The 576,716-nt window shown below is 38.9% G+C and overlaps 1 protein-coding gene across 1 annotated transcript; it reads left to right on the forward strand.

Annotated features, from left to right (window-relative positions):
* The first annotated feature begins 168,446 nt into the window (after positions 1–168,446).
* On the forward strand, positions 168,447–433,952 carry CNTNAP5 (contactin associated protein family member 5). The gene is made up of 24 exons (XM_051623680.1): positions 168,447–168,590; positions 239,523–239,633; positions 245,724–245,917; positions 285,697–285,844; positions 294,639–294,842; positions 297,155–297,339; positions 300,602–300,745; positions 311,071–311,335; positions 313,901–314,050; positions 315,282–315,453; positions 331,900–332,006; positions 344,272–344,391; positions 353,548–353,748; positions 381,518–381,674; positions 389,116–389,243; positions 389,476–389,646; positions 391,729–391,947; positions 400,360–400,599; positions 401,435–401,659; positions 416,068–416,198; positions 417,492–417,576; positions 427,575–427,793; positions 431,619–431,690; positions 432,745–433,952. The coding sequence occupies exons 1-24, from the start codon at positions 168,515–168,517 to the stop codon at positions 432,939–432,941; spliced, it is 3,921 nt and encodes a 1,306-aa protein (XP_051479640.1). The 5' UTR covers positions 168,447–168,514; the 3' UTR covers positions 432,942–433,952.
* The last annotated feature ends 142,764 nt before the right edge of the window (positions 433,953–576,716 follow it).

Genomic DNA, 576,716 nt, shown 5'->3' on the forward strand with positions numbered 1-576,716 from the left:
CAGTAAAGAAATACTTTCTAATATCCAATCTAAACCTCCCCTGGCTCAACTTTAAGACATTTCCTCTGGTCCTGTCATTATTCGCCTGATGGAAGAAGCCAACTCCCGCCTCCCTACAACGTCCTTTCAGCAGCTCTCAGTAGAGGGCAATAAGGTCTCCCCTCAGCCTTCACTTCTCTAAAATAAACAATCCCAGTTCCCTCAGCCTCTCCTCACAGGGCTTATTCTCCAGACCTTTCACCAGCTTGGACTCACTCCAGCAGCTCTATATCCTTCTTGAAGTGAGGGGCCCAGAAATGGACACAGTACTTGAGGTGTTGCCTCACCAGTGCCAAGTACAGGGGCATGATTACCTCTCTCCTCCTGCTGGCCACACTATTCCTAATGCAGGCCAGGATGCTGTTGGCCTTCCTGGCCACCTGGGCACACAGTAGTGAGCCTTCCCAGAAGCAGAGTGGATACTTTGTGCCTTCTAATGTAGCCAGCTAAAGCAGAGTTTAGGGAGAGAAACAGTCTGAACCTCTTAAACCTGAACTAAAAAAGAATAAAAATAATAAAATACAAGCAGCGACCCCCCAAATGATTCTGTGTTCTAACATACTTTATTTTTCTTCAGAGGTTGAATGGGAAGAGGTAAAAATAGAGATGCTTCAACTGAGAAAATGACATGTCAAACTTGATATGAAAGATGATATAAACTGGAATTTCTGTCTCAAAAAAAATGTATTTTGACACTTGGTACTGAGTCACGAAAAAAAAACAACAAAAGTTAAATAGCAGAATTTTTCATAGTGGTAAAAAGTTATATGAAAAAGTGGAGTTTGGAAATGTCAAAATGGTTTGCTTCATTTCATGTTAATAATACTTTTCTCACCATACCACGCTGCTCTAGTCTATAGCAGCGGTAGTTCTACACCACTCACATACACCTTCCTAAAGGCTTTCTTCTTTCTTATCTGAAGTTCCCCTGCGAGGAACTTTGCTCTTTCATTTGGCTGAAATATCACAGGACCTAGAGTGCCCAGCTGTGACTGATCAATGACTGAGATTCTAATATTCTCTTCATTTCCTGATCCCCAGGGCAAAAATGATTCTTCTAAAATATTTTTTCCTGGGGAAAATGCTCAGTCAGATATCAAGGAAGTAATGGAATTAACATAATTTTCTTCAACAGTCCTATTTAGTTTTTGCAAATATGTGCAGATATTAAAAATGGGGCCACACTGCCTGTTTGTCCCCTTCCAAACAGTGGAAACATGTTTCCTGTCTGGATCATAAGGGCATTTATGCTCGTCAGCTTGGCTATAATGCCTTTCTTTTGATATATTTGTTAATGAAGAAAATTTATCACCTGTGGTGTGACCTAGAGTGTACTGAAAAACACAGTCCCTGCACATTTGTTTGAACTTGCAGGTTGTTTTTCTTCATTTTGATTTGCAGTCTTCTGCAAACATTTCCTGTAAACACGTACATCACTGAACTTCCTTCCTAAAAACAACAAAGCAAATAAATAAATAATGCAAATAAAGTATGTAAAACAATGGGATTACCTCAGATAGACATAGATGCTTAAAAACCCCAGAAAATTTCAGTTTGAGTCTTCCTAAATCACACACAGGAAACTACTGCATGTTGCTTATATTGGCAACTGGTTTTTCAGAATTCAAATTGCTTCATGACCTATACAAATGGCCAGCACTGTATCAAGTGCCACTTATTATTGTTGATGCACTAGTGTCTTCTCTGAAAATAAATGTGGGGCTTTTTTACCTCACACTCAGATGACATTGTCTGGACAGTTCCTCTGTTCCTAAACTTGTGGATTAACATGTTGGTTCCATTTAGGAGAATGATGCAAGCTGATGCAAATGGGGTGCTCTTAGAAACAAAACACAAACAAAAGTTTGAGCATCTGGCCTTGGTCTTTCTCACCCAGCAATTAATTTAATTAGAAGTTGACCTGTCATGATCTTTTTTATTGATTGTATTTTAAAGCATTTCGGCAGTAATCTTGTTCCTGTGTTAATTGCAAAATTTCAGTCTTTCGCACCTGAGTAAAATTCTTCCATGTTGTATTTGTTGTTCTTTATAAAACACTGTCCTATTAAGCAGGAAAAGGGCTTCTAATCTGAGAACAGCTGTTGATTTATCTCTATTATCAAATAATTCTATAGAAACTAAACCAGAAATTAAAATATTTGTGGAAGGAGGACTTGTTACTCTGATCATCATTACACTAGCTTGATTAATCTCAGTGGTAATATCTTAAAGAGGAGATTTTGATAGAACAAAGAGTTAAAATTAACTATTCCTGATCTGTGAGCATTCAGTTTTAAGTTACATTTAGCAGCTACATTAATATCAAAAACAAACAAACAAACAAAACCAAAGCAAAACACAAAAAAACCCACAAACAAAACCAAACCCCAAACAAATAAAAACCCAAACCAAACCAAAACATAACTACAACAACCCAGGCAGGAGCATCTGGGTTATGTACCTCCTGTACTGCAGAAGAAAAGAATTCCATCAGTGGCTTGACAGATGAGCCTAAAGTTGCCATCGTTTTGCACCGCGCAATCTTAAGTTCCGGCTTGTTCAAACGTGCACGGAGGGAGTAGGACACTGCCGGGTGTTCTCACTGAGCTGAGCACGGCCCAGCAACAGACTTGCCCTGTAACTGGGTGAGTAAATCCAATTTTTATTTTGGGAACATGCCACCAGCTGGTCAGAGGAGGCATTGCAGTGTAGGGGACAGCTAGGTTGAAATACTTGTGCGACTCAGAGCAACGATTTGCACGCAGTTGTTCCCCATGGAAGCTGTGTGTCCTCGTCACTCCCTCTAAAAAAGCATACGAGTCCTAGGTGTACTTTGAGCATGTGTGTAATGGGGGAAGTTTCCTTACAGTCAAGAGATTAGGCACTTCTATAATGATGACTGTGGGGCATTGTTTCAAAATAAAAATGGGGGTGTGTTATTAGCCCAGTTTGTTTCTCACTAAGACAATCCCAAACATATTTTAAATAGTTTCTAAGCTGAGGCTTCTAAATTCCTGCTCAATTGGTGAAGTTCAATTCACAAATTGGAACAAATCCAAGTTCTGCTATTCTGTTACTATCTTCCTCTTTGACAAGTTATTATGGTTCACATTTAATTGTAGCCAGCTCACCTGCTAAACCTGGCAATGCCCTGGTATTGTGTACTTTCCACTCAGAATGAGAATACCTTTGTGCAGCTATTCCATTCCAGAGATCTGGAGCACAAGGCAACTCTGCCATTTTTGTGAGGGATGTATAGAGGTCACCAATTCAGCCCTGGATGTCAGTGACAAAACACTTGGCATTTCACTGATGCCATTCGTTTAAACAAAGGCATCCTTTCTACTAGCTTTAATTAATTAATGCTTTTTGCAATTACTCATTGTTAATCTTATCTGTTAATGAGTTAGCAACCTGTATGAGGTTCAAAAGCTTGCTGAATTATTACAAATTTAAAATTCTTTTATGTGGGAAAAGAATAATATATTTTATTATAAACCATTCTTGTCTTTTCTGGTAAACACAATGGACAGTTCTCAAAGTGGCTAGATGGTCACACAGGGTAGGGAGACTTCCAGAGAACCCCTGCATTATCTGAATTCAGATCACTGCTTAAAACACATTTTTGTGACAGGGTCACTAGTTCAGCTGCTGGTTGCTGCTTTCTGGGCAGAGCACTTGAGGTTAGCTGTATATATCCCTTCTGGTATCTTTTACTTAGATTGGAAGCCCTTTGGCATAGGAAATGGCTTGTGTTGTTTGGAGTTTTAATAAGCCTGTAGCACCACAGGCTTTGATCCAAGCCTGGGAACAAAGAAATTTTATGGCTTTGTCTAGGGTATGGGAACTAGAAGTGCTTCCCAATGTTCCTGGGACTGGATGAATATTTTGATGTGCCCAAGGTCTGTCTTTTGCCAACATTTGAGGAATGCATCATCCCTATGGGAAGGAAAGCCAATTAGTCTGCAATGGCATGTTCTGGCCTAGATGATCTGAGGACTGGGATACTGAATATGCTGCAGGCTGTATCTGCTTAGAATACCTTATGCAAAGGTCATAATTAAATTATAATTATACCTTTGGAATTAAGTATTATTGAACATTCAGTGAAACATGACTTTTCAAGAAAACAAGCATCATTATAGAATCATGAAAAATAAAGCCAGCATTCATTTTTTATCAATTATGTTATTTGGTTTCAGAAGACTTGCTTATGTGAAAAGCAAAATTATACTGAGTTTTAGAATGGAGAGCCATATTGTTACTACTAATGTATGGATGTATTACACAATGCCATAGTGAATAAAAACATTTTCAAGAGACATAGTAAAAAAATCATAGTAGTACATTTAAAAAAATGCATGCATAGACTGCATCTGAAAGTGCAACTTATCAATTTCAGCTGCATGGATTTCATCCAAAGCCCACTGGAATGAATGGAAAGACTGCCATTGACTTTACTGAGTTCTGGATCAGGCAGTGTGACTTGAAATCCTAGACCATTGATTGCAATTAAAAATGTGTGCCTTCTTTACTCCACAGATTTTTCAACAGGGGAAAAATAAAATCAATCAGCCAGAGGGAAAAATGTATATTTGTTTTGATCTTGTGCTCTTTAGTTCCTGCTGAATATTTCTTGAAGTGATAGTTTTCTATTCATGTGCGTGTCAAGCCTGATACTTTCATAGACAGAGCCAGAAGGATGTTAAGCAGTTTACAGAACATACAGGAAGACAAGCACATCCTTTCCATGATCTATGCCTCTCTTGTGCTATAGTTTAAAAACACACACAGTGAGAGCATCTCCCAGCTGAAAGAGGATGCATCCAACACGTGCCTCTTGTCTTAACCTCCTGGATGACCTTCTGCAGCCTATCAACCTTGCTGCCTCCTAGCATCTGAACTCGCCAACCCGAGAAGAGATCATCAGGGGGAATATCTCCCCACCTTCTCTTCTCTCTGTATATCAGAGCCCCATACCTTCTCTGCCCTGACTGGGGAGCCTGTTGTCCTGCAGAAATTTGAGATATCTTCCCAAGTCTTCTGAGTGTTGTGGTAATTTATTCTCTCTTTGGAGGGTATGATACAATTCCTATGTGGGAATTTGCTGAGCATTGAGCTGCAGTGATGGGTAAAGCTGCTTTGAAAAAGTCTCAGAAATGCCAGGGTAGGACCCTGCTCTTCCCCTGCAGCTTGGCTGAGGAAGGAAGGAGGTGGGAAGGAGGTGGGATGGTTTCACCACTCAGCCAGCTGCCTGCTATGCCAACACCCAGCTGCAAAGCCCTGGCAAAACTGGACTGCTTCTATACAAGTGCAAAAGCGGGATTTAAGCACCTGAAGGAAGTGGCTGAGGTGTTCAGGCCAGTAAGTATGGTTCCAGGGTGGAAAGACAGGTCTTAGGTTTTAGGGTGGCTATTAGAAAACAAAATGGGGAAGAGGGAAGAGAAGGGTTTACAATCTAATTGCTTCCTGCTTTGTGTATCCAGAAATACTGTATTTTCAGCAGCAACAAGGTTAATCAAAGAAAAAACTTTTTCATGTGGTTTTGTTTCAGCTTTTGAGAAGGAACAACTGGGTAGTTCTGTTTTACAGTGTAAGTTAGGGAACAGCATTTACCATGTCTGTCTCATTTTCCTACGGCACTTGCACAGACACACTAATAGACCATTTTCCTTTTTCATTTCTAATCAGATTTCTCGTTTACACACTATCTGTACAATTTTTTCACATTTCAGCAGTGCTGGCAGGAAGGCAGTAGCTGGTTGGCACAGGAACATTAGCAGCATGCCTTACAGTAGCCTTACAGAACCTAAGTGGCATTTGAATTGCAGTGGCTACAAGGTGGCTTTGGTGGGCTAGGGACTGTATTTGTCCTTTCCTTCCTCTTGTAACAGCTCCTGCTGCATCCCTTGAGGTGCTGAACAAATCACAATTTTAGAAATGCCTTTCCTATTGCTCCAGAATTATTCCCTGGGCTTTGTACTGTGATGTGAACTCTAAAAGAATTCAGAGGAGCAGAGGAAAGGAGTTAACCTTGAACCTCTCCTAAATGTCTTGCTCATTCTCTAAGTGTACAATTTTCTGCTTCTCTTCCCAAAGGTTCTTAGTTTACAATTACATAATTGATAGCTTAACCCTCTGTCCCCTCAGACCATTTTAAAATCCAATATAAATAACACCTCAGAAGCAACCTCCTGTGACTTTTTACTCTTGGCAGCAGAAACTGGGTGTGGGCTACTTTTGCTTTACTTACTATATGAAATTGGTCCTTTTGTTTTATAAACTGTTCTTAAAATCTCTGGCCATCCATTTAAGTGTGTGATTTCCAGTTCCCTAGATGAGGGGTACCTTTCAGCACTTCATGTTCTACATAGGATTTTTTTTTCCATGAAAGGCCTAGTGAGTAATCCTACAGAGGGGAAATCACATGGACATTTTGCAAGGGTTTTGCTTACTTGTTGCTTGTAGCTTGGTTATCTGATTAGCTTTTAAGTGTAATTTGTTGCAGGGGGGATGGGGGTGAGCTGTTGTGACCAAAGACAGTTAAAAATGATCCATAGAGGTTCAGTTGCTCTGGCTTATATCTGGATATTTTTTTTACATATATATTCTACAACACTTGGGACTGTACCAGAACACGACAAAGAAGGTAAAATATCGAGAACACTATACAGGCACTACAAAGCAACAAATACTTTTATTAAAATAAAGGCAACTCCATACCTGGAATAGTAATACTCATAATCTGTAGAAGTGATAACTCCTTGCCTCTGGAGGTTACTGTGAAGAAATACACAGGCAGTTCAATAGGATCTCCAAGACACTGTACAACAAGAGAGATATATTAAGAATACTTCACCACAGGAGGCAGAGGCACTGCTAAAGACCTCAAAAGAGAACATGATCTACTGAGCAAGCTGTTTAACATGTGTAGGCAGCTGCAGAAGCCTGAGTGCCTGTGAAAGATGACTTAAGAAAGGAGAATATCCATCTTGTTTACTTTTTTTCTCTTGCTTCAGTTTGTTGAACTCTGATGCCCCTTTCTGCCCTGACCCACAATGCTCTGCAAAATTTTTCTGTGGCATTCCTTTGGTTTCAACAGAAAAACTGTTGTCACTGCTTGAAGGGTTTCACTCTTTGAGTCATTTCCCTCCCCCTCTCCACTGATGCTGTCTTCTCCCTCTCTGTGAAGGGTAGAACATGAGTAGGTGAAACCATTGCTGAATTGCAGCAGAAGGTCAAAATGTAGGTATTAGTGGTTTGTAATCTCTTGTTTGTTTGAACACTCCATGTGTGCTTGTCCCAGATGTCATCAGAGAACTTGTAAAAGCTTTCTTGCAGGCCTCTTCATATAACAACCATGGTTTTTATTCTTGGTAACCTCTTGAAATGAGTACCAAATACATTTATTAGAGTCCCATAAGGGTGGCTGGGGAGGGAGGAAGGGCAGGGAAGAAGGGAAGCACTGATTTATGTATTCTCAATGAAGGCCTTTTAATATCACAACACAAACTGTCTGAGATGTTATTAAATTAGATACACAGTGAAGATCTGAGTCAGAGCTGCAACTTCAGCTTTGTAATGTGCTATGTTCTTTTAACTCAGAAAAATGCTTTAGATTTCTTTTTGTGTATTTTCTATATTCAAATCTGTCTTCACTTGCAAAGTCAGATTTTCCCCTTCTTGTTCCCTGTTTCCATGGATCATTCTGCAAACTTGTGAATCTGTTGGCTCCACCATTGCAAGAGTTATATCTAATAGCTTCACCTTTCAGAGCCATTCTGCATTCTTTGCTAACTGGAAAATACAGTATTTGGAATAGATGCTGCTTTCAAACCAGGCTGGAAATCAGCCTGATTTATCAGTGTGCAGATAGTGACATGTATTCAGCCTACATAAATGTAGAAAAGAAAGGGTAAAACTCCCAGAGCCTTCAGTGCCAAACTGTAATTTTGGGAAAGAACAAAGATTGCTGTAACTTGATATATGGTGGATCTACACTGTTTACTTTTTGTTATACACTACACACATTTCACATAAGGAAATAAAAAGCATAACATGCAGGTTTCTTTGACCTGCCATATTGCATAAGCCTTTGTACAATATTGCGTATACCAAGGAAGGAAGGGAAATTCAGTGAAGCAGAAAAAGAAAACACCAAAAAGAGAACAAACCAAAAAAAAGTTGGGACTATGTATGGTTTTTGTACTCTGATCATTCTTGAGATTTCAGCGAAAACTATTGTTTGTCTTCTTACAATGTATTCAGAGAGGAAATTTGGGAATTAAATATTCATTAATTACTTTAATAATTAATAGGGGGTTAGGGGAAAAAAAATAACCTCTTCTTTTCTCATGAAATCCAGGTTCTGAATTAGCTATAATGGATATCCAAATAATGAATCTTCTGTGAGTGTAGAAGAAAGCAATGGACTCAGTTTGGTCTAGGCCTATGGTGATGTGGTGATTCTGACAAAGTGCAGCTTACAAATCCCTTTAAGTGCTGGATTCTCTATACCTGACAGGCTGCCAGACCTCCCTGTGAAAGCAGAACTCAGCCTGTCTGCTGTGTGTTGTGAGGCACAGTGCACAGGCAGTGGCACCAAGCAGATTTGAATCTGGCATGAGGCTGAGCACAGCCAATTTTAAAAATCTGGTTATCATCCATTTATATGCAACACCATTGGATAAAGATAATTTTGGGGGGTTTTGCTCATTTTGGTTTTTTGGGGTTTTGGTTTGGTTTTTTGGGGTTTTGGTTTGGTTTTTTGGTTGGTTTTAGCCTGGGCTTGAATGTTAAGAGACTAGCTTGTCTGTATCCTCTGAAGAAGATGTGAAAAAGTGGGACATGAAGCTCCTGAAAGTTTTCTGCTAGAAGAACAAATAATCCTCACAATAAATTTGGATATTTTTTAGTACTTCTTTCCAAACAGTTATGTTTTTTACTGGTTAAAGTCTAGAGATAAAGTTTTTTTTAAGCTCTTTACAAATTCTTCAACTGTCAGGCGTCCCTGAGACAGCAAACTGTGAACTCTTAGTTCTTCATGGCCTTTTCCTCCCTTTCCTCTATCTGATTTCCCACAAAGGAACTTTACAAAAGACTTAACGCACTGGAAAGTCCTCCCTTACCTTAGATTTTGATGTTCCATGTCTGAGAAAAGCCAAGACCTAGGCAAGTCAGGCAAAGCCCAGATACTGTAATGGTGAATGTCCAGCATGTGGAGAGACAAGAAGATTCATTCTGTAGATAGACTAAGCTTCAGAAAACTTTCGTATTCTGAAGGCCTTTAAAATGGTGTGGATAATAACATTTGAAGATATTATTTTTATTTATTTAAAAAAACCCAAGCATCAGGATATTACATAGGAAAAAAACTTTGCAGCACCCAAAGCCTTGTCCATTAACTTCCTCTGTGCTAAGTACTATTGATATAGGCTGACAGCTCTAGACACACCTGTCATGGTTTAAGCCCCACACAGCTGCTCACTCATTTCCCCCTGGTGAGATGGGGGAGAGAATTAGAATGGTACAAGTGAGAAAACTCGTCAGTTGAGGTAACAATTATTTAATACATAAAACAAAAGCTGTGCATGGGAGTAAAGCAAAATAAGGAATTAATTTACTGCTTCCCATCAGCAGGCAGGTGTCCAGCCATCTCCCAGAAAACAGAGCTCCATCACACATAACAGTTACTTGGGAAAAAAACAGCCATCACTTTGAACACATTTTGCCATTTTATCCTTGACTATTGCCAACTAAATTTTACTTGTCTGATATCATACCTGTTCAGCTGGCTGACTGCGAAGCTTTGCTAACAGTTGTCTTTCATGTCTACTTGATTTCTTGAAAGACTCAGTAAATACAAAGGAATGTCCTGAGAATACAGAGCTAAGTGGAGAGCTGGTGGTGACTGGTTAAAAATCCCCAGCCCGTAGAAAGACCAAAAATGGGTTGTGTCCCTTTCATAAGTTTCCCTATGATTAATGTTCCTGGGAGGTGCTGGCATGCAAGTTTGTAGAACAAGAACAACATGATTACTGGTAATGAACCACTTTCACTTCCATAAGTCATATCATTAATGTAATTTTGTAGAATAAATAATGGGAAATTGATTTCATTTTATTTTTCTTTCAAATCTTAGTAGATTTAAATAGACTTCATGTTCTTTAATGAGGCAACTTTGGGAGTCCAACTGGTTATAATGATATGCTGATGCCTTTCTGTTCTAGCTGCTCTGTGTGTACAGACTTACAACTAGACCTCATAGTGAGCCCAGTTAGACTAGGGTAAATCCTGAGTGATTCTATTGATTCCATGACATAGTGATTTCAATGCTGTTATTATTTACTGTACTCTGGATTTATTCCAAATGACGGAAAACCCCTTCTTTTAGGGACTGAAGGTAATATTTCAGCTGAAGTAGAAACTATGCAACTTTTTTATTTATTTCTTTTGCTATATGGAATACTAAAACAACAAAAAAATATAAAGACCTGTCACTGTTTTACCCAATAGATTAATGTTTAAAATTCCCTGTATAATAAGATGTTAGGAACTGTGACTTCTCTTTCACACATTCAGGTTTTACACCTGAGTAATCCTAATATGTCAAATGAAGTTAGTCCAAATTTATCACATCAGAAAAGCAGTAAGATTTGGGTCCGGAAGCTCAGTGTTTCAAGCCAAAGAAAGAAGAAATGCTTTGTGCCTTTCATGGCACTTTTATATTGATAGATTTTTTTTTTTTTTCCCAAGGCTAAGAAGCATATGCAGTGGCTATAAGAGCTTTTAAAATTTTGAGTCTTTCTACTACATAAATTTCTGCAATTGGTGTGATGGTTTATATAGTCACAGGCTGTAGGTTAAAAGGAATGAAAAGAAAAAAAAAACAGTTAAAATAACTTTAAAGTTGAGACTGGATGTTTCCAAGCAACTAAATACACTGCAATGCAGCCCTTATTTAACCTTTATGCTGTCTAACAATACCATGCTGAAGGATCAGTTCTCTTAGGGAACACTGGGGGGAAAAAACCAGGAAGAATGAAGAGTTCATTCTTGTAAAAAGAAAATAAATTAATAAATAATGTTTTATTAAAAAAACAAAAAGTCTGTATTTCTCCTAAGAGTAGTTATTAGGAAACCAAAAATCACCCTTAAGTAAAATTCTAAAATATTTTTTCAGAACACTGAAGATTTTTTCATTGAAAATGATTTCTTATCAAGAAATTGCTATTTTTCCATGTAAAATTAAAAAGATAACTAAAAAGTAAAGTGAAGAACAGAAGCAATTATAAACAAATTCATATCTGAAACAAAACCAGGAGTAATTTTCCAACTAGCTCTAATCCCAAAGAAGATAATCAGATGAACCTCTTTCAGTTTTACTGACTGACCTTTGTGATTATGATTTATAGTCAGTCTTCTTTTACTGACTAATACTTATCACCGTCATTTTAACTTCAGAAAAACATGACTTATAAATAAGAAATGAGGATGTCATGTAAGAATTGCCACTAACAAGAAGGATGGGATAGACACCAGTAAGCTAAATTAAATATAATAAATTTTGTCTTTATTCCACCTCTAACTATTCTTATTATTTCAGTGCTTCTGGATATAAACTTCTGGGTAGTTTTTCAGAGAGCAAGAGTCCAACTGATGGAAATGTATTGTCATTCCTGTTAAGTCAGACTGTTCTTAGCAAAGCAGAGTGCTTCTGAGGAAAGACGTCATGTGCTTAAAAAGGAAAATTAATATAATGCCAGGACTTGTTGCTTTTGGCACCCCTGCTGAAACTAAAGGTGCCTTGCTTTCTACCTGTTTTTCTTGTAGCTGGGAAGTGTGCTCAGGCATTTTCATTAGGTGTAAATACAACTTACTTAAAATTTCTACCCAACCTAAAGGTCTTTGGTGACTGGCAAGATCAGTTGCTTGTAAGAACTGCTTCTTCATCCATTGAAGTAAAAATGAGAAAATTTTCCATAGCACTTTAAGCAGGTCCTTGCTAACTTCAGTTATTTTTGCCTAAGACAAGTAAGGAGAATTCACCTGAGTGGTTCAGCAGGCAGAGGTAAGGAGAGCGAAAAGCTGTGCCACAGAGGGAGGTGAGGTCAGTGGTTTGCTCAGCTAGCAGAAGACAGTGAGATGTGTGAGCAGACCTGCAGCACTCAAGGAGGACAATTGGGAGGCTGGATGCGAAGCACTTTGGGATTCAAAGTGTTGCTGATATCAACTACTGTTAGAAAAGTGCTAGGATGGGCTGGCACCAATGTAGAAGCATCCATTTGCGTGCAGCTATGTTTGAGAATGGGCTTTCATTTTTGCGGGGAAGGGGGTTGCAGAGTCCTGCTCCAGTAGTCCTGAATGACCATTCCCCTTTATCCCTTATGTTTTTGTTGGTGTTTTTTTTGTTTGTTTGGTTTGTTTGTTTGTTTGTTTTGTGTGTTGTTGGTTTTTGGTGTGGTTTTTTTGTTTGGTTTGGCTTGTTTTGTTTTGTTTTGTTTTTTTCCTTTATTGTAAACAGGACAAAGCCTGTTTTCATGCACCTTGTGACACCATCTTTTCATTTTGTCTTTTGGTTTCCAAGGTTTGGCCCTGCCTTCTGAAGCTGCTGTTGGAAAGTTAATTGTGAACCACCTCTGCTTTCTCCGCAGTTCTGTTTTGTGGTGTGGTTTATTGAGGACTTTACAGTGTAACATCAAACATCCTACTAGATGCTACAGGCAGAAGTATAAGAAATACATGTTTCTTGTGGTGTGAGAGACAAAAAATTCTGATTCCAAGTGTTTACCAACAGCATGTTAATTGCAGGCTGTTGATATACTTGTAAAGTCTTGTTTAATCAGGGTTAGTTAATCCTAAATTAAATACAATCAAGAAAATATTAAAATGCTTATGGTTTAGCTTCCTATCTCCTTCATTTACATAAAACTAGCAGAGTAATATTTAGTCATTATGCAGCATCTGATCTGAAGGAGGGGGAATTCAGCTGGTACTGTGTCTCTCAAAGTTTTACTGTCGTATTCAAGTTTATTAATGTTTAGCCTACTTAAGGCACATTAATATGGAGTCATAACTCTGTTCTGTTAACAAATTAATCGAGCACTAAATATGCCTTAATGAAAGAACCACAGAGAATACATGTGAAAGCTTACTAGGGGCACGAGGTTTATACAACAGAGATACAGACCCTGAGCAAATAATGACCATGTTATAATTTTGCTGCATGTCTGTCAGCCTGGTATAGCTTGGGTGAGTAACATCCTGGGAAACAAGCGAGGAGGTGCAGATTCACTGGTGCACCCCGTATGCTCAGGAAACTGGAGAATGAATGAGTAGACTCAAGGCACTGGTGGAGCCCAAGCCTCCAGTAAAAAGACAGCAGAGCTTCCTGGGTCAGAAGACAAAAAGAAAAAAAAAACAAAACCCGAACAAACAGGAAGTAGTCTAGCAGAGATGACTTCTTTGTTCTGTAGAACAGAAAGTGAGATTGAAGCCTGACTGTCATAGTTTAGTCCATTGTTACATTCCTGAAATGGTTAAAAGTCACTGGGGCAAAATAAAAAATGATATGGTGTAAAATAACAAAGGATCTTGAGTAGAACTTATAAAAAATCAAACACCTGTTTTATGTTTAAAAATATGAGCTCCAGTTCTCATTGACCTGTGGAGAGTCATCCTTCCTCCAGGCCTTATCTCTTACATCCAGGGTTCAGGATACACAAGGGCTGGTCTTAGTAAAGATTTGAAGGAAAGAAAGTATTTAATAACTCTGCCTTCTCTACATCCTCTGTTACCAGGGCTCCCACCTCATTTAGCAGTGGACCCACATTTTCCCTGTTCTTCCTTTTAGCACTGATTGATGTATTTGAAGAAGCCCTTCTTGTTCTCTTCTACTTCCTTAGCCAGGTTTAGTTCTATTATTTTTTTCCTTTTTATTAAAAATTTGTTAAAGAGAAATTTACCTTGATTCACTATCGGGGGAAACAGACTACCAGTAGTTTCTGATAAATTAGCGTGTAAGAAATAGTGAAAGACTTATGATGTATAAAAATACAGCTAAGGAGGATATGGATTAATATCAGGAGCTACCAGACATGTCTGTGTGTACATGAGTATTCATGCACATATATATATATTTATGGCATTTTCCATCTATCATAAATTCAAGATCTATTGGCACAGTATTACAGTTAGGAAAAAAAAATAACAAGACTCTTTAAGAAAATAAATTTCTTAACTTGGGGATAATGGCTTATCTTCATCAGTAGCAATTTCTACATACCAAGGTATCTTAGAATTTAATTCAAATAATTATTAATTTGATGTAGGATTGTGACTGGGTTTTCAGGAAAATTAGCTTAGATGACCACAATGGTTTCTTCTGGCTTTAGAGTCTATGAGTAGCATTCACTGAATAATGAAAAGGTCACAGGATTTCTTCAGCATTTTGTCTGAATTTTAGGTAGACTTGCATTGCTTTCTCCCTCTCTCTCTCTTACACACACTGTAATCATTTAATCACTTGGCAAACAATTACTGCACCATGACACATAGAGCACTATGATTGAGTTTCATGGCAGCCAGCCACCTAAGATGCCTTTCGCTCAGTAGCACTGTGGTAACGAATAAGCAGCACTTACAAGAGGGAGTGTGATAACATCCTGTGCTATTAACTATAGCTCATTCATACATAGACTATTGTCAAAAATCAATGATACTAGTATCACGTGGAAGCTGTATATTGATATTAATTTTCTTCTGGAATATGGCTGTATTTTATATCCCTTTCATCTTAGACAACCAGCTCCTTGGCTTCTGCAACTCAATACAGTTTCAGTGAAACTGCAGAGTGATAGATATATATTCATACATACATACACACACATAGGCACACATACACATGCTGTTCATTTTTTTTTACCTTGAACTAGATTCTGCCCAATAAAACTTGGGTAAAACAATGCTGTACACAGTATAGCAGAATGTCCAAAGGGATAATTTGTATTCTTAAGTATTCCTGGTCACATTGTATTATACAATCACTATTCTCTGAGCAGCATTCCCCATGTTTTTAGTATTTTTTGAAGGCTGTTTGTTCTCTGAGAGGAGAATTTTGTACCCAATAGGCTTCTAAGAATAATAGTTGACTACAAAAGGTCAGGTAAAATGTCAGTGTGCTCTTCATAAACTTGTCGTCATTCACGTTTTTCCTTTTTTTATTACCTTTTAACTTCTCACTCATCTTTTCCCAATTCACAGCTCTTTGTTTTTTCTCTTGATAACTGGGGTTTTCCAGCCAACACCCAATCCACTTAACAGATGGCTGGCAGGCAGAAACCAGATGTGTAGTGAATCCTTGTCCAACATTACAACTTTGGCTCAGTTGCATCCATGGATTTTCTAGGCAAGGGTCCCAGATATCAAGAACCCTGCCTTCATCCTCTCTTGGCTTCAAGTATGTTGTACCAGAGGGACTGACAGAAAACAGGCTAATGGTGACTGATGCAGCATATTCAGAAAGACTTCAAATTGAGAAAAGGGCAGTCTCTGACACACTCATCTCAGGCCGAGTTAGGATTCACTTCAAACACCCTTAGTCCATATTAGATCTAAAGTTTCAGAAGCAGTAACAGTTCACGAGTGGTGAACTAGGTGGCCCCCTCCAAACTTTTGCTGGAACATGCCCATGACCTTGGATGCATGCTGTGTATTTAAAAGCAAGTTAATGTAATTTGGAGCAGTTTGCACATCCTTCTTGTGGACCAGGGGAATTTTTATTTTTATTATTATTTTTTATTTGCAAATGATCCCAACTAGTGTAGGAAGCAGCTGATATAGATTGTTATCAACCATTGCCTTGTGGAAGCTGAGTGCAAATACATTAAATGAAGTTGCTCTGGAGTGTTTCCTGGAATGCTTGTTATGATGAGAAAACAAGCCTGAAAGACTTGAGACTGTATTTTTTGAGCTTATAAGTTAATTTTTGTATTTACCATCACAGCTGTTGTGACCATATATACCATTAATTATAAAAAATATATTTGCAAACATCTTTAAGAATTTTTAGATGGTTAGTTAGGAATAATATTTGTGGGAACTGCCTATTTTTTGATCAATATACAATTTTCCTGGGCTTTGTCTTGCTTTAAAGTGTCCTCCAGGAAATGTGATTTAATTCATCTCTATTCATATCTAAATGTATAGTAGTTCTCATATCACTGTGAAAGATGATCCTGTCTATTGCCTTTGGTCATAACTGAATAATCAAGTCTCTGACACCTCAAGGATGGAAACCTTGGAATTCTGGGGCTGAATTTGGCAAAGCAAAATCTGAAACCTGTCAGTTGCTATAGTGGTCATTGCTAACTAGTGATCAGCTCATGTTATAAAGGGCAACAGCAAACTGTGGCTCTAAATCAAATGCACAAGGAAGCAGGAAGAAAAAGTAATTTATTTCATGGAATAAATCAGAACAGCTTCTTCCTTTCCATTAAAGAAATGTCACTCTAAAGGAAGTAAATCTAGTTGGGTGGAGGGAAAAATCTCTTATGTGTTCCTCACTTCTGACCAGCCCTTGCCCTGCCTGGTAACTCGCTGACTCACAGGCAGAGCTGTCATGCTTACCTAGCAGAGTGAGAAGGGCCCTAGTAAGACAAGTTGAAACTGGTAGATTTCATAAACTGTTTCATCAATGCATGGATGGTTCACTACAATAAAATATCTACTTCACATCTGCTGAAATTATTTGAAGGTATTCTCTCTTGTCTTCTGTGACTGGAGGAGCTGGTCATGGTGTGCTCTACTTTTATCTTCTACCCTGCCTTCCATTCCAACATACTCTAATAACATCCTGCTGCTTGATTTTATCACCATCCCTTATATTTTCTAGCCCACTCCCACAAGCAGAACACTTGCCACTAACTTCCAAATGGTGTCCTACTAAATACATTATGTGATTTGATACATGCCCTTTAGCTATACAAGACTTCAGTGCAGATCAGGGCAGTTGACGATTAGGACCCAAGTAGCCCACAGTCTACAAGAGTTTAATGGATGTGCAAGAGGGGACTATGCATTTTTCCAGCTTTCAGGATTCAAAACCTGTTCATCAGCAGTTAAACCTTTTTGACAGAGCAGAACATGATGCCTTCCTACAAATCTTAATGGATTGCATTTGCTCCACAGCAGTGTTTATAGCAAGCATGATTTTATACATGATTTGTTAATTAAGCAAATTACTGTTAACAGCTTTCTCAAAACCTCATTACCTTTATATCAATTGACTTTTTACAAATTAATATGTTTAATTTACAAAGCATGAAAAATGAGAAACAACACTGAGACTGTAACGATGAACTTGGAGGTCACTCTTTCTGATGTAAAAACAGTTTCTTATATGAAATTTTCATCAACTTTACACAACAAAAGGAAAAAAACTAAGAGAAAAATACAGTTGAATGTGTCACCTTACAGTCAGCTTTCAGTTGGCTTTAAAGTTATCTCAGAAAATTAAAAAAAAAATCCAAATCTGACTGAGGGCAAAGATTTAAGAACTCCATAGGTCCCTTCTAGCCCTGTTCTGTGAACCTAAATGTCTGTATTCTATAATATTCATAATGGTGAGGGTTAACCTTGGGAACACACACATAAAAGGAGTGGGGCTCTTTTCTGTGGCTTCAGTTTCGTAATGAAGGAGTCACTCAGCCAAGCTTCTGTGAATGCAGCTGGAGGAATTAAAGGAAAGAATAGGAAGGTTTTACCTGATAACATTACATTTATAGATGAGCAGCTAGAGACCTCTCTGTGTCAGCTGCTGTGCACATTACAGTGGGAGAAGATCTCTGCCTTGAGGAGTTCACAATTAAAACAGATGAGCTATAAAGTAAGGGAACAAGGTCTCTATTGTTCAGATATATAAAGTGAATTAACTTCAGGTTAACCAGGAAGTCAAGACAACTGAGTTTAATTGTCAGAATCCATGTTCGTCATGTGAAACATGAGACCATCTTTCTGCTTCAAGTTTCATCGATCAAGTGTATAAGTAATATTAGAAAAAACATAGTTCCTCTGGACTTTTTCAGTACATTTTCATTCAACATTGTGTTGATTCAGTTTTCCACATCCTTTTCTGTAATTATCCAGACAACATCCTACTGTTAGTGTGGATATCTCAGGCAGTCATAAAGGTGGGGAAAAATGTATATAATACAAAATACATGCTTGTCAAAAATTTAGGGACTCTGGAACCAGCACAGATCCTGAAACTGGCTTTGACTGGCCTCCATTGTCATTTTTGTTTGACAGTGTGGTTGAAATGCAGCATTTCTCTTCCTTGTTGTTCCCTCACCAGAAGAGGGTGTCTGTGTTTGCTTAGCATTAATCCCTCTGTAACATCAATAAGCAGAGACAATTAGCTCATACTGAGTGCTGTGCTACCTCAAGGTGGCCAAGTCTCCAGATCTAACACATCTCATTTAGAGGAACCTCAAATGTATTCATACAACACTGCAGACTGCAGTATGGGCATGTCCTGAGTAAAGTACCAGGAAAGATTTAAAGAGTTTCTTCATATCTTGTGTCTTGGGAGTTATAAAATGAAAAGAAAAAGGGGGGATCCAGGGGGAAAATGTGTTTCTGGGAATTGCAGGAGCAGTTTGTCAGGCAAGTTTTGTTATTCATGTCCCTTCATTTCAAATAGTAAATAATGCTCTGAGGCAACGGGCCTTTAAAGGACTTGGCCATGGTGAAATAGTGCTTCCAGTTTAAATACTGTCTCCTGATCATGCAAATCCAGACAGATCAAAAGGAGAGCAAAACTGAAATATATAGTGATGCCTCCAGCCAGATTTTGATGACACTAGCTATGGGGAAAAGACCTGTTTTCAGAAAAGCTTCATTACTGGTGACCACAGCAGAGTGATCCCAGATTTCCAGCAGTGCAGCTAAAAGCAAAGTTTGTCCCACTAAAGGTATCATCCATGTGGGCCAAAATCCCAGTTATTTAGGCAACTCATAGGTTGTATACGTCCCTGGAAGGATTTTTATGGTTTTTTTCAATTGCCTAGTACATTTTACAGGAAACATGGTCCATGGCTATGTATGAGAATCCTACTAGGTGCTTGTGTCCATATCTAGGTACCTAAACACTTTTAAAAATATGTCCTTCTCAGTCTTGCTAGGGGAATTTTAAGAGATTATTTCCTTTTTTTTCCCATTCTTCTCCCATCTGAAAGCCCCAAGGAATTAAGTTAGTAAGTCTGTTCTGACAAGTTACTGTTGGTTTTGTTGTTAACAACTGGCTCAGGAGCTCCACAGGGCTTCAGAGACTAGTGTCTTGAGAAACAGAGGAAGACAGATTTCTGTGGGCACCAGCAGAAAAAAAGTAGATGCATGTTCTAAGATTATTCTTTGGCCTTTGGTTTCACATAGATCTTAATGTCATCATTGAGCCCAGAGCCTGGTTTCTGTTATGTTTTTTCTGAGAGTAGCTTCCAGAGAAATGAAGAGACATAGCACAAAACCAGCTGGTGCACTACAAATTAGTACAAGGTATAGGGAGATGAAAACAAAAAGAGCTCTTGTTCCAGTTACTAGCTCTTGGCTCACTTTGTTGCTGATCAACAAGCAGAGTAGTGGAAATATTGCAGGACTGTAATGCCAGGTCTTTGGGACTCTGATTTGGAGGGCTGGGCAAAATTATCAATGAGCCTTGATACAGTTGAAACTCTTAACACCCAATCAAATGCCAGGATAGCCCTCGAAGGCTGACTGGAAGAGCAGAGCAGAGAAAAGCACACTGTACCACTTATTGAGAATATGATACAGTTAGTAGGCTGTTGCCCTTTAACAGATGAGTAAAAGAACAGGTATAACTGCTTAACAGCCAACATGTTTTAGGAGCTCTTCAGAAGGAACCTTCCAAAGAGAGAATGGCAATAGCCATTTTGTGCTAAATAGCTTAACACAGCAGGGTCATTTACTCTACTTTTATAATATTTTTGCTTCTATTTGGTGGGTGAGCAGTAAGGAGATTTGGGATCCATCTTAGGAGTTATGAAAGAATTCCTGTATCACCATGGAGAGCCACTTATATCAAATTTTTAAGATTAATTTTTTTAGGTACCTCTATTGTGGAAGCTGACTCCAATTAAAAGAATCTAGAAACAAGGAACCAAAATTATCAAACAATTTTGAAGGTCTTGACCTTAATCTACCTGTGCTATAGTTTTTCCAAATATGATACTTCTGTTTTTCCCAGGGATGATCTGTAATAACGTAACTGGCATTCAGAAAGAAATTAGGCCGTAGATGAAGCTATACACCTGTGTTTGAAAACACCAAGACTCCAGTACATCTCATTGTTTTGCTTTTGCTGTAATATTTTTGATGTTGCTACTAATGTATCTCTGTCTACCAAATTCTAAAATTATTTGACTGACATCCTGTGATATCTGTTAGGGGTGGGTAAAGCTTTTCAGCCACATTAATGAAAAAATGTTCATCTAAAACTAAATCTGAGCCACCTATGTGAGACAATCAGCAGGTCTGTTTTATCCTGAGATTGTGCCAGGGCTCTGAGATAGGAAGGGTGGCCGACAATGTCCCCTTTTGTTTCTAGCCTTAAATCCTTTCCTGACCTTTCCTGTACTTACAGAGCTTTATGATTCCGATTCATTTATCTGACTTTAGACACGTTTTAAATGAGGTGGCATTTTAAATGTGTTGAATCACAATCTAGGGCTACCCATCTCCCATCACTGATAGCTTGCTTCAGGCATCTGGGTTTCACACTTAGTTGCCTCACTTAAGTGTTTAAAGATACCTAAAGCTGATTCTACCTGAACAGTGTTCTCAGGAGATTTTAACTAGGGTACTTATATTCAGGTTCTGTATTGAACTTGCTAAAAAGGATGGGATATGATGGACATAGGCCATGAATTATTTTCTCTTCCACACAGGAGGGAAAGAAAAAAAGGCCCGAGCACTACTATTTAATCCATTTCTTTATGTGGAATTAGGAGATAAATAACAGGCTGATCCAAACACCTTTGGTGTTTAAAATGAGTAATACTAGGAGCAATTTACACTGCATCAAATGCAAACATGTTATGCATACTCCACCCTGTGACTTCTTCTTACTATTTGCCTTACTGCTTTCAGCAATTCTGCCTTCTGACAAAGAAATATTTGTTCTACTCAATATTTCAAAGAGAGTCAGGAAAGAAGAAATACTGTAGCTGACTTCAATTGTCATTGTCAATGGAAAAAACAGGTATCGTTATAAAGACATCAAACATTTTTGTGCAAAAAAAAATCCCAACAGCTGTCTGCTGTCAGTGATACGTCAACGGGAACATTATCTTACTTCAGAGCATGCCTTGGCTGACTGCGGGAAAGTTAATATTTTAAAATACTTCAGATTTGCAATACCACAAAGTATGAAGTTTGGCAGGATACTTAGGAAGCAAAACTGATAAAAGCACATTATTATGATGATGCAGGACCCCAGAAGTCATAGCGTGTCACACTTGTGCTGGCTCTGGATAGATGTTTCTCTAAATGATATTTAAAGTGGAATATACATGCATGGTAATTTCTTATATAGAGTATATATATATTATTTTAAATTCAGTAATACCTTGCTAATGAGAGCAGAAAGGACAAGATCTTAAGATAAGAGAGGGTAGGTGATCATGGTAATAGTCTAATGGCAAATCTGTATCAATGTGATTATCCAATACAAGCAAAATCAAACTTCCAGTGACAGATGCAGGAACCATTTTTCCTGATAAATAACTTCATTGACCTGTTATACAGGATGATCTGTTTCTCCGATCCTCTTTAGCATCCCTAGTGTTAGAGCACAATCATCTGCAAGGTAAATAGAGATGAAAAAATGAAATGAACAATAATGCCCTTTCAGAAACAGCAATGAGATACTAGCTGTAAACCACCACAGATGATTATATCTTTGCACTCTGGGGTGGAATTTACTTGCATTGATATTTCCTCATCTGAAAATGAATTTATATTTAGCTTCTTTTGTTTTTACACCTCTTTGTTGTCCAATTTCATATACAGTCAAGATGTTAATGTAATATTTTCAGTCTCTGATCCAAGGTAATGTCCTTACCTTTTTTTAATGGGATTAGCATAAGAGTGTGCCATGTCTTACTTTGAGCTATGAAATTTTAACTGCATATTGAGATGTGTTAGCAAGAGCTCAGTCAGCAGGTGGAAGCGAAGGATTGATTCCCTCTATTCAGTGCCTGTGAGTCCACATCTGATGTCCTTGTCCAGTTTGGTTCTCCCTAGTATAGAAAATATGTTGACTAACTGGAGGGATTTTAGAGAATTACCAAAATGGTTGAAGGACTGGATATGCTAGGAGAGGCATTTGTTCAGCATGGAGAGGAGAAGGCCAAGGGGAGTATCATCTGTCCTCATCTTCTCTCTAATCACCAAAGGTGAAGTTAAATCAGACTATTCTCAAATCACAAGGATTTTCAAGGAGCTGGACAAAAGCTGCAGCAAGTGAAATTCTGGCTGGATATGATGAAAAAAAAATCACAATGAGGGTGGTTCAGATCTGGGTCAGGCTGCCCAGAAAAGTTGTAGAATCTCCATCCTTAAAAATAAAAAAAACCCAACCAAACAAAACTGGAATGTTTCCAAACACCAAAATAAAGCAGAATTTACAGTGTTTTGGTTTTGCCTGACTAGATGAGGGATGAAAAAAAAGTAAGCAAAACCACACAGACATTTGCAGCAAAAGATATGAGGAAAAAAAGGTTAAATTTTATTCTAGAATTTTCACAAGGTTTGTGTAGATTTTTCCTTGTCTCTAATGATAATGCTGATACCTAATATATCAGCTGCAATGTCTCTTAACACATTTCCACCCCAAACTGAGAGCACTAACTTTTCTTGCTACATATAGATGACACCTAGACCAGAGTTTAATTTTTTTGTTCTTTACAGGAAAGTAATGGAATAACAGATGGTTCCAATTAAAAAACAGCAGGATAACTTTTTTTTTTCTTTTTTTTTTATACTGAGCAATCTGGGTCATGAGGAAATATATTTTTTTTTCTCTCCTGCTTCATCTTGAAATTGCAATGAATTCTGAAAAAAAAATAATAAAAAATAACTAGAGATCTGTGAGATGAGAAATGTAATTAAATCTTGTAGGAGTCAGGCTGCTCTGTAACACCTTTAAGCAGATGGAAGGCTGGAACGGGACCTATGATGATATCAGATAACCTTTGGAAAACTGAGGAATTATATTATTTCCTCAGAAACCTCTGTATTCCAATATTTTGCCAGTGGTTTGGGTAATTGGCACAAAATGCAACTATTTTGCAGTTTGTTTGTATAAGACTTAAGGGAAACTACTATTTTTGTTTCTAAGCAGAACTCAAATGGTGTTGCAATAATCATCAGAACACCTCACAAAGTGAAAACACACCAAAAAAAACCAACCAACAAACCAAAAATCAAACAAACAAAAAACAAACAAACACCAAAGAAAAAGAATAATTTTCTCAGTCTCCAAACTGCTCACAGAAATAATCCTATGCTTTATGCAGTGATTCATTGTAACACTCTATCAAAGGAGTGTTATAATGACAAAGGGCTAAGGACAAACGAATCCTGGTGCTACTGCTGAAGTCATCCCCCTTCTGAAGGCAGCAGAAATTGGTGGTAAGAGACCTGGATTCAAATCTGATCTTTGATGCAATTTGTTGTAGCAGCTATTGAATATCCAGGATATCTTGGATAATCAGTGCCTATTTCTTCAATCAAGGGTCAGTATTGCTTTGCATAGATAACAGAAACTAATTTCTGCTATCACATAAGAGAGCTGCTTTTTAACTCTAAAGGGCTAAGATTTGTGTAGTGATATCTAAGATGCCAGGCTTGCAGCTGTAGGCAGAATAACAATCAATCCCATGTATAAAGCATCTGCTATCTTCTACACTTAATGAGAAACCACCCACTTAATGCTGGAAAATAAATATAAAGATAAAACTAGTTTTTTAAATTATGAATAGCACCAGCAATTTAAAAATTGTGCTTTATGTAATTAATATTTAGCAACTAATCATTTGATATAATAGTAATTAAACACGAATGATATAATTTCCTCAGGAATGTATTTACTAATGCTATTTCTGAACATTTCTGTTCCTTTTAAATGTTTCATGACTGTTGTTGAGAAATTAATGTTCATTAATTAATTTTGAAGTAGTAGTCCTGACCCTTCAAGCACTCTAGGAACAGAACTCCCATAGCTGATGTCAGTTTATTTAAAGCAATTCATAGTCAGGCTGAAAAACAGTAGGGCTTATAAGGGATGTAGTACTGGTGCCTTAGACTCTTGAAAACTCTTGATTCTCGGTGAGGTTTGAGCTCCTAGAAACGTATCTTCGAAGATTTAGGTGGCTTAACATGTGGAGGTGCTCTGAGTGACTTCATAATGAGCTACTCCTGTGTGGCATACATGCAGATATCTTTAAGGTGCTGCAGTGCCCAGGTTAAATTGATTAACTGAAAGATTGGAGTGTTAATGAGTTGAAATGCTTTAATTTCTCCCAAGTTCAATGGAAGCCATTTTCTCTTTCTCTTCTTCCTAGACTCTGCAAAGGAGGAGCTTTCATGAGGCTCAGGGGCTAGTCAGTCTGAAGTTCATGGTGCTTTCAGCTACAGATGGACCCTGGTGCAAAGGTAAGGTCTCTGCAGGCAGCCTTTGAAGACTGATGCACAGACTGCAATGCCCAGCAGCAAGTACATTTAAAAGGTATTTGTGCTTTCTAAAACAGCATGGATGGAGATGCAGCCTATGTGGTGTCATTAGCCTCACTTCCTAAAGACCCCAGCAAGGCTCTCTTAACCGCTGCTCTAGTATTTGGTAAAACCAGGCTGTTTCAAATTAATTATTTCAGGCTTGTAGTATTGTTTTTAAATGAAAATTTGCCTTGTTTGGTGGTTTCTGAGCATGTATTTCTCATCAGGTGCAATTCCTTCCTGGGCTACAGCTTTTAATTGTACCTCTGGCTGGATTTTTGGCAGTAGAATTGAATATGGATGTTTTAATTTTGAAAGCACAGGCTAAAGTTCCAATTTCTCAGGGTCAAGTCTCATTTCCATTAACAATGGCTGTAGAAGGGTCAAAAAGTTCTGTCTCAATCAGTCAGCATTATGAGATCACAAGTAGCACAATGAATGGGTTATAGCTGCTTGAGTGCATATGACCTGGACCCAGTGGCAATTGACTTCAGAGTGGCAATTGGTGTACATTAAGTCAGAGCATGTTCTTAGCCCATGGATGTCCTCCATGGCAGAGTGTTCTCTTTAAAGTGTATTTCTCAATCCATGTATATCTGGAGCAGTCAGCAACTAGTGAACTACTGAAACCATTTTTAATCTTGAAGAAATATTAAGAAAATGTAAAGATTCCTTTTTACCATAGGATTGAAAAGCAGGGATTGAATTCATTATGGTCTCACAATAATCACAGGCAAAATAGGAAATGAAAATAACCTGAACTTGGTTAGGAATTTAGGCCCAATTCTGCTTTTATTCACTCTGTGGTAAATCTGGAGCCACTCATGTACAGCCTGAGGGCAGCCTTTAATCTTAATTGCTGCATTTTAGTGCTATTTATTCAGCATAAAACGGGAAGGTGTCAACCTGGGAAGCAGAGGTGGTGATATCTGCAAGCTAATAGTATACTGTGAAAAACCTGTCTTTATAAGAGTAAAGAAAATACTAATTATTTAGTTGGAAAAAATAATTAAAGGATAATGGTGAAATTTTCAGCAATTGAAAACATGTCTTTTACTTGCTTTCATTTTGTGAAAAAAATGACTAATTTTGCCAATTAGTTGCTCTGATGGAGAACTGTGAATGAAATAAAAGAGACCTGGGAAGTTATGATACAACGTAGAGGAGTTTCTTCCACTCCAATCAGGCCTATATGATTATTTTTCTACTGAGTTTTTTGTAATTTATTATTCCTCAAAAGTCACAGTGAGGTCGTTTCTACAAAAGCCTTACAAAATCCTCAAATCACTAGTTGGGAAGTGCAAAGTGCAGCTCTGCTTACTAATCCTGCCTTAGCTTTGAGTCATCTGTGGATGACTGCAGCAAACTGGGAGTGTTATCTGTGTATAGCTGCAGTGAGGATGGAGACAGTCTCCTCATTTGTCAGCATATCATTCCTTCTCCCCCTAGCCCTCCCTGGTATTCCCAGTGCAGGGCAGGGTAATAACACCAGCGGAGGGTAATAACACATATTGGATTAAAAATACAGGTTTCCTGAGTCTCAGGTGAATCTGTTAAACCTAAGATTATCTGCTTGTCTATGCCTCATCTAATCTGACCCCAGTGGGATTCTCGTGAGAGCAAGCAGAGAAGCACAGAAGGGAAGTGGCATCCAACAAATGCTTATTTGTTCTTGTGCCATTTATGCAAGTCTGTGCAACCAGCACTGAAAATCCCATTGTAGGTTTGCCCAGGAAATTAACCCAAACGACACATTTATTCAAACTGGGTATTTTTCAAGTACCTCTCCCTTCCGAAAATCCAAATATAAATATAAATTTGAATGTGCATGAAAGTCATGAGAATGTTGTGACTGGTGAAGAACTTTTCTACATTCAGATTAAGAATAGCTCAATATACAGCTGAGATTGTCCTTCTTAATGCTGTAGTTGGACTATCAAAGTAACTAAGAGCAAAGTGTGTGCATTTAACATCCTGCTCTGTCCTTACCACATATGTTCATTTACTTCTTCAGGTGGTTTATATGCAAATAAGTCATTAAGCAATAAAGAAGAATAAGTAAGTGTGTCTACAAATTGTTGGGTCCACCATATCCCTGGAACACCTTGCACTTTTGAAGGTGTATTTTGTGTGAGGTGTTATTTTGCCAGAGTGTTAGTCTGCCCTCTAAGTTCTAGATTTCTGTTCTGACAGATTGTAGAGGTGGCATGTATTGTCTGGATCTGTGTGTGCGTGTGTGTTTGTCTAGTACATGGCTTTGCAGGACCTAGTTGGTTTATGCTGTGTGGGACTCTTGGTCACAGATGCCTTTGAGGGAGTGTCAGCTTGAGCAGTATAGGAGACTTGTGGTATCAAAAAATAGTAATAATAATAATGAGAATATTTAGTAGTGAATCAGGATGACAAAATTAAATTCCTATACATCCCAAATTCTATTTCTTTTACCATCTATACCTTTAATTTTTTTTTTTTCATCTCCATCTGCTTCATTGATACATAACATAAGATCAATCTTTAAATTTGAGAACCAACAGAAAGTCATTTGTCAAGGCAGTTATTCAGCCAAGAGGTATGAAACTTGATGAGCCAAAATAATTTGGCACTATTATATCAAAAAGACTTGAATTCTGTGCATCAATTAAATACCATGAAGATTCAGCTGAGCAAGGGGTGAAACACTTCTTGGCTCTCCGTGCCATGACTGAAGGTGGAATTATGTACTTGCATGTTATTCCCATTGCTCTTCAAACTTTGAATGGACTCAGATTCATGGCACTACAGAAGTAGTTTGAGCTGATGGTGAGTTAACCAAATTCACTCTTCACATACTGCTTTGGAGAAAGGAAAGGTAGTCTTGGGCATAAAGTGAAAGATTATGACACCAAGGAAGCTGTGTTAGATCTGCTCTGTGCTATTGGATTTCTTTGCTGCGTTGTCAGTTTAATTCAGTTGTGTCTCTGTTTCTTCACTTGTCTGAAATAAGCTGTAGGTAGCACTTCCAAGTTTGAATGGCTGTAGGAGCACTCTTTGAAATTTTGCACTGCCTACTGCTGTTGCTTCTTACAGCCTATGCTTTCTTCAGGGCTCCTGCAATTCTATACATGGATGTGCTGCTTATTCTGCTGTGGTCAAGTCTGCTCTGATCCCAGCTTTCTCCGCTTCCAAATTGAGACAACCAGATTCTTGATGTTTATATTTTTGAAATAAACTGTACAATAAAGATGCAGTTAATGAGAACAGATGGTAACGAGGGATGAAGAACATCACAGAACTTTGCCTCTCTTGGGAGGTGGAATTACACAGAGGGCACTGTCTTGTTAACATAGGTACAGAAGGAGAGTGGTGAAGAGAAATGTTTCAAAAAACATGGGAAAGAAATAGGGTTACTTGAAATACCACAGAGTGTACTGCAACTCCTGATGTATAAGCTTCTCATTAGACTTTGGACTTTGCACACTTGCTTTTCTGCTGTAGTATAGAAGCTTAAGTCTTCAGTAGAGGGAAAGAACATAAATCTGAATTGGTTACTGCTTGTTACCAAACACTAGCAGAGATTAGAAGGTAGATTTCTCAACATTTGAGGGCTGGGATATGCATCTTTCTATGTGACATATTCTATGTCACAACCTCTGAGTTATTAATGTATGAATGCTTCTGGCTTCTATGAGGCCTTTCTAGCTGAAGAAATGTCATCGTCATGCTCCAGAATTGCCTGTTGCTTGGTAATTAGCTGGCTTTTCTGGCAGGGAAGACATGTGAATTTGAATCCTTGTTAGGGAAGGAATTTATTAGATCTTACTCGTATTGCTTACGATTCTTATTCTGAATAAGGGGATGAATTTCGGAAAAGCCAATGAAAAGGGGAAGGTACCAATGCCAGCTTATATGACAAAAAGCTCAACATGTTTTCTAAAGAGCTCAACAGGTATTCTGGGTGTTTTTACCAGATGGACAGCTTTTGGCAGAAGAGCCATATGTTTAATATTCCTGAGGAGATCTGAGCATCTAATTCATACACTGTTAGGATGAAAACAGTCCTATTCAAGCTCAGCAGTAGAAGTGGATATGCCCAAGAGATCTCTGTATAGTCCATAGGTGGACTATACTTTACTGTGAGAGTGACAGAGCACTGGAACAGGCTGCCCAGGGAGGTTGTGGAGTCTCCTTCACTGGAGACATTCAAAACCCACCTGGATGCGTTCTTGTGTGATGTGCTCTAGGTGACCCTGCTCTAGCAGGGGGGGTTGGACTAGATGATCTTTCGAGGTCCCTTCCAACCCCTAAGATTCTATGATTCTATGTTTCTATGATTCTATGACTGCAGGGAGAAGTGGTAGCTGAAATCGGGGATTGAGGGCTGTGATTTTGGAGTTGGAAGTAACTGTTCCAGTGTGCTGAAGTACATTCACAGATCCAGTCATCAGCCTTTCACTAAAGTGTATCAAAACAATATAATTTGAGAGGTATCCATACCTTGTCAAATCATTTAAATGCATTAGTACTGGTTTCAGTAGAGTGATTTTTCTATAAGCTGTCAAGCTTCTTGGGAATACCCAATTTGACTATAATCAGAGGCCTTAGATGAGTAATAGAACCTTACAAAAAGAGTGCTAATTATATGAGGGATGAATGAGTCCTAACTGAGTGATAAATGAACACGTCTGTCAGTGATACTCCAGCACATATCAACTTGATGTTCATTCAGGTTCCTCACTTATTATGTTCCCTGGGCACTGCTGAATTGCAGTCTCCTTAGGTTCGGATGTTGTACATGCATTGGGTTTGACAGTGTCACTGTGGGATCTTTATATTTGAAATGTTGATTTAGACCTAAAAGAAGAAATATGTCAGTACTAGTCATTGCAGCTTAGCAGACAGCTCTGGATTCACCTTGTCAGTCAGGTCTTCCTAATTCACCCTGCTTTGGAAAAGGAGAGTTTCTTCTCAAAGGCAAACTATTCTGAGCTCTGTGATCGTTATTTCATGTGAGATTTCTACATTGCAGTGTCTCATGAGTCATACTGATAATTGAGTACCACCTGACATGAAGCACAATGGGCTTTATGCAACATCAGATTTCCATTTGGTGTGACTAATGTACCATTAACTGTGTCCTGTAATGATCACAGAGATTATACTTTTAAAAAAAGTTGTGTTTTTTTTTACCGAGTTAAAGTTTTATCATTAAATAACCACTAAAAGTCACTAGGGTTTCCATTCCATGCAGCTCAGGTTTATTTTTTCCCCTCTTGGCCATTTTTGAACTACAGAGAAATATTAACAGGCTCTCTTGAGGTCCAGAAGAGCACGTGAAGTTCAGCTGCTCTCTAGTGTCCAATTCAAGAATCCCCAGAATAATGTTGTTTGGTAAGCAACACAGTAATTCTGATTTCCTAATTGCCCCTGTACCCTCTTCATATGTCCTGAGGGAAGACTAATCCTTGATGAGTGAAAAATTTCCTTTCCTGGAGTTTTAGTGCATGGTTTAAGGTTCCCCTCAGAGAACTGGTTAATTATAAATCACATACAATTTCTGACAAAGTTTAGGAGTCTTGAATTAATGATAACTTAATGACTTCTTTTAAGTCAGTGAAAAAGTTGGTAACAAAACACTTTGCAAGAAGGCAGCACTTGTGTCGTTGATGCCTTATATAGCCTAAACCCAAGTTGTGAACTGTCCACTTCTGAGATGAGAGAGCTTTTAGGCTACAGATAATGTGCAGTCTCAGACAGGATCAGGCATGCCATAATTTTCAGTCTTTAAAATAGCTATGGTGTTCTCACAGTTCCATGGGATATATTCCCTTACCAAACAATGAAAACAATTCACATTTATCAATCCAAAGGCCACAGGAAGATTCCTCTTTCCAGAAAATCAGCTTCCTCAGAGGAAAAAAAAAGCTGCAAAGGCTTCTGATCTTTTCATGAAGAGACACAAATGTCCCTGTTCTGGTTAATGATGAAAAAGTCATTAAAGCTGAAACTGTCATAGCTATGAAAGTATGTTTGACAACTGTGCATAAGAAAAGAAGGAGCAAATTTGTAGATTTAATAACAGTAAATAATAGATCTTGCTTTAACAGTGCTTGCATATGGAAGCAAATAGCAATAAAATAATTTTTTAAATATTTGACCATCAATTATTTCTAAACAAAGCTGTTCTTTGGAGTCAAAGTACTCATGTTATGGAAAGCTGGGAGCTGATTATGCAATTTTTAATGCAACATGGCCATGATCTTATTGTATATATTTAAAAGTGCAGGAAAATCCTTGTTTTACATGCAAAGTAAAAGGATTATGATAGCAAATATTTACATAGATTCTTTATATGTAAAATATGCGTTCAAAGCTTAAAGAATTTTTAGTAGTTAAAAAAGATATTCTTGTTCAGATTTAAGCCCAGCACCGCTCATTCAGAAAAAGAAAAGATCAAATTAGCATCATGTTCCCTAAATACATCCAATATATTTTCTGGTTAATATCAACAATAAATTGGTGTCCTTTTAGAGGAGTGGGATCAGGAGCCTTCTGGAAGCAATTTTAAAAAGTCAATACATTGGAAGAAATTGAGTAAACATTCTCATCTGATTTGCTTCATACGGCACAAATTGTCAGAAGTCTCAAAATTCATGAAATGCTTCTCATTTTTTCAAAATTCTTTTGACAAATCTCCCTTTTACCAAAAGTTGTGATCATATTAGCTCAGGTAATGAAATTAAATAAATAATTTCTGATTTTGCCTTGGTTGTTTCATGAATGACTGATGTGAACATTTTTTAAGCTTAAATACAAGTTTCTTCCAGCCTGCAGACTTACAAATGCTCCTTGTAACTCTGCTCTGTTGACCAATTTATTCCTCCCCTTCTATTGGTGAGAGTTCAGATTAATTCAAACAATAATTTCAAAATTATTAAACTTAGTTTCCAGTGCTGCAGGTAGACTTTCACCTTTTTCTGCTTGGTTAAACTGCATTACCTTGCAGTGAGTGTCTAGAGAATAAGCTTGTACAATCACTTTACTACAAGAGGTATTTTGCTGATGACAGTAACCCCATGGCTGGAAGAAGAAACGTTCCAAATGTTGTTCTAAGGGGAGCCTCACCGATTCTGGTGAGCCATGTACCTCTAGCTATTTTTCTCCACTTTAATATTAGTATCTTCAGGACAGTACTACTAGCTGAGTTGCACTAATATGTGCTGGATAGGAACCAGTTGCTGAACCAGAACTGTAGTTTTAACATGTAAGACAGATGTGAAGAGAGGGAACGTTAGAAGTTGGGTGTCTAAATAATGCTTTTGAAAGTGACCACTTCAAAAGAATTTACTTTGCTGAGAGAATATTTTTCAGTAAATGTTAATTTACATCTATTCTCTTGAGTGATTCTAAAAATGTTAAGTATGTCTTTAGATCTGCTCATCTCATGTCTAAGAAAACTAGATTATTTTGTTTTGGTTCCTGTAAAACTCTTGTTTTACTTCGGGTCTGTTCACATTTTCCATCCCTCACATCTTCTGCATTTGAAAAACCATATCATCAATGGGCAGGGAGAGGGGAATTTTTTCAGTCTGACCAAAACAAGTCCCATGTAACCATTCACCTTCATCTCCTCAGCTTTTAGAGAATGTCACAGTAGATATTTTCCCTCCACATCAGCTAACTTCCAAGAGTTCAGTTCTGCTGCAGGATTCCTTGATCTGTCTTGCCTTGGCACATATCTGCCTTCTGGCATATAATGTTCCTTTTACAAGAGATCCAGGTGCCAATTACCCTGACACATGGGAATTCTTTGCTAGTGTCTCATTAGTGGAGCTATAGCAGTGTCAGCAAAATCCACTGACCTCAGGTACTGGTCATAGTTGGGTTATTTCAGCATTCAAGACAGGCTGTACCAACTACCAAGCCTTGAGTCCCTTCACAGTGGATTTATTTCTTTGAGATTGCCAGAATTATTTGGGAGTATGAGTCTGCTAAAGCACAGCACCCATTTACAGGGCCATTTGCCAGTTTTCAGCAGCATAAATCACACAGAGAGCACAGCTCTCCTGGGAGCCAGCTGTTGGCTTTGGAGCTTGTTCAGAAAGCAGCTTACCTGGGAGAAGAGAAGGGTGTTTTTTTCCTGTGCTACAACATATTATTCTGTTTACAGGACATCTCATACTGTAGTGATCTGTAAATGAGAAATTAATAAGAAATTAGTTAAAATTGCCAAAATAATACTTTGTGTTTATAAATGCTAATGTTATATATGAATGCATTATTTGTATATATAATCTCTGCTAGCTGAGGGTATATGGATACTTCTGAACTTTTTTCTCATGGGCTTTGCTGGTTTTAAGTTTTTCCCACCTTCTTTCCCACAAAAAGCTATTTCCTTTTTTAAGCAAGATTGTATTTTATGGGTATGAGGATAGGGCTCGTGGACAACCTTGTATGACCTATGGGAACAGGGATATAGAGACAGCTTGAAAGGAAGAGCCAAAGCTGAAAGGCAAGAGTCAACAAGCAGGTAGGTTGGCAACTGTGGGACTGAAGTAGATGACAGCCATGGAGGTGGACCAGTCAAACTGACAGCCTTTAAAAAGCCTATTTTTTTCCAATGACTAATCATGCCAAAGGCCTGATTCCTTTTCCAGCTGCAAGAATAGCACACTGCATCCGTACTCATAAACACTATTTACTTATAATAATTTGAGATTTGAATTTAGCTAACAGGATAGAGAACTGAAGGAAGTAGTAAGCATCCCAATATCCAAAACACCAGAGCTAGCTCCTGCTCTTCTCCAGTGGCTGTGCATTGATGCTTTCTGTGAATTACCTTTTATGTATACTCATCTCTAGAGTATGACTCCTTCCCACACTTCAAAAGGCTTGGGTGTAAATTGCTTGCTCTGAGTACTCTAATCTCTGGTAAATGATCTTTGTGAATCCTTCTCCCAAACAATATGGAAGAATATCTGTCAGGACCTAAGCTGTGGCTTATCCTGTCACTGTTCTACTCTGCTGTAGGCCATGGCCTTGAAACAAAAAGGATGTAATGTAGATTACTATAGTCAAGGTAACACCATGTCTTTAAATGGCTCCTGCTGTGCCTCTTAGAGAAGATATTCTCAGCTTATGCTCAGCTGACTAAGACCTCGTTCAAGAAAGAAACCTTTTTCACGCTCCCCTCAAATCCTATTTTAGGTCTGAGAATAGTGATGCTACAGTTTAAATAGCTAAAAATAGCTACTAAAATTCCCTTTATTGGGAACTGCACTGTTAGTGCCCCTTCCCTATATCGTCTGGAAGCAGTCTTGCTAGAATACTGAAGCATTTACCTTTGCACTGCTGTCTGATCAGCACCCTGCATTACATAACTAGTACAGACTCAAGGTATTTAAAAGCAAAAAAAAATGTTGTTCTAGTTTTTGCCATTTTTTAAATTTAATGGCAGTGTATCATGCTTCTTAGAAGAGGGCTTAGATTTGTATTTTTCAGCTTTCAGAAGAAAAATTTTATCCAATGCTGGCTATGAAAAACTGTTTAGCCAAGGTTCTGCTTTGTAGCACAGTGACTACTTTGAGATTTGTGGGTTCTTGCTACTTTTCAAATTATGCAAATGGTAATTATTTTCTGAGATTTAAAGAGGTAAATTGAGTATGTTTTTCAGGCTTGTGCATGACAATTTCATGGCACATAGGTACAAATCCGTAATAAAGATGAAAGTTTTGCCATAGCTATATGTGTTAGTCGCAGTGCTCCTTAGTGCTGGCCACGAGGGGCATAGAGCTGCTCAGACTATGTTTGGTCTCCAGGATGAGGTGGAGCAATTTGAACACTGGCCTGAATTAAGCAGTTGTCAGCAACTCTATTGCAGTAGCATCTGAGAGATGACGGCAACTGTCCCCTGCATGCTGGAAAAAAGAACCTATTCTGTGTCAGTTAAGACCAAACCTGCTGACTGGTCCTAGATCCCTTTTTGTAATCAAAGATACCAGCTTTGCTTTCCTCCTTTGAGAAACCTGTTCTGATGCATAGATTTGCAACACTAAATTAGTTTTCTTCAAATAAACTAACATGTTCCCTGTTTTTCTTTTCTGTTGCCCAGAAAAGTGATGTATTTGGTTCTGAAGAGCCATAAGACAAATGTAAATCATTAAAAGTAATGTATTTTTTAAAAAATAAACCAAAACAAAAACCTGATATTTATTTCTCAAAATTTTCTTAGATGCATTCTTGGGATTTTTCCCAAATGGAGATCTGCATATAACATACAAAGTGCAAATATATATTTTATGTATGAAAGAATTTAAAACATCTAAACCAACTTTAGTTTTTTAACTCTCATTTTGAAAGTTTTGTGCTTCAATTACATTCTACTTTTGGGGTGAAAGTGGCAGGCATGGAAGATAAAAGGAAAGCTTATCTCAAAAAAACCTTCTGAGGTATTAGTGCATTTGTCTTCTAACATGGCAATGTCCAAATGTTTGTAACAGGCTTGCAAAAGTACTACTTAACTGTACAGGTCACAGGATACAACAACTTCCATGGGGAAAATCCTTGAAAAGAGTTTGGGCAGTCATGCCAGGTCCAGTAATACGTGGTCTTGAAGAATGAAAAAGCAGAAGAGTTTTCTGGATTTAAACTTAGTCTGTGTTAACTGTTATTGGGTCAGTTAACTTAGCTTGTAAACAAACCCGCGTTCTCTCTGGCGGTTTGAAAAGATACTCATATTCAGAGTAGTAATTTAAGGCAAAATGTCTAAAATAGGTGATGTGATTGGTAGTATTAAAGGCAGTGATATTTATCTGACTTTTTATTCTCCTAACCTGACACAGCTCCTTCTTTTGTAGATGCTGTGTTTGAAAGAATGTATAATTTAATGTGCCTGAAGCTGCTGGTGGTGAACTGTAGAAAGTAAATACAAATCACGTCTTTGCTACTGGCTGTCTCCTGTGTTGCTGGTGTGATTCTTAGAATGTGCTTTTTTCACTCTTTAACATCTGCTATAGACAGATCATGTGTTTGGAACCCATAAATGTATCTCCCCAAGGAGGGACAAAAAAATAGAATTTTACAACTTAAAAAAAGGTACAACATAGGAGAGAGATAATGCAGTAGCCTGGGATGGTGTAACCCAAGTGGGTTTACTAATAAATGTATAAGGAGTGTTCTTGGTTTGTTTTTTTTTCATCAATCAATTGTATTATTTCCCATTAGACTTTGGTGCCTACTCAGGATTTATAAAGATGGCTGCATATTGACATGAGTATTGCTTAGGCTGCACTTTCATCATGAGAGCAGTTAATGCAATTCTGAATGCTGATCACTCCAAGCAACATTTGCAGGTTCAAAATTTGTTTGATAGCTCAAAGCAAATGAAAACAAAACAAAACAAAAAAACCAAAAAAAACCAACAACAACCAAAACAAAAAACCACCAAGAAAAAGTATTTGGAATTGTTTCCTAGTACCTGGTTTTGTTGTTGTTTTGTTGGGTGTTTTGTTTGGGTTTTTTTTCAGATTAAAATGTGAAGTTTTAGTTTGAGGAAGAAATGTGGGTATAAGAGAGACTGATATTGAATACATGATTGTGCGAGAACAAATATTAAATCCTAGCTCAAGTGATTCAAAACACCACTTTCACTCTAATTCAGTCTGAGAGAAAAGTGTCATCACTGCTAAGGCGGCTGTCCCAGTCACAGAAATACATGTTCTTTTGTCATTGCCAACACTGTGTGTGTCTGCAGATTGGGTTTGTTTTTTGGGTTTTTTTGTGCTTTTTTTTTTTAAACAAAAGTATTATTGGACTGCAAAGTATTTCTGCTGATGTGAAATGTCACTGGTTGGAAAATGCACTCTACCTCTACTGCTATGGTTGCAGAGTCAGTCATGTCATTTTTGAGAATGCCATATAAAGGACTTCTCACAAGCAGTTAGTGTGTGACAGTTGCCATGTTGTTTTCACAGCTGGAAGCTGGCAAAGATACTGTGTTTCTAACAAGTATCCTTTTTCTTTGATGGCTACAGTGTGAGTTACACTATTCAGTGAGGCACAGAACTGCCCAGCGTACTGTCTAGCAAATTTGTCCTTAGGGGGAATGAATGGGCTTACTTCGTGCAGCTGCGCAAAGTTTAATTGTCTTATTTTCCATAGTGAAAATCACAGAAATCCCATTGGTTTGGTGCCTGAATTGAGGCTGGCTGTGTCATCACGTGCCTTGAAGTAAAAGGCAGAGGCCTGTCAGTGGGTGCAGACTAAAAAGCAGAAGGAAAAGGGAACAGCTCTGTCTCCCAAGCAGGCTGTGACAGGGGAGGAGCTAGGTGGCTGTTTCAATGGCTATTTTCGTTGCCAATGGTTGTTGCCTTGTATGCATCAAACACTTTTAAAGTACTAATTGACTAGAGAACAGACTGAAAAATGCTGTGGTTTTCAATTGTGGAAAACTAAGAAGAAAAAAAATACCAACAAAACATATTTTACGTTTGTTATTGCTATTTGAATCTTATGGTAAGAGCTAATATGTCCCAAATAACTCTTATAAGTGATAATGCAGTTTATGAGCAAAGTGAATAGAGGTGGATTGTCACAGAGTCGATGGCTTTGCTGATGGCCCAGAAACTTGTCTCTGGTTGGCAGAGTCTCACCACAGCATAGCGGTGGAAACAGAACAATCACTTCATCTTCCTTATGGATATATTAGCACATATCCCTTGGGGGCTAAAAGCAGGGAAAAAATGCATTTGTACAGAGGGTTTGAGACTATCCAGCTTTTTAAAATAAATCAACCTCTGTTGCTGTTGCAGAGCATGCACTCCTTTCAGCTGGGATGGAAATGCATCTTGATAGCCTGTAAAAAATGAAACTGCAGTGCCTGACCTTCATCTAAAGAAAGCAAGCTCGGAAGTCCATGCCCAGATCTGTGTCCTGGCTAATTTTTTTTTTTACATCTGTTTGCTAGTATGTAGAGTGTTGAGGTGTCCTCAAGGCACTAGCTGGACTCCAGGAGTCCTAGAGAAGGAGTAAAGCACTCAAACAAGTTTTAAGAAAGCAGGAGATTTGATAAAAAGTGCCCTGGAGCACAGCAGATACTCTTGTCATACTTTATACTTTGCTATGACCATGAAGACTCATAAAGCAACTGGCACTTCTTCACTGCAGACTTCTGTATGCAAGATTATTTCCACAGTATCTACTATACATCTACTCTCCCCTGACACATTTTGTTACAAATCCAGCCTCTGTAACTCTTTTTAAACATGTTTCTTCTTCATATCACGGATAAGTATGTGATACACTTCCATTCTTAAGTGGTCTTAATGGATCTGACTCTGCTCCATAGACATGACTTTGCTTTGGGGACCTCACAGAAAGACTGAACAAATTATTATACCTTTGATAAATGTCTTACATGAATCCAAACAAACAGTCCCAAAATCAAGGTACTGCTTTGGTCTCTGTTCAGCAATAACAAGTACATTGCAGGATGAGAGCTCTGAGTGGGTGGGTACACTCTAAACACAGGTATCTCCAGATGCTGTCCTTGATACTGAGTATGTAAGTCCTTAGGTTTAAAGGATTCTTCTTTCACTGCCAGCTGAGGAAGGTTAAAGAAGCAGCTAACTGTTACAACTTGTCCAACCAGCAATTTGCAAGATGCTCTGACAGGGGCTCTGCCATGTTTAGCACTCCTGTCTCTGCTTACTGGAGCTCTTGTAACTGTCCTGAGCCACTCAAATCAAAACCTGAAGTGATGCCTCTTGGATGAGGGAATGGAAATGACTGACTAGAGCATGAATTAACTGTTTTGATGGTCCTGTGCAAAAGGAGAAATGTTTTAGAACAGTTTCTTGTAGTTGTTATTAATCAGTTTGTACTTCTGGAACCTTTAGTAAGTTCTTACGTGGGATAAATCCTGGGTGCCCTGGGCACTACCATGTGTATGAAAGAACATGATAAACCTTGCTGCTGCTACTATACTACATAGTGCAATAATAAATAAAGATAGCAATAAAACCTGTTGTATTTGTATCACGCTATGCAGGCATGATCAATTGATCACATAAATAGGGTCTCCCTCCTGAAATGAAGCCACCTCTAGGAAGGAACACTGCAAGTGTTGTCACACTGCAGAGGAATTTGAGACAAATGTAAAAATACTGTCTCAATGCATAGATTTATACAGTTGTAATAAATTTATACAGTTATAATAAATTTATGCACTAGATTTTCTTAGAAGATTCAGGAGCCTATCTGATTAAAAAAAAAATAAATCAGTGCATGATTATCCCTCTTTTCCCAATCAATACAATCACCCCAGCAGGGTAGCTTATTCAAAAGCAGTCATCATGCTTTGTGTGTAGAAAGGCTCTTATCATCTCTCTGTGATTTTATAGTGGTGAGTATTTTTCTAATGCTTCTTCCATTTTGGGCACTGAGCTGTGGATCAGAGTCACAGATGTGTCCAGAGAAAAACAAGCATAATCTGTGTGTTTGTGAAACTGAAAACTTTGAAAGCTATTGTGCTCAAGACTTACAGCAATAAACTGGGCCTTCCTAATAAATCACAGGCCTGTGTTTGCAAGCTGTGTATAACAGATCTCGCCTTTTGACTCTCTCTTTCGATGGGGTAACTCACTGTGCTTCCTTCAAAACACCCCATGTGCTCCTCTCTCAGTCTAAAGACTGTATTCCCCTTTCCTGCTGTCAGGGCACCTCTCCTTCTTTGTTATCTTTCTTTCTCTCAGGGGCTCTGCATTCATCTTTTTTGTGGTAAACATACTTAGGTAAAAAATACCCACTAGCAGAGCTGAGATAAAATACATGTATACTATTACTTCAGCATACATCCAGTTCTACTGCCAAAACCAGATTTCCTGTCCGCCTACACTGTTACATTTCAAGCCTTGCTAAAATACTTTTTTGAACTCTTAAACTTAGTAATTTTTGCATAGTTAGGATCCAGACATACTTGGTGCTTTAGTCTTAATCTTATGTTGTGAACAGACAGCTGCCTGTAGCTTGGGCCTGTTAATGCTTAAAGTGAGTAAAAAAAGCTGATTTTCATCTCATAGTTTAACTACAATTCTGTAAACATTCCCTCTCTGCTTTTTCTTTTGTGCTGGGTGAGAACAAATCACTGAAGAGCAAAATCAGCACCTTCTTGCATAGCTGCAGTGGTTGCTGTGGGTGTAATCAAGGTAGTTTGTAATCAGCTCAGAAGTCTTGAGCAACCTGGTCTGATCTCATAGCCGATCCCACTTTGAGCAGGGTGTTGGACTTGAGACCTCCTGAGATCCCCTTAATCCTAGATGATCATCCCATGATCCTGTCCTATGGTTATAGGATCTTATGTGTCTTCACCAGCCACCATGGCTTCACCACTGCAATATTCTCCGTCCAGGGTAGAGAAACTGAAAGAAAAACAATACATACAAAATATATTGTTGGCTTAGATGAGGTGCACTCTAAAGTCTGCTCTGGGCTATGAAGGCTTTGCTAGTGGAGCCCGTAAGTCCTGCAAGGACTTTGAAGAAAGGAGAGGAACAATGCAGTTACTTGAGCTGCTATGTTGTTTCTTTTCCTTGCTACATTTTGGGCGGTTATCCAAGCCTGAAGGCAGATCTATAAGAAATCATTAGAGGACTACTAGTATCTGAGTGATACAGCCAGTATGCTCCCACCAAAATCAGCCTTTGTGAAATGGCAAACTGAGTGTCTTGTGTCTCACTTTGCTACAAAGCAATTTCTCTGTTATTTACTTAACCCACCAAGAGTCTGAACTTTCATTAGCTCCATGTCTAACTATCCTAAGATGTTTTGAAGGGCTGTGGCAGTCAGCTCATCTGATGGTAGCCTAATTATGATTTGCTAATTCCAACTCAAGAGCCAGGACCTCTCATAAATATATTGTGTGTTTATCAGCAAGGCAAGTGTTTTCCTTTCTTGTTTTTTTTCTTTGACACATTTTATGGTTGAATTCTGCTGAAAATCCCTTTTTAAATGTAATCAAATGACTCAAAAATATTCTCTATGCTTGCTTCTGAGCTATGATATCCTTACTGCTGCTGAAGTTACTTGAAAACAGTGTTTCACCATATTTCATTATTGAATTTTCCTGTGGCTGTCTCTAGGGTGAACTGAAAATAGCAGCCACCTTACCTCTAGAGGGTGACTTAGCCAACCTGAAATCTAAATCCAAGCAAGCAAGATTAGATCAAATATCATTTTAGTCATATTATTGTTTTCTCTGGCAAAAGTAATTCAACACCACAGGTATTCTCTAATAAATTAGGGAGGGGAAAGATGCAAGAAGTTATTAGAAAAAAAGATTTTAAAAATTATTTAATGAAGTGTCTTTTTATATATGCTCAACACTGAACAGGCATTGATCAATGGTTTTAAAAATTTCTCTTTCAGATGTTCATGTTAATGAACATAAGGTTAAAATTAGTTGTCAGTAAAGCAGGACTGCAGTTCTTCCCTATCCAGTTGGGTGCTCTGGACAAATGTGCATTTTAAAGTATGCCTGTTCTATTGGAGTAGCAGCCAGATACCTTAGCGATCACATGGAACTACACCAAGAATAATAATTACTATTTGTTTTTTTATTATGAATTTAATATTGCTGAAATGCTTAGCTGAAAAGGATGTCTCTTATTCCACATGCAGTGAAATCCATTTTCATCAGCCTCTGCTTTGGGGAGATCTATGCACTGTAATATCATTTATTAGAGTCTATGTGCTGTATCATTGCACATTATGGATAAACTTGCAGATTTTCACCTAATGTTTGGGGGGTCATAAAGAAGGAATAAAAATACAGAAAATGTTATAATCTCTTTAGGTGCTTTATGCACTTCATTTACAAAAAATCATAAAATGGATAGTAAAATATTTACTAGTACTTTGCAGTTCTCAAATGGCAAAGATTGAATTGTATAGTGTCTCACTTCCACAGAAAGACAGCTTTGAGTCTCAAGAAGGCAGCCACTGAGAGAAATGGTCTTTTTAACCAGTGTGCTCTAAGGACTAATGCAAATCTCATACCTGTCCCTGCGTCACTGGAATTGGTATTTACTATAGCTTCAGAGAAGTCAAATGAGGGGTTTTTTTTGTCAGCTTAGGTGAGAGACTAATGCATGTTTTGATAGCTGCAAATGATCTGATTGAACTGATACAAGAAAAAGTAAATAACAAAGTTTCAGCTAAGCTATTTGATTTTGTTTTGTAGCAGACAGTTGACTCACCTATAGATGCACACATTGCAGCTTAGTTGAGGAATGGTAACCTTTTAATTCTGTCTAAGTGTATATCACAAGATGTGTTTTACTGGGAAAGGCTTTGATCCAGGAAAGCTCTTGAACCTTATCTGAACAACATATTCAAGTGTGGTGCATGTTTCAAGTTTCAAATCAGAAACATCTCCCAACCTTGTATTTTCACTAAAGGAAAGAACAGAATGGATTTTGGACTATTTTATAATGTAACATGCTGGGAACATACAATTACAGTCATAAGTCTGAAAAACACTATTTCACAAACCTTAAAATTTTTGGATCAGACTTTTTTTAGTTTCACTTCTACCTTACGTGAACCTGTCTGTCTAGTTTAAGATGTCTTCATTTTAGCTAGTTGAAAAGCAACTGCTATCTTGATTTGACCATCCACAATAACAATGCAGGGATAATCCTCTTTCCAGTGCAAATCATAATCTGAACATAGTTACCTCATGCAATCTGTGCAAATTTTATGGATTTTTCATCCATTTGATGACAGTTGAAGATGACTCAATACAAACTTAAGCACATCCCATTGTTCTACTATTTTACAAATTGTTTTCTACATCTAGGCAGAAAATATTTTATTTTTGTGTTTTAGTGGGCCTAAAAACTCTATTTCATACTATTGTCTTTCACATGTGTTCTATTTTAAATATGATCTTTTTGCTACTAAGTAATGTTCCTTAGGAAATGTTAAATATATACATCCTGACATGTCATGCCTGGGTTAATGGTCCAGCATTCTCATTCTGGAAACCAACTCTTTACTCATAGAAGTGTAAAAAGCCACAAATGGCAATGAAATTGAAATGCAAATATACAATTTAGAATTGCCTGAAGAATCAAAAACAGAGAAAGGTTTTATTACTTTAATTTTTAAGACTTTATCTGGTAAACAAGTTTGTTTACTGAGTGAGAAAGGTCTTCACTAGCTACCTCTCCTTCCCATTGTGTTGGGCTAATTATTGTACTAGTTTTTAAGTAACCATCACCAGTCTAGTTGACTTGAGCACTATGTCATAATGGATGAATGCATCCTTGTAAGAAAAGAGAAGCAATATCCCTTTTTACCAATAGAGGGTTCTGTTCACCAAAGGGTTTCCCTGTTGCACTGCCCATTGTTGTCACTTCCATTGGCAGCATTTCAATAATGGATTGCCAGGAATCCAGCTGTGACTCCCCTGCTGTTGGTGAGTGAGGTGGTGACTCTGTCCTGCTGGGAGAGGTGGGGACCATGGCAGGATCTGGTCACAGTGTGACAGTCTGATTCCTTCTGACTGGGGAGTCACCTCTACTAGCCAAACAAATGCCTGGAAAGCTTGGAGAGTTGTAAATCCTGTTGACTTGATGGGAATTACACTCCTAACAGGTGGGGATATACGTCTCAAAAGACACCCCTGAACCTGCACAGCTAAACACTTCCTTTAGAAAACTGCATCCACAGGGAGGACCCTAAACACCTGAGTGCAGTCCAGTCTAAAAGAGAAGCATTTTCTGTCCCTCATGTTCAGACTGTGACACTATGCAAAAAAAGGAAATTGGGCCTTACTGAGCCAAAGAAGAGACTATAAGAGGGATGTTCACTTCAGACAGTGGGATTTGGTTCTAGTTCTGGCTCACCGTGCCAAGCAGAAGATGCACTTTACTCATTTAAGAGCCAGGGCCCAGGGCTGGCCTCTTACCTACTGCCAGTCCTTCAGCAGTGCTGAAATGTTATCTGTAAAGTCATATTCTAAGTGCAGCTCCTTTTGCTGACTGTTAAGTTTTCAACTCTGCTGGATGTGGTCAGGTTTAAGTCACTTCTCTGGCATATACATATTTATTTACATAGCACTTTAATCTCTAATTTTCTCACATGGATGGTCTGGTTTGGGCTTTTCTGAGAGACACCCAGAGATCAACTATAATTTTTACACATAGTGTATCATTATACTATATAGGTGCTTCTGCACCTAGACATGCACAAGTCTATGGGGCCTGATGGGATCCACCCTAGAGTACTGAGGGAGCTGGTAGGGGGAGCTTGCCAAGCTTCTCTCCATCATTTATCAACAATCCTGGTCAACAGCAGAGGTCCCAGATGACTGGAGGCTGGCTTACGTGGCACTCATCTACAAGAAGGACCAGAAGGAGGATCTGGGGAACTTACAGGCCTGTCAGTCTGATCTTGGTACCAGAAAAGATCATGGAGGGGCTCATCTTGGGTGAGCTCACACGGCAAGTGCAGGATAGCTAGGGGATCAGGGCCAGCCAGGATGAGTTTATGAAAGGGAGGTCTTGCTTGACCAACCTGATCTCTTTCTGTGAGCAGGTGACCCACCTATTGGATGAGGGGAAGTCTATGGATGTTGTCTACCTAGACTTTGGTAAGGCCTTTGATACCATCTCCCACAGCATTCTTCTGGAAAAGCTGGCAAATCATGGCATAGACAAGTGTACTCTTCATTGGATAAGAAACTGGCTGGATGGCCATGCCCAGAGAGTTGTGGTAAATGGAGTCAAATCTAGTTGGCAGCCTATCAGCAGTGGTGTCCCTCAGAGCTATCCATTGGAGCTATAGTTATTAACTCTGTTTTGCTACATATGCTGAATATTGCCAGATCTAGGTAATGGATATGGGCAGATGATTTACCTCAAAATGGTGCTTGAACTAAGCTAAGTTTGCACTGAGGCAGATAAAAAGTGCTCATAAGATCTCTTCTGCTATTTCAGTTCTGCAGGATGTTTTGGTTTGAGAGGTAGCAATCAACAACAGCAGCAGGACAGGGAGTGAAGGATGACACCTGTGTTGCTGCAGACATCTTATCTGACCTTCTCCCAAAGAGACTTGCAGGAGCAATTTGCAAAACAAGAAAGCCAAAGCTGAGGCTCTGCTGCTGCTGTTGCCTGTAGCTGTCTTGTCTGGGTCTTTAAGTTCCTCCATGTGTTGAGCAAGGTCTAACATGGGAGAAACTCTGGCAAAAATGGGAATAGAAAGATATCTGGGTATCCTTTGTGTAAATGCAAATAAGAGATAAAGTTCAATCAACTACCGAGGTATATCCTTTATGGAAACAGAATCAGTGATGCTTTGTTATACTCCCTCTCAAAATAGCATATTTACTTTTAAATTACTTCCCTAATACTGACCTGTTAGGTTATCTACAGTTCATGAAATAATATAGCAGGGGGAGAAATTCCCTGAACTCCTGTTACAAAACAAAGCCAAATCGCTTAGTTGTCATTTATCTGCTCATGTCAGCTGTCAATCTAATTTTCCTGCCTCCACTGATAATATTTTTGCTGTCTGTTCTTTACCAGATTTTGCTTTGATTACTTCTGTTCAGATTCTGTCTGTCAGGTCAATGTCTAAGCCAACCATATGTTAGCTTGACCCACTACCAAAAAAACTTCAGTCTGAGTTCACTTGAGAAGTTACTCTTGTTGTTATTTGAAGATTTATTAATTTTTCAATAGCATCTGGTTCTTTACCACCTGCCTTGAAATCTGGTCTTGTTTTTTCACTGCTGGGGGAAAAAAAAAATCTGCCTTCAAATTTATTCTGAAATAATGACTCTTCCAGCCTTTCTTCCTATTTGTATGTAATAACAAAGCAGCATCTTTGTGCTACTAAAATTGTTTCTGAGATGCGCAATGGGGAAATAGTGCTATTGCCATTTTGTTTCTTCAGAAATTGAGGCACAGTTGAGCAGTCTGATTCAGGTGACATTAGTCAAATGGATTGTGGTAAACTGTAGACTGCTTCCTAGGTTCTCACTGATGTTAGATAAAGAATTGATTTTTCTCCTGAATCTGGACTGCAAAAGTCACTTGGAGAGAAAACATAACCAGTCTTTGAACTCCTCCCTCTCTGACACTCTCACTACCACCTTTGCTTCTCCTGCAAAAGCAAGAGAGGAGATGCTGAGAAAGATCTGGAGACCCTAGCACTGACTATTTTGCTTATCTGACCTTGAATGGAGTGATGAACTGAGCCACTGCCTCCTGACTTTCCAGCTTACAGCATAGGAACAGCCCTGTTCACTCTCAATGAACAAAAGAGACACCCAGGAATGAGTCTGTAAACAGGAGGGTGCAACTTCCTAACTGCTGCTTTGGCAATGTCTCAGGCTTTGCATTTTTAATCACTTGGTGTTCCCTTAATAAATTCCTCAAAGCTTAGATATAAGCCTTGTCTTTTTGCATGAAAAGGAGACCTCTGCAGCTTGTGCTGAAAACTGCTATCTTTGTGATGCATCGTCCATCTTCCCTCTTTCACTGCTGAACCACTGCTAAATATTGTGTTGCATTGAGCTTAGCTCTTCAAAGCAGAGTGATAGATGAAGAGTCACAGATGCTGGAAGGTACCCGCGGGAACACAGTAAAGATAACCCTGAGTAGGCAGAAAGAGAATTTTGTGCTAGAAACAGGTAGTTATTCTTTGAATCATGTAGAGATGTAATTTGAAAATTCATTCTCACTTAGTGTTGACCTGGAGATAGGTCAGGGCATGTATCTCTGTTCAATATTAGTTCATATATTTTTACTTGACTTTATAATTCCTACCTTTTCCCGTCAACTAGTCAAATGTTAAGCAGTGCGTTTGCTTAACAGTTGTGTTGTGTTATCTCTACACTCCCTCAGAACTGTAACAGAGTATTTATCTGCTGAGGAAAAACCTGCCTCTTATTTACTCTGCATAGCACTCCACTGCCTTCACAGTAACTGTAGCTGCAATTATCATTGTTGGCATTCAGAGACAGTGTTTTTCTATTTATACTTCATGCCTGGCCCTTGTGAAGTTTAATAAATGAAGTCAGCAGATACATTATCATTTGATAGACTCATCACCTGATAGTAGCTGCTGAAATAGGCAATAAATAAAACTCCTAGAGGGAAGGAAAGGGGCTAGAAAAAAAACAAACAAAAAAAACCCCACATTTTTTTTTTCAAAAGAGAATAATTTTTTTCATTTGCTTTGTGTAAAAAAAATAATCACAGCTTTTATGTTTTGTTTAGTCTTAATTTTCTTATAAGAAGTCACTTTCAGGAATTCATTAGTCTAAGCAAAATTTAACTCAGGATGCAGGACACAAAGCAGAAAACAATAGGGAAGAGTGGTATTTTGCTGAAGTCTTCACTGGCAGTAGTTGGGTAGGGCTTGCGGTCTGTCCATAGAGACACATTAGTGCAAAACATGCCTCCAGCAGCGTACACTAGTAGGGATGTTGTGATGCTCCCTTGGTGGGCCTTAAAACTAGCTTCTCTACAGAGCTGGAAACAGCCCAGCCAAGGTAAGACAGAAAAGATTCAGCCTTAACAGCAAACATGACCAGATCCTTTGAAGCCGAAAAAGCCTTGGTACTGGAGCAGCCCTTTCTATTGTGAAATCAAGGGCGAAAATCCCATTTCAACACAAGGCTGAAGACAGCTGAATTTTACCAATTATACCAAGGATTTGCCTTATGGCAAGGATTTGCCCACTTTGAACCAGGCAACAACCGTTATCGTGATTAGCAGTGTTTGCCTGGCAGTAGGTGCTGAGCATAAATTCAAATAGACTGTTCACCACTAAGCAAATAGTAATACCCATATATTCTGTCTCCTGTGTCTTTGCAAAGCTTTCATTTGAGGAGAAATATGGATGGATGTGTGCTTTTCCTCTCATCCCCCCCACCCCAAGCACAAAGAGAAGAGCTTGGGTGTAAGTGGATTTGGATTTAATGTGATTTCTCTTCCCTTCCTTTTGAGACTTTGTGTGTTTTCTTCACAGGGTTAATCTTAATTTTTTTTTTGTCCTGCCTGCTCCAAGGATTATGAGCACCAATCCAACATTTTGTGCATTCTTTCTTCAGTCACGGGCAGCAGCAGCCTCTGCCAAAGAACACAGGTGTTTTGTTCTGAACCCAAGATGTCTTCTGTTGGAGGTACTTGTGCTAGAGAAGCTTTGCCTCCTCAATCCTCTAAGGATAAGAGCTCCAACTGTGGGCTTGAGTCAAAAATTATTGCTATCAGCTGAACATTCTTTATGTCAAAAAGACTCAAAAGACTTGATGAATTAAAAAAAAATCCTAGGAAAAGTTATAACCCTTTTCCCAACAACACACTCAGAGATGGCTCCAAAAGACATCTTTGCTGTTGGAGCTACTAATAAATAGTGATCTCCTGGTCTCCTTGTTTGTTCTGATTCTTAAAAACATGTAGGCATTTGCTCTTTACATGGATTTCTAATTCTCAGTCAACTGGGCAGTGTTCCTTGTCAGTTGGACCTTGCTGAGCCCCTGCTTCATCAAAGCAATGCACTAGATGCTAATGACTACAAATAATGGCCTGTAATTATCATATAAAATATGTATATTTGATTTATATGTATATTAATACATAGAAACATTATTGGTAAATCTAAAAATGGTTCAGCCAGCACGGGTTTGTCATGCAGCTGTTTCCAAACTGTGTGAGCAATTTCTGCTTTCATTTTTTTCCTTAATGAAATGGAAAAAAGGTGGAAGGGCTCAGAAAATAAATAAATGGCATGCAAGGCATTGCTGGATGACCCAGAGTTTTGTGCAAATTGTGTGACTCATGAAAAAAAAAGAAAAAAAATTGGTCTGTGTAAGTTTAGACAGCCAGAACTCAAAATACAGTTAAATAATAATTTAAAAATCAGCTAAGCAAAAGCATTCACAGCCTAACCTGAGTGAAATGTACTGTACTTCCAGATTTCCTAAAATAATTTTGGTTTTAAATATGCTTATTAACCAATGATCCCTGCAAGACAGTCGCCGGTAGTCATCTGCTAGTCCCAGATGTGTTGGGAGCAGACACAGGCTCCAGGTGAAGGCAGAGAGCATGTGGAATGGCTGATCTCACACGCTCAGCAGCTGCAGCTCAGTTCTGCACCCAGCCCTGCTTCCTGCCAGGCTGCATCGCCAGCCGTGCTCTGCTGTGTTGTGGAATGGTTAATGGCAGGACAAATACAACTGGCGTGTATAGATGTGCCCCTTGGGAGTCGAGATTAATGCTTTCCTCTGGTACAATACATGCAGAATTTATGATTTTCAAATTCAGTCCTTTTGATTAGTTCCCAATGGGAAAGCTGGACAGAGCAAATAATGCTTGAAAAGATCATAACAAAGATTAGATACCTTTTTTTTTTTACTACTATTAAATCATGGTACATGATTTAGTGATCTTGTGATCACTGAATACCTACGAAGCATGTTTCTCTGTAGAATCAGCTAGGTTGTGTATTTTATTAAAAGGAGCTGAGCTGTTAGGAAGAAGCAGTATAATTCTGAACAGCGGGCATACTGAATATTGTCAAAGTTACCAAAAGTCTACAAGAGCCTTTTGGTTTTCTTACATGAGTCTGTTCTTTTGTGAGTTTTGGATCAAGTCCATTATGAAACATTGCCTACTGACACCTCCCTGTTCCACAGAGAAAAGGACTTGCTGATTAAACAGACATTTTCTGCCTCTGAACTGAAACTTATACATTATGGATGATCTGATTGAAAGTTTTAACATGAAATTCTAGTCACTTTTATATCAATACTAAACTTGCCATCAAACTCAATATGATTCAAATTTCTATCTGAATCCTTCAGGGAACCTTGGGTGAGATTTGAATGTTAAATCTAGCCCATTCCCAAAGCAGAAAAAATTAAGAACACACACATGACAGGAAATTCAAAGTTAACATAACTTTGATGCTTAACTCACCTTGGGAACCTTTGTTTTTAGAAACAGTGAAGATAAGGAAAATATGGTGCCTGTTGAATGTTAGCAGGTTTTGTCATTTTGCTTTGCAAAGTTACTTAGACCTTAGGCTTTATGTTATCTGTGAATATCAGTTGCAGGTTTGCAATTCTAAAAACGATAGAGCAAGAAAACTGCTGAAATACTGCTGAAATATCTTTATGGTGCTGAAACATGCAAGTGTGTTTCTAAGATGTCAAAAGCAACTCAAACAATACACTAAATCCTAATTGACAGAAGTCATCATAGTTATTTTTTTATTGCTCTCTACATCAGCTTGTTTTCATAACACAGACATTTTACTTTATGCAGGAACAGATGTATTTGTGACTATTTGCACTGAAATATCCAAACATTACAGTAAAGCAGCAATTTACAGTTGGCTGACTGTGTCTCATCTTTAGTATACAATTAGTGAACAATGAAAAACTCATTATATTCTTATTTCATTTCAGCCAAGGAAGCAAACAATTAAAATTAGTGGGTTTAAAAAAATACAAACAAACAAAAAGAATATTGACTTTCCAGAAAGAACAAAATGCAAGTCTTTGTGACAGCACTTGAGTGAAATTCATCAACAGAGTGTGCTCTTAGATAGAGTTTCTCTTAAATGTTTTCTCTTAACTTTCAGGTTAAAATTATTATAGAGGAAAAGCTTATACATCCATCACCATCAAGATACTTATTAATATATTATTAGGTGTATGTAACGTGTGTAACGGACATAAGAATCTAAATGTCTCCAAACTCTTAAAATATAATCATTTTATTTTTTCCTTTCAGATTTTGTTAGCATTTGTCTTAAGCCATGAAGCATGACCTTTGTTTCTGTCTTACTGTCTCTGACTGTTGCTGTTTCACTGTCCAAATAGATGACTCTATATTGCCTGAATGTTTAAGTTTTCATATTGTGGAAATGCATGAAGATTAATTTTAACATGAAAGATTAATCCAAATTTAACAGTTTTAAAATAAGCAATTTCTCTTACTCACTGGTTCCACTCATGCTTATGTTACTAAAAGGAAAGAAAGAAAAAAGCAAGCTCAGTAAAATCTGGGCATAGCATCTATTAGTACATGGAAGTCTGTTCTGTATTTTCCTTATATTTAGCTTTCTAGTAGTCATTTTGTCCATCTTTCCTCTGATAAAAATCAGACATCTTGGAATCTTCTCTGCTAGTATTTAGACTTACATATTTTGCTTGTGAGGCACAGCAACCAAGGTGATTCCCAGATTTGGAGCTCAATCTGCACCACCTCTTTATCAAATGACACCATTTTTCACACATTCACATACATTATGGCTGGTGCAGTGTGAGTTGAGAATCCATGTGGTAGACAAGGATTAATCCTTCTTACACAATTCCATCAACACTGAATTTCATGTAGTTATCCACACAAATAGTTCAATGCTCTGGAATGTCTTCACTTTTTTCTCCTTTCTTTCTTCTGCCTCCTCTGAGAAAGGTTGATTAATTCATGTTTTTCCTACATGCTAAACACACGTTCTAAACTCCTGATTTATTAAAGATTGTTTGAGCTTACTGGAGCTACTTAGATGTTTTAACATTGAACAGAGCCAAAGGGTACAAAGCTGCTGTAGTTTACAACGTTGCTATAATTTTTTTTTGTCTATGATAGTAGAGAAAAAGATGTTCAAAAGCAGGATGAGTTTTCAGTTCACTTACTTCATGTTCACAAATAATCAAGAAGGCTGTAGGGGTTTAACTTTCTTTTATGCATTCAGGCTTACTTCTCCCTTTCACATCCCCTGTCATTCTTTAGTTATTGTTTCACCACTTAATATTCCTTTCATGAACATTCATTCTATTATTGAGGAGATTTGCTTGTGGATGGACATCTTACTAATACCTTCTTATGCAAAAGGTGATGCAAGATATTTTAATTGCATAGTCTCCTTCTCCTTTAATTGTCCCTTACTCTGCTCGCATCAGTTGCAAAAGGCTGAATGTTAAATTTTGTTATGCCATTTTCATTTAATATTTTGTTGTCTAGATATAAAGTCTTGTTTTAATCCCAGTTAGGGGTTATGAAGTATTAAGAAATCCTCAAGTGAAAGAAAGGGGATGCAAGAGTTAAGATGCAAATACTGAACCCCACAATAAAAGTCACATCACACTTTGTACATGAAATAAGCATGTCTAGGTGATTCTCACCTAAGTGAGAATTCATCTCAAGGTAAGCATCTAAAATCTGCTTTTCCCATGAAAATCAGGAGTAGAGCTAGCATTAGGAAGCTGAGTCCTTATACTTGTTCTGCAATGGTTAAATCCTTCTCTGTCAGTGACTATTGATGCTGAGGGAAGTTAGACAGCTCCTTTTCTGCTGTGATTATTGAGAGAGAGTGGCTGATTATTTTCAACTCAGTGCCTAATTTTCAGATAACAACAGATTAGGTGAGGTGAATCCTTCCTTGGTGATGGAAGAGCAAATATAAATTTGGATGATACGTTATGACTCTTCCCAGTCTGGGAAAAAGCAGATTCTAGCAAAAACTAATTTTTTATAACAAAATAACACATATATCAGTTTTACATGACACTGAGAGGACAGATTAGATTAACTCATGAGGTCCCTTCCTTATCTCCTGATTCCATGCTTTTATTTCTGAATGGCAGAAAACCAACAGCAGTTGTTTTGAAGACAGATAGAAACATCAAAGCAAAAGCTACTGAAAATGACACTGATTAGAGCTGTTCAAAATCCCTGTCCCATGGGAAATGATGATATTTTGACATATGTTTTCTTCTCAAAATGGAATGAGAGGTTTAAATATCAGCAATTGTCATGGTAATATTTTTTCACAAATGCTAAAATGAAAAACAAATACTTTGTTTAGAAATAGCTATACATTTCAAAACATTATTGAAAAGTTTCGGTTTAATCTCAGGTTTTAATATTTAACATATATTTGTGTGTGTGTATATCTGTGTGTGTGTATATATATATATCTTTTCTTTTTGAAAAGAAAATAGTGATTTCAAAAACTGCTGCATTTTTTAAGACAGCTTGGTCACTACATTTGATCAGTCACAGTATGCCAGCCCCTTTCCTAAAGGGGATCTGGACTGTTGAGATAGACACCATGATAGCAAGAGAGCTGCCTAAGACAGAACTTTACCAGGAAACAGTTCACAGTTTGGTTGTGAAATCCTTCTTTACAGTGACCACATATCACCATCTTTCATTTTACTGGCCTAGGAAGGGATAGAGAATTATCTAATCAATACCTCACATGAAAGCTTGCTAAAAGTAATCATTGTGCTAGCTGAAGAAATGCATATTTCAAATGGATTTATACTGTGTTCTCCTAGAATTTTTGGGGTGCTTTATGCTAAAATAAGGTGACCTGTTATTTCAAGGTAGAGACAAAGATATTTATATATTTATCTGTGTTGTGGACTCTAAAAATATTTTTAAATCTTAAAGACAATCCAGTGTTTAACAAGCCTACTGCAAATAAATAGCCAGCATTATAATACTCTTTTAAAATTGTTTTAAACAAGTCTTTCAGGTGTTGCTTGAAACAGGAGGAGGAAGTTGTACAGGTCTGGCTGCTAAAGTTACATAAAAATTACAGCTGAAGGACCTTGAATTACACACATATGCAGTTTATAATATAGTGGCACCTTTCCTGAATTAACTTACTGGCTGTGCTCTGACACACAAGAACTATATATTTGTTTTATCACTGGCCCAATAGCTTTTTGAAACTATCAAGGGTGTTGCCTGTAGGTGTCTACTGGCAGATCCCATCTAGAGCTACATTCTGATGTGAATTTATGCAAACCTGGTAAAGAAAAACTCTGAAAAAGCATTTAAGACACTAATAGAAGTGAAGGATCGACTTTCATAGTAAGTCTTTTCAGGGTCTGAAATAATTGAGTCACTATTATGTATTAATTGCTTGACATTAAAGAGCCTAGAAGATACTTTTTAAACTCTTGCTTTGTCTGCCTTGGTTTTTTAGAGCCTGAGTATTTTAACATATGCTGTTTCTGTGGCTTTGCTTAATACCTAGGACAGCAAAGGCCCCTATGGCTCAGATTACTGGCTGCAATTGCAAAAGATGTCATTAAAAATACAGCAGGAAATCAATTTGGAGACTTTACATTGGTTCCTAATGGACATTTTTGCCTCTAGCTGTGGATTGCACTAGAATGTTTCTATACAAAAGAGCATCCCATGAAATTGAAGTTGTAACTGATCCAGAGCCTATGAACGTCAATATTTTTTTTTAGTATTTTTATTGGGATTTCTATCCACACCTCTGTGCCTTAGTCTTTGCAACAACATTAGCCTGGGATTTCTTTTCCTTAAGTTGCAACAGCAAAATTCTGTGTGTCAAAAATGGTAATTTGAAACAAATGGACAAAAAAAGTTTAGTACCTAAGTGAATCCTGCGCAGTGATCTATACATATTTTAAATTAATAGAATGGGATGCCACTTTATTTGATGCAAAAAACATGTGACGGCACATCATTATTGCAATTTTCTGTCCTTCAAGCAAAATATGAACCTGCCTTGTGAGAAAGTAAAGAAAGGACCACAAGGTAACACCATGTATGCTTTTTCAGATATTGATTTTCTAAGAGCTGAATAAGGGCAAACTAGACCTCTAAGAAAAGTAATTCTATTGCTAGAATTGTTTTCTTATGAAGAACATGAATAAACTGAGCACAATTCCTTCAGGAACTCCTGGGAGCTTAGGAGACAAGAGAGGCTTGTACATGTTTTTGAGGGCTGTGAAAATCCTTCAGGTATGATCATGCAGTAGAGCTGGTAGCCGCAGCAAGGGCTGGCATCACAGATGCAGGCACAGCTCTTCCAGCCACAGCTCTTCCAGCATTCACGTGGAACATACCCAATGTGGTAGCTTTTTTTATCTCTACGAAACTACAAAGTAGTGTAGCATCCCAGCTGCAGCTAAGTTTGAACAAATCAAGGACCAGTTTCTTCTCACCCAACTACACTGAGCTAATCTGTGGCATAATCTCTGCTTTCTTAAAATCCAAGAAAAATTTGTTTCTGAGGTAGATACATGATAGGCCAGGAAAAACCTCTTGGATGGGAAATCAATATTCAATTTGGTGCAAGGATGTTGAGTCTCAGTTTGTTTTGCTCAAAGAAAATGACCCTGTAATAGCTAACTATAGGTGTGTTTATGTACACACTCCTTGAAATCAAACTGTAGGACTCCAGTTTGAGACCTCTTTGTGCTGTAGACGTGACCAGGTAGACATGCTGTAGACAGGTACCGGAACGTGTTAGATGCCTGGCAAAGGGCTAGCTATCACAGGTTATCCCACTTTCAGCACTGCACAAAAATGAGGATTTTAAGTTACAGAATAGTGTTCATGCAAACTCTCTTAGCTGTCAGCCTTGCAGATCAAAGCCTGTTCCACAACAGAAGGCAAGTGCTGTTGAAATCCTTCCTATCCTACTACAAAAACCATCTTAGGAGCATAAAGACTTCTTGGCCTATGGAAGTGGTTGTTCAACCTGCATGGCTTGCCCCAGTGTAAACCTCTACCAGGGCTGTAGCGTTAGCTGTGCTGGGGCTTCAATCCAAGACCAGAGCTGAAAATCTCTGCTTATCTTGCTACATGTAGATTTGGTGTGAGAACAAAGAAACAAAATTTTGGAGAAAAATGCAAGTAAGTTATCTTAGTTAACGCCACAGATTAAAAAAGACTAGTCACTTTTAAAAATTTTATTTCTGAATATACAAAAATAGTATCTCCAAAATACCCTATGTAGGCATGCCACAGTTACTTGCATATTTAAGAAATATAGATATGCCCTTGGTTATGTTTATAGACTAGCACAGGATGTAAGTTTTGATTTTACATTTTTTACTATTTTTGCTCTTGTTTTTAACATTCTTTTTTCTCACAAAAAAAAAGTTAAGAAACTGAAGGAGCTAAATCAACACGATACTACCAAGAACTGTGTTTTTCTTTACACTTTTGTCTGTAGCACTTTAGGTCTCTTGTGTCAATGGTTATTGCTAATCATCACTGCAATCTGAATTGTGGTTTGGGAGAGCAAGCAAAGCTGGAGAAATAATAAGAAACACAATCCAGCAGCAAGCAAATGGTGTATATATATATATATGTAATTCTCTTACCAATCAAAAGTGCATCTGTGCAAGTACATATGCAGAGAAACACTGCCACTCTCTTAGCTATAAATCCAGGGTTTCTATGATACAAGCCTTATCTGTAACAATATTCATTTCCCTTTCCTATGTATACTGACTATTGCAGCTTATCCTGCCCTGGGTTGCTGATAAAGGTGAATGAGCTGGTTCAGATGAAATTAGAACTAACCTAAGTTTTCACCCTAGGCCTGGGAAAACAAAGAAAAAAGCAACAACACTGAAAACCTCAGCAGGAAACAAGCAGGCATAAAACCCACCAAATTTGTGAGATTTCACAGGTCTAATCTGAATAGATGTTCACAAAAACATTCAGAATAAAGTTCACCTATCTCTGTTTGGAGGTATAAAATTATTTTGAAATTAATGGATTTTAAAATATTTCTTCAAAACATTAAAGACTTTAACAGTTGGTTTTCCAGTAGTTGATCAATTTTGGGTTAGGTTCTTCTGGAAATCTGAAGAGTGACTCTACTAGTGAAAAGAGCGAGCATCCAGCTGTTTCAGTCTAGCTTCTGAAAGCAATACTTTGCAAAAAAACTTATTGTTAGCTGTGATGCCCTTATTTTTAGAAACGAACATTGCTAACAAAGATTGTTCTCATCCCCAACATTCCCTTGCCTGAGGGTTTGCTTGTTCCACATTCCCAAGGTATGTTTGCAGCTCATGTAGTTATATTTGCTTTAGATCTAATTTAGCAAGTGCAGGTAGCAACAAAAAGGAAAGAACTGCACAGTCTGAAAGTCAGCCCTGGGATTCTGGGTACTTTCTTGGCTTGCTATCACACCACAGCCTGTGCTGCTGTATTGTCATAGCTACTGCCACAAACTAAATGATAGAAACTTGTATCTTTTGTAATTGCAATATTGAACTGCAGTGTAGGTAGACACTTAAGTTCTCTCTCTCCCTGGCAGAGCCTATGATAGTGTTCCTCCATGTCTCCATCTTGAGAGGGAAGGGGAGTTTTGCATTTGTTCTGCTTCCTCCTGTTTCCTCCCTTCTTCTGTGAAGTGGATATCCTTCCCTGAACTTGGTACTTTGAAGCTTATTTCAGACACTGCTATGCTTTTAATAGGATGAACTGAGAGCCCATTTCTGTCAGGAAGGGTTTCCTCCCACACACTATTAAGAAATGTTGCTTCCTGTCTTTCCACTTTTAAAAGGTGAGTGTTAGAACCATGGAGTTCATGTTCCACTTCAGCACTTGCATTATACCATGGTGCCACTAAAAACTCTGTGAGGCATCACTGGAAACAGGGAGATCTCTCTGTCACATTTTCTCCCTTCAGGTTCCCAGGACAAAAAGATCAAGCAGGTCAGGATTTTCCTGAAAGCCAGGAGGTTTTCCTTTGAAAGCAACTACATGACCCAATGCTAATCCCCAACTCTTCTTGTGTATGCTTCATGGCTCAGTCTTGTTAATTTAGACTGCAACATTTCAAAAGCATTAGTTAGCTCTTGATTGTGTCTCATCCTGGGGAAGTGCCACAACATGTGGTTAGCTGGAACCTGGCAACACTTCTAATTAGCACTCCAGCTGTGCAGAAGGGTGCTTTCGAGGGGATGGAGGGAGTCAGATGGCTCCTGTAGAAAGAGATGTGATGTGTTCTTCCAGATTCAAAAGCTTGTATTAAGATACTTTTAAAATCAAGTGTCTCCCTCCCTCCACATTCTTCCCTCTTTTCAACACTGCCAGGTGCTCTTCTGTGCTTCAGTGCTGACTCACAGTGGCTCTGCCTGCTCCAGAGTGCAAAGTGACACTGTCTGACAAAAGGACACAACAGAGCTGACATGATGTCTGTGCTGTGGTTTTTTTATCTGAGAAATGAAAGCAAGATGGGACTTCCTTGGTCCAGTCTGGTATTTATAATTCTACCTTGCCATTGACAACTAAGAAATTGAAGTGCCTGCATCTATGAGTCTTCCTTTTTCAAAGTGTTAGTGGAAATGTGAGCATAGCTGCAAAGGAAAGAAAGGAGGATTTCTGTTTTAGTTACTGGCTTGGGAAATCTGCATTGTATTCTTGCCTGCAATGAAGTCCCTAGTGTTATCCTGGACAGGTCATTCAGCCTCTCAGGGTGTCTGCTCCATGCCTGTGAAATGGCTTCCCAAATACATCCTCTCTTTTTATCCTGTTTTGGCTATGTAGACTGACAGCCCCTCAGTGGGAAGTCAGGCTACAGCTTAATGTTAGCACAGCACGTAGCCCAGATGAACTTTATTTCTTGTTTCTTGCTGGTACTGCAGTACAAAGCAATAATTATGTTCCTATGCAAAAGCTGTATTAAAATGATGGGTAAAAAAAATACAGACTTAAAGTGCTCCTTAAGGATTTAAAGCATGCCCCTTTGTGGAAATGCATTAAGATGCTGCCTTTAGAGTATCTTTTATTCCTAGAAGACTGCTGTTTTCTTTCACACAGAGAATGAAATGAGCTTAGAGAATGACCCAACTGATCAATAATTTTTCCAGCCATTGAATCAATGGATGCTGATTTTGTCTTTTCTTTTTTTCCCCCCTGAAGCCTACACAGAGCTTGCAAAGAATGAGTGATTGATCTTTTCCTACAATTTCAAAGTTCTAGGGAACTCTTCATCAAAACATTAAATTAAATAAAACAAGAATTAAATAATGTAAGCATTATACTCCTTAATATCAACAGAGGGGGAAAAACTAATTTTCCATGTAAGAGAGAAAACTTATGGTGTGATGACAGCTACATAGCAAGTCCTTCTCTACTAGGGCAATAAAATATGAATAGATGGTCTTCTGTGTGTAAGCTGGATGCACAACTTGTAGAAATTAAATACCCTCCTTTGGAGTGTGAAACCTGAGTTGCTTTTTCTTTAGTCATGTTGTAGTTGCTTATGAGCTTTCACATCCTACTTTAGAGGTCACTCCAACATATCATACTTTACATCTTCTTCCTCTAAACTTTTAACTAAACATTAAATTATATACTCCAGTCCATCCTTCCATCCCTGTTTTGAAGGAAGGATTATTAGAGATTATTAGATATTATGACTGATTTCAGGAATCTTCCATTCAACTGAATGGGGCATTTTTTTCTCTTCAAGGCATGGTATTAGTCTTTCTGCAAACTAACCTGGATTGTGGTTATCCTTACTTGACAATTTGTGGATTTTTTTACCTTGTAATGATTTTGCACTTTCTTGTTTAGTTTCTTTTTGTTTTCTAATGAAGTTTGAAAATAAATAGTAAAGTGACAGTTGGATCTGTTTCCTTCCCCTCACTTTATTGCCTTCTTCAGTGCTTTCTTCAAGGCATTGCAAGGAGCCTACAAAAATCAAAATATTCAGAACTGGCTTTGAAAAGCACTGTTAATATATATTTGCAAGTATTCACACTTCTTTTTTTCTTCCTTCTGACTTTATACATGTTGCTTACAATAAATCCTTTAATCCAGGTCATAAATCAAGGGATTATTCTAGACCTAACAGCCAAAGCTAAAAGATAAATGAGAAAATAAATAAAAAAACAATGCAGTCAAATTTTCTTCTAAGGGAATCCAAAACTGTGATTTAATAACAAGGAAAGAAGGAAAGTCTGTGAACCTGCAAACAGCTTATAAGTATCATCACTACAGAGCCTGCAGCTTTTAAAAGAATGAAATAAACACAGATGGATGAACAGCTTGGGATCCAGTCAGAGAGAGAAATGGTTTCAAATGCCGTGGGGGAAAAGATGCTGTGGGAGATGTGAAAGTGAGATTAAAAAGCTGTTTTTGAGGGCAGGTTCTGTGGAGTAGATGGCTATCTCCTCCATAGCACTTAGTAACCAGGACCAATGAGAATGAGCAGAGGACAGAAAAGAAGAAGTCAGGGCAGGAGAGTTGTGCATAGGAGAGCAGTTCAGGTTCTGTGCCTTGAAATGCTCTGGGATATGCATGAGGTACTGGGGAGAGGCTTACCCAAAATCTTTGCAAACTGCTCATTGGACTTCTGGAAGCAGAATGTCTGCTGTTCTACCACAGACATTTCATGTGACCTTGTCAGATATATTGTTAAATCTGCACTACTACAGCCAGCTCGAGGAGACCATACTTAGTTTAATTCATCATTTGTTATGAATGTGCATGATATTCAATCTCACACTTGCTTGTTCAGCTCAGCAGTGACCTCTCTAATTCTGATGGTGTTCAGCTCAGGAAACTTCTACAATTCATCTGTTACAATCTCTACTGCAGGTTTTTTTTCTATGTAAAAGCTAAAGAACACTTATGACTTGACAGATTTCAGATACCGTTTACGTAACTTTCTGTTCAATAACTAAAAGTTGTGATCCCTTTTCATTTTGTTTCCTATCAATGTCACCTCCTCTTTGCCTACCAATGCTCCTTTTTGCAATAATAGCTGGATCTTCACAGTATAGCACTGATGTGGTATTGATTTCTGACACAGAAGTAGAATCATATCAATAATATTTATTGATTCTTTTAGGTCCTAAATTATTTTGTATCGCTTAGCCCATCTAGAGATTATTTTCTTATTTTCAATGTTTTAATTTCTCCTAAAGGGCTTAGATCCCTAAGGTGAAAAAAATAAAATAACGTATTTCATAAACATTGGCATCAAAGCTTCTGGGTTGCAAGCTCAAGTATCTTGTGCACAGAGATAGCAAATATATCCCTCTTAAGGTACTATCCAACTAAGCGAAGACTCCAGTCCTGGCATGAGAGCTACAAGACTCCCACTGGCCATACTTCTGGTATGGCAGAGGTTTGCTATTCAGAAGCATCATTACAATTTTATTGTAAAAATCTTAGCATAATTTGGTATGATTAGGAAAATATTATCTGTTGATGTTTACAAACCCTGACCTCACTTAAAATTACTTTTCCCATTGATTTCCTTTGCACCCATGCCTCACAATAATTGCTGGAACTGTGCAGGAATGGGAGAGCAGAAAAGGGATGCACCACAGTGTCTTCCTGTTTAAATTCTTGCTAACAGTGTAACTATGTCTGTGGTATGTCCTCAAGGGACTTTACTATTTTACAGGACAAAAGTTTTCCACTTCTCAAACCTGTTCTATGCAAGATCAGTTTCAATAATTATTGAATTCTGGCTTTTACACCATCAACAATATTAAAAAAGCAAAATACTGCAGCAATAGTAAGCTGGCAGCAAACTTTGGGCACAACTCAGTCACTTAACTCGGTTCCTCTCATTTGGATCAGTACTTTTCTTCTCTTCCTCCTCCCTATTTCCCGTCTCTTATCTGACTATGCGTATGTAACAATTACCGTGTTTCCACCACCTTTTAATAATCTTAGTGACCAGTAGTCCTGAACATTTATAATCCTTCCTCTGGATCTGTTATTTTACTCCTTGAATGTGCCTCTACTTTACATCTGATTACTCTTTTCACTATATAGGTCATCCATTTGTATCTTTTCCCCCACTCTAAACATATTTATTGCTCTGTAGCTCACAGCCTTTTGGGTATACATTAATTTACCTAGGAACACTTTCCATTTCTCCGCTGTGTCCTTTACCTCTGTTGCCTCATTCCATTGATTTCAGTGAACACTTCTTGCATGCCTACACAAATATTCTCTGCTGAAATTCAATGTCTTTATTATTATGTACTATTTTTATGGCCCCTATTACTTATACTATACATTCTCCTCGTTCATCTATCATCAATTTGTGTTACATTAAGCTAATCATGATTTGTCTCCCTCTTACAATCTTTTTGCATCATTTACAAACTGCACTGTGTATAGAAAAAAAAAAAACACAAAACTCCAAGACTCCAAGTTGCTTACGAGCTACTGGCTCTCTACCTGGTGGAGGATTGATTTGAAAAAAATCTTATCAATTTTTTTAAGGGCAAGTAATTTTTTTTTTTTTAAATTACTATATGTTTTCAGAATGCACATACTTCATTTAGGAAGTTTCTATTTTCTCTTAGAAAACTGAAATCCTTTGGGGATAGTTTGCACAAAAAAATCAGTATGTGATGGGAAATGTAAAAAAATAATCTGAACATTGTAGGAAAATCAATTTTCTGACCAATTCATTTTCCTCAAACATAAATTGCCTTTTTCTGAAGGCACCAGAACTTCCTTATTGAGAATATTTTTAGTGATATTTTCAGCTTTTCAGTTAACATAATTACGAAGGAAGATCCTGACCTGGTGTGAATCTATTCTGTTAAATAAATGGAGTTTTTTGATCAGAGAAAGTCTGCCTTTTGGTAATCCTATCTGTGATTCTTATCATTTTAGACTAGACTGATTTTGATATTCTGTTGCATGTGATATAAATGTAACTGTTGGCTGTAGGATAAAAAAAGAATAAATAATTAGCTGTGATTAGCAATAAGGTGAAACTCTTAACTGAAGCTTTCAGTATGTTCGTGAAGTTCCACTATTATTGGAATTGTTTCCTCAAGTCTAGATGAACTGTCAGGTGATAAGAAAAATTACTCTGTCGTGGCTTCTGTTACCCAGCTTGGTCTCTGGCTATTGACAGGCAGCAGATAATTTATCATCAGCAAAGATGGGTGAGACACATTATTTCTAATGAACTCAATTGATTTCATGCTCATGAGGTTTTACGTTGCGTGGTGCTTTAGCTCCCTAGCTGTCCTTCCACTGACTAAAATGGTAGTACTCTGTGCTCTTGATTTGGATCATAACTCTGGGCTTGCATTCTATATACCAGAAATATTTTATTTACTTTTTTGTTTGTTTTATCCAGTGTTATCATAATATTGCAGGCCCACTAGAAGTTAGAGCCCTGCTGTGGACCTGTGGTGAAGGAGGCAGTTCTTGATTCAAAGGGTGGGGAGAAGCACACAGTTCGAAAGTGATGAGCCTGGAGCCACTTGACATAAGTAGAAATAGGCAACACTCTCTCCTGTCTTCTTGAATAAATTAGTCACCTCATTAATGCCTTTCTGACACTCCTTTCCAGCTTATTGTTCTTTCTCCACACTGCTTGTCCATGAGAACATCTTGGCTGTATTTTCTCTGCCTCCTAGCTAGAGAGGGAGTTGCTCACTTTAGTTGTGCTTTTGTATGCCAGCTTTTGCGTAGATTCTCGCTGCAGCTGTATTTTTCTTCTCTCTTGCTTTTTGCTAGTGCGTGGACTCTCCTAAGGATACTATATATTCATTATGAGCTAGAGTTACCCGTACTGTAACTCTCAATTCTCCAAAGCCCAACTGTATGACTCAGTCTTCTGAAATAAGTGAGAGAGACCTAGGGCAAGGTACATAGCAAAAATTGCAGTGGGAATGATGTGAGATTATTAGATACATATATTTTTTTAATTAGAGATGGTCCCAAACCAAATCAGTCATTCGCAATGCACTGAAGTGTTGGGCGAGTCTGATATGAGATCTGAGTATGAACTTTGCAGTTCAGCCTTACCTCCAGTTTTAACATTTATACAGTTTTCTCACCTCACCTCTGAAGGTCAAAACTGATAGCCAGTTATCTAAGCAGTGTAGGTTTTTACAGCCAGCTTTTGTGGAGCACCAAACAGGTATATGGTAAAAAGGATTGTTATGTTTTATCTAGCTCACTAAACCAATGAGGGTTTTTAATACAAACCTCTTATTGAGCAAGACAGTATCACCACGAGATGCTCTAATGAAGAGGCAACACCAGTGGTCCCCAGAGTCCCAGGAATCAGCACATCTAGTTGTGATTTAGGAAGAATCATAATGAAACCTTTATTTTCTTGCTTGTTCTGTCTATGCTAGCAGTGAGAAGGTGCAGTCATATGGGGTGGGGGGGTGTAAGAATATCTGCTCAATATGAAATGGAAATAATAAGCATAGAAGGGAAATCTGGCTCTGGGGTATTCAGGCCAAAATAGATCTGGGTGGAATGTTTCTTCACTGTCCTCAGTATCTGGAATAGCTAGAAGTGGTGCACTCCCTGCAGCCAGCCGGGCCACACTAAAAAATTAATCAAGCAGCAGTGCTTATTTCTGCTGTTCCATCCTATCAATCAGGCGTGCCAAGGCTGCCCGTCTTCAGTTACTCATTTCTTGAGCACATTAGGATGTGTCCAGGCTCTGCTAGAATGTTTAAGATGGCAGATGTGATGTTTGTCCTTCTGGGCTGTCTGGACCTGGGGAGAACTAGAGGAGGAGACTTGTGCTCTGAAAGTCAGAAAGGTATTATGGGATTGTTTACCCAAAATTGCTGGAGGCAGAATTCCTTCACTTGAGAGTCTGAAGTGTGACATTAAGTCTGAAAAATGAGGGAGTGTGGTAGGAAAGCAGACTTCATCCCTGGAAGCTCAGCGGAATTGATTTGATTAGCAGATACTGCTTACATGGTTTGGTGGCTTGTAGGTGACCTGAAACTCAACTCAGGCAATCGATTTAGACCTGACTGTGGCCTCTGCTGCTTCTTTCATGTGGTGAACCCACATTTGCACCCCTTATTGTCAGAAGCTCTTGAGAAAATGAATATGCTGAATATATTGAGGCATTCAGTTTTCCCAGCCATAAATGTAACACAACTGCTTTGAAAAGGCACTCTAACCTTCTCTAAGTCCTTCTATCAAGATTTCCAAATTACTTTGCTCGTATTAGTATTATGCAGTTACCATGAAACCGTGAGATTCTGATTTAGTTAAAACTCCTTTTTCAGGGTGAGTGCTTCAGAACATGGGCCATTAATTTTATGTAATATCTCTGACATTTTTATGACTTGCTGATGGGGTTTCAGTTTGCTTTCTCTTTCCACGTGCATGTGTTTTTATATTTGTGAAGTGTTTCTGTGTACTGCTGTGTATTTGTGCACGCACTCTTAACGGTGTGTGAGTATCCACATGCCCCCATTTTCACAGCAGCTCTGGAAGGAGAATGTGTTCAGGAGGCTAAACAAAAGATGGTACTTCAGACAACATTTCTCCATTCCATTTAATCTCAATATTTTTCAAAGCCCATTTTCAAAATATTCTTTCTCATTTGCTTGCATTTCCTAATTTCCCTTTCCGCCTAATACTGGCTCTATAAATGCTTTAATATGTCCACTTTGTGGTGTGTTCCCAGGACTCTTGTCTGTGGCTTATAGCAGAGACTGCCATTTGTTCTGTGTTATTTAGGGCCTCTGAGGGCCATTCAGCAAGAGAGAAAACATTTCTCCTAAGAAGTGCATGCTGATGACAGCGGAAATCACCACTATTTTAGAAAAAGGATGAATAGAAGACAAATGGGATAGAACTAATTGGAAGAACTGAGAAGTCATTTTTCTCATAACCTGTTTAGTGGGTAAGGAGGTTCTTGATAGAGGAAGTGTTACCTAATAAGGACTTTATTCTCAAGCTTTTTCAGCTGAGTATTGTAATGGTTCTGCTCACTGAACTCCAGGGGGACAAGGGCTGTAGGGCCAAGTATAACATTCTGCCTGGAATTTATGAGTAAGTTTTAAAAATTTGGATTCACTGCTAAATGAATTTGTTTCGCTTGTAGCAAACAGATTCCTATTATCCTGTCTTTGAATATAACATGTGCATGATCACGTGTGTGCATACTGCTCATTGATGTTCTATCTTCTGTGTAGATCAGCCACATCTCTGCATGCCAGGACATATAAAGTCTAGCTAGGGTGATAAACCTAGCACCTTGGTTTAAAAATTTAATCCAACATTGAAACTGAATGAGATAGCAGTAATACCACTTATCTATAACTTTAACTTACTGCACTGCCGTTTTTACAGTCAAAAGACTTCTACTGTCTTCTTCTTTTTTTTTTTTTTAATAATTGGAACACCTTGAAGAAGGAAATCTTGAGCAAGCTCTGAGGGGAAGCAAGGTGACACAGTGGTCACAAGTGACCACAGCAAGGTCACAGTGACACAGTCAAGAAATCACTCCTCTACAATCATTGCATTTGGACCACTGCCACATTACCATAAGGAGTGAATGACTCCTGTAGTTGTAAAAAAACCAGTTCTCAACAGATATATGCCAAACCTGCAACAGTTACCTTTCTAATAATTTGAGGAAGGAGAGAAAATCTTAGCATACTTAGACTCAAACCTTGATATTCTCACCCCCAGCTTGCTCAAGAATTTTTCCCAAGAGAAAACAGATTGAAGGATTAAACATTCAAGTCAACAATTATACAATCAGAATCATTTATTTATAAATAATTTTGCAAAACAGAGTATATTTTCCCATCTCTTTCCTTGTGTTCACTTTGAGCCTTCTAGTATTGTAAACACTGCATGTGTTATTGTTTAGTGCAGAGGAATTTGCAGTGTCTTAATAAGGAAATTTGGAGCATCTTTCATTTTACTTCTCTAAAAAATCTACCACAGTATTTAAAATGCTTGTTAATTATAGGTGAGGCATATCAAAAGTTGATGTGTATATACACTGGGAATGTATGGCCACTTCAGGATGTCTGAATTTTATCTAGACTACCCTTCTCTTGGGTTTTATTTTAAGTTTATTTTGAAGAATATCCATATTAGGCTGCTCCAACCATCATCTGTCTTTTAGCTTGTCAAAAATCTTTCCTGATTGTCTGTCAATCTTTCTTTTCATGTCCTTGGGTGACAAGAACAAATAATGGTATAAAAAAAATCTTTTCTCTGATGTCTGAGCTAGTTCTACCCTCTCCAGTCCAAAGTCAGGCAGGCACCATAAATCCTTCTGGGTAAGCTTTCCTGCTTTGCCTGCTCTGTGGATCACCTGCCTTCCATGGTTGATGAGTGGGTTCTCTCCACCACTCAGTCAATTGATTTACTTCTGTTGCAACCACATTCACATCCTCAGTTCCTGATGTGTCGTAAAGTCAGATTTGGGCATGACCTTGAGCTTCTCTCATCTCAGTCAGTTATAAATCTACCCATAATCACTCAATTCTGGATCAGAACCAACCTTCAGAAACAGGGAAGAGAAAGGGCAGTAAGGACTGTGGAAAAGTCAAGAAAGAGCTATTTGTGGACATTGCAATAGGACAGTTTCCTTCTACTTCTCATCAGTGAATAGATCAGAGTTCCACCATTGCTGTGCTGACATGTGGTTCTTCCTCCAGAGTCTTTCCAAAGACTTTCCAAGATCCAGGCCAGACTTGTCCTTCAAAGGCAGTACATTGTATTTGTATTACATACATACAAATATACATACATGAAATTGTGTATTTATCAATCTACTAAATAAATCAGTTAGGAAGCTGCAAAGTTGGCCCAGCTTTAAGCAAGGTGGGGGGGTGTTGAGATGACTTCCAGTGTTAGATTCAAAGGTAAATTAGCTTACTTTGTACATTTTCTTTGAAATATTCATGTGTGTGTGATACGTATCATACATATAAACACACACATCTCCAGTTATGTGTTAGGTTTTTAGCTATGTGAAAACACCCAGTCCCTGAATTGAACTAGAATCTTGCAATTCAAAGCAGTACAAGGGGATGATACATAAATGTGCCATTCAGTCCACGAATAAGGTCTTCATTACACACACTCATACTGATTCTGATTCTAACTCATTGCTATAATAGCCTGAAGAGAAATAGACATAACCTGAGGATTGCAGTCTAGTGCTTTCTTGTTAAAAGTGTTTGCAGGGACTTTTCCTTTATGTTTTACCTGCCTTCACCCAGCTCTCTTTTGGATGTCCAGCTGATAGATATGTAGCAAGGAGAAATTATTTTACACTTTGAGCAAGAACTGCTTAAGTTGCTAATGGCTGCATTGATCATAGCAGTTGAATAACATTTATACAGCTGTTCACCTATTGATAGTTACTTGCCTTTCTATTCAATGCTGTGTTTATGGATAAGTAAATTTTGACCTATTGAGAGTTGGTTCAGATCTCATTTCCCACCAGGACTACACTGGCATACCCCTGTTGGTCAAAACAATTTTTCCATGTTTAACCCCGTGTGTAAGGGGGCAATCCATCCTCTGTGATTTTTTCTGCCACCATATATAAATGTGTGCTATATCTAGGTTGTAATTTTCTTTATTCTTCTTTGTTCTCTGAGTTTATGAGTTAGATCTCCGCAAAAAATGTCATCATATAGCATTGTTCTTTAAAAAGCCTGTTACTTATTAAGAGTGTGAGTTTACACTGCTGGGGACGTTTTATTTTCCCACCAGGAAAATGAAAATGTCACTGAGGTCTAACCAGACCCCTAGGCTTCTCAGACAGAAGAGAATTATTTTTAGGATTCCCTGCAGGACCTGATAGCCTTTCTGCACATACCATATGCCTGAAATACAATCTCCCCCTCATTTACCTCCCCCCCATCTTCCTAAAATAAGGAATGACACAATATTGCATATTAAGGTCCCCAGTTCCTCTGTATTACTTTGCTTGTTGAAAGATGTGACACTGGAGCTATGTAATTATCCTGGCAGGAGTCATAACTACATTTTCTAGCTGCTGCTCTAAGAGCTAGATTGCAACCCCAGGCACAGCCCCGAGCAAGGGTTCATGTATAAAAAGTTCCCATTTCCAGTCCTTCTGTTAGAGTGACTCGGAGGCACAGTGCTGAAACGTGGCAAGATTTTCCCACTCTACCCCATTTAGAACACATCTGGTTCTCTGCAGGTGGCTGTGATGAGGTACAGACCCCATCTCAGACTCAGCCACTGACTGTCTTTCATGGTGTGTAAGCCTGAAGCAGTTACTTTTAAGAGTGGATCCATCCACTATCCACGATGTTAACCTTTAAGCCTCTGCTCTTGGGCCACCTTGTTCTGCACTTACCCGAGGAGAAAGCATTTGACACTAAACTTTGTTTATATTTATGCTGTGGAGGCAGAGGATGGCTAGAAGGCAGACCCTCAGGTGTACTAGATGATGATCTGAACAGGAATACTACCCTTGCTCCAGCTAAAATGAAAAATGCACTTGAGTCTTTCAAGAGCCACAGTGAAAGCTGTGAAGCTTGCAATGGCTGATATACAGAGTTCTTCTTTGGTACCTTCAAAGGCCAGAAGACCTGGCTTCCAGAGGAAGCCCATGAATTACTTTAGCTTTGTCTGTTGCTGTCCCTGAGAGACTCACTGCAGTGATAGACAACACAAAGTGTCTTGGCAACACAAAGATGCGTGGCTTTGTCAGACTGTAAAGGAGTGGTGCTGCTGTAGCCCTGCCCAATCACTCAGCAGTATTGAAAGCTGTTCCAAAAATTATAATGAAGGAACAAGCCAGAATTACTGTACCTGCCTTGGGACCTCCTTTCCGTCATAGCTGAAAATTGACTCTGTGCACGCTATAATGCAGATGGTGCCCTCTACAACCAAGCATGTTTAGGAAGCCCTGGAATCCTGGATCAAGCCAGAACTGTGAACCATTGGACTGATCCTGAGAAGAGCATTAATTCCACTGAGCAGCTGCAGATCTTGCAGTACATATATGCTTGTTTTCTGAATATTTTCAAAGTTGTTTATTTAAAACTTATTTAAATAGAATTAGAATAACTAAACCTTCAGAAACTGAGCATTTTCCTTTTTGGCTTGCTTTGTGGAGGTTAATTTGTGTTACACTTTTGCTTACATCACCAACTAGGCTGCAAAGTTGGAGGAACAAAATGAAGACTCCAACTCTTTCTAATTTAGTGCAGTATAACAGTCCTGGTTTGAGCCAGAATGAAGCCAATTTTCCTTTTACTGACTTTTTTTTCCCTTCAATAAGCTTTGTTTTAACTAGCAACAGTATGTCCTAGCTAGAGCTGGTAACAGTGGAATGTTTTTCTAACTGCTGGGGATTCAAGGTCACACCTTCACTCTGCTGGCTCAGACACTACGGGGAGATCTGTGACCCACCCTGTAGGAGCCTGAGTTAGACAGCAAAATTGGCCAGAGGTATTCCATTCCATATATCTACATAAGCTCAGAGGAAGGTCAGAGATCACAGAAGACAACTTCCTTCCTTCTTTTTCTTCCTTTCTCTTCTGTCCATGGCCAGCATCTGAAGAGGACTCCATCCATCCATCACCGCTGACCCTTAGGCTGGAGCTCTCCTGACCCTCGTCACTCTCTGCTTTCTCCAGCAGCAGCTCGGGGATCTCTCGGGACTGTTCCAGCTGAGGGGAGTGCTGTGGGAGTTGCTGGGGGTGGGGAGAGGCAAGAGGCTTTTGCCCATACCTGAACATATTTGTATATAATTGTATATATATTTTTTCTTAAATAATTCGTGTTTAACTAAAGCTGTGTAGTTTAGTTTTCAATCCAGCCAAGTCTCTCTCTTTTTCTCTCTCTCCTTCCCTACCTGGGTGGGAGGGGGAGGGGATTGAAAGCATTGTTGTCGGACCTGAGTCAAACGGTGACAATAACACATTAAGTATTAATATTTATCAAATAATTGTGTTTTCTACTGCCCTCAGATTTAAACTTAAGACTGGCTTTACTGGGCAGAGTCAATTGCTTGTCAGATCATCTGCAATAAGAGTGAGCAGTTTAGTAGTTTAAATTTTCCAAAGATACAGTTTATTTTTGGAACACCTGATGTTTCTAACACTTTTCCTTTCAAGTTTGCTACCTGAAGGCACAGCCCACAAATATTTTATTTCATCTGTACTTAAGATAAAGGTTAAAAAGAAGGTTTCTTTTGTCTTTCTCCTTTGAGACTATCTGCATATTGTAGCTTAGACATAATTTACCAAAATGACTTGATTTGACCTCATGATATATTGTTGCTCCTTGGTTTGTTTTCATTTTTGCCTGCATATGGATTCAAGCAAATTTGAATAATCATGAGCATTTTACAGATGTCCAACTTCAGAGAGCAAATAGATCAGAATGCATTAACTTAGAAACCAATGAAAACAGCATACTTTGTGAGCTATGCAAAAATTAAAACCTTCCTTATCTGCTACAGCTGAAGAAAAAATTCCCAGAGAAAATTACAAAGAGATTAATGATCTCTGCTTACGTAACTGGCAGAAAATGGAATTGATCATCACTAAACAAAAGAGTATTTGGAAGCTTTCTGTAAGCAGGGATCCCAACGTTCACCAATGCTGAACAAGTAACACAGAATGATGGTATTGGATTGTGCTCTTGTCGCTGGCTTCAATGGTAGGTTCCAAAATTTGTATGAGTCCTCGCTGGCAATTTGTCATCTATGAATGCCAGGTTAGAGATCACTACTATAAGGAATTAAAAGATCATATGAAAGCTTTTTTTGGATGCATCTCGAAACAAATGTGAAGAACACATGTAGCCAATGAAAAGTGATTAAAGCAATATTTGGAACATGGAAGGTGAACGGTGAGCAGCTGAAGGAACATCTTGTAACAGAAATAAATTCCAGGCAGGGAGAAACAAACCCATTTAAATTACGCAAAGTTTTGTGGGATTATGCACAGAAACTGTGAAGAACTATCTGGCAAAAGCAACTAAAGTAAAAAATAGTTTGACTTCTGCAGGCAACTGAAGTTTTCTTGGAGTTGTAAGATTACCCAATATCATACAAGAGGAGAAGACAGGAAGATGAGAAAACAGTTGAGAAGAAACTCATGAAAAATTACATACCATCTGTGGGGTTTACAGCTTGGAAATATAAACAGCAAGATGCTAGGGAATATGACATAGAAATTTGACATGATATGTCATATTCAGGAGAAAAAGCTGATATTAATTTAAAAATATCCACTGAATTTAGTTAGCATGTTCAGGTTTTCATCCTGTGTTAAAGCAGGCATTTTTTATTTTTTTTTTAGTAAGGAGCTGGCAAAGCCAAGGGAGATTTGCCCGTTTGCCAGCCAGATCAGTTCTAACTGGTGTCCTGTGTTCTCCATACTGAGACCAACAGCAATGTCCACATGGCTCTAACGCCTGTTAAGATCATGGCTGGTTTTACGCCTGTTAAGATCATGGCTGGTTTTACGCCTGTAAATACATGAAAAAAATGTTATTTTAAATGGAAAGATTGTCTGGGAGATACTCTTAACTTCATGTTAACTACATATCCCAAATCAGATATTAGGAAGATGAACAATGGGAGAGGTTTCAGTGACAGATAACCTCAGAATGAGTCTTGGCTAGCCGTGTAACAGAGCATTTTAATTTGGCCCAGAGAGGATAAAGAGAAACGATCCACTTGAACTGGCTAGACCAATTAAAGGCATTAATAATGAAAACTGAAGATACTGCAAAGGGAGATTTTTTTAGCATATTGGGGAAAAATATTAAACCTGGAACACAACTATTACATCTGCAGCTAATAAAAGAGTTATTATCAATACATTAAAAGGCAAAGTGTTCAATAAATATTTATGTTCAGTATGTGGGAAAAAGGAGGGTGTACTTTGAACAGGTGAAAATAATAAAGCAGCTCCCAGTTCTCTAGTAATTAAGAACTTGAAAATAAAACAAACTTTCTATACAAGGAAAATATATTTTAAAAGAGCAAGCTCAGATGAATTCACTCAGGAGTGCCAGGAGGTTTTGTTGAGAACATCTTTGGCTAGCCATTAACTTTGATCCCTGGAGAAAAGCCAAAAGCCTGGAAGGGAATATAGCTGATGTGAGTAGCTGTGGACCATTAGTCTACCAGCAATACTGTATAAAATAATGGAAAACTGATACTGTATTCAATTAAAAAACAATTAAGACCTAGGAATGTAATCAATAATGAAGTTATTTATGGAAAATAAATCTTCTCAAACAATGTATTTTCTCTGATGATTTTAGGTGTTTGATGAGTAATGGAAAAGATTAACTACTCTTAAACTTTCTGAGACATTTGATTAAGTACTGCAAAATATCCTGGGAAAAAAATTAGCAGTATATAATGTTAAAAGGGCACATGCTGAATTGATTAAGAGCTGGCTAATTGAATTGTCTCACTGCTGGAAGTAGCAGTAGGCCAGCTGATGCTATTCAGTAATTTTGTCAGTAAATTATGTAATATTACTGCTGCTAAAATTGGGACCTGAGATGAAGGGTGGTAGAATTACAAGTGATGATGGAGTAGATAAAATATATTTTAATAAACACAACTTGCGAGTTTCACACCTTGCTGCCGTAACTGGAAGCCATTCTAGAGAGTGTGTGGAACGATACCTGGAAGAAAATCTGTAAGCAAGAAACTCCTATTTCTGACATGATGCTGAGCCAAAACTAAAAGTATGATATGATCTTTGGATTTATAGACTGGGGTACAGTAGCTATAAAGAGGTGATTTTTAGGTCCAGTTATTATACAAAAATCTGATCAATTAAAACTATTTCTGGTCTTATTTTTGGTAGCTTGTTACTAAACTGATGCAGGTAGATGCAGGAAATAGTAGTCTTTTATAGGGAAAAAGGGAAAATACCTTAAATGAAAGAGCTTTGTGGGCCTCAAGTTAGTATCTGGTTCAGAGTACAGACTTTCTACAAAGGATGCCCAGCATCAATGGAAATGAATGGATAGAAAGGATAATAACTTGAAGAAAAATGTAGTGGGTATTGCAACTGGATGCAGAAACATGCTTTTAAAAATATTAACCCTGTAAAAATGTCAAGTCCAGCATAATTTATTTCTTTAGGTTCTTTCCCACAGACAATGGGAAGATATTGGCACCTTTTGAAAATGACTCATCCATTTGAGGCAACATTTTAGGTTAGGCTTACATCATGCTCTTCATGTAGTCCATGCTCAATGGGTTACAGAGAGCCTAGGTGACTAGATGGTTAAATTTTAGAAGGCTAAAATGAAATAGAAACAATTTCAGGTGTAGATCTTCTCAGGAGCATGAGAAGGCATAAGCCTAAAGCCTACCATTTATGCTAGTTTTGTGACAAAACTGCTTGAGGAATCTTGGATCTGTGCTGGTTCTCCATGCAGTTGTAACCCTGGCTGAGAGCCTGGGCATGTTAGCTAAGTAAAAGATGTTTAGGACAGGGCTGCACAGCTTTTTGACAGGTTAATGTCCAGATGATTCTGTGTTGGAGAGGAGGGAACTTTCTGTATGCATCCGTGTATCCATATACTTAACAACTCACATTCCTTATTAACATTCTTCAAACTCTACTTACCCAGGCAATTTTTTGCAGAATTCTTAACTGCTAGGAATTAAACTATGAAACCATAAAATGCCTTTGCCATCTGTGAGTGAATAAGTCATAGTGAAGTTTACTTCCCCAAAATGTGCCTGGTGGTTACTTTTGCACAGTAGCAACACACTCTGAAATTATGCCAGTTGATTTTAATTACTCCAGCTTATTATTCAGACCACTCTCTGAAGGAAGGCAATTATCTGTAGACACAAATGCAATATTGTAGTAGGTGAGCCTTCTGTGATTAGAACAGTAAGAACAATATTAATCATATTATGAGATATTACGATTTCCACTTCCTTGGATCAGGAAAGGAGAGAGAAACAATTAAATTTATTACTGTATTAAAATGTCATGTTTATTCAGCCACTGGATAGGAAATCTCTCGTTTTTTTAATAATACTGAATTGAACTGTATAGTTATTATTTTTCTGAAATGCTATTTCTTTCCCTTAGCATCAATCAGAAACTGTAGGTCGCTTTCCTGGCAGGTATCTCATCCACTTAATTGGAGATACCTACAACATCTGTTCCTGTGTTGTAGGAGTTGTATGGACCTTTTCTTCTGAGAAAAGGAAAATAATTGTATGGTTATGAGGGAAATTTCTAGACCTAGTTAATAAAACAACGCTATCCACTGTTATTTATTAATTTATTCTGTCAAGAATGGAACAAATCCTCTGTTTTTAGAAAGAGAGTTTGGAAAACCTGTGAAGCAGTAGAGATTAAAAGAGAGACAAGCCAAGCTTTTGAGTGTTTCCTGAATGCTTCAGATATGTATATTTCTAGAATACTTATTGATGACTTAGTGGGCTGGAGAGGATTCCTGGAAAAGAAAGAGACAAAATTAAATGTGAGATCTCAGGAGACCCTTTTGGGTCTGCAGATGCAGATGTGCTCCTTGATACGTAGTTCCAGTAGGGATTTATTATTTCACCATTTCATATGTCCAAATGTGCCAGTTATGCATTAAAAATGTATAGCACATATTATTACTTCCTTATGAGTCAAATTAATATTTTTTTCCTCCTGGGCAATGAAACATACCAGCTATTATCCTCTGTTTCTCCAGACTCATAGGAAATCATGTCTAGATATTAAGGGGTATTATTTTCACTCCGATAAAGTGCAACTTATGTGTAATGTTACTTGGAAATAAGCATAGTTAGATTGAAAAAAAAACAAAACCAAAAACAACCAAAAAACCAACCAAAACCAAATCTTCCTTTATGTTATTACACTTAAGCATTTTATCTATCTTAGGCCATGCTATTGATATAGCTCAGCTTAAACGACATTTCCAGGACTCCTGTTAGAAAATACACTGATTTATGTCTAATTGAAGAAGGTTACAACACAGTACAATTTGTGAGTATTACTTTCTCTGTCCATTCAATTTGGAGTGCATGGTGGCCTTGTGAGCTGTTTGATATCTAAGCATGTGATAATGCATGCAGTTGCACAGTTGAGCATTGTCATTGAAGCTTCATGGCTGGAAAGGCCCGAGGAGTTTATGGTGTTTGTCAAATAATAGCATATGGGTTTGATAGCAAGATAAGTCACTACTAGTTATGTTTCAGTCAGACATGTAGTTTGAGCTAGTTGTCTGGGATCCTTCTTGAGTAGGTCAATAGAGAGGCACAAACCAGACACAGAACAGGTGTCCTAGGGAGGCACAGATGCCCCATTCCTGGAAGTGTTCAAGGCCAGCTTGTATGGGGCTTGGAGAACCTGGTCTAGGGGAAGGTGTGCCTGACCATGTAAGGGGGTTGAAACTGGGTGATCTTTAAAGTCCCTTTCAAGACAAGCCATTCTATGATATTCCCCAAACTGATGTGTTAGATGTGTTAAATACATTGGTTGAGCACACCAAATGGTATTAAACTCTAGAAGGAATATGCAAATAGGTGAGACAGGCCCCACCAAAGGTGCCAAGAAGGTTTTCTATTTATATATTTTTACCTTCCAGGAGCAGGGAGCATCTGTTTTTATGCGAGATCTGGTGTTGCAAAGTTTGGGGGTTTGTTCCAGACACGTTATTTACACCATCATAAAAATCAGCAGCATTGATAACAGTATTTACAATTAGTTTTGCAAATGTAATTTGTGTATTACATTGCTCTTAATCTTTGGAATCTGATGCAGCATGGCAAATTTGGTTTGTGCATATATTCAAGTGTTAGCAAAAAGCATGTGCCTTCATCAATAGACGCTTTTTCTTAAATATTTGGTCAAAGTTAATCAGACTGTAGGAACAACATGAGACTAAAAACCTAGAAGCTAGAGTGCTTGAAGGGATGAATAAACCATTCAAGCAAATTCAATATCTTAATCCCCAGACTACTATGAAGATCCAAGAAGCCTTTTTGAAAGGCCATTGGAGAATCAGAGTAAATGATAGGAGGTAGCTGGTGGCAGGAGAAGCGATGGGGGGACAGCAGTCTGTTTTACTTTTTCTTTCTGCCGGTGTAAGACTGTTGGTGCCATGGTTTTTATTGTACTAGCACGTGAGGTCAGAATTTGATTGTTGTAGAGTCATGAAGAGAATTAAAAGAACTTTTAAGCAGGCTGTCCAATGTGGAGAGAATAATTGTGGTATCTGATATTTGATATCATTATAGATATTTTTGTTTTATTACCATGGATATATGACTCCGATGTTACTGATAATGTCTATTTCATCTTTGATTTCTCATTTTCTGTTTTTAATGTGGGATGTTGCTTTTATTACTTTAGTGATGTTGGTGCATCACATAAACGTCACAAAAGTAACATTTTATTCATTTTGTTAATGTGCTCAGATAATTAGGGGATTACATTAGGCTACTGTGAGTTCCTGTAGTCTTTTGTGATTATGATCAACCTTAGCAAAATGAAAATTGTGCTTTCAAATGAAATAACAACTAATGGAAGACAATGAAAACAAAAGAGAAAGTAACTGACTAATTAAGAGCCCAAACTGTGTGATGATGGGACAATACTTAGCTCAGAACCACTTAGCCTTTTTGGTTTTGTCCACTTAAGGGTCCATTATACCATATTCAGTATAGAATTATATACCCCAGGGAATGTACTCAGCTGAAGTACCCAGGTTTCTTAAATCTTCAAGTTACTGGGCCCTCATTATACGCCTAGAATATGTAATTATCTTGTAACAGCTACACACCTTGGTGCATTTTATGATCTCCTTCAAATGTTCTATTAATTCTTTGCTTCTAAAGCGCCAGGCAAACAAAAAGTTGGTAACAGTGATTAATGTATCTTGTTACAAAGTGAGATATTTGAGTTTCAGCCCACTTGGACTTATATGGAGAGCTGGCAATGCTTTAAATGAAAATCTAATCCCTTGTCTTAGGGAAGTGGTTAATATTGAGTGTAATGGGGTGATCTGATCTCTTGCATAGGGTCAATACACACAAAAAAAATTGGATTGCTTCTACTATAATAGCTCAGCAGACTGCCTGAGCTCCTGGGAGACCTTTAACCTGGTATTATTCAGAGCAAAAGTCATCAACAAATGCATTATCCAAATCTATCTGATCCCGCAGCTGTTAAAGATCACAAAGGTTCTTTCTAATATCTTTCTAATATCTTGGGAGAAGCAGGGGTTGATCAAGTGCTTACAGATTTTGGTTGTCCTCACATATATAAAAGAGAGCCTCTGCCATACTCTATTCCCATGTTGTTGTTGTTTTTTGTTACGTTTGTGTGTGTGTTTTTGTTGGTTTTGGTGGGGTTTTTTTATTTGTTGTTTTTGTTGTTTTGTGGGTTTTTTTGAGACCTGTAGTTTAACTCCCCTATAAAAAGCTATTCTTCATGCATTCTTGTCCAAAATTTTAATCTGTATGGAGTTTCCTTTACATCCATATTTTTCTGAATAAAAATATAGAAGATCCTGTTCCTGTGGCTTAAATTAGTGTGTTCTGAAATGCTTTGCTGGGCAATTATATGGAATGCTGTGTTAGACATTAAATAAATATAATTACCACATGCCACAACACTAGAAAAAAAAGCCAGTAATTTCCATCATTCAGCTTTCCTCTATGGATAGGACCATTTTGATAGCACCTGAGAACATACGGATAGAAGTATTTGCTCAGACCAAATATCCACCTGTGACTGATAAAAGTGAAAACTATAAAGATATAAAATACCAGATCAAACATATCTCAGAATATTATCCTGTTCCCCAAGAATGTTCAGTTTAGCTGTATTTGATACCCCTCAATAGATTTCAGATCCATGAAGTTGTTCAGTGACCTTTTAAACTCATGTAAAACATTTTTAGCATCCAGAATATTCCTTGTAAGGAGGATTACAGCTTGTCTGTGCACTGAGTAAGGAACCACCTGCATTTTCTGTTTTTTTTTGAACCCAGTACTTCGATTTCATTTGGTGTTCTTTAATTCTTTACTGGTGGAAACAGTGAAAATGTGTCTCTATCTCTATTGGCATCTTCAGTTGTCATTTTGTAGCCCTGTATCACTTCTCTCCTTAATTAGCTCTTTTTCAGGCTGACAAATAGATGTACCTATTCCTTGTTTGGTAGATGTTTTGACCATTCTTGCGTCATCTTTTTTTGTCTTTATACTGCTGCTATATTCTTTCAGAGATGGAAGATCAAACTTTCCTGTTGTAATTGAGATTTTTTTTAAATGTCGTCATGATACTACATTCTATTCTTTATTCTTTTGCCGATATTTACTTTTTGATCACTGAGATGATATTTTCATCATTATCTGGTACAAAACTAAGGTCTTAATTCTGAGTAGTAGCAGTCAGCTCAGAGATGCCTTTTTATATGTAAAGGTAAGATTTATGCCTCTAACTGCATCACTTTACGTTTATCGACATTGAAGGATATCTGCCATTTTATTTCTTAATCATCCAGTCTCCTTAGGTCCTTCTCTGTTTTTCAACACCAGCCCTTAATCTTTCCTATCATGAAAATTTCTGAATCAGCAGCAAACTTTCATCAGCTTATTGATCCACCTCTTTCTCGATCACTGATGGATGTATTTAATGGAACAGACATCTGCAAAAGGCTACCAGTGACATCTTTTAATTTTCACCCAGTGCTAGTGTTGTATTAATTTTCCTTTTTTTCCTTGGGGCAGAAGCATCAAACTAACACAAGAACATTACCAATCACAAGATCTCAGTCAAGTCATTGTTTTCTAGCAAGGAACATAAAACACAACAAGGCTGTACTCTTGTTCTAAATTTACCTTTGGAATTTTTTTCTGTTTTGCACTCAAAGCTAATTTTCATTTCCTCCAGCTGTAAATCTGTCATGACTTGCATTTAAATGAATACAGATTTTTCCTGTGCTCAGTTGAGAAACTGGAAAACTTCAGCCATTCACAGCATAGTTTTATAAATTCAACACTTGTAACCAACTAAATACACAGGTTTTGAGCTTTGCAGTGGATTGCATGGAATTATTCAGGAGGGCATAGAAATAATGTGATTCAATCTTCCACAATGATTTTTATGTCACTTGAAGTTACTAGCTGCTAAACAAAGGTATCTAATGCACATTTACTTTCTGTATATTCAGATGTTGCTCTTACCAGCACATTTATGGTCAGTCACAATAAGTTTTTGCTGTTAAACTAATTGTTGATTGTGATTTATGAAAGTGAAAGTCTTCACATATAATGGTAGAAAATAAAATCCTTCACGTTTTATTCAGTGCTTTAAACCACTTTAAGCAATTCTCTTAATTCTTGTATTATTCTCACACTCTGTATATATTGACTTTGTGTTGTGTGGTGATTAACAAATGTACACACCTGATAGGATTTTTAAGATCAGAAACATCATCTGAAGAAATCAGTCAATCCTAAAATCTATAGAAAGGAGAAACCAGTTAGATCACTTGTTGCACTGCCATAATGTCTCCAACTAAATATCGATTACTTCTTCATGTAAATTTCCCTATATGTTATTGAAAGTAGTTTTAAGTGACCTGTGCAATGAAGGTTCCTTTCACTTCCTGCAGAATGGACACTGCTCTCCAGTCTAATGGATCTGACACCTACAACTTTTCTTATTATTCACCTTAAATGCTCCTTTTCTGTATCTGATTCAATTAATTCCATTCCTAACTTATTTGTGGATTGCCTAGACACAACAGTGAATGTCATTTAAACTTTATTAACGAGGATGCAGTCTGGCTTTCATTAGTGCCAAGCAACTAACTATTAAGTGTTCTTGAACCTCATACGTATTTCTGACTTCTGGAGGTGCACAAAAATGCAGATTCTGGTTCACTAATTGAGCTGGAGGTGCGCAACATGTCTGCAGCTTATCCAGCTTCATTCATGCTGATTTGACAATGCAGGATCAAGGATTTGTGTCCCTGTTATGTGGCTGGTGGCTATGTGGCTGATCAACATGACAAAGATTGTAGAAAGTTCCATAAAGCAGCTGTGCCTCACTGTCCACAGTCTTTTTCACTTGGTGTAAAATGGCATAATGTAAAGAAATAGCAATGGACCTAAGAGTATTGACATCAACCTATCCCAGAGAAAGAAGTAAGTTGAATCTGCAGTGAATATGGAAAACGGAGTGCAGGCCTATAGGAAAGGTCTGTTTTGGTTTTTATAGAGATCATCTAGTTCCAACCCCCTCTGCAGGAGCTGGGACACCTCCTGCTAGACCAAGTCGCTCCAAACCCCATCTAACCTCCACTTCCAGGGAGGGGTCATCCACAATCCCTCATCTCATTACCTGCGTTTGGTCAAGGTGAAGCCTGTGCTGATCCCTGCTCATTTTTCTAGCCTTTCTTTCCCTTTGTATAATTTTCCCTTTCTCAATGGTGTTTGTAAAACATCTCAGTTCAATTGGGTCCATGTCCTGTTCGTTTCTTCTTCAAGATCATTAATAATGCTGTTAAATAAAAGCAGGCCTAACACCAGTCCCTTTCTTCCTGCTGAATACAGCATCTCATCTTAACGTGTGATTATTTATTGTTACCTCCTCTTCATGATACTTTAGTCAGTTCTCAGTCAACACGATATCGTTCCTTCTTGAGCCACGGTATGAATGATTGTGATTCAAATTTAAAATGGTTCCTGGAAGAAAATAAAACAAAAGCTAATAAAAATATTCATAAACATTGTTACTGCTTGTTTTATTGCAGGTTTGTGTAAGTTTTATGAAAGAAGTTTATTATCTGTTTTTCTAAGTAGTCTTCTGTATTGAGGACCCTCCTCTAGAATTGTTGCACTGGATTTGTGCCCTTGTAATGAAAGCAGTGATGAAAATGGTACCAATAAAAAAAGAACTACTTGTATCAAATACAAAGTAAACCTGAGTCAGGAGCCAGAAGAACACCTGGCATTATTTGTTATAGCTCTACTGAAATTAATAATTTTAAGTCATTATTTTTATATCAGGAAAATTAAGCATTGGAATGACCCAGTATGGCATTTGGAGATTTTTATGTCTGTATCTTTTCATCAGGACTGGGTATCTTATTTGAATATATTTTCTCAACTTCTAGTTCAGTCAAAAAGTTGCAAATACATACGGGCCTTTCGCTTGCTCCCTGCAGGCAGGCAGTCAAGATTAACATTCATGATTTATTTTCACCTTGAAAACTCGTGTGTTTGTTTGATACCAGCTAATGTTCTTATGTAAAATCTTCTTCATAACTGGAATATATGCATATAATTAGAATACCATTTTCTGTTATATTTCAGCATCACTTTTCCAAGATTATTTAGATTAATAGCAGCATAATACGTAAACTCACATGGATAACAACATGAAACAATCCTTGCTAACTTCACTCAGTCTTGGAAAATCAAATTTCAAAACATTGTTTCAGCCGTTGCATGTTTATTGAAGCAGAACAAAGTTTGGGTACCATTTGAGATTTGTTTACAACTGCAAGCACAACAGAGTCATTCTCTGTCCCTGGGGCACAGCAATGGAGAAGATGAATAGGATTATTCTCCTCAAGAAAACTGATATCAAAAGGAAAAAAAAAAAATATATATATATATATAGGCTTTCCTGACCAAGCCCAAAGTGGAGCATGATTTAGAGACTTATCATAGCAGAGCATCTAAGTCAGTTTATATGAAATTACCTGTTCTAAACTAAACCCAGCATACTATGCAGTGCTGCAGCTGACCTAATTAACCCTGTGTGATACAGTCGTTCTGTGCCTGTACTGGAATGGACTCTTCTTACACTGTTAATGCCAGGATTCAAAAGTGGAGCTGTTGTGGGAACACCGCACTCCATGGACAATGTAAACTGCAGGTCACTGTTAGGGCCAAGAGAAATTTGCTCTAGTTTCCAAGAGTACAGCCAGGCACAGCAAGAGTACTGTTGTGACTGTTACCATGGATGTCTGCACAGATTTGTCTGTCCTGACTTTTGATATTCTGGGATTATTTGTACATTTAATTAGAAGTGCAGGTGTGTGCTCAGAGGAAGGCAAGGGCTGCTTTGAAGCCACCAAGTTTTTCCTCCACATCTTTGCATCATCTCAGTAACACTGGGGGTGGGTTTCTTTTTCACTTTTTTTTCTTAGAATGTAGGATGAAAAAGGATGAGGTAATGTGCCATCCTTTATGCAACTGGCAGATGGGTTATATTAATATCATCAGAACATATTGTTCCCAATGCCTGCTTAAAAGGGGAAATGCTATATCAGGCCTGGATTCAGCAAAGTGCCAAGGCACGTGCCTGTATTTATTCCTTTTTAGCAAAGCAGTTATGCACATCCCTGCTTTTATTGGATATTTTAACTGCTTTTCCTCTGAGCTGAGGCATGAGCAGCACATTAGAAAGTAGCTTTTCTTTTGCCAGTGTTTTGCTTCTGATTGTTTAAAAGCATTCTTTGACCCAGCATGAGCAAGTGCTACACGGACCTTTCATAGAATAACTTCAACAACTGTGTTGGTGTTTGAGAAGAGCCAGAACTTTTCAGGATGTGAAAGAGACAGTATTGGTTGCTGAACTGTATCTCAAATATGTGTAAGACAACCAATGAGTTTGAGTATCTCGTACATCAACACCCCAACTCACTCTGAACATCCTCTCAATTCTGTTTATGATACACAGTCACTGTACAGATGCCATTTATACATAGTATGCCTCCAAACTTCACATTAAGGAGAGAGATGTCAGTAGTAAAATCTTAAATTCAGAATAAACATTTTGCTACACAGTTAATGAACATTCTGACATATCAGTAGCTTTTTTCATAACTACTATCTTATATAGGCACCTCTGGTATTTTTTATAGGTATTATTATACTCATCTATATGTGCTAATAACTCTTAAGATAACCTGCCCTGTTGGTAAACCCTCACCACTCTTGTTTAGAGGAACTCAGAAGTTTGCAGATGATTAAACTGTTTCTTATTCTTTTGACAGGGATCTGCAAAGCATTCCTCCTTGTCTTCAATGGCCTTGCTCCAAACAAAGCAAGCAAGATTTCTTGTTTCATCTAAAAATCACACTGCCAACAGATAAAGTACAAAAGGGAATATTTCTGACTAGACTGGAAGTTCCTTAGCTCTCCTTCCACGTGTGCAGCAGCAACAGCATTCCTAAGCTTTGAACAAGCTGCATTAAAATTCAAACTGCTTTATTTAAAAACCTGTTACATTTTAGCAGCTCTGGTCAGGACACAGATCGATCATAAGGCACCAGGGGAGAGACTTTTTAATCTTCTGCGAATGTCCTGTGTAGAAAGCATTACTAGAATTGCAAGATGACAATTAATAAATTAACATAAACATAAGCACAGAAGTTGTTCTCTCATTCTCTTTCTCTACTTTTCTGAAGAGAAGGATTAAACTGTAATAACAGGCTGTTTCTAGAGGATTAACAACCTGTACTTTTAGCCAATCTGTCTGTTCACAGGCTCTTGGCTCAGAATTCAGCTATGCTATTCTGGCTTGAAGAATGGATTGAAACAAGGAAAAAAGAAAACCACTATTGCTTTGATTCTTCAGATTATTTTACATGGGACATTTATGGAATCATAGAATAACAGAATGGTTAAGGTTCAAAGGGACCTTAAAGATCATCAGGATCCAACCTCCCTGCCACGAGCAGGGACACTTCACACTAGACTGAGCTGCACAAAGCCCCATCCAACCTGGCCTTAAACACCTCCAGGGAGGGGTCTTCCACAACCTCCCTAGGCAACCTATTCCAGCACCTTACTCCCCTCATGGTGATGAATTTCTTCCTGATGTCTAACCTGAATCTCCCCTCTTTCAGTTTAAAACCATTACCCCTTTTCCTATCACTGCCCTCTCTGGTGAAAAACCCCTCCCCAGCTTTCCTGTATGACCACTATGAGGTCTCCCCAAAGCCTTCTCTTCTCCAGGCTGAACAGCCTCAGCTCTCTGAGCCTGTCTTCGTAGCAGCGGTGCTCCAGGCCTTTGAGCATCTTCATGGCCCTTCTCTGGACCCTCTCCAACAGCTCCATGTCTTTTCTGTGCTAAGAGGTCCAGAGCTGAACACTGTGCTCCAGGTGCAGCCTCACCAGAGCAGAGGGGCAGAATCAGGCACTTTATTTATATATAGCAAAAATGACAGTGCTTCAAAACTTTATGGTCTAATCAAAGACCTGTTCTGGGGCTGCAGTACACAACTAAGTGCTTATCTTAGGAAATATAGGATCCTTTTCTTCCAAAGGAAAGAGTTTTAGATGGAACAGAAAGGCAGGAAACTCCATGCTTTGATTTCATTGCTCCTGCCTTTAGGAGACAACTTATCTTTCAGAGGCAGTGACTTTGGAGAAGGGAGGGAAAGGATATTGGTGGGTTTACTAGTATCTTCTTTTAAGTTTATTACCAGAACATACAGCTGTCTCTTTTATATACAATTTCATAGGCTGGCTTGTAGAACATGCAAGGTGAAACACTGTCAGAACTGAAATATTATCACCTTTGACTTCAGCAAGGCTAAGATTTCAATCCTGCATATGTTTCAGTTGGTGTTTTAGCTTAGATATTCCAAGTCTACCTTCTCTATTCATATGGTTTTCTTGTGTTTGTTTTTTTGTTTGTTTGTCTTTTTTGTTTGTTTGGGTTTTTTTGTAATTAATCATAAGCGCCAATATTTTTTTTACTTATTGAATAATTTCAACCAAATATTTCGGGCAGGCAGTTATCTCTCCTACAGTTTCACAGAAGTTGTCACCTGCCTAGAGGACAAATATATGAACACTACTCATAGTTGCAGAAAGCCAGTTCAGTCCCTTTTCTGCTTTAAGAAGCCAGTAAGCAAGTATATAGTGGACACTGTGTACAACTATTTACAAGCAGCACTTGTATGTATGTGATCTAGGATCAAATGCAGATCAGATACAGAATATTTTTTTAGAAAAATATTAAAATTATATTGGGGGACCTCAAAGGAGATTGAGAGGCAATACAAATACCTAAGGTGCTGAGTCATTTCCAGTTCTCACCAAGCTTGTGGTTATAAAAGACTATTAATTTCCAGTCTCCTTCATACTTCATTTTATTGGACTTTCTTTTTTAAGAACTTAAGCCAAGATTTTTACTTGAAAATGAGAAAGAGTTGAGAAAAGAATCATAGAACTATTCAGGTTGGAAAAGACCCTTGGGATCACCGAGTCCAACCATCATCCCTACTCTATGAAGTTCTCCCCTAAACCATATCCCAAAACACCAAATCCAAATAACCCATAAACACATCCAGGGATGGTGACTCAACCACCTCCCTGGGCAGCCTATTCCAGTGTCTAAGCACCCTTTCTGTGAAATTTTTTTCCTAATGTCCAGTCTAAACCTCCCCTGTTGCAGCTTGAAGCCATTCCCTCTTGTTCTGTCCCTAATCACTTGTGAGAAGAGACCAGCACCAACCTCTCTACAATGACCTTTCAGGTAGTTGTAGAGACTGATGAGGTCTCCTCTCAGCGTCCTCTTTCTCAAACTAAACATTCTCAGCTCCTTCAAGCATTCTTCATAAGATTTATTCTCTAGGCCCTTCACCAGCTTCGTTGCCCTCCTCTGTACTCACTCCAGCACCTCGAGATCTCTCTTGAATTGAGGTGCCCAAAACTGGACACAACACTCCAGGTGTGACCTCACGAGTGCTGAGTACAGGGGGACAATCACCTCTCTACTTCTGCTGGCCACGCTATTTCTAATACAAACCAGGATGCCATTGACTTTCTTGACCACCTGGGCACACTGCTGGCTCATATTCAGCCGCTTGTCAATTAGAACCCCCAGGTCCTTTTCTGCCAGACAGCTTTCCAGCCATACTTCCCCAAGCCTGTAGCTTTGCATGGGGTTGTTGTGGCCCAAGTGAAGGACCCGACACTTGATCTTGTTGAAGCCCAGACCACTAACATTAGCCCAGTGATCTAAAAGCTACATATTTGTCATATCTGAAAGACATGATGGTCTTTTTCTTATATTTCACACTAGCAAACCTTTTACAGAATCTTGACTGAAGAGCTGGCCTTGGATCTTACCTGTCTGTTGCTATCTCTGCAGACACATGTAACACAGGGTTTTTATCATGGAATTTTCAGACCAGGCTAAGTCTACAGTAAAGAGAACAACTTACTGTTAACAATAAAAAAACAACTGGTAAATCCACAATTTCTGAGAAGCTGCACCCTTAGAGGCTTGGTAGCTTAATATAATACAGAGCCCTAATCAATGTTGTCTATAAATCTGTGGGAGCAGTGTCTCCTAGGGGACACTTCTGTCAGTGCCAGCACACGGTGTGGAGAAGCACCAAAAGTAGACAAGGGGATTTGCTGAGGAGGGAATTAATGTCCTCAGATATTACTCTAATTTGCCTTATTTTAACCTGTAGGGAGACAGTAACATTCAAAAAAGAGCAAGATCCGTGGTCCATTTCTTGTACTAACACCCTTGTAGCCACTCTGGCGTATACAATATGGCTAGAGAGAGCTGCAATGACTGACACTGGAAGGTTAGGTAAGAAAGCTACCCAGAACGTAATGATGCAAGCTGAATCCCTTTTTCTACTGCAGGAAATGTTAAGACGTGAATCCTCACTTTCTCAAATTAAGTTTTAGAATAATTTGTGAGGTACAGGTTATGGCAGCTGCCTTGGCCTGTTGATGCAGTTCATATCCTTTCAGAGAGAGAACTAGAGTGACTGCAGGTCTCTAGTTCACATCTAAGTGACCATTTAACTACATAACTGCATGACAGAAGGGAATATTCACATGTTCCTCTGACATACCTTTTATAATGGTGTCCAAACTACTAAATAGGTGAGGAGACTGTGTAGTAGCCTGACTTGCTGCTGAAAGGAGTGTGTCACACTGAAAAATGCGTAGGCTTCTGGTACTGCCAAGTTTTGCAGTTTGGCCTTAGCACCTTTAGTAATAATTATTACTCTAAAAATTTGGGATCCATGAATGATATGTATGTGATATGGCCTGAGGGCTATGACAGTGAGATTTAGGCATACATTTTTTTTCTGTTAAATCTAATCTAGGGCCTTCCTTCTAGAGTGCACATTGCTGGAGTGGAGCAAATCTTTGCACAGCTTAAATTATTCACTTGCTTGGCTGTGGTAGGATGCTAAATACTCACATGTACTGTGACAAGATTAACACTTGCTTAGACATAACGTGGCAAAAGAGCTGTTGGTCCTTAAAGATTCTGTAGTAGCTGCCATGAATCTGGAAAAATTCCAGACAATCTATTGTCTTATTTCTGGGCTTCTTCAGTCAGTTGGAACTGATTAAGATAAATGGGCTATAAAATGGCATCACAAAGCATTTCCTGGGTCTTCTGGGTAGTGGGTTTGCTGAAGTAGGTTTTGATGCACTGTGAGGGAAGAGAGAAATGGAGCGTGTTAATGGTACCAGCCAGGAGGAAGGGGAAGTTGTGGAATTTGACTAGAAACTTGCCCTCTTAATGATGTGATCGTAAAATGCCAGTTCCCCAAAGCTAGCACATATTTTTGTATAGTGTCTCTATTTTTATATGAGGTAGGGATAGCTATTTTTCCATTTTCTCTGACAGCAGGCTAAACAAATACTACTCAAAGGAGTATTGTGGTTGCTCAATGCTTTCCTCTTTCCTTTGGCTGTACAGTTCTCAATTAGCTTTAAAGTTGCATTATAGATCTGCTAACAGTTGTGCAGTTAAATCATTAATTACCTTCTCAGTCAGTTGGGAACTCAATTTCACTTTGGTTTGCAGTTTGTGCTCCACAGTAGATTACTTAGCTAATCCATAAACATCTTCAGACAGTATAATTTAAAGAAGTTAATGATGAGGAAGTTTAGACAATTTTATCACAAAATAATTGTTAGGCATATAAAATAAAAAGTATTTATGAGGAAGAGGTTCTTATCTATGCAAATATCAGGCCATTCATATAAGGAAATGGAAGGAAAATTAAGGGAGGTTGTGAGTTTTTTCCTGTATGAGTAAGAAAACTATTATTATTAGTAGGAGCAGCAGCAGCAGCAGTGGTCTAAAAGATTAAAGGGGAGATCAGGATTCAGCAGAATAACTGGACTGGGAGCCAAATCACTTGATGTTGTTTCTAGCTCTGTTCCTGACCTGTGTTCTAAGCAAGTCTCTGTGCTTCAGAGTTCTGGTTCTTTTTTCAACCTTTATCCTGTCTATTAAAATTAGAAAATCTTCAGCACAATCTGTTCCTCTTGCATATATATTTACAGATATATTTACCAGATACAGTCCTAATTTCAGTTTGCACGCTAAGGAAATACTCTTTTGCTACTAATAATTATACATTCAAAAGCAGGAAAGCTTCTAGGTGTATTGTGAATTTTGTCTTGGGATGGGGGCAGAGGCAAAGGTTTCTACTGCAAGCTTTTCAAAGGCTATTGATTTCCTAATTAATATAATCCCTCTAGTGGGTTTCAAGGCTGCCTCAGTCCAAATATTTTTGTTTCAGAGTGTGGAGGCCTGGCCTTGTTTCTCCAGATGGGAGAGCAAAGCTATCTAGAGAGTGTGTTGTCACCCTGTCTAAATACTAACAGCAGAGAGAAACAAGATTTTTAGTAGTGCCTGATGGTCATTTAGCAGGAAGTGGGAATTCCAAGAAAAAAAATGTGGAGGCTGCTGTCACAGGATGTTTTCTAACATAAATTTTAAAAATGAACATCCACTAGATAATTATTTTCTTAGAACTACTCAGGCACTGCTGCTGGAGGTGTAAAGCATTTAAAATTATAGTTGTCACTTCGCCACATCCTCTCAGATAGGGACAATCTTAACTTCCCCTCCCAAGCAGACTGAAAACCAAATTGTGAACAGGCCTCCAACCTATTTTGCTGTACTAATGACAGAGCTTTTGGCTCTTGAGTGTCTTATAATAAACCCCATGGCCCACCCTGCAGTGTGTTATGCAAAGAGAATTGGCCTGTGTGAACTGTGGGGATCCTTGATGTGTGAGGAAGGGATCACCTGGGCATGTTTTCCCCTGTTTCTACTTCCCCAGCAAAGAGAGGGAAACACTTGGCATGAAAGAGTTTGTCTTTTTCCCAGAAAATTCCATGAAAAGGGATCATACACAGCTTCATGAAGTCTTTCTAAACAGCATTAGCTTAGACCTAGTACAAAGGCAGCTTTATGTGCTTTATGCTGTTTGTTTTGTTTTGTTTTTTTTCTTGAGGTAAGTTGCAGAAATTTAGCTTTAAAAGAAAAACAGTGTACTGGATCTGCTAAACAAACAAGTCATCCTTTCCCAAGGAGGATTTTCTGTCTGAATTGTTCCCTCTTGTTGATGAAGAGTATCTATAGAATTTGGCTCTCCTACAAGTACAACCATGAATAATGCATGGTGACTAGAAAAGAACGGACAGCAAATAACAACAGGAAACAAATACCACACTTTGCAGGACAAATTTCCAGGTGCACAAGAATTCCTTCTAAAATCTGTGAACCTCATGCGATTCTCATATATTTTCATGAACACCTGCAAGCAATAAATATCCTGATGCTGCATATTGCAGCTGAATTTGCTGCCTTCATTTGTGGGGGGGGAGAAATCATATTCATATAACTCATCTATCTCTTGTGTCAAGCTCCTCTGCTCTGCTTCACAGTTCCACAATTCAATGTAAATAGTGGGATAGTTTGCAGCTACCACACAGACACTGAATAGCCTCTAGTGGGGATCATGTTTGCAGGTAGGTAAAGTATTGCCACAGGACCTGATTAAGTTTGTAGGGAAAGAAGGACATGGTGTTGGTAACAGTCTGCCAAGGGTCTGATCCTTTCCTCTCATTCTGGCATCTCACATCAAACTGGTATAAGAAAGGGCGATGTTAGCAGGTTTTTTTTGTGCTAACTCCACGGGGAGGATTTATTCCACCAGCTACTGTAATTTCTCTCTCTCTACTAATACTACAAAGTTTCATATTGAGGTAACATTGAAAAGGCAGTGACAAAAGTGGCTATAGGACTTAAGACTCCCCCAGCAGATAAAACAGAATATTTGTGCATTTGTGGACATGACCCCAGCACTGACAAAACATGTTTGGGATACATCACAGGCCTTCTCTAGAAATTACTGAAGTAATTTGTGATATATGATTTTAGTTGATGCGTTTGAAACAAATGCTATGAATTTTCATTGGCTGGAAACTTGAACTAAAAAAACCAGAGAAATTACCCCAAACTTGCAACTTGCAGAGAAGTGCTGTGTTAAGAGTGGAATCTGATGAGAAAGTCAGAGAAGCACCTTCTCAAGCATGAAATCACTTCTGTTAGTGTTTTCTCCAGATGGGTACTAGATGGATACCTGCTTCACCACAACCATGCTCAAGTGGCAACAAAAACTGGAAGAAGAAGGGCAGGTGCATAGTGAGCAAGGCTAGGAAAGGCTGTATCTTTCCTTTTGAGTGAAGCAGAGTCAGAAATCTTTAATTATCTGCAGTTGCAGCCCTGGAAGCTGAGGTAGTCTGGCAGATACTCAGGTCAAGGGGCTTTTGATTCATTAGGAGTCACATTAAACTCCTAAGAAAGGTGGTGCTTTATGCATCAAACACAAGAGAAAGCTGAGGCCAGCAAGAATTCCATGGCATGAAGAAGGGAAGAAGGCTTGAGGGAGGGTTGGAACAGAGAAAGTACCAACCTGCTTTTTATGCAGAAAACATGAACATATCAAGCTTTGAAAATAATATGTTTACTTTCTCCAAGGCAGCTTTATTTTTGGTCAACAGCAAGGGTCACGACAGAGCTTTAACACTACACTGTGTATCAGTGTTTGCTGAGTGCTGCACTGAAAATGCACTGAGCTGTTTGCAGGCTAGTGAAACAAATTTTTAAGAAAAATAACCAACCAAACAAAAAAGACTAAAGGTTTATAAACATGAATGCCCCATAATTCATGGATGATTTCCCACAAAGTATATATTCTTCTAATGAGCCTCCTTTAAATGCAGTGATTGTAATTTTTGGTAAGCATTTTGCTTTTGAGAAAGCAATAAAATGTAAGTGATAACATCAAAAAAATCTTTATTTCAGTTGCAGTGCACAGTATTTCTGACTATAAGTTAATGGTTTACATATTAATTTTCTCATCTCTCTGATGGGCAGAAAATTGCTTTAATATAAATGCAGTTAAATTTGTCATTTTATATCTGCACAGCTTAGGTCTAGAAATTTATTACAAGCAGTATCAAATTGTTTCATATCAATTGAGCAGCTTTTGTGGAAGAAAAATGTGTCAAGTTGGAAGTGGAGGTAAAATTTTTCTCACATTATAATTAATGGACTTTTTATGTTTATTGTCTAATCAATTATTTTAAAGGAGGCTTGAGGAATGTAATAAAAATGTCTAACTGATTCTTGGAAAAGTTAGACTGGGTTTCTGAGTCCTCAGAGGGATTTTTTTTTTTTTTTTTAACCACACAAGTAACAATATTGAAAATTCACTTTTTACAAGTAAAAGTAAAATTAGTAACAATTTTGATTCAAAAATTCTCCCACTGTTCCAGCAGATGAGAGAATAGGACCTAAAATAATTTATCTGTTTTATCAACTCAGTTTTCCTTTTGAAAATAATACTTCTGTTCCACTAATACTGTCAGCAACTCACTCAGCAAAGTAATAAGGCATGGTCTGATGCTGGAGGATTATAGTATCAACTTCACTGAGGCTGTTCAGAACCATTCCAGTGAAGGGACAAAGTCTGATATTAATGTTAAGTAGTTATTTGAGTTCATCTCTCGTAATCTATCCTGAAATCCTCTATATGGCACCGACGCTACCCAAAGGGACTGTAGGTGAACTCTTAAGGAGCCCTTCAAGGACATCTTTGATTTGGGACTTGAATTCTTCTATCTCATCTGGAATAAATATAATCTATTAATTAATGATTTATCATTGGTGGTGGTTGTTATTTATTTTGCATAAAAAAGCCATCCCTAGGCAATGCGCTGTAAATGACTATAGTTTAATCTCAAGCCTGAAAAAAGGTTATTACAGCAATTTCCCATGTGGGGAAAAGAGTGTCTAGAAGGAAAATGTGACACGCTCTTTTCTCCCCATTCCCTTTTTGGAAATTGTTCATGGATTTTCACTAGCTCTATACTCTGCAACATCCACTATAACTAAGTGTACCAGTTACATTGATTTGTGTTCTGCCTGAATGATTCATGGCATGCCAGTGTGGTCACTATAATTGAGTTCCAGAATGAAGATAAGCAATAAAAAGATAAAGTGTTAACCTCCAAAAAGCTAAAGATTAATGAGGAGCACTTTAGTCCAGAAGAAGGCAGTGAATGCATATGTTTGGGAAAGTTAGGTTTGTGTAAGAAGGGAGAGAAGGTAAATGGCTTTTTCTACACAGATGTCAAAAAAGGTGTATCATTCTATAGTATAAACATAATTTGGGAAAAGTTACATTTCTTCCATTTCTCCTTCCTTCTGGCCCATATTCTGTCTTACAATATCACCTTGATTACTTGCCTTTTCACTCCTTTCTGCTGCAGGCTATCAGGTAATTATTGAAACACAGCAAAGAAATTAAACAGAATTTTGAAAGTGTAGCCTTGATTTCTAAATGCCTATATCCATTTCATAAAACATACTTATTGATGTACTGAGTTTATCATGCCTTAGCATTGATGAGGCACCCAAATTTAACTCCTATCTGTAGCTGAATACAACTTTCAGGTGCAAAAAAAAAAAAAATCCAGTTTAGACTTTAGAACTACAAGTGATAGTTAATCCATTACAAATCATGTCAATCTGCTCTTATATATACTACTGAGTAATTTGCATTTTTCACCACAGAGCCCATCTTCAGGTGAATTAATTCTTCATTTTTTCAATGTCCTGCTTGAATTTCAACTCCAAAGCCTTCACAGGATTCCAGTTAAAGCATAGTATGGATATCCTGCTTTTTCTCAACTCGTGTTTTGTCTTAACTTCGGGTCTTACTATATCTCTTGGCCACAATATCTCATTTATATCTCATTTTCATTTAATTGCCACCAAAAAACTCAAAGCCTGTCTCAGAAACTATTTTTCTGAGACGAAGCTTGCAATCCCATGCACAGGCACACCTTTATTCCTAGACATGTGTTTTCAGATCTGGACATATTGAAACAGAATTTGTTGTACTCTTTTTCTAAACTTCATATATTAAAAATGTGTCTGTTTAATAATTCATCAATCCCCCAACCTTTGCACTATTTGCACTGTTTCAGTGATAAATTCTTGTTTTCTCACAAGTCAGTGTTTAAAAAATGTCATTAGTACTGATCCAAAAATTAGTCCTGCAGAGTCACATAGACCCAGGAGAAGTTGAGCTGTTGGCTCCTGACAACTGTTGGGAAGAAGGCACTGGGCTATATGGATTGCTGGGCTGATCCAGTGTTCCCAGTCTTTAATTATGTCATTTTGCACTCTTAAATTATGAATGCCTATAATATTTCAGAAATCTACATTAGCACATTTTATATCCACTGAACACATACTGAGTTGATTATACATTGCTCTTAACTAAGTGGTTGCATGGTACCATGGAAATGCCTTACCCAAGTCTGCTACATTTTATTAATAAAATTCATAATATCATAGAAGCATATCACATCAGTTTTTCTTAAAACTGTTAATTTGCATTAATTATTTCAACTTTTGTTAATTCTTTATTGAGGCTTATATCACTGTTCTGGTATTTTGCCTTCGATCAATGTGAACCTGACAGACCTGTAATTATGCAAGTAATCACTTTTACATTTTTTAAATAATGGTACCCTACCAGGTTTTTCTTAGCTCCTGGAGCTTTCTGAGGAAAAAAAGGTATGTTTAAAGAAGCATGGATGTTTCACATATTCTCATTTTTTTTTCTGTAAATTTTTAAAAATAAATATTATATTTTTGTATACCAAACACACAGTATATTTCCAGTTTTCCAGCTTTTCCCTTTCTGGCTTTCAGTTCTCCTTGCCCCTTTCCTGCTTTTTTCCCTTCATCTTCCACTGAAATGTTTCCCAGTTTATGACAGAGAATGGACTGAGAGAAGAATAAGCAGGAAATATAAAATATGTAATAAAATAAGATCTTGTATGTATTAATTTTTCACTATACAAATCTTGAGTGTTAAGCTTTTAACACCCAGTAATTAAAATCTGGGAAGTTAAAATATTAAACATTTGCAATATTAATATAATTTTTACATGTAACAATTGGCATTAAAATGTCAAGCGTTGTGGTTTTTTTTTTAATATGGACTTGGACAACTAGACCTCTGAACGTTTTTGTCTTCCTTGCAAAGAGAAAAGCCTAGCTTAGTTGGTGACTAGGAGAATTTAGCTCAGCAGTTCTGGAAAGCCTAGAAAGAGTGCTCTCTCCCTCATCTAATTCCAAATGTAGTCTGGATAACTATATTTGTCTGGCAGAAGAGAGTCAGACTGGACGACATCTGCTACCTCAGCAACCCTAGTCCCCCCATTCAGGGGTCTAGCAAGTGTGAGTACTGGACAAATGCATGTGTCAGGAAAGGGAGGCATCCAGCAAAGTGTTTTGAAAGCAGAAAAACACTTGTCCACAAAATAAATTGTAAATATTTTAGGACAAAAAATCACTCACATTTCATAGAAGAATCACAGAGACCTAGCTGTAATGTGTATTCACTAATAAAGTGAGACTGTTTGCAAGGTTGTGTGAGATTCTAACTGTTGTGGAAATATATTAGTTGGCAACAAGCTGTAATACAAAGTATATATATATATGCAGTCTGTTGTGGAGTTTGCTAAATGTTTTGGGTTTTATGCTGTCTGTGTGCTGCTATCTTTATCTAGCTGAGGGTTTTGTTTATACATCTATATTTAGTACACTAAAAAGAAGAAAAAAAAACTTGTTGTGTTTGTTTTTTCAAATGAACCTAGGACAAGATCCAAAGCCTTCAAGAGTAGAAAACCTGGACTGGGCAGACCTCAGGGCAAGATTTGCAATGATTTTTATAGAAGTACCTGATAGTAATCAGAAGATAATATTGATGAAACAATTCTAAAGTCCTTTAAGAGTTTCTTTCACAGCATGAATTCAGGTTCCTAAATATACGTACCTAGGTGACCTAAGCATCTGCTGAAGGTTGGCAGGTGCAACAAAAGACCTATGGAGTTGTGCCTAAGAGCAGTGAGGGCTGGAGTCAAGGAATACCTGTATTATGCTGTGTGCAACAGCCGTGAATTCAGGCACTGTGCAGGTGAGGTGTGGGAAATGTGAATGGATGGAGATTAGAAGGCTGTAGGGTTGACAGATCCTCAGGCGGGGGTGGCCATGGGGCTTTTATCTTGAAAGAGCTGGGTAGAGAAGGTTGGAAGGGTGAGGAAGCATGCACCCTGGTCACCAAAATATCTTTACAGCTTAGTTATGAATGCATCCTGACTTAAGATTAAGGCAGCTGTTATCTCATCATATAAATGAGAAACCAATGACACCTGTCATCTTTCCATGGAAAAGGAACTAGCACTCATTTTCAATTTATCATTTTGCAGAAAATGAAAATCAAAATACTCAGCTGCTGTCCTGACCCAGACATAATACTATGAGCTATTTTCTGGATAGGCAAAGCTTTTATGTTACTAGGTGATGGCTGTGGGGGTGAAAAGACCTGAGCTCCAAGTTCCTCTGCAAACTTTCTATTGATGTTGGATAAATGTCACTTTTCTATGCCTAGTTTGTTAGGTGGCATTTGGTAGAGTGCAGAGCAAGGCACGTTAATGCTTTTAAAAGATGCATAAATTGAACCAAAATCTTTGTTGCATGTGTACTTGTAATTCTAGTGAAGTCAATATGCCAATTTATATCAACTGGGTGAACGATACAACATTCTTGTCCATCTGAAGTTTTAGATTTCCTTTTTCTTCCTTTATATTTACTTTTTTGGTCACAGAGTTTAACGGAATGTATGCGCATTTCTTCTGCTAATTAATGAAAACAATTTTGGCTTCAACTGGCTAGGAATAACATTAAATTGGAAATAAGAAAAAGGGTTGAAGAGACAGTATTTTTACTGTAAGCCACAGTCACTTGCCAATGGTAAGCATTTGTTTCCATTGTGTGGGTAACTGGAAAGCTTGTCAGCACATGGGATCAATTGAGTTAGTTTAGCTTTGAGTTAAGTGAAGTCTGGCCTGTGCTGGGATTTTCTGGGGATTTAAGTAGCAAATTTCCTTGCAGTCCATGGTTTTCTCTGGACTTCTACTCTTACATTTCTTCCTCAGGGAGTATCTCCCAGAAGACCTGCTTTCCTTCTCCTAAAGTATTCTGTGACTTTTTCTAGCAATAGTTTGAACTAAAAGAGCGTTTGGCTGTCCTCAATAGAAAGGTAACACAGAATGCTAAATTACTGGATTTTTGCCTCTTTATGCTCTTGATTCCTTAGAAGTTTCCCTAGGAGTAGGCTGACGTGAGATGTACTACGCGTGTTGCCAGGACATATCTCATTAGAGATATTAGAGTGCTCAGTTTTAGCTCTGCTAATCTTGCTGCCTGATAACGGATCCTAAATAACCCTGGAGTCATGATGACAGTTGGGATAAGAGTAAAGAATGTGACTCTGTGGTGCATTTCTATGTTATAAGATGCGTTTGTGAAACTTAGCATGGCTCACTTTGAGAACCAAGAATACTGGAGACAGATATATCATTGGGAGATAAGAAATTCTGAAACTCACCTCTCTGCTAGAAGTGTTTTGATCTTCTCTACAAACTTATCCACATGCTGTGCTACACAGTTGTCAGTTATCAGTGGCATATCTACAGAAAAGCTGAAGTTTTGCATTTTAGGCCATCATGAAATAGATTTATGTCATTGCTGATCTGAATGAAAGGTGACTTATTGGTTCTTTCTACACAGCTTGTCCTTGTAACCTCCCATAGCACTTTTAATATTACCAGTTTCTCCAATCTGTTTGCTGTGCTTCTGTGTAAAATAAGATTAGATGAGCAGAAAATGCAGTGTATTATTTTGGAGAGACCATTTTCAACATTTAACTTCCAAGCAGAGCCAGTCATATTTCTTGCTTAACAAATCATTCAGACTGATGGAGGTGAACCTCTAGCTCTGTGGGCTAAAAAGGAAAAAAAAAAAAAAAACAAACAAAAAAAGAGTAGTTAAAATTCAGACTTTTGGAACAGTCCCTTCACAATGACAGACAAACCAGGATCCTGAACTAGAACTGATGAACTGACTTGTTCACCATATTAGCCACATGCAACAGAAAGGCATCAAAATGACTTCCTGATAAATCATTCATACCTTATAAATGCATTTGCATCGCTTCATGCTGATACATAAATGCATGAGCACTTAATTCAGTCTGATGTCACTCACCAGCCTCAGTTCTGCTCTCCCATGTTCCTACAGCTACTGTGAGACAGGGCAAATGCCATCGACCAGGGAAGAATGAATGGCACAGTGTATTTCTAGAGTAGGTATAATTACCATTTTGTGTGCCAATTAATATTAGATTAAAAAAAAGACATCTGCCAAAGGAACCTATTTATTATTTAAAAGCCCCCCAGGGTATCTTCTGACATGGATTGGTGCTATAGCAAAGCAGAGGCATGAAAGCAGCTGAAAGCAGACAAACTGTTAAGCAGCATTTAATCCTTTATGCATGTTTTATACAGAAACAAATTGGAATGTGTAGATCAATGTCCTCCAGCTGTTTTTCAAACCCCATTCTGCCTTCATTAAAGATTTAGGGAGGAAGTTTCCAAACATAGCTATGATATCGGGAAAAACAGGATAGGATCTTTTTTTCTTTTTTTTTTTCCCTTAGAGGTTTTCTTAAAACCACCACTACCTCTCACTTGAGTATCAGTACATTGTAAAGTGTTCCTTTGCCACTGTAGCCTGCACATTAAATCCTTTCTATAGTCATGTCTTTTAGTGTTGAGTCCCGTTAATTAGACAAAAGATATAGCTTCCTGATAAAGTGTCCTAAGAGAGAGCCAATTTGACCACATCAAGTTCACACGGGAGTCATAAAATGCCAGGCTCAAATCAATTCCATGTAAACTTGGCCTATTTTCAATGACGAAGTGTGCTGTGGCTCCTTGAACATTTATTCTAACAGCCACGGTGAGAATTCATTGATTTAATCAGGAGGAAGGGTTTTCAATTTACTCCTCCTTGTCATTAGAGGTCCTCACTAAAATGGAAGAAATCTGGTCTCAAGAATGAGGTGAACCAGAGTGGGATGAAACAAGGATGTTGGTAGCCTGGTCACCATTTAAGAGATTGGCTGTAAAAGGATACTGTCTTTGCAGTTACATCTCTGTTCTCTCCCACATGTCTTTCCTCTACTGGAAGCTGCATTCCTCTCCCAGCCTGGTGGTACATTTGGGTTTCAGAGCAGGATCTGTCATAGCCAGGTCTCTATTACAGCTACCAGAAGATTTTTAGGAATAAATAGTTCTTCTGTATCTTTGTACTGTACGCTTTCCAAGGCGCATGCTGATTGTAAGTGCCCAAAGTGGAATCCTCTCCCATCTAATTGTACAAACATAAAAGGACAAATGCAGTGACTTATTGACACCTTCTGGCAGGGCATATGGTCTTGTTTCCTGGCTCCTTTGTCTATTAGCCCATACTTCTGCCTTCACCACATCCCATTAACTGCAACCTGAGTTTTCTGATTTTACTTCCCAGATTTGTACATGCTGAAGACACTAAACGCTATCCTGAAACCCCTGTTAGGAAATACAAGGATATGAGCTCTGTGCAATGTCATCCCTTCCTTCCATCATAGAGAGCAATGTCTCTGCCACACTTCAAACCTGGCATGATACCAGAGTCAGATCCTTTACCTGCCTGCTGCCTGCAGTGAGTTGAATGGGCTGCCACAATGCCAGATGGGCTTGTTTCTTGCTTTGGCATTGCTTGGCTCCCTCAAACATGCAGAGCAGAAAAAAACCACTTTCACAGCAAAAGGTGAGCTGGGGTTTCCACTTTGTGTGCCTTGAATTTAGAGTCCTGGGACCTGAGTATTTAGAGGTGTTTGCAGCAGCACTGTAAAGTCAGTGAGTCTTGCAGATGTTCAAAAGCTGTAAAAATCACACACACACAAGCACCTAGAGACCTGCCAACTTAAAGCCCTCTCAACAGCTGCTCTTAGATGCAGCCCACATTTACCCTTTACTCCTACACTAAGGTTATTACTATTTAGAATTAATATACAGCTGCTGTATCACAGGCCTGTAGGGCACAGAGTTGTTGGAGTTGGTGGGTCCTCTGCACAGAAGGCTTGCCGAGCAATGTGAGGGGAACGGCTCCATAGAAATGTAATAGATTATTAGAGCATGCAGCCAATATTGTGTGTTCCCAGTGCATAAGCACTCCAGCCTTCCTAGCTGGAGAAATTTAAATGTAAACACAAGATGCTGCTTTGCTACATTCACATCTGGTGTTGTGGCTGGTGTTTTCCTGTGAATATTTTCAAAACAGCCAGATTGTTCAGAACAAAATTGCAAATACCAGAACTGCTCCCTGAGGCCTGTGAGTCTTGCACCCAGATGAAGGCAAATAAAAGGAAAGTCGGCAGCACTTGATACTGTATAAAACAATCTAGAAAAATACAGTCATAAGCACTTCATCTTATTTTACATTAGAAAGTCAGTTGTTTTCTGACAACACAAGTTGCATACCTGAGGTCTCCAAAGTATGAGATTTCTTGACCTCTATTTTATTCCACCTGTGTTTGAATAATACCATTTACATCTCATTTATCTATATTTGAGGTGTGGAAATGAGGATAAATATTAGGTCGAAATTCTGGACACATTTTCTTTCATTACAAGTTGCTTCAGAACATCTCTGTGGAGCAGAGGCAAGGTGCATTTCTGTATATCTATATATATAGATACAAGTAATCGTCACTGAAGTGCTTTCCCAGTCAGAGGTTTCCACTGGCTGAGACAGTGATAATAGATGAGGAATTTACCAGCAAAGAGATTTGTCATTGGTCCTGCATTGTTTTCTGCTGATGTAAAGTCAGCAAGTTTATCTGTCTTCCAAATCATCCACAAAGTTGGAATTCCTTTTTTCCTTGTCTTCATCTTGCTTCCAGGCTGCAAGCACTCTGCCCTTACACCAAGTAATTTATAGATGCCTCTTTCCCACTCTTTTGTCTGTTCTCTTTGCAATAATCGAAAGATCAAAGAATGAAAATGTAATTTCTCACAGAACTCCTAGCAGGATTAAAAAAAAATAAAAATAGCTGCCTGTAATTTACCTCTTCACTGTGTGAAAGCTTCACCCATGTTTACCAGTGATCTATCTGGATAGTGCTGCTTGCTCACAGGGCTATTAATAGTTGGCTTTAGTTGAACCTTAGTGAGACATGATAATAGAAAAAACTCAATGTCTACAGAGCACAGTCTGTGACTGCAAAGGTACTCATAAATCTGTGGGGGGGGCTTGAATTCTCAACATCCTCTCAGCACCAGCTAGTGTTGAAATGGTTGACATCATACCACCTGCAAATGTGCCCAATAGGCTGATGTAGAAATCAGAATGATCAAGCTAATGAGGAGTCCTAAATATAAGCTGTACAGTGCAGCCAGCACTGTGCCTTGTATTAATTCAGTGTCACTAGAAGACCCAAGATACACTGAAGTGACCCTAAGGTGCAATGAATGTAGGGACTCTGGTCATAGCTGTGGGCGTTTGTGAATTTGGGCCTAAATGTCAATTCAAGACGACTTTGGATACAGCAGACTAATTTTTGTACAAGGAGTCAGGATTTCAGTCCAGTTTCATAACTGATAGATAAATAGGGCGTCTCTCCACCTGAAGTGGCTGCCAGCCTGCCCCTTGTCATGTCTTCTTGACTCCGTTTTAGTAGAAGCCACGTTCTGGAATCCAAATGCAGTTGAACAAAAAGATCAAGAAAGAGGGGCCAGGACTGAAATGTTCCTTTCTTAGTCATTAGCCAAGTTCCTTACATTAAACTGAACTCTTGTTTCGAGCTATGGGTGTGCATCTGTCTGTGACTAACTTTTGCTGTTACATTAATTCCCAGTGTCATGGTGAATATTTTGACCAAAATGTCTTTGACTCTTTGTAGGATTAGATGCACTCTGTTGCATGCCAGAGGTAGTGTGTACGTAGTGCGGTTCCCTTTTTAACAGGCACTGGTTTGATTTCACAGGCTGTAAGCTGTCAGTTTGGCTTTCCTAAGAAACAGAAAACACAGAAAATTAGTCCAAGACATGGTCTCAGGTGTTTGTTACCTGAGGTGAATAACTACAAAATGGCCACTAAATCTATAAAAAAATACAAATATAAATTAATCCAACTGTAAAGCCTATCAATAATAAGTTCTTAAAAATTGTCCCCCATCTTTACCCAAAATCAAATAAACAAGCAAAGAAAAACTGTTTCTGTACTACTGCTGCAGTATTTTTCTCTTCCTGGGTAAGATAATTTTTCTAGTGGTATTAGAGTGTCTCTGGTGGCAATTTCAGGTAATTATGATTTAGTATGAATAAACCTAGAAAATAGATGGAGAAATTACAAAAAAGTTTTAAAATTCCTGTTGAGAGCAATGTCATAGGAAGATGGACAGGCAGATTGTCTTTATTCCCCTGTCTCACCTTCTGTTTTATTCAGAGAAAAAGAATATAATTGTGAGGAATTTCTTGAGACAATTTACAGGCCTTTTCCTTGGGCATCATCTTGGAGAGAGTCTGCATTAATCTAGAAGTGGATGGATAGCTTTGCATTTCAGCTGCCATATTCTTCCATGGGCTCTTTGGAGTGGAACAGGGACAAAATGTCTTGGAAAGTGGCAGGATGTGATATGCTAATGTATATGCAGATGTATGTGCAGATGCAGCCATCCACAAAATAAACCTTTCCTCATTAACAATGGCCCTGCAGGCTTAGGAATTTTCCTCTGAAAACTGAGGAAAGTTCTGATTTCCTGAAGCAAGAGTGGCACAAAACCAAAGGGTCAAAACAAAAAGCAAGAAGACAACTCTGCCAGACTTAGGACAAGAAACCAGCCTACCTTTCTGTGAGTCTCTCTATCTAGCCCAGCCATACAACTGTTCCTCTGTAAGGGGCATCCTCTGAAATTTCATAAGATAAACTTAATATCTTCAGTTATTAAACCAAACTTGATCCTGAACTATAGACATAAAAATGCCTGTTTTCTGGCCTGGGGACTGAAATTTGTATAAGCCATCATCTGAATTTTATTCACACTGCAATTGGTCACAGACATCTAACCTCCTTTGGCCACAAGCAGCATATTGATATCTCCGATGCGTGTTCTGATTCTGCAATTTCTTTTTCAGCTTTCCTCTGCTAATTCTAGTCTTTACTATGAAGGTCATTGTTGCTGCACTGTGCTAACTGACAGTCAGAAATGAAATTAAAATAGAAGTTATATAAACTTTGTAAAAGTGAGAAAAGACCTGGTATTATCACATCTGGCTTGAGGTCTACATTGCCTGTCAATCCAGTAAGCTGTTCATAGTCTGAATAGCAGATTTAACTATAATCCCCTTTTAAAGTACATTGTCTGGCAAAACAAACTCAGAAATCTGCATTTGCTGAATTGTTGCAAGGACTGCAATTCTGCAATAAGATCTAAAACTTAAAAAACTGATTTTAAGTCAAGCCTTGTCAGCAATATATAAGCATATTTATTCAGTAAACTCAAAGATAATCTACCTTTTTAATAACTGCCTCCAGAAACAGAGATGAAGTAATTTACATGTTAGTGAATGAACATCAGGTGTTGAAAAAGAAATACACAAAAGCAAAAAGCACAGAGATAAGGTCAGCTATTAAAACTAGCTTTTATAACAGCTGTAAAGTAACCATTTCAGGGAATCAATATTAAGACCTGATATTTATCACAACGTAATAGGTAACATTTTAAGTTCAATGCACTGCTCGGTCAGTAAAACAACGAAAGCTGGAAAACACTCAGTTTTGTGAGTTTTAGGGTTTACAATTTAGCATATGAAGAGATGCAACTGAGGTAATTTGCCCAAAACCAATGAAAAAAGAAGTCAGTGGAAGAATGAGATTTAAAAACTAGGACTGTATGATTTCTACTTTTATATTCTTTCACGCAGCCTCTCTACTTATCTTTTAATAGAAAAGCTATTACTAAATATCGAAGTAGATAGTCGCTCTAGCTATCCTTTCAAATTATTCAGCTCTACATATTCTGTTGAGTGCAAACAGTTTAGTTTGGAATGCTGGCCTCAGGGAATACCCAGAAAAGATCCAAAATAATCTGCTTTCATATTATCTGTATTGATGCTTAATAGTTAAGGATTGGTCTCACTTTTCTTGGCTGCAGTTTCTCTTACTTAACATTCTAAGTTGCATCACATGAGTGCCTCTAATGATAAGCAGCATGTTATTTTCTTTACCTCCAGTATCAGCTTCTTTTACCCAGAAGCCACTTTGCACCAGACACAAGAGAGTCTACATAGTTTTGTCATCCTACCTCAGCACAGCAGACTTATAAGGTACCCTATATCTATGCTCCTGGACTTTTTTTGAGACCATAGCAATAGCAATCTCTCATCTGCATCAATCCTTGGAGTCTTTGACTAAGTTCAAGAGAGTATGAATTTTCCTCTTGAAAATCACTTTGAAGCCTTTGAAGGTCAGGAGGGATGCAAATAGCCCAAGGAAGCTTTCACTTCACAGCCAGTGCACCACACCATTGCACTGTCATAAAATGTGGACTTACCCTTCCCTCAGATCTCTTAATCTGTCCTTCATCTTCTCCCAGAAAGCTTTCCCAAGCAGGTGCAAGTTTTAGCAGGCAAAAGTAAAGAGGAGAAGTACTGAGGTCTGGCTACAGCTGGACGTGATGGATCACATCCAGCCTGAGCCAAAGAGTGAGTGAACTTATCTTGTTTGCCTGAAAGATGTCCAGTCCAACCCTGTCAAACCTGTTGTAGCAAATGGAATGAGAAAAGCACTGCAGAAAATTAACCATCACATTTCAAACTAGAGGGTCTACTGTCAGGGAAAAGACTCTCTCACTATGGCTCAGCTCAGTCTCTAATCAGTCAGCAGAAAATGGCTGCCTATTAAGCAATTGCATTTAGATGAGGTGAATTCCTACTGAAACATTTGCTGTGCCACAAAAGAATTCAGAATTTACAAAAACAAACCAAACCAAACCAAACAAACAAACAGTGCTTAAAGTGACTTTCCCTTTTGGAGATGTCTATATCATAAAGCAGTTCCACCCCATTTAACAGCCAGAAGAAAGCTTTAACTCTCTACTTTCTCTGTAGCCTTGAAGAGGTACAATTTGTACCTTACTTTGTTATTTCAATACATACTTGGAGATCATATTCACTTTCTCACTTTCTGCCTAGTATCTCATGCAGCGGCCAAGGTACCTTCACAGCTCCCAGTGCAAAGCAGTTTGTAGCCTGGTTCACTGCTTCCTTTTGAAAACACTTAGAAATTTTTTTCTCCAAACTTCAATAAAATTGAGCACCCACAGGAAGAAGCTGTAAGTGGCATATGTTTCTTACACTAACGCTGCACTGCCCAGCTCCATTCAATTCACTTAATTTCTGGGCAAAATCTGGCACCAGAAAAAAAAAAAAAAAAAAAAAAAAAAAAAAGCATTAAAAAAGATAAATAAGCCTGGACGTTGCTTGAATTGCTGAATGATCTTGTTTTTTATTCTACATTTTTAGTGTCATTACCATACAGGCACAAATTGTGTTATGAAATCACCTTGTTCAGTCAACAGTCGCATCAGCTTAAGCATTTTCCATAAGCAGTTTCTTAAAGCTAGAGATTACACTTTTAATTTTTTTCCTTTCCTCTCTTCTGTTTCTTCAGCTGGTCTGAAGAATAAACAGGTTTTAAAATTGAATAAATTTTGAAGGCAGAGTTAGGAATTTGCATGTTTATTGGTTTTTTGTTGTTTGTTCCTGTGGTTGTTTCCTCTTCTTCATTATAAATGAAGTTGCTTTTATGTAGCAAACATGATTTTTTGCCTGGTTAGCCTGGCTTTTGCCATCACAGGAGACAAATTTGCAACCTCAGGTTTCTTTTTCTTTTACTTTGGTCTTTGGTCTTCTAACTTGTTGTATATGGAGATTTTAGAAGTGTTGCTCAACATGGGGAAGAGATTTTTCTTTCACTAATTTACTGAGTCAACATATTTCCCCTTTGTAACTAGTTTTCATTTATATTTGATGAGAACATTTGGGAGGGGAGTATTTCATGTTTCACATAGGAATGCTACCAATGAATTAAAAATATACAACAGAAAGAACAGAGGAAAAGAGCATTATGTAGTTCTGTTTCATCTTATTTCCAGATTAATTTACTTCAAAGGGGAGAATATAATGTGTCCATGGTAACAATGCTAACTTTACCTATGAGGGAGGCTACAGAGAGCACTTGGCCCTGAAAGATATGCACACTTTGGTTTTCTCGCTGTTACAGATTCACAAAATTTCCAATTCCTTATGACTCTGATCATCTTTTTTGACCCAGCAGTTAAGAAACATCAGAATAGTTAGCTCAGGGATCATTCCTTGAAACACCACTGCAAGGAGAAGTAGGAGTTCAAAATCTTTACCTTCTGATCAATGCAAACTTGGTAAGTGGAAGAATAACTAGCCTCAGCCTCATTACTTATGGTCAGTATCCTCAGAACTGACATTGCCTGTGTCCAGTGCTCAGCTACATTTGGGATCCAGGATCTTAGCTCATCGCTGTAAGCTGCACAGTGGTGCAGGTTATTTCCAAATGCTGTTGGCTTTTGTCTTAATGTGCAACTGATGTAATCTGAAAGGACTATCTCAAAAGGCACACATCAGGCTGTATGCCTTAGTCTCTGTGACAAGTAAAAAAGAGAACAGGTAATAAAAGAAGCAAGTTGAAACGAACAAATACTAGACTCTTTGGCATAGTGTCAGCTTGAAGATTGAGTGTCACAATTTCCTCTCTTGTACTGCTCTCAAATAGATCACGTGGGATGCTACACTGTCCAATGCTTATAAAATGGTTTAAACTTAAACTGACTTTTATTTCCAGCTTTTACTCTGAATTTATATATAAACTCAGGCAAGTGACCCAACTCCTTCTGTCATTACCCTATCTGGACCACAGGTTAATCAAATCTGAGAATGTCTCTCATAATTATATTCTAAGCTGAGACCTCACCTGGAGCATCTGATTCCAACATACTTTAAAAAGTAGGGAGGTGAAAGACACGAGAGTTTCAGAACCCTGAATTGTCTTAAGATTTGTTCTTGTAATTTTGTGTACAAATTGGCTTCAACAAATCTCTGATGTTAGGACCAACAACTGAGTATTCTGGGAAATGCTTAGGTAGTCCTTCTCAGTGCACACTGCTTTCCAGGGTTTTTGAATGGCTACACTAGCATTTTCTCCATTTGCAGACTTCCTTTTCAATGGCCAAACAAGGCTCTTACCTTAAAGCTTCCTTACCTTCACTGAGCTGGGTGAATTTTATTTTTTTTGCTAAGATAAGTAGTATTTTTTGCAGACCCCAGAGAGTTAAAGCACACCAGTCCAGTGAGTGGTGGTAGAAAGCAAATAAAGGTTTTACTGCTTGATTATCTACACAAAGTTTTTTGAAAATAAATATCCATGACCTTTCAACTTCAATTGAAATGCTGTTCATTTAAAAGAACATAACCACATTACATGATCGTGTACAGGCAGTGAGTGGAGAATAGCATTTCAAATTCAAAATGCAGGGGAAATGGGATAGGCAGAGCATTACTGTCTGGATTAGAATTTGGTTATTAGTTATTAGCTTCTAATATCACCAGTTTTATATGCTCATAAAAACACACATACCCATACACATATGGAAATATATGTGCTGTATTATGAGCCATTTCCTTCATTATTCAGTAACAAAATAATGCATTTGTTCCAAATTATGTCTGCACAAGCAATCACCAGACTTCATTAATAGTCCCATTCCCACCCAGAAAGTTAGACCAATTCTACAAGTAAACTATACATTGTGAAGGTATTGAAAGTTTCTCATAGATACTGAGAAATTAATGGAGGGGAAAGCAGAGAGTAGATTTTCTTTTTAACAGAACCAAGACTGAATAAACAGAACAAGAGCAGTTGCTCTTGTTTGCATGATCTCTTAAAATGCAGCAGATTCAGCCCTGACCAAAAAAAAAAAAAAAAAGTTAAAAAAGACATTAGAGTAAAATATTTAACAGATCATTTCAGTCTCACTCTAGGAAATCTTTATATGCACCTCTTGTCTTGTATCAGTAGCAGTATTATGGATTTGTGTATGATCTATTTTTTAGGCTTTTTAGGCTTTTGGGGTAATTTTTTTATTCCTATTTGGGAATTTATGATATATGGGTTATAGTAGTGTTCGATTACTCATTTTGGTATAAAAGAGTTATGGAAGAGCAGTACATCTCTTGCTTAGTTTTTGTTATGCCTAAAAATAAACTGTGACATTTATTGAATTATTAAAATAATGAAATTTTAAGACACTGAGTCTGATTTTCTTCAACATTAGGAGGCTTTGCCCAGGACCCTCAAAGGAATTTAGGCTTCTAATTCCTGATTTTGCTGGCAGAGTTGGCTAGCGGGGTTTATCCAACCTGGTTTAAATGAGTAAGAGGTTCACAGTCTACTTAAAGTGTCCAAAATATTAATACACATTATTTAGTGGGTATGGGTTTTTGTATTTTAAATTCCACTTAGAAGAAAGAGTTTCAGCTACAGTCCCTTGTCATTATGGATTATAAGCATTAATTCTTTAATGTAAATGTTGCTAATCTTGAGACATTGGCCTAACTTTTTCCTGCCTATGAAAAGAAAACCTGAAAACTTTGGAAAAGCACAAACATTTCTCTTCATATTGTAGGGTTTTTTTTCAAATGTGTGTAATGTTTTCTAAGTCAAAAGGTTTTGTTTCCCTGAAATGACATCATGTTTGGAAATTCCTGCAATTGATGTTTTTTTAATCAATGGATGTTCATACAAGGAAAGTTTCCCTTCATTTTGAGCAAAGCACTTAAGTCTATCCCTAATGTGTATGTGGGAGGAAGATCTGGCTGGCTGGCTGTATTAGTCAGGTTTCAAAACTATTTCTAAAAAGAAAGCTATTGCAAATCCCTGCTCACCAATGTTGCATTGTAGGAACATAGGACTGCTTGTTAAGTTGTATTAGATAGTTTTCCATGTTAGCACAATATTAATAATAGTACAGCTGAAAGAGTGTGGCATTCACCCTAGGCTGTAAAAAGTACCCAGCATCCTGGGTAAGTATGTAGACTATGCTGATTTCCATGGGCTGTTTCTATTGCTACTATTTTTAAGTCCAGGTTGTCCAAGACTACTACGTCTATAGAAGCTCTTCTCTGATCTTTGTGTTAGAAGCTTGATATACATAGGTACCAAAAAAAAAATGGACTTGCAGACTTGAGTTTTGTATATTATTAAAATAAATCTTTATGTCTCATTCCAGCCCTTGCTTTAAAGAAATGCAGTGGTTTAAAATAATAAATTGGTTCCTGCAACACTTGAAAAATTTGGTACTAGGGTCAAGCAGCACAATGCTGTAGCTGACAAAATCAGTGTAGCTCAGTTGTCTTCTACAGAGTGGTTTTTGGGTGATATCTGCTTCAGTGCTCCCTAGGACACCTCACAGGCTTGCTAATTTGTAGCTATTTTTCTACCCTAACTTTCTCTGTCTCTCATTTATATTCAATAATTAGCTGCTTACCCAGGATGGCTTTACAAGTTTCATAAAGGTTAGTCAATCCATGAAAGAAACAATAGCAATATGACTTTTAGTGTAGCAATATGAGGTAAAGTGGTAGATGGTACCAGTGACTGTACCAATATAAGGAACTGTGGATTCTTTGCATTGTGCATAATAATGAGTGGGGCTGAATACCTACAGGTAACTGACTGCTCACTGACTAATGCAACTGCTCTTCTGTGTGAAAATTATTAGTGAGCATACATGTGTTTCTAATTATGTTATCTAGAAAGAAAGGGTGAAAAATTAATCTTTGCAGTAAAAAAAAAAAAAAAATCCCAACCTTGTAATGAAGATCAAGAAAGGCTGGCTTTTTCTTGCCACAGCAATTTTTCATGGAACTGTGGTTTACATTCTCCACAAGAAGTTTAACATCACAAAGTAGGCTTCAGTTGAATTACTAATGTATTAGAACAAATAATTTGAAACAGAAATGAAACAGGCAGTAACAAAAAGTAAATATCTCTTCCCTATAACAGAAGAAAAGGGAACGTTTCAAAATAACTTTTCCAGAGTTAAAATATAGATAGAGCCTACAACACCTGCTGCTTTACACTATGTAGTTAGAAAACAGAAAAAAATCATCACAGGAATGTTTCCATGAAATAGAGGCTTTCTGAATGTTATAAGCAAATACCATGAATCCTGACTTCTCTGTGCTCCTACACTTCAAATAGTTCAAGTCATTAACTGCTTCTTCCACTCCTTGTACGGATAGCAAAAGCTGAACATCTGATTGTGCTGATAAAAGCAAAATCATATTCATATCTGCAAACTGAAGGATTCATTGTTCCTTACACAGCCCTTACACCATACCTTTATCTACAACGGTAACTTTTAGAGGCAGAAGTATAACTTAATTTCAACAGTCACTCAGTGGCTTAAAGTCTGGTTCTGTGTCTTAAAACATTTCATGAGGGTAACACTCCTACCTCCCTCTTAATAATGAAGGAAGACATTCAAACTAGTCAGCAATGATAATGAAATTATCTTAATTTCTTGTAAGAGGCAAGAAAGAATTACGAGAAAAGGAGAGCAGACTATTACACTGAATAGATGTGGTTGCGTAAGTGCAAGACAAAAAGGCTTGGAAAATTGAGCTGTTTGTTTATCCTGACAATAATGTGTATTTCTGCACTTTACATCATGCCGATAAAGCGTAACTTTGCTCTAGAATTTCATGGTGAGTCCTGCTTTTCTGAATTTGTGAATGTTTATCATTTCAGTCATTTAGAATTTGCAACAATGGCAGGGACTACCTTGAAGGTAAGGAATGCCAGAGATGTTCCTTGTTACAGCATAATATCTTCATGGCTAGATTCTAAATTGGTGATTTTTTTACCATGCTTCTAATAAGTCACTTGGCAGAAGCATTGCCCTTGGAAGCTACTTTTCTTTATCTGCCATGCTATGGCACTATTTGCTCTCCACATTTGGCTTTTACAGGGTAACCTAAAACAAGCCAGCACTGAAGTGTTCTGACAGTATAAGAAATGTGAGGTGTAGGTAGAAGAACTTGTGATCTGGTGAAACTGGAAGCAGAGGAAACTGAGAGAGGGCAGGGAAGCAGCACTTGTCATTCATATTCCAGAGCACCAAATGTTCTACTCTCAGAGGAAGTAAGCCAGTGAACAGTGGTTATAAATTAATTAATGCTTCATGGACTCCTAATTTTATATCTTTTGCATTAAATAGTCATGGAATGAAACGGATAAACAGCACTTATAGAAAAGATAGAGACCTACATTTCTCTGTTTCCAGGCGAGTGCCTATCATAAGAACATAGTCAGGCTCTGCTGCACTCTGTCCCGTTCCCTCCAGTCTTTTGTGCAATGTGGAATAGGTTTTTACAGGAGAAATTGAAAATGCCAGCTCACATTAGCCAGTTGATTAGTAGTTATTGCACTCTCAAAAGAGTGGATTTGCATCTCAAAAAGAAGAAATCCAGGTCCCCTATTTTTCTGCTGCATGGTAAAACTGGAGAATACTTTAGATGGGTGCATGTTGTGTATATTGGTGTGTGGTAGATGTGCCCCACCATTTGCTGAATTGGGTGTGTCTGTGTGATACTTGGAGAAATGCCTAATGCATGGACCACAAAGGGCTGAGGAACTAGATACTCCTTGTGTAAATCACACTGGAATTATTTTTTAGTTTACCATATGAAGAAACAGTACTTGAGGCATCCAAAGCTCTTCACCTCCAAATGTTGGTGCCAGCTGAATGGAAGTTTTTAAGACTGTGCACTCATGCACTTTAAATACTGCAAAAGTCTCACTTCAATTTCTAAAATTCCATTGTGTTCAGAGGAATGATACTCCAGAACTGCCATAGTATTATCATAGTTATGGTCTAGGAGAATGGTAGGCTGGGTATATGAAGGACTTATGCTGACTGTCAGAGTTGGACTTTATTGAACTACTTCCTATAGCTTTATAAATTGCCCAAAATACACCTGAATAACACACAAACCTAACCAAAACAAAACAACAAAAACAAACAAAAATCAAAACAAACAAAAAAACACTAGGGGAAAACAAACAACCAACAACAACAAAACAAACCACGAAAAACAATCTAACTAACTAACAAAACCAAAACAGAATGCTCAGCAGCCCAGCTGTTGTTAACAGCATCTTTTGTAGTAACGGTATAGTGGTCCTGATTAATTGGTCCCATCATGCCAGGCCATGTACAGTGGGGAGAGCAGGGGTAGTTCCTGCTTAGTAAAGCAGTAATCAACTCGATTGACCAACAAGAAAATATCTTCGTACATGTCTCAGCAGCTACAGGACAAGAATAAGCAATGAGCTCAGGGCTTTTGAGTCCTAGGGTAGAACAGTGGACTTCATTTGTTTTGGGGAATAAAAGTTGCAGGTTGGCACATCAAGATATCAAATCACTATCATCTTTTCAGAAATTACTCTCAGGAAAGCAGCTCAAATAATGTTGACTTTCCACAGCTTCCACTGTTGCCAGCTATAGCCCTAGATAGTAGGCTTACCATTGCTCTGAGAGAAGTAACCTGATCTCTCTGACAGCTGTTGTTTTTTACTCAAAGAAGGGGTCATTTTTGTAGAGTAACACATAATTTGTTTAGCATTACCCATAACATTTTATGACTGCTTTCATAAAACTCCCACTTTTTTGGCAGCTTTTCTTACCCAATAAAGTGGGTAAAGGAAGGAAGTAGAGCCAAGAATAGTTGTTCTAATAATCAACACAGCACTTGGGATGAAGGAAAGCCTTTAAATTTAGGGGACCAGCTCAGAAGTGGGTGGAAGATAATTTGTGTGAATTTGCCTTAAACAATTTTATTTACCCTGGCTTATTTAAATTTGTTTTTATTTCTCTATCCCTGGAGGTGTGTGTCTCAGCCAATTTTTTTTCTCTCTCTGTTTTTTTGTAGTTTTAAGCTATCGTGGGAGTCAAAAATGGAAGAAAAAAAAAAAATTTGTCAGGGCTCTGACAGGTATCTTCTGACAAATCTTTCCAGGAAGGTTTGAAATGTTATTTTTCCCAAGCATGTCCCTGTCTCTCCTCCCCCACACTATGCAGAAGGCTTGACATAATCCAGAAGGAAACTACATGTCACATTTACTGACTGACAGTCTGACCCATGAGCTTAACCCCATTTTATCAGGTGGCCAACCTAGGAAGTAAGGCTGGGTACTGAGCTTGATAAACTTCCCATTTGCTTTCCGATTCTGCTCTGAAGGTGATCCTATCTGGCAGGAGAGCAACCACAGTAACATGTTCAGTCACTCCTGGAGTCAGACAGAGGGTACCTGTCTGAGATCTCAGATCCCTCTGTTTAACTCCCTGCCTCACAGCAACTTTCTGGTGTTTTAGAATTTTCTTTCTTCTGCATTTCATGGCTCAGTGCATCTCCACTGTCCAGATTATTGTTTTTCACTTCTGGATACTCAGCCTGAATTTTCCTCTTACACTAACCCCATTAATTACTTGCATGATTAAACTAAGTGAGTGAGGCTGACAGAATGTGAGGTCCTTGAAAACAGTCCAGTTTTGGATAGTGCGGGCTTGCTGTCTGCATTTGACTTGGAGAATATTCTTCTAATCAAATACTCTCCCATTATGGAAGTGATGTGGCTGTGAATTGGGGTTCCCTTGAACAAATGTCTTCACATTTATGTTACAGGCCATCCTCTGGAATTTCAGTGATGGTTCAGAGGATTTGCAACACTTTGATATTTACTTAAACAGAAACTGGAGTACTTACTTAAACTACCATGGCAAGAAGAATTTATGAACAGAAAAATCTGCTATTTTCTGTGCTCCACTGTTGGAATTACCCAACACTTAATCATAATGCTTCTCTCTTCCTCAGTTATTCAGTGTCCTATAATTGACTCTTTAACTGGATGCAGGGAAAACAAAGAAACCACAAACTTTCCATTAAACCCTGAAAAATAAGATTGAATTCTTCTATATCTATCATTAGGTGCTTCATGAGAAAAAGAATACAAACAAATAAATCATTCATGCAATTATGTCCATGTTTCTGAAATTAAAGTTAAGTAGTCCTGGAATGAGGGGCTAATGATAGAGCATTCCTACCAATGTTTGTCATGAGGCTGGTCCTCTCTTAGTGGAAGTTCCTTGGGGTCCAGTGTGATTTAGACTGGCATCCTTCTTACAGGAGCTATTAACAAGCTCTCCCCTATAAACTCACTCTTTCTCACAAATCTTGTAAGAACTCAGTATGAGATCATGGATGTATCATATAAGCAATGGGTGTAATCAAGGCTAATAAGCTCAGTTTTATAAATGAGCACATTTTCCAGGGCATCTATAATTTTTTCTGCATTTAGCCAACTCATTTTAAAAAATGCCAGCACAATAATTTTAAATATTACAAATTAAACTTACTACCTAAATGAAGATAATTGATATCATAGAGAAGCAGAAATAATTTAGACATTACTTTAACCTCTAAAGGTAATTAATTTTCCATTGATATTTGGTATAAATATTCTCTCCTTCATTTATTGATGTAGTGTGCTAGTTTTAGCTGGAATTGTCTTCACAGTAGCTAGTGTGGAACTGTAGTTTGGATTTATGCTGAAAACAGTGTTGGTAGCACAGGGTTGTTTTAGTTATTGCTGAGCAGAGCTCCCACACAGCCAAGGTGTTTTCTGCTTCTCACATTGTCCCACCAGCCAGCTGGCTGGGGGTGTGCAGGAAGCTGGATGGGGACACAGCTGGGACAGCTGACCCTAAATGAGCAAAGGGATATTCCATATCATATGACATCATGCTCAGTGTATGACGTTGTGGGAAGAATAAAGAATTGGGAGATATTCAGAGTGATTATATTTGTGTCTCCAAGTAACTTTTAGACATAATGGAGCCCTCCTTTCCTGGAGATGGCTAGACACCTGCCTGCCAATGGGAGTAATGAATTAATTCCTTGTTTTGCTTTACTTCTGTGTGCAGCTTTTGCTTTACCTATTAAGTTGTTTTTACCTCAATCCATGAGTTTTTTCACTTTTCTGATTCTCTTCCCATCCCACCGGAGTGTGGGGCTTAGGTGCAGGATGAGGTTAAACCATGACAAGTAGGTATCTGAGATGTTTGTCTCTCCAAGAACAGTCCAGTTATAAATAGAAAATTTAGGAATGTCCAATACATTTTTTGTTGTTTTCTGTAGTGTCAGCAGACTGTGGTATGAAAGTGGTACAAATACAGCAGTTATGCTTTGAAGGGTTTAACAACTGAGGCCCTAATCCATAATCACAGATTAGCACATGGTAACATTTAACATAAGGAGTTATATTTGAAACCAGAGTCGCTGAGTATGTTTATTTAATGGGACATAGTATATTTATTCAGTGGGACCTAAGCCACTTACTGGACTAAAGGCTAAATGAGTTAGAAATCAGGACACAAGGGAAGTGGGTCGGTGTTTTTTCCATGTAATATTTCCAAGTGCCCTGTATCTAGGAAAGACAAGACTGTGACCAGTAGGCTTGCATTTGTTCTAAAGGAGCCTGCAGTTCCACTGAAAAATACTTAGAATTCTTCGAATGAAAAAGGCTTAATATTGTGAGTTATTAATTTTGAAGTTTCCATAGAAACTTCATGATTCCCTCTTTTTGAGAAATGAGCTAACTTCATGTTTTGTGAATAGGAGAATGCAGTTATTGAGAACTAACCGTAAATTGCTTGTAGATCTTTTTATAAAATGAAGTAATTACAGAAGTGCAATGCAATGGTGCGTATACCTTTCACTTTTCCAGTTGTTGCACGGGGTCCTTCTTCTTTTCAATACTTCTATTAAAGTGGGGGCTCATTGGCCTCTTTAAAGAGATTTGACTTTCAGAAGACTGAGGGATGGGGTGGGGAAAACTTCCAACCAACTCAGACATAGGATTTAAAGCTTAGGAAACAAGAATAATATTCAAATAATATTTTAATTATATTTATATTATATTAATCAAATATTATTGAGAAGAAAAAATTAATATTCTGTGGTGGAATCTAAGGCTCCAAGGATTGCAGCAGTCAGGGCATACTTCCACCACTTGTGGTCACTGTTTGGGTAGGGACTCCGTTTCAGCATTTCTCCATCCTTTGCTATTTAAAATCTCTTCTCCAAAATGGAAACATCATATGCTACAGCCAATAAATTGATAGAATTTTTCCATTTTTGGCTCTTCTGTGCGGGTCTGCTCCTCTTCCCTGTCTTGGTACTAACAGTGGACTGACTTCCCTGACTACAGGGGCTGCCCAACTCCTCTAGCCCTCGTGAAGCATGTGGCCAGCTCACCAGACATTCCTGATTTGCTCTTGGTAGGGGATCAGCTTACCCAATTTAAAAATTAGCTGCTGGTTTCTGCCCTTCCTACGTGCATCTGGAGTGTCTTCCAGAAGCTGGTTTAGTCAAAGACTAATATGGTCCAAAAAGAGTGATTAGTTGCCCCAGTAAGCACTGACATGCAGAACAATGGGGTGGAGGGAGTTACCCAGAAGTACTTCTGACTGTGATTGCCTTGAATTTTGTGAACAGCTGTAAAAATCAAAGTTTGTTTTTGATAATTAGTCAAAACAGATCATGATTTTTCTCCAAAATCAATGGGCTCACAAATGCTGAGTGAAAATATGCTAGTTCTAATTTCATTTACATTTCCTCTGAGAAGAGGATGAGAGCAGCATTTCCCAAAAGCTCCACTCTAGCTTTTTTTCTTTCTCTTTTCCTTCAGATTTCCACTAAGTGAATAGTAAATGTGTTTTTCCATGCCTACAAGTTAACTTCTTCCCTTATAAGCTATGAAAGAAACCATTTCTCCTATTGTACCTGCATTAATAATATCTAACATTACACAAAAACTCATTAAGTGTTTTTCTTTTTCAAAGACAAAGCCTAAACAGAATGTAATATAAGGATTTGACTTAAGAGGACACTGTGCACTTTCTTGAGGCCTCATTTTTTACGTGCTTAAAAAATAATAAAATGAGATGTACAAAGTAAAAATGGTTAAGAATGATAAAACAGGTACTGAGATGACAAGGCCTGATTCTTCAAAGGCATTAAGCAGGAATATTTTTCTCCTGATACTAGTATTTCATGTTGGCAGTACCTTAAGTCCTTATTTTTTTAATAATACATAGCAATTTGGAGTTATTTGTCAAGCATTAGATTATCAGCTACACTTCTATTAGAAATTAAATTAAATCAAACTGTCAAATGTGCTAAACATCAGTCAAAGGTAAAAAAAAAAATAAGATTAAAAAATCAAATCTCAGAAAGGATATCTAGGTAAAGAATGCAGAAGTCTCGAGATAAAAATATCATGTAATTTACATTTAAATAAGCTAGAGAAGACTGTGTTCTGATTGGGTAAATGCTGTAATAGGATGAATTTTGGCTACTTCAGGAAAAATAGCATAAACACTCAGATACTAGTGACCTTCTACACCATCAGAGACCCATCATTCTACGTCACTGCATCTGTGACAACAAATGCATCAACCACAGAGGCCATCAGGTGTACACAAATCATTTCCTGTCTTTAGGTGTAATTTGTATAGCATCTGTAGAGGTGCAGAGCAGGTGGAGGAGGAGAGGGAAGGCTGGATGGTAACTCAGGTGCTCTGGGTTAGAGAGCCTTTGTGGTTAGGTCAATGCCTGAGAGGCCTCTGCCTCAAAGTGTTCTCATTTATTGCCATGTTCTCCTGTGCATTCAGTCTCTAAGTGGCCATCAGACAGAACGTTTCTTTGCCAAGACTTCCGAATCTCCTTCTGCACATATATGAGCATCTCTTAAGCCACTTTATGCCATGGAGAGCCATATCAGGGTTACAGCATCAGGCAGGATCACATTTGCTCTGCCTCATTTTCACAGAAAGCAAAAGCGATACCACCCTTCCTCACCATCTGACAACTTCATTTAAAATCTTGGCTTCATTGCAAGTCCATGGCAAGATTCCCACAGGATACTGAGAGAATATGTTGTCACTACAGACTGCAAAATCATTAAATGGTGGAGAAAGAGAGTTGATCTCAGCCTAATGATGTGGCAGAGCAAATAATGGTCACTGGGAGCTTGAACAGGATGAGGACCATTTTATCTTTCTAAGAATAACTGGCATATGTGAAACTTTGTAATGGAGCCAGTCAAATATCAGGGGAAGTTCCAATCCATAAACCTTGTGGCGAAAAAAAAGTGATCTGGGACTCTAACCTGGGGTGGAGAATCACCTTAAACAACTTGCTGCACACTTTGTGCAACAAGGCCTGAAGGCTGCTGGCTTCAGGCACAACATGTATGAGGCTTTTTGCTCAACTGAGAAAATATGCTAATTCACTGATGCCAAACGAGTCATCATCCTTGGGTGTACTCAAGAAACATGTAGATGCAGAACTTCAGGGCATGCTCTAGTGGCTGAGATTGTAGCCAAGATTGTAGGTTGTTGGGGTTTGTTTTTTGTTTGTTTGGGGTTTTTTATGGGGTTTGTTTGTTTGTTTGTTTGTTTGTTTTAAGGTGGTTGGAATTGGTGATCTCAGAGGTCCTTTCCAGTCATGACTATTCTGTAATTCTGAACAGAAAACAGAATTCATATGTCTTCAAATAAACATGAACATCAATTATCAGTAGCACATCACTTTGAAGAGGGGACAGGCTGCGCTGGAAAGTTTGTCTCACTGACAGTGACAAAATTGATACAATTACTCTGTTTCTTTCTATCCTTTAAAAAAAAAATAATAAAAAAAATATATATATATAAACCCCAGAAAAATTCAAATAAATTACAAACTTTTCTCAGTGTTCATCCCACTTAATTCAAAATTTATTCAGTGGCAAGGAGGTAATCCTCTTAGGATCAGCATATGAGTTTCTTTTCCTTTCTCTCATGAACTTGTAGCTATCCTTACTTGTCAGCATAGCTGGGCAGTTCCTTATGTTAATCCAGGCTAATGATCATAAGGCTCAGGGGAAAAAAAAAACAACAAAACAAACAAACAAAAAAACCCAACAAAACACACCCAAAAACCACAAACCCCAAACAAACAAAAAGAGAGGCAAGGCAACTTCAACCACAGCACAAGCACAGCCAAGTAGGTTTGATTTCAAGCATTATCACAAGAACATTCTGAGTCTTCCCATTTAAATTTTTCTGTTTTCTCAGGGAAAGGACAGATTCTTAATTCAGCAGCACTTTCTGTAGACTGGAAAATTCTTTTCAGATTATTTTGGTGGGGAGCAAGGGCCATAGCTACTTCTGCCTGGTTTGTGCTGCAAAACTACTCTTTAGACATTCTCAATCATATAAAAATGAAATTATCTTTACTGGAGCAGAAAACTCAAACCTCTAGTCTACCAACTTAGCGCTCTGCTACAATGTAATTGTCTGTTGAGTCTTTTAAATTTCATTCAACAAATCCAGACACAATGATGGCGATGACAATGAAAACTGCAGCTTGGCAAATCAATACAAATTACTGCAGAAACCAAAGCTGTTTCAGTTTTGACTTTTGGGGTGCTAGAAAACCAAATAGTTGCAAAAAAATACAATGTGTGGTAGATATTATCTTATTTTATGGATTGCATCTTTGCTATAAAGGTTTTATCTTCCTGTCTTCTTTTACAAGAGATTTTGACTTACAACACTTCAAGACAAAAGAAGATACCATATGCCAATTTTCAGTGTTTGTTTTAATACCATCTTCCACTCTTCATGCAGTAGACCATACCTTAACTCTGGATGGATGCTTCCAAAGCCATAGGGTATCTGAGGTTTTTGTAACAGAACTGGAGTCTGGATTGATGTTGATGGCATTTCACTTGGTGCATTTGATTTAAAGATTAATACACTTCACTAAATATAGAACAGCAAACACAATGAATGCACCATATCCCCATATAACATGGTAGCATTCTGAGAAGAGACTGTCATGTTCATTATGAAACTAAGTTAGCATAAGGAGTAAAAAGGGCTGTGGTAATTTATTTACAAGTTGGAAATTTTGTAAAGGATACAACAAAATAGGATGAGAGATGGATTTAGTAAGTTTAAAGAGAAAGCAAATACGATCAATTGAGTTATTAAAAATCATAGATAATCATTGAAATTTTAATAAATTGTAGTAAGTGTTAAATATGCAGAGAAGTGGCATTTACAGCTCTCAGTGGGGGGTGATGGTGTGCTGATAATGCTCTTTGTCCTATATTATCAAAATGAGTTAATTAAGAATTGCATGTCTAAGGCTTAGCATGACCTATGGATCAACTATATATTTAGCTTTAGGGCACAACCATTTAGGCCTAGAAGTGCTCATACAATTAAATTTACTGGGCTCGAGACAGTTTCAACTGGGAATAGTATTAATATGAGAATCATTCAGATATTAAACTGCTCTTCTATCTGGAAAACCATTTTATCTTCATGCTTCAAACCTAACAGAGACTTCTACTTGATTTTCCCCTGCCATTTAGTAGGGCTTTGAAACTGGTGTGTTAATATATAGTCCATTATAGCTTCTCTTAATCATAACTGCAGTGTTCATAAGATTTCCTACCAAATTGATGTGGATGAAATTTTGTTTGACTTCATACAAAATTCTACTTGAGTAAGGACTGAGGTAATTTTTGCCCTTAGCACATACAAAAATATGGAGGGAAATCCACAGGGCAGAACTTTAGCTCACACAGGCTGACACTGGTGCTTGCTTTCCCTGAAGCTGCAGACAGGACTCTCTTCTTTTCATAGAATTACCAGCACCTGGGTTATCCATCCACAAAATGGGCAGAGATTTCCTGCCTAACACAGTTAAATTTCAAGGATACATGGAGGATTACATTTGATTTGTGATGATCTGCAGTCAAATGGCAGCACTGTCCCTGTACCAGCAATGGGGAGAGAACTTAGTGGTTGTTTGTCTTGGGACTCTGTGTCTGATCTGAGGAAAATGTCAAGTTACTCAAAAGTAATGAGCATTTATCCCACCCCATTGTTTCAGGATGATTTGATTGTTGTCAGGCCAGTTGAAAAGCAGGCTCTAATTAAGGATGATATTTGAAATTAAGCCTTTGATGCCTCATTTTATTTCTGTGACTGATTTTAATGTCTTTGAACTTTGAGATTATAGAAAGTGTCTTCCTTTCAAATTTGTGCAGGATAGCTCAAAAATTATGGTGGTAGAGGAAGTCTTATTTTACATTGGACCCCTTCCAATGTTAGTTATTTGAGTATGCAGAGAGTGTAAGTGGATCCATTTCATGATAGTAGTTTGGTTTTGATGCAAATCAAATAGTCTTTGTTTAAATTGGGGGAATGGTTGGGAATTTAAATTACCAGCATTCAGATAACTGTGGGTTTGAAACAGATACTACTTCAAATCTGTGGATTTAGCTAGAGGACAGGTCTCAGGTGACAGCTTCTCTTCACACAAGAATTGCATGGCAAGGTCTGGTTGCCCCCGATTTTGAGAATCCTGGGACACAGATGCCATGCTAGAGTGATTCAGTCAATGTATGACACTCACATCCTTCAGCAATAAGCATCTAAATTAAGGGTTGAGCTAATTTATACAAGAAATACAGAAAGCCCCTAGCTTTAGTAAACTGAAAGCTCTGTTCAGGTATGAAGCACAAATATCTCATTTAAGTATCAAATCTGCAGGTAAGTTTATTTATCTGTGTGTATAAAAACACTCTGTGCCACCAGCAGTAGCCATGGGTTTCAGTTCGTGCCGTTTCAATCCAATTTTCTTTTTTACTTATGAGCCTAGAAAATGTCCATGACCTTCCAAAGAGCTTTACATTTCCATTTGTTTACTGAAGAAAAGAGCTTGGATCTTTGAAAAGCACCTTTGAATATTTGTTTCTACAAAAGTTGCTGTAAAGTGCTAGTTATTAAATGCTTGCTGGTCTTAGTAAAACACAGATCTCTCAGAATTAAGTAGATATGCCACTAGCAAAAAGACATATTGAATAATAAAATGCTCAGTATGCCTACCATTGTTCTGTGTAACTCTAAATTTATTTATAGATTTTGACTTTATAATAGGCTTCAGTGTATCTCTACTTTATGGTTTGCCAATGCACCCAGAGGGAAGGTTCATTCTAATCAAATTTAGCATCACAAAAATGAGCACAAGAACAAATCAACAAACCCCTAGCATTGTAAACATTGTAAAAAGACAGATTATTATGTTGCTAAGTTTCTTCTACCTTGAAACTAATTCTCCATGGTTCAGCTGTTGCTTCCCTAACCACATAGTGCTTCTGTCTCTTGCTGCAGTGCTATCCGATGAGGCAGATAGATGCTGTGTGTGGGTAGGAAATACAGGCAGCTGAGACACTCTGCATTGTGGTTGTGTCTGGAGTCACTCATTAGGAGACAAGCCAGTGAACTGTCTCATTATTGAAGAATGGCTGAGAGGAAGTTCTGGAAAATAAACCATTCCTTCACTTTTGTTAATCAAAACCTGTTGAAGGGAATCTTCTTATAGATAAGGATGGGGAGGTGGTATCCATGACTGCCTCCAGTGGTACCTTTAAACTGACAGTTTCTGTTTCCTGTGGGAAAGACCAGTTATTCCTTTTCAGACTTTCCTAGCCTATGATAGCATTATAAATTGTTGCTTTTGGGAGTTTCTGTTTTCTCATATTTAGTAAAATTGCTAAGTGATTAGGATGCATGATTTGGCCACCTTTGTCCTTGCCATGTGTCCTTGTTATGGGAAGCTGTGCTGCTGACACAGGGCCCTGAAACAGGGAGCATTGCCTTGCTGCCGGGTTACACACACCCTGCTGGTTTGCTGAAACTCTAATGTTGGCTGAGCTCTTTTGTACTTCCGGAAGGCTACTGTATTTGGGACACATAAGCCACAGGAATATGTGTGAAGAACATTGTAACTAGGTCTAGGGAAATCCCTAATTATAGAATTACTGGGAAATTATTTTCTATTTTTTAATGTACATATATATTTATGTATTTATACTTATAAAATTTTCATTATATATTTCTTTTAGCAATATAACTCCTCAGAATAAAAATAAAGCTTTTCAGAATGGTTTGCTCTCTTGAAAAAAAGCTAAGAAATGCAGAAAGCAAATACTATAAGCAAAAATATTAGTGTTAATCAAAACCCAGTATCCATAAAAAAAATTTAATAGAAAACATTTACCAGGAATCATAATTAGTTTTTTAGTGTTTCTTCATCAATCCTACCTTGTTTGTTTTATGCTCACTGTACCATGTTCTCTCATTTGAGTGACAGAGTTTATTAAATACGGTGGGAGTACTCCCAGTCTAACCAGCCAAGACAATAAAATCTGAAGTTTTCAAGAAGTACTTTCTGACCTAAATGATTCTGTGATTCTGATACCTTTCCTGAATTGAAAGCCTCAGTCTGTTTTGACAATTTCCCCTACTATTCTGTGTAAATGACTTTGCAGTAACAGGATGACAAATGAGCAGTGCTTGACAGATGAACAGTGCAAATCTAGGCAAATTTGCAAACTCTTTTTCTTTTAATTGCCAATTTTAGGCCTCCTTTTTCTGGGTTCTCAGCTGATCTGACATAGCTGTACCCCAAGAGCTGCAAGGTCATTAAATTAATTTAAAACATGTTAGGCCATTATTCATACCAGATAATTTTGCTGTACTTGATCTTTGGCTTCATGCATTGCCATCTAATGATGATCTCTTATCCTCTCATTAATTAATATCTCATTTGAGCCACACAGAGAACATAAGCATGCAAAGAGGTTTTAGTTACCTACAACCCCAGATAGTCCTAAAGGAACAAAGATGTTCTTCAGAATTTGTTTGTTTACAAAAGATGGGAACTAAATCTCCAGGTAAGGAAATGCATGGTTACTGACATGACCAAATTGCTTTCCTTATAACATTTAAACATCTCATTTACTTGGAGCTGAAAACCTTCCAGCTGAGAATCCGGCCAAATGTATTGCAAAGTTTTATATACAAACAAGAGAGTTAATCTACTAAGGAGAAAACTGAAACAGAATGTGTTGTTGGAAAGGCTGCTTTATTTTTTTTTCCTTCACAAAATAGAAAATCTGTTTGTCTATTTTCATTGTGTTGTATCTCCTTTCTATCTTCATGTTCAATCACCAAGAGGACTTACAGCATCCCTCCTTAGGTGCATTTAGTGAATTTAGTATTTCACTTTTGTGGCCAGAAGAATGTCACCAGGGAGAGGAATAGCACAAAACCCATAAACTATAGACAGGGTGAATTTGATTCTGTCATCTTCATGACCATGATCTCTAAGCCTTAAAAAGCTGCAGCTGGCTCTATTTCACCTTGTGCTCAGTATTGATGAAGCAATAAAAAGTGGGTATTAACATCAAAGAACCAATATTCAAATAATTGTTTAGCTGTGTGGGAGACAGCCAGGCTGCAGTCAAAAGTATATAAATTTGAAAACAGCGTGGAAGCCCGTGGCTGAAATCTATGGAGAGCTGTCAGAAAGGGCAGGTTAGAAAAAAATCATATAGTGGGAACTATCAGATACTATTATTCTTTCCCATGATTTAACTAGTGTTAAAATTGTGTTCAGTGCTTTACAGAAATATTTGAAAGCACAATAAGAAATCAGAGAGTGAAGACACTTAAGCATTGCTTAGTAATACAGACGTCACCATCTAAGTAAGTTCAGTGGGACCATATTTTGATCATCCTTTGCTTTTCAGTTCAGGTCGTGACACTCACAAGCCTCTGAAGGGCTGCCTAACCTTGTAAACCAGGCGATAAGCAATGGTGTGGTAACTCATTTGTATAAAACTAACCACTTTTGTCTGCTGAGCTAAGCAAGGAAGGTGCCTTTGTGCTCATTCATAGCTGCAAACTAGAGCAGATGAAATGCGGGCACGTATTATTCCTTTCTGCTGCCTTTGCAGTGAACCAGGGAGCTGAACCTGAACCTTCCACATCCCAAACCATCACCCTACCACCAGGGAATATGTCACTGAATACAGTTGCATAATAATTGTATTATTCCTTTCTGCTGCCTTTGCAGTGAACCGGGGAGCTGAACCTGAATCTTCCACATCCCAAATCATCACCCTACCACTAGGGAATATTTCACTGAATACCACTGCATAATGGATGGAAAAGCAAGTGTTTCCTCACTTCTGCTTTATAGGCTTGTCCAAAGCAAGCAAGGGCTGTGCCTTACCTTCTTTCTACAGAAATGTCACTTCCCTGCATACATGTTTATGTGCCAAAATTACAGGCATTTTTTCTAGCAAATTAGCCTTGGATTATGAAAAAACTTCCTGGAGGTAGGCTTCATTCTGATTTCCCTGATTTCCCACAAACTCAGACTTCTTGAGGAAAATCTGGGAACAAATCTTTTTCTGTCATTACAAGTCAAAGCAAGCAGAAGCAGGTACATCTCAGAAAGCATCCCACCATGAAAGGCTTCTTCCCTGGTGGCCTAAAATGAGTGAAAGCATAGTTTCAGAGTCCTGGAATTTCAAGATTATTTCCTGGGGTTACTGTTTGTCAGCAACATTTCAGCTACTTATAAGAGCACAGTTCATTTCACTCTCTAGATTACATATGCAGCAGGGTCCACATCACAGCACATCATTTCTCTAACTAGTATGAAACATCACAGGCTGTAGATAAATGTTAACTGGTAGGGCTCTCCCATAATTCACAGAAAAATTCAGCTGTTCTTTCTAAGAAGGTCAATTCCTCAAGTCTACAGCCTCATTTACAATACTATTCTAGCCTGAATATGGATGCTTGATCTTTTTTTCATTATTATTGTTCTTTCTGAACAATAATAATTTCTAGGTTGAGGATACACCACACTAATCCTTTCTTTTCTCAAAGGTTGCATAAATTAAGGTTGTATCTTGTTTTGTAGGAATCACCACAGCTGATATTTGACTATTTAAAAACCAACCAACCAACCAAAAAAACCCACCCACAAAATCAGAATCTTTTTACCTCAGCTTTAGCCATCTATTAAATGGCATCAGGAGAAAAAAATACTATATATAAATCATTTCCTGTTACATATGCAACTGCTGGAGAATGACAAAAAGAAAAAAAAAATGTCTATTGTGACAAAATCTGACTGCAAGTATATCCCATTCATGCTTTATTTTTATCTTTTTTTTTCTTTTTTTTTTTAATGTGATTTATGGTCTTGATTTCTAAGGCCATGGCCAGCTGAATAGGCTAGCTTTGGACAAGTCAAGCAATTCCAGTTTGAAAGACCTGCAGTCACATCTTGAAATCCCTGAATAATTAAGTAATCTTAGCACAAGAGTAGAAAATTTACATAAAGATTATTTGAGATTGACTTTGACTCTCTTTGGATTCAGAATCTTCCAAGTACTCAGTCCTCTTATCAGTAGAAGTGAATATAACCACTCCAAAAGAGGAGGTGGGATGACCTTCCTGCCATGGGAGAGGGACAGAAGGGGGAGAAGAGTCTCACAGGGCTGATATGCTGTTGAGATTGTCTCTATTTCTCTTTTTCCATCTCATTGTAAGTGTGTGTCTCATCTCATCCCTGGTTCAATGACTGCAATATTGTAGAAATATATCACTAAGTGCAGTGTGACACAGCTTCCCCCATACCTGGCCTGATGGAAATACAGTAAACTTTGCAGATGGGAAGTAGGTACAATAAATATGCTGAAAAATTTCTCTTTTTTACCATCTCTTTTCTGTATCTTTCTGAAGGTGAGGACAACTTACTCAGTCAGACTAGGTCTGATACTCACATGTACCTCAAGCTGATAGCAGCTTGGTATTTCTGTTTTGACATTTTTTCTGGGGCAAAGTTATATACCAATGAAAGCATTAAAGATCCATCTGAAATGCAACAGTCTCTGCAGATTGTGTGGAAGCTATAGGTCTTTAAAGAAGAGAAAAAGATCTAGGAATGCCAAGGTTCAATGTGTGCAACAGTCCCAGCATGAGCACAAGAAGGCTTCTTAATTAAGGGGGAAAAGGGAGCAGGCAGCCTGCAATCACAGTGTGGGGTCTGGAAGTGCTCTGAATATGGCACTTTATGATCAGCAAATGTGCTCATTTGACAAAGATGCCTGCCTGCCTGCCTGGTTTTAAGAGGTGATTATCTAGCTGGCAAAGGATCACATCAGCAAAACTCCTGAATGCAACTCTCAGTTGAAGTCTTCCCGGTTCCCAGAGGGAGCACATAAGGATAACACGTATTAGGTTGCTCTTGTAGTTTTGGTGGAACAGCTCCCTGACATTGCATTTTGGATCACAGCTTCCCCAGTGCAATTAACTTCTCCTAAAACTGCCAATATGAGAAAGGAACTTAAAGAAAGTACAACTTAGGGTATAAATAAGATGCATTGTGCCATAGCTGGCAAGCAGCAGCTTTTTGGGCTGCCTTTTGAGCATTGCATGGCTGCTTTGTACACATGTAACAGCGTGGGGCTTGGCATGCTTTTTGAACACCTGTGACAATGTTCAACTGTTGAGAGAGTGTGGCAGTTAGAGACTCTAGGAAGGTAACAACTTAATGAAAAAAGAGCCCTGTGTGGGACAAACAGTAGTCCCAACCCCTCTGGAAAGCTTTTCTTGCTTAAATCTGTTTCTAAAGAGATGTCTTTTTCTTACAGTTTTTGTCATTTTTGGTTCCCTCCTCCCTGGAGTTGTCATGATAAAGAAAAGACTTTGAAAATGCAGGTTATGGGCAACGTATTTGTTGCGATTAAGGAATCCCTCTGCAAAGAATAGTAAGCAACCTCTCTACTAAGGACTGCTGTTATTCCCACTCTGTGGTCTCCCTTCTCAACACACAGACTTCCTTCTACTTCCCATAACTGTAATTTGCCATTGCACATCTGGGAGAACTGTCCTCAGTGATCAGTTCTGTAGAAATACCAGGAGACAGAGAGACAGACACGTGAGTTGCTGGGACCACTTTCATGAGTGAGTCTGAAAGAAAATTCCAAGGGGTTTTTTGTGTTAAAATCAGCACAGCAGTCCTGATGAAATTGCTTAAACAAATTAGGTGCAAGACAACTCTTTCCACCTCTGCAAAACTCACTGCAGAAAAGAAGTGAGAGGCATAGGTTTATGGAGGGGAGTATGTTTGCGTGAGTACCTGGGTGTTTACACAGGTGACTTGTTGAATCCCAAAGCATTGGATTAGCAAGAGACTGGTACTTTTTTGGGGGCACTGTTTTCTATTCTATATTTTTGTGTGACTTTTAGGACATTCCAGTATTAAGCTATTGTTGTGGCCCAGGTTTGGGTTCCTCTCTGAAATGTTCTTAAGGCCTGAAACCTCTAGAGATGAAAGATACCCCTGTTCTCTTCTCTGATATGCAGGTATCTGTAGCTCAGAGATACTATGTCTGTATTCTTTCTTCTCTGTGAAAAGACAGTGAATCCTTATCAGAAATATCCTGAAATTAGTACCATGATTCAAACAGTAATTCAAATGGAAAAATAAGAAGTTTGTACTAGACATGATAATGTAAAAATGTTTCAAAGGAGACCATTACATTAAGAAGGTAATGCACAAATATACGTGCAGAAAATATTTTATGCAACTGTTTAGACACATCAAAGTATGGACAGATTGTGTGCAATCTGTCAAAACATATTTTTCCTGTTTCTAATTACCTTTACTTTTAAAAGAAGTTTTCTGATGGAATAGAATCGTTGCAGGGTCCATTTTAATAAAACACTAAAACAGGTGTTTAATCTATAAGAAATGGGGATGAGTAGAATGACTCACCTGTTTAATGTTGAGTACTTAAATGCATTGATGGAGTGAGGTGCCTTGTTTTCCAAAGAATGAAACTCTGAATTTCTTTGTTAATCAGTGTCTCATCATTCATTACAGTTATAATGAGTATTCACAACCAGCAAATCCTCTCTTTCTTATCTCTGTCAAAGTATATGGTCCTAGCAAAAGAACCAAGACAACAGTAGCAGAATGCAGATGTCCTCTAAATTCAAGATGCTGAGTGGTTATATCCACAAGAACTGAAGAGAACCTTAACAGAGCTTAACATTATATCTACCTTGGTATTGTCAAGAGAAACTAATTTAAAAGCACATCTATCCCTCCATCCTTAGATAACCTGTGAGTAAGCAGACCATTCTTTCAAGGCAAGTGACTCCTGGTCCTCAGTAGTGCATTTCTTTTAAAAGCCACAGCCTATAACAAGAGATAGAACTTGTCAGGAATCTTCCAGTAAAATGTTTTTCAATGGGAAATTCCAGGAAGTAGAAAGCACTATTTTTCATAAGTTTCTGCTTCATTGGAACTGTTGGTGCAATTTGTTTTAAAAGAAAAAAAAGTATTTTCAATACAGTGCATTTAATTGTGAAACCATTTCCAGATGAAGGAATAATGTTTTAAAATCAGCTAAAATGCAACTCAGAAAGATAAAAATTATAAGCATTTCAAAATCATATACCAGTAATATTTTTTTTTCCTCTGGTATAATTATTATTTGTTTACTTGTGGGGTTTTTTTGTTTGTTTGTTTTCTTTAATGTTGAATGCTGGACCTAAATGTGACATGGGAGAATGTTTAAGATTCTGAAAAATTGAAATGGGTGGAAAATATTATTATTTTATAATAAAAAAATCACACTTTTTATCAGTGATATCCTGGTATACAGACAGGTCAAAATTCAGATCCCAAAAGATCAGTAGATATGTTTCTCTTGTTGATTTCATTGACACATTAAATGTTTGTCTTTTACCTGGTCACAGCATCTTCCTCTATAATAGCTTTATGTGGACCTGAGAGTCTAAATTCCTAATTTAAAGTTCCCTTGGTCCTCGCACTTTGAACATTGTTAGTTGTGGTGCTATTTATCAAACATACAATTTTTGAAGTTCCTGCTGAAACTGCTTCCCAAGAGAAGTCTTTTCTTCCTCAAGCCTGACAGTACCATAAATTATTTTAAGATGTTATAACCTTCTATGTTTACTAGTGAGTTATACTGCTACTTTAAAAAGTCTATATGTTTCTGAAGAGTATCCTATCTGATTGTTTGCTGGGAGCAACATTGTGGAGAGAAAACCCAGCCACTGGTCATGAGCTCTGATAGCATCTCACAACAAAGGGTCTGAATTAAAGGCAATTCAGTGACATCTATGGAAATATAGTAATTTATCAAAACCTGATAAGAACACAATTTGACTTAATTTTACCAGGTATAAAGAAGCATGCAATACAACACAACAGAAAAATAAAGTCAGAAAACCACAAAACACAATGTATATAAAATGTGTTTTTCCTGCACTCCAAATTTCTTTCCCAACTTCATTAACAATTTGCAGAAGTGCTACTAATAGTGTGTACTTGACTGAATGTCCATTTAGGTCTATCTAGTCAAATTCATTTTTCTAAAGTCTATAATCAATGCCACTTGAGTGAGAAGTTGCATGCAAGACGAAGAACCTAAAAAAATTAAGCAATTTTACATCATGAAGGGAAACATTCCTCCTGTCAAAACTCAGCAGTTTTTTGAGGCATGGAAATTGAACATCACTGAAATTATTATCACTGCTTTGTTCAGCTCCTTAGGAATCATAAGAAAAGGAAGATAATGGTATGATAAGAAGCAATACTTACTATAGTTGTACTCACCCACAACTTAATAGCAGTTTCATAAAAGCCACCTCAAAATCAATGCATGTATTTTGCACAGAAATTAATGTGTTACCTCAGAAGCCTTTTTATAAGTTGCTATTACTATGAAGTTGGTTTGCGACTTCCTTCTTATCCACTAAATTTCTGCTATCAGAAACTTAGGTCCAGAAGAGACAAGGGCTGTGAAGTCTTAAAAACACATAAATGGATTGAAGGGTTCGTCTGTGAATGGATCACAGACTGTTGGTGCTGCTCAGACAAGAGGAAGTTTTGGATCAGGCACTTCTGACTACTCAGGCTGAGAATAGAAGTGATTATATGTAAACACAGTGTCAAGACCCATCTGCTAGCAATCTGATGTCCTCATAGGAAAACAATCTCTGAATCTCCAACAAATTCCGCTTCCATTTTCAGTGCTACCTAAGGGGAAAGGCCATTCATTAGTGAAAGGCAGGAAGATACTTCTAGCCATGGGCTACAGCTCTCATCCATCAAAGCTCCTCTTAATTCCTTTCTTTTCCATCGAATAACTGCAGCATGTGCTTAACACCCACCCTGTAGGATTTGGACATATGGTGAGGACTATTGTGAATCAAGGCCAAAATACCTAATGATGTATTTAAGTGCCTCTCTTTAAGACAGCCTGGTTTGAAAGTGCTTTTCTAGTTCCTCCCCAGGCTGCCTGGCATGTATCTGGCTGCTGCAAGCCAATAAACAAAAGTAACAATCGTAATAAATGGTAAATATTTAATATTGTAAGAACAACAATGCTGAGTACACAGCATTTTGAGTGACAGATGTGTATTTGTTAGTGATATTAACTAAATGGAGAGTGCCTTGCAGTTCCTTTAATAGTCACAGAATTAATCACACAGATTAATAATGCTGCCACTCACAGAGGGAAAATTATTTCTTCTCAGCACTGCCTTTCCTCTTGCTAAGAATGTTGTTGGCCAAAATATGTGGTGACACATGAACAAGTACCCTAGTTTCTTACAACTGATTTTTTAAGTCTTCACGTGTTCACTTCAGTCTCAGTTTCTCCATCTAAATGGGATATGGTCCTTCTGCTGGGAAGTCAAAAACTGTTACTCAGCCCCTGGCCTGGCACAGTGGGGTTTGCTCATCTGATGCTGTACAATAGGAGTGGGAGGTTCTCCACCCAGGCATGTCCTGGAGTGTGTGTAAAACAGCATGTGGAGAAGGATTACATATATTTCTTTTGCTCAAGAGAAATGCCTCTTGAACATGAAGGTGGCTGAGAAGCACAGCATAGAAATGCCTTAGCTAATTCTCAGTGTAGTAGATGGAGAGGAGTTTAGCCCAGCACTTTGCCAAGGCTGATATAACCTCTCCTTGGGGAGGAGCACTGCACACTCTCCTTTTCCCTGGCCAGACTATAAAGAGGACAAACTGACCTATTCTGAACCAGAGTCAAGGGCAGTATTTTGTTGAATAAGCTTTCCCAGTTTCTGTGCTATCCCTGCGATTGCAGCTGGTCTCACATGAAGCTGATGCACATTGAATGAGTGACTTGGTACCCACTCAGATTCAGAGCAGTAATGGGGTTTAGTATGAAAACAGTTGTCTGAAAAGTCAGCTACCGTGTTCAAACGTCCGTATTTGATGTAGCATTTTCTGGGCCATATAAAGGCCAGTTGAGACTGTCTAGAAACAACCTTGTATCCTACAGGATCAAAGTACCATGTAACACCAAGTATTAAATAAATTATGGTCAGACTGCTGGGAAAGGAAGCAAGATCACTAGTCTTCTATAAGAAAGCTTTACTTTGGAGTTAATAGCCTCTAGTAGCTTGAAATGAGGGGTGCAACAAATGTGGAAAATTAAGTACATTTCCTTTGAAAACTGAAGGTTTAAAAAAACCCTCTTATGCTACAGGTATGATATGAAGCAATTGCTTTGCAGAAAAGTCTTCTAACAGCCATATTGAACAGCAAGTCACACATCATGCAGCGTTACATCAAAGTAACATTCCCAAATTCAGTACAATTCAGCCAGCAAGGACTGATACATTTTGAGATGGCATTTGATCATTGATGAAAGAATGCATTATTCCTTTCAGGGAGGCCTATTGTAAACCTTATTTAGGGCAACAAGAAAAGAATAGAAAAAGGAATCACAGAATGAATTGTAGGATTTTGTTTGTATTGTTCTAATTGGAAAATTATTTTCACTTAAAAGCTGCTTCTTATAAAATATTTTATCCACATGTGAAAATGCCTTTTTATTACTTTTTTTTTTTTTCCCCCCACCAAAACCTTTGTGCAAAATCTTACCAGAATCTGGATGCTTCCTAACAGAATCTGAGGAACTGAGGAGAGAAAGCAAATTGCCAGTATTTCTATTAAAACACAAATAAAACATTTCAATGGATTGAATATCATTCACTTCTCAGAAAAAAAGGAAATGGCCTGTCTTTCAGTTTTAAATGGTGGTTAGTTATCTGAATATTTGAAAAGTAGAAAGAGCCCTGTTGCTTCCAGGGCTCCAGAGTATCTCTTAAACTGGAGCAGATTCTAAAATATCCCTTTATTATCGTCACTGACTTCTACAAACAACTCCTTCCACATTTTGTCCATTCTGGTGGCAGTGGGCAAAATCCAGTGATTCATTGGTAGTGTAGGTCCTAACATCCCTTCAGTCCTCCTCACTATTGATTTTCCAGTGTCTATTGTTTTCTAAGGTCAATTAAGGCCAGCAATGAGCCCCACTAAGCAATGATGTTCTGCCATGAACAGGCAGTAGAAAAGTAGATAAACTAAGAGTCTGAGCAGATCTCATTGCAGTAAATCAGATTTCATTTATACCAAAGATGGAAGAAACACCTCTGTTGCTTCTAACATTTCCTAATCCCTGACATACATGGACTGTCACCACAGTACATCAATGCTGTCTGCTGAAGGTGTGAACTTACCTTTGAATCAACAAGCTTTGGAAACAACTGAAACACTAGGTTGTCTGATACCTTTTAAAGAGCAGGGAAAAATAGTTGACTGGTTGATTATGACAGCTCTAGGAAGGCATTTTATTCTATTATGTATTTGTGGAAAAGCCTAGCAGGATAAATCAAAATACTGTTTGTGGTGAAGAATGCAGGCAAGTTTGCCTCTGTTCACTGCAAGAATGAATCTTAAATTTCACAGGTCAGACACTTAGGAAAAAGGGAAGAGTGAACAAAGAAGCAGGATAAAGGAGCTGGCTGTGCTGCTGTTCCTGACAGACCTTCAGAGGTGATTTTGGATGATGTGGTACACTTATGGGATTGAAGATGTATCCTAGCTTCAGCCCTGTAATGCTTCAACATCTGTCTCAGCTCCCTCTGTAGCCAATGAAGAGCACAGACTAATCACTCAGTGACTGTTTCTATCCAGACACTGGTGCATATGATGTTTATAAAATAGGTACAGCAAAACCTTCTGAACTGCTCCTGCTTCTCCCAGTTGACTATAGGGGAAGACTAGAAAACTAGATTGGCCTGGATATCTATATTTTCAATGGCAAATGTTAAGTGAGATGGATACAGCTCTTCTGATTTAAAGTTTCTCTTTGGTAAAATTATCGTTGTCTTGAAGAGTGAATGGCCAGACACCAGATTTTCAGAGGCCTGTAACTGACATGAGAGACCAGATAAGAGACTGGCAGAGTCTTCACAAATTTGTCAGTGTAGAGGTGGTTTTGTAAGAAGATCTAGCTCATGCACCAAATCAGCAAACTTCACCAGATTTTCACCAGGGTATACTTAATCAGGAAAACTCCTAGTCTTTCACTGCTGTGGAAGTGTTTGGCGCAGAGCAAATGTTTGGGTCATCACCCACAGCATATGTGGGAACACAGAAAAGCTCATCAGGGCTAACTGGACTGAGAAACTAGAAGTTACAAAGAAGAAATTTAGTTCTAGGGAACTTGCTCAAAGTTGTGTTCTGAGGTTAGCAGCGTCCAGAGTTATCAACAAGACTTTAGCTCTACTTTTCTCCTTGCTCAGACTCATTTAATTGTTTCTTTTTAAATACACAGTGCATCCTGTTTTCCTTATAAAAAAACAGCCCCAGTCATATTCTCTGAACAGAAGATGCAAGTGAAAAATTACCTAATTGATCATTCTGCTAATGGACAACATTGATCTACTATGGTGACAAATCCAGGGCAGCCACCTGAATGGAAGACAGCAGGTTCAAAACTTGATCAGATCCAATGATCTGGGCATTCCGCTTCATCATCAAGTGCTCAGTTAGCAAAATGTTAATGAAGCTGTGGTGCAGTATAAATCTGCCACCAGGTCTTCTTTTTTAAATTCATTACCATGTTCTTCCTTGCCTTAGCCTGTGTGCTCTTGAGAAAGTTATTAACATTATTATCATCAGTAGAGTTCTGCATGGATTCACAACCTCTCCCACAAGTCCCTAAACAAACAGATTAAGCTGCTGCAGAATTTCCCTAGGTATGTGAAGAGGAAAATGGCACAGGCCTTTTCTGTTTGCTTGAGAGCAGCCACACAATGTTTGGTTGGCCCTTGTTCTTTCTTCTTGCTTGTGAAAATAATAATTCCTTTCCATGTCATGTATTTTCCCAGATTATGCAGAAGTAGCTTCCAAGTCCTGGTCCACATATGTCCACTGAAACTAACAGATGTGAGAAAGTTTATGCCAAGAGACTTTCTGAGTCCATGCAAGTTTGTCCTCCCCACAGAGCTTTAGCTCATGGAATTAACCATGTCTTCTTTTACACAAATTTTGTGCTGTGGCAACTCCATTTCAAACTTAAAATGCTAGGTGACTCAGAACACTTGCCTTCAAAGGTGACTTCTGGCTCACATAAATATAAGGAATAACGGATACATATGAATGGCCTGTTGCACCGATGGTTGTTTAAGCTAAGCAGTGTGGTAGCTCAGTATCCTGTTTCTGTCTCCTAGCCTGAATACTTGACAAAAAGTAAATAAATAAAAAAAAGAAAAGGAAAAAAAAAAAAAAGAAAAAAAGAAAATCTGAAGTTATCCTCCCCTTGTCTCTGTCCTTCCAGCCTTTATCAATTAAGACTTTAAAGTCATTTTAGCAACAGTTTGCATTCAGACCATTGTGTTTAATAGCAGCTGATGAGTTCAGTCTCCATGCTGCTTTGGAATCTCTGGTTTTAATTTAGAACCAAACCAGCAAAATGAGCCCAAGGAAATCACAGACATCCAGCCTGTTTCCTACTATGTCATCATGAAGACATATCGCACATGATCTGCTTTACTATCTGACAGCTTCTTTCAGAGACTCTTCTGCCTTTAATTATGTAATGGCCTCAGCAGAGAGTTTTTGGAAGCAGGATCAATTGCACCTTCAGAGCACAAAGGTGGTTTACTGAGGCTGCTGAGAGTCTGGATGTTCACCACCTAGGAAATTCCAAAGTGCAACTGAGTAATTCCAGATCAGGGCATACAGATTACACAAAACTCCCTGCCAGGGTGGGTTCAGAATATGCTGGAGGCAATTCTATCATCTAATACTGATCTATTTTTTTAGTTTATTGCTGTACCTTACACATTGGTTGGATTCGGATGGGCACAGAGACTGGAGCTAATGGTATCCACTCCCTGTCCAGCTCTTCAAAGAGTTATGACAGACTCCATGGAAACAGATTACAGCAATGTTTTCCAGACCTTGAACCACAAGTCTCTTTAGAGCCTTCTCACTGTTGTTGGGGTTTTTTTGTATATTTTGGGGTTTTACTACTCATGTTGGCTTACCTGAATAGGAGACTGAACTGTCCTTCACACAAATGCAAGCCTAGAGTGGCTGTGACGTTTTTATGGAATTACTCCATTCTTAAATTTAGGGAAATGAGCTGTCACGTTTTTTGAAAACAAAATAAAACAAAAACCCCAAACAAATATCAACCAAACAACAACAACAAAACAAATACACAAACAAAAAAACAACCTGAAACTCTGTTTTTACATTTTTAATGTATGGCAACCTATATAGGTTATGCTCAATTTTCCCTGGCATTATAGTGGGGAAAGAGAGGACATTTGAAAACATTTTTGTTGACTTTCTTTTTCACAGGTCATGAGACAATTGCATCATGAACATCACTGCATCTTCATGTTGTAAAAAATAATATAGCAGCAACAGTTACTGCAATCAGTATGTTCAACACTGTGCAAATAAACCCCTTAAGAAAGAACTTAGCTGCACAGATAGGTGACAGGACAAGAAAACACAGACAGATAAAGTCATTGAATGTGTATAGCAGAGGAATAAGAGAACCATGTATAGCACACAGAAATCATGTTTCATAGTCTGCCTCAGATTATATAATAATTTATCCTAAAATACTCGTTTAAGTCTAGACAAAAAGGTCTGATTTTTGAGAGAAATCTCTATCCAGATTTTTAAACCATCCTTCAAATCCCTGAATTTATCTCCAGTTTTACTTCCTACATGACAATACTTGCTTTGCTGTATGTTGTGTCCAACTCTGTTTCTTCTGATTATGTAGCATATATAAAGATTAAAAAGATACTGTTCAATATCTGAATGTCCCCTTGATTTTAATAGGATCTAGATTAAATGACAGTAATAAGCAGCCTTTTGTGCACAATTCTTCCAGAAGAGTTGCAAAAGTGATACTAGAAAACCCTCTGTCAAAAACTGTAACTTCAAAGTAACACAGGAGGCTCAACTGTGGGTTCATCCTTTTCCAAATGTCCTATTAACTCCTTTAAGCTTGAAACCTCAAATCATTCACTATTTCTGTCATCTGACCAGCCAAAATGTTTCTCATTCTGCTGCCTGGCAGGGAGCCGGCAACAACTTCTTGCCTCTTGCTAGTTTTTAATTCCAATTAACCAAAGCTGTTCAGCATAAAAGAGCAGAAAGTGACTCTTCTTCATCTGCTTTGTTCATCCTCAGCAAAATTGTCAGCCAGTTCCCAAAGCCCTTCTGTTTAAACTAGTTCATTAAAACAAAGAACTACGTAGGATATTTCCTACATTCATATTTGTTGCAGAGTTGCTGCCAGGGCTCCTGTGGGGAAATTGTCCTGACAGCTTTGATTCAGAAATACTACAATATAGAGATTATAAAGCTGATATTACAGAACTGCAGCTTCTCTAGTGATTATAAAATGTAGAGTTTACCAAAGCACAGGAAACTCCAGAATTCCCCAGCATTCTTCATGGTAGTCAGTAAAAATAAATAACTCAGACTGACAAAAATAAAATAAAATAAAATAAAGCTCTAACAGATTTAATAAAGAAGTGATAAGTCATTAGAGGAAAACATAGACAATCTGCATATTTAGGTTTCCCTTCCTTCTGCACCTCTTTGTGCTTGGTAGTCATATCTGACTATTTCTGTCCCCAGTGTTTTAACTGATCATTTCAGCTATTAAAAACGTATGGTGCAATTGATGAAGAATTATTTTAAGTAATTTAATGTTTCCATTTTTCAGTGAACAAAATAACTTATGTTGGTGAAATATTTCAGCTGGTCCTACCACCTCTAGATGGTTGAGTTCAGCCCATCCTTTACCCTTCCTTTACCTTTGTCATGTTTTGTTTCCTCATGTTAATTGGGCTCTGCAGTCTTCCTTGTGCTATTTGCTTACTGATTTCACTTCTTTTCCAGTCTCTTCTGCAAAGTCATTTAGCTATGCTACCCTCTCACAAAAGCTATCTCCATCAGTACTATCTCTTCCTACTCCTCTGCTAAATCAGTAAATAAGTAAACAGTTGAGAGCTGGGTAAAACAAAAGTTACATGATCAACTTTCTGTGAGAAAACAATAATCTCTTCTCATATTTATTCTCACCTCTCTTAGCTTTGAAAGTCCATTATGGATAATGATAGAAGAAATTGAAATAGCTTAATATTGTTTAGTTGAGAGAGGAGCAGAGTTAGAAAAATCACAATATAGAGAGACATGACCTGAGGAAGGTAAATCTGACATTCTTATTTACTCTCTCAAAGCTAGGAAATTATTCTGCCGAGATGTAAAACACAGAGGATGATTTGCTGCTCCACAGAGCACGCTCTGGGGCTCATTGCCATGTGATATTGAGGGCAAGATAAAAATGCACATTGCAGAACTAGCCAGCATAAGCATAACACCACGAAGAAGGAGAAATATGGTGGTGAGCAGAACAGCCGGAAAATGGCAGGGAATCTCCCTTTATTTGTAACCAGCCCCTCCAGCCCAGGCAGTTCTGCTCACCCACCCCATTCTGGACTCTGTAACAGTGAGCATACAATATTACACTTAAGCAGCTCAAATCGCCTAAACCAAAGCAAAATTAGACAGCAGATTGTCATCTTTAGGATCATTAATTTCTCAAAGAGGTTCAGACAAGTACCTGGGGGTTGTTGGTCCCAACAACCAGATCCATCTTTTATTTTTCTAAGCCTCTGGTTATGATTTAAAAAATGGGGATATAAGGAGTAGGAAAGACTGAGATCTCTGGATCAGATCGCTAAAACCACTGTCGAGGTTAGCACACACAGAGCTACCTCATAGGTCAGTAAGCCTAAGAAGACACATAGACCAGCACACAGATTTGCATCCTGAAGGTTCTTCACCAGTTGAGATGCAGCAGGCAGTAGCAAAGCTGCCTCTCATTTATATGACTTCCTAACAAATACAGGACAGTGCTCTGAAAACTGATCAGTCCTGTGTGTCTCATGACCATTAAAGCAATCACAGAAGAAAAAGATTTTGAGGAGAAAATCCATAATTCATATGCCTCTTCTTAAGGTTTGATGTGAAGGAACTGGAAGGTGATATTGTTAATATTTAAGATATAATTTGAAGATGAAAGGAACAGGTGTCTGAGATAGTCTTAGATTCCTACACAGGGTGCACTCAGAAGAGATCTGTGACCACTATTACTACAGCAGGTCAGCTCATAAACAGCTACAACCAGGTGAAGTGTTACCTTTGATTTTGCATTAGTCCATAATCTACTTGTAAAACATCTGTGAAATTTGTTCCCTTGGTCTTCCTTTTCAGTAAATCAGTCCTATTTTATAGAAGCAAAAAAAAATTCTTCTGAGTAGCAGAGAAGGAAAAAATCAGATATTCTACAAAGAAATCAGAGAAAGATTTAATATTAATTGTTTGCACAGGTAACATCAATTTACATTACAACCTAATGTTGTTGCTCCTTTACGGGGTTATTACAAATCACATAATTTGTAGACTATTCCTCCAAGTTTCAGCTTTTCATTTTTTTCAAAATCAAGAAACTACAATGTTTTACAAGTTTTTATAACAAACAAGTAAGAACCAGCACCAACAATGTATGCTGGTAAAGGTTAAGAGAGCCATCTAAGAACTAGGCACTGAAATCTCAGTAACTTTCTTGATAATCTTGAAAATGTAAAGGTGATATAATCTCAGCATTCAAAATGAAAAAGAAACAAAAATACATAATCTTTTTCTCTGTTAATCTCATGTTTTTTAAATTATTATCCAAATAAAAGGAGAGCAACAAAAAGTAACTTAACCTTGCCCTGCTCCAGAGATCCCCTAGAACAGATGTCAGTGATGTGTGCCCAAACTCAACCCTTCCAGCTTCTTCCTAAACCCGCAGGTACCATGCACAGGCTTTACCGTTAAAGCCAGTCAGGCTACTTGAATTAAAAAACTTTAATTCATAGCTATTACAGTGTTTTTACTGCAAACCTTTGTTTTCCAGCTATATACATTTACAATTATTCATCTGTTACTTCCTAATGTAGCAGATGACGGCTCCAGCACCTAAAATATTAAGTCTCTGATGCATTTGTGATTAAATGCACCCCATACTGAAAAAGAGACTAGTATGCTCACCTGCAGCTCTGGCAATGACAAAAGCAATGCATCCCTTAACTAACCTAGGTTTGGACAGTCAGGAGAGTTTGGGCAAATGTTTGCTCATTTCCCTCCTTTGTCTGTCTTTTGTCATATTGACATTAACCATTTTAATTCAGTCACTATCCATTAGCACAGTAATTATCTGAAAGTTTAGAGCTCAGATTAGGAAACAATTACTTTTTAAAAGCCTTTGCCAGGTGCTTCGAAATGACTAACATCATCCACAAGAACTTTTCTACATGCTTACAGGTTTCTCCCAAGGCAGACACTTCAGGTTTCAGTTTCAAGTCTGACTACAAAACATGTGTCATCTAACTTCAGGTCAGCTCTCAGAGCAGAATGAACAGAGCCTGAAAAGCCTTGCATATCCGTGCTTTTTACTTTTTTATTTCCATCTTTTCTTATATAGGCCATATCCCTGTATTGGTTACACTTTATTGAAGACTAGAGCACCACTATGTAGTCAGTGGAATAATCAAAGATCGGTATCACCATAACCAAGAGCCAAATATAATTTGTTATTTGCTATTGACATAAGAAGCACCATGAATATTTACAGCAGAAAATAAATATGTTGCTCTTAGATAGTGCTATCTTGTATTTCTCAAGTACGCTACACAGATATAAATGTGCTCAGCATAATAGTTATAAATAACAGCATTCAATTCTAATGCAGAACATCGTGTAATATATCAGACCTTTTTTGCAAAACTGCATGGAAAAGTGGAAAGATTGTTGGAGAATTCTCATTTACTAAAGGATTTTCTGGACTTTTATAAGCAAATGCATGTAGCCAGGAAGTTTCAAAGATGAAACCTCTCATGGATTAGTCCAAATTGTCAGGGTTTAATTCTGGGCTGGCAATTAAACAAATGACAGATGCTTACTATGAACCCTGCTCCCTTCCTCGAAGGGAAAGGAAAGAGAAGGAAGAGAGACTTACGAGTTGAAGACTAAACGACACAGCTTTAATGAAAACAATAATGATTAAGAAGAAAATAATTAAATATATACAAGCAAATATTAAACTACTTGCTCTGCTCACATCACCATCGGGGCTGCAGGGCTAACCCTGGGAAAGTCACTGGCTGGACTCGGACTCAGCAGGAGATGGTAACTGGATTCAGGGACTCATGGATTGGGATCAAAGGTAGAAGAATGGACAGAGTCCTCTCCTGATGTGAGCCATGGATGAAGAAAACTTAACCCTCATGGTCCCTCAGCTTTTTACTGAATATGATGCCTATGGGATATAATACTTCATTTAGTAAATTTTGGGTTACCTGTCCAGTCTGCTCCTCCCCACCTGAGGGTCACAGGTGTGACCCCTTTTCCTTCTTTTGCTTCCAGTCCATAAAAATTGGAGCAGAACTACCGTGACCTTGGTTTCTATAGGACTAAGGACAAGCATGAGCCTTTGTGCATAACATTCTCCAGCAATAACTATAAACATTGAATGTTATCAGTCCTAGAAGCAGACAGTGACTGAAAAGCATGCTGTTGATTTGAGAAAGTGCAGTTACTTAGAAGAGACTTAACTGAAAAGTAAAATTACAAAAAAGAAAATTGGTTCTGTTCCTGGCTTAAACCAGGACACAAAATTCTTTAATGAGCCTAACAATTTCATAGCTGAATTCTCAGACTGCTAAGGTTCACATTCTTCTCTGCTTTCATTCTGGGTACTGGCCTCTTCCCTTTTATGCAAATATACACTATTGTAAATACAGACACATACACTTGCACAAAGATTCTTAATAAAAAATCGTGAATAAAAGCTTTTATGAAGGTCTGTGGGTACAATTTATAGCAATATGCCAAATGAGAAACAAAAAAGCTGGCAGGATTTCCTTCATCTGTTTGACAAGAACAAAGGAGATAGCAGAAGATTACACACAAAGGAGATTTTAAATGCAGAGTACAATCTCTAAAACAAATCTTAAAATAACACCTCACTTGTACAAAGGAGACAATTCAAACCCGACTTGAATAATCAGGTGCTCATTTTAAAGAGGGAGATGGTTATCTAATGATCTTTCTCCTTCTAAGTAGGGAGATTATCTGACCTCTGTGAAGGATGATCCTTGGGTTTCTCTACCAAACTCAAGTTGTTTACTCCTTTTGTTTCTGCATCATGTGCTGTTAAATAGTTCGGCACATGTGAGATTAAATGTAGATCTGACAAATATTACAGCCAAAGTCAGGTCTTTTTTTCATGCAAAGCCACTTTTTTACAAATTCCCAAGTGAAACTTGTTAAATAATGTGCAAAAATGTACATTGACTCTTCTAATGTTCTCTGCAATTGAAACAGAAGATCAATATCTGGGGGTCCCAAACCAACAAATACACATCCAGTCATCACCCTTTTGACATAAGGACAGGACCACAACATGACAATGCCAAAAAATATAAGGAACTGGTTTTCTTCCCACAGTAGGGGGAAAATAAACAAACAAAGAAAACAAACAACAACAACAAAAATCAAAACAACAAAAAACCAAAACCAACCAACCAAACCCCAAAACCACAACACTGACTTTAGAGGGGAATATTCATAAGGCACAAGGCTAACAGGAGGGGCAGCCAAAGGGGACCTCTCCTTTGCCATCCACTCTGACTCAGCTCAGTTTTGTTGCAGTCCTACTGTTGTGGCTGGGAGAAGTGGGCTCTTCAACCCACTGAAACCTCCAAGAGCTTCATCTTCAAGTTTCTAAAACTGGCAAAGAATGGGTCACAGCTCAAAGCTGAACTTTAGTTCATTCCAAGATCTGAGCATTAGGAGATTGTGTTTACTGACATGCTGGGTTTGGCTGGGGAGGGGAAAGTTGCTGCAGCTTTTTGGTTGCTTTGCTGTGCCCTGGTGAATGGGAAGAAGGTTGGGGGTTTGACTAAGTTACTTTTAAAGGTCCCTTCCAATCCAAACCATTCTATGAATCTAAAAGGGTTCTTTCCATGACTGTATTGTTTTCAAATGTAATGGTAATGATGGAGATTCTTATGGAGAAGCTTGAACTTATGTGTGAGTTTAACTGATCTATTTGCAGAAGCTAGTGTGAGCCTGAAACAGCAACTCAGAGTGGGGAGAACTGGTCTTACTGTAAAACTGTACTGGACCAAGGGGTTTCTCAACATTTAGTGAAATTCTGCCTATTGCAGGACTTGCTGCCCGCTTTACTCCCAGCAAGTACTCCCAGGATCTGCAGTCCAAATAGTCAGGCTTGAGTCAAGGTGTCCTCTTGTGTGATCCTTCCCCCTCCTTATGGAAGGGGGCAAAAGCCCAGGGACCATTACAAACCTGTCTGTGTGGAACATGTGCCGTACAGGCTATGCCCAGTACTGCAGGGCCTTGATACATCCGGGTATAAAACATATCACAAGCTATAGGGCTGCATTAAAACCTGAATCACTTGTTCGATTGAAAGGTTTGTAAGGCCCAAGCTTTTTTTTCATTATTGTAATGTGGTCATAAATAAACATGATCTTCCAGATTTTATAGTGATGTTGGAAAGCTTAGTAACCCCAAATCTGTAGGAAATGGATTAGCATTCACTAATCTGCTTCAGATGAAATGAGTGGGGTAAACCCAATCCCCTTTCCTTAATGGTTTAATAAGTCTGTTTGAAGCTGATTAGGGAGAGGTCATGCAACCTGAGTGTCTAGAAGGAGGACAGTAAGAAACATTTAATAGTGATTTGCAGAATGAGCAACTATTTAACTGCTGTGGTCACCCATGACTTCTTTCAGTGAAATCAGGCTTGCAGTCATTTTCATATTAACAGTGTTAAAGTTTAGTTCAAACTAAAAACAACAGAAGTATGAGATTGTTGTCCCTCTTGCAAAGTCCTTTCCAGTCTGCCCTCCATATTGTATCTCTTACCAACGCAGGAGAGGCCAACTTATTGTTTCCACTCTGTTTTCGTCCTCTTTTTACTCACTTGTTAATTTTTCAAGCAAGAATTTAAAGTTTTCCTGCCATTCTGTCCTGCTTTCTAGGAGAGGTTTCCCAAGAAAACCAGAAAGCCACTTCATTGTTAGTGTTAAATGTTAAAATGTTTTTAAGATACTCACAAATAACATTGAGAACTGGTAAACTGTAAGACCATGACTTATCCGACTGTCAAAAATTCTGTTGGATTCTGGTTTGCCATTCACTTGTTTTCTCTTATTTCTGCATGCAATTGGAATGAGTACCTTCTTTTTGTTCCATGTTTTTATATTGTGTCCACAAAGTCCTGCCTCAAGTCTAAAATTTATGAAGACTGTGATAATACTACATAATGATCAGGAAAGCATGAAATATTCCATATCTTCTGTTCTCCATGCATCTGGGATCTTGCCATGGGCATATCAGAAGAACAGTGCATATATTTCACATACTGTTTCTATTTGATGTTTCAGTAGTTTTTTTGTGAGATCTGGACTGCTCTGAAAGCATTTCTGGCAGACAACGCTAAAATGTTCACCAGTCTCTTGATCTTATTCAAACCCACATTTATAAATTGCTTTCTACCTTCCTAATTCTAGATGTCAGAGAGAAAATAGTAGGTGTATGCCACCTTAATATTGTCTGGGTTACTTCTCTTGAAATACTGGAGTTGCAATATATATGTGCATTTTAAGTGTACTCCAATTATCCACAGTTCAACAAGGAATCTCTGTCGTGTTAAAATACCAGCCTGCTGACACACAAAGATTACTTCCTGCAAACATTTTCTTAGTGGTGCTGTTTGATACAATTGAAGATTTTCCTGAGACATGAGAAACTGGCATCTTCCTGGTCTTGGCCTAAATTATAGCTCTATGGAAAGGATGCTGGACAGGGACTGCTGAAGATGAAAGTTTGTAGCAGCCCCGAAACATGTTCTTGCTAAGTGATTTCTTGTTCAAGGCATGTCTGGGATCTCTGTAAGTCTCATATGTAGTTTGGTAACATAAACTTCATGCTCTTACATGCTCAACAGTCTGAGAGAGTTGGGGCTGTTCAGCCTGGAGAAGAGAAGGCTTTGGGAAGACCTCATAGTGGCCTTCCAGTGCCTGAAGGGGCTGCAGGAAAGCTGGGGAGGGAGTTTTCACCAGAGAGGGCAGTGATAGGACAAGGAGTAATGGTTTTAAACTGAAAGAGGGGAGATTTAGGTTAGACATCAGGAAGAAATTCTTCACCATGAGGGTAGTAAGGTGCTAGAATAAGTTGCCCAGGAAGGTTGTTGATGCTCCTTCTCTGGAGGTGTTTAAGGCCAGGTTGGATGGGGCTTTGTGCAGCCTGGTCTAGTGTGAGGTGTCCCTGCTCATAGCAGGGAGGTTGGATTCTAATGATCTTTAAGATCCTTTCCAACTTTAACCATTCTATTGCTATTCTGTTGCTTGGATTCCTGTTTTGTTTTGTTATTTATCTTTTCAATGTACTTTGGAAAATAAAAGAAAAAATATATCTGAAAGGCCTATTCAAAAAGTGAATGAAGTTTTAGCAGAATACCTGAGAACATGCATAATATAAGCTCATAGTAGTGCTGTTGAGTCACATTCTTGAAGTTATCTTGTGGTTAAGTATATTCTCTTAAACTGGGGAAGAAGTTTCTAAGCCAGCCAAATGGCTGAGGAACTAGACTAGGAGCTTAAAGTTCTTAATCCAATTTCTCCCATAAACCAAAGCTCTTACTGCAACCCTCTTCTTGCTTATCCCATCCTGATCCTCTTCCTACTAGAAGTCAGAGTAGAATTTCTTTAAATTTATCTATTGTAAGCTGAATCAGGCCCTATATGCTTCGGTTCCCTGCAGGTAAAAGCAGAGCCAGTGATGTTCTCTGGTTAGCTGTGAAGGATGGGTGCAGGAGCTGACAAAGACATCCTCAGTTAAATCTTTTTAGGAGACTTGTGACCCCTTAAATTTCCAAATTCTTGTTCCTTCCTCTGTTCCTCTATTGCTTGAGTCAGTGGACATGTGAATGTATAAATGGATGTATAAATCTATAAATCTCTGAAGTTCTTAATAAAATGTAATTTGATAATATAAATTAAATAAAGAACCAACTTTAGACATTAATCATTGAGAGATCAGTGAGTGATTGGCAGTTTCTAATTTAAAAATGGAGGAAGTATTTTACTAAAATAATCCCTAAAAAGTGAAGAGTTATTGGCTTTCCTCCACTGCAGTGCTCAACCTTAACTGTGTAAAACACATCAGAAAGCTGTGCTTTATCAATCAGGATATACTCTTACTTTCCAATGACCAGCTTAGCACATTGGTTAATTGATTTGCTGATCCAATAACCTGGGCCAGGTTGGTGCCACAAATTGTACGGGGCAGTGTTGCTGTGCCTGTCAGGCAGAGATTTGAAGTTGGGTATCTTTCAACCTGTGAATAATCTGGCACAGCCAAATTCCAAGTAATCAGAGGGGTATCAGGAATCACATCCAATTCACACAAGTCTTGCAACCTCCAGGCTGCTTTCCTCTATGGAAGCATATCAGCATCTGCTGATTCCTGCAGGTTGTTGTATCGGAGAGGCAGCTGAGACAAAGAAGGTGCCTTAAGCACAATGCCACTGTCACCAGTGACTGCCTTCTCCATCTGAAAGGAATAAATTCTCTTCCTGTGCTATAACAATCCTGACAAACTGTATTCAGAAATATGGCCATCTTGTGGCCACAACAGACATATGCTGCTGTCATCACAGATGTTATCTTCCAAAGACCAGTAACATTAAAAAAACTTGCATGAGGTATATGTAGCTGGCACAGGGATATGGTTCAACAGAATTACTCCCCCTAACTTTTTTGAAAACTAATTTTAACACTGGGTTCTGCTGGGACATAGAAACCCAGATCCTTGCTCAAGATAAATCAGCATAGTGCTCTTTAAATCAATAGAGCTACATCAATATACACCAGCCGTGGGAGCCATTAGACTTACATCAGGACAAGATCTGCTCTGAACTGCTGCATTTTTTCTGCACATAAGTAAGATAAAACTTAAGAGACATCATAGAGGTTTTTCAAGACTTTATAAATTCACATTCCTATACTGATGATTAGTTAGTCTAAAGTTATTTTAAAGGGAAATTTCCCCATAGGCTTTTATGTAGAGAAGTATTAGCAGAAGTTATACAGAAAAGGAGGAGAAATGAGCAAAAATCATAGCCAGTAGTGCCTCCTCTGCTGCTTTTCTCTTTCCCAAGGAAAATTTGAAATGCCTAGAGTGCTCTAAAGATGATTGAATGTCCAGAATGGTTTACTTTTGAGAAGTGACAATAATGACTAGAACTTGGGCCTCAAAAAGAGGTACTGGATGCAAAATTTCAAGTAGATCAGGAAAAGTTAATGAGTAATGGTTGTTCACTGCTTTTCAAAGCAAAAAACTTGGAGGGAGCTAATTAAATGTTCCAGTGATGGGTTCCAAACAAAGAAGAACATGTAGTATTTTGCAGGTTGTGTTTGCTTAGCTCATGCTGCAGAAGGCTGTGCATCCCACAAACTGCTTTTGGCAAGTACATGAGTAAAAACTAGACAAAGGCTGTCAAACGCCAAGGCATGATACCCGACTCAGAAAGTTTCTAAGCTACAGATTAGGTGAAATCTGGGAAGATATAGTGAGAAAGCATTATACTTGTCTTCATTGTACCCTTTGTCTTTTGTTATACTCTTTTTCATGTGTCTGTTACTAGCCCTGCTTGGACATGGGATGCTGAGCTAAATAGACTGCCTGGCTGTGACTGTCCTGATGTTCATGGTGTTTATGATCTCATGTGGCTGATCTCACATGCATTTGAGATTAAGTACTTCACGTTTCAAGGCTTACAAGACTTGTTTCTCTGACAGTGGCTTAACACCTAGAGCAGTGTGTCTGGAGGATGCTCTGCAGCCTGTGAACATGGGCAGACTCAAATGTCTCACAATGGCTCATCTGTAAAGAGTAAAAAAGACTCTCCCTCCTTCTAAAAATAGTTTTAAAACATTTGCTGCACGTGAAGTGACAATAATGGTGTAGCTCAATTGACAGAAAGAATCTGAATCCTCAGCACCATAAAAAGGAGTAATTTCAAAAAATTCATAAAATAACTCAGATTAAGAACAGAAGTGAGCTATAAGAATAGAGCATTGATGTTTCATGAGTGAGGGACACTGCTAACAAGTGCCAAGTGTAGAAAAGTCAGGAAACATAAATAATAATTTCAACATCGATATTAATCACAAAATTTATCTTTACTTGTTGTTTCTTCACATTATTTTTATTGTTTGGGCTCAGTTCTCTTGATGGAAAATCTATGTGATCAAACATTGCTCTGGTAGTGTGGTGCTGATGTGTAATCTCATAATTAACAGTGACTTGAAGGACAAATGAGGTTAATTTTCATTTAATTCAATGGTTTTTAGGGTGAACACAAGAAGAAAGGCAATATTTGCAGTGCTGACAGTTGTTCCAGGTCCATATATTTCGAAGTCTCTTATTGTGACTAATTTTGTTTAGGAACCTAGTAGCAACCATAGAATAGTTGTGGGGTGTTTTGTTTAGAGTTGGTTTTTTTTGCCTTTTGCTACTGTGACACCACTGCTATTTGCCTTCTCATTTGTGAGCATCACAGTTTTTAATTGCTTTGTGCTGGTGATACTATCAGGAAGAACTTTAAAGCATGTTTTGAAAATAGAGAAGGTCAGTTTCCAAACATTTCTGAAATGCTGCAGCAATTAGGAGACATAACTCCCTTCAGTCTTTAATTAAGAACCTTAATTTTATCCTCAGAGTTTTGCCAAGATTAAATAAGAACTTGTGGTAGAGTGGAGGCTTAAACCATATCATCTGAACTCCTCTGTGTCTCATGGGACTCACAATAAGTCTTTGGGCTCTCTAAAGAGTGAGGATTTTCATTACTGAAAACATATCAAATACCCATTCCTGGACAAAACCTCTTTTAAGTTCCATAAACTCCAGTTCCATAAGCAAACATGCCCATGTTCAGTTGTGCACGCTTTGCACTAACCCTGTGGGTACTAACATGTCATTGGCATTTCAGATTTACAAGATCACATTTGACTTGTGATTTTACAGGTCTAATTATCCTGGCAACGTTTTGTTGGGTTCCTCAAATGGAAGGGCAGGCCAGGACACAGGAGATGCTGTCAGTGAATGAAGGAATGCACAGAATCACTTTTGGGTGCACTTTGATGAAGCAACAGTTTAAAAAAACCCCAAGATACATTTATCTTGGTTAACTGGTGGATTTGAATAGAACTGAGGGAATCTGCTCATTTGCTTCTGAATTTCCAAGCATTTGAAATTCAATTCTTCTTTCCTAGTAATAAGCAAAGGAGTGGAGGGCCTCTGAAGTGGGACCACACAAGTTTTTTCTCACAAAGATCTTTTAATGTTAGGTAGATACATTGCTGGAAGGAAAATGAAATGTAGTCAAGCCAAGTAACTGTAGTTTTTCATCTAATTCATAAACCTTCCACATCCACAGTCATTCTTTACCCTGAACTGAGGCTTCCATGAGGCTATGCCATTGGTAACTAGCCTGAGTGCTGATATTCACAGAATGATGATGGGGATCATAAAATGAAAGAAATTACACATTTTTTGAAGAAGGGGAATTTATAAGAGAATAAGTGTGCTAGAATAAAAATCTCACAAAAAACACCTCTGGTTTCTTTGCTTTCCTTGATGTCTTTGTTATATGCTAGTTTCAAAAGTGGTGAGTGGCCTGAAATGCAAACCCAAGCAAACACTAATTTTGCTGACTACAGCTGTGTGTATTCTAGTAAATTATGGCCTGTGCAACTAACAGCTGCTTCTACAGTTCCCAAATTGTGTTTATTTTTTAAACTTTAAAGCCCCTAGCTTTTTTCCCCCCAATTTTCTTCTCTTCTGCTCTTGCAGAACAGTGAAGAGAGAAAAAAATGTTCCAGAGAAATTTGACAAGAGCTAGCAAAAGGGAAAGGCAGAAAAATAAATAAAAGGAGGCAGAAGGATAGCTGACAGCTCACTGCTCCTGTAGGGAAACTTCACTTTTTATTAGGAAATGTGTTCATGTACTTTATGGTGACTAGAGCTGAGTGCTGAATAAGTATCTGGACAGGGGGGAAATATATATATACACACTACAAGATATTCTGTTGTTTTTTTGTGAATGATCCTGAAAGATTCCCAAACATTTTCATGAGTGTTTCACCAGGAGAGAGGCAACAGTTAATCCAAGCATTTTGGGTATTTCTAGTTTGGAATATTGACACTGTAACATAGGCTGGCTGTAATGAGGGTTGCTAATGAGGCATTAAGAGTTCCAACTGCTGGTCAGTCGGTGAGAAAGTGTTATAAAATCACTGCTTAGTCAGCTTTGCCACTTGATTAAAAATTAAATTCCTAGATAAAGCAAGTCTGGAAAAATTAAATATGTCATTAATCAACAGGTGCATATTCAGACATTATAGTTGACACTATGTGCACTGTAATGTACTGAGAAACCTATAGTACTGATGATCAGAGCCCCAGAGTGCTTGAAAGTCAGAACAGAAGGGGGAAAGTAAGAAATAAAAAGTTTGCACTATAATTCTCACGACCCTAATTCACTTGCTGGAAGCTGCCTGCATTGACTGCAGAGGCTGCACAGGCCCAAAACTTCTTTCCTAACAGTGAGAGAGAGGGCACAGTTTGGGTTTCCTGACCAGAACTGTTGTGAAAAATGCTGAGAAAGCACAAAGCCAGCTGGACAATGGTTACGGAGCCTGTAGCTCCTGCCTCTTCCAACCTCTCTTCCCCACGTGGCTGAATGTTGTCTGCAGGCAGCTTCAGGCAGCACATCTGGGAGCTGTCTGCTCCAGCGAGGGTGCTCGGGAGGGCAGGGGAGCAGACGCTGCTCACGGTGGAGACCGGGCATGGAGGCTGCCTGCTCTCCTGGATGAAACATGCTCACACCATTCCCAGCACTTCCACCCCTTTGGGCTGGCAGGTGTCCCAGAGAGCCGTCACAGAGAGTGATCCCAGCATCTGACAAGTCAAAAAGCTGTGATTGTTGCTAGTGAAAGGGGAGCAGAGGGGAGTGGGAAATGAGTCCTCAAATCTGGTGCTCGTCCACCACGTTGCATTAGCTCGCAACAGGCACTGAAGACAGCCCCAGCCAGCTGCCTAAACAAGAGGCTGGGGGGAGCGCCGAAGGCAATTGCAGTGTCCACTGCAGGCGGGCAGAGCTAATGCAAGAGCTTTAGTGCTCTTAGCCTCGCTGGGTGAATTCACATCTGCATTAAAAAACATACAGATCACCAGCAGCAATTGCGAACGAAATAGCAGCCCCATCTGCGAGAGCAGTCAGTCTAAAGCCAGTGTAATGTCTACAGTAGTGAATGGTATAGGGAAAGAGCAAGCATGAAGTAGTATAGTCTATAGCGTGCTACCTACAGGTGATAACACTAACCAAACACGAACAGGAACAAGAGACAAATCCTAAAAATGAGAGAAAAAGGGCTGCATAACAATGTAGGAAGATTATTACCCCTTTGCAACTATCAGAAGCTGCTCACTCAAATTATGGGGGATGGCAAAGCAGATAATAGCAGTTAACAACTACCTGATAAGTGATCCGTAATAGGATGTTATTAGATGTCCCTGACACACTGTGAATTATACACTGATAAAGGAGGCTGTTGCAAATGTTTAACTGTGCAATTTGCATTTTTTTTTTTACAATAGCTATGGACAAAAAATGCAACCGAAACTCAAACAATCACATAAAAAGGAGAGAATAACTTCTTTTTCCACTGGCTTTGCAGCATTAAACTAGTGTCCTGACTCTTAAACCAGTATTTCCATCTATTTGAAATGACCTTTGAAAAGTCTGGTTTAGAACGGTAGTAAAATAGTAACAATATTTTCCCACTGCTAAAATAACTTTCAGCAAAGGAATGCAATATCCTTGAAAATTATTTGCATCTCATGGCTACTACCTGTATTTAGTTCTGCTGTACAAATAGTTTAACTTCTAATGAGAAAAGCTTTCATACTAGCCCCAAACAAAACACAGCCAATTCTCCAGTTGGTGAATAACCACAGTTATATTGACTGGAAGTGGCATGAGAAGGGCTCAGGTTTTTTGAAAACTGTGCTTGTCAGAAGTGAAGAGCAGAAGCTACAGTGTGCTGCTCTAACCTTTGGGTTTTCCCCTACTGCTGATCCCTCCCTTGGAGAAAAGCACCCTAGGGTCCATGACCCGAAACAGGATTAGCTTGTGCCATCCTCTCTTCCAGAGGCTGGCTGCACTCACACGGCCTCTTCCATGTCTGCAGTAGATCTGGTAGCCTTTTATTGCCTTGTCTAAGCATTTCCTATCAAAAAACTGTTGTGTTGCTTCCTTCACACTCATTTGAAAAGAACATTCTACAATTACATAAAAATTAGTTCAAGGAAAAGAAAGTTGTTTTGAAACAGCAATTTTTTCTGTTTAAAAACATCCTCAAAAGAGTCCATATTAACATTATCAATTTAAAACTTTCCCATGTCTGTACGTTGATATAAAAAATAGCATTTTTAATTTTCCTTTTTCTTGTAATTGGAAAGCAATAAAAAACATACTATTTTCTGCAGGAGGAACATTCTGGTTTTATTATTTTTAGAACAACTCCTATGTGCAGTTTAAACAGAAATCTAGAATAGCAAAGACTTTTGAATTCTAACTGCAAAAGGGATAGATCCAACATTAAAGCTTATTTAGCAACCCCAGGACAACTCTCTGTTCACAGTAAAGGTGGGCTTGTGTCTTGCTCTCTCAGACTCATGCCTTCTGTGCAATTACTCATAGAAGTGTTACATTAAAAAAAAATTAATAAATTGTCATTTTATAAAGGATTTATTTGAGAATAGAGCGTCTTAACTTTCTGGAACGAATCACATTCTCTAGCAGTGTTTCAATTTTAAATAAGAAGAAAGAGGAGGTGACTCTATAGAAAGGAGAGTCTAGGTAAGCTCTGGTGCAAGCAGAGCTTCATCAGCTCTTGCCATCCTCCCTGCTGAGAAACCTTGCACCTAAGTGTATACATACACATAAGCACACACACACAGAGGCATTATTCAGGCTAGCAAGAACTGTGATTCTCTTTGGAAGGCAATGGAGGACAAGAAGTGATTGTGAAGCAGCTCTTCACTTTACTCTGCTTGGTCAAAATCAGAGCATGAAAAGCACTCACACGCTCTGTTTGGAGGGCTTGGTTTCCACTCCTCTTCTCCTAGTATCTTTTCTACTCCTGAAAAAAAAAAAATAATCACAGCTTTCCACCTTGCCTGCCATCTCTTTTGTGTGCTGAATCCCATTATTTGATGGTGAGTGAGCTGGTTCTTCCATTACCTGGTCCAACAAAATAACAGCACCTCTCCCACAAATAGATGAATGCTGGTGATGGGATATGATTTACTGTAAAGCAATGGATATATACCTTGAAGCCAGAGAAGATACACTTCTAATAGCCTTTGCATAATACAAGCCACAGATTTTAGTGAAGTGACTAATATGCCAAAGTAATAACTGCTGGTAGCATTGAAACTCTTCTGTTAGAAAGGCACCAAATACAATCAGAGTACAATTCTCTAGGTCGGTTGTTCCAATGACTTATTCTAAAGTAGCTTGAAATCTTCTTCAGTTTCTGAGAAGTGCTTTTGTTTTACAATTTTAGCTTTTTTTTAAAAAAAAAGAAAAAGAGCTCTCAGGAAGGCATGAATTAGCCTTGCTTTATGTCTCTGTGCAAGTCTTGAAAGATGCCCATCTAGACCTGTTAAAAAGCTTAAATGGGCAGAAGTGAATATGAGTTGTTTAGTTCTGTTGTATTTTTTTAAAAAAATAAAAGCAAGGTTTTCTCATATTTTTTTCCTTGATAAGACCACATTATTAAAAAAGACTGTCTTCTTCCCATTAAACTAATCTTTTGGTCAGGCTTTGCTTTATGTTTTTTCTTTTTCATTCACATTTATTCTCAACAGTGTAACAAATGGCATCATGACATGGAGAAAGAGATGTGAAGTAATTAAAGCTCCATACGCAAAAGGCTTGAGCAAGATGAGATCTGGTACATAAAGTGCTAACTCCTTCCTTCTTGCCTTCTCTGTCCTAACTGAACCCCCATCAATTTAAAATGGTGTAACTCATGGATGCATACGAACCTGGAGTTAATTTTCTGGGAATGAAATGTAGTTTATATACACCCAAGACATGGAGTCTGAAACTCTTTAGCTAGATCTTGTGTCAAAGCTTTGTTTTGCTATAATGTCCTACTCTATCCAGATCACGTGAAGGAGAGGTTTTGGAGGCACTCAGTGTTCTCAGGGTCCTCTCTGCCGAGAACTTAGCTCAAATTGATCCTGGCAGAGTGTTGAGTCTGGAGAGAGGCAGGAGGCTTCCTACCCTAACAGCCAGGATAGGAGAGATGATGAAATAACTTTCACAGCTGCCCTCCACTAGCCAAAAAATCCTGTAAATGATGTTTTGCTTTTGTTATTTTAGGCTACCTTGTGCTATCTGAAGTCTAACACAGCTGGAGATCTGCCTTTGCATCTTCAGAACACTGTGCAAGCATTAGATAATTAATCATCACAAAACTCTTACAAGGGTGATGGATTCTATATGAATTGTTCCCTACTAATCATAAAAGAGAGGAGGCTTTGAAGAGCTAATGCCTTGTACCTATTGATCTTTCTGTGTGAAACCTTTAGTATCATTGTAGAACCTGTACCACTGCATTACCAAAAAGCTCCAGCCAAGATCTGTGTCGTGTTGTGCTAAGAACAGCCTTGTGCAGGAGATTTTGTCAGTTTCTTCCAAAAGAATGCTTAGCTTACAACAGGAGATAATCAGAGGCAGAAAGTTAAGAAGTTGATACGCCCTAAGTAACGTAGCTGTCTACCAGCAGGGCTATGGGCTACCACAGGAGCTGATTGTAACAGACCATGAGCCTCTTACAGGGCTGGTTACTGTCTAAATTATTGTTGCTGGTAAAAATATAAAAAGGACAAGAAGAGCACAGCTTGCACCCTGAAAAAGCCATGCTTCTCCTCCAATATTAACATGATACTCTGAGATATATCCTGCAGTCTTTAAATATTAGTACAATTTAAAAAAAAAAAAATAAAAAAATGTGAAATTGCATTCTAAATATTAAAAAGCAAAATATTTTTAAAAGACAGGAAAAAGATGAGGGGAAAAAAGGGTTTGGGTGCTGGTTTTGGTAGTTTAGTGTTTGTTGGGTTTTTTTTTCCAGATTGCAAATAATTGTTTTGTGCAAAGTCATACAAATCTAACTTCAATGCCTAACAAACTATTGTTTTAATCTTTAAGAACCCCTCAGTAGATCCCTCCTCAAGCTCCATTTAGTGTTTTTGGGTTTGCGTAACTGGTTAATCCTACATATCACAGCACATATCATTCCTGCAATTTAAAGCCTTATTAAAATAATAATTTTTATCCAGAATGGAGAGCTGTTACTTGCCACTGGAAATGTATTATTAGCTCATCCTAACTAAATCACTCATTCCTCCCCAGAAGAAGTTACATGCCTGTCAACATTGCAGTATTACCTCTAAAATTTTGAGACTCTCCGTAATTATGGAGAATTTTGTTGGTGGTTTGTTTTTAGGAAATCATAGGTGGGAAATTCTGTCTTTATCTTTTCTGTGTGGGATATGAAGTCCATATAGGAACAGGAAAAACATGCAAGGAAAATGAGGCATATTTCATACTCTAATTTATTTAGCAGAAGTATATATATATATATAGTTATTTTTTGTGAAACAGAAGTATGGGTAAGATCCTCATATTAATCAACATAATTCAGTGGAATTTCAGTGGGTCTCAGATCTTTGAAAGAGGCACTGGGAAAATCTTTTTGCCCCTGTAGTAATAAACAAATGTATGCCAGTCTTGATTTAACGGACACAGAGGCATTACTTCAAAATGACCTACAACCTGATTAAGGAAAAACACTTAAGGAAAAGAAAAAAAGAAAGAAAAAGTGTTTCCAGTAGGAGATCATGCAGAAGATCCAGGGTGGTGAGCAGGTATTTCTCAAGGTGAAAGTTAAGGTGGCAGAAGTCATAGAGGAGGATGTGGCAGTCCAGTCTGACCTCTATGATGCCTGAATGTAACAGGGCTTTCTGATAAAACTACCTTTAATGATTTTTTTTTAGTTTATTTCTATTTTACTTTTTTCTATTTTTATTATTATGCCTGACTTCACATTTTCACTCAGTGGTTTTGAGTTGGGAAACTATTGCTCTGTAGAATGAGTTTGTTTCTCATTTGCTATAATTTGTGCCTCTGTTTGGTTTCTGCACAAGTGTGACTCCTAAGACTTCTTGAAAAGCTGCCAGAGCAAGCTTAAGATGATGAGATAAGAAGAGAGATGCAGTGTTTTTTTAGTCACAGCCATTTAATACAGAGATGCAGTAGGGAATGTGCACCAGGGGAATGCAAACCACAGCAGTATCAGACATCTGCATGGAGCACATGACCTGTGCAAGCCTTGAACCCTTCTGGAGAGGTAGTAACTAGCTAACAGGAAACCTTGCAATGTTTCAAAGAGCACTGTATGCCCATACTTAGGCAGTAGAGTCCCACCCAAGGAGCCTTTATGAGATGGAAAAAAAGCACTTCATCAAATACAAAAGAGCAATAGCAAAAGCACACAGCAAATAGCAAATACATGTTGACATATATACAGATGAAATATGAAAGCACCAGGGCAGATGAATCTAATCTGTGGTTGCTTCACTGTCATAAAACAGCCATAGATCAAGATGACGAGGTTGTAAGGAAATCCTGCATAGAAAAGTTTGAGCATTTTAGCCATTGGCTTTAGCTCTGCAGCTTTCTATCAGCAATATTTCCTCTGTGCAGCAAGATACAGAGCCTGCCCTCCATTTTTTAAATCAAGGGCAGACAGTGACAGGTGAAGATAGGTCTATAAAGATAGTAGTAACAAAACAATATGTAAACCGATGAAAAACAGTAGGAAAACTACCCACAGTGGCAGAGACATGTTTCTCCCAAACTGGAGAACAGAAAGCAAAACTAAAGATAGCAGAGCTTTCACTGGAGCTCTGTAAGCCTGGAGGAGCACTAATGGAAGAGTCAAAAACCAGAGATAGAAACAATGTAGAAAGTACAATAGACTTTCAGAGAAGAAATAAGCAGTTAAAGGGATTGTTAGTTTCAATTAGGAAAAAAACCAATCAAACACAAAAAAAACCCCAACCAAACCAAACCCCATTAACCGAAAAATGCAAACCCAAGCCACATAATTGATGGTTTTAGGAACCATATGAGAGCCAAATACATCATGAGGAAGAGTATAATTTGATGGCACATGACCTGACTGGTCCACGAACCACTTGAGAAGAAAAAGGGTGTTGACAGAGTGGTGAGAAGAAGGGGAACAAAACAGGCAGCAGTGAAAAGGATTCACACAAGAAAGAACAGAAAGAACTGATGTAAAGCAAGAGAGAAGTTCAGCCATTTTCTGTCTAGACAATGGAACAGCAATAACTTGCAGCAAGACACAACACCTCCCTGGGACACAATTTCTGTGACTGCATAACTTCACAATTACCAACTCAGTTGTGATTTCTTTACAAGTGGGAAAATGGCATGGAAGGGAGGCTCTTTACTGCTCCGGGCTTCCTGTGCACCTCAGAAAAAAGCACCATACTGACATCAGCAAAGTAACATTCAAAGTATATAATAAACATGACTATAACCTACCACTGAGATGCCTGCCTACCTCACCACCCACATGAAGAATGTACGTGCCATTTGAAATTAAATTCCCCTGATAATTTCAGCTTCTCTTCCAACACACAAACAATGTATCTGTTTGCTGATTAAAGGACTTTTAAAAAACCTCAACAAAGACTTTGTTTTAAATATTTGCACAGTGGAGTCTCTAAGGACCAAAAATACTCCTTCTCCTCTGCAGAAAGAACTAGCCCAGCATGGCATGGTGACAGAAATGACAGAACAGCAAAGCGTCATGTCAGGGAGATGGAAGGTTTCCAAAGGAAAAACATAAAGTTGCCTCGAGGTTTATCCAAGTCTATTTTTTTCTTTGAGAATTGTAATTGCTCAACAGTACAAGATTTCTTCTTGAATGTCTGCAGGGGGTTTTGAGGGTTTTTTCCCATTCCCCTTCTTGACAGCACCTCCTGCTGACATCAGACTGACAGTCATTACACCTTCCTAGTAATGTCAATGAAAAAATTACCAGATATATTTTCACATTGTGTAGCTCATCTGGACTTGAATAGAGAAATCTGCAGTCCACAGAAAGCTCAAGGACTTCACAGTGATTATGCAATCTCCTGTCCATTAAAATAACTGTTTATCTTCAGAAAAAGTATATAATAGAGAAGGAAAGCATGTAATTTAGTCATTTAGTGGACAAAAAAGTCAAATACTAGAAAGCTTGTGGCCAGCTGCTGGTCTTTCTTGCATTCAGGATATTCTGGATGTTTGTTGCCCATCATACTGGCATGAGAAAATTGGGCCCCATAGCTGAGAGAGAAAAAAGCTCACTAAACAAGCTGTCAGAAAAAAATCAAAGCAATTGTTTTTGTTGTATTTTGTTGGGCTTATTCATGCTCTTTCAGACTGCTCTGTGGTGCCCCTTCAGACATGCAGGGAATCTCTTCTTAAACACTTGCTGGGGATGTTGCACGATGCCTTCTCACCCTAAACCTCCAGATACAAAAAAGGCAAAACTTTTTAAGGTGTCTTTCTTACCTCTGGTTTATGATTTATTCTTTCTGATTTGACATAATATATAGAGATTATGGAGTGTTATAAAGGTGAGATCTCTAAGAAAAATAGGGCGAGGAATCACTTTTTTATTTCAAATGTTGGTGTTCCTGTGGAATGAGCTATATAGAGAGATGTGCATATACAGCATTATCCGACTAACAGGATTATTCCCAGTAAATAGCCTATCATCTACACTTCAAGAAGAGATTACAAAAGAAAAAATAAAGAAGTAAACTGTGAAGATTAGCACAGAATTAAAAAAATCCATTTGCTCCATGTACTCTTCATTTGATGTTATCTTCTTTTGTATCAGTGTGAGACAAGCTAGCACAAGATCCCCAAAGCTAAACACTCCTGATTTCTCCAGGTAGTTTAAAATTATGTAAAACCTTTAAGATTTGGCTTCTGTGATTTATCTTAGCACTGTATGACATCCAGCTGACGTAAGTCACTATTAAAATTAGGTAGAGCTCTGTACAGTTTCATCCGGGGATGCTCTAACCCAGAAAGTGTAAGACATAGCTTTCAAACTAGCAGTTCCCAAGGGCTACATGGTATATTCAGCAGGTTTTGAAACTGCATAATTCTCAAGACAGGAGCTGCTCTGCAAATTGTAGGTACCAGAAGCATCAGCTAGAGTTGTGGCATATCACCTAACCAGCACAACATCACAGATTTCATCTTGACCTTTCATTTCCATCACTGCTGAGGTGATAGAAAAGAGAAGGGTGTAGCCTAGGTAGGTTATAGTTTTGCTAAAATCACTGATGTGAATTGGTATAAGTTTTTGTGAGATACCTCCATAATGCAATCATCTCAAGTGAATATGTGTCAACAGAGAACTGTATCCACTTAATGAAATGGATGGATCAGTAGTGTTAATCCATAGAATGCAGCTCCAGTAATATGTTTTTGTGATAAAGGGATTAACCTTCCATCCTCCAAAGCTTTTTGTGACTCTTCTTTCCTTCCTTCCCTTATTGTGACTTTTACAAACTGATGTGCTTGCAGACTGCTGTAATTGTCTCTGTAATAGTTGACCTATGGTCATATTGTGCAAGTCTTTACAACTTTGTAGTGGGATCAGGACTATATATGGCACGTATGCATATAGATGGAGAAGAGGGCAGCTGTTTTTCAAAGGCTTATTGTCTAAATGGACACAAAAGTAGATACGAAAAGCAGGAAAGTGGACTATAAAGATTATAGCTGCTTGTAGTCACTGCTTGGCCTTTGTCAAGGAGAGCATGATGGGCAGAGTAGATCATGTTCATCTGTGGTACAGATTCACTAGTTTTGCAATGTTAGGGATATTTATACTGGGGAATAATTTCACTTGTATCACACATTTATATATCCTTGTCTGACAGACTTTCATGGCTTTATTAATCAGTGTTTCATGCAACCAGTTAAAAGCAATGAAGCTGGAATTATGTGATCATTGTCATAAAGTGGGAAGTATATTGCATCTTGTTTATTGCATCTGCTATAATTGCATTATGGGAATTGAGTTCCTTATAATAAATGCAATGACAGAAGTGGTAATAACACATGTAGAGGGTACGTGTCAATACATACTGCTAATTTCCACATTTGCTTCTTCATATTAGACAATGCTAAAGGTTTCTACATGGTACATCTGAGTGCCTGTGGCCTTCCTTTCACTGCAGAGATTCTCTGCTGCCTGGATCTTCCTGTAATGAGCATCCTAACTGCTAAGATGGAGACACAAAGTCAAGTAAGATGTTTATGCCCTATTTTGCTGCCTTGGATAAAATTTGAATCATATGCTGTTCTCCCAGATGACTATCATCCTCTTGAGTTGTTTCATTTATGAAACTCATTTACATACTGAAGGAGAGATAGTAGAGGACAGAGTTTCCAATTAAGAAAGTAAAGACAACTTGGGCTAACTTCCTGGCTCTGCCACATTCTGTGCCTCAGTCCTGTCTTTCAAAACTGGATACATCTCTACAACCTTTAAAAGTGAGCTGGAATCTAGTCTCAAGCTTAAAAGTCACTTTGTATTCAAACTGTCTGGATGACAGGTTGAAGTCTGGGGTTTTGGTGAGCTCCAGGGCATGGTTGCTGCACTTCACCTCTGTGCCTTCAGCCCTGCAGACGGCCAAGAAGGCCTCCCTTCATGGGAGCCCAATGAGATCTCTGTGGCACTCTTCCACACTTTCTACCTGAACTTCAACTGATTCAACTACATCTAAGAAGTTAACAAAGAGTTGGACTGATTGAGATTTTCCTCCCTTCATGGGACCTAGAGGGACTTGTTTGCTCTAGTTCAAATCCTAGGCATAAAAACTCTCAGAAGCAAGTGATTTCTTCCTTATCCTGGAATTCATATGATCATCTGAGTTATATATTATCCTTAGAACAAGCAAAAAAACAGACCCTGAGAATCAGAAAAAAAAAAAGGGCATCAAGTAGGATTTTTTATTTTGGCTTAGTTTTGCTCAATATAACTTTTTTTTTTTTTTTTTTACTAATGCAAAATACATTGATTGCAAAAGAACCTCTGGATATCCACCCCTCTGCATAGCTACATTATGGTAATATTCTCATGTTGTCAGCAGATCTTTACCAAGTAGGAGGGATTCATTAACTCCAGTGTAATCTGCAATCCAGACTGGCAGAAAGCAGAGGCTTCCTGTACTTCAAGCTGGCTCAAGTGAGAGGGTGTCTGACTCAGGCCAACACATTAGGGTATAATCAGCTGTCCCTCTTGGAGTTAAAATCACTTTGCTTTGAAAAGACAGTGGTAGGTCTATGTGGAATTGTTTCATTCTGATGCAAATGCATCCACTTCCTGAAGGAAATAAACATTTTTAGTCAGTATGTATGAAATAAATGGATCTCCTAGTGAGAGGCTGAGTTTACCTTGTTTGATTTCCCGTTTTACATGTATTTCTGAGTGAATATACATATAGGGGTGTGTGGGTGTGCTGTGTGGCTGTGTGTATACAATGTAACATTCTATATATACAATGTATACATCCAGGGAATTCCATAGTTTACTCCATCTCAGCCCTCAGCAAGGACTTTGTCCAGAAGCAGCTCAGTGATACTGTAATTAAGGAATCTATATTAACCCCATTTTCTGTTCCATGTCCTTCAATGTCTCCATCAAAAAATATGACAGCAGCAGCCTTAGAAAGGCTGGCTGGTGTGAAAACATGGGCCCGAGACTCTGAATCTCCTGTATCTGGGCTGAGAAGGGAGCAGCACAGGAGTGTTCAGGAGCTGCTCATTCCTGCAGGATTAAACCTGGAAATCCTGATGGCTTGTGAGAAAAAAGTATATTAATTCATTTCTGTTTTCAGAAGAGTCTAAATTACATTCTAAATTCCATTATTCTCAGTTGGCTCCTTCTGTACGCTAACTGCAGCAAGGTTAAAAATGACCTAATGATTGTGTTAGTTTCCTCTCAACTTCCCTCTTTTCACTCCTCTCCAGCCTCTATCTATAATAGAGATTAGTGAAGGACAGGCAGAAAAGTCAAAAGAATGCCTGAATATAGGTTGTCATACCCAGCCCAGCTGTTGCTAATAATAATTTTCTGAGGGCTAGCACTGGATGAGCCATTTGTCACAAATGATTTATTTGATGAAATTAACTCTCTTTTTCACACCTTGCAAACTTTCTCTGCAAAATCACGAGGACATTCAAAGTTGTTGACCATGTATATGGGCCCAGGTGATTGGTTCTCTCCTTAAGCATGAGCCTACAGATCAGTGGTGTGCTGAGGTGCAAGTGTTCAGTAGAGACTAATGATTTTGGATACCTCTCCTTTCAGCTCTCCCGTTTGGATAAGACAGATCATGTCACTTCTATTCAGCAGGTAGAGGCCCAAACAATTCTGAAAAATTGCCCCTTAAAGGATACCTTGGTTGTTCATGCAAAATCACTAATTGCTTCTGAAAATTTATCCCAGTGTCTATTCATTATAAGACATTACTCACATCAGTGACATGGCAGATATTATAATCCCATGACTGAGTGGCTGAATTTCTGCAAAATGGAGACCTGTTATCCACTAATTAATTACAAAGCAAGCTACCTTCTTTACGTATGGAAATAGACATTCATAGAGATAACATTGTCTGCCTTCTGACTTTGTGGTCTGAACTGGAATGTCTATAGAACAGAGATTTTTGTTATAATGCCTCCCCACCTTCTGTCATTTTCATTTTTTTTATTTTCTTTAGTTTGTCTTGATGTTTCTAAGGCAGACTCTGGGCTTTGACCTCAGTTGGGACTCATGGTTCTTATTATGGTATATTCTCAGGAGCTAGCCAGCTTTTCTCCAAGGACTACATCCATCCTGTGACAACTAACTGTCCAGGGACCTTTTAGGGGTTTCCTCATTCTAATTTGTGTGCTTTCAAAACAGGGGAAAAAATATGTCATAATTTAGTTTGTGCATGAGATCTCTCTTCAGGGCTGATTGTGGTTGATTAGATCACAGGAATGAGTTTTGTATTTTTGCTAACACCTCACAAAGTCCATCTTTCCATTGGGCACCGTTGGACAGGTGGTTCTGGGACAATAAATGCTCCAGGATGACAATGCATTTTGGTAAAAATATATGGTATTGCTCCGGGAGAACGGTGGCTGGCCCACCTGGAGCTGACCACTGTGTTTGGTGGGGAACTGTGTATTCTGAGACTGTCCTGGTCTGCAACATAAATTGTCATTGGAATTACCCCAGGAAGGAGCATGTCCCACATAAGGCCTATAGAAGTCCCTGGGTACTTTTGTTTAGACCTCTGTGGGGAAGAAGAACCATTTCCCACATAGCTATAGCCATTTGTACTATTATTTAGTCAGGTGATTGATCTTTTTAACTCCGGTAGCTGTATCTGCCTGTGATTGACCCAAGCATTCTCATAGGCAGACAAGACAATGTAATGACAGGCATAACACCAGCAGACAGTGGTAAAATAATGTGAGGAAATGTGAGGGGGAGGAAGAGGTGATTTTAGGTTTTTGTCTTCCAATAATCACTGCATAGCCTGACATCTGATTTTTTTTTTACCCTAATCTCAGCATGTATCTCAAAAATGCTACTGACCATCAGATTATCCTAACAGATAATTACATTTTCTTACCCTCCAGATTTCTGTATGTGGCAGAACTATCCAAGGATAACGAGCAGCCTGCTGTTGTACTCACCTCACTGGGGTCGATGTGTTTTATGAAACTACCCACATATTCTATTTTATGAATGAGTCCTTTCTTTTTTTATAGGGGAGGACTCTGAGGAAAAAAGAAAAAAAGCCTTTAGGGTTTTTTGACATGACCTTTAGGTTTTGTGATCAGAAACATTACGTTCTTCAGACAAATTCCTAGTTATCAGCAGGAAACATAAAATGTGATCCAAAATACAATAAAGTTCGTGGTAGTATGTGCTCTTCAAAATTCATACACATAATGTTATTCTTCTGTTCTGGATGCTATATGATTTGGGTCAGACATAAATCTTCCAGCTGTAATTACCCAAACAGCTGGATTGATTGAGTTCATGGGCTAAACTGTTATTATGTCTAGTGGCAAAGTCAACATGCATTACAGCGATACTAACAGTGTTTACTAGGAAAGAAAACAAGTGCATCTGATCATAGATAAGCTTACCTCCTCAGATAAATATTTAAATAAAGAAGCTTTCTACTTCATACGCACACAGCCTTATTTTCCATGTGGCAGCAAGTTTTTCCTGCTCTTCCTGATGTTTTCATGTCTTTCTGTTGCTCTCCTATTCATATTCTCTCATCTGATTCCCACAAATGGTTCCTTCTGCTCAAATAACAAAGCTTCAGACTGGCAGAACAAACTTGGGTAGGACACTGGGGCTGAAAACTCAAATGCTAAATTTCAGCAAATTGTTGCCTGCCCTGTAAAGCCAGTAAGATAGAAACAGCTACTGGTCTAATGCTGCTCATGTTCTTCTTCTCATCATACAGATCATACACTGCTTGTGTCCTGAGCACTGTTAGTATGGACACTCAGATGCCATTGGAGGAGGAGAACTGGATGCCCGTGTTAGGCCTTCTCACCCAGCACTAATGTTGCCCTTTGTATACAGTCCCAGATGACCTAATAATGATCTACACTGCTTCTGAAGCTATAAAGGTGCTCACATGATCACCATGGCTGCAAACTCTGAACATGTGCCAGACATGAGGGTATTTCTCCTTCTGCCATCTGTATGAGATGAGGCAGTGTGTTTTTCCCTTGTTAGCAAACAGGGAATGAACATTGAGTGTCTGGCAGAAGGATATAAACAAAATGTGTCAAAGAAGAGGCAGTAATTGAAGGGAAAGATCTCAGAGTCTTCACTGTTAAGGTTGTCTTTGCTTTAATCTAGGAGGAAAAAAGTGTTTCAGTGAGGGGGACAGATAAGAAGGAGTTCTCACTGAGTTAGAAAGGAGCAATCACTACCTGCGTAACAAAGCCAAGGCTTGCAATGCCTCCAGTGGCAGCCATTGCAGCTATTTTGAACAAAGTCCAGGTACACTACAGCTAAATCATCAAGTGAGTTTTCCCAAAACCCAGGGTACTCAGATCTGTGGCTGAGAATAAGCCACACTGTTAATCTGAACAGTTTTAATAGTGATAAATAAATTTACTCTAATAAAAATCCTGCTGGTAAAAAGCCCTTAAACATGACATTATTTACATAATTTCCTGCAAAGAACAGCTGCATAGCCCTCCACTCTGATCATAACTTTTCAGTTGTAGTGCTCTGGCACCCAAACATTCACAAATCTTAAGGCACCTGCTGGGCATTTATGATACAAAGGATCTCATGGAAGAGGTGTGGCTCAGGGAAACCAGCAACTCACAAGTGTGACTTGAAAAATGATGGTGTAACTGGGGTTGAGATCCTGTAGTCAGATGCATTTGGTGACCACTGGGATGCCTTGCAGGATTGGGCTCATATTTATTGATAGCACATTTCCACATATGCTTTCCTATAAACAAGCCACTAATTAGTTCAGTGAGTCAGTTAAGAAGTGTACCATTGTGCCAGATAGTTTAAAGAGACACTAAAAATATTTGGAACACAGTCCATTTAATTTTAATTATATTTTTAAAGGAAAGCATGAAAAAAAAATAATCTATTTCTTTGGAATTCCTCTGCTAATTTCAGAATACATAGTTGCAAAATTGTGTCTGTGTCCAAGATTTGTCTCCAGAACAAATCCACTTTGGCTTTTAAGCTTTCTTATACATTCTTCTGCTCTGGAAGCACTGCTAGCCCTTCTAAAGCTTGATTATTCACCCAAAACCAGTCAAGTTAATAACATAATTTTCTAAATACTCCAACCTCCTGGCCTAATGCAGCAAAGCAATACAGTTCATAGTTTCTGGGCCAGAGTCTTGTATATAATCTGCACAACTTATGGAGCAGATGTTTCTGACTGGGATCAGAAAACCCAAAGGTGAGACCCTGCCTGTCCCCATCCACTAAGGGAAATGAGTGGAGTTCGCTTCCTTCCAAAATGGGCCTGCTCTGAGAAGATGGTGTCTGAACCTGTACACAGACATCTCCTGGGCTGAACACCTCCTTCATGGTCTTTGGAAGGGGCAGCAGACATCTCATGTAGATGTATTAGCTTTAGACTGACCCTCACCTCTAGTTTCTGAAATCTCACTGGCCTCAGGAATACATGAAGCACAGACCAAAAGTCTTGCATGAGAAAGGATGAAATCATGGTGTGTGAGGATGCGTTTAAAGCCAAAAAAAAGAAAGACTTGGAGAGCTCATTAGGCCTGGAAGTTCCTCCTAAATCTTGGGTTTTGTCTGACTAAATCCTTTATTGACTCTGCCTCAGTGCTAGTCAGCTTTCCTTCCTATTTAACCTTGTGCCACTTTGTAACAACAGAAGGTGGAAATAATTAAGTCATTTTTAAAACGTGAACTTTTGCTTTCCAAGCTGACTGCTCCTTGAAAGCTACAAAGTTCCCCTGACACCTCTCTTTGATACAGCACCTAATAGCTAATCACGATGCCTTTCCTCCACCCTCCTCACTTTTTAATATGAGCCGTACAGCACGTCAGCAATTTAAGCCTCTGTTCTCCGTCGACAAGTCAGGATGGTTTTGGTGAACAGTCTGTTTCTTCTGATTATTCCTTGCCATTGTGAGGGATTATGGCAGAGGACCAGCGACTTCCCCCCCACAAAGACTTTAATGGTCCAAATGTACAGATTGCCGATTACAGCGGGATCACTAATGCAATTTGGATTTGACTTTGATGCAGCGCTCTATTGATGTGGGGTGACGCCGCAGCAAAGCAACAAGGTTAGATCTCAGCCGTGATTAAGCTGGAGCTCCCGAAAGGACGTTACCTCCCGTGTGTGCGGGGGGGGGCTGTGCAGGCGCAAGATGCCAGCTCAGGGCGCGCTCCCGCTGCCTGCGCGCCCACCGCGGGCAGAGCAGGGCGCTTTTCGAACTCTTCTTTCCTCTACCCCTCCTCTGGAAGATAATCCCGGCCTGTTCAGCTGTTGAGCAGTCGAGTAATCAATCAGTCAATCAGTCGTGAAATCCGGTTTTGTCAAGCATCGCTCTCGCCAGCCGGGAGGGGGTTGCAAGCGCTTGGGTCTGGCCCTGTCACCAACCTTCTTTTGCGGCGGGGAGCACGAACGAGAGCTCCTGGCGGCTCTGTTGGGACCCCCGGGGCTACCTCCTGCTCGCCTCCTAGGAGAGGTGGGCAAGGACCAGCCAGACTCTGGACCAGCCGCGACAGGAGAGTGGCTCGAGCATCAGCCGGGTCCGAGGCTCCATCCCGCTCCTTAGGGGTGAGGCTGAACCCCAGGAGCGGAGCTGGGAATCGTCGGGCTGTGTCGGCACTGTTTATGCAGGGACATACATGTATATTTTATGTATGTTTATATAACATATGTATGTATAAGCAAACAAACAGCTGAGCTGGGGGTTCTTCAAAATGTTCCAGCCACAGCGGTACCCAAAGAAGGGGGAAAGGGAGAAGAAAAAGAAAGAAAAGGGGGAAAAAATAAAATAAAAATTCCCTCCAGGCATCTGATTTACTCCGTGCCTCTGATGCTTATCAACAACTCGTGAAGATTGCAATAAGGATCCTCCCTGGAAGGCGAGGAGGAGTGACTTCCAGGGGGCTGGGAGGAGGTGGAGTGCAGCGCGGCTCTCGCCTATAAGGAGGTGCCCAGCGCCCGGCTTTCGCTTCCCAGCCGCAGCTCGCAAGGTGAATTTCCGCGGCAGCAGGAGGGGAGCGGGATCGGCTCCGGCTCTGCCGCCGGCGATCGCAGCGGCTTCTCCAAGAGCCGCGGAGGAGGGTCTCTCGGCTGCCCCCGGCTCTGGCTCCCCCTTCTCCCGGCGTGCCTGGATGCTGGATGGAGTAAATGAGCGGAGGAAGAGGGAGCGCACAGAGGCTGAGAGGCGCTCAGAGACCGGGACCAGGGGACATAAGCGGGCGGCTGTTTCCCCCCTCCGGGGCTAACCATGGATTCCCGAGCCCTCGGGGGCTTCACCCTGCTGCTGTTCAGTTTTTGGCACCTAGGATTAACTGCAACAAATTGTGAGTAGCAGGAGTGCAAGGAGTTGCCCGGGGTGCGGGCGGGGGGAGGGGGAGGAAAAGAACTCCCTGAAAAAGACGTTTATTGCAACATAACCTCCAAGAAAGTTAGTCCGGCTCCGGTGTGCTAATGGAGCTTAGAAATGCAAAGTTGCGGCCAGATGGAGCGATTGCTCGCCGCCGTCCTGCCGGTGTGGACGTGGAAGTGAACGGAACCGCCAGAGCCTGCAACGAGCCGCTCGCTGGTTTTCCCTCATGGTTTTCTGTCCTTGCGGTCGCCGCATTTGTTTTGCGGCCAGTATCGCTGCTGCCGGCCCTGCCTCAGCTGCCCGCCGCCGGCTGGGCCGGGGCCGTGCGCCTCTGTCTGCCGGGCTGGAAGGGTCGGTCCTTCCCGCATGAGCTGGGGGTAGCGGGGTTTTGCGGGCATAGCCTGCTCCAGCCTGGCGGAGCGGTGCGGCTGGCACTGGGCACCTTTCCCAGGCACGGCGGGTGCCGGCCCTTCCCGCGGGCGCGGCTGGGTCCCGGGGCGCGCTCGCCATCCCGTTCCACCCGCGGCATCCCGGGTAGAAAATCCCTGTTGGCTCCCTCTTCCTCGTGAGTTTCCACGCATTGCTGCTGGCCCTAAGGGTAGTGTCAGCGGGGTCTGTCCCCGCAGGCAGGAGCCTCCTTCCCTCCGGGCTTTGCAGTGCCGCGGCGGGCGGGCACCGGCGGGCGCTCTACGGGCGCTCCGGCGAGCGCGGTCAAGCCGGGGACCTTCGGCTCTGGTGGGGCCTGGAGCCCCGGGGATGGGAAATGCCCCATGACGTGCCGCTCGGCCGCGGTGCGCGGCCTCCCCCGCGGTGCGCGGCCCGTCGGGCGGAGCGGGGCGGGCGGGGCCGGTGGGAGCGCGGCGGACACGAGAGGGCGCTGTTGTCCCGCCGGCGGTGCGGGAGGCGCGCGGGGCTCCCGCTTCTCCCCGGCTCCCGCTTCTCCCCGGCTCCCGCTTCTCCCCGGCCAGGAACCTGGGGCTGATTTGCGCGTTCAGCGCTGCCGTCTCCTCCTCCCGCTCGGTATTTGCCTCCGAACCAGCCCCGGTGCTGAAGGCGGTGAGCTGTTTTCTTGTTGGCTTTTTCTTGTATTTTTTATTTTTAAATTAAATTAAATTACGGTTAATACGTTTAAATAATATTCACGAATACTAAATGGCAAGCGATTTAAGGCTGAGGCTTGCCATTACTGATGCAGTCATAAAGTTAATTCCCAACACTTAAAAAGAAACTCTGCATTAATGAGTTTTACTATTTCACGGGTGACAGTTTAATTTCCCAGTGCCGATAAACATTTCCATTGAACACACACTGCTTCCTAAATATTTAGGAGTCAATCTTTTTAAAGCATAATGATCAATGATTTTATTATACTGTACAGATTTTACTTATTCATTGAGCAATGAATTAGCATGGAATCAGCTGTGAGTGCTTTCCCAGGAGCCAAGTGAAGGAGCCGGTGAATCTGTAATAGCTGCAAGTTCCCTAGAAACCTAATTAGGTTCGCATGTGAAGAAATCTCTGTGCGTGCACAGACCCCAATAATTGCATCCAGTATGAAAATTCATCCCCTTCTTAAATAAATCATCTCTGTATGTTGGAGCTCAGGGAAGCTGTGCTCCCTTCTTCAGTTTTAGGCTGATAAAGCTTATATATGGGAAAGAATATTGGATGTTATGTGCCTGTAAGTAGTATCCTGAAGTATACTTAAATAGCTATGTAAAAGTACCATTGCCTTCAAGGTTTGCTGAGCTCCCAAGTACCCAGTAAACTTCCCAAAAGGAGACATTACCAAATTCCACAAATGGGAACCTTCATCATAGGCCGCTGTCAGGACCTGAGGTCCTATTTGAAAGCAAGAGTGCAAATGGAAAAGCACTTTTTTTCTGTGCCTTTCTCAGTCTGAATGGGTTGGCCAGAGGAATCTCATTCAGATGCCTACACTGGTGTATTTACTGGCTTCGACAGGCTTTTCTGACTGGTTTTGCAGACAACAACAAAACTGGGGATAGAATTTACAGTGGAAAAAGAGTATGCTTCTGGGAGGAAGAATGCAGCTTATTTAGTTTTCTTCCTAATATCTAAATGGCATTAATGAAATGTGATTTTTTTATGCCTTGCTTCTAAATGAAGAAACTCTTAAAATTTATTATTCTCGGTGTCTTCTTATTTATTTAGTTTCGGTTAAATAAAAATTCTGAGTAAGTAAAAATCTTCCCTACCACTGAGATATTTGATTCCAATTTCCTCCTTGGTAATAGTTTTTAATTAAACAAAGAATTGCTAAAGAAACTGCTTTGAAACACAGCTACAGGCTAGGGGTCAGTAGACATCATTATAAAGATCAAAATTACCAAATGCTAATAAAACATCAGAGTTCTTCCCACTTTGCTTTTTGCAATAATTTATTACATTAGGCAACCAGAATGGCAATAGGATTTCTCCCCAGGATACTAATTACTAGAGAAAGAATAAATGGCCATGTATGTAACATTGGAAATGGATTGCTCATATCTTGGGGAACTGAAACTTCTACATTCCTCACCTAAAAAAAAAAAAAAAAAAAAAAAAAGATTTACCTGCCATGTAAGGTGTTAGTTGAGCTTTAGCAGCATATTCTCTGATCTGTAAACATCAGTAGCTTTTGCAGGTCTATGTTTCCAGTTGTTGAATGCATTTTTTTTCTTCTTTCTTTTTAAGGTTGGAGGGTGGGGGAAACAGTCAACATTTCAAAAGATAAATAAATGTATGTTTTCCCCAACCACTTTGATGGAGCACTTCAGAGCTAGTTTGCAGGTGCAGAAAAGAATCTCAGGAGTGTTCCTGGTTAGTGGTCCTCCATCTGGTTTGGTGTCATCTATCTCAGAAATTTTTTACCTGTTGTTATTTTGTGCATTATGTCCCCTGTCCCCCTTTTGTTTATATCTTTCTTGACTGATTTTTCTCACATGGTCAGAAAGATGTAGTGGATTACAACACCTCCTAGAGAAGTGGCACCTTTTAACTCTTGTTGCAAAAGTTCTCCGAAATTATTACGTTTCAGATCCTGAAAACAGTTTACCACAGAATCACTAGGATTTACTATCCCAGCTCTCTAGCACTTATTACCTGATCATGAGGCTTTCAAACCTTTGCTTAAACCCAGTCATGACTGTCAGTCCAAGCTGCAGAAATTCAGTGTGTAGTGGAATCAGATCTCCTACAGAACTTCTTACTGAAATACAGGGTCAATGTATGATCCACTACTCTGCAGTAGATTTAGATGTGGCCTTACACAAGACTGTCTTTAATAACTCCATTCAGTTAAAAGATAGGTATTGGGTGTCTGTTTTTCTGTTTATTGTGAAACAGAAAAAAAATACTCTTTTTGGATTGGAGGAAAACATACATTCCTTGGAAAAAAACACAGCTTTTTCTTAGGCAACACAAGTGTTGACTGTGATTTTTAGTCCTCTTTTACAGTGATCTAAGCTGATGGTAACTGTGCAGGAGTCAGACAATTCTAAGTGAAAACTTAAGAGAGAAAATGTGACTCTGGATACTTGAGACTATCCAGGTCAGTAGGTGTATTTGGGACTTGAAATGGCATGAATAGGACCTGTCAGGTCAACAGTGGTAAAGGCAAGAGGTTTGTTAAACAGTGACCTTTCTACTTATGTGGTCAGAAATGCTAAGTTTTGAAGAGTGCTGAAATAGGCAGAATATTGATCATTTTATGTCAGTCTGTGGCTCATTTGCTTGCAGGCTGAGTAAAGTGGGTAAGACAAACATTTCTGGCTTTTTCTTTGGCTCCCATACTTAAATATTCTTTACCAGAGACTAGTGTTCAGACATGCTTTCCTTCTTCTAGTTCTGAACAGGGAGAAAAACATACAAATGTCTTCATGCCTTCAGATGCAATATTGAAGAAATGGTACAGGATGATGAGACCTTCCTGAGAGAAAGGCTCTGAATGAGATTCCTGCCATGGCAAATTCCAAGGGACCCACTTTTTTGTGTGTGTCTAGCATTCAATCAGTTGGACTCCGCTCAGCACTCACGGGCTTTGAATCATTCTTTAAGACAGTCCTTCTGTGGACTGCAATGGTCTTTGGTTTCCTCATCCACTGGGCAGATGACATTGCCAGCCCACAGGAATCAATCCAGGGTTATTATCATTGCAGTTTCAAATACATTGTCTGCTTGGGCGTTTTTTTTTTTTTTTTCTTTTTTTTTCTTAATGTCATGCAAATGCAGCAGGGTTTTTAGTATAAATTAACAGCAGGAACAATTTTTTTTCAAATGTGCATGGTAGGTTTGTACAAAGTGTAGACTTCAAGTGGAAAATATGGCAACTCTGGATAGAACAACACACTAGTGAAGCTCTCTCAGCTCATGGCAAGTGCAGGCTCCTGCCAGCACCCCAGTGAGGATAGGACTGGTGAATGTTTTTTAATCTCTATCATAATTATTTTACCAGTGGGAAACAGAGGCAGCGTATCATAAGTAAGCCTGGAGATAGATTTTTCACACAGATTATACCTTTAAGTATCTTAAGTCCTTTGGGGTCAACTGAGTTGATCCCCCATAGTTGTGATCATGTCCCATGCTCTGTTGTTAAACATATTCATATTTGCCCTGCTATATATAAATTGTTTCTAAATCCCTGGATTACTCCCCATTTCCTCTTCCCCTCCCTGCCCTTTCTCTGCTGCTATTTGAAGCAAGTGGGGTTTGGATACTGAAATTAATAGGAATTGGAAGGCAGTGAGAGTGTGAGATAGCATCTATTTATTTTTAGCCCCCAAAGTGCATTTTATATAGATGTGAGAGTTTTCAGCTCACTTAGCAAACTTACCCCCCTGCTCTGGGAGAGATGAGAATGGGAGAAACACAGAGCTGCGGTACATCTGCGAGCATCACGCATGACAGAGGCTCTCCTGTGTCTGCTTTCCCTTAGCCTACTAGCCTCCAGAATCCTGCCCAGTATCCAAGGCAGGGAGCTGTCTATATGAGGCTCCAAGTTTTTTCTACTCCTGGAGTTGGGGGAAAGATATTTTAGTCCTGTAACATTCCCTTTTTTCAGACTGTTACTGTCTTACTGATACAAGGGCCACGTTTGCATCGTGTATTTATGATGAGGTTCTTGCTGGACAAATTTCTTCTGGGTCTATGTAGAAAGGAAGAGTGCAAAACAGAAAAGAACAGGGGTGCATGAACATTTTCTTTCTGCTGTCAGTAAAGTGTCTTTAAGAGATATGGGTTTTTTGTTTTCACTCTTAACTAAACTCCCTCTACTGAAACCAAGAAAGAAGGGGGAGAATAGTGTAATCCTGATGTAATAAAGGTTTAAAATTACAGGTAATTCTTGGAGGCTCTGAATACATCACTCGGTGAAGCAGGAAGAATCAGTACACCTATTAGTGTGTCTTTGTAGAGTCAGAGGAAAATGAGAATTTTTTTGTACACAGTGCTGAACTGATATATTTGATAATCAATTTCCTTGTATTAATCTTGTCTCTGCCTTGCGCAGATTCTTGTGGGCTGATAATGCCATCTGTTCACTAGATTGGTGCAACTGATGATGTTTTAAAGGATGAAAACAGTGTAATATAGAATCTAGATGAAAAAAGAGATACCAAACCACTGATTTATTTATTTTTAATTATATGCTCTGTCAAGCAATAAAAAATTAATTGGTAGTCTATAGTATGGTGATCTAACTGCCCTTCTAAATGGATACACAGAAAATACTTCAGGTTTTATCTGGTATTTGTTTCAAAAATAAAGGAAAAAAACTAAATAAAAGGGAGAACATGAAGCCATTTGTAAATGTCATTAAGGATCTTGCCTGATCGGTATTCCAGGAGAGGAGACCCCATTTTTCTGGCTGTGTTTTGCCTCTGCATGATACTACCTCTTTCTCTATCTTTTTACAAACATGCTGGGACTGAGATGACTTTTTAGGTCCATTTCCTACAGAAGTTTGTGCTCAGAGTTATCAACACAGCTTGTGAATAAAGCAGTGCAAGTCTCAGTGAACCTGCCTATTTACAATTCTGAAGGAGTATTAGAGTACTGTTTTATTCGATTATTATTGCAAAGAATAACTGTGGTACCATTCTGGGGAACACTTCTCTTTTGACACTGATGATTAGAGTTTTGCATAGAGCTCCAATGCCTGAAACTGAATGGTATTCAATACTAACCACTGTGTCACAGTAGGAATTGGCCTGGAAAGGAAATAGATGTGTACATTTTCATTCTCTGTTTTGTTGCGTGTGCTGAGAAGGATTGATTGTTAACCCTTAGGAATTCTGGAGTATAATTTTTTCTTCTAAAACTATTCAGTCCACTGTGTTGCCAATATAGTAGTAAATAATAATGGTAATTTTCAAATGGGTAGAATCCTCTAGTTGTTCCCAACTGGGCAATATGGAGTTGATAAATGCTGTGCTGCCTGGATAAGAATGGGCAAGTTCCATTTACTTCTGCTCTAAATGGTGAGGCATTGTTCCTCGATGACAGTGGCTCTGCACAGCTTGTCAGCAGTCCAGGAACAGAGACAAACACCTTGATCACCAGTGACATGTCTGTAGTCATTCCCTTATTAGTTCAGTAATGTCTCTGTTTTGGCCTAAATTGTCCCCAGTTCTGATGTAGATACTATATGCCATTGCTCTCTAGTCTTTCTAGGTCATAACACCAGCCTATGGAGCATTGATAAGGCCATTTTCTTCCTTCCTGCCATGCAAACTCTTCACTGGAGCAGGAAGGAAAATGGCTTTTTTTTTTTTTTTTTTTTTTTTTACTGAACAATATCTGATGTGTTTATAAAATTATACGTAAGGAATGGAGCAGGAGGTGGATTCTGTTCTTTGTAGTTAAAAAGGTGAGGTCACAAAGGCTCTTCTTTGAATTTTCCATTACAGTGGCATCTTCTTAATGCACTCAATGAGGACGTCTGAATTAATGGTCCAAGTGAGGCATCAGTGAACCGTTAGGAGTAACATATTCGTTTGTAGTAATCAGGATTGATTTATGAATAGGATAAAAGGGACTAAATATGCTATGAAAATGCATGTTGCAGATTCCCCTGACGAATAATTCAGCGTCTTCTAGTATCCATGAAAACAAAAACAATTTGCTTATAAAAATCCATTTACAAACTTAATCCCACAAATGGCTGAACACAGAGAAAATCAGCTTTTGTTTTAAAAGGTAGATTTACTCAAATCTTCTCTAATTTGATTTTCCAGTGGGCTATAATTTAAGTCAAACAAGTTAACAGCATTACTTGCTCTATATGAAGGTCTAAATATTTAACAGATTATGAGAAATGCCTGCCCCAAAGTAAGGACTACTCATTCTCCACAGTGCAGAGGATAAGCTAAACCCAACAGAAACAGCAAACAAAATGGAGAGGAGGCTTCTATTCACAAGATCTAGTCCTCTGAAGCTGATCTTGGGAGCCCTTGTACCCCTGCTGTTCTAAATAATTTTCTAGGGAAGCTGCTTCTATGAGTAATGATAGTGGTTCTTTAGTAGCTGTTAAAGAGTTCAAAGTCTTCCTTTGGTTTCTACATGTCTGTGAAGATGCCCACAGTGAATGTCTATTAGGTAGAGCATGTGCTCTGGAACATGCAGGATGCATACTCAGATAATCCTGGTGGGCATCTCCCTGTCTGCTCCTGGATGGTCATGTCAGCAGGAGGGGCAGCACCAGCACCTCTACAGAGACTGCTGTTTCAGAGGAGCTAAGGTGTTTTGACTAAAGCTATCTAGGAAACCTCTGAAAAAAAATCAGAGTATGAACTTGAGTGTATTGGATTCTAGGTGGGTGTTTTATCCATAGGCTGCTCTACCCTTGATGCATCTGCTTATCTGACAAGGGGTAATGGATAGGACAAGGGGTAATGGGTGGAAATTGGAGCATAGGAGGTTCAAGGTGAATATACGAAAAAATTTTTTTACTGTGAGAGTGACAGAGCACTGGAACAGGCTGCCCAGGGAGGTTGTGGAGTCTCCTTCACTGGAGACATTCAAAACCCACCTGGATGCGTTCTTGTGTGATGTGCTCTAGGTGACCCTGCTCTAGCAGGGGGGGTTGGACTAGATGATCTTTCGAGGTCCCTTCCAACCCCTAAGATTCTCTGATTCTATGATTCTATGATCTGGACACTAAACAGAGGAGCTGAGAGAAGGGAGAAGAGAAACCATACACAGAGAGAACAGTGCTGTTGGATTTCCTCCTACCTGCCCCCAAAAATTCAGAGGAGTTGGTTTGTGTCATTATTTTTAAATTTTGTATCAAAATAATTTGCATTTTAATTTTAGAGGAAGAACCTCCTTCAACAACCCCTAGCAAGATTAAACAGTTATGGTATTTTTCACAGAGATTGTTTGCTTGGAAAAGAAAATGAAAATTTGATGAATTTTAATCACATGTAGCTTGCAGCATTCAAATATTTATAGATTATCAAATTCCCTTTTCCCAGCCCTGCCTCTTAAGTGCAGATCTCGTCTTATATGCAATATTAATTCTCATTATTCTCGGACAGTTATTCACTGTATTCTTGTACAGACTCAGTTAATTTAAAACCTGATCTAAACTTACTGAAAATGAAGGGAATGACTCATATTTGAATTTCAGATCATCCTTTCCTCAGAAGTCCCTGAATCCAGTGTGTAAATCCTTGTAGTTTTCCTCTAAATTTTATTTTCCTTAAAACCTGTCTGGCAATATATGCAATACAGGATGTGTTTGTACCTGTTACTATGAAGAACTATTCATATTCCTGATAGTTGCTGCTTCTTTTGAGTACATCATTTGAGTGCATTGGCCTGCTCTTTTGTTATATTCTGTGCCAAACTTGTACCCAATGTATTAAAAATACAGTAAGTTAAAGTTGCACACCCTTTTGGATTCTTCCTTGCATTTTTTACCAATAATTGTTCTGTTTCCTGGGTCCTGAGGTGACTACTAGCCACTGTAACACGTAAGATTTCATTGTGATAAGATTTTTTTTTACAAGCATTACAAAAAACATTGTAAATGCTCTGGAAAGCTGATTGTCCAAAGCTATTGCTGGTTGTCTGTCTTTCAGGTGGGTATGAGCACACGTTGCTGGTGCTCCTGGGTAGAGAGATGAATGCTCCTTCTAGGCTGGATAACATATAACTAGCTTTGTACTAGTAACACGAGGTACATGAGGTTGCTCATGGCAGTGTATAAAAGTCTGCATAGATACATTTAAACATTAAATCTCATCATTTTTTATCCATCTTTATGTCCCTGCTCTGAAGGAATGCATTTAGAAATTTCCTTTGTTTTCTGGCCCAGTTTCCTGCTGGAGAGCTACTGTATGATTCCTGTGCTCTAGGAAAGCCACCAAACAATGTAAGAGTTTGGCTCTGCCATTCATGTGAAGCATATAGGCTGGAACCAGGTATTATGGGAAGGAAAAGGTGAACTGAATCAAGCTGAAAAGTAGATTTGTCTTTCATTCCCAAGTTCCAAATTTCCCTAAAATGACTAACATAAGACATTTTAACTATAACATTAGGGCTTTTTTTCAAATTATAAACTCTACCCTTTTTGAAATCTACATCTGTTCTGTGGGGCCTCCTCCAGAGAGGCTGTGCATGAGTCAAAGTAGTCTTATTTACTGCATCATTTCATTATGAGTTTGGGTTACAATCTCCTTTACACACCCACATTCATCACTGAGTGTCTGCAAAAGCCCAAATTGTTTTTCAGACAAGCAACAGGGATGTGCTTTTCATCTGTACTTTTGCTAAGGAGCTGCAGTTGGCTTTGTTGGGCAAGGTCAGCTAATGTGAAAGAGGTGGCCTACTTTTTTGGGACCTCAGCAGAATAGATAGAAAAAAGATCTGTTCACTAAATCATAAGTAATTTTCCACTTTAGCTTATGGAAGGAGGTATCAACCCCCATGACTCATCCCATTTCACAGCAAATACATGTTATTTCACTTGCTCTGACAGGCTTAATCCAAACTCCACCAGTTCTGTCATTGGGTCTGGACATCAATGACTTGTGTGAATTACATAAGGAAGCCCTGATTTGACAGCCTTTCTCTGATTACAAGCAGACAGTGAGTCAGCTAGAACAGAACAGATTTTCCTCCTGCCCTCTCCAACCTCCAGCCTCTAACCTTAGTAGCATCTGATTTATGGTACCTGTTTTTTGCAACTTCATCTAATTAACACAAGCACTGGGGTCAATTCTAACACCTGACAGACCTTACAAGGGATCACCACAATTAAAAGTGCAATTATCTGTTTTTCTACTGCACTGAAAAATGTAACATACGAAAATTAACTAAAAACCCCAAAGTATTTGGGTGAAAGTGTGGGCATTATGGGAGAGGCTCTATCTTCAGATTTAAAAGATCTGGGTTTGATGCTTGACATCTTGAAAGTTTTCCTGGGCATTATTATGTGATGCATTTAATTGCTTCCAGCTTGAGTTTACCTGGTTTGTCTCATTAGGGCTACATGTTAATCTATTTTAGTGTATACAGACTTACACCTAAAAATGGGGGTTAGAGAACCAGGTCCTTGTGCTAGGCAGTAGCTTAATATAAGCAATAATGCTGTTAGCATGTGTCTTCTAAAAGTACTAACTGCACCAGCAAATAATGGAGTCTCTAATTCATTGATCATGCTGGCTTTTACAGGTGACTTCCATAGGGGTCTGAATGCAGCAACTGCAGTTTTTAGTGTGAGAACTATGGCATGGTCGGGTTGGCTGTGAGCCAAGAAAACAAAACTTGCTTTTTTTTAGCACTGCCCTTCCAACAGTTTCTCTCTGGCACGTGTGTAGAGCTAACTCAGATCTCCCTACAAGAACTTGTAAGTTTGCACTGAGTTGCCTGCACTGATGCTAAATTAAAATTGTTTGATAGAAATGGTGCATCCATGCTAAGTTAAAGGATAATAACCAATTAAATATGTCTATAAAGTGCTGTCCTTAAATAGCCAAAATCTTTGAGGAGATGGCTAGTTTGATGAGAACAACCAGACTGTTCTAGTCTGGAGTTAGTAAACTAATCCTTCACCTCTCAAGGAATTAGGAGGGTTGTTTTTTTTAATCACAGTTGACTAAGAAATAAGAAACTCAGTAAGCTGATACTGAAGGTACCAATGCTTAGTTCTTCTTAGATATTCACAATCTAGGTATAAGTGTAAATTTTCTTCAGCTAGGAAATACTGGTGATAGAAAAGCCCTCCTCCACATGTCTGTAACCTCCTTTTGAGTGTAAATGCCTGAAAGAAGATGGGAGTAATTCATGATACTCCAAAGCACTACGTTAATCAATAAGTCCTATTTATTTCATTGAGTCTATTCTTTTACAAAACAGAGTACCAAAAAGAGAGGCTGAGGCTAGTACTAGTATGTTTAAAGCCAAATGCCACTATATGATTATTGCACTCTATGATAGTCTCGCTGAGTGATTAAAAACTGCTTCCTGTAATATTCTTACATTTACTAGCAAATAAATCTTACATTTACACTTAGTGTAAGTATTATGAATAAACAGCACATAACACAAAGCCTCACTTCATTCACTGAAGTGACCAAGAGGATCAAAACAAAGTGAAACAGTCATCAGCTATGCAAATGAACAAGGCTCAGAGCAAATCTGCCTGTGTTAAGTCAGTAATTTGATGGGTTGTTTTTTTGATTAAGCTTCCCTGGGGGAAAGAAAGATTTAATTAAAGGAGATTCAAGGGGAATTTGGAATAATAAGTCATGTCTATTTTATCTCTGCCAGAGCCTCGGAAAATTGGTGTCTGCTGATTGAACAGGTTGAGGTGCAAACAGGAAACAGGGGGATGTAGAACCACCTCTTTCACCAGTTTGGGCCTTCCCACCTGCACTGACTACTGTTTTCAGCCTTTCCCCTCCTGGCAGCAACAGAGCCAGCAATGGCTGCTCTTCCTTGCTACTCTTTTCCAGTTTTGTCCTTGATTGCTCTTTCTGGCTAGTGCAATTTCAATTACACCAACCTGTGATCTGGCAGGCTGCAACATCAAGCTACTTAGGTGTTGTGGTATAAATTCAGCTAGATTAAAAGCTGAGTTTCTCAGATATTGAAATGGTGGTAGAATCAAGGGTCTGTTGAATAATTAAGGTAATAGGAAAAAACCTTTCTGAATATAGAAGTGCTCTAGTATTTTACAGATCAGTAAAGGATTTGTCTCAGATGGATGTCTTCTAGAAAAGGCTGAATAGTTTTCTAAAGTTGTTGGCCAGTTTTGATTAAAGAACAAGTGAGACAGTTCGTTCTAGTTCTAAGAATCTTTGGGGAAATCATCTTCATTTCTGAGGTCATGTTATGTTTCTGTTCCTGATACACTGTTTATTTAACATTTAAGTATCTACCTTTGTAGTTTGAAAAACAAATGGCTACAGAATCTCATTCAGATTATTGAGGATAGGTTTTACAGTATAAACATGTTTCAGTTGAGTCCAGAGGATTTATGTCTTGGCATATCATTTAGAAAAGTGATAGCACACTTAAGCAATAGTATGAGCTGTGATGAACAGTGAGTGCTCCATATGCTCACTGAAGTCAAATGTTCCAGTAAACTGCATCAAAAACCAGAATGGGTCAATTGGAAGTATTTATACCTCCTGATAGACTCTGAAAGGTGTGTAGAGCTGATGAAAAGAAATTCTCCCTCTTCCCCTTCTTTTAGGGAATTTTTTTTTTCTATCATCTAAATGTTGATTTCTCCCCCTTGAAATCAGAAAATTCTCAGCCCTGGTGATGAAATACCAAATCCTCAAAATATGCTGCTCCTAAATGGTGGTGACTGTTCAGTTCACAATTTTCTGTTGTAAATTACACACTTGAAATTTCATCCTGAATATGTGTCCAGATCTTTTTACTGACTTATGTGTGTGAATTTAGCTGTATATGACATTGTAACAGAAAAGTTTTATGTTCTTTGTATAGAGCAGAATAATATTTTAGATGTTGCTGCTTTAACAGAAATCCATTTCTTTACAGTTGCCTGATGAAATCCATTAATTTTCATTTTAATATTTTATTATTGCCTTAATTATACTCTCTTCTGGGGATGGAATAATTCTCTAAGATTGACTAGCTTCAATATTCTGTTTAACTTATAAACATGTATTAATTTTTTTTGAAGATGAGTCAGCAGGAATTTGGTTCTTGCATTCAATCCTTTCAAATAATTTTTCCAATTTGTGACTTTCTATTATTTCTCATTTAATGATGGCTAGTGAGCCCCTAATGCTTTGCAACACCAATAAAAAAAAACATTTTGATGAGCTAAAGGAATCTGCTATGATTAAACTCTCCCTGTTTCACCATACAATTCATGTGTAGATATTTTTCTGTGGTGTGAGGGGTTAGACTCTGTACTGATTATGTTCCATTTTAAGAATACCAAAGAATTTGCCTAGAAAGGGACATCATTATTTACCCTTATACTTTGTGAACCCACTGCTCAAGAGCTTGCTGCTCTCTCTGGTAAGAAGAAAGATTACATCCAGAAGGACCTTCATGCACATCTTGTGCTCTGATTTGTATCTGTGCCACTTAGTTCTCTCAGTAGCTTTCAACTTGTCTTCAGTGACACTCCAAGTACTGACCACTTTTTCCTTTCCTTTTTTTTTTTTTTTTCCTCTTTTCCTCTTCTTGCTTATTCTGCTCAGCCCTCTGCTTCAACGACTAGTCTGTGTCTCAAAGTCAAAGAAACCAAATAGTGAGCTGCTTTTCTTCTCACGATCTTCCCAATTCTCATCACTCTTAAGTGCAGTATCATTGTCCCCTGTGTCCTTCAGGCTTACCACTGTAGACTCTCCTGGCTTCCTGCAGTCCAGCCTGTGTCCAGATCTTGCTACTTCTTCCTAAAGATTATTTCAGTTTTCAGCTGAACAGTTTTCAACCACTCCATGTCATGCTGATAGGTACAATACTACCTCTCTTTTATTGGAGGTGCTTGATAGGATGGGAAGATTTGGTTTATGGTGAAAGTATACATAAAGCAGAAACAGAGGGGAAACTGAGGTTCTTTTTATAGAATGAAAAACACCAGTAATACTCCTGGTTTCAGGAAAATCACATTCCAAACAGAGACACAGACTTTGTTAGGAGAAGAAGAATATATAGTTTAATCTGAAACTGCAGATCAGGTTCGCTTATGTTCAGGCTGAAAGAGCAGCTCAGAGACAGCAGACTCTGCTTTAGCTGCTTCAGTCTAGCAGCTCTCTATTATATATCTATTGATTACTTGGCTCTGGAAAGACCTTTCTTCTAAGTCATGAGGTCCAAAATATTGTGGAACCTGGTATTCAAAGATAATTCCCATTTTCTTTGTGTGCTTTTGTATTTGCATGCAGGTACAAGTATATATATAAACAGGCATGGGGAATTTATCTACACTTCATGTACATATATGTACTTGTTTATATACAAATATATATCTACAAACAAATATAGTTATGCATATAGGTTACATGGCAGCTTTCAGATGTTTATGCCCCCAAAAATATTAAAAACCTGTACAGAGCTACTAGAATATAATGTGTATTGCTAGAGATTGGAGAGTTTCTTTACAGTTCTTCTACTGCCTCTTTATGAAGCAGAGCCTGAGCCTTTCTGGGGAATTTGCTGCATTTAGCATCCCATCTGAAAAACTCAGTTACTAAATTTTGAATTAATGGGATTAGAATGTTTTAAAATATTTTGTAGCTAAAACTAAGAAATAAATATGCTGTTTACAGACTTGTTCTTTGTGAAAACTATATGGTTGTCTTATGCAGCAATAAGGATTTTAAATTACTTCAGCTAGCAAGCCAGCTGGATGACACTGAGAAAAAAAAAGACCTTTCTCGTGTGTGCTTGAGCAGATTACCAACTTGCTCTGTGCCCCCAGATTCTGCTGGATCTTCCTGCATACTTTTCAGAATTAGGAAGAGTGGCCTAGTGGTAGTTTAATTGTGTTTTCCCTTCTTTAAAATGCAGACTCAGACAAGACGTTAAAGGCTTGTCAAGGGGTGTTTTGACATAATATTAAAGTAATGCAGTTTATTGAATTACTATTTTCATGGTTCCTTTTATCTTCCAATGGTCTGAATAAGAACATCTTATTTTGCAAACTGTTTTTATTATTTCAATTTCAGTTCTATTTTGGACTGGAGTGGGCGGAGAATGGAATGACAACAAACAAGCGTTCAAGATTAAAATTTTCACAAGATAGATGGACATGGATTTTGGCTCTCCTTAGTTGTAACCAGCTTCTTTTATAAAATATGCTTGGTTTGTGGATTTTTGTTCCCCCTCCCAGGGGGAATTGTTGTAAGATAAAATATTTAGCATATTGTAACATGTAACATATAAAAATATATATAACAATATATAATATATAAATCAGATTTCTGGTAATGAAGCATGGTTACAAATACGCAATTGCCTACAATACAAGAAAGGTTAACTATTAAGGAAAATAAGCAGATACAAATGTTTGAACCATCATGTTAAAAAAAAATCCATATAGTTTTCCTCCTGTGTCATGGGAATGCAGTTAATACAGCAAAATAGTGAAAATACAATATGAAACAAGCAGATTCACATAAATATTCATAAGCACACAAGTGCCTACACCAACACATTGACACACGGTACATCAAAGAACAAGCAAGAGCCCTGAAACAGCAATTTGGAGGCACTGTGCCAGAGCCCTACTGTGTGCTATATCCATATATATAGGTTGTAAATATCCCATGGCTTACTTTGCTTGTTCTTGTTGGCAAACACAAGGCTTAAGTGAAATGATCCACAGCTACCCTCAGGTGTCTCTCATGCTTGCTTTTCTGGGTTTATACAGTATCTTATTTTTCATCCTTAATCTCATTACCTTGCCTTCTCCAAAGGGAGCTGCACAGGATTCCTGTCTGCCAATAAGACAAATCCACTTGGGTTATTTTGCCTTTGATTTTAGCATCTCCTCCAGTGGTTTGTGTGCATATGTATCATTGAGAAAAATACCAGCACAGGATTAAGAGGGAAATACTTCTCAATTGATAATTGAAGCTACTGCCATAAGTCTTTCCTCTTATAGTCTTCTTTCAAAAATGTCTTTTTATAGCATTTCTAATATCACCTCAACTCTTTTCATCTCCAGTCCCATATCATGTGTCTTGGCAGATTGACCATGCCAGGGGTGACTCCAAGTGTGATGTTTGGCCAATGATGTCCTCTTTTCTTCCATTTCTGGAGAGCAGGAAACAGCATCATGGCAGGATTTCCAGCACTTTTTTTCTAGTAAGTCAGCTGGCCAAACAGGGATCACAGAGTAGCTCAACTGTTTGCCATCTGAAATACAGAAGGCAATAAATATGAAAGCTTGAATATTTTTTCCCTGTATAGTGTTTAACCTCTCTTTACAGTATGAAACTCAAACTAAGACCTCCGTGTCTCTTGGAGACTGAGATAAGGAGGCTAACTAATGTTAGTTAGTATAAAGTGTTGAGCTGTAGGTTGAGGAGATGTTTCTCTGTAGATGGGTCCTAGTTTCAGAGTCCATGACTGGAACTGAAGGTACTCACAGCATGATGGCTGTCACAGCAATATTTATCCCAGTAAAAAACAGAGGAGAAGGGTGAAGTTCACATGTGAATGTTAAATATTGTTTGAAAATAAAATGTGGATTTGTGGTGACTCCTTGCTGAGAACTATCTCAGACAGAGGTAAGTGGAGATATGGAGAAGAAGGCAATTTTAAATTCCTGTTTAGCCTTTCATAGGGACATGGTCTCCAAAAGCTATTAAAAGAGGGAATGCATGCAGAGAAAAAGCTTCATAAATGTAATTATTTATGCAGTCTACAGAGTTCCACTGGAGAAATGGGCTAAGAAAGTGTCAAAGTATTCTTATATGCAAAGGTTTTATGGTTTGAATGAAAAGATTTGTTACTGATAAATTAGTTTGATTTGTTAATAAAAGGGAGGCTTCTCATTTGGTTTTATTATTAGTTCAAAGAACCAAACACTTAGGATTCCTCTTTCTTTATTTCCTTGCTTTCCCTCCCTTCCCTTTTTCATTTCTTATCTTTGTAATTTTCTCAGAGCTGGAGTAGTTTAGAAAGAAAATTAATCTCTCCATTTGGAGGAAGAGAAATAGAGAAGCAGGAAAGAAAGACGTGATGATTGTTTTTCACTTCAAAACCTGGTTCCATTTTTTTAACATAAAAATGAAAATTTCAATTCAAATGGAAATATACCATTCAAAAACTTGGGGATTTTTTTCCTCCTCTATTCTGTACCATTTACTTTCCTGTCTCTCTAATGCATATAATTAGAAGTCTCTGCTATTTAGCCTGCTAATAGCAGTGGACTCAAACACATTTTATCAGCTAGGTGATTCAGCTTTGTATCACCAAAGTGTCTGGAGATTTTGTCAGCATCATTTTAGTTGCTGGCTTGATCAGGTGATGCTGTAAGATTCTTATTCCTGTTCTGCATTATCTTTCGTGCCTGCAATTTGTGCTATTCATACAAATTGCTCCCAATGATGGTATTCAAAGCCAAATTTAAACATACCACTAAACCATGGGAACATAGCACATAACAAGCTACAATGAAATCCAAGAGGTATTGGATCATATGATCACCTCTGGCTCAGAAATACCTAATGAACGGTAAATGCAGTTCAGTTCAGCTAAATGTTGAATAATGAGCTCAGAAACGATGAAGAAAGCTGATCTGATGAAAGGGTGGCAGCACAGTAAGCGAGGAATAAATGTGGGAGTTATTAAAGTCATGTCTCCTAAAACTTTGGAGCAACAATTTAGGCTTGCTGCAAAGCAATAGCTATAAGCAAAAGAAGTATGCAGCCAGAGGAAAGCAAACCACAGGACAGAGGATGTGTTTGCTTGGACTTCTGCAGTGGTGAACTGAGCCTCACTTCACAGTCTGAAAAAATTACTCAAGTGTGAGCCATAGGTTAATTTCATATTTTACCTCACAAATTTTATCTAAATCAATAGGGAGAAGGGGAGCTGTCAGTCAGATTAATGAAGAGTTATAACACCTTTCTTGGGAGGGAGAGTAGAATCATCATTAATTGTGGGCTAAGTGGGTCTCAAGGTAGCTCATAACCCTCCAATTAGTACCACCTATGTGCATAATTTGACATGGAAGAGAGTGGGTCAAGTCCTTCCACCCTTGTTCCCAGCCCAGTTTAGACATGCTACATGGGCAGTACCTGTGTGTTTCTCATCTTTGGTGTCTGGCCCTCTCCCACTGGGGAGCTTCCTTTTCTGCCACCTCAGTGCCACCTCACCTCTGCCTCTCAGTCTCCTCCCAACACCAACAATCAGGCATGCATCAGGGTGAGGAAGGGCTTCTGGATCTGAAAGCTGAAGCATAGCTCTCCCTCCCAGCATATAGAAACCTCCAAGGCAGGGATAGGTCTCTTGCTGACTGCACTGCAGGCTAGAAAAGCTGGGGGCAAATGGTAATGAACTTCCCCACCTGATGACAAGGCAAGAATGTACTTTGGGCAGGCATTCACACTGAGATGGCTTAATGTATACATCTGGTTCAGCCTTATCCAAATGATCTGGATCAAATATACCCCATGGTACTTTGTTAACTGAATATGGCTTACAGTTCTCTCCCCATTTCTTATTTCCTCCTTTCTCCCCAGACAGTGACAAAAAATGAAACTTGATTCCATGGGAAGTTTTGATATTTCCATTTGGAATAAACTATAGCACTCAGTTTTTAAAAATATTTTGCTGTTCAAATAGACTTTTAGGAGCTTTCTAAACAAAAAATGGTCAAAACTAGTTTTTCTGTGGAATGCTTTTGACAAGGTTTAGATACTTTAATTACAGCTTTCTTCAGTGAAGCATTTTCAGTGAGAGAAAGTCTTTTTAGTTGTGGTAAAAGTCAGACATGCAAATATGACTGAATGCTCCCTGCTTTGCTGAATGCTGTACAGGCAAGGTCAATTCAGTGGATGCAAAACACCAACACATCAACATTTGACATTATTTTATTTTCTGGTGCCTTCACAGAGGACCTGCTTGCAGAATTGTTCCAAGTGTGCTGTTTCTTACTTTCCTATTTGATCTCAAAAATACAGCAGTGGAGAAGTAAAATGAAGGTTGGATATTGTAGGCATGGGGAGTTGATGAGGCAGTTTAAATTGTATTGGAAATGGTAGTAGGGAGGGCAAAGGCAAGGAATGGAGCATATTCAGGGGGGAAAAAAAGCAACACAAGAATCTGTCTTTGCTGTGTTTCTCTCCTTCCTTATACTCTGATCCTGTGATTTGTCCATGAGAAGATTCTCTATGTAAAACCATATTTGCTGTATGATCTAGTTAATACTATTTTAACAGTTGTTTTCTCTGAGAAATGTGCATCTCCCTCCATTCAGTTTGTTAGAGGCTTAAATGTATCTTAAGTGAAACAACATGCCCTTGGCAAGGGTTAAAGAGACACTACCACAGTCACTCTCAGTTTGTCAGCCCCAATGTGCTCCGTAAGCAATTTCTTCAGAAGCTTTAAAATGAGAAAAACTGAGCTCTCTATTGGCTATCCTTTCCTTTCTTTCCCTGCAGTCTCTGCTTGTCTGGTAAGTGAATGAAATGTGAGCAAAAATGCTGTCCACCTAAAATATAATTTGCTCTGCGTGGTGCTGAATGAATAATTTATTGAGCCAACTGTTTGAGTACAGCATGTCTAAGCACTTGATCAGATATCCTTGACTGCAGGGATGGGTGATAGGGAAAGCCAAACAAACTTTTTTCCATCATCTTTTGTGGTGTTAATAACCTAAAAATAGCGTTAGGTCTTCTAGCTCTACATAGTCTTTCATGTAAGCCAGGATATGGAGAAAATGACACTGTTTGGCAGAGAATTTATTGAATCAACCTTCCCATAACTTTATTCCAAGCCTTTTTTTTTGGTCTCTGGTATACTTAACATTGTTAACATTGCTCTCTGCATGTAGGATTGCAGGTAGCTATTGAATATTTTTTTTTTAAATATGTGGAAACTTCTGACATTATTTGATGTGTTATATTTATCAGTGCAGGGTCAGCATTTGTGTCAGTGATACTGTGTATTCCAAAATGCATGGCACACAAAAATTATTGATCCTTTCAAGAAGCCCAAATGATTTTTTAGCTTCGCCTCAGGGTCTGTTAGCAATGTGGAAAATTGAAAAGGGCTCTCAGAAAAAAAACTACCGTAAGATTGAAGCTGCAACCAAGGAGCTGTCAAGTGGAGAAGTACTTATGAATTATAATGAGCATGATCTAAAGATGACATTATCCTTTAGGAGTTTAGTTAAATCTTCCCTCCTATCATATGACTCACAAAGGTGCCTTAGAACAAAATAAAACTAAGAGCAGTTTTAAGAAATATGTTTAGAGGTGGTGCACATTAAATACAGAAGGGATTACAGCATGATCTGCAGCAGGGACAGGCTTGGAAGAGTGCCAGAGCAAAGTTCCAAGTTAGGAGGGTGGCACAGGTCTCCAAGGTACATTCAACGAACATTCTCCTATGGCTGCAGAAAGATTGTTATTTTTCCCTCCCTCACACTTGTTTTTCATGTATGTTGGATATTGCCTCCAAAACATCACAAGATTTTTCACATTACACTTCTCCATATATTTATATCCATGGAGGCGTTTAACTTTGATTCAGATTTTTGATGGAAGGAGAGACCATTTCTGCCTCTGTCTGGCTTTCATTGTGGATTGAGTTCTGTGTCACACCCCATTTGGGGTGAAAGGAAACCTACTTCTTTCTAAAGGACTCTCAACACCTTTCACTGGGCAGCATGTTAAGAGATATGGTAATAAGATGAAGGAAAATATTATTACTGTGAACTGTGTGACTGGAGTAAAGGGCCACAGTTGGTCCACAGGCCACTGCTTCAAGGAACTAGCCATAAATACCACTCAGCAGAATTTCAGGTGGAGGCAATTATTTTTTTTTTTTTCTTCAGGCTGCAGATAATTTCCCCATGTATTCAACTGTCTTTCATAAAACTTCTACTTTCAAAAACAAACAAAAAAGAACAAAAAAACCCAACCAACGAACAATCAAAAAACACAATCAAAAACCAACCCTAGGCTCTGGCAGAAGATTCAGAAATCAGATTTCCATGTCCTTAATACCTAGAAGGAATGCTCTTTTCTTGGACAAAACAAGTAGATTTAAAAAAAAAATAGATCTCATGATGAGAAATGCAATGAACAGCAGGTTCAAAAGCATTTCTAGAATGAGAAAAATGATTCCATCACACCTGTATTTTGGTGCTACTAACATCATTTTCCTGGATATCTTCCAGGTTATATCCGTTTAGGTTTGCTGCCAAAGGAAACTATAGGTTTTTACTGTTGTCAGCGCTGCAGAGACTGCGAATGCAGAAAGGCACACTGGTTTTTTCTCAGCTTCCATGCATTTCAGAATATACATACACCAGGAAATCACTGGCAGTGAGCTCTATGAAGTGAGAGAGGTTTGGACCTTTCCAGATTCAAAATCAGTATGTGAGCAGCCAGGTAGAAAAATCTTCACTTGCAAGTTATCGTGCAATCTACTGAGGAAAAATAAGTGGAGAAAAAGAGAGCAGCCTTTACAACTGCTTCTCTGAATACATCTCAAGTACTGATCCAGCCTTCTAAGAGAGTTTAGTATTTCCTGGTGATGTTTGCTCCCTCCAAACAAATGTACATTTCATTAGTGAGCAATACATGGACTCATGAAGCTCCCCTATTTAGACAGCAATAAACTGCATTCATTGAAGTGTGACTGATAAAGGCTTGCCCAGAGAGATGATATTACTAATTAAACTGTAATGCATTAGAAATACTGCAAATCAGTTCCATTTTACATCATTAAATATCCCAGTCAAAACATCCAGTAGTAACAGATTCAAGCTGAGATTCTGATGTGCTCTCCATTTGCTTTGCTTTTACATGGAAGAGGGATGGAGTCTGGCCGTGGCTGTTTGCCTGAGAGTTGGGAGGGATTTGGTAATGTTTTTTTTCCTGTGCTTTTTTTCAGTTATTTGGCACTTGTTTGCCACGTGGGGAGCAGCAGGTGTACTGAGGAGGGGTTTAGCAGTCCCTACCCTGCCCAGGTCTTCTCTTGCAGGGACCCAACCTCCAGTCTCTCTTTGCACATAAAAACAGAGCAGCCTCATGGGGCTCTCTGTGTGCACACACGATACCTGTTACTATGAAAATAAGTATTTGAGTCTGAATTTTAGAATCAATGTCCCAGTAGATGTGAAGAATTTTAATTGCTTCCTTTTCTGCTGTGTTTGAAGAGGGTCTTCAAGAAAAGACCTTGTGTTTATGTTTGTCTTGTTAGATGTCTGACTAGCAGTATTTGCTCCAACAAGTTACAATGCTGAAGAAATGTGTTTGAGAACTGGCATTTGTCTAATTACCAAAGCTTAAACAAATGCCTTGTTTAAGGAACCCTTCTAGATGTCTGAGATCATAAGAATCCATCTTTTTTTTTTTTTTTTAAACATTTAATTGTCATAGAATGGTTAATTATTGCAGCTATTTTAAATTAAAGACAAGGTTCCTGCAGACTTGATTACATCGTATAGGAGATAAAATCTTTCATTTTGTTGAGATAAGACTTTTTAAATACTGCCTGACTTCAGCACAGTGTTTTCCACCTCATATTACTCTTCATCCCCTCATACAGAGTAAGTGCTGTTGTTCTAAAATACACCAGCTCCTTTTCAGAAGGCAACAGAACACAAATATCTTATTCGGAAAGCTCAATAAAGCACCTTCCTTGGACATTAAATTCCACATTAAGACATAATCTCAAGTTCAGGGAAAAATGAGGTCTTCATTCCAGGTTGTATCTTGCCACTTGGGAAGCCTTTTTCAAGGTAAATGGGTAGTGTGGTAATTACATTTCTGAAACCTTTCCCCAATAAAAATTTCTTTTATCCTGATTAAAACCTGGTGCTCCTGATGCAGGTTTGGTGCTTGGAAATCATTTTGAAACAACTGCCAGCAGCTGAATCATTTCATCTTTCATTTTCAAGCCACTTTAAGTCATGTTCATTCACATCATTCACTTTTCAAATCCTACTGTGTTGCCTAAAAATAATGAACGTCCAAATCTTAAAGGATTAATATGGATTATTTTCTCATTATCTGTGAAGTGTGGCTTGACTGCAGTGTTGTGGTTGACTTGTCCTGACTCTCTACTTTGGAGGAGGAAAGAGATGGCTCTTCCCTGCAGCATAACTGAGCTGGCTGGAGCAAAGGGAAGGAGAGGGACGAGCAGGTGGTGAAACCCTCTGGGGAAGGACAATCCTGTATCTGTGAATATCACAGACCACTAGGAGGGCAATTATCAGGCACACCACCATGCCCAAATGGGAATACAGGTGTTTTTCTAGGGACCTAGAAAAAACAGTGAAAATATGCTTGTAACACAGAGGTTGCTGAAGTTTTAAGTATGTGCTGGACTAACAACAGATCTAAGGAAACAATGTGTCCATTTAGGACACTGTGGAAACATAGGGAGATTTGTTAGCCACTGCCTCTAAGATTTATTTTTAAAATTCTTTGTTCTAATTTATCTGCAAACAATTTTTTGAGGTTCTAACCCCATTTGGGATTGTGGAGGTACTTGAGGGAGAAGAGGCAGGCAAGCCTACAGGTCCATCTCTGATCTTGCCGTGGTGGGAGCCTGTCAGAGTAGCATTACCAAGGCTGTGCATGGAGACTTTGACCTTGCATGGATTTAAAAGCCTCATAGGCTTATTTCTTTGCATGCTTGTCATAATTCTCCTCTGAATTCCTGTGTGTTTCATCCTGCTGCTACATCTTTTCCTTAGTCAAGATTGAATTTCTGAAGATGGGCCCTACCCTTGTCTGCAGAGACTGGCACAGAGGGGTTGGAAAGGTAGGCCAAGGGACTAGGGGCACAGGGGTCTGGCTCTGGCCCGAATGGCAGCTGTCATGCTGCTCCCTGGTAATTTCCATGTGGAAAACTTTGTACATCACTAAAATCTTCATTGGTTGTACCCCAGGGACACCCTTGGCAGCTTGTCTTCTCTGCCAAGGTGGAGCTTGTTCTTTCTACCTGAAGAAATTATTTCAAGATAATTTTTTTCTTTTAAGCAGCTTTGCTGCTAAGGGTTGTTGAACATGCATACATGGAGGAACAATGGGAGGAGAACAAAGGGGTTTCTCCTGTTGGAACATATTCTGGTTCTTATTTTCAGGTACATTCCCCATGTCTTTACCTCTGTTCATATTTATTTTTCATGTCCACATCTCTTTTCATTTGAAAGCAAACAACAGAATATGATTATTCATAATATGAACAGGTGCAGTCAGAGGTCCTGCACATAGTTTTCCTCAGTATTAAAGAGAAGCTGAAGCACTATTAGAATTTAAAATAAGTTTTAGGTTAGAGTTTGAGCTTTAGGTAGGATATCGAGGCATTTTATGAGTTGTGAATCAGTGAAATTCACCCAGAAAAAGTGTATGGGGGAAAACACTGGGTTTTTAAGATGTCACAGGTCCCTCTGGAAGACAAACTCTTACTTCAGGGCCACTTCAGTGGCTGATCTTTCCAGTGGCTTGTTTTTAAGATCAAGAAACCAGAATTTCTTCATTCTACACCTGATATCACCTGTTGCAGTGTAGTTAGTTTGGCAGATATTAAGTCACACAAATAAATTTCTGCAGATTTCCAATGTGAATTAAAGGTTCTACCCCAAACTACTGGAATGGGCAAGTTCTCGTTAATATAAACCCCAGCATGTTCTGGCCCTGCTCTTAGCCTTTGCTTTTGCAGGTATATGAGGAAATTTATCTTGAAGAATAAATAAATAAAATGCAATGGCAAGAAGATACTTAATGCATAGTTTTAGCTTAATGAGATTTAAAATGAAGTAGTCTTAAAACACGAAGGGGAAAAATGGACATTAGAGGACACCAAAGAATATGGATGCCATGCTTTGATGCAGTTGCTCTTGGGACTGTGTTCTTCCACTTTCTCCATGTCCTGCATTTCAAAACATAATGGGAAAATGAAGGGGGGAGAATGCCCATGCTGAATTTTTGCTAATTTGTAAAGGCCAAAGCCTAACTAATGTACATTTCCCAGTACAATGCCTCAGGAAGCTCACAGGGCTGTTCATTCGAAAGGCTCATTTAGGGATCTAATCCATCTCTCATGCTGCTGTTGTAATGAAAGTAAGAATTACAAGGACAATGAGATTGTCTTCATTTAGTGGAAAGAGGTGCAGAGCTATTAAAACTCTCACCATCCTAATTAAGTTGTGGAAAAAATATGGGTAGAATCTTCATGGCATTTACATTAATTGCACTTAGACTGTGGCTAGTAATAATGGGTTCATTAATGCAAAAGTAGTTTAGGGACAATATATAGGAAGCTTCCTCTGGGTGGAAGGCTACTGAATTATATTTACTTATTTATTAGATGGTGAGGCATAAAATGAATCCTATAATGATGATACATAAACAAAGGGCGACTTTATGCAAGTTCACCCGTATTTTACACAATACAGAATTTGAGTTGAATAGAATCACAGAATCACTTAGGTTGGAAAAGACCTTCAAGATCATCAAGTCCAACCCTACTCTACCAAGTCCAGCACTAAGCCATATCCCCAAGCGCCATATCTAGGTGACTTTAAACACATCCAGGGTTGGTGACTCAACCACCTCCCTGGGCAACACGTTCCAATGCCTGACAACCCCTTCAGTGAAAAAGTTATTCCTTAATGTCTAGTCTAAACCTTCCCTCGTGAAGCTTGAGGCCATTCTTTCTTGTTCTATCACGAGTTACTTGTGAGAAGAGACCAGCACCTGCCTCTTTACAATGTCCTTTCAGGTAGTTGTAAAGGGAGATGATGTCACCCCTCAGCCTCCTTTTCTTCAGATTAAATAGCTCCAGTTCCCTCCACTGCTCCTCATAAGACTTGTTCTCAAGGCCCTTCACCAGCTTCGTTGCCCTTCTTTGGACACGCTCCAGCACCTCTATGTCTTTCTTGTGTTGAGGTGCCCAAAACAGGACACAGTATTCAAGGTATGGCCTCACCAATGCCAAGTACAGAGGGATGATCACCTCCCTGGTCCTGCTTGACACACTATTTCTAATACAGGCCAGGATGCCATTGGCCTTCTTGGCCACCTGGGCACACTGCTGGCTCATATTCAGCTGCCTATTGATCAGAGCCCTCACGACCCTTTCTGCTGGGCAGCTTTCCAGCCTCTCTTCCCTAAGCCTTTAGTGTTGCATGGGGTTGTTGTGGCCCAAGCGCAGGACCTGGCACTTGGCCTTGTTGAACTTCATACGATTGACCTTGGCCCATTGATCTAATCTGTCCAAGTCTCTGTAAAGCTTCCCTACCCTTAGGCATATCAACAATCCTTCTCAACTTGGTTTTGTCTGCAAACTTACTGAGGGTGCATTCTATTTTCTCACCAAGATCATTGATAAAGATGTTAACACGAAGTGGTTCCAACACTGAGCCCTGAGGAACCCCACTTGTGGCCATCTGCCAGCTGGATGTAACTCCATTCACCACCACTCTCAGGGTCCAGCCATCCAGCCAGTGTTTTACCCGGCAGAGCAAATGCTCATCCAAGCCATGAGTAGTCAGGTTTTTTTTATCAGAGTGCTGTGGGAGACAGTGTCAAAGGTCTTATGAAAGTCCAGGTATACAACATCCACACCCTTTCCCTCATTAACCAGGCAGGTCATGTTGTCATAGGAAGAGATCAAGTTCATCAAGCAGGACCTTCCTTTAATAAACCTGTGCTGACTGGGCCTGATCACCTGGTTGTTCTGTATATAGTGTGTAATGGCACTCAAGGTGATCTGCTCCATGACCTTCCCTGTCATCAAGGTCAGACTGACAGGTCTGTAGTTCCTTAGATCCTCCTTTTGGCCTTTCTTGTGGATGGGTACCACATTCACTACCCTCCAGTCCACTGGGACCTCCTCAGTTAGCCAGGACTGCTGGTAAATGATGTGAAGTTTTCCAGCTCAAGGGAGTTTCTCCCCTGAGAAGGAGGGAATTTCTCCCTCTTCTTTTGTGTGTGGGTGGAAAAAATCTGGAAAGCTTCCCAAGTGAAATCCAGGAAGAAAAATCTATCCTCAGCATTATGAAGTTTGTGGTTATAGCACCAAACATGTTATGTCATTTTCTTTCTTCCTCTCAAATTGTATTATGACAACAGCAAATTTCATTAAAATTTAAAATTCCTGCTTGAATTTATCAAGTTTTGCTTCAGTGTCTGCATTTGGGGGCTTTGTATATCTGTCAGTAAGGGCTTGTCAAGGATCTATCATGGTTCCTCTGGACAAATGAGGGTGATTTATGGAGGAAGCTTTAAAATGTTAAATACATATTTCATACATTATAGGTGGGGGAGAGCTGCCTTTTGATGGAGGTGGGAAGCACACTTAGTCTTTATTGCCCATTTGACATATTCACATTACCACGCAGATATTAACTAACCATTCCTGTAACTCTAAGGTAAATTCATAAATGTTGTTAATCCTGTTTTTATACAGGAGGAAATGGTGAATTGCCTTGACCCTTGTGAAAAAGGAGGGGCAGAGCCAGGAACAGAATCTGTTATTGCTCACACAGAAGCTCCTATCAGTTTTTTCAGTTCTTCATTACCATCTAATGCACTGAGCAGACTTTCCTAAGGTAAACAGCTGTGCCAGCTGCAGGCATCGGCACCTTTTTTTTCCACAAAAGTCTGCCTTTCCCACAGTTGTGCTGCCAGAGGGATTTCTGAGAGCTGTCCCACAATGGGACAACCTGTCTGAACTCACCAAGCTGCTTCGAGCAGGAGTAGTTGACTTGATCCAGAGATTAACTTGTCTTCCAGCTAAGTCCATCTTAAGTTCAGAGCCAGCTCACTTAGTTGGAAAGCCATGATAATATTTACTGAGTTTAGTTTCTAAATTTTGCAAATGAGATATTCAGTGTGAAGACAGTAAGAGGGTAGCCACATCAGACACCATTAGAATTCTGAGTGGCTTTCAGGATAGATTATGTAAATAGCAATTTCATTGAGAAAAACACTGTGTAAATATACAATAAATTAACTGCATTCTCATACAACATTAGGATTCTGCTAACCTCTAGAGAAGTCCCTCTTTAGATTGGTTACATATTTATTGATACAGAGGGCCTTTGAGGAGTCTTACCACCTGTTATTAATAATCTCATGTGTTTTGCTTTTGTAGTACCACCAAAGGCATGCAAAGAGATCAAACAATGCCAAACATTTCTTCTCTGTTACTCAGGTCTTTTATATCCATAATTCTCTTTTCTCAGTCATTTAATATTATGGAGTAGGTGTCTGAAGCAGCTACAGTTATGTCTGGAACTGACAACAAATTGTTCTTTATGTCTGGAATTGACAACAAATTGTTCACTGAATTGCATCCATGCGAGGTATCCCAAATCCCTTCTCTCATACTGCTCTAACCGTGAATAGACAAGTGCGTTCTAGGGCTTCTGTATTTGCTTTTGGATTTCAGTTGTACACTAGGAACTGAGAACCCACTTTGACAGAGCACAGGACTATTTTATTTCTGCTGCCTTTCTTCCCTCTTTATTTTCTTAGCTGGCTCTTAGTACTCCTCTGCAGCTCATATCAGTTTCTGACTTCAATACATAGCAAAAGGCAACAGGTTTATCCTACCAATACTATCAATAAGGAAATAAATCAGTCACAACTGGGAGGAAAAATCTCAAGAAATACATACATCCTCTTTACTTGGATAATTATCTATTAATTTTTTGTGGGTTTAAGACTAAAACTGCTTCTTGCTGAATAGTTTAGGACTGGTTCAAATAATGAGATGCTGTGCTAAAAGGGATGTCCAAAGACAGTGATGGCTTGAGCAATCCAGGGGAGATTCTTGATCAGAGTAATTATCATTTTTGACCTATGTTTCCTCCTGCACTAGAATCTCATAACTAATACATTGTGTGCATCATTTCAACTTTTTTCGGTTGTGCAAATTTCAGGCAATTATATGTGTAGCTTTGAGACAGACAAAAGACTGGCAACAAGTGCCTTTAGTGTGGGAGTTTCCTTTCTACTCCAATTGCATTTCCTTTTTCCTGAACACAGTTATTCATGCTGCATGGTAAGGATTAAATTTATCCTTTTGATATTTTCATGTCCTACGGCAACATAATTAAGACAGTATTGTTATATTGATGGTTTGTTCAGTGGAAAATCTGCCATGATCTTGAACAGTATGTTATGTGTGAGTTGACTTAATTCAGGGAATTTAAATTGGATATATTTCACATAACTGCATATGGCAAATCATTCAATGTAAAAATAAACATCTTGTCCATGTAAATACCACTCATTTCAACTGACTCTCAGTTTCCTTTTCTTTATAGCAATTACTGCCTGTCAAGTTGTTGTATATATATTTCTTACTGTCTTGGAATAAAACAGTGTATTTCTTAGTTTTAATTTCTATTGCACTTTTAGCAGGGAAGAGTCTCTCTTGTTATAGATAAGGACTAGCAATAAAATGAAAATGCATCTTTAATTCACTCTTTTTAACAAAGTGAGATTAATTAGGAATATGCAGAGCTCATTTGAAAAACTAGAAAGTTTTGAAGTTTAAAAGGGAGTTATTAACCAGTATTATTCCTTCTTTAAAATGTCGAAGGCAGAAAAAGTACAAAATGCACACTAGGAAAATAATTGCACAGAATTCACCTGCATGACTGTACACTGTGAAAATTATTAGTGTAAAACAATCATCTGAGGCTTATCAGAAAGAAACAGTTCCAAAAATCAAAAAGGTGAAATTTCTGGACCGAGTACAACAGCATAGTCATCTGAAATAGCCACTTCTTCTAACAGAAGTTTTGCCACTGCCTAACTGCTAGGGAACCTATGGATTATAAATACAGGAATTCCCTTTTGAAGTTTCAACTATCTTGATGTATGGAAGAAACAGAACCCCAGATGTTCCAGCAGGGGCGCATTTGTGCTTTCAGCTCTGCTGTTGCGGTGTTGATAGTGCATTCTCTTTCCCCGCGCCCCCCCCCCCCCCCGCCCCCCCCCCGAGTTATTTGTTTTTCTCTTAGCAGGTATCACAACTGAAATATAATCCAGGATGCCTACATTTCTTCTGTATTTTTGATGGAAAATACCCCCTGTGCATTATTGAAAAGTATCTTTTTGAGTGAAGTAACTATCTTTAAAAAAAATAAATCAAAAATTGATCTTTCTTCCTAGCATGGTTACGTCTCTTTACAGTTATTACTGAAGTGAGTGTAAAGTAGTTTCATTCCACTTTCAATCAGAGTTGTTAGTTAAGATTCAAAAAGACCATGGTGATTTATACATTTCAGTGATGTTTGTATTCTTCTTATAGACTTATTAAATATGAATCTGTAGAATGTCAGATCAAAAGATGGAGCTTCCAAAGGAGGCTGATCATCAGGAGGTAGCTGTTAGAACTTAATGGATAAATCTATGAGCAGAGCTATTTTCGGCCCTACCTATACATAAAATCAGTTTCAGACACTGTAATGAGTTCAGAGGGAAATATCTGGAAGAAGGAGATCCACAAAATTCAAAATTACATAGTGAGGGAGAAATGACCAGGAAGATTACTTTCTGTGCTGTTAGCACATTTCTGTGCTAATTTACAAGAGTTAAAGGCCGCATGATAATTTCCATTATCTCTAGATGATTAGGTACACATTCTAACATATTAGGAAAACATTTGTCAGTGTCACCAAGATCGTAACATATTCTTACAGTAAAATATATAGCTAGTCATGCACTTAGTTCATTGGAACTGAAGGAACAAATTCATATTTTGCATACAATGATTTTACTCTATAAATTATCAAATACCATTTTTCACAACCAAAATGGATCACTTCAGGAGTGTGAAAATTTCTTCTCCCCATATATAATAGTGCACACGTGTTTCAGGACCATTACTCAGACTGTTAAGATAGGATATGGAACTACAAGAATCAGTAGCTCAACCTAACAAAGCAGATAAAGCAACACATTTCTACAGAACTATCTGCTAACTGAGGATTACTTAATTCGTGTGCAGACCGCAGGCTACATAGTTGTTTGTATTAGGAGAGGAAGACAAGGAAAGTAAGAGAAAAAGAATTAAAAATCCTGAAGTTTATCAGAAATAAGTACAAATGAAAGAAGAATAAAGTTCTAACGTTTAGAAAATTCTGAACATCTCCAGCTAACAGCAAACTCTTCAACAAACTCTCAGCTGTAGGAAAGAGAGAAAGTATTGAACATCTTATAGAGTAGAGGGAATAGGAACCTACAGAATGATAAGACATGGAGTGAATAATTACATTTGGAAATCTGAAAATGATGGTTTTGGCCATTGAAGCTGCAAGTGTTTTCTTCAATTGCCTCCATTCTCTCAATCTCATAAATAAGACAGGCTGGAGACTTGGGCGGGGAAAAACCTGATGAAGTTTAACAAGAGCAAGTGTAGAGTTTTGCATTTGGGGAAGAAAAATGCCATGCACCAGTACAGGTTGGGGGCTGACTTGCTGGAGAGCAGTGTAGGTGAAAGGGACCTGGGGGTCATGGTAGACAGGAGGATGACTATGAGTCAGCAGTGTGCCCTTGTGGCTAAGAAGGCCAATGGCATCCTGGGGTGTATTAGAAAGGGTGTGGTTAGTAGGTCAAGAGAGGTTCTCCTCCCCCTCTATTCTGCATTGGTGAGGCCACATCTGGAATATTGTGTCCAGTTCTGGGCCCCTCAGTTCAAGAAGGACAGGGAAGTGCTTGAAAGAGTCCAGCGCAGAGCCACAAGGATGATTAAGGGAGTGGAACATCTCCCTTATGAGGAAAGGCTGAGGGAGCTGGGTCTCTTTAGTTTGGAGAAAAGGAGACTGAGGGGGGACCTCATCAATGTTTACAAATATGTAAAGGGTGAGTGTCAAGACGATGGAGTTAAGCTTTTTTCGGTGATGACCAGTGATAGGACAAGGAGTAATGGATACAAGTTGGAGCATAGGAGGTTTAAGATGAATATCAGGAAAAATTTTTTTACTGTAAGAGTGACAGAGCACTGGAACAGGCTGCCCAGAGAGGTTGTGGAGTCTCCTTCGCTGGAGACATTCAAAACCCGCCTGGACGCCTTCCTGTGTGATGTACTCTAGGTGACCCTGCTCTGGCAGGGGGGTTGGACTAGATGATCTTTCGAGGTCCCTTCCAACCCCTAGGATTCTATGATTCTATGATTCTATGAACAGATAGATACAATATTTGGGAGCCAAGAAGCTAAGCAGTACGTGTATGAGGATGTACATCTGTACATGGGGTTGGTTACTATAATTTCTATATAAATTAATATAGATGAAAACCTGGAAAAAACTATTACAGCACATGTATAAAACAAGATGGGAATACCCAAACATACTGGAAATGAAATGCCTTCAGGATATACTTTTTGTAGCCTGTTGGCAATATCACTTAACAACTCAGCCTTTGTGATTCTTTTAAGTGGGTTCATTTTTTTTCACCTCAGTCTCATTATTTTAAGATTGACTGAATGAACTTTTCTATGTTCTGTGCTGTTTTTTATATTCTGTATATTAAAAAAAACAACAGCAATAAAATAATCAGTTTTCTTCAATGGAAAGTAAAGTTTCCTGGAAGTTCATCTTTATAATTTTCTTTCTGCAGGAACACTAAGTGAAGCATTTTGTTCAAAATGCCTTATATCTATTAAATGCTCAGAGAGGACATAAAATCATAGAATCATTAAGGTTGGAAGGGACTTTAAAGATCATCAAGTTCCAACTTCCCTGCCATGAGCAGGGAATCCTACCACTAGACCAGGTTGCACAAATCCTCATCCAACCTGGCCTTAAAAACCTCCAGGGATGGGGCATCAACAGCCTCCCTGGGCAATCCATTCCAGATGCTTTGGTGCATCACAGAATTGGATTTTTCTTGTTCTTAGTGTGCTTATTCTCTTACCTGGACCAGGGTTTCTGGCTCAGTTATGCCCCTTATGATGTACTACCAGCTCCCTACTTTCTTATCCCACCACAGAGAACCATGAAAGATGAACTCTGAACTGGGACAAAGAAAGAATTTCAAAACAACTTGGAGTTATATATAGCTTGATGTACAGGAGAGAAAATAGCCCAGCATTTCTGCATTTCTCTAGGTTTGATGTTTCCTGTTCTGTCAAAAACTTTGGTCTTCTCATGTCATGTTTATTTGGAATGGAACCATCATTTTAGAATTTCAAAAAGGAACATAGTTTTCATTTTGTTTTATAAATATCTTAAGTAGGAAAAAAACCAGGACTTTGCTGGACAGATGGTGTTCTGAAAAATTAGATGTATGCTCTATTTCACTGACTACAATGGACCACTTGGGTCCTTCAGACAGTACAGAGCTCAGTATTGTTCTCTTTAATATCAATGATCTGGATGAGGGAATCGTGCACTCTCAGTAAGTTTGCAGGTGATAGCAAGGTGGACAGCAGTGTTGATCTGCCTGAGGGTAGAAAGGCTCTACAGAGGGACCTGGAAAGGCTGGATTGACGGGCTGAGGCCAATTGTATGAGGTTCAACAAGTCCAAGTGTCAGATCCTGCACTTGAGTCATAACAACTGAGTGCAACGCTACAGGCTTGGGAAAAAAAGGCTGAAAAGCTGCCCACAGGAAAAGGACGTGGGGGTGCTCGTTGACAGCTGCTGAATATGAGCCAGCAGTGTGCCCAGGTGGCCAAAAACACCAATGGCATCCTGGCCTGCATCAAGAGCGTGGCCAGCAGCAGTAGAGAAGTGATCATCCCCCTGTGCTCAGCACTGGTGAAGCTGCACCTCGAGTACTGTGTTCAGTTCTGGGCCCCTTACCACAAGAAGGACACTGAGGTGCTGGAGCATGTCCAGAAGAGAGCTACCAAGCTGGTGAACAGTCTGGAGAACAAGTCTTACGAGGAGCAGCTGAGGGAACTGGGGTTGTTTAACCTGGAGATAAGGACGCTGAGGGGAGATCTTATCTCTCTATACTTACCTGAAAGGAGGTTGTACCCATGTGGGAGCTGCTCTTTTCTCCCAAGTAACAAGCAATAGAACAAGAGTAAATGGCCTCAAGTTGTTGCAGGGAAGGTTTAGATTTTAATTAGGAAAAAATTCTTCACCAAAGGTTTGTCAGGCAGTGGGACAGGCTGTCCAGGGAAGTGATGGAGTCACCATCCCTGGAGGTGTTTAAAAGCTGTGTCGATGCGGTGCCTAGCTTTAGTGATGGACTTGGCAGTGTGCTAGGTTAACAGTTGGACTTGATGATCTTACAGGTCTTTTCCAACCAAAATGATTCTATGATTCTATGTTTCAAGCATGCCTCAGTGTGTTTTTGGATTGAGTCCGGTGGTAAATGTCCTTTCTCAATTCTTGTAAGTGATAAAGCAGAAATAAAGGTAATCTAATAATATGGATAATGGCTGGATAGGGAAAAATGAAGGTAAGGTGACTGTTATAAAATCTCACTGAGTATGCAGACACATGGAGACCAAGGAGAAATGTTCACTTGGAAGTTTTCAAGTTATTGTATGATCCAAATTTCTATGTTCTCTTCATGTGGCACTGTAACTTCTTGAGGTGTTTGTTATTCCATGTTCAAGGTTTAAGTTTGCTGTTGAGATTTTGGCTTGCAGATAGGACATTGCAAAGTAGATAACAGACTGGTGCCCTCCAGTGCTGCATTGCAGCCCAAAGCACAGAAGTTTATTTTCAGATAATGTGTGCAGGGATCATATGGGACATAAGAGAAATGAGCCTTGTTAATACTGTCATTGCCTAATGCTTTAGGAAGATACACTGCTAACAGGTTTTCTTCACAGCCCTATCCTGCTTCACTCAATTCCTCAGGTGTCAGACTTTCAAGGACTTCCCAGACTGTGACTGAAAGATCGTATTTCCATTTTCCCTGTTCCTGTGGTAGTGGTGAAGTTTGTAATGTAATGCTTGGGTCACAATGTGAAAGCCTGCATGAGAAAATGCATCCAAGCACCCCCTCAATAGTAAGTTGGAATGGAGTTAAATCATTTGTGGTTGCCCCAAACTGCTTAGAAAGCCTGTAGTGGTTTTTTTGAAGGAACAGAGAAATTGAAGTGCTTTCATAACACCAGGCCAAAACTTAGGAATCTTACAAGGACAAGAAATGCTTTAGGCCTCGGCCATTGTAGTCTGCCCCATACTGACAGGATCGTGAGAGTGATCCAGTTACCTCTGCTCAGCTGTGGCCAAGTGGCCATTTACCACCTGGGCGTGGTCAGCAGAGATCCGGGCCTGCAAATGGATTTCACCTGGTGGAGTGGGATAGGTTTTAGGGGAAGTTTTGTGGGGAGTGGCCTTGGAGAGAAAGCTGTGTGCAAAACCAGTAAGAAAGTGGAATCATCTGCCAATGTAGTCTTTCAGGAGGAGGTGTGAACTTGTACAAGGTTAGTGTTGTGCTTCTTTTCTTCTGAGTGGGGTTACCTGGTAGGAAAAGTGGTGATTTTCAGAAGTGAAAAGCCCCAGATAACAGTAGTTGCTGCTTGGAAGTGTTTTATGTCTCTTAGTCTAGTCCTGTGATACTATGTGGCATCTTGGAAATATCCTGTTAACCTGGGATGGTTTAGGTCTGAAGTCTGATAGCTCTAAAATGGTGAAAATGGCAGATATTTTGGTCAAAAACTGTTATGGGGTGGTGTTTGGGGTGTCCTTCAACAGCTGGTTATTTAGTCATAGTCTCTGATATTCCTGAAAAATTACCTTTGTTTAAATCTGGCTCAAGTGTGGAAGCACACTATGAAGAGTATGGAGCTCCTGCAGCTGCTGCAAAGTATTGGTCACTGAAGAACTAATGTATAGTAATAGTGTGGGCCTGGAAGTGATCTGTCAGGGAAATAAAGCTCATCTAACAATGGGTATCTTATTAAACACATCTGCGTGAGTGCTTAGTACTGTAACTTTTAATGGGATCTATGTGAAAGCAAATCAGGATAGACATATAGTAGCTGAGGACATTCTGGTGCTCAGAAAGCAGCGGGCAAAGCTGTTAACTTCCATGTTCTTCAGCTTTAAATAGGTTACCAGCCTTAATTTGCAAAAGAATGAAAGGTCAAAAGACTCTAGAGATATAAAACCTTTTTTATGAGGAGGAAAGGAAAGCTCACACTACTATGGTGTGTATAGGGGAAAGCATGTTTGAAATAAGTAGTTTGGAAACTGTGTGTCTTATCAAACAATAGGAAGGTATGCGGCTGAGCAGACTGTGAGAAGCCTGCTAACAGAGACGCTTCACTTAGGTGTGGGAAGCCAAAGCAGGGCTGAAGTCAGCATGGTGTCAGACCTAAATGTGCTCTGCAGCTGTAGGGGGGAGCTGGGACAACCGAAATGTGGTAGTGTTCTGTACTTGCCTTTTTCCCCCCTGTAAATGTAAGTCAAAGGATGAGCAAATAATCTTCATCTCTGCTTGTTGCCCTTGCAGTTCTGAGTAAAGGCATGAGTGCCACCATATCAGGTCTCAAGGACTAAGGCACAACCTCAGTAACATACGTGTTTCTAGGCACAAATTAATCTATCCTGGTGCTGTAGCTTTGCCCGCTTGCTAAAATATGTTCTTTAATCACAAATTGGCAATTGGATTTTATGTGCAAATGAGTCTCTGGGGGAATCAAGCAAGCTAGATGCTTATCTCCGTCAGTCCTGCCCTCCTTTTTTGTTCCCCTCCCCCCCCATTGCTTATCTGAGAAAACCCAGTCAATCCTAAACCAACAAAAAAAACAACAATAACCAAAACCAAACCCCAAACCAAACTCCTTGCCTTTCCTCCAGAGCTGCTGCATTAGTAACACAGTCGCTCAAGGCAATACATACAAATGCGTAGGTGAGGAAGAAGCATTTGCATATTTTGTGGATTAATGCAAAATTACGAGTCGATCTCTGGGTTTTAACTAAATGGTATCTCTGTAGACACTGCCAATGAAATTGTGATGTCTACAAAGCATGGAACTCACTAGCTGTGAGTTACCAAACCTTTGTTCCAGAGCCCTGTATTTAAGGTTAATTGGAGGTAATTTCCCTCTTTGTGCTGCAGGGTTTGTAAATTTAAATTGTGCCAAATACATGAAAATTCTATTTCTTCATGGCAGCAAACTCTACACTTGGCATTCTGACTGTACCTCAGTTTTCTCTGCTGCAGAGTCTGTGTTCCTCTTATGAAATGTTTAAATAATAAAATGCATTTTTAATATTTAAATTGTTCAAGCTGTCCTCATTAATTACTTGAGGGCTAGTGGCTTTTTTAATGTTTGCAACAAGTTGAACAAATGTCAGGTATTTCTTTGCCCTGTGTCTACTTTTATTTAAAATTAATTTTTCAGAGATTGCAATACAAGTGCCACAGCCCAAAGAGGCTTCGAATGTATGGTGCCGCAAACAAAAACAGCAGGAGCATGGACTTGCAAAGTTTATGACACTGAAAAGGATGGGTGTCAAAAATAATGAGGTAAACTTAAAAGATAATCTCTTTGCTGCCCCAAGAAAAAGGGGAAATTTTGCCTGTTATCAGCAAAAGGAAATGTGAGTGGAAACGAATTATGGAAGCCTCAGCTGTAGTAAAAGTCAGTAAGGCAATAAGTGAGCTGCATCAGTAGAGAGAGAAGTAGCACACATTTTTTGCAATATTTATTAATAAAAGGGAAGTCACAAAGATTAAAAATACAGGACTAGTCTGGGGAGGCAGGAGTATCCAAAATTCGTTTGTTGCAGTAGAAACTCACTGAACAATGAAAAAAAATAAATGATGTCCATGAAATAAATTGTTTGGGTATTGTTTGGGGTTTTTTTTATGTCTGCTTCTTCCTCTTACTCTTTCAGCTGAAATGTCAGGGTGTAATTAGGTTAGGTTTTTCCTGAGAAGTCAGGGTAATGAGTGATTTATGTAGTTGTTGCTGCACTTGAAACCTAAACTGAGTGCTCCTTAGAATGGTCCTCGCTTGCTAATTTGCCAGCTGAGATGAGTCACATTGTGGTCGAAATGTAGAAAAATACCTCCCTGGCTTCTAAAGCTGTTTAATTGGGTAAATGGAAAATTGGGTAGCTCCTAATAATCCTCTCCTTTATTTTTCGCCTGTATTGTTCTTATGCAAGCTGTACATCTTCTAGTGGTTTTTTTTGTGGGTTTTTTTTGTGTGTGTGTTTTTATTTTATTTTTTTTTTATTGGTGTCTCAAGGTAAGGTGTTTGCAAAGCTCTTTGGAAAAGAAGAAGGTATGGGTAGAGCTTCTGGTAATACAGATCTATGCCTGGGTCATAGATGGACCGTCACCAGAGCTTGAGGTGTTCTATGCGTATCTCTGAGCTTTTGCAGCTGCAGTTTGGACCCAAAGCATGCAGAGAAGCTAATCAATGGAAAATTGTGTGGGATGGCATTGAACCATGGTTTATTAAAGCAGTGGATGAAAGGAATCCAGAGTGTAAAGTTAGAACAAGAACTTCCACCATTAGTGGGGGAAGTTTAAAGAACTCAGTTTATTCCTGTGTAGCAGGTGGGCAGTGAAATGCAAGGAGACATTTTGGAAGGGGTAGATGTCTGGTGTTTCCTGTATCCAACTCCAGCTGCTCACTGAAGAATTTACAGCTTCTTGAACCTTTTGCTTTATACATTTGCAGCCCTTTTTATACTTGCTTGTTAAAACAGACCACTAGTTATTCTGTTCATCTGCTGTTCCTTGATAGAACAGAGTGCTTGTTATAGTCAAAAACGTTTCTTCACCCAAACTCATCTAGACTACATGGGGCAAGGAATTCATCAGCTAATCTTCCAAAGTGAAAAATAAACAGCATGTGGTGCAGTACCTTCTTCATACTACAGGGAAAGCTGTGTGCTTTTTTTGGCTTTAGATCTGGTTGCACTAAAACTTGCATTTATTACTTCCAGATTGGGTTATTCTAGCAAACCAGGTTCTTTTGCACAGTGAATTGTTGAGTGTCCTATTGGTGTTTCACATACTTAGTTTCAATGTCAAAACCTGTTGATGGGACAAGATGTGCTACTGTAAAGCCTTGCTCCATTTGTGACTTACTGAGAATGTGCTATTCCAGGGAAGCTTAAGGACAATCATCAGAAGATCTACAGAGAAAATAATCAGGTGCTTCTTTGTGTTGGAAAGGGTAAGATGAGATCCAAACCCATCTCACTGATATGGAATTATCAACTTGCAAAATGAAAGGAGTTGCAAAGAGGAAAATCATTTGTGAAATCCTCAAAGCACAATACTCTGTAATTCTAAACTTGTAGTTAGTGTCTTGATGCTATTGTGTAAGACACTCAGGAAATAATGAGGGTGCAACACAGGACTTGCAAAAAATATTAAGTGAATTTTATTGTTGTTCATTTTAAAGCATTTTAAATCATAGTAGCTGACTCTCAATAGGTTTTTATATTCCTTAAATTATACTTAGAAAGTCTTTGTTCCAAAGCATTTGGACATGTATCTCTTTTGTAATGCTTCCCTTCCTTGATGAAGCATGGTTATGATATCACTGTGCCTTTGTGTTATGCTGTTGTCTTCTAGCAGGACAATGTCTCAAGAGCAAATGCAAACTTTTAATATGCTTAAAAAGATAGTTGCTTTTCCCTCGTACTGTGGAGGAGAAATAGCTCCTTTTAGTGTTTTAACTATCTCTGGGCTGTCTCAGAAATTGTTAAAAGTGTTATCTTGTGTGTGTTTTAAACTTCTTATTTAAAGTGAGGTTTTTTGAGTTTTTGACCAAATGGGTGGCAGTCACCACAGTTGAGACTCAGGGTTTTGGTTTGTGGGTTTGGTTATTTTTTATATTTTTTCCCCTAAATCTCAAGAAATGGGAGGTTCTTCAGTTTAGTTTTATAAATGAACTGCATTGTAATTATTAGAGAATTGTCAGTGAGGGGGGGGAAGTTTGGGTTCCTAATCTGTCAATAACAACTTCTGCCAGTGTTACACAAGTGGGTTGTCTATCTTACAAAATAAAATGAAAGCTTTTTGAAAATATTTCTCTCTTGGTCATATAGCAGCATTGAGAAAACAACTTCTGCCCAACTTAATGGTTCTGGTATCCTCTTTGGATTAAGTCTTCTATGTTGTTGTGCACAAACTTAAACTAGAACTAAGCTTTTCTTAAAAGGACATTTTATCAGGCAACTGTCTGTGCATCTTCTCCATCTTCCAGCCCCAGATGATGTGTTTTTTCTCCAAAGGTCAGGTGCTTGTGGAAAGGACAGGATGCTTAGTCAGTCTGGAGCTTTAGAGCTGGAAGGATAAAGATAAGATGGCTTCTGTCTTACTTGCTCTCTTGTGCCTTGTCTGTGTCAAAGGAGGCTCAGGAGATCCAGAAACTGGAAGTTAAATGGTGAAGGAAAGTTTAGATTATCATGTTGTCGGTTACTTGTGGTGGAGTTAAGTGCATGCAAGTATTGAGAGTAAAAGCTGTGTTTGAGGGGAAACCATATGGATTGGTTGCCTTAAATGTTATTTTCTGTTCATATGTTTTTAACAGAAAACACATGCTTTCTGAATTATGCAGTAGAAAATCTGCTGTGTTGGACACATCGACTGTATCAGTAATGGTTGCGCTTCTGTATTAACATCTCTCAATATTTGCACAAGAAGTCAAGTGTGTTTCCAAGGAGCTTAGCTTTTCCAGCTGCTGATGCAAATAATAAACGTTCATGCAGTAGTCTCCCTTTTTAATTCCTCAGAGCTGTAGGCACCCACATTCTGCATTGTTCATTTCTGGTGTATTTAACTTCATTATAGCCTGTTCATTGAGTACTAAATCATTCAAAACAGCCATTAAGTCCATTCAGAGTTGTACTTGAGTGCAATTCAGTGTACTTGGGGAAGCTGAGGAGGGTCTACAGGATGAGTCAGCTGAAGAACACCTCTTCTGGTGTCTCTGAACAGGAGGAAGAACCCTGAGTGGCACTAGGAATCTGTGAATGAATCAAAGCCGTCTGGCACCACATCCACTGTCCACAACCTCGATGTATTTGGGGAGTTTTTTAGGAGATTTTGGCAGAAGGTTGCTTAGCTGAGTTGAGGATTTGCAGCTCTGCGGTGGGTGAGCTGGTGCGTTTCTAACTCCACTGCAGTTCCCAGTAGAAACCTCTCTTTAGTTTGACTCCTTGTTTTCAGCCTGAGTGTAGGACAAAAAAGGGGTAAGAAGTTGCACATCCGGCATCAATTTATGACCTCTCGGAATAATGGAGAAGGGCAGAAATTTTGGGGAGGGAAGTGAAAGGAGAGTAGGTAGCATATGTTTTACTGTTAACAGTTTAGAAGCTGCTGCTTAGATGTGCTTAGAAACTATCAGTTAAGGTTTTATTCTCTTTCTCAGCCAGAGCTTTCAATAAAATCCTCCTTACAGTTAAAAAAGAAACTAATAAACCACCCAAAACTGATACACCGAAGTAAAATCTTTGAAACATAATGGTATTTTTTTTCACCAGCCTCAGTATTTTATTTTCAAAACTGCTCATGTAAATTAATTTCTCATTTTAATTTTTCTCTCTCTTGCAAATTCAGCTTTCTTTGTGTGAAACCTTAAGCTGAAGGGAAGTACTCTACAGCTTGAGATTTCCTTTCCAAAGGAAAAGTCTTAGACTGGCATGGGAAAAACGTAATTAACCTATTCGGCTTGAGTAGCATGTGTGGATACTGCCTTGGAAACTTTGTATTTCTGGGAAAGGAAGGACAGAATAATTGAGAAACCTCTGCATTTCACTTATGTTGGATTGTGAGGAATTTTTTTTTTTCCTCTTTGAGACTTTGTGCAACCTGGTCTAATGTGAGGTGTCCCTGTTCGTAGCAGGGAGGCTGGAACCTGATGATCTTTAAGGTCCTTTCCAACCGTAACCATTCTGTGATTCCTCCTACTACTTCCAGTTGTAGACCTGTTAGAGTTCTAGAATTAAAGGATATAAGGAAACATTTATTCATGTAAAACTATTTAATTTAAAAAAAATAAAGAGAAGTTTAAAATTTCAGTATAAATACTTAAGCTTGGAGAAAAATACTGGTAATTCCTCCTATACTTTTTCAGAGGTGGACGTTGTTTTTTTTGCCCTTAATGATATTTTTGTATTTATTTCCAGATGAAACAGGATATGTCATAAGCCCTGCTAAAATAAGCTCCTAGCATGAAAAGAGGTTTTGTTTTACATTAGCCTGCTGCTTGTCATGTAATCATGTGAAAATGCAGAGGGGAGGGAAGAATTTTGAGAACTCAGCTACTTAGCCTTCCTGTGATGAAACAGACATAAATTTACTTCTAAATGTCAGGGAGGGGTGTGTGTGTCATGTGTTTTCTGGTTTTGTTTTGCTTTTGTGCTGTTTGTTGGGGTTTTTTTTGGGTTTTTTTAGTTTTTTTTAAGTAATATGTTTTGTTGATGCCATTTTTCAAGCTTGAACATAAGAGCTGTGGAGAAGGTAGGCATCAACACTGTCAAGGTTTGCAGCCATGTTTCTGTCTTCACAGTGGCCAAGGCCTCGCAGAACAAAGTTTAGCTTTACTTGAAGCTGCTTTGGCATGACCCTGCTGCTTGGCAAGGGCTGTGTTCTCTGCGTGGCTCTTCTGGAAGGTCTTGACAAGGTCATAGTGGTGTTGTTGGTTTTGTTGTTGTGGTTTTTTGTGGTTTGATTTTATTTGTTTTTGTTGGATTTTTTGGTTGGGGTTCGGTTTTGTTTTCTTGAAACTAGTCGTAGTCTTTCAATATAGCTCCTACTTTATCTGCTCCTCCAGCATCCATATTTTTCTAGAGAGAATGGTAGCTTTGGCCTGCACCTCAGGAGAACCTGTCTTGCATTTTACTCATCTGAAGTCCCCTTAATCTGTAGGAATCTGGATTGATTGTGCTAGATTGGACTGTTCAGTGGTACTGTATTTTAGTGAGTACAAAACCTTCAACAGCCGCTCCCTTAGGAGTGGCATTTCTTTGTGTTTCATGCTTAGACTTTGCACTGCAGAGCTCTGTATTTTGTGAGAACTTTGCTGGGGGGTGGTATTAGCAGTGGGAACTAAAACCGTACCTGGGCTGTGTGGAATGATTGCCTGCCTTTTATAATTTTGAATCATCAATGCTAAATGGCTGTGAGGAACTGATTTCAGACTTATGCAGTAGTGTGGAAGAGTAAGATTTTCCTGGAGCTTTACATGTGGGGTGAAAAGTGAACTTTTATTTAGAAATAGCTGAAGCTCTTCATGAAGTTCAGTCAGTACAGTCCATGTTGGGTGATTATGTGCTCCCAAGTTAAAATAAATGCAGGAGAAAATGCTAGAACTGCAAATGTTGTCCTCATTTTAGAAGCAAAAAGTTCAAGAGAAGAGCTGAATGACCTCATGACCTCATTTTGGTGTTCAAAAGGTAGTTTACACCATAAATAGGTGTACTAAGCAGCTCTGTAACTGGCCCATTATCTATGTCAGGCACAAGTAGGAACCAGCCCAACCTATTAGCAGCTGTTGAACTGAACTCAGGGTATGGATTACATTACTCGCCCTATTGTTCAGTTTAAAATTAACATGCTGTAATCCTCATTAAAACATCATATGTGATATTTCATTGTGGTTATTATACAGTTCTCATTAAGGCAAATTGTATTACTGAGTTACATTTAATGATGCAGTGCACTGTAACAGTTGCATATATTTCAATTAGAAATAAGATTACGCCTGTAGGACAACTTAGCATTTTGTTTCAGCATATAGGAAGTTAAAGTAAAATTTCATAGGGACCAGGCTTGTGTGGCTTGTTTCTTTTTAATAGCTGGGGATTAGTTGGGGTTTTTGTTCTTTTTCATACGTGTTTGCTACCTCATTCATGGTCTTTCAGCTTTGAGGATGAACGTCTGGGTGAAGGTGGAAATAACGTCAGCAGGACAAGGTCTGTGAGGAGAATATTAGTCCTGCTCTGACTACCTTTTATCTCTTTCTCTAGGTACACAGAGAAATTCATTTTCACTGCAGCCAATCTCTCTGCTTCTACCAGCTTTAAATTTACCATAGCTCTAGAAATTTAGATTTAGTGGGTCATATTGTTATCTTAGTCAGAGGAGCCTTGAAGGGCTTCTTTTTGCTGAGGAAGTGGATTGATGACATAGTAGTCATTCACTGTCCCACGTATCACCTGGGATTCGATTAAGAAGAATTTTCAGTACTCCTGACATCAAATGTTGCTAATGTAAAATGTCAGATAGGTTCAATTCTGGTCTTGCTGCTGTTTTCAGCCTTTCTCCTCAGCCTGGCACTGGTGTACATTTCAATGTGAATCTGCCACAAAAACTCCATTTGTGATTGTCTGTAGATTTTGTACATCAGCATGTTGTACATGAACAATAATAGCTGTGAAATGGAATGCAAGTACAAGCTTATGGGTTCAGGTGTTTTTGTTGTTTTCTGTGGAGTTTTGTTGTGTGCTGTTATGGAAATGCCTTTGTTCTACGGAATAGCATAATAAAATCTGAATTTAATTCTACTTATAGTGACTGGAGCAAAGCGTGTGTGGGCTTGCGTTACAGTCGAGATGCAAGTGAACAGTAGCTGCTTGTAAATCTGTGTTCTTGCAACAGATGGGTTGGCAGTCCTGCTAGCATTCAAATTACAGACCTGCAAGATAGGTGTTGAGTACTGTAAGTGAATTCAAGCTGTATGCATAAATCTCCTGTGTAATAAGTTGCATTTGGTGATAAACACAAGAATGAAAAACTATAACTATCTACCCCCATACACTTTGTGCAGCTGTGCATATATAATACAAAGAACTATTTAGGGTGGGGTCAAATCCTCCATACTTTCATGGTGTCAGCTATAATAGGTTAAGGAAAATTCAGTTAGTTTTGTCTTCTTTCCTTTTCACAGCTGGACACTTCCTTGACTAAGGCAGACCGAATTGTTTTAATGTTTTCTACTTGTATTGACAATATTATGCTCTTTAGAATGATCTATAACTCTCATAGGACCATAACACACTAATGGACAATGTCACCATCTCAATATAAAAGGGCATACTTGTGCTCAGTTACAAAAAAAGCCCAGGGGCAATTTTGAAAAATGCCAGCTAAAGACCCTGACCAAGTACTTCTGCTGTGTTTAATAAGAGTTGTATTTATGGGAAGAAATTAACAAGCTCATCTGGAAACAAAAAGGCTCTTGATATCAACTCGAACCCTATAACGTGACCTTAGAGGTCACGTCCTTTAGTCCTTACTTATTCCATTTAAAATAGCTAAGTGCAAACTGGGTGGTAAGTTATGGCCAGTTTGGGTCTGCAAGTTCTGAATTTTGTCTGCTGAATGAGAAAACCTGGACAAAAAAAATTGGCTTGAGTTTAAATGATACAGTCCAATTTCACTTTTTCTTTCTATCAGAAAGACACTAGGAGACTAGGATCTTGTAGAAGCTGCTTTTGATAAATAATAATGAAAGGAAATAATGTCAGAAAATTTCCAGACAGCTGCAGAAAAGTTAAAAGGCTATCCTAACTTCCATTTACTAGAATTAAACCTTAAAGGAACTAGGTACAAAGAAGAAAAAAAATTTGATAATTTTGGTATGACCAGCTTGAAGTATTGTCTTGAACTTAGTGGCTTGCTTGCAGTATCTTCTACTAGCTCATTCATAGCTCAGGTCCTTGTTTGCTTGCTGAATATTACCTAAAGAGAAATTCTGCCTTAGTATGCAAAGTCAGTATTTTGGCTGCAGTAGCTGGCATGAGAGTGGAAATCATTCAAGCTGGGTTCGTGACGTCTCTTTTGAAGGAGATATGGAAATATATTGATACTTTGTATCTGATCCCCACTATAATTAGCATAATTATTTAAAATTAGTTAAGATACTTTACTGAACAACCTCGCCCATTTCTAGCCCCATCCAGCTTGGATGACTCAAGGTCCTCATTGAAACTGGAAATACAGTACAAGTCTTGTACAATAGCATGGCAGAATGTCTTCCTTCTATAGTGTGAGCTGGGACCAGAAGCTGCAGACATCTAATCTGTTTACCTTTGAGTAATTTATTGTTTAACAAAAGAAATTAAAAGCCTCAAGTCATATTTCTCATTGTAGATTTGAATTGCAATCTGAAAGAAAGTGCAATGATGTTTCTGATAATGAATGGCATACCTATTTATTAGTCCTCACTTAGAAGATTACTTTAAATCAGCATTAGCCTTATAAAGTTAGCACAGATGTTGTTATATTAAAATATTAATTCAATTGACTTTCAGGTGTGCTTGTGCTTCTGATACTTGCTTAAATGATAAAAAGTGTGTTGAAACACCACCTTCTGCAGACTGGAGGAGTGAGTGACAATAGAAGATAACATTTTGAATCTGATAATCTAAGACCAACTAAGAGGATGAGATTTTCTGTCCTAATTTGTCTGAAGGCAGGAGTGCTCCAATTTCCTTTCACTAAAACCCTCCTAAAACCTTCATGGCTTTTGTAGGATTAACAGAACTTCAGTGCATCTTTGATAAATGTGGTTTTTTAGGTCTCAGCAGCTGGTACTTTACCTCAGACTTACTGTGCTCATCTTTCCTCCCTATAAACATCTATATTATGGAATATTAATTTAAGATTTGAAAATGTCATCTTTTGTTGTTCTTCCTACTGTGATTTTCAGACAATACATGCTTTTAGCTATTTTGATGGGAAAAAAACCCACTGAACAACTATAAAAAAATCTGCAGCACTTAAGTTGGAAAGGAAGGTAATGTTAAAAATAAATTAAAAAATTATTGTATCCAAAGCTTTGTTTTAAGCTGAAGCAGCAAACAACAGTAATTAATAGTATCCTTATTCTTTCTCTCATGCCATCTATGCCTTTAAACCAATCAATAACTGAATGACTTGTACACAGAAGACTGAAAATAGGTAATAATAGAGCTGACACTATATCCCATTTTCACCCTGGGAAGTCCATAAGTAGTTAAGTCATCTCTGTTACTTTGCCCAACAGCTGGATGAGAAGAGTTCCAGGGTGCTGAAGACACTTTCAAGTGTTTTCAGGACTGTACTCTTAAAGCATTGGTCTTGCTGCAACTAGCATTGATGCTTGCATGGAAAAGTTAATATTATATGATGTTACTTCAGATTTTTTCAGTGAACTGGTGGTCATTGGAAGGTGGTCAGTGGAGCATAAAGGGGCAAGAACAGAAACTTCCTGTGCCTGCTCTGAATTGAGGAAACCTATTGCTGATCAGCCCTCTCAGACCCCTGTGCTTTGTCCTCTTGGTGCTAAGGTTCTCTCTACAGATGGCAGGCAAATTTGTGTAGGCTTTAACCCTCCCATGCAGGAATACCTGTTAGGAACTCTCCTGGCTGCTTTTTTAGCTAGCTACAAGATCTGGGCAAAAGTGAGGGCTGAAAACTGTCTTTTTCTTCTATTTTCTACCATGTCCACTACAAATGTTCCAAGGTGAGTGAAGAGGAGGGGTCCTGAAGAGAAACTCCTGAGAATGGTGACCGTTTGTCATTCACTCTACAGACTGTTGCACAGCTTTGATTTTTGTCTTGGGTGCTGAGTGAGTGAGGAGCCCCACTGTAGCCAGTGATCCTTGAGCTCCACCATGAAAGGTGTAAGGTTCGTATCAGAAATGTAGTTCATTCTGGGACTTTAGAACTCTTTGTGTATTTAAAAAATAATGTGCTAGCTGTTTATTATAGCACCTTTAAATAACTCTAAATGTCTTCTCAAATTTACTTACTTTTTTATGACAATGAATAGCTTGAAAGTGCTCTCCAGTGAACTAGCTCACTGCCTGTAGTCCATGTGTGCTTTGATTGCTGTCATTATCTGTGTGAAGCTCCACTTTGCCACTCAGTGTTCACTATGGAAATGTTCACTACTGTGTTGACAATGATTAAGTACATTTAATTCTAGCCCAAACCTAAAAGTTTCTTTGGTTTTGAGTGGTTGGGGTTTTTTTTGGTTTATTTTGGTGTTTTGTTTTGGTTTTGGTTTTTTTGGAGGGGGGGGGTTGTTGGGGTGTTTGTTTTTTAAATGCCATTAATCTCTCTTTATCATATATGAAATAAGGTAGGTAGCCTAGTGTGCAAATCTAAATAAACTATATTGTTTTGTTGTTTTTTCGTTTTTCTTTTTTTTTCCTCTCCTTAACTCATTGTTCAGTGTTGTCCCAAGATAAACTTTAAGGTAATTGAGATCTCTTGTTACTTTTTAGCGGAAATATCTGTGGTAGTAAATTAACTCCAGCTAGCTTAAACTTTGAGAGGGCATAGTTTCCTGTATGCATGATAACTTTCAGTGCTACAAAGAAACAGTTTCTGTTCTTTCTTAAGTATATGTAATATCTGGTAGGCAGAGGTAAATCAGCAAAGGCAGCCTTCATTATGACAAGCTGATTTCCAAGGTATGTAGGTGAATTTGATGAAGGTGAAGGGTTCTGTCTGTTACTTCATGGTGAGTAAGCTGTTTTCAGTGAGGAAACTGTGTTTTCTGTTATCCTACTTAATAGCTGAATAAATTAAAGCAGTGCACAAACAAAAGCTACACTGGAGTTAATCCCAGAGATATATTGGGACCAATGGTTCTTACTCTTTACTGAAATAAGAGGTATTACCAAAAAAAGACCTTGTGCACAGCCCTGTTGAAGAATTTTTGGACCTAAATGTAACTCTCTTCAATAAAAGACCACAGGAAAAGGGCTGCTTCTGAGGTTATCACCTAGTCATGAGATGTGAAGAATAAAGACTTTCAAAAAATCTGAACTAGAGTAACTGCCCTTTGAAAAATCCCTCTTTCTAAAATTGGGTAAAAATATTAATGGAAGTACAAAGCTAAAGAAAAGCATTGTATCATTAGCTCTTAGGCAGGTGTTTTTCCTCTTCCCCCACCTCCTCACATTTTGGACTGGACTGGAATTTTTCCCATTGTATTTCAGCCTGAAGTTACATATTCCCAAGGTGATAAGCTGGCTTTCTAATGAAAGAAAACTTAGCAATGAAGTAGGTTTTGATAGGCTTAATTGTAGGGTAATGAAAGGCGAAAGTCCACTTCTATGAGGCCTCTCCTATAAGAGCAGCTCAGAAGGGCACCCCAAGATGTGATAATCTGGCTATAACCAAGTAAAGCTTGTAGTCAAATCTCACCTTGTTGTGGTGAGCTCAATAGTAATACATGTTTTGCTGAGTGACCAAGTGTGTTAGCACAGGGTGGTTAGTAATGCATGGCTTTTCCTCAGAACTTGTGTCTAGTGAGTTTGTCCTTGCAAGTGAGTCACATCCTTCACCCAGGCATGCTCACTCAGCCTCAAGAAAGTGAAAGAAGTTTAAATGGTGGAAAAGAGGTGTATTTTTCCCTCAAGAACTGTGTTCTTGGGACTTAAACACTTTTGTAGTTTCCTAATAGTAGCAGCTGTAGCGTTACTGTTTCTAGCATTGGTTGGAACTTTTGGGATGAACCTGAATGATCTGTGTTTTGTTCATGTTCCCTGAAGCATTGCATTCTCTGGGCCTGCCTAAATGTAAACATCAATAAAATTGGTCCTGACATCTCCTATACAATCATTACCAATTTTTTCCTGTCCTACTGTGTGATGGGCTCTGTGCAGGCAGATCTGTGCTGTGTTTTATTATGCATCATCCCTACATGAATTGATAATCACAATGAAGTAGCAATTAGGGATGCCTAATTTTGAGACACTGCCACAAAGCAAATGAAAATGAGTCTTACTTGCCTCCAGTTGAGGTTTATTTTGGGAACAGAACTGATTTCTGTGTGAGTAAAACCTCTTCTTCACTCAGCTGATATCTGTTCTTCAGGTATGGGCTAACCATATGCTTGTGCTTCAGGAACATACAGGACCTTGAGACTCTCCTGCCTCTTCCCCAAAGAGCTGATTGCCCTTCCTAGTACTTTGGGGGTTTCCCATAGGCATTTTTCAGTCATAAACTTGTAGGGAATGTAGTGTAATAACTGTCAAAATGAGATTTCACAAAAGGGGACAGTCATATTTATTTACAAAATGTTGAAGCAAATTGATTTCAAGTGTTCATACTCTGCACTCACAGATGTCATTCTTTCTGTACTTGCAAGCACCAAGATATGCGCATCCAAAGGGACTGTTTGCAGAGAATAAGGGACGCCAGCTGCCAGCTCCTCATATCTGAGAGGTACCTCTTGGTAATGGTGACAAACTAGTTTCTGGAGTGGTGCTTTGTGGTATTTGGGAGTTATCAGCTCTTGCAGGGTGGTCCTTTGCCTCAGCACCTTGCTGGCAACAGCTTCCATAAAACTTCATCTATGTTGCTGCCTATTGTCTGCTGTTTGGTTGTTTTTTCCCCTCTTTTTGAATATGGAGGAGGTCTGACCTTTTAACAAGAAAAGATGTATATGTGATAAGCTGTAACTTCCTTGCCATCCTTCTACTGGGAGGATACAGGGTCTTCTGCTGGTGAACCATCATGCTCTCTTCTCAGTAGAGTGCAAGGTGCCACAAGCAAGATGTTCCTCTGTGTTCCTGCTAGAACCAGTGTCCCTGGAATTACCCTTCATAATCAGTGCTTTTTATTTTTTCCTTTGTGTTGCTTTCTGATGCTTCACACACACTTCCATTCATACTTCTTTCACACCAACCTATAGGTAATATTTCTGTTACAAAAATATACTGTCATTGGATAAAACAGTTGGTATGGTGTACCCTTTATATAGGTAACCTTCTACTACAAACTACTTTTTCTTTTCCCTCAAGCACTTGGAATGCTTATTAATGTCTGAAAACTGAGACACCCAACCAAACAAAAGTAAACCCATACACACTTTGGCTGAGCACGCAGTTAAGCTTCCTATTGGTAATATAAAAATTCCTTAAATTCAATGTGTAACATTAATATATAAAGTGATAAAGCAAAACCAGTTTTTCTTCCCTGTGCTAAGCTGTGTTATACTATGTTGGTTGAAAGGGAAGATATTCCCATAAAAAATATCCTTGAACATACAGAATTGTGGCTGTAGCTGCACAGGCAAGAGTCTCTTGGGACAGAGCCTTATCTTCTATCTTAATTTACTCTACACAACATCTTGACCACTGTATAGATTTCTCTTCTCCAAGAACAATTTTTGCAATGTTTCTTTTTTAAGCTTCTGTGTGGCACTTGTCTATAAGACCCAATAGCTGAAATAGCTGAGCAATTATCAAGTACAGAAGGACCCTTGGTGGGGGAGGGTGGTGGTAGAAGTAGGTGCTGTGATGTTGTTAAACCTCTTGAAACTGTTTTCATTTAAAATTGGAGGTAGAAACTTGTGTGGCTTCCATAGGCAATTTTACAGGGATTGCATAACACTTGGGGCTATGTGCAATTTGCTAGGAGTGATGGATGATCGATTTTGTGCAAAGTGAAAGTGGATGGTTGCATTTGTATGTGTTTGAGTTTAAAAATCCAGAAGGTTAGGTACATAGAAAGAAAACATTATGTTCAAGGGTTGCATTTTGCAGAATACAAAATACAATGGAGGATGTGTCTAATTAGTAATTAGTTCCTGAACTGTGGGGGGTTTTTTGCCTTTTTTTCAGTTCTCTATGAAAGGCACTAAAATAAAAAAATTGCTACCCTCAGCTACATCTTACTCTTGAAGTGTGAAGTAGTTAAGAAGTTACTCTCTTCTTAGCTACTTGAAATAGAAAGAAAACCAAAAGTTTAATGACCTAGATAATTTTTTAATGTTTGCAATTTCTAGTTTTTTTCAGATAAATAGGTGTTTGCAATTTGATGGCACTGAATTAAAGGGCAAACCAGATTCCATCATTGGAAGTGTTCAAGGACAGGTTGGATGGGGCTTTGAGCAACCTGGTCTAGTGGGAGGTGCTCCTGCCCATGCAGGGAGGTTGGAACTAGATGATCTTTAAGGTCCCTTCCAACCCAAACCATTCTGTGACCTTCAGGAACCTTGCTGTCTTTGGTAGGGGAGAACTGACTCAGCTTACTGTGGTTTTAGTTTTGTGTGGCATCAGTACCAGGGTCTTTTTGTTGTTGTTCTCCCCTTTGTCCCCCACCTCCTTACAACAGCAAACAAATAAAGATTTTTAATATTAAAATTAAGCAAATATTTTAACTTAGTCTGCCTCTTCACATCCTCTTTTTCTGGTTGTTTATCAACAGTAGTCTAAAGTCCACAATGTGACATGGAAGTGTCAGTGTTTGGAGATCTTGACCGATACAGATTACATCAAAGAGGTGGAATGAAGTTCATAGGGATGTATATTTGGTTTTCCCATGAAAAAATGTAAAGGGCTGAATCATGCACAGGAGTCTGTGTTGAGTTTTTGGTGGTTGTTGTTTGTTTTTTTTTTCCTTGTCACCTTATCAGCATAGCTTTACTTTTCTTCATTTACATAGTAGTGCCATTCAGAGGCTTGGAGGGATCTTTAAATAACACCTTTGTTAGGGTTCTTATGCAGGAAAAGTGCAGGAAGGAACATTTTCAGAATTGCCTTTGGGGAGCTGGATATAGTCAGTGCTGACCCTGCAAATGTTCAGAGATGAAAATAATGGTTAGATTACAGTAATTCAAAGTGCAGGAAGGAAGAACAAGATTGCATGTAAAAATTCCTCACTTGATTAAGAAAAAAAACAACTAACCCTCTAAGTTCTTTCTTGTGTCTTCTTTGTAATTTGCTCTTCTCTTTAAAAAAAGCACCTATACTCATTTACAAAAGAAAAAGAAGAAAACAAACAAACAAAAAAAACACCACAACAAAAAAACCCAAAGGCCTCCACAGCTTCATATCTCTCACCATAGAGCATGCTGACCTGTGGCTGGACCATAAAGAGCTTTGGGACAACATGATAAACCCTCTTTGGGTCCCAGAGATTGGTAAGGGCCAAAAGGCATGAAGGTTGTTGGCTATAAATACTAAGAACCATCAGGAACAGAAGCAAGCATCTTCAAGCACAAAAGATAGGAAGTAAGAAAAAACATGAAACAATCCTGGAGAACATGTAAGAGCAATGCAAATATTGCTTAGTAAGTTTCACAAAAGCATATTTAAAAACCAAACTTAATTTTGTGGAGTTCCAGGTCATTCCAGATCTGAGTTAAAAATAGGTTCCAGTCTGTAGTTTGAGTCATATGATGAAATGAGAAACAATATTTACTTGCATGAAATATGCAATTGGCAAGTCCATTGCAAAGCTGTGTGAAAATAATTCAGATTTCCAGTGTAAGCTCTTAAAATGAGAAATAAACGTTAAAAAGTTCTCTATAGCAATATTTGTTTAGACTATGTTCCTAAAGTTGGAATACCTTCTAGATTACCCCTGGGATTTAAATATGCACATGTTCAGGTCTCTCCCCCCAGGAGGCAATGCAAATAGATATATTCAAGTTTGTTAGAACTAGTGGTGAATACATCTGGTTTACTGCAATATTTCGTCTTAGTTGTTGATTGGAGTTTTTTCAATATCCAGTCTGTTGAATCATAGAATCATAGAATCTTAGGGGTTGGAAGGGACCTCGAAAGATCATCTAGTCCAACCCCCCTGCTAGAGCAGGGTCACCTAGAGCACATCACACAGGAAGGCGTCCAGGCGGGTTTTGAATGTCTCCAGCGAAGGAGACTCCACAACCTCTCTGGGCAGCCTGTTCCAGTGCTCTGTCACTCTTACAGTAAAAAAATTTTTCCTGATATTCATCTTAAACCTCCTATGCTCCAACTTGTATCCATTACTCCTTGTCCTATCACTGGTCATCACCGAAAAAAGCTTAACTCCATCGTCTTGACACTCACCCTTTACATATTTGTAAACATTGATGAGGTCCCCCCTCAGTCTCCTTTTCTCCAAACTAAAGAGACCCAGCTCCCTCAGCCTTTCCTCATAAGGGAGATGTTCCACTCCCTTAATCATCCTTGTGGCTCTGCGCTGGACTCTTTCAAGCACTTCCCTGTCCTTCTTGAACTGAGGGGCCCAGAACTGGACACAATACTCCAGATGCGGCCTCACCAATGCAGAATAGAGGGGGAGGAGAACCTCTCTTGACCTACTAACCACACCCTTTCTAATACACCCCAGGATGCCATTGGCCTTCTTAGCCACAAGGGCACACTGCTGACTCATGGCCATCCATAGAAAGATAAGTACAGCTTATTTGACATGTCAAGTTAATAGGAAGCTGTAACAATATTTGAGGTTTTTAAGAATGAGGTTTACTGGGAGTGAATATTAAAAAAATATATAGTGGAATGTATTGGGAAAGAACAATTGATATAAGATTGGAAATTATTTTTGAAAAAAAACAACACCACACTTATAAAATAGCAGAACTTTTCTGCTTGTCCAAATTACCTATATTTTTATGGGATATTTGTTGAGCTATGGAATGCTGCTTAGTTAAAGGAAGAAGTTAAAACCAAAACTATTTACTAATGGTTTAAAAATAGTATGGAATGTGAAAGCAGGACCTAGTCTCTACTTGTGTGATCAAAGGGCACCTCTCCTTCTTGAGGTGTCTGCTGTTATGAGAAGTGTTACGATAGTAAATGTTGCCAGAAATCTGTTTAGACTATGTAAGGTGTGAAAAGCTTAATTGTGAATGGGTGAGCACACTCTGGCGTGGAAATACAGAAGCTAATTTCGCACCTGTCATGTTTTTACACTGCAGTTGCTTGGCTTATTAGCTATTACTTTTCCACTAGCTCTAAAATCCAACCTCCTCTCTCTACACTTCCAAAAATAATGAAGTTGTGCTTTTGGTGGGGGACACTTCTAAAAGATCTCCTTGTGGGAAGTGTGGGTGCATGAAAGACTGTCTGCCTTTTTTCTGAAAAATGTCACTTGTTTGAAAACGGGTAACTTACCTTTAGACTTCTATCCTCAGCCCATTGAAATTGAAGGGCTTCCAGATTACATAATTCAGAGGGGTGGCAAGTAAACAGACCTCCCAAAGTACTCTAGATTGGTTTAGTGTTACAAGTTTTCAGAAGTGCTGCCACTCCTCCAACTCTAGCTCCAGAGTCCTAATCTGTATGACTTTTATGGAGAAAAGTCTGCTGCTTTGAGTCAGTAAAGCTGTATGATAGCACAAGTTGGGCATTGTGATTATTCTTACAGGGTTAATGTCATAGATCTGAATTCCAAGTACTTTGTAGCTACCTATATGTGCCTTGTATGTGCTGCTTGGGAGACAGGACTAGTGCTGGGGAAAGGCAATGCTGTTTAATACATTTTCCCCCTGTGAATTTTCTGGATTTTACAATCTGTTAATAAAATTAAGAAGAGTATTTTCAAGCTAATTGTCATTAAATCTTTCAAATTTCAGAGAGGAGGCTTTGAGTCTTCAGCAGATGGTTGGAAATGAAATGCACTTTGGGGGGAACAGAGAGTCTGCCAAATCTGGACCTTGAGCAGAACTAGTCAAATAAACAGAAGTGAGACACAGCAGGGATGGTTTGGAATAGGCTTTGTTATGGCCAGAAAGCTTCAGGCTGTGAATGACCTAATCAACCTAAGCTCCAGACATGTACCTAAATTAGCTTCTACTATGCTGTCCTCATGGCACTCTGTTTTGCTTCATTCAAATACTATACTAACAGATCTGAGCTCTTCTAGAAGTGGAAGGTTGTAGCTCTTCTGGCTTGTTCTCATTGTATTTGTCCTGTTCAACTCTCCTAATGCCAGTATTCTTAATTTTCTCCTTTAGTTTCCCTCTCTTTTGTTCAGCCTCAATTCTGGCACTTGCGCATTTGATTGTTTCAAATGGTTTATTCTTGTATTTCTATGAGAACAAGAAGAAGGAGTTATGGGAGCAGAGCTGCTTGGTGTTAGGGGCCTCTGGAGGGCAGTTCAGTTCCTGCTTATCCCAAAAGATTTCTGTGTGACTGTCTCCTGCAATGTGGAGATAAAATAGCATACCTTGCCAGAGAAGAAGGCATGTTTTGTGTTACATAAAGCAGTATTCCAAAGTGGTCTCTTGCTGTATGCATTTCCTACCCAGCATGGTCCCTGTTTCAGACTTGTTGTATGTTACTTGGCTAAGAAACAAGCTTGGACTTGCTTCAGCTCATTTTAGTAGACTTGGCATGATTTCATACGTGCTGCCCACAGACATTACTGTGTGTAGTCCTGCTAGGAGAACTGTCTGCAGAGAGTATCTGTGAATGTCACAGAGACATTGACTTCTTCTGAAAATGCTTGAGCAGATAAGAAACAAAAATGAAATAAGGTGACTCCGATCATATTTAAGCATTAGCCAGGGCAATGACAAAATGCAATGGGCATCCTCCAGTAAATAACTAGGTAACTGCTAAGTAGCATAGTGGTGACAGCCAGTGTTTAAATGATGGTTTGATGTGGAATTCTGTAGGGCAACAGCTTGTTTGTCACTGTGCTGTGAATTTGGTTAGCAAAATAAAATCATATATGGCTGCATAAACCTTTCTCACTTGATATGTTTTCTTCATAAATATATAGTGCCGTGGCTTTTGAATCTATCTCTACTTTCTACTAATAGACATGAACTTTCAAAATCTTTTTGTGAAAAGTAGATTACCTTTGAGAGAGGCTATTTAGGGAGTTTGATGCAAGTATATAAAATGTCACTAGGATTTATGACGAATAATTGCTCTGGAATTCAAGGGGACAGAAGTTCATCTGGTGTATAAGGTGCTGGTCCACATTGCCTGAGGTAGTATTCTGCAGTTCTGGGACAACAGTATCATGGTTTTGGCAGTAATTCAGTGATTCACACAGTGATATGCAAGGGATCATGTAATTTCCCTTTGTCGTTCTGGTTTCAAGTGTCCATAGTTGGAATAATTTACTGGGATTCTAAATCTCTTTGCAATTAGTAGGCATGCTTGAGCCCACCAGGTTTTATTCAGAGCCAGTTGAAGCTAATGGAGGGGAAAAAAAAAAAAATCACTTTGACCTCATTTGGCATTGGCTCAAGCTCTTTGTGGTTGAAGCTGATGGCTTCATCAAAATTCACTTAACCTTCCAGGGATGAGTGTGTGACAGGAACTGCTCAGGTCATTTTGGAGCTTTATGGGTTTGCTGGGAGGTGCTTCACCGCTTTACCCTTACGTTTCTCTTTATTTACTGATCCTGGTGAAAGGAGCAATTTGAAAAGTAACAGAAGCCATTGTGATAACTTTTATGTTCTCTAGTAATGGGGCCTAACCTCAGCATTATTTGGGCAACACAGGGATTCATACAGTTAAAAGTGTGTAACAGAGAATTATGCCTTAGAATTAACTTTCTGACATGTTTGGGTTGTGTTTTGTTTGTTGTTTCACAATTTTAAAAGTCCCTGGGGTTAAAAAAGAAATTGCCCTCTCCCTTCTACTGTTATTCAGGCATATTCCCAAACCTTTCCATATTTTAGATGTATTTCTGACGAACAAACCTACTGAAATAAACACCTAAATATAAGCAATTACATTGTGTGCTGATTTGGAAGGGATTTCCCAACACCACCCCCCACCACCCCCCCATACCCACCCCCCACCCCCCCCCCCCCCCTCCCCCCGAAAATAGAAAAACTAATAGGGAAAATACAGATGCAAAGAAGAAAATTATTTGCCCTCATTAACCCTTCCTCAAAGACATGTGACAAATTCCATCATCTTTTTAGTCTAATTCTCTGCTTTATCAGAGAGACAACATTTTTTAAAAGTTACTATGTTTTTTTATTCTGTCCTGGAGAATTAATTTATCCAAAGCTTTCCCACTTCCATTTAGTTTAATAGACACAGGAGGTGGCTTTGCATAGTTTCTTCAGGCTATACCTCATCAGAACACCATGGAGCTGCTTTGTTCTTGAATATCAAGACAGGGTAGATTTGATGAAACTGCAAAGTGGACCTCTCTGCCCCTAAAACTTGGGGGAAAATCTTACCAGCATTAGTGTGAGTCTGGACATGGTCCTGGGCAGTCTGCCATGGGTGACCCTCTTTGAGCAGGGGGACTGGACAAGATGACCTCCAGGGATCCCTCCCGACCTGCAGTTCTGAGTTGTGTGAGAGATTCTGTTCAATGGCAGGAGAAGGAGTAAGGGTCTGCTGTTGACCCCTCCAGGGTAAAATGGAAGGCAACATATCTGTAACACACTTTAATTGGGTCGATATACCGCGTTAGGATGCTGCAAATGACTGCTTGTGAAACAACTGGACTTTGCATTTCTTGGAGTGGAGGCTTTGCTCATGGATCTTCTCAAGATATATTCCTGGTCCCTTTGATTAGCACTAGTTGCTAGGAAAGCTATTTCCACGATTGAGGAGTATGTTTTCAAAGCAATGTGCAGGGCTTTGGTGTCTGACACCATTAAATGTTAATGTACATTTTCGAACAAGGAGCCTCAAGGCTAGATGTAACTCTTTGATCTTTAAAAAGCCTGCCACATGGGGGAGTGAGTTTGAATGTATACTTATGTGTGCAAACACTTGCAGGTAATTAGATTTTTAGTCTCAGGACTGCAGGACTTTGCAGAAATTATTCAGATTTCAAAAGGCTCAAAATAAGCATCAATTTCTATTTATCTCAAGGGATTTAGAGGGGCATAAAATAAACCTTTAATGGCTTCAGCCACACTTTATTAATTACTTTGTTGAAGAGATAATACCTGTGGGAGTTTGTGTATTAAAATGGGATGTGAACCAGCAGAAATCTAAGCAGGGTCTGAATTTGTTTTAAAGAGAGTAAGAAAATACACAGCTGAGCCTTCCTCTGTGTTTAAAAGATTATTGCCCTAATACATACAGTTTCTTTGTTTTTAAGGAAGCATGCCTGGATTGAGCCATAATTATATGTCAAAGTATTTGAGCTAGTCGTTCAGTATTGAAGGAATAGGATCTGTCTAAACAAAGTGACAAGCAATTAGGGAGCCTTGGTGAGTTGTGTGTTTGTCATATCTGAAAATATAGTTACCAAATTATTACTCCAGATTGTTCCACGTCTGACAGTTGCATCTACAAAGACTCCTTACAGTAACTTTGTGAAGGTGGCTCTGTTTTGTGTACTGGTTTTGACAGGAGGTAGTAGAATATAGGTTTTTGGGGCTTATTTTTAAAAGAAATTCTTCTTTATTTTCCTTGTGCAAAGTTCTCACAAGGAGGACTACTGATAGAATGTGAACCTTTTTCCTTGTTGGGTGAAAAATGGCCTATTTAGACAGAAGAAAAGGTAGCTGGCTGCTGAAGTTCTGCTGCCTTTTAAACTTAACTTGCAGTTAATACTTAACTTGCAGTTGCCATCTTGTTGAATTTCTTTTTTTTTTTTCAGTTACTTGAATTTTTTTTTTTTTTAAATGAAGAATGCCTGGATTTATTTAATCCCATGTGAAATAAATACTGCACTGCAATCCTTAGTATGCTTTATGTCTTAATTGTCATTTGTGAGCTTGTTGCAGAAAAAATTTTGCTAAGCCCTTGTGTAAATAGTCCTCCTGTGTTCTGGTTATGTCTTTTCCCCTTCTTTCTCTATTATACTGTATTTGCATAGGTTATGGGAGTTTTCTCGTTCACCTTCCAGTTCTCCTGCATTCTGTGTTGAATCCAGGAGAGCTATTGGTGATCTGTCTCTTTTGAAAATCTTTGGTGCAGGAAATACTAAATAGGTTCAAACTGTCATGATACTTAGCAGGTATGTTTGTATCAAGTCTGCATCTTGGCATGTAAAACTTCTAGCTAATTTCAGTAGCACAGGGAAGTGAGCCACTAACCGGGCGTGACAAGTGGGGCCTTGACAACACCACTGTAGCTGGCTTCTAAGATTTCTGCTAAAGAAAAAAAATCTTCTTTGGGATTGTCAAAGACATTCCTGGGTTGATACAGATTTTTCTGGATACTGAATTAAACAGCATAATCAAAGTGGATGAAGGCAACTTGTATGCTGAAATCATTATTAAAAGCTGATAGAAATATCCATTTATGATGGATCTTTGTTGGGATATCTGTTCTCTAAAGCATCTTCAGTATTGCCTGTGAAGGACAGTGCATGCAAATAAAGATCAGTTTTCAGTAGTTTCTGTGAGTTCTGAGTAGCTGTGTCTCTTCACTCACAGTCCTCAGCTTAAGCTCTGTACCCTCAAGCAGCCCTTGTTTTCTACATGAGTGAGAAGCATCACTTCCTTAAACTGTTGCTGTGCTAATTAATGCGGGCAGGAAATAATGAAATTGAAAAACTGAGCTCTGGAAGGCTCAAATCCTGAGTGGGTCTGTGACTGAACTGGTCATTCAAAATATCTTTACCAATTCAGTATCTGGACCACAAGCTCATCTTTCCCAACAGCTCCAGGACTGTATTTGAGGGTGATAGGGCATCACTGGAAATGATCATCACACCTTCATGGTGTGTCCCAATCTTCCGACTGCTTAGTGGAGAGTTCTCAGTTTTCACATTTGCTAACATCTTCCACTGTACTTGCACAATGTCAGTGGGTGGATAAAGCTTTGCAGAGGACCAGGAAATACTTACAACTTACAAGAAAATTCAGTGATAGAAATGCTGAAGTGAGATTAAAAAAATCATGGGATGAAACTGTAGTGGTGTGAATGCTGAGGACTGTGATTGTTTAGTGTCATAGATCTTGTTCACAGAATGGGTTTGGAGCCTCACATAGCATAAGACTGTAGCAAAACCTATAGCATGAGGCTCCAAATACTGATTCCCAAAATAATCATAGTTAGAGAAACCAAAATTTGTGTGTCAACTCTCATCATGTTTATTTGACAACATGTTCAGCCTAACTGATCTATAGGTTTCTCCTGTGGCACTAAAATGCTGCTGTGACTGGTGAAGAGAGAACATGCTGCCCTAAGAAATGTCTGGCAGAAATTTTCATCTTTAAACTGATATAAAAGCTGCATTCACCTTGTTTAAGAATGAGAATTTTTGGTTTTTCAATCCAGTCCCTTATCTAAACCATTAACTTACACAGAAGAGTTTTAAAAATTGGTGTTTTGGGGCTAAATAAGGCATTTTTGTTGGAGGTTATTGAGTCATGAAATGATTACTTATCATCCTCTGAAATGACATTACATTTAAACGCAATGGTACATGGGCACTTATTACTACCTTCATCTCTGTTAATCCTTGCTCACAGCCTGCAAATTGAACATTCTCTCAGCCTTATGGGATGCACTGATATTTTCAGAGTTATAATTGCTTTTCAGTATGCCATCCTGCATGTTAGATGATTTGATGTGGTTCTGTTCTGAACAGAAAATATTTAGTGAACCCTTTGCTGTATTTCCCCCCCCCCCCCCCCCCCCCCCCCTTTAAGCAGTTTTATCCATGAGTACACCAAAGATTCAAAGGAAAAATAAAAATTGAATTCACGTGACCATGATTGATTTGAAAATTCAAGTGACAGCCTCTTGGTTATTGATGGCTTTGAAATTGCTGTGCATTGTTACCTGGGTACGCCTGTGAAATTAATCAGCATTCCACACCTTTCCAGCTGCTTCTGTTGTCTGCTTAGAGACAGTGGCTGTAAATTTACATGTGCACAAAATCACCATACTGGACAAAAGATCCACCATTGTTTGCAAGTCTCTGTATAAATGAACCCTTTTCTATAGAGGTCCATAGGAACACCAGAGCAGAAAGATCTTGTTTGAGAACGAGAAAGCTGAGACCAGATCACGTTTCTCACGTGATGGAAGTTGCCCAGCTTCATTGCCCTTCCGAAGTGGTCATTGGATTAGAGGGAGAATAGGAATGGGGTGGTATCTGATGCAGATACTCATGGGTCTTGCTCCAAGGTGGGGAGAAACTGTAGCACTGCAAAGAAACTGAGAGTAGGTGAACCATAGTACTGTGCTGGGGAAGCAGATGTAGAGAAGAACTTATAAAGACCTAATTATCCCTTCCCATTCTACATTCATCCTTTAACTCATGGAAATCAGAAACAAGTGTAATTCCTCAAAAGGAAACCCAACGTGGGAACTGGATTCTTGTTTTTGTTCTTTCAGATACTCCTGCTAACACACTGCACCCCCACAAATGCAGAATAAGGTAATAGGAGTCCTTGCTTAAAGGTCTGAGCTTGTGTCTGTGGTCACAGGTGTGGTGTTGATAAGCAGTTGGTGTTGAGATGCTCCACTGAAGCTTGCAGCAGTGCTACTGCAAGTGGAAGAAATTTGAAGGTCATTACCAGTGTGGGGAATATAGCATAGGTGTCAATTTGTATGAAGGACTCATCCCATTTGGAGAAGTAGTCAGAACTATATTTCTGTCTCACAGGGCTAAATATCAGGTGGTAGGAGGTGACATGGCTCTGCTTGGATTGCCAAAGCTATTGTTTCCAAATTGGTCTAGAAAACAGATTTCTTTTTCCCCAGTGGTGTTAGTTACCTGAGATGGTCAGCTTTGCCCAACCCCTGCAAGTAAAGCACTTAGGTTTTCTGCATCAGTTTTCATGTTCCAGTCAGCATAGTAACCTATTTGTTGCTGTTGCAGTGCAGAAATATTTTCTTTATTTCACTCCTTATTTTTTTTCAATAAAACTTACTCTCATTGAAACAGGTATTTACATTCCCATTTGAAAAAAATGTATTTAGGCAACTTAGAAAAACTGCTTCACCAATGAATTCCTGAACAGTCTTAACACTGAGTTACATCAGCAGAAAATCTGCTTTACTCCCTCTGCATTTTAATTTTATGTTGGTGAATGCCTATACTGAACTCAGTCCAGCTGTCTCTGATCCATCTTTTGTTTTTCTTCTAATAATGAGACTGGCAGCCTTGCTGATTTTTTTTTTTCCTTTCAAATTTAGTATTGTACATATTCTGATATTTTAAAGCAAATGTTATTCTGGTTTTTCGAATCCATGGTTTAATGGACAGAGTCCAGAACTCTTCCTTCAGTCATGACTTCTTGTGAATAGGGTGTCTTTGTAGCAAAGTCTGATGCTTTTGAAGGGCATCAAGTTAGTTTTTGCTGCTAAAACATCTGAAACTATGAGACAGTCTTGATCTTTGAAATGTATCAACTACTTTGTTTGACACGCACACCTAATGAGTCTCATGCAGGCCAAGATAGAAAAGGATGCTTGTGATACTGTGTGGCCATAGTGCACAGCCTCTATGTTCTTGGATTGTAATTTTTGTCACATAGTGAAAACTGGTCTATGCTGTGAAAATTACTCTCCTAAGTTTTCCTGTACAGTCAGCCTCTGGATATATTGCCGTGCCATGGATTGAAGGCATTTATGTGGTCTGTCAACTAAAATGTGTTACACATCCAAAGGGTGAGCTTAAGATATAAAACCTGTTCCACCTGCTGGGTCAGCTTTGTAGCTTTCTGATCTAAGGTGAAAGATCAGAGCACTCTTAAATTAGCAGGACCACACAAATATAGAAGGAAGAGACAAATAAGCACAAGAAGCATTATATTTTGAGTAGAAAGTAGTAAAAGCCCCTGACAACTGCTGTTATTCCTGCTGAGAATAAATCACAGTTTTGGACAATGATATGCTTTTGCAAGTTTGTTCACTGGAATATAAATGTTGGCAAGCTGAGTCACCACATCCTTTTGATGTGGTCTTTTTTTTTCTTCTCCTATTTCATTATAGAAATAACAATTATTTCAGTAATTGAGATCTCAGACTATCCTCCTATTCAGTGGATTTCTGTGATGGATTTGCCATTCATTGGCAACAGCTCATTCCTAAAAAAGAGCCTATGATCTAATGAAAAGCATATAGTATAAGAGAAGGTGAAGGATACCTTTGTTTTGTAGAGGCAGATGTTATGACTCACCTAAGTGGCCTGGACTATGACAGAGCTGGAATCTGAGAATATTTGTTGGTTAAAAATAAGACTATTTTTTCTTTAACTAGTTTTTATTGGTAATTGGCTTTGTCTGATGTTCTTTGACCCTGTTGAAACAAGTATTACTTATTATATTAGTTTGTTGGAGCTACATTGATGGTTATTTGAAATTTACATTGTGGCTTCTTAAGCCCAAGTGTAACGTGATTACTCTGTTCATCAAATTTGACTCCTCCTTTATTGTGAGTAGGAGTTGCACAACAGATATATTTGTATCAGTAAAAAAATAAGACCCATTATTGGAGTTTTTTTGAGAACCTTTTGCATTATTCAAAGTCAGACTTGACCACTTTTTGTGACACAAGGTTACGTGCGCAGACTTGATCATAAAAGGATGCTCTATCAAGGCATTGATTGACTAATACTTTTATATCAAGGTTTACAGGCATAAGAAAGAACACTTACGTAATTTACAGTCTTTAAGGAACAGTTCATGATTAGCTAAGCTGTGGATGTTTACTTGCATGATAGTGAGGAAAGGAAAAGGAATGTTGTGTTGTTAAGTACTTTCTCTAATGTCTTATCTCAAAAAATATGCAATGGCTTTCAGCTAACAGATGGAGTTCACAGCTGTGCATGTGAATATAGTCAGTCTCTAGGAAAAAGGAAAAGAAAATGGGGTAAAAAAAAAATTATAGAAAAAGGGTTTTTTTCTCTTTATCTTTCCAAGAATAACTTAACAAGACATTCATGTTAGTAGAACCTAATAGTATGTGGTAGTTCCGCTGAGAGGCTTTGTGTAGGAATTCTTGATAGGAAAATAATCTCTCACAGTCTCTTCCAAATCTGTAGCTGTACTGTTTTATTGCATTTTCAGGGTTTCTGTTGGCTTTTGTTTTTCCCTTCACAGAAGCTTCTCCTTCTTCTTTACACATGGAATCATAGAATGATTTGGACTGGGAGGGGCCTTAAAGATCATCCAGGGATGAGGCATCCACAGCTTCTCTGGGCAACCTGTGGGAAAAACTGTGCCAGTTTTTCACCACCCTCACAGTGAAGAATTTCCCTGTAATGGCTGACCTAAATCTACCCTCTTCTAGCTTAAGAACACTAACCCTCAGCCTATCACTACATGCCCTTGCAAAAAGTTCCTCCCCAGCTTCCCTGTATGCCCCCTTCAGGTATTGGAAGGCTGCTGTAAGGTGTTTCTGGAGCTTTCTCCAGGCTGAACAACCTCAACTCTCTCAGCCTGCCTTCATAGGAGGGGTGCTTCATCCCTCTGATCATCTTAATGTCCCTCCTCTGCACTCTGATAGCTCCATGTCCTCATTGTGTTGGAGGCTCCAGAACTGGATACTGTACTCCATGTGGGGTCCCATATACCTCATTGGATTGAGGTGGAAGGATCATTTGCACAGTAAATCCAAATATTTGTTTCCTATCTTTACAAAGGAGAATTGTAGCTATAGAAGGCAGGAGAAAAACAGATTTAAGTGGAAGGCATCAGTTGTCAGTGTTATAGAGGCATAGTACAAAATGTCTGGTTTATGTCTTTAAAACAAAGTATGACATTAAGTGGCTAATGCTAAGAGGAATTGTATCTAGCCTGTAAATAACAGTGATTTTTTCAACTTCAAATCCCAATATGGAGACAATTTACAGTTGCAATCAAAATGATGCACACAATTTAACTTCAGCACCATCTGTAACTCTGCTGGTATTTTAATAATGAATAAAATTATGTCTTGGGAACAAAAGTACCACTTAAATACCTTTAAGTTCCAAGCAAGGCCTCCAAGAGAAAGCTATAAGGCCTCTGATTTACCCTGAAATCTTCTTTGTGTTTACTATAAAATATCTACATTTAAATAGCAAGCTGTGAACGAAAGGTCTGAGGGATTCTGTGAAGCCCTTGTTAAACAACCCATGAGCTCAGGGATTGTGGAACAGGCAAGGCTTTGCACAGCTGGTCACAAAGACACTTGCCCTCATTGCATAACTTGTATTTGGTCCAGTATGACCATAGTATAATCTGGGAGATCTTTGCTGGTGTGCCAGGCCCCGTGTCCTTGTAGAAAAGTATCTACAGGAGGCAGGTTTTTTTCCTTTAAAAAGCCTTTTATTCCTGTGAGATGATGCAGGAGGCGTGTCACATTCTCCTCTGAATTAATTGTTTGGTCTTTGCTGTTAGACCTACCTGCACCAGCTTCTGGATTATAATTTGCTTTTCTTTATCATCTTCAATTTGTATATTTTTTTCAAAGAGGAGGCAATTTTTACTTGGTAATACTTTGTATGCCTTTTTCTGTTTCCTGCCCTTCAGCTGCCTTTTTGAGCCATGCTAGTCCCGTGTTCCTACGCTGGGTGTTGCTGTCTTGCAGTACTTAGGACTATTTCATGATGCTTATGGTCACTAATAGAGTAGCAGCAGCACAAACCACGGTCTTTCAGTGGCTTGTCAAATACTTTACATTTCCAGTGATGCCAGATCATTGGGTAAGTATACTGCTACTTATAATGATAAGAGATCCTGACTAATGATATACTATTAGGTAGAAGTAGTGTGAGCTTCACAAAGATTTTGTGCATATTTGTCTCAGTGAGGGTACAGCGCTACTAAAAACTGTTCAAATCCAATGTATGGGAAATCTTTGGAGCCCAGGGATTGGTGATCTGTCTCTGATCATGTCCTCTTCATTGAAGTTTTCATTAAGGAAATGTTAGTGACCTTTCTGGATGGCTTTCACAAGTGGAAATCAATGTGTTTTGTCCCACTGACTCTTGAAGTGGACGAGGGAAATAGCAGGAGGACAGGTTTGTTAACACATCTCAGTCATGGCTGGTAACCACTCTGCCTGTGTTCCAGTGATTGATCCTCTACAGAGGACAGGGTGAAATAAACATTAGCCTGATGACAATGAGGTTTTGGGTTTTGTGGCTTTCTAAATATTTTCAGTGTCCACTAATCTTCTGAATTCATATGAGTTGGTGCTGCTGCATGTTATCTCGAGCTTGAAGAAAGTTATAAACTGGGTCACTCCACACCTACCAACGCTGGCATAAAACATGTACTAGACGAATTAGTAAAGTTGGGCTGAATCTCTGATTTCTATACAAACTCAGTTTTGGTGAGATACTAGCTCTATTTCAGAAGCATTTGAAATCCTATGCAATCTATTAAATCCTGTCTCTCTAGTACTTGGATATATTTTTCTCATTTTTTTCATACTTGTCACAGGTGTTGAAGACCTTCACAAAACATACAGCTTAATCAGATATTTGGGCAAAAGGCCTTTTCTGAAACTCACTGTTTTATGGACAAATAGATAAAGCTGGTGTTATCTGGCATATTTCAAAGGAGCCCAAGAGTTATAGTGTCTAAGTCTCACTTTGCTTTTGAATTGATAAAATTTATATTGTGGTTTGTGGTTTTTTTTAATGGTTTTGAGCAAAATTGAAATACATGGGGAAAGGAGAAGATTTCCTTGTTTTTACCTGGAGGGCATTTAAAGGTACAAGAAAGGAGCTGATAGGCTGGTGAGGTTTAGTTTGTAGTGTTTTTTTTGTTGTTACTTTATCATGTTTTTTTCTAAAAATGAAAAGTGAATAAAGTAAGAAAAAATGGGTAGATACAGGTAAGCATTTTTAATTTCAGAAGTAAGATTGCTGGTGATAATTCTAATACTATATGTGAGACTGTAAATGTCATCCATAATTGCCTCTTTCTCAGAAGTCAGCATAGTCAAGGTCAGCACCCATTTCTCAAATGTAAGTCAATATCTGTATTGTTATGTGATTTGCATGAAGAAGATGGTTTGTAGGTACAATTAGACACACTTTTTCTTTTTTTCTTTTCTAATTATGTGGTTGGCAAGGAAACAAAAGGAAATAACTCGCTAGTAAATGCTTTTCTTTGAGTGTCCAGATATTTTAAATAATTCTGTACTGTGGATTTTTTTTTTGTTTAAAAACTATTTTTAAGAGACATGTAATGCAGTTGACTCAAAGAAGCAAAGTTGTTGTTCTAACAGGCAAACTGCTGAGGCTGAAAGAGTAGGGTCAGAAACTAGAAACCTCAGAGGACCTGGAATAAAAGTCTGTGTCACACCAAAGAGGGACATGAAGTCTCTTGAAATGTGTGTGATGGGATTGTATAATGGGAATCAGGATACGTTGGCTTTGTTTTTAGTTCTACAATGAGTCTTCTCTGACCTTGCATGAGAACAAAGTGATTAATCTCATTCTTCTCTGTGCCCATCACTAAAGGAAATACAATAATAACATCCTTAGAGAGTTTTGTAATCTTGAGAGGTGTGTGTTGGGTGGATTGTTTGTAGTTGGTTGTAGGTTTTTTCAGTTCTGCCTTGTCCTGGAAGCAGTGCCTTTGGGATACTCTTCACTGTATGTGCACATCCTACCTTTTTAAACCCTATGGCCTATTTAAGCTAAGTTTTACAAAGATCTCAGTCTCAAATCTCTACAGCTTGTATACGTAGTGTCTCTGCTGAGGGATGCATAAGAGCTACTCTGCCTATGACCTGGATTACTGTGCATGTTCAAGTTGTCTGATATACCCTAAGCACATCACTGCACTGTACTTTGAAAATTTCATTCTGCATATAAAAGCTGAGCCACATCCTGCATTGTAGGTCTGTGCATGTATAGCTGTCAGGCGCAACCTCCAACATCACAAGGTCAGTTTTGACTGAGAAAGGCAGAAGAATGACCTTGCATCTCATCAGAGTATTCATAAACTTCACTCAGAGGAAATTCCTTCTTATACTCTGATGTCAATCAGTCTCATTTTTCAGAAGTTGGACTGTACTGATCCTGGTTTTCTCACAAATATCTCCAGATTTTTAATGCTTCCCTAAATCCTGAAGCCTTAAAGTGACATGTTGTTATAATTAGAGTTCAGGGAAGGATCCCTGGCAGTAGTGGGGTTTTGTTGAGAAAGAAAACAAATAAGGATCCCAGAATTTAGTGTGAAAATGGTGTTGTACTGCTGTAGAAGCAGTGATCCAGGTGAGTGTGCCTGGGGATGGGAGCAAAGGATGTGAAAATGTAAGAAAAGCATCTGGTAGTTAGAGAACCATTTGTCTCTTCCTAGGTTGGAGCCTCCAGGGATCCCAGGAAAAACCTTAAATGCATTGCTCCAAAATGGTTTACACTTGCTGCTGTGCTGAGACACTCGGTGTCCCACGGGTATCTACTCTTACTGTCAGGGAAAAAGTCAGAATCCAGGGATTGTCACTGTAATTCTTGTCATGGCCAACTTGTGGATCACAGGCTGGCATGCTGAGTTCTCCTGTGGTCCATAATCAACTGCAGGGAACAGAAAATAACTAGCAGTCTAAAACTGAAATCTCTGGTTCAGTTATTTTCAACTTCAGGCTTTAAGTGATGCTTAAATGTCATATAGGTCTGTTGCTCTGACCTTGAACCTCCTGTTGAAAGGTTGCTGACCCCTCCACTGGGTTTTATAAGACAGAAGTTTGAGTGAATTTTGTGCCCCAATATACTTAGCATTTGAGATCTTTGTTTAAATCACTGTCCAGGTCACAAGTGGCAGTGAGTTTAAGAGCCTCATTTTGATTTACAGATTTTTTCAAGTCCAGACAGAACAAACATGGCCTGACCTCACACTGTACCAGGGTTACAGCACTCCACAGATCTTTCTGCATTGCAGTGAGAAGTTCTCTTTGAGACTCAAAGGTTGTAAGTGATAAGGGATCTGCACAGGACCTTGGTAAATTGTTTTGTTCACTAACTATCCTCATGGTCAAAATATCAGTGGTATGCTTACCCTTACTTTGTGTAACTTGCAGATGTTGTCAGGCCTTTCTGCTGATGCTAACCCAAGAGATGGGAAGGATTTCATATTCAAGTTTGTCTTTTGAGGTCTATTAGTTAATTCACTGGTATAAAATATATTGATTACACTGATTTTTCTTACAGAGATGGACTTCCATTACAAAAATATCTGGGCTGTTCTAGATAGTCACTGCAAAAAGAGATGAGAAATATTTTTATATAATCTGGCTCATTATGAGAAAAGTATCACCCAATTTTGGATCAGTCCTAAATTTACCATCGGAACTATAAATTTTGCTTTCATTTTAACTTTTGTAGCTGTGAAATATTGTTAACGTATTATTCCCCACAGTCCCTCTGCCTTCCCCTCATCCTTGCAAATTGTATATTTGCTCTGTGAATGCAAGAAGACTGTGATGCCTGAGAATCCTGCTAACCTGCAGGGCTTTTCCAGTAATTAGATCCATGTTTGCTCCATGGGAGATTCAATTAAAAATGAGAGGGTTTTATTATTATTCTCTACTGAAATCCCACGTTATGTTCCTGAGTGTGTATATGTAAGCATTGTAATGAGTAAGCTTTACCTAATTTCATCCTTATTCAAACATTATGGGCTCAAAAATTCAACTTGAGTGTTAGCCTAGCACCATTTGATCTCAGATGAGGATGTGAAAGTAGGAGGGTGAAGACACAGTAGACTACTCATTTGAGCAAACAAAACTAATTTGGCTGTGTATGTGAGCTCTGGGAAGAAATTAAGGAAGTGCTCAGGTATTGTAATCATGATGCGGTGTAGGACTGTGACATATGGGACAGCTTTTGCTTGTTGCAAAGGGCCAGGTGGCATATCCCTGTGTGTTACTTCCATGCAGAAGTATCAAGTTGTAACTTTACTGAACACAACACCTGAGGTGTTCTCTAAAGTCTGCAAGGGCATTACTACGTTATTCCAGTGGCTTTTGCAGCAGGAGTCAACAGTAAATCCTGAAATTGCATTATCTGAAAGGAAAACATTTTCAAGATTTTCAAGTATTCAATGTCTTAGCAGCTCCTATCTAGCTACCATCCCACCAGACTGTCATTGTGGAAGATAAATTTTAGTCTCACACATTAATTCAAGCATGTCTCTATCTACTAAGTAGAAACAAACACTACCTTGAGATAGCAGAAGTTAGCCTATTTGTTGATTATGTGGTGACCTCTGTATGTTTTGTTTTTTGTTGTGTTTTGTTTTGTTTTTTTTAGATAATTGTGATGATGCGTTGGTATCTCCCTTACCTTCAACAGCCCTTACCAGTTCCTCTGAGCTCTCCAGTGCTCACAGTCCCAGCTTTGCAAAACTCAACAGACGAGATGGTAAGGCTGCAAAATTAAATGCATAAAATATTAATCACACTTACAAATAATAACTTTTTATGCTGTTTGTATGCAGTACATCCAGAATAGAGCCGTTAATTTACGCTTTTGTGACAGCTCTGTTTAGAAGCAAATCCCTCCTTTGTTATACAAATCTTCTAATACATTTAAAGCTCTCCCCTTCTCTTGTAGAAACATCCTGCCAGAAGTTCAGATAGTCTTTTTGCTTTTGAAGAGAGTTCTCAGAATGTGTAGAGCTTTAAGGTTGTTAGGCCTGAGACCCTATTATAAAATGTAGATGTCTGTTAAACCTAGCAACTAGAAATTAAAATTCCAGTGGAATTAATGATTATACAACTGTCTGAAAAGAGTGAAAAATAATTTTAAAACTGTGGGCATCTGAAATGAGGAATGTTTGAGGCTCAGATAATGAGTTTACACACAAGGTGAAACTATTAGGATTGGACTTGGTATCAGAAAAGAGAAGCTGGCAATATCTAGGATGTCATTTTGGCACTACATTGCAAATTTGTGTTATTGGCTTCCAACCCACTCCCAAGTTAGAGCCACAAAAAAATGAAAGCCCTTTATTATCACATTATGTATGGTTTTCATTATATGAAGCATTAGAAAGTATACTACTAGAAAAGAAATCAGAATTCCTACTTAAACATCATATCTGAAAAGTCTGTTTTAGTCAAACGCTGTTTGATAAATCTACAGAAAGACAGTAAGAGATTCTCTTTTACATGCTTGGCAATAATGATAAGGAGTTGCTGGGTCATTAGAGATGTGTTAAATAGGAGTTACATATTTATGCTCCTGAACCAAGAAGGTATCTTCTACCTTGCTTAAATCTTTTGTTGAACACACTTCAATAGAAATGCACAGCTGTAGTGTTAGCAGAATTCACATGAGTAATTAATCTTGGGTTGCAGAACCAAGCAGTGGTAGATGGTTGCTGAAGGAACTTTCCTAGGCTGGAACTTGAATGCAAGCACTCAACACCTTTACAAGAAACAATCTTTACTAACAAGGACTGTGCCCTGGCTTTCAAGTGATGTTAGTGTTTTGATGAGTTGGCTTAGCTTTGTAATTGAGAAGACAGTGCTGCAAGTAGCAGTGCCTCAAGGTAGAAAGCCAGATAAGTGTATTTGTTAATGTAAATATGAATGCAGCGTATGAAGATCAATTTATAAAATACAATCTAAACCTACATTGATAGGAAGTTCTCATTCATCAAGCTGCTTTAGTGATAGATAACAATAACTAAAAGACCGTAGTTTAAAGAAAAGGCCTGCAGCAGTGAAATGTGCCATTAAATAAACCAAACACACAAACTACCCATGAGTAAATCTTTGTATGAACCGCTGAAAGTGTTCAATTAAAATGCTGATAATTCTGTACTGGTAAGAGTAAAGCAGTTAGTATAATTCTGATAAGTATGATTCTGAGGTATGAAATCTATTACTTACCCATGAGAGGGATTAATCAGCTTTCTTGTTTATAGTAAATAAATATTGAAAAAGAATAAGAAAATTGCTACAATATGACTATATCAACTGAGCTTTTTCAGTTCTCTGTTAGCTCTCAGCCTGAGTAGTTAGTATAGGCAATTATTATGTATGGGAACATGCAGCATATATAATGTCAAAAAGAATTTGTTCTATGGCCAGAAAGTGTTTGATCTGGGCATTAAAGTAAAATCCTGCAGCAGGGAAGCACTTAGTTGCAGCAGGAAGTCCGAGAGTTGGTAGCACAATATAAAGCCAGTTGAGCTGTTTGTAAGTCACTGTAGGATGGAAACAAGCCTTCCCTTTGCTTTGTATTAATAAAATGAAAATAAGTATGAGCATCCTGAGCAGCCCTGTGGAACATGAAGGCACAATGACTGTGTTACACTGGCCTTAAGTGCAATTTTTTAAATAATTATGTTAAAATGTACAAATGGTCTGAAAATGTAAAAAGTACTTGATTATTTTTCTTGCAGTCATATGGGTCTCCAACTGAGAAACCATATGAGCTTTGTTCTCCTCATATTTCTAGCATTATGATTTGTTGCCATGGAGAACATGAGCAGTACATCAGATTCCTGTGGTACTGTTTCTCCACTAGAACATTTTCTCCATGCTTTGTTGTACCTGTCCCCTGAAAAGATGCACAGAAAATGTGCTATGCTTGTACTGTGAGGAATGATGGTGTAGCCTGTTCAGAATGCATAGAATCCTATCATCAGCCATAGGAACCTGGTGGGCAGAATGGGGAATTCACAACATTGTGTCTAAAGGGGATACAAAGTGCCAAGAACATGTTGACTTTGAGCATCCTCTCTCCCATTTCCTTAAAAGAGGCAATGTGGCATCTTCACACGTTAGTACTTCGCAGATTACCAAAACCCAAATGTGCAGAGCCAGTGGGTATAATAAGAGCCATATTTTGTCCATTTTATGTTTATGCCACACTATTAATAAAAGGAGTGTGGTCCTCTTCAACTTCCTTCTCTCCAACTGCAGTAAAATGGTGTCAGGGTTATGCTTGTATCTGTTCAAAAGAGTTGATGTCCTTTCAATATTGTGTCTTCAGCAGCTGTTGTTACCTTTCAGAACCTTCATGTCTTAGGTTCTTGTCTCTTGTCCTGGGTCTGCCCTGACAAACATTCTCCAGGGTGGACATCATGGGTGGGTAGAAGAGCAAATGGCTGTAAAAGAGTTGCTATACTTTGCACATGCTTTTTTGCTAATTACTAAATTAGCATATGGGATGGGGTGTGACACTATAAGGAAATTATTTCTGTAAAAGAAATGTGCACATGCAGATTGCACCCTGTTCTGTTAAACAGAGCAAATTTGGAGGAAAAAGAGCATTGATTTTTGACACTTAGAGTAGTACTTTGTGAGCATTGGGATACCCACAGAAGTAAGCAGGAGTTGCTTGCTTGATCCTTGACTGGAAGTGAGAGAAGCTCAATAGGCAAAGCTGTAGTTCTGCCCTCAGTCATGCAGCTAATGCAGATTTCTTGTTGCAGGTATTTTAATCTAATAGTAAGTAGAATTACTGTCCCTCTGTGGACATGGTAATGGTGAAAGGTTTGGAGAGGGAAATAGTGTTAATTTTCCCATGAGAAAGTGAATGAAACAGACATGGTTTGTAACTGGTAGCATCTCTCTTGCAAGACCAGCTTCTTCAGAGGTGATGCTCTGAGCTGGTGTCACTGCCGTGTCATGCAGTGCTTACATCTAAGTTAACGTTCCCAACAGACAAATGTGCTCATCTGAAGTGATACGCAGTTCAGAGATGCCCTGTAATCTGCAATTTGAGAGCTCAAGCTCACCACAGATCTCAAAAATTTCAATTCAGTGTGTGTAATTTGTTTGACTTAATTTGAAAATACAAACTTCTAGTGCTGTGCTCAAACTGGAAAATAGTGGTACCTAGCAAAGCAAAATACTTTTTGTGGAAAGTCTGTCACCTCTCTGCCATTCCTAGCAGCAGAAGGGACAGACCATAAACTACATAGAATAAATGCTAGTTATAATGTTTAACAAACCACTGGAAAGTGCCTGTGATAGTAAACTTGGCTTAAGAATATGACTCAACAGAGAAAGCAAAGTTGTTTGTTTGGTTTTTTTCTTGCAAATGGGAAACTCATCAAACACATTATTTGTTTTAAGTGATTTTCCTCTATCTAGTTGTTCCTGTTTAGGTGGTAGAAAGACAGATTGAAAACACAGTGAATTAAAGATGAAAGTTCCCACCTTTCTTTTAGTATTTACTGAAAACATCTAGAATAAGCTCTTTGGAATTTTGAAGAAAATAACTTTGTGCCGCAGACCTGCCAGAACTTCTGAACTGAAATTCTGTGTCCTGCCATTTCCTGGAACAAAGCTATAAACAAAGTGTGGTGTTCAGAGTCTATTTCAGGTACTGGATACTGCCATCCAAAGGAAGGTTTAATTTGGCTCCCACATACATTAGTCACAATTTCATGCAGGAGAAATGCACAGCTTGTTGTCATTGAATACAGTTATATACTTTCTAACTTAAAAGCTAGACAGAAATATTCTTTATATGACAATTAAAATTTAAAGTGGGTGAGTAGAGAAGAAGAAACATTAGGTTTTTTACAGGAAGTACTATAGTCTTATCTAAGCTATATGTCTGTATAGCATGAAAAGAGAGTTATGAAGTAGAAGAACTGAGTGATGAAATTCCTAATATTCTCTTTAGATCTTTCGTGGCATGCTTGTAGGGTAGAGTATTCTATTTAATGCAGGTAAAATAAACTCGGTGACAATGAAGACTTCTGTTGTGATTGAAAAGGGCAAAAGCAAGTGGCACTAGCAAAAGCAGTATGCACTCTGGTTGTTTTCCCTGGTGAGTTCTGGTAGAGAAATGAAGACTGAGTCATCCTGGGAAGTGGGGACAATATTAAATTCTAGTTATGGAACAAACACTTCTGTTTTAGCAATTGGGACCAAGTTCTAGCTTAATGAACTGTAAATAATGAAAAACATAACACCTATTCTTAGAAAAAAGAAATTTCAAATGTGAGTTGAGAAATCCATTGTGTTCCAGGAAAAAAAAAAAACACAAAAAACTTTAAAGGGCAAAGTTACTGAAATTGAATTCTTTGATATGTGCCATATCTATTGATCATTCAGCTCTGTTCACTTCAATAAACTATTAATGGAGCAGCTTTAAGATAGGTCAGTTAATAAGATTAAAATATTAAGGTAAACCTGTCCAGCTACTTATAAACAAACTTCAGTTATGCTTCAACTTTGGAAGCACATGTTTGGAATTGTTATTGTAGTTTACAAGAATAATTATGAATCCTTTACTCACAACTCAATATTCCTCCTTTCCCTTCCCCATGTGATTGTGTTCACTGTAATCACAATAAGTGCTTTTGTAGACTTCACGAATAATGGCAAAACATGCAAGATAATGGGTTGCAAAAGCACTGCCAGCCTGAAAATTTGCTGCTTTGGATACTTTCTAAATGGCTTTTGCATTCTTCAGAGCTGCATTGTTCCTTTATTTGTAAGGCTTAAGTGAATGCTGAGTGTATATGGAGAATAAATGTGAGCAAATAAAAACAACTTAAAAGAATACAAACACAGCCTATAATACAAGGGTGTAAAAGAAAGCAAAGGAACATAAAATAACATATTCCAGACTGGAAGGATTTGCCTTTTTAACCATAAGATCACATTTACTGTAGGAAGTGAAGTGTTAAAATTCAAACAGTTGAAAACTGAACACAGTTCTGTGTTGTTTGACTTGGCATTACCATAAGCCTGTTTAACTTCTAAAATAATTTAAGGGGTTGTACATATCTTTACTTTTAAAAGACAAACATGAATTACAGGCTATCAGCTTCCATGTGATCATGGCTTCTGAAATTCTCATTCCTAAATGAAGAAGTGAATCAATAACTTGCATCTAGTATTTATCCTTATGAAGATCTTGTTTGTTGTTTTGTTTAAGATAAAATACATGTTCACTTAACAAGCAACCTGTGTAAGGAGGAGGCTACTTGCAAGTATGAAGGCAGTCCTTTTAGCTGGTCAAATGGTCTCTAGCTTTATAATGTATTCTGTGAAGTGTTAGTTTACTTACAGCCTGTAACTAAACCAGTTTTTCAAATACTTTATAGGACACAAATCAACTGACATTTTTTATGTCTTTCAAAACGACAACAACAAAAAAGAAGTCAAAGCAAATCAGAAGTTAGAAATCGGCATTTTTAGATTTGCACAAGCATGCCAGGAGGGAATAGATACACTTTTATTTTTTTTTTCTAACTGAGGGTGTGCCATCCACACATCTGTCCTGCTGACAAAGAATAGATTTCCTTAACATTTCTTAGAAATTAAAAAATCCTTTTTATCTTCAGGTTAATTAAGAAAACCTTAAGGCAGCACACTCCATGTAGCTTATTTCCTAATACAAAAATATTAACAAATAGCTGTATGTTCAGGAAGTAGACTCCTCTATGTTGACCTGTCATAACAATGTGCTTTTTCTCAAGTATAATTTCTTGTGCTGTCATTGTCATCTAAATTATCTTTATCCAATCCCCTTCAGGAGCTGGTGGCTGGTCCCCTCTGGACTCAAACGAGCAGCAGTGGCTCCAGGTTGATCTGGGAGACAGAGTGGAGATTGTCGCGGTCGCTACCCAGGGCAGGTACGGGAGCTCGGACTGGGTAACCAGCTACTCGCTGATGTTCAGTGACACCGGCCGCAACTGGAAACAGTACAGACAAGATGACACCATCTGGGTAGGTCTGAACTGCAGGTGACTTTGGTCCCAGATCTTTCTGGTTCAGGCTCATTTTGGCATTTGGAGAAGTGGCTTTGATTTCAGATCAGAGGATGTGCTGTAGCGGTGAGAAAGCAGACATGCGTGATTCTAAAGGGTGTTTTGATCTAAATGGGTTGTGTCACTGACTGTCTGTAATACAAGTTTAGGCCCCCAGGATGAAAATGTTTTTCAGACTATGAGGATGCTCAGGGCACTCAAAATGACCTGCATGCTTTTGTGCCTGGTTGGCTTCAACTCAGGAACACCAAGGTAAATGGGGCTAATCACTAACGTACTTCCTCAAGGAAATAAGGACATGAACTCTGTGTATCCTGCAATTTGCCAACCAGAGCAACAGAGCTCGTGCTGGGTGAGGTGGGGGTGGTAAATTGCTCCTCAGCTGGAGAAGGCTGGGGTTGCAGTATCAGTTGTGGGATGATTTAGCATATATGCTAAAAAAGCACTTATGGCTTTATTTAAAATTTAAATACAGACTTGACGCTTGCTGTGTCACAAGTTCAATGTGTGGCCATGCCAGGTGCTGTTGGTAGGACTGTGTGTAGTAGCAGTGCCACCTTGGGTTCCCTTCATATGGAAAATGTGAATTGTTAATGAATGGTTGCATCTTCTCCATGCTATATTTTCTAGTTCTGAGGATCAGTAGCCCTGGTAGCATGGCGGTATGTGGTAGTAAATTAAACACCTTCATGCAAATAAAGGGAATATTTAAGGGTAAACAATTAGACTTTTTTGTCTTTTTTTTGGTTAACACTGTGTAAATGCTTACTTCTAGAACATAGTGACTGTGAACACAGTTGTGGTGCAGTGGGAAGAAGGAAGGAGGGATGCTTAATTTATTCCTGAGCATGTGGCAGGCAGCGGAGGGAGGTTAACTTGTGCAGTTTTAATATCCATTGCATTGCCACTTTGTTTTATCATGGTTTGATTTATGGAAAGCTAATTAAATCCTCCTTCCTTTAGAAAGGAAACTTTGGCCCAAAGATAGTCATAAAGTTGTCAAGTCTGGTTCAGCTTCACTTGTCACTTGAAAGTTACATTAGGCTGGCTTTGCTCCAGACTTTTTTATTTTTCTTATGTTTAAAAACAGAGGAATTGGATTCTGAACAGAATGTAGTGATAATTTCATCTGGCTCTTGACTTCCACCTTTGGGACTTGGAAATCCAGATCTGAGATATTTTTACAGACTTGGTGTCATCAAGTGCTTCCTTCCTTGAAAGTATTATATGCCTTGTTAAGATTTTATATCAAGACAAATTAGTTTTTTATTGTATGTTTAATTTTTCAGTCCTCTCCTTTTTGGAAAACTTTGACCTTCTATTTTATTTTGTAAACTTTTCTTCTTAAAGAGAAACTTGACAAAATATAAAATTTACCATAGCGCATCTTCATGCCCTAAGGATCCAATCTGATGAGTTTCTGATTGAGCACGAGAATAAGAACAAGCCCAGCAGGCATTTAACAGTGAATTAAGATTTATGAAGAAACTGAACTCTCTTGTTCTATAAAGCGATCAGGCATGAAGGTGGTTCAGAGCAGACCCTGACTCAAGTTCTAAAGCTTCAGTAGATCTGGAAGCTTGCTTTCTGGAGGGGTGATCTTAGTATTCTTTTCTAATGGAAATTGCTGTAGGCTACAGAGGACACTTTTGTATATAATTGAGGAAAAATGAAATAGAATTTGGATATGGAAAAGGTAATGCTGGGGGAAGGATTTGGATATTCTTCCCCTCATATTGCTTTCTGCTGGTCATTCTGACTATCTAAGCTACTAATGGAATTCCAGTCCAGAAGAATGATTTGTTCCACATCCCCAGGCAGAAGGCTTGAAGGGATTGTTTGGCTGCATCGCTGAGCTTTGCTATTGGAAATACCTGATGGTGTCAATCCAAAGCGGGCTCATCTGATGTTTCATTAGACTCTATAGCCCACCTTGCCAGTCAAGTCTTGTTAACACCTCGGAGCTTGTATGGCTGCCTAAGGAATTAATAAAGATCAGGAATTCCTTCTGTACAATTTTTATTCTAACTAAAAAGAAAGTTTATTATTTTTCCAGGCACTTTTTGGATTTGTTTCACTGAATTAAATTAGATCTTGAGAGCAATTTAGAGCACAAAGACAAAAGCCAAAGAGACTTTCAGAACCATGTAGAGAATTATAAATTAAAGTTTTGCAGTGTTGCTGTTTTAATGACAATTCTTTTCTGAGGGGCGTTTTGTGTTGTTGTTTTTTCTAAGAGGAAAAATAGAAGCATGCTGTCCAGCCACAGGCTGAAGGCTTTTCTATGAAAGTCAGACCATTGGATGAAATGAGGACAAGCACACCATGGTGCTAAACATGTGGACTGTTAAATAGTTGTAAGGGAAGTTCTGCATTGCACACCACTTGGAAGGAACTGTTGCCCTTGACTTAAGGGAGGGTAGTGGAGTGGACCATTTCACAGGGAAAGGAAAACAGCTCCCCAGGGTGGCCTCAACTGTCACAATCTGTGACAGTGTACACTGTACCAATCTGTCACAAAACTGGTAGTTTCTGCCTTATGAATTTGTATCTTTTTTTTTTGGGGGGGGGGGGACGACAGGACGGGAGAAGACGAGGTGATCTGTCAAAGCAAGATTCAAGGTAGGAGTCTCCTACATCAGGACAAGGTGGCAAGTTACCAGGTTACCTCTCATCTGCAGGGTGTGGAGGTCTTAAAATCTAGATTACTGTAGAAAATACGCCGTCTCAGAATTTTCAGATGATTGAGTGGGAAACGCATCCCTGCTGCAGGCTTCAATTTTGAAGGTTTTTTTTTCTCTCTGTCCTTAGGATAGGGGTTTAGTACACTGTGTCCTTCAGGCATTTGAGCTTTTAGGATTTTCTTTTTAAATTTTTGTGTAGCTGAAAGCACTATATGTTTACCTACTTGACTGCTTTCTGATTCAGAAAGCTGTGCTGTTCCCAGGAAGAGTTGGTCAACGCTGACTCATAGCTCAGATGGGGTGGTAAAATCTAAATAATTGTCTGGAGATCACTGGATGATATCTACTATATCAATATAAAATACTGATATGCACTGAACCTGTCAGGTTCGCTGATACAGCTTCTACTTCAGTAAAAGTAGCTGGAAGTTTGTATTTTGCTGTGTGGACATCACTAAATATTTCACACCAATTGTTCATTGCTGGCAACTTTTATCGCTTGTTTACAGCTGTTAAAAGGGCAAATTATGTACCAGTTTAAGGGACCTAGATAGTCTGGTGATTTTGTTTGTTTTCTGAAGGCAATATAACTACATGGAGAACCATTTGATTGAATAAAAATATATTGAATTGCTAAAAAGAAGGGAGCAAGAAGTCCCCTGGTTTCAAGATAAGCATTTGATTTAAGTAGAAGTTTAAGGTTGTGCTTGGTTTTAATTTGATTGCATTCCAGCAAAGGAAAACCAAGGTCTTGAAATTTCTTCTTCAATATTTCTGTTAAACTAAAACTCACAGAAAACTTGAATCTGTCTTCAACTCAAGTCAAGTTTGAACTGCAGTTCCTCCCAGCACATTTTCATGACCTAGAGGCAAAGTGCAGGGTGTTCCCAATTGGCTGCACCGCCATGATCTCTTGGAGGAGGCTCTACTGCCACAGCCTTCCCTTGTTGCATGTCATGGGCCATCGGCCTCCTTTAGTGAGGATGGCAGGAAGGCAGTACCTCTTCTCATAATCCCTAAGTCTGTCCAGATGTAACTCTTCCTAATCATTTCTTCACAAATGTCAGATGCTCCCTATTGCAAGTGGTGCTGCTGAGGAGTTTGTTTCCAGCCATCTGGGTATAGGTTTTGTCCACCTGTATGGCAGATGTGTCCTTTGGTGCATCAGAAGCCTGAGTACATAAATTCTTGATTGGGCTGCCGATAAGACAGACATTTGCACACCAGTTTCTATGACATAGCACTAGTAAAAATCCCTTTCTCCTTACAGAGATTACAAGGCTTATTATCCTCCTCTCACGGCGTGCATGCAGCTCCCATCAGCTTCACCCTTAATGAGCTCTGCAGAGACAGATCGCAAGGAGAATCAGAAAACCTCTTACATTTTCACTCAGCCTGTGTTTATGATGTTAGTAAATTCTGCAGCTGGAGTTGAAGACAAGACAGATTAGCCATTTAAAACCAATTTTCCAACCCCATTTGTATTTAAATAATCTTGTTACAAAAGGACTCTGTGGTTCAGAGCAAACTAGACTTATAATTATATTTTCAATATGGATAAATCAGCTGTGTGTGGACACACTAGCTATTGATTGGGAGACATAAAACATAAATCTTATGGCTTGTAACAAGTGAATGATTTTTCAGTGTTTTTAAGTGTTGAATAATTCAAAATTTACTTTACCTGAATACTTGCCACAGCTTCAGTCAGTCCAAATCGTATATATTACTGGGACAAAACTGAGGGCTGTGATACAGTGCTATTTCATATTTCTAAATAGCAATTTAATGCTGTCTATATTGAGAGAACCTTTGCAGAGCTGAAAAACAATTACACAGGAAGACACAGAGGAAAGGGGGTGGAGCAGGTGTAGATGTATACTAAAAAAGGAGAGAAAAAACGAGATGTATGTCCTTTAGACAAAGTTTTGAAAGGAGAAGGGAAAGTTGTGATTTTGAAGATAAAGGAGGCTGTTCTAACAGTGGCAAATAAGGCTCTTATTTTAGAATAGTCAATCTCTGGAGGAAGGCAATGAAAGGGAAAAATTGATAGACAGCAAGGAGATACTTCATACTCTGCAAACACATGCACATGCTTGCACATATTAATCAAATGTTTGGAGTTGACTGGTAGCTGGTGAAGCTTCTTACCCCTCTGTTGTCAATTGCGCAAGGAAGGCAGAAGATAACTTTGGATGGAAGGGGGACTTTGAACCCTAACCCCAAAGCTGGATCCCAAGATAGGAAGTGAATCTCTGGTGTTGAACCATGACTTGGGTCATGTGAGGTATAGACCAGATCTTCTCCCATGGAGAAGTGCCACTGTGCTAGTGCCATGTCTTGTAGGTGTGAGGGTGATTGGTAGGGGCTGGGGAGTTGGCAGGAGGCTGAGGGTGCATCAGAAATTTGTAATTCTCAGGGGAGCCAGAAAAGTGTTTAATAGAGGCAGTAAAGATCCCTGGCATTCCCTTTCCTCAGGAAAACTCTTGCTTACATATGTGAGCTTGTGCTTGGCTTAGAGGATGAGTTTCTGCTTGTCTTGTTACAATGCTTCCTGCTGTACTAGTATTCAGATATACTTGATCTCCTCTATGCACGCTAATTATTGCCAGGCAAATAGATGTTAATGAGTTAGTATCTATGGATTATTGTTTTTTCTATCACTTTTGCTGCAAGAAGCAAAAAACAAAACAAGACAGTTGCTGTTTTCAAGTAGGAATGAAGGAACCAATTCAGTCTTGCTGCGGGGAAGCAAGGCTTTTCAGAGGTTTTAATCACTTTTCTTGAAAGAGCTATGTTATTACAGGATTTGAAGAGGCAACCACTACCCATTTGTTGTATTTAGGACTGTTTGGATTGAAGACTGCCTGATTCTGACATGCTGTTTGGATGTTACTAATTTGCTTCCAGTTCTGGTTTAGCTCACTGAGCTGGCTGCAAACGTGGCCTCTTGAGCACGTTCTCAGGAAATCTGTCTTTCTTGATACTTGCCAGGGCAGTTCTTCCACTGAAAGGATAATTCAAAGTGTCAGTATATCTGGTTTTGTTAAATGCTCTCTGTATGAATTTGTGCCTGCATAAAATGGATATACTTAGATTGCAATTACCCTTTAGTGTTGAGATACTTAAGTTAGCCTTAAGCTAACTGAATTTTGTGTGAATTCTGTGACCTTACAATGTGCTTTTATAGTTGGTTAACTGTAAAGTGATATTAAGGTGGAGTCCAAAGAATTTAATGCTGATGTTAACATGATATCCATCAGTAATGTCCTCAGTAATTCTCTGTGCTTAGTATTTGGCAGCAGTTCACCCTGACCCAGGAAACTGCTATAAGCATGGTTGTTTTCAGCCTGTGCCATCATCACTGACCTCCCAGTCTTATTCTTTTGCAAGTTGCCCGAAATTTTCCTTTTCTCTAACCATTCAGCACAGGAAATGCGTCTTGGTTTCTGATTCCTACAGTCCAGATCTTCTGTATGATCTTGTTTCCATTGCTCCATGTCACCTGTAGGGACAATAGATTCTGACTCCCTAAAGTTGGCCCTAACAGATAGGAGTGTAAAGGGTGGTTGGCACAGTTCCGGCAGTTGGAGTCTGACCCTAAATCATACGTGTCCTCCAACCATTTCCAGTGGATTTGTCAGTCACAGCCAGAAAGCTATTGTTTTCCCTTCTAAGTGTCTACTAAGAAAGTAAATGTTAGAGGCAGCACATGAAGATGTCTAATGTGGAAAATAGTGGACATTTCCTCTCAGATGGGGCATTGTAGCCAGCAATTCCTTTATATCAGTAGACCAAGTTTCATTATTCTTGTTTGCAAATTGTGTTCTATGGCATGTGAAGCTATAAATAGGTGCTCTTACAAACTATAAATAAATCTGGAACAAATAGTGCTTTAATCCATTTGTAGTTTCACCTCTGGTGAGCAAATTACCATTTGCAAATGGACTAAAATAAGAAGGCAGTGTAGAGCAAAGAACAAATGCTAAAGCTGTTTTGCGAAAGGAAAATGCATCATTAATTTGTTCGTAGCAAACAATTTACAAAGATTAGCTAAATAAAAAAGTCCCAGGGATAAGCACTACAGCTGATCCACCCACAGCTGAAAACCATTCTGTAGCAATAGTAGTTCGATTGACTGCAGTGCTGCAGAGAAGTTACCTGGCTCCTCAAATTGCTTCCACAGCTATAGATACTCAACTAAGACCATTTACAGAACACAATATGCAAATATTTTTCCTCTACAATTTTCAAGTGAAGTCAATGCTAATTTTCATAGTCCTTCTGGGTCATACTCGACAGGATTGAGTAGCTTCTTGGGTTGGTAATGAGAAATGGAGCTTTTATCATCTCAAAACCCTATTCAAATTGAATGATTCTAAGACAAACAGCTCATTTGTCTTGTGTGCTGCTGAGCATCTTAGTAGCAGCCAGATCAGTGGCTAAATGGACAAGGAAAAACACTTGACATCTTTTGGTGGTGTTTGTGCAGGGTCCTTACTGGGAGGATGATGGGACCTTTTGGAGCATTTGCTCATGGAGTATGTGGAGACAGGACGATGCACATACAAAAAAAAACAACAAACAAAAAAGAAAATCAAACCCCTACTAGTCAGCACTTTGCATAGTTTCCAGAACTCAGGTCTTACTGAGTTTCTTTGCAGTTGTTTGCTATATTTAGAAAGGCTGAGAATGGCTCTAGTTGTATTAGGATGCCATTTTTTTGGGCAACTGGCAGGAAGAGTGCTTTTTCTGTGCTATCATGTTGTTATGCTGCTGAAAAGTGTGTAATTTCTACTAATTCACTCTTAGATTAAACCAAATAAATAGGTAGGTTATCCACTCTGCTTGTTTGACTTGGCACGTTCAGGTCTTCAGTAATTGCTGTAGGGTTGTACCTATTTTGCTTTGAGTCCTTTCTGAACTTTGGATTATTCCTGTGGTGAGAAGCTCCTGAACAGACAAGTAGAAATGTATTGTTTGTGGCTAGTGGAATTGGTACATAACAAGACAATGGAAGGTATAAGCCACCTCAAACAACTCTAGGACTGGAATATTGTTAAGATATTAAACATTTTGGAGAACAAAAGGAGGGCGATGTCTTATAGACACCAGGTTTAGTGATAAGACATGTTAGTAAACTAGTGAGCACCTTGGAAGGAGAAAGGAGAAAGGAGAGAATTGCAATGATATCTCAAATGGGAGATGAGGAGAGATAGACAAAGAGGTAGAAAGCTATAGGTAATGACCATAGCTTCAATACCTAATATGGAAATAAAAGCCTTTTCCATTACATCTTCAGTCAGCATCAGCTGAAACCAAGGATCTCCTATTTCTGCTTACCCTCTTCTTGTCTCCTTGGTTAGCAGGTTTGTTTACCACTTTGAGTTAATATACTTCGTATTTCCTACTACTAGACACCCATCATCTTCAAAGATGCCCCTACAAACCACTTCTGAGATACTTTCTTGGAAAAGGGTTGTGTGCATGGAAACGTCGATAGTAAAACTGAATCTTTGCACAGTGGCAATGCAGGGGTGGGAAGAAGGAAAATCGGGCATCATACAAGGCCCTGAGTGATTTAAAGGGAGGACCCTGATGTATAATACCTGTATTTTCTTAAGCTATTTTCAAAGTTCCCATGTTCTGTAAGTCTCTTCAGTTATGTGGATGTTCTGTTGCTTTCCTCCTTTGTGGTCTGATTGGCAGCCTTTTGCTGTTGCTGGAGTCCTTCATCTTCAGAGTTCCCCAAATCATAAGGATAGAGATGTACCAGTTAGAAGTCTTCCTTGGATAAAGACAGAGACAAATTGCTTGTTTTTAGTTTTTTTCTACTGAACTGACACATAAAATAGAAACTCTTAGTTCTACTTAACTGAGGTGACCTTGTTGTATATTTTTAAAAAAAATTATAAACCTATATATTTATATACAAAAATCTACCCAATTAGATTTGTCTGGTCAGTAATATTTTCTTGCCTTTGTGCTAATCCAGAAGTTCTGTAGTGACAAACTTTGTAATATTGGAAATTCACTTTTTGTAGATTTCCATCCATCCCAATCCCCCGGTAATTCCAGCATAATATGGATTTATTTTCCAGAGGCTGAAAAAAGGGATTTTTTTTTTTTATTTTATTTTTTTTTACCTTGTGGAAAGAACTTTAAAAGTATTTGTTTTCATTCTAATTAAGAAGTTTTATCAGTTGTTTTTTTTTTTATAGCTACTAGTGCCTGTACTGGAATATTCCAAGTCTGGAAAAAATGTTTCTCTTTTATGCTTAATATGGATCAGATCTAAATACTTGACATATTTTGTTAGATATGTTGCCTAATTAAGAAATAATAATTAATGAGATTAATGGTATTTTTTAAAACAAATACAAGTATTATTCATGGTAGGGAGTACCTCTTTTAATACATCACCTTTCCAAATATATGTTGTATATTTTATGTTCTTTCAGTGGCTTCCAAGTTTTAGTGCATGAGAGTTTTGAAAACACTTATATAAACAGTAAGTCTTTGAAAGTCTTTCCATTTTTACTTTTGATTCACAAAGCTGTTTCTTAAGGGAATGGAGAAGAATAGAAATCCTTAGAAGATCTCTTGAGGTATAGAAAAAATAAGAACAAAGACTGGTATCTGCAGAATAAATAAGCCTGTCCATGTTCCTTTGAAATTTAACTTCACTGTGGAACTTCTGAAGATATGTCTGACACTTTTGGAGAGCTGTATACACCTATTCTGCAGAATTCAGCTTATGTTTGTGGAGTTAGTAATCAAAGATAAAGTGTGAGCAAACCAAGATAGAGAGTAAATCCTGAAGGAGTATTACTTGAAGAACTTTCATCCTTCAGGGAATAAGTCTTCATGAACAAGGGATAGAAATGCCTTCCTGGAAACATGATAAAGCAGCTTGGAGGAGAGATGAGATTCGTCTCTAATAAAAACTAGTCAAGCTGTTGTACTCAGGGAACACTTAATGTGAGTCACTTATTTTTATTTTAAATATGTGATCTCCCATATCAGCGGTAAAAATGGACAGATTGCCTCTGGAGAGGATACTTGCTTTCCTGAGATGAGGTTTGGTAGACTTTGGAAAATTTATGTGGAAAGACTGACTGCCTTGGAGTTTTCCATGTCTAGCTTCAGCTCTCAAAAATAATGATTTCATTTAGTATACGTTCCATTTGGAAATTAGACCTATCCGTTTAAAATACATGTCATGGTTGCCTCAGGAGGGTCTATGTCTTGATAAAAAGTCATGAAAACATCCAAATTTGTGCTGTTTAGTTTAAGAAAGCTGCCTCAAAGAACTTTACATCTTCCATGAGGGAATAATTTTTAAAGCATAAAGCCATGCTGGCAATGCTTGGCAATTCTAAGTAATCTCCTTCAGTAAATCTCCACAAATCCAAGAGGTGAAGGTCATTTTGGCACCGGGATGATTTTGGCTGTGTTATATTTTAAGAGGGGTGCAGGCTATTTTAATGGTATAAATATGAGGACCTAGAGAGAGGGCATTGTTTAGTACCCCGAGGGATCCAGGGGGCAGGACAGAGTGTGTCTGTGTTCCCTCCCATTTCCTGCCATACGCTATAAAAGCCAGGAGGGCAGGGGAGCCTATCCCTTTCCTTCACGCCTTCCTTCCCTAGTCCAGCAGGTGTCCTGGAGAGAGGCTCACGCTGGTTATCTTGAGCTCGCCGCATGCTCTGCGGGATCCTGCTCCACTGGGTGCTGGCAAGAGCCCTGGCCGCTTTTCCCGAGTCAGCTCTGCCACAAGGGACTTTCGGACACATATCAATGACCAGCTTCTGGGTGTGATGCTGAATTTTCTCCTAACAGGAAGGAACTTTGTGTACTGCAGGAATGCAAAAAGTGTCTTCACAACTTGTACTCATGCTGTTTCTGCTCTCCCTTCATCCCCCCCTTTTTTTTTTTTTCCTCTTCTTTCTGTTTTTCTATTAACAAGTTGTCTGTCCCATTGGACATAACACTGGTTTTGTTTTGATTGCTTTTCCAACTTTGAGTATATATTATAAATTACATATTACTTATCATAGATTATGTATTACTAATATATTACATATATGTATAGAGTGTGTATATTATAATGAAGAGGACAGCAAAGATTAAAACCTAGATAGCTTTTACTTTCCCATGTAGTTCAGAGGGATGCTTAATTTCTTTGTACAAATAATCAAGTGGAAAACAACCTAAAGACAGTTGTTTAGGTTTTGGAAGTTCTCAGTATCGCCTTTTCAGCAGGGCCACTTTTCGTTACCTCCACTTAACAGAAGCAGTAACTGCCTTTGAACAATGCTTTCTAAAATCTTTGAGGTTATTTAGGTACAAGTAACTACTCATCTGAATGAGGATTGTAGTCCGTGTTCTGGCAAACGTATGGGCACTTAACTTATACATTTACATTTGCAGAATGAACCATGAAGCATAACAATTTAGAAATGAGGAAATCTGAAATGTTGGTTGCAAATATATCTATAACAAAACTTCCAGTGGTGCCAGGGTTTCATCCCACACCTGTAATTAGACACTGAACGTAACATATTGTAGAATAGGGGCTGTACAATTATATAGTTGCTGAACTTGAAAGTTTTCTCATTTGCTGTGAAGTTTGTTTTCCTTTTTCTTTCCTGGAAAACTGTTACCCTGTCTATTTGATCATCTTGAGGTACTTTCTTCTTGCCTACATCTGGCTGGCCAGTCATTAGAAGCAAATGCATGTTTGAAGTCTGATTTTTAAAAGAAGTTTCAGCAGAATGAAATCAGGCCTTGATTTCTCACAATCCTTCACCTAACTTTTTTTCTTCTCTTCCTTCTACTAAGCTAGAGGTCAACTATAAGTGCTTAGCCTTAGTATTTGAAGGCTTATACTGTTACCTGTGTTTACAATCTATGCACATTATTTGGTCATAGCCTTGTAAAATACGTGTGCTATTTCAGCCTGAGAAATACGTGTGTACATCGTTATAGAGGTTAACAGAAATGGTGATCTGCAAGGAATAATCTTGTGAAATTACAGATTCAGGGATATTTAAGGCAGATTTGAAGAATTATTAATTACAACATGCAGAGCAGTTGTGTGTGGGTGTAAAAATAAATTCATAAGACGGTAGAGAAGCAAATCTGAGACAGAGGGAAGGCAGAGTTTCAGGTGGCACTCATCCAGCCATATCTGCAAGAATGAAACCATGATTACTTATAATTACTGTGATGAAAATAACGATGATTCTGCTGCCATATTTTTCCCATAGACTCGGGAGTATAAGTAATTATGCAATGATCAGTTGATTCTGCATATTCACAAATTTAGCTATTTGTCATAATTGGTTTAGTCCCTTGGATTTAGTCCAGACTTTTATTCCATACAGTTGGTTGTAAAAGGAAAGTGGAAGGAAGCAAATTTCCTGTAGCTGCATATACCAAATCTTTACTAACAGAATTCTTATCAATGGTAATGGTTGTTTATTCTTCCAGGTTTTAAAAAAGCAACAAACAACAACAAAACAAACCTTCACACAGAAGAATCTGCATTTCCTATTTGGAGATGCTTTCAGTGGGTATCTAAAAATAAGCCTGTTTATGCTTCAGAGTACCCCTTTTCTGCATTTCCTCTGTGTAAAAGCTGGATGCTCAGTGATCAAATTGGACTGAATTTGGGGGCTCCAGGTTTTGTGTTTTGTTCTAAGCCCAAAAAGACTTTTCATGGTGGTCCCCAAACCAATATTGTCACTCAAGGAAAACTTTCTGATTTCATGGCCTCCAAAGCCCTTGCTAATTATAAATCAATTTTATTCTGCACTGTGTTTTTGATAGTTTTGTGGCAGCCAGAAGATACTTTGTCCGAACCCCTGCACCCTTCCCCAAAAAACTCCCAAATTGAAAGTGTCTTTGGTTTTGAGGTGTGGAAAGAAAGGTATGATAAAGGGGAACTGATGGATATCCAGGTACATAGCCAAATTCTTGGATAATACCACAGAATTAGTTTGTATACTGATTTTGCTGCTGTTTTGTGTAACATTACAAAGTAACTATAACCTTCTTGCTGCCTTCTAGGGACCTTTATACACCCAGGCACAAACTTAATGCATCAACTTGCCCCAGATGGTTTCTTTGAACAGCAGCAGGCGCAGTGATAAAACTTCACAGCGCCATAGATGAAGTAGCAGCCCTACCAACCCTAGTCAGTGAGCTGTGGCCTGTCTTTATCAATTTGTTTAAATCCCCTAATTAGTCAAGTTTCTTTATCATATGTTAATCACTACCTTCCTGGCCCAATTACACCTGCAAGCTTGAGGCATGTGGTTATATAAATGGGTTCTCTGTACTTCAGATTTGGCAAATAGGCTTAGGTTTTCCCCTGTGCTGACTAAAGGCTGAAATTCCAGCCTTCCTATCACTCAAATAATGAAGATTTTTCATCTCTATGGAACCATATACTTCCTGCCAACTTAGGCCATTCTCCTAGGTCTTGGTATGCCTTGGACCTCCTCCTGGGATGAAAGCACACCTGATCAACAACAAATGCCTCATCTCCTGAGGTTTTCCCATGGTAAGGTGAGTGGCTTCCACCCAGAGCTTCATTCAGGTCCTCTGTTGTTTTTCTTCTGGCTCAGTGAGCCAGAATGAGATGGCTCCTGTAGTAGTGGCAAACAATGGGAGTAATGATGGCTCCGTAGTGAGGCTTCCTCCAGATGAGATGCAGAGCTGAACACAGGTCCTTCACTTCCAGATGAGCACAGGTGTTTAATCTGCAAGGTTCCTTGTTATGTCACATTCTTCTGGCCACTTCCATTTGTAATGGCACTAAGGGCACTGCTAGCATTGGAGAACACTGAGTGTTTAGTAGGTCCACCTTCAGTAGATCCAATGTCAGGCAGCGGTAAAATATCTGACTGCTTAGACTTGCAAGTCTGGGCATCCAGATGAACAGAGCTATAGGAAACTGGGTAACCTTCATGTCAAATTGTCAGTTTTGGCAACTCCTAGGTCAACCAGATGCTTTGCTGAGAGGTTTAAAATCACAGTTTTGAGTTTCAAAGACTTAAATTAGTTCAAGTAATTTTGTGAGTCTTTAGATTAATCAAGTTCTATGTTTACATAGATTTTGGGACAGTAGCAGCAGGGACTCTGTTCCATCGTGAAGGAATTGTAATGAAATGGCAGCAGACTTAGGCAGATCAATATCACTCTTCTGCTCAATTTTTAAAAACCAAAGTTGCAGCAGAAAAGCAAGTTATTGCAGTGCTACTTAATTCATTTAGTAAGAGGCTGTGTTGATTGATATTGTCATAAATAACAAATCGCTTCATCTGTGCTTTCTCACCACCCTATCACATTATGCATACAGGTTGAGACAAATAAAATAGCTACAGCCCTTCTGAGCCTCAGGCTAGCAAGCCTTATTGATTGCACTTGTCAGGAGTAATCTAAAGCTAAAAGATAGCAACCTGTAGGATTTGTCTGTAGCCATCATAGGCCAGGTTTGAACCCACCATATTTTCTATGTGGGAAGTGACTGTAGAAGCTATGCTAATGTGTAGGCTGCTGATATGTTTTATTGGAAACCAAGCACAAACAGAAGATTCATGTTCTTGAGCAGTGATTGGCAGAATCAATCTTAATTAGGCTGCAGATATTCAAGGCCACTTCTAAACCTGAGCCTTTTCTTGATCCCCTTTAATTATGTATTCAGATCAAAATGACATCCTAAGCTATTATCCTGCTTGTTAAACCCACTCAGTCATTTGTTGTCTGAGTAAATGCATCTACGTTTTACTAAGTGGCATAAACAGTTTCCCCTGTCAGTCTCTTCACTGTGGGGAGCTGCAGCTGTGTCCTTCTGCATCTTGGTTTCCAGAGCTCACTCCAGAACTTTGGAGTTACTTTGTGCAAGTTGTTTTTGCACTCAGATTACACTGAACTGTGTGTGGGCCTTTTTCTCTGCTGGGTTGCAGAGGCACCTCCGTTTTGGACGGTAGAGGAGAGCATTTTAAAAGTGTGTGTAAGGGAAGAAAAAAAAATAAAATTGTTTTTATCTCAAATGTAAGCTACCACTCGTGACTGACTCATTCCCTTGCACCTCCTACGAAGAGGTAGAAGTGAGCATGTTAGGGGTCCGAGCTTAGTTGCATGAGTTTACAGATTAGCAGAGCTGACATTCAGAAAAAAGGATGAGCAAAGCCTGCTTAATCAGTGTGCATTTGGGGACTATTTCAGTGTTATGCACAAGACCTCATCTTAAAAAAAAAAAAAAGCTACTGCAGACACTGATTGCTTGGACCTCTGTGACACACTGAGGTGTGAGATGGTCAGTGACACTGACCAAAGCACCTGAGCATAAAAAGCTAAGTATAAAATCCCCTCAACTTGCATATGGGTGAGATAGAGGGTGGAATGGGAAGGTAACAAATCTGTTAAAAAAATAATTCTAATAAATTGATTCAGTTTTTTTTATGAGGGATGAGAAGGATATTGTGAGGCAAGGCACCATACACCTAAGGCTGCTCGTTCCATAAAAAGCTAAGCTATGTGTGAAAAAGAAAGGTAGGAAAATTGCAAGTGTTAAAATAGGTGCCACTAGGGGGGCACAGTGGAGGCTGTGTCAATGAAGGTGCTTGCTTCAGGTGGAAATCTGCACATTTTCATGTTTATTTAGACCAATGAGTCATATTCCCTGCTTATAGAGACTGTTTGGCAGAGCTCAATCTCTAGAACTCCTTCCTCCTTTCACCTTTTTTTTTTGTATTTATTATCCTACATTGTATCTTTGTTGTTTCTATTACTTAGTCTTTCTTGCAATTTTTGCTGGATGTAGTTTCCATAAAATCTATCTGTTTTGTAGTGGTTTTATTAAGCTTTAGAGCACAGGTTTACGTTGCCACTTAGTAACTAAGCATTAGTGTATTGCAGACAAAAAAAAGTACCCCTTGCTACTTACTCTGGTAAGTAAGAAAGGGAATACTTTGGTGCCCATGTTTTAAGAAACAGCATGAAATCAAGTTTTCAGGAATAAAAACCAAGAAAAAAATTAGTCCTTCAGTGCTGCCATTTCCTAGTGATGTTTGAGGCTCTATGGACTTGCTACATAGCAAGCAAAACTTTAGAGAACTCTTTGGAAGTACATACAGAATAATGCTATTCATGTGCTAGTTTGTTGTAGTTTAGTCTGAACTTGCTTTCTTCAAGCTTTGGTAATTGGATTTTACTTGCTCCAAAATCTATTCCTGCCCCCTGATGACTTTGTTACTATTCTGAACTAGTACCAATTTGTCCAATTTCTAAACTACTCTTAACATCAAAACTGTATGAGAGTGAGACACACACCTTGAATTTCCTTCAGGGAGTTGCTGACAAGTGTCCTGGCCAAAGAGTTAAAAGCAGAGCCAAAGAGGTAGGACTTGAAGGAAGAAGACAGTTGTGTGTTAGGTAGGGCTGATGAGAATACAGGGCCCCAAAGGATCCTATTGTGCACATGGATGCATAGACCATCTTTAAAAGTCTATTATATAGTAATATTAACTTACTCTATTTCAACTTTTGATCAGAAAGAAAAATCTATTTTTTAATTTATTTTTTTTTTAAACTAAAAGAGGAAGAAAAAGGTTTGAGCTGACAATCTTAGGGCTACCTAATTGGGAGTAACCTAAGTTACATGCTGCCTTTTAAACTCATTACCATATTGATGAATATACCTTGTCATCAATTTTCAACATGTAGCCCTGCAGTGCTATTAGTAAGTTATGAATCCAGAATTCCAAATAATTCCTTCTCACTCACTTTAGAAAATAAATATTGCAAGCTTTATCAGTAGTACAAAAATACCTGTCTTTATTTGTGATAGCTTATATATATATATAATATTTTTAAGTTTTGACATGTCCTGGAGGTTCCTACAGAGAGAGGTGAATTTTTTTGGTTTTTTTTTTTCTGGTTTGTTTATTGAATTTTTGGGGGTTTTTTATATTTCTAGGCAAAATCACAACCTTCAACTTCTATACATCACCAGCTTTCAAATTAAAATTCTTCTGTGTAAGTGATTACTGCAGCATGAGTTCACAAAGTTTGCTTGCATTTTGGCTCAGATTCTTGTAGGTCTAGATTTACAGTGCATTCTTGCCAGGTGTCCAAGAGGAGTAATTCTTCCTCCTGAGGCTATCAGATACCCTCAGCATTAATGTGCACATTAGCTATAATGTGTTTCTTAGTTTTAGTGATAAGAGTGGTCTGGAAAGAAAGATGTAATGATATTTAGGGTCAGGGTTGGATCTGAACTTTTCATACCCATGACAAAACAGAGGGTAAACAAATGCTTTCGGAAATGAGTTAATATTAATTCCAACCCACCTCTGCAAACCTGTCAAAGGTTTCTACTCATCTGGATTAATAAAATGTTACTGTTAGTAGACTCAGAGAAAATGGCTGGCTCTTGGCAGAACAGCTCTTTCACCCACCATTAGAAATTTATTTCTAAGGTCGTTCCTACCAGTTTTCACCAGATTACCTTCCTGAAAGTCACCTTCTGCAGTGATAACTTGGTGAGGCACCAAATCTTTATTCAAAATAATTAGCTACGCTATCTTTGATACACACTTTAATTTTTTACAGTGTACCATTATCTTTTTCAGAAGTATTGTGTTCTGTTTCCAGCCATACTGATTTTCTGTACTATGAGCAATTGTTTGCAGCAACACAAATATTTTTGTTTTAAAGAGACGTTTAAGAGTTGTTGCTATAAATCTCGGTACTTTGTTACCTTTGCTACCTAGTAACAAATAGGCAGGAACTGAACTTAGAGAAACACAAAGCACAAATAGAAAAGACTGACCTGAAGACTTAGAGAAAGGTGAAGTCAAGTACAAGAAAACAACTCAATGTACCTTAATGGAGAATTTTGCTCATCTGCTACCACCCCATGTCTACTCACAGTTTAGCTGGATGGATGCATAAAGCCTAATTCTGTTTTCTCTTGACTTTTTGTTCAGGAGGCAATGGAAAATCCCATCAGTGTTCTTAAAAAATAGATTAGACCTTTATGATGAAATAAATGGATGTATTTTATCCTTTTCTGAAGAGATTTCCCAAAGTTCTCCATCCACTCTAAATGCAGCAGTGTAAAGCACATCCACCCATGCACCCTGAACTTGTCTAGCCCAAATATCAGCATGAGTCATATCATCTTCCTCCCCACCATCTTTCCTGGCATGCTCATTGCCACCAGAAGTCTGGTCTGGAGGAGCACACACTTAACTTCCAGAAAGTCCCTCCAGTGGGCACAAACAGAGAACCAGGACAGCAGGGCTGCCCCTGAGGCTGATGCATTGTGCATTTCAGACAGAGCATCTGTATTTCATTTTGAGACTCCAGTAGGGAATTCTGTAACAAGTCTATTAGCAGCCATGACTGCTGTAACTTCAAAAATGCCTTTTCCTTATTGCAGGCTGATATGTATGTGGCAAACTATAAAGTCATGCATAACATTTACTATGGTGAGATACACCACTGACATAATACAAGATTTTTATTTCCTGCAGTCATCAGCATGTTATGGACATAAGATGATTTCCTGCCCCCTCCCCCCAAAAAAAACAGTAAAAGTGAGAATGCAGTTAGTGTTCTTGTTCTTGATAAAATATATATTTTTAGAAGTTCAGAAATGTGGTTTTGTTTTGTTGGGGTTTTTTTGGATTTTTTTTATTAGTTTGGTTTTTGTTGTTCATGTTTGTTTTTTCCCCCTGAACAGAGCAGTTAGAGATAGTTAGAACAAGAAGATGCAAGAAAATTGTACCATGAATGCTGAGTTTTCTTCCTGCTACTACCTTAATTTAAAGCTGTGCAGGACAAACTGTAATGGTAATCTTGTATTCCTGAGGTACATGTGTAATTCAAACACACAAATGTGCTGAGCAAAGTCAGTGTGTTAGCAATGCATGTGGTATCAGAAGAAATGAAAACCTGTTACATCAAGTGGCCTGCCTCAGCACAGCCTGGGTGTGCTTCTCTTGTAATTTCTACAAAACTCTCCACTCAGCAGAATTTTTTTCATTATGAAGCATTTGCAGGTTTGCATTGCTTAACATATTGGATGGAAATTTTATGTTCATATTTAATCAACTTGAGGTATGTCCTTGCTCAGGACTGGGACATCATCTTCAAAGAAAGCATAGACTGGCATTTTCCCCTGTTGAACAGTGGGCAAATCCCTGGTGCTGGCACCACACTGCGTGAAGCAGCCCTGCTCTTCAGTTACTATGGTGGGTCCTCTCTGTTTTCAGCTCCTGTTCTCCATATTTCAGTTCATCAAAGCAATTCTGTTCCTTCAGCCCATTCTCTGCCGTATTGTAGAGAGGTCTCAAATCCCCATAAGAAAACCTCCTGAGTATGAAAGTGGTTTGATATCACTAGATCAGTGAAACAGAGTGTTTCATCCTGCATTACACGTGTAAAAACTCCCTATAGATTTCAGTGTTGTTTCTATTCAAACCCCGTGTATAATTCACGTCTGTATTGTTAATTTTGTTATTAATGACAAATTCACTCACCACAATAGCCAACATTTGGCTGTTAATATCTATTATAATTATATTCAGAAACACAACTATGTACAAATATAAATAGCAAGGCTACAAAGTCAAGCAGAAAATTAGGAAATAGCAGAACTTGTTGCCTGGGCAACATTAGTCTGATTCCTTTTAATTATATGCATTTTGATCTAGGGTTTAAGGGCCAGATTTTATTTTATTCCCCCGACCCTGCATGGAGGCTGCTGAGAGGAAAAAAATGAATTGCCACAAATTTCTAACTCTCATACGGAGTGTGAGATGACTAGAATAAGGGGCTCTCACTGAACTCCTGTAATAATATTTATTGCATAGATGAAGGAAAGGTCAAGATCTGTTCAACTAGTATCTTTGTGTGACAGACTTAGTGTTAGCTCCATGCTTTATATACATAATCTGTCCTCAGAGATTGCAATGAAAGCAAACAGACCTCATCAATTTCTCTAATGATTCCTCTGAAAGATACTTCTTTCTTTTTTCTTGGTTTGTATTTTTAGCTCGCTTTAACAACAACTCTATTACCAGGCTGTCAGAGCCCTCATACATAGAATTTATGTTGGCTTTCATAAAGAAAAATTAGATGCTATCTCAAGGACAGGCTCCACTTTTAATGTCATTAAAACTAAATGACTTACTGTTGATATTCACTGTGAAACAGCAAATAGAATTATTAGATGGAGAAAAATCTTAGTCATAAGAAGATGTGGAGGCTTAAACTGTCCACTGCAGAGAAGAGGTAATTTATAAGCATTGCTTTCTTTAATATATATATAACCTGTACTTTATGCTGTGGCAGTTGGTTCTGTTTATCATAGTGGAGGGATGGAGGTTATGGAGGTGTGGACTTTAGGTATAATACTCTGTATTTCTCTGGTAGCATGGAGAGCAGTTTGGCACTGGGCATCCTTGGCACCTCCAAATACAGCAGAGGAAAAGGCAGGTGTTTGGGCCTGTTGGCTGCTGGTACCTGTTCCCTGTTAGTGTCCGGAGGAAAGGAGAGCTTATGGAAAGACTTTTAAGGATGGTAGTGAAAGATGGTGTTCATCAGCACGAGGCTAAGTGACACCTGTGTTTCAAGGTCTGTGTCTTCACATATCTTAGGGTATAGCTCAATATGCCTGAAAGCTTTTCAAGTTTTGGTAAGAAAAGCTTCACTCTTTATCCTGATGAAGAAACAGAGGGTGGGGTTGGAGTATTTCACACACTAGAGGATTCTCACATCTGCACACTTCACATTTAAATGTTTGCTCTTCACTTTAACTGTCTGGTTCCATAAAAGAGGGAGCAAAGATACAAAGTGGGGTTGATTTCCCTGTTTTTGCATGGCTTGCCCAAGCTCACAGGAAAAGCGGAGAGCTCTGTAGAGAAGAGAGTTTTTATAAAAGTCTGGGAAATAATTTTTCTGTGGTAATCCCACGTATCTGTAGATCTGTGGTACAGGTGTCATCAACTTTGTTTCTTGTGTAACTGAGAGCTCTTTAGCTGGAGGTAAGCTGAATATGGATATCCCACCAAACATTCTAAGGGCTCAAAGTGGTTGGGGAAAAAACTGAAGTATTGAATTTCCTCACAGGCACGGAAGTACTACATATTTCATTTTATGTCTGTGGCATAAAGGATGAGAAAATCTTTAAAAGATCAAAAGCAGATACACTTATATATAACATCTAAATGTAGAAACATTTTGTTGGGGTGTTGCAGAGAGCTATTACAAATGAAGAAGAAATGTTAAAAGAACACTTCTAAGCTGTGAAGTTAGAAACCTGAAGGATAGAAAATGTCATTGGAAACTTAATTAGACTCCCTAATGTGTATGCAGTAGGAAGGGCTTTAATTACCTGATCACAAACTATTTTTTGCACAGCATCTCCCACTCTTTTTGGCACGGAAACCAAATAGTCTGTAATTAATGAGCATCTATTAAATATTTTGTTTTCTCCTCAACGTGCAGCCTTAAAATTTGTTCACTGTATACTCCTCAAACCTAGCTCCAAAAACATAATTATTCATTTCTTGATGGGGAATTCTGAAGTACACTTCACAAGAAAATTTATTTTACAAATATTTATTTTCACACCATCCAAAAGGAGTGGTGGGCTGTTAAGATTTTCCAGGCAGTGAATTGTGTCACAAAGAGAAAAGCACACATTAATTTGGAAGCTTAGTTTAAGGCAAATAAAATTGTCTTTCATCACCTTATATGCATTTGAAGAAAAAGAAAATCAGTTCATAGAATAGGAATCATAGGACTGTTAAGGTTGGCAAAAATCTTTAAGGTCATCAGGTCCAACCATAAGTTTTCTTCAGTTACATAAACTACCCGATGAAGCAAATCAAATCACAGAATTTAAAACAGATTTTTATTTTCCCCCACCTAGCATAGTCTGAAAACAAGACTTCAATCTGGTTAAAGAAAAAAAAAAAGTGAGAGCAAGAACATGCATGTGCCACAGATGTTGCCTCTGCAGACAAGACATTTAAAAAATACTGGCTGCTATACAAACATACTTGTGGCAGCTGAGGCCTGAACCTTTTGCTGATGAGATGAGTAATGCTTGCTGTTTCTTCTTGGCATTTCCATCTGCATGGTTTTCCTAGTACCACTTCCACAAGGTGGCCTCACCCAAATAATTTATGGCTAACTAGAATAAATAGTTGCCTGTGAGGCAGGAGGAGTGACCTGTTGTTTGGATACCTCAGGACACGTACAACACAGGCTGAGCTGTTAGTAGAGATCACTTGTGATACAAAATATGACTATTCCTGACTATCTGTAATGATATTAAATCTAATTCATGTTTTTGTATTAATTGCTGAGCATTGTGTAGACTTGACAAGTCATTAAGCACAAAACAGAGTTACTTTAAGATACACGGAGCACTGAAACATAAGAACTTGAGAGTCCAGATTTCAAAATGTAGATACCAGGGTCATAAGCAGGAAGTCTGTGGGACAGTTGAGATGAACACACTGCTGTCTTGGAAATTTTAGTGCCAGGTGGTAGCCAGAGAGAATCTTTATGCGTTAGTTGTGGTTCAGTGTAAAGTGTCATCTTACTGCAATTAATTTAATGCATTTTCTTGTACACTATTTCAAGGGGTAATGGAGGATAAAGCAATTGTGGAAAAACTCATATAAGCTGTCTGCCTTTCTGTGCATTCTGGAGCTTGAGCAGTCCCATTTAAAAAAAAAAACACAAAAAACAAACCAACAAACCACCAAAAAAAACCCAACAAATGTTTGCTGTCCATCTCCTCTGCCTATCTGAGTGCACTTTAATATACCCGTTCACCACCAAAGCCACCTTGAGCAGTATTGTTGCTTTTCTAAGAATAAACTAAAGAGCATCTTTATTACCTCCAGTAAGAATTGTTTGTTTTAATAGGAAGCTATTTTGCTGAAGTACCGTTTCTTAAATTTCATGTTATTTTAACAGTCACATCCATCTGAAACACTGATTGTGACTGAAGACCTGCCTGGATGCAGTCCTGGGTAATGTGCTCAAGGGGATCCTGCTTTAGCAGGGGAGTTGGACTGGATGATCTCTAGAACTGCCTTCCAGCTCTTGGCAATTCCATGATTCTGTATAATAGATGTATAAGCAGCCTTGCCAGTGGTTGTTGCAAGCACCTATGAAATGGCTTTCATACTTAAGCACTTAATGGTAGGGTTGGACATGAGTAGAAAGTCTGATGGCAGAATTTTCAGTGACCTAAAGTAACATTGCAGATAGTCAGTAGGGCAGACTTTTACTCCTCTATACAGGTTTTTGACTCCTCAGTGTAGGTTACTTCTCAGTATAGGTTTTTCTACAAAAAAACCCCTGTAAACAACAATTGAAAACCACACAACAAAAAAAACACCACAACAAAAAAAACACCACACCACAAACCCACAACAAGAAGAAACCAAATAAACAAATGCTGAAGCTTTTTTAACTTCCTTGTACTCTTGAGAATCAGTAGCAGTACCTTATTTGTTTGTTCTGGGTCATGTTTCAGGCCCTGTTAGATCCATATCCATCCAAGCAAGCATTCAGAAGGTTATTAATGAGGCTGAGACTGGGGGAAAGCTGCAGATCCTTTACAATATTATGCTGTCATTCCTGTTGAGGAGACTATGGTTTTTCATACAAGAAGTGGCTGTCTCTCTAGGAGTTCTTGAAATAGATAAGAGACTCCTATTCTCCTTACATATCTAGGCAATGTAGCAAATTATAGAAATTACTTATAGTAAAGAATCAAAAGGTAGTTAGAATCAAAAGGTAGTTTAAATGGCCTAAAAAGGACAGTAAGCTCATAGCTCCAAGTTGACATAAATTGTGTCCTGATGAGTTCGTAGTGGGGCAGTTACTGACAGGAGCACATTTAAGAAACAAGATATCCTCACTGTGATATTTTTGACTGGAAGTAGTTATGATAGCCACTGACTGAGGCTTCATGTTAAGGTTCCTGCAATATATAGTCTCTTCTTAAAATCAAATAATATCAATTTTGATTCCTGATACTGTGTTATTTCAAATCCCAAGGTGTTGGTGAGACTCTAACCTACATAGAGACTGTGGATGTCTCTACCCTGTGTATATTAAGATTTATTTCAGTATTCACCTGGTTTCAGTGGAGTTGCAAAACTAAAAGTTATTTGCAAATACCCTCATCGGTGCCTTCAGCAGAAATGTGTACCATTGTTCTAGAAGCAATTTCTGATAATAATGCACAAAGTGGTAGGCAAGAGTAAACAGCAAATATAGGAGAGTGGAGACTGAAGAAGAATATTTTTCCTAAACTTTCCTCCTGCTATAATCCTGTGTTTAAATTATAATGAAATTTTATGAGTTAAAATTTACTGAGATCCCTATTGGTATGCTGACATAAAAGGATGTTGCCTGTTAGATTTCACTGGAGTTGAGATCTGAGGCAACTGCAGGACCTTACTCCACTGCCAATCCTTCTGGATTGGAGGTGAGGAACCTGATTACAGGTATTATCTAGACTTTCTCAGCTTCCAAAGAGTTTAGTGTTGAGTTTTGCTCCTTTCAAGGAGAAGCTTTAAAATATGCTTTGATTTAACTTTTATTTAAATAAGTAGTTTGTCATTTAAGATAAAGGATTGATTTTTACATCCTTTTTCCAGGCTCCTTTCCTCACCTTGGGCAAATGACCCTGTGGTTCAATGACCCATTATAAAAATAAGGATGAGAATTGTCAGCAGTCAAGCTTTTTTCTGGTTGGTGGCATTTTCTGGGGAGGGATTGACCTCTGAAATTCCTGGCAGAATGCTTTCTGGTTTGGAGTTTTTGTATTCTAGTGAAATGCTTATTAGTGTGCTGTCATATCATCTGGGAGAAATGGTGGAATAGCTAAACACCTTGGTATTTTTTTTCCAACATCAATGTTTTCTTATTTCATTTTTTTTCTTGTTTAATTTTGTTTCTTTCATCCAATATTTAAAAACTAGCAAGCACAAGCAAACATAGAAAAAACTTGAAAGGCTAAAAATCAAACAAATGAAAAAACCTTCCCATTTATATAACTCAATTAAACACATTCCTCCTGTGATGCCTTGAGGAAATATATTATTACAGATATACAAATCACTTTGTAGTGTTATATTATTAACTGCTTCTGGGGTTAGATGATTCTTCTGCCAGATTAGAAAGGAGTAGGATGTAATGTTAATTATCCTAATTGTTGCAGGTCCTTCAGCACTAGGGCTTACACAAGTTTCCGGAAAGAAGGTGCATAATTGTATGTATTAGCACACACTGCTACAGGCCACATTCCTGGGCGGGGGCCTGCCCCAAAAGCCTGGATTTTCAGGACTGAAAATGCCACATGGTTGTACCAAGATTTCATGGGATTCTCCAGAGAGCAGTGGAGTGGTTTTGATAGTGTGAAGTCCTAGCAGTCACTCCTGTGAATGAGAGGTGCAAATATTCAAACACATTTCAGTAGCGAATAGGGATTTTGCTAAGATGACATTGCTAGGGTAGAGAAAACAGCAGGAATTATTTGCAAGTCTTTTTGCTTTGTTGATTCAACTACCTGTAAATTTCATTAAACTGTCTTGTAAAATCATCACGCTAGGAAAAAAAACAGTGGGGAAAGTATTAGATGACAGTCTCAGTCCATCGGGCTGAGGCAGGAGCAAGAGGCAGGTGTCCCCAGCACTGCGGCTGGATGTGTTGCTCAGGAACAGAAGCAGTACATCACACTTGGAGAAATTAATCATGGGAAGAAGGCGGGTTTTTTTAGTGCATATCCCTTCTCTTTCCCAGTATTCTTTCCTAGAGATTCATGCCAGTTGTTTAAAACGTCTTAAACTTTAGCATTTCTGTATCTTTGGAAAGAGTTTAGAATGCCCTGGGGAACTCCCTGGTGATAGCTGTTCATGCATCTGCCCGACTATTAAAAATAGACTATTTTTATGTAATTGAATGGTGGAAAGCTAGAGATTTCCCGCATCACTCTGATGGCAGATTCAACGTTTTACATATGTCAAAACAATGCCATCTGGGTTTGTTTATTTTGCTGCTAGCCTTTTGCAGGATTCCAAGTGCCTATTTGCAAACCACTTTAGCATCAACCTAACAGGTAAAAAAAACAGTAGGTCATGCTGCAGCCCCTTCCAGTTTCTTGGACTGTGGTGGGGAATTGTTTGCTTACAGAAGTGCTGGATGAGTGTGTGTTAGTCGAACAAAGTTGTAGACATTAAGACAATGTCATAAACCATGCTAGGAGAGTATATGGAATCATATAAATTAAAAGATTGAATACCAGTTTTAAACATCCTCATTGTCTTGCCTTTTTTCTGTGACCCTTTCAACTCTCAATCCTTTTCCATTTTAGGGTCATAATTTATTTTTTTTTTTTTGTGTTTACAAATGCAAGATTTATTCAATAGAAGGACTAAGCATTTTAGGGTGTTTATATAAGTTTTTGGTGATGTTTTTCAAAGAGAAGCTTTGAAATAAAATTAAATTTTTGTTTCTCGAATGTTTTGTTCAGTATAGTTGTTGAGAAATAAGGCAATGAATAAATAGCCCAGAAAGAAAATCAGATTCCTTGGGTGTTTTTTAATGCAGAATTCCCTGTGAAATGTCACCAGCTCCAAATAAGAAAGTCTTAATCTTTTTCACTAGGGAAAAAGAAGTGGAGGTTTCTCAACTTTTTTGTCACTAAATGCTCTGAGACACTAAATTTAAATTATGAATCTCTCTAAATGTAAGCTTCTGGGTCCACAAGGTGTCTGAAAAATGCTGTTAAGCTTTGATGTGCTAGTAAACAGGAGCATGTGTGGTGATGATCATTTTGTCTGTGTGCTGTGCTATTTCACAGTTTAGTGCCTGATCATTCAGTACCATCAGATCCTTGTGCAGCTTTTCACAGTCAATTTTTGTTGTGATAATGCACCAAATTTCATGTTATCATAAAGTTGTGTTGGTTTTCTGTATTCCATGTTTTCTTTGATATGGCATTTATGAAGTCAAGAAACAGCATAGATCAATCTCAACCCCCCCAGTGTCCACTGATAATTTTCTTCTGAACCTTTCTTTCCTATTCTTAATAAATTACTAACTCATAAAGGCACAATCCCTTTTCTAATTTATCAGCTTGGTTTGTTTGCTTTTTGTCTTTCAGTGTTTTTCAACAAAAACTTGATGAAAGTGCAAGTGCATAGTATCTATTATACTATTAACATCAATACATAAATTGATTCCTTTGAAGACTAGTAATACATTGATGAGGTCTGTCTTCCCTCTGTAAAAAGAAAACATCTTTTAGTCATTATATAAGGATCTGCCTGTATGCTTATTGTGAATTTTAAAATAATTTCCACTGATTTAGAATTTTTTGGTATGTGGGTACCCAGTCCTTTCTTAAAGCCCTTTAAAAAAGTGGTGCTGCATTTGACATCATCTGAGTCTCTGGTAATGAAGTCAATTGCCTTGATAGCATAGACAGTGCAGCTAATAGTGGAGCAAATTTATATTGAATTTCCTTGTGGAAGAATATTAACTGAGCTTAGTGAATTGCTTCTGTTCATTTTGTATGTTAATTCAGTGCTTGAATTTAAAAATGCTTTTTCTCACCCAAAAGAAAGAGCTTAGAGTTGGAAATAAGCTGAGCTGTACCCTCTAAAGCAAAGAATTATATAAACCTTGTCTTCCTTAAGGCTGTTTTGCAGACTTTCTCAGGTTTTTTTCCTATCATGTTTAAAAAGTTATCTATTACTAGTTTTAGTGCCTTATATCAAATTTCTTACTATTTTTTTAAAGTTCTACGTTATGCTAGTATTTTGTATTTACAGAACTGATCACCACTTAATAGTGATTTCTTCTTTATCAGGAAGTCTTCCTCTAGTCTCTCATTTCATCAGGTTGTTTTTTCTTTTAAATAAATTTGGTTTTAGTGTAGGTGGCATGTATTTATTTTGAATCTCTAATATGATGGCTTTAAACTACCTCTGTGGTGCTCAAAAGAATTTATATTGTTGTTACTTTTAATTTATATCTAGCAAGTCCAATTTTTTATGTATTTCCCCTTTCTGAATTGAAGCTCTGCTTTAGAGGAATAGGTTGTTTACCCTTGTGTGTCCAGCTCTACACTTGTGTGTTGAATTTCAGTGTCATATGGCCAGTGTTGCAGAATAGCTCCTAAAAAGCAGTTTTCATTCTGAGTGCTGCCTAAATTTAAAGGAAGTGTCTCCATGTTAGGAACATTGCCTACCAGCTCTAGCAATTGTGCATTTCTGCTTTCTAAAACTCAGATTTCAAGTCACCATGATTGTTACTGTCTCTATTCAAAGGTGACATAGGTCTCTGTTTCTCTAGTATTGGATCTTTATTTGCCACATTATCTACCACTGTGTGAAATGATTATGCCATCTGTTCATGTTCCTGATAATTCAGAGCTGACACTCTAATGTGGAAGAATTTTGCATCAATGATAAAAAGTAACTCATTGTCCCTATTAGGTTCTAACCTTTCTTTAAAGCATAGCACCTTTCTTTTACCAGTGCTTCCTACTCCATTCTTTTGTCATATATACGCTGTAACTGCACTGCCTCCTCCAAGTGTCTGCTGTCCACTAAATTTGTCTGCTAGGATGTGTTGTCAAACACACAAGGCATTCACCCACATTAATTAGGCTTCCAGAATTAACGTGTGAATTTACATAACCCTAGAAACCTATATTGACATATTCTGCTTAAATGGAACTTAACTTCCTGAGACACCATCATTAAAATGTGTGTGTTTTGTCTGTTTCTATCCTGTTATCGAGAATAAGGAATTTGGCTTAATTCATTCCTCACTAAGTCATTTGAGCACTAACACAGAGGGAAATAGGACTCTCTGAGAATGCTGATCTGAGAATTTCCAAGGATATTGTGGGAAACAGATATCATACAGTATTCTGGGAGCTTGCAGAATCGCTACGTATTTCAGTCATAATGTGTTGATCTAGTGGTGTTTTAAATAACTGTTGTTTTAATGCTGTGTATTCTCAGCATGGGTACCCATTCAGGTGTTCATTAATGCTGTACTGCAGAAACCTGATGAGTTCAAATGTGCCTGTGAATACAGTATTGATGCAGAGGCAATTAAGAACCTAGCAGTGTCCTTCTGTATTAGAACTTAAATTTGTATATTTGCACAGTCCTCTTCTGTTTAGCAGAAAATGAGCTCATCTTTGCTGAAGTCTGAATGGTGAATGTAGGTCCTAGCACAGCTTATTACACAGACCTTGCAGTCTGCAGAAGTTTTGTAAAGGAAATCCTGTAATAGGTTAATTTTCCTCTCTGTGGGTTGCATTGTCTAAAACATTTCTTTCTTTCTTCCCTTCTTTGTTACTTATCTGTTTGTAGCTTCTCATCCTGCTTTCAGGAAAAAAAAATCTTTACCACAGTGTCTTCATCTTAATATTTAAAAAAAACGTTTAGCTGTTTCTGTTTTTCTAAAGGTAAACTTTAGAATGGTTCCAACTCCTGGGTCCTTTCTTCCACCTACAATCAGGGCAGTAAAAAACAAGAGAGCCCTGTATGCTAGGTTTCCGTTCTTAGGAGAAGGGCTTGTTAAGAAGCTATTGATTTTTTTTTTCCAATTTTGTTTTTAACTATTCCCCCCACCCCTGTTTTCATCTATTTAAATAGGAAATATTGGTACCATTGGAGAGACACTTAAGGTTTCTACTGTTTAAGTGTTTGCCTATGGTTTAGTGAGAGATGGTATGGAAGTGAAATGAGAACGGGCAGCTTATAAGAAACGGGGTGAAAGAACACTTAACACAATCCAATTATTGACATCGTATTTTAAAATACAACTCTTCTTTTCCTTTCACTTAAGCCATGGCTCTGATTTGATTTCTTTAAACATATTCATTAAGGAAAATCTTGGGTTTCAGGTTCAGGCAGAAATAAACTAATTTTCTTAATATTTTTAGGTCTCTAAAATGGTCTGTGTGGCTCCTGAACCACAGAGTGCAAGGCTTAGGAATGGTTCCACACCTTATTCTTTATTTTTATTTTCTTAAATTAAGGTGTACAGCAGAGGATGACGACTAACGGCCTTTGTTGGCCTTCCTATGGGCAATCCACTGCAACTACTTAAAAACTGGTGACCTTTTAGTCTAAAACAGCATGGCATGTCTTGCTGTTAGAAAATGCAAAGATATAGTTTATCTAAGATGAATGCAGCTCTTTATCAGAGGTACTAGGGACAGTTCAGCATAATGCAACCCAGTTCATATATTTATAGAAATCACTGCTTGTTGCAGGAAACAATTTCAGTGATTCTGTCCTTATGTTCAGCAACACAGTGGTCATGGTCATTTTGAAATGTTTTTTACAAGTCCTGAAATTTCCAACTCACTGAGCAGTTCCTGTCTTCTTTCCCTTTAAAAAAAAAAAAAAGCTATGGAACACTTTTTATTTATGGCCTACTGTAATCTTGGACCTGCCAAATGTATTATGACTTTATTTATTATTCTACCATAACAAGTTACAGGCCTTTTGCGTATGCAGGCAAAATTTAAACTTCAGACTCAAAATGACAGGCTACCTCCTGCTTGGATCACTAACAGAAAGTTACTTTTTTGTGCTGTAATTTAGAGAACATCTTGATCTTCAGAGCCTACTGCTGAGGATTTTGTTGGTATGGTTCGACAGGCAGACACACGTTTGGAAGACATAGCACGTATGCCTGCAGTGGTCTTCCAAAACTCATCTTACTCTATTTCAGGAGGAAGAGAAGTGGTTTCTTTAAATTGCTTTAGTGTCCTGGAGATTAATATGGTTCAATGATGGACCCCAGTGTGAAAGTGAAATGGCAAGACTTGAGGATGCTCCAAATGCTCCAGTAATGATTTTGTAGGAGGAAGCTATGTCAATTAGATTCAACCCTCCTGTGCTAAAAGAGAATTCTGTGTAACTCGCTAGGCCAAGACTGTGGCTAATGCACATGAGCATAATTTCACTGCTTTGAAGAGTGCAATAATTATTTATACCAATACAGGGTGGAACTCATGGTGTATTCACATAGCTGAGTTTGCAGTTTAAGAAGGTGTGGTTGAAAACATCTAGAGAAATACATAGGGCAAAAAGATGAGTTTTGTTTCTAATTTGCAATTATATGGTGTTTTTGTAAGGAGAGCATAATAAACCTTATAAATATTGACTATTGTTATTAGTTGTAACTTTGTATTTCTGTACTTTATGGTGATGGCATTCCTGAGAGAAGATCCTGAGTAAGGTAATCAGCACCATGAGATCAGTCTGCAGTGCCCTTTTGCAATGTTAATTGTTGCTGTCTTGGCAAGGAACTCCAGTTCAAAGGAGAAAAAATGAAATGCTGAAGATAGTATATAGCAAAAAATCTGTTTGTATGTGCATTTCAGTGCATTGTAAAACACTGGAGAAAATCAAGCCTACCTATTTATCTTCCTCCACAGGGTATTTACTTTAGTGATGCAAATGAAAATGCCATAAAATTTCGTAACAGGGAAATAATGTCAGATAATGAAGTACAATATTCAACTGAGGTCACTGTTGCATGGAATAACTAACACCTCTCTGGTGTCATCTTGCTGGATCCATCTGGCACATGATAACCAGAGAGACACCAAGTGTACAGCACTATTTAAGCACACTTTGTTGAAGATAAATACAGGGAAGGTTCTCAAAGTTCTCCAACGTTGCCCAACATAAACACATTCACTGCATTGTTAATCCCACTAATTTAATGTAAAGCATGAAGGTCTCCATGAGATTTATGCAGAAGAACAGCTGAAATCTATGATTAATATTGGCAGCCGAAAGAGCAGTTTCAGTCTGTTGGCTAAGGTTAATCTAGTCAAGGTACTGGGAAAATATTTATCCTTTGCTGTGATATAGCTTAAAATACTATCTATATGGAGGATTGTCTTTAAGATAAAGTGCAGAAGGCTGAGCAGAACCAGGAATTAGCTGCTGACTTTTAGCTTGGACTTGTAATTTACAGGTTTAATTTTGCTGCTGCTTGCTTCTGTTACTATTAATTTATGCAGCAGTGATAATAGTAACGGTGATAACGACTTCACCTCCAAGTGCTTCAAAGACAGAGCTGATACTGAAAACTACAGATGGGGATCAGTTCTCCACCACTGAAATGCCACTCTGTCTGGAATGCAACAACGCATTTGTATGCAAAGGGTGTCTCAGTAGGGCAGGAAAATTGCTTTTGGTCCATTGCTGGGAAGAAGGGCAGGTTGGATAAGACACTTGGGCTACACCTGTGTGAGTAAATAGAAGATGACAGTGATAACTTTCTAGTCCTGAGATCAGGTGATATAGCTTATATATTATCAATTTGGTAAATTCTCTTTTCTTCAAAAGACATCACTGTACCCAAGGTGTCAGTTGGGAATGATATCTGGTGGATATGACACCTCAGGCTTAGCCAAGGTACAGTCTAGCAGATTCTAGAAAGAGATTGACACTGATTCAAACTATTCAAAGGTAAGACTGTCTATTCCAGTAAAGAAACCAGCATTTTGACAGGTGCTGCTGACCAAAACAACAAAAGAAATTATAATTTTCTAGGGGTAAATCAAAATAGGAGGGGGGAAAAAAAAAATAAAAAGCCCACAAAGAATTCAGAAGTTCTGCAATATTTTGTTTCATTTTCTTTGTTCTAAATAGGTATGTTTCATTGTCCTGAAGGGACCCAGGGAGCTTCATGTTTTTAATATCACCATCATTAGACTAGTGTTTTCTGGATTGATACAGACCTGTCTAAAACAGAATATTACATATATTGCCTTTAAAACAAACAAACAAAAAGTTTCCTCTTACAAAATCTTTTGATAGTCTAAAAATCTATGGGTTTTATTGGAAAAACCTGTGAATAGTTCTGCTAACTGTTAACACAAGGATAATAAGCCACTTCCTTAATATGAATGTCGTTTGTATTGGGCAGTCATCTCTCTGAAGCTAATGATGCTGTAACAGTTTTTGTTTCTGTATTTGGAAAGTAACTAAGCAGAGAGAAGGGTGTGCATTCAGTGTAATGGGGCAGATCAGAGACAAATTGCCTTCCCACTTGAGCAGATTATTCAAGGAAGTGATGAAGTAGAGTGGACCCTGCCATGTTATTGAATCTACTCTCCCCTGGACTACTCTTGTATGTACAGAAAGTGCCAGTAGCTCAGAGATGAATAATGCTGAGAAGCCCGGGTGGGCATTGCATTGCTGGAACACAGCAGTCAGCCCCTCAATGAGTAGCAAATGTAGTAAGTATTTCCCAGTAGGACCCCTGCTAGATAACCCATACTGTAGCCATTTTTTTTCCTTCTTACTGTATAGGGAAGCTAAACTACCTCTTTGTAGACCAGGTTTTTTGTGTTGTTGTTTTTTTTTTTTTTTTTTTCCCCTCCTTTTTTTAAATGTTTTGTGGGTTTTTTTTTAATTTTTCTGAAGGGAGTGGAGGAATAGGAAGAGAAGCTGTCGTTTCCTCAGATAGTATGTTATGGGAGGATAATTTTGACAGGTGCCTCTTGTATTTCTTTTTGCCCTGCTTCTTCCTAATAGCAGCTCTGACACTGTGCCAGGGGATATTGTTTTTGAGGATCTTACCACAGATGGGTGTTTCAAGGAGGAGAATGCAGCTGCTGTTAAGAAAGAAGAAAAACAAGCCGAATGGAGCCTTCTCTTTCTGAAGGCATGACAGGCTTTGTGATCTTTTAGTCATAGTGTTTAACTTGGAAGGGAAAACATGAGACTGGAAACTCAGCTCAGACGGTTGTTAACCAGAAATGACTGGTTATCTTTTGTCATAAAGACCATGGTGCGTTAACAGGAAAGACAGATGTGAAACAGGAGGAGATGCTTGGAGACAAGTGATGGGCTAAGAGGACAGTCCTTCTGTCACTGGACCAGGCTGGCAGCTGTTTTGTCTTGGGCTTAGACTGAAATGTGCTTAAATCATTGGAAAACTATCCCATTGACTCTCCAAAGCAGGCAAGTTTCTTGTACTTGAAGTAGAAATGTACTTAAATTTTCAGAGATTGGTTGAAAGGAAATTGAAAGAAAAATTAACTTGCCTCTTCAGAAAGAGAAGTGAGAAAACACAGTGCACAGGTTTTCTGTCCTTGTGCCGAATGTTGCAATGTGGTAGGTGAAATCAAAGATCTAGACTGCAGCTCTTTAAGGAGCTGAGCAGTCATCCTTATAATCATTTCCTTCTCTTATGGTCTGACCCCTTCTAATAGCAAAAGGATTTTTCAGGCCACATGCTGAGAGAGCAGTTCCCAGGGGCCAGGTCCTGCCATGAGCCCCTGTGCTGGAGAGCTGCTCTTAATACACCCTCCAACTGAGGCTGAGCATTTAGCAGCCCTCAGTCTGGACACAAGGTGATTGAGATGACAGAAAAGCCAGTTCACTCTGTTTCTTCATGACAAGGTATAAACTGTTTTGGCTTGATGTGTTGAGCTTTTTCCATTATATGAGCAAAGCAATGTTTTTCACTGTTGACATGCACAGTATGTAGGAGCTGAAATGTAAAATGAGCATTAAGACTTTGAAATTGCATATTTTTTCCACATTTTTTAAAAATAATCTTTCTGTAATCTCTCTGAGTTTCTAGAATTACCTGAACAGACAACTGCTTTCAGTTCACAGCAGCAACTAAATGGATTTTTCAATTTTCATTGCTATAAAAAGTCACCACAAACCTGTCCAGGCTTAGGTTGTTGCTAACAAGCCTTGAGGCTGCTGAGTTTCCATGTGGTACATTTGTGACTGTATTGTGTCCTTGTGACGATAGCATTCAGTCTCTTTCAACACGTACAAGCAGAGTTGAAGGACCCTTCCTGTAACCTGGCTTCAGTCAAAGTCCAAATTTGAGCAGAACTAAAATCCTGTTGCCTCTGGAGAAGATAAAAAACTATCCTTGAGTCACAGTTCGTTTCAACCTAGAAAATGTGAAAAGCTAGGCAATGATTCCTCCTTCCTGTTTCAGATTATTGTTTCTTAGTTTTCTTTCAAGTTTCATGCTTTCTTTAAAGTGCGCATACACTTAAATATTTGAGCAGGTCCTGGGAGGCATACACCAGGAAGCATGCTCTATATCACAGTGCTAACTCCTAGCTCCCGATCTTTCTCATTCTATTAAGGAAGTTTAAAAGGGAGAACGACATAGTTTTACTCTGAGTATTGCAGTTTCAGGATTTATGACAGGCTTAGCTGCTTTTTATCTCACTTTCCTTCACTAAGCTGCTGGATAGCTTGAATTAATTGCACTCTGTCCTTATTTCTTCAGGCACTGGAGGCAGCATACTGCGATGTCATGGGTGAGATTTGAAGGTGGAGTGCTCTTTTCTGTGCTTATATTTCTTTCAGTGAAGGTTGAAACGTTGTAAATTGCTAACATCTGTGTTATGTGCCCTCTGCACATTCATAATCTGGTTTCTTTTTTTTTCTCGGCTCCGTTTATCAGAGTGACTTTGGCAGAAATGAGAGTATTCAATACATCTTCAAATATCTCCCCCAGAAGGTAGTTAACCTCAGGTCTGCCTGCTCACTGTTGAGGGCTGGTTGTGCCTATGTTGCTGCTTGCATACTCATTTTGAACCCATCCCATTACCTGCCTAACAAAGTGGGAGAGCAAAATATATTCAGCAAAGTCATTATGGGAACCACCTTCTGCAGCTCTGTAAATAAGTTGCCATTTGCTATGCAGAGCATACATACAAAGGAGACTGAGATAAAGTTCCACATCTGATGCTATCTTTTGAATTCATTAAGTGTTCGTAAGCAGACACTTTTCTTGCACCCAATTTCCACTTGTCTGTCTAAAGGTGGACGCCAGTCTAAGAGTTTGGCCATAGGGTGATCTCAAGTTTATCGCATCATATCTCACTGGTATTATCTGGCGTAGATCTGAATTAATATACGTGGCAGAGAAACAAATGTGTGTCTGCAGGATTATTAAACAGCTGTCATATTTCACCACAGTTGCTTGCCATTTTCCTGAACTGGCCTCGAACAGCTTTTGGGGTCTCTCTGAATGGAATAGTTGTATAAACAGCTCATTCACTTGAATTGTTGTTTTTCCTGAGGGAGTCATGCATCTAAATTTCAGGGAATGCCAGGAGTTTTGAGATTCAAACTTCTTTTGAAAGTTTCTTTTTCATCTAAATTGGAATTCTATTTCATTCCACTTCAGTATAACCCATGAATCAGGTGAGTTGAGCATGGGAAACAGCATAGTATATGCTTGTCTCATTTTTACTTTATGTGCCAACAGCTGCTGCTGAAGAGGCAGCACTGGGCTGGCTGGACCGTGCTCCAAACTGCTGCAGCTGTTTGTACCTCACCTCTTCGTGCCAGTGGGACCTGATTTTGCAGGCTTATAAAAAAAAGCCTCATGGAATACTACTATCATGCCATGGTTGGTGTCACAGCAAGGCACCACACAGCCAAGCTTGGTCCAAAAGGCAATCGTGCCTGTGGCAAGCTGTTAGCTTTATAGCCATTGTTGCTGGAGAAAAGCTTTTGCCCTCAAGAAGCTGATGACAATATTTGGCACTCATAGAGCTTTTTGATTTGTAAGTCTTATAGAAAGGCAGAAGTAGAACTTTCCAGTATTGTATTTCTAGGGCTTGTAAGAAGCCACAGGTTGCAGTCTTATGCTCCTTCCCAGAGCAACTGTGTTGCATGGACAGTGGCATGGGGGTGCTTTGTTTTCTTGGCTAATTTGTTGTTTTGTTCCTGTCAATCCCTATCAACAACAAGTTTCTCAAGAGGGAGCATTTATGCTGTTCTTGCTGATAAGTTTACTGTTAATCAATATTTGAACCTCCAGGGCTAAGAAATCTGTTGCTGCATCCTTGTTTCATCTTCTTTAATGGATGGATTATTTTGTGTCAGCTGTGGATTTAAGTTTTCAAGTGACCATCTGTGGCAATTGGTGTTCAATCAATGGTTACAGTCCACAGGTGGTCCTTAAAACATCAGAAGGTGATCTGTATAGCAGTGGGAGTTGGAAATGAAAATCAAAGCAATCCTAGAGGGATACAGAGGGATGCCCTGCAGTTAGCAGCAAGCAGTGATGTGCTGGCTGCAGGCAAAACCATCTCACAGGCACAGGTCAATGGGTCCACCATTGCCTGTGGAATTTTTTTCCCAAAAAAGTTTTGTTGGCTCTGGTATTTGAGAAGCTTGGGAAACTCTGATGTAAGGGATGTTTTAGATTTTTGAAGGGTTTTTATTGACATGACTGTTTCAGTGTGAGAAGGACATTTACGTAGATGCAAATCAGGTTTGGGGTCAACTGATCTGGAGGCTGGATGTTGGTAATTCTTGCTGTTCCTTGAGGAGTTGTGCAGGGAAGTAGCTATCACAGAAACCTGCAGGCGGACACCTGGGTCTGATTGCAGGTACAACTGTCTCTGTTTTACCTGGGAAGCCCACAGAGCTCTGCAGTTGGGCTCTGGATGTTGGCATGCGGTTTGCACAGGCTTTGCAAAAAGTGTCTTAACAGGCTTGCCCTGCAAGACAGGTGGCAAGACTGCCCTTAACAACAGTTACACATAGTTATGAACTGCCTCAAACAGTCTGGTCACAGCATAACACAATGTGGCTGCATTCCTACCCTCTTTCCAAGCAGGAATGTGTGGGCTGCTTAGGCACACAGTCATATTTGCAAATCACCTAGTTCATAAACTTCATAAATGCAATAAGGTATTTCTTACAGGTGCTGTGCTTTTCAACTTGGTCTTTCTCCCAGACTGTAGAACAAAAAAATTATTACCTTGTGTGCATGTGATATGATGTGCAGTATTGACAGCCTTGTGTATGAGAGGATTTTGAGAAAAAAGCAATACAGACCCTTGTTTCACACTGTTGCTGTGTTAAGGTTTGCTTTGTCTTTTGAGTCTTAATTTTCTCCATTTGCTTGCATTCTAGTCACTGTATTTTAAGCTTTTCTTCACAATTGGGAGGACTGGAAACCCTTTGCTCCCCCCTCTGTTTTTGTTTGTGGGGTGTTTGTTTGTTTGTTTTGTTTTTTTCTTCTTCTTTCTGTTTCTCTTGAAAGGTGATTTTTTTTTGCATCATCAGAAGGATTCCAAGAGGATGAGCTCTCTAAGCAAACAAAAGCACTTCCTCTTTTCCATCTGATACATCCATGAGTGCCTTAATAAAAATGTGAGTGCTGCCACAGCTCTCACTGAGAGACTTACTCTTTACTGACAGTATCATTACTGAGAAGAGCAAGATTTTTCACTTGAAATACAAAAAAAACCCTGAAATACTCTGTGCTGGCATTTGAATTTGGCTCCTGTCTGGAAGGCAGTATGAGTAAGCCCAGGGCATCTTGAAATGCTACTTGTGGCACTCCTCAAAACATATCTGATGGACATATCTGTTGGACTGCCGGATGTAGTTAACTTGAAATTAAGATCAACAAGAATCCCCATGAAAAAAAAAAAAAAAAAAAAAAAAGAGCTGAATTTGTGAGAGGTTTGTTAGCCATCACATAATACTTGTAAACAACAAGATCTTGTGTGTAAAAAAAAAAAAATATCAGAATAAGAGCTGCAGGATGAGCAAAGCTTTGGGGACATTTGGGATAGCTAAATTATATACCCTTTTCAACCTGATAAGCTTGTAGCAAAAGTAATTTTACAGAGCACACCTTTTGAAGCTTCCTTCCTCACTTCACTGAGATACCTGGGGTTGAGAGCGATCATTTCAGTAAAATTGTTCATGTTTAGAGGCAAGCGATGGCAGCAATGAAAAGCACTTGCAAAGGATGTTTTAGGAATTGAGATGTATGCTGCCTTTTGCATTTATGACTGGGTGGAAAATAAGGCTTATTGCATGTAAGGGAATTTTCCCAGCCTTGAGTTTTGAGGCTGATGTTATTTCAATTTGCGCTTCCAGTTGTATTGCACAGGTGAATGGTGCTAGTTTTTGAACTGCAGAAGCATTTAAAACTGGTACAACTTTTTGTAATGAAATTTTATACTTGCAAAGTATAGGACCTCTTAGAAATGCAGCCTTCCTGTGAGGTTATTATTTTATGAGCTTTGTGTTTGATTTTCATGTTTTACAAAACTGTTAGCTTCAAATGTAAACCCTGGCTGAGTTACTTAAGTGTTTTGAAGACAGCAGGAAGTCTGTAATATCCCCAGCCTGATCTTAGAGAGTAAAGGTGCAAATATGAATTGTAAAAGCTTCAGGCAGAATCAGAGCTTGCGTACTTGTTTTAAGGTCTGTCTTTGAAATCTTGCAGTCATTCTTCATCCATGAGAGAATTTCCTCTTGTTGGGTGATATTTCTGAGCAGGCCATTAGTTTTGGCTTGCGGTTGCAGGCAATTAGTCAAAAAGGCAAGAAAAAAGTTAAATCCATTTTGTTTGCAGGCTTTAACTCTCTTGGGTGCAAACACAGTTGAAATGCTGACTCTCCTGTGTACTGACTCAAGCTTTCATCAATTCCTGTGTGTTGCTTTTTTCCTTGGTGTATCTGGATGTACATTTTCCTGTTAGTCTTCCTAGGCTCTGGCCAGCCTCAGTACCTTGTAACCACCATTTTCTACTACCCTGAGTGCACCAAAGGCTAAACTGGGCCCCCCATCCTTCACTGTGCTGAAGGGTCTTGTGGGTATGTTAGGGGCCGATGGAGTATTGTGGTGCACTGGAATATCCTCTGGAGAAATTATACAGTATCTTCTGTAACATCCTCACCTACAAACTGCTTTTTAAAATCCTTGTATACATTCACCCACCCTTCTCAGGTGTGCTGTGTGGTCCTGTCTCCCTCCTTTCCCTCTACAAGAGACACAGCACTGAAAAGAAAAACTTGACAATCAATTTAAATAATTTTAATATGTGAGACAGAGAATCAGGAAAAGGAGTGGAAGTACACATATCCTTAATTCTGAGTTGAGCTTTCATGTCTCTGTGCTAAATGTCTCACCAAGGCTCTCTGTTCTTCCAGGTTTTCACAGGGAACAGCAACGCTGACAGTGTCGTTCATCACAAACTTCTGCACTCCATGAAAGCCCGCTTCTTGCGCTTCGTCCCTCTGAAGTGGAATGTCAGTGGACGGGTAGGACTGAGAGTTGAGGTCTTCGGCTGCTCCTATAGTAAGTAGCTACTCACATTTTCTCAACAAGCTTTTTGTTGGTGCTGTCAGTGCTGTGGGAAGGGTCCAGCACAAGTTCTGTGACTTAAAATATAATGTGAAATACATAGCCATCATTTAGTTTTTCAGTAGTTGTTCTAACCCTTCTGCTTGAGGATGCGCTGGCCCATCTAATGCAGCTGGTGAAGCTTTCTGAGCTCACCACAGAATTATTTTCTGCTTCTTGTGAATGCAAGGCAGCCAGATGCAGACCTCCCGTCCTCATGGATGGCACAGAGCTGCTTCAAATCCTTTAGGGCTTTGTTTAGGAAAAGTACCACTTCTTTCTTAAATAGTTTTGTTGGCTTGTGGTTTGTGTGTTGTTGGTTTTTTGTTTGGTTGTTTTCAGTTTGTTTTTTCTTTAATGCAACTTAACTAGTTGTTGGAGAAAGTGCTGTGGATTGTGCAGCTAGTATTTCTATTTAAGAGAGATGACTTTATAGCTCCAGAGTGCAGAGAACTTGTCTGCTGCTTTATCTGTTTTTCATGGGTGTTTCCTTTGGCAATCGTTGTCATAACATGTGGTGATGATTCTCAAAAATATGGTCTGCGGCACTTTGTCACCTGCGCTTTGGAGCAGCATATAAACATTGTTGCCTGGGGCATTTCATCTGTATCTGGTGTACTGCTGCAGGTGTATGACCTGTCATCATGGAAGAGTGTCAATGTGAAGAAAAAGGACCAGTGTTGCTCCCAGGCACAAAAGAAAAAGAAGTCCACAAATGAGGAAACACAAGTCTGGTATTTGTTTCTCAAGTGGCTGTGGGTTTATTTCTGAAATTAACAAGTGTGACTTGAGACGATGCTGGAGAGAGGTGAGATTTTGCTTGGCAGAGTTCAGGGGATCAACAGCATTTTACCAGTAAATCCAATGTGGTGTAGCACAAGTCACCAGCAAGTATGAACTACTGTACTTGTACATCTCTACATTTAGAATAGATCCTAATCTGCTCCTGTTGGTTGCAAGAAATGAGTTGTAAGATAAAAAGTGGAAAATCCCCTATCTGGGAGACTTAAATTTATCTGTGCAGAATCAAAGAGCAAAGAGTCTTTACCCTTATGATTCACAGTTCCCCATTGAACAGAGAGCCAACTCCAGAAAACTCAGTGACCTCATCACTACACTCAGGTCTTAGGACTGAATAATTTGATTTCACAGGAAGGTCCTTGTTATGGTCAGTGTGTAGATCTAAAAGCTCCATTCAGCTTTTTTTCAATGCTGCTTCTCCACCTACTTTGATGCCCTTGCGCTGTGGACTATCATTCATTTAAGTACAAACCTGCAACACTCTGCTCTGGATGGATAGTAAATAGGGCTAGACACCTTTTCCAGCCCTACCAATGGACCTGGAAACTGAAATGTGTAAATCAAAACCAACTGACCTTGATGACATTATTCCAAAGCAGCTATCTCATATTTTTTCAAAGAGCTGTCTTCTGTTAATGATGACCAAACCTCTGCAGTGAAGATTGCAGTCCAAAGAGCCATGCAACAAATAGAACTGGAACTGAAGGCTGAAACTTTTGTAGTTGAATGTGTTTTGGTGATACTTCACATGAAATACTATAGGGGCACTACTTTCATGTCAGATAATTGTTATATCTCCTATGATATGAAGAAGACTTCAGAGTGACTTGTGGGTTGAGTTTCCTTGTGCTGATAACATTTAAGTCTTCATCTTTGTCCTGTACCCTGCAGTTAAAGGAAATAAAAATGGTCGTGCAGGATTAAGGCATGAGTTAGAAGTATGCTAGAAAAGAAATAAAAGGACTCATACATGTTTTACAGAGTGATGAAATATTCATTCCATTTATATAAATGGGCTGTTCAAATTTCTCTCTGGCAAATTGCAGATGCCAAGCAATACCTGTCTACAAGTCTTACTTATATAGTTTCATAATCTTGGCTACTCCTAGCCCAGGTGCTCCAGCACTATACGAAAGATGTCTGGCCTTTATGAAGTGTTATCTTTGCTGGTTTACTGACAGAATCTCTGCAGAAGATCTTGAGCTGCTGTACTACTACATAACTGTGTTTTGTGATGTTTAGCAGCATGCAGACTCGTCCACTGTGTTCAATTCTGACACACAAAATATGTTAGTAATTTGAAAAAAAGTTTAAAAACCCACAAACAACAGGACAAAATCACTAGAGACAGGCAGCTGGACAAGTCAGGAGGGAAACAAAGCTAAAAGAAAAACAAATGGCTCAAATGTGCACCAGCTTTAAGAGACAGACCCTTCCTACAGGTGTCTGTGTGTATATGAGAGAGGGATGTGAAGTTGGGAGTAGGAGCAGCATTATAATCGCCTACCTGTACTAAAAGCTTCAGCTGGTAAAAACTAATCTGTGAGAACTTAATTCCCAGTTATGCCCAATCCTCTTTATGCTGTTTGAATGACTTAAAGAATTGTATAGGTAAACAAACCCAGAATATTTGATCTTAATTCCACTGAAGTTGAAGGAAGGATTTCCATCAGCATTTTAGCTTTGGATCCAGTCCTGCAATAGAAGATAAAAAGAGAATGTGAGCATGGGTAACACAGATGTACCAAATCCTGCACAAATGTACATGTATGACTGTGGGGTCATTTCTACCCTCTTAGCCTACTGCAAAAAGAACATTGAAATTCAGATGATGTGGGACCCTGCTGACAGTCCATTCCATCCTTCAGGGAAATGCTGCCCCTGAAGCCTGGCACCTGATCTGAAAACAGTTGCTTTATATTGATATCTGGGGCAGAAAACTGTGGAAGTAAAGATTTTATTTACAGGCAAACTGAAGATCCTTTTTGTGTGAGTGGCAGCATTCATTGGTTGGCTGAAACAAAATGTCTGAGGACCCTGACAGCTTAGGCCATCTGAATTTCATGTGCTGCTGCACATCTGTTAAAACCCTGGGACTACTGCCAAGCGTGCAGCTGAGTACCTAGCTGTGATACACCAGGGTGTGCAAAATAGCCTGTGGTTCCTTTGATGGTCTCTGCTCACATCAGTTCCTTTTTAATCTTGCATATTTGATCAGAAGATGACAGCTGCAAGAGAGTTTGTGGCTTTGCTGCTGCTTAAGCACTTTTGTGATGGCAGTTTGGTGGACATGACACTCCTGTGCCAGCACAAGGCTCTGACCTCCCATTTTTGGAGTGTGGCTGTGCTGTGCACTGTTGTCTGCTGAAGATGTCCTAGGAACATAATGTTGTGCAAACTTTTGGCAAATGCAGCTTTCAACCATGACTAATTAGTAGGAGGCGTGTGGAAGGCATTGGGTCTTGCAGGTCACCAAACACTGCCTGGACACAGTTACGAAAAATATGGTAGAATCTCATTAGAGATTAACTGCCACATGCAGTGGGTGCCAAAGTGGCTAATTTAACATACAATTTCACTATGCTGTGGAATGGCACTTGCTGTTTATTACTCCTGCTAAAAATAAATTACTAGGAATTTATTCCCTAGAACTTACCTGTCAAACAAGAAATCTTTTTTTCCACCCCTTCTTTGGCTGCCAGTTTACATGTTTCTTTGGAACACAAAAACATTTTTAACTGCAAAGCTGTTTCAGACACTTGAGGGTGCTTGACCCTGTCCCATATAGAATGAAGTTCCTGTGCAACAAAGCACTCCAAGGCCATCAAATCAGCTGGAATTCACAGATGACACTTGCTAATGATGTTTACATTCTTACACAGAAAGCATGCATTTAAATGAAAATTATTACATTTATTTGCAATTCCCTTTAAGAGCCTTTCTCATCCTCACAGAAGTATTGAGAGCACCCTCAGCAAGTTTTCTGATGACACCAAGCTGGGTGGTACAGTCAATATGCCAGAGGGATGGGATGTCATCCAGAGGAACCTGGACAAGCTGGAGAAGTGGACCCAGATGAACCTCATAAGGTTCAACAAGTCCAAGTGCAGGGTCATGCACCTGGGCCAGGGCAGCCAGAGATATGAATACAGGCTGGGGGAAGACATGCTAGAGAGCAGCTCTGTGGAAAAAGACCTGGGGGTACTAGTGGATGAAAAGCTGGGAGTGAGCCACCAATGTGTAATTGCAGCTTGGAGGGCCAACTGCATCCTGGGCTGCATCAAAAGAATTGTGGCCAGCAGACCAAGAGAGGTGATTCTGCCCCTGTACTCTGCCGTGGTGAAACCTCACCTGGAGTACCGTGTCCAACTCTGGAGCTCACAACACAAGAAAGGCATGGATTTGTGGGAGTGTGTCCAGAGGAGGGCAATGAAAATGATCAGAGGGCTGGAGCACCTCCCTTATGAAGACAGGCTGAGGGAGCTGGGGTTTTTCAGCCTGAAGAAGACTGTGGGGGGACCTAATAGTGACCTTCCAATACCTGAAAGGAATATTATAAGAAGGCTGGGGAAGACCTGTTCACTAGGGCATGTAACGACAGGACAAGGGGTAATGGTTTTAAGCTAGGAAAGGGTGGATTTCAGCTGGATGTTAGGAAAACAGTCTCTAATATGAGGGTGGTGGATCACTGGAAAGGGATGCCTAGAGGGGTGGTGAAAGCCCCATCCCTGGAGACATCCAAGGTCAGGCTAGATGTGGCACTGAGTAATCTGTTCTAGTTGGAGATGTCGCTGCTTATTGTAGGGGGGTTGGACTAGATGACCTTTAGAAGCTCCTTCCAACCCCAAGACATTCTATGATTCTATGAATTAGATGATCTTGATCTGAAAAAAAGTATGTTGTTGTTTTCTGTTCAGAGAAGGATTTATGGTTAGTTAAATGGAAATTTCAACACAGAGGCATGTGTAAGCTCTTGCTTTCCCTTTGCAGCAATGACTTCAGAAGCAGTGTGATTGTAACAGATAACCAGAGCTGCCACAGAGGATGAGTTCAGACAAATGGCAAACCAATTACTTTGGATGCTGGGGGCAGTGAAGGGGGAACGGGTATATCTTTATACTTGGGAAAAGTCTTGTTAGCTTAGTACAGGAAAAAAATGTGCTGACACAATTGCTTTTATAGGATAAGATTTATAGCTACATTGAAGATGCTGTTCATATTCTATAACTGGTTAACAGCCCAAAATGCATCAGCAGAATCAGGCATATGTGCTGTTAATAGGCTGGGAAACCACAGGAGAAACAAGGATAAGGGGTGAGAGAGACTGGGTATCTTCTGCTTTCGACACCTGAGTTCTTCATTTGCAGTTCAGGACTCCTAATTTATTCTTTTTTGCTGATGTTGCTCCAGGGAATATGGTCTGATATTGTGCTTTTTTGATTAAATAATATTTTTACTGTATCTTTTTTTCTCTCTCTTCCTCCCCACCCCCCCCCCCTTTTTTTTTTTGTCACCTCCTCCATCCTCTCCTTTGTCTTCCTATCAGATAGAAAAGAACACATTGTAGAGAATCACCTAATGTCTCATGGTTGTTGACCAATAGTGTTTGTAACCAGATGTATAAGATGATAACCTGAAGGATTGCTTACCAAGAGGCAGACATAGATTTGTGACAGGGATAAAACTTCATAGCAGGACAGTCACCTTCAAGGTGCTCAGCCACACTCACCCCTTGGATTGCATATCTGAGAGGGGTAGGGAGAGGGAAGTCAGATGGCTTTAGAGTCAATCAAGACAGTAAGTCCTGGCTGGCCAGGAGAGACATCTGTTCAGACCAGGAACAGTCCTCCTCCCACTTGCAGGGAGTTAAAACTTCTGTTCATTTATACAAGATAAAAACTTTCTGTCCCAGTTTGCAACTGTTCCTAGAGAATATTTTGCATTTTGGAATAACTTTGGAAAGTTCTTTATAAGTATGAATGTATATCCTCTTTACTGCCAGAAGCAGATTGATCCATGGTATCATGTCGCTCCCAGCCTGACTCTTCCCAGTGTGGCTGGTCCCACAGTTTGAGCCCCATGGTCACACTTTAAAATGACTACATTTTAAAAAGAGCTGAATTAAACTGGTAATCCACCTTTAACTGCCTGTGTTTCTACTCAGCCCCAAGTAACTTTGATATTTGGATCTATATTAGGAAAGGAAATTCAAATGGAATGAGGTAACCAGCACCATTGGGGCCAGAACCTCCACTTAATTTCAGAGAAGCTCGATGAATATTTTCTATTTTATGGTAACTTCTTCACCTGTGAGCAGGAGTAAGTGTATCCTTACAGCAGAAGCATCTGTTTGAATTGTTAGTAGAGAATAACATAAAGAAAGCGTCTTTTGCCTGTTCTAACTTTTGATGAGTTGCCATGTTTTGTTTTAGCTTGTTTTCCTACAGGTTTTCTGAGACTTGAAACATTTTTAATCTTTTTTCTGTTGCTGCAAGTGCACTATGGACATACATGGACTAAATAAACACTAGGCAAACAGGCTGGTTGTCTGGGATGACTGTGTTAGAATTGTGCTGTATCTTTCAGTTTTAAGAGGAAGCCAACGATTTGTTGTCATGCAAACTGCCACTAATGACTTTTGGCTGCCAGTGTTAGCATTTATTTGACATATTCCCATTTTGTTCAGGGCTGTTTATTGGCCAGTGTACTCTCAACCGATAATTAGTGAAGCAGAACTTTTCAGAGACAGGTTTTCCTTTGTGTTACTCTCTGTAAATGTCAGTGGGAGAGCTCTTCAAGAGATTGTGTGTTATGCTTTGGCTTTGTGGAGAGTTAAGAACAGGGACTAAATTGTGAATTCAGATTAGATGAAGGCTTGAATCTTAAGAAGGAAAAAGGGCTGCTATTATGGCAATGTTGAATTGGTCTTCTATTACTGTTACAAGATCTTTGTTTCTTAAAGCTAGGAGGAAAATGCACTGGAAATCAAAGACTAACTTCTTTAGAAGCTATTTCCTAATTCCTGTCTGTGTTAAAATGAAATTATTTTTGCGATACACTTGCAATTTATTTTAAACAAATGTAAACATTTCGTGTAGCTGGGGGAAATTCATAAGAACTAAGCTATGAATTTAATTCCCTTTCTGGAACTGACAGTCAAGGTGTCAATAGAGAGGAAGCAGCAATTCTGAAGGAACTTTTGCTGAACACCTAATTCAGAATTTAAAAAAACAGTAAAAGCAGATGACGTGAATACTTTTCTATTCATGATACTTGCTAAACTAGCAGCTGTTCCAGGTATGATGCTAAACAACATGCTATAATTCTGACATCACAGATAAGATGGTTTTTGGTTTATTTCAGAGTGATTTTTTTTCCAGGGTTGAATTTCTTTGTACTGTTATTCTTATGAGAAATAGTCTTTTGCCTTATGATTTGAAATGGAATCAGCTTTGGAGGGACAGAATTTTGCATAAAATTTAAATTTTGAGCTGTCTGCAAGTTGGTAAATGTACACACTCTCATACCTGCAGAAGTTATCGATGGTAGTTTCCATGGTAACAAATCATTAACAGGTCTTTTATTTTCTGAGCTTATAATAGTTTTTAATTACAAACTTCTTTAAATCTTGGTGCAGTTTAAAAGAGAAAAAAGGGGAGGAAAATCCCAACCTGTATTGTTTCTAAAGAGGAGCAAATGAAACTACAATGAAAGCTCAATGGAATAGAATAACTCTCAAGGGAGCTTAGGTGACTTAAATCACCAACTTTATTCGCAGTGCAGTTGCTGACCTGGAAGTCTTGATTGGTTTTCCTATAGGCCTTACAATTATTTTTTAGAAGAAAATTGAAAACTGATACTTTGTAGTATCATTAAAATGTGGTTTGCAAGCAAGGATAGTTTATGCTCTTATTGGTTACTATGAGGTTATCCCCTGTCTTTATGCGTGTATCCCAGTAGTTAAGTAGTTTAATAAACTGTTATTTAGATTTTTCATTCTGTTTTTCTTAATTTTTAATATTTTTCTTAACAATGGGAAATACCAGTCTACAGATTTCTTATTTACAAGGAGATGTGTTTAAGTACACTGTATTAGTTAACAGTATTTAAGCTACCTGAAATGTTCTGGTTATATGTATATATATATTAACAACAACACAAAGAAAAACAAAAAAAGAAAATCCTTTCTGCTTAAAACACCACTTTATAAAGCAAAGAGAGTACTGCAGGCTGCTGCTGCCAAAGGACATTCCAATTGTAGCTGAAGAATTGAAAGCTTGTTTCCCATCACAATGATTGGGTTTTAGAGGCTGGCTGAAGGGAAAAATATGTTTCTAATAGGATTTTCAAAGGTGTATAATCGGTTTAGATGCTGAGTTCCTATGAAATCCCTTCAAAAGCTTTTTGAATTGATATTTGACAATTCCTGCCAGCCTAGTCAATTTGCATGCAGAAACATGGTTGATAAATGCCCATCATAAACAAGCAGCCAGCCTTCAGAAGCTAAGATGATGTTTATTTGGATGCAAAGGTGCATGCAGGCATGGCTGACGTGCAGAAACAGCTCAACAGATGCTTGTGAAGCTAGAAAAAGTGGAGTGAGAGCTGAAGTGTTCAAAGTAATGAATAACACCCTGGGTATGTTTATAGGGATGCTCTGGAGAACTGAGTTAGTTGGAAGGCGCCTGTTCTGTTCTGAACAGTTGAGTGAGAAAGCAGTCTTGCATGAAAGAGAGGAGGACAAGTACAGAGGAGCTGTAGTTTTACCCTCGTGTTCCCTTTCCCCAGACAGAGGGAGAGGATTGAAAATGGTGAAATGTGATTAACCAAATTCCATGTATGTCCTGTGGATGTAGGCTTCTTAGAGTACATGAGTCTAAGTCACAATTGGAAAGGTCCTGAAAAAATATTGTTCCTCTTCCTCATTTTGGCATCTTCTTTCTCCCAGAGTCAGATATTGCAGACTTCGATGGCAGAAGTTCGCTCCTCTACAGGTTCAATCAGAAGCTAATGAGCACATTCAAAGATGTAGTTTCCTTGAAGTTCAAGAGCATGCAGGGGGACGGAGTCTTATTCCATGGAGAAGGGCAGCGTGGAGACTACATTACCTTGGAACTACAGAAAGGGAAGCTCTCCTTGCATATCAACCTGGGTAAGGGTAATTGGGTTGATTGGTTCACATATTACTGTAACAAGGATTGTCTTGGTTTACTTTTATAAATCTATTGTTTATATTAGGCACTGTCTAGAAACTCCAGCTGAGATCAATGAGACATTCTGTGTGCCTCAGCTCACAGCTTAAATACTGGTCACAGAAGGTGGGAGGGGAAGCGAAAGAGGATAGGCTTGACTGATGTCATGCAGGACATGATAGCTGAGCCAAGAAGATACCTTGTCTCTTCTAACAAGGGCCAACCAAGGCTGAGCTGCTCAATGACTAAGTTTGAAGTTTTAACTTTCCTGCATGGCACTTTCAAACAGTGATTTAAAAAAAAAACAAAACACAAAAAACCAACAAGCAAACAGTAAAAGTGTTCTGTTTCTTCTTCTTCTTCCTCCATTTTTATTTTTAATATTTTTAAGAACAGCATTCCCAGGAAGCTTGATTTGGAGTGCAGAAGATTTAGTTTTGGCTTGTGTCCTTTTTTTTTTTTTTTTTTTCCATTTGGTGATCAGAAATGAGCTGAGAATACAGAATTTAAATGAAAACATTCTGGTGAAAAAATTGTGCACCCTTGTATTGCTTTGCTTCTCAAGATGGTTTCAGTTGAAAACTGAATATCTGAAATGCCATCACTGTGTGATTATGTTGGACAGATGAAAGGCTGGCTTAATTTCTTTCTGTAGAAAGCTGCTTGCTCTCTCCTGCTGAATACACTAAATCACTTTGATAATGGCAGGAGCTACTGTAATAGGAATGAACAATCATAACCCCTTTCCCAGCCTTACTACAGAATCTTCTTTAGCTCCATCTGTGGGTGACCCATGGCACTGGCCTCAGAAGTCCTGGCTGACTCATATTTCTCCTGCTGAGGGGTTTGAATTAGACAGAAGTTTCATGCCTGCATTGCAATGTCAAGCTTCATCTGAAAGCCCTAGCAGCCCATCCAGGTGGAAAGCTGAATTAAAACCCCTCCCTCTGTTAAGTATATCTGGGGTATCTATTTCAGTCCCCTGTTTATGACTCAGGGAATTAAAAGAAATCGCAAACTAGTGGGAGCAAACTGGACATACTAAAACAGAATTTGTAGATTATTCTTTCTGCATTTATCCGCTTATGCTTAACTGTGCTTGGTTTAAATATCAGTAGCAATTTTCCACAACTTTTGGATTTAATTTTTACATAAGCTGATTAATTGTGTAGTCCCCAACTAAAATTTTCTTTATTTCTTTCCTTCTTTCTAATTAGTTCATAACAGAGTAAACATAATAATACAGCATCTTTCTGATTGGTTATTTGGATGTTACTTAGACAAAGTAGCTACTTCCTAAGCCTCTAAAAGTAGGATTCTTTGATATCATAGATTTGTCCTCCTCTTTCAAATGTTTCATACTAGGATAAGAATACAATATAGTTAAATATGCTACTTTTTCCAGGGGAGACGCTGTTGTGAATACATAGTCTGAGATAAGAGGGTTTCTCTTTCAGCAGTAGCTCCATGTATACAGATTTTAGCCATTTGGAATCCTCTGTGTGCATTCATATGTCATGGGCAAGGGTTTTGGTGTTGAATCTGCTTGCATGTTTCCTGACAGTTTTGGAGCGTGTGTTCTGTCCATTCTGCTGGGATAGAAAGAAGGACACACACTCCCTTTCTTTGAGAGGCTCTAAAGTGTTTGTATGTGTAGCCAGCTGGAAAACAGAAGAGTGCTTGAAATCATCAGGGTTAGGGACTAAATTTTTTTATGCCTCTTAATCTAAACTTTTGGAGATCTATACCAGGTTTAAGAATCTTTTTGAGTTGAAAGAAATTCTTGCACTCCTTTTGCTTCATTGACTTGTGGCCTTTTTCCCCTGGAAATAGGTGCAATTTTCTTTTTACAAGATGAAAAACACATAGTTGAAACTGAAGTGTCCAGAGTGGTCTGTTAATGCAAATAGATAGGAGGTTTTGGTGCAGCCCAAAGTGAGCTCTTGAAACACCAGGACCCCGAATACACAGCGGAATGAAGGGCACAGGCAGAGCAGCTATTTTTTCTGTGCAGCGGTGTGGTGTGCAGCATTGGGAAAAATTTCCTGGTTTATTGCAAGGATTTCAGGATGAAAAAACGTGTGTGTGTGTGCATATGTATATGAATAAGAAGTCCAAAGAATCTAAGGCAAGCTTTGTCAAGGTCTGTTTCTCATGGGCAGAGCTTCAGTGTGCATCTAGGTGCATTCTTCCAGGTTCCCCCTTGAGCTTTTATGCTTCAGTTAAGTGCCTGGAGGTAAATGGTGTCTTCTGCCTGTCTCTTCCCCTCCAGGAGATTCCAACCTGCACTTCAGTAACAGCCACACTTCTGTCACCCTGGGCAGCCTCCTGGATGATCAGCACTGGCACTCGGTTCTCATAGAGCGCTTCAACAAGCAAGTGAACTTCACAGTGGACAAGCATACCCAGCATTTCCGAACACAGGGGGATTCAGATCACTTGGATATTGATTATGAGGTGTGTGAAGACCTTTATGTTATAACCTGAGAGACAAGGCTGAATTGGTATAAAATGAATGTGATGGAAATTAACTACCCTATGAGCTGTTTCTTTCCAACAAAGCACTTTATTTAATATTTCCTTCCCAGAGAACATCTTGCACAGTTAACAAACTTAGGTTACGTCAGTGCAAATATGATAGTCTCAGAAAATTGCCAGTCTCTGGGCAAATGTGCATTGAATTATGCTTACACCTCAAAGTATGGCACTTTGTAGCGACACTTATCTGTAGGGAGAGGTACTGTGTTATCATTTCCAATATGATTTTAATGGGATCATTGCACACCATCCCTGCATCTGATTGACATGACCATGGGGATACCAGCTCTGAGTTGTACCTCTGTCCAGCCACCACTTGCTCAGATTACAGCTCTCCACAGAGAGATGAGCAGATAAAAGACCATTGTCTTTCCACTAGGAACAAAAGACCCTGAGCACAACTGTCAAGACAAGTAGGTTTCACTCAGCTCCTTTCACAACTGGGGTTGTGATGCAGAGCATCCTGGTCTAGGTAGTCAGTGCAGCTCAGCCAAGGAACGACTGAGTAGAGGATACATCCTGCCTGTCCATACAAAACAAAGCTGGTGTGCTCCCCTGTGATGAGGCCATGGTGTGGCAGAGTCCAGTTTATATTACTTTGGTGGTTCAGTGCTTATGGCTGATAGCTGTTAAAAAATACCTTAAAAGCCTTTTATATAATCATGTATATATGCAAGGCATTTCCCCATCTTTTCCCCCACCAATGCACACCTGTGTGCAAATTACCCATGTTCATTTTTATCCCCCACATGCTTGTCTACTGAGTCTTGCTCTAGCCCACAAGGCACAGGGTCATGCTTGCACAGTCAGAGCCATCACTCTGGATGTGTTCAGCTGGCATGGTTTATTGCTTAAGAGACCACAAGTTTCCCCTCTGCACTTCAGATTCATTTCTCTGGAAAGGATCATTTCACAGCGAACCCAAGGGACAAAAGCAGACAGCTCGACAGTGGCAGATGCCTGCTCTTTGCTTCTCTTATGTTCCAGCTGAAATTCCCTTCTTTGCATTTCATAAAGCAGGGTGGAGAGAGTGGTATCCACCCCCTTGCACTGCTGTACTGAATCACAAGAACATTTAGTGTAGGGATGGCACATTTCAGAAGTGAGATTCTGGAACAGCTTCAGGCTGAACTAGCAAGGGCCAGAGCTGTAACTGCTTTTAAGCTGGAGTTGAGAAAAGCCAAATAATTGACTCATCAGCTTCCCTAATTTCAAAGTAATAAAATTCCTTGCTTCCTGCTACAAGGTTGATGCCAATTAGGGAAAACACCAGCTCTAATGTAAGTCGCTGAATGTTTTTCCAGAGATTCCAAAACAGGAAGCTTTGTAGAGTTGCTGTTCTACAATCAGCATAACCACTGACCTTTGTGACACTCAGTCCTGGCCCCTGGTGCTTAGTTTTTCACACAATGTGTCTTAGTTTTCCATTTGTGTTCAGACAATCTTTTAGTCAAACATTAGAGCAATAAAGTCCACTAAAAGTTTATCTCAGCACACTTAAGGGATTAAAGGCCTTACTGAGGGTAATAAAACCATTAGTTTGATAATTAAAATTATTGCGAATCACAAAGGAAAACTTTTTCTTAATAATACAGTGGTATAATTTATATTGATTTTTCTTCTGCTTTTGAAACCCAGTGCAGCATCCCTAAGCAGGAGACTTAAAGAATAGAACATGGAAGAGGGAAGGTCTGGTGTTTTAAGGAAAAACTAATGATTCTCCCTGGAGAAAAAGCATTGCTTCCAACACAAGCCCTCATGCCAATAACAAACCTGCAAGTGATCTGAAGTAGCAGTCTGTTCACTCTTTATTTTTCTGAGGTGATCAATTAATATGATTGAGGTGTAAGTTCATTAAGGGCTTATTTTCAAAGAAGTGCTTTCAAGGTTATCCAGGGAGGTTTCATTTGCTTATGTATTCCACCTTGTTAGGTGGAGTGTGGTGACAACCCCTAAATTTCTCTTTACTTTGGTAATAATGAGATGCGAGCTGTTAGGAGCTGTGACAGAGGACTAAGGCTGACTGGGTTCCAGCACCCGTCAGAGTGTCAGCAGTGCCACGCAGCAGTGCTTGCCCTTGCTGCAGTGGATGCAGCAGAATTGCAGCACAGCTCCCAATACCCTGGAAGCGCTCTGAAGTCTAGTGACTGCAGGCTTCTCATCTACATTATATTACTTTCAATGTTTCTGGCTGTGATTGGGCAAATGACTAAAAAAGCAGCAGTACCAACAGCACGACTTTTTAGCAATGGCTGGTGAACCTAACTGGAAATGAGCTTTGTCATCTGAAAAATAAGGTTGTTAGAAGTTGTTGGGTTTTTTTTATTTCATTGTATTCCCTTTTTCATTTATCTATTTATCTATCTATTTATTTATTTTCCCTTAGGATTCTAAAGTAATTGTGCTCCAAGGATTTTGGAAGCTTTATTTTCTTAGGCTCTTAGAGCTTTTAGGCCTCCAGATCAAGTGATGAGTTGCAACCTGTGCAATACTAACATCTTTCAGTATTTAGGCAACGGCCCAGCAGAAGTTGTATTTAAATGTGTAACCTGCAGAACTTCTCCATTACACTGCTCAGTCCCAAATACCCTGTGCATGCATTATAAAGACCAAACCACACCAAAATTTAGGGGAAAGTATTGCAGGGTGCAAATCGGGTAGTTTTCGTGTCATACCACCCTCCACTGGCTGAAACCAGAACTTTTCAGACACATTCTTGGTGGAAAGGGGCGAGTCCAGCTTGGAGGCAGACCCAGGGCTCTGTGGGCAGGAAGAGTTAATTTCCCCATTGCTAGGCAGTTCCTGGCCACTGTGGTCTGCTGCTGGGTCACATCTTCCAGGCCAGTGGGTGCTGTGGCTTGGAGACCGTTTGTACATTATCTTTTGAGTTGGATGTCCTGGGTAGGGGGCTGGTGATACTAGGTTGGTGATGTGTCAAGGTGCTTAAAAGTTGTTTCTAGAGTATTGAGCTGTCTGGAGCATCAGCATTTCTGCAGCAGCTGTAATGCTGTATGGCCTGTGATTCCCCTGGTGGGCAGCCAGGCCCTGCTTCATGCTCTGAGATGACGCTGTTAATGTGACTTGGTACTTGGACAATATCCCAGTTGGCTGTGTGGGGTGGGGCTCTGTCCTCTTGTTTTTGGGGCAATAACTAAAAATTGTTCTTATTCTTTCCAAAAAGCTCAGTTTTGGAGGGATTCCTGTCCCGGGGAAACCTGGAACCTTTCAGAGGAAAAATTTCCATGGGTGCATTGAGAACCTTTATTACAACGGAGTCAATATAATCGACCTGGCAAAAAGGCGCAAACCTCAGATCTATACTGTGGTAAGAGACATTAATGTATGTTTTCCTTCTTTACTTCCACACTGCTGGTGCTGTTGGCTTCACTGAATAGCTAGAGTTCAGATTTGGATATCTTTGGGCATAATTAGCTTGTTAAAATAATATTGCTGAGGCTAGTGTCAGCCGGTGCCAGCTGCTGTAGTGAGACTTACTGAAAGACACGTGCAAATTAAGGCAGTTCTCTGACTTCCCAGGTGTATTAGAATTTGTTTGGAGAAGCTTTTTTACTTCTTTTTCCAAGATGAAAATGTTTCTTTTTGATTGCATAATAGAAGTCATAGAAATGTTTTTTTTCCTAGTTAACTCACACAAAACCTTATTTTCTGAACCATTCCTTGTCACTTCTGCAGAGTATAGTAGCAGCAAAATTCCACAGGGAAATGGAAAATGTAAAGGTGATAGGTGAGAAGTCCTGCATTGTGTTTCTGGCAGTCAAGACTGTCTCTCAGATGCTCCCTTAGCCTGGGACTGAGGGACTTTGCTTTAATAACATCAAGTTTGATTGCTCTGACTGAGGACTCTAAGGCACAAATCTTATGAACTTTGTTAAATTGCTCTTCCCTCAGCTTACTTTCTAAGGGGAGGAAAGATCCTTGATCTGCTTCTTAGGTCATTAAACGGTTGGTCGTCTTGTCAGCTAGGTAATAGGAAGGCCTTCCTAAAGGGGACAAGAAAAAACTTTATAATGTGCTTTTTCTCTGAAGGTTATTGTCTGGGTATAGCATGGCCCCAAGCAATGAAACTCTGTTATCACAATTCTTGATTCAGCCAATGCTAGATTGAGTCTATGAATTCTGTGCCTTTTGTCAGTTTAAGGTAGAGGGGATGTACCCCCATCCTTTGATCTCCCTCACAGAAGAGATGATTCTAATGCAATAGTTTTCAAAAGCTGTCTTCTGTACTGCATTTTGCAAGATGTATGAGTTGCTATGGACTGTGTCTGTGATACTTGTGTACACAAAGATGCATGGAAAGGTTGCCACACTCACAGTGCCTCAATCTTCAATGAACATTCTTTTGTAGGGAACAGCCCCCTTAAGTCTGTTGTTTTCCAGTATCCTTTCTATCACAGCTATTTATCTCCTCTAGCAACTCTCAGGTACTTCCAGCTTTCACAGGCTGATCTCCTCCCATCTTCTTAGTCTTCCCCACTCCTTAACAATTTACTTACTCAAATTAAAATAACTTGTTCTTGCTAAATGTAGTCTTTTGCCTGCCAGACTTCCTCTGCACTAAATGCTTTTTACTCAGAGTTCATTGAGGTTTTCAGGCAACAATCTGTATCCTCAGGGAGCTGCAAGCTTCTCTGCTTCATGACTTTGTAGTTTTTAAGGTTGCCTGGAGTGGAAATGCAATTAAAGGAACAGCACAGAAGAGTAATTAAATACAGCAGGGAATTGGAGTCACACTTCTTCCAGTAACTTGTTGTGTACTTGTGTCCCCTCCCTCCAAGCTGGAGATCACCAGACATGGTTCTGTAGTTAGTCCCCAAAATACCTTTGTCTCTTACCAAAAGATATTGGAGGACAAACTGGTCAGTTTGGGATTGGAAAGTCATTCAAGCTCAGAGACATTAGGTTTTGCCTCCAAAACAGAGACAGACTTCAACACTCAGTCTCTGCCTCATTCTCTGTTGCTCTGTGAATGTTGACAGTGAGCCAAACTCTTGCTTTTTCATATCCATCAACTTTGTGGGTTTTTTTCTGTTGACATCTTTCACATGAGCTGGAGAATGACACATCAGCTTTGGAGGTATAGATTTCCTCTTATAAAGTAGTTCCTCATCCATATAAATAATGGTCCCAAATCAGCTGCATTTAAAATCAGAGGAAGAAACTACAGGTTGTCAATAACAAAGTACTGTACTATGTATTGTACTCTGGGGTGGTGGCTATGATTATCATTCCACCTATTCTTTTCTGTAACTTGTTTGCAGTTGTCAGACTTGCAATAAATCCCCCTGAGAGAGCATCTCAAGATAACGAGGCAGCCTGTCTCTTTGAACTGGAACTTGCTTTCAGAATTCCATTTTTATATGGCCTGATATTTAACCTCTCTATGTGGTTCCCCTATCTATTTGAACATGCTATCTGTCTTCTCTCTGGGGTCTCTTCTGTCCCTGATGGCATGTTTTGTGTTTTTTTTGCTGTGGGTTTTTTTCTCCTCTAGGTCATTGAGTGTGGTGAGATGGTAGATGATCTTTTATTTGCTCTCTGAAGCGATTACTGGTTTTAATTGTAAGAATTTATGAGAAGTCAAATTTCTGTAATTAGCACTGTCATGGTCATGGGGCTGGACCCTTGGGAAACCTCTGTAAATAATAATCTAAAGATCTGACTTATTTACTAGATGTCTTCTCAGCACAAAAGAAGTGCAGGCTGCCCATTATGAGAAGTTGTACAGTAGTTACTCATGCTTCCTTGGCAAGTAGTTAGGGGCAGGAAAATATTCTAGTAGGAGCCACATTTACAAGAAGCAGAATGGGAATTATCCTTTGCCAAAGGATATTTGACCTGTTGATATCTGGGATGGTGAAATCCTATTTGAAAGATTTTGTGCTTGTTAAGAGTGCATGTAGATGTAGGAGAGGAGGTGGGACAAGTTCTAGGAAGAGAAATCCATTAAAAATTACTAAATACATCTGGCTGAGGGAGTAGTTGAAAGAAAAATAGCTATAGCATCCTGAAAATAGCTATAGTGTCTTGGCCACCAGTGTTTACCGACTGCTAGATTAAGGCTGCACCTTTAGGAACTACTCTAATTTGGCCTGTGGCCAGGGTCTTAAGTCTTTTCATGTGTCACTGATGTGTGATTCCAAAACAAGAAGCTGTCTGAAGAAGAAAAATGAAGAGGTAATGAAAAGATGCAGTGTTTGATCTTCTCAATGTTTCCGTCTCAAGAAAAGATGCCGTGTTTCATCTTCTCAATGCTTCACCCTATGTACTCACTGAAATTGAGTAAAACCCTATCCCTCTTTCCTTGCCATTACCTTCAGCTAACAGGAACTGGACTTAATATTTTTAGTTAGCAGAACAAACCCTGCACTAACTTGAGAGGAGGGCAGGATATTTGTAAGGCAGAAATTGTCAGCCCTGAGACATGCTTGAATTCTCCTATTGGCCTGCCATGTTTAATCTGGGAGTGACAACTCAGCACAGCATGGGATGTGGTGACATGTAAATGCATCACTGCAGTGCCTCAGGGAAATAAGCAATTGCCAGCATCAAAGAGCAAGGAAAGACACCTAGTGACAGGAGAATGTAAACTAATAATTCATTCCCTTTATAGAGAATCCAAACATGGTGGTTTATTAAGTTGATTTGAGAGACCTTCATCTTGATAAGAATTTACTTATCTATGAACATCTTGTTATACCAAAATGCTATTGCAGGTGCTGATATATCTGTGAATATCTGTCTGGGGATTCATGAAGGCATCTCTCCTAGGGTTTGCAGAACCAGGAGTTAGATATATCTTTTCCTATTTTTTTGAAAATTTTCATTATTTTTTGCACTGTAATCAGACTATAGAAGTCATAAATAAAAAAACGTTGGAACTATTTAGTGACTAAGTTGAATTTATTAAAAAAACTTTTCATGCAATTATTTATTGAAAGTGTGAGTCAGATATGTACATTAAAAAAAGAACTGAATTTGCTGCTCTTTAGAGAAGGCAGATTTCAGACATACTTGATTCCTGTAAAAATAGCTTTTCGTGGTTTCTTCTGTCTTTCTGTCTGCTCTCTGGGTCTTCATATGTGTTTCCTTCACACCCTACCTGCAGTGTGGAATAGTAAGAAAGTCTATATATCTAGCATTCATTTTAAGGTCCCATTTTTTTGTTGCTGAATGGTATAATAGGATTGTTTTGAAAGAAATTAAGTGTGCCACCTCAATCAAGGCCTTTAAATAAAGCCTATTTAAATGACATTTTTCCCATTGACTTCAGTGGGCTTTGTCTACAATTCTGAAGGCTTTCAGTGTGTGACTATATAGTCCAGCATGTAGATGCAATAATTAACTTGCCTTTTCTTGATGTAACAGTTTCTTTGTGTTGGGTTTTTGATAGCTGAGATGACCACAGGTGAAGCAAGTCTTTCAGGGAGATGATTATTTTTTTTGTAAGACTGGTTGACATAGGCAGAAAAAAAAAAATGACAGGTTTTTGAGCAAACAAGGTTTTTTTGAGAGTCATCAGCCTTTGGCAAATTACAAGTTAGAAACAGTTGTTCAGAGTTTAATATATTACATTATCTGGGTAGTCAAATTGAGTGAATAGGGTCGTTAATACCTGCTGAGCAGAGGAGGATGTTTCAAGGCGGGAGGTGATAAGGCTGTTAGTCCCTGTGGGAGAGAAAGAGAGATGACTAATATGACTAATTATTGTCATAGGAGTTAGTGGGGAATAAGGAAAATGGGAGAAAATGTAATTTTCTGTAAAGTTAAGGCTTAAATATACTTTTATAGGTCTTATTCCAGTTTCTAAGGCCCTGGGAACTGCTTGGTACTTGGCTGCCTCGCATAACTAAAAGGGGCAAGCTGACCCCATCACAGTCAAGAGCCTGGAGTCTGTGCAGTTCGTACAAACCATTTAGGCTGGTGCTGTGCTATGATGCAGAGATGACTGGAATTTAAAAGAGGAAATGGTAATAAAGAAAAAAAAGTTTAAAAGGCTGGTAAATTTTACTCTTTTTGTGCTTTTCTATTTTAAGGTAGTTGTGGCCCTGCTTTTTTTTTAATAATAATAATTATAATAACAATAACAGCTTCAAAATCTCTTTGCTTCTGTGTTTTATTCCAGGTAATAAAACATAAAAAGCTGTAGATCAGTTTAACCTGAACTGAAACAAAAACTGGGCCTGGATTATGCTAATTTACAAGTTTGATCTAAGACATCTGCCTTATTCACTTCTGGCAAGGTGAATTTGAAAGGCTGGCTTGTTCAAAGGAGGAAAGATATTAAGTGGTCTGTATTTTTTTGGTGTTTCTTCCTGTCTTCTTTTTTTCCTTTTTCTGTCACTCCGAGGGAAATTATGTAAAGGGTTTTTTTCCAAATTAGCTCTATTTGCTTCCATCTTTTGCCAGCTACTCTTAGCTATTGTACCATATAATGAAAAAAATAATGTTGTTATTATGAGCATAAAAATGGTAAAATCTTTTTTTTCACTTCTGTCGAGTGACATAGTCAGTTTAGAAATCTGAGATAAAGAACATCCAATATATAGCCAAGCATCTCATCCCTGATTCTGTCACCATAACAATGTTTTAGGTTTTTCAAAGCTTTCTGTTTCGTTAAATGCTACTTTTTCCACATAGAAACGTTATCTTAGTGTAAAAAACTGAATTCAATGTAATAAACAATTAGTCTTATTGACATACATGTTACCTAGAGTGAGTGAAGATAGGGCAGTTCTTTATCAAAGGGATGATGATCACCCCAGTGATGTTAGTTTCAGTGAAACTTGGATCAGGAAAGCTTTCAGATTTCTGTAATAAAATTTTTTCAGAGAAAACCACTAATTATAGGAACTTCTATTAAATGATGAGCCCTGCTTTTTGGATGAACTAGTTGCTTGCTGAGTTAACTAGTCCTAACTCAAGTGACACCATGTGTCTTAGTGCTTCCTCATCCTGTTTGAAGACAGTTTGCACCAGTCTGTCGGTAGGCTGGAGTTGGTATCTCACTTTGACTTGCTGTTCACTCAGTGCTTAGCAATGTCTTGATTTGAGAAGCACTTTTAATCTATGAGGGTCTCCTAACATTTTTTCTGCTTGAGACGGTCAATTTAAAAACAGAATTTGAAGGGACCTCCCCTATTCTTAAAATCTAGTTGCTCAGAGTTGAGTAAAAATTTTTCATCTTATCTTTTAAAACTGCAGCAGAGGTCACCTTTTTCCTCTGCTACTCTCTCTGCAAATTTGTCTGCAACCTCAGTGTCTTCAAAGCTAGAAACAGTCCTCTAGTTTCCAAGCTGGAGATATTCTTACCAGTTTATTCACATTCATATCTCACACATGCCTGGGATTTTAGTCCCCTTACCTGTAATATGAAATCTTCCTTTGTAATCCTCTGCAGAAAACAAGATATCCTTTTTTTTGGATAGTATCTATAGAGTGATTAATGAGGAAAGTAATTACCCATTTGATGCTCTAACCCACAGGTAGAATGAGAGCTCAGAAATACTAATTTATTGTTCTTCCTATTCCAGCAGTGATCTTGAGTTTTTTTCTTTTGGTAGGCTAAATGTGGTGGGTTTCAGTTCAGCTATCAGTTTGAATAATTTCCAAAATATATACTACTTTTTCTTAGTATTGTGTGAGAGCAAATTGCATGTATAAGAAATTGGTCACCAGTTGCCCCAACTGTGGTGTTGTAGTAGTCTTATATCTTGATTAAACAGTACTTAATACTGCATGAAGAAAGGCCAGAAAAGACTGAAATAGTTAAATTTATACAGGTTTTATTGAAGTTCTGCAGAAGTTCTTGGAAAGACTCCAGTCAGTTTTGGATGAGGTTTATGGCTCACACCTTCCCCACTCCCTCCCTCTTCCCGAGCCCAAATTGCTTTGCTACCAATTTTTCTACCTCCTCCCTCCAAATGGTGCAGGGGGATGGGAATGGGGATTGTGGTGAGTTTGTCACATGCCGCTCCTTCCCCCTCAGGGGAATGGACTCCTCACACTCTTCCCCTGCTCCAGCATGGGGTCCCTCCCATGGGAGAGAATCCTTCATAACTCCTCTGACGTGAGTCCCTCCCACCAGGTGGTGTCATTCAGGAAAATGTTGCTTCAGCACAGGCTTCCCTCAGAGTCATGGCCTTCTTCAGGAACAGTCACCTCCCTTGGTGTGGGGTCCTCCATGGCAGCAGATACTCATCTGCTCCACCATGGTCCATCACAGGTTGCTGCACCGTGCTCCTCCATCAGCTGCAGGGGAATCTTTGTCCTGCCACCTCCACCCCCTCCTTTGTCACTGACCTTGGTATCTCTGCTCAGGTACTACTTTTGCCTCCCCCTCTCCTCTCCCTGTAAGGTGTTTTATAAGTTTCAGTTTCTGCTGCTTAAATATGATAACCAGAGAGGCCTTATCACCATTGCTGATGGGCTCAGCCTTGGAGAGGGGCAGGTCTGGCTTTGGAGCTGAGGGAGCTTCCAGCACCTTCTTACAGAGTCACTGGTGTGGGTCCTCTCCCACTATCAAAGCCATCACACAGACCCAACACAGCAATGGAGTTCTTCCATTCACTTTTTAATAGGAAAGGCTCTTATTCTTCCTTAAAATGCTTTAATATGATGTCACCTGTTCATTCAACATCTTGAAGAAGAACCGTCTTTGCAACTATACTCTGCCTCCAGAAATCTGGGTGCTTGTACACTTGGCTTAAGAGAAGTGCCGTGCCAGCTGGTGAACAAATTGCAAATACCTCTATTGCATTTCTAGGTTCAGAAGGTTTGTCTTTGAAGAACAGTAAGAACTCTTTTGGAAAGATTTCACTTATTAAATGTGTCATTAATCAGTCTGGAGATGATGGACTCAATGGAATTCTCAAATGTCACAAGATAGCTGGAGTTTCTAGCAGCTGGGTAGAGCAGAGCATCTCCTTTATTTTCTCTAGAGATTAGACTCTTCTTATCCCATTTCCTAGCCAATGAGCTTTTACTTTTACATTAAACCGGGTTCAATTATAAAATCAAGTGTCTGCCAGAAGTCTTCCGTGTACCCTGGAGAGTTTCAGAGCTGCTGCCAATTAAAGCAAAGGCCCCTGATCAGATGCAGGTTTAGGGGGAACTGTTTACTTTTTTGGCTTAGACCTGCTGAAATAATTTGAGAATAACATTCAGGTCAAATATAACTGTGTTTGTAATAGGAACTTCTCCCGCTTCACTTGATGAGCATTTTTCAAAGTAACCATTGTGTATTTCTTCTTCAAATGTTTGTCCTATTGTCACAAGGAAGGTAGGCAGTGTAGACCACTGTAAGGACAACACCTCTTGCCCATGTGTATAATCTACATAATTTGGTTTTGCTCTGAAATGCTGCTTTAAGAAGGTTTTTTGCTCCTAAGTGAGTCAGTTGAAGTGAAGCAAATGAGATACTTGAGTGCAGACTTGCATAACATTGGGACTTTGCTCCAAGCCCCAGTTTTATGTATAAGATCTGTAAATGTCTTACTACTTTGTGTTGAGTTACGTCAGTCACTAATGTCTAAATGTGTAAATGTCTAAAATGCCAAATAAAATTGGGCATCAACTTTTTAAATGTCCTGACCTCCAAAATCTTCTAGAGAAAGCTAACCATATTTGTTTATGTAACCACATATGACTGTCTTTGTTTAGTGTAATTTGTAATTAATTAGGTTGAAAATGGAGGTGGAAACATAACAAGAACAACCAGAAAAAAGCCTGTGGTATCTGTTATGTAGGCAAAATGCAGCAGGTTGTAGAAACTTTTAAAAGGTTGAGAGCAAATGTCTACTTTACTTCCCATCTGGTTATGTTCAGGTGGGTTTGAATAAACTTTGGATTATATCTCAAAACTCATTCTAATATGAGATACCCATAGATACTTTTTGCTGTTGCTAAATCAGGTATGTAGTATTCTGCACTTAACAGGACAGGGAATATGTAAATAACTTGATCTATATCTATCAAGGGTTTTTCAACCAGTGATAACTCGGTCTCAATCTGGTGCTTTATTTATTTTCCATTTTAGAATGAAGACTAGAAAGACATTTGAAAGTGATAGATAGCAGTTCAGCTGTCTAATTTCAAAGAGGAATTCCCCAAGCACTGTGCAACTTCCTACACATCCATCAAGTGCTGCTTATTGTAATTATCCTGTTAAAGTGAGGTACCAGCTCTGATGAGAAGTGGTGCCATGGAAAAAGCCTTTTACTCTGATGTTTTTATCAAATTCTAGTTGGTATTTTACAAAGCAGCCTAGTTCAAAGGAAACTGGCTGCAACAACTTCCTGGTGTGGCTTTGGAAGACGTGACTCCTTGAATGTGCCCTGGCTTTATGTATGGTTAAGGTTTTCTTACATGGCTTGAATGACCTGGTTGGGTAATCTGCAACGGCTGAACGAAACGGTGGGGTTGGTTTATCTACAAACTACAGCAATGCCCACTGGTACAGATTCTGCAGACTGCTTTGAGTTGAGTGAATGTGCTACCACTGATTTTTAGGGCTGGATGACTGAAGTGATCAACTGAGTTTAACATTGAAAGGGTGTTGGATTTCAGCACGCTTGCTGTGTATCTAATGTTTTAATAATTCCTCAAAATACCCTGTAGAAGACATGAGGCTTAGAACTGACCAGGAAATCTCACTGTTGTTTCATCTTGCTGTAAATACTGAATTCAAGTGACTTTTTCTTTGAGTTTTATTTCAGAATATATTTTTTTAATTATTTCTGTTATTATTATTAAGTGGGCTTTTATTATTTGAACTAGCACAGGGCTGTGTCAGTCTGAGTAAAAGAAAACATAACCAATAGTGCTACTACAAGTTATATATTGAATGTTTCAAATAAACCTAGGATAAATGCCTCATGATTTATTCTGTGTATTAGATTCAAGTAGATGAGGCAGTTTTTACTTTTAAGGTTATGTAGCATTGCTATAAATGGGCAAAACAAGTACTGTCATGAATGGCTGCATTTTTACTTATATTTAGAATAAGTGTAGTATGTTTGGGTGGATCTCTGTGCATTGGAGGATGCTTTGTTTTTTCACTTGCAGCTTATCTTGTTCACACCTCTGTAATGTCATTTCTGTGCGGGCCAACACAGGACATCTGTATCACATCCCACAGCACATAATAGTTCAAGTGGACTTGCTAATGCTTCAGTAACAGTTTCTGCAGTCAACATAGACCCAAATGAGTTTGATTTTATTGACATAAAGCTAAACTTAAGCTTGAAATGGGAGGTTCTGGGAAAACACTTTGCAGGTGTGGCCATATGGAGATTGTCTGTCTAGGCTACCAAATGAGCCCTTCTACACCCAGGCATGGTCTTGATTTGGAACATCTGGACAAATGTAGATCCTTCTAAGAACTGAGGCTTTGTTTTTTGATCTTCCCCCCCTTCACTTGAGGTTAAAGTAAAATTTGAAATCATATTTTTTTCCCAGAATGAACAGATACCTTTCCTAATGAGTTCCAAAGATCTCTGTTTGGGTAACAATCCATATTTCAGCCTTGAGGGCCATTAGAAATCCACTGAGATTATTTAACTATGAAGGTTTTCAGATGACTGAAAAAAAAAATAATTGTGATGTTGATTGTTTGATTTTTATTTTTTGCAGGGGAATGTGACCTTTTCCTGCTCAGAACCACAAATTGTTCCTATTACCTTTCTCAGCGCCAGTCGAAGCTACTTGCTACTACCTGGCACTCCTCAAATTGATGGTTTGTCAGTCAGCTTCCAGTTTCGAACATGGAATAAAGATGGCTTGCTTCTGTTCACTGAATTGTCTGAAAATTCAGGACCTCTCTTGGTTTACCTTCATAGCGGGAGATTGACTCTACTTATTCAGAATGAGACAAAGAACCCGGTGGAAATCAGTGAAGGTACTTTTGTTTAGTCTTATCTGTCCCTCTCTAAAATACAAAGGTCCAGCCCCACAGGATGAAGGGAAGCACCCAATCTTCCTTTCTCTTCAGACTTTCTCTTCCTTTCCAGAACTAGAACTTCTCTGTGCAGCTTGAAGTAGGTCTAAGCATGGAAAATAGACATCCTGAGATCTCTAGACTCAACATACTTGACAATTAGCTCAGCCTCTGTGTGTTTAAAGTCATGCTAAATTTTCTTCAGTCAGGTCACAGGAAAACCTTGCTTCCCATCCTCAGATTGTGGTGAAGTCAACTGCGAGCCAGCTTAAGCACTGCACCATTCCCCAGCACAGGTCAAGGCAGCCTCAGAGCTGGTTTCTTCCTCTGACTGTAGCTTTACATTTTCCCTTTATACTATGCTCAGAAGAGAGACTGACTATGGGCGTCCTCTCCTCGAGCTCCCTCACCAGCCTCCTTAGCCAGTTTGCAAGTTGTTTTGTGCAGGATGAACAAAGGGTGAAATGGGGTTTTCTCTCTGACCTAAAATTCAGGGGATATTACTTGTAAACCCCTACCAGAACAACTATGCATTGGCTTGCAGAGACAGCAGGGGAACAATTTCAGATTGTAAAACAGAGGCAGGACCTGAGTGGACCAGCTACCAGCAGCTCAGTGTGACCTATATGAGCCATGTCGGCATCTCAAACAGAAATGTTTGTAGGCCAAGGCCACTGCTGCTATGCAGCCATGCTGGGTAGGAGACTGGGAAATTTGTTTTCTGTGTAAGTTGAACACCCATTTTCCAAAGGTGGATGAGTAATAGAATGATGGAACTCAAAACTAAACAATAATAATAGTATTTTCTAAAAAAGCAGCCATTTAAAAATATGTATTATTAAAGTATTCCCAGTACAGACTAAAAGAGGGCTGATGTGTCCGTTAAAATAAGCAGAGAGAAAATCTGACAGAATTGTCAAAGCAGAGCTGTTCCATGTGAGTGTTTCATTCCCCTGTATTATAGAAAATGAGGCAGCCCTGAATCTATCCCTATTCATGTAGATTGCTACAGCCTTAACTTGCTGCAATTAAATGCTGAAAACTGAGTTTCCAACCTTTATTGCGCTCCTAATGAAATTGTTGACAAAGCTGAGACAATGTCAATATTTGCTTGGGTGTATTTGGTTTTATGTAGTTCTGAAAACATGAACCAGAGCCCAGCCTTCCATGCTATCCAAAACGTTGCTAAGCTGCCTGCTTACACATGGAAATATACAGAAACTACAAGTGCTGTGTTGTGCAGATGTCAGGTACTCACAATAAACTCATGCATCCTCAAGAACGGACCTATTTTTGCCCCAAATGGGATTTTGTTTTGACATATTTTCAAACTTTAACAACGTATTTCACCTCAAAATGGACTTGTTCTAGTTTAAAAATTATCATTTTTTTCTGGGAAGCCAGCTTTTTATTTTATTGAAATGTTGCATGTGTTAACAGCCATTGCCGTGGAAATTATTTCATTTTCAAATTCATAATGAAATGGCTTTTCCTACACATAACACCCACAATTTTTTTTTTTTAATTTTGTTTTGAATTGTTCTCACACCTCTTTGTGTCACTAAGTGCTCGTTTGTTTCTTCTGAAAGCAACATTAACAAAAAATATTCCATTAGGGAGGGGAGTAAATAGTAGTCTGCGCCTGCTCTCGGTGACTCCAGTTTGATGTGATTATATTTTGAGCTGTAATTAGGTTAGTTTTGGTCTGCATTACTGTGTGTGAGCTCAGAAGCTTGCCCACCAAGTTCCACAGCTCTCAGAGGATGTGGAGTTTCTTTGTAGCTGTGCAATGCTATTTCAAGAGCCATGAGATGCAACACTGACTAACAGAGAGGTTATTTTCCACTTTGCACAAGTGTCTAGAAGAAAAAGTAGCTACCCAATGTACCATAATCTCTCATGTACCTTCATAGGTTCCTGGTCAGAGCAATAATCCCAGCTCTCACAAGACCCATGTCAAAATCCAATATAGAATGGGTTCAGATGCGTCCATCAGCAAGACTGTGTGCTAACTCAGTGCTGAAGAGTTTTTTGAAACAAATCCTACTCATACCTTCTGGAGTTTGTCAGGTTTCATTCTGAAATCTGAGACAGGGTATGACAATCTCTCTGAACCTAATCTTCTGCAATCGCAGGCGTGTTTTTAGTACCAGAAGCTCAACGGAGATCATGTCTGCATGCTCCAGGGAGCTATAAGGCCTGTCCTTAAAATAAGACACAAAACCCCACAAAATGTTAATAGTGTGCAGCCAGAAAGGCAAAGGACCCTCCTAGCTCACTGAGTTCCTGCAGCACAAGAAACAAGTTAGATTAAAGAGTGAGATGACCTACTTAAGTACTCTCAAAAGCTTTCACTTTCTTGGCCTTTTCTTCCAGAGGTAGGTAATGACTCCTTTTCAGCTGCCGGTTCTCTCTCTTTTTTGGTGAGCTGCACATTTCTGGTCACAGGTTGGAAACAAAAGGAGGTATGTGGAACACAGTTGTCTTCTGCCCGTTTTTTCACTCTTTGTACCTGTTTTTTGCCAGGCACCAATCTCCACGATGGGCTTTGGCATTCTGTTAACATCAATGCCAGAAGACATCGCATCACCCTGACACTGGATAACAATGCTGCCACTGCTAGCCATGCAACCACTGTCTCAAGGATCTACTCTGGCAACAGCTACTATTTTGGAGGTAAGTTTTTTCAGGAAAATGCAGGACAGGTTTCCATGATGCAGATCTTCAGATGCTCAACACTGATCTCCCCCCATGTGCACTCTGCAGCCAAGAGCTAATGTAATAACTGATTTTACATTCCTTTTGGAGATGCAGTGCGTACAGCACTGTGGGAAGACTGAAGGGTCTTGGTGGCAGAGAATAAGCAGATTACTGGTAGCTGTAGCCAATGGGTACCTATATCTAGCTGGCAAAACATGCAAAACCTACAAAGCTGTATTAGTACAAGTGGTTTTTTTTGTGTTGTTTTTGTTTTGTTTGTTTGTTGTTTTTTTTTTTATTTCTGTTAAAAGGCCTGAGGACTACTATCATTAATATACCTGTAGAGATCACTGTCCTGATCAGGCTCAGTGACTTTAGACTTCAGACATTAATTGACATATGGCTCAGATCTACAAAGGTATTTAAGTACTGTACTCTCATGGAAATTAATGTAGATTTAGTTCAATTTTGAAAATGGAAAGAATAGTCTTGAAAAATACTACCTTCTGCTTTTTAGAGTGGAAGCATTAATTTAGATAAAGGGAGTGTCATCAACTGTCTTTTTGTCTAATATATTTCTGTGTAGTGCTTATTGCATTGAGTCTCTGATCTTGGTGAATCCTCTGGATACAGCTTTAAGTGAGGATGCACAGGAGGCTTTGGATCTCAGAGCTGGCCAAATACTGAGGAAGCTTAGGTTCAAAGGGTTTTCTTGCTTGTTGTCCACATGATTTTGTTGTTGTTGTTTTTTTAACTCTGTGGATTGCTTCAGCAGCAGAATTTAACCCATAATGATTTTACGAGTTGCACAGCTTTTTTATAGGGGTCAGTTGCTATCAACTGTGGATTTTAAAGACAATGGAAAAAAAATTGATTATGCTTCGGACGTGTGAAAAACCACATACTCAAATGTTTCCAGTAGCTGCTGTCTTTCTTTATTTTTTTTTTTTTCCCCCCTTCCTTACTGAACGATTTATAACACAGAAGGTTGCACAGAACACGGAATGAAAACATTTAGAATAATAAGCCTCTGAGTTCTTGCATCAAGAAATGCCAGCAGAAATAGAATTAGAGAATGCCAGGTTGGAAGAGACCTCAAGGATCATCTGGTCCAACCTTTTTAGGTAATACTATGGTTTATATGAGGTGTCTCACCTCCCTGATTAACATTCCAATATTTTCTCTGCCTCTTCCCTTTTTCCCACAGGGTGTCCTGACAATTTCACTGATTCCCAATGTTTAAATCCTGTAACTGCTTTCCAAGGCTGTATGAGGCTCATCTTTATCGATAACCAACCCAAGGACCTCATTTTAGTTCAGCAAGGCTCCCTGGGGAATTTTAGTGATTTACACATTGATCTGTGTGGCATCAAAGACAGGTAATTATTGTTTCCTCTTTCTTACATTTGTTCTTTTTTTCATCCTACTGGTTTATAAATACTGGTTGCATTAAGTGACAATTCTAATCTTTCAGCATTACAGATATTAGGCATAATGGACCTGTTAATAGAAAATATTACAGCAAAGACAGGAGGACTGAAGGGCAAATGGTTTCATTACATGAGGCTCTTTTCACATTGACTTGTAGAAAACAGAATATGCAAATTCAAACTACAGATTGGTGAAAGGATTAGATTTTATGCATAAACAACACTTGATAGCTTTGAAGTTTTAGGGGGGAATGAAAGAGAAGGAAAAAATATTTGATGAATCAGAACATGTCATCCCCTTAATATACTAGTGTTTTTACATAAGTAGATAATTTACAATTTTTCTTGTTAGCCATTACAGCACAGCATGTTTATAATGGAGATATGGTGCACCTCATGTGGCATACTGCCCATTCAGTAGGACGATATAATGACAAAATGTCTTTGTCTACCAGAGACACATTTCAGTTTCGATACTAATCTTAATTTCTCCTAAGCTGAAGCCTGACAGCATACCCCAATTTTCTCATAAAGAGTAGAGAGCAAATAAGCAACCAATATTTTTTTAAGTCTTTCATAGTTTCTCCTTTGCTTCCTATGAATATTTAGTGTCTAAATATTTCTAAATTCTTTCTGCAAATGTGTACTTTAAAGTTGGTCTGTGGAATCATAGGCTCAGATTTTGTTTTGTTGTTTAAAATCTAAGGTCTGAAAAATGGAAATGGAACTAATGGAAATTTAATGTGCTTCATACAGTTAAGCATAGAGTAGTAAGGACATTTTGGAAATGCATTAAGAGCTTAAAGCATCTAGTGTAGTTTTTTCAGATCTATTGCTTAGAGAGGAAGAGCTAAAGGCTGGTCTCCATTATTGTCTACTGTAGGGAGTCATCAGCCTTCTGGAGCTGCACAGCCTCTTATGTGAGACCTTTGTGCTCATCTTTCTGTGTTCATGTTTGACTCTGCTGATCAAACCTGTTCCCATGTTTAATGATGACTGAATTCAGGGGGATATGTGTTTCATATTTGGTGTACCTGAAATGACAGAATTTGTAAGATGCAGCTGATTCAACAAAAGGGAATAAAATGCAAACTTTCCCAAGAATCAAGATAAAGAAATTTTTTGCTGTTTTCCTGGAAAAATGGATTATTTAAGATTGATCGGACCATTTCAAGGCAACTTGTATATTTGTATATTGAAAGAGAAAAAATTCCTCTGTTACGATGCAGAGGTGCTGTGTGGTACATCTCCAGTGCCTTCATTGCCACCAAGTCCAGGCTACAGTATAAATCTGTGGTACTACTGCAAGTGTCTTCCTCATCCTTGGTATCCTAAGGATGACAAGTATCAATTTGTGATCCCACAAACAATTATTTAGGGCAAGAATTCAAACACAGTAAGAGTGGTGAAACTTTACACAATCATTACCTTGAGCATATCACACATGTAAATGAAAGTTATACCTGAGCTAGTGAAGATTAAAGCAATCCCTTCCAACGTGATTCTCTTGAGAGCCTTAGATTTATATGTCTGTACTATATAAGCTAGGTAGATGTATAGTAGATATGATCTATAATAGTTATGATCATATAGTAGATGTGATCTACCTAGATCTTGTAGTAGATACAATCACAAAACCAAGATAGATTGGAAAAAAAAGGATTTGATTGGAAAAAAAAAAAAGGATTTGATTGGAAAAAAGTGTTTCTCTCATGTCTAGACTTGGTGGTTCAGTGGAGGTGCACTGAAAGGGAAGAGAGAAGCCTGTGGTGTGGGAAAGGGTTGGGCTGAAGCTCAGAAATTCTGCTTGTCATAGAAGGGCACCAACCTCACCTGCGCTCTGGAGATTGCAGCTTTCTCCTTCAGTGAAACACCCAGAACTCTTTTCTCATCTTGCAACTCCAATAACTGTCCCGAAGCTGGTTTCCAGGGAAGAATGACGGAATTTTTTTCATTATTACTTTTTCTCCAAATCATATTACACAAATAACATATCTGGGACACAATCTTAAGAGAGGTTAAATTTACAGAATTGATGTCAGGAAGTTACAAAAGGTGTTCAAAGATGCCCAGGGTGAAGTACTGCTGGTGCAGTTCTGAAGTTGAGATTGGTTTTAGCAGCAAGGAACAGATTAAAAGAGGGATGAAATTCAAAGAATAAGGGACAATACAGACAAGAGGCAAATAATTTGTGTTATTTTGCCAGCACAATTGATGGTAAGCTGGGGAAAGAATAAGACAATATTTAGAGTGTGTTCCTTCTAATTGTTTTTGAAAATTTTAGGTTCTGCAAGCCTACAGTATGGCATAATTGGTTACAACAAATGATAGATGGAAAATTTGGGACAACGTGTGGTGGGATGTCCCTGGCTCAATCCCAGGTGCCCACCAAAGCTGCTTTATCACTCTCTCAGCTCAGTTGGACAGAGGAGAGAAAATACAACAAAAGGCTTGTGGGTTGAGATTAAGATGGAGATACCAGACATTAATTACCATCATGGGCAAAACAGACTTGACTTGAGGAAAATTTAATTTAATTTATTACCAATCAAATTCAGAATAGGATAATGAGAAAGCTTCCATCAGCTTCTCCAGAAGCCACCCCTGTAGCTTTCCACTACCAGAACCTTGCCACACAAACCCAATGCAGAACAGGAGATTTGAATTCCAATCTAAAGAGTCTATTGCTTTCTAGTCTGCATGGTGTAGCCTTATGTTTTCAAATGTTGTTCACATTGGTTCATTGCACAAAATGGCTGACCCTGCTATTCACTGTAATTCAACTTGTCACAGTAGTTCAACTAGGACAGCTAGTTGAACTAGCAGTTGAATTGCAGCAGCTCTGGAGAATAAGGAAGGTGGGGTCTGACTCTGGGGATGCAGTATCCAGCTAATCATTCTTTCTAAATAAGGAGTATTAAAAATCTTTAAAAATATCTTCTTCCAGAAATGTAATCTCCCTTTTCTTAATTATAAAATTTATTGCTGTATGCACTGTAAAGCACGTGTGTTTTGTAATTTTAATGCATGTGGGAATTGTGTAGCTTAATTAACATGTAAATGGGATATTTGTCATCTAAGCAAAAAACCCCTTTTGAGGAATATGCCTCTGTTTAGAAAGCAGTTTATTTTTTACACGCTTGTAGGATGAGCTCATTCAGACCTGGGCTCTGAAAGCAGTGGTTAGGTAGCTCACTGCAACTTGTGTCTGCTCTTAAAAAGAGAATTACTGACTTTGTTCTGAAAGATGGCAAAGTTGGACTGCTATTGATGCTGGCAGTATGTTTTTGAGAGAGAATGTAGTTGTGTAAGCACATTATACACAACCCCCCCACACATATACCATGGGTTCCCTGTATAAAGTGAGGAGCCTCCATTAATTTAAGTAGAGCCATCTGAGGGATTCAGCCTTAATATCATCTTATCTCTCACTACTAGTACTTGAACTATGCATGTGCTCAAGTGAACTTGGCCTGAATGCTTTCTCTCTTCTTCTATTTATTATGTCAATCCTTCACTTACTATTTATTAGGAAATAAATACCTTATCACTAGCTGAACTATCAGAGTACACAACCCAAACCGTTCTAAGATATTTAAAAGGAAGTGGATTTCATTTTACCCATCTTTGAAGTTGTTTTTTCAGGATTTCTGCTTGGTTAGAAGTGCAGGTGGACATTAGGGTGTGGTTTTTTTTTTCCTTACACTGGATAAATAAGTCAGAAAATATAGTTTCCTACAGTATGCTGGCATTTCTTCTCTGTGGTATGGTACAGAGCAAAAGGTAACAAGGTAGAGATGTCTGGAAGTAAAGGTGCCATGCAGTCCTTGAATTCAGATTCTTTTTGTTGGGGAGGGAAAGAGATATCTGTGAGTATCTATGCAGTTTTTTGCAGCAGTACATATATTATGTTGATCATCTCTGACCAAAAGCCATGTGGCATAGCTCCAAACAAATGTAGACTCTTTGAATTCATTTTCAGGTCAGAGTGATACATATTAAGTTCATGGCTACAGGAACTGTACAGCCCTGTCACTCCTGGTGTTTTGCACAATTTTTGAGGGGGGAAGGAAGGCATCTCCTGAAGGCAACATATTAAATATAAAATCTTCCTGGGGAATGGGAGAAGTAAGAAAGTCTAATGAGAACATAATAATGCTTTCTGTCTTAGACCCATAATCTGTTGGGAGGATGTCAGTGTTGAGAGATGGGGAGGTAGCATATAAAAATTCATTTGCTGCGCATAGATGCTGTAAGTCAGGAGGGGTGCACTCCGTTCTTGAGAGTTCCACCAAGTCTTTCTTTAGCTTTAGGTATATAGCCAGACTGCCTGTCCTTCACCTACAGGTAGTGTGTTAGGGGCTTTACAGATACAAACTGAAAAGTACTTCTGGTTTAGAGAAAAACAAATGAACAAAAAACACAACAACAACAAAAAAACAAAACCAAAAAACCACAACAGGATGTCTTTTTCCTAATGGTGTCTTCACTTATGCACTTTCCTTCTCAGTATTTTATAGCGTTTGCAAAGATTTCTTGACCCTGTCAAACAGCCTCCAGGAAATGGGTTAGGGATATGGTTACAGAAACTTCTCACTCAGCAGAGTAAGAAATCACAGCTACATCTAGTGTAGCAGCCAGCTGAACAGTGTGGCTGGCACAGAGCTGCTCTTTCAGTCTTTTTAACACTGAAGAAAGGCACAAGGCTGCTGCCTCTAGGGATCCCAGTGCTTCCCTTCCCTGGCTAGCACCTGCATGTGGCAGGATGGAGGGCTGAGTCTTGAGCCTTCTCAAGCTGACAAACACTGTTGTCTTTCTTGAGGAGAGGGATAACAAAAGTCTTAGTTTTTCTAGTTTTAGTCCTGATTATCTAACTTGAGGTTTATTTACTGCTGTGATGGAATATAAACTCAGATCAGTAGCTATTTTCTTCATTCAGTTTTTTCTCTTGTTAACTTAGAAGGAAAACATGCTTGCTGCAATACCCCTGATCTAAGCAGGACACTTGAGCCACAGCACTGATACCAAAATGTCAAGCTCTTAACGTCTACAGTCATCATTTTGGAATTTGGTGTAACTGACAACTCACAAATCTTGAAATACAAATCAGAGCTAGTGAGCAAAAGAGGTGGGCAGATGTGTCTGAGTGAGGAGCATGGGGATGAGCAAACCCTGTAAACACTAGTCAGGGTTGCCAGTTGGTGTTTAGCTGTCCTAGGTTCATCAGCACTCACGCTTCTAACTTTCTGCTCTCTATAAACATGTTCAAAGCCCAAACTTTCTTGAATTGCCCTGTCTATATGAGAAGACACAAAATAGCTTTAGAAAACATCTCCTGCAAAGATATTGATTAAGTTCTGGTTCTTTAGCCAGAAAAGAGGTTGCTGAGGGGAAGCAGAGTATAATGGTCTTCAGGTGCTAAAAGGCTGCTGCAGCACAGAAGGGAATATAATCTTTTCTGACCAGGCTGTACAAGGAGAGCAGCTATGGCATAGACTGCCTGAGGAGACTGTCAAGTGTCTGTCACTAGAAGGCTTTCAGAATAGATTAGATGAGTCTGTGAGAAAGAACAAACTCAGGTACGGATGATCCTGCCTTGGGGTGTGAGCATGGGCTGTGATCTTGTGAGTTCCCTCCAGCTCTGTGCAATTCTGTTGCATTGGCTCAGGCTTCTCCTCCAGCTGGAATAGCTGTGTCTTGTTCTTGCTTTAGGGGTTCTGAAACATCAACAACAATAAAATTGCTTAAGGGAAGAAAAAAAAGGAGAAAAAATACTGGGAAATATATTTCAGGAATTCAGCTCAGGATTTCACACACATGGAAGAAAGCTCATTTGCTAGGTGTATCTCTCAGATGCTCTACAACAGTGCTGTGGCAGGGAGTCGGAACCATGTAGCCTGTGTTTTGTTGCTTTGTTTGTTTGTTTTGTGCTTTTTTTTTGTTTTGTTTTGTTTTTTTAACCTGAGATGTATATTTTAAGTGTGGAGTGTAAAGAAATGGGGAGAAGGAGCAGCACTATCTACTCATTTATCCCTTCTCTCAATTGTTTTTTGATTCAAACAATACATTATTCATATTTGCAACTGCAGGTTGAAGCATCTTTCAGATGTGGTCAAAATGAGGGTGAAAAGTTTCTGTGCTCTTAGAATGAGATGGGGACTGAGGCACTGAATAACCATGGGCAAATTTTCCCACCTGTGTGTTGATCCCTTCACAAATTCTGTTTTAAGAGCTAGAAGATGAAATGCAAATCCAGTTGGCTGTGTTCACTGACCTCAGCCTTGGCCTAACCAGCTCTTTCCAAGAACATTCTCTCTGGGCCACTGAGAGGTGGTGCTATGTGCAGCTCCAAGAGGCTGTCATTCCAGTCCTTATGGCTGTTTCTAAAACTGACACTGTTCGTGTGCCACAAACTCTTCTCTATAAGAAGAGATTAAATAGTCTGGGACTCTGTTTAGTCTCGAGAAGAGAGAGGTGGGTAAGGTTGTGAGATGAGGAGCAGCATGAAGGAGGTTAATTATAAACAGGAATTTGCTGTTTCTCACGAATCCTACACAGCATTAAACTGGATGTTGTTAGATGCTGTAGAGGTCAAGTATAAAGGAAAAAGCCAGTTAAGTGTACATGAATCCAGAAACCACAGATCCTAGAAGCTGGCAAAGTGTTCAGTGGGATGCTCTTAGCTTATTTCATCAGCATCACATTATCAGAATAAAGAAATTGGAGGAGAGGCACTGCTGGTCTGACTCGAAGTCTGGAGGGAGCTGGTAATTTTAGGACTAGGAAGCTCAAGTTCCTCACTGTTTTAAAAGCATCCTTTTCATTGTGGGCAGCTCTTGGTACTTCCGTTGTTCAAAACAAAAAAGCTATTTTGTCATAGCTCTGCTAATCTCGAAATACACTGGAATCTGCAAATTTTGCTAAGTACTAATTCCTTCTGCACTGTTTTCTCTTCCTACATGGCATTTGAATAGGGAGGGTGTGGGTCATCAATCTGTGTGTGGGCAAACAATGGAAGGCACAGCCTGGGAGAAATCCAGGGAGCCTCTCATTTAAAAACAAATGAAATGGGTAGGAAAACAAATATGCAGATGCAGAGAATTTGGCCACAGTATTGAGAAGCTCTGGGATTTCCCATTCAGTAATTGGCCGGAATGCCAGATTTTGGGACTAGAAATGCTAGCTTCTGTTTGCTGTGGTTGTCATCCTGTTCAGAGAATAGATGCAGGAATGTGAGCTCAAGAGATATTGCAGCTCAAGAGTTGCCATGGATATTATGAAAATGTGCCAGAAAATCATTAAACCTCAGTCCAGCAACACTGTGGATTTCCAGCCCTTCATCATATGGCACAGATGCTCCCTTTGGGCTGAGTAAACCAGTCTGCTCTTACAGCAGATGGACCCTTTGGAATACATTAACAAGGGCTGTGGTGTTCCTGCAGCCTGAAGGCATGGGTTGATTAATCTTGTCCACTTCATTCATGCAGTGGGACAAACTGTTTTGCAGTGTTAGTCACAGAGTAGAAAATTCTAGTTCCAGGAGTTCTTGCACTATGTGTGTATGGAAAAAGGTAAGATCTGGTGTGGTTACCTGTTCCAGGTCCTCCAAACTCTAAAGAAAAGTGCTTAGGAGGCATTGCAGTTGGGAAAGCTTGTGCCAGCTGTTGTAAGGCTGGCCTCATTTTCCTCTGACTTGACACCTCTGATGGAAAAAGTCTCATATGTCCCTCAAGATGGTGTTAGACAAATGATTGCTTCCATCAGGCTTTTGGGATACATCTTGAGATGTATCACATCCTCGTGAGACACATTTTTAACAATGATATTGATTACATAAATGATTTTGAAGTCCTCAACACTCATCACAAGGACTTGGTATTTCAATTGACCAGAGGCAAAGAAAACTCTGTTAAGGAGCCTGAAATTTCAAATAATTTTACTATTCCAGCCAGCACTGAAGTAGCTTGTAACTGTTGGCTTTCTGGTAGTAAAGTTTGTACGACTGGTGATAGGGCTAAGGCAGATGCAGAAGCATGGTGTGGTACACCCGTTGTGATGATGTTGAAAGTTTATGCTGCATTTGTGCTTGTGTGTATGAGACTAGGTAGTCTTGGGATTAAGAAGGCAATTTATGTGTAGATCCCGTCATTATTCATAAATGACGTATGAGAGTAGTCAGAGCCTGCTTTCCTTTAGGCTCAGGTTTGCACTAATGCATAGATAAATGCATGCATTGCTCTGCTTGTCTACAACAGCTGGGGTACTTAAACTGATTGCTGCAGTTCTTGTCGATTTTGTGCTGATGAAGCTTTGACTGAGTTGTCTTATTTTCACTTGGCTGGTACCCTGCCCTCTCTATCGTAAACATTGACCATACTTGTCAAGGACAACTCTGGGAACTTGAGTTTCCTTAAGTGACCTGGGGAAGGGAGGAGGGGAGAGAAGGGGGCAAAAGGTACACCTTGAATCCACCTTGGCAGATGGATGGATGGTGCACCTGGCAGGACATCATGGGAATTCCAGAGATCTGCAATGAGAAACCCAGACCTGACCTCAGATACTTTCTTACGAATCCTGGCAGTGTTTCATCTCTGTAGCATCAGCAGGCAGATACAAGCTCATAGTGATATTGCCATCCTTATTAAAACAAGATTCATCTGCAAATTCCATTTCTCATAGCAAATACAAATGGAGAGAGCAGGGTGTGGAATACATAATAATCACTGTGGTGGGATTGGTGTTAACAGTTTGCCTCATTAGGGAGAAGTACACTGAGTTGATTCATGAGTTTGCTTCGGTGCACTACTCGAGTTGCAGAGCACAAATAACATCTTTAGTTCTTATCATTTTATTCCTACTCATGTTTTATCTGTAAAAATTCTTCATAACATTGTCTAAGCAAATTAGCTTAAAGTATTCTTTTTCTTGCTAAATAGAGTTGACCTTTTAAATCCTGCTTTATACCTACTTCCTTTGTAGATTCCATTAGATTTTACTATCAATACATACTTGTAAGATTATTTTTTTTTACTTTTTCCTCCTTTTCTTTTAGTACTGAATTTAACTTTGCTTCATCTGTTGTACTGTCAAAAAGAGCCTTCGGGAAATTAATAACTATTGCAGGTGAAGGATGTTAGGATAAACCAATGAAAGCAGTCTCTTTTTGCATTTCCCAAATCTCCTCTGAGGTTTAATGTATGCTCTGCAGCAGTAGCCAAACTTTGTATGATATTTCCACCCTGTCTCCCCTCCCCCCCCACAAGTTGGCCATGCAAACGAGAAAATATCCTGGATAATTATGCCCAGTGAGTTTTATTTATTACAGTCCCAGGCTGGGATTGAAAAAGCAAACACATAATATTGCATTCACCCCCATTTAAATACCTGCAGTGCATTGGAGAAGCAATTAAAAAACAAGCAACAGAAAATCTGGCACTCATTATTTTCATTCTCTGTAGTATTGTTATTTTCAGTATATAATATTTTTTCTGCAGATATTACAATTATTCTGTAGTCTAGATTATTTTTGTCTATGTGAAAAATCCTCTTAAATTTTCTGTTCTTGGTTTTATAGCAAGAAATTGGATGTTTTTAGATCACACTTGAATTTGTATAGGGGTCAAAACTGGGTCCAGTTCAACACATAAGAAGGGATTTCATCTGTCCTCTTTTAAAACACTTCTGATTTTGGATAAATGCCAAAGTAGGTTTGAATGTTGCCTGCCTGTATCTCCATCATCAGCCAAAAAACCAAAAGCATTTAAACTGCAACCTTCAGATGCTAGGATACCTGGATCTTTTTTCTAGAATTGCTCCATTAAATGCTGCATACAGGAGGGGCTGTCCTGGCTAGTTATAGGGATCTGATAGTCTAGGTTCTTTGATAGTCCTTTGATCTTTTGTGTCCTCCTTAAAAACTCACTTCAGACCTGGGAGTGATGGTTTTCCCCCTCACCTTTTGTCTCTTTGCTGGTGTCATATGTAGGCTCCAGTGGACATGTTTACAAATGGCACAGTGCACACTGGAGCTTCAGGTGGCCTTTCAGTTTCCATTGTAATGAAAGAAATTGTGGACCCCTTTTCAAAAACTTTTCCTTTTCTCATGCTTGCCTTGGTACTTCGTGAAACACTGACAATTTGCTCTGTGTTTGTGCAGCAAAAATTACATTCCATTGCATTTATTTTTCATCCAGTTCTTAAAAAGGTTTTTTCTTTTTTTTTTCCTGTTCTCTGTGCTGAAAACAAAGTGAAATGCTGGAAACAGTGATGTGGAAATGGAAGGGGAAAAATATCCTAAACCCAAACTATGTTGCATGACAGGGAAGGAAAAGGTGAAAAAGGTATCTTAATTCCTTGCAAAGATCAATATACTGTGGGAGAAATAGTATTAGAAATAAAGGAATACATTACATTCTGTGAGAGAGCAGAACCTCTTGGGTCCTTCCCAGAAGGGCCTACATCACAAATAAGACATGCTAACTAATGTAACTGAACCATTGTAGGTAGTTAGTTTTGGAGTGTGAGTCTTGGAAACCCCTTCAATAGGGTGAATGGGCAGGATGCAGAAAAACTGAGCAAAAGTTAAAAAATCCAAACCCACAAGCACCCAGAACCTGGGTATTGGCATTAAAATCCTCACAGTTCAGAAGACCATCCCCACATCTTCTTGTCTCTATTCTAATATTTTAAACTAGCCAATTAATGCAGGTAATGACAGAACTTTTTTCTCTGGCAGTTTAAGGGCTGAGTGACAGTGAAGTGTAATAAAACCATGCAGAAGAATTTCCTGCTCTTGGGCTGATATATGAGCTTTGCACTGTCAGATGAGCTCAGTCTGTGGTAGTTATAGGCCAAAAATATGTACAAAGCAGTGTCTATATAGGCTGGAGGATCCTACCTCTAAAGAGGGGGCAGTTTTCTGTCCTTTCTTTCACTTTAGTGTGAATGAAAGTGAATATTCAGATTATTTCGGCTATGCCATGAGTCAGTTTTGCCTGCCCTGCCTTAATTTGAAGGTTTTTGGTTTTCCCTGACTTTGTTTCATACATCCAAGACCAGCTGCTAAAACTAATCTGTAGAAATACTGTGTTTCAGAGCAAAGCAAAGACAGATTCTTAAGATTCATCTGCCACACTCACATCACTGCATCTGAACTGGAGACAGATTGTGTTTTAATTTAGTCTTTTGTTTAGTCTTGTTCTTTTTCTGAGTGAGATCCAATGGAGAATAAAAGGCAGGTTGAATTTTGATAAGAGGTTATTTAAATGGTTTTTGGAGCCTGACTTAAGTGTGCAGTTAAGTTTCTGGGTACCTGAATAGAGTTGGTCCCCTTTGCTATTCCTTTAGTCAAAATTCATGGGCTGTGCAACCTCGTGGTAAATGAAAGGCCAGCTTTCGTGGATGCATGTAGGATATAATATCCTGTCCTTGTTTGTTTGATTGATTTTTGCAGATGGCTTTTCTGCTTTTGCTTTGTAAAATGATGAGTTCTAAATGGAACAGCTGTCTGTACACGATGGTTTATTTGTTTCCCTTTTTTAATTTTCAAATTTATTTATATAAAATCCTTTCTGCTGATGCCAAGCCAAACTGTCAGCACATTTACCCCTATTAAAAATGTAGGTGTTCTAACAACAAAGCAATCAAACCTTAAAAAAATTGGTTTTATATATGGCATAGACAACAGGCTCTTTTCACGCAGATCCCAGCACAGCCTCCCCCCACAGCTCTGTCCCAGCACCATGCCTGAGGGCACTTGGCATCAATGTTCAGATGTAAATGTACATCTCACAGTGGTTTGCAAGTGCAGAGTCTGAGAACCAAGGTGGCCAACAATGGAAAGAATAATATATTCTAAAAGTTCAAGCATCAAGTTTTGCAAATCTCTGAAAGATGAAAAATGTACCTTTGTGATAAATTATTAAAATTACAAAGATGCTTTTTTCTTTATTTTTTTTTTACATCTACTGACTGTGATAGAGTAAATAATTTCCATTATGAAAAAGAAAAATCATCTTTGCTTACATTACTCTTTTTCTGTTTGTACTCCATGACTTCTCATAATAAATTTATAGAAGAAAAAAGAAAACTAAACTATGCAGCAGCAACTTCAGTGTTCTAAAGTTACAAGAGGAGAGAAAAGTTAGGTGCTGTGATGAGGAGGAAGGAATATGTGCTGAGGAAAAGCAAAGATCTGTAGACTGTTAACTCTTTTGTAGCCTGTCTTAACTTTGCTTTTACTCACTCTTTCCTCCTTCCTCCCTTTGCTTCTGTTAGTTCTCTTTTCTCACTTTAGTTAAGGAGACCTAGCCCACTATTTTGACACAAATGGGCATTCAGGGGCAAATAAGAGTGGTGTGTGTTCCTGTGGTAGTTTCTTTTCTAATGCTCTCTGATCTTAATTTATTTTCCCTTAGTAAATCCCTGAAGTTGTCTCTGTAGTCACACTGGTGGATTTCTCTACAAAATGCTTGTCCAGTCTCCTCTTTGAACATCTTTGAACATTGCAAAATAAGCTTTTGCAATGAATTTCACAGATTCACAGCCCAGCCGAGCAGGACAAAAATCCATGTAGCTACAATTGGCCTCAATCTATTGTGTTGAGTGGAAATAGACCATTTTACCAAAGCAAAATATAGGCTTTTATGGTAACACCATGAGTTTCATCAGACATACATGCCTACTATATGAAGCCATCCCTATTAATGTTATATTTTGTTAATTATACATGAAATAGCCACAACACATAAAATAGGAAAACATGCTGGACATAAAATGAATTTGAGATAATATTTAGGCAAATGCTTTCTTAAGAGAAAAACTTTTAAAATTTCACATGTTTTCATGTTGTGGTGTTGCTAAGTTTTAGGGACTTGCTGGTTGTCTCAAAATCATATCGACATACGCAGATTGGCAGTCTTAATATTGAGAATTGGGTGTGCCTTTTTTGTTTCTCTCTCTGATAGTCTCTTTTTTTAGTCACTTTATTTAGGAAGAACAGAGAGTGGTGCAGGCAGGATGTGTTGTGCTGACGATAACACAATCTGAGAGGTGCTTATTGAAAGTACCGGGTTTATTCCTAGTCAAGTGTGGCATCAAATGTGTAGAACTCCTTCAGCCTTCCCTCTTGAATAATTTTGTCATTGTTATTTCTTCATCATTCCTATCAAAGGGCTAAATTTTGCCCTCCAGTGTCTATGCAGCTTGTCCTTTGAATTCAAAGGAAGCACACATACAGTTTTGAAGGTTAATGTTTCATCTAAGGACAGTGAATGCTTTTGTGCAGGCTCTGCATATTGCTCACTGAGATGGCTAAGGTGTGTTTTCCAGCTTGGCTGAAGGGGGAAAAATTTTATTTGCTTCATTTATTATTTTTTTTTTTGTAAGATTCATTCACCATGATATATCTTATGAATTAATCTAGAATCTGGAAGATCAGAGTCCCTGGTCTAGCACAAATTGTTTTAGGCAAATCATTACATCTCAAAGTGTCCCATTTATGATCCTCACAAAAAATCGAGTCTATCTGTTTGTTCTTTTCAATTGCAAATAGGTCAGGAGTTGCCTGCCACAAGTTTTGTGTATGAAACCTGCAATACCACTACATTTTTTGCTAAATTTACTTTATTCTACTAGAATGCAAATATGAATTTGTATTTTCAATTAGATGTACTTAAGTCCTTCAACGTGAGGATCCAGGACAGCTAGCAAATGGAACAACCTGTAATTTATCTATGCCTTGGTTAATTTTAATCATAGCTATTTCTTAATTTTGAGTTCTCTGACAATTAGGATAAATTGTGTTCTAATGAAGACACAACTGCTCAGCTAGAATGAGATTATGGTAATTATTAGAGTTGTAGAGAAATTTTTTCATAAGCTCTTGAAAGGGTTAGTTATCTGACCAAAAACAAGATCAGTGCAGTTGGTGCTAATTAAAGCAAATAGACTAAGGAATAAAAAAGGTTTAATTCTGAATTTATGAATATCATTAAAAGCTTACGTGGCTAGTTTGTCTTACATTTTGTACATTGTTGGAGGAAGAAAAAGTGTCTGCATTTGTAAGACAAGTAGAAATGAGAAGTGACCTTCAACTTTGTGAAGTCTTTAAAAGGAAACTGTTTTAAGGGAATAAATGTGGCTAAGCCTCTGATATCAGCCTTTGGCAAACTATAAATGACTAGTAATTAGCTTTACTGCATTGGGTTAATTAATAAAATATAGCTTAAAAGAGGCAGAAAACATTTGTCCATTACAGTGATGACGTAACTTATTATAACAACACAGTACTGTTCGTTTTACTTCTCCAAAGACCTTTATTAACATCAGATGTTTCTTGTCACCAGCATCCATGTGATGTGAATATAACTACTGCTGTGCGGGTGACATAAATGAATTTCACCAAATAGCAAACTAGAAGTAAAGGCAATGTGCTGAGGGCAAGAGCAGGCATAACCAAAGCACGAATATGAGCAACATGTGCTCTTACAGGCAAAATTCATTTATATCACCATAGAGCTGTTGAACCACTGTGCTTCTGCAGCCTCTGGGATGAGTCTGTTGGGGAGCTGCTGATTCAGGAGAGGTGGTGCAGTCCTGCAGAGTGTAGCTGGGTGCAGATCACACACCAGCCAGTCCTGCCTGTGCCATCCTGGAGGCTGCTCTTGCTTTCTTCAGCATTGACCCAAAGCCTCTAAATCTCTCTTCTCCATTTCCAAGAGAAGCTGTAGCAGCAGAGGAGCTGACTGGACTGTCATTGTGCCAGCAGAGTGGTAGGCTCTGTTAGCTGATTTCCCACCATACCAATAGAAGCCAAAATATCATTGTTTCTCAGACATCCTGCCATGTAATGATGGGGCAAACCCAACTGTTTATTTCTTAGTTTCTTTCTAAGTTTCAGAAAAAAAGGTGTTCTCCACAGCACTGAAAAAAGGTCCCTGGTGAGCTGGAAAACCAAGCATCCATTTCCTATTGTCTTTTCTCATTTTCTATTTTAGACCAATGATTAATAAAAGCCATAAAAAATTTTTTTATAAGACCACTATATCTTACAATTATTTTAACAGATGTTACAGATAGTTATAAATATCATACTGTCTTCTTTATATATTCTTATTCCAATAATACGTAATTACTATAATAATTGAGTAAGCATTAATAAAATTATTCTTTCACATTAATATTTTTATATGATCTCTAATTTTATGTATAATGTTAGGAATAGTGATCAAATAAAACAGATCTAGAACAAATCTCAGACTCACATAGACAAGTGCATGTATGTCTGCAGGCACTTTTATACAGCATACTGAAGGTAAGAGGTTAGTCTGACAGGTCTTTCTATACAATGCAAAAACATTTCCTAAGGATGAGATGAAGTGCAATAAAATAATGTCTTCAGCTACTGCAAATGTAGGTAGCCTCAGTGACATCACCACTAACACCACTGAATGATCTGAGCCATAAAAAGGATTTTGAAGCTCAATTTATGGCAAAGAAAACTAATGGAGTGCTGGTGTGTAAGAGAGAAATTGGTTGTCTGTTTTCTATCCACCCACCCATCATAATTGAATCAGTGGTATAAACAAGTTACTCATTTTTCAAAGATCAAACATACAGTGTAAGAGATTATCTAATATACAGTTAGAGGAATAAAAAGGAAAGAAAAGGCAAACAGTGGAACAAACTCCATTTCCATTTAGACTGGCATGACTTTGTTGTGCTGCCTGTGTTTACAGCACTGTAGTTCAGATCATCATTTGCTTATTTTCCTGGAGATAGAATTTATCTCCTACAGCTTTTATTCCTCTTCACTCCCAAGCTGCATGCTGTTGTGCCTCTTTCTTCTTTCTCTAATTTGCTTCACAATAATACTTCAGAGGTGCAATGACTGAAATGAGGGGAAGAAAAAAGTGTACAGAACTCAAAATTTAAACATATTTTTCCTCTCGCTTCTGTGATTTTCATGCTGTTTTTGTTACCACAAATGTAACTCAGCCTAATTTTTATAACAATGATGCTTGTTTAATCAGAGAACGGGGATTCTCCTTTGAAACAAGATTTTTATAGCATTTCACTAGTTACTTGTCCTTCTCTGTGCTCAGGAAGTTTGTGACACACTAATTGCGAAGAAGTGGAGGACAAGTGAAATGGTTTTTATTGACAATTGTCTTTATCTACTTGCTGGATACATTAAATGTTTTTTCATCAGTGCTTGCATTTGAAGTGAATCACATCTGAGAAGGATAATTATTTCAGGTTTTATACAGTGATTCAGCACTAGGAAACTCTTGCCTGAAAGGAGTTGAGACAATTTTATAAGTATTTTTATCAGCATGTTATTTTTAAATTAATGTTTTTCATTAATTACATTTTTAAAAAACTCTCTTCAATTAGGTGTTTACCCAACTACTGTGAACATGGAGGAAAATGTTCTCAGTCCTGGACCACCTTTTACTGCGATTGTAATAATACAGGCTACACGGGAGCTACCTGCCATAACTGTGAGTAAACCCACACATGAAGTGTTTTCTACTACAACTTGTATGTCATGGTGCACATAAACTAGAGAGAAGCTTTGTGAGAGGTCATGTTGTATTATAGGAAGTAGCGTGTCCTGACGTGGTTCAAACAGGTTAAGAATTGGGCTGGGAGTGCACAGGAATCCATTTGTAAATATACACGTTTCCTGACAGATATTTTGGAGAAAACAAAACTAGATTTTAATTAATTTTCTACATTTTTCCCCTCATATTTTGCATTGATATGGAGAATATTAATTTGTTACATACACATTGTAGACGTATATTGGTCATTAGACATTTAGTTTAATTTAGGTGGGTTAAGCTGGCTGATTTTATTGTGTTTGGGCCTGTACATCAATTTTGGCACCATGGGCTTGTTTTCAGATTAGCTGAAAGTTCATGTTCCAAGAATTCAGTTTTCAACAGTTTATAGTTTTGGAATTTTGCTGAACTATTATTTGGGCTGCTGCTATTAGCAAGGATACAGTATCTGGAAGAGTGGCAGGATATGAAGTATTCAGCTACTAAATCCACAGCCAAATGGATCTTAAGGTGTTTCAAAGGGTGGTTGGTTTTGTTTGTTTTTATTTGTTTGGTTTGGGGGTTTCTTGTGGGGTTTTTTTGGTTTTTGTTGGTGGTGGGTTTTTTTTAAGAATCAAACATTAGAGGTACAGCATGCTGAGAATTCTAATAAAAAATAGAGAGAGGGGAAGCCAAAACAAAGGCTGTTCATACAGCTGACTAAAATGGAAAACAGTTAGAAAATGAAGGTAAGCTTCCTGCTCCATCACTGTAAATAATTCAATAACAAAAGAGTAAGAATAGCCATTCCAGGAATACAACTATAACCACTCTAGGTGTTTGATGAGCTCTTGGATGGCAGATCAGATGAGACTGGTCAGAGATGCATTTTTTTAATCTGTGAAGCTAAAAAGCCAAAGAGAAGAAAAGGTACTTTGTGGTTTGAAGCTGAGAATATTGGCAGCTGTACTGTAATTCTGGAGACTTTAATGGTTTGCTAATCAACAGTGAACACATTTTGTGGCGTGGGCTCTGCAGCTGAGGGGAGACACTTTTGAGATGTCTATTCATAGATTTGTCACCTGAACTCTGCATTATAAGTACAAAGGAAGCCAAGAGTTTGATGCAGGGAATGAAAATGGGAAGAAAAATGCTGAGTTTATGATTTTGAAAACAGGGTTTAATTTTTGTCCAATATTTTTTCATTCCGAAAGGCATCAGCCCTCTTCAAAGCCTCCAAACCCAACCCAAAGTGCATGCAATTATTGAGACCATAGCAGAGTATTTATATAAGCTGATGGCTGGTATAAAACTAGATGGCCAAATTGGTTGGTGAGAAGGGAGAGGCTCCTTAGGGAAGGATCAGGTCATCCCTGTTGGCCATCAAAGGCAATAAGGGATGCTAACCTTAGGCTGCTCTGTGCTGTTGTGGCTTGAGGCCTGAGGCTCACTCTGTGCCAGCTCAATGTGACTTGTTTTCAAAGGAGATCATCTCATTACTGCAGAGGACGAGTTCATGACTAGTTTTCCCCATAGATATCTGCATGAAGCTAGTGAAGGCTCCTGTGCCCGTGAACCTGTGCCTGTGCTTTCAGACACATACCTAGCTCCAGTTATTTAAGGATCATTGATTTAAAAACTACTCTGAAAAGTTTCTCAGGAATATCAGTTAAGACTTTCCAGCAGATCAAGCTGTGCACACAGTGAGGTACAGCTATTCAGCTGCTCATCTTATTTATAACCATATTATCAACAGCTTATTTGATTCCAGCTGGATTGTAGAGGCAGCTTCCCTGTAAGCCAAGCAATGCTAATGAACAGCAACATTAGTCTGGAGAAATGCATTTGTGTGCTTGCAGTATGTGTTCAAACCCTTTCAAAACTGGTGGGCAAATGCAGACTGTTGATAAAAAACCTCCAGAACAAGAGACGTTGTCACTTTCAGCTGATAGTGGTTGACCTAGAAGAGTACTTTGTAGCAGGGGAATGAAAGCTGCAGATCTGATCAGAGAGTTAACTCCTCACTGTACAGGCAACCCCTCCAATCATGTAATTCAGTGTAGTTATATCAAAGTAAAACATCTAATTTCTTGAGGTCTGAAACATTATCACAACAGATTTTGATTTTTACTGCAACACTGAGGCTGACAGGCCTTAAATTGAACTTGTACCACTTTGGAGAGGCTATTTCTTTTATTAAACTGCCTTTCAGACCCAAGTCCATGCAGCTGCAGTGGAAAGATTTAGCTGGCAAACTGCTGCAAGTCAAACATAATGTGAATAGTTTCATTGTCAGCTGGATTTCTTTTCTGTTTGAGTTGCACCAGTGTAGTTTTTTTTTTACTCTTTTTGGGGTGGTAAGAGGTGGGTGCCACTGGTTGAACAACATAAACTATCCGTTCCATGTCATGCTTTCAGGAAGAACTTCATGAGATGCATCTGCAAACCAGAACTAATTGATTTATGTTTTACTAGCTCAGACTCAGAGACCTTACCATTTTAAGAACTGAGATCTGAAGATAAGTTGTTCCTAACTTACTGTCATAATCTGTAAAGTGTCGAAATACATGTTGTGGCTGACACATAAGCAGTCTTCCAAATATTCATGGGCCACACTGGATCCTACTGTGAGGAACAGCTAACAACACAGACTATGTATCCCTGCTCCAAAGAGTTTGCAGTTAAGTTTCTGAGGGGGAAAAAAACATGCCAGCACAGGTGATGGAGTGCCAGAAAGTCTTCATCAGCATCATAGGTGGCAGTTTCAATCTACCAGGCACATAATTATTGCTAGGCTTTCTTGTAGGCAAAAAGTCATAAGGTAGAGATTAAAAAGAGGAAGAAATTGAACGCTCGCAGGCATGAAGGAGTGATGTGGGAGAAAGCAATAATGTGCTTATTTGAAAAATATAAGGCTATGGCCAGAGGAATTTGACGTTTTTGGCAGGGCAAATGCCAGAGTCCTAACAGGTGGATAGATGGGGAATATGACATGAAAAGCAAGAAGAAATAGTTGCATTTGATGCAACAGAAGGGAAGTAGACAGTGGAAAGCAAGAACAGTAAGATGGCAGAAGACACAGCTGGGACAATATTTGCATGACCAGTATCAGATACATAGGACAAGATTTTGCCTGTCATGACTGAAAATGGGTATAGTTGAAATTCAAGACATGGATGAAGCAGAAGTGCGCATCTCAAGCTACGCATAAACAACCAGCTGGGTCTGGACGTGGCCTTAATAGAATCTTCCCAGAGGCAGTCAGCTTTCTGCAAATCTCAGGTATCCTTCTGCTCAATCAAAATCCCTTCTGATCCTGAAAGCTCCTGAAGTGTCACAGGTGTGGCAATCTACCAGATCCAGATGAGGATCCACACCCAAAAGGATATAGGGTCATGTCCCATCTGTGGTAGAAAAGTTTCATCCTAAAGTCTCATCTGGTCCTGCCCGTGCTCTCCTCTATGAATTTAGCTGTAAATACAATTAAATTGGAGCTAAAACCCATTGGTGTTTTCTGGACCTTAGTAGCCTAGGGGAAGAGTCTGAATGTTTTCTTAACAGATTGTTTCTTTCATGCTAAGCTATTTGCCTGATGTATAAGTCCATTTCTCCATTTAGTAACAGTTAATCCTCCTTCACAAGCTGCTATATTTGAAATATTATCAACACCTTCCAAGTATTTTTGGTTTGCGTTTGTTTGTTTCAATGGGAAAGAGGATTTAGATTTACCTCTCATCATTCCAGCTGCCAGTGCAATTCACATCTTCATGCTAGCTGGTCACAGCACTGTTTAGCAATTGTGTTTTCACTTCTGGGCTGTCAGTAACTGTGAGACTCCAAAGCACGTGCTAGTGCCTTGCTGGCACAAACACATGTGGACATGCAGTTTGTTGGGAAATGTAGAACTTGTGCTGGCTGTCCCTGGGTAGCCATTTCACTGTCCACGGTTTTAGGAAGCTAGGACTCATGGAATAACCCTGTAGGATATTAAGCCAATGGTAGGTGAGTTACATTTGCTCATGTATGAGTTTTGTTGTGCCTTAGTTTCTCCACCTCTATTGAGAATAAAATCCAATTTGCAGGTGTGTTAGAATGTGTGTGATCTACATTTTCAACTGAAATGGTATGGATTCTTTCCTTTGAAACTACTGTTTGCTTGAGGATACAATCTACTTTTGAGTCTGTAAAATGGATGGGTTTGCTTTTTGGTTTATCTTTTCAATGTGCTTCACAGAGCTTGCATTTAGAGATAACCTCAGCTCTGAAGCCTTTCTAGTGGCAGATACTTTCCTAGTTTCTGTAGTATGCTGGGTAGCCTACTGATCCATCAGGTGTAGTCTGATATAACCCAGATGGGTGGGAGAGGATCCTTTATGTAATCACACGTGTGAACTGTAGCAAAATAGATAATGTAATCTTTGGTTTCTGTTTTCCTATTTTGGATAGAAACACTGGTGTTAGTACATAGCTTGGATAAAAGGCCTGAGTGGGATTCAGCTCACCTATTTTTAACTGCCTGATACTATGACAACTAATCTAAGGTAGTGGTCTGCTCTCTATATATACAGTGCAAGCTGATTTCAGAACTTGACTAATCTCACTATGAGATAGGGTGTTCATGGTAAATTCATGGAACACCCCTGAAATGTGCCAGTGTCTGTTGTATAAAAAGGGAGGCCGTCTTAGACAAACAATAGGTAACTGGAGCTAGGTCAGAATAACAGGGATGTGTAGAGAGGGAGAGATAGAGAGAGAGAAATAGGAGAGGAATTACAGATGTGTATATATATGCAAAATACTTTTAATTGAATGGTCCTAGTTTAAAACCTGCATAGTCATCTCATACTATTAATTCTCTGTGTAATTATCATGTGAGAGTGAAAGCAGTAGACCAGTGTAAAATGGCCCTGAGATACAGAATGTTCTAACTTTATTGCAAGGTAATGATTAGTAATCTCCTCTTTCTGTGAGTTATGTTGGTCCCTTAGAAAGTCTCATCTTCCCCTTTGGTATTTCTGTTATTTTTATATATGATAGTTTTCAGATGGCCTTTAGTCTTGGGTGTAATTGTTTTATTTTGAAGAGTACTGAACATTGATATAAAAGATGATGAAAAATATAAAATAATGGTTTTATTCATCATGTTCTGGGGATGTCAACATATCCCAAAGCTTTGCAAGGTGATAATTAACAGAAGGTAATTTAATTCTGGATATTTGCTTTGGTGTGTGATTTATCTTGCACATACAGACATGTGTCTTATTGGCCCAGGTAATTGCTGGAGGAAAGATCCATCCAATAATGGAAATGTCGTGTAGTTGTTGATATGTTGTAAACTTAACATAACTTCAGGCTTTGAAAATGTATTTTTTTAATATTAATATGCTTACCGCATGTATAATTTTTGTTCTGAAAAGCTTAATGTAGTTTCAACCAGATTGTTAGCAGTACTGGAGCTGCATCTTAAAGCCCCATCCATGGTTTTGGTAATTCTCCCATGTTCCAAAGTAAGGAGATGCTGACACAGTTTGCTAGCTGGGCAAACGGGGTTCAGAGAGTTTCAGTTTGTCAGGTGTCGTAACAGTGGTCATGTAATGTCCCAGGTAGCCGATCTTCTTGTCTGAGATTCTTGGAAGAGGTTTTTTTCATGTGTATTTAAACACTTTGGTGTTCTGTGACTAAACAAAACAAGTTTAATATTCATAACAAGACTTCAGTACTGTACTTGGTGTTCCTGCATATTTTTGTTCTCACCATGCTTATGAATTTTCATTGTTTATTTTGTAATAAGGTATTGTCTTATTAGTGCTTTCCCTTCACTTTGTGTATCTGTAAATTTTACACCTGCATTTCTCAGCAGTGTTAATTTAAAAAGTGTTTTTCCCTTTGTCTAACATTTCCTTATAAATAACACAGAAAATATTCTGCTGTGGGACTTCACTGCAGAACAGAGTATGTGGGGGAATCATTCCCTTTTGAAGCCTGCCTATGTCAGATGTGACCATTACCACAGGGGTGGTGGTACTTTCAAGAGCAAGGCTGAAATACCATGTTTTGCACCACATCCTTCAAGTCTTTGATCACTTACTTTCCTCCAACACTGCTCTTAAAATGGTGTAGATCTCCCTGACTGCTTTCTTGCAGCAGCAGGACTTGCAGGTCACCCTGCAGTAGCACCAGGCAGGGGCAGCTGGGGTACGTGACTGACACAGCCGCCTTCAAACCTCAGCGGGGAAGCAACAGGGGAGGATGGGTTGACAGGACCTTTTGTAACTCAGCTGGGGGGGAATCTTAGCATGGAAGGTAGGAAATTGTCTAATCCCCAAGTGTGATGGAAGGAGACCTCCTGAACATCCATTTAGGTGGTGTTGTGGTAAAATTAATTTTAAAGCTATCTATGGAAGTAACCCATTCTTTATCAGATGAGTAAATACATATTTTAGAAAAGAAAAAAGCCATCTGTCATCCAAGCACATCACAACAGAGACTGCATTATTCTGTCTACAGCAGAGCTGTCAAAATCCAGTTTTTGAGAGTACAGATTTCATTTTCTGGCGTTTAAAAAGACAATTGTATTATAAGGGCGAGAATGACAATTGTTCCCAGAGTTCATTGCTGGTATAAATCCCTGTGCTTTTGGAATGAGAAGAGGAAACCCCCATTGCATGTTACTTTATTTGTTTGGGTTTTTTTATTTCTTTGTTTCTTTACTGTATTTTATTTATTATTTTACTATAAAATGTTACCTCCCCCTGAGAAATTGAAAATTGTCAGCTACATTTATTAGATTACAAAAATCCAATTGAGAAACAGCAATACTACAGAAACTGATCTGGTAATCATAACTAGTACAGCTCAAATTCTGAATCTCCAGTTCAGAGTATTTGCAATTATATGTGCTTGATCAATTTTCAAAGTAATTTGAAGTATAATAGGAAAGAAATATTGGGAATTTTAAGATTTAATTTTAATTTTTGAGGAAAGTTATCTTAGTGTCGATTAAATTTGAAAAGGACAGAGCCCTCTGATGAAATAAAGAACAACAACCAAGCAACAAAACAAAAAAACAAACAAACTGCTTTTGATTTGGAGTTTACTCTCTTGGTTGTATCTATGTCAGTAGATGGAGGAAAGGAAAGGTTTACTTGCCTGGTGGTCTCATCAGTAGGAAAAAAGACGTCTGGATATCACCGCAACCTTTGCAGTGACTCCAACAGCCAGTATGACTGTAAATGTGGGTACGGTGTGCTCGCTACTGGGTGAATAACAAGTTCATTCATCAACTGAAGGGGTCCCTGGGGATTATTTGCAGAAATTCAAGTCTTTGCAGAAGGAAAAATCTGGGGTTTTTTTAGCTGAAATAGAACTGGAGGTAAAAAGTGAAAGTGGTCAAGGGGTCTGAGGGAGAAGAGAGGTTTCGTAAGTTAGGAACATGGAGGCAAAGAAAACAGGTTTGTTAAGTACTCAGGAAAATTGAGGGCACTTAAAGGCTTATCTGCCAAGGAACTCCACAACAAAATACTAAGTGTGTCCTTAATGAGGACTATCATGCAAACTCCAGATGAACTGGCTGGGGCAAAAGTAAGATTGGAAGTCAAATGTCAATATGGTAGTGAAAAACTGAATAAACAGGTGTGTTATTGGCAGTGAAGGAAGTTTGACTTTGCCAATGTTTGTGCTCATCCATGTGCTGTTAAGGGTTTCAGCTACTGCAGGGGTACAGTCTCTTTTGGTTTAAGGACTGTAATTAAAACAGTTGGATTAATAGGTTCAAGAGACTTTGAAGAGCTGAACAGTGATGAAACTGCTTGTATTTAAAACTAGTCAGGCTCTCACAGCATGTTGAATCAAAGCTGAAGTTTCAGTTTCAGAGTCAAGCTAAGAAGGACCCCAGACCTGACTGCAGGATATAGAAAGCTACTGTGTGTGGTCTGACTGACCAACCGTAAGTGTCTTGAGGCAGGAATTAGAAAATTAAATTCTGTAGTTGATTTTACACAAAAGGTCAAAATAGGTTATAATAACATTGACATATCTTCATGCCATTCTGGCATTAAAGTCTGAATCATGGATCTATAGATTGAAGCTTGATCAATCAAAGTGTGTATTTATAGTTTTGCCAGGATGCTTCTGTAGGGGTGTAGTGTGTGTGGCTTGAAAAAATATAGAATATGTGTTTCAGAGCTGTAATGTTGATTTCTTAGCTTATGAATCTTTATATCCCAGAGATACAAAAGAACATGTAGAATTGTGTGATACTGATGTGTCTGGGGGTAAAGCGTTTATTTCATAATGCTGATACAAAGTGCTTTTACCTGCCATACCTGGCCGTGAGGTCCAAGCCATATTTGCAGGAGGGTAGCATGAATTTGTGTGTGCTGCTGACATCTCTTTCCACTGAGCATGGAGAGCATTACAGCTCCATGAAGGAAACAGCTTCATTCTGGCTGCCTGAGGGAGCTCGATGGCAGCGACTGCAGTGCTATCACAGCCCGGTCCCACAAGGGCCTGAGGAAACACAGCAGGGGCCCAAAGTCATAAACTGTGGTTTTCAGTGGTTCTGGCACGGTGAATCAAGTGTTGCTGGAAACTATAATTTTATCTTCAATGGTTGGAATAAGTCAAAATTAGTCCAACAAAAGTGCGAGTGGGTTAGAGAAGGAAAACTGATCTGGCTTCTTTGAGACAAAAGACAATTTAGAAGTTTCATTTTTGAAATTATGTTTTCAAAAAGTGCTTGATTAAGCATTTAAATGAGACAAAAAGCTTTGCACGAGCAGCCTGTAAAGAACGTTATTTCTGTTGTTTTGGTCCCATTTTGATGAACATTTTAAAATTTGAAAACAAACTTGCAGGATTGAAACGATGAACACTATTAAAATATACTTCACATGAAGGAATAAAATAGCTATTTTTCTTTGTGCTTTTGTTGTTGGTTTTTTTTTTTAATTTAAAAATAATGCTCGAAAATTGTTGGTGGGTTCTACTGTGAGTGAGCTGATGAATGTCTTTCCTTTATTAAAAAGGTGTAATTGCTGCAAATGTTAACATTAAAATGCATGCATTTGTCAACAGTTCCATAATTGCATTTTATGCTTGCTTTTTGAAAGTGAGGCTCTATTATATGCCTAAATGGTTGGTGACTCTTTAATGACATCTACAGTAATCGTTGCCTGCTGTTCCCAAAACAAGCACATCTCCAACTACATCAGAGAAGTCTGGCATAAAACAGAAGATAAATATAAAGTCAGTTTTCAAAGTTATCTCCCTTAAGACCTGGGATCTTAACAGTCACATCTGACTGTCTGTTTTTTACTTTTTTATTATATTTCTGATTGCATAAAGAGAAGAATGACTGTAAAGAGATCTTGGCTTTCATTGAACCATAAAGACAGCTTCAAGTTTTTGTCACAGGAATAACAGGGCCCTTTTCAGCAAATGGAATTGCATAACTTTATTCTGAAACATGCAATCAGCTCAGCCTGCAAAGTCTTGGAGCAGAGCTTTGAATGGATGGTGAACTTGAAATGCCTGTGGGGGCATACCTGCCAATGTCTGGAAAACAAATATCGTTTTCTCCTTGATGCATTGTACAGATAAAATAGCAAAAAAAGAGAACTAAAATCAATGGCCTATCCAGTCTAGAAGTATGCATTACCAAATGCTTAAGATACAGACATGAGAAACTTTCAGCATGCAGTTACAAAATAAATTGTCTTGCAAAACAGCATTTCTCTAAGTCATGATAGTTAGAATATGTTTTATGTGCTAGAGCTCGAGGTTTATAGCCTTTTCCCACTTCTCCTGCTACTTCCTAGAATTTACTGCTGGAATTCTCATATAACCAAAAGGAAAACATACCAGGATGGATTTTCTTTTGGCAGATATAACCGTAGCTTCACTGAAGCTTCTGCATCCTTTCAGATTTATACCAGTTGAGCACTCCTAGCCTGATTTCTAGCTCTATACAACCTTTTTTTTTTTTTTTCCCCAGTGTTGCAGTGACAAAGGGGATATCTAGATGTGAGTAGGTCATCTCTTTTTGCATCTGCCCACATTGTCAAATGGCTGAATCTTCACATCTTTCCCTATTAATTTGGAGGGGTGGGGGAAAGTACATCTGGGCTTCAGCCAAAATGACAGTCAAAAAGAAGCCAAATACTTTGTAAGAAAAAGTTTAGGACGAAGAGTGAGTTTCTAGCTGTGCCAGTTCACTGACAACGTATTAGTTTTGTGTCTCTACCCCTTGTAACATCCTTTGACTTCAAAAATACTCAGAAGACCATTCAGGAGATGCAATTGGCATATTCCCTAATGAGGCAAGGTAAAGTGTCCTTTTATGATGATGACAGCAAACTCACTAAATGAACTGCAGTTTGAGAACTTTGCAAATTGATCAAACCATGATTCTTTGATTGCTTACTTAATTGCCTGTAATGGTCTCTCCCCTGACCCTCCACATCCCAGTTGCTTTTGTCAGCACTTCAATGGTTGAGGGACTCAGCCCCTCAGCTTGTGAGTTGTAAAAGAATAGGTTCTGGTTTGGGGATTTTATTTAATTTGCATTTAATATGTGCTTTTGGACAAATATCAGAGGAGGAATTTAGAGGTCTTCTGGACGCCTATAGTGCTTTCTACATTATTTTAATGACTGTCAGGAAGAAGCTTAGTTAATTCTGTTTGTTATAGGACAGATAATAATTAAATCAGTCTTGATAGATGCTGAGTACCTTAAGCAGCTACTTAGCTCTGTGAAGGGTAATGCTGTGCATATTTAGCACTTAGTGGTTTTCTGCCTGCTAAGAATGTCTGGTCAAGAGAGAAACGTACAAAGGGAAAGCATATTTGCTTTTAATTCACATAGCAGACATTATTCCATATCAACTTTATGTGAACTGCTGACAAGTTGAGGGAGCCTTGAAAAGAGAATTGCTAACAAATGGGTTATTCACAAGTTCCCCTGAGCATCTCCCAATCTGTGTATGTCTGGTGTTTGCTGTATAATGATAAACAAGTGTGCAAATAGTAGCTAAATGTGCTCTTAAAATAAAGAGATAACAAAAAGGTAGATTTGACCCCACAGCAGCCAAATATGATGTCCAGATATATTTGTGTGTTCTGCTACTGGTAGCATGGAAAAGCTAGAGGTAATTACGTTTGCTTACATTTCCATTACTGTGTCTTCCAAATAACTCCACTTCATGGGAAGAAAAAAGGAAGTAGTCTTGATCTATCTGCTAAGTCAATTTGTGTTTTTTATTGTATTGCTGACAATTAGTTGAACAATCATAAGCTGTTGCAGAGAATAACCTTGTCAGTATAATCAGGTAAGTGTTTAAGAGGGTGGAAAAAAAAAAAAAATCAATCCCTCCTGCAAAGGGATTGCTAAGGTTACTGTTGTCCAAGATCTAGGATCATACATGTGACTTTCTGCTATCTCTTAAGTGCTTCTCTGGGGGGTGATTCTCTTTACCCTATGTGAAGTGACAGTTATGATATCTTGCCTGAAAACATGCCTCAAATACAAGGAATTGTACTGGCCTGTGGGAATTTTTCCTTCTGTTCTCGGTCTTGGTTTTATTAACCAACTGAATTTTCATGTGCTCTAATCCTCCAAAAGATGAATATTGGTATGACTTGGTTTTATAAAAATAGGTCTAAAGCATAAAGATGTCACCCAAGATGAAGACTATATCTGAGCTTGAGCTATTTTGCTAGGGTTTAATGGCTGGTTGTCATTTGGGTAGTAGATGATGGTAGGGGTTTATAGCTACCTGCCAATGATATTCTACAGGGAAGCTGAGGACTGGCAAAAATATGTCATCGGTGTTGACAAGACTTGAGCACATGCGTAGGTAGTAAATCATCTGTGCGTGTGTGTGTATGTCTTTGAAATGTCATTATGTGCATGCAGATATGTATCACCATAACTGGATGGTGGTGCATTTGAAAGTTCATATATATTTACTTAAGCATTTGCATACTTTAGTCCAAAATAAGGCGAATACCTGTGTCTTTAAAGCCAAGACACATTAAGTTCAAGGAAGTAGTTAAATACCTGACTAATTTTGAGCCTGGACTTGGGTCCAAATGCAGAAAACTCTTTCACATGCTAATGAGCAGTGAACCAACAGTTTAAGATAATGATTAAAGCAGTATTCCTGTATAAAACATGTCTGTTTTCTTCTTGTTTGTGATAAAATCACTGTCTTGTCTTTTGCAGCTATCTATGAGCAATCTTGTGAGGCTTACCGACACCAAGGAAAGACATCAGGTTTCTTCTACATTGATTCTGATGGAAGTGGACCACTTGGACCACTCCGTGTATTTTGCAATATAACAGGTAATGACCTAACCTTGTCTTTGATGCTTTTTGTTGGTGCTAATATTATTGAAATATTGTATTACTGGGAAGATCTCACAGCCATAGGTCTCTGAGTAGTGTGGAAAAAGCAGAGAACTGGTAGAAAGTGAGGTTCCACTCTGAGATATTTCCTTTAATAGGATGCATGTGAACATGACTTTTAAACTAAGTTTGAGAGACTCACTTTGTACTGTTGCTAAGTGGTGTTTACAATGGTATTTTCACCTTATAAAGGGCACAGCTGATGTATTTTTCATAATATCATAACTTTTAATGAGATAGTTTTTGCTAAAGATATAGCAACTTCAAACCTTTTTTTGTAACTGAATGGTTTCTCTGCTTCGCTAGAACACTAGATCTGGAAATGATTGTTAAACTCCTTGCACTGAGCTAACTGTAAACCTTTCCAGTCTGACTTGAGAAGAAACACCTCCCCTTGTATGAGTGTGTTGCTTTTGGTGTCTCAGAGAGCAGAGGCCTTGGTCTTCCTGGGTATCTGTACAGATGAGAAGGCATGATGCTCTTAGGAGGAGGGATGCAAAAGAGGCAGGTAGTGGAGCAAGAACTGGACAAGGTGACCTGTTGATTTTTTCAATTTTGTAGTTTTAAAATAAAATGTGTTTCAAATGAATATGCCTGTGTGGCAAATTTATTGGGTCCTCTTTTGCATGAAGGACTGTCATGCAAGGGTATGAGAGAAGATGATGTAGCTTGTATTGTGGACTGGGAAAGATTATAGAGCATTCTTTTTACTTTTCACTTCTGAAATGGAGAGGAAATTTCCTAGACTGTCCTACTTGGCATTTTTATCTTTCTGTGGCCAGATGCAGATGAAAGAATATTTTATTACCCATTCTAAATTGCTAATTCTGTTTGAGCTGCTTTGCCATGTATCACCTCCACACTTAGTCCTGAAAACTAAGGACTCAGGATATTCATATTTTATCCTTAATCTCCTTGTACTTAAAGTGTCTCAAATTAAATTTTAATTTTTATTTAATTAGGTAATAATTATGTTAACTAAGTGCACATCAGTTAATAATTAAGTATGTTTTTTATTCAAGTGTATAAAATATTTAATAAGATGTGTCTCCTTTGCTGTTGTTGAATCTTGTAAGACTTGAAACAGTTTCACCTTTCTGTCTGAATATCCTTCCTTGATGTCCAATATGGGAAATATGCTCATTTTTATTATTTATCGTATAAATATGTGTGATCAAAACATTGTCAGTGTTTTTATCTTTGTTGAAGGAGTAGGATTTTTGACAAACTCCTTGCAGAAAGCATCTGCTTTCCACAAATAAATTTCATCTGGCAGAAATCCAGAGGCATATACGTGATTTTCTCCTTAGCCTTAGCTGAGGCTGAAGAATTTGGAAGTGGCACAGAAAATCTGGGAAAATTGATCTAGTGCTTTCAAAACTAGAGGTGCAGCGATCTAATAACTTCCGGGAATTACAGTGCCTTGAATCTGTGAAGGATGAACTCAAAAGAAGGAATCTGATCATCAGTAATGAGCAGCATCATTACATTTAGAGAACAGTGTTCCTTAAGGCTCATGTATATTTGTTTAAAATTCTTTCTAAGTTTTACCTGTTTGATTGAACAGATAGGCACCTCGTTTGTGGTCAGTTATTTACCATGGCAGATTAGCACCAGATGTGTCTGGTCGTAGGCTTCCAATATGTGATGTTGATATGGGAAGTATAACCTTTACAAGTCAATTTATTGTGTCCATGGTCCCAGAGATTTCTCTGCAGCCTGTCACAGCCCACTGCTGGAGGAAAAACTCTGAAGAAACCAGAAAATTGCAATTGTTTTGTGTTGAGAGGGAATTGGACAATCATACAAAGACAGAGAAATAAGGGAAAGGAAATTTTGCAGGGAGAAAAAGGAAAAAAACATATTAAAAAATATGAAGCCCATTTTCAGTGTAGCAAGAAATTTAAGAGTAGAGTGTCACAGGGTATCTGCTGCTACCAGAGTGGGTAAATGTATTTATTTATTGTCTGGAGAAGTGGCTGAAAAAGCAAGGTGACAAAAATTGTAGGCGACTTGCTTTTATTTTAGTTGGTGAAGATGAGGAAAGAGAGTGTGAAGCACTTTAGAAGGATCTTATCTTGAAGGCTGTTTATTTGTAGTAAATACTGTTGAAATAAGAGTTTGTGGGGAAGCATAAAGTACCTAATTAAAAGCATAGAAAGAAATCTGTACAAAAAGAGGTTAAAAGTATATAATGCAGGGCTATTTAGATTGTGGAAGACCCAAGGTGAATGGGCCTTATTGACAGAATCTGTGTTCATTTGCATTTTCTTACAACAGGAAAAAGGAGAGTTCAATGACAGTTGAAAGACAAACTCCAAACTAGATTAAAAAAAACCAAAAAGGAAGTGCCTTATAAACATGATGTTTTCTGCACCTTATATACTAATTATAGACAAAGCAAAATCACTTTCACAGGGAAATTAATCAATTGCAAGAAACAATAAGGAGTCCACACCAAATACGTGTGTGCATGAGGGACATGAACCAGGCGCGTGTGCCCAGACTCTGTAGTTGGATGCTGTGAGAGGCACCATGAGTATTTGTGCAGGCCTGTTCATTATTAATTTGGGATAATTGCATTCAGTGCCATGGAAACTCAGCTAGCCTGTTTCCAGAGCCATCTGCATGAGATTGCTCTCCTTGCTTTTCCTGGATTACCCCTTCATCCATGGTGCTCTATGCCCACACTTTTTGGCATTAAGTACAGAGAGAATGTATTGCGTCATGCTTTGGGGTAATGAACAACCACCAGCACTGGGAGAGAAATTTTCCCTGTGGGTTGATTGTTTGATAATTAGCCCAGTTGAATTAATCTGCACTTCCCACTGAAGGGATTGATAACAATCAATAATGAAAATGGCTAATGGACCCTCTGAACTTCTGATCTGGCAGTCTTTCTATCACTATGAGGTTTATTCTTTTTCTTTTGTTGCTTAGAAATCTATTGATCTGTCTGGTGTGCTACTCAAATGCTAATAATCATATTCTCCAGTGTAAAGTCTATAGAGATGCAATCTACATCCATGTACTTGTTTTATTTCCCTGCATGAAAAGTGCTTGTAAGGACTTTTTCTCATCTCCAGAGTAATTTTTACCCTTGATATCTGAACAACTTGCTTACAACATGTGTGAGTCATTCTATCAGTGTATTTCTTTACTGATGCAGTTTTACTGTGTGCAGACCCTGGACTATCAAATCAATAATGCTTAGAAATTGCCATGACCAGATCAATGGTTAATTTTCTCTTAGTCAGATTTGTGTCCTCTCTTCAAGTATTCCACTTCCATTTTTTTTTCCTACAGGTGTGTATATTGGGGAAAGATGAATCCTTAGGTCCTTGTACTAGGTCCTACTGCTAGTTCAAGGTCTGTATTTTTGTAACTGCTATAATGAAAAAATCATTAATGAACAAAAATCTGGTTGCAGATCATCTGATTTGCAGTCTCTGCTCAAAATGCAAATACTGCTTACTTTTCTGATAAAAGCTGTTGTTTGTCTTTTTTTTTTTTTTTTTTTTTTTTTATAATGAATGTGCCTTGAAGCTTGCTGTCATTGTGGTGGACTCTTATCACTGCAGGAAAAGAACAATGGAAAACCTTTAAAAATAATTTACTACTGTTGAGATTCAAGACAGCCCTTCAAGACTTACAGTTTACCCCTTCAACACCATAGGTCTTTTGGTACAGTGTATTCCTGACAATTTAGACATTTTTTCTGGAAGGCTTAATTTTCATTAAGTCTTCCAGAACTTTATAAAATGAAATACAATGTCAAAGGCACTGCATTGTCAGCAGCTGCCTTGCTTTTTTCAGTGAAATGCTTGTGTTTCTGATGGGCATCACAGCAGAAGTCCTGCAAGCCTTCTTCCCTGTCACAGTTGCAGGAGCACCCCAAGGAAGTTTTAGTACAGAAGAATGTAACAGTAGATATTTTCTTCTAGCCTTTACCATTTAACCAAGAATTTCTGCAACTTAATCACTGTTCTGCCACACTTGCAGCACTCAGAAGCTAGAAGTAAGCTGTGGCTCTCTAAAAGTCACTCCTGCTGTCTCAGTTAGGGGTGCATCCATTTGCCCCAAACAAGGGTGTCTAGTGCCATGTTGGATGTTGCATGCAGATATCCTGCCCAGCCTCCCAGTGCAGTGTCAGAAGAATAGCAGGTCACTTGTGGGCTCCACTTTGGAGAGGAGTATTTCTTAGTGCTTGTTGTAGATACCCTGTATTAGAGGAAATATGGAAATGAGGGATCATCAAGAAGTAGCTGGCAGGATAACAGTTTTTCATCTCTGTGCTTCAGCACAACATGGGAGATGAGGGTGGAGGGGGTCACAGAAGAGGGATCTTGTTCTCATCAGTCAGAACTGCCTGGCATGGTCGTTCTGCTGACAGAGACACCTGAAACTGTGGGATCAGATTGAACAAACTTCATGCCTGAGCTTTAAGAGAGTTGGGAACCCAGCTCTTCCCTCTCTGCCAGGGCTGGAGCAGCATATCTGTGGAGCTGGGGATGAGCTGCCTTCCTGGTGCCAGCTACTGACTGCCAGAAAGGATTTACAGATGGGGAATGGATCCAGGCATGGGCATCCCTGAGGAATGTGCACCACCAAGTGTGGTCTGCCAGTACCATTGGAGAGTGAGCTGCATGCAGGTGTAGGGGCACAGGAACCCTTCCAGAGTAATTTCTGTGGAAATGCATTGTAGCGCTTCTGTACTGGCTGGAAGTGACTGCATCAGAAACTAAGAGGCTGATGAGCACAAGGCAAGCTGCAAAAGCACATATTGCTGGGACAGCAAGCAGGAAAAAAAAACAACTGGGAGATAGGGGAAAAAAAATGGGTGGGTTTCATAGGAGACTCAGAAAACACCTCCTTGGAGTCAATGAATCAAAGCTGGTTGTGATAAGAAATTGTCTTTTCATATTCTTTGAGGGGTGTATGTTGGACCAGCTGGGTTAAATTGCCATTGCAACTTAAAGCAGGACAGTGTTCAACGAGGACAGTCTGTCTTTTGTGTGGTTACTTCTTTAGTTATAGGTACAGCTTTCAGGACAATATTTGGCATTCAATGTAGAGCACCATGAAACAAATGCATCACATGAGCTCTTGGAGCAATTTTTCTCTCTCTTATGTAGCATTTACCATATGTTTAGCTTGTTGGCAATTTAATCAGTCTGAATAATCTTGTTTTGTGACAAACCTCCTAAATCAAAAAGGAGTGATGCAGTTTGTATGGGTGAAATGTGCTCCACAGAGATATTTCAAGTTGAAGAATAAAAATGAGAATTAGACAATGCAGAATTCATTGAAAGCCAGTTTTCCAGCTGCTCTGATTTCCCACAATTTAATTAGTGTGCAGTCAAAAACAACTCGGAGGCTTCCAGCAAGATGATAGGACGATGGGTGAGGCTAAACAGAGGGTCTAAAATGTGCTGAATGCATTGCAGCCCCATACTGTATAAACATCTCCTAGGACCAAATACAGGCAGCATAATATCCTAGTAAATTGGACCATTAAATAAATCTGCAAAGTCATAAAGCTGTAGCATTACCCTGAAATTAAAGCATTGTCACCTTTGAAATATGGAACAATTTAACAAGCATTTAGGAAATCTTTTCAAGGCTGCATTTAACTATTCCAGCTTATACAGCAGAAGTTGTGGCTGCACTCTCCTACTGGGTTTTGAACGACTTTTAGCTTGTGTGTGGTTTGAATTTTTACCAAGCTGAGAAAGTAATAAAATAATAAAGTGGAATAATAGAAGGTAGAACTAAACAGTGACCTTTGCTTGGAGAACAGTTTTTTTACTCTCTTTGCAAAATCACAAGTGCAGGGAGAGATCATTAAATTGAGTAAACAGGGAAAAAACCCATATAGTACAGATAGATGTAAAAAAAAAATTTTGCTTTATTGTTGAAGTAGAGGAAAATGGAGCCTTAACTGCCAAGTTTAACACTTTCCAGTTATGAAAATGGCTAGAGGAGCTAGTGGAATTCAACTTGGTTTTCATCTATAATTACAATGTCATTGTCTAAGAATATAAAGAAAAAAAAAAGTTTGTTGTTAGGATTTTGGGAGGGGTTTTTTGTGGGTTTTTGTTTTGTTTGTTTTTTACAATCTTTGTATTGTAAAACAGGAGCAGTATTTGGAGCCCCATTTTCAAAAGCCATGCCATGGCTTTAAAAAGCATACAATTCAAAAGGTAAAATGCATGCAGAGTTATGTCTGCAAAGGCGTCTGCAAAGGCATATGCAAGTCATGGAGCTAAGCTGCAGAGAACTGTTGCGCTGCTCTCTAGCTGTGGTGATCTGTGTGCGTGACCACATTGCAGCTACATTTCTGACGTAGTTCCTGAAGACAGTTTCTTATTTCTAAAAGATCCCATCGAGAAAAGCAGTTCTTGAATGTCAAAGTTTAGATCTCAGAGGAACAGCTGAATGCAGCTGTAATGATAACAAGACCACTGAAAATTAATGAACAATCGCAGAGGAAAATAAGAGAACCACCTGTTGCAATGCCTGTCCAACACACTTGTTAATGAGTCTTTGCTGCTGACAGTATGTTTGCTGATGTCTTGTCAGATTTCCTTTCAAATATGTAATTTAATTACATTTCTAGCATTTCTTGGGAAGACTTTTGTGCTGTGTTACTTTTAATAAGTTTTTTCCTAGTAATCCTTCATTGCTCGTACATTACTAGATTTTGATGGGTTTGGCTTTTCAGGTACCAACACAGCACCTTTCCTGGTGTACAAGTACACCGCCTGGAAAGCAGAGTAGTGTTCACCACCCTGAAACTCTAATGTTAGGCAGCTGTACTTGCTGAGCTGGGCTCTATTGTGAGCACTGATTTTATTGCAATTTCTCAAAATTATGTCAGTAGCTCTGCGTGTGGAGGAGCATATGACTGCCTATCTGGAATTTCAGCAATGGGATTGTTTCATCTTATATAGGATCAGCAACTTGATGTTTGTCTTTTTATTAGATTTTTCAGTGAAGGCAAGGGTTAAAATTCTGTCAGCTTCAATTAGAGGAAAGTTAGCTCACTCTCAACTACTTATGAAAAATCCACTCTGTTCTTGTCAAGCCTTGAGAGAACAAAAGAAAAAACAAGAGATTCAGCTGATAAGAATCACTACTTTAAGATATACAAGATGTGTGTTATTAAGTCATTGGATTATATTTTGTTGGAAGCGATATATGTGCAGGTCTGTGCAGGGTATTGTGCTACAGTGTTGACAGTGATTACAACCACTGGGGCAAGTTTTACAAGCAATAAATATGTAATACTTCTTGTGATTTTAATCTAACTTTTGTGTATTACACATTGCAGTAGTGTTTCTTTCAGCTCCAGCTCAAAGGATCCACAAACAGCATCCTCAACTCAGTAAGAATCACAGAATTACAGATCTATGAGAAAATTCTTTCTGTCTACCATCACAGAAATATGATAAGTGTTGTGAATGAATGTATGGTTGCTAAGTGTAAACTGTCCTTATAGTTAATGGGAGAGTAATTTCTCCCTAACGTTCAGCCAAGTCTTGAACAGACCTCTTTAAATAGTCTCCAGATGGTTGTTGTTACTAGCTCATCTTCTAAATGCTTCCATAATGACAATCCATTAAATCATCTGAATGTCTTTGCACAGATAGTCTATCTATGTTTTTTATACACCTAATATGAGTTCTGTTGAAGTAAACAATGGGATATTTGTAGCCCAACAAAACATACTTAAATGCAATGCATTGCAGTGGCCACAAAGCTACAGGGCTTGTCTTGGGGAGTAACTGGAAAGCTCATGCTCTGCAAGAGCTCAGACCAGGTAAAATGGTCAAACCATCTGAATACTTGAATGCATGGTTTTTAAGATAGGCTTAAAAAAGGATCCAGTTCAGTGTTATCCAGAGTCTCCCTGTGGAAACATGAATAACCAAATATAAATCTGTTGTCTAGATTTTGCCTCTTTAAGTGTCAATAGCTTTCTGCAAGCGAGATTGAAATCTTTCACTCATCAAATGATAAAAATTTACTTCCTGAATTTTTTACCCTTTCAGGATCTTGTATCCTCCCTAGGCAAGCAGTGTCTTTTATTAAAAGGGAATTTACTGGATGTGACTCATAATAACATCGTGAAGCACAGGCCTGTTAATCCTTATTAGGGAGTTTGCCTTTTACTCTGGGTCTGATTGGCAAATTGGCTGTTCAGGCTGCTCTTGTTGCTGTCTCACCAGAACCACCTGGGAAACAGCCTTCCTTTCAAGTTAATGCTTCTAATTGCGATGTTCTTCTCATCGTGCCAACCCCAATAGGCTGGGTTGTTATGGTGCAGGTGGTGCATAAGCCTAGATTCTGCTTTCTGTTACCTACGAAGTCCCTTGCTCTGCCAGTAAATCCAATGAAGATGAGAAAGGGCTCCCCAACAGGGAAAAGCATCAACATTTACAGTTAGCTACAAATGCTGAGTCATGTGTTGTTCTGTACCATCACGCAAGCAGGGCATCACTCAACTTACATGTAGAAAAATCTAAGAACCGAGTAAAATGTATGGTCTGACTTCCAACTGGTCAGTAAGAACATGCTGTCAGTTTTAGATTTCTGGGTAGAGTTTGTGGTTCTGTTTGTGGTGAGTCTGTGCAAGCTCATCAGCCACAGTACTCTCCTACCATTTGTTGTTGTAACAGCTTGGGGTGTGCTCTGGTACAGGTGTGTTTGCAACAGATCAATGCTACCCCATGAGCCATATTATTATGTCTTTTCTCTCAGGGACAAAGCCAGTTGAAAGGTATCTAATTTTTTTCAGGTATCTGGCAATAGAAGATGCTGAAGATCTCCCATTGTTCCTGGGAAGATTGTAGTTTCTCTCAGGATCTGCAGGATCTGTATTGTTTGCTTGAGCTGGTTCAGGGAGAAACATGTCTGTAGGCTACACTGACCTGTAATAGGTCTTCGTCACAAAATGCTGCAGAGCCCAGGGTCCTGCTGATACTCTTGCCAATGCAGTAAAGCATTAGATTTCAGTTGGGCTTTTAATCCCTGCTTGTTGCAACTTCTTTGTGCTGTTAATTTCCCTTTCTATCCTCTTTCATTTAACAGAAGATAAGATCTGGACTGCAGTGCAGCACAACAACACAGGGCTGACCAGAGTCCAAGGAGCTGATCCAGAGAAGCCGTACACCATGTCCTTTGACTACAACAGCAGTGCTGAGCAACTTGAAGCCATGACAAACAGCGCAGAGTACTGTGAACAGGAGGCAGCCTACCACTGCAGAAAGTCACGTCTCCTGAATACCCCAAGTAAGTGCTTTGATCCCAAATATTTCCTGAGCATTGTGACTAAAGAGAAAAAAAAAAATAGTTACAATACAGAATAGAGTGAAAAGCCTTTTACCTTCTTGGATATCACTGTGCGGTGTTTGTCCTCTGCAAGAGCTTCTACAGTGGAAAGTCCTACTTAGAAACCAGAAAAGTTGTATTTAGCTGTATATCAAAGGTAGAAAGTATCCAGATTTCTCCAGACTCTTATGATGTTTTTTTGAGAAGGGTTTATCCTCTTCTGAGTCCCACATCACTGAGTATGATGTTTAAGGTGCACAGTTTCCAGGTCAAAACTAATTTTCCCTTTGTGATAGAAGGAGGAAGTTTTGTCCTGACTTAATGTAGAAGCAACATGAAGGTAGAGGGTCTGAATGTTTTGTGTGTCTCTGTGGTACCAAATTTCCAGTGACCACTCAGGATGGCTGCCTTCCACTCTACTCTCTGTTGGGGTTGGGATTGGGATTTTACATTTGCTTATGCAGAGAGATAAATGAAATTAAGGGTTGATTTGTAAATGTCTTCAAAGTCTCATCTGGTTACTTGTAATGTCTGTATGGTCCTGGTGATTCTTCGATTATTAGCAACTCTTAAATTTGTTAGTAGGTTAGGAGAAATCCCATGGAAAGCCTTAAGGGGAGCTACAGTGGAAGCTCCTAATGTGTTAAAAATAAACCACCTAGTGAGTTGTATCAAAAACCTGCCTCATTCCAGCAAAGTTACTATAACACTGAATGTTTATGGATACAGTCAGTTGATTTAAAACCTGTGAATTATGTCCTTTATCATCAGAATTTGCCAGCCAAGTACTGCTTGTATTGCTAATTATTTTTAAAAGAATGAATGTTAATATTGGCATCCAGGGTAGAGCACAAAGGGAAAACAAAATACAGGCATAACTGCTCATAAAGAGGGAGCTAGTGTCTTAAAATGCTTTCAGTTTTTCTGGCTTGTGTATCTCACACCGCACTTCACATGTTTTGAAGATATAATCACTCAGTGATTATTTCCAAAATATTTCTGTAAGGATGAAGGCCACAATGTTACAGCAGTTCTTCATGTGTTTACCTTTGCACGTCTGTGAGGTACTTGGCCATGCATACGCAGAAAGTTAACAAGATGAGTGCATTTTGAGATACCTCTTGCATGTGGTGCCTCTATAAAGCTAGGGGCATTTTTTAAGGATCCAAACACATTTAACCTTTTTTGTTAAAAGAAGAAAAAAGTAGGGGTAAACTTGTGTAAAGTGACAGTACATAAACTATCCTGCTTCAGGGCTGAAGCTGTCTGCCAACTGGCAGACTGGATAAAATGATTCCTTATGGGCAACTCCTTCTCCACTTGTCCAGGACCAAAGTTGTGACTCTGACTCCTCAAGGGAGAGGACATGGGCATGGTGTCTAGCAGCCCAGCTGGCATTCTTGCAGCTGCTGCAGTGCCACTGTGCTTCTGACATTTGACCACACAAGTATTGCATGGCTCATAACTCTTTAGTACAGCTCCAGCTGATACATTGGAAAAAAAGGAATCCAGTCCAATGCTATGCATGGGGTAGACACCATCATTTTTTCATCTTTTTTACTTCCTTTTGTATGCTTTTTAATTGCACTTTCAATTTTTCATCCTGAACTTTCTCAATAGCCTAAGGCTGTGAGTTTGACCAGATGTGGAACACTTTCGAAAATAAACCATTTGAGTTCTTGAAATTACAAGATATATGTTATAATTTGTTCTTAGCTGAGTATTAAGTGTTTTTAAATGATAGGAAGGCATTATTTCCCCAAAGTCTTAAATAGCCCTATTAATTGAGATGAATTTTGAGGTGAACTGCTACTATATTATGGAAGAGCCTAGAGACCCAGTGGTGCTCAATGCTATAGGTGTCATGAATTCTAAGTCTTACAGAATTTCCATTCATAAACTGGAAGATGAGCTACAAGAGCAAATATCCCTAGGGCATTTTGCTGGACTTGCTGCAGAAGGTTCTGACTTGTGTTGTTGATGCTCCGAAGTGGTTGGAGGGCATTTGATTTGGGTCCAGAGCAACAACAAAAATCAAAACTCTTGGGTTTTTTTTCTTAATTCAGCCTAGGCTTTTGGATGCCTGAAGCACTGTGTTCACTGTGTGTTGCAGGGCTATCATCATGTGTAATTATGGTTAATGAACCACACTTCAGATCTTCCTTCAGAAGTCAGTATACAATGCACATGTATTAATGCCAGCTGCATTTGTAGGCCAGCAGGAAACATTATGTGACCTAATCCAGCCTGCTGAATATCACCACTCATTAATACCTCTGGACTGAACCCAGCAGTGAATGCTTGGTGGAAAAGCATCTCTCAGAAGTATATCTGATCTTAACAGAGCTATAAAAGCTCCCCTTCCTGCAATGAATCCAATCAGCTTCTGAGCTTCCTCTTGTTTTGGGCTTGATTCTTTGTTTCTTTTGGGTTTTTTTTTTTCCCCAAGGATATGGAACTCATTATTAGGATATTTCAGCTGGTAGCACCAAAACCACAAATTCTTGTCTTCAGGATCTAAACACTGTCATGTTTCATAGAGAAGCAATAAAAATATACATTTTGCATTTGTAATGTTACTCTCCAGGAAATTTGCATCTTGTTACATTGCAGTTTTTGCTTTCACAGCTTTGACCTGGGGACAAAAAAAAAATAAATCATTTGCCTGAGCAAAAGGACAAGCATGGGACTTTGGGCTGCCTCAGAGAGAAACGAAGGGAGGGTCCTGGCTTGCCTAAAATCATTCCAATTTATATCAGGTTATATTAGTCTTTCCTGTCTTGCTACTACCTCTTGCCCTGAAGACACAGGCATATCCCCAGCGAGTGTGACTCAGGACAGTCTCCCCATTGAGTTACTTGGATTTACATCTACAATGTGTCAGACATGCAATCTGGCAGTTGGCAAAGTAGTTTACTCATCTCCACTTCCTGCTGTCTGGAACAGCCTTATCAGTTCTCACTGTCATACTACGGCTTAGCTGCAAGCATGTCTTTGAAAACTAAAATTAAATTGCTTTGAACTGCATTTTTGTACATCTCTGCCATCAGATAGATTTTCAGGATGTTTGTGAGCATCAGAATAGATGTCGGTTCATCAAAGGCGTAGCTGGCTTTCTCATGATGCTGGCAAATGGAACTTATAATTTATGACTGGTAATTGGAAGTCTCTTGTGACTTCTCCATGTTTGCTGGAGAGACATTCACATAACTGGATCAAATCTGGCAGTTGGCATTAATTAGGAAAGTCTCCACGCTCTTAGCAAAAGATTACAGACTTTACCACTGCCTCATCTTTAGATGCAGAAACCAAGACAAGCTACCTCTAAATGTGCTGTCTTAATTCTGGAAATCTGAAAAGAAATTTTGGCCCTGGGGCTGTGCTTTCCTTTCTTTGTGGAGCATCTCAGTTAATGCCTAGGAAGAGGCTATGTGTACACATGTATGTTTAATTACGCTGTTAACAACCAAGATGTTTGAAGGTACAAAACCACTTTATTAGCTGAAAAAACCCTCAGCTATGACCGAATTTGCTCATTTTTCTAGAAGCAGTGGGTGTACTCAAAGGCTTAACATTTGGAAAGATGCCTTACATCCACCATATCAAGGACTTAGCACAGTGACGGCTTTATCAGTGGCAGGCTAGCTTGCTTTACAATACTTGGCTGACAGTCTGTCAAGTTCATAGCACATTTGTGTAGGCAGGGACTGAGAAAAGATCAGTTCTGGAGCAAAATCAAAGAAACATAAATGTCTTTAGGTGGTGTTTTTTTCCCCTTCTTCCTTATTTTTCTCTTTCCAGTAGAATTCCCCCATCATGTCACCTCATGCTCTGATTTCAAACATCCATCCTAAACCATGCACCTCTTCCCTGGATTTCTGTCTGTCTCCTTAAGATCTGTCAAGTCATAGCAGGGGGGATGGAACCTGATGATCTTTTAAGGTCCTTTCCAACCTTAACCATTCTATGATTCTGTGAAGTCCCAGTATTATATGACTTGCACCCAGGTTTTCACCTCCTCTTCCCCCCTCTGCCTCCTAGCTAGGCCTGTATCTCAGTGCCGAGCTGTACCACGTGCTGTCTCCAGGACTGTGACCCCTTATGTCCCTCACATGCGGACTACTGTATTTGCATTTTGTACCTCTATTATTGCAGGGAAGGATGTAGTGCTGCCTCACACCAGGGAGCATGTCTTAATTTCTGAGTTTATACTTACTTCTGCTGCTGAGACAGTTCAGTGGTGTTTTATCTATGCCCTGTATGTTGCTCGAGCTCTTCGTCTGTGCAGGCTCCCTCTTTAGTTCCAGATGAGATCTCCAGTGATGTCAGAGCATAAGGTGCTAAGAAATGTCCTGCAGAGTCCTTCATCCAGTAAAGGCTGCTGGAGAGATGCAGCTTAGGGTGAGTATGCAAGACTGGATAACTTCAGCACATCCCTCAATGCGTTCCCATCACCCACAGTTGCTCTATTAAGGAGACTGGATTTTATGCCATTGCCAATCCCTTTTAGTGTCTGCTATGGATCTGGTGTTCATAAATTTGTCTAATCACTTATTGAACTTTATTATATTGTCTGCCTCTGCAGCCTCCTAGGAAAGCAAGTTCCAGGAGTTCCCTACTTGCTGTGTACAGAACTACTATTTTTAAATGTGTTTTAAGCTAATGTAGTACTTTGTGAACTGAGTCGTGGTATTGCAGGATGTGGTTAATCACAGTTCTGCACTCATCCAGTGCTTTTATACTTCTAATTGCCCTTCTTAGACCTTCACTAGCTCTAGTATGTTTTTCACCAGAGTGACTCTCAGATCTCAGGACTTTTCAGAATAGTATAAAACTTAATGGATAAAGGAGTGTGAAACTTGGATTCTGATGAAGACTTTTACATAGATGTACCAGGTAGTGATGTAAAAAGACCTGTAACAAGCAGTCATTTACCATTGGGGTTTTGCTCACTATTATTTTATGCCTTTCAAATATAATTTCCATTTTATCATTCCAGGTACTTTAAATTGTTATTATATTGCCAGGAGGCTATTTGTCATTGCATAAAATATCTTTAAATTGTTATTGCATTACCAGGAGACTATTCGTCATTGCACAAAATAACTCAGAACAGGGCATTCTGCCATCAAAAAGTTGTCGATAGTGAAGGGAGTGGTGGATAGGTGGCCAATGTAGACTGTATGTTGTAATTATTCATGGATAATTGGGACCTCTTTCTTGAGAAGGACTGACTTGCCATCTGTGTTTCCACCACCATACCTTGTCTCTCCCTTCCAAAGTGTCAGTGCTGACAGCTTTTCACAAGCACAATTTTAGATAACTTGTGCTATATTTAGAGATTTTTTAACAGAGTTCACCATACTAATGCAATGTGCCCCCTTATTTGTTCAGAAAGATTTAGAGACCATTTTTGAAGATGCTGTATTGTTAGTCCTGAGCAGCTGATTAAAATACAGATGGTCTAAGCAGTATAAAACAATTGCTGCATGGGGGAGGTAACTTGGCATCTAGCATACATACACCTGTGAGTAACGGCAATATCATGATCCCAGTTTCTGACCCTTTACTTTCCTCGCTAGATATGATCCTTCCTGGCTGGCAGTGAGCCAAAGTGTGCTGTAGCTGCCAAAGAAGGAATGGCAGCTGTTTGCATTGCTTCTCCTCTGGTCCTGTTGTGCTTCTCTGAGATTGCAATGCAGCCGAAAGGCTAAGTAATGGGAAAGACACGTGAAGACATCTTTGTTCCTTCATACACTGAGTGGCTTCTAACCCAGTGGGAGGAAAGCATGCTCCCTCCTTGAACCCCACTTAATGCTACCTGGCATACTTCTGGAGTGACACCAGAAGTGCACGAGTCTCCTGGGACTACTTCAGTGAACACTGGAGCACCATTTTCTGTGTTTGCTTTAGGCACAATATGCCAAGTGAATTTAAAAACACTTCTCAAAAGTGGGGACTCAGAGTGGTGAGAAAGGAGCTTGTATGGGTAACTCCTGTTTGCTTCTGTGGAATAAGTCCTTCATTGTTCTGCTGTGACTGGATATTTCTGTTGTGGTTTTTTTCCTCCCTTGATTGATTTTTTGTTGTTTTGTTTTTAAGGAGCAATTCTGGAATTAGACTTCTATGATTTTTTTTTTTTTTTTAATATAACCTTAATAGTTCAGTAATGAAGAAACCTTGAGTCCAGGGAATTCTGCAGTCCAAATAAGTGTTTGGAAATGGGTAATTTTATGACACACGTTTGCCAGAAACAAACATGTCCTAATAATACCTCTGACTTGAGACCTAGTTGTATAAGCTATTCATAAACGTAGTTTGAAGATGGAAAGAATTGCACAATTTTTTTTAGGCTAACTCAGCCAACACTCCCATAATCATGAGCAGTGATAGTCTTTTTCAATTTGCAGGACTCAGCACATTGTTAACAATAAATAAATAATGGCGATTAGAAACAAACAGCTAATCCATGTCTTGTTATATTAATGGGTCATTAGCTATGATAGCAACCTGTCCACCATTCAAGAAAGCAAGCAGTAGTGCTGCCTGAGCAGAAAAGTGTGCCTTTGCCTTCATTAGAGCCACAGCAGGAAGTGTGGCCTCATCACACTTCGATTTGTCTGCTTCATTCAGCTGTCCTACTTTGAGCATCTCAGGCTCCATTAGACTCAAACTATTTCACCGACACTAAACTAATTTATCTGTCAAATTTGGGCTGATGCAGAAAGTGATGTGTTCTGATTCTGGAGAACAGAAGATGTGTATCAAAGTGGTGGAAGAGCTGACCTCTTCTGCAAAGATGCCACATGAGTGAAAAAATAGTAATTTGCATTTCTATTCACATTGTCTTTGAGGACAGCAAAGCATTTGGGTGTGTAGTCTCTGTCTTACTGTGTTTCATTTGACTCTTGGTTTATAACTGAGGAAAAAAGGATGTGCAAAGCAAGGCACTTTCTGAAAATCAGATGGGATGGAGCAAGTGAATGCTTTCATTTTTCTTTAATCTGTCGTGACCTATCCAGGAAAACGGAGGTGTTAAGAGGCTATAAACAAAATGTGGAATAGCATAATTTAATTATATTATGTATATAAGAGAAAAGAAAATGTATGGCAAAGCAGTCAAGTTTTACTCTGTATAGATTAGGTTAAACTCAGACTCGCTGCTCGTAAATCTTAAGTCCAGGAATTTTACCTCCATTACAGTGGGAAGAGACAGCCTACGGGAAATGTATTTTCTGTGTTTGAAAGTGTGGAGGCAGAGACAAGGGGAAAGAAACAGTCAGCTGATTACTTTGTGCTTGGTGTGAAACAGCAACAGAACAAGAGCCTTCCCTAAAAGTATTTAGTTCAATGTTTTGCTTATGTGAAGGGGAGCATAAAAGTAGCTCTTCTAAGTCTCTGCTACTCTCTTCTGTAAAAACAAAAATAACAACAAAAAACAAATATAGAGGATAAGCAAGCATGCTTTGAAAAAAACATCTACATACCTTGAGGGAAAAAAAAGTTTTGTTGTTCTTTTCCTCCCAAGAAGCATCTGAAAACAATTGAGAATTATTTACATCCCCACCAACAAAGATTGATTTGTGGAGGATCAGATCTGACTGAGATTTGACAAGTAGCTAGAAAGATGTGGTGACCTGAAAGAAAACAACCCTTTTCAAACTTTCTTTAAGGAAGCCTTTTTATATCTACTAGGCCAGAAAGATTGAGAACAAATAGGAAAAATCTTTTGAGCCTGAATTTGTTCCAAGCCCCTTTGATAGAAGGAAGGCTCAGACTTTAATGGGGAATGTTTTAGCCAAGAGGTGTGTTCCTGTCTGAGCTGTCCAGGACTCAAAGCAACATCAAGAGCCTTCTTCCTTTACTCTCAAGAGCAGAATTTGAAAGTCCCAGATTACTTTTTAATGATTATTATTTTTTATTTTTAGCATTAACATTTAGAAAGGTTAACCAATTAATCTATGCAGTCCTTCTCTGAAGGTAGTTTTCTTACCTTGTTTAGCAGAGAAGAAAATTGAGACATCAGGCTGCTACTGATGACAATTTCACCTGAAACTTGTATGGGCCACTAGATGTATGTGAAAGTACCACCCTAAAAACCAATGGCCAAGTTATGCAGCCACAAAAAAGAATGATCAGAAGAGTGTTAGCTCAGAGCTCATTAGATAGCTGTCTTTCTTGTTCATAGATGATTTGAGAAAAGATAAGCTTACCAGAGAATGAATGCAGTGCATTCAGAAAATGTTAGCTTACCCATGATGGCTTAAATCAAGGTATTGGTCTGAACACAGCCAGATGCAGCATGCAGGGATTCATAATGTGATCTTCAGAGTCTGGCTCTGGCAATGGTGATTCAGTGCTTGAATTCATCCCACTGTTGATAGATGGCTGTTCTTACCCACTACACAGAGACCATTACAACTGTTCTACTTGTTGTGTGGTCATACCTACTATTGTAGTATAAGGTGTAGACATACAATAAGGATGTTGTCCTTTGTAAGGGTCGAGAAGGGACTTTGTGTAATGAAGAAACAGTGCCCAGGTTCTTCCAGGCAGAGAAATATGCAACTGCAGGTGATAATTCTAGTGTACTGTAGTTATCTTTCCAAACAGGTACTAATCAAACTGGTCAAACATTGTCTCTTCTCATCCTTTTGCCTAATGAACAGCATCTCTCCCAGCCGTACAGTTTGTTGTTTTATCAGTGCTACTGATTTTTTGGCAGTTTAGGACATTGTTCCTATGTTTATTTTTGCTAATATGGTAGTTCAGTAAATGGTGGAGTAATAAATGATGCTTTTTTCCCTATGGTTTGTGGTTTGGTGTTGAGCTTGTCTGATATCTATTGGAGTTTTAAAATACATTGCAACCTTTTCGTAGGTTGGGTACTAGGAAGAAAACTCTGTTGTCTGCTTAGGCAGTACCTGGCACCTGTCGGAACATATTTCTCAGTCAAACGTACTTGAAATTGGCCATTGGGTTAATGAGTTACTTGAACAACAGACACGTGTATGCAAACATTCATGTTCCATGTTCCAATATGTTTGATTTCTCTAGAAAACCAGGTTGAGATTAATATCTAAAGTATGCCAGAGTCAATAGGGTTTAGAGAGTACTACATAGTTTCTGCTGACTCCCAAATGTCCTAGTGCTAGAAGAAAATCTTAATTTGGACTAAAATGAGATGCAGATGCCCTTATTTTCTCACCATGCCATATACACAAATGTCTGTCTACTCCTCAGCATAGGAACAAAAACTTAAAACAAATGTACATCCTAAACTCAACTGAACTTCATCAGTACCTATCAGTCTTTCACAGGTCTTTGGACAGATGCTGCTGTGCTAGATTCAGTGCCTGTCTGATGATTCTTGTCCACCTGTTTCTTTATCCAGAATTCTTAGTTCCATGTTCCCCTTTCCCTATATCTTTGGTTTGCCAAAAAAATTTAAAATAACCTGTCTAATTTACAACATGTAGTGATTCCAATATATTAACATTAATAGTGCATGAAAAGTGCTCCCAGTAGCTTAGTCTGCAATCAGTAGCCATTTTTTATTCTTCTTTTTGTTCAGGCTGCTCATTCAATGCAGTCAAAATGTTGGTAGTGGCACTCATTGGTAGGAAATAAAAGATGGTAACAATTCCTGGCTTTCCTTTTTCTCAGTTTTGTTTTTCTGATCCTGATTCAGGTCTTATGGGTTTGTTTTACTGGTTGAGTCCAAGCCTATAACGGGATGTTTTGAAAAATGAGCAGAGTTCTGAAAAGTGGTTCTGAAGAAAAAGTAGTATCAATTACACAATGTATTTAAGTACTCAATTTAACTTTTTCTTTATCTGCTGATTTGAATGGTCACTACAGTCCATTATATTATCTATTGATATTGATAAGAGTGCTCTCTTTGGGGGAAAGTATAGTAGGTAGGTTAGGAAGAAGAGTCAAAGTTGACTGTAATTATTGGGATAGATGGATGGAGTGGTCAGTAGTCAGGAGTGGTGCAAGACAAGTTGGTGTTGGTTACTCTTTTCCCCACTGAGCTAAAGGCTTTCTATGCATTAGCATTTGTTCACCTCCCACTGTAGCTGTGATTTCAAGCTCTCAGATTTTATCCAGATGAAACTATTTTGGTGTTGGCTGAAGTTTATAGGCTGTTACTCGGAGACAGATCTTAATGACTGAATACTAACATAAAAGCAGAGAGTGGGATTCTAGGACAAGTCATCTCCTGAAGTAGACTTTGTTTCAGCTCCCTTTGGCTTTCTCTTGCTATGAAAAGCCAGTTTGGTCCATTTGTTTTGCTATTTTAATATCTACCAATTAACTGGGGAAGGTCCTCCTGGCAATGAGCATTTTTCAGGTTCTGTTTGGGTGTCCTATTTCCCAGAGTCTCTTGGTTAAAAGCAGTGCAAGCTTTCTAGGTCACTTCCGTCCCAGTGCACATTTATGTTCTGGATTCAGACAAAGATTGTGTTGCATTTACTGCCTCTGTGAGACATGCTAGGTCCACCAGTCAATCTGCAGAACATTAGAAGCACCTACTTAATAGAGGCAGAATTTTATTGAGTGAATAATTACATCCTATTACTGCTGAAGTAATCACCTTAGATACAACCGATGCCTCCAGAGGGAGGTATGTTCTTTCCAAAATGCCACCCTGGGCAATTCATTTTACTTCTGTACAAAGCTCCTGAATCTGTCTGACCATATTGTACTACAGGTTGTCGTGTTTTCAGAGGATGAAATTTATGTTCCATGAAATATGCCATTGCCAAAATTAATAGGTAAATGAACAAAGTGAAACAGACCATTAGAACCACTGTAATTTTGTAGTTGCTGGGTTGTGTCACAAAAGCAGAAACTAATGGGTAAACAATCATACTGACAGGAGCTATCAAAGTGTAATACACAACTGTGGTTACACAATGGAAGGCAGTCGACCATTATGAAATATGATTTAGCAGACAGGCTAGTTTCAGATAATCTTACTTAGATCAATACTTTCCTTGGCTAGTTTGTTTTGCCTAATGGAAAATGATAAATGGCTCCATTTCTTTCCTATCTTACTGGAATTTTGTTTCAATTTCACTTTGATAGTTTTCGTAGTTCTTTTTTGATATTATTCTGGACCACAATACTGAGATTTTTGTGTTTGCAGAAATGTTCCTGAGGCAGGAACAGATTGTTCTTGAATATTCATGCAAATAGGAATTCAGCTAAAGGTTTTCAGAGTAAATGTTCACTCTTAACACCTTGAAGTCTTTTTGATGCCCTAATCTTTATTTCTGCTCTAAAACAATGCTTCATAATTTTAAGTGAGCACTCAAACAATATCTAATCAAGATAAACAACTGATAGGCTGAGCTGTGTTTGTATAACATTACAAAAATCTTTAAATAGCTAACACAGACATAACATTGTATTAATGGACAGCTTGAGAGAAGCTACAGTACCGAATGATTCAACTAAAAAAATACACAAGTCAAAGACATGCAGGTTCAGATCCATTGGATTCAGTGTATTTATGCTGATTTAGGCAAGGAAGCTGGTGGATTAACTCCTTAGTTATTACATCTTTAATAAATTCCTCTTTAGTGTAAAAAGAACTACAAAACACAGAAACATTCTAAAAAGTCGGGGATGTAGAGAAGCCAACAAGTTAATCCATAGCTTTTTAATGCAGTATTTGCAGAGTCTAAATGTTTCAGCACTGACCGATAGAAAAAGCCAATCCTGTGTTCCTATAATAGAATAGACAGGTATAACCTGCACAACTGAAGTAGAGGAGGGTGGAGAAGCATCTTTAAGCCTGGTTACTGGAGTCATGCAGTATAAATTGGAATAGCATCTCTGGCTGTTTTTCAGAGCCAGGAAAGGGACTGATGCAGAAGCTTCCTCAGATCACTGTGCCACTCAAGAGTTTACCCATGCGGGAGGATTTTGTCAGTGACTGACTAAAATAGATTCAGAGCTGCTTTATTCTGCTAGAGTGGTTCAAAGTAGTTGGAGCACAGGAAGAAACTTGGGTGCTCACCTGTTTAGCTTTCTTTCTCAGAAGTTTTCACTCCATACATATGCCAAAAAAAAAAAATAAAAAAAAAAATCAGTTACTGTTGCCTTCACTGAGCAACATCTTTACCTTTTGAGGGAATAGGTAGTGGGGATTTGAGTCCTAGTAATCTGTTAAAGGGAAGGCTGAAATGGTTCAGAGCTAGCCTAGGCAACAGCCAGCATTGCTAATTGCATTCCTGGATGGCAGGCCAACCGAGGGTTTCTCTACACAGCAAAAGAAAACTCTGTAGAAGTACTTCAGCTAGTTTAGATCATGGAATTCAATATGTGTTTTAGCTTACTTTTCAACAGCACATATGTGTTTCCAATGAACAGTATGTGAATTTGCATAGCTACTGCCACCTGGCATATTAGTTGTACCTGAGTTTTGCCCTGACACTACTTTTTGCCATAGATACACACTCTATTGCTTTCATCCCTTCCTCTCCCACCCAAGCGAGGGGGGTGGAAAAGCAGGGCCAGCTGAGGTTGCAAATACAGAAATAAATCTTGAAATGTTAGACCTCAAAGTCCTGCTTCCATTTATCAAGAAGATGCTGTCTTATTGTTATACCTTGCTACTTAATGTGCGATATTGCTATCATGAGTGTAACCCATGACAAAACAGTCAAAACTTGAACGTGCTAAATGCAGAATTAGGTGACTAGTTGAGTGATAATATATTGCCTAACCTAATGAAAAGACATTACTTTTAAATAATGGACCACATCATAGCTTTAATTATCCCAAGGCAAGGTAGTAGGTGCTTCATGCAGACAAGGTCAATTACCTTATCCAGAAGAGCCTGTTTGAAGTATATTATGAATAATTCACAGATACAGAATTAGCTTTGAAGAAGTGTCCCTGCTATAGTATGGTGAAAGCATTCAGTTTCTTTTTTGGTATCTTTAAGACAACACCCAAAGGACAATTATGGCTGCTTAACAGTAAGATTACTTAAATGACAAGAAATGACAATTGTGTGGTCAAATTCACATCAATGCTTTATGCAGAGGGAAGCATTGTCATTGTGGCATTAATGTATCAGGCCACAAGAAACTGATTTCAATCCTCATCTTGTGGTTTTCAATGCTGAGTGAAATTTAATCAAAGATTGATTCATTTATTAACCTTTCTCAATAGAGAAGACACGGTTGTTGCTCTACTAGCTTTGTTTCTTTTGTTTATTCAGGGCTTCTAGTTCTTTCACTTTCTGTCTTGAAAAGGAAGGTCCAGAGCAATTGACTAGCCTGTATGACTTTGGAGAGTCTGACAAACCCAAATATGGAACTAGAACATTTAATTTTCCATCTTTAATTAGGAGACCAATCTTCTGCTATAGGCACTAAATAGCACTGGTTCTAAGACTGAATTGTTCCAGTCTAGGACTGTTTAGCATTAGAGCTAAAATGATGACAGTAGCCATGATAGCACAATGCATACTCACTTGACATATGGTGACCTTAGGTGTGAATTAGAAATGCAATAAACCTGTAAGTCTGGGGAATAACTTGCTCTTTCAGCATATTTTTATTCCACAGGCAAAACAATAACCTTAGCTTTCTCGCTTTGACTTTGCAAGAAGTGGTAACAGCCAGGGGAAATCCCTTGGGGGCTGCAGTTTTCTTAGATGCCTGGCACGAAGAGGGCTAATTCATCAGATACCTCAGTTTAAGTGTCAAAATGTAATAGCGACATTTCATGGCCTTTGAGTTTACCTGCTTTATTTTCTTGAAAGGGAGAGTTCAGCAGAATTTCAGAGGGTGCTATACAATCGTGTATCTAATGAGACGTACAGCCAGCCTAATCCTGTTTCCATTCATGTCAATGTCAAGAATCCCATTTCGTTCAGCAGGAGCAGGCTTGGGATCCCTGGCACTTCTAAGAGATGGTTTGAATAAAGGGGCATAAAAATTTGACAGAACATCCATTCATATAACGAGCTGCTAAAATACGTGATGAGTTAGGAAACCACCACAAAGAGACAGGCAAGATAACTTCTGTTAAGCAAACATACTGAAAAACAGAAAGCACAGGAGTTTATTTCGTATTCTTCATCATCCATCTTTTCTCCAAGGATCAATTTTCCAAAAAAAGCTTAAGAATTCCCTTTCCCTTCCCATTTACACAGTTGTTGGCCTCCACCCCAGTGGTTTCTGGGAGGACTTGATAAAGACTAATCTGAGCCTAAGAGACTTGCTAGCTGATGTACTTATTTGCATGCATGAATGTGAACAGATGTTTACATAGTAGTGTTAAGTAGGCCAGCTGTTTAGGAGTAATTTATATATTTTATTTAAAACTAAAGCTGTACAGTTAAAATCTTTACTCACGATGTGAAGGAGAAAAAAGCCAAATTCAGGCAAATACATGTCTTCCTGTATCAGGGCGTGGCTTCTTTCTTGAGTTTTCTATATCTCTGAATTTACAGTCTGATAAGCCACATCTTACCTGATTCTCTGAGGAACACCACTCTATATCTTGACCAGTTGCATATGACTAGAAGAATATACTCAGCACAGTGTCAAAATTACTAAATGTCATTTGTCTGAGGGTGAGAGAAGAAAAAAACAGTAATACTGTGATGAGGGGAGGGGGAGAAAGTTGTCACTTTTCTTTACAAGAGGCTGCATATTGCTGATTATTTCTGCAGTCTGTTCTGTAATGAAGCATACATCAGAGTTATGTTTGCCTTTGCATTTGTTCTGCTCTTCAGATGAGAGGAGAAAGTATAATCCTTCTAAGTATAATACAGCCATAAATGTGTAACTTTTATTTATTAATTTTGTATTGTAAAGCTGAGTGGGAAAGCTCAGTTATGGAGCTGTATGTGTGCATGCAGGCATATGTATAGGCTAAGAGGCAGGAAGGAGGGGCACTTGGTTATTTTTAAAACAAGCTTGCCCCTCGGCCATTCCCATTTTGTCCAATCTGAGACTGGGCTCTAAAACACAAGTCTTGGGTCTGGTCTTGTCCAGACTTTGTTTCCTCTGAGCCCTGGCCTCCTGGGGCTCTGTGTCTTGAAAAGAAAGCAGGTGAATGATGTAGACAGTCAAATGGAAGTGACCAAGCCCCATTGCTTTTTCAGAGCTGTTGGAGAACTCTAAATGACAAATATTAATGTATAACTTGCCAAAATCCTATGTCAGTCTGAGAGAGACTTATCTGCCTCTGTTTTGTTGTTTCTGCCCAAACAACTCTACATGAGCAAGATACCTACATCTCTCCAAAACAGCAGCAGACAGGATTTGTAGTAGGTTATACTTGTGTTAAGGAAGGTACATACAATTAAGGAGCCTCCCTGTTGGAAGGAAAGATGGTGATGTATGTGATGATCTGGTGGGATTTTGATTCACAGCCTTGATGCAGCCCACAAGAAAGGTGTATCTTCCATTAGCTGTGATGATAGTCCTATGGTTAACAGCTGCATTGTGTTTAAAGGTCTTAAGTTCTATTTCATGAAGCTTGTAGGTTGACTGAATGGTTCCAATGGTGGTTCTTTCTTTCACCATTAAATACAAAAGGCACATAGGTGTAGTGATCTCACTTAAGTACTAAAAATTAGATGAAATGAACACAAGATGAATTACTCTGAAAATAAGGACTGCAATCTTGTTGACTGAATGTTCCGTGGGAGGAAAGAATGAGAAAAAGTATTTGATATGCTCATTGCAGACTGTATGATCCTCACAAGTGATTTGGCAGCTAGAGATATTACAAGAGTCAAGAGCTGTATTCCAGTACTTTCAAGAGATCAATGAACAAGGTCAGGACATCTTCTGTAGGATTGGGATAAGATGCCCTGATGTCACCCAGAATGTGGGGAGTGCTGCCTCTGAAAACAATTAAGCTTTGTGTCTGCCTCCTTGATAACCCCCTAGTGGCATTATGCTGATACATTTCCCAGAGCTGCAAAAATGCCCAGTCCTACTCTGTGGTGTGTGAACATGTGTGGCTGGGGAAAGAGTCTGTGTCTCCACATGGTTCTGCTCAGCATTTGGAAAAAGAAAGACTGGTGGCTTCTAGTGGTTTCATGGTCGTTGTTCTTCTGCAGCCCCTGCCCATTCCAGTATTCACTGCAGTGGGAAAGCTACAGCTGAGTTCTTCCTTCTGCTCCAGGAGCAAAAAACTGTCTCTTGAGCTGAATAATGATCTCTGTTAGTGACAGTAGAGCTACGGAGCATAGTTGAGCGGTTAATATTCTATCCAGTACAGTTTGTACATGAATGTATATACACAACCATACATATGTCCTTCTGTTTGCAACAGCTGTATAAAGAGCTACAGAGGAATCTGAGACCAATTAAATAGCAGAAAGTAAGCAGAAGATCTATTTGAAAGATGTGAACTCATTGCTAACAGGGTGAAGAAAAAAGAGCTACAAATTGATGAAGCTGTTCCACAAAGACAGATTGTTGTCATCCTGACCTTTGAAGATGGTCAGGGTGTATCAATAGGAGCATCTTCTGAGTCCAGTATTCTATGTTTTTTTTTCCATTTATATTCTTGTGTTTTTCTCCTTACATGCTGGCTTGGAGCCAGTTCATTTCATGGTCTTGCCTATACATATGTTCTGCTACAGCTGCATTTTTCCAAAGTGCCCAATTTCACAGCACTCCAGCCTTCCTTAAGATGACAAATGACACCTCTGCTGCTCTGACCAGCAGAACTGTAATTGCAGCCTGAGACAGGGACAGCTGAACCAATGCTATGCTGCAGTTTGGGTATATCCTTAAGTTGAAACTTGACTGCATTTGTTTATTGTAGTCAAGTTTCCAATTCCACCACTTAAGACATTAACTGCTGACATTAATTGTAACATTGAGGAAAGCAGAATTGCTCAGCAGTTGAAAACAGCATCAAATCAGCAGTTATTTATTTACCATTGCTCTGTAATGTGTTGTAACACATTGGACTATAAAGAAGTTTAATGAGTTGGAGTAATGCTTGCAGCCTCTCAGAGATACAGGGATGCAGTTTGATGTGTTTTTTTGGTAAAATGCTTAAAACTGGACTTTCTCCAGTGCTGTGGTGGACATCCAGATGGGTGCTTCTGTGATCTTTGTAAGTACAACTGAATTGCTGACTGATATGCTATGGGAGAAAAAAAAAAAAGAATCCAGTTTCACTGACCCTGTGAGATTTCGGTACAGTAGGAATGTGACAGCAGAGACCAGGAGGAAAGGCTAAGAGCATGGACTTTAAGGAAACTAAACATGATTTGTCCAAGCTACCTTGTTGGCTCATAATTAGAATAAGACTCAGACATTTGTCTGGATTATTCTCTAAACTCTTTTCTGGGTATTGGTTTCCTTTTTTGGTTGTTTACAATACTTGTCTTTTGAGTGCAGCAAATATATTGTGTACTCTGCACAGGGACATTTTCAGCTGTTTAGCAGAAGTTGACTGGTTTTTTCCTTTAAAAAAAAAACCCAAAAACAACAGTGAAAGAAAAAACAAAACCAAAAAGCAAACTAACAAACCCAAATATACCAAAAAATCAAACACAAACTCTGGCTTTTTATATAAAGCTGCATGGGGAATGATACTGGATTCCTCTTACGAAAGATGCTCATTTGCCCAATTAATTTTACATCTTATTTTTTGAAGGATTCTTGCCAAAACAGAAGCACCATCCCAACAATATCTGAGTGCTATCATCAGTCTGAAGAAAATCCCCTAATGTATTTAATTAGGGATTGCAGTGTCAAAATGATTAGTAATATATTATTACTTCTTTTAATTTATTTTGTATTAAAACTTTTTTGATTCCAGTTTAGAAATTCAGCATGTTTACTGATGATATTTTCTTATTTCTCTAAAATCAATTTAAGCCATGAAATTCAGTAGTTATTATCAGCTACTTCATAGAATGATAGAATCATAGAATGGTCAAGGTTGGAAGGGACCTTAAAGATCATCAGGTGCCAACCTCCCTGTTATGAGCAGGGACATCTCCCACTAGACCAGGTTGCACAAAGCCACATCCAACCTGACTTTAAACACCTCCAGGGAGGTTCATGGTGAATAATTTTATCCTGATGTCTAACCTGAATCTCCCCTTTTTCAGTTTAAAAAACTTTAACCCTTGTCCCATCACTACCCTCTCTGCTGAAAAGCCCCTCGCCAGCTTTCCTGTAGCCTCTTCAGGTACTGGAAGGCTGCTATAAGGTCTCCTTGTAGCCTTCTCTTCTCCAGGCTAACTTGCAGGAACAAATTAGTGGTTGCCCTTCAAAAAGGCACTCTGTGTAAATGACATTGTCCCAATGACTTTCTGATCAGGTTTACTCCATGTAAATAGATGTTATTCTGCAACTGTCAGCCATGCTGTATTAACCTGGGAGCTGAAAGTCAAGGTGTGTTCTCATTGCTTTGTGAATCAATATTGCTCATAAAGATTCTCTCTACCCATATCTAGTTTGTATTATTCCTTGAAGCTGTCATTGCAAATACAATGGGAAGAAAATTAATCTGTCTTTTGTGGTGAGCTGTGGAATCAGAAGACAGTCCATTTCAGTCACTAGTGACTATATTGGTGTAATGTGAACAGGAGGGGAAAAAAGTAATAATAAGGATACTTTTCTCATTATTAATGCTGGTAGTTAAAAATACATATACAGGAAAGAGTTTTGTTGAGTAAGATAATTCCATTTTTAGTTAGGCACTTTTCAAAATAAAAGGAGGGGGAGAAGAACTGTTATTAGTGTATGTAGTTTCTCCCAAGGGACCCAGCAAAGATTGCCTTCCACAGCATGTTCTTCTGTAACTTATCCAGTCTCCTATTAAATGTCTCAAATGTCCCCATTTCATCTATTTTTTTTTTCCTAGTCTACCAAATTGCATTTTGCTGTGGGCATGATCCAACAAACCTTCCACAAGTTCCTGCAAGAATTCTATTAAACCTTGCATTAATTCCACTCGATGTTACTCCGGTTGACCTGTGTCCATAAACTTGAGCAATCTGCTCTGAGTTGTGCCCTGGCCTCCAGACTTCCATTTGGCCAGGCTGTAGACCCAGGTTTTTGTGTCTTTTCTTGATGCAGGGCTCAGGCTGGTAGGAGTACCTGAGCCTGGGAGCTGTGCAGAGCTGGGGCTTTGCTGTACAGCTCCACCGTTGCACCACATTGAGTGCATGAGGTGCAAAGTGCTGCAGATAGGGGCTCTCTGTTCCTCATTACCCATGCCCTATCCCAAGAGCTTAATGGTTCTTGCAAGAGTAAATGGATCAAATATATAATTAATTTTCCTTTTTTATCCTATTTAAAAATAGATCCTTCACGCCTTTATTTCAGTCACTGCATACGTGCAGATGGTGCTGTTATGTATCAGTGACAGCCACTGAGTTTGTCTAAGGAATTCTTACAACCCTAATCTGTTTCAGAACAGCCTGAAGTTGGGGGCTGGACTAGACAGTCTCCTGAGCTCCCCTCCAGCCTCAACCATTCTGTCCTCCTGTGAAGAGCATAATACTCAGTGCCTGCAAATCAGCATGACCACCCTGATTTTGCTGGACACAAATGCATTTGTATGACTTGATGCATTAGTCCCTTTTTGATCCCTGGAAAATAATAGTGAATGAATGAGCAGTTAAGTGTTCCATCCTGGCAGTCCTTCCTGGGACAGTTGCTCATAATGTAGTTTTTACAGTTCTGTAAAAGCTCTTATCTCACTTCAACATTTTCATGAATATAGTTGAAAACTAATTTTTCATGTGGTGAAATGATCGGTTTAAGGTTTGATGCACCATTCATTGTCTTTGATGCTTCAAGGATTCCCCTCTGTCCACTCCAATTTTATTGCTAGGCTCTGAAATTGCTTTCCTCTATGAAAACATAAATAGCATTCAAGAACAAAAACTGCTGTGATAAACAACTACTCTCACCTTACAGTAGCTTACAAGGTGTATTAGTTCAGTAGTTTCTCCTTACCCTGTAGCCCTTTAACATCCATTGTCAACAAATTTAGAAATAAAGCTCTGAGGAAGAGAATATGATCTGTCTAAATGTACAAAATTGCTCATCTCTTCCATGGTGTCTTCCAGTCCATGTGGTATATGCTGATCTAAAACCAGGCCACCTCAACCAGTTAGCTTATAAGGTAAAGCAGGTGAGACTTTAGTAGGGCATGGAGTGAATACGCTGTGTTACTCACTGCATATTGGGTGGCTGTGAATGTCACTCCTGATGTCCTTGTCAGGCCCTACAGAGCCACTGAGGAGCACTGGTCTGCTGCAGATGCAGAGAACGTCAAGTCTTGATAACATATGGCACTTAAGTACCCCATGGCATTTTTAACAAGAACTGGAATTACATGATCTGGTTTATCGTGTTTATTAATCCCATTAATTCGGCACTTGCTACTATTTACTTTCACAAAATATTTTTATACTTTGGTAGAAGAACTGATTAAGAATAAAAGACCATTATCCTGGGCACTGTATTGAGCCACTACAGGAGATGTTCTTCCAGTGGAAATGGGTGAGATGGCACTGGTGAAAGAGGATGAGAATGAACACACAGGAGCTCTATAAGCAGTGTGAGGACAACATGTGATGGCATCATCTTATTGCTGCTATTCTTACTGGCTATACCTATGATATAGGAAAAATGTGCAGACATTTGCTGAGCAAGACCTGCTCCTCTGGCCCAGGCAGGATTATGCTGGAGGCCACTGTGGCTTATCCATGGTTATTGTTCATTTAAAACTGAATCCAGGCCACAGGTAGGTCTCTGGTCCCAGCACAGATTAAGAATGTGGCAGGACATGCATCAATGTCATAGGGCTATCTGTTAAGGTGATGCAGGACTTGCTATCTGAATTTACCTGGAGAAATTAGGCTAAAGAGAGAGAATGGGAAAGGAAAAGGGGAACAAGGAAGAAGAAAAGGAGTTGAAAGCAAGAGGGACAGCTTTGAAGTGAAGCTGAGCTGGAATGCAGGAGATAAAGGAAATAAGATAATTATTTTAGGATATCCAGTCCATCTTTGGCAAAACTCTAGAAGATTCAAAGCTGATATATTATCTGTTTTGTCATTTGTCTCTAAAAGCTGTAATCTTCTATGCATTTTTGGTATTTGCTGTTGTTGCTTTTTCTTCCTAACCTGCATGCCTTCAGCTGTTCCCATAGTTTCTGTTGCTGGCTGGAGTCCCATTTGCATCGTTCAGGAAACTTGTCACTTGGCCAGAAATTTATTGAGTAAACAACCCAGTCTGAGCTGGCAGAGAAGAATGCAAGTATTCTTAATATTTGTAGCCTTCTTTGGCCTTCAGCAGAAACATTGATGAGGCATAAAATTTTAGTTTGGCTATAAATTCAATCTTCCTCAGTGTGTAAAAGTGTTTGGGTTTGAAATCCTTATGCCCATCCTCAAATCTGTCTCTCAAAGGGTTGATGATGATTTTGCTTTTATGGAAGCACTGTAGGTGTGCCATGGCACAACTCTGTCATTGCAGCTCAGCAGCTCTGCTCATTAGCCTCCTGTTAAATCTAGAAAAAGCAAAGGTCCATGTTTATTTACCTTCTTCCTGCCCATGCTCATCTGTGAGAATATCTTAACAACTCCAGGAAGAACAGAGCACACTGCGGTAACAGCTGCTCCAGAGAGAGATGCAGTTTCTCTACAGTTTCTCTGCTTAAGAGGAAGAGATGCCGCCAAATGCTGCTGCATGTTGGTGGTTTGGGTTTTTTTCCCCCTTTTTTAGTAATTACTTCAACCATGTCCCCTGTATGAAAGCAGTACACCTTGGCAGCAAAGCTGAAGAACAAGAAATAAAATGTCAGTAAAGTATTACCTTTCTTTCCCCTTTTCCTAACCACACTTAACAAAATAAAATGAGGGACAGACTTTGTGGGTAAGTAACATTTGCCCAGGGAGTAGGTCCATTGGTATTAACAGGACTACTTCACTTTCAGATTGCTGCTCTGAATAAGGATTACAAGATCTGACCAGAAATTTAAATCAGAATCAGTATGAATCTTAGTAACACTGGCTGGCACCATTGCTGCTTAGCACAGAGTGGCATCTGTCTTGCTGCATCCATGATTTTCAGCACAGTCATGTTTGTCATCTCTGAAAATTAGGGCAGTAGGATGTGAGTTACAGTTTTGAGAAAGAGAAGCACAATAAAACTGAATTGCACAGGAGGTAAGGGTTAGATGGTCATTATGGCGTTACTGAAAAGAGAAGAACCAGGCATATAACAGGTGTGTGCCCACATGAGAGCAGAGTAGTATTGTAAAAGAAACAACTGGACAGCTTGGTGGCTCACTCGGTGAATAATGTCACCATGTCACTGGGCATTCTGATTTTTTTCCCTGTTTCATTCTACATATATTCATTTTTTCCGAGATAACCTGATCTTGAGAAGAAAACAATTTTATTTGTAAAGTGCAGAGGGCCTGCAACCCTGGTGAGGTGAGGAGGTGAGGTGGGTGTTGCTTCCTTCTGGCTGGGGCAGAGCCATGAGACCCTCACTGGGGGTATAGTGTGTTCTTCCAGAGGTGTGAGCTATCATTTAAACCAATACAGATTTTGAGTCATTAATGCCACAGGCCACTGAACAAACAGCTTCTAAGAATGTATTAATTTTGTTATCCACTAAATATGGAGTATTTCTACAATTTGTCCATAACTTTGTCCAGAATTATTATTAACACTTTTTTCTTCAATGTATCAAAAGTGTGGGGGTTTTTCCTGTTGAAAAGGCCGACGGAGAATAATTTTATTTTACTTCAAGTCAGTGTTTAGAATTCTGATGAGAAAGGCTAGATGAAACATTGTGAGGAAAAAAAATCAAGCACAGGAAAACAAGACCTTGGTAAACTCTTACAAAAATACCAAGTCACAGTTTTCCCTTGTTCTCACTGTCTTGCCCTTTTCTCAGTTTTTTCAAGAGCCTTTTAAAAATGCATTAGCTGATATCATAGTGTGTCCTCTGGAATGGCCTCTGGATTCAGTTATTCAGATTGAAATTGCCTCATATGCATTTGTGTGTGTATATATATACATATATACATATAAATATGCTAACTACTTGTTTCACACAATGTTCAATGTATTAGGTGAGCCATTTGCAGAATTTTATGTTGTTGAAGAGCTTAGCACAAACGGATATTTTAAGTTTTTGATTGCAGTAGTAAATAATTGGCCTTGATTGCTTTGTGCAATTCTACAATCAATATTTTCCCAGTTTTCACTATTTCTTGATATGTGAATCTTACCTTTTAAGAGAAAACAGCATAAATGTGTAATAATCTATGTTTCCATGAGTAAGCTGTACAGATACAAGATTTAACAAATTCAGTTCTGCTTAACTGAATTTGATTTTGGAGAAAAAACAATGTGGAGACAGAGAAGAGAATGTTTTTTTCAATGCAACATGGTTTCAGTGTTTCAACAGGCAGATATAAATAAATTGACTTGCTTTAGTGGTGGAAAGGAACTTTCACTGACCTGTTTCACTAATCTGGGCACTCCAAAAGCTTTGCCTGTGCTAGAGGTTTGTAACTACCGGGTCAGAATTTAGATTCATACAGTACAAGAGTTTAAGAAGGGATCTGGTTTATCTTCTTATATTTCGGTTTTGTTTGTTTGTTTGTTGCTGTGACAAGAGCCACCTGGTAAATGATGCATGCAAAGCTTGACAAGTATTTTAAATATAATACTGTTAAAAATATATGGCTTTTTTTAACCCATGCTGTATAAGCATAACAGCTAATGCTAAGAGTTTCTGCCTATCTAAGATAAACTGAGGCCACACAAGTTGCTTGGGATTTATATCCACACCAATTTAGTCCTAAATGCTGTTGGAATATGCTGTTTCTCCCCTCTCCTCCAGCTTCTGAGTGCCTGTACAAATAATTTTGGAAAAATTCTCTGCCATTTAGTAGATGAGCCAGCCTGAAACCTTTAAAAAGAGGTTGTATTGCTAGCACTGTCAGTGCCTTCTAATACAGAAAATGATAGAACTGTCAGTACAAGGAAGATTTAAGGGGACAGACATATTCTTGTAAGCTGGTAGAGGGACACTGAATACGTGATCAGCTATTCTTGTCATTAGAAGAGCCAGATACGCATTGCAGGTGAATTTGATCTCAATCTGCATCTCCTTCTAAGGATCATTGGAAACAACCTCCGTGTGTCTGCTATTCTCTTGATAGTCCTCAGCCTCTGTGCTTGTGAATGGTGCAGTCTGTGCCAGCCTTGCTTCTGCAGAAACAGATTTCCTACAGAGAACTAGCAATGAATAGTTTAGTTAAATGTGTTGATAGAGCAGGTGCTGGAATTCTGCCGAAGAACTGACATCTGAAAGGAGCTTGCTCTCTGTGCCTTGCTAGATGGAGAAAATCTGAGTTCTTGCCCACATATTTCAGCATTGTATATGCCAGGGTTTCTAAGGTCTTCCTTGGCTATTCAAATGCATACATGCAGTAGCTGTTGAATAGCCCAATAGACTACAGAGGACCAGCCTGTGGAGACAAGTCGAGGGAAACATCAAGATGATCAACTCAAGATGAGACCCCTTATTCTTCCCTTCAGAAGACCTGTGCCAACCTTGCTTTCTGCAGCCTGTGGTGGGCAGCGTGAAGGAGCAGCAGTACTTGGTTTGATGCAAAATGCTGTCTGCTCATTTCTTTTATTCAATAAATATTTTTCACTATTTTTACTGGTGAATTCAGACACTTGGGGCTTATTTGTTTTGCTTGCTTTGGGATTTTTTTCACACATTCTTCAGAACTGTATTATGTAGTTCAAAGACAATCTTATTAAATTTATTATAGTGGATTTTTTTTTCAGTTCTAAATAGACAAAAAATGCATGGACAATAATACTTTCATTAGGCCCTTGACTACCTTTTTAACAGAATAATGTGTTAATAGATACCATGTAAGCACAAAGGAAGAATAAATAGCACTTTTTATTAAATTGATTTTTAGCTTACAAATTTTAAAGTGAAATTCTACTCACCTATGTAACAATTAGCTTATTGGCCCATGTTAAATCCTTGATGAATGTCATTGATTTAGCTTGTGGCTTCACCACAGAAAAGAAATAAAAGAATGTTGTGGTGGTAGATAATAGATAATACATTGAAAAAAAATATAATACTAGGATTACAGAAATGAAGATGTAGCAACAAAGCTACAGGCTTAGAAGAGACAATCTTAAATACACCGGTTGGCCAAACTCAGTACAAGGTACCCTCCAGCTCTGCCAAGATATTGTGGTGTAAACTTTCTGTAAAGAACTCAGGGGTAGATTGATTGGCATTGCTAGTGAAATATTACACTAATTCAGCATTGCAGGTATAAGTCATAAAATATATGTTTCAGCAATTCCTAAACACTTTGGATGTTGCTTAAGTACCTTAGATTTAAGAGCTTTGCTGAATAGCTCTGTGATTTCTCATGTGTTAAAAATTAAGCAAGTGGAAAAAGAGTTTTGAAGAATCAGGATATAATTTTCCTTAATATTACAATTGATTTCTAAGGGACTAGTTAGGGAGAAAATTTTACTCATCTTGAGTAAAGGGAGGCAGTACTCTGCCTAATGAATAGAATTCTTGAAAAGACACTTTTTTAATAGTTTGTTCCCTGGGCAATCTAAGATTGTTCCTTATAATGTTGAATGCACTAATTTTTTTTGTACTGTATTTAATTTGGTTGTAAATGACTCAAACTGTCACTTTTACCACTTCCCCAGTCTATATCATAAATCTGAATGTGTATGTGTTTGCTTGGTATTGCTAGATAAAACAAATAACAACAGATGTAAAAAAGACATCAGAAAACTACTCATTCTTAATTCCTGTGAATTATGGCTTATTTCACTGTTATATGTAAGTAGATAATGATTCCTGCCAAGAGACTCTGATACAGGTTGAATTTGAATAATGAATACCATTATTTGCTGATGGTCTGAAGGATTTATCTTTATCTAAATATTTTTTCCAGAATGGGTACTTTTAAAATTAGATTAAGCATTTCTGTATAATATCTATTTCAACTCCTAGACAAATTACCCTTTTATTCAATTAACATTACTATTCCAAGCTTTGCCAAGTAATTTCCTAGTAATACCGTGTAGACCTGTTTCACTGGCTGCAGCAACCAACTTCAGCAAGGAAATCAGCTGAAAAGACAAAAAAAACCCCACATAAATGTGTCGACAGTAATATGAGACCTAAAATGAGTGTGCATATTTTTGTAAGATGAATCCTTAGATGTTCTTGAATTGTGTTTTTCTAATGAGTACCACTGGGTATTGGTCAAACTCGTCATGTCTTAATTGTTGGTATCATGAGAATGGAGTTACTCTTCCTATTTTTATTTTCCCTTTTTCATGAATTTACAGTTCAGCAGTCTAAGCATAGAAAGAAAACAAATATGAATTAATTTTGCCAAGTGATTCTAAAACTCGTTTTAATTAGTCCCTACACTCTACAGTTAACCTTGATTGCATTTCATATTTTAGCCTTTCTTGCTTTATATAATGAGGACTACTCCCTACTAATAATGTTAGTAAAGCAGAAGAATGAATTGATACATTTTTATACATTAGCAGTGCAGTTTACTTTTCCAGGCTCCTTTGATCAAAAAGTCTTGATATGTCAATTTTGCTAAATTTTGCCATCTACCTGTATGTGAAACTGATTATATTTCTTGATTTAAGGATTAAGAAGTCAATGAAAAAGTTCTCTGAGCTGGAAGACAAAGTCAGTCTTAGTAAAATGTTAATCCATGGATTTTATTACATCTGAATCTGCTTACTGTATCTGACTATTAATGTTTCATTCTTGATGAATAACGGATTATGAAATTTAAACAAAAAAATATCTTTGTTTATATAAATACATAGATCTTAAAGCTCCTGTAAATAGAAAATAACCGCACAGACAAATTAATTCCCGAGTAGGGAAATCTTTTTCTCCACTTATCTCCTACCTGAATCCTTAATCTAGGATGTTTTAATACTTTATTGAGCTTTGCATTTGCAAATTTCACCTTTGGCGAGCACAATAAAATCCTTTGTCCTGCTCCCTTAGAAACAAATACGAACTTTGGTCTTAGTTTTGGGAACTGTTTTAAGCCCATAGTAATAGCTCAATTTGTGTGTTATTTCTGAAGATCTTTGCTCTTTATATAGGAGTCTTAAGGTAAAAAATCCTGGTCTAATAGCTATAGTCTCCTTCATAATGGGCAGACTTCAAGAGGTCTTCGGCCAGCACTGGGTGGTTCAAGATATTGTTCACTGTGAGTCATGGCAGGATAATTGTTTTCTAACTCCTTCAGTGATCAGATCTCCCCTCTAGCATCACATAAAAACACTGGACACAGCTGGTGCAGACAGTGGTGTTGGGTTCACATGTCTGAAGTGTTCACAGCTGAGACATGCCAAGGTTCTTGCAGTTGAATGGCATGTGAACCCTATAGGGAAAACTTCTGATCCTCAAACCAAACTGGATTACCATAGAGCTGTTGCGTTCTCAACGTGCATTCCATAAAATGGAACTTGGGCAAAGTTTATGGTTTGCTGCTTTGTCTGTAGTTCACATCTTTTCCTTCAGTGTTATGTAACATGTCCACCTCCATTCTCTTTTTCATTCTCAAGAGAATCCAATTTGCTTATCAATTCTTTTTCTCTTTTCTCTTCCCCACCCCCCCCCTTTTCCCTTTCATCCAGATGAAATGCCATTTGTTTGGTGGCTTGGCCGTGCCAATGAAAAGCATCTTTACTGGGGAGGATCTCTTCCGGGCATTCAACAGTGTGCATGTGGACTTGAAGAAAGTTGTCTGGATATGAGATATTTTTGCAACTGTGACGCAGATAGAGAAGAATGGTAATAATTTTAACATGTATAGTAGTGTCTGTGTGAGACCTTGGGATAGGAAGTAGGGCAAGATGGCTTAAATCTTTTCCTGATTCACAGCTCAGGAAGCTTTGGAGGACTGAGTATGCTCAAATGAGAATGAAAGTCAAACTAGAATTTGGACTTCAGATTTTGCCTTAAATTTCTTACTTGAACCAAAGACAAAGTATCTGGCTAAAGCAGGTGGCTGGGATGGGTTGTCTTCAAAAAATCTTTGTTTTTGAAGGCCAAATCCAGTCATTTTATTTGTTTAAAAATTTCCATTGATTCGACTGGAGCATTGTATGAAGGTTTGTGTATGGGTATACAGAGCAAAAATTCAGGCATAGACAGCAAAATTCAAGTACAGCCAGCTAAAGAACAATAAATCTGTACTATCGAAATTATTTGTATTTTTCTTATGAATCATCATATTTGCATATTCCTTAACTTTCTTTCATATTGATTACTAAGCTTTTTAAAGTCAAAGGAAAGACTTCCTTTGGCTTCTGTAGGTTTGGGTTCGTTCCCCATAGGAAGTTTGAGATTTGCAGCATAAAAAATTGAAAGCCTTGCTTGAGTTTGGACCTTTGTTGTGACCTAGTGCCGCATGAATTTGTGAAGATCACCTCACAACATTCTCCCATTGTCTGCACCTTCAGAAACTCGGCAGCAGCTGAGAAGTAGTTGGTGAACTTTCCAGTTAATTCCATACTTGTGTTGGAGGAGACAGAAATGCTAGCTTAGTGTTGCTGAAAGTAGAATTTGAAATACTGTGAAAATACATGTGAAAGTTCTTCTTCACCCTCTCTGCCTTCTGGACCACTCAGTCAAAGGAGCTGCTTCCCTTTCTCAAATAAAAAGGTATTTTAAGCTTGAGAAGGTCAGAAATTACGAGTAGTGAAAGCAGACAAGAAATGTCCTGCTGTAATCAGCTACTGTGTTTGAAATGGTGTCCGAATCATCCCAGCGAAACCTTCACTTAGAAGAGAATGAGTAGACAAGAATTGTAAGGGGTCTTGAGACAAAAAAAAAAATAATTAAGAAATAACTTGTCACTGTACTTGAGCTTTTTTGGTTGCTTGATTTTCAGACAGTGTGATTATTGGCTTGGACCTTTTATATCCCTGGAGTCACTATTCACTTGCAGAAATCATAGCTGTAAGGGGATTTCTTCAGGAAGATCTTTATTTAAATGTTGGTTTATGAATGTGATTTGTATTGATTTGTATAGGAAGGCCTGGCTGTGCATGTTAATCTGTCTTTTCTCTAATGTTTAGTTCTCAGAAGCACTTTGGTGAGGTTTGCACATGGGTATCAAAAGCGTCTGTTTTTACTGGTGCTTGGCTGTGTTCATAATCCACATTTCACTTTTCAGTGAGCTGCTGCTTGAGCAGAGCAGGGCATTACGCTGGCAGACCATGGGGCTTGTACTCTGAGATTGCAGGACAGTGCATCAGTAGATTGTAGAAACCAATGCAAGGTGAAAGCTAAATGCAGTTTTATGTTTCAGCTGGGTCTCCTAAGGAAATAACTGAGTTATACTGTAGGTGTTTATCTCCATTTCAACCCCCACACACCCAGTGATTTTGAAGAAGCAGATACATTTCAGGCAGCAGAGAAGGAGAAATCTCAAAAGTATTAGAAATTACACATTCTATGAAAATTTATGCCAGGCTGAGGGGGAAAAGCCAATTAAAGTCACAAGAAGGAAGTTGAGAAAGCTTACACTTTTATTAGATTTTGGAAAACCCTCATGGGAGACACATGTTGGAAACCATGCTTCATTACCTTGGCAGCTCACAGAGCTACTTGCTTCTCCTATTTCATTATAACAACAGGATATGCATACAGGTTTCCTCAGCTAAACTGCCTACTGTTTGTTGGTTTGGTTGTTCAAGTGTTCTATTTTTAATCCGTTTGAAATTTGCACTTTGGTGGTATTCTAAATTGCAAGTTGCCTTTTTAAAAGGTAAAAAAAAAACCATGACCTTTTCAAAGAGTTTCTAAACACAAGAAATTTCATGCCTCTTGAAGATTACTTTTGTGTTTCTCTGCTAGAACACTGACCTCCTGATATATAATGAGCATTTGAATCTGAAGCCTGCTGAGATCTGAACTGCGACTTTAACCTGCTATACATTATACTGGAAGGAGCAAGACAGCAGTAGATGCATTTATTTTCCTTAGCATGAAATAAAATGGGTGCTGCAGAGTGGAAAACCAGAAAATCATTTTCCCTCCTTTTAGATAAATCAGGCTGCTCACTGCAGCTCCAAGGAAGAAACTCAGCAGAATAGCTGGAGCATCATTCCAAAGAGGAGACAGACTTAGGATTTTGCTTTGATCTGGTTTCCCTAGAATGAGTCTTGGGGTGCAGAAAAAGCTACTACTTAATTAGAGCAGGGAGGGGGAAGGAAAACAAGAAAAAATTACCCTGAAAATGTCCTGAGCCAGGTGTTTGGCACAATACAAGATGCACTTGATGCACTTGTAGGCATGCTGACTTTTAAATTATATGTAAGCAGACCCCTTTAGCCAGCTGCTGTCTCTGATCTCTTACTTGACTTGACACCAAGTTAGTCCTCCTGGAGTTAGTGAAGCATCTTCTTGATGTTTGTTGGAGAATGGAGCACTTACTTTCAAAGCAATTATATTTCAAATGATGTGCCTTATTTCAAACAGAAGGTGTGTTCTTGATGCAGGTATTATTGGGAAAAGTGTTAAACTGATCTAAAGAATAAAGCATTTCCAAAATGCAGACAGGGTTATATGATCTTCAGCCCATTCCAGAGATCCTTTGGATCCTTAAATTCCTCTACCGGATTGTCTTTCATCTCAAGGAAAGTTGTCTTGCCTTGGCAATGAAAGTCTTCCAGAACAGGCTTCTTCACTGTGGAGTTAAGCCTTTGAGTTTTCCCATTTCCAAAGTAATATGCATTCACCTTTTTACCATGTCTTTGGAGTACTGCAAGCAACAAGGAAACCACAGGACATGGAAAGGAGGGAAAAAAAGGAGGGGGGGATATTAATATTTCAGACCCACTTTGGCTCATGGAGATATACTGAGTGTATCCAGCCTTGTTTGAGAAGGAGCAAAGCCTCATGACAGCAAAGGAAGCTATATTTGCACAAAGCTGTGCCAGAGCCAGGATGCTAAAACTGGAAGGGCTGAGGAGCGCAGAGAAACCCAGCCGCTGACGAGCCCAGATTTGACAGGTTTTGTCTGCTCAGCCATTATCCCACACTGAATCCATTCTCCCAGAAGCAGTGCAGGCAACTCTGCAGAGCCTGTGAGCTCATACTCAAACTCTGCCAGCAGTGACCTGGCCTGTACAGAGCTGTCTTGGATATCTGCCTTCATGGCTGCATTTGTCAACAACCTGGAAAAGCTGCCTGCAGAGACCTGACTCTAGCAGGCCCTTGATGTCTAAGCAATCAGTTCATTACTATCATTATCAAACTCTTTCTCTGTACCTCTTCTCTAATTCAGGAAAACATATCCACTACATCTTGCCTTCATCTATGATGTTTGTCCCCTTCTGCTGTTATTATTTTCTTTAGCAGGACTCTACATTATTTTACCCAGTAAAGCATTTTTGGATGCAGCTGGTAGTAAGATAGCAATCACAATGTATTCCTTTAGATTTTTAATGTTATGTCCCACACAGGGCTCAAAGCTTTTTCTGACAGAATCCTATTTCACTGGCCCGTTCCTCAAGCAGTTCATTGACATCTGATGGTGATAGTATTATTTTCCCCAAATGGATTGTATTAATGAAAATCTGTACTGAATATCTGAGCTACTAAGGCTCAGATCCCACCAGAGTTTTCATTAATGTCTAAGAAGAAAACATACCAAGAGGGGATCAAATGAGAAGAAATTATATTTAACGGCACCACCGCTCTACCATCTGTTAGCAAAAGATATGGAAACAGCTACCTAGGGATTACCAATTTATGATGGCTCATACTATTAGGATACCATAGAGTGAGATTTTTATTAAGCATGCTTTTATTAGGAGTCAGAAAAAAGAAAAATACTCTCCTAGACTCTCCTAGTGTTACCATCAAGATAGTTTTTTTTATCATTAGCAGGTGAGACTAGCTGTGCTGCTTCTTAAAGTACCCTGTTGCTGCACTAACACCTTTAACATTGCTGAAAATTTTTTTTCTTCATTTTTTCCTTCACCCTTCTCCCCGCAAACATAGAGCATTTGTTTGATGTGTAATGTGCCTCAGCTTACTCAGGAAGCCCTTTGAGTAGATACAGACATTAATCTTCAGACATGAATAAATACTTGACATTCAACTATCTTTGATACTCATAACTAAAAATATTTCAGTGATTTTATTTAAAGGGTGTTATTGGGTGTTCTGTCCAAACTCTGGAATATTTGTGTTTCTAGTGCCACAGCAGTGCCTCCAGGAAATTTTTTATGGGTACACAAAGCTCTCTTGCTCCTCTCTGAGCCACAGTGCACTATATTTGAGAGGCTGTCACAGTTCACCATGTAAAGAGGAATCATGGTGCTTTGTAAGAGACTGAAATATATTCAACTTAAAGAATACCAGGAATTTAAGATGCTCAAACTTTAGCTCCCATGAGGGCCTCTGTAGTGTCTTCAGATCTCTTCTCTGCTTGTCTTAGCTAAAATATCTTTGGTGTTGACTTTTTTGTGAAAAGTTGATTTCCCACCGTAAAATAATCATAATCATAAACTGTAACAATAGCTATGTTGTTCCTGTCATTAACACTTTATCTGAAAGGCAGAATGTTTTTCTGATAGGTTTTATTTCAGTGTCTGCTTGTATGAGAATATGTACTCTTAGAGAAGTCTTTCTTCCCATGTGTGAGAGAAAAATCAATAAAATGTGCTGCTTGAGTTTCAAGAGAAACTTGATTGAGTTTTTAAGGCATTAATGTAGAAGTGAAGATTTTTATTAGATCTAGAATATTTTTCTTTCTCATAGTTGAGCTATGCTACTAAAATTCTCTGTCACTTTGGCATATAACTAGTAAGAACTTGGAGTCATAAAATTTGATATAAAAGAACATCATGCAATATAACAGAATATGTAATAAGCAATGCAGTTTTTGGAGATGTGGAACAGGTATCTTTAAAATGTCACCATTTCATTTTTTTTTTAGATATCTTCAGTGGTAGCTGTAGGAAGATACTGATTTTTATTTTAATGCTGATCATAGCTAATCAAAAGACTGCACTATTTTTTGAATGAAAATAATTTTGCAGGAAACCTTCCTAAATATTTCTTATTTTTTAAAAATTATTTAAAAAACATATGTTCCAACTTAGTTATTCATGTGTACATTGCATATTTTATGTCCTCTTTCTGTGCATCTTTCTGCCTTTCATTCATTCTGCCTACTTCTTTTTCTCTCACCCACTGAAATGTCTGATCAAATAGTTCAACTTTTGTGACAATTGTTTCATCATCTATTAAGAGCATTTACACTAAATTTCAACGACTGGTACAAAGAGCTATATGAGTATGCTGCTGAGATACCTTTGTGAAGAGATTTGGAGACCATATACATTTGATTCATACATTACATTTTTCCTTCTAAGTCTGTATTGAAGGCATAAATCTGTCTTGTGCTTTGGAATTTCATCTTGTTGTACTTTGTCTGTAATTATCAGCATGTCAGGCACCCACTGAAGCAAGGAAAAATGTTAGGGTTGTAAAGGGTACCTCTTCTTTTCCCCTTGGAGGTATAAGACAATTAACTGTGTTGCATCCAATTAGAAACAATGAAAAATAAATTAAATGTATGCAGCCTTTATAGAAGAAGATCAACATGCACCCTCTATTTTTTTTAACATTAATCAGAGTAGAGCACTTAGCCAAACAAACATCTGAGGTTGTGTGTCAGAGCACACCTAGTGTGTTCACCTTGATTATTATTTGTTTGCTGAAGTCCCGTGTCCCTTCCCACAGCTGGAACTATAATGAGAGGTACTTCTGTGGAAGGTGGTGTTAAAAGCAGCATATAGGTAGTCTGGGATCCTGCCTGGGATGTGAGGCTCTCAGTGGTATTGATCAAAATGTGATACCTGTTTCCTGAGACTTCGTGTCATACCCGCCTGAAAGAGCAGTGAGTGTAAATTTGGGATTACTGGCATTTTGGATCTGGTCATTGTTGCCATCCCTGTGTGCAGCATGTAGCTTTTCACCTCTGACCAGACGGGTGAGTCGAGTTCAGACTCTGCACACAGGTTGCTGGGCCATGCAGAGGTTGAGATCCATTTCTCCAAAACTATTGAGATTTGGCTCCATGAAGGAAACTCTGCCCAGCTTGTGTGCCTACATGCACAGTAGACCTCAACCCTAAGAAAAAGAGCTAGGAGAAGATTAGACTCATCACTGTAGACATAAGAGACAGTAGCATTTCCCTCTTCTTCAATCAAGCGATAGGAAAAATACCTTGAGAGGGCAGTTTGGCTCTGGGCAGGTTAGGGTTGGATGCCTGAGGGACTCTGTTCAGTTCCTGAAGTACGGTGGGATGAATGCACATCTGTATAACCTGTCAAAGTCAAAGCCACTGAATCCACTTAGTGCCCAGAAGGCTGTCAAGTAAAGCCATGCTGCATTTTGGTGACAATAATTTGCCTAGCACACTCACAGATGAAACAAAGAAATATTGCTTTAGGAATCTTTCTTTCTCTTCTCTTCCTTTCTAGCAGCCCTATGTATGTTGGCTGCAGTTGAATAAGCCCAGCTGGTACAAGCAGGAGACTGCCTTGGACAGTGCAGTAAATCAGCCTTCAGCATGTCAGCTGCTGAACCCAAATTTCCACAGGCACATAATGCACAGGGCTGATTCTCTGCAAACTCACTCTGCCAATGCAACCATCTTTGCAGTGTGCTGAGTCAGTTGTGTATCAGCCATCTTGCAGCTGGATCAGGTAGTGTCTGGCTGCCCCCTGCTAACACTGTGCTGCGTCAGGTATCACGTCTCCTATTCCTGCTGGGATAAAGCCTCAAGCCAGCAAAATGCCTTATCTGTCTCAGCTAACTTAACAGAAATGCAAACTTGGACGTATAGCTGATCCACATCAAAGTCATCCTGCTGAGGAAACTTAGTAGAGCCCAGCTTAATGTTAATGCTCAGGAGGCAGAATGGCAGCACTCTGACATGGCTTCACATTCACAGCTGAAGCACAGTTAAAGTGCATACTAGACAACATCATGTATCCAAATACAACGTCTTCAGGAGTCTGTGAGCATAGAGTACATATGTGCACATATGTATCTTAAGCACCGTGTACCAGTCACACGTCTTCTAGGTAATTCTGGAACAGACCTTTCATCTATAAGGAAGCACTTTCAAATATTGCCTTGCATAAGAAAGACTGGGGATTTTGTCTGTGGTTAATCTGTCTCTTTCTGTTTGTTTATTATAATCCAGGACAAATGATACTGGCCTCCTTGCTTTCAAAGACCATTTGCCTGTTACTCAGATAGTGATCACTGACACAAACAGATCAAATTCTGAGGCTGCTTGGAAAATCGGCCCTTTGCGTTGCTATGGAGACAGTGAGTACTAGCTCTTCTCAATTTCATAGGCACAGAATGTTCCTTTTTTCTTTTTGGTTTGGTTGGTAGTTTCTTTTTTTAAAAAAAAAAAGACAACAAAACCCAAAAAAGCCCCCACCCCAACTAAACACCACCAAAAATGTATTTATCTGATGATATGTGGCTTTCCACGTGCAGCTTGCAGCTGCTGCCCTGTGCCAATTAACTATAGAGAAGGGGGCTGTGTTTGCAGGGCAGTTCTGGAACGCCGCTTCCTTCAACACGGAGGTCTCCTATCTGCACTTCCCCACCTTCCACGCCGAAGTCAGCGCAGACATCTCCTTCTTCTTCAAAACTACTGCCATCTCTGGCGTGTTCTTGGAAAATCTTGGGATGAAAGACTTCATACGAGTTGAAATAAGCTGTAAGTTTCACTGTGGAGAAATCTTGGTATATTTGCCCAATTTGACAGGTGCGGGGGAGTGGGAAGGTCATATTTTCTTCTTGAGATGGTTGGAGGTGCCTGAAGAGAAGACGAAGACATGATGACTCATTAATCTAGACTTATCTACTGCTCCTGTCAGAATTTCCCTGCATAAGTCATTACAATTAATTTTGTTATGCCTGGGTTTATCTTTCTCAAACAGGTGACTGAATTTATGTGTTTCGACACTGATACTAATTTTCTCTTTTAGATAAAAAGATATTGGTTAAATGTACCTGTCGACTAATTTTAGTTGAAAGACTAAAAATGTAATACAACCACTCCAATGATTGCTTTCATTTCTGTATTGGCAACACTGAAGACAGTTTGACTAGGTGACTTTTAAAAGTCCCTCCCAGGCCAGACCATTCTATGACTGTAACATACCCAGTCTGATGCAGCCCTAGTGTTTCAGAGGAACAGCTACAAGGTGAGAGTCTATAAAGGACAGGAGCTAATGCAAGATAAATCGGTCACAGTTGTAATGGCCTTGAATACATCAAAATCTAGTAAGTGACAGCAATATAAGTGCTACTCAGTATATAAAGGAGAGTAGTGAGGAACTTAATTAGTGAGTTTTTACCTCACTCCTTTGCTGATGACTTCAAATATTTATTAGTGACTGGAAGTTACCATGGCTTTCACATGAAATATGACTTCTGTATTACAAATTCTGTCAAGCTTAGGAAAAACAAACAGAGTGCTATGAATTTCATAATATGCTTATAATAACCCCAACATCAAAATTAATAAAACAGGGCCCCAGGGCCTTCGATTCATTAAACCAATAGTAAATGGCATGGTCTGTTATCACAAGGTAATGAGGTATGATTTACTGTTAATTGCACATCAAAGTCCAATTTGGTTGTACTTCAGTGTACATAATTTCCTCCTCAGGGATATAAAAGTAGAAATATAATTTTGATATAAAATATAACAAATACTGCAAACAACTAAGAGGATTGTTTAGTGAAAGCTTTTGTAGGTGTGTTAAATCTGTACTCGCAGACAAAAGAGTTATATAAAAGTTTGAGGAGAGTCTTGTCTTTCAAACTTAAGTTTCTCATTAGTAGTTTAGTGTTGTGTTTCTTGCTTCCAGATGGAATTTGCAGCCTAAAGGCCTTGTATCAAGGAAGCTCCACAAACCAGCTGCTTCGAAGGGAAACAGCCTTTTAGCAGATGCAGGGGCTCAGAACAGATCTTTGTCTATCCCTGTGGAGTGTTTCCTATCTTAACTATCTAAGAAGCAGCTTGCAAAACCAGAACTATCCGATTTGTTGGGCTTGAAATAACAGATTTTTATGAATTTTCAATCCACAACCTTCTGGTTGTGCAGTTTGTGGACCTTGGTCTTTCTGGTGCATTTAGTATTTTAAGAAGAGGAAAAATAACCAGTAAAAAAAAGTGTTAAAAAGTTCTGGCCTATTTCATGCCAGTTGTTTTTCAATTTTTGTCTTGTTTCTACAAGCCCATCTCTGAACATGTGTTACATCTGCCCCTTTAATTTAGGATCACAAATTAACTAGTTTTGCTCATCTGTTTTTCCTTGTTTCCTGGGTCAGGCTTATTCAGACAAATGAATGTCGGATTCTCTCCCGCCATTTGCAGCCAAGTTCTATAATTAAGTACATGCATTTTGAAAGATTTAGCCAAAAAGAGCTCCTTCTTCCTTTTCCTTGTCTTGGCACTATTTGTCCAAAATCTCTTGCTACTATTGTGTGACTTCTGTACTGCATTTGACACTTCAAAAAAAGAATAACCTACTATTTCTAGAGCACTGTCATTGTTATGAAAAAACAAAGATGGGTATCCACAGCCAAGCATAATCACAGCAGAGATCAAACAGTGAGGCTGCAGGCTTAGATTTATATATAATCTGCTGTGTAGGAGACTGGAAGTAAACAATGCTGTACTATTTGCTAACATAAAAATTAATGGACCCTGTATTTATGTAAAATTTCTTGATGTCAAGACCACAATTCAGATCTTCACTTCCTCTTCACATCTGTTTATCCATTCCAGCCCCCAAAGAGATCACTTTCTCCATAGATGTTGGGAATGGCCCCACAGAAGCCACAGTGCAGTCTCCCACACCCCTGAATGACAACCAGTGGCACTACGTCCGAGCAGAGAGGAACGTCAAGCAAACTTCTCTCCAGGTGGACAGCCTCCCCAAGAAGGTCCTGGAGGCACCTGCTGAGGGGCATTTCCGCTTGCAGCTCAACAGCCAATTATTTGTAGGTAGGAACCATTTAATTCTTTACAATATATACAATATTTCTATATCCATACCTTGGTAATGCTATTTTTTCACTATTAGGTTTGCATATGGGGACCAAATTCTGCTTTCTCTTCTTCCACTGCTGCATAGGCAACATAAAAGTAAACCCAAACTACTGCCTTCACGCTCAAAGCACTAACCATAGTTTAACCGTACTACGTGAGATGGTACTTTTAGGATTTGAGGTTGCCTGAAATGTGTTTATTGCTAAAGAATTCACAGTATTTCATCTTGTGCAGCACTGCCTGTGTAATTTGCTGTAGGAAAAGCGATCTCTCTTTTTAGATGCAATGTAAAAGGCATGACTTCTTTATCTAAGTTTCTGGAGCAAATCCTGATGATAGTACAGTCTCAAAGTCTGTTCATTCAAGCATGGCTGTCAAAACCCTTGTTTGCCAGAGTGTATATGTGAGAGAATTATGTACACAGTCAAAGCACATAGTTATTTTAACTGAAGGGGATCTTTCAGAGGGGGAAAAAGAATTATCTCCATTTGCATGGATTTTGTTTGTTTCCCTGTCTGCCTTGCAAATAAAAACCAGATTGGGACCAGCCTGTATTTGATAATACAACCAGGGATTACAAAGGGACTTCTCCTTTTTCCATAGTCAAACACTGTCTTTCTGAGCAATCCTCTCAGTGATGGAGTGGGTTGTAACCTGCTTCTTTTTCAGGGTCTTTCTTTAAAATGCATTCTCTTACTTAACTGAAATGCTATAACAAATCTCAATCCATCAATTCATTTTAGTAATGTTTACCCGTGTATCCACACCCTTTGATTTAATAAGAGTTTGGGTTATTTACTTGCAGTTTTTGTAGTGTGTGTGTGTGTGTGCAGTAATTACCAGGCTCTGAATGTAAGGAATGAATCTGTTTATATATATCTGTATCAATGGCCAGGAGTCCCTCCTGCATAGCTGTTGATTCATACCTAAAATGATCTCTGATAGACTCAGCTGGAGAAAAGTTCATGGAAGAACTCACAGAAGAGAGGCTTAAGATTGTCACAGTGCAAGGTTTCTGTTTTCTGGTATGAAGCAGGCTGCTAATCACTCCTTTCTCAAATGCCAAGATGATCCTAAAAACATGCTGTGCAGGAGGCCAGGCCTGAAGGCAGTAGAGCTGGGTGGCTAAGACACCTTAGAAACATCAGAGAAAACTAGCCAAAGTACTGACTCCAGTTAGAAAACTTAGAGAATGTAATGACTGGGTAGCCTTTTGCAAATTTTTGGTTGTGTCTTTTTAAAGGAGTGAAGGATTTATCATAAGTCATCTATCAGGTATATCATATATATCAGGTGCTTACCATCTCACATCCAAAAAGCAGTATCTGCCTATGAACTTTCTTCTCTGCCTCAGAAAATTAAACAGATTACTTAAATGAACTTGATGGTGGTTTTTAAGTGACATATCAATGTGTTGCATCATGGAAATCAACACGGAAATGTGCCAACAGGAACCCTTGTCAGCAAAGGAAATGCAAAGCCCAGGACCTGGGGCAGATTAGCATCATGCATCTGTAGAAGCTGGGGATTGTGTGGAGGGGTAGTGGCTCTGCAGAAAAGTCCCCTTGGTCTTGATGGAGAAGTGAATCTGTACTTTATCTGAATGTAGTCCTGCTTTGAGGAACATGTTGGACCAGTTGATTCCCAGAAGTGACTTCCAACCTATTTTATTTTTTTTCCAACTGTAATTAATGTTTACAGTAAGTTACTTAATTTCTCACTGCACCCTAAATAGATGGTGTTCAGTTGCCCATCCACACTTTTACTGAATCCTGATCAAAAGTGACAGGAAACACTGTGGTTTTAGTAGTGTTTTTTTGGCCCTTAGCTCTACCATATTGAAGTCTATGACTAACTGAGTTTTCCTAAGAGCAGCAAGAAATGATGAAAACCTGGGCAGCCTCCTGATTCTTAGACTATTTGTCCCCAGTGATTCAGGCAAAGGTGGCAGAAGTCCAGTGATACACAGATGTGGCATAGTTAGTCTCAACTGAAGTTCTCGTTCTAAAATCCAATAGGAGGGAGCTGATTTAGCACCTGAACCATGTGGAGTGAATTTTATCCCATCTGAAAACTAAATGCATAAGCAACATTGTAAAAAGGAATGAAGCAGCAGCACATATTACTTCCCTCTATAATCTGCAGCACATTTGTTTCTATAGCATTCTGCATACTGGCAGTGATTAAGGGGTTTCCACAATTAGTTTGCATATTCTTGATTAATAATCTATATAACTGACATGATATGCTATTTTTAAAATGTTCTAAATATTTTTTGCTTGAATCTCCCTATTTCATTGCACTTAAACATGAAGCTTTATTTCCACACTGGGGGTAGCTCGTCATTCAGATATAACCTTTTTCTTTTTTCTTGATTGCCCTCCAGAATCAATCCAAATGTTTAGTAAATCTCATAAATAAGGCTCAACATTTTATTAGGTTTATTTATCTTCGGGAAGGATTTATTGATTCTTTGGTATGAAGGAACTATATTAGTATCAAACAGCATTATGATGATGATCAAAGGAAGATCCACCATAGCTTTCAAACTATGATTATTTTCCTGTTGCTTCAGAGACATCAGCTTATATGCAATATATATGAAGTGGTTTTGTGTGTTTCCCTTTTAGGGAGTTATATACAGTAGTTCACACATCTAAAATAAATCTGGACATTTGTAAAATTTCACTACAAGGACAGTTGGTATATAACATAATTTTAAAGGAGTTTTGCTAATTTGGACCAATTAATTCCTTGTCAGCTGTCTCTGCTTGGTTTATAAATGAGTTATTTGCTTCTGTTTTGGCCAGATTTTTCCATCTTAATCCCAAAACCAGAAATTTTTGAGACTGTATGTAATAGAATAATATAGCTCTTGGGTTTTTATGTTAGGTTGGTTTTTTTTTTTAAAGTTGAGCTGTCAAACAGACTTTTACTTTTCTATGATTTATGGTAAAGAAGACTGAACAGAAGTCTTCTCCAGCAGTGTTATCAAAACAGTCAGTTGTAGGCAGTGGAGGAGCTGTGCTTCATTTACTTTGGATCTGGTGATGCTGACACTTTGTGAAGAAGTTAACCAGCCTTAAATGCTTCATAAGTGTGGGAGTTAAGATGGCCTGACTTCCCTTGGAAGTTTATCTTCAGATTTACTGATTTAGGTATTTTAGGAGATTTAGCCTTTCACTGAAGGTTTTCCCAATGACTAAGCACAGATAATGATTTATCTTTCAGGTGTGTAGATTCTTTTATGTCCATTGAGGGATGAATTTCACGTTTCTGTCTTCCTGAGTGGAGAATTTGATGGTGTTTCTCTCTTATTTACTCTGCTTCTAGTTTTCTTCCAATATGGGAGAACATTGTATTATCTCTTAGAAATTTGGGTAAGGAATTGAAAAAGACTGGATTCAGAGATAAAAATGTACCACGTGTGACCAAATATTCTCTTCCATAAGAAACCCAAGCAAAAAACCTGAAATCACAACTGTCAAGTCCTTTTAGATGGAGAAAATAATGGTTGGGAACTAAGGCAAAGCTGTGTTCTGAAAAATGTGAACTTGAGTTGTCTCAGAGGGATACTAACTGATATATGAAAGTGAATTCAGTGTTTCAATGTCATGGTTGCTTATTCCAGCAGAGAAATGTAGATGTTCAGAAACTACAGCAGAACCTGGGAGCCTTACCATGACTTATATTATCCCCGTGCTAATTTTGAGTTGTGCATGTTCTTGACCTGAAGCTTGTCTAGGTCATTGCTAGGGTAAAAATCAGTTTTCAACTTGCTCTATGTACTTAGGTATAACAATGGGTGTGTTTAATGTTATTAAACTGCATTTCTGTGGAGTATTTCTCCATGTTGGGCATGTCTTCATATTACATTACTTGGATTAACAGTACTATCTGTGAGAAAGCTTCTTCACTTACTTCTGGCCTTGATAAGCATAAAGTAGCTGTAATCCATTATTTGCACACTACTGCACCCAAACATACTTCCATCCTGGAGCTGGTAAAACACTGCAGGTAGAGAAGTTTACATGAGTTTTACATGTCCTGGGAAGATGCACTAATGTAGTGATTTCTGTTTACTCCAAAGTATTTTTTATATATTAATATTATATAAAAGGAATTGTTAGAGCTGAGAATCAGATCCTTCTTCCCGTATGCTCATACTATTAATTGTATTTACTGAAATAATGGAATTTGGGTGTCGTTTCTTGCCATAGCACCTGTTCTTCGCAGTTTTGCCCTGTCACCTTTCACTGCCCTGTTGTTTGATCCAATGGTCTTTGCTGTTCTTGCATCTTGCTTACATGTCTGCCCTGCGTGTCTGTCTTCTGGGGGATGTTCCCCTTGGGGGAGCATTTGCTCTGGCCACCATGCCACATAGCATGTGTCAGAAATTGTCATTGCCTGATGTTCCCAGGATTCAACTGCAATGATGATTTCTTACACATGCAGTTCAAAGTAAATCACAGAAAATGGCTGCCTTCTTATTGGATTTGCCTGGAGATAAAACCAAAAGGAGGGGAGTCAAAATGGCGGAGTTTAAATCTAATCCCTCTCCTTTTATCTCCTCAACCATAGCAACACAATGCGACGGGATTCAAATTTGCAATTCTTGTTTTATTCCCTCTCTGTTATGGAGAAACAGTTCTGCACAGTCAGTAAGAGACAAAAGAGCAGACTAAGTAATGTTTGTATGATTAGTTGTTGTGTTAAATGTATAATTGACTCACAGGGCACTTACATATTTATTTATGTAGTACCAGAAAGAGTTTTTCTAGGGCTAAACTTATTAAAATCACTCCAAATAGAGACAGAAAGTCTGCTGAAGGCTGATGTTGGCGCACATGGAGTATGTGGCAGGCTTCTGAGATAGCTTTCTGTGTGTGCAAACTGGAAGGGAGAAATGAGTTTCAAATCTTACAAGCTTGGATTTTAAAGCAGCCTAAAGGAGTTGGAAAACCATTTCTCACTTTCTTTTAGTGGGTCTTGCGTGTCTAGCTGTTTTAGGCTGCTTTATAATCCTTAGTTACAGCATGAATATCCTTGTACCTGGCTATGTTTATTCTGTTAACTCAAAAAAAAAATAATAATAAAAAAATTACTTGAGAAGCAGCAAACCCCAAACAAATGTACAGGTTAAATGATCTCAGCTGCAAAAAACTGCTCAGCAACAGGCAATTTTGGCACATACATAGTCCAAAGTGACAGGCAAAAATCTTTCCTTTCAACGGACAGTCATTTTCTGCATTCAAAATGAGTGACATGGTTTTGGATAGTGCAGCTGTCTCCTGGTATATCCCTGTGATCCTGGAGGAGGTGTGTCATCACCTCCTCTTATCGCGTAGTCTGAGATGAAACTGTCTTAACTAGTGGAGAAAACATAACGAAAATACTCGAGTGCGGAGAGGAGAAACACAATCCTCACAGACCTCTTTGAGAACAGGATTTACACTCAGATTGGTAAAATCAGAGAGGCAAAATACAAATCCTAGGAAGTTAATTTGATGCATAATGCCTTGACCAGAAGTTTTTGTGCTATTCATTTGGTTTGCTAAGGAGACTAGCAAAATTCAGTGTATTGGTTCCTGGTTTTGTCTTGGGAGCAAAGGTCTGAGGAATCTTTGGCTGAATCTCCTCTGTCTGTTGTAGACAGTCCAAATGCAACATACCATGGAGAGTCAACATCTGAGAAACTTTCTTGGGAGACAGAGAAAAGGAAGGAGAGAAAAAGAAGGTGCATACTTTGTTTACTGTTAACCGTTTTTAAAGGAATCTGTAGACACTTGGGATATTTTGGAGGCCAGGAGGAGGAATTAACGCTTAACTCCGTGTATATCCTAACTGCTTTGTACAGCTTTTAGTTTGAGACTAACAAGTGTGATTTGGATGTCTTCTGAGGAGTATCATAGCAAGTTTTCCTACTCCTGAGTAACAATAATGACAATTCTTATTCTCCCATGCTCTTTTGTTTGTATCAGTTACATAAAGCAAGAATGTTCCTAATACTTATTCATGCTGCTTCAGCCTTCCTAATCCAGTTCTTGCCAACCAAAAGTCCTTTGCATTTTAAATCAAATCCTCAATTCGTTGATAGAATCTTAATTATTTAGCCAATCTTGTCACCAAGCTACACTGTGAGTGCTCAGTTGTGAGCTTCTTGCCCTCTTCTCTCTCTTTTCCTTGCCCCAAAGCTGTTGTAAAATTCAGCCAGGTAAATACCTTGCTGAAACCAGCATTATCTCATTTGACTGTCACCTCCACTCAGCAAAGAACACCCTTAACAGTGGTACTTATGGTCCTGGGGCTTATCCTAAAATCTCTTTTCCTGAACAAGACATTTAGGTGGCATTCATTAAATTGTCCCATCTAACAGGCCTATTAGAATAGGAAGAATCTGCAAAGCCTAATTTGGGGAAGAATTTAGTGTGTTTCTCTTCAGTTTCTCTCCTCTTCACAGGAATGCATTTGAAGATCTGATTAATTGAAGAAATCTTCCCAAATAATACATAGATTTAGTTAATCAATACTGTGTGGATCTAGGATCATACAAACTTCTCCTGTTAAGCTCTGTACTTACAGAAATTAGAAGAGGAGAATAGTGAAAAATTTACTTTACGTGGCCTTTCAAAGTTCTTTCGAGACCACTAAGAATGCAGGTAGTGCAATGAACATGAAATCTGGGGAATAGTTAGCAATACTTTGTACTCATTTGTTAAATGTTACAGCAGGGATTTGTATGTGTGCAGACAGAAGAGGCTGGGAAACTGCCATTTATATCCTTGTAATTTTTGTGCTTACCTCACATGCAAAAGAAGACAGAGTAACCAGTACCCTCAAAGGGAGAAATCACATTTCTACTTACTTGGACATGACTGAAAATTCTATATGGCCTGTTTGGTTTTGGAGAAACATCTCCAAAGAAGAGGATTGTGTGTGCACAGTGCAGCAAATTCAAAAGGCCCAATTCCTGTGCTCAGAGGGCCTTTAAAATTAGTAAGCTAATATTTGATCGCCTGAAAAGAAGAGCTGGCTAAAGTGGAATTTGAAAATATTTGTTTCTTTGAGAAAGGCATCATAAAATTAGCATGAAATAAACCTGTCTCACACACACTATATATAGTTCAATTATTCTAAATCAAATCTAGAATTTCTGCTATTAGTGCACCAGAAAGAAAAAACTGATAAAATGGTATAGCAGAACAACAGGGTTTTGGTGAGATTGAGCTTCATTCTCTTAGATTGCAGAAGTTTTGCTTTAATTAAACAATTTGCGGAAAAAAACAGATGCTCTTCTGCAAGGACTTTTCAAAATATGTACAGTTTTACCTCATGCACTTTGATATAAACCCAACTTCTACAGAAGAGTAATTTGAAAAGATAACATCTTTCATACTACTTTTGCAGGAGAATCACCAATAAAGCCAGCGTTTCAGAGCCTACAAATGCCGATAACTCCTGAACCAGAATTTTAGACTTCTTAGCAGCAATCAAAATTGCAGTATCTTTAAAAGCAAAACATTGGCAACAGTTAAGCAAAGTCTACGATAAGAAAAATGGTGATGTTTTCACAAAGGACTCTAGCAATCATCATTATTCTCATTCTCAGAGACCACCTCTTAAAGAAAAGTGTCTTCATTGTAACACTGTTAGCAATTTCATTGGGCATATAAGCAGCTAGGTAGCTTGTAGAGACTGAGCTGCCCTCTTGTGTAGACCCACAGAGCTCTGGTCTTCAAGAAGAAATGCAATTGTACCTAACAATTGTAATAAATAACACAACTGTGACCTGAACTCATGTTTCTTGTCTGTAACGAGCATTCACATGCAACATCAGGTTGAGCAGTCATGCATAAATTCTGACTCAAGTAATTTCCCTTCAGCCAGCAGGCCTGGTGCTGAACATGATTCATCCCTGCTATCTGGACTCATCAGCATGTGTAACTCACCTGCTGTTGGGATTAGGGTGTCATTTGTACTATGGAAACAAACAGAAAAAAAAAAAAAAAAAATAGGTTTGCGTTTCTCATGTATCAGGTGATTTGCAGACTATACCATAACTAAGGTAATCTTTTTCCCAAATGAATTTGCAGTTTAAATGCCAGACAGGGCAGTAGATAAGGCAAGAAAGAGAATAATGGCAACAGGAAAGTGTCATATACAGCTTTTATTCCTTTCATAAAGATAAATAGAGACCTTTAGTTTCCAGGGCTGTCCATCTGTCATCTTTTGCCACTGGATGCACTGATATATAATAGATATTTTCTAAATCTGTGGATTCATGTTTTTATCTCTGGGCTGGATTTCAGGGCTTTGATTATTGTGTAGACTCACCAATTAATGCATGTCCTCCTTTCTCTTTTTCAGGTGGAACAGCTTCCAGACGAAAGGGCTTTTTGGGATGCATTCGATCTCTGCATTTAAATGGACAGAAACTTGACCTTGAAGAGAGAGCTAAAATGACACCTGGTGTTAAACCTGGATGTCCAGGACATTGCAGCAGTTATGGTAACCTGTGCCATAATGGAGGAAAATGTGTGGAGAAGTATAATGGTTACTCCTGTGATTGTACGAACTCAGCATATGAAGGACCTTTCTGCAAGGAAGGTAGGAAACTTTGATCCTCTGTACTTAGTGGTCTCTGAATTTCAGCTGCAATGCCTCCATTTGTTGACTTCAGTGATTAAAATCAGAAACTACGCCTAGTCACATGAGCTGAGGATTTAGCACCTATGAGAGACATATCAAAAAACCAGTGTCCTGATAGGAGAGGCTGCTGTAGAGGTGGGGCCGTTGTTTTTTTGGAGAAAGTATTTGTAGTCAGTCTCCAGCTGAAGATATCACCATCCTGACTATACTGTGCCTCACATTACAAAAAAAAACCTGGTTTTATCACATCTGTGTATTTTGTGGCCATACTGTGTCATGTTTCTTGAAAACACAAGTGTGAGTTCTCAGGAGCTGAACATGCATAGGTGAGTATTTCTCTTCCTTTTCGAGGTACCAAAGACAGCTTTCCCTTACTTGCTGTCTCTGGGTCAATGTATTGCTTTAATTAGTTTAAAAAGGAGACTGGAAAGGACAAAAATACTGTCTTTACTGTGGGGGAAAGACAGAGAATATTGCCTTACATGTCAACTGTCAGAAGATGGTGAACTGAGCATTTACTGGCTGACAAACATTTTGGCCTGTTCCATCTTGTGGCGCTCTGATTCCACAGGCACTAAAGCAGCCTGTCTGCATACACTGCCCTTCTCTGTGGTAGACAAATAGACTGTAAGGAAGGACATGCTGCTAGTCCAAATTAAGGAACAGTGATGTCAGCTGGGTCAAGGACATTTTGCATTCTGCTTCTGAGGCAGTCAACTCATGTCCATGTTTGTCTGGGATATAGGAAAATACAGTAGCTGAAATGATTCCCTTGGTTTATATATGCTTTCAGAGGTTTCTGCATTATTTGAAGCCAGCACGTCCGTAACATACATTTTCCAAGAACCTTATCCTGTCACAAAAAATGCAAGCACCTCAAGCTCTGCCATTTATGCAGATGCAGTCATGTCCAAGGAAAATATTGCATTTAGCTTTGTCACGGCACATACTCCAAGCCTTCTGCTGTATATCAACACCTACTTTCATGAATATTTGGCTGTGATTCTCTCCAAGAATGGTAAGTACTCTTGATTTCCTACCAAAGGGAGAGCAGTGTAACTGTGTTAAGTTTGTTGTGAGAATAGTAGAGAATTCTGCACTGATTTAAGTACACTTTTGTGTCTGTAACTTTATCAACTTCAAGGTTTTCAGTTCATGCAAATGGGCATCACTCTTGTTTATGTCTCTTTATTTGGCATTCAGTGCTACGCTTGTCTATTCAAGTCTTTGAAAAATCCTGTTGTTTGGACTTAAAATGTGCTTTGACTTTCATTTGGCAAGACTGTTCAATAACAGTTGCTTGCTATTTATTCCACACTGAGATCCATTAGGCCTCTAAGATAAGGGAATGACAAATACCATGAATGTACAAGAATGCTTTGTGCAGAAATATCTTATGCATTCTGTCTTGGCACATGTATTGCTCTTCTTTGGGGAGTGTCAATGGAACATGGCCAATACACCTGAATATTAAAGCCAGAAAATGTCAAATTTTTCTAGGTTTGCTGATGAGGTGTAAACATGAGGTGTAAATCCATTTACTATTAAAAAATGCATGGTCTGAGGAGGTTCTGAAAACATGAAGATTTTAGGGGCATAGACCCCGTATCTTCTCATCTGGCTCCTAAGTCTTTTCAGTGCTTTCAGAAAACTCACTCCAGACAAACATCATCATAGATAAATAGGGATGTTTGAATTATTCAAGAGTTATTCAGACACTGGAGCACTGGAAGTGATGAGTAAGCATATTGGTGAGTCACTAGCCTGTGGCAGAACAATAGAAAGTTAATGCTATGTTGAATAATGTGCATTTGACCGAATGACCCAGACCACTCTGAAGCCTTGCAAGTTCCAAAATAGCTAAGCTTTCAAGTACCATCAAATCAAACTATAAAGGGGAAAAAAAGGGAAAAAAGAGAAGGTTTTACTCTCTCTATGTGCTCTGCAGTAGTTTCTCTCCTTATTATGCCATGTGGCCCACATTGGGGCTGGCATGAGAGGAGCATCCAAATCACGGGTTGCAAGATGGGTGGCTGGGACAGTATCAGCCTGGGCCCTTCTCCACCAAGCAAACTCACAGCAGAGCGATGGAACTACTGAGGAAACCCTCTCTGCTCTCTCTTCTCCAGTCCAGTCCCAGATTTCCATCTCTCATGAGCTCTTGGAGGCATGTGTTTATTATTTTCACATATATTACTATTACCATGCATAGCACCAGGGTGAAAGAGCTCCTGCTGAGGTGACACCTTGGAATCTGATGCTCAGTTAGACATGGGTCTCTTGATGCCACTGAAGCAATCAAAAATAGCCATAAAGTGAACAAAAACGTAATGTCTATTTAAATCACCTTTTCTGCTGCCAAAATAGTGTAAAATGACCACAGAAACATGAGGCTTATTTTTTTATTGTTATTATTTTTATTTTTTTTATTGATGAAATATGGCCATCAGCAAGCTATAATTGGGAGGTTCTGGAAGGGGAGAATCTCTAGTGGTAGCTGAGGAAGGGGTCTGGATCAGGACACTGGGTTCTCTTGTAGCAGCTCAGTAGAAACATAGATAAGCTTTGCATTTTGGCAGCTGCACCATCTGCAAATCTCCACTTCGGTTCTCTGCTTCTGTAAATTAGGATGGAGCAGCTCGCAGCACACACAGGCAATTTAGACATTGGTGATTTTCTCAGATATGTACCTGTATTTACTTACTCGTAAAATGAAAATAATAGTTTAAAGGGTTGCAGAGATGTCGGGGTCCTTTTAGTCATGTATATTCTCTGCCTTTTGTCACAATTGTAATAATTTTTAAAAACTCATATCCTTGTATTTTTTAGTCTTGTTGGAATTGAAATTATTCCAATGAAAATACTGTTCAGATAAGTTACTTTTTCTTCCCCTTATACGCTTCTGCTTGCCATAAAGTCACTGGACTATGAATAATAATGTCCTTTGTAGCATTAAAAGTGAGCACGATTCCTTCTATCTTACTGGCTCATTTTCAAGGAGTCTTGCTTAGCCTGACAATGTATAGTAGGACCTAAGCAGGTCCCTGCTGGATAACTGATTGGTTAAATAAAGGTTAGGCTCCTCGTGAAATGGGAACGGGCATTCTCACTTAAGAGGTGAACAGTAATATTCTTTGCCATAATCCCAAGACCCTTTCGATTCGCTCAGAAACTATGTTGGAACAGTCTATGTATACTTAAATACTTCACCTTTTGTAAGTATTTTTCAAGCTACTACTCATCTATCCTGTTATTCCCATTTTCTATTATCCACAAAATAACTAGGCAAATTAGTAGTTAATAAAAGTGAAACTGAGAAGAATGTTTCTAGTAATTCAAAATTCCTGTGTTAAATATTTAACATAAAATAAGCAAAAATGTCTGCAAGGCTTATTCATAGTTATATTGAAAAGGGATTACATGAAAACGACCTTGTATAGGTAGTGTGGTCTAATCCAGTCAGGTGTGAAATGTTCCCTGTAAAGCAACTTAATTTCAGGAAAATTAACAAATAATCATATTTAACCCAAACACACTTCGCACTGTCAGTCTGTAGAGAAGGTCATATCATTAGAAGATACAGTATTGCTTAAGACACCCAAATTGTAGTAGTAAAGTTATTCATTTAGAGTTGACCCAATGTCAGGTCTGTGAAAGGAAATAAAATCTCCTCATGCCAGTCATGACTTTATCTACACAGATCAATGCTGCCCACACAGAAAGCCCTTCCCATGCTTGGAGCCTTAGAGAGCAGGTGGCTCATGAAGGAGGTAAAGTTTTGACAGATGTTGGGTACCACCATATATAAATATAGAAGCTTACAATTCCAGATCTATACAGATTACCTCCTTCTCTAAAATTAGATGCTTTGTAGTGCCCAGCAGCTAGTATTTCTAGAAAAAGTTCCCACCTAAATAACTTATCTATATCATAAGGTTGTTCTTAATCTGGTCAATTGGCTCATGTCTTGACATCTTATGGGTTAAGTTTTCAAAGTTGATGTTTTTAAGAAGAATTAGGGATTCTATCCACCGTTAGTTAATACTTAGGCTTCTAAATCATATATGTGCCTTTGAAAATTGTATAGAATTCCTTAGCATTCCCCTCTCCTCCCCAGTCCTACATATTGCACCCACTGTTTTTCAAATTACATGTATAAATAGGTATGTATATATTGTATATATATGGATGGGTGTAAGTGGATGGGTATATATGTAAAGGTCACATAGTTCCATTGATCCCATGTCCAAAAGATTAGCAGTACTGTAATAACTGGCAGTGCATTTGTAATATCAGTGTTGTAGAAATTTCAAACTGTAAGTGTCCATTACAAAGCTAAAGAAAATGGGTGAAGAGATCCAATTAGTCTTTTCAGTGTGTCAATCAGCAGGTTATTCACATCATGGGACACTACTGCCACAGAAAAGTTTGGTTTTTCTTTCTCAGGCTAAATTTTCAGTGTACATTTTTTCTATTTTACATTATTTCACCAAATTACCAGTACCTTAGTATTAAAATCAACTTGTCTTGATCCCTAAAGACAATAATTGATAAGGAAGAAACTGTTAGTGCTTCTTCTGTCTCCATTCTTCCTTCCCCCCTGCAAGTAATAAAATGTGATATGAATATTATTAGATATATTGTGTAGAAAATGCTTTCCTAAGTATTTGTTTCTCGATGTTGTTGGCTTTCTCTGTGAAAACAATGATTCCTAATCTAGAAAAACAGTAGAGAGCCAGCATCAAAGAGATAGAATCTCAAGCTATCCTAGAGCGATTGAAAATGTATCTGTATGTATTATCTGGTCTCATAAGAAACTAAACAATTTGAGTCCTTTTCTTTATTTATTTCTATACAGTACCTGTTGCCATCACAGTGAGCTCTTCTCAGTTTCTTTGGGAAAGCAAGATGCTGAAATTTCATAGGAAAGATCAAAGACAAAGAAAAAGCACAGTTAAAAACAAAAGTACAAATGAAAGCATCTTGAGCAATTTTTCTCTTAGGTCTCTGATACGCAGAATATAGCAGCAGGATGTAGATTAACCCCACTGTTCTGTCCTATAAAGTCTTGAAATCAACTGAAAGTTGAAGTAAATAGGAAAAGAAACCAAACCCTATAGTAGAGGTGAGCTGAATTAACACTGCAGAAAAGAAACAAATGTCATCAGTGAGAAGCTACTGATTATTTTCTTTTTAACAAACTAGAAATCTCCTGTAATCTCCCCATCTCTAGGTTAGAGGCAGCCTTTCTGTTGAAAGCATGTAATTTCTCCTTACTGTTTTTGCCTTGCAAGTCTGTTGAGCTGCATCTCCAACAACTTTGCTCACGGAAAACCAAAGTTTTTGTCACTCAGCGGTATTGAAAGGCAAAAAATCTAGTTTAGTCTTTGAGGCAAAGAATCTTTTGGTTCTGTCCACACTGTGCACTCTGGAGTTCAATGAGGCAAAGCTAAAATAATTAGGGAAAATAGGACTTACTGAAACACTAGGGTGGGTTTGTGAGGTGATTTTGCTACTTCTTTTGCTTTACCACTGTGTGGATTTTAGTTTGGGGTTGCGGGTACCACAGCATGTAAGTAACTGTTACAAAAAGACCCTCCTAGGATATGCTATTGCTAGTGCAACAGTCTTATCTTTTGAGAATACCTTTTGGCTTATAGATTTCTAACACCCATTCAGCAACCTGCACAACTTACGTGACTGAAGTGGAAAATGGTGCGAAGCTTAAGGTGTAGTTATTTTTATCAGGAGTGGGATAGTGAGTTGTGTTGGGAAACTTGGGAGACAACTTTGTTGAGGAGACTAATTTTCAAACAACTGTCTGTCAGTCACTGACAAGCTAGCTCTGGTTCACTGTCTTTACATGATTTCACATGGCAGACAGCACTACGTATCTTCTAAAGATAACTTCAAGGAATTGTTTTAGTTGGCCCTGAAATCTTATGTTATTTACTGGGTGACGGGACAGTGAGAGTTCGATCAGGAATGGAGAATGTACAATAAATTTTCCCCAGTTGCCTGTGGTGGGAAGCTGGCTGTGGCACCATGAGTGGAAATGGCTGGGCTGGCAGGAGATCTCCCAGTCACTTTCTCTATGTAAACAGAGAAACTCTTGTGGTTAGAAACATCTCTGGTCCTTTGGACGGTTCCCTGCTGTAAGCACACTTCACAGAAAATGAGAATGCAGATTGGAGTTTTTTGTTCAAATTCAGCACTAAAAGTCTTTGAGGGGAGAGGTCTACTTGGTGCCCAAGGCACCTTTTTTGTTTGTTTGTTTCTTTGTTTCAGTATATGACACTCTAAATCTCTTAACTGTGCAAGATTTACTTGAAAGGGGAAGCAGCCACAACATTCAGCCAAGGACTCTGGCAGACTTATCTTTTTTTTCCAAGAGAAGAGAACTGAAAGATCTGTCTTATTAGCTGAATTCATGGACATGTTTGTACTCATGAAGATTGCTTTTTGTATTGAAAGGTCAAGAGGTGTTCTGGAGACCCACAAGGGAAAAAAAGGGAACTGTAATTGGATTACATTGAGCAGGAAAGGCTGAGCATGTGGTTAATAATTGATCTGTGCTCTGTATATATACAGGCTGACTTTGAACTTACTAGTATCTAGCATAAACCCCCAGACCACTGGCTGCAAATAATCAGCTAGGAAGAAAACATTGTCATGTGCTTGGAGGAGATGTTGATCTCTTAGGAGATTTAAGTTCCTAGCTTGAATTTTGCCATTATAAAGGATTTTTTGTTGTTGCATTTCTGTGGAGCTGAATGGGGAGGAAAGAGAGAGGGTCACATACTCCTGTCTTTAAATGGATGCTGCAGGTATATAGATATTCTTCAGTAATTCAGAATTGAGGGTCTTTTCAGAACCCATTTTACCAAAACCTTTAGCCCTGAGGATTGATTGATTCTTCAGCTGTTCTTAAATTGTGAATTATCTGTGTTGTGGATGTAGAGAGCTGTGTAGTGAGAGCTGTAGTCCAGCAGAACCACTGGCTAAAGTCCTGCACTGGAGCAGTGTAGCTGTTTCCACAACATAGATCCCAAATTTTGCAGAGCCAGCTTGGGTCCAAGCAAACCTCTGTCTTTCTTGTATTATCCCTATTAGCATATTAATTTTCCCATAACATAGCAGATATGCTGGCTGGATAATGAAAAGGTGATTTTTGTCCTGATGAAATTGAGTGTTTATACCTTGGCCTTTATGAGCAAGACTGGCCTTCAGGAATCAGAGTTTGAGACTAAAAGAGAAGTCTGGAACAAGGAAGATGTACCCTTGATGGAAGAGGAAGATGAGGGAATACTTAAGCAAACTGGGCATACAGAAATCCACAGACCCTGGTAGGATGTACCCGTGAGTGCTGAGAGAGCTGGCAAATGTCATTGCAAGGGCACTCAAGAGACAATGAGCAAAAACTGAAATACAGGAGATTTCATCTGAACACCAGGAAACACTTTTTTACTGTGAGGGTGATTGAGCACTGACACATATTGGCTAGAGAACTGTGGAGATATTCAGAGGCCATCTGGCCATGGCCCATGGCAACTGGCCCTAGTGTTCATGCTTTAGAGGGGAGATTTTGATGACATGACCTCCAGAGGTCCCTCCCAACCTTGCCCATTCTACCATTCTGTGACAGACTGCAAAATGCATTATGAATTTGAAGGTAAAGTAGTGAAAGGATATGTGTATAAACATGTATTTTGCTACAGAAAAATCATCACAATACTACCATTATATGGTTTTTGTACTAGGATAGTTACTAAGTAAATGTTTCATTCTTCCTCTAATTTTATCCATAAGATGACGTTAGAACACGAGTCAGTTCTTACTATGCCAGTAGCAGGACTTGTTATGAAACTCAGATCTTGAGAGTTTACTGTGATCAGAAGGTCACTGGTTAAAGGATCCAGCTTCTGCAGTTACAGAGGTTGGCATAACTTAGGCAGTGCTTAGATGGACTTTTATTGGTCATAAGAGCCGAACATTTCCCAGAGATTCATGACCAGCCAGGCAGTGTCCATACAGCTCAACACAAACAAGGATCATTAACCTCAGAAAGCTATTAATCCACAAACTTGTGTCTTTATTATGAGCTAAGTGGGAAAAGGAGATTTGAGAAGAGAGGCATATGATTTTTTTTTTTTTTTTCTAGTTTTAGTGAAAAGATTATTGCTCACTCTCCAGCTCCACAGACAGCATGTAGTGCTCAAATTGATAGTTTCATTTTTTCCATTCAGGCTTTTTCCATGTTCTCATTCCTGAGCATTATGGCTATTTGTTAGGTCAGTGTGAAACAAGTCCTTGCTTTTGAACAGTTATCTATACTGCCAAAACTGAAACAGGAATGGTTGAAAGATATTAGGAAAAGAATGGAAACCATGAGCCAGGATCTAGGTGAGGGCAGGTTGGTATCCTCAGGGTATCACAACAGAGGATCTCAGTCTTTTTTGCCTGCGAGCTGTTCACACAGAGTTAGTGATGATGCATAATTTACAAAGCCAAGCTGAACTTCTGGAATAAAATTCAGAGCATGATACTTTTTTCATTCACTGGGTAAAGAACAAAAGCTCTTCCTGCCAGCCTGGCTGTTACGCTAGTCTTAAATGAAATGTACAGTGTAAGATGAAAGCCTGGCGAGATGGTCCGACACACAAAGGTGAGTAAATTGTGGGGCCTACTGTCTGACCACGAAAATACTAATGGCATCTAGTGTGTGTTGAAAGACAGGAGGAGAAATCAGAACATCAGATCCAACAGTATCATGCAGATAGCTTTTGTTAATGAGGGGTCTAAATGGGACTTTAAAATTCCAAAGAATGTGTAGAAACGGCATAGGTTAAAATTTAACAGAATAAATCTCATCATCAGAAAGCAGGTGGCTTCAGGGAGATGTAGCTGCATCTGATGCAGTCTGCTCTTTCCTTCAAATTTATATTCACCTTTGCGGGGGGGGGGGAAATAAATAATGAATGTAGAATCACCATGTGAAAGAAACAGCAACCAGTTCCTTCACCAGAAAGACGTATCTAGGAGTGGAGATAATGATAATGACTAATAGTATCTTTTAAAATTGGTGCTTACCTGGAAATATCATATAATTTTCCAAACAACATTAATATTAATCTATTTCACCAATGGATAAACTGTGACATAAAGAAGGAAGACAATTTGTCAGCAGTCATCAAGCTGATAGATCCCAAATTTGTGCAGCGCTCTGTCCATCACCTCCAGGGTACATAAATACACTCCTGTGTGTGCTTACCTGTGAGCTAAACTGAAGAAACAGATTATTATCCTACATCCATGGGTTACCCCTGCTTCCGTTTTAGGCCCAGACACATCAGCATGGACATGGGCTGTGCTGTTTAGATGAGTGTTCCCCTTAAAATCACTGGAAAACACTGTGTGTTTATGCTACTCAGTTTAAGCTACTACAGAGCATGATGAGCTCCGTGACTGTGGTCCTCTGGGTCATCTTTTAGACTTGTAATATTTTCTAGCTTTGAAGCAAGAAGCATCTGCCAGTTCCTTTTTAATTGCCGGTCAGCTCATGTTAAGCCAACTGGCAGCTAGTGGGAATGAGATGTCTAGGAAGGTTAAACACATTTGTCAGTCACGTAAGGGAGCTAGCTACATTTGTTGATGTTTAAGTGACATTCTCAATCTGGCTCCAGCTGCCTAGCAGGATTGCAAAGAGAACTGAGGTCGTGAGCCTACAGATAGGCTCCTTTAGGGGCTTTTGGCAGGGCACTTTTTTTCTAAATTGAAGAAATGCAATGTGAAACTTTTTAAATATAGGGTAGCTTGAATTGATCCTTAAGTCCTGAATTCTCAAATGTAGAGTGGGAGGCATTCAAATAAGCACATTTTTTTTCACTACCATGACAGATTACAAAAAAATGAGGAGTGGATTTTTTTTTTTTAACTCTGTAAAATAGTGTCATTTAAGCAAATGTAATAGCTGACTAATCATATCAGCAAACATGTTCAACAGTTTCATCTCTCTGTTTTCTCCATGCAAAACAAATAGCAGGAGTCACCTCCTAAAAATGTGCAAGTACTTTCTTAGTTAAATGCCACTGAATGCTGAAGAGATGGGCCCTGTTCTTTTGAATCACCAGTGGCACTTCCACTGAAGGGTAAATTTGCTGAGTAAATATCCTTGGGGAGAAGCTGCTAATTAAAGAGCAGGTTTCTTAGCCAGCTGCTCCTAACTGAGAAAGCAAGTGTTCCATTTTTAATATCTAGGCTATGATGAGGGACACTGTCATGCTGAAGCTATGCAAGTTGCCTGAGACATTTATTTTGGGGTAGAGATGACTGAAAACTGTCATGCGCTGTTCTGCAATCAGGAATTAACATTTCCACCTTACAAGCTGCAAATGGCTTTCTGGGCTAAATACTTTAATGCTACTGGTTTTTTATTATTTTTTTTTTTCATAGTAGCAACATCAATAGCCTCACAAATGTATTCCACCATTTATTTTAATTGGTGCCTTCCTTAATTATTTTATTTCTTAGCTATAGCTCAGGTGAGTGCTGAGGGTGACTGCTGAGGGGGGATGTGGTAGTGTAGTTAATATCTTACAGTCTGATGAGGGTGACTGCTGGTTCGAGACAGCTGCTAAGAAGTTGTGTTCTAAAACATTTCTGTTTCTGTGTGCCTCTGAGGCAGTGGGACATGAAGGGATAGTCCAAGGCTCTTTTCCTAATGCAGTGTTTCATTATTTTATACAAACACATTTCTCTCAAATTGGAGTTGTCAGCTTCCCTGGTTTAAATGATTTTTCCTGATGTTACATGATGGTGATAAAACTGTATGTTTTACATGTGCCACCCACATGTGCTCCCTGAACTAACTTCAGCTTCTCTGAGTGGTGCAAGATGTCTTGCCAGCTGCTCCAGACAGTTTAAGTCATTAAAAAGTGCTGTTGAAGTTGGCAGAAATGTTGGTTTCAATCTGGGCTCATTTAAAACTAGTTTTTGTATATTAAAGTCCTGCAGAGATGTCTCAGTCTCCAAGGGCATGTCATTCGCCTTCTTGCTGTTTGGTTCTTCAAGACCTGTGGTCCTGATATACTATTTTTTGTTTTCTGCAGAGCTGCTTTAACCTTTTTGCCAAATATCTAGTGCTGGGTGAGAGCTTTCAAGTCAGGAAGTCGTCTCCTGAGCTAGAACACTAACGTTTTCCCATGCTCCCTTTTCCAGCCAGCAATGTATAGATTACTATTTCATTTTCAACACAAGCTTTGGCAGTCCAGAATGAATGTACAGTTTGTGGGCATAGGCCACAAAGCCATCAGATGTTCCTGACATTTAACTCAGGCACTGCTGTAGACATGCAAAAGAAAGACAACTCTCCTGTTGACATGTTCAATCAGAAAAGGTTTTGGACATAAAATATGTAACATCATGGCCAAGGTGTCTCTTCATACTGTGCAGTTTGGGAATATTTTTTCTTCTTCAGGCTGAACACTTTGAAATCTGTTAACCACTTTAATGTTATCATTACCACTAGACTTAAGAGCTCCTATTACACCTTTCTTGTCCTCAGAAAAAAGCTAGAAGCAGTCTGAAGGCACAGTGCTATTCCTGTAGCTGCCTGAGGTTGGTTATGCTGGCACTGATCATTAGTGTACTGCGAGCAAGTACTAACCCTGACCTCTGTCACCAATGAAAGTTGTCCCCAACCTAGTCACCAGCATGAGATGGCATAAATACTGCTCTTTGGTCTCTGCTTCCCAGGACTTTGCTCTGCATAAGGAGACTCATAGGAATCCCATTAAAATGGCTCTGTAGCTGTTTTGATATCAGCAGAGAGATGTCATTCAGCCCTACAGTAATGGATTATACTACTGCAAACTACAGAACGAAGACCACAATCATGTGTGCTGAGCCAGCTTTGATACTGGTAGTAGTCTCATCACAGTTGCATGGCCACCCACCTGGATTAATTTCCTCCAGAAGTGGAGCAAAGAGGCCAAGCTGCACTCTGTGACACTGTGACTAAACTATGGCTGTTCCCTGCTTGCGCTGTTCTGGAAGCTAGCACAGCATATCTCCATGCTGATCTGCAGAATTTGAAGCTGAAAGAGGTGACTATAATAATCCTGTGAACAAATACTTACCTAACACTGGTGGGGTAATATGCCCGGTAAAATTGTCTAGCCCAAGGCCAAAACACGATACCTCCCTCTTTCCTTCATTCCGTCTTTTATGGACTTGATAGAAATTGCCTCCAGCAATGCCACATACATTAGAGAAGGAAGAAAACCCAACAGGCAGTGGCTCACTTGAGCATTATGGCACTCCAGGTGTGCATGCTCAGACTTGGGGAGTTGAAAAGAGGATGACAGGCATGACTGCAACAAGACTGCCCGAAATCACTCTGCTCATGATTAGTGTGAATCCCTATTGAGAGGCAAAAATGATGCAAAATAGAGAATAGACAAGAGGAAGAATAGAACTTGTTTATGCAGATTTTTATTTGCAGTTAGTGACACTGGGCTGGTGCAATGGAGAAAGTCAGTGGACCAGATAATCAAAATTCAGGGGACAAAAAAAAATAAATCTTAATAACAATCCTAATTAATAATCAATTTATGTGCCCTGTCAAGTAGCAAAATGGCAATGTAATCTGCCAGACAAATTATTCTGTACTTTGAAAACAGGAAAAGTTTTGGTACTGAACACAAGCCAAAATCAGCTCTCAGCTACAGTGGGGTAAGTTCCAAAACACCTCTGGAGAGAGGAGTCCATGTACTTATATTAATGCAAATTTGACCTCAGGCAAAATGCCAACTCAGATTCAACGGTTTTGAAGAGCAGCCATCCAAAAAGGTGGCCATCGGAATTCAAAGCAATTTGATAAAATAAGATGCTATTCACTGATCTTTTAAAATGATTTAAGGTAAAATTGCGCCACTATAGAAAGCTAAGATCTTAATGGATGTCAAGAACCTCCTCCATTGTCTCCCAAAAAATGGAAGAGATGGTTTCTGGTTTAAAATCAGTGCTTTTATGATTGAGTGGGTAGATCCCTGTTTGCAGCACCTGAAAGCCTACACAGATTGCATATCTTGCTGACTCTCTTTGAACACAGATGTGCTGGCTGCTATGTTGATCACCTGAATATAGTAGTACCATTTATATTTTATGTACTGGTGTGTTCATAGCATGTGAAAAGATAAGTTTTTTCACATTTATAAATCAAGCAACTAGTACAAGATCACAGACCAAATCTAGGCCCTGTTTAATTTTTTGCACTGCACCCTTCTCAAAGGCTCCAGGTTAGAGGCAGCTTATAAAGTACTTAAAGATTTTTAGTTTGGACCAATCTGTTACACTATCACATCTTAGTTTCAGCTTATTCTGAGTGGTCATCTCAGTTGTGATGTGCAGGGCCAGGCAACCTTTCCATTAATGACTTTCCTACTGCCCTAATGGCAAGTATGAAGAAAGTTTCTTAAATTCCTTGCACTTGGGCTTCTTTTCTCACGTCTTTCTAGAGTAAAGTGATTGTAACATTTTTACACTGTTATTCCCTGTAGATGCATCTTTTATTTAGTACCATCAAATGGAACTGAGATTTAAGTTTGGTCTTTTAAGTTCAGACCTATAAGTGTGACATTAATGGTGATAGACAGCAGCTCCTTGTCTTGATTATGCCATGAGGGGATGGGAGCTTCACAGTATGATTTGGGGCAGCTGAATCCAGACCTAGAGTATCACACTGAATAATTTAGGACTTGTTACTAACCTTGATCTCTTCACAAATCCCACTCTAACATCCATGACTATCTGTGAGAAAGTAGATGCCTTTTATCTCCTTTTTCTTTAGTTTCACTTTGAAGGCTCACCTGATCCAGCAGCCCTCTCAATCAGCTATAAAGCCTTTATCCTAGAAGTTAATTCTCATTTTCCCTCTCATTTTTGGAAGCTTTGTTTCTACCCTCTAAAGCTCGGAGAGTGACAGGGCTCATCTGGAATGTACTGAATGGTACAAAAAGTGCAGCTCTTAGGAGTCTGAGAAGCCAAACATCCCAATGAGTGAAAAAGAGGAGAACAATGCACCATGCATATGCAGCAGCTCCTGCAGGTGTACCACGGCCTTCTCTGACATGGTGCTGCATCACTATGTGCACTCAAGAGTTGCATCTGCCAACACTGAAACTGGTCCTAGATTTAAACTTGCATGATCACATCCTCTCAGTGACAACCAGTCAGCTGGTCCCTGTCATTCAGCATAGGCAGCATTTCCCCATAGCCTTCTGTAAAAATCTAGTAATGGTTGGAATAACTGAACTTGTGCTAACATGTGCTGAAGTGGAAGGAGACAGGAGGTATCTTAGGATGATTTTCAGAACAGGGAAGATTAATAAAGGACCCTTCACTCAGGGCTCTGGTGCTGTCAGCATTCATTTTCTCCTTGGAGGCAGTAACAAGGTAGCCCCAGAAAAGCTTTTTAACTCTGTGGTACCACTGTTCCACATATTTAATTGATGATGCATAAATAGAGCTCCAAAAGTTTACAGAATATTTTTCTCCCTTCTACTTAATTCCTAGAAAAGTAAGCTTGAAATTATTTTAGCAGAATATGTTATTTACTTTTTAAATTATAAATATGCATATATATATGTACACACACAGATATATATTCCCTGTAGTAATTTGTGGAAGGATTAAAATTCATGTTGGATTCCTTGTTCTCTTGTGTATTTTGTTTTGTTGTGGTACTGTTATTTATCAGAAGTAATCCTGTTTTTCGATACAAAGACTGAAAGAGATGTTTGGTATTCATTTTTAAATGAATTATATTTATTTCTTGAAATATATTAGAACAACACAGTAAAAACATTTTTTCTGTATAATCATTTACAATATATCTTTTCTTGTATTTTATATAAATCACAATGAGTCTGGGCCTTTAAATGTTTGAAGTTAAGTTATAATTCTCACAGTTGTCACTGTCTTCTGCATTGTCTCTTACATCCTGATGAAAAGGAATAGTAAAATCCACTAATGCAAGTCTAATAGCACAGTGCAAGACCTGCATGCCCTCTGGTGGAAGCGATTCTTACAGACTAATGTAGATGAGCTTTTGTGGCAGTGCTAATGTCTGACCTGCAGACAGATACACTCTCCTTTGATATACTTACTTACTCAATTAAGGTGTGTGTTCCTCCATAGCAGAGTTTGTTAGCTACTAGAAAAGAAAACTTCCAGTGCATTACTTTTTCTGCACTTAGGACTATGGTTTGAACTCTTTAATTTCTCTTCAACTTTCTCTCTCTTTCCTCTTAACCTTGTTACTCCATTGTAACAAAAAGAAAATGAGTTATATGTTGTGGAAAGGTATTGAACAGTATCTCATTATGGACAAAGGTTTTATACATTGGATTTTGTTCTGCTTTTAAGGAAGTTTACAGGTCCGATACAAGCTGAGTAAGGATGGACTTCTCATTTTCACTATTGACTCTGGAAATTTTGCCAACCGGGAGCTACATTATGTGAAGATTAACAGAGAAGGCAGAGAGCTTGTCATTCAGGTATGTCATGGCTTCTATGGAGTGTTAAATAATACTTCATGCCAAAACAGACCCACTGATTTCTGTGCCTGATAGCCAGCAGGAGGGAAAGGTTTCAAATTGATTTGATGCAACCAAAGCTGGTTTAGCACCAGAATAGCCCAAAGCTCCATCCAGTCCCTGCTTCAAAGCATGCCCATCCGTAGTGTTTTCCATAGAGGGATCCTTCCCTTGTGTCTGACAATGTGTGAATTAGAAAACATCCTTGGCTAGAAGTTCATCTGGACCATTGCACTGGTTCTGGTGCTTATGAATGTCTGTGACCTTTAGTCTCAGGGGAAACATACAGTATGGATCATTAAAAAGCTCCCAAAGGGAGAAAAACAGCCGAGGAATGCACCTGGAAACTCTTAATTCCATTTAGAGTACATGGCCCAAGGGAGAATATGACCTCAGCTGCACAGGAAAAGCTTGAAGGAATGCTAGGTGCAGCCATTATGTGCATGACAATGTCCTGTCCCTTTGCTAGAAGCAAGCCATGCTCACCATGACAGCCCCATGAAGAGACGAGGACCCTCATTGGCCTTGTCTCCCTGCATTGCCTGTTTTTCCAAGGCAGGGAGAAGAGGATCATCTTACTGCTCCTGCTTTCCATGCGAGGCTAATTACAGCAGTTCGTATTATAAAACAAGTTGGTTAGATCTGGGCAGCAGTGGTTTAGCGGAGAAGAGTGGCAGAGTCTGAAGAAAAGTCATGTGTTAAAGGAATGCAATGAGAAGGAGACAAACACAGGGACAGTCACAAGTTTTTTTTCTAGAGTTTCCATTTCTGGATGGTAAAATGAAAAGATATCATGCAACTAGGGCGGGCAGGCCTGATTATCTAGGAAGGAGATGTAAGCCAAAAAACAGGGATTTCTTCAAGTACTAGTCTTCTATTGTCTGGGGCACTGTGGTTTTCTTCTATACAAAACTGTTTCTTCACAATACGTTTCTAGAGAGGCCTCCTTTGAGTGCATTCTGAAGCAACTAGATATGGATTTGGGGAAGCAGGGGGCTTTCAGTGTCAAATATTTTAAGCTTTTCTACAAGGGAGGTTTCTTCAAAGCCCTTTTATAACACTATTCTTGTGTACCTTTCAGCTTCTCATGCTAAAATCAAAGCACATTCACTTTGCTATCTTTAGAAACTGAATCACGCTTGGGGGCAGAATTAACTGATTTGCAGCTGAGTGTTCCCAGAAGTTTGCAGTACAGAGAGATATACGGGTGTCTACATGCTGCTGTAATGAACTGATTTTATTGACCTCTTCCAGGTTGATCAAGTTCTCAAACTCAAACACAACTTTTCTGAAATTGATTTTAAGGCCATCAAATCACTCTCCTTGGGTAAGGTCACAGGTAGGTTCTGTTAAAAATAATCCTGATTCATCAATTGTATGTAGTCCTGAAATTTAACCTGCACTTCATGTTGGGTTTTTAAAATGATTGAGTTTTTGTTTGGCTGCTTTATCTGTAAGGGTTGGCCTGAGCATTCCAGTACTCCAATTTTCATATCTCATGAATGCAAAAATTTGGAAGCTTTACCTGTTTGCACTGATTGCTATATTAACTTCTCCCATTGCTCCCTCCAGTAAAGTGATTCATACTTGTGTGTGGCTGCACAGGGTAGCATCTTAGCCTGTCACTTTGCTAACTACAGCTTGCTCCTCCCAGGCCATCTCTGTTTCCTAACAATAAGAGCAGCAGCACTGTGAGCCTTCTTCCTCTCTACCCTTTTTTCCCCTCCCAGTCCTTTCCAATTTGAATTCTGCAAGGAATATTTATATTACATATAACACTGAGGCCACAATTCTGCATGCTCTGTACGTGGACCTTGTGCCTGGTGTCTACTTGTACAATGCAGCGCATTCTGCATCAAGTATTACTAAATTGATTAGGGGCAGGAACTGATTTTCCCCTTAATTATAACTGTTTGTTCAGAATGCAGCACTCTTCCAAACCTTTGTGGACAGCTTTGGGGACCTGGCACTTTTCAGCCCAAGTCAGAGCTAAGCTAAAAATCTCATTTGGTCAGCTGTCAACTATAGTGCTGAAAACCTAAAAGAGCATTGCTCATCACAACCTCTACCAAAAGCTCCAGCTATAGATACCAAATCAATAAAACAAGTCTTTTCTAACCAGGAAGATGGAACATAGCACAAAGAGCTTCAAACATGTAGCCAGCAAGCTGACAAGGTGCAGCATAGCATCATGAAGTGAAACTAGATTTAGTCACAAAAATATGATTAACTTTCAAGTACAAGGTTGTTGCAAAGCCAAAAAGCCAGATGTACCTCTAGAGGTCTGGCATTCAGTTCCACTAAACACCACAGACTTGTCTCCAGAAAACTTTTAACGGATATACCCTTCTACTATTGCTCTCTTGCCCAAAGGTTTATTGGGATTTTGTTTTAATAATAATAACAACAACAACACTAATGCCTTAAACTTGGCTATCTAGATGAGATCTTTTTGCTGTACCAGGAATCACATAGTGTATCCCAGAAAGTAGCTTTCATTCAAGCCTAATCCTGAAATCTTCTTCGTAAAAGTTCCGCAGACTTTTACTTCAATGTCAGGATTTCATTTTGTTTTGTCACACAGCTATAGCTGTGCTGATGAGAGGCCTTTTGCCCTCCTGGAATCACAAATACCCCTGGGTCTTCACCTCTCAAGGATAAATAGTCCCATCTCTCTCAAGCCTCTCCTCACATGAAAGATGCTCCATTTCCTTAATCATCTTTGCAGCTCTTCACTGATCTCACTCCAGTGAGCCCATGTCTTTCCTCCACTGGGGAGCCCAGAACTGGACCCAGCACTCCAGTAGTGTTGAACTCATACAGAGTATGGGGAAAGAATCACCTGTTTTTGTGTGCTAGCAATGCTTTTCTCAAGGCAACCCAGGATGCCAGGATGTTGTTGGCTGCCTTTGCTGCAAGGGCACATTTCTGGCTCATGGTCAGCTTGCTGTCCACCATGACCCCAGTATCTTTCTCTGAAAAGCTTCCAGCTGATCAGCCCTGATGTAGATGGGGTTATGTGTAACCCAAGTGCAAATCTTTGCATTACCTTTGTTGAATTTCATGAAATTCCTGTTATCCTACTTGTCCAGGTTCAATGTCAACTGTAGCTTCTTTTAATGATTCACCACTGGTAACCTAAACCAATATCCTCCGGTTTCTTCCTTGCCTTTGTCATTGTCACCTCCTCAGCAAAGCATAAACTTCCAGAGGCATGTGATGCTTTCAAGTAGACCTTAAGTTTCTGTAGTGTTTGTTTGTTTTGGGTGTCACTGGGATTAAACTACCTAAAGGCATTCATTAGGACCATTTAAGTGTCCACTGAAATACAAAACCATATAGAAAAAATCTTTTCTGTGTGTCTTACGTATCTGCTATACTCTTCTGAAAATCTGTCTTTCTTCTTCTTTCCTGTCACATCACCACTCATTTGCCTGCTCTACAGCCTGATCCTGGCTGCTTAACCAGATGACTATTCCACCTTCTTTCTCAACTCCACCACTCATTCCCCATTGGCTGAGATATCTCAAGGAGAGCTTCCAGTAGAACATAATAAAAGATTAAACCTCTTCCTCACCAGATCTTCTTATGATAACCATTTTAGCACAACTTGAACTCTTGATAAGACCACTTCTTTTCAATTACCAGTTTTTAAATAATAGTGCTACCCTCACCCGAGCCCCACTACTCTTCCTTTGTTCTAAAATTCCTTAAACTATGACTTTTTTTCTTCTTTTCAAATGTGCTGTATTTTCCAATGGCTGCCCTACACTCATCTCTGGATTCCAGGAAAAACTCCTCCATTTCAGTCAGGGTGGGCTCAACTGGAATTTAAAACATAGGGACAGTCACTCTGCCACTGACTGCTTGAATAACCTTGGGCAAGCCATTTATGTGCAGATATAAAGGTAAGCAGGCATTTTATTCCCACTGGAACCAGTCTGAGCTTTACTATCTCTGTTCTCTATCAGTAAAGCATGGATAATAGAACATCCTTACCTCAGATGGGTGCTGGGTGGATAAAAGCATTAAAGGCTGTGAGCTGTTCTGATCCACAGTAATGGGGCCATATAGCTGCCTTAGAAAGATCAATCTAAATATAAGTGTGGCTTTGAAGACAAGGGAGTTAAAAGAAGCAGCATTCAAGAAGCCAACAGACATTTGTTGAATTCACCCTCACAGTATCAATAGAGAAATATTATCCTGTAGTTTGTTGCCATTTTTACTTTGCTGATACAGAGACTAGACACAAAAGGACCTATACAAAGCTCATCAGTATCTGTAGGAGTTTTTCCAAGGACTTTCGTGAGTACCGGATTCAGACCCCAAGTGAGTCATACAGTTTATGGTAAAGCCTCAGTGAAGTCTTAACCAGAGTCAAAGTCCCAGTTCATTTGTTTTAAGTACTCCTTGCAGAGATCATGCTGCTGTATTTAACCACATGAGCTCTACTGGCAATCTGACCTGACTGTCAAGCTGGCTCCTCTTTGAACAAGGGATTGAATTGCATGACCTTCAGAGATGTCTTCAATTTAAATTATTCCATAATTCTCTGATCTCAGAGATATATTTGCATATGTTTAGGTCTTTTCTAGAAAATTTGCTATCCCAATGGAAAATATAATGTATAGATTTGGGGAATGACCTTAATGATTCTTTGAATCATAAAATATCTTGGGTTGGAAGGGACCTCCAAAAGTCATCTAGTCCAACCCCCCTACAATAAGCAGGGACATCTCCAACTAGAACAGATTGCTCAGAACCACATCAAGCCTGACTTTGAATGTCTCCAGGAATGGGGCTTCCACCACCCCTCTAGGCAACCCCTTCCAGTGATCCACCACCCTCATATTAAAGAACTTTTTCCTAATGTTTGGCTGAAATCTACCCTTTTCTAGCTTAAAACCATTACCCCTTGTCCTATCATTACATGCCCTAGTGAACAGGTCTTTCCCAGCCTTCTTATAAGGCCCCTTTCAGGTACTGGAAGGTCTCCATAAGGTCCCCCCAGAGTCTTCTCTTCTTCAGGCTCAACAAGCCCAACTCCCTCAGCATGTCTTCATAAGGGAGGCGGCTCCAGCCCTCTGATCATTTTCATTGCCCTCCTCTGGATACGCTCCAACAGGTCTACATCCTTCTTGTGTTGGGGGCTCCAGCACCAAACACAGTACTCCAGCTGAGGTCTCACCAGGGCAGAGTGGAAGGTCAGAATCACCTCTCTCTCAAAAACTTCTCAAAAACATGTGAGCAACATGTCTAAACCTTTCACCATTACAGTCCCTAGAAAAAATAATCACTGATGCAGAGAACTGAGTCTGCATTGTCTGCATATTTACTTGAGCCATTAAATACTAGTTGTGAAGTGATACTAGAGTAAAAGGGTAGCATGGAAAAGGATTCAAGAGTATCCTGAAGAAAAAGGTTGCAAAGTTTTCTGTAGCACCTATTAATGTTGACCTAATTTACCTGTGCCTTCAAAGTGCTGAATTAGCAGGCCTCCCCACACTGACAATGCAAAAACTGTCTAGCACATGATCTCTTTTATCTCTAAAAGCCTGAGCTAAAACACATTCAAGTTGTAGGAGTCTTTCCACTGAATCACTCAGCTTTGTTATAAGGTGTATGTAGAAGAAAGTTTATCTGGAAAGTAATTTTAATGAAATAATTCTGTAGATGCAGTACAATTCTTATGATTTCTACAGTAGCTTTTCTTATTAAAAGTTCAAAAGAAAATGGAATCTGCACACTAAAGAGATCACAGAGGAATTCATCCACAAGTGATAATATTTTGGGGAGATGATAATGGGATAATTAAATCAGAAGGGGTAAGTTAACATGAATTTTGAGATACAAATATTACTCTAAAGAAGCATGCCCTGTTAAGAGTTTCTATGAAAAAGACTGAAGTCCATCAGCCCTGAGAAGAGAAGGCTACAGGGGGACCTCACAGTGGCCTTCTGGTGCCTGAAGGGGCTACAGGAAAGCTGGGGAGGGACTTTTTACAAGGGCTTTTAGTGAAAGGACAAGGGGTAATGGATCAGAACTGGAAGAGGGGAGATTTAGATTAGATATTAGGAGGAAATTCTTTAGTGTGTGGGTGGTCAGACACTGAAACAGATTGCCCAGGGAATGGTGGAAGCCCCATCAATGTAAGTGTTCAAGGTCAGGTTGGATGGGGCTACGAGCAACCTGATCTAGTGGGACGTGTCCCTGCCCATGGCAGGGGGATTGGAACTAAATGATCTTTAAGGTCCCTTCCAACTCAAAACCGCTCTATGAATCTATTCCTTTTTTTAAGCTCACAAGATCACAGTTTGCTTGAGAAATTTAAAGTCACAGTCTCGGAATATTGTGCTGTAGCATTTTAAACAATACAGCAATGGCTGCAAGACATATTGGCTGGAGTCTTCTGGTCACCGCAAAGCTCTTTACTACAGACTCTTATTTCCCTAAATACCTATTTCTTAGAAGGACCACATTCCAGAAAAAGATCTCATGGGTGTGTTACAGGGCACCTTTGAATACATTGTTTTTCCCCCTAGGAGCCTAGTAAAGCATTAAGGAACATGGAAATTACTACTGAGGAAAAAAGAGAAGAGGCATTTGGGACCAAGATGGCAGCAGTTAAAATAAGTTTGGCTACTCCAGGCTATCCAAGGTCTAAGCCTATAATGCCATCATGTCTCTATCAAAAAGAGACCATATCATTCAGACATTTTCCTCAGCAATATCATTTACCATATGATAAAAATACCACACTTCAATCCCCATTTTCTTGATGATCATACTGCCTAAGTATGTGTCCAAGCTCATCTACTTCTATCCAGAAATTTTATTTTTAGCCTGAATTCTTGAGTTGATTTTTGCTGTCTGCTCCTGAGGAGACCACGTACTCTTTTGCACATCATCTCTCCATCTTCTTGATATTTTCTCCTTTTTATAGATTATATTTTGAGCCCATGCAAAATCTGATTGGGCTGGCTATGTTGTGACAGATTAGGACTGAAATGTCAGGAATAGTGACGTAACAAACTGCACATTTCAACTCCAAGGAGCACTTCATTTTCGATGATGAAACTGTCTTTAAGAAAACATCCTAAATGCATGTCTGAAATTATCTTCCCTAAGCCTAATGAAACAAAAATTCTCAAATGTGTTTCAGTTGGCAAGAAATGTTCAATTGCCAGCAAGAGATCCTGGGCCCATTCTGCTTGTTCCTGGGAAATCTTCTGAGAATAAGTACCTTTGCTCTTGCTGTCCCATATTTTTTCAGAAGTGTCTTGGAGGTGTATTGAATGCCTTTAACCTGTCTCCTGTTCAAGCTCATCCTTTTCTCAAGTAAGAGCCAAACTTGCTGAGCTCAATGGTTCTAACCAGGAAAATTTTGTGTTCATGCTGCTGCTTTTGTGGCAGGCTCACACCAGGAAATGAGATTATTCCAAAGATGCCTTTTAGTGGGTTCCAGTGTAACTCAAGATATGCCTTCTGCCCTTTCTAAATTAATGATTAGTATAGTAATGTTCAGTGAGGTTCTTGAATGAAGTAGCAGCATATTTTTTGAGGTAACTACACAGTACCTGGTAGTCAGCTCTTCCCAGACAGGTGCATTGTGGAGACTACAAGGTTCTTTTACTTCAAGGCCATGGATTCAAATTTAGTGACAATGTTCAAGAAGTAATCTTGCCAGTGCTGTTCAGCACCTTGTCAAAATGATGTAATGGATACACTTTAACTCCCACAAAAATCGTCTTTCTATTTCTCAGAATTGAAAAAAGGACAACCGGTGCTCCAGCATACAGAGTAAATTACCTCTTGCACTTCTGCCAGTGATTCACTTAGATTAATTAATTAGGACACAGACAATTAAAACAGGCTATGTCTGCTCTCACATTAAAAATAAATTTCAATTAAGGAAAATCCATGATAGGCCTTCCTGAATGTGAGTACACAAGTAAACTTTGGGCTCATATTTAAGTTTCTGAGTGATGTGAAATTAACGTTTATAAAGAAAGGACAAAAAAGATACTTGATAATGTTTATGGTCCCATATTCTGCAGTGATATTTAAGAAAGAAGGCCTCTTGAGCCATTCTCCCTGCACACAAATAGCACTTTCGGTTTTCTTTGATGCCAGTTCTGTTAGTTATTCCCGTCACATCAGTTATCGTGTAGTGTGTCAATTTGCTAATACATTGCTGAGCAGCTTAATGCTTGGTCCTAGACCATTCCAACAGAATTATGAAAATTAATTCCCCATTACTGAGCTATTAAGACTTAAAATTACTTTATTTATGTGAGATCTTAAAACAAGTGTGTTGTATACGGCAGAGGTGCACAAAGAAACATCAGTGGAACAGGCTGTCTGCTTTAGTGAATAGGAATGAATCAGAAGATAAATTATGTTGATACAATCAAGAAAGTTTAAAATTCAACTATATGTTAGACTTAATCCTCATTATCATGGAAAGCCACTGCAAATACATGGAAAACAGGAAAACAAAACCAACACAAAACTTAACTGAGCTGTGGCATGTCAGACAGCTTCCAGGTAGCAGCCAGAGGACGCAGCAGGAAGCCAGACCAACTTATGCACAACTCAGCAGACAAACCTTAAAGAGTAAACTTAAGCTGTGGAGAGTGAACAGTTAAAATACTCAGAAGCCAAAAAAGATTGCCTTCTCACCTCCCATGTAGAAATCACCCAAAGCAATTCGGTCTCCACTGTGGAGAACAGAAATGCAATGCTAAAACATCAGAAGATCAAACCAAGCCATCAGCAGCAATTCAGTCTGATTTTCCAGGCTGGTCACAAGCATAGAAAGATTCATAGCACTACCAGGTCAGAGGAAGGCCACTGTAGTTTCATATGGCCTTGCTTCAACAGACCTCAAAACTGTACAGAGTTGCTACTCTTACTGAGCACTGTGTCATATAGTGAAAATACCTTCTGGAGAAACATTTTATCATGATTTAAAGACTTTAAGTGACAGAGGGGGCATTAATAAGCCTTTCACAGAGGTAACCATGTCATAATGACAGATTTATGTTATCTACTCAATCATTCCGAGGCCAGCATGAGTTGCTCACATCTAAGCTGTGCAGGTCTCTTGTTGAGAGCAACGAAAGGCTCACTTTCTGAAAGACATAAGGCATGCCCCTAAAGCTATATAATACAGCAAACTGTGTATGTGCACATGGTATTTTTACTAGAGGACTCTCTACTTGTTTTTTGTTTGTTCTTTTTTTTTTTTTTCAAGTTTCAGACTTTCAACAACAAATCTCCAAGTTCTCATTCATGCAAAGCTTACTTTGACAAAACATTCCTGGAATCAGCCCTTAATTTGACTTTTTAAAAAGCCTTCAAGAATATTGTATCTTAGACTTTTCAAACTACTGTACCATGAAAATGGAATTCATTATTTCTTAGGCTTTGCCTTTTGCACATTGGGGCAGAACAGAGCAATTTAGATTGCCTGATGTCTAAAAGATACTGCCTTTTGTGTCAGAGCTAAGAAAGCAGGAAATGCTGAGAAAGTAGGAATGTTTACAAGGGGTTTTGTAAATTCAACAAAGATGGCAAATGCTCTTAAGTCAGTCTTTCAGTTTCATATAAGCCTTCTTGCAGAAAAAAAAAACAAAACAACTTTGTCTCTTTTGTAACACCCCTGCCAAAATCTCATTAAAAGCGTGAATGCAGCCAATTCCTACACACTTTGAGAAGAGCAAATGTGAACCTCTGTAAGGCTGTAAGTTTTTCCAGTGCTAAAGCCTCGCTGGTTCCCTTCCCAGCTCTCACTCTTGCAGTTCCAGCCTGGAGCCTGCCCCATGACCGCTCTGCAGACTGAGCATCTTGCCTGTAAGACCCTTAGAGAGCAAGCTCACACTGTACCTTGCTTTGCTGAGAAGCATCCAAACTCTTTCATATTGTATTTCCATGAAGACATTCAAACATAATTACAAATCTTTCCTGACTAATTCCCTCTGACTGCATGACATTAACACAGTTCTTGAGCACCAAAATAGTTATTTGAGCTAGTTTTGAGTTTTCTCTATATTTTCTTGTTCATAAAAAGAAGTTTATGTAATTCAGGGAGCAACATCAGTTGAACAGGTCTACTTTTTTCCTACATCATTTTGGCTGAAGGCTTGTAAAGTTATTCTGTTACCCTCTTAATCTTTCAAGCTTTGAAAATAAACTTGAAAAGCTGGAAATCCTTATTTTCCAATGTTGTTGGAAATATTTCCAAAATTTTCAATACTAGAAGTTGTTTTTTTTCATTAGCAGGTAATTTTGAAGACTTTTAATAACTTTTTAAACTGTACATATGTGCATTTGTGTTTTATTTTTTCTTGTGTGATTGACCTAGATATAATGCACATCATGTGACAGACCTCTGAGCAGCATGAATTTCAATTTCTGGAAAGTAAACTAACAAGAGCTTGCACAAAAGGGAAGATTGCTTTGCTGTCCTTCATTTACTGTCCCAAACAATCTTTGACATTAGAACATTTGGCACTAAATAAAAACACTTAGCTTTGTGACATTTAAATGAACAGACCAACAAATAAACTATTGTGCTATCTCATCTTCCGGCTGAAAGAGTGCATATAGATAGTGGTTTTGGTTTTGATTTAAATTAAAAGAGGTAAAACTTTTATTTTTATTTTATTAGTGGAATAGGGCTAGCAGAGTGAAAACCTGTCTCCTAACTAGAAGGATTCCTAGGAACTCTGATTATAAAAATTTAGTAATGTCATTTGGTGGATCAGGAAAGTAAGTTGAAAAAGAAGCTCTTGAAGAAGGATGGAAGCCCAAATTAGCAAGCCATTCAATATTAGGCCACACAAACCAATGTATAATAGACAAGGGAGAGCTGCCTTCATTAAAAGAGTGGAGGAAGTAGAATGCCTTGAAGATATGGTCCATATCTGTGAAATTGATGTTGTTAACAGATGCAAAATAAGTTTAAGATAATCACCCCTTGGATCCTGTGATATTCAGTGTTGCTATTTTTGTGTTTATTACTGCTTGCCATGGTTAGCACTGATGATGTGTGAGAGATTGTCCAGACAGTAAACAGCTGAGGAAAGAAGCACAGAGCAGGCTTTTATGTCCAAGCCAACTTGATTCCATGTAAGTAGCATTGTAGAGGAAGGACTGGGGTCAGGAATTTCATAGGTCAGGCCAAGGAGACCTTGTAGGTGGTTGAAGGAGAACTTGAACAGCTGAGATTGGATGAAGAGAAGTAAAAGGGATAGGTAAGGCAAAAAAGGTTTACATTTTTATATGACTTCCTAAACCAGGTAATTACCATAATGTTTTTCTTTTGTACTGCAGATCATTTGTCGCTGGACCCCGAAGTTTCAAAGGCAAATGCCTATGGTTTCACTGGCTGCCTGTCCTCTGTTCAGTATAACCACATTGCTCCCCTAAAAGCTGCCTTACGACATCCCAGTGTTGCTCCCGTGATTGTCAAAGGCTCCTTGACTGAATCCAGCTGTGCATCCATAATGGCAGCTGATGTGAATACAGTAACCACAATATATTCTTCATCAGGTATGTCCAGTCAAGAGGGGAATGAGGAATTTAAAGGATACTGTAAAGTGAGGTTTCCTTCCTTTTTTTGTAAAGCTATTATGATAGTGTAAATACTGCAACTGGGAAGCTGCCTTCTCCCTCAGCGAGTTTTGAGGATGGGCATTAGGATTAGCCAAGGCACCTTGAAAAGTCATTGCACTAAACCAAAGTTTTCAGACTAAGTTCTTGGAATGCCTAAAATATGCCTACAATAAACAAGAAAGTCCCAAAGCCACAATGGGAACAACATTGGAAGTATGGTTAAGCACCCGATTTGTCATTCCTGTCCACTCTAGATAGCTCCAGTGCTGCAGATCTCAAAGGAGAACATAAACGTTACAAATATTCCATATCCCAGTGGTGATCAGCAATAGGAGTCATACAGCAAACGAGTCAAATGTATTCTCACCCTAGCAGAAACGAACAAAAATTCCTTGTACAAACACCCTTGACACAAGTGCGTGACTTCCACTGAATGCTTGTACTTTATTCTCTCAGGCTAAAGAGAAGAAGCACAACTTGAGTGGTGCCAGTAAGATGATCCCAATAGCTCATTTATCTTTTGCAATCCTGAAACTGTCGCCTGGGAATCTAAAGTATTTTGCATATGTGAATTTGTATGCAGAGAAGGAAACCCAGAGCAGCAGGCAGTGTTGTTATCAGAAACAGGGGCAATCAAGTTGCTTCTTCAGTCACCAGTGGATGTGGCAGAATTCTTAATGACCAGAAGGAGGTACAAATTAGGGGCTGCTTTTTGCCCCTTGGCCTATGAAGCCACCTCCTCTTTTCTGATAACTAATAAAACTGTTCTAGATCATAATACAATTCCTTTGACCTTTGTTCTTGCATCAAATCCCCATTTCCTGCAGCTTCTACCTAAAATATTCAGCAGAAAATAAATGATGCTATTAGCATTCTGCATAGGGAAAAATGCTGTTGATTACTCTGTGGAGTGGCTGCCAGTGTCTGTGCTCCTCCCCACCCACTAACTTCCTTCTCACCACCCAGAGTTGTCTAAGGTATCTGCTCTGAAGCTCAGAAGAAGTGTGCCTTGTAAATACTGAACGGACAATGATACTAAAAAAATATGAACTCCTTGCCCTGTGATCTGCCACCTTGATTTGATTTTTTAAAGAGTTTAGAAAGCAGTAAAACCCAAGGCTCAGAACTGCAGGAAAGAACACAGAGCACAGTGCTGCATATTTGGACTTAAGGTTACAATCTGTTGTCAAGGTTCAGCACTGTTACATCAGAAATGCAGAATGATTATAAAAGCTCATCACTGTCTTTTCCACTCTGTGCTTTAAAATATTATTTCCTTTCAATATGATGAATTAACTGACACTACTGCCTCACTATTCACATTAGATTTGATTAAAGCCTCAATAAGATCTTTAGAACAAGTTAGTTCTGAACACTTCATGTCTTTTTATGCTATAGTAAGAGCACTGGGTGGTACATTCATGTTAAAAAAAAATGCAATTTGAAGCAAATTATACTTTGTATAGATGTACTTGAGAATTACATTTATACATGGAAAGGACACATTTTAAGAAATAAAAGGAAGACAGAGTTAAGCATTAACTTTCAAATTTGCTGCTCATATCTCAATTCATCAGCTCCAAATTTCTCATTATTGAGTGTCTGAGAAGAAAAACAGAACTTCAAAGTTGCCTGTACATGTCTTGTGTCGATTTTCTAATGTACAGATACAACAGAAAAAGCCCTCTAGGAAATCTCTCTTTAAATGTGTGAAGAAAGCTTTCTATATTTATAACTTGAAAACAATTGAAGCTCTTTCCTTCTGAGAGGAATACTTGTCTTCAAGAAAGTTTCCTAGCAGAAAGATATGGAACAAAACCCATTCACTCACAGCTCAATTATCCGTACACGTTCTTTCTGATTAGGAAACACAAAATGAAAGGTGATTTACTGTCGGTTTGATATTTAACAAAGATCTGCAAATCACGTTCTTCCTTGCTGAGACACATGTAGAGGTTTTGGTATTCTGAACTCTCTACTGATGGTGTCGAGATAATTGACTTTTCCTGTGCCTTTTTTTTTTTTTCCCAATATTAAAATACTGAAAATGCCAGAGCAGATTCAGCTGTGTGAATGATGGAGTCTTGAGCTGTTTGTCTACCCCCAGCTGAAGGGCAGGTCTCCATGCATTTAAAAAAAAATGCCAAAGACTTTCCTGAGTCAGAAACTACACAGAAAAATTTTGCTTCTGACAGGCAGCTTAGACAGTTCAAGCCCCTGCCTCACTGAACTAGTTGTGCTGGACCTGATATTTCCAAACAAGGAGGAATTGACCAGGAATGCACTGAGACAGCCTTGGCTGTAATTACTATGAGATTGTGGAATTCAGGATCTTGAGAGGAATGGAAAAAAACTAAACCAAAACAAAACAGAAAGCATTGCTGCAACCCCAGACTTCAGGAGAACAACCTGGCCATGGATGTGCTCTGAAGAATCCCACTGGATACAGCCCTGGTGAGAAGAGGGGTCCAGGAGAGCTGGTTCAAGGATCACTTCCTCCAAGTCCACCGATCCACCTCAATGAGCGGGAAATCTCACAAAGATGGAAGGAGTCTGAGTGGTTGTGAAGGTTTAATCATTGGATATATTCAAAACCCAAACGGATACAGCCCTGAGAAACTTGCTGTAATAGACCTTAATTTGAGTAGGAATTTGGACTAGATGATTTCCAGAGCAGCCTTCCAACCTCAGCAGTGATTCTCACCTCAGTGATTCACACTGTAATGTCACCAGTTTTATCTAAAAGGAGGAAGATGTTCTGGTAAGGTCTCATATGAGACACACTACTGCTCTTCCTTCGCTTCAGAGTTTATTATGTTCCCACTGGAGGTGGTTCTGCTGTCACATACCATCTGCTCATCTGTAACAAACCCTCCTCTCCTTGTATCCTGATTTTATTTCTCAGGCAAAACATAATTCTTAAGGCCTATACCTGTTGGCCTTCAATCTGAAACTGATCTCCAACATTTTTTCTGGTTTCCTCTCAGCACTTAAATTCTGGTAGCAATTGGCAAAAAATAGTGTCTGTTAACGGCATTTAGTGTCAGATCTGACATAATCTTCTGGGCATTAATGATATCTTACATAATTTTTAAGGCAGAAATTTATTTTTTTGCTTTATTCATACATACTTAAGAGTCTTTTATGACTCTATTTGAATAATACCATGCACCAGATACCAGCTGGAGATTTTTCTCTAGTCTAGGAGGACTGATGCTCAACAGATGTGAAATTTTATTGTAACTTATTTCACTGGCACCAGTTGAGCTCTGGAGTAGAACATATCTCACCTAACTTCCACTGTCTGAAAGTTAAATCATCTTGAGTCTAAAATAGTGATTACATAGGTTAGGTCTAAATCTGTCCAGCCTTCATTTCCCTTCACTTCTTCATGACATTTTTTTTTTTAGGTATCAAAAAAACCCAGCTCTGACCAAGTTCCCAACGGCCTACTTAGTTCATATGTCTCTCATTCCTCTACCAATAAACTGAGACAACACTTTCAGATGTTACCGTGAGCCTGTTTCCTTTTAAATGTACCCTGAACAGACTTTGCTCCTGAAAAGGTAGAAGGAAATTGTCCTGCAAGCTCGTTTTATTTTTCAGAGAGCTTTCTGGTTTGATTCTCCAATCTCCCAAATCACATCTTTTGAAAACAGATTAGAATTCATGAGAGTAAAAGGATGCCTCTGTCTTAAGTCACAGGGAAAATGAATATAGTTGATACAGAAAGTAAGTCTTGTTTTGTTTAACCAATTGCAGATCCTTTTGGGAAGGCAGATGAGAGGGAGCCTCTCAGCAATGCAGTCAGAAGTGATTCAGCTGTGATTGGAGGTAACTTCTTTTTTAAAGATTACAATAGAAAAATATTTCTGTCAAGGTGAGCATCTAGAGTACTTTACATTTGAGCCCCATAAAATCCAGTTCAAGTTTTTTGTAATCTAATGCAGGTCTAGTATTGCTGTATTCATTAGCATGTATCTGCATCAAGCTACCTAGACAGGCATCTGCATTATGGATTAAGCCAATAGTGGAAGCATATGATGTTGGATATCACCCAAAAAAAAGGCATTATGGATCATCAAGAACATGAGTTTTTCTAAAATATAACCAAAGTTTGTCTATCTGCCTGCTTCAGCAGGGAGATTGTACAAGATGAACTCCAGAATCCCCTTCCAACCTCCACTATTCTCAACCATTCTGATTCTGTGTGATTATGTGATGCTCACATCACCCAGCTGACTAGCAATTGTTTTACACACCACTCTGATGACAGCCTCAGCACAGTATTCACATATTCTGTATTTCTTCAGTCCTCTTTGCAAGCTGGTGGTATAGTTGAACTCATTAGGTCATATGGAAACATTTCTATACTAGAGGAAGTTGTCCTCATAGTTTCATGTATGAATTCAATTTTTCTTTAACAGCCTGGGAAGCGTTTTATCTCTATTTTATAGGAAGCCCTGTAGGGAGCTGGCTTTGATAATATCTAGCAGCCATAAAACAAATATAAAAGGCTCATGTGAGGTTTCCAGAGATAACACAGAAGAAAATATGACAGAATAGGAATCTGTATGAACATACAGATCTAGTTTTTTAAAAATAAACACACTGACACAGCTTCACTTCCAGTGAAAGCAGAATTTTACTGAAAATAGAAGGTCAACTGCATCAATGCTTGCTGCTTTAAGCCTTACTTAAGGTGATAAAATAGACAGAAAAACTACCAGGGAGGGTGTGATAGAGGCAGATGATTGTGTATAGACTGAGATGAACTGATCTATCATATCAATTAGCTGTTGTGCATTGCTAATGTATTTTTCAGGTAATTGGGGATTTTGGTTTTGATTTTTACTCTTTCTATCCTTCCTTTTTCACCTTTCTACAGGTGTAATAGCTGTTGTGATATTCATCATCTTCTGCATCATTGCCATTATGAGCAGATTCCTCTATCAGCACAAACAAGCACATCGAAGTAACCAGGCAAAGGAGAAGGAATATCCAGAAAACCTTGAGAGCTCTTTTAAAGCTGATATTGACTTGCAGAACACAGTGAGCGAGTGCAAACGGGAATATTTCATCTGATGGACAACGCAGTTTCTTCTTACTCTAACTCCCCTTAGCTCCCTTCTTTTATTCCTTTCTTCTTTGCTGTTTTCTTTTTGTAATTTTTTTTAAACATTCATTTTTTGCTAACTTCCTTTTCATTTGGAAAAGACCGCCCTGCACAGGAAACACTGACAGTGATCACAGTGCCTCATTCTCTACACAAGAACCTGGCAGTCAGTTTGCTTCTGCAGCTCAAGAGACCTGTTATCCCATCCTACACAAAATAAGATCCACGACCACACCTGGCCTCTGCTGTGGGCTTCTGGATGTCTCAAAGTTCCTACAGTTATGTGTGTTTTTCTCTGGAGATATTTAATTCATCACTTTTACACTAGAGCTGGACTATGTAAAGTAGAGGTAAAGTAGTTGAATACGTAGCTCTACAGATACTGGGACAGGATAGAGGGAAAGAATGAGACCAAAATGACTCATTTATTTTACAGGCTCATTTACAACAATCATAAAGAACCAGCCAAATTATATGAATTGATATCTATCTATTGATTTCAGTGGTATTATATTGATTTATACCAGTTGAGAAGCTGGTGTGAGGTAAGGAAAAATAAAACTATTCTCATTAAGCTCCTTCCCCCAACCTCCTGTCCTTTTACTGTAACTTTTAGGCTTACTGGTACTTTTCCAACAATATATGTATCAACAATAAATATAATTCCCGTGCACCACTTTCACATTTGTTTCATAAGGCTGGCTATGTAGACCAAATATACTCTGTGATAACTCTAGCTGAAGCATGGATAGTAGTAGCTTGAATCTCCAGGGGTTTTAGGAAGCTGCTGGGACTTAGGTGCTCTATATTTGTCTGAAATGTTAGAAATGCAGCATATTTCTATTCATGCCATATGAAGGATTATAATGTGGTAAGGTTAAACACTGCTGCCACTATGGCAAAAAGTACATAGACAAGAAAAAACAAAAAATAATTTAAACATGAGTCATGCCTTCTGCCAGTTCTAAAAAAAACAAAAACAAAAACAAACAAACCCACAACAGAAAAAACCCAACTACTTAAAAAAATCCAACCCAAAAAACCCCCAAAACTGCATAAAAGATTGATTGGTATTTCCTGTTTGTAGAAACTGGAATATCTTCTTCAAAGCTAAACAGAAAGAGTACTGACGTCACATCTAAAAAGGTGACATTTAATCAACCCTGTTTGCAAGGAAAAACATTAGGGGACAAGTTAAAAAATATCCCAAATACTCTACTTCAAATGAACCTTCCCTCATGTTTTCTCCAAAGTCTTCTGTTATCTCCTGATTGGGAACAATACTGAAGGCTTGTATCCTGCCCATTGCACTTGTGCTGCATGGTTTCAGTGTGAGGTGGAAAAACCTTTTCAGTCACAGACATCCTAAGGGTAAGAAATGGAGAAGTCCCACAAAAGGAAGTTTTTCACAGCCTGCTTGTGTCTGTGGAACATATTGCTTTCACCGGGCTTCTGAATAGTATTAGAATCTGTTGTCAGACTAGACACTTTCTAATAGGAGTTGAATTAATCCAACAGCTAATAAAAATATATATCTATTGCAGTAGTCTTGATAATAATTAATTCAAAGCAACTCTGAATCTCTTTCTTTGCTCCCTACACCTTTTTGAAGTCATCCTGAGGCTTCTGCATGGTGATTCGTTTTACACAGATTAGCATCACAGAATCATGGTGTGAGGTAATAACCCACAGCAAACTAGAGATGAGGATAAACATGCAATAGGTGCTGTTTTTCCAGGCAGTGTATTGCAAGGTATGTAGCTGCATATTATTTTGATGGAAGTAGAGGAGAGACAAGGAAGAGTAAATAAATGACAGTTTGGATATGGTGAATCTTCACCACTTTTTTTGGAAGACTTATGAGAAGTAGCATCAGTGAAGATAAGGCAAACTTTGAATGATATCACCTTCACATGAAGAAGAATAAATGAGGCCAGCCCCATAACCATAACTCTGCGCAATTTTATAAAGCCATTTATATTGAAATTAGTATTGGTGCCATTCTTCCTCAACAATGGTCAACAACAGCCCTTTTGCCTGGTGTTGTATGTATGATATCTGGTTACCTGAGAGTTTTGATGCATCATGAGATGTATAATGACTCATCAGTGGTGTTCCTTTTATGTTGCTTTATCTTTTGCAGTGAAAATGGCAATTCTCCTTTCTTCCTCCCTTCTCCTAGATAAAGCTGCTCTGTTTGGCATGGCAGGAGGAGAGGAATAAGTGAGTGTGTGGGTTCCTCTGCTCATGTTTGAGTTATCTGAAATGGCCTCTGTATGAGACATCTCTGAAGTCCTAGTGTATTTAAATGGCTCTATGAAGAATGGAATAGGAAGGAGGGGAAAGCCCACAAGTGTGTATTTTTCTCTAGCCAAACTAACAGATACAAATCATCCTTCTGCTTTCCTACATGTTAGTTTCCTGGAATGAAATTACTTCAGTAATTTCAGTAAAGCAGCTCCAACAGTGGAGTAGCTGGAAAAGAGACTCATTTCTCAAGTGACTAAATTACTTTCAGCCATCCTAGAGCCTGATTCTGCAAGATGCTGAGCATTTCCAATGAGAATCAAGTTCCCATCTCCAGATGTAAATATTAGTGTTGCTGCAAATGTTTCACAGCTCAATGGCTCAGTCCTGGGTCAAAGAGCAGGTGTAAGGGGCTCGCTGTGTGCAAGCCCAGACCCGGCAAAACAATGTAAGTAGTTTACTTGTCCATTTTTCCTTATCCTCATTCAATATAGCCCAGGCAGGTAAAATTTCTTGAAAATTTAGCTCCCTTAATGTGCATCTGTAAAAAAGAAAGAACTGGACATACATAAATGCATGCATGAGTATAGAGAAACAAGTGCATCTATACCCATGAATGTAATGAGATGTGACTATTTATATGCTACCAGGCTGAGCAAATGAACCCATTTGTATGACCTGCAATTTAAAATCTTATCTTCCAAATCAGGATGTCCATAGTATTCTTAACAGATAGCTAAGATACTATATGAAGTATTGTAATGCTAACTCCCTTTTTTTTATTATTATAATGCTTTCTTTAGTGAGGACATCATCTGATTTACTTCAGCACCAGTTAAAGGCAATTAAAAATATTTTTTTAAAAAGAGAGGAAAGGCAATTTTGCAAAAATCTACCAGTGTTAAAATTGCTTTCATTTTCCACAGTTCAAATTAGCCCTTTTTCCCATCTATTACAAACCACTCCTGCTATTTTTGTTTAAATTGCTCTTTGAATGGGGGAGTCTTTCCGTTTTTATTTTAGCTATCTTTCTAGATAATATTTTTCAGTAAACATGAGGGATAATACTTTTTAAATATGAAATGTCAGGATTTATTTAAATGAAAAACCAGAGACTATCAAAGAGTTGTTTGGAGGTGTTTGGTTGTTTGGATTTTCTTCTTTCTCTGAAGACAAGTTTCATAACAAAAGTAAGGAGCTGGTAGAGAGATACCAAGTTTCTCTTTTTTTTTTTTCCTCCTGGTGATATAGTAGGTAATCTCTGAAAATTATTATTGCTAGGCAGGGATTTTTACGCTACAAAATTTCTAAGTCATTTAGAGACAGATTTTAGGCACTGCTCATTCCTGTTTCCCAGAAATGACTTGGCCAGTAACAGCCATGCTTATAAGAAAGATACTAAGTCCAAAGAGTTGGATGCCTAGATGGACTGAGAACCCTGGTACCTGGCCATAGAAAACGAATGAAAGCTTTCTGTCAGAAAGCTAAATTCCATTAACTTTCAGTGAGACATAAGCTGTCACCTGAGTGAAGAGTGGGCTTTCAAAGGAATTTAGTCTTGTGTGAATGTGAATCGATGCTTAAGTGCCTAAAAAAGATGAGCACTTGACTCCCATTAATTTCAGTTGGATTTCCGCCTTGCTGTGACATGTTTCAAAATACTACAAGACATTTAAACACCTTTGAAAATTGAGTTCCATTTCTCTTGTGGAAGTAAAACACTGGTCCTATGTAATTTGCAGTAAGTATTTAATCTGTCCTTATTCATTTCCTAGAGACAAGACAGTGTGTTTTGAGTAAATTTTTAACACATTTAATTTTTTTCTCTTTTTTGCCACAGCACAGCACTTAGGGTATGTCTGCAGTGAAAGCAAAGCCAAATAAAGGACAGGCTTTTAACTCAAATTGGCTAAACAAGGATTCTCATTTGGTTGAGTTTAGCTGTGAAAATAAGCCATTTAGGGCTTTACTGTTATCAGGTTGTGTTCAGTCAAGAGATTCCCCAGACATTCAAGTTAAAACTGATGGCCAAAATTCAAACATGAGATGCTCTCTCTCTGCTTTATTTTAATCTGATCTAACCAGACTTAACCCATCCTACTTAGCAATTGCTCATATTTTTCAGTATAAGCCAAACCCTTATTTTGATGAGTTGTTTGTCTCTATTAGCATTTAGCTGAGCACATATTTCACATATTGGGTGAGGAGCCAGCAATACATCATATTGTTTCACTATGGTGAGGGGATATGAATCTTCTCCTAATTAAGTCAGCTATCAATTTTGCTGAGCATCAGATTGAGTCCTAGACCTGTGGAAGCATGTGAAGATTGCTCTTATCTGAGTCATTTGGGTTTGTTTCATTTTGTATTTGGTTTTATAGGCTACCTGTTTTACTCTTGCCATCCAGCCCTGTCCTGTGGTCATTGGGACAGGGCAAATGTCTCAAACATCTCAGAAGATAAAATGAATCACTCTCTAGAGGTGCAGCTTTCTCGCTGGTGATTATAGTGACAGAATAGGCTCCTGGCAATAGGTTAGCTACCTCTAGCAGCATTTGCCTACATACAGGAATCTTAAACTAGTCTTGCAGCTCCAGTAGACATATCTGCACAGATACTTTTTTAATTGAGATACCAGCTGGGATTAAGGAAGAGTGCCTCTTCGCATCTAAAAATTACACTGCATAGGAAACATAAGCATCCACTTATAGCTGAAAATGAGGTGTTAAAGCACCCATCTGAGTTGGTAGTCATCTGATCAGTAATCCATGGGTCTTGGGAGAGGACAGTTCTCTTTCCAGTCTATTCTAGATGCAAAATCTCTTCATTGCCTCATGTGGGCCATCTTTGGCAGATAGCATACACATAGACAGATCTGCACAGATTTCATGATCTAAAGCTAACTCAGACCCCTAAGATACACTCCTAGCGCTGCATGTCTGGTGCCAGTTGAGATGAATTATAGTATCTCTCTAGGTCCAGTAAGGATGCAAGTCTCCTCTGTCTGTCATGTCTCATATCTGGTAGGCCCAAGCAGATATGTCTATTATCTGTTGAATTTTCAAACTACACTAACTCCCCAAACAGAACCTCTAAATTTTCAAGGAGCTGAATCCTTGAAAAATATCCCATGTGCAGAACAGAAATCAACCTTCTGTTGAATCTTTGTAAACCAATCAGTTGAAATTTTACCTCAGATTACCACATGTGTGACAGGAGACAGGATCTGACCCCTTTGTGCTCCATCTCAAGTCATTGTTGTTTGTTGCCATCACCCACACAAAGCTTACACTGAAGAAGACCAGTTTCTAGTATTAATCTGCACTGCCAGCTTTTCAGACACAAAGGGGTTGTTGTTGTTATTATTATTTTTCAGAAAGCATCACTTTGTAAAAGCGGAGCAAAAGCTGAGACCTTGTGAGGCTCTCTAAGTGCTATTTCAAAGCTTTCATGCAGTTTTGTAACACATACTTATCAAACAAGCCAAGTGATACAGTTACATCTCTGCCAAACTAAGGGCTTGCCCAGTCTTTTGAGGTTGGAGGGAGTCCTCTGGGTTGACTACAGTTAGAGTTGCACCATGCTTTTGGAGGTTTTCTTCACAAGTTATTATCACAGCTTCAAAGCATGATTTGTTCCCTTTGGTTCTGCACTTTGCTGTGCTTTCTTTTCCAATGAAAAGCTCACCACATTTCCCTTTTGGTGCCCCCTCCTCCATGCACCTTTTGTACATGAAACTTCTACACACATGCTTCTTTTGGTTCTAAAGTAGCTTTTTTTATTTGGTTGTTTATTTTGAGTCATGCATACAAAAGTTTGGATATTTCTATGTATTGGTACTTACTTTTGTGATCTTTTGCACTAAGTTACTCTGACAAAAACGAAAACTGAAAAAAAAAAAAGCACACTTTCTGGTGAACTATTGTAATTTGTAAGCTCGTTATTTGTTGTTTGTAATGTACTGAGTCTACAAGCCGAGCTAAGGAAGGATTAAGGCAACAGTTTGTGTTGATAGTGTCACTCCATATCTAGTTCACCTCTTTTCTTTTTCTCTCCTTTTTCTTTAACATGTGGGGCTATCAAGTTAGTGTTGGGAGGCAGAGGAACTTGTGTTACAGTTCTAACTAAGGTTATGATTTTTCTCCAGGCAGTCACAGAAACCAGAAATTCAAAGAAATTGCATGATTCTCAAAACATCAGCTGGAAGGGAGATTGCACTCCACCGTGGAGATGAAGTCACTTTGAGGTGGTGACTTGTGGGGGGATGGGGAGACTCACTCTCCAAATTACAACTGCGATGAGGCAGTGCAGGAGACAGAAGCTCTCAGAAACGTTATGCAATTGGAAACCAGGCATGGCAACAATCAGGTGGATGTGAGGGGTTCAGGTCTTTTTCCACAATTCATTTTTGCCATGGAATGAACTACTAGTTAGCCTGCCAAAACACAGCCTTAATTGTCCTGATGATCTGCAAAGTAGCAGCAATGTGCTTCAAATATGGGAGAGCATTTCAGACTTCTGGCTGATACTAATCTGAATCTCCAGTTAGATCACTGGAGTTCTCCTTGATACCCCAAATAAGACTTTGGAATGGTTTCCCTCAAACAATCGTAACATTTAATGAATTGTTGGGTATAACAAGTGATCCAAATAAGTTTGCTTAGGCACTCTCCTCTCTCCCTCCCTCCCCCACTTAGGATGGTTGTGGCAGCTTTTTCTAAACTACTGACTGCAGTTCACATTGCAACATCATTAGCTTCTTGATATTCTGGCCCTCACTCTCTTCATGAGTTTCAATCCTACAACCTTATCCATCTAATACAACTTCTGCATGGAAAGTTATTTACTCACTTTTGCATGCCATAGCCCTTTATAGTTCCTTCTTGCATAATTTAGGCAAACCATTTTCTGACAGGTTTTGTCATTGCTGCCAATGCTGAATATGTGTATTATTAAGAATGAAAACTAATCGCTTCTGAGGTAAAGCTTAGATACAGCCAGTCACAGCCTCACATCCCACTCACAACACAGAGGAGTACTCAAACACCCAAACTTACTCCATGAAATTTCACGTAGAGGTTAGGAGAGCAAGTAGGTACATGTTTTTTTTCCAGGTATCCAGCCATAAAAATCTCTACTCTTGAGTTTTGAAAAATAAATATTTAACATAGAACATTATATCTAAATGATAGTGAGAAGTTACAAATTATAGTACCTGACCTGCTTTGAAATCCATTTTGTGAAAGAAACAAAGCCAGCTTCAGACCTGGTTGTAATCCTATTGAGGTCAGTGTAGATATCACAGATTAATTTAGCCTTCTATTGCCCTAGGCAAGGGCAGTGATGATCTCCTGCAAACTGGGGCTGACATATGTGAATTTAAGTCAGGACCCTGTATTTATCATCCCCTCTTGCTGTCAACAAGAGTTGCATTCACTGCAATTGTGTGTGTCTTCTAGCAGAACTGTGGATAAAACTTGGGATAAGGCAATGAATTTTGGCTCCACTTAAGCCCATGACACGGCTTAAGTCACCTTCAGGAGTGACTGGAAATGTGTGTAGGGGGGAAGCGTGGTGTGGGGTGATTAGCTGCCAACCAGCTTGGGAGCTCACCCACTGACTTTGGAAGGATTTTATGGGATTTTAATGGAGTTCACCCCTGGATGGACTGGGGTGAACTGCATCCTACTGGAAAAATGAAGACACCCAAATAAAATTTTTAAAGTATCAATAAATGAATAAATATAGCCAAAATAGCATCTTCACGGGATGTGAAAGCTAGCTGAGATGAAATACTTAAAATAATAAAAAGATTGGCCCTTTCTACAGGTGAGCCCTTCATCATTCTTTTTACTTTGTTCTACTCAAATTATATTAAATAAATCTCTCAGAACACTGCTCATTTCCACAGCAAAGGAAAAAAAAAAAAAAAGACTTTTTCTTTTAATTGTCCATCCAAGGGTAATGCAAGAGTCTCTCAGTTACAGTAAGAAGCAAAATGGAGATTTAGATAATTCCCCTTTCAGGATCTGGTTTTCTAAAGAGGATTTCACAGGACGTTGCCTCAGTCCAAGTCAGTTTTGTAGACAATGTAACATGTCTTACTACACTGTTCGGGGATTGGGAAAAATTTAGCCTTAGCTTCTTTTGTTTTCTATGGTTACTGTTGTACAGAAGAAAGACTTAATCTGTAAATAATGTATATTTAATAAAAAGAGACTTTTTGTATGATTTTGTGTGGAAGACAAATGCGTCCTTGTGTGTTTTTATTTTATCTTACAGCTGAATAGACATTAAAAAGTTCTGTTTATGGGGAAAAAAAATAAAATTCAGGAATTTACATCTTAACTCTAAGCTAACAAATTTCACTGGATATTAATAACAGCTGAAGTGCCCACAACTTGGATATATTTATTTCAGCCATTGATAAAAGTTATTGTGAGAGAGCATCTGGTCATCACCCACATCACTGACATAACAAATTAATGCACCTACCCAAGGGTGCATAAGAGCACAGATGCCTAAGGGGTGAAAGGAGATGTGTTTTATTTCTGGTTACAAAACATTCATGGTCATAGCTCTGTAGCTTTCCAGAAAGCTTTCCAGCTTTCCATGCACACATATGTATATGCACATACACAGACTCTCCCCAGCCTGCCATGCATAAAAAAGTGTGTCCTGCAATATCCATGTGTCCCCCTCATGCAACAGCCACACTTCTGGCTGTCACAGGAATCACACACACTGCTGCCATCACACATGTCCCTAGCATTCTAAATTGGACCTGGCTCTGTCTCCGTTTTGCCTTGCCTTTAAGTTTTCAGTCTCACTGATTATTCCCCCCACCTTCTCTTGGTCTCCTTTGAAAGCCATAGTACTCGATACTGTCAACCACCAACCAGGAAACACTGACTGAGAAAACAGCAAAACCTAAATGCATACAAAGAGGAGGACTCTTTAAAGAGTTCCACATGCTTGGATTTTGCACACTCCCCCTCCCAGTCTTTCAGGATTTATGCACTCTGTGTTTCAATCAGCCAAAGCCTTTTATATTAGCAGAGAAGCTGTGGGTCTCATTATCTTAGGAAATTGTCTATGAGCTTATTTTTCACCCCTCGTTTCTGGATGGGCTGCCATCCAGAAGACAGAGCTGATGAGTGCTAGTCATCCCGAGTGGGGAGGTGTGCTACCTGGCAAGACAGCTTTACTGTGCCTGCACTGAGGTTCTGTAGGCAATGGTGAATGGGTGCCCATCTCATGGGGCAGATCCAGCCTACCATAACTGTCCCAGACCACAACCACCCATACAGCGTGCAGGCACAAAAGCTGTCTTAACCAACAGTAGCTTCCTTGTGTCCCCTGGTTTCCGATGGATGCAGGAGGAGAGGGTTAGTTATCACCAATTAGCAAAAACCTTAAGCTACCATGAACCCCACACCATCTTACTCAGGGGGAAAAAAAAAAAAAAAAAAAAAAAAATTGCATGCAAGAGCTATACCCATACACATCTTCCAGCCTTCCTTCTTCATAGCTAATATACTTCCTGAGGAGTTAAAGACATTGTTCAGAGGCTTGCATTAAGTAACTGACCTAGTGCAATGGAAAAAACGTATCTATTTGGCAGCCTGGCAAAAATCATTAATTGCAGTTTATGGGTAGTTAGCTATGTCTGAAAGAGGGGACAAAATATCATAGTGGGTGGCAAAAACATTTGTGATTAAATCTCCCTCTTCCTCAACACCTGCTTCCCTTTTCTATCAGGCAGAATAAAGTTACCTTTTTTGCAGCATAGGCACAAGTAGCAAGTGGTTTATGTTAAAGCTTTGTTCCTTCCAACAAAAAGCCCACTGGCAAATGCATATAAGCAAATGCCATTAAGTGAGCACTGCTGTGAAAGCAATGGAGGAGAGCCCAGCTATAGTCAGCTGTGGTGTTTTGCCTTCCCCCCCTGCCCCAGCACAAGTACTAGGCTGCTGCAGTCAGTGCTTATTTTTCTATACCTCTTAGCCTAGCAAGAAATCATAAAAAGCAGCTATACAAGGTCATTTGTTCCTCCAACCTCCCATGCCGGTGATGTCTGTATTTAACTCTTCTTAGCTTGAGACAATTGCTCTTTCTTTCTCACAGCCTAAGCTAAATAGCCTTTGCCTCAATTTAAGCCCATTAAGGCTTGTCCTATTCCCAAGGGAATGGAAAGAACAGGTCGATCCTTTCCTTTCACACAGCAGCCCTTTTTCTCTGTTTAAGTTACCTTACCCCTCCAGCGCCACATACATTTCAGCCTTCCTCTTTTCAGAAAAAAAGAACTCCACTTCCCTTACACCTTTTATTGCCATTGTTTTGTTTTGATTTGTTGTTAACTCTAGACAATCCCAGAAAGCAGCCTGATAACAACTTCTTAATTTTACCTGTTAAGATGTGAGATTTCACTGTAACATAACTAATCTACAGAAGTTTCTGGTTTCCTCTTGTTTATTTTTTCCTCCTAGCAATTTAGTTTCTTCAGCCGTACTCCATCCACCCTTATCTAACAAAAGGTCATCAGCCTTCTGCAATGATGGGGCCAAGCCATGCTGCAAAGCCAAAACACCAGTGGGAGCACCAACAGTCTGAGAGTCTACTACAAGCAGGTCACACATAGCAAGTATTACAGTGAGAAGAAATATTTCACTGTGTGATGGATTACAGAGCTTCTGCCTCATTAGGAAGGACAAAGGAGTGGCCACTTGTCCAAAGGACCAGTTCATAGTTCATTCCCACTTTGCAAGGTGTTGGTCAATAGGAAATTAGAACCTGACAGGTCTGCTTGACAAGCAGATGATCTCAGCTTTATCATTGACTTACTAAGGAAACCATATCTAAGTACAAGGTGGCTGCTGGGCATCTGCCATTGCTAAGCTACAGCTACAGAGAAAGATTCACTCTAAAATAAAGTATAATAAATATGTCAGAGCAGGAAATGAACAGAATTTGATGAAGAGAACATGTGGGTGATCAGTGTATGAAAAGCAACAAGCTGCTATGTAATAAATGAACAATTCAGTATGAAATAGTTCAGCTTCAATAGCCTTAGCTCGCAGAGTGCCAGCAAGTTTATGGTGGGGTTTTTTTTTCCTAAAAAAAAAAGAATTGAGCACTTCAGCCTTGAGGTAGGAATATAAGTAATAGCAAAACAAGTGAAATGTACAATGGACTTTTCACTTCCAAAGGGACATAAGTGCTAGGTGGTGGTCTTCAGAGTTGATGCCTAAAGTATCACAGTTCCCCATCTGAGCCAACTGCTGGAGATGGAGTGATGGAATTTTTTTCTGACTGGCAGTTGGGGAACTTGCTATTTCTTTTAAATTTTGTATAACACCCTAAGTCTTGCTTAGGTCCTTCTATTCTATAAGGGCATCCCTCCCCTGAATCTGGTGGCAGAGTGAGAAAACCCAGAATAGTTTATCTCCTGAGTTATTTCAGTCATTGCAAGCCATTGTAACCAGCCACATGGGTAGGACTGCAGGATTTCTCTGCTCCAGATCACATTATGCTGAGCTGCTGACTTAGAGGTGAAGGGACTGACTTGAGAGGCTACTTTGGATCTAAGTGACACCTAGGACTAGGATGGTGTGTGTCTAAAGAAATTCAAAACTATTCTTACGATGGCAATAATGAGGATAAATAGTGAACGCATTATGATCCACTAAAACAGACAGGAGATAAAAAGCCATAAAATGGCCAACACATAAATAACATGGTGTTTTTAAAAAGGGTTAATTTATACTTGCTTCAGCCACTATCTTTCCTGTGTCTGTCATGACTCCAGTGTGGCTGCTGCCCACCTGTGAGGTTACATGCTGGTGCAAATAAATAATACATTAATAACAGTATTTCTTTCCATTATGAAAGACTGGTATTAAAAAATATCCCAAACTGATAATCTTTGAGGAAAAGGTCAAACATCTCAAGGAAAAGAAGCATCAAATTGCATCTTCAGTACCAAGCTGCCTAGGATCAATTTATTTTTTTAGTGCTTTGGGAAGATTTTTCATTAAGCAGGTAGCTCCATGTGAAAGACTGTGGAGATGCTCTTCAAAGAGCAGCAAGAGCAGCTCTCTGAAACTTAGCAAATAAAATCTTCAAAACAGGCTCCTGCTGCTACAGGAGCTGGCAGGTACAGCAGCAAGACAGCCTTTGGAGACAAGGGAACTGTGTTTGAAAGGGACCCAAACCAGAGGAGAGACAGGTGCTTCTGAGCTCAGGCATGCTGCAATTTTTTTGAGGGGTACTGGTCTCCCCAGCTTGATGGGCATTGCTGTTCCACCCTAGTAATGGCAGGCTTGGGTTTGGAGTAGCACCTACAGAAACTGTTTCCCAGGATGGAAAATGGAAAACATTCACACTGCAGTATGTAGCTGTACCAAGGAAGTGGTTTCTGGATCTGCATCTGTATTCTAAGTGGATTTTCTGGGTAAGGATCATGTTTCAGGACCCGGCTATCAATGTATTCATGTAAACTATTCAATATTTTCATCAACAACCTGGATGAGGGAACAGAGTATGCCCTCAGCAAGTTTGCTGATAACACTTAACTGGGAAGAGTGGCTGACACACCATTCAGCAAGACCTGGACAGGCTGGAGAGTTGGGCAGGGAGAAAATTGATGAAATTCAACAAGGGCAAGTGTAGAGTGTTCCATCTGGGGAAGAACAACCCCATGTACCAGTACAGGTTGGGGGCTGACCTGCTGGAGAGCAGTGTAGGAGAAAGGGACCTGGGGGCCCTGGTGGACAGAAGGATGACCATGAGCCAGCAATGTGCCCTTGTAGCCAAGAAGACCAATGTCTAGTTCTCATACTCAATCACTCCCTCTGCTACTTTCTCATGAGATGTGTCAGAATTCCTGTCTGAGAGTCCAAACACAAACTTACAGCATTTGTAGGGCCATAGGGATGGGCAACATGGCCAGGGCTAGAAAAGGCTTAAGTCTGTTTAGAAGGTATAAGACAGAGGACTGATGCTTACTGAGCATAGATAAAAAAGAACAGCAGCAGAGTCCTAACGATTAAACATAAATTGATGTCTTCCTAAGGTTAGACACTGTCCTTCTCTACTTGGCAAGTGAAAGATAGGAATGTGAGGTTCAAATCTATCATTACTGTTTGACAAGGGTGGGATTCATTTCAGGTTGAGGCACCTCATTTAGGGGTTCAATTAATTTTCTTAAAAGGAAGTTTTAGTGCCATTTGCAATACCCAACGCAAACATATGGTTGAGAGACATGATTAAGAACTTACAAGAGACCAAAATAGAAGATAATGAAGAAGTATATCCAAAAAAGTCTACAGTGGCACCAGCTGCCAGTATTCAGGCAACCAGATTTCATCCTTAACTCACTTTTCAGCACATAAATATGGTGTCCTACTTTGCAAGCTGAAGGCCCCTAACACCATGTCAAGCTGCAACAACTGCATCCATGTGTGCATTCACATGCGCGCACACACACACGGACACAGAGCATGCACATTGCAAACTTGAATGTAACACACCTTTGCTCACTTTCAAAACACGGTCTCCTGCAGTGTGCAGAGCTTTGCAGTGCACATGTCCATTTTAGCCAAATCTACGCATTTTCACACACAGGCACAAAATCCAGAGAAGTCATAAATCTGCCAGATAACCCTCTGACTTCTTGAACCGCATGGAATCTGAATGAACTTTCCTTCTGTATTCTCAGTAGGAAAGGCTGAGAGGGGAGGAAAACAGGCTGACTGCTAAGCACCTGCACCTTATGGGCAAAAAAACGAAATTTCAAAGGGGAACTGCCAGAAGGCAGATTTCTTAAAGGTACAGCAATAAGGGAGCAGTTCAGGTTTAAAGAGGCATTGAACTAAAAATAATCAGTGTAGTTAAAAAAATATTGAACAGCTGTTTTTCACAGCTAATGTTCACCACATATATGCTGGAGCTACTGACATTCAGGCAAAACTGTGAAGCTGACTGCTTTTCAGAAGACTTACATCTGGGGTGTTGGGACACACAGACATTTCAGCTCAAAACTGTCCCACACCTTCCTTCCCGCTCCACCCAACTGCTACTCATGGTGTTCCAGGAGCCTTTAAGAGATTCTTCAGTACCTGAGGCAAAGTTCCTAGCAAATCAACAGGAATTTTTCCAATTACTTCAGCAGGTCAAAACTATCTTTTGAGTGAGTCAGAGGGGAGCTCTGCTCTTCTCATATCCATGGTTCCAGCAGCTTTCCTATTGTTAGCCAGAATTGTCCAGCTCCTTGCCTTCAGTATCTTTATGTTTTTATGACTTACTTCCTAAAGACTTTAAAACTGCCTTCTGGAGACAGTGTGTCTTAATTTTAATTTGTGTTTATGCTGGTTGTGTTAATTTCTCATATATATAGATAGCCTCTACTACTAAATAGTGTCTTAACTTTCTCCACATAACCAAAAGGTCTTTCTACTCCAGACCAAGCTGTTCAGAACAAACAAATTACGCCATAATAAATTCCTTCATAGTTCAGTGGAATTATGTTAGGGAAGAATTACCTACTTACCCTTTACCTCATTAGCATCTTTATAGTACAGCTAACTAATGCAACGTGTGGGCCAAATTCACTAGTAACTATTAAGGACTAGATCACCTTGAGAGCTCTGCATTTATATCATTATAAACCTGATGAAATTCAATGCTACTTAGTAATGAATCAAGCTCAAAATTTCCACTGATTAAAGCTGAGTTGTGCTTTGACAAAGTTCTGCGACAAAAAAAAATGATAAATTATTTTCTCCCTCCTGCATCCCTGGGGACCTAGGAGAAATCTGGTTTGTGGAGTTATTTATATTGTTTTTTTTCTTGCCTCTCAGTCCCCAAAGCAGTAATTAACTGCTTATATTTCTTCCTCCACCAAAGAATATATAGTGACACAGTTTGTTAACTAGGGCATTTATCCCACAACTAGCACCCCTTGTTATTAACACATGGTTTCCTTGGGATTACAGTTACAGTACTACCTTCTAAACCATTACCACAACATCTCCACAAGAATTTCCCCAGATTATTCTTTAGCTAACCCACATATTTGTTTTTTTGAAGGATTATCACTTTTTCATCTTTGTATAGGCTTCTGGATCTGCTGAATGGTAGCCAGGTGTCCTCTGAAGGCTCAGAACTGTCTTGCATTGTAACACCTATGTATTCTCACCCTCCAGAGAGATGTTCAGTTCTCTCTATTCACTTACTTCTGGAGTTAGTTTTTCTTCATCTATTCAATACGTGCTCAAGGGTCAACTAGACCTAAACAAGTTCTCAAGCCCTTTCTCTCCCCCACCCTTCTCTATCTGCCTTTTCACCTCTCTGCAAGAAGAAGGTTCTAAATCTTATATTTTAGGAATTATTGTAGAAGGTTAAATTCGATGATCTGATCTCCTTCAGGATTTAAATTATATGAATGCAGGAAGAGGTGGTATTGTAGCATAACCTCTGAAATCAGTTCCACTAGCTGAGTCGATGTGTGACTTGGGCAAAAAGTTTACTGTATGCTGCAACAGAAGCTGAAGCCAGTAGGAATACTGCCCCAGTTTCAAGGAGTAGAAGACCAGCTCCTTCACCCCTAAGGGTCTCTATGTGAGTTTGATTCATGGAAAGTTTCTCACTGATATAATTGTGTTTGAACAAATACTCCAGGGCATTATAAAATGGGAATCCAAATTTGGGTCACCAAGACTGGCTGCAAGGTTTAACGAATTGCTCCTTCTGAAGCCACCTTGCAAGAAAAGGTTTATAAAAAACAAATGTAAGTCTGGGTAACTATAAGAATTTTCGAGGCAGTTTTAATGGAATATATTGTTTTACTGCATATAATCAGTTTGCAGAAATGTGAAGATTTTGTCAACATTTTCATGAGTAGGTTATTCAAAAAATCTTCTACACAGTATGAAATATGCCGTATTAATAAGGCTAGAGAAGGTGCTCAGTGTATTATATTATGCAACAATGAAGTAAAGGTGAAATTGTTTGTGACTACGGGAAGGAAAAACAAAAACCTTCTTAAAAACACTGAACTTGCTTCGTGATAAGTTGTCAAAAATATTATTCAGGTGCTCATTTAAGATCAAACAGCCCTTTGCAATGTCAGGCTCTCCAAGGGGGCACAGATGCCTAAATTTGACCATTACTCTGGCAAAGTGCGTGCTAGCAGAATTTCTCTCTCACATTCAAGCATGCTGTTTGCTTCCACCTACAGGTGTAGGTCCCTTGTGGTAGAGTTGCTAGGAAAATGGTAAGTCATAGCTATGAAAAATTACAAAAATTCTGTACACACACATCTGATTTCCCCCCCTAGTCACAATAAATATCTCCTGTCTAGCCTTTGCCATATAAAGGAATAACTGGCTATGGGACATTTCACTTACTAGACTTCTGTAGTGTAGAAACAGCACCAAAACTATATAAGTAAGCTAACTTCAAAGTCTTTCAGCATTACAGCACTGGTGCCAGAGCTTTGAAGAAAGTGTGAAGACTGGATCAACAAAGGCAGCAGACTTTTTGCTACCCTTCCCTTAAAAGAAGCAGAGCAGTAGAATCAATCATTGCCTCTCCCTGTAGCAGGCACTTCCCTAGCAACCACTGAAGTGTCACCCCACGTATTTCACTGCAGGATATCTGTGATCTCTTCAAATGGCAGCATGAAGCACATGGAGGAGGTACAGCTGCTTCAGCATTGATTCCCACCACCATCAGAAGTCCTAATGTAATGCTCTTTTGCTGTCGCCACTCTCTAAAGACCAGCTTCTGCTCATGTTGCCTTTCCTGGGCAGAGTTTTTCTGCAGAAGCTGGGGAGGATGACTTGAACAGAAGGGGGGAAAACACCACTCTGAGGAGGAGGAGCAGCTTCAGAAGGGCTCCTGTTATCCACGTGAATCTTCCCCTAAGGTTTCTGAGTCCCAAAGACAAACACTACCTGTCTTTCAACAGTCAAAGCTCTCTGTATTGGAAAGGAAATATGAAGAGTCAAATCTTTCCAGGGTGTATTGAAAAAAAAAATATTCGTTACTCTTTTGTAAGAAATTAGTTGTCACCATGTTACTGTGGTTTTAAAGATAGTCATGTCTCGACTGTTACCCTTACTGACTGGTGATAAAGATAAATATCCTTTCTTTCAAGTGAAAAGTGATGTTGTTCTGCCTGGTGTGGCACAGGAAGGCTCAACAGGGAGAAGGCAGGGCCCACAGCACTGCAGTGGCTCCATGGCTTGGACCACAGCTGACCTGGGCTGCCTGTCATGTGTCCTTTGGGGGTCATACAATTTAGCTTCCTTTTCACTTGCCAGGTGTGTGCCTGCCCGTTTTGCAAAGCACAGCTGTGCTCCCTCTTTCTGAGCAGCTCACCTTTTAGTATTCAGAAGAAAACACAGCATTTGTGAGCAAAAGCACTGCCTCCTCATAGGACCACCTTGGTTTTGCCCACACCAGCTGCAGGCGAGTCCCACCCGGCAAGTGTTGCTGCCTCCAGCACCAGATCCCTGTGAGGCGGCTCCTCTTGGGAGTGTTACAGGAAGATATACCGACAAAACACCGTCACGGTGCACAAGCGGCGGAGGATTTATCACCGAGCCCAGGAGCTGCGCTGCGTGTTCTCCACCGCCATCTCCTGGTGTTTCACCTAGGAGCTAAGTTCGTATACAATATTTGTTTTGGCATTTGGCAGGGCGCGTTTCTAACAATTTTGTGTTCCTTTGAGTTTAAAGAAAACGGACTGCCATGTCTAAGGCAGGAAAAGGGAGATTCTTCTCCATCACCCGGGGAAAGGCAGCTGTGAGAACCGTGTCCAGCCAGGTTTTCATTAGATGAGAGCAAAGAATTTCATCAGAACATCCAAAGCCACACAAAACTGGACACCGTTCATGCTTCTGCTTGTGAAACTGTTTGCTTCCATTCCTTCACCCATGTAATGAAAAGTCTTGAAACACTAAAAGTATATTCAGTAAATCAAGACCTCCTACTTCATACAACTAAATCCCCAGAGCCTGCAAGACTGTTTTCCACAAAAAGCTCTCTCAACCTTCTGTTTCTCTGAACACAGAGACACAAAAATCCCTGTTGGTTGGCTGTTAGTTGCTATAGTTTTAATTAGAAAAACTAATTAAAAGAGTATATATAGTTTTAATCAAAACTATTACTTCTACTTTTTTATTTCATAATTACCTTCCCTCCCTTTTTAAAGTCAGTCCGTTTTTTAAAGGGCCCTTTCTTTTTTCTTTCCTCTCAGAACTTTGTTAAATTTCAAGCATATTTGCCATATTTTTTTATATCTAAGCAAAAGGTAACTACTTACTGGGAAAAGACTTAAAGTTATCTCTAAGCTACCTTTGGATATTCTCAGCTCTGAAACATTTCTTTGAAGATATCATCCCAGCTCTGTCACCTGCAGACTTTCATACCCTGAAGCAGCTCAGAGCATCTACTAAAGTGTTCAGAGCCTCAGCGGCAGGTGTCTCAGAAGTCACTACGATAATGCATTCCTAGTTTCTGAAGACTAACTGCTTCCTGGCAGAAATCACCTTACATGATATTACTGACCCATACAGAAGGTATTAGTGGTGTTGATCACCATTATCAATTCATAATGACCCTTAGTAGGTGAGCAAAATTCCATGTGTGTCATACACACACAGCTCTCACACACTGATCAGGAGACTGGGTTCTTCAGAGGACCAAAAATACTACACTTTCATCTTGCCTGGGTAATAACAGACTTGGAAGTAATTTAAGACAGAAAGCATAAGCCCCCTGCCCTGTAGTCAAGATACCTGCAGGCACTGTCTCCAAAATGTGGTTTGAAGCATTCCTTTGTATATTCTCACACAGCAAGCCAGATCCTTATCAAAAGGATAGGGTGGTTTTTAAATCAAGTAAAAGAAATTAGGACTTGAAATAAACCTTGGTAGTGAGTGTCACTAGGTACTTTGTTACAGACTTCCAAAATTTGGTGAACTTTCTACGCAGAAACCTTCCCCTTCCCAAGATGTCAAATATTTGAAGACTGTACAGATCTCAAAATATGATTTTTGCACCAGTAATGGTCCCAATCTGTAACAGAGAGATGTCATTTCCCATGAAGTAAAAGAAGAAATCACAAAGTGGGGAAAAGTATTCCAAATACCAGACTCAAGAACCAGTCTTCCCATCGAGGGGACAGACCTCAGAAGAAGTCACTGCCAAGGATTCAGCAGCCAACCTCTACAGTACCCTGCCCACAGCAAAGCTTCCACATGCTTTGTCACGTGTGAGAAATTACAACTATTAGTAAGGAAAAAAAAATAATAAATCTAGTGATGTGGCCCTTTAGTTCTTGCCCCCCCGAAATTAATGCTAAACCTCTTCTTTATTATTTTTCATGAGTCCTGCAGACAGAGGAGGGTTGGCCAGCAGCTAACAAACTTTTCAGTTCAGGATTCAAGACAGGCTGGGTGATGGTTCAGGTTTACCAGAGTTGTGGCATCTTTCTGCAGACAAATTAGACTTCCTGACATCTTGATATAGCTTTTTGGGGCAGAAGATTGGTTTTACGTTGCACAGAGATGGTGTCACTGGTAGAAGTCCTAATCTTATATTGCAATTAAATATAATTAATAGCTATTTGAAAGGAACTTCCCGTAATATTGTTGTGCTACTCAAGCTGGCATCTCTCTGTTCCCTAGACCCCAAACAAAACTAATTGTGACAGTGTCCCTCAGCACCCATTATGTCCTCATACGTTAATTATAATGAAAATGACCTTTAAATACTGATAATCTAAATCTTTGTTCAGCTACACTTCCCTTCATATTGGAAGTTGGTGAGATGCACATAAAAAAGCTGGATGAAGGTTAATTTGCATTTCCTGTATACTGGCTAATCCCCAAATCCAGGACATTAGAAGAAGGAAAGAACAATTTCAAATGAAAGAATTTTGCTGATAATTCAGTGAATATTTTTTTAAATTATTATTATTTTCTCCCTATAGAAATGTAGTGCAGAGAAGTTATTAGCACTAATGTAGAAGGGCAACAGCACAGCAGATCTGTTCACTAAAGGTCAGATAAGATTAAAAGAGCTAGTCCTATTGGGGTGTTTTTTTAATACCATGTTCTGGGTCCCATGGAAGCCAGAGTGAAACTGTTGAGCCTCAGAGACCTCATATTGCAGCTTACCTAGAAATACCAGAGATAAGGCAGGACCTTTGCAAGTCATCATGGATAGACTGTCTTTCTCAGTTGACTGCTGGAGCAAACTTCCTCTACAATAACCAGTGTTCCCTATCCCTAGCAAAATTTGGACCATGAAGTGGCCAAATACACTTAAAAAACAGTCAACACCTGAGGTAATTGTCTCCTGGTTCTTCTGAGATCTGAGAGATCGAGTCTTTAATAGAGGTAGCTTAGTACCGTTATGCCAAGCAAGCCCATCCCTTTCACTAAAACCAGCCAAGCTCCTTCTCATACAGGTTCTTAAAACCAGCAACCTCTCCTCAGGCAGTATGCCAATATCAAACATCTTTTACAAAAGCCTAATTCAACATTGGACATGAAGGTTGCAGTAATCTCTAGTTATGTCCTCTATTTAATATTTTTTTTAGTTTTCCTCATTAGGCCTCATTTGGCTTTATTCTGCTTATTCCTAGTTGCCATTTTCACCTCTACTTCTATCTAGATTTGTTTGTCCTATCCCCAGCCACCTTCATATTATCCCTCATAATCTGAGTTTAGGAGAATTGGAATGACATTTATTGCCTGCTGTCTGCCAATGTAAGCATCTTCTGCTGCCTTACAAAAGTAATGGCCACCTTCCTGCAGAATACAAATGCTCTTGGGTACTTCAGTTGCAGCACCTGTGTGACTGAGGCCAATTTATGAAACATTTATTAACTTGTGGGCAGTTAAAGCTAGTTGAGTCTGTTTGAAACAATAAGGAAGGGGGTCAGATTTGTTTAATTTGGTTTGGTTTAGGTTTTTAAGGGGGTTTTTTGTTTATTTTAAATAACCTGACCTGGAGAATATTGCACTTGACATTTTGGACGTTTACAGACCTGTTTGGATACGCTGCATTGTACCACAGTGTGGTATCGAGCACAGGCTCAGCAGTTAACTGCAACACTACATACTTTTTACCTACATATACATAAATCTACATGTACATAGCCCAAATGTAGCCATATCTTGTGTAGATTTGATGCATCATAGAAGCAACAGAGTTCAGTACATTACAGCAATTCCTGTTTCTTAAGAACATGACCTACCTCTGCATACAAAACTGAGCTCTCCCGAAAGTCCTGGCTTACTGGGCTGTTTAGCATCAGTCCCATGACTTCTCCAACGGATGCAAATAGTTATGGTTAGCTACAATGCTGGCTGGGTGTGCTTGGCCTCCACGCCAAGGCTTTCCCTCCAACAACTTTCACAACTCTTAACACATTGCACCACAGAGTTAGCGTCATTCATCTATCAATCACAGGAAAGTCTGCTACATGCTTTCACAACATGCTGGCCATTCCACGGTCACGTTTTTAGTCAATAAGCAGGCGAGAGAAGCTCTCTGTTACTCCCCTACTACCCTCCAAAGGGGAAGATGAAAAAGGAATAAGGGAGAAAGACTTCACAGTTGGAAAAAAACCAAAGCAAACCAAGACTAGGTTTAATAAAGCAGCAATAATAATGATAGTGAAGTATAAATATCGGCAAATATTCAACTATGGAACCTGCACTCCTCAGTTGGTAACATGTTCCCAAAGAGAAGAATCCCACACCGGATTCAGCAACAGATGGCGGTACCTGAGTCCAGGGTCCTGGAGAGAGTTCGCAGCAGCCTTGGAGCAGCCAAGCCGATCCTACGCAGGGAGGCAGGAGGAGACCTGTCTTGGTGAGCAGTGTCCTTCTCCGGCAAGTCATCAGAGCACAGGAGCAGCAGCCAGATAGACACAACGGCCCGGGCCCCGCCGGCCGCCGTGGGGGGCGCTCCGAGACGCCATTTCGTACTGAGCCCCAGGGGCAGGAGTGCTGTGATTGGCCCGTTCGGGTCACGTGGCCGCCCCTCCCCACAGGCACGGCCGCCATTTTAAGTGCCGCGGCTGCAGCCCGGAGCTGCTGGGCAGGCCCTGGGGCGCTGCAGGTCGGTGTGGCTGGGGGTGCGGTCTGTCCTGGTCCTCTCAAAACCAGGGCACCATAAAAGCAACTGTGGAGCAGCTGGTGCCTGTAAATCCTTGCCCTCTGTTGTGGTGGTTTCTTCATGTCCACGTACACCTAGGCAGGTCCAGCTTCCGTGCTAGATCACGTGCCAGTGAAGCCCCCGTTTACAGTTCTCAGCAAGGTTCGAGAAATGTTCCTGCTCATTAACCCCTGTAAGCCTTAATGAGTTTACCTTCTGTTTGTCCTGATTAATTTAATCCACACACTATCACCAGTATTCGCAACAGTCTGGATATTTGTTTGTTGTGTTGGGGTTTTTTGTTTTTGTTATTGTTTTTGTTTGGTTTTTGTGGGTTTTTGTTGGTTTTGTTTGGTTTTGTTTGGTTTTTTGCTTGGTTTTGGTTTTTTTGTGGTTTTTGTGGTTTTTTTTCATTAGAAGCAGCTAATCAAAAGGACAAAAAAAGGATAAAAAAGGAAAGTTACTGTGGAACTGCTATCCATGGGACTGCTGTACTCTAGCCATCTAGTCAAAATCTTGAAATGGCCTGGTAAAAAAGCAGCACTTTTACAAGTTGTATAAATATACCCATGTGTATATACATATACTTAGACCAGCTAACATCATTCAGCCACCTTTGTCAGCCGGGCAGGAGGAGAGTAGTATCTTCCCCAAATGACATATCCATCATCTTCATCCCAGGTGTCCACAAGCATTTAGTGAACACAAATCCTGCCAAAGAGTTATTTCAGGCACCACAGAGATGAATGGAGCCACCTCTGGGGCAGAAGGGAACAATCACTTGGTAGCACACAGTAAATATTTGAAGGGGGCAAAAGAACAACAACAAAACAGGGTGCAGCATCTAACTGAAGACATGGGAAGGTGGGGCAAGTAGGTGCCATATAATGGGATTGGGACAAGTGACCTAATTGTGTCCTCTGCCTAAACAAGACACAGTGCCAAGGTCTGTGGCTGGGCAGCATTTGATGACAGCCACTGGGTCCCCCAGGAGCCAGCAGACAGCTACCGAAAGATTTCTTTATTTTGAACAAATGACCTTGTCCAGGGTGTTGACTGTGGCTCAGTCCCTTTGCCTCTCAGATACAATAATTTCAATCCACAGCTGAATGCTGCCAAATCTGGGAGGCTGCCTGAGTTGTATCGAAAGAGATAAGTTTTAGTTGATAATGAAAACTACTTTATACTTAAAATTTGAGTATTATTTTTCTTAATTGCTATAAATGCCATTGTGGTTAAGAGACTATATCCAGATTCTCAAAATTATTTAAAAGTCTAATGCCTGTTTAGGTCCCTAATCCACACTGATTTCACTGGGAATTAGAGTAAAATACCTTTAAGAAGCTGGGCTCTAATTCTTGTAAGAAAATTAACATATACCCTCAAGAAAGCTTATAAATTATTTGATATGAGAGATTCCAAAGTCAATGGCTTTAGAATGATTAATGTTTTATAAGTGGCTGATTTGTTTCAGTATCTTGAAAAGTTTTAAAGAGAGACACATTTTCTGAAGATATTGTTTAATTATTTCTTAGCCAAATTCAGAGAAGGTTGTGTATATATACATACCTGCACACAGAGAGAGATACTTACATGTACAAATAGAGATGTGTATATGAACAGGCTGTTAACACTATTTTGTATTTTAAGATATTTTTTTTTAAGTATGTATTGAGTGCAATAGACAATGTCTATAACATTCATCTGTATACTTCCCTAGCTGTAACATTTTGTTTAACATTAACACTGGTAAACGTGAGGTTTAACAGTAACTCCAGATCCTATACAAGATTCTTGCAGGTCAGAGTAACTCTGACCATTTTGAATACACTCAACATTAAACCTGTTGATTTTAACCAGAACATGAAAACATGTCACTTCAAGACGACCATAAAAAACCCCATATCCTCTAGAACCACTAAATCAGGCCAAGAAAAAAAAAAGAAAAAAAAGAAAAAAAAAAAAAAAAGAGGTTTCCCCCCCTTTTTTTTTCTTTTTCCCAGAAAATTTCAGATTCTGTAAAGTAGATGTTCGGTACATTTTTTTAAAGAAAAAGTGAGAACATAACCCCCAAATTTATTATATGTTGTGACTGAGCAGCAATCTGATTGAGGTCTTTTTGTGCACAGAATAACTTAGTGTTTCAATTACAGAGGTCCTCAAGTCTTAAAAGCAGCTAAGTACCTACTTCTAACTGCTAGGAAATCAACCTTCTGTGAGAGACCTGAGTGGAAAAATTGCCTGTACTGTGTTAATTCGAGCAAAGGGAACAGACTCCTAAAGAGGGAGTCACAGTCCCTTGTTGCTGGCATTTAAAGGTGGACTGGCTGCAAACATTTAGGGTATTGAGTTATTTCTGTCTGCGGTGAGATTAGCAGGTTTTCTGCTGATTGCTTCCCTGCTATGAAGCCCAGATGTCTGAGGGAATAAAGTGTCAAAGGTAACCCATAGAAAGTTGAAGTTAGTGTCTTGGCTTCCAGGCTTTGTGATAGTCTCTGGCCTTTGCTGCCTTTGGTAGGGAACATGTAATAAATACAATTTAAAATAATAATATTAATTAAAAAAAAAACAAACACTGCTTATGATGTTTGAAAACAGACTCCAACCAGGCTGCTAAACTTTCCTGAAACAGCCACCTGATGGAAAACAACACAGTTATCAGTTGTGTCATGAGGGTTGACAATGCCTTAAATTCAGCCCAACAGCAGATTACAGAGCCATGGCATCACAGGATCAGGCTGCAACCCACCAAAATACTGAAGCAGTGCCACAGCATACAGAAAGTAATAGTGCCTAAAAACTACCTCCAGCTGGCTAGCCCCTTCTTTGAAGATACTTACTCGTGGTGGAAGAGGTGAATAAGGAGTCTTTCAGTTCATAAAAATCCTCATTCTCTTCATTCCGAGAAAAATCTCTGCTGTGCACAATCTGAAGTGAGGTGTGGTGAATCAGTGCATGTCTTCACCTCACCCACAAGACTTTCAGGGTGATACCCTTTTGTCTGGGCTGAGTACTAAATGACAACTCTCTTTAGGAAAGCTAGCAATTTGGTGATCTTGACTTTCATTAAAAACTGAGAAAACCTTTGTTTTCCAGAGTAGCTGTCATTCAGCATTCATTACATTGAGCATTCATTACATGTCTCTGACAGAGATATGCTTCTGCACATATTTTGTCTTGCTAAGGGATCTTCAGGGCATTAAGATTGATGAAAATTATGTAGAAGATGAACATGGTTACATACATGTTCAGAACACTGTAAGACGGTTATGTTGGTTCAAACACAACACTTTGCTTTCAGACATAAAATTACATATTTTAAATTTTGTTAGAAAGTTACAAAATGGGCTTAATTTCCATTTGGAAAAATCTCTATATTGTTGTTTGTTGGGGTTTTTTTATCTGAGCTATTACAATCTCCCATTTACTGAAATACAATTTTTATTAAAGCTTAGTTCTTCAATACTAAAATTCATTTAGTGCTGTCAGTATTTATATGATGTATCTCTGAGCAGCAAGAATGGGGTAAGAAGGAAACAAGAGAATAAAACTAGGGCATGATACTGGATAGTCTAGCTACTAGCTAGCGTACCTGCATGAGGTTGAAAAGTTCTGGGTAATGGCATCCCAAAGTAATTTTTATACAAAATAATCCTAAAGAGGTAGTTAGCAAGAGTTGTACATACTTCTGTTGCTTCCCTGAGTTATATTGGCTCCCAAATGTTTGGGGTTACTTTGATATCCACCATTTCAAAGTAGAAGACAGCAGCTAAATATATTAAAAAGCATAATTTCAATTTAACTACAAAGATAACAATTTGCAGATTATATTTATATCATTCAATTGTTTGATTTTTCTGAGGAGAATGTATTTTCCCATTCAGAGCCATCGTTCATGTGAACTCAATTGCCTACCAGCTAATTTATGGATATGAAGCTTTCAAGTGTTTAATTGGAAATATCTTCTCTTCTGCTGTCACTATATTACATTGATACAGGAACTTCATACCAAATGCTTTCCATGAAAACAATTTCTAAATCAAATTATTTTTAATGTTATGAGTTTTTTGCACATGAATAAGTACCTCAATTGAGATGTATAAAACCAATTAGACCCCTATTTATCTCTGCTTAGCTACTTGGAGCCACTGATTTCTTTGGTCACTGTGTTTCACTTTGGAGCTCACCCTGTTCATACATTTTGATGATTGAATTACTGAGCATTTATTTTCTAAGGCGTGCTTCCTTTTTATCTGATCCTGAAAGCCCTGCAGTATTCTTGGATGAAGCTTGGACACTGCCATGAAGATGATGCATTAAGTTAACTTTCACGTGCTTGCGTAACTCAAAATTTCTTTGTTGTTTCCCGTTGTCATATTAAAACTTACATTCTGTGAAACATTTAACTACTAGCAGAAACACACCTGGATATTTGGCATTTTTTTCTTCTCCACCCACCTCCTTTCTCAGAAGTGGTGACCACTTTGAAATGTTATTTCACTTCTGTAATGCAGTTTCTCTTAAGCTTCTGTTTTCCTTTATGTCATCTGAATACACCCTGCAATGACTCCCTCTCTGCTGGAATGAAGAGCGTGTTCTTCATTAGACAGCCCTTTTTTTTTAATATCTGACACATTCATCCAAGGAAGGAAGTTGTCCTTCTAGTGCTACACCAGTTTGATTAAATGCATTACTGATGTTCAGAGTTTAAAAGTCTAGAAGGATATAGAATCATAGGGCTGGCAGGATGCTGAAAAGTAATCTTGTCTTAAAGATAAAATATAGCTATATCATGACTAGCAGATGTTCATCCCGCCTGTTCATACTCATTTTTGACAACACAAACTAGTCTGTTCCGTATGATCCACAAACATAATTGTTAGTATTTTTCCTAACATCTAACCTATGGAACTGTGTTTTGAGCCTAATACTTTTTGAGCTGCTTCTCTAGGAACATGGGCAATGCATCATTTGCTTTTTACATATATGATATATATGTGCATTTTGCAAATAAAAAATTGTGCACATATACTGTACAATTTTTTATATAATCATATTGCATATACATATATGAATATAACGTATATGCATAGATGTATGTTCTATATACCTGTATTACATGTAGTATATTTTATACAGTGTCTTCTATAATTTACATATGCATTATCTCTTATTTATTTCCATTTTATTTACTAGAAAATACTAGAAATACACCTTCTGTGTTGACAAATGTTATTCATTGTCATTTGAACCACAAACAATCAGTGACAAAATGTGTGTTAGTAGCTTTTATGAATTGCAGTTTAGCTGGGGAGAAGTCAACATATCTATGCATCATGGATTCAGATCTCACTTATTTAAACAAAGATGTCCTGTTGGATGTCTAATTTGTCACCTTAATCTTGCAGGTCAGTTGTTCTTAGCTTCTTACCTTAGCCTGACTGTCACATTCAGCTGGTGAGCAAGTTTCAAAGATAACTAATCTTGTTGATCTCATGGTACAGTGGGCACAGTGATGAGGCATGAAGAGGATAAAAAACATCAGAAGGAACATTAACCTCATCTTAATTTTTCAAGTTATTTTCCAGATGTCCTAAAGAACATTAATATTTGAGATCTCATTGTGAATCATCATTACAGATCTAAAGAACATGTGTCTAATCCATAGCTTGCAAAAGATCTTCCCTGGTGAAATGAAAAGTGTAAGTGACACTGAGCTTGCAGGAAGGGCTCACATAGCAAAGGTCTCACCTCCTTCAACTCCAAAGACTTGCACAATTTTCAGCTCTCAATAATTTGTAATTGTTGCTGGTTTTGTAGTATCGCAGTTCAAAGAAATGTTAATTATGTTGGGTTTTTTTTAAAGTCTTACAGTCTCATAGATTCCCTAGATCTTGGATTACACTGCCTGAGTCAGTTCCATGTGTTTGGCTGGCAAGAATCCTTGGTTACATCTCTACAGTGAGTGCATCTGATTTTGGTGCTTTGATCAGCCAGCCTGGGGGTTCCCCACTTTGGACAGCTTCCTTGCTGCCCATGTTCCCAGTTTTACTTTAAAAGGCTGTGATCCACAAAGATGGAAAACTGGAAAACTCAGGGGCAAAGGCAGCACTAGAGACACAGAAACTATATTGTTTTATGACTCTTAGGTGTATCTCAGTCCCTCCTAACCTCTTAAGTTTTTTTTTCTGTTTCTCTTGTGAGTTGCAGCTTAAAAAAAAGCACAACACAACAAAAAAGCACACCAAAAAATCCCCCAAAAAACCCACAAGCTCTTTTTCTTCTGTTAACTCTCTCTTTTAACATACCGCACTATCTCCTACTGTTGATATGTCTTGGTTATACAGACCTTAAGAATAATTGCTATCAAAATTATTAGAAAATTACCTGTTTTCTGTAGCTGTGTTCCCTTCTAATTTTTTATTTTTTTTTAAGTGTTCTACAGAATTCTATTCCAGAGGGAGAATATTTTTCAGTTGTATTATTGGTTAACAGCAATAGTGACAAATATTACTGCTTCTGACCAAGACCTGTGAAAATTCCCACAAGAAGGTACTCTGTCTCTTTCCAATCTCCAGTTTGAGCTACTAAGCTCTATTAAGAAATAGAGCCATTTTTGGAAATCTGGGCACACAATGCTTAGCAGGCTTGATGCCAGAGTGCCTTGCAAATGCCACCTGGGAAAAAAAAAAAAGAACAAACATATTCCACTGCTACACAAACAAACTGAAACTTGTCAAATCATCTCAAAACAAACATCCTGGAATTATTGCACAGTTAAGCTTGTGCTTTCTTGCCTGGCAAATTCTCCTTTGCCATTCATAAAAAAGGAAACAGAAATGCTGGGTTTGGAAACTGTTAAAAAGGAAGAGAATAGTAAAGCTAAGGACAGCTTAATTGACTGTATATTTCAACCCAGAACGCACTTCTAGCAAAGCATTAATTATTTATATCACAGCACTGTTAAGAAAGATCAAGCCAGACTCTTCTATCCTTGAGGGTTGAACTTTCGGGAGAGATTACCATGAGTCTACCTTTGTTTCCATGGAGCCTCACCCTATTTTATCTTGTTTTACATTTAAGTAATAAGATATTTGTTGTCAGAAGAGCATTGCTTCTGTTTGCATAGCATGCGGCACAACAGAGTCTAGATAAAGCCTTCGGAGTCCTGTTTCTGTGGCAGTAAGGTTTTCTGTTTGCTAATTCACTTCTGGCCTAATAAATCCTATGGTTGGGAAGCACTCTGCTACTTAGTACATTAATAATAATAATTATGAAAACAGTAGAAATCATTCACTGTTTGAGATTGAAAGGACTTTGAGCAAGGACCTGTTTCTTAGTAGATACACAGAAAGGGATTCTGGATTCCGGCAAGAGCACTTACTATTTTAGCAAAAATAATACTTCTAGGGACATCTGGATCTAAGAAAGCTGTAACTTAAAACCAACAACTTTTCTGTGGACTTCTAGATGTCACCTTTTAAAGGGAAAAGAACCACCCGTTTGCAGCTAATGTTACTAAATTAAATGGAAATGAACCAAAGCAGTGCAGCTGCATTTCAAGGCAGAATCATATATTACTACAGTATTTTTTTGTTCTGGTTCTGTAATAAGGGAAAGTGTATCTTGGAGCCATACAGAGAACAGCAAATTTACTATAACTGCCACGGACAAGTGGGCATGAAAAATGATCAGTTCCTAAAAGCTTTTAAAGCAGCAATGTTTGTCCTTCTTGGCTTTATGAAGGTCATAAGTCTCTCTGGTATGATCTAAGAAATGCTATAACAAGGTTCACTTAAATGCAGCTGTGTCCTGAATCTGTGCTCAGAGAGACACAATTCCTTTACAGAAAAAGCCACTCAACTTTTATCTGTAGGAGACAATATTCTGCAGTGGACTAGTTCAGAGATGCTGCCAACTCCAGGCCACAGTCCAGTGACAGAATGATATATAGGACTTTGCCTGCCAGGAAAGCACTGTCCAAAACTAACATCATCTTCATTTAGTATTTACTTGGCTTAGACATCTCTGTACTGTGGCTATACAGTAGCTATACATGGTGTGTACATAGAGACACACACAAAAATATGCATCTTCTTCATAGATTTTAGTAGGGCACCCTACAGTCCGGTCCAAGCAAGGGAGCAGGTGAGGTTTTGCAACTCCCAACACAAAGGAACGACCAAGTTAAAGCTGACCTTTCCTTCACGGAATGCAGCTGCAGCTGGTTTTTTCCCAGTCATAGCGAAGACAGTGCCAGTGGTGATTTAGCTGTGCTGGACACAGCATGAGGAAAAGGAAGAAACTGAGGCTCCATCCAGACCTGGTTGCATGGCTTGAGGAATTGGCAGCTCTGTGGGTGCCTGCATATTCCTGCTTACTGTACATTCAGTCCTGTACATCTCTGTATATTCAGAGATGTACAGCTAGTCTTGTTCAACTGAGAGGAGTGACTTTCCCTGGTGGGTTCTTCTCTGTATCCTTTGTAATTACCTTGTACCTGGTGAGACGCAGTAGAGCAGACACCTTGTATAGTGAGTGATAATCCTTTCCGGTGCCATTAGGTATAGACTGTGGAGTCACTCCTTGCAATGTTCTGCTCTTCCACAGGAACAACTGCTATCAAATATTTACCAAATGTTGGAATTGATACCAGCAAGAATAGCATCAATTCGAGCATCAGGATCATTCTGGTTATAGAACTCCTGTTATTTTGCCTCAAGCTACATTTGGAACCAATTAAAAAATGATCTACCTTCAGAAGGGACCTCAGCTTTCTCTCTACTCTGCTGCTTGTTCCTAATAAAAGTGGTTTCCTTCCTGATGGATGTTTCTCTGACCTCTTCTTCAAAATGCTGAAAGATGGAAAATTCACAGCCTTCATAAACAATCTGGTCCAGGGTATTGTCAGTGTCAGTGCTCCTTAGCTTATTATACTTACTCTTAAAACGTGTTATTGTCAATATAAGGTGAAAGTTGGAAGGTGACTTTATCCAGCTGAGTTCTTGGGCTCAGAAGACACAAATATGTACACAATTTGAGAAAAATATAGAGAAAATGAAAACAAATAGGAGCTTCTGCAATACCTCTTTTACCTCGCTCTTCCATAGTAATTTGCTCTCAATATATTTCCAAGGACTTTATGAAGAAGATCTATGTTATAAATCCTTTTTAATAGAACGTGCAAGAGGGGCCATGATCAGAGTAATTTGCACAATTCCTGCATCACTTCACTGGAAGGGAGGGGGGAAAGGGTCACCAATATTTGATTAAACACCATCTGGTTTCATGCTTCATTCTTTTGAGGCAGTTTTGAAAATACGGCCCCAAATGACCAAGGAAGGCTGAATTACAGTCACCCAAGGTAAAGAATCTGATTCAAAGGACATGGATGTCCAGGCATACCTTTCCATCAACTTTAATGGGGATCAGATGAGATCCAGAAGCCTCAAAGTGAGTATTTATAGTGCTGTTAGAACCCTGGAATAAAAACCTATTTACTCAATCATGAATAATGATAAGAGCTCAACCTTTCAAAATAATATGAAAAACAACTCTTTTTATCACCCACCACATTTATGGCTAATACTTAAGTCAAATTATGGAGTTGTGAAGTACATTATATAGTCCCAAACTAAAGTTTGACAATTAACCTTTCAAAGGAGCTCTGTAACAAGAAGCCTCAGAGAAATGAAATGTGAGCAATTTATTATGAGTTCCTCAATCTCTGTAGCCTGGGATACAAAAAATCCAGGTTAACTCATCAATGTCAAAGGAGCAACTGCTGTTTCACATTTTGCCTCCACTTTAAAGGTACAGTGATTCCTTATCATCACACACTTGCTGCAAGAAGGGATGGATTCATAATAATATGTCATTTTTAGAGTGAGATATGGAACAAATAATCAGCATGCTGTCTCTTAGCAGATAGATCATCTCAATTTTAGACTTAGGGAAATTGGGATAGTGAGGATATTGTGTCAGTTCAAGAAACCAGACCAGAATTTCTGCCGCCTTTATATTCCAAAATCATGCTTAGATATCTGAATTCAGACTAGGAGTTCCAGGAAGAGTATGGTGTATAAACATAGTTTATTCACTGATAATGGAAATAAATTTTAAGCTCTAAAGTCCCATGTCTGATCATTTTTCATTCTGTGTAACCCCTAGTTTCCTCCATAACTGCTCACTACCCCAAATGTTCCACATCTGAGGGAGATTTGAACCCAGCACTTACCTGAGCTTAACTTTTTCTGCAGTGTTTTTCATATTTACGGAGGAATGGAGGCATGAAGCAGAGGAAGCCTGCTGGAACCATTCCCAGAAATCCTGTTCCTGAACTCCAGGTTTCATCTGCCTCCCCTTTCTTCCTCTTTATTTTCTGTAAGTGAAAAGAGATATTATGGTGCAGTGAACCACGGGCACATCCCAGCGTGCAGCTCTGTGAGAGAAGAGCTGTTCCATGGGCTTGCAGAGCAGCTGAACTCTTCTATATGTTCACCCTTCGATCCATGCCCACGAAATGAAGTGCACAACTGCAGTGGTTACTATGAGGTTAAAAGACATAATTTAAGAAGAAAGGTAACATCCTGTAGACCAGGCCAGAAAATGACCTCAAACCATCAAAAGGCCCATCGACATTACAACCCAGCTTTTTCCTTCTCCACTTTTTTTTTTTTGTAATTCTATTTATCTATATCAAAGATACAAAGTCTCAGTTGGAACCTGAAGCCAAATCCAAAACACAATAACAGTCACAGTTGGCTTGGGGAAAGTGTGAGAAACAAGAACAAAATCACACTTTCATATGAGTATGGATTCACAAATCAATGGAGATAGGAAAGAAATCATCACCAGGCTCATTTTGGAAATCTGTGCTGTGGTCTGACAACAGGGAGGCTGACTCATCATTTAGTCATTCCTCCAGCTGTAGTAAAATGTTGAAGGACTGCAGAATCACTGGGTATGTGAAAAGCCTCTGTAGCTACGTGTCACAAAAACACCCACACAAAACAACGAAGACCCCACACATAACTTCCTCGTTGCTAATCCAATCTACAGGGGATTCTTGGCAGCTCTGAATAAGGAAGCACAGGGCGGGTTTTCACAGCATCTTCCTCAGCACACAGACACAAAAGGATTAGCTTGAAAAATTGCTTTGGAGAACCCAACAACACGAGGGACAGCTGAGATGTGAGCGCTGAAAAAATATGCATGTCTGCTGGCCCCTTAATGTTGATTCTGAGCATGTTTGCAAGGAAGGTCACAACCCTTGGTTCCAGTGAGTCCCTTGTTGACCAAGGGAAGCTTTTATGTGCAGACTTAATGAAGACAGGACACCTTTATGCATAAAGCCGTTCTAGAATCACAATCCTCAAGGCTGTTGGTATGGTCTCCTTTTGACACTGAAAGCAAGAAGAGCTTTGCCAGGGTTTTCCACGGATCTCAGCCTGTGCACATGAAGCAAAGGTGGCAAACCAGCCTGTCTTCTGCCTCAGAAAAGCAAGACAAATAAAATTTATGGATGTGAATAAACTTCATGCTTGTGGTGTAACTACCCTCAGCTGTAAGGAAAGCAGTGCAACTCAGGCTTTTGGCAGACTTGCCTCTACAGAGAGAAAAGGAATATGATAACTAAATTACACGCCTAACTTACACTAGTCACAAGCCAATGGGTGCTCACTCTTGCATACTTGTCCACAAACACATAGACATACCAAGTGTTGCTGAAGGTGCTAGGAAGTTAAGAAAAAGAAGCAAAGTAAAATAAATAGTTTCCTTTCTCATTACTCCCCATTTCCTGTTGTTGAGATAAACAAGAACTAGTGCTGCAGTTCAGATTTTGGAGGTCTCTGCAGTCAGCTCTGAAGCAGTTGCTCGCAGGCGAAAGATCCCATTGTGCAACCTTGCAAAGAATTATCTTGGTATGGGAATAAAGAGAAACACTGACACAATAAAAATGTGTGTTGGTTTGCTTTAGAGCTCACACAGCAGTTTACAGCAGCAGAAGGCCAAATGTTTAGAATTTAAGGCACCAGCTCTGTGCCTGATGAGATGAAAATTTCATGTCAGACAGGTGCTCAAGTGAGTTTTATTTCTACTTTCTAGACCATGCAGTGAAAGATGGCTGGTGCCCCCACTGCAAGCTGCCACCAAAAATCAACACATTAAGAAAATTTACCCTGGCACTTCAGCTATTTCCTTAGATTAGAATGGGAAATCCTGCTAGAACAGTTGCAATGGTAACCACCATGGAGAGGATGAGCAGGCTGGCTTGTAGTTGAAGTGCATGTTGGAATTATATCACTTTATGCTTGTTAGGAATCTGTTTCCTTGCTGTAGATATCCCTTAATCTCTTTTTTCTTTTTATTTTTTTCTTTCTTCCCCCTCTGGCTGTTTGATACACACCTGAAGACACAGCTTTACTGCCTGAGAAGGGAAGATCCCTGGTTTCCAGCAGAGATCTCTCCCTGAAACAGAGTGCTATCACTTTGTTTCTTAGGAAAATATTAGCTTTACACATTTCAAAAGGGTTATGTGGCACAGAATACCCACAAGCTGTTAAAGTCTCTAAAAGGTTTAGAGTATATAAAAATGATCTGCTGTGGGATTTCAGATATATATGTATCAGGGAACATGCGGAGACAGTTAACCCTCATGCTTGTCTCAGTTGCTCGGAAAATCTCTTTCATCTCTTCAACATATTCTAAGCGCTTTTATCATTAATAAATGATTGGAGTAGACACTTTGGTGAAAGCCTGTCACCTGCTCCTTGTCACACTTTTTTTGCTTTGATGATAAACACAAATTAGCACTCAAATACATGCAAAGCTGTATTAACTACTTTGACATTTCAAATAGTGTTGCTCATTTTTCCTACATCAATCCATTATTTGAGTGTAAAGAAATTCATTTCTTGCCTCCTTCAATATGGTCTTTCTCACATACATTATATAACATATTGCTGAAATGTGGCTAATTTGAAAGGGTACAGTAGGATTAACTCCAGAATGCCCTGGAGACAAGACATCCTACATCCTACATGCTGAGCTATTGGCAGTGTTCACAGCCAAAACCCTCCGGCTACCCAGTCTTTAGCAGCTCTTTTAGCGTCCCACAGTTATTCGTTCATTTTTCTTCACAATGTTCCCTGTGAGGTAAGTCATGTTCCTCAGTTAAAAAAGGAAATGACTAAACTATTCAGACAGAGTACTTTTGAAAAGGGATCCATATTCTCTTAAAACAAATCAAATCTTTGAAATGCTGTCTAGCTATTTGGAGGGAGTTCCAGATCTTTGTGCCTCTGAAGGTCAGAAACCATTCTCCAATTTCTATTATAAATGTATCCATCGCTAGTTTATGCCCATTTTTAAATAATATTAACATTGTCTGGTTTTCCACTGCCTTTGTGCCTTCTAGGTCTTCACCCTTATTTTTAGCCAAGCTAAATAATTTAAGTGTGATTGATTTCTGTGAGGAAATAGCCATTTGCTCTTCCTCATGTCCCCAGTGTCAGGGAACTGAATACTGTTATCCACGCTGCCTTTGGTATCTAAGTTTGAATTTGCAGAGCCAATGCATAGAGCCATCTGTACCCACACTGTTGGTCAGGATGAAGTCAGTAAGCAGACTGGTCATCTCACTGTTGGGATGCAACAGACTGGAGCCGCAGTGTGTGCAGTGTGGCTAACAGGGGATTGAGTCTGGGGCACACCATCTGAGCTAACGTGTTCATATAGACCTTATCTGGAAGAGGAACTGAATAACCAGCCTGAACTACAGGTGGAAACTTGTGGCAAAACAAACCAACATCCTTTGTACAACACTAAGCCCTAACTACGCAGGTTAATTTCTTTCTTTTATAACCCCAAATTAGACTAGATATGTTAATTTTTCATAATTGAATTCCAAACTCTTTTTATTTTTGCATTAAGGTGTGACAAGAGGTTGTCTCTGTATATTAAAACCAAGTAAAACCTCTAGTTGTGTCCAACAGTAGCATTAAAAAAACCCAAAGAATCAGATAAAATATATAATAGTAGTAGTAATAATAATAATAATAATAATAATAATAATAATAATAATAATAATAATAATAATAATAATAATAATAATAATAATAATAATAATACTTTACATGTACCTAGATTAAGACCTTCTTTGTAAAACAACAGTGTGAATTTTACTGTGGTCCCATTCAGACCAGATTCCCCTAATCATCCTAATCAAGATTGATACTCTACAAATACAAAAGTCTCAGCCCCTGAGATTTTGCAATGTAAATGAAACCAATCACACCTTTATGATATTAGAATGTCTCTATTTATTCTATTCTTAGCTAGAACCAGAACTTGCAGATGCTGCTGTATAAGAACAAACCGAGTGAAACAAACAAAACCTTTTCTATGAAGACAACTGAGAAAAAAACTGACATTATTAAATTCAGAGGTTTTGAAACAAAAGAAAACCAGAATAAGCTAGGTGAGAAAACCATTTATCTAGGCCAGTCCAATTTTGCAAGAAAGAAAAGGTCCAAAAGGCATTAATTCCACTTCTGTGTTATTATCCCCAAAATATATCACTGCAATTTGGACATATAAAATGTCTTCAGCAAGCTTGGAGAGTAACATGTTGACAAAGAAATATGTGTTATTAGTTTGAGCTGCTAGGTCACCCGCGGGACAACATTACAAACAACCTGGCTAATATAGCCAAAAAATAAGCAAGTGGTTCATACTGTAGGAAAAGTAGGAGGGGAAAAAGAGAATCACTAACGTAATGAAGAAGGACAGAAAATGAATACAAGATTGAGAAGAAACATGTTTGTGGAATAGGTGTGCCAAGAGAGATAGCTGCATAGTTCATCTAAATGACAATATGAATGTTCTCTCCTCAGGCTCTGTTTCTTTCTCTGTCTTGTATATTTATTTTTTCTGTTGTTCTTGCTTACAGCAAGTTGCTGGAAGGGAAACAGTGTGAACCAATGATTACTATCTCACTAGTCTTTTAAGCCTTCAGACTTCTCCCCTCTCTAGAGACAGCCTAGAAAGAAAGAAATAATCAGTTTAGGGAATGTGGTAGCAGGGTAAACTAAAAAATGCAGCACAGGGATGAATGTTCATAACTTTCATTCAACTCTTGTTAATAGACAGTTTAAAAGGTGAAAGGTGTTATCTACGGGGCTGCGGTTAAGTGATGTTCTTCAGCTATTCCCAGTTGATTGTTGGGGTTTTTTTTGCTATTTCTCATTGACCTGCCCACTATCTAAGGAATCATATATATCTTATTTCAGCTCCATCAAACTGCACTCTGATGCTTTTTTCCCCTCAGAGCTGTGACAGCAGGGAGTGCCAGTGAGGGAAAAGGTGCAGGAAATCTTTCAGTGCTTCCATTCAAGAGAATGCAGAAACATGGAAATGCTGAGGTCCACCTGTGGGATGGTAATACCTCCAAGGACTGAAAGAAGCCTAAAAGATGTGCTGGGAAAGAAAATCTGTGCCTCAAACATGAAATGTCTTGACAGTACCCTAGCCTAAGCAGTGTCAGAAGTCACTACCCAGAGTAGCCCTTTGTGGTTTTAAAACTACCAATCTACAATAATTTCAGTGAATCATTACAGGAGCTGAGGACATGGCTGAAGAGTCTCTCACTTCCAGAATCATAGTCATAGGGAAACGTGGGCTGCAAAGGACATCTGGAGGTCTCTAGTCCAGCCTCCTACCCTCAGCAAACTTGTCTTCCAAATTATGGCTGCTACCTCTGGTTCATGCTGCATGTGTAGCTCAAGACCAACAACTGCATACTGCAGAGCTTGCCAGGCTTAGGAAACACCATGATGTGCTTTTGTCTTCAGACCTGCATTGTACATGATGACACCTGGATACAGCATGTGCTGATGGTTCCCATCTGTTCTTTGAAGAAAATCAAGTGAGTCTGTAAGTTTTTGTTTCCTCTTGCCAAGGCTGATCAAATTGGTATGTTCTGAACCTAGGCTCTTTTCTACCCTTCCACCGTCAGACAGAGCTAAGCATAACAAAGGCAGAGACCCACAACAGTAGCACTGATGGATTGATGAGGAGAATCTTCCCCCTAAAGTCAATCACACAAGAGGACCCTTGAGGGGATGAAACAGTTGACCATTAAGTTCAGCAGTGTTCCAAGATGCTACAGAAACATGGGATTCCTTGATGGGTTTTAAAATACTACATAATTAAAATGCATATTTGCAGCCTGGAACCTGCAAACACATCTAATTTCAGGGAAACCTGTTGCCGAGTTGCAGGTTATTTTCTTTTAATAAAGAACAGAAAATTCAGCTTATAAAACCAGAGATAAATCCTGGGATATTCAAAATGTGCTGAATGCTGACTGAACACTATTACCACTTAAACAGAAAGAACAGACCGACTGCTTTTGAAAATTTCATTCCCAAAGCCAACCAGAGTGTTTAATCAACCCCTCAAGTCCAATACAAGTTCACATCCCAATGGATATATTGTACTGTCAAATTTTGAAAGAATCACAGCATAAAATTAAATATTCCTCTATAGTTTTATCAGCTTTCTTCTTAGAAACATTTTCTCACCTTCAGCTCTTTTCTAACCATTCGGCGCCCAGTTCTAACTATCTTTGGAGCCTGGCAACAAGAGGCATTTGGAAAGCCTCAACAGGATTTCCTGCTAGGCATTAAGTACTGTTGCAAAAACAAGCTGCCCACTGTGCTGAAAAAGGCAGAGATCAAAACAAACACTTTCCTTTCAACATGACACAAACAAAAGAGGCAAAATGTTGAGAGAGAGACACAACATAAAATTATAAAATGTATCCATACTTGGAAGTTTTGTTTCTTTACATCCTCTCTGATTAGTTCAAAGTAGCTCATGGAAGCCTAGTAACTTAAGAGGAAGATAAGGTGAGGTTTAATAAATCTTTCTCCAAGATTCTTGCTTGATTTTAACTTTTTGTTCCCAGATTTGCTCTTTTTTGGTATTGTCTCTTTCCCTTTCTTCCAAAACAAGACAAAAATCTGAGATCTGCATTGATTCACAATGTCTGCATTACATGCCTGCTGGTGAAGCACCAACCATACATTGGCAAGATCACATTTACAACTTAGAAGTAAAAAAAAAAAAAAAAGCAGTTCAGTGTGACAAGTCAGCTAAGGCATATTGGGAGGGGAAAGAAGAAACACTCTTGAAAATTGAAATTGAAAGCTCACCCACTGCTTCCTACCAGCCTCAAGCTTTAATGGTGATGACTGCACAATTGCAGCAGCAGCAACATGCTGCAAAGGTCTCTACCCATGGCTCAGGCACAACCAAAATGATAAAGCCTGAGCCAACTGTAACGTGTGTGACACTTGTCCCAATAGGTCATTTATATTTGTGGTGATGCCTCTTCAAGGCAAGACTGGACATGGACAAACCAACAAAACAAGTACATCAAACCACATATATACAGAAGGTGCCAAGTTGATTCAGATTTCTAGTCTGACATCCCTTCACTAATAGTGACAACTGAATTTACCTCCAAAGCTAGTCAGGTGACACCAAGGAGAGAATTACCAGGGCAGGTAAAAGTTAATGGGCTTCCTTCATCTCCCAAGAAAGGCAGGGTAACCTCTGAGGCACATGTGCTGTGAGCTGCTATGATGCACAAGACACCATGGACTGTGGAAGAGTGACGAAAACTAAACTCAGATGGTCCTAAGAGAAGTAGATGATATTGTAAACCTAGAAACATAGGATATGCAGCAAGGTATCCCTTCCTGCCATGTGTTTCTAAGGACAGAGTGGAACAGGGAAAGGTTCAGAGAAAAGCAGCAATTCTTAGCAAACATATGAAAAATCTTGTGTGTGAGGAAAGACCTTGGAAACAGGAGGACCATGGAGAGTATGGATGGGAACTGATTTTTCCTCTCTTCATAAGTACAAGAATTGTGGAATGTTATTTGAAGCTACTAGTTGCCAAGTTCAAAATGAACAGGAAAAAAAGAGATTATTTCCCTGTAGGTTGTAGGAGGGTTATAGAGCACGTAGCTAAAGGGTGTTGTAGGTGTTAATATTGTACATGCATTCAATAGTGGAATGATTAAGCTAATAATAGAGAGCCCACTGATTATTATTATTAGCATGACATTTTGGAGTGCATTGGGGCGAGGTGTCATATATGCTTGAGCTCATCTGCATCTGTTCTAGACTTTTGCTTGTGACAACAGTTAGAGACTGGGCTTAAAGGATTTTTTTTTATTTATTTATTTATTTATTTTGTTTTTTAATCTGATCCACTGCATTTATCTTACATTCAGGGATGGTGACCATAACCAAGGTAGCTTCAGTGCACTGGGATTCAGCTTCCCTGTGAGAAAATGCCAGCAGGACTGTGCTGACCATCACATGACACTGCCCTGGAGAAGTCTGAGAAATACTGAGATTAAATCCCCTTCCTCCACCCCAGTGAGCTCAACCTACAGTCAATCTGGTGAGTTTTCCTCATCACCAGCAAAGCAAGTTCAGATATTTCTTGCTGTCATGCTTTCAAGTTGGCATGTAATCTCTCTGCTACCTTTCAAATGACTTTTTAAAACATTGTTTTGCAGCCCTTGTTTCAGACCCAGCCACTTGGTAAAAGGGAACATCAGGGCTGGAGTAAGAGACTGCAAATGGATTGGGAAGCACAGCTCTTACAGAGATTTCTGGTTTCTTTTTTTCGTGTGTGTGCGTTGTGTTTTTTTTTTCCAGGTTGTTGACAACAAACACTGTCTGTAATAATTCTGTGTCTAATTTGATTTCCAAGCTGTTAGAAACCAGGCACAGGCATAGCAGGTTTTGTCAGTGCTGAGGGATTTTTCATCTGAAAGACCAAATTAACTCTGTATTTTCTTCTACATTTTCCTGAACAATATTGAAAAATGTAGAGCAAAAGCAAAGAAAACCAAAAGTCCCAAAAGTCTGACCATGCAGAGGTCAATGAGTAATCAGATCTCCACTTCAACCTGACCACTGGGTTTAGAAATCCTTAAGAGTGAGACACAAACTGAGATACCTGGAACAAAGGTGGGACATCCTTGCTTGTTTTTTGCTGAACTCTTTCTTATCTGATGCTCATAAAGAATTCATCTGGAATAGAAAGTATTAAATCATCACTCATAATAAACCAGGCCTTAGAGAAATTTAAATATATAAACGCAGGCACTTGCAGTCCTGCTCCTGCTGAGACACAGATGCCAAAATTCAGAGCCTTATAGTTAGCTATGATGAACTCACTGGCATTACTCAAAGAGATTTACTGTACCTTTGGATAACTGAGTAAATGGAAGATATTTCATAAGTGGTGTCAGGCGTGCTGCACAGGAGGGCAAGTGCAATGGGAAATCCTGCCTTTTGTTGAACATTTCTGAACATCTTGGTCTGGGCTGACCTCTGCTCAGATCTTGCTAATACCTATGAAGGTGCTCCATGACTCAGTTTACCATCTTTGAAACAGACTGAGAGTTATTTCCATTTACCCAAGTAGCTTGTAAATCACCTTGAGGACTTTGAAAATAGCAACTGCAGCAGTTTGGAGCCTGAACTTTCACAATCCACAGTCCTTGTTGTTCACCAGTGAGATAGATTTCTTAGCAGGCCTTGGATTTTGTGAGATGCCCCACTTGAACATATTTTGGCCCTCATTTTTTTTAAGGGGCACCTTGTTTCCTAAGCCTTCAAAGACTGAACATATGGTGCAAAGTTAAGAAAGGCTGAAAATTAAGTAGTGGAGTCTTTGTTTGACATGCAGGACCACTAATTGCTAAAGAGAACAGGCTTTTGAATAGCTTTGACATTTCCATTGAAAGCACACCTGTGGATGCTGTGTTTTGCTTCCCTCATTCTGTTTCCAGGAATTGCCTACAGGAAGGGGGAAGACAAGGCCCTTTTTGAGGGCTCTGACCTTCAGAGAGAAATGGAAAGTGGGAGGTTGTGTCCCCATGCACCTGCAGAAAGGAGATAAATCAGTTCTTCTACTGCAGAGGAAACGCACAGGGAGTCGTCGGTACACTAGGAAGAAGAGGCTGAGAGAAAGTGACTGTGGTGCATATATCTTTTATCAGGCAGCCTGATAAATGGCATATTTAGGAAATATAAAGTGTTTGTGATTTTATCTATGGTGAACTTTATTTCCTCCCTCCCACATTCATTTCTGAAGGGAAAGGCAAGGAACAGGACTTGGATATTTATCCATCTGCAGCAGGGACCAAACTTGTGACTGGTCTTGTAAAGTGCAAGTTACTACTGAACTAAACATTCACTTTCTAGATTAAAACTGAGTGAAAATCACTAACTTTTAAAATGCAGTCCTGACACAGGAGTGGCTTCCTGAAGAGAAGACTGAAGAGACAGGAGTGTGACAGAGCCTGAAGCTTTACCCTCCTGTTTTTTATTTTGTCTGGTGTTGCACTCAGCAGAGCAGAGGGTGCAGCATCCAAGTGCCCCTTCGCCAGACAGCTGCTGGCCTCAAAGGATTAATCCAACTGCCCATAGATAAAAATGGTATGCTGGACATTGTGTGAGAAGACTGAAATCTGGAATTTCCTGCACTAGGACATGACTGGATTTCAGTTCATTCAAACCTGCATTAAACATAGAAGGCAGTTTTGTAGTCTTTCATAGCTCAGGGGTGTTGTAATGCACACAGAGTGCTTGGGGACCACAGTAATTGCTTGGAAAAAGAACCAGTTATTAATTCAAAGGCCAATTATTAATACATACAACAAAATACATTCAAATGGAGTCAAACATCAGACAAAAGCAATATGCACTTCCACAAGCAGAAGGCAGCCATGTGCATGTAAGCAGGTTAAGGAACAAACTGCATTCATCTGCACTGAACTGGAAGGATAAAAAGAGTCAGAATCAACATCCTTACCCTCCCCATGGTTACACACCAGTGAGAGGAAAATAATTCATGTGACGATTAAAAAAAAAAAATTGGCTTTCTAAAGAAAAGACTTATTTTTCCCCGTTAAATTGATTTTGCTTTCACTTTCTTTTCTACTTCCTCTCCTTGAAAGAAGTGCCAGAGGCAGTAGAATAGGTACTTTAATACCAAAATTACCCTCAAAAGTAAGTTTAATCACACACCTCAAGGGTTTCAGAAAGGAGAGTACAAAGAATAGAATATTTTGGCACTTGCAAAGAAGAAATGTCTAGAATTGGAATGGCTGAAAACTTTTTTCTGATAACTTTGTTTTTCATTTTTGTAATTTAATTTTACTTTTTAGATGAGCTCTCCTTCCTGTTTCATAACCCAGTCTGCATGTCAGTCTAAGCATCCACCAAATCAGCTTCAGGACAGGTTAGCACAGCAGTTTCATTCTCAGTTACAAGGCGACACTGAGGAGCGGGGTGATAAGATGATTCCCAAGTGGTCCCACATTTTGCCTTGCTCTTCCACAGACTTGATCTGTTTCCACAGAGACTGAACAGGAAGGCTCCTTGGTACAGAACACAATCCACAGCCAACCCAGGGCAAAAGCACGACCCAAATTTCTGAGCCTCATTTGCAATGCCTTCGTTAGCCACACTCTTCTGAGACCTTGAGCACTTGTGTTCAAGACAGAGACGAGGGAGAGGCAGCTCAGCTGATCTTCCAGCTTTCAAAAAGCACTCAAGAACTGAGTTGATGAATAAAATAAAAATAAAGCAAACCAGCTGATAAAAGTGTAAGTCAGATTTGATAGCAGCAGGGAACGAGCATTGCAGAGTGCTGATTGCAAAGTGATAGACAGAGGTTTCCATTTCACACACTGTCATTCTAATCTTGCAGTGCCAGTTCCAAAGTGTCAGGATAGATCCCTCATACAAAGAGGAATAAAAACAGAGCACAAGAGGAGAAATAACTACACAGCTCAGGGCATGAAACACGGAAAGAGGAAGGGGGGCTTGTTTAAGTGTTCAGCAATTTGCAGCACAGAGAATGTCCATTTACAATCTGACGTTCCTGATGGTAAAGGCAAAAATGCAAGATGGAAACAGAAAGTGTTTTTTGACATAGTTTGAGGAGAAGATCCATCTCCAGGTATAATTGAAACAACTTAAATTCTAAGAATACAAATGCTAAGAAACTCACAGGACTGTCAAACAATCAAGATCCTCTGATGACTCACCCTAATCCCTGTATCTGTGAAGAGACAGGACCTTTGGGTAAAGAGAACCATGACATAAAAGAATGCCTTTGTATCTCTGCTTTTAGAAGCCTTCTTAGGAATCCACAGAATGAGAACATTTCAATTTTGGTCTATCTGCAGATGTGCTATTGAGAATAGGCAGGACCAGAAATCCTCCCAAAGAGCCCTTGAGAGCTTCACTGTGAATGGAAGAAAAAGAAGGAGCAGGTGCCATGGAAAGCTGTTGGTGACTGAAAAATAGTATCAAGGACAAGGGGTGAGGAAAGGTCTGGATCCCTGATTTTCCATAGCATAAATAATACAATGTGAGGTTAGAAGGGATGTAATGCAAAGCAGAGAACTGAGGCAGCAGAAATAGGAAGAAAAGTCACACCTTAAGGTGAAGATCTATCCCAATGCTTCCGTCTACCTATTTGTAAAAAATACAAGAAATTTAGAACGTACAAGACATCAAAAGGAGAGGCTAAAAGGGAAGATAGCAGTGCAGATATCAAAAATAATGAGACATGGAAGATAAAGAACAGATGACAGGACAGTAGAGAGAGTAAAAGGTAAATGAAGTCACTGCACATTTGTGTTTCAGTTTCTGCTTTTCATCTTCAGCAGTAAGATGCAGCATTAATGTGTATCTGATTCCCTAAAAACACCCCAGAGTCTTTGTTGTTACAGTCTTAAAAAATGCATCTTTAAACTGATGATAATTCATAAAATACTCATGCCAGACTTAATTTCATTTCAAGACACCAACTGAACTGGAATAGAAAAATCTTAATTTTCTTAGCAAAACTTTGCAACTCATAAAGGTTTTATCTGTTGCTATGGCAAAGGCTTTACCCAAAGGAGTTACTGTAGCACACTACAAGAAGGGAGAATTTTCAGTTCCTTTCACATCCACATTTTCGTACCCCAGATACTTCAATTTAATCATATTTTCCCTTCATTCTTTAGAGAGTGTCTTTAATTCCAGAATAAGCTGCATGTCTACATCAGCAATATGAAAGCATTAATTCTTATCCTTTTTCCCCACTTTAAATCAAAATCTACTTTTAATTATAGACTATCATCTATTTCTCTTTGATGACATTCAACTGCTTATTCCAAATTGAAAGAGCAATGGAGCAACTGCCATGGTATTTTCACAGGTAGAGTGATGACCTTTTTAATATGATTTCATGGAAACAATGGAGTTACATTCATCAGGTTATACAGAAACTTGCAGCTTCTTCTTTGCAGATATTCCACATTCAATTCACAATGACATTTGATAGGAGACATAAAAATGTCACTAGATCGGGTTTTTTTTCAGCCATCACATCTGACAAGAATTCCCCCCTCCCTGTTTCTTTTTACACTGCTGTTGTTCACTCATTTGGGCCTACTTCAATCTGCTTATTAAATATGTAAGATCTTTGTTATGCAACCAGGACCTGAATCATGTACGATTAACACAAAGCCCTTGTGAGTGGAATTTTTTTAAACATTATTAATATTAATAGTATCTGCAGCTCATGTATTTTGTACCTTGCAAACCCAAATGTCAATACAGTGGATAAACTGTACTTACCTTTCTTGTCTTCTTTGTCTTCTTCAAAGAAAGGATGACATTCAACTAAGTAAAAGCAAATTTTCACACATTTCTAGCTCAGTTCCATTTTTAGATCCCAAAGGGTCATGGTTATAATGGGCTCTCTTGCCTGGCCACTGATACAAGGGAAAGTGTAACTTGAGAAAATGGATTATAAGCATAGAATTTTAATATTTGAGTTGACTTCTGCAACATCATAAATCACACAGATCTTAACCAAGTAAAGGATTTCACTGATGACCCACCTAATGGGAAGTGCTACAATAGCTACCTAACAAAAACCTGGAGTTGAACCCTTGCACAGGACTGAAGGTAAACTCAGATGCTCAGGTGTGATTCAAAGCAGACAGCCTATTGAGGAGGAACATCATAGACATAATCAGTAGGTAATGTGAGGGAAGAAAAAGCCATCTTTCATTCCCCTGCCTGCCAGACTGAAGCCTGAAACATGCTCCTGAAATGTTGGCTTGCAGGATCTTGGTTTTTTTCTTTTCTTTTCTGTCTGTCTTTTTTTTCTTTTTTTTTCTTTTTTTCCCTGAATATACAAAGACTTTGCAAAAGAAGGTCCACTCAAGAAACGGCTTCAATTCTCTGCTACATCTGACTCAATTTTACATCTCAGAAAAGTTATACAGTGAAATATTCTGACAATTGTGTTGTTATCTCTGCACTTCTCCACCTCCACTTTTTTTTCCATGCTGCACTTGCCTCCCGTTTGCACAGCCTCCAGCAGAACTGCTGTATCTGTTGCTAGAAGGCAATGACAGCAAGCAGTGAGGCTTGGCTGCTTCTCACCAGCCTTGGGCTGTGCCCCTCCATAGGAGACTGTCCTGAGGAACAATTACTGGATTACTTTATCAATGTACAAACAACCCCGTTGCCAGTTGCCCCTTTTAAAAAGGTCCTTCTATTCCCTTAAGCAGGATTGTTAATTCTTTTACCACCAACTAAACTACAGAACCAATTCTTACAGTATCTTATAAAACCAGACATCCTTTCTCACGAAAGGAGAGACCTGTTAATTGGCATGCAAAATCCTGCTCTCTCTCACATCTTGTTTCATGATCAAGTAATATAAATATTTTCCTCTACACAGAGACAGCTTCAAGAAGGAAAGACCACCTCTATCACTCCAGGTAGAGAAGAGATATGGAAAAGCATTCAGGTAGAGAGTGAAAGGGTCTGAGTCTTCTGTTTATTTCAAGTACTCTGTAAAAAGAGAGAAAATAATTATTACTTTCTCCTTCTTCAGTTACATCTTAGGAGAAAGCAGCAGTATTATTCTAGTCTCGGGAGGGTTCACTCTAGGTTCACAAGCTGTTCTGTGTGACTGCTAATAAAATCCATGAACATTCAAGTTTATATTTTAAGACCACAGTCCAGCAAGAGAGAATGAAAGTACACTATGATCGTGTTGGATGTGTGGCACTGAAGCTGTAAAGGAATAAAATACTTTGCAGTATTATAGAACTAATCCTAAACCTGTCAGATAGGTCAGGATGGACACAGTTCTCTTCATTCATACTGACACCAAATGACTGCTTGTGCATAGCTTCTGCATTCAGAAATGTTCATGGTGATTTTCTATTCAGACATCTTGTTTAACACAGGACAGGCAATTATTGCAAATTTATTGTCTTTAAATATCGGGGGGTTTTTTTCCTTTCCTTTTTTCTTAATCTTCTTACATCTTTCTGTTTCTGCTACACAGCAGGGCCTGAAACCATGAGATTTAAACTAAAAAAGAACTAAGAAAAAATTGTTTAGAAAAAAAAATATGACATGACTGGAAGCAAGACACACTGGGGTTGTAAAGAATAAGCTTGTTCACATTATACTTTCAGCCTCATTCCTCAAGCTCAGGACACCCTCAAAATTTTGAGGCACTGATCTAAAGTAAAACAGGTTTTAAAACTGATTTATCTTAACACATACTGCAAAATGGACCTTGAAAGGTGTAATCCATTGGGAAATCTCCTGATTTGAGATGGTTTTGGGATAAGCTTGGAGTCAGTAAAAACTGAGCAGCTCTCTCTTCTGACTATAGAAACCTTATGTTTGCATATACAAGTAAATTAATCTGTGTTCTGGGAATGACTCAAAGAAAATGAAATCAATCACATTTATAAGCATCTTGTGACCTTTACACATTTGTCTGGAAAAGAAATAAAATAAAGACAATTGTACCTTGGTTTCCACAGTGTTTGTCTGGGTGCTTGATAGGAATCTGACTGGGAAATGATACTGACAGTGAGATAACAAGAAAAACCATTTATCACTGTGACAGGTGCTCCATTTTATATGAGTTTAAATTACCAGTGATGGAGTAGGGTTGTCTTTCTCTCATCTCAACCTCATAACCAATGTTTAGACTCAACTAAAGTTTCCATTTCATAGTAATCAAGTTACATGGAGTCAAATTGTTATTCATGAATTCAAGGAGGTTAAGACTTGAGATTCATTAATACAATGTTCTCAGCCATAGCAAGAAGGTCCATGGCCTAGAACAGACTGGTAATTGGTAAATCTGAATGTTGGTTGGTTAATGACTGTTTATTAGCTTCTAATACATTCCGTGTTATTTAGTCTTACAAGATTTGACACTAGATATTTCTACTGAGTCACAACACCCTGACAATTTGCCTTTCTTGTACATCAGTGGACATGTGCCAGAGCTTAACTGTGCTCTTGAGGCAAAGAAATACAAATTATGGCTTCTTCTTATACCTGCTTCTGTGCCCCATTTGGGCACCTGGGCACTTAAGGAGCAGTCCTGAAACATCATTTGCAGACAGGGTAGTGTCAGCTCTCTCATTTCTATGCATGCATTGTTCATATGGCCTAGATCAGTTAGGTGTTTATTTCTTTCTTAGGGAAACACTACTCAACTTTTTTTCTAAGGAAAAGGCAAAAGCAAAAGAAACAAAAACATGCTCATGATTTCTCTGAAACTTATTTTGTCCATCAAGAGCAATCTCTTCTGTTTAGTTTTGAAGCATAACATTTTGCAGGGCATATCCCTTTTCACATCCCATTTCAATGGTAAGATATATTGCTAATACAAAAGCTTGCAAGAGCAAGTATTTCTCACAGCATGACACTCGGCCTGGGAGGGAGGCATGTCTAAGGATTCAGCTGAGTCATCAGGTCCATCCCAGGCACCTTACAAGTCTTTCCACGAATTCTGTTCCTTTTAATCTTAATTAATCCTTTTTCTTATGGTAAATTTTGACATGCTTCATAGAATTTTAGCTAGGTTAGAACTATGCAAGTTAAACTGACACGGAGTTTTTAATGGTATAATGCTGTTGAGATGCTTTTCATTACAACTCAGGTACATTTTGAATGAAAACTAAACCAATCACAATTTCCCTTGCTTTTATGCTTCATAGCATACTCTGGATTCCTGTCTAGTTGCTCCAAAGGGTGCAAATACACATCAGGGCCCAGATTTTTACAAAAGTCACAGCACTACAAGGCATTGAGGGAAAAGAAGATAACCCAGGCAGTTCCAATTCAATTTGCCTTTCATTTGGAGTAAGGGCTGTTCAGATGCAGCCCCAAGTCACAGCTCTGCTGGTGTGTATCCTGAGCCAGTGTTAATTGAAGGTCTTTCAAGAAACTCTATAATGCTAAATTTATACAAAGCTTAAAAGCCTAACTAACAAGAACATTAATTTCCATATATACTATAAATCAAATTGCTCTTTATGAAGAGTATGTAACAAAGGTATTATGAATATAAACAAATATTTCAAAAACATGATCACATCTGGAAATACGAACTGAGATTGAGCCTATGAATAGACACTGAGACACAGGCTGGGGGAGGTCACGCTTGAGAGCAGCCCCATGGAAAAGGACCTGGGGGTACTAGTGGATCAAAAGCTGGACATGAGCCACCAATGTGCAGTTGCAGCCCAGAAGGCCAACTCCATCCTGGGCTGTATCAAAAGAAGTGTGGCCAGCAGATTGAGAGAGGTGATTCTGCCCCTCTGCTCTGCCTTGGTGAGACCTCACCTAGAATACTGTGTCCACCTCTGGTGCCCCCAGCACAAGAAAGATGTGCACCTCCTGGAATGTGTCCAGAGAAGGACCACAAAAATGATCTGAGGGCTGGAGCACCTCTCTTATGAGGACAGGCTGAGGGAGTTGGGGTTGTTCAGTTTGAAAAAGAGAAGGCTGCCGGGGGACCTCATAGTGCCCTTCCAGTACCTGAAGGGGACCTACAGGAAATTTGGGGAGGGTTTTTTTACAGGAGCTTGCAGTGAGAGGACAAGGGGTAATGGTTTTAAGCTGAAAGAAGAGAGATTTAGGTCAGAGATCAGGCATAAATTCTTCAGTGTAAGGGTGGTGAAACCCTGGAATAGGCTGTCCTGAGATGTTGTGGGGGCTCCATCCCTGGAGGTGTTCAAGGGCAGGTTGGATGGGGCTCTGAGCAGCCTGTTCTAGTGGAAGATGTCCCTGCCCATGCAGGGAAGTTGGAACTTTATGATCTTTAAGGTCCCTTCCAACTCAAAAAAAATTTCTATGATTCTGTGATCTTATTGAGAGGGGGTGGTTTTGCTCTTAAATTGTATACCATCAATAGAACAACAAAAATAAAATAAGCAACCCAGGCTTGATAGGTTTCATATTGTGATACAGCGTCATGCATATTAAGCACTATAATGAAACTTATCCCAAATAATTCACATGCTGCATAAGCAGCTTTGTAAAGTTATGCATTTAATTTTTTTCCAAGAACACATAGTTGAAATCTGTGACAATCGGAGCAAAAACTGTGTCTTTGTGTCGTTTTCTTTGGACTGACTGTTTTTCTTCTATCCAAATAATAATAAAGGTGGACACTGAGGAAACAGTATGAAAATCCTTCTTTTTTTTTTTTTCTCAGCAAGCAATGGATGTGGAGAAGAGTGCTAGACTGTGGCAAAAAGCTCCCGCACCTGATGGATTAAGCCTCCCACACATGGTGGGTTGTTGAGCTCTTCCAAAATTATCACAGCAGCCTCTATTCGTCTGTGTGCACTGGTGGTGTAGACAGTGAAAGTGACACAGTTGCCTTCATTATTAACTTCATTAATTACAATATGGACTCCATCTCAGTCATTAAATATTAATGTTTAAATAGTGTATATATCTAATTCTACCTATGTCATCATCAGGAGCTAAATTAGGGTCACAGAATCATAGAATTACCAAGGCTGGAAAAGACCTTTAAGATCATCAAGTCCAGCCTATGACCAACACCACCACATTGGCTAGACCACGGCACCAGGTGCCACATCCAGCCTTTCCTTGAACACATCCAGAGACGGTGCCTCCACCACTTCCCTGCAAAGTCCATTCCAATGTCTAATCACCCTCTCCATGAGGAAGTGCTTCCTAATATCCAACTTAAACCTCCCCTGGAGCAGCTTGAGGCTATGCCCTCTTGTCCTGTTGCTAGTTGCCTGGAAAAAGAGCCCAGCCCTCACCTGACTACAACCTCCCTTCTGGGAGTTGAAGAGAGTGATAAGGTTCCCCCCGAGTCTCCTGTTCTCCAGGCTAAACAACCCCAGCTCCCTCAGCCTATCCCTAGAAGACTTTCCCTCTAGTCCTTTCACCAGCCTTGCTGCTTTCCTCTGGACCTGCTCCAGCACCTCAATATCCTTCTTGAAGTGAGGGGCCCAGAACTGGACACAGTACTCAAGGTGAGGACTCACCAGTGCTGTGTACAGTGGGAGAATTACATTCCTGTTCCTGCTGGCCACACTATTCCTTATACAAGCCAGGATGCCATTGGCCTTCCTGGCCACCTGGGCATACTGCTGCCTCATGTTCAACCAGTTGTCAACCAGTACTCCCAGGTCCCTCTCTGCCGGGCTGCTCTCCAGCCACTCTTCCCCAGTCTGTAGCGCTGCCTGGGGTTATTGTGGCCAAAGTGCAGGACCCTGCACTTGGTCTTGTTGAATTACATGCCATTGGCCTCGGCCCATCGACCCAGTCTGTCTAGGGTCTTCCTGCAGCTTCTTCCTACCCTCTGGCAGATTGACACCCCCCCAGCTTGGTGTCATCTGTGAATTTACTGAGGGTGGACTCAATCCCCACATCCAGGTCATCAATAAAGATGTTGAATAAGACAACAGGTCCTAGGTCTTTCAGGATGTGATGACTGTTTGTTAACTGCAGGCAAGGGTGGGTTAATTTTAATGAGAAAACTCAAGCACTGGAGGCCTCTGTAATTTGGTGTAGCACTTGTTCCTCAGGGGAACTAATTCTGAACTAAACTTCAAAAAATTCATCATAAAAGTATTACCATAGAACAGGATAAGACACACAAATCCCTCTACAAGAAAATAAATAAAACATCAGTTTTTATCACTCTCCTCTAATTAACATGGTAACTTTTCTATTCCTTCCTGGAACCTCCAGGGCATATGATGTCAGTTGGTGATATGATGCAAACACCATTGTGAAAAAGGGAAGCAGCTGGTGTGTGTTCAAAGAGGGAGTTATTTCTTAGCAATGCAGACTCCTCTGGAACTCATCTCACACCTTTTGCAAATAAATAACTTACATTTGCTGACAATATGTCACCTTTGGAGAAATGACAATATGTATGGTATGCAAATTTACAGTCACTGTGCATTTTTATTTTCCCCATTTGCAGAAATAGAAAAGATATACAAGAACATAAAGAGAAAGACAGGTAGCCAAAGGCAGAAAAAAACCCCTTCATTAGTAAGTGAAGTCCTCATGTGACATAGTAAGACACCCACATCTGACATTTTTATATTACTGTTATGGAGGTGAGAATGAATTGCACGCTTCTTATCTCCAAATCCACAACTGTGCAGCTCAAGAAATCGTTGCTATGATAAAAAAGATGGATTGCTATATCACCTGCATTATAAGAATTGTTAAATAGTGGGATCAAAACATCTTATTTGGGTCTTTAAATCTGTGATTTCTTCACATCTTAACGTGATAGGAACTATCACATACTCCGACCAAACCAAATAACTATGGGCCTTTCCATCTACCTCTTCACTACATGGCTGAAGTCTATTCCCAGACTTCTCCCCTAAGGCAAGTTCAGTGGCATGAATGTTGTTCCTATTGAACAAACCCGCAGGAGACAGCAACATAGCAAGTGATCCTCAAAAAGTTTTGCCAACAGAAGAGCTCTGCAGATTACTTCTTCAGCAGGGCTTAGGCTGGGATCTGATTCAAAGGTTAATGCAGTGGGAGTCTTTCCCTTGAGTTCAGTTGTGTACAGATTACAGAAATTACCCTAAACTGCTCTTGACTTCTTTCCCAAGTCAGAGGCTAGAATATGTAGCAAACAGTCCAGTGTCAATGCTCCACACCTGGTAAGACTTCTCTGAAGCTTTCACAAACTGCCTAAGCAGGAGCATATGCAGGTTGCAAACCCTGATGTAGCTGTATGGAGCACTGATAGCTAAACTTGTGTAGTACTCTCACACATAACAATATTTTGAAGAGAAGGACAGCGGGTGACACAAGTCAGACTGCAGGTGAGGAGTACACAGCACTCACCACAGAAGACTGGTCATAGGAGATCAAAGTGCTGAATATAAAGGTCCTTCTCTGTTTGCTTTCCTGGGCATTTTGCCGTCAGACTGGCAGCCACAGGGCTATGTCAGCATGGGGATGCTGATGGGGGTGGTTGAAGCCATATAGTTCAGGCACACCCGTGCTGACACATCCAGAGACAGCACACAGTGAGGACAGACTGTGACCAGATCTGGCTGTGGAGGCAGGTCCTACCGTACAGCCTGTGACAACCTGTGTTGAATAATGAGTGTGCCAAATAAGTGCTCCTTGTTAGCTTATGACCTTGTTTGTTTAGGAACCATCACAAGAGGTAAGACATTATAATCAGCAGACAACAGAAAATTATGTCAGTGGTAAGGAAAAGTTAACTCCTTTTTGGATATGATAAATGGCAAAGCACACCTTACTCTGCAATCTACTAGGAGATAAACAATGAGATGATAAAAATGTATCAGTGTCAGACCCTTTGAAGTCACTGGTGACCACAGAAAATTTCTGCCTTTATAAAATAAATCCAAAGAGAAAAGGTGACAACACCTGTAAGCATAACTGGATTAGTGCAGCTGTACTGGGAAAGACTTTAGAATGTGCAACAGACAAAACCAAACACCACCACACTGCTTCTGTGCTGGCATGGATCTAGCCTGAAATCACATACCAGAAAGAGCTGATTTTTGCAAAAGACCAGAAATTTGCAAGTGTCACAAATTGTTTGCAATGAATAGTCAGCAAAAGGAGGCACTGATGACAACAAAGAACAAAAGAAAAATAACCTACGCTGCAAATAATTGATGGTTCACGATTGAATCCAATACAAAAAGTAATACATTAGTGTCTTTGCAATGACATGCAACTCTGTTTATCCTACTACAAAGGCGGTTTCAGAGAATTTAATTTCATCCACTTACTATCATGGAGTACCTTAATATAACATCTTGGCAAATGTTTAATTTAAATGACGGTACTTGAGGGTATGTTATGACTTGTTTTACAGAGTAAAGAAACATAGCTTAAAAGGGAACTTGATACAGGAGCTGTGCATTCTTCTGATTTTCAGAAAGAAACAACAGCAGCAGCAAAGAGTATTATCATTCTGACTTTGATAGAATATTTAAGGAGCAGATGTTCCTGATTGCCAACACATTTGTTTTAAATGACCTGAAGTACTCTGTGTGAATTCAGCTACACAGCACAGACAGTAGGATGTTGAATGATCTTTTTGTTGTTCTTTTTTTTTTTTCTTCAAAGAAAGCATCTCTGGAACAAATTGTAAGTGACACTAGAACTTAATTCACACCCAAAGAGTTCTACATTGGTGAAAGATATAGCACCATACATGTCGTATCAGCTCCTTGCTATTCTGCCACAATCTGCAGATTATTGTCTGAACTGATGTAGAACTAGCAAACCAGTTGTGCTATCAGCCTGGTAAGCATCAGTTTATAGCTACAGTAGCTGCTAATTTCCCAGTGACAAAGAGAAAAAACACAACATTCCAGTTCTTTGAGTACTAAGCGGTGAACTGTTAATAACCCTTCTCATCTTTCTGTCTTAAAAATTCAGTCCTAAGTTTTATTCTTCTTCAGATGCAAATAATTCCCTCTTCAAGCTTTTCCTGCAATGTCAGTAATGCAGAGACCCTTCACATATTTGTATACAAAATGAGGAGTGTAGCACAGGTGCAACAGATTTTTTTTAATTATTATTATTATTTTCAGAATCAAGCAGGCTGTTGTATTAAAAATTGTATTTGCGTGTTACATGTAACGATCTGGAGATGATTACTTTAAAGATTGACAAGACTTGCAAATAAAACAAGCCAAAGGAGCACACAGTTCTGTTCTTCATCTGATTAACATAAAAAAAAAAAAGGGCTAGCTTTTGTTACAAAATGAATGGTGTATTCCCTGCCAGTGACATGGATTAAATATGAAAAGTCAATATATATGCCCATAAATAGATTACCTCTCTGTTAAACCAGCCCGTTTCTACTACGAATGACCTTTGGGGGCAGGAAAATGTTGCTGATACAGGAGCAAGAGAAATTTACAACACTTTTCCAGCTCCTGTATGAAGCCTTCACAGAGACTGAAATTTCCATAAAGTTTGTTTGCCCTTTTACTCTGAAGAAAAGGAATATACAGAGTATAAAACTGGGTGATGTCCTTTTCAATGGTTTGTCACTGCTTTGTCTTCTGTTGCAGGTGATGATCTACAGAAATAGCCCCATTGCATTTATACTTTAACATTCACAGCTATTTGAAACTTATGCCCAACAATGTTTTCTCACAATTTGCTTTATGTTAATCAAAGAAAAGAGTAAAAAGAAAGAAATTGTAAAGACTTCACCTTTAAAACCAGTTAATTATACAAAAAAAAAAAAGGAAAGACGAATGTAGAAAATAGTACAACTTCTTTTTTAGCTTTTTGTGTGTGTGTGTGTAATTTAATAATAATTCTGGAACATCCAAGTAAAACTACTGTGGCAACTGCACCAGAGATCTAGAGGCATAGAGACTGAAAAAGCAAGAAGTTTGCTAGATTCGCTACACATTGAAAGCCATGGATTGTAACTTAACAAAGAACCTCAATTTCCAACAGCATCACAAACGGACATAATTACAAATGAAACAAAGAATATTCTAGCATAAAAAATAATAATGAAAAACAAGAGATCAATATGTTTTTGGAAGGATGACAGAAGAGCCAATGAAATAATTTGGGTAGAATAATACTAGGCACATTAAAATAGCCTTATTGATGCATGTCTAGGTGTCAATACTGTCATTTAAGGTGCACCTAACTTTAAGAATTCTGATTCTGATCAATATGGTCTCCTTTCTGCAAAAGAGATTAAACCCCATTGATATATGACTACTTTTTATCCACGTTCAATATGATCACCGATCCACCCTTTCCATCAGTATTTTCAAGGACATGACAGAGGTCCCTATTTAATCATTCATCAGACTCAAAAAGGTCAAAGAGGACAGTCAATAAATACTTGTCAATAAATATTCTGGAGGATGGGCTAGAATTATCTTCAATTTCCCTCTGGGAGAACTGATTGTCCATGCCTTTTCCTGGAATGACAGACCTACCTGTGTAGGCTTTCCAGATGTTTGTATTAAAAAAAAATCAAGCAATGTAAACTGTATGGAGAAGCTGCCTTCAGAGCACCAGGAGGTGGGCCTTTTGCAAAAGCCCATGGTTAAAATCCTTCCTGGAATGAGTGATGGGTTATGTGAACCTGGCAGCTCTTGATTGCAATCATCAAAATGTTCTAACCGACAGCCTGCCTCTGGTCTCAGATCATGTATTTACCATCATGAGAACTAACTAAAACCTCACATTTTCAAAGACAAGATGTCTTTGTATTGATGTAAGAGAGTTACATGCCAGCTGTAGCTTGCTGCATTCACTCACGCTTCTCATTGCTCATCACAGCAAGGTTCTTCTCTTTCTAAGGTTCTTCTCTCGATGCAAATCAAACACATTTGTGAGCTCCTCAGGCTACCCATGCACACAAAACCAAACAAAACCCTGCTGCTAACACACAGAACTTACAAGTTTCTCATTCCAGAAAATATATGGTGGAGCAAGCATGCCTGATTTAAAATCAAAGCAGAACTATTACTTGGTTTGTTATTTAAATATTATCAAGAACCGTGTGTGCTTCTGGTGTGGTAGAAAACTTACCAGTACAAAAGGCCCTTGCCAGAAGGAATCTGTGCTGTCAGTACATGTGCTGGTATGTGACTGGGGATAGTAATTGTTTAGCTTAGGATCTCCTTAATGCTTTATATGGCACTCAGATGCTGAATGCATCAAGATTTGCTTTGCTATCAGTGTTCAAGGAACTCTAGAAAAATTCAGACAACTCTTCTTCTCACATAATTATTTTGCTTGCTGAATGCTTTATGTTACCAAAATCCAATGCTGGTATGAGATAGTGCATGAGTACAGCCATCAGCCAGAGCATGCTGGAGCAACTGTATTAGCATCTCAGTGTGCTCAGGTGGTGCTTTTCAGGTGCAAGTTTTCCTCACATATGTACTAGAAGGCACGGGGCATTGGATCAAGGGCACTGCATGTGCTCAAGCAGTTTCTCCATTGGCCAAAGCCATGTGCCAGGTTGCCATTGAGAAAGCCCCGTTTGTGAGGTGGGTGCACTGTCACCTGCTGGGTAGAGACAAGGAGGTCTGGCCAGGATCAGCAACCTGCCCCAGCCTCCTTGCTGGCACAAATGCCACGTGGACATACCATTTGAGAGCTCTAATGGATTATATCAAATCAAACGTTGAAACTTTCAAATTTTTTGCACTGCATTGGTTGGTAATATAGACAAACCTGAGGATCTTACCTTTTATGTACCACTGATTCATGCAGTAATCACAGGCAAGTGTTATGCCCAAATGTCAGTAGATAATACACCTAACACGTGACCCTTAAATAAGCAGCTGGATCTCAACTGCTGCTTATCTCTGAGATTTCCCAGTGCCATCTTTAAATCATAAGCCAGGTGTTATCAGCACTTGCTAGAGACCATACCAACATTTCACATCTTTGCAAAGATCACAGGAGACTGGAAAGAGTCTGAAGGCAAGATGATAGTACCATCATTTCTCTTTTATCTAAAAACCATTGTGATTTTGAGTTCTCCTTCCCTTAGGATGCAGTTTGCAATTGGTTGTGGGAGGTTTTTGCAAGTGACACAGTGTGATTTAGCACACAACTGAAGGTGGCTCCTGCAAAGGGCTGTCTTACACAGGAGTCTGTCTGGGATGTAAGCTGGTAGTGATTACTGGTATGATGACACCAGAAGTTCACTCTGCAGAACAAATAATGATGCTGAAAACTAACAATGTTACATGTTAGCTCCAGGGACTGGAAAAAAAAGGAAGCAGCGGGATGTTTCAGAGTAAGTTTATAAAGAGGCAAAGATTTCAAGGTCACTCACAGCAGTGCAGTTCCTAAGAAAAATTATTTTAAAATTCACTACTAAAATTTAGATATATTTACACTGGAATTTAGCTTCCAATGAAACTGAAAGGATCAACCTGCAAGGTCAGTATTTCTGTTTTCCATGCCTGGAGTCAATAAAGGAGTTTACAGTATTTTGAAATCCTCATGTTATTACTTTAAGTCACATTTTTATTTTCATCTGGTTACTTGGTCTGTGATAGATCCTAACTTCTTTCACATACAAAGTCCTCTCTTAAGTTCTTAGTGGTTTAGTGATAGGTTCAAGACTACTATGAGCTGGATAGAATTCATTAAACAGCACAAACAGCAATTTTGGTAGTATCTGTCTAAAGAGTAAGTGATAACTTAAGAGAAAATATGTGGAGTTCAAGAAGTATGAAGTTCCAGTGCACCTCATCCCAAGGGAAATGACTTGCTTGACCATATTTTGGCTCATTTCTCTATGGTGGGTCTCAGTTACTGAGTTGCCAGGTTTAGGAAAGCTGATGTAAGAGCCACTGGTGGGCTGGATTCCTAGTAAGTGTAAATAAAACTTCAGCCTCTGAAATGTCATAGTGGGAATCAGAACATTCTGTTTTAGAAACCTAACTCCCTCATTTTCATGGCAGCATCACATGGTGATCTCAGCTTAGAGTCCGTGAATCCTCTAGGAATTACCTTCTACGAAGAAAAAAAAAAATCCCAACAAAGAGAGGAAGAGTAAGGTGTGAATTTTTCTCCATCCTAGGTTTTAATTTGATTACAATCAAATGTACATATGCAAATGGAAACAACAAAAAGAGGAGGGAAAAAAGTGCCCAACCCGTGGGAACACTTGATTCGATATTCACTATTTACTATCAAGATGGTCTTGTTCATTACCAAGGCTTAATTAACCTATTTAGAGAAGCACTAAATAATAAGCTTGAAGACTCATTACCTACATTTATGCTTAATGTTGAATTTTTGCCAAAATGTAATATTAAATTATTTATTGAAAAAGGATTGTTTTGAACACGTTTAACTGACTTCTCAATTAGGATATAATTTCAGCTCAATAAAGATCCTAACTTTATCTGACTTACTGGTTTTGAATTTGTGCTTTAGAGGATCTGTGACAACTCGTCTGCATAAAGCATTAAAAACATGAAATCAAAATAAATAATGTGCACGACAGGTTTAAATACCTAGCAATATGTAAGATACCGTATAAAGAAAAATTGATTTTGCTATCATGTTGCTGTGGTAGTTTTATGCATTAAAAACAACCTGTTCTTTTTAGGACACATTAAATACTAGAATATTTTTTGAGCTTGCCTAATGTGAAAGTTAGGGGAAAATATGCACGTTTGCTGATAATAGATTCAAGAGCACATTTTTTCTCCCCCCCCTTTTTTTTTCTCCTTAGAGAGGATTAATCATACTTTGTCTGGTGCTTAGTAGCCAAAGATAATAATGTGTATGAAATTAAATGGGAATTAGCTTAGAATTTTAAAAGAAAAAATGTTTTGGGGATAAAGTTATAAAAATAAGGTCAACAGCTTGCACTGAACAGCAGCACAACCAAATCCGGAACGGACAAGCAAGTAAGCTCAGCAAGACAAGGATCATGGAACTGCTTTTACATATTACTACATTTCCAAATTTGCAGGGTGAATACTTAATAAAAAGGAATTTGGGATTTGTGTGTGGATTAAAAAAAAACAAACAAAACAAAACAGGCAAAGATTACTTTTAGTTAATGAGGATTCAGACCACCTGCAATACACAGGCAGTCATGGAACTGAGGGTAGTAGATGAAAATGAAAAAAAAATGAAAAAAATAAATGAAAGCTGTTTAAAACTCAAGGATTACAGTAAGTAACTAATGTCCAAAAGAACATTATGTTGCTAGTCAACAGATACAACAAGTTTAATTTTAAGGATAAAAGAAGTAACAGAAGAGAAATATTGGCTCTTCCCAACTCTCCCTGACAGACACTTGGCTAACTTTTTTGGATCCTGTGTGTCCCTTGGCAATCTTTCACTTTTTCCAGATCTCACTACTAGAAAGCTTTTCTGAGTATCTTATCTGCAAGTGCCTTGATTCACTACCAGTTTGTTGTTTCCTCAGAAATCAGTTTATTCTCTGCCTTTTCAGTGACCTTTGTGATATCTGAGGAACAGCTCAGAAACTTTCTATGCATCTTCTACCTCCAAACTAAAAATCTCAAAATTCTTCCATCTTTCCTCATTTTATAGCTTTGGACATTCTTGTCCTTTTCTGGACTCTTCTCATTGCACAACTAGTTTAGGTGGATGGCCTAGAAAAAAAGGTATTAGTCCCCTATTTACTGTTGTACCAAGATATTAAATGCTTTGCTTTCCAGAGGTTTCAGAGGGAACAAGGCAAATTTGAATGTGAAAGAGATCTGAGAACTTTTGGAGAGTAATATCTGGCTTAGGACTTGCTTAAGAAAGTTTAAGCTTTGGAGAATTTGCCATTTCCCCTTCAGTGCTCACTCCAGATGATTCAACATCCACTGAATTTATGAAAATCTTTTAATTTATTTTGAGGGCCTGTCAGAATACTTCCTCCACCCACTCATCCAACAGGCAGCTGATGGTTGTTGTGAGTGATTAGGGAAGAAGAACTAATGAAACTTTTCTATTTCTAGAGTTCATTCATTCTAAGTGAAGGAATTAGTCATCGTTGCACTTTCAAAAGATAAAGATTTTTAAAAATATATTAGTCATTTATACAAACCCCTCTTCCCCTTGTAATCACATCAAACTGCACTATTCATCACATCTACATTATCCTTTTATGTATTAGATCCAGTGCAAAACTCTAAGAAAATTCTTGGACCTATCTCAGCACAGGAAAGACACGGACCTACTTGAGGAGGGCCACAAAAATGATCAGAGCTTTGGGAACACCTCTCCTATGAGAAAAGGCTGAGAGAGCTGGGGTTGTTCAGCCTGGAGAAGAGAAGGCTCTAGGGAGACCTTATTGCAGCCTTTCAATACTTAAAGTAGGCTTATAAGAAAGATGGGGACAGATTATTTAATAATGCCTGTTGTGACAGAATATGGGGCAATGGTTTTAAACCAGAAGAGCGTAAATTCAGACTACACATAAGGAAGATTTTTTTTAAATTATGAGAGTTCTGAAACACTGCAACAGGTTACCCAGATAGGAGGCAAATGTCTCATTCCTGGAACTATTGAAGGCCAGGTTGGATGGGGCTCTGAGCAAGCTGATCTAGTTCAAGATGTCCCCTTGCTCATTGTAGGGGGTTGAACTAGATGACGTGTGAAAGACCTTTCCAACCCAAACCCAAATTCTGGGCCTGACAAGGGGCTCATAGAAGCCTCAGTAAAAGTAATTACTGGGGGGATCCAATTCTTTGTTTGTGAAGGGAGCGTCAGACAGTTGATAATCTGTGTTTGACTTGCCTTGGTGGGAGAAAATGCAATCTCATATAGTAGCTGGAAGGAGCATCTGTTGCTCATATATTCTGCCATTTGACTCACAGGCTTCCAGCCAAAGATGATCATGATAAGCTAAAAGCCTTTCATATTTCACTTCAACTATCTTTGGTTGTTTGTTGTTTTTGGTTTTTTTTTAAGTCACAGCTAGTCATTCCCATGACATTGTTTGTAAAAGGAGTAATTTATTTTCGTCATCTTTGAAAACTTTTCATGTGTTTGTAAACCATGCCAATATAATAACCAACAGATCAACAAAAGGTCAATCTTCTGCAGGGAAGCCTCTTCCCTCTCTGCTGCCCACTGGGATACCAGCTGAATAGTGATCTAAGATGCACAGGCACATTGAATACTTGAATTACCACAGGAACAAAAGAAAAATCTGCAGGTGAAGGGCAGATAATATGATGATCAAGTGTGAACTGAAGAGATGTTTCTGAGCAAAACTATATTGTTTAAAAGCAATAAAAAGTAGCATTCCTTTTATTCATGTGATTTGTAACCAAGAAGGACCGATTATTCAGCTTTTGAAAGATTCAGGTTCAAGAAAATATACAACTCTCTCACAGTGCTTTCCGATCCATAGTTTTCTAAGTTTTTAAGCCTTGGTATTAGCAGTATTTGTTAAGAGGGAACAAAGAAAAATGTGGGCAGCTAGGAAAACTGAGGCATGTAGTCACACAGTATTTGGAATGAGGTCAATGGGATGTTCTGCTTTGCTGTGCCTTTTTTTTATTCTGCTGCCCCCCAAATTGCACACACACTATTGCTTTTCCTACACAGGATTGTTCTTTTCAGCTGAATTATAACAGTATGGAAAAATTATCACCTTTGCTCACAAACAAGCAAACTCAGAAATTTATAATCTTTTTGTTGCAAAGCTAGTGAGGTGCTGAATTTAAAAAAATAAAATATCAAAACAAAAAATAAAAAAACTCCAACAATAACAATCCAAACACCTTTTTGTTCAATATTTCTTCTGCCTAAGCATTAGTTTTGCACTTGGATGGATAGTTTACCCAGATATACAAACAGAAACATTTTTTCCAAAGCATAACGCAGTCAAAATAATGGGAGAGAGGTCAGGATAATAGACACAAGGAAACCTAGTTCTCTTATAGTATTTTTCCTCTCTAAAGCACAAACAAATCAACAAACAAGGCATCATTTATTCTTTTAATTCTGTCGAGTTATAAATCAGCAGAATGAGAAAGAATTAAAGAATAACTGCATACCTAGAAGCATTTATACCTGCAGTTCCAACTATACTGGCTTAGTAATATGGAAAATTAGAAAGCCATTGTTATACCAAAGAAAAAGCATCAGACGTACTGGGGTAAGTCCAACCATGAGAGATTGGAATGGATAAGGAAGAGTTTTAAATAACAATAATACTGGTGTGGATGTGTCTTTCTGGTTCCCTGTTAAATATTGACTGCAGTCAGATGTGAGAAAAGACTGGATAAGAGTTTGTGTGGTCAGTCACAACGATTTCACTGGATAAATAGATGAAGGCTGATGAGGTTTTGGAGGGATTACAAAATATTGCATGGCTCACAGAAAGAGGCAGGACTGATAAAACACACTGATGACTTGCTTAGTGGGTTTACAGAATCCCTGGGTTGGCATACTGTATTTTAGTGTGATCTCTTTCAAGAAGAAAATGTTCAGTGTATTTGTTTATGAATATTCGTACCATACTGAGTAATTCACCACATTTGTTAGTACCTTAATGTGGCAGAGATGGTTTTGTAGAATAAGCAACAGTAAGTTTTTGTGTATATCACTGTAATGATTGTACTGATTGGGTATAACAGCCCACAAATTTGAAGTCAGAGAATATCAAATTATCCAGCTCTGCTTTCTTGAATGCAGATCTGGACTGGAGTGACTCAGCTGTTAGACTTCAAAGGGTACCACAGACTTGAAATTTACTCTAAATGTCAGATTTAAATCTTCTATACAAGAAAGCCTTGAAGTTAGAAAGTTTAAAAAGCAAAAGCTTTACAGAGATTTTTTTTTTTTTTTAAAAGGAAATCAATACTCTGAATTCTACCTTTTTTAGAGAGATATAAATTCAACGGATTAGCTAACCATGTTTATTCTTGACACCTCTTCAGTTTAAAAAGTCACAAAGTTGAAAACACTTTCAATAACAGAAAATAATGTATTATTTATTTTTGCTATTCTTTTAATAGAGACTGAAATTTCCTCTGCACTCACAGACCTTTATGTTATTGTTAAATAGAGAATTAACTTCTTTTCTCCTGGGTAAAAATATTTTTAATTGCTTCTGTCAGTTTTTAAAGATAAGTTTTGCTAGAATAAAAGAAATCTAAATGTGTTGGACAAACATGGATGCTCTGTGAAAAAACTACTCTGTCCACAGAGACATTTTGTCAGAAAAATACTTAATAATAACATTTTGATCAGTATTTTTTTTCTTTAGCATTTCATTTCACTCACTGACTTCTTCGTTTCTTTATCTGTTATTTCCATCATTTTTTGAGTTGCTATTCAGATGAATAAAAGACTTTTAGTGAAAACAAACCTGTTCATTTGCAATTTGAACACCTTGAAGAAGCAGAATTCAATCAAGAAGCCCAGTTCTCCCTGGTTCATGAAGACCCATATTTCTCACCACATAGACACCCTCCAACACTTTGTGGTAAGAACTTTTACAGAAAAAAGTAGCAGTGACTTGGGAGACACAGAGAATTCAATTAATGCAGTAGCCTCCTCCTCTGCTTTTATGCTTTCAATGCTCTCCTCCCTGAGCCATCCTTGAGCCATCTAAAAGTCATTGCAAGTGATTTAAAGTTTTCCTGAGCACAGGATAGTTTCCACTGACTTGGAATGGCCAGCCAAGATGGATCAGGTTTGTCAGAAGTTTAGATGAGAACTACAAGAAAACTGATTGACTGCTTGGCTAGTTTCCTGCCATTCATGCCACTGCTTTCCTATACTACCTCTCCTCCTAGCATGTGAGCTTCATTGCCTCCACAAAGAGCAGTTTGCTGGACCCAGCCAACATTTTCTAGGCTAGGGAGGTCTACAGCTGAAGATGCCAAAAAATAGAGCTGACATGCTGGCAGGGAGCAAGCTGGAAACAAAATCACTCTTTCAGAGTAGATTTTTTTCCTTGAGATTCACCTATGGAAAATACATATTTTTTAAAAAAAGTACTCAAATTTCTGATTTTTTGTCCTCTCTCACTGCCAAAAAAATTCAGCTTTTTGGGTATATTTCTATTTCTTAGTTCTTCTGTAACTTTTTATGGAAATGAATTTGAACAGCTGTATAGTTACAGCTCTCAAGGGCTAGCTGTATTTGTAAGATGTGTCAGAACTATGGTACTTATAGCCATAGAACATATTACCCAAACAAATAACCAGATGTGTCTCAGATATTAGTCTTTCCTCCTGTCTTTTTCTTATCAGATTATTTATCTTGCTTAAAACAAATGCATGCAAACATATACCATTACAGTCATAAAATCATCCCTTATTACCCACCAGTACCATGCTATTTTCCATCAGAGCATCATGCAGCAGTTACCCAGCTAGCTACTCAGCATGGGCAGCAAAGAAGGATCCAGCTTTTCTGTAACAAATAAATTCCAAGAAGGCAGCAGAATCACATAAAACTGTTCCATGTGGAAAAGAGAGGAGAGCAGATCAAGCCTTAAAGCCAATGGACATCACGGCTTCTTGCAGCGTGTAAGAAGCTACCCAGAGTATTTTCATTTTTATCAGTGATGTCTCACCCCTGAAATGAGTTTCAGAAAAGCATTTGAGTTCAGTATTACTTCTGTTTGTTCACCTTTGTAATAGTCTTAAGAAGCCTATCAGGAAATCGATAAATAAAGTTTCCAGTGTAGAGTTGAAATTTAAATACATTTTAAATGTTCTTTCTGTCTTTTAGTAGCTAAATACAGAAGTCAAGATACGTGACTTTTTATTACCATTCTCAGCCTAAATTTTCTATGTTTATTTATATCTTGTATTCCTGGAGAAGACAGATAGAACAACCTGAACCTCACAAGCTTTTTTGATCCGTTGTATGAGCTATAAATCATAAAGCTTATATCAAAGATTGACTGCTTGTCAAGGGCAGTGACTTAAAAACAAAGACAGAAGCAAGCCAGACCAAAATGAAATGTACAGAAAGAGTTTTGAAGTCTAAAATTATACGCCTTTTTGTTATACTTCTCAAAGAAAGAGATGGGATTATCAGAGCAAAAGCTGAGGGCTCCAAAAAGGGTTTCTAGTAACTCTAATCAGAAATAATAGCACAACAAAAGCATATATTTTTTGCTATAGTCTAATTTTTCCCAGGTACTTAGAAGTGGTTATTTGACAAAGTGACTAATTTTTAAGGCTCTTTCAGGTTAAACACAAAAAAATAACAAAAAGGATATATATGAAGAAAGAATTCTCCAATTAAAACAGAGTGAAAAAATATGAACCTGGAATAATACTTAATTGATAGACATTATTCCTTTCTTGAAGGAGTGCTAATGGTTGGGTTTGTTTAAATAATATGAGAGATGTTTATCACTCAGTAAGATTTACGTTTTCCAAACAACAATAAACAGCATAGCATTTCTGGCTTTCACAACTCACACATCAAAATATTTGATGTTTTAAGCCCAACAATGTTGAAACAGGTGACGCTTCTGCCTTCATTTTCCTGTACTTGCTTTTTCACTGTTTTTAAGTAGACTTTATTCCTCATGATTTTGAAGAAAAGACAGAAAATCTGACTTAAGTGCAAATTGAATACTTTGAAATGATAAAAAAAATCCATAAAAATCAAATTAGGCTTTTATTGCTATTAAAAGAACCCTCACACTTCTCTGGTTTCTCATAATCTCAGGATCTGAGAACTTTTATAACAGTTTGAGGTAGATTCTACAGCTGCTCTTTAATACTTTTTTTTGTGTTTTTTTTTTTTTTAAGAAGCCTCAATTTATGTAGTAGCACACAGCTGAAAGCTAGTATAATATCAACATCTTGAATAACATTTTGCTCAGCAAAGTTTTTAGTCAGTAGAATAGCTGCATTACCAGGGGAATGGGAAAGACCTGTCATTTCCATGTGACTGCCCCAAATAAAGCTTTCTCTTCACACAGTAGGCAGTTGGAGAACTTTCTGCCAGTGGCAGAAAGGTATGCAAGTTGCTGATATAAAATATCAAACTGCCCATTTAGCCCATCCTGGAGCTGCCAACCCATTGCCAGCAGGATGCACTTGGACACTCTTCTTGGCTGGGAGGCATCCAGAACAAACCATACATCCCATGCTGCCTTCAAGGTTTTGTCACAAGTGTTTTTGCAGCAGTCCTGTCCACACTGTTCGTGGAAGGAAGCCACAGGCTCTGGGCCTCCATCAGGATTTCTGGATGTGGTGGGAAGAGACCAGCATCCACTGCGCAGAGCATGGCAATAGATCTTGTCTCTGGGCCTCAGGGTAGGGATTAGTCCTGGCTCAGGCAGAGGCCACATGAGGGTCATAACCCAGAGGTGGCCTTCTCTTGGGTCAAGTCTGTCTTTCTGCCTGAGAAATGGAGACAGGCTGATGTCTTATTCTCTTTAGTCTTTTCAAAGTGAATATTTTTATTTGGAACCCCCCTACTTTGCCTTAACCAATTACTTTCTCATTTTTTAAATCTTTACTTCTTAAACTGCTGAATTTATGCTTTTTGAATATTATTTACTAGCATACAGATGAAACACCTTAATGCATAAAACCCTACAGATTATTAAGACTTCAAAGCAGGATTAGAGTGCACTTGAGTGATACACTGATACACACTACACTTTGATACCTGTCAGATATATAAAGATTACTAAGGATATTCCCACCCACTCCTCTTAATTAGTCCTTAAGAATCTGGATTTATTATGACATGCTTCTATCATCTTTTCTTCTTAATTCTCAAAGATTCAATTCTTATAGATCTTCTTTACAAAATCTTAATGCTTTAGCCCTTGAAATCACTGAGCTCATTGCACACTGCAAAGACAGTTAAGATGGGAAGGAATTCAAACTTATTACTGTGAAAAATACTGAATGGCAAAATTTTCCTTTTAAACCCATGCTTAATGTAATCACAAATTTCCTCAGAATCACTTGAAACTAATTTAAGTGGGAGATGTCACAAACTGAAATGTCATTTGTCACTAGTTAATGCCATGCTATTTCTGGAGAAAACAAATTTAACCTGAACCTGATTAAAAAGGATGTGTCACAATGTAAATAAATGAACTTAAAGAAATGAATTACGCCTTGTATATAAGGGCAATGAGATGTCTCTAGGGCAGTAAGGGAGAGTATGAGCCATGTAGAGAGCAAAAATGGGACCAAGATACTCTGTGATAGCCAGCCCAAGCCTCCTCCCAGGCCAGCAACCTCAGAGAAGCATCCTAAACACCTCAAGTCACAAATCACACAGTTTGATGCCAGCTGACACAAAACACCTACTATTTCCAGCCTTTTCAAAGGGAGCTTTCTCCAAGCAAAGAAAGCGTGAGAGGTACACGAGAACAGTATTGTGTATTTTCCAAATCTACTTTTTTCAGAACAAATCCACACATCACGTATCTGCAGAACTGGCCAGCAAATCTCATGGGAACAGTATTAGCAGCATCCCAAGTGGAAAGAGCCAAGAAAGGGGTTCCAGAGCCTGCTTTCCCTCACAGCCAAATAAACCAAAATGAAATTTTCTCAGGGGACTAGACTACATCTGAGAATAAGGTTGTTTGAGGACAAATACTACTTTGAATCTTTTTTCATCTATAGAACTTTTCTATTTAATAAAAAGTCTCACTTTCACTCAGCACTTCTCATTTCCTATGCTTTCTGCAATGAAAAAGAAGCAAAAAAATCAGGGAATTGTCAATAACAAACAAGTTCTCATTTTCCTCTGCTCCTCTCAAGAGAAGAAAAAATAATTATCTAATTTTAACTGCAAGTTGAAATCTTTTTATTCCTGTTCTGAAAAATCTAAGGTGCTTGTGACTGTGGTAAAAGTTACTGATCAAGTGCTTGCACTAGCAAGCAGCAAAGTTTCACCAATTTTAGCTGATAAAAAATGGCAAAATTCTTATGATAGCAATAGAATTAATAAGTTTAATTTCCATGACGGTTGCCATGTTGATCTGCACTGGGAAGGTATCTGCCCACATCACTTCCCACAGATCAGAATTCAGTGAATTCTGAATCGTGTTTCTGATAAATTTAACCTTTTCGTTTTGTTCTTCTCTGGGGAAGGTAGAGTTCCTCAAACATATTTATTATTCAGAATTCTACATTGGTTTCTTTGCTTCAAATATTAAGCCCATGGATTATTACAAGCTATTTGAGCTATCATTTTCTTCAAATGGTCAGAGGAATCACATGTCACTGTGTCTGCAGTCTCTTTGATGGTGCACTACCTCAAAATCCTGTTTCCACCACTACATGCATGGCTTTGAAATACCCTTACTGTGATTGTTCATGCTAATGAAACTTGATTGGTGTGATGCTAATAGAAAGTGAAGTTCCTGCTGATTGTAGCAGGCTACTGCATCATTTTAGTCCTTAAGTACTTAAGGCACTTTTTTTTTTTTTTTTTAAGAAAAAAAGACATGGTCCCTTTCCTAACAGGTTTCGAATCACAGAATCATATTTTGTCCTGTGTTGAGCTTACATCATGCAGAGCCATATCATAGGTATATATGATTATAAATATAGCAATTTGTGTAGATGGTAAGATTTTTGACTCAAACAATAAATGTGTATACATTTTTTCCCCCATAGCTTTGTTCTAGTTGTGACAGTAAGTTCCTGAGTAGCTGTAAGATAAAAGAATACAACTCTTAGCACAGCAACAGTGCTGCTTTTAGTTACTTCTGTTAAACAAGCACACAGCTTCATCTTGGAGCAGAAAGAGATGCTGCAACCCTCCTTAACCTGCCATTGAGTGAACTGTGGTTTTGTTGCTGTGTTTGTTGTGGAAAGATGAAAGAAAGCCAGACTGGAAGGGAGCTGTTGTCTAGCTTCCTTTGCTGGAAAAGGTACTGAGGGTTATCACATCAGGTGAGTATTGGTTAGAGTGTTGGTCTTCAGGGAAGGCCAAAGTTAGATTGTTGAATAAATAAAAAAAACAAGCAACAAAAGAACACCACAATTTTTGCTGCCATGGGAGACTAGAGGCAGAAAGCAGCAGCAGTTTCAAAACAGATAAAATAAATCATAGTCAACAGGTCCCAACAGATACTGAAGGGAATAGGCAAGGATGTGCCTTTTCACATCACTAATCCAGTGACTATAGATGCAGGGAAAGCACAAGGACAACTGCTTGCAGACAGCACTCAGGCTCACACAGTCTCCCTGACCCTTTTGGTGACAGTCCCAGGCAGAACAGATCCTTGGTCTGACCCAGCAGGTCCCTTTTGAGGCCATCAGAAAGCCTAGGACCTTCCCCACTTCTTCAGCAAAATATGGATCTTCTACTGAGAAGTTTCCTAGCCTCAAACAAGCCTGTCAGATGGACATACTGATTTATTTATGTATCATGCAGGCTGTGAGCACCAGAAGCAAGCCTGGGCGTGAATGTATAGCACATTAGCTGGCTGTGAGCCTGCTCTGCACGCGATGAGAAACAGAATGAGCTGCTTTGCATTTACTGCCAGGAACAGCAGTGACCACAGGATTACTTGCTCTGCTTTCAACCCCCTGTTTACCTCAGATTAACCAGTTCATGCAGCTACATCCTTGGGCTGCTGCACTGAATCTGAAAGCTATTTGCTTTTTTTTTTATTATTTCCTCGCAAAAGCTCTCATCAATGAGTTCTTGCCTAGGGTGTCTACCTATAGCATAAATGATTCCTACCTGCCTTGTGAATTGCTCGTGCATGTTTATGCCACTAGCAAACTTTAGAAATTATGTCTAACATGCTGATTTTTTCCTCTGGAGAGAGGTTGGGTGAGATTTCCCAGCCCCTGTCCTGGTGGAAGCAGGGAAGTGACAGGTACAATTCCCTGCCCCCTAAAACAGTGTGCCCCATGGGACAAGTGCATCTATTTCTAAGTGTAGCAGCATATACTGGGAACCATTATTGTGTCCTGCTGGGACACAAGGAAATCTGAACATCAAGTAAATTACCGTCACAGCATCTTACCCATCACATGAATTTGACCACCAGCTATTTAATATAATATGCTCCAAACAGTGGAACAGGTTGCCCAGAGGAGGTAGAAGCCCCATCCCTGGAACTATTCAAGGTCAGGTTAGATGGGGTTCTGAGCAACCAGATGAAGCTGAAGATGTCCTGCTCACTGCAAGGAAGGTGAGCTAGATGACCTTTAAAGGTTTATGAGTCTATGATTTTAGCAACTACAAGCACACTGATTTGAGACCTCTCTTGTCAGTGGTACATTGCTCCCAGCCCTGAACAGAGCTGCCTGCACTTCTCACTCCTATGGCTGTTCATATGCAAAGAAGGTCCAAGACATGTCAGTGAACCCTGGCTAGTGAACACAGTACTATATTTAGACATAACAGGATTCATATTCCAGGCTACTCAGGCATCCAAATGTCTCAAAACATAAGACAAAAACCTTTTTACTGTGCAGGTGACCACAGACTGAAACAGGTTACAAAGATAAGTGGTAGAGTCTCCATCCCTGGAGATTATTAAAAACAACTAGACATGGCTGTGGACAATCTGCCCTAGTTATTCCTACTTTGAGCAGAAGGTTTGGACTAGATGATTTCCAGAGATGCTTTCCAACCTCAGCAATGCTGTGACTCTATAAAAATACATTTAATGTCATTCCAGAGCTGTAGAATATGCTGGGTGACATCCAGCTGCTCCTTCAGAGGTTCTGGTACTCTGCAGGTCCTCTTTCCCCTCAGCTCACTGCACACAGGCACTCAGGTATCTTAAGGCAGCCCAAACAGCAGCTCACCCTCATGTGCTGAGAGCTCAGTCTCACACTCAGCCCCAGCCTCCCCCAGGCAGTTTTGAAAACAGTGTTCAGAAGAAGCCCATGGGCATATGCTGGAGCTCTGAGTTGAAGTCCTCACTTGGGAAAGGAGGTGAGGGCTACAGAGGCAGCACAGATTGCCTTTCAGCTCCACATCTCTTCTCAAGTAGGTTTTGCAAAACTAATTACTGATACTACTAATAGCAGGCTGACTCCTGATTAGTTTCTAGATTTGTTTCCTCAGCAACTGAAAAATGCAGAAATATTTATTTAATTAATAAACTGAGGATTAGCCTGGAAAAAAATATGTTTGGCACATTTTTCAGCAAACATTTAAATAAGTTTCCTTAAGATATATTAATAAACCTCTAGAAGTCTCATAACCTAGTTCTCATAAATTCATGTACAGGGTTATACTTTTACTCAAATATTCAATTGTAAGTGAACATTTCAGATTTAATGTAGAGAGCAATTTTTTTAAAAAGCTCTGCAATGCTTATTCCCAATTGCTTACCATTCAAAGAGGAGAAACAAAGCCTTGAAGTTATAGAACCCAATGCAAACAGCTTGAATGTTGAATCTCAGTGCTCAGTAAACACCATCCCTAAAGAAGTTATGTACAGCCAGTGAACCATCCTTCCTCTTCCATTTTCCCCTTAAACTTCATTCTTCAATGTCCCTAAATACTCTCATACTGAAAAACTTTGAGAGAACAGCAATCTGTTCACCAGCAGTCCACAAATAGAAGGGGAGGAAAAAAGTCTAATTTTCAAAATAAAATGTGTGATATGTTGTACCCAGGTCTCTGCAGGAGAGCTCATACTAAATGCAGCAGATAGAATTCAAGCTTCTGTGGAATAATAAGGAAACAGAGGGAAAAGTATATTTAACCATGTTTATATTCACAGACTCCTACCAAGTGGGAGAAATAATCACTTAAGATGAAAAGAGTGGGCACAGATATCATAGCCTCTTGTTATCTTGCTCCAGGTAGGATAAATAGTAGGCACTGAACACAGCTGAGGTAGGCATAATTTTAGTGCTGCAGACAACGAGCTACAATCTAATCACAGGCCCACTTCTGTGAAACCCAGCCGTGCTGCTGTGCTGGGGAGCAGGTGCCCAAAGTATTTGCAGCAGTTTTCTGTTGGGAAAACGTCCATACAATTCACACACAGTTCCCACACTTCTCCATTAACCCATGATTAAGTGTAAATTACTCTAAGTCTCCCATCAATTTGCAACATCTCACATTTTCTAAATTCTCTGCTGTTCATCTTGTGTGGAATTGTATTAATATTTTAAATCACACAGGAAAGCATAAAGGAGACTTACATAGAACTCTTTTATACTGGAGGACTTCTGGGATAGAGGGATAATTCTTGCCAGGTGTATCAGTGTCAACATGACTGATTTTCCAGTATACAGCTGTTCTTGTATGAAAGGATTTTGGAGCTTAAAAATAGCAAGATAGTTCCCATTATGTTCCCCTTCTTTTTGCCCAGCAGCTGCTTGGCTGGAAAGCATCACCAGTACACAACAAACAAGAATAAGGGAACAGATTCAATAGTTCAGAACAAACCAAAAGGAGATGCCTAGTGAAGAATGTAAAACTAGATCAAGCACAGTTCTCAGTCTCCAGCCATTTCCAGCTCAGAGATTTTCTGGAGACAGTTTGTTCTGAACCTGACTCTGAAACAAAACCTCTTTAACTCTAGAAACCAATATAATTTATGCCTACAGTGTAAACTAACAAAACCAATGTTGTTTAAAGCTTTCACATAAATAACCTTAACGTCAAATAGGGCCTGTTACAGTGAGGCTCATAAGCAAGTAGTTTGGTTTCCAAGGTCTTCACTGGAAAATCCACTAGAGCTGAAAGGAAAACCCTCGCTGCAACAGCTCCAGAAAAAAAACAAACAAACAAACAAAAAAAAACCAAAAAAACCAAATAAAGAGTCTTAAACTCCTAATACATGAGTTCAAATGTGTTGACAAAAATATTAAGAAAGATAGGATCTGCAGAAGGATCTGGACAGGCTGGAACTATGGGCCACGGCCAAGTCTATGAGATTCAACAAGCCTCAGTGTCTGGTCCTGCACTTGAATCACAACAACCCCATGCAGCACTACAGGCTTGGGGAAGAGTGGCTGGAAACCTACCCAGAGGAAAAGAACCTGGGGGTGTTGGTCAACAGCTGGCTGAAAAAAAGCCAGCAGTGTGTGCAGGTGGCCAAACAGGCCCACAGCATCCTGGATATTAGGAAAAATTTCTTTATGAAAAAGGTTGTCAGGCACTGGAACAGTCTGCTCTGGCAAGTGGTGGAGTGGCCATCTCTGAAGGTATTTAAAAGACGTGTAGATGTGGTGCTTGGGGACTTGGTTAGGTGGTGGACTTGGCAGTGCTGGGTTAATGGTTGGACTTAATAATCTTACAGGTCTTTTCCAACTAAAACACTTCCATGATTCTATTAAAAAGATGCCTCTGTTACCTAGGAGGAGTGCTCTGCCCCCCTTCTCATGAGTGATTAGTAAGAAAACCAGTTCCATGTAATTTCTGCAGCTAGTGCTCTCTGTCTTAGGGAAGGGATTCTGCTTGCTGTGGAGGCTGCAGTGAGATAGTCTCTAAGATACTTTTTATATTATTTTTTTATTTTTTCTTTAAATGTGAGCACGCTTGCCAAAAGGCATTACTGTTGCAGAAAAACTCATCTCTAATATCTGCATCTTATTCCTAAACAGTTTAGCTTTTTATTGCCACTGTTTATAGAAAGCCTACAGTAATATAAACGGCTTTCATAAAAGTTGCCAGGTTTTTCGCAGCATGCTGTGCCTCCACAGCAGTTACAACAATTCTGCTGCTACAAAATAGTATCCAATTGCAGTATCTGCTGGCAGAAGCACAAATTGTTCTCTTAGGTTGGGCATTGCTGGAATGAGATCACATTTGCTAACACCTTTTTTGTTGTTGTTTTTGTTTTTTTGGCAGCATGAAATGTTTCTTTTTCTTTTGCCACATAAAAAGAAAGGAACAGGGAGATGTTTGGGTTTGTGCCCTGTTAGGAGAATGATTTTGTTCTTCTTATGATGTGGAGCTTAATTATACTTCTCTGCTTGATGCTTGTATTAGAAATTCAGCTTCCCACAACTGTAATTCTCCATGGAAGGCATGCAGTGTGTCTAGAGAAATCTGAACTTCTCTCATTACATGATGCCAAGACTCCGGACAAAACCACTTGCTCTCAAGCACTCTAAGGGGCTGCCTGTAAATCAGGATTAAGCCTGTTTTCTCTACAAGCCAAATCATATTCAAAGCAGCTACCATGCTGCAAAAGCTACATGATAGAAGAACACTGATAAACCCCTGTCCCAGGAGCTAATACACAGACTAGAAATGAATGTTAGCTATGACCTGCAGAACGCATTTTGCTGTGTAATCGGAAAGCTATGAAACTACCGCCAGACACTAAAAAAAATAAAGAAAAAAATTTGGCTTTGCTAGTGCTAAATAAAGATCATTTCCCTGGACTATCTCATGTCCTGCACTCATTCATTTCTAGGCTATACATTGTGGTCCCTCACACATATATTCAGGGGAGGATATAACTGATTCTGTGACACAAAGGCAATCCCTTGACAGTCTTGTCTGAGCCTTACACAAAGCTTTTGAAACTTTCTGTCACTGAGTTAGAGCTTTTGTACATTTCTGACCTCTCTCCTGCTTTCAAGAAAAAGCACCACTGCCTGAAGCTCACCAAACCACAGCTGCGATCCCTGCAAGTAGCCAGACACGTCCCGTTTTCAGTACAGCTTTGCAAACTGAATTGAGCTTTCCCTTTAGGATTCACATTAGGGTTTTCTGGGAAAGGACTTCAGTACCTTAAAAGGACACATGCTTTCCTCAGGTTCACACACTGTTTATGACGGCCCATCTGGCATCTGGCCATAGTGTAGAATTTCAAATTTGTTTTTCCTCCAGGGAGCCAGAGTACTAATCTACAGTAACACAGGCTGTAGGAATCTAATCATTGTACCATGACCCCAAATGATCTTGTTATGCATTCAGCTTCTGCCCACTTTATCTCAGGGATTGACAAAAGTTTCTGCAGTCTGGAGATAAGGAATGTGGTCTCATCCATTTATTCTTACTTTACTAGCCTGGAGACAGCAATACATTCCAGTCATTCAGATGAGAGACTTGCTGATGAGCACGTGGGGATAAATGGGAACCAGTGAATTATGTGCAAAGCCACAGTGTGGCTATAGTGAAGGGTAAAACATACCTTCACAGAGACGACCTGCTCAGAGAATCAAAAAGAGAGAAGGTGGCAGCATCCAGCTTTTTGGGACAGTTTGGACTTAAATAACAAAAGGCAGCACCATCACTCTCAAGGGCGTTTCCAGTCAGATCTGGAAAACATCCTGAAAGCAGAGGGTTGGTTTATCCACCATCTCCATTCCTTTATCCCCTGGTAGTTGCTTCCTGTAGTCTTAGAGAAAATGAGTAAGTGTGTGGGTAAAAGGGAAGCTGCTTGCCCTGACATCATTACCTTCCCTAAAATGATGGATCTACAGTGAATAATCAATGCATCTAGACATGTCCTTTCATCTCACTGGCATCTCTCTTGCAGGCTGTGGGAATCACTTCTTCCATACCTTTTATGGCCAGAGCACTATCAGAAGCCTGAAGGAAGCAAAAGTCTGTCCTATCTCCTTGCTTACTTAGCATTTCATGTGTTTGGTTCAGGTGTTGGGACTGAACTTTCAGAATATAGCAGTGCCAAGTGAGGGAACGCTCTAGAAAATAAACATGGTAAATGCCTGGAAAATCAGTTTACCTCCTTTGTTTTGAGATACTTGCCCCCTTGCTCTCACTTGCCTTGTTGCTCTCTGGAACTCTAAGAGGTCGAGCATGTCAATGAGTCACCTATGTAATGAAACGACTCCATGCTCAACTCATAAAAGTGACAGTAAGTGATGTCACTCATTTAATACTATGTGGATGTATGTCCCTCAACTATCACAACAAATCTTTTCCTACCTGCACAGCAATGCTTGTCATGGTAAGGTCATAGCATCATAAAGGTTGGAAGGGACCTCAAAGATCATCAAGTTCCAACCCCCCTGCCATGAGCAGGGAACCCCACCACTAGACTAGGTTGCACAAAACCCTGTCCAACCTGGCCTTAAACACCTCCACGGATGGGGCATCAACAGCTTCCCTGGGCAACCCATTCCAGCTTCTCACCACCCTTATAGTGAAGAATTTTTTGCTAATATCTAACCTAAATCTCCCCTCTCTCAGTTTAAAACCATTACCCCTTGTCCTATCACTATCTTCTCTGATGAAAAGCCCCTCCCCAGCTTTCCTGTAGCCCCTTTCAAGTACTGGAAGGCCACTATAAGGTCTCCTTGGAGCCTTCTCTTCTCTAGGCTGAACAACCCCAATTCTCTTAGCCTGTCTTCATAGCGGAGGTGCTCCAGGCCTTGGATCATCTTGGTGGCCCTTCTCTGGACCCTCTCCAACAGCTTCATATCTTTCTTGTGCTGAGGGCACCAGAACTGTACACAGTACTCCAGGTGCAGTCTCACCAGAGCAGAGTGGAGAGGCAGAATCACCTCCCTGGCCCTGCTGGCCACATTTCTTTTGATACAGCCCAGGACACAACTGGCTCTCTGGGCTCCAGCGCACACTGGTGGCTGATGTTGAGCTTCTCATCAACTACCACCCCCAAGTCCTTTTCCTCGGGACTGCTCTCCAGCCATTCTACCCCCAGTCTGTATTTGTGCCTGGGTTTGTGCCAACCCAGGTGCAGGACCTGGTACTTGGCCTTGTTGAACTTCACAAGGTTGGCATTGGCCCACCTCTCCAGGCTGTCAAGGTCCCTCTGGATGGCATCCTTTTCTTCTACGGTGTTAACTACTCCGCACAGCCTGGTATTGTCAGCAAACTTGTTGAGAATACACTCAATCCCACTGTCCATGTCTCCAACAAAGATGTTAAACAGCACTGGTTCCAATACTGACTCCTGAGGGACACCACTCGTCACCTGCCTCCATTTGGACACTGAGCCATTGACCACAACTCTGGATGTTGCCATCCAGCCAATTACTTACCCACCGAGTGATCCGCCTGTCACATCCATGCCTTGTCAGTTTGGAGACGAGGATGTCATGTCAGGTCCGTTTAGATCATTTCCAAAGTCACAGCAGCTGGCCACAGTTTTCCTTGGAACTTCCTGTTATATTTTTGTGTTTCTTCCCTAATGACTTCTAACTGCACTATCTGCCTTTTCCACTCAGTAAGCTTCTCAGGAAAGCAAATCATCTGCCCTGCCCCATATATCCCCCCATAGCTCTGCTAGGATATAGCACAAACAAAGAGGTGAAGCTGCCTTCAGCTTCTCTGTTACTACAGGTAATCTAACATATCTTCAGGACAAGCCTAATATAGCATGAACTGAGTTACTTTGATTCTGGCTTGGTGCATTGCCAGTGAAATAATTATAATTTAAAGGTTAATTAAAGAATCTGCCATTGCAGGTTTTGAGGAAGGCACTTAACAGCAGGAATTGAGCTCAGGAATTGTTGGGTTGTGTGCATAATACATAACGTATCAGGCACTAAAATGCATACATCTTCCAGCCTCACTCTGATCTCACCCTCAGTAGGGTAAATGCCATCCATCTCTGAGTTTGGCAGAGCTGTTCTGAATTTACACGTTATGCTGTACAGTAGGCCCAGGAAATAAAAAGTCTTGGAAGAAATCGATTCCATCATGGTTTTTTTACCCACAGCCCCCCACTCAGCCTGCTCTTTACATACAAAGAGCTGCACAAGGCTTCCAAACCTAGCAATCACTCAGCACTGAATAATGCATTCATGAATAATGTTCAACTCTTAAGAGATGGTAAAAACTGGAGGACTGAGGCATTACACCCCAGAATATTGGGGTTTACCCAGTTCCTTCTGCAAGAAATAAATCTAGTATCCCAGCCAGCCACAGCACTCTGAGCCTCCCCAGTCTCCCTGGACCTACTAGTAGTTATCCCTTCAGCCTTCAGTGCCATGGTGAAGCTGTACTGACTACCCACAGCACTTCATTTTATTCCTCCACTGATATACATCACTGTTGCTGCAGCTCTTCTGTGTGCCTGTCTACACTACGCCAAAAAGTACAGCAGTTCTTAGAGGACTTAGTGCTTGGCCTCAATATAGCACCTACATGACCTCAAGTCCCATGTCCATGTAGCTCTTGATGTTCCACTCCATCCTTTTTGTATAGATGTCCTGTACGTGTTTTCTCCTTCTTTTTCTGGCCTTTTTATTGGAACAATAAAGTATCCATGATGAGCATAGTTATTTTAGATCACATAGCTTATTCACTACCAAGAGTAATTTACCTTCCTGCCTCTGTATTTTTTTTTTTCCTTAAAAGCTATTGGTTTCATGAAAAAAATATAATGATGACAGCAGGATGTATCAATTCTTTCCTGTTTCCATCAAGATTAAAGTAAAATCATTTTAGGATGGGCATGTGTTTCTTATCAAGAGAACAAGTTAAGCAAAATTCAGAATATGACAAACCTGGAGAGATTCAGCTGAAAAACTGAGAGCTGGGATAAGGACTTGCCTGAAAATCTGCACCCATTCACCCCCCAACAATGCCAAACTCTAATATGCTTTTCCACAAGCTACTTCCACAGTCCCATTTCTTGTGTGGGGGCATCTACAAACACACACACACACACAGTCATTCAAGGCTCATGGCAACCAGGTTTTGAACAGAAGATGAGAGCTAATGTGCAGGTGTCACCATTTTTCAGAAATCTGGCATCAGATGCCAGTATCGCCTCTCCCACACTGGCAGTTTGAGAATAGGAAATAATTAGCTGAAAATGCTGTCCAACAGGACAAGACTGGTAATCTCAACATGCAGCCTGTGTGTGGAAAGGAGAAGGGAGAGCTGGTGAGAAAGCAGAGCTGTTAAGCGATAAGGGAAATTGTGTTAATTAAGATAAGAATGAATTAGAAGAATGGAGTCCCTAGAGTCAATATGAAATGAAGGAAGAAGGGAGAAAAGCAGCAGGCAAGAAGGGGTTCCAAAACAAATTCAAAATGCTGAGGTAACATTTATGAGACCCACATCTCTAGGGCAGCTGCTGAGTGGTTTCCCTGGTTAGCTTCCTTCCTGTGTCCTTTGATTTTGTTTTCTTTGCACACACTTCATTTGATATCCAGCAGACTGAAGGTGAGAACTTTAAAAAGATGCTGTTGCCTATTTGAAAACAAAGCAGTGACTCTAATGAGCTACCTGAGAGATATTTTTACAAAGTCAAACCTCAAAAGATTTTATATACATGAAGAAGAGCAGACAGAACAACTGTGAAATAGGAACAATGATAAACAACAACAAAACCTAAGCCATTTAGATGGAACCACATATTAAAAAAATATGTGATATAATTATATATGTATTTTTTAAAACAGGGAAGCCTGTATCTTTCTGATAAATAGCTACTGTCTATTGGGAAAGACTTTCCTGTAACAGCTACCTACTATTTTCTTATTCTTATTTTCCTGCTGGGAACCAGCATCAAGGATGTGATACCTTTACATTTAGCAAACATTTAACTAATAAATGTTTAATCATTTAAGAAAAAGCATCATAAATAAAATGCTTTGTGAATGAGAATCGTCAGGGAGCAATTAGAACTCTTAATGTCTACAGAATAAATATGACATCCTCCTGCTTCAGGATCTCTCTAACTCTCCCACAGAGAAGATATACACAGGAAGCAATTAAGCAAGCAAAAGAAAGGAAAAAAAAGGTACATTGGAGGGAAACACTCCTGAAGTTCAATCAACAAATTTCATTGTACCTTGGGACTCTGAGATCCCCTAGTGAGCAACAGACCTTTTACCATAATTGTTCTTATTTCAGGTGAAGTGTTAGACTTGGACTTTTTTTGGCAATAAACAGATTGAGCTTTGGATTGTCAAATATCTCAGCTGGTGTAAGAAAAGGAAGCAAACATAAAACAGAACAAACAAACAAACAACATTCCAAAACCAACCAAACAACAACAACAACAAAAAAACCCAAAAAAAACCCCAAAATCAAAACCCACCACCAAAACAACAACAAAAAAACACACAACAAAAAAAAATAAAAAAGAAAAGAAGAAGGAAAATTAAAAGGAATATGACACCAAAGGGAAAACCCTTCTGGCTCACCCATAAGTTTGGTTGCTTACTACCATGACAATCTTGGAGTACAATCAACTGGGTGTATAGCAGAAGCCACTGGAGAAAACACCAAGCTAGAAAGCAGGGACAAGATGTGTCCAGGACTTGAACACTGAAAAAACTGATTCATTCTGATATCATTCCCCGTGACCATTCATATCATTTGTTGTCTCTTGTTGATTTTTAAACAGAAATTTGACAAGATGTTAAGGGATTTTCAATAAAAGCAAAACCATCCACATTTCATCTGGAAAGAGGCACCAAAGTGTCTGGGTAATTTTCCCAAATTGTTCTCTTTTATTTCATAAATGTAACTCAAAAGCAAAGCTTCATAGACAGCATCATTTTTTAAAGTCATTGTCAACATTCCACTGGGTTTTTAAAAATAATTTTAGACAAAGCTAAAGAGGCTGTTTCTGCACAGGCCACAAAATGAATGCCCTTCTCAGACCAATCCACTCCATTTCAGATCTCCTTGCCAGGGTGACAAAGCAATATTTCATACACAACACATCCTGTGCAGCACTACAACAGACCATGAGGGACTTATGCAAACAGATTACAGGCTGTTACTATACATTTCTTTCTTCACAAATAGTGAGTGAATGTTTTGGAGCTCTAGACAGAACATCAAAATATATAATAGAAAAACTATAGCATTTGTCAGTCCACACATTACATTTTTGTAATATTTACATTAAAATACAAACATAAAAGACTGTCCAAGTCCAAATATATTATCTTTATAGATGGAAGTGAATAGTCTACCTAAGTTTTTTCTTCAAAAATGGGTAGTATCAGATGCCTCTACAGAAATCAACAACATAGTCCCTAATCTTTTTTCAAAAATTAAATATGAAAGTTTGGAAAACACGTCCTCTTAGCTCAAGCTAGGAGAACGAAGTTGTCACAGAGCTATAAACAATGCCACCTGGATCAGAAAAAGCTCAGTGTATTTCTTTTTCTAGAAAGAAAATGGAACATGATTGACCTGCACAACCTTGTATGAGAATAGTTCATAAAAAGGGGGTTGCAGAGAACCAGAAATGAGGAGCCTTCTACTTGTCGTAACCACAGCCAGATCACTGTGTGTCTTTGGGCCTCAGTTTCATACTGATACAAGACTGCTGTGAGGTGAAAACTCTCAAAAACCTGATCTCCTACTTGTTTGTTAGAACAGACCTCAAAATTCTTCCAGTAACTTTAGCAAACCCTTTACCATTGTTTTGTGGAGAAACAGGAGAGAAGATGACATGAACATCTTGACTTTTCAAATAATTTCTCTTCTGTCCTGCAGCCTGGTAAGAGTTGTTTGATCCTCCCATTCCAAACCTTTAATTTGATGTGGCTGCCTGTTCTTTATATTGGTGAAATCAAAAGGATTTTCAAAGAAAAAAGGAAAAAAACAAATAAAGTCTTGCCAATCATCCTCCCTGCTTCGCAGGAGTCTAATTTGTGACTAAACCTGGTAAAATTGCCACTAAAGAGAATACAAAGTGATGTTTTCTTCTTTTATCTGTGGTGAGAAAGTGTGGTCTCTGGTGTTATCAGGCAGGTTATTTCCTTTAAGCAATCCAGGTGAGGTTTTCCCTTCACAGAGGCACAGCAGCCTCCAGTGACTCAGTGCCTGCATTTTTCCCTCTGACTGAGCAGTGGCTGAGCCAAGCTAATGTGTAGTGCTCTGTGCTGATGGTAATTTACAGATCTGGTCTAAGAATGAAAAAATTAAAGGGTTCATTAACTAATTATCACTGTGCTTTAATATAACATAATGCAGAAAATAGAAAGTATATCTGGATTGTCTAATGTAATAATTAACATTTCAGAAGAAGGAAAAAACTTAATGTTATTTAAATTCTCAGATTATTTAAATTTAGGAGAAGTTTCAAACACCACTCAAGGCAGAAATTACAAAGGGCTCTAAATAGATTGCAAAGAGCAGCAAAAGAAAATGCAAAGAGATTCACCTCAAGAAATAACATCACAGGCTGATAATACCCTGAGGAAAGTTATCCACCAGGTAAACAGATGGAAAGAAGGAACTGCAAAAAGAGTTTTCAGCATTACAGGGTGGTGAAGAAATGCCAGTTGTACCTTTGGCAGAGAAGCAAAGGATAAATAACAAAATTGATTCTATCAGCAGTGCCATCCAGCTGAACCCATAGCCCTATACTGGTACCTTGTTAGGGTTCAGGACAACCTCACTGAGCAGGGCACTGTACAGATGCCCTTCGCAAAGACCAGCACCCTCTTCCACTTAACCACTGGCCCCTTCCCCTTGCCTTCTCACTTTCTTTACTCCTTTCTTTACTCCTCCGCTATTTATTTCTTTTCTCTATTTCATCCTTATAACCTCACACTTGACAGTGTTACAACTACTGAGAACAGCCTGGCAACAAGACGGCTTATAAAACTGCAGCCCCAGTTGGTGACCTAGTAAAATATTTGGTGTCTGAAATCTGTATAAACTTCAAGTCAATAAACAACAATCACAAGAGAAAGCAGGTTAAAAAACACACACACAAAAAGAATATCATACAGAATTCTTTTTTTTTTTTTTTTTGTCTTTTTTAAGGGAAAAGAATGTGTTATTGAATGATTGGAACAAGGGAAGAGAAAATTTTCAATAATTTTTTTCATCATATTTTCACCATTTTGAACTTCAAAGCTGCTATTGTGTGAACATCCCCAACCCACATCCTAACCCCACTATTTTTTTTTTTTTTGAAAGGAAGCAAAAGAAGAAAATTAATATCAGAGGCTGGTGATTTGACCCCAACTCCACCCCTCATCTCTTTTGTGATATGCTGCCCTAAAAGCCAAACCATTCTCAGGCACTTGGTGGTCAAGGGATCCAGAAACCAGAACCAATTATTCAGCCTCGCTTTTTTCAGGGGGTTTTTCCAGTACTGTCTGTGCATCTGACTGTGCTTCTCTAAAAATTTTTGTAGCTCATTGGCAACTATCAATCAAATTTGACAACAGGAAATTAGGCTGAATGATATTAAATTCTCATATTAAAATAATCATCCTCTAGCTGGTCTAGAGGAAAAAGAAATCTTTAATTATCTCACAAGAATAAAAACAAACAAACCGACAAGAAAAAATGCAACAACAAAAGACAACAACAAAACCAACAACAATAAAAAAAAAAACCCAACCAATGAAAAAAACCAAACAAACCAGAAAACCTCCAACCCCAAATCCCTGAGAACTGCACTATGAATTCAGGTGTTATTAGATGCCAGAAAATCCACAGGAGGGAGGAACAGGGATGTAGCAAATAGCCCATGTGCTGAAAAACACATAATTAGAGCTCAAGCTCAAGGCTTATTAGGGACTGGAGAAGATGGACACCATAACCAAACCCAAGGAAACCTTTCTTTATTAGTACTGATTCTTGCTTGGCACACTTGGCAATTTTGATATCTGCATTTAGATAGAGTTGTTTGTGATCACCAGCTTGGCTGTAGAAGTGCAAAAGTCACTGTTCAAGTTTCATCAGTTGAAAAGCTCATTACTTGCCATTAAAAATAGATACACAGCCTTTTGTCTCACATGTTCTCAAGAAAAAAAAAAACACTTCAAGCAGTTTTTAAGAATATTTCTGCTGTGCCCTAAAATGTGGGTAAGTGTATGGCTCAGGTCCTATAGATTTTGCTTGCAACAGTAGGAGACCTAGCACTTACTGACTTAGAAGAGGTCTTTACATATTACTGCTACAGATATTTATTACACTAAAGCCCTCAGATCTTCTGTAAACAATAATATTTCAGTAATCCCTTACTGATCAAGCAGAGTATTTTCAGTATTTTCCTGATCAGCACATGGACTTCTCTGAGCTTTACCTTTCTTTCTTAGACACAAGTTATACTCTACTGAGGAAATTTATCTCATTTTCTGTTTATGAGTGCTGCTGACACGTCCACTGCTGAAGGAAAGAAGTGGACACAGGAGAGGATGCATCATATCTCCAGCTTTAGGGACTGCTGAATAGGACAAGATCTCAGCAGCTGAGCAGAAAATTCCTGCCCCTTCTTAAATCAGAAGGCTTTTCTCAGAGCTAATTCAATAGCTAAATATTTTGTAGTCACATATTTCTTGGCCCAAAAATGACAAAGAAAAGGTAGTAATATTCCACTGTTACAAAACAAATTAAAATTGACAATGAGCTATATTATTTTTTCACATGCAAGCTGTGATTTTTTTGTCCCTTTACACCTTGAATTTTCAGTATCTTTTCAACAAATGATTTCCCACGTGGAGCTTTTACAGGTGGTGTAATTCTGGAAATACAGCCATCAATATTATTTTTGTTAGACAGATACCAGAGTGCAGGTACAATGTCACTTCCATTTATTCCATTTTGAGAGGTCACTGCTTACAGTACCATCCTTTCAAATTAAATATCTCAATATACTTTCAGAGAGAGGACTCTTTCCAGATGGAAGCAGCTTTGCATGCAATCATTGACACCTGTAGGTGTAAAATATGAAAGATAATCACATCCTTTTAAATAAGCTGTACTTAGTATGAATAGGCAGGCTTTCAGCAGAGTTATTTTGGCTTTTTTGTGTGTGTGTGTGTGATGGGGGGTGTGTGGTGTTTTTGTGTTTTTGTTTGTTTGTTTGTTTTTTAAGATAATGAGCAAGAAAATACAAAACTTTACAGCATTTTAAGTTGCACTTAGTAAGAAACATAAAAAGAGAAAACTTCTCTTAACAAGAAGATTACACTGTAGCAAATCCCACAGAGGTTAATCATTCTCAAGATCTTTGGTTACCTAGCACAACAAATTAGAGTTTGGAAACTCTGAAAGCTCTTTAACCCCAGGCAGGTTTGTGGAGGTGAGCTGCTACATAGTTTTTGAATAGGAGCATTTCAAACATCGTCAACTACACTGTGACATTCATTGAAAGATTCCTATGATTGTTTAGCTTGCTATCTCAATGTATAATTTGGGGAAAATAGCTTTTACTTGACTTCCCCCTAAAAAACCGCCACAAAGGTTAAGAATAGCAGTCATCCCTTGATTTGAAAACATAAAGCACTGTATAATAGCTACACGACATATCCAGCACACTATTGATTTTCAGATAAATCATCTCCTGAAACGAAAATATAGATCTGAATTGTGTTTTCTATTGGGCAAAAGTTACCCAAGCACTCATCAGAAGTCATGCCTTTTGAGTATGTAACTTTCTTCAGCTCCATTATTAAATGTTAGCTGTGAAACTCAAAGTAACAAAGAGACATGAAGGTGATCAGTTAAGAGTAAACAGATTTTTATTTTTATTTTTAATAGTTGAAAATGATGAAACTACCACCATGCCTTCTCAGAAAGTTCATCCAATAGTGAATCTGACAGGCTTTATGTAATGGAAAGTAATTGGAGGTACCACAAAAAAGCATATCTTTTATCACCTAAAATCTAATCCCCACACAATCTATTACAAGTTTCTTTTCTAATAGTGCACACAAAATAGAGACCGTAACATTTGCTCTAAGCTTTTCAGAGGCTTGAGCCAAATCAACAGGCTTAGCACAGCCTTTGAACAGTTCATGATACAGTGGGGAAATCTAGGTACAGAACAGAGGCTGGGCAAAAGATACGCATTCGTCTGTAAGACCGAATCAAAAGATTTGGCTATACTGCCAAAAATATACAAGCCGTGTGGGCTTTCTACCTCATAATTATTCTTTTACACGCCTCAAAGGAGTGGAAAATACAGTTTAGTAACTAACAGCCCAGGTCATGGCAGTTAGCAAATGTTTCAAGTTCAAAAAACAGGCCCTGGATATGATTCCTAGAAGTGATTAATTTTGCTTCACCTGCCCCATCACCAACGGACTTGGAAAAGGAGTAATTTTTATCCCATAGAAAATACATGCCTTTACAAGGCAAAAATACCTGTGGGAAGGTATGCATCACACTCCAGGTATTTGTTTTGAATTTTACCTCCTTGTTTGTGGACCCATGGTAAAATAGTATCAAGAAAACAAATCAAAAAACACCAAACCCTGCAAAATGAAAATAATATCCTGGAACTTCAAGTCAAATAAAATCTCTGATCCCTCCCTTCTAGGGTAGAAAATATTAAATTATTCCATTTGAACATGTCTGACTGCCAAAAGGTTTAAAAACTCCAAAGATAATAAGTGAGAGGGCATTAACTGCTCAATAAAAGCTTCAGAATTCCTTCCTTCATCTCTTAAAGAAACAACCCATTTCCATACATTATTTATCACACTGCTAATTTGCTATATTTTCCTTCGTTATTCAAAGCAATTTTTAGTGCTAGCAAACCACCCACCCTGGCAGTGCTGCCATGCCTATTTGTAGTGCCAAGAGATATCTGGATCCAGAGCATTACAACAGAAAACGCAAGGAAGAGCTGGAGGCAGCATCACACCACACATCCCTTCAGTTCCATGCAGGGTACATTATTGTCTGGTGTCCTGGGGAAACAGACATGATAACCCAGGAGACCTCTAGGTCTTCCATTTCGCAGCAAGTTATCATGGTGGCAGTAACCTGGGGAAAGAAAGTGCAGGGAGACTCTCCCCATGATGCATCTCTCATATGGAAGTTTTGATCCATGATTTCTTTTCAACCCTCTTGCAGGCCACTGCAGGAGTGATGAGATCTCTTGACATGTTTTGGTTTTTAGGTAAGCTGACAATAATGGCACACTATCCATCAGGGACAATTTCTCCCAAGAGAGCACCCAAACATACTACCCTATCTGCCAAATAGCAGGGTAGGATGTAGCTGCCTGTAGCAGATGGCACTTCAAACATCTTCCCAGATTGCAGCCTCGTATGCAAAACTGAAAATGCTAGTGTAAAATAGCCATGCTGGGGACTCTCCTCATTTTGAGATACATAAGTATGAGCTGATCACAACAGTGTGGATTATAATGAAGCTGCTTGGCTGGTAATGGGAGAATTTGGGGGTTTCTTTGTTGTTGTTGTTGTTGTTGTTTTGTTATTGTTTGTTTGCTTTTCTGAAATGTGAGCATGTTTTGCGCTGTTGCTACCCAGGCCTTACATAGTCAGAGCTCTCCTCTGCACTCTGATTCTCTGAAGTCAGAGAAGATAGCTGAGGAGCAACAAACCAGCTGTTTCACCTAAGTCAAGATTCAACAAGGTAATTTGGGAATCCTCCTCTGCACCCCACTTATTTCACTGGCAGAGCTGGTGAATGGGTTAGAAAGCAATCTGCAGCAGGAAGGTATACTCATCCATCAGCTTTAAGATTTTAGTATCATGAATGAAAAAAAGGAAAGAAAAAGACAAGCATTTTAGCCTAACCCATAAAGAAAAAGCAAGTAATACCATTAATTTTTTACAGAATCAAATGCACACAATTATCTAGCTTTTGTACAGGAAAGAAGAATTTCAATATGAATTGATTTGGGGTCGTTGTTAAGAGACCTAAAGGGAAAGATCTCAAATTTTACACTTTAATCCCCTGCAAAGAGTTTTAATAGTGATGGGGCTGCTGTGCTAATATTGGTAACTGAATAGTGTTGTACCTATTTGTCAGTTTAATGATTATGTACACAAGAAAAATTGTAGCCTTCCTTCAGAGGCCGATGAGCTCTTCATCACATTATTACCAGAATAAATGTGAAAAGTAAAGCAAGAATTTTCAGTGGAGAGAGTAATTAAACAACCTCAACACTGAATTTTAATTAGCGATAGAAGGACTATTTCACTGCTCAGCTCTAAATGTGCTTTCTGATGAGGGCATAATATCTAAATAGATCTTGTGTAATGTTCCTTTTGGAAGACAGGGGAAGAGCTCACATTTGAAGCAAGAGGTCCATTCTCTCCAAGTCAAAGGCCTGCCCAAGACTGGATGATTTGCAGCAGTAGCATTATCAGGGCATGTTTTTAGAATCCAGCACAAAAGGGAATTACAAGGCTGGATCTGCTTGTACAAAGGCTTCAGGGTCACACAGGCTGGACATCCTGAACAATTCAGAAGCAATATCAAGTCCAGGTCAAGATTTTGCTGTGTGCTGCTGGATTCTTAGCAAGATCTGAAAAAAAGGAGTGCTCTTGAGGTATGCCAGGAACATTGAAGAGCTTTGTGTGAGGAACAGTTTGCATGAGAAGTTCTAGAAGATTTGAAACCTACAAAAAGAATAAAGTCTGAATAAGTAAAAAGATGTAGGGTAGTAGGGAAGAAAATTGAGAAAATTCTAAGATATAGGCTTTTAAATACGGGAGCTTATTCATGGGACAATTTAAATTGTCATTGACTGACCATAATTTAATTTAAAAAAAAAAAACACATCTAAATTGTCTTCCAAGAAGACTGAAGAGAAGCTACAGGTTTACTGGAGGAAAGTGAAATAAGGACTATCATCAGTATTATACAGAGGTGGGGGTGAGGCTAAATTATAAAGATCTTTCCTTACCCTTGCACCCCTAGAAATTCAGAGCACAGAAACTAATCTTAGATTAAATCTTCTGTAAGAAGAAGGAAAAAAGTGCAGGTTTTGCCAAAATTCAAACTCCTCTGGAGGCTGGACAGCTCAAAGATTTTTGTAATAATTTTGCTGTCAACAGAAAACAAGGTAGACTACCAGACTGGCTGTTATAACCAAGTAATTATAAAACATCTGGCCCCCCAAAAATTTTCAACCTTCCAAATTTCTGACAAAGCACCTTGTCCATCTTGTTATATCACTCTTATTTAAAATACCCTCACAGTAATAGTATATATATAAGGTGTACTTTTCATCATGACCTCAGAGATCACCAGTGTTTTTGCAGCAACCACAACTACTGTTGTTTTCTCTTGTATGTTGTTGTACTGGTGTCCCACTGTTTTATAACAGTATCACATCTTTTGTTAAGAGGATAAAGTTTTGAATGAACAATAATCTTACTGAAAATAATTGCTTAAAATAAGCAATAATTCAAAACACTGTTTCATAGCCTTGCATTCATCTAATTAAGATTAATATGTAATCATATGTTTATATTTATGTGTGAGTGAAATCCACGATATTACATAGTACTAATGGACACAAGACCACTGGCTGCAGCATTAAAATGCAAAAGCCATTAAGTTCCTGAACACATTGCTATGATGAAGCCCTTAATAGGATGTAGACTGCTGAATTAATAACATTCATCGTGATTATAGTGAGGTGCCAAGACTAATTGGAAAAGGTGTTTGATCATAAAAGTAACTATCAGGATTTTTTTTTCTTAATTTTTTTCCATAATGAATTTAAATGTGCAATGAATAGAGAGGGAAAGCAGGGGAGGTTAAAAAAATTATGCCTGGTATTGTGTGTGTGTTAGAAATACAAGTTAAATTAATTGCACATTTATTTCAACAATCTTTTGTGGTTTTTTTTCAAATTTTGTTTTTAAAGCCTCAGTCTAGATCAATCTTTATGAAAGAACAGTGCTATTAATAAAGTTACATACCTGAGCAAACCTATTCAGAGGTGTTTCACCCCTACGGTTGATACCCATGTAGGGGAAAAAAGGCAATTAATCTATACATCACAGTAAATTCCCTGCTCTTACAGCTTCTTACTGGCTTGCAGCTTTCCTGCTTCTCAAATGCATGCCTTTGGAAGCAGGCACCAATAGATTATCTTGCTGCTTAAAGAATTGGCAATATGAAACATACTCCTAATTTCATACATGTGATGACTGACAGTGTCAAAGATATTCATGAACGAAAAAGACCAGAGTAAGAATAACAATGGGGGGCTGTTTTCAGTGCAACTGTTTAGTATTTTAAACAATAACTAATTTATGCTAAACATGAGAAGTCAAATTCATTTCCACCATTTTTCCTTTTTTTGTTTGTTTGTTTGTTTTTGTTTTGTTTCTGGTAGAGTAAATTTTTTTCCATTGTCTTTTCCTAAAGAACACTTTAAGGAGGAGGCCTTGAAACTAATGGGGGAGGGTGGAGGAATCCTTTTGGACATTCTTGTGGTACACATACAGCAGCTGCAGATGGGGTCATTTGTCTTCCTCATATGGTAACCAGACTCAAGTACCTTTCTGTAAAAAGTACTTCTATAGAGTTAACAAAACCATCTTCCTAATCTGAGCTAGAAGATTAGGCCTGAAAACTAAAAATGTGATCATTTTAGGAGATATTTGTGTACAATGAAAAACTGATTCAAATTATGCAGATAAAAGCTTCCTTCCCTCCCTCCTTCCAGGATAGCAATCTATAAGTTTGTTATACAATGCTTAATATAATAAAACAGAAAACACACATTTCCTTTAGTCTGTTTTAATATGCTTCTGGAAAGCTTAATTATTCCTTCATTAGTTATTACAAGAAAACAGAAACATGAGCAATGGGGTAACGCTCCTTCAGAAATCTATCATTCTCCCTCTGTTTTTATCTTCACTCCTTCAATGCTTCAGACTTCTTTTATAGTTAATCCTTCACATACTTTCTAACCTTTTAATTTTCTGTTCTTACCCCCTACCTCTGCAGTAGCCTCAAAAGAGCAACTGGAAACGCACAGGCAATATACCAGGCAGAGGTCTTTTCCAGTCCATTTTATCTTGCTGACCCATGTCAGCCTATGCTATATGGGCTGACTCATCTCCAGAGATATAACCACACACCCAGGATGAAGCAAATCAAAGACTCATGCCCCTTTGAACTCCACTGCAGACGGTAATCTGTTCCCTACTATCTCTCGAGCAGTCCAGCTTCAACTGGGCAGGAGCATTAGTTTGGTAATATAGGTCAGGATCAGAATATCAAAAGATAAGTCACCAACATGGCTTTATTTTCACACTTATTTGCTTTTTTCAGCTAAATCAGAGTTCTTTAAATATGTAGATATTTGAAAATAAGTTACAGAGACCCTATTTGGGGTGGAAAGTTGCAGGAGGAAAGAGAATAGTTCACAAAGAGTTCACAGAGGTGAAGCTCCAAGAGGGAAGGAAACTCTGGGTTAAACTTCCTTTTGCATGAGAGTCTCCATCATTCTTTGCTCTTGACATAGGGAGTGTTTTGTTTGGTGAGAGGGTTGTTTTAACATACTGATTACCTGAGTTGTATGTTGTCACAAGCCAATGCCGACACAGAGAACATATATACAAGTACATACACACGTGCTTCTGAGGTGTTCTGGGGGTGTCTTGTGCCTCCAAACTAAGTCAAATAAGATTTTATAACATTCTTACCAGCTGTGAAAAGGTCAAAATTTGAGGTTGGACATTTCCAGGAAATACCTTCTAAGTGTGGCAAATTAATTTTATTTACTTGAAACAGCAGTATGAGGAGTAATTTGTAAAATTATATATATATATATATAAGTTGCTAACAACTGTGTGATGTGAAACTCAAAAGATTCAGACAGTTCTTGCTACTGTCTTCAGTACACAGAGCCTGAGCACAAATACACAAGTTCTATGAATTTTGGGTACTAAATGAAAACCACCAGTTAAAAACTTGCAAACACATAATTCTTAGAAATTACTGGGGGAAATTACTCCAAGTTTAAGACAAAAATTTCAGGCTCAGCACTTTTTACGTCGTCTTACACTGAAGACCAGTGCACTTTAAATAGGGAATTTCGGGATAAAATTGGTTCAACTACATTACATTATCTTTGCACTCTCATGCAAATACATGCAACATTGCTTTTCTGATTAGTTTATAAACACTGCATATTAGGCAGGTCCTGAAGTCATCAGTCACTGTTCAATAGAAAGATGATATATTAAAGTAAGTACAGGAAGAGTACAAGAAAAAAAAATTGAATCAGACACTTGAAAATAAAAGACATGAGGTTGGGTTCAAGAAAGATAGCCATGCCATTTCACTGCTCTCTTCATAAAGCAAAAAAAAAAAAGCTAATAGAAAGAAGCACAGCTAATCCTCAAGAGTTTTTTCAGGCTCCCCAGATGCTTATTGCAGATCATAACAACAATTACTTTACAGAACTTTCAGTCTCTTATACACCCTCCCTGCATTCCTAGTACAGAAGAATCCATGTACATCAAGATGGAAAATGGAAGTTTGTTGTGTTTTTTTTTTTTAACAAATGACATTAAATGAGGACACCAAACTTCAAACTTAGACTCGCATGAGAATATACTTGGTGGGGCAGCTGCAAACAGGATGCTCTGGAGGATGAAACTGTGTCAGCACACGTTGCTCCCATAACAGTAATAGATCAGGAGACAAAGAATGAGCAACCTCTTAATGAATATCAGTCAAAATAGAGTTGGCTCCATAATATCCTTTTAAGATGCAAGATGTAGTGCAAATAACCATGCCAAAGAAAAACAAAGGAAGTGGTAGATGTTTAAATACACTAAACTGACAAGAAATCAGAGCTGAGAGCCAGGAGAAGAGACTTTTAGATGAGTGCTGAAGTACAATCCCCTTCCTTACTTGATTTTAACACAGGCAACACCTGTTCAAAAATCAACACTGAAAATTATTTTCAAAACTCTTATAATATAGCCCTAACAATGCCCACGTAACTGAAATGATTTATTTATGTACTTCATTATTTTTCCCCCCTCACGCCTTTGGGAGAGGAAATAGTTTCATTTACTTTAGTAGTACTTGGACCATTCTGTATATAAGCATATGTTTTCGTCCTTGTAACTCACATTTATTAGTAAAGCCAATGTAGCTCCTTGTTTAATTCTGCATAGGAAGGGAAACTGCACTTTAGGGCACTGATGTAACCAGCCACTAGTGTTAAGGTGGGGAAGGGGATCTGTCTTACCTAGTAGTAGTACTAATAACAAACCTGGCTGCTTTAACAGTCAGAAACTTTTTTTCAAACGGTGGTACATAACAATAGATGTTTTCTTTTACTAACCAATGCAAATATATTGAAGGAAGATTATAAGACACATGAAGTTATTGAAAATTTAATCTGTGCTGTATTGCCTTTGGAGCCCTACTGTAATCATAAAAGCTGAAAGCATGAAGGAAAAAAATAATTACATTTTTGGGTGCTTTTTAATTGTTAACTAAAAAAAAAAAAAAAAAGGAGAGAGAGAAATTATTTTAGAACTCTCTTTATTCTGGCAGAGTTTTCACTGCATGTTTAATTTCACTCTCGGACTCTGTCCCCTTTTAATTCCCTTGTCATCCAGAATCTATTACAGGGAGCTAATGCCCTCATGGCACCATCTGGCATTATTTAATATGTAACACCAGCTTATAAATCAAATTATAATTTATAATTAATCAGACAATTTGTGTTTTTAATAATCAAAATCTCTATTAGAAAAAAACTGAATATATTACTGCACCATAGAACTGTAAAAATGTTTACAATCTGTGGTTGTTCTTTTTTCTTTCTTCCACTGCTTGAAGGCAAAGGTTTCATTTCAAAAGCAGATATTAATTAAAATATATCTGAATATGTAGCACAGGAATTTTTCCAAAGTTTCGTAGAAATATGCCATTCCCAGTAATGGATGTTTTAGAAAATTTTTGAAGAATACAAGTAGACAGTTGAACTGGAAATGGTGTTCCACTCTACTGGCTGCCTGTATCAGTCATTATAGACACTTCACTGCATTCTGCATCATTGGCATCACCTGTGAGAATTCTTTCCCTCAGTTTAAGTATCCAGCTACATCCAAGGATGGATATTTTTACCAATTAGATGTTGCCTATACCTATTCAATATTTAGTCTTTCTCTCATCCTATCACACAAAAGACAAATGGCTATTGTCATTGCAATAAAGATAAAATAGGGTATGTTGTTACCTTCAAAATAGAGTGAGATTCTCCCCTCCCCCTTGTTTTTTTCCTCAGTATATGTTATTGCACAGATCCGAAATATATATTTTTTTTTTTCAGTCTGGGATAATTCCTTTGGGTTTTAGAAAACTAGAAGAGAACTAGAAAAAAAAAAGCCAAAGATGAAAAACTAGTAATACCTGTGTCATCCTGCTCTGCATTACAGTCTGAACTCTGGGTACCACAGTATCAAGTGCACAAGTTGTGCACCACGATACATAAATGAAATAACTAAAAATATCTGTGGCCTGAACACTTCACTGCTATAAAACTTCTTTGTAAGACAATAAGTTTCACTTCAGTTTCACTCCTGCTTTCACCCTCTATGAACCATTGCTAGGGACTGCAATATAAAACAGGGCTTTCATAAAATTAATGAGAACTGCTGAAATGATAATAGGAGCAGCAAGCATCTTGCAGTAGTTCCTGCTAACCTTGTGTTCAAAAAGCCCAGGGAGAGGAGGAAGAGAAGAAAGACTGGCTGGAGACATGCTTTAGCTCCCTTCAACATAACAAACTAGTGGACATCTGAGGCTTCTCACCTGCGACAGTGTCAGAAACCATGGTCTTAATGCTGCAGGGAGCCACACGAACTGAGTTTAATGCTAGATGCATGTTGACAGGTACGACTGGGAGAAGAAGTGATGAAAAGGAGTGAAAATGTGAGGAAGTGCTCTGAATCTGGCCAGTGTCCCCTTCCACACCAGGTCATATGCCACCTGAGCCCAGTGACAAGGAAGCAGACAAACTGCCTACAAACAGGGCGTCACGGTCAGTCTGGCTGAGCACTGAAAAAAACCAATAAAAACGAAGAAATTTTACAGCCTCTTTCTCATTCTAGCCTAAACCCTGTGTTTTAATCAAAAACTTCCTTCAAAGCTCAAAATCTGTTGAAATGAGACATTCCTAACCAGATTTTCAAAGAAGCAATATTCATTTATTGATGGCTTTGCATGGCAACAAGATGACTTTATAGGGCCTTCAAAAAGCACCTTGTAAGAACTAACTTATATTAATCTTAGAAACTCTCATTTTTCTTCCTTCCATAATTATTTATTACTAAGATACACAAGAAAGAGGGACTTCAAGAATTCTTTCAAGTCCACATTCCTCTGCTACATCTTCACTGCATGCAAGTATAATCCTCTGATTGTAATGTCACAGTTGGTGCTTGCTCACAGGTAAGATTAATTTGTCAGAAACAGAGAACTACACATGTAACAGGGGCACAGACAGGTGACCAGGGCATAACCCTGGGAACAGAGATCCACTGGCATGTATACCTAACCCACCAGCTCCTCATTTGCTGAGATTATACAAGGGAGGAGTTGGGATAATCAGTGTAAAGAAGAAGAAGAAGAAAAAAAAGTTAAGCACTCCATTATCATTTAGTTTCAAATGCATATGTTGAGGTTACCATGGAGAAAATAGAAGCAATTTGAGAAAGCAGGATCTCTGAGCAAATGCAAACCTGAGCCACCACATCCACACTGAGTCATACCACACAAATATGATATTTAAATTTTCTGCCCCTCAGCCCTGTTAACTCTTGCTGAGGAGGATCATCACACCATTCTTTAATTGTGTGGAAAGAAAGATCCCACTGATCAGCCACAGCAAGGAGTAAAGAAGGCAAGAACCATGGGACCCTGCATGAAACGCCTGTGAAAGGCAGTAGTTCCCAAACAGACAGGCATCGGCAGCTGCTGCCTCTGGTAAGTACAACAGAGCCTTAGAGAGATAACAGGCAGCACCCAGCTTCTTTGAGAGGCAAAACTTCTCTGTTCCTTCTTTGCTCCCACTGGGAAAGCCTGAGACCACATTGGAGAAAAAAAAAAAATAACATTCAGTGCAGATAAAGGATTTCTGTATAAAAAGAAAAGCCTCCTTCCATGCTCTGCCAGTGAAACAAGGATTTTAGAAAAGAGCAGTGCATGTGAGTTTTTTGCTTTTAAATCCATCTGTATTTTCCTCCTCCAGCTTCTAGAGTTTTTATTTACTGTGTAATGACTCAAATATGGGACTGAAATAGTACGCACTGCTCACCTTTTAGAAATGCTAGTCAGACATGGAAGAGTCCCTTGCGTGTTGTAACACGCGTACAGTCCCCGGTTGCCAAAACACCCACAACAGCAACCCTGAGAGAAGGCAGCATGGCAAGAAGGACTTTTCTTTACACTCAATCCCCTTGTGTTTTCAGGCTTCTTTGGTCAGCAAATACAATGTATTAAGCAGGAGGTTGTGGAAATGGGCTTATATTCAGTGAGGTAAAGCCTTGCATTGTCTTCTGGTCTGTCTAATTCATAACGTACATCACATTCAGGACTTCGGAGTGTTCATGAACTGTGAGTTCAGTGTCATTACAGGATTTCAGGGAGCAGAACTTGCCCCACTTGAGCCACATGGCTATACCAATTTGTAACAGGTAAACAGACATCTGGGCCTACAGCAAGAAGCTTGAGTGTGGATGAACAAATTAGAGCAGGAATCTGTGCACTGAGGAGCTGTGTAAAGTGAACCACCAGCAGCTCCTCTGGCCTCAGCTACAGGTGTGTTTTGGCTCTTTCATACTTCAGCAGTGAGTGGGAACAAGAGAAGTTTTAGGCTTTGTAATACAGCCAAAGGGAATGATACCTCACCAGAAGCACTGTTAGCTGAAACAGAGGCAGTGGCAGCAGATAACTGCCTTTGGCCCTTAGCGGAAATCCCATGAGTTGAGAGGAAATTCTGCTAAGGGGCTTTGGATGTACTTGAGATCTGAATGCAAAATGCAGTCCGTCCTAAATTAAAATCCATGTTTAAATTTACAATGAATGCCATGCTTACACATAACAAATACTCACCTGTATTTAACTTAAGCTTTTCTCCTCTTTCAGTTTGGGAAATCACAAAGGACATGGTTTATGAGCCCCAAAACTTTTCAGGAAACCTTCACCCTATAGTTCAAATATATGCTTAAAGCCCCTTCCCATTTGGATAACAGGATCACTTGACTCTGTTCAAACAATATGAATAAGTCTTCCTTGAACTGGGATCTATAGGAACATGTGTATCACCACTAATAATGATATACTCTATGTTACTGCAGGAACTGAATCCCTTCAAACCTGCAGGCTAGCCTGCCACTGATTTATTCCTGCTGGCACCATTTTCTACCTTAAATATCATACTTTTCAAATACTCTTTGAGTAAATATATGACTAAAGTGCACTATTTTATCAGATGGACATTTCAAGGAAGTATTTTATTTCTAAGGTAGGACAAATGGAAAGTAGCTAAACAAATATGCTGATAATAAAATACGCAGTCAAGGAAAGCAGTCTCACAGCAGCAGCTGCATGAATGGCTTGCAGAAAAGAGTAAGTTATGCTTATAAATACATACAAAAAAATAACATTAATAGATGTGTTTAATTGAAATGAGTAAAACTGGAGAGATTTTATCTTCTCCACTTTAGCATTTTTTTGTTCCTGTGAAAAAAGTTGGGCAGAGGCTGAGGGGGAATATGTGCAAAGCACACGGTGTTGAGTAAACCAGAAAAACTAGGCTGCTTCATATTCACCTACTTGCTCTCAGAAGCATGGGTCTAACTCAAGAAATGCACCTGATGTACATATGCACAAGCAAGGGCAGGATCTGAACGTTATGGAAAGCAGCAGCTCAGGGTGATAACAACAGGATGTTGCATGGGAAATGCTGTGAGTTGGAGGCAGCTCTGAGACCCACCAGAGAACAATTTTTGTTAGTCCCTGTTCTACCATCAGTCAAGAAGATCCCTTCTGAAGCCACAATCACATGCTGGGTTCTCTAGATTTAGTTTGAAGTGGACAAAAAACAGTTTTGCAATATGCCTGGGAGATCAAATGGCACTCTGACTGTTCACTGATCACTCTGTCTGGTCCAGGTTGGCTTTTATTAATTTTCCTGCTTTTGTAGATTTCTTCCACTTATTCTAATTAGCCGTTTCTGTGCCAGATCCAGGAGTAGTCTCGGCCTCTTTGCACCTCCTGGGACCTCTGCCATCTTTGTCATGTGTTCCTCCTTCATAGGCCATGCTGTGCACATTGATGGGTGCTTCCTTCACTGAGAAGGTGGATCCCAGTTGTTCCCCTTTTCCTGCACAGAATGGCAGAAGTGAGGAGTGCAGATGACTATGCTGAGAAGCAAGACTGAGGGTGAAGGGGGAGGCAAGACACAGGCAAAGAACCTAATTTCTCCTAGTCCTCAACAGCTCCTGTAGTGATGTAAAAGAACCATGAAAAAAAATAAATAAATAGAGCTTATAGTTCAGCCTTTCACTACCTTCTCTTAGGTCGTTGACTTGTCTTGGAAATTTGACTTTACATTTTCCTTTTATTGTACTTGCAATGGTTTATCTAGGGATAATTGCAACTTCCCTACTTTTCATGCCTTTTTTTAAAAAAACATAAGAATATTTGATACATACTAAATCTTAACTTGATCTAACATTTATATACAAGGTGAAAATTAATACCAAAACATTCATCTCCAGCTGTCTGAAATGTAAATCAGTGTTGTGTTTAATGGATGCACAATTCATATGTGTCCTGTTTGTGCTGTAAATAAAATCTATTTAATCACCCTAAGGAAGTGATTCCCTCTGTTCTCTTATATCTCCCATAAACCTCTATCATCCTTATACTGTGGCACACTCTCTGAAAATGTTATATGCCTTCTATCCTCCAATGGTACTTTGTAAAAATATTCTGAACCTAGTAGAAAAAATATTTCATCAGATGGTCAGCTTGGTAAAATATTTTACTTACAAGAGGGGATGAACAGCAGGCAATGAAAGAAATACAGCTATAATAAAAGACACAGGCAGTGGTAAAATCAGCATAAATGTCACCCCCCAACCAGAATAAATTTCCTTTATAAATAAATACTGTGAGAATAACATTAATATCTTCAGCTGAAAGTGGTTAAGTATAAGAACAGTAAAAATGCTCTTGTATAAGCATACTTTACTCTTCCAGTGTAGGACACATGGGAGAAGAGTTATGGTAATTAATTCCAGCTTGTTCCTTGATGGGTTTTTCCAACAAAGCTGAGGACAGTCACTGTTGTGCAATTGCAGCACGACAGGGCCAAATACTGACTGCCTGTTAGCTGGTTTGGTGGATAGCAGGCTTCTTTGTGGTCTTTCCTGAATACTGACCTAGTGCATGGTACCATCTGGTTTTATTCACATCTTTAGACCCCCAGTTGTGTCATGACTCTGTCTCGCTTATTGACAACGTTTGTGCTTAAGGGCCTTGATTCAACATATGCACAGCACCTCTCCCACCAAGTACTTCCAAGAGCTGTTGTATGACAAATTAAAATGAAGAGTATTTGCACTCCTCATTACATTTGGTGGTGAAAACGAGTCTGAGATAACTGAGGAATATTATCAAACCTGTGTCTCTATCTCCCTCTCTTTTTTTTTAAAGTTATTTTAAAAGTCTTTACAACTGCATCCCACACCATGAGCAGAGTAGGACAGGAGTGAGAAAGAGAATAAATGTAAATAAGACTGGGACCCTGACAGGCTTGAGGAGTGGGCTTCTGCAAACTGCATGCAGTTCAACAAGGCCAAGTGCAAGGTCCTGCACCTGGGTCAGAGCAATCCCAAGCAAGGGGTAGATGGAGAATGGATTGAAAACAGTCCCAAGGAAAGGGATTTAGGAATGATGGTAGATGAGAAGCTCAACATGAGCTGGATGATGGACTAGAAGCTCAATATTATAAGATGAAAAATACAGCAGAAAGCAAGCAACAAAAAATGCCTATCCTACTAGCAAACAGAAATTAAAAACTCTGCTATAATAAGACTAGAGATGGACTTAGATGGGATGATATTTGTAGGACACTGCTGACATAAAAAGGATCTTGCCCTTGCTGGTACTAGAAGATAAGGTAAGGGAAGGAAGAAGAAAAGCTGAAAAGCTGGACCAAGCATCATGAAGAGAGTCTCTCTGTCCAGCCTGGTTGCTATATTAGCTTCTTTGTCAGACAGGGAAGTTAGGGAATCTTTTAAGAATGGAAAGATCTGCATTTAATTCCCTGATGTAATTCAAAGCCCTCCTGTCACTCTGAAAAAAAACAATTGGGTTCAGATCTTTAAAGATACCTTAGATTTTCAAGTATCACTGATTTAAAGAAAATATTGACTTGAAAATCAGATAAAATTAAAATAGAATTAAAATTGCTGAAGCAAACAGAGTGGAAAAACAACCAGATTAAAATGAACAAGTACAAACACAAAAATCAACCTTAGGCATTTTTGCTTGTTCTGTGTAACAAAGGAAGGAGGGAAGAGATTTTTCTTCTTTAAATCAAAAAAAACTAGGACTCAGGGCTTTGTAAGTTTTTCAAGCTTTTTGCTTGAAAAAAGTTTAATTCCTGCTCCTGTTGTGAATATGTTTCCTTACATTCACAACATGGAAGCTTGTTCTGGGCATATTCCTGTGCTGCAGCACATTAGACCACGCATGAATCCTTAGGTGGTGTCGACTCATAGTCTATGCTAGACAGAAAGCCAACAATGCAGGCTAATATTTCCAGCTATGTCCTAATGGGATACACAAAGCACTCTCTTCTGCAAGAAGCAGCCAGATTGCAGAGCAGAAGCAGATGGGTGATCTCAAATTATTTCAGAGATAAAACATGGGAGGTTCACAGTGTGCCAGACACAGCACTACTATCTACTCCAGCACACGCTTTAACTATTGGAAATATCAGTATGTATTCTTCTTCACCTTCTTGTATTATTAATAATATCTATCATTATATATCTGCTTTGTCCATAAAATAAGATGCCTTAAATTTCCTGTGTACCTAGCTCATATGAACACGTTCCAGCTTTGGTTCTCTGGATCACATTTACATTTTCCCCGTGCTTCTGAGAGCCAGTTCAGTCATCAGTCTTGCCCTGGTTGCTACACTCTAAGGAAAAGCAACACAGTCAGAGTTACTAGGCCAGGAAGATACAGCTCATCTAAACCATACTCCTAGAGGTGCTTTCCTTAAGTATTACTTGAAAGGGCAAACAATTTTGAAATGTGATTCGTTTTGAATAATTGCCTTTTAAAATATTTTTATTTTTTTATTTTAAATATGACAAGCAGTTTGTTTTCCAAGCCAGTACTGCTGCTTGCAAACACAGTTGATTCTGCGTAGAAAGGTCTCAAGACATGCAACAGCCACCTGGGCCATCTTTACCAAGTGCTTTTTCAAATTAGTGATCAATATGAATTACTGCTATATTGTGCATACTCACTGTTCTTCAGGGATACACAGTTTGCTGACCCCTTCATGATAGCTCTGGCACATTCAATTTTCATTACTTTCTGCTGGGCCAGAGCTGCTTCTGGTCAAGTTGTTACACTTCGCATGATGTCAAATTAGACAGTATGACCAAATAGCTCACCTCTGGTGGCTCATTTCCAAATCCCCAGGGGAAACCAAAGCAATACCAGTTTGCACTGGTTTTTTTTTAGAGCAATGGATTTTCCCCACCTCATCTTCTCAAGTTGTTAACCTAAGGACAAACCTATTCCCACTATAGTTGCAGGAAAAGAGGAGACATATGGACACACACTGAGCTCTCTGCCAAATCCAGTGCCCTGTGCAGGGACAACATCCCTGCCTGATGACCCAGGGAGAATTATCCTTTCCAATACCCTCCATGAGTGAACAGATCATCACAGGACAAAATAATCTGTCCACCCTTGACCTGAGGATTTTATGTCTCTGATCATACATTTCTTCAATGTCCTTTGCTCACATAGATGGACTGAGACAACACAAATATAATTGTACAGATCTGGGTGGCCATGCCACCTGAGATGCACTTCTCTTCCTGTATCTCACCAATACAGTTTTATTGGGAGAGCTCTGCTCTCAGCTGCCAGCATAAAGCCAACATAAAGCCTTTGCTAAGCCATATCATGCTTACAGCTATTGTGCCAAATTAAACCCAGGTGTAAACACACAGAACTGGCAGCCCTGGCTGGTTGTAATCCACTGTGTCTAGAAAGAAGCATTTGTTATACTCCCAGTGATGCTTTTACACTGTTACCTTAGTAAAGACTACAGTTTGTGTAAATCAGCACATTTTCATTGCTGTCAGTGGATCTATACTGACATAATTCTTTTTTGTCTTTATCTCCCATCATACTTGTGATTCTGCTCCTGTATTTCCTCCTTAGTTGCATTGTTCCTGCCTGTGTCAGGCTCTCTATATCAAAACCAGATTATTTTTTTAAAGCTTTTATAAGTATGGTGGAGATAAGCACTGCACTGGGGTGGAGCTGAGCCCATCTAGCTCAGTCTCCCAGCTCCGGCAGGAGTCTAGAGCTAATTGAGGAATAAAATAATGAGGACATATTGAGAGCAATCTTTTTCTCAGTATAGTTTTCTGATTTATGGTAATTCATGGTACAGAGACATCTGGAGTTGGAAGTAATGACCAGGCTACTATTAAGAGACATGAATTTGTCTAACCCTTCAGTGAACCCATTTGTACTGTTGACATTAAAAAAAACAAAAACTGTTTTGCTTGTATCTTCCAGTAAGATGTGCAGAAACCTTGCAGAGGGTATGCATGGGCTCCAGTGTTTCACTGCTTGCCCCAAAATGGGTGTATCTGAAGTTCCCCTACACAAAGTGAAACTCCAAGAGATTGAAAATAGTTCTACTACTTTGAAATGAACTTCAGAAAGGAGGAAATTAAAAAGGTGAAATTAATAAAGTCTGTTTTTTCCTCATGCTTTTGCATTTATTGGAGGTAAATGAAAGCTGTTGGTGCATAGGACTATGTGGTGCAGAACTGATGGGAATGTAATTTCCCCTTCACCAAGCTGGATCTATTCTGCCCAAGGTGTCTATCCCTAAGATTGATTTTTAAGGTTTTTCTGTATCTTTGCCCACCTGAAAAGATGCATCAAAACCAAAAACCAGACTTCAACACAGCTTTTAGGTACTTCTGTTACTTCAGCAGCAAGCAAGTCAGCAAGGACACAGATTAATTAGAAACTATAAACCAGAAGAGATTATCTGTGAGACAAAGCTTCATTAAATCTGCTGAAAGGATTCCTGAATGACAAGTGTCTACTGTTGCTAGCAGAAGCTAGCTCCCAGTTACATTCTCAAATGTTACACATTAATCCAGGTCCTTTCTGAACCTAAGCTTCTTTCTCTTGCCCTATTAACCATACCATGAACTTGAGTTCAGAGGTTGCTCCTTCAAGGACACAGAAAAGCCTCCAGAAAATGATAGAACTCAAAGTAGTAGGATCTCACCAAGTAATGGATTCCAGCCCTGTAATTTATTTTTTCTGATGTATGTTCATTAAGTTGGGCTTCCTGTGAAGTAGGCTTTTGGTTTTACAAGGCTGTCTTTGATATTCAAATATTTACAGAACATTCACTCCTTACTTGGTTGGAAAGCTGAACTATGTCTTCCTCTGTTCAGGTCATCTGTACAGGGCCTTCTGGTGCCTCCCAAAAACACGTTTGAAAATCTCTGGGTGATCAAACTTTATTTTGTTCCTTTTTCACATGCAGCTAACCTTTGAAAATAACTTCCAAAGGCTATTCTGAATAGCAGAATCCCAGCTGGATTTTTTTAAGGTTGTGACATAAGATTTCTCTTTAACAAACATTCTGATTTTTTTTTTTTTTTGCCTCTTCTTTGATATATTCTTTTTTCTTCTAGTGTTTGCTTAGTATGACATTATGCTCTGTGTGACCATATACTATTTCCAACAGCTCACAGTTAAATTACTTTATTGTAAGCAGTGCCTTGCTGTTATACAAAGCTGTTCATCAGTGAGGGAGGATGTATGTTAGCAGACAAAAAAGAGAAAAGATACATAGGATCACCACCCAAACTTCCCCATGGCAGAAAAGGAAGCAGGTTTTCCTGCAAAACACTATATATTCATCATCACTGGGTGCGGGTCAATGTGGTCAGCATGAGATACGAGGACTGGTAAGACCTTCTTGTTTTGACTCCAAGAAATGCCTTCTTCAAGCATCCCCCTGAAAAGTGGGCTTGGATGGTTTATTGTAAAGTATGGAGTTATTTGCAGTTTTACCTGATACCACTAACATCAGTGGAAATTTCACTAGTGAGCTCAGCGAAGGGATGGCAAGGCCTTTAAGTGCTGCAAATTACACATATTCAGAAGTGTAGGAGGAGTGGCAGAAGAAAAATGGGCACTATCAGCTAGACAGGAATGATATGATACCACCTCAGGTGTCTGAGCAAAAAGGCTGATCTCACTTGGCAACTCATACATCCAGTGGCAAGCAGGGCTACTCTAGGCATTTATTCATAGCACGTTCATCAAAACACCAAGTGAGATAAAAATATCACCCCTAGAATGATTTTTCTTCATTAATTTTCTTTTTCTATTTTTGACAGCAGTTTTTTAGGGAGAGAAGACTTTGTATCCTCTCTCAAGCCACTGACCTCCTTAAACCACCTCCTCTCTCAACCAGAACCTCCTTAGCACTGCACAACCCAGTACCCATAGATGAGCAGTAGAGGCTTACAGCAGTTGATGAGGACAGAGTCCCTCTTGTCGGTGATTTTGCCTTGTGACCAATGATTTTATGTTGGATAGACTATCTTGAACTTATAGAAATTATCAGTTTCTGGTAGGATCCAGTTTGCCTCAACTGCTAAATTACTTTGTGTTGGCAGGCCATAGTTTGGAACTTACTCAAAGGTTAGCCTATTCTAGCAATTCAGCTCCCAACTCAGACCTCAGAAATAGGTCTGAGTGGTAATGGAGTATGGTTTAGTCCACCTTGAATATAATATTAACTGCACACAGGGTGTGACCAACTGAAATAGTCACCAGAAAAAAACAAACCAACTAACTTACATTTTAAAAGCATTCACTGTGTTCTCAAATACTTTGTCCACATCCCCATCTAATACAAACTCACTTGGTTCTGCTGGCTTCAGCAGAGCTCTTCTAATCTACATTAGCAAAACAGGAAGACCTTTAATTACTAACCTATTGTACTGAAAAAAATCCAGTTCCACTCTGTGTGAAATACAAAAAATATCTTTCAAAGAGACATTCCAAGAAAAGGAAGGATTGACAGCAAGCAATTCATCTAATGAAACATGAGATCAACAGAGCTTGAACACAAAGACAGAATGTATCACTAAAGACATGCAGATTATCCACATCCTAATAAAACAGCATATACAGAATTTTTTAAAGAAATAGAATATGCACGTGTGTTTGTCTCCATATGCACTGCCTTTGTGAAATCTCATGGGGAAAAGTAATTACCTGTAGCAGAAAAATGATCTTGTGAGACCAGTCTGCTTATGAACAGCTAAAAAATTTCAGCTGCTATCATAAAACTATGACATATAAATATAATGAATTAGCCTAGTGTGGAATCTATCTTCTGCTGAAAGAAAAATCTAGCTAACCAGGGACAGCACAACCTGTTCACTGCCTTTGGCAGCAGAAAAAAAAAAAAAAAAAAGATCAACACTAAACCTTCTGCCCAAACAAAGAAAAAACCTAGGGAAAAAAAAAAAATCATAGCAAAGGTCCCTGAGGCACCAGGGAGAAAGTATAGAAATTTTTCTGCTCTGGTTTAATCCCTTATCAGTTCCAGCTGCAAGCATCATCTGGTACGTGGAGGTTACCCTCTGCTGACCAGGCACAACAAAAGGGAACGGGTGCTGACTTCTGAGCTTTTATATTTCAGACTGGCATTTTATATCTAGGGCTGGGGAGGGCAGGTTTACACTGTGAATATGAGCTGTGACACCTAAGGGATCCTGCTTCTCCTTTTCCAGTCCTAGTACAGATGGTAACTTCTCAGTAAACCAGGCAAGGCAAGTGCATGACTTTTGTTTTGGAAGCTAAGACTGTTTTCCACTTGATGCGGTCCAATAACAATGTTTATGCCAAAAACATGTTTTACATTCACAAGAAAGGAGATACAGAATTTGAACATTTTCACTTCCCATCACAGTCAACCCTGGACACTCTACAGCTCTCACAAGACATTTCTTACTTTGCAGGATCAGAACCTATACACTTACACATCAGCCCATCTAACACAGTTGACTAAAACTTCATTGACATAACAACCCACAGACACATAGTCAAAGACAGGAGAAGACTGACAGTCCAAAATAGATATGCCATACTTGGGGACTGCCCTCACGTTGCAGCTTTTCTGTCTCCTGATTTGTTGGTGAGATAATACATACTCATTTCTGTCACCTTACTTCAAAATGTTACTTTATAATATTTTGACAAGATGCTTTAGTTACTAATAATTAGAGATTTTTTTATGCATCCTTGAAGGTGGCAAAGGAAAGCTGTGTCAGCATACTAACAATCTGTCTCTGTCTAGACTTATACATAAATGTGCACATTAGAAAAAAAATTCTAGATAGTTATTTTGCGCTAGGAATTACTATTCCTTTTTTCTGTTCCTCCAATATATTTTACAAAGAAGAAAGAAAAGTCATTTAAGTCAGTCAGACCCAGGCACAGAGTACAACACGGTTCTTAATTTCTCATTAACAGCATGTCAGAGGAACTGATTTATCAGGAAATCTGTCTTCCTGGAAACAGCATTACAAGAGCACCTGTAGTTTTCTTTCTAATTGATTTAGCAATGCAACTCTGCCTCTGGTTCATCTCCAATGAGGGGGGAAAGAAAAAAGAGAAAGAATCTGTGATTGCATTGAAAAAGCTATTAAAAAAATGTGGCATCCTCAGAGGAAGCATAAGGAAGTAACTGGAGAAGGTCAGTTTGTTGGTGTCCTTCGCCAGGTGCCTATGGCTTTTGTGATGTGTGAAACTGAAATTCAGACCTGGTGTCTGCAATACCTGCCTGCATTTCAATTAACTTGCTGACATACTAATTTAAATTATTTAAATTTTTATGAATTAAATTAAATTATTTAATTCCTGGGAAAAGGACAGTTGCCAAAATGCCTGCAGTATTTTTTTGCATTTTGTGTTATTATTAAGGGTACGTTAATATCATACACATACAGTTGAAAGTAAAAGGAATGTGCTGATACTGCAGGGGCAGGCCTGGCTCTCCCTCACAGATGAGCCATTACATCAGGACTTGATGGAATTTTACCCCAAACTTTCAGGTTCACTTCATTTACAGACCTTTCTTGTTTTTTTGATGTCTCAGGGGATGCATTTAGCACTTCAGGGACCAATTATGGCCTATTTTGGTGACACTCAGGCCAGGACAGGGATGCACATACCAGAAGTGAGAATATGAAAAACTAAGAAGATGACTGGATTTGGGACCAATTCTTGACTGCTACCAGTCTGCAGCAATTGCAGACCTAGAGCAACGAACTTGGCCCTGCTTCTGTTCCTTCTCAGGGAGTAAAGATCATGATTGTGTGTTTACCTGTCCTTTCCTACCTCTCTGAGAAAGAAACTGAAATAAGCTGAGAGGAATTCAGACAGCCAGTTAAGTCAGCAGTGGTTTGAACTCCAACTGGGTCATGACACCAATCCTTTAGTGACAGTAGCATCTTCAGCTGGTGGGGGAGTCAAAAGGGGATACACTGATACAGACTTCAGTTCAGAAGTGCCTTCAAACCCAGGAAACTACTGAAATACAAACATTTTCAGCACGTCCCATTTTTTCATTGCATGACTACCAGATTTTTGCTTTCACTGGAAAGTTTTGCACCCCTTAACTCCCCCCTCTTCTAAGATTCTACTATTTTGGAGGGAAGTACCATGACAGCAGGCTCCTCTTGAGCATGCCTAGGATGGAAATTAGTCATTAATCAACTGAATCCCCACAGAACCACTAACTTAATGCAGTAAAATGAGTGATGGAAGGAAAAAGAAATGCTTCTGAATTAAGCAAAGCAGAAATATTATATCAACCAAAACACAACACACACAGGCCATTCTTGTAAGGGAGGGAGTTGAGGAATCATTTTTAGATTTATTATTTGGTTTATTAATACTGATGGGCTTGAGAGAAACAGTGAGAAATTCAGCCTTCCATTCTGTGGTGCAGAAACCAAATATCATGCAGTCTAAAAGTAAATGTTACAGATGTTGTTGTGCCTGAAGTGAAACTATAGCAAAAAGCAACAATTTCCCACCCCCCCCTTACTTTCTTACCTAAAGAGGAATCTGTGTACCAGTTTGCTGCCACAAAAAGACATCATGCACCTTCCAGATCTGGGTGATGGATCCTTTTAAGGCAAAATACATACTAATGGTTCACTGTACAAAACTAACTTGCCCTTTTAGGGTAAGAGAGGGGTATAAAGAAATGCACTTTGGTGAAGTCCTTTCTTACTGAGAAAGGTTTTGTTTTAATGAAACTGGTCTCAAACAGGTCAAAAGGATTAGATGCAACATAGTAGTTCCCAAACTGGAGATGTCTCCACACCTGAGGATATAAGCAAATAAGCTTGCACTCTTGGAAAACAGGAATTGGTATATGAAGCTTGGTGTGCTTTACCTCTGGGGTACAGAGATATTTGCAGAGGCCAAAGAACCAGACCATCTCACCTGGTACAGCAGCAGCAGCCAAAGGCTGGCAAAACCTCTCTGATTCCCTATGGCCCCTTCCTGCTGGGAACATCACATCCGCGGTTCATTATGAAAAGAAATAACTTCTAGCTGCATGTAGGCAGGAAAGGGAATTGGGGACTGAACAACCTCAGGCCTTCAGTCAGGCCCTGCTTATGCTCTTTATGGTTTACAGGTTTGTCTGGGCCCAGGAAAATTAGCCTCAAATTAAAATGGGCTGCTGTGAGCTTCATTAGCTGTAAACAATCCATGTTTCATTAAGGGGTGAGAGACCAAGCACTCTAACAGCTCTCCTAGGAAAAAGTTACACTAAACCAACAACTGCATATTAAAGGTATAAAACAGTACCCTCAGTATGAGGGAAAAAAATCAGAGCTGCAGAGATGCAAATTCTACCAACTTTTTATTAAATATACTGTAGCTTGCAATTGATGAAAATTTTAGCCACTGAGAACAGATTAGGATTTCAAAAAGCATTTTAAATTAGTCTAGTTGGGATCAAATAATATTCCTGACTAGGTTTGCATACAGCCTTTCAGATCTAACTGCATAACAAAGAAAGGAACATTTTGAGCATCCTTACATGCACCTTTCACCTTGAGAACAGGTTCTTGTAAGGCCTTTATTTTGGCTGTGTCTAAGATTTCCCATACATTCCTTCTCCACACAAAGAAGGCACTTTACACTTTCCTGGCAGACTTAAAGAAACCGCCCCAGGAACAAGTTGATGTGCAAGCAAATAAGATTCAGACCAAAGAAACAAGCTGTTGTAAAGGGCAGCCTCTACCTCTGTGCCAAGCAACTGGGAAAATTGGCTCTAAGCTCTTTCTGATGCTTTATTGAAATGCGTTGATTTCTCTGCACAGGAGAACTACGCTCTGGTTTGTACAATGCAGTGCAAACTCACAGCTCTGTGTGCACTATTTTGGATAATCAAAAGCAACAAGCATGCCAGAAATCTGTTTACCCTATGCAAACAGTGTTGCCTGGCATTGATTTCCTCAGTGCATGTTAACATAAATCTGACATTAACACTAGCTTACCCACCACTCCTTTCATGGAGAACACACTGATTTACAAGCTGTGTTAACACAGGGTATTTTCAGAACAACAACTCTTGGTCCTCTCTACACAGTGATGAAGCATCATTTGCCATTACCCATCAAATTCCTCGACTGAGTGCATCTTTTGTTTGTTTTCTCATTTTTGGAAGCTCTACTACATTATTAGTCTATTTTCCTGGGTTCTGCTGGAATACTTCACTGCTATGCCAGGCAGGAGAAAGATTCAATGATTATTTTTTTCCCCCCACCTAGGATCCCAACAGGGGTGACTGCAAGGAATCATTCAAGATACAGGCTGTCACTCCTTTAATTTATTAGATGTCATGTAACTACTCAACCCTCATTTAGGTACTTTAAAAACAACTTGCCTCTGCCTCCCCAAATGGTAAAATCACCAAGCTTACTCAGAGTTCATTTGCCATGTTTCCCCCCAAGTAAAAATAAGGTCCCTCTCTTCTATTCTATTTGATAGCTTCAAACATAGTTTAAAAATGTTTTAACAATTTTGCAGTGGATTATGTGTTTTTAACAAGACTTCTCTTTTTGATCTTTCCTTTCAGATAGAAAAACATACACATACATTACTAATACATTTTGTGCCCATATGCTTCTTCTTTTTTAGGTTCTGAAAACAGTCTGGCACTAATCCCATTGTAGGGTTATGAGTATTTACATTTCTACTCTAACAAAGAACACAAACACAGAAGCATAGAATGGTTAAGTTTAGAAAGGACTTTGCAGTTCATTCTTTCACCCTCTTGTTAAAATGTTGTTGAGTAAAACATTTACCTTCTCTGGCTTTGGCCTATTCAAGCAAAACCCCTATCGCCAGTCACACTCTCACATGTGATGTGTCAAGAAAACATAAGGAAAATTCCCTGGGAAAACCAGAGTTACATGAAACACATCCCTTTCTGAAACACATAGGAGCACTCCACACCCCAGATGGTCAGTGTACCCCATAGCCTGCCTCCATGCTGGGGCTTTGCCCCCAGGATACATACCTTGGCAGAAGCTGCCTGTTCACAGGACCTGCTATTGACTTCCTTTTCAATGTCATTTTTGGTACCTGACTATTCTTTGCTTATAGATGCTTATCCCAACCTTTTCCCTTCCCCCTATAAAAACAGGGGAATGACTTCGAGTGCATAGTTTAAAATAATAATTTTCTTAATCCAAACAGACAAATAGTAGCCATAAGAGTATTTGAAAAGAGCAGAAACAAGGAAAAGCACTATTAGAAAAAAAGTAACAAATTAGAAACCTGGAGAGTTATGACTGATATTATGACAAACTGCCTCTCTAAAACCTATTATAAAGACAGAGATTCCCAGTAGTTATTGGGCAATTGGCAGTTAAGTACAAGAAAAGGAAAGGCAGAGAAACAAGAGTGAAGGAGATATTCTTGAAAAGATTGAAATTATAAAGTTGTTTGCCTCCATTAGGTTAAATGCTACAATTTAAGCCCTCTGCATGTCAGTCCATCAAGCTGCACTGACAGAAGTCTGAAAAAATGGGCTCTTCTCCCCACCCCCTCCCCCCTCCCTTAGTCAGTAATAGCCGATAACCAGTTCCAAAATAAAAAATGAAATATCCTTCTGCTCCTGAGCCAGTGTTTTGCAGAAATGTGCAGTTGTGTTACTGGCTCCCACAAGGTGGCCTCTTCCAGTAACTTTACCCAGAGGCAGATACTCTGCACAAGCTGTGTTGTAGGCACAGCCTCACTTCTGCTTTTCTTCCCACTCTCTCTCCCTCCGTAAAGTACTGGGTAGCACATAAGAAAGATATTAAGGTCAAGAAAAAAAGTGTCCCTCCAAAACCCGTCACAGCATATCCCACAGATCAAACCCACAGGAGCCAATCCCCAGATTACTTGAAAATGCTCACACCCTTCTCGTAGTAATAATAGTAGCCTGGACCTTCAGGTTGGACAAGCCCACTTTGATCTGTCATTTTTGTTTTAACATCTGCAAAGTTCCATGTTCTTCAGACTGTTCCTCCAGAATTATCACATGCCAAGTCTTGGCATAAGGCCATGTGCTTTATACCATAAAAAAATAAATCTAGAAAAAGTGTAGAAACACTCCTGATTTGTGTTGGAAAATATTTTCCCAAGCTATTCATGCTGAAAAGTTGCCTCCCTTCTCAACTATCAATGAAAGCAACCACTGAACATACTAAGCAACTGAGGCTCTATACTTATAGCAAGGTTTTACTCAGACAATTTCAGTAGATATTCAGTGGAAGTTAGTTAGCAGAGCTCTTTTCACATACCGTGGAAGAACCTTCAAAACAGTTTCCTCAGTCTCCTACCTTTTTTTTGTTTGTTTCTTAAAAAAACCCAAAACTTTTGATCTGAAGAGAAGCTCCTGTGGCCTTATTAAAGCTGAAACACTGAAGTCAAGTGTCAGACGTTAACAAAAATGTCAAATGACTGCAAACTTCTGGATGAAGAGATATATTAGTGATTGCAATGCTGGCTTCAGATTCGGAGAGCCTGGTTAAATCTCATCTCTGGTGCACAGCTTCTGAGTGACATTGAACAAACTCTGAGTTTCAGGTTCCCAGCACTTACAAAGGAGTTGATTTTGCTTTACTCCTCGTCTTTGTCATCTCATCTCTTTGGCCTGCTTGCTTCTTCAGCACAGAAAGTGTAGTTTATTGTGTTCATAGTGTTGCACCGTGTGGTTCTGTTTTTGTAGTGATATTCAGTTGGACTGTAACAGAATAAATGAAACAAAGAGGACCCATACAATGAAAAAGATTTCTAATTTGAGCCTGATTTCTTTAACTGAAAGTAACAGTTCACAGACCAAGGTCACAAGTAATTTTAAGTGCAGGGATGTAAAAATTGTCCTACCTTTCTATCTGCTAGAAAAAGCCTCAGATTCTTTTATTGGTGATATGCAAGTTTTACAAGGAAAAGAGATAGTTACCATGACCTCCCCAGTCAAAGAAAAAAATTCTGGAATCTTCAAATTTCTATTTGTGCAGTCTCTACAATTACTTCATAAATGGTTGATACTCGTTTAAAAAAGAGAGCTCTTTGTGCAAAGCTGTATGTTTTGTTCAAGACAAAATATCTTCTGGACAAAAACATGTTCTGCTGAAATAAACAAACACAGATCAGAGGAAGGACAAACTTAAAAGAACCTTCTGGGTTTCAGCAGATTGCAGGTTATAAGTGACCATGCATTTTCTCCCCCATGCAGTCTCCTTTTGGCCATCAATTGCCATGCTTTCTTCTTTTAAACTCACTCCTCAAAAAGCTGCCAATGTGCAAACACTAAGGACTCCTTATGAACTAGCTTTCTGTGCCTAAATTAATCTCTGCCATACATGGATGAATTTGGATGCATCAATTTTCCCTGTAGGTGGCTGTTGTGTGGCAGAAGGGGGACAGCAGCTGGTAACAGAATATAAATTGGGGTGCCAGACCTATAGTGAGGCTGAAGGACTGCCTAAATGCACAGAATATTGCCCATGCCTATATGGAGTGAGAAGAAAAAGCCAGGAGTCAGAGATACAAGATTTTATGCAGGACTGGACAGGTTTAGAAATGTGATTCTACTTTTGTTTGGTAGAAAAAGTTACATCATGTGCCATCAGCATGCATGAGGACAGCAGAAATGAGACAGAAGGCACGAGGACAAAGCAGAGGATACATGTCATGTCCTGGCAAGACTGTTTAAAGAAAAATGCTAAAAGTTTTATCAGAAACTGAACATGACAGTGTTAAGCCATGATTTTTAACTCAAAGTTGACTTAAGAGGAAGGCAAAGAAACAGGCTGGGCTCAGTTTCACACAGTCCCTGGTTCTGTTCACACCTTTCTTAAAGTTGTTTTCTGTAGATGGTTCTTCCCTCTCAAGAGCACCATAGATAATCAGGTTAAAGTCACCCTGGTAAAATTAATCCCTTGTCAAGCAAAGTCTGAGATCCTGACCACTGAAACCTTCCTCCTCTCTCAGTTATAGTTTTTCAGTATTTGTCTTGTGTTTCCACCCCATCACTCCAGCAACCTTGTAAAACCTAACAGAAAACAGAACCAAACAGGCGAATATCCCAGAATACTACATCCCAGATACCTGGTATGGGGAACATATTCCTTGAAACAATCCTTCAGAATGATTATTTAGAGAATCTTTTCTTACAAGATGGGCTTTATTAAAATGTGAGTAGCTTCCATTCTCTACTATTTCATCATCTAAACACTTTCCTAATAAATTTCTTCAGTTTTGGGAGAGAACAGGGGTAGAATCAAGAAAAAAAAAAAACACAAGCAAAAACAACACAACACAAAACAGAAAAAAAAAACCACAACAAACAAAACCAAAACAACTTGGTCATTTTCAAATTAATAATGGAGGGAAATTCAGGGCTTTTTCAGTCCAGATTTTTTTTTTTTTTTTCCTCAGATTTTCAAAAGGAAGCAAAAGCAAACATTAACTGTCAATGCAGTTGCCTATGGACAGAGAGATATTATTATACTGCAGATGCCTTAAGGTTCCTCAGATGAGGCTAGCAGATACGGGCACAGGACCTAGAGAATAACCACCCCTATTCTCCAGTCTTGGCTGGTGCCTGGCTATGCCATTCTCTCTGTATTTATGCTCTGGTAGCAGAATTAAAGCCTAACTATCATGGCTGCATGGAAAACAGAAAAAAAAAAACAAAACTAACATATCCTGAAGACTAAAAAAAAAAAAAAATCATCCCAAAACTGATAGGAGGTTTTAAAAGGGGGAAAAAGATAAAAAGGCTCTTTAAAACTTTTAAAGCTAATTTCTAAAGGCAGCTGAAAAGTGGTTCTGGAACAGGTAAAGACTGAAAATCATATTAACCTGGTCTCCAACTTTTATAAACATCCCTCACATGAGCAATTAGGAACCTGCACAGTTCTTAACATAAACCCACTTCATCACTTCAGTGAAAATTCCACTGAAAAGCAAAATCCTCTCCTCTATTAGCTCCATTTACTGAACCCAAAGTCATAACAAAAAAGAGATACTGCCAGGAAGAAAAAAACAATAACAAATTAAAAAATTATAACAAAAGAACAAAGAAAAACAAAGTCCTTATAAATTCTATGCCTTGAAAAAAGATGGGTTCTTTTATAGCATCTCTTCACCTGAAACTTTTATTCAAATATTGTGAGAGGCAGTGAAGACTTATCTATTGTACTTTGGGTTAGATTATAGATATCAAAACACTTAGTGAGAAGATACCTGATCAGAAAGTCAGTTTTATGGGATACTTCCCTAAGAAACCACAGGTGTATTCAGAAGTGTCCAGACAAAAAAAAAACTTATTGAAGGAGACACTAACCTTAATGTTTACTATCTTAAAAGAATTTTCCAAGTCTTTGCTCTTTGAAAAGGAAACAAAAAAAGCATGACCAAGACTTACATTATCTTAGCCTGTGAAGTTGAGGTGGAAGTGTAAACTATAATAGCATAGGGATGAATTTCTTATTACACAAATTTATTGACCATAAACTTTGGAAATGTTTTATTACTATACAGAAGTGCCAAGTATCAGTCACTTCTTCATGAAACAGCAAGGAAAGAAGATTGACCTCTCTGGCATTTATGAAACAGTTCACGATGCATTTGCATGTTTCCCAGAATCCTGCAGCCACAGAATGACCCAGAAAGAGGGGAAGTTGGTCTCCAGGGTCTGCTCTGGGTGCTAGCTCTTTATTGCAGGCTTTCCTAAAATGGAGCAAATTCAGGATGTCTATTCAAACAAACTCAAAAAAACTTTAAGATGTGAATTCCACAACTCCTGTTGAATTCGTAACTGCCAGTGATCTGATCACCAAAAACATGTGCCATGCCTTGAGCTCATTCAAAGCAGTCTTCATGAGAGGACATCAGGACACTGACACTTCTGGAGGTGGTCTGCCCACTTGCTGGAGTTCACACTGTTTGATTCACCCTTTAGATCTGCTCCTTGAAGGGCCAGGCTTTCCAAACACTATGGATGAGTTAGACATCAACTCAAATGGCTTTCAAGGAAAGGTGGACAGAAGGTGGCCACATAGTCTTTGAAAGTCTCCTCTATGGCTATGCAGGATGGCCCTGGAGCTTTGCAGAGATGCTTGGATCTCAGCATTTGTTTCTCACAGCTGGGAGTTATTTCTGTTCTTCCTCCTTGTGCTTCTCAGGTATTGAAAAGAGATCAGGCTCTACCTCAGAATTCAAGCAGGGGATAAATTACAGGTCAAGAAGAAAGGTCTTCCACAGGAAATTGCTTCCAATCTCAAACCAGCAAACCCCAATTTAATTATTTCCTCCTACCAAACAGCAGAACATATAATCTTTTCTCTATTTTTTGTGCTCTGTTTTTGCTTAAATCCATGTTTATGACTAGTCACAGATGAGTTGCATTGGGGTTTTTTTTAGGGTGGGGATTGGTGGGATGAATTATCAGAATCCTAATTTTATTTTTGTCATATATCTTTTTCTGTTCCAATATCTTAAAAATAAAACACACGCGCCCACCTCCAAAATACCAAAGCACACACTGTATTTTTCACTCCTGATCACAGAATGAAAAACCAATGTCCATTTTCAACTCTAGAAATTACTACTGACACATCAGTTTTTCCAATCTATATTTCAGAGTTCCTCACAGAGAAAAAAATTCCAAGTATTTTCAGACATCCATTCCCTGAAATGTAAAGAGATTTATGCAGACACCCCATTTCAAAATTCAGTGCATATAGGAAGACATTATTAAAGTGTGCAGAGAAGCTAGTCCTGTTGTCATATTATGTTTAACCAGCCAAGTTAAGACACATTGCTTAAGCTCCTATATTCAGGACACCTTTTTTGTCACTTCTTTTCTTAAGCCACTCTTGTTTGCTCAGTGTATTTAGCAGACATTTATCTCACTCTATCAGCAAAGATTAAAGACTCATACTACCTAGTAATCCAATTATCCTACATGAGAAAAGCAAATGTATCTTTGGTCAGTGCCCACACAGCTCCAGGGATCCATCACAATAGAAAATGAAATCTAATTGTGTGCTTTGGTTTAGCTTCATCCATATCATTATTTCATTTGTTTCTAATGGATATGTTAGCAGAGATTTAATAGTTTTAAATGCACAGAACCACTGGGTCAGCTTACCTTAAGGTGAGTGTTTGGATAATTATATTTTTAAGGAGTTGTATTTGAAAAAAGTTTCTTGTGGTAGGAGGCTCAAAAACAAGGAAGAGTTACAGAGCCTTGGAATAACACAGTATTTATGCAGAAATCTGAGTGTTTCACAAAGTCCACTAATCCTCATTTTCCATTTAGAGAGGAGACTGTCATCACAATTTTTTGCTTCTTCAAACACATTTTCACATGATCTATAAAAGCATCTGGATGAACCCCAAAAAAGCACAAGACATCAGCACCCCAAACAACTAATTATCTGAGCACAGTTTTGTGGAAAAAAAGCCAAACAAACAAACCAGCAGCCCTATTTATCTATAGCATGATGCTATAGATAAATGGGTTGGCATAATATCATGGCAAGTACACTGGGGAGAAGGGCCTGTGGTCCTGCCTAGGGCTATTGTGGAAACACACTTGGTCTCATGGCTGGAACAGGTTCACAGAAGAGCTGCGAGACCTGTTAGAGGACAAGGCTACACTTGTGTAAAACAGTAGAATCAAAGAAAGCCTCTCTAATGCTATTTCACCACTATAGGATTATAAAGCAACTAGCCCACAAGTGACAGGTCAAGTTTTTAAGATGAGTCAATGGCTGGAAACTTAAAACAGACACACAAAAAATACTGATTGCAGTAAAGTTACAAAACACATTCTTAACAGCAAAATGATTAGACATTAGGAGAAGCTACTAATAGATGTGATAAAGTCCTCATTATCTGTGACTGCTGATTCAAGACTAAAAGCTGCCTGAAATATATGGCATAAGTCAAACAGAACTTATAAGGTAAAAGTACACAGAAGGCAGTAAAGAAGAGATTAAATTAAGCAGTAATAAAATTTCTCTTTCAACCTTGAAAGTAATTGAAAACAACATTATTTTATTGAGCTTATTAATTCTAGACAACTCCTTGTAAGTATCTTCCTAGCTCTGAATACTTTGTCCTTAGCTAAAGAGCACTTTTTAGCTTTCAAATGGTTAATATCTTGTTTAATCAATGCTTCAACTTTAGGATATACCAGAGCTCTAGGAAAGGAACTGAAAAAAACCCAGCATGATCCGTTTCCCCAAATAAACAATCTCTTATAAATATCAACATCTGTATTTTCCCAAAGCATATATGAAATGTAGTTGCATAATTCCACTTATTTTCAAAAAGAAAAACCATCATCTGTAATGCCAAAAGGTTTTGAATAAGCAAGTGCACTCTGTTGTTTCCTATCATCCTCAGTCTTTTCCTTGTTTTCTTACAGTATAAGTTTCTAGGATATAGAGCAAGCTTTCCTCAACCTTCAGTGAGCACACATGTTCGCAGCAAAATGTTTTCGTACACACAAGCCTCACTCATGGGCCTGGCTGCTCCTGGGAAGTCAACACACAGGCATCAATAACTAGAGATGATACGGACTTCCATGTATTTTCCAAGTCCAAACCCAAAGCTCTTCTCCAGAGAAATCTCACAAAATACCTGACATGGCAAAAAACTCTACATTTACAGAGCTACTGAGCTGCCAGACTGTTGCATCCAAACACACCATATAAAGAAGCCAGGAGAAACTGCTGTATCCCTATGGCAACAAGCAGAACAGTGCAACTGCCACACATCCTAAAGCTGTGTTTGTGTGGGTGCACATGCTGGATTTTTAACACGAGGACATGTCATATACTTCCAACCTTCAGTGTGGTGTCCAAAGTCAGTCAAAGGCAATAGAAAGCAGCCAGACTGCAGTTCCCTAACAGCAGCAGCTCTTCTAGTGTCATGTCTGTCCTTAAGACAAGGCAACACCCCAACCAGGACTGGCTCAGGCCACAATAGAAAGGGGATGTTAAACAAACCACTAAATGCTGACTGTTTCATTTGTTCTCAGGGTGATGCTCCAAACCCATAATGTTACTTTAAAAAAAAAAAAAAAAAGTATATTTTTAAATCAAATTAAGTCAACCTTCCTTCCAAATACAGATATACATACAGGTTCAGGCACATCTGGGTGGGAGACTCACATAAAAACTTAAAGAAAATTCACTTTGACTTTTCCAGTGCTGTTCTACCACAAAGCAGTGTTAATTTGACATTGGACTTTGCTTCCTGTTGATTAAGTGCTAAATACACATGCAATTTTCTGTTCATATTGCAAGCTACACACAGGTCATGTTTAACTCAAACCTGAAGAATATGAAAGGCCTGAGATAGAAAAAAGAATCAAGGAGAAGGAAAAAAAGAAAAAAACACTACAACAACAAAAAAAAGGATCAATTGATCAACACATCTCTACATAAAGCAACTGTGGAAAAATCCAGCAGCCTCTTCCTCTGCAAGTAAAATATTTTAATGAATAAAAACTAGAAGCCTTCAGTCATTTTTCTCTACTTGGTCTTGGAGAAAGAGCAGCTCACTGCAGACAATCTGCAAAATATTGCAAATACCTACCTGTCTGGAATGCACTGAGGCCAGTAGAGATAGACATCATCAGTGAGAATTTAAAAGACTGCACATAGCTTGCCTTTCACTGAGTTCTGTGGGGCCCTCGTGTAACTCTTTTTTGAGGGAAGATGATTTTTATTTTTTTAATCATAAACTCATTATCTCAATTTGGTACCTATTTGCTAATCTGCTGACAAAGTTGTCTAAATTTAGAACCCAGGTTTTCAGACTCAGTATTGACTACAATCCCTTGTTGGCATCAGTTATGGCAATTTAATTTCTTTCAGTGATCCTGCTTTTTATTTAACAGTTCTGCACAATCTTTAAGAACCCCTTAAAAAGACATCTTCATTAGAGTTTCTGTCAGGCTCTTAAAACTCAGTATAACTGCTATTGAGGCAACAACACAAGAAATTCCATTAATCAAAAAAAGCAGAAAATGTACACAGGCTTTGGACATGAACCAGAATAGTCACTGGTGTACAACAGTTAACTAGTCCCATTTTATGTCCAGTAAGGAAATTGAGCTTGATTTTCTACTACACACAACCTATGCCCCTAAGATAGACATTGCAAGGTAGTTGTAAATTTTAATTGCTTTTGTTATTGCTCACTGCAGTCAGTCCCTTCAAGGAAGTGAGCTACAGCTTAGCAGCTGCATCTTTCACCAACTTCAGTGGGATTTCTAGGTGTTCATCAACTGCCTGGACGTGGTGCCTTGATGATCTGACAGCCACGTTATGCACAACGTTCTCACATAACAGAGTAACACCTTGGAAAACAACAACCTAAGTAGGATGAAAACCACTGTTGTTCAAGTCTATTTCTCTTTTTCCTCTGGATGAAGATACGTTGGAAACCAAAATTCATTTTCACATTTGGTTTTGCGTGAATATTTGTGTGTTATACTGGTCCTCCCTGGTCTGTCCTTACGTAATTCTAGGCAAATATATTCCACTTGCTGCTTTTCTACTTCATCTCTAAAGTGACTCATGTTTTTCTGCCAAGCACACATTTACATGCAGTGATACAGCCTTGGACACCACCAGCAATCAACAAGGCTTGGATGGGTCTCAGAAAGGGGTTCCTTGAGATTAGCCAAAGAACTTACTGTAAAGAAACTAAGTCTAATAAAATAATGTGGGGTGAGCCAATCATATCTGTAAATGAGAGGACACCAGTGATCATTCAAGAGACTGCAGATATAATTCAGAAGCAGTTCCACCATTTACTATGATTCACTCATATGTCATTGCTGCTTAGAAACACCAAAGAAACCTAAAGATAAGATGATACTTGGGGATCCCAAGGCATTCTCTGCCTGCAAAGACACTGGAACTACTTAAACAAGAAATCAGTGCAAAAGAAAGACATGCGGAATCAAACTCCTTGGAGGTTTCTTGCCAAAGTTACACCAGTCAACAAATGGTGTCCCTCAGGTGCCCTTCTTAAGTGGTAGCATTAAGGGTGAGCTTTGAGCAATGGACCTGATGCTGGTTATGGAACCATTCTCCAGACCTGAATTACGAGAGGCTGTCAGCACCTTTCATCAACATGCATCATATTGCTTAGCTAATGGAGCTTGGAAAGAATCTACTATTTTTCAATATTTTTCCCATTATTGTAAATAGATGAGATTCTGCTCCAGGCCACATAAGAAAGATGAAAAATTAGGAGGAAAAGACATGAATAAGTGCAGAGAATGTGAAGAAAGAGTGTGATTGCTCTTATTTCTTTGCCTCAACAAGGCATATTTTTCCCCTTGACAAAACTAGAAGCTGCCTTCAGAGGAAGCCAGCTGATGTTACCTGGTGATCAAACACTTTTCAAAAGAAGAAATACTTGCAATGAAAACCCTCAATTTTTTAAACTACTTTAATATTGTATCAGCATTCATTTTTCCTAAGCACAAATGCCTTAAATGTTCTAAGAAATTTATCTGGCTTTTAAAGAAAATAATTCCCCAGAGTGGAGCACTAAACAATATTTTCAAAGCACCCATGATTCTAAAGGTCTTTGTAAAAACCAAAAATCTTATGTAGTGTCACAGATGTAAAATCCAAGGGTAAAACAAGACATTAGCTTTTTACATGGCATTAACTCACATTTTACTAAAACAGCTCATATGGCCAAAATAAGAAGCATGTTTCTCAAGAAAACAATAACAACACCACCACCACCATCTAAATAAGCTGTCTGGGTTCTTTGGAAAACTGATCTCTGAGAATCCTAAAAATGAACCCAAACCCGCATTCTCAAAAGCTCTCTTTTTTTCCCCATTACTGCTAATCCTAATTTTAGCAACCCAACCTGTCAATTTAAAACAGAGTTGCTGAATTTATGACCATTTGAACCTGTGTAAACACCATATAAAGTCATGGCAGACCTTGAGAACAGAGAATCTTACCAGAGAGGCAGTCTGTCATCATTTGCAGACTTTGATTTGTTTTGGTTTTTCTTACAAAAGGAACAGCAAAACATATGTATATACAATATATGCATAACATTTGTCAGCAAAGGAACACTGAAAGCTGAAATCAGTTTCCATCAGAAGAAAAAGGTGAAACTAATTAGAGAAGAAATCTGCTAAAAATAATCTAAGAACAGATGAACTCCCTGTGACTTGCAGACCTGACAGGAAGTACTGTGAGAAATTTCAAGTATCCCTGCTCAGGGGAGTTAACTTGAAAGTTTAAAGGAAAAAAACCCAACATTAGTAACACTACCTCCATAGTATTTCAGCAAATACAATCTGGACTCCCTTCCTCCTTATTTTATCTTTTAATCCTCAGGGTACTTTTTAATATCCAGATGCTCAAAAATACATTTAGATACTATTAGTGTTGGGCTGTGCCACAAACCAACAGATGCTGGGCAATTCAAAGTTAAGGATGACACTTCATCACCACTGTTCTTAACAAGGAGAAGGAAAAGCATGTAAATTAAGGACATAACTTGAGCCTTTCAAACAAATTCTTCAGGGTTTATTGGTTTGTTACAACAGTAATGGTATTTTAAGCACACTTTTCTGTATGTTAAATGCCAAAAACCTTCTCTGTATTGAGGCAATGCTAAGTTTACAAAACTGAAAGAAAAGCAAGTGATAAAATTGAAGAGTTGGATTCCTAGTGAACTCCTAAATAAATCACTGTAAAAATCCTACCATATTTTTTGGGAGTAGAGTGGGAAGCAGAGTGTTATGGTGTGAACATCCAACATCATGCCAAATTCAAACACAAAATGTAACACTTAAAAAAATAATTATAAAGAATGACCCTGAAATATTACCCACGCAGAAAACATAAAATATTGTGGAATTGATTCTTCTGGCATAGACAGCTCTGTCTTAACCCTCAATTTATAATTATTTGTGATGTAAATACACTAACAGCACTGTCAGAAAGCATCAAACCTATATGAACTATTAGTTCTAAGAAAACAGAAAGTCTTGGTATTTATTTTAGAATGCAGAATTGAAGAAACAGGTATTGTCTCATGTGCAGAGAACAACTGAATGCCTGAAAATAATTAGATTTACTAGAAAAGATACAGTAAACTAGAAGTGGTACAAAGTACTGAACATCTCCAATATGACGTTGCCTGTCTTATTAGTAGACACTTGATGTGATCACCTCTTTAAATTTTGCAATTCATTTCTGTTATGTAATTTATTAACCTTCAAGAAGCCCATGTGACCATCCCAAGCATTTTTATAGGAAAGAAAAATGAGATCACTGCAGTCATATTTGTTCTTATTTAGAAAAGAAAAATGAAAGAAAGAAAAGTACTTGAAATGTAACAATATTTGTAACTAAGAACTCAGATTTTCAGGCTGCTGGTTAGTTCAGTCCCACCCACAACACAGGACTAGATAACATACATAGAAACTTAAAAAAAAAAAAAATACAAAGAGAGAAAAAGAGACTTGAGCAATAAAAAGCATGACCTTTTGAGAATCTGAGTTACAGAGAGAAAAAGGAGTGGAAAAAGAAGGAAAAATGTCTAGTTCAGGAAAGACTGAAGGGTGAAGGGTCAGTAGGATGTCCTACAAATGTAGGATGGCATAGTATAAAAAAGAACTTCAAAGTATCTGAAGCTTAAAAATACAGAAGAATTCTTTGAAACTACATACATCCTTATAAGAAAAAAACAAACAAACAAAACAACCTACCTAGGAGGCACAGGTATGTCTGAAACATACTTATCAAGACAAACAATTCAACTGCTTTTTTTTAGGATTGTTTTACAAGTCCTATGTTATTTTCCTAAATTCATGCCTTTTATTTGAGTGCCTTGTTTAAAGAAACCATACTACACAAAATATATAAATAGTAGCTGACTTTAATGTTAAAAAAAAAAAAGTTTTCTCATTTCTAAAGAAGGATTTAGGCTTCTTGTGCAAACCAGTATACTTTAAACATTTACTTACTTAATCCCACAACAAACTCAGATGTGCATATAATCTGATACAATATACTGAGAAACACCCAAGCATTGTGAATAAAAAAAACCATAAAACATAAAAGAAAACAGAATACTCACTGGGTAGAAGCAGGCAGAGAGCAACAGGTCACCCTGACACAGCTACTAAAAAACAAAAAACCACATCTGTTAACTCTTTACCAATTTAAAGAACCAGGTTAATCCTAGTGTGTAGCAGGCGGAAGAAAATTGTTTTTGTAGGAAGACAAATATATATGGATGATCTTTCAAGAAAAGGCAGTGTTCCTACCTTGCCATATTGGTTCAGAAATAAGGTATATCATAAAAGATTTAAACTTGATAGCTGTGGCAAATTTATTCAAGTTCTTATGAAGAACTAAGTTATTTGGAAAGAAGTGTACCTTTTTAGTCTCACTGAATTCATCTAATTAAATAAGTTGAATCAGGAAGTGATAAGGAAGAATGAAAACACCTAGGCTTCCTTGATTCTAGAAGATGTCAACATTACATTAGCTAAAGGTAACATACGAAATAGTTATCTGATAAACAAGTGAGAAAATTATTCATCAAACAGTCCAGCCTCAATCTTTCCAAAATTCCTCTAAAAGAAATATACTTGCAATCTACCAATACTATGCTATTTTTATCTCATAAGGTTTAACATATCATTTGCTTTTTCTCTTTTCCTTTTTAAAATACGTGCTCCTCAGTAATTTTCCCTCTGTCACTCTCAGCCTTCAACTTCTTCTTTATGAATGAGCCTCAGCTGTTTTTTTACTCTCTTTTCTTCTATTTAATTTACTTTAGATTTACAACTTTTGAAATCAATAGAGTTACACTCTCAGACAAAGCTAATGTAAAAATACATACTCAAAAAACCCCCAAATATACCTTAGGCTACCTTGGCAACAAAGAAAAAATGACTTTGCTTTACCTTTTACAAAGTTAAGGCAGCTGCACAAATAAGTGGAGGAAACAAAAGGAAAACAGCTGAATCCCATAGGTATCACTCTTTGTGTTGTGCTCAGTAGTGAAAATTGTGGGAGGGGTGCAAAATACTAAACAACATTTTCAATTATAGTAAAAATAATAAGAAAAAATAATCGGGCAAAACTATACTTCCTAATGGCATTTGTTTGTATTTCTTGAGCCCTTCTTTCCAAAATGATTGCAGAAAGACAAACAGCACTGAAATTGTTATTTGTGACTGTTTCTTACACTCTAGAGACCCCAAATGTTTCCCTTCCCCCTGAGGAGCACTGGTCCCCGTGGTGAAACTGCAAAACTTGCAGTTAAATTGGAGGGGGACACAGGCAGTCCTCAGAGTCAGCCCACATGTGGCAAAATGCATTACCTCTCACTGCTTTGTCTTGTGTAATTTCACAGGATTGGTTTTCAGGCAAAGCAAAGTATCGTGGAGAGCTGCAGGAGCCCAGTACAGCCAGCCAGGGGCCACGAGGATCCTTTGGGTGAGAGAAGGACTTCCACTCTGCTGACTCTTCAGAGGCAACTCCCAGCCCTGGAAATGTTTCCAACCTGGCAGCACCTCCCCAGTCTCCCTGATATCCTGAAGTTGATGCAAAGGGTTTTCTTACCCTGAAGCAATTTACTGACACATTTGTGGGGACTGCTGTGGATTTTGTTTTGTTTATCGTCTTGCTAATGAAGTGTTTGTTTGTGTGTGCAGAAGAAACCTCCAGTTTATCATGCTTGTGTTGACATTGCTTCATCTACAGCCTAAACACAAGCAGAGACTGCACAGAAATCTTGTGGGTGGTTAATAGCATATCTGGCATAGCAATAAGAGCCAGTGAAAAATATAGTATTTAGGTGACATGTATCTCTCCAAATCGCCAACTGATTAGGACAGTTGCATGACAGTCAGAGCAATGTTCCTAGTCCTATTGCTCGGTGAAGAGTATAAAAGAAAATTGAAAATATTCCAAGAACTTGACCAACATTTGTATGAAAAGTCTGCTCTCTTTTAAAGAAGCAGGATTATTCAATGTATCTACCTGCAGCAGGCTCAAGCTTGTTGGAAAATTTGCCTCTGTGTAGGAGGAGGAAATGAACAGAACTGCTGCTGCCATCCAGGAGAAAGAAAGTGAAAAGGAATAGGAAAAAGAAATCAATCTCCTTTATCGCTCTCCAGCTGCACATCGTGTTTCTGTCTGCCATGCTTATATAGGCAAATCATTGTATTATCTTTCCTCTTGTGAATAGTCCCACTGAAGCATTTATGAAATGGAGGATGTATATGGCTCATCAAAAGTTATGACCCCATGGATAAATCTGTATATCTCCCTGAAGAAGTCCCTGCTGTGCTCTTCTTGTATAGATCTGCTCCAGAACACATGGGTTCAGAGTCAGCCCTATAATACCTGGGAGCTTTTCAGTTTCCCTTAGAATTCAATCAGGGCCAAAGCAAACTTAGAAAATAATTGTCATATCCCTGACACCTAAGGCACAATCCTTTCCATAGTATTTGTGGAAGGTCCACAAACTTTACAGCACTGAGCAGGCCACTGTGAAAGGGCTGTCCAGGTGTTACTCTGTTCACTGGCCACTATTATAACACCTGCCAGCTTCATATGGAATGTGTTTACTTGTGAAAGCTGCCAGCAGCTCAAAGCAATGATCCAGCTGAAAGCTGGATCACTGCTTTTGGAAACATCCTCCCAGTCACACTAGGCATACTGACCAAAAGCCAGCGACTTCTTTCCAATGATGGCTTTTTATGAAATTTTGTCCTCTGAGTCATGCCTCAGCTTGCAACTCCTTTATCACTTTATTCCTCACCTTCACTTTGAGTTTGGAGGACATCCAGTCCAGCAGAAGCTGACTAGAAAACTCCTAGGTTTGAATCCTGTGCCCCATGATCACTGACATCAGTGGCAAGAACTGCTCCCTGCCTGCGAAGGAGCATGAGGTTGAATGGTGCAACAACTCTTCATTAACATGCCAGACCTGGTGGGACTCTCCAGGGGTGTGCTGCCCCTCCCACACGAACCTGAAACCTCAGCGGCATTCTGTAAGTCTCATTTGCAGGTCCTCACCCAAGATGTCTGCCTTTTGTTTGTCACCTTCTATTCATCAGCATAGAAGCAAAGTGGTATGGATGCAATGGAGCACTATCCATGCCCCAGCAACAGCTGCTGCCTTCCCTGGACTGCTCTCCATTAGTCCCCTACCTGCCCCTGTCCTTGCAGTAAGTGGGGATCACCAAGATGCTCTAAGAGGTGGTGCACCCTCCAATCATCCTGCTAGTTCTCACAAGTATTGACCTTTTACATATCTTTGCCCAGTAAGACACCAACATAAAAAAATATTTTTTAAGGAGCCATTTTTACAATAAGAAAGCATCCTATTTTATAGCTGTATTATTATAAACAAAAGCAAACTTCATGCATGGAAAAGGCAACAGAGAAGCTGTGAGAGCTTACTGCAGCTCAGGACCTTTCTCCATCTCTTCCTCCAGCCCCCAAATCTCTAGCAGTTCAGTTAAGTGCCTTGGGATTTGAGGCTGGAGGGTGCTAGGAGGATGTCAGTCATCATTAATATAATTATCAGACTTGCACATTATGCATTATTTATTCCAAATATTTATTCATTATTGTGTCCCAGATTAGTGTAAGCTACTTGAAGCAAATCTATTTCTTATGGAGGTATTAGTGAGAGAAATTCTGAAGTAGAAAAAAAAACCCAAAAGCAAATAAACTTTGCCAAGTTCCTTCCAGGAATGAGAAAAAGAGAGTGAGGAAAAAGAGAGACAAGAAAGTTTTAATAAGATGATTGATCCTAAAGCTGTCAGGTTGTGTTACTGCCAGTAAGCAAGCCTGTTCTGGGAGCACAGATGTTGATCTAATATATTTGGTCTGTGATCTAATTTAATATGTTAGATCGCCTCTTGGTAGACACTAAGTTTTCTTCCAGTTCTTTGGGGGAAAAATGAGGAAAAAAATCATAGTTGTAAAAGCTACATGCTCAAGATTTAAGTAAGTTTAAGCATTATGTCATGTAAACTGGTGTAGCATTGTTGAAACCATTAGCATTATTATGATTTGTATTTTTCAAACTTCAGTTTCTTATCAGTAGCCTAGAAAGTGGTATCATGGTTTACAAAAACTCAATCTTACTTTTGATACCAGTTGTTCTTAATATGATTTATTATCTTTATTATTACCATTGCAATGAAAGCAAAGGACTGGGACACAGTTGTCCTATGTGCTGCACAGGTATTGAGTGCAGCAGGAGGTAGACAAGATGCACTTTGACCAAGAGGCCAATACTAGAATTATCTGGAACAGACCACTGATGCAAGCTGAAATGGAAGCAATAGAAGCTCAGCCTCACAGGCTCATCAACAGTGGAGCCAGCTGAGCTCTCTGAGGTCTTGTGAGCAGATATATTACAGCTTTATTATAAAAAAGGATCTTGAAAATCACTTTTTCCCTGTGTGTACATTTTTAGAGAAAATTTCTTTGCAAAAGAATAAATAAACATATGGAGGTGTGACAATGGTGCACCACTGAGTTCCTGAATCCACTCCTCAATTCTGTCATGATTTTCCTCTGTATTTTCCTATTATTGCATTTGTCTTTAATGTCTTCTCATATTTACACTGGAGGCCCCTCAGGAAAAGATGTGAGCTTTCTGTTCTGTGTTTGACTTCATCTGGACTGGGAAATAATGTCATACAAAACCCAAGGAAACTTCAGTTTATTTTGGTATATTTCCTTTTTTAACTGTCTTGACTCTGAAGAGTTTTAAAAACACAAAAGGGATCAAAAGCAGTGGAACAAGAAAAATGGATTCATATATCCAAAAGATTCCTCAGTATAAATACAAGCCTTGTTCTGGTTTGCTCTTTTCAGCTACCTTTCTGCAATCTCAACATTTGAAGTAAAAATAGAACACGTGTACATATTTGGCAGTCCTTCCACACCACTGGGTAGGAAAGATGGGATTTTGATCCTGCAGAATCATTTACTTGGCAGCTAACCATGATATGCCACCTCTATTAGAAATCAAAACTCATATGGGTGCAGTCCTGCAGCCAACCCTGCCTGCAGTCACTCATGTGAAGCCAAACCAATGTGCTCCTCCTGTCCTTCTATTGAAAGCTCCCCTAATCCACAGGAACACAGCAGCAGCTGGGCAATGTCAACCTAACAGTGTATCTACCACAGTACTCTCCCTCAACAGCAAACATCAGGACAAATATAGAATTAACACAAACCTATTGTGAAATTTCCTTGGCATGCTCTCCCAATTTCCAGTGATCTGCAGGCCAGGTATTTTTTAAAACAAGAGTGAACTCAACAGCTGAGCATCACCAGGAATCTGTTTGATCTTGATTTATGACAAGGAAGAAGGAAAAAAAGAGTTATGTTGTTGTGACATAAATATACCAAAACTTCCTTCTGACAGTCCATAAAGGAGAAAGCCATGAGGCTACATTTGAGTCTCTGGGACTTTCATGTCATAAATCCTTGGCTTGTTTCAGATCAGAAAAATGTACTTAACAGTTGTTATAAACATGCTACGGAAGGTTCTGCTTTTTAAAATCTCTTGTAAGAGCTTTCAAAACACAGAGACCAAACAGGGCAAGTGAGCCTAAAGAAAGAGACAAAAGAAAGCAGGAACAACTTGCCCAGAATTATACAAAATCAGTTTCCAAAGTAGTGATGAAGCAGGTTAAGGATCTCCTCTCCAAATCCTTTAATGTTGACTTTTCATTCCCATTTGTTTTCATTCCATCTTCTTTAAGGAAAAATTTCTGGCTGGTCTGAAAACATTCAATAGAAATTCCATCTTTTCACATCTATTCTTGCACTCGTGTTTGAATAGCTCAACTCTCTCACCTCTTCATTTTTTAATTTTTTTTTTCCCTATGTTACATTTCAGTTTCAGTTATGAAATCCTCAGCACGATTTTTCTGTGCTGATAGAAATATTCAAATGTCTTGTCACAGGTTAAGCCCACATTGGAAAGTGAAGAATGGGAACAGTAGGGGAAAAGAGAAAAAAAATCAAACCCACAAACCCTAAGTCACCTGACTGGCTGAGAAATGTTTCTTTGAGGTGGATGTGCTATTGTATGGCAGAAAGCACAACCATGCAGAACAAAACCAACAATTTCTTGGCACTGACAAGGGGCAGGAAAGTCTACAGACAAAGCTGAAGAATACAGACTGTTGGCTGGTGGAAGGCTGGTATGGAGCTGTGCTAAAGAGCTATAACTTACTATGCTTACCAAGTTCTTAAAAAATGCTACACAGTCCTGAGCACCTGTTCACTGCCTCTCAATTTACATATCTATAGGAAGAGCAGGGTACTGTCAATTTAGAATGACATGTCAGAAGAAATTTGCAATTTTTCAGGATCATGTTCTTAATATAAACTGAAACTAGAGATCAGACCACGCTCTACCTGAAAAAGGTTGATGACCTATGACCATTCTCTGTGATTTAAAGTGATCAGTAGTAAGACCTAATAGAATGGTATTAAAATTTCTGTAAATATCACATCAGTTTCAGTAGTTATCCAATGGCATAATTAAAATGCAGATGATGAGGTAATGTATCTTGATTCTTCTGTCATGAAAATGAGACTTGCTACAGCATTTTAAGACACACATTGGATCTTTCTACATCCAACTTTCTCAGTTTACTGAAGCCGCTAAGTCTGCAAAACCACTAATATTTCATTCAGTATATTTTAATTCTGCTGAAAAACCTGTTCAATTCTCCTTTAAGATTGTGAGTTTCTCCTACATTAATCTGTCCCCAGTGAAAATCATTGCTATTCAAAAGGAAAACACAGCATGTCTCTCTGATAAATATCAGAAAAGACCCTTGCTGACAGTGATGCACTTCATTTATTTAAACTTATTTATTACATGAATGCATTCAAAAGCCTACATATCATAAAACAAAGCATGGCAACAACCTATGGATATTCCCCTAGCTGTGCCGCTCTTCCCACCAAGTCAGTTCAATGCTCCGTAAGCTGTAGTTTTCAAATGCCCACAGCAGTTCAGCCCTCACAATTCAAGCCCTTGCAGCATGTAAGGTCTGCCTATGCTACTCCTCACTCTTCATCTTCCTGAAATGTAGATTTTAGCTGTCAGCTGAATGGCAAACTTCTCATTGAAATGTCATTTCACGCATTACTAGGTTCCCTCTTCACTGCCGCCCTCTCCCTTTCACTAACAAAGCTGTTTGAATCTCGATAGTTCTGATCTATATGACAAAAGGGTAACAGCACTTAATTTGAATGTACATTTCAGCATCTGCAGCAGGGAATTTCAGGTAAGCAAATGTCCAATACTATCAGATACTTAGATTGTTTCTCTGAACACAAAACAGGAACCTGCTTCTACTGTCACACATTTTCAAAGGCTGCAGGGCAGTTACTCACAAACTTGGACTCATCCACAAACTTGGACTCATCCACACCTACTTTTGGGAAACTGCTGACACAGAGCAAAAATACATCGCATGTGGATCAAAATAAGCATGTAGGCAGAAAGTCCCTGGCCAACAATTACATAGCTGACAAACCCTGGAATAATCCCATGTAGAATCTGCTAGATTTTAGATAGTCTTTAGTATATCTCTGTGTTTACTGACTACAGAAGGAATTAATGGTACACACGTTCTTAACCCTGCCTTAAATGCCCAAGTTTAGGGTGGATTAGTTTGCACTTAAGGAGGCTACCTTTGTGAAGCAGATGCTTTAAGGGATAACCAAGGTTTGTGAACTATACCTCTTAATCAAACTCAAGTAGATTTAATAGTTTTACTTCTGTTACTGGTGCTGTGTTTGAAATACCCATACACTGGAGTCCAGTGCCATTTCTGATGCCCTCGGAGGTCTGACACTTCCAAGCAGCACTGCTGCCTGTGCAGCACAAACAAAAAAAAACCCTACAAAAATAAACCACTCTGTTTTCAAACTCCAACACTTAGAACCAAGCATCTTCCTGTAGTAACTGAACTAGAAGAGATAAAAAAGAAAAAGAAAATCCATAACTCTGGCACCAAAATACTTTTCCTTGATAAGTGCTTTCTTATTTGCCCCAAAGAAGAAAAATCTAGGAATATTTTTTTTTTCCTCATGGGTTGGCAAGACTACCTAACATTATGTAAACCAATGCTAGGGGTTAAAGACTGGGGTTATTTGTGTCAAAAGTGCTCTGACTTTGTGCTGGTTTTGCATTGAAAACCAAAACAACTTTAAAAAGTACACCTTTTCCCTGTGAAGATTTGATTTGCTTCTTGATGCTCCAGGTCAGGGAGCAAAGGCATTGGGAGGCAAAAAACCCCAAACCAAACCAAACCAAACAAGGAGGTAGGGAAAAAAGGAAAAGAACACATGCAATGTTAGAGTCTTGATGCCCTCTAACCTGTGTTAATCATGTGTTCAACAAACACAGCAAATACCTAGAAGGAAACTGTCATTTGTAAACACAGATAAGGTGCCCAGAGGACTGTTTACAAGCAGAATATGCAAATTATTACTGCAGTCCAAAAAAATTAAGTAGTTATTTTTTCATAAAATATATAATTATATTGGAAAATGCTCTATTTAGAGGTTTTCACATTCTCTTTTTTCATGGTCCTGCAGCTTGGCTTCATCCTTAGGCAATGGAAATAGGTTTGTTTCCTTTAGTCATTGGGAAGCTGCACCGTTTCATACCAGAGAAGTGTCTCTAATTTAATCTTCCTTAAAGTTCCTTAAACCAGGCTTTAAATCTACAAGCTAGGAAAGAAGTTATATGTTGGTCCTTACCTGCAAGCAAAATGCTTCACAGTCAAATCCCTCCTTTAATTGTTGTACTACAAAAATAAATCAGTCTGACAGCAAATGGCAGCTGCTGGTTTCAAACTGTTCCTTGCATGCAGCAGACAGAGCTCCTGGTTTCCTGCCATGCTCTTCCCCATTGAGGGGGAGCTTCTGGGGAAGGGGGAGCCACCCTGTGCTCATTCAGTGCAGTAGTGTAGCAGACACTATGAAAGGAATGATAAAATCTCACAGAGTTACAGGAAGCTTCATAGCTGCTGATGTCTCTGAATACACCATGCACCAACTCAGACCCTGTCCAAAATGGAATTCCACAGTATGATGCCAAATTTGACAAGCTTTTTCTGTTTAAGAGCTGCAGATCTCAGGCTAATCTTTCTACTAGTTAGTTATGGGGAATATTGACTAACTTCACCTATTAAGCTGGCAAAGTCTTTAATACCAAGTACCTGGACTTTGCAGCCTAGAGGCATCGAACCCAGTATCTACACACAGTGGCAACTTTCCAGACAGAGCAATGACCCTTCCTAATTTTTCATTTCAGCGTTGTCACTTTTGAGCAGGATGACTGATCATGAAAAGAATAGTAGCAAAGAGGGGCTATCCAGCCCCTGACAGTTACATCCGGACAGTGGAGGGGTACAAGAAATGCAGTGTGAAGGAAAGATGTGCCACTGGGACTACAACATTTAGAATTGAACAGTTTAAGTGATTGCTGCTGGAAGAAGATGGTTTCAAGCTTGGAAACAGCATTGATTAATATTCTGAGCAGCTCCTGCTGCTGGGGAGAAGAACAGATAATCTCACCTTGAGCCTCTGAGTATTGTTGCTTTTCTGATTATTCTTCCACAGGGTCAGAAGGAAGTGGTAGTATTACAGTGCTGTTAGAACATTTTCAGTCCAATTTGTAGGCAAAAGAGCAGCTGGGTGTTTTGTTTAACCTTGATAATTACAACCAGACATATTTATTGCTGCTTATAAGCTTAAGAAAACCCCAATCAAAAGAATCCATTCATTATAGTTTGCTATTTAACGGGGTTTAAAATATATTTTTATTATAGGTGAATGTCTATTTTGTGTTGACTTATCAATCTGCTACTTGAGGAAATGACACAACAGCAAAAATCATAATCCAATTTCTTATTCCTGCTCCCAAGCTGGATGTACAAGAAATGGAGATAAGTGTATTTGACAATGATACTGCCTGGTACCATACATCATGGAATGATGGCTTTTTCCATTTGTTTCCCACTTCTACAGAAGAAATGGCCTTAGTCTACCAAACATAATGGAATAGGACATCAGTAACCTAAAATGTAGGCATCTAATCCATGTTAGTCACATCAGCTACCACTAAAGCCAACAGAGAAAGATTATCTTCTGAGATTATTAATCCCAGCCTGAGAGAGGCATCTGAAACTGGAGGGATTTATCACCCCCTCTGCCAAGTGCAGAGGGAGCTTGGACAAGAGGCTCAGATTAGACATGTATCTTGTAGATAGCAAAGGTCAGGGAGATGGATGATTGCCTGCTCACTCTTTATAGACATGGAGTCTCTTTAGAAGTACCTGTTACACTTAGAGTAGTGGACGTCAGTCTCTACTGCTGGACAGACTGCAAACATCAGTAACACTAATCAGAAACATCCCTAGTCCCTTATCTTGGATACGTATCTGAGCAACTGTAAAATACAAACTGCAATGTAAGCAGCACCATTCCACCTCTCTCTGAAACACAATGGCTTTTGCAGAGAAACACTACAGCTACTTAACTGTACGTGGGAACTGCTGATGAAATAGCAGCAAGTCAGAAGTCTTCACTTGCCTAAGGCTGAAATAGAAAGAGATTTGGAGTGAAACAACACAAGAAGAGGGTGGCTCAAACTAAAAACTAACCTTGAAAGTAATCTGAGCAATTCCTTTCGTTTTTTCAAAACTGGTTGGGATTGAGATTTGTTACTGGGATAAAAGCAGGTAAAACAGCAGCGTAATTACACATTGTTTCATCTATAATATTCCATGCATAGCAAATGAAGGCTGAGACGTTCATAAATAGTTATTGCTCCATTAATTCATGGGGCTACTCCTGAGAACTATGGTGCTTATATTTATGTATCCTTTGTGTGCTTAAGAACTGACAAGCTACAGGTGAAGGGAAAAGAGATGGGCCAAAATCAGAAATGCCAAGCTAAACTGCAGAAATCCCTCAGGTCTATAGCACTATGCCTCCTTCCTCTTTCAGGCAGGAAAAAGCTCCTTGCAACACCACACTGGAGCTGGCATCACGGTCCTGAGCAGAGCTCAAGAACCTGGTCAGGCTGGAAAGCATACTGAGCATGAGCATGGAGCAGATCATCTTGAGTGTTATTTGAAGACATATAGAGGATAACCAGGGGATCAGGCCCAGTCAGCATGGGTTTATGAAAAGCAGGTCCTGCCTGACAAACCTGCTCTCCTTTTATAACCTGATGACGTGACTATTGGACAAGGGAAAGACTGTGGATATTGTCTATCTGGACCTCCAAAAAGCATTTGACACAGTTCGCCATAGAACTCTCATAAAAAAGCTGGCTGCTCATGGCCTGGATGAGGATATGATCTGTTGGATCAAGCACTGGCTGGACAGTTGGGCCCAAAGACTGGTGATCAATGGAGTCAAATCCAGTTGGTGCCAGGTCTCAGGTGGTGTTCCTCAGGGCTCAGTGTTGAACCGTTTCTGTTTAACATCTTTATTGATAATCTTGATAAGGACATAGAGTGTATTATCAGTAAGTTCACAGATGACACCAAGCTAGGTGGGAGTGTTGATCTGCATGAGGATAGGGAGCCTCTACAGAGAGACTTGGATAGATTAGATCATTGGGCTAATGTTAATGGTCTGGGCTTCAACAAGACCAAGTGCTGGGTCCTGCACTTGGGCCACAACAACCCCATGCAAAGCTACAGTCTTGGGGAAGTGTGGCTGGAAAGCTGTCTGCCAGAAAAGGACCTAGGTCATTTGGATGTGGTGTTTTGGGATACAGTTTAGGGGAGAACTTCGTAGAGTAGGGATGATGGTTGGACTTGGTGATCCCAGGGGTCTTTTCCAACCTGAATAATTCTATGATTCTATGATTCTATAAGGCTAAGAGCAGACCATTTGAATCATCACATTTTTAGACCTTAAGGATCTCCTTCCTTCCCCATCTCCTCCTCAGCTACCACCACTCAACATTTCATATAGTACCAGCTGGGGAACATGAGCAGCAACTATTTGTTTTGGTAAAATCCAAAAGGACAGCACTGCTTGTGCAAGGCTGGAATACAGGGACTCCAACTTGGCCTGGCAGTGGGACTTCTAAATGTCCGATATAGAAAAAAACAAATCCGAGACCTGATGCAAGGAGAAGTCACAAGGCACTTTGTCCAACCACTTGCCATGGCTACTTTGAGCTTTGTCATTCAAAACCTGTTCTACATGTTAGGGACATATTTCAGTAGCTTCCAGACTAGCTGCAAAAGTTTCCAAGAAAGGCAGAATGTTTCCCTGCTATCAGGAATCAAAAACTGTTGGGAGTGAATCATGCCTCAGGCCCTGCAGGGTCTTCCTCAGGCGTGGGTTTTCAGTGGGAGGCAAGATAGTCTGAAAGCCATATGGAAATGGTAACCACCTCCTGAATGCTGAGTGAACTTGAAATTCCTGACAGTTTTTCCCTGGCTTAATGTTGAAGCAAGAATACCACTGTCTTTAATTGGGTTCCATGTCCTAGGGGCTTCTGGTATGCAAGAAATACCTTGAAGACAAGTACTGATCTATCACAAGAGGTAAACAACAAAAAAAAAAAAAAAAAATGAAGAACTGAAGGGCACTGGGTGGTTTGCAGCCAGCAACCCTGATATCAGGTTATGGCCTTTAGTGACATTCTGCACTTCAGAAAGCTTCTAATGTGTACATCAATTGTGCTGCAACAAGTTAAGCTTCTTGCCTACCTGCTTGTTACATCTGTCAATCATGTGTGAAAACCGATGCTAGAAAGTGATCTGACGACTCAGTTATATTCAGTAACAGTGATAAGGATGAACTTTAAGGCTCAAAGGACTTTGGTGGCAACGAAACATACACAGTTTGGAACCCAGTATTTTCTATCAGGCTAACTTTCATTAAGTCCTTACCATTGAAAGAAAACAAAATAGAAAGAAACTAATATTAAAATGTGAACTTATGACAACAGCTAAAGTAAGTCTCTACTTGCACACAGGATTTTTTCATAAACTTGTAGAGAGAGAGGAAGGTAATTTAAGCAGAGGATGTAATTCCTCATTTCCTATGCTCTCTTGACTCCTGTTTGTATTCCTAGAACAAGCTGTCTCTGTACCTACATGAAGAGTTTTGCATTCAGAAGGCTGAGTCATGCATGTACCTTTTTATATGATTTTGTGATCTCTTATCACAGTGGGAAAACTGGACCTCAGCGGGAAGGGATTTTTAGAAAACTCTTCAGCCAGGCCAAGGAAAGAAATAAATTTACTTAGGCTCTTTCCTAGGTTTATTTATACCTGATACACTTGGAACAACTTGTCTTTGCAGGAGGGGCAGACAAGTGAAAAATAGGGGCATGTTCTAAAATGTTATTTTTCCCATCCAACTACTAACATAGTAACTTTTATCAGCAGCTATACCTAAGGACAGCTCTACAAATGGATGACAACTTCAGCTGGAAACAAACTCAACAAACTCCCTTCAAAGCAGTGGAGTCTTTCATGATTTAAACCTATGAAAGTATTTCCCAATACAATTCTTCCCTTTTTAAGGAGGGGAGAATAATGTTGTAGTAGTAGAAACATATAGGTGGAGAAGTGGGGAGTTAGGGAAGACAGCCCAAGGTCCCTAGAGATGCTGACCACTGGACTGAGATGCAAACTCACACTTCAACCTGCTCCATAGAAAGTCTGCCCATGCAGTAGAGCAGGGCTGCAGTTGTGATCAGACAAGCTAGATGCCGAGCATGATGTGTGCATACCATCTACTGACAGGTGGGCTAGTCTCTTGCTTCAGACTCCCAAATCCAGAGAAACACTTCCTTCCAGTCATCAAGTTTCCTGTCCTATTAAAAGAAGAGGAAGCATCTTAACACCCAGCCTTCCAATAATCCTGCTCATACGGCCTCTGCTCTGCCAGTTTAGAGGCTGGGAGTACTCTGGTTAATGCAGTTATCTCCCTGGAGACTCACACTGGCTCACTCAGAGCCAACTGCAGCACTTCGCACCAGGATGACTTAAGAGTTTACACTGTGCCTTATTTTCCCAGTGTCTTCACAGTTCCATGTAATTAGGACTGAGACTAAATTAAACCGTTACCTAAAACTTATATAGTAATTTCTTTTCCCCTCAGCCCCAGGAACAGGAATGCTTAAAACAGTGGCCAGAAATTGCTTCAGATACAGATACATTGTAGGTTTTGACAGTATTTTCAGCACCAGCAACTGGTTTCAGCTTTTTTGCCCTAATTGGTTATCACAATGTCATCGCACATTGGTTTCCTGAGCTTTCTATCTGCAGGGCAAAAAAAAGTAGGATAAAAGTTTCAAGTTGGAAAAAAAATCTCAAATAATGGCTTTGTGGGCAGTGACTCAACACACTTAAATTTTAATTATTATTGGATATGTGTCCCCAGAAATCTTGCATGAAACATTTTAAATACGTACATATAAATAAGTAAAATTTTTCTTATCTAAGGGCCAAGCTCTTATTTACCTAAATCAATACCTATTGATTTATGGTTGATGTTCATGTCTTTATGTATTACATCAGCTTGGATAGATCCCTGGGCTTTTCTTACTAGGTTCACTGGTTTGTCTTAGAAGGTAATATACTTTGTTCAAATACATGCTGAAAGCAACAGCAATGCTGCTCAAATATGCATTGTCATTTGCTGTTTCCACTCAGTATTTAAAAAAATACTTCTGTTTTAGATGCTTGTGTAATTTAAATCAGACAGGCACACAAATTCAGAAAATACTGGCCTGCATGGAAGGGCAGACCACATGGCAAATCCAAACATGTTCATAATCCAGACAAAGGTTTGGCCTTGGATTTCATGGAAAGGTTAGCAAAATGTCAGCCTGTCACATCTTATTAACAGTAATAATAACAACTCACAGTTCTGAATGCAAATACCATCTGCATATCCTAAAGAGCTCAGCAAACATTAGCACAGCAGCCCTCCAAGTACAATGCTTTCCTTTATAGATAGGGAGAAACTGAGGCTGGAGGAGCAGAAAGGACTCCTGACAATGCTCAAAGATGCATCAGAGGTGAGAGCAGATAGGTGAGATAAGGGCAACCTTAGACTGGAATGGGTTGGAGTAGCCAAAGCAGTATCAAGTGTGACTAGAGAAGTCTGTCTTGTTGTTTTGATGAGTTTTATTTTTAAATCGGATCCAGATCTGGTATAAACTGGTCCTAAATTTAATGGTACTACAGTGATATACACAGACCAGCCCAGTTGTGCAGTAAATACCAGCAGAGGTTGGTAACAGATTGGTGGAATGAGTTTTTTAAACTGCTTCATGCTTTCCAAATGTTGCAGATGTCCTTTGCTATTTAAAAAAAAAAAAAAAAAAGGTGCAACCAAAAGCAAATCCAGCAATAACTTTCACTAACTTGACTCTAATTGAACTGTCGTCTGTGTAACCATTCTAGAGAAATGGTGATTCCTGCAATCAGCTGAAAGGAAAGAGGCTGCAGGAAAAATAAGTCAGAGACACAGATAAGAAGATTTTATTCAGCTTTATTTGACAAGTTTTATTACACTGAGAAAACATAACATATCTAATCTCTTTGCAGCTGTTGCAGCCCTTCAGCCTTTATTACTTAAATCCTATTAGATATAAAATTGTTTCTATTTGTCAATGGTGCAATATCTCCTTTTATTATTATTATCATCATCATCCAAGTCTTGCAAGTATGGCCATGAACATAATTTCTGGTCCATCTTCTTACCAATAGTTAAGGTTACCCTGTGATATTCACCTGATGAAATGGCCTGCTTTTTCAAAAGTCCTGGAGAGCTGTGTGTGTTGTTAGTATACACACAGTGGCACTAAATAAAGATCAGCAAGTAATGAAAACCTCAGCAAACAAACCAGTATAGCTAATTCTTTCTATTATAGGTGCTGAAATTCAAGTCATATTGGGCTCAGATGTATGCTTATTCAAATGAAGACCTTGAAGCAAAGCCTTTCAGAACTGTAAACAGGTTTTTCTTTGTCACTTGTAATAATTTAATTCTCCATTTTTCACAGAAGGATGAAGGACATTATTTTTCCAACAGGAATTCCCATTATTGCAAGTAAATAGTGCTGTTGTACTACTTCTTTCTCTTCTTGTCCCTAGGATAACCCCTCTTATGATTCATCAGATCCTCACTCACCAGGATGCAAGGGACGTATCCACCATGATGTGCCCTTGGAAGTGAAGCCTGGTGGCCCTTTCCATGAGGTACACGCACCTCATTTCCACATGGACAGCATTTCATTTTTGAGGCAGAAGATTTTACTTTATGGGAAAGCGATTTTTTAGCCTCACTGCCAAAGAAAATTGTAACATATCAACACCAAATTCCTGTTACAGCTGCTTTTAACATACAGCTTTTGACCAGATGTTTTTTTCCTCATCAGCAGGTTAGGGCAGAAAAAGGGTAGAAGAAACAACAAGGCAAAGGTTTCTTGCCCACAAACCTCAGCAGAGTAAAATATAGTATTAGCATCCCCCAGATGCCTGCTCTGTCTGCCCTGGGAGCATCATATTCATCTCATTAAAAAGTGCACTTTCATACTGAAGAAAATTAGTATTTGAGACTCTCAGTGCCATAAAAGTTTAACAAATGAGTAAGACACTGATTCTGGATGCATAACAATAAGGAGAGGGAGTTGTTTTCTCTTTTGCCTATTGTTTTATATTGTTATTGTAATCTTTCTTTCTCTCTTTTTATTAGTTTAATTTTCTTTTGTGTAATGTTGTTTTTATGGAGTAGATTTGTCCCTGCTGTACCTCTGGTAGAATTTCAGGAAAGACAAAGACATCTCTTTGTATCTTCAAGAGATAAAGAAAATATTAATAACTTTCTCAAAGCTTTCCTATTTAGATACTATGAGTGATTTTTCTGTAGCTTCTCTTTCTTGAGTGTAATAGCCATGGCCAGGAAGTGGTTCATGATCAGTTCATGATCTGCTTGCTTATGAAATGTCCCTATTTTCTGACTGCATATTTTGGCATGCTGAAATGTGAAAGTCATTATTTTTGGACAGCAATATGTATGAAACTGAAGGGAAAAGTTCAGGACCTGGGAGTTGCCATCTGAAGCAGAAACAAGACACTCCATGGCAGCTGAACTCTGGCAACTCACTCCCGTGAGAAGCAAAACTTTGTTTCTTACATCTTTCCTACCGTCTGATGTACAGCATCTTGCAAAGTATCTCTGATGAGCCAGTGACCGACTAGAAAGCTGGGCAGTCTTCCAAGACGGTCAGCAGAGAACTGGGAAGCTGGATGAGATCACAGACATAAGACTGAATACATCCAGAAGCAATCATATCTTCCAGAAAGATAAAAAAAGAAAGATGCAAGGGTAGGTAGGGATATATTTTGGAGGGATGAAGGTGTATCAGTGAAGAGTGAGAAAGTGAGAAAGAAAAAGGCAGTAATAGTCCTGATTTGGAAAGATGTGGGTATATAGTGAGTTAAAAGTTTGGGGGGTTATTTTTTGGGGATGTAGGATGTGAGAGTGAAGTGTGGGGTAGGTCTCAGCCAAGTGGAGATTTCCTTAAGTGGTGTGTTGTACCGTGTGGCTCTCCATGAAACTGAGACTATTCAAAAGCACCTAGGTAAATAAGTGACAAATCTGTGTCATATCTTACAAGTCATGGTTTATGCATGTCTTTTAGTGACCTATTGGATCAACAGGCTGTATTTCTGACTGCCACTTATGATTTAGCTTTGAAAAGAGGAAGTCTAAGGACTGACTACAGAAAGACACCATAAGGCAGACACCAGAACTGAACTGTTGAAGGAGGCAGATCTCTTCAGTGTCTGTAGACCAGGCATAATGAAAAAACTTGGGCATCTAAAACAGGACTTTCTTCATTTCTAAGTCTTATGCTATAATCTAACACTAGCTAACAATCTAGTTTAGCACATCTGATCTCACTAGGTGTTTTTGATCCAAAAATTCCCAGGAGAGGTTTTTAGCAAGCCATGACTATAGATGCTCTTTGTGTGCTGTCTGTTCTGTGTGCAAGGAAGCAAAGGGAACTCCAAATGAACTCCATTAGACCCTGTTCCACAGAGTGACATTTAAGACTTTGCAGGGTCAGAGACTGGATACCCCTTAAATAAAAGGTGTGCATCAACTTTACCACAAAGCCATCTGCCACAGCAAGAAGTCAGGCTCCGTTACCTTAAGTCCTAACATGTCTCTGAGGGAAAGAGAGAGAGACATTTAACATCCTGGGATAAATGCAACAGGACATGAGAAATCAAAACATAGGAAGAATGTAATTCCAAAGCACAATAGTCAGAACACAAGTAGGAGAGGAAATGGAATGCAACTTACTCACATAGGCATTTTAAAATTGTTTCTGATTATTTATCTCTCTTTTATAAATAAATAAAACTAAATGTGAAGTGCTTTCACAATTTCTAGACCACTGAGTCATGCTCTTGCTGGCTTTGTTCTCCAGCCACTGGTGACTGGGCTGTTTGGTGTTGGCCTGATGCCTTTTCTGCTTAGAGACCCCAGCAAGTGAAGTCAAATAAATGTAACCCACTCAAAACGACAGTGCTCATTACGGGTGGTTCTTGCCATCAGAGAATGTGGAGTGTTGAGGCCTGAAGCCACTGAATCATTACAAAAAGCGGACAGACTTTCTTCTACAAGAACTTCCAATGACTCAGTTCTGCTCTTTTTTGTGCTTGGGTGCACATACTAAAACTAGTTTCCAATTAATAAGTGATGAGCTTTTATTAGATTCCTCAACACTGCAATCATGTTTTCGAGCACACCTGGAATTTAATCATATAAATAGCTCCATCTTCTAAA

This window comes from Apus apus, chromosome 6 (assembly GCF_020740795.1).
Source record: "Apus apus isolate bApuApu2 chromosome 6, bApuApu2.pri.cur, whole genome shotgun sequence".
Lineage (NCBI taxonomy): Eukaryota > Metazoa > Chordata > Aves > Apodiformes > Apodidae > Apus > Apus apus.

Excerpts from the sequence above, each read along its gene's own strand:
- CNTNAP5 (XM_051623680.1), top strand. The coding sequence starts at position 168,515 with ATGGATTCCCGAGCCCTCGGGGGCTTCACCCTGCTGCTGTTCAGTTTT. Across the intron at positions 344,392-353,547 it reads TGTATTTTGCAATATAACAG|AAGATAAGATCTGGACTGCA; the intron begins GTAATGACCTAA and ends TTCATTTAACAG. Across the intron at positions 391,948-400,359 it reads CAACAGCCAATTATTTGTAG|GTGGAACAGCTTCCAGACGA; the intron begins GTAGGAACCATT and ends TCTCTTTTTCAG.